The 509,441-nt window shown below is 35.9% G+C and overlaps 32 protein-coding genes across 48 annotated transcripts; 16 read left to right on the forward strand and 16 right to left on the reverse strand.

Annotated features, from left to right (window-relative positions):
- Positions 1-47,028: 47,028 nt before the first annotated feature.
- LOC128680415 (uncharacterized) lies at positions 47,029-50,145 on the reverse strand. Its single transcript, XM_053763597.1, has 5 exons — positions 50,127-50,145; positions 48,786-48,950; positions 48,228-48,357; positions 47,783-47,841; positions 47,029-47,432 (listed from the first exon to the last, which is right to left on the reverse strand). The coding sequence occupies exons 1-5, from the start codon at positions 50,127-50,129 to the stop codon at positions 47,337-47,339; spliced, it is 453 nt and encodes a 150-aa protein (XP_053619572.1). The 5' UTR covers positions 50,130-50,145; the 3' UTR covers positions 47,029-47,336.
- A 4,047-nt stretch (positions 50,146-54,192) lies between these two features.
- Positions 54,193-56,835, forward strand: Phb1 (Prohibitin 1). The gene is made up of 5 exons (XM_053747770.2): positions 54,193-54,343; positions 54,694-54,783; positions 55,249-55,410; positions 55,675-55,856; positions 56,239-56,835. Exons 2-5 carry the CDS (start codon positions 54,696-54,698, stop codon positions 56,629-56,631), a joined length of 825 nt encoding a protein of 274 aa, XP_053603745.1. The 5' UTR covers positions 54,193-54,343; positions 54,694-54,695; the 3' UTR covers positions 56,632-56,835.
- Positions 56,836-56,915: 80 nt separating this feature from the next.
- LOC128671347 (inactive peptidyl-prolyl cis-trans isomerase FKBP6-like) lies at positions 56,916-59,460 on the reverse strand. The gene is made up of 4 exons (XM_053747757.2): positions 59,252-59,460; positions 58,502-58,805; positions 58,180-58,379; positions 56,916-57,981 (listed from the first exon to the last, which is right to left on the reverse strand). The coding sequence occupies exons 1-4, from the start codon at positions 59,296-59,298 to the stop codon at positions 57,174-57,176; spliced, it is 1,359 nt and encodes a 452-aa protein (XP_053603732.1). The 5' UTR covers positions 59,299-59,460; the 3' UTR covers positions 56,916-57,173.
- Positions 59,461-60,340: 880 nt separating this feature from the next.
- On the reverse strand, positions 60,341-77,228 carry LOC128680484 (myosin-VIIa-like). 3 transcript variants are annotated; one of them, XM_053763718.2, is made up of 12 exons: positions 76,731-77,228; positions 75,529-75,639; positions 74,960-75,106; positions 68,729-68,913; positions 67,399-68,606; positions 66,879-67,123; positions 65,753-66,589; positions 64,975-65,313; positions 64,428-64,636; positions 61,727-64,053; positions 60,960-61,453; positions 60,341-60,659 (listed from the first exon to the last, which is right to left on the reverse strand). In XM_053763718.2, exons 1-12 carry the CDS (start codon positions 76,752-76,754, stop codon positions 60,462-60,464), a joined length of 6,324 nt encoding a protein of 2,107 aa, XP_053619693.1. In that variant the 5' UTR covers positions 76,755-77,228; the 3' UTR covers positions 60,341-60,461. The 3 variants fall into 3 exon arrangements, with proteins under 3 accessions (XP_053619693.1, XP_053619856.1, XP_053619775.1); XM_053763881.1 differs by lacking the exons at positions 74,960-75,106; positions 75,529-75,639; positions 76,731-77,228 and adding an exon at positions 69,367-69,697; XM_053763800.2 differs by lacking the exons at positions 74,960-75,106; positions 75,529-75,639; positions 76,731-77,228 and adding an exon at positions 69,363-69,697.
- LOC128680663 (serine-rich adhesin for platelets-like) lies at positions 69,742-74,831 on the forward strand. Its single transcript, XM_053763993.2, has 5 exons — positions 69,742-69,858; positions 70,176-70,733; positions 71,338-71,426; positions 72,452-73,406; positions 73,813-74,831. Exons 1-5 carry the CDS (start codon positions 69,806-69,808, stop codon positions 74,255-74,257), a joined length of 2,100 nt encoding a protein of 699 aa, XP_053619968.1. The 5' UTR covers positions 69,742-69,805; the 3' UTR covers positions 74,258-74,831.
- Positions 77,229-77,364: 136 nt separating the features above from the next.
- Positions 77,365-78,836, reverse strand: Rpn8 (Regulatory particle non-ATPase 8). The gene is made up of 2 exons (XM_053764123.1): positions 78,515-78,836; positions 77,365-78,251 (listed from the first exon to the last, which is right to left on the reverse strand). The coding sequence occupies exons 1-2, from the start codon at positions 78,687-78,689 to the stop codon at positions 77,443-77,445; spliced, it is 984 nt and encodes a 327-aa protein (XP_053620098.1). The 5' UTR covers positions 78,690-78,836; the 3' UTR covers positions 77,365-77,442.
- Positions 78,837-79,129: 293 nt separating this feature from the next.
- LOC128671541 (uncharacterized protein) lies at positions 79,130-79,902 on the forward strand. Its single transcript, XM_053748080.1, has one exon. The coding sequence runs from the start codon at positions 79,249-79,251 to the stop codon at positions 79,864-79,866; it is 618 nt and encodes a 205-aa protein (XP_053604055.1). The 5' UTR covers positions 79,130-79,248; the 3' UTR covers positions 79,867-79,902.
- A 341-nt stretch (positions 79,903-80,243) lies between these two features.
- On the reverse strand, positions 80,244-88,918 carry LOC128671530 (protein artichoke-like). 2 transcript variants are annotated; one of them, XM_053748060.2, is made up of 4 exons: positions 88,632-88,918; positions 85,151-85,362; positions 82,305-84,928; positions 80,244-81,861 (listed from the first exon to the last, which is right to left on the reverse strand). In XM_053748060.2, exons 2-4 carry the CDS (start codon positions 85,291-85,293, stop codon positions 80,348-80,350), a joined length of 4,281 nt encoding a protein of 1,426 aa, XP_053604035.1. In that variant the 5' UTR covers positions 85,294-85,362; positions 88,632-88,918; the 3' UTR covers positions 80,244-80,347. The 2 variants fall into 2 exon arrangements, with proteins under 2 accessions (XP_053604035.1, XP_053604043.1); XM_053748068.2 differs by lacking the exon at positions 88,632-88,918 and adding an exon at positions 88,287-88,564.
- A 1,361-nt stretch (positions 88,919-90,279) lies between these two features.
- Tdh (L-threonine dehydrogenase) lies at positions 90,280-94,427 on the forward strand. The gene is made up of 4 exons (XM_053752703.2): positions 90,280-90,495; positions 91,751-92,275; positions 93,426-93,692; positions 94,216-94,427. The coding sequence occupies exons 1-4, from the start codon at positions 90,393-90,395 to the stop codon at positions 94,350-94,352; spliced, it is 1,032 nt and encodes a 343-aa protein (XP_053608678.1). The 5' UTR covers positions 90,280-90,392; the 3' UTR covers positions 94,353-94,427.
- Tmem18 (Transmembrane protein 18) lies at positions 94,419-104,560 on the reverse strand. The gene is made up of 4 exons (XM_053752715.2): positions 104,354-104,560; positions 103,752-103,869; positions 100,239-100,387; positions 94,419-99,288 (listed from the first exon to the last, which is right to left on the reverse strand). Exons 1-4 carry the CDS (start codon positions 104,408-104,410, stop codon positions 99,169-99,171), a joined length of 444 nt encoding a protein of 147 aa, XP_053608690.1. The 5' UTR covers positions 104,411-104,560; the 3' UTR covers positions 94,419-99,168.
- A 102-nt stretch (positions 104,561-104,662) lies between these two features.
- Glg1 (Golgi complex-localized glycoprotein 1) lies at positions 104,663-110,587 on the forward strand. Its single transcript, XM_053752671.1, has 7 exons — positions 104,663-105,797; positions 106,030-107,732; positions 107,830-107,977; positions 108,090-108,313; positions 109,133-109,316; positions 109,775-109,881; positions 110,369-110,587. Exons 1-7 carry the CDS (start codon positions 105,038-105,040, stop codon positions 110,528-110,530), a joined length of 3,288 nt encoding a protein of 1,095 aa, XP_053608646.1. The 5' UTR covers positions 104,663-105,037; the 3' UTR covers positions 110,531-110,587.
- On the reverse strand, positions 110,575-112,732 carry LOC128674225 (DNA primase large subunit-like). 2 transcript variants are annotated; one of them, XM_053752692.1, is made up of 2 exons: positions 111,412-112,732; positions 110,575-110,997 (listed from the first exon to the last, which is right to left on the reverse strand). In XM_053752692.1, exons 1-2 carry the CDS (start codon positions 112,646-112,648, stop codon positions 110,756-110,758), a joined length of 1,479 nt encoding a protein of 492 aa, XP_053608667.1. In that variant the 5' UTR covers positions 112,649-112,732; the 3' UTR covers positions 110,575-110,755. The 2 variants fall into 2 exon arrangements, with proteins under 2 accessions (XP_053608667.1, XP_053608659.1); XM_053752684.1 differs by having other exon boundaries at positions 110,575-111,006.
- Positions 112,733-113,361: 629 nt separating this feature from the next.
- LOC128670217 (uncharacterized protein) lies at positions 113,362-120,958 on the forward strand. The gene is made up of 10 exons (XM_053745704.2): positions 113,362-113,802; positions 113,882-113,971; positions 114,370-114,576; positions 115,144-117,093; positions 117,468-117,714; positions 118,027-118,223; positions 118,466-118,608; positions 118,917-119,049; positions 119,459-119,602; positions 120,169-120,958. The coding sequence occupies exons 1-10, from the start codon at positions 113,533-113,535 to the stop codon at positions 120,271-120,273; spliced, it is 3,486 nt and encodes a 1,161-aa protein (XP_053601679.1). The 5' UTR covers positions 113,362-113,532; the 3' UTR covers positions 120,274-120,958.
- A 127-nt stretch (positions 120,959-121,085) lies between these two features.
- LOC128670225 (adult-specific cuticular protein ACP-20-like) lies at positions 121,086-122,258 on the reverse strand. Its single transcript, XM_053745715.2, has 3 exons — positions 122,125-122,258; positions 121,777-121,836; positions 121,086-121,606 (listed from the first exon to the last, which is right to left on the reverse strand). Exons 1-3 carry the CDS (start codon positions 122,140-122,142, stop codon positions 121,220-121,222), a joined length of 465 nt encoding a protein of 154 aa, XP_053601690.1. The 5' UTR covers positions 122,143-122,258; the 3' UTR covers positions 121,086-121,219.
- Positions 122,259-127,977: 5,719 nt separating this feature from the next.
- LOC128670431 (uncharacterized protein) lies at positions 127,978-271,046 on the reverse strand. 2 transcript variants are annotated; one of them, XM_053746095.2, is made up of 5 exons: positions 270,923-271,046; positions 185,274-185,638; positions 162,560-162,718; positions 160,957-161,143; positions 127,978-130,568 (listed from the first exon to the last, which is right to left on the reverse strand). In XM_053746095.2, exons 2-4 carry the CDS (start codon positions 185,564-185,566, stop codon positions 161,011-161,013), a joined length of 585 nt encoding a protein of 194 aa, XP_053602070.1. In that variant the 5' UTR covers positions 185,567-185,638; positions 270,923-271,046; the 3' UTR covers positions 127,978-130,568; positions 160,957-161,010. The 2 variants fall into 2 exon arrangements, with proteins under 2 accessions (XP_053602070.1, XP_053602061.1); XM_053746086.1 differs by lacking the exon at positions 270,923-271,046 and adding an exon at positions 217,000-217,306.
- A 16,612-nt stretch (positions 271,047-287,658) lies between these two features.
- On the reverse strand, positions 287,659-306,312 carry LOC128683841 (sodium-coupled monocarboxylate transporter 1-like). The gene is made up of 13 exons (XM_053769839.1): positions 305,829-306,312; positions 302,168-302,383; positions 300,087-300,246; positions 298,733-298,798; positions 295,714-295,765; positions 295,151-295,218; positions 294,900-295,054; positions 294,123-294,263; positions 293,475-293,699; positions 292,853-293,034; positions 291,339-291,568; positions 290,468-290,752; positions 287,659-289,830 (listed from the first exon to the last, which is right to left on the reverse strand). The coding sequence occupies exons 2-13, from the start codon at positions 302,365-302,367 to the stop codon at positions 289,813-289,815; spliced, it is 1,782 nt and encodes a 593-aa protein (XP_053625814.1). The 5' UTR covers positions 302,368-302,383; positions 305,829-306,312; the 3' UTR covers positions 287,659-289,812.
- A 14-nt stretch (positions 306,313-306,326) lies between these two features.
- LOC128683833 (uncharacterized) lies at positions 306,327-310,945 on the forward strand. Of its 2 annotated transcripts, XM_053769826.1 has the most exons (10): positions 306,327-306,627; positions 306,769-306,855; positions 307,429-307,817; positions 307,974-308,190; positions 308,297-308,445; positions 308,760-308,951; positions 309,217-309,397; positions 309,741-309,976; positions 310,057-310,254; positions 310,398-310,945. In XM_053769826.1, the coding sequence occupies exons 1-10, from the start codon at positions 306,621-306,623 to the stop codon at positions 310,530-310,532; spliced, it is 1,791 nt and encodes a 596-aa protein (XP_053625801.1). In that variant the 5' UTR covers positions 306,327-306,620; the 3' UTR covers positions 310,533-310,945. The 2 variants fall into 2 exon arrangements, with proteins under 2 accessions (XP_053625801.1, XP_053625791.1); XM_053769816.1 differs by lacking the exon at positions 306,327-306,627 and having other exon boundaries at positions 306,636-306,855.
- Positions 310,946-311,150: 205 nt separating this feature from the next.
- LOC128683846 (sodium-dependent proline transporter-like) lies at positions 311,151-322,094 on the forward strand. Its single transcript, XM_053769854.2, has 12 exons — positions 311,151-311,370; positions 311,666-311,797; positions 312,925-313,079; positions 313,270-313,340; positions 313,500-313,632; positions 318,390-318,524; positions 318,692-318,795; positions 319,048-319,285; positions 319,782-319,910; positions 320,742-320,942; positions 321,389-321,517; positions 321,914-322,094. Exons 1-12 carry the CDS (start codon positions 311,247-311,249, stop codon positions 322,040-322,042), a joined length of 1,680 nt encoding a protein of 559 aa, XP_053625829.1. The 5' UTR covers positions 311,151-311,246; the 3' UTR covers positions 322,043-322,094.
- An 829-nt stretch (positions 322,095-322,923) lies between these two features.
- On the forward strand, positions 322,924-336,666 carry LOC128671122 (uncharacterized protein). Its single transcript, XM_053747364.1, has 6 exons — positions 322,924-323,205; positions 323,823-323,932; positions 331,694-331,844; positions 333,157-333,348; positions 333,594-333,794; positions 335,923-336,666. Exons 1-6 carry the CDS (start codon positions 323,143-323,145, stop codon positions 335,977-335,979), a joined length of 774 nt encoding a protein of 257 aa, XP_053603339.1. The 5' UTR covers positions 322,924-323,142; the 3' UTR covers positions 335,980-336,666.
- Positions 336,667-336,719: 53 nt separating this feature from the next.
- Positions 336,720-340,071, reverse strand: Uro (Urate oxidase). Its single transcript, XM_053747231.2, has 5 exons — positions 339,934-340,071; positions 338,816-339,318; positions 338,497-338,620; positions 338,195-338,381; positions 336,720-337,764 (listed from the first exon to the last, which is right to left on the reverse strand). Exons 1-5 carry the CDS (start codon positions 339,954-339,956, stop codon positions 337,591-337,593), a joined length of 1,011 nt encoding a protein of 336 aa, XP_053603206.1. The 5' UTR covers positions 339,957-340,071; the 3' UTR covers positions 336,720-337,590.
- A 2,496-nt stretch (positions 340,072-342,567) lies between these two features.
- Positions 342,568-354,603, forward strand: vari (varicose). 3 transcript variants are annotated; one of them, XM_053746945.1, is made up of 12 exons: positions 342,568-342,762; positions 345,075-345,172; positions 346,064-346,213; positions 346,489-346,689; positions 347,157-347,387; positions 347,671-347,769; positions 347,937-348,095; positions 349,067-349,277; positions 349,645-349,815; positions 350,178-350,323; positions 351,811-351,885; positions 352,773-354,603. In XM_053746945.1, the coding sequence occupies exons 1-12, from the start codon at positions 342,678-342,680 to the stop codon at positions 352,947-352,949; spliced, it is 1,803 nt and encodes a 600-aa protein (XP_053602920.1). In that variant the 5' UTR covers positions 342,568-342,677; the 3' UTR covers positions 352,950-354,603. The 3 variants fall into 3 exon arrangements, with proteins under 3 accessions (XP_053602920.1, XP_053603075.1, XP_053602995.1); XM_053747020.1 differs by lacking the exon at positions 342,568-342,762 and adding an exon at positions 342,907-342,924; XM_053747100.2 differs by lacking the exon at positions 351,811-351,885 and having other exon boundaries at positions 342,569-342,762.
- On the reverse strand, positions 354,390-359,790 carry LOC128671179 (uncharacterized protein). Its single transcript, XM_053747495.2, has 5 exons — positions 359,610-359,790; positions 356,975-357,142; positions 356,673-356,851; positions 355,439-355,612; positions 354,390-355,043 (listed from the first exon to the last, which is right to left on the reverse strand). The coding sequence occupies exons 1-5, from the start codon at positions 359,683-359,685 to the stop codon at positions 354,885-354,887; spliced, it is 756 nt and encodes a 251-aa protein (XP_053603470.1). The 5' UTR covers positions 359,686-359,790; the 3' UTR covers positions 354,390-354,884.
- Dus3 (Dihydrouridine synthase 3) lies at positions 357,466-359,498 on the forward strand. The gene has a single exon (XM_053746838.1). The coding sequence runs from the start codon at positions 357,623-357,625 to the stop codon at positions 359,426-359,428; it is 1,806 nt and encodes a 601-aa protein (XP_053602813.1). The 5' UTR covers positions 357,466-357,622; the 3' UTR covers positions 359,429-359,498.
- Positions 359,791-360,242: 452 nt separating the features above from the next.
- Positions 360,243-367,046, reverse strand: LOC128670079 (uncharacterized). The gene is made up of 7 exons (XM_053745455.2): positions 366,874-367,046; positions 365,380-366,495; positions 365,210-365,271; positions 363,077-363,136; positions 362,736-362,969; positions 361,252-362,578; positions 360,243-361,022 (listed from the first exon to the last, which is right to left on the reverse strand). The coding sequence occupies exons 1-6, from the start codon at positions 366,885-366,887 to the stop codon at positions 361,263-361,265; spliced, it is 2,802 nt and encodes a 933-aa protein (XP_053601430.1). The 5' UTR covers positions 366,888-367,046; the 3' UTR covers positions 360,243-361,022; positions 361,252-361,262.
- Positions 367,047-367,199: 153 nt separating this feature from the next.
- Asx (Additional sex combs) lies at positions 367,200-375,739 on the forward strand. Of its 2 annotated transcripts, none has more exons than XR_008404722.1 (7): positions 367,200-369,495; positions 369,570-369,638; positions 369,815-369,888; positions 369,960-370,109; positions 370,779-371,010; positions 371,382-371,492; positions 371,960-372,100. XR_008404722.1 is itself a non-coding variant. In XM_053745438.1 (7 exons), the coding sequence occupies exons 1-7, from the start codon at positions 367,482-367,484 to the stop codon at positions 372,104-372,106; spliced, it is 3,075 nt and encodes a 1,024-aa protein (XP_053601413.1). In that variant the 5' UTR covers positions 367,201-367,481; the 3' UTR covers positions 372,107-375,739. The 2 variants fall into 2 exon arrangements, 1 of the variants encoding a protein (XP_053601413.1); XM_053745438.1 differs by having other exon boundaries at positions 367,201-369,495; positions 369,960-370,387; positions 371,960-375,739.
- A 471-nt stretch (positions 375,740-376,210) lies between these two features.
- On the forward strand, positions 376,211-393,839 carry Hydr2 (alpha/beta hydrolase2). The gene is made up of 7 exons (XM_053745467.2): positions 376,211-376,505; positions 377,770-377,942; positions 381,517-381,684; positions 385,000-385,183; positions 387,070-387,264; positions 387,461-387,615; positions 389,973-393,839. The coding sequence occupies exons 1-7, from the start codon at positions 376,351-376,353 to the stop codon at positions 390,230-390,232; spliced, it is 1,290 nt and encodes a 429-aa protein (XP_053601442.1). The 5' UTR covers positions 376,211-376,350; the 3' UTR covers positions 390,233-393,839.
- Positions 392,996-401,493, reverse strand: PlexB (Plexin B). The gene has a single exon (XM_053745426.1). The coding sequence runs from the start codon at positions 401,335-401,337 to the stop codon at positions 395,650-395,652; it is 5,688 nt and encodes a 1,895-aa protein (XP_053601401.1). The 5' UTR covers positions 401,338-401,493; the 3' UTR covers positions 392,996-395,649.
- Positions 401,494-402,685: 1,192 nt separating this feature from the next.
- Nipped-A lies at positions 402,686-436,901 on the forward strand. 5 transcript variants are annotated; one of them, XM_053749495.2, is made up of 48 exons: positions 402,686-403,127; positions 403,725-404,030; positions 404,602-404,796; positions 405,391-405,557; positions 405,972-406,207; positions 406,287-406,491; positions 406,610-406,807; positions 406,898-407,177; positions 407,623-407,829; positions 408,131-409,942; positions 410,120-410,318; positions 410,598-410,833; positions 411,040-411,280; positions 411,582-411,783; positions 412,133-412,466; positions 412,832-412,993; positions 413,406-413,657; positions 413,794-413,993; positions 414,507-414,577; positions 415,174-415,379; positions 415,741-415,911; positions 416,047-416,131; positions 416,773-416,891; positions 417,382-417,546; positions 418,224-418,472; positions 418,738-418,989; positions 419,273-419,386; positions 419,939-420,123; positions 420,403-420,641; positions 420,923-421,154; positions 421,620-421,806; positions 422,024-422,154; positions 422,549-422,699; positions 422,997-423,140; positions 423,381-423,648; positions 423,965-424,176; positions 424,560-424,775; positions 425,080-425,568; positions 425,946-426,110; positions 429,442-429,576; positions 429,927-430,088; positions 430,598-430,778; positions 431,503-431,728; positions 432,170-432,610; positions 433,190-433,298; positions 433,545-433,779; positions 434,683-434,822; positions 435,508-436,901. In XM_053749495.2, exons 1-48 carry the CDS (start codon positions 402,981-402,983, stop codon positions 435,802-435,804), a joined length of 11,556 nt encoding a protein of 3,851 aa, XP_053605470.1. In that variant the 5' UTR covers positions 402,686-402,980; the 3' UTR covers positions 435,805-436,901. The 5 variants fall into 5 exon arrangements, with proteins under 5 accessions (XP_053605470.1, XP_053605796.1, XP_053605548.1 ...); XM_053749821.2 differs by having other exon boundaries at positions 431,542-431,728; XM_053749573.2 differs by having other exon boundaries at positions 416,773-416,885.
- A 986-nt stretch (positions 436,902-437,887) lies between these two features.
- Positions 437,888-484,297, forward strand: mtgo (miles to go). 3 transcript variants are annotated; one of them, XM_053750133.2, is made up of 14 exons: positions 437,888-438,246; positions 442,323-442,483; positions 469,890-470,127; positions 472,978-473,138; positions 475,562-475,760; positions 476,113-476,309; positions 476,773-476,933; positions 477,416-477,662; positions 477,905-478,276; positions 478,422-478,619; positions 478,946-479,210; positions 479,468-480,396; positions 480,918-481,163; positions 481,493-484,297. In XM_053750133.2, exons 3-14 carry the CDS (start codon positions 469,959-469,961, stop codon positions 481,772-481,774), a joined length of 3,426 nt encoding a protein of 1,141 aa, XP_053606108.1. In that variant the 5' UTR covers positions 437,888-438,246; positions 442,323-442,483; positions 469,890-469,958; the 3' UTR covers positions 481,775-484,297. The 3 variants fall into 3 exon arrangements, with proteins under 3 accessions (XP_053606108.1, XP_053606022.1, XP_053606193.1); XM_053750047.2 differs by lacking the exon at positions 442,323-442,483 and having other exon boundaries at positions 437,889-438,246; XM_053750218.2 differs by lacking the exons at positions 437,888-438,246; positions 442,323-442,483; positions 469,890-470,127; positions 472,978-473,138 and adding an exon at positions 474,146-474,768.
- On the reverse strand, positions 484,298-495,227 carry eys (eyes shut). Its single transcript, XM_053767543.2, has 22 exons — positions 494,972-495,227; positions 494,368-494,532; positions 493,555-493,703; positions 493,040-493,270; positions 492,758-492,871; positions 492,345-492,513; positions 491,151-492,135; positions 490,738-491,051; positions 490,409-490,598; positions 490,074-490,225; positions 489,809-489,945; positions 489,418-489,669; positions 489,079-489,252; positions 488,607-488,814; positions 488,126-488,280; positions 487,536-487,736; positions 486,713-486,898; positions 486,210-486,338; positions 485,766-486,056; positions 485,348-485,526; positions 484,926-485,193; positions 484,298-484,712 (listed from the first exon to the last, which is right to left on the reverse strand). Exons 2-22 carry the CDS (start codon positions 494,499-494,501, stop codon positions 484,543-484,545), a joined length of 4,788 nt encoding a protein of 1,595 aa, XP_053623518.1. The 5' UTR covers positions 494,502-494,532; positions 494,972-495,227; the 3' UTR covers positions 484,298-484,542.
- A 914-nt stretch (positions 495,228-496,141) lies between these two features.
- On the forward strand, positions 496,142-499,841 carry LOC128673171 (uncharacterized protein). Of its 2 annotated transcripts, XM_053750872.2 has the most exons (4): positions 496,144-496,491; positions 496,573-496,650; positions 496,834-497,041; positions 497,162-499,841. In XM_053750872.2, the coding sequence occupies exons 1-4, from the start codon at positions 496,367-496,369 to the stop codon at positions 497,393-497,395; spliced, it is 645 nt and encodes a 214-aa protein (XP_053606847.1). In that variant the 5' UTR covers positions 496,144-496,366; the 3' UTR covers positions 497,396-499,841. The 2 variants fall into 2 exon arrangements, with proteins under 2 accessions (XP_053606931.1, XP_053606847.1); XM_053750956.1 differs by lacking the exon at positions 496,573-496,650 and having other exon boundaries at positions 496,142-496,491.
- Positions 499,842-500,108: 267 nt separating this feature from the next.
- Positions 500,109-508,315, reverse strand: l(2)34Fc (lethal (2) 34Fc). The gene is made up of 6 exons (XM_053751077.1): positions 508,297-508,315; positions 507,452-507,525; positions 505,811-505,976; positions 504,994-505,161; positions 500,615-500,715; positions 500,109-500,263 (listed from the first exon to the last, which is right to left on the reverse strand). Exons 3-6 carry the CDS (start codon positions 505,967-505,969, stop codon positions 500,194-500,196), a joined length of 498 nt encoding a protein of 165 aa, XP_053607052.1. The 5' UTR covers positions 505,970-505,976; positions 507,452-507,525; positions 508,297-508,315; the 3' UTR covers positions 500,109-500,193.
- Positions 508,316-509,441: the final 1,126 nt, after the last annotated feature.

Genomic DNA, 509,441 nt, shown 5'->3' on the forward strand with positions numbered 1-509,441 from the left:
GCGCGTGAGTTACACTTTCTATCGCGACTTTTCTACCCGACTCTCCCCTGCTGGTAGAATTCTTCTGTAACGGTTAACGATATTTCAAATTAAGTATACCTAAATAAATTTAATTTAACATCGTGTAACGCCAACTAGACTCGTTTCTAAATTTAATTCGATTACTTATTCTATAAAATTACTAATACTTATGTGTAATAGATAATCAACCATAAATAAATACCATTTCAAATTCACGCGATTAATTCGCGTATTTTTTACAATATAGATGGATTAAATTTATTCGTCATATTATTTTGGTTTTTATAATTCTTATTTATTGTAAATTTCTGACAAATAAGAAGTATCTCACACTATTTGTCTTGACATTAATAATAATTTACAGGCGTACTATATGCAAGGAAAAATATATGAAATAGGAACATAAAATATATTTTTTCTAATTCTGTATAGTAATATATATAGCTTTCATACAGAGAAACCTAAATCTGAAAAAGTCATCTGTGTTTAATTTTAGTTTAGTTTGTAAAAATGCAAGTGATGTAAGACAATTAGGACCGTATTACTATTTTAATTTTAATTTCTTGATCAACCCACAACAAACCTCTTCAATGTGAAAGCCATCATATAAATAGAAAATTACATACAAATAAGTAATTACCTTCTTTGACATAATAAATCATTCAATTCGCGTAATCATCACCTAAGACGTTGAACAATTTCCGTGACGTATGGAAATGCCCACTTTCCAATTGATGCGCGAGCGCAACCATATTCCGTTCGACGCATTAGAGGGACATTATTTTTGTAATAATTGCAAAAGTGTGCCTCTAATTCCCTTGGCGATTAGGAGCGTGCGAGTGGACAGTGTGCGCGGTCACACATGCCTGTCACCGTCACCGCTAGATGCTGGCGTTCACACAGCACGATTACCTAATATAACATTATTGGGATAATATACATTATGACGGTAATTAACACGGGCTATTAAGCTACTAAATGTATTAAAATATGTAACATTGTAACATTATTATATGTGTCACATTATACATGACACATATCCTAGCAATACCCGTAGGATTAAAAATCTAACGCTGGAATTTGCAACTTACATATGTACTCAAAATTATATATTTTAATATCCATAAAGAATTTAATTTTGCAGATGATAGATAGATACTTCCATTTTTCATTTATTGAATCTGTAAAAAAATATATTTTTTCCATAAAATGTAGATATAGAAATACACATTATAGATAATTACTATATATTTAATCATACTATATATTTAAGTACTTCTTTTTTGACTCAGTGACGGTCACAACCATCCATAACAGCATCGGAAGTTACAGAGGAATAAACTTTATTCCTCTATTGTTTCCGATTCCTTCAATCACATCACATCTTAGCTGTCACAGAACTTTTGTATATAGAACACGTTATCTCTATTTGATCTAATGGGTACTGGTAGTGAAGACCATTTAGCGTTAAATTATTGTGACGTTACTTTTTGTAATTCTGGGCAATAAAGTTAAAAAAAAATTAAACAGAAAATTCCATAACGAGCACTCGTATGTTGTAAACGCCCCCGCGAGCATACCGCAGTCGCGAGCGCACGGCGATTTGTCGGATTTCACGGCGTTCGTGGGGTCACGCGGGTCATGCTGCGGGGTCACGCCCCGCCAACGTCACGTCCCCGCTTTCCATTACTCGCTTCATGGAACGAAAGTGTCCACGAAAGTTTTTTCTTTCATTTTCCTCTATTAATAAGCAAAGGAATTCGTATAGACTGAAGAAGACACGTTGTTAATAGAGTCTGATTCGTCTTCTAGGGAGGAATTCGAAACTCTTCGATATTAAAAGGTGTCAAAAAGTAATACATAGCTTTTCTGAGAAGAGAGAAATGAGTAGTTATGTATTGAAATTTATCAAATAAGACTGACCAAAATGCGTTATCTCGTAGGCTAAGAATCAAGCAGTGCATGGGAGCAGTGTGACCAACCTAGCAATTCTGACATTTGTCCACAGATGAGCGAGCGTACGCGCCCGTGACTTCCGCTTCCGGCGGCGCGCCTGCGCAGCATCCGCGCCCAGTAGACCGATGCACAGTAAGTATAACACAAAGCCATTTGCAGTAATTAGATTTGCTATTTATCTATTAATCTAGCGTAGATTAATAACCGGATCTATTACTTTTTTATGACCACGCAGAATAAAAGTGTAAATAAAAAAACTGAATCATCTGAGACAAATACTAGCCGCTCGCTTCGGCTTCGCTCGGGTAAAACCATAATAAAAAGTAACCTAATCACTCCTGAAGGTTTCGCCTATTTCTGTGCCAAATTTCATCAAAATAGGCCCAGTAGTTTTTGAGTTTATTCATTACAAACAAAAGTACAAATCTTATCTCTTAGTAATATTAGTACCTATGGAATATACAGTAAAATTAAGTTATACCCATTGTGTTAAGTATGTTTTTACTGAAATAAACTATATAATAATATATAAATATGTCAGTGTAGTTATAGGTATGCTAGTTACATACTAGCATACCTATAACTTGGCAATTAACTTCTACCCACGTCTAACTTACGAATCGGTGCGAATGCGCCGGTCAATCAAATTGTTCATCTATTTCGTTAATCATTCATTCATTACTTTTATTTTCTACGTTCGTTTACGTTACGTTTGTTCATACGATAGACAGGTTAAAATTTCTAGATGATTATAATATGTAGACCAAAATTTCCAGACAAAATAAATTTATTCAACATCGAAACGTATCAAATAGTAGTTATATAACGTCGGATTTCAGATCAACAAAAAATCATTACATAACAGGAATTATCCCTCATAGAGCCATCGTAACAGAAATAAACGTAACTTTTCTTTACCCAGGTTAACTGGAAAAATTCGCATTTGAAACTTATGTAATAATTCATCGATAACCAAAATATTTTGCCATTTCCTTTTATAGATTTTCTCTTTTGTCCTTTTTAGACGGGCTGTTTTCGACAAACCTTATGAAATCTAAATGACGTAATTGGCTATTGTTTTTATTCCTAAATACAGCAGCCCTTGAAATCTGTCTGAGTATTGTATTGTATTTATTTTTATATTCAGAAATTCGTACTGCGCATCAGTAGGAATTTCTGAATATAAAAATAAATACAATACAAAACTCTTTATTGCAACAAAACTGAAATGTCCTCTGCCGCGTCTGTCTGTCTGTTTGTTTGCGATAAACTCAAAAACTACAGCACGGATTTTCATACGATTTTCACCAATAGATAGTGTGGTTCCTGAGGAAGGTTAAGGTGTATAATTTGTTATATTTGTACCCGAGCGAAGCCCGGACGAGCCTGAAAAAAGGCATAAAGGCACGTAACAAACTTAAAATAATATTTATTTGCTAATAAAACGTATTTGCTTTCAACAGATAAATTTGCTTGTTAAAAAACTAAAAAGTGACTATATTATGACTATATTTTTGCATTTACATATATTATATATATTCACAAAAGTTATTCGGAAAACATTGTTTGCCCGTGTATTTTATTTTATCTATGTTGTTTGCTTTTTATGTTTGATTGTTTAGTCGTAATTGTGACGTTCCACGGGCAAAGGTACTATATGGTGGTAGTAGCTAATGACGACTTAACATATGAAGGCTTACTTAAAGCGCATATATACGAACACACAGGCAAAGCCGATGCGCGCGGCTAGTTCAATAACTGACACGTAATGAGGACACTTGAAGATGCAAGTTGCATTTGCGTCAGAGATGCGTCAACAGTGAGTGCAACCAGGGTTGTCAGGACAAATTTACTTTTAAATAATCTTCTCTCGGTATTTACATAACAGGCCTGCAATAAATACCAATTGCTGCTTTATAATTTCAAAATTAAAAGCGCATCTAAATACATAAATACAGCACTAAAAACTATACTACGTACTTAGAGATTTATTTGACTTTGTTTATTAATTTATAAGTTCTATATTGGCAAATGCTTGAATTTTTGGTTTGACCTTTATACATTAAAATAAACAAACTTTAATCTATTTTTTCACTCAGTGTTCTATCGTTATCAGTTTGCAATTTGTTTTAGATATTATTTTTTCCAACCCTAATTGACAGTGATCGCCACAGACGTCAACCTGACAGGAGCTCTCATTAGCCCGTCGAGAAACGCCGGCGCAAGCGCATCCGACGGGTAAAACAATGCTGTCCGCAATTAATGTTAAGTTATGATTCGTGCAATATTTCAGAGTTGTAGATTTTTTAGAATGTCAGATGTCATTTGTATAATAGACTTTGATCGTCCACAGCCAAATAAACTCTAATTGATATAGTCAGTTACAAATAATCGAGAAGAAAAACACATCATAAAATACATAATACAAGTAGATAAAGACATCAGGGAAATAATGTATTTATTATTTAAATGGATCTACTTGCCAGATACCTTATGATGCGTGGTAGACAAACAGAAAGACAAACTTTCGCATTTATAATATTAACATAGATATAGAAGTTTGGATAGTATTGGATATTATACCAGTACATAGTATAACATAAGTCGCCCACATTGTCTGTCTGTTACTAAGTATTAGTAACAGACAGTCGATTACTCCCTCCAAACTAGTGCCACCTCTCACGCTCACATAATCGGTTAAAATATTTTCATTTTTATTTTCGTAAAATAAAAGAATTTAATGCAGGGAGTAATCACCTCAATTTAAACCACGTAACGGATTTTGATGCAGTTTTCACTTTTATTAAGGCGATTTGTTCCCGAAGGTTTATAGACTTCGTGCAAAGGCCCCGGCCCGCCTTAGTGGATAATATATATATTGACTAGACTCCTACGGGTGCTGCCAGAGGGTCTGGTCATCTCGTTTCTCATATATTTTCATGTAAGTTAATTGTGTTTCACATCGATATATATATATATATATATATTATAATCAGCACTCGGATCACAATCATAACCTGTTTTGATATACCTTTTGACTATGTACTTTCATATATTATTAGAAAAAAAAACATTGTAAGAAACAATAATGATAAGCCGATCTGGCATGAAAGGGACCAACACTGTTCAAATGAGTTTCTTTCGGCATTTCTTCTCAGCAGTGGTCGTTCCGAAATGCCAGTAGTTTGTAGCTTTTGAGAAATAACTATAAATATAAAAATTGACGAGAAAAAGTGCCTGTGAAGGTCTAATTTCTGAATAAATGATTTGAATTTGAATTTAAAAAGTAGCCTATGTTACTCGTGAAACTTTCATTATCTCTATGTCTAATTTCATCAAAATCGGCCCAGAAGTTTTTGAGTTTATTCATTACAAACAAAAATACAAATCTCTTTATAATATTCGTATGGATATGGGTGGTGAGATAGGAGTGTAATGTCACATAGTAATGTATCTAGTGACCGCTGGCTCGCGCCGCATCCTGCGAGATGACACTTCCTGCGCCTGCGCGGTTGCACGCGCTGCTGAGCGCGACCGGGGACCATGGGGTACACGAGATATACCCGTTAGATTTTTTTTCTGAATTTGTAATACGTAACGCCGAACAAGATATGACATATCAAATATTAGTGTTGTTTTCATACATTTGTTTTTTGTATTAATCAATATGTTTCAATTCAATGTATTTGATAGCGGGCCGTCCCGTCTAGGTTCGGGTAAAATCATAACAAAAAGTACCCTATGTTACTCCTAAAGGTTTCGTCTGTCTCTGTGCCAAATTTTATTAAAATCGGTGCACCAGTTTTTTTTAGTTTATTTTTTACAAACCTAAAAACAAAAATACAAATCTTTTATCTTTAGAACATTAGTATGTAAATATGAATAATATGGATAAGCAACTTGTATATAGCCGTGTTTCTTGAATTATTGCCAAACCCGTAACATTTCTTCCAAATAAATGGATAAATTTAAATAAAAATAAAACAGGCAACATTATTAGAACACTGTTCCATTTGTGCCCAGCCTGCTGGCTGCGCGCGCGATATGATATTACCCCAGCACCGGACATTGCGCGTACACCGCGTAATCTCACTCACTGTATCGGCTCTATTAATTTTACTTCCATTACCAACCTTACAATGATTTTTCTCTTTATTTAATTGCACTGCCAACAAATTTGCTTAGTTATTAAATTCAGGAATAAGCATGTTAGACTGAATATCTCTATCTTAAGGCAAGAGTGTAACAATTTATTGAGCGTTACATTTTGACAATATATAATATCTGTTAAAAATTTTAAAGAAGGACCATTTTTAATAAAGTATTAAAATATTTATTTAACATTTAGTTTCTATACACAGATATACAAAAAAGAGATAATAAGTATATAGGAAAATAAGTACAAATGAACTGCTTATTTCAACGCAAATTAAATTTCTTCCAACAGACCCATTAATTTTTATTGAAAAATCACTTCAATTTATCAAAACAAAAAGAAAAAGACACAAATTATATGTAACGGTGCTTCGTGATTTGAGAATGTCTTCGATAGTACGAAACTGCACCAGTTTCCACGATCCCGTTGATGTCTTTTTCATGTCTTGATCAAGTGTGAAATTGAGAAGTCTTTTTTTAGAAATATAAAACTATGAAGAATTGATTTTTTTGACATAAACATAAATAAAAGGAAGAAGGCAGATACGCCAGGCAAATTAAAAAAAAGTGGGGGTCGTGTCATGTCAAGAAATGAAACAATTAGCTATGGAAGGAACTCCACCTACAAGAGCTTCGCTCTTAAATTGCGTGATGATAAGCATAAATACATATTTTTAAAATACCATGACAACAAAAGATAAACGCCAAAGTCGATTGGTATAGTTTTAAAAATTACAAGAATCGTATCAATAAAATTACAAAAATTGCCATTATTAGGGCATAATTATTATTATTATGCTAATAGAAATACCTATAGTTTGCTCATAATCAAAGCAAGCTGTAGTCATAATCTTTACTGTGTTTTAAATTCCACTTCAGACCAAATGTGTATATAAGATGACGCAGTGTGTATATAAGGTCATATCTAAATCAAATTACTGATAAAGCATTTGTTTTGTACCTAGATTATAATAAAAAGAAATTAAGTGCATTATACATATAAGTTTTATTAGTTACCGTCAACATCAACCACGGCTTTTAACAATTTATGCAAATATTCAACAAGTGAACTTAACACTGTTTAATATTATTCAAATTGTGTATTGATCACTATGACTAACACATGACCCTAGACGTATTAAAAGGCCAATAAAAACGATGGGCAAACATGTCAATACAATATCGAAGCGGCGCGTGTCAAGCTTATAGATGTTTCAGGTTTTTATGTAAATTTTTACGTCACGCGCCTTACGCCATCCCGGTCCCATCAATAGCTTCCTCAATTTACACTAGAATGCGACAAATCCAATAGATATGCAAAATTTTACTCACCTGATGATATTCAAATATATCATCGTTTTGTTATAGAGGTCGTCGAACTTCGTATTTTTGTACTGCCACGCACAATAGTGTTATGGCTTATTTATTTGGATTGGAATTGAATGAGCATTGATACCTGTGGAAAACTATTTAATTTGATGACAGTGTTGTTGTTGCCAAACAATTGTAAACTGTTTTGTTTTTTTCAGTTTAGGTTTTTCCACATAAAAAAAAATATTTTTTCTGCAGTACCCAAGTAGGTAGTAATTTGCTGTTTGTAAAATCTTAGTACTACTAAACTAAACTTAGTACATATTTTGTTATTCCTGGGTCATTGTAATAAACTAAAATGTAATAACATTTTATTTAACGAATATAAAAATTTACCAAGTATTTGATTAAATTTAATTTTATCTATCAATACAATTATTATTCCAAGTACTAATCCTAAAGTTCATTGACCTTATTAACTGAACACTAGTGTTCACAACTGTACAAAACAGTTCTTTTCAAACACCGCATTGTAAAAAGCTATAGTATTGTATTGTATCTATTAGTGTGAACTGTGTTTAGCTGTTTAGGCACAAAGTTATTGTGTCCCTCTATTATGATTGCTCGCAGATCATAAGATGCCTGAAAGGTTTATATTTAGTCATTGTTAGTTAATTAAGTTGTCGTTTGGATGTTTATTAGTTCTGTGGGTCACTGGGCGAGTGGGTGTGTCTATTTGCTATCCCTTTCATTCATTATAATATCTTTTGTGATGCGTTTTGTTGTCGATCATTCTTTGTAATTACGCGTTTTATATAACGGCTTTTGCGGTTTCGTACCAATTTTGTTTTTTATTGATTGCTATTTTTAGATATTGTGTTTTTGATATTCTTATACTATTCAATTTGATTGAGTTTTAATCATTAAACAGACGTTTAGGTGGCATTCTGAGTAACCAAAAATATAGAGCAGACAATTTTCTATAGAACATCTTTTTAAAGAAATAGTTTCAATTTTATTTCAATTTTTTTTATGGTTAACAATCACAAACGTAAAAAATTGAAATAAAATATTGTCAAGTCCATATTAAACAATTTTTACGATACATGAAAAGCTAAGTGAATGGCCTCGCACCCAAAAACACGTGCACACATTTCGCAACAGACAAATAATAAATTCCGACACCGAATTATTTCTGCCCTGAATAATTTTATACGCATTTTAAAATATCTTTTCACATGGAACGTGGGATTTATGATCGCGGAACCCGTTCGAGAAGGGTGGTCCGCCCTTTGGGACCGAGGGAGTTGGGACCCCTCGCTTCTATTTTCTTATATTTTTTTCTTGACAAACCCCAGCTGGTACACGACATATTATAAATAAAATCGCGATTTTGACCCGTCTTGCTATTAAGGGATGTTCAAGTGATCGACCTATCAGACTTCATGTAAGTCACGTATTATATTTTTTATTTTGTATGTTATAAAGGAGGGATTCGCTTAGCATGCAGACGTTAACGGTAAATTAAATATTGTTGGTACACTGGATTCGACACAGGACGTCCTGTCTGTTTTGCTGCAATTATTATTATACCAAACCGGAACCGTTTGAATACGTTATGAGATGAGTACGCGTATCATCGATAGTCATATCGATTTCAAAATATTCAATAATTGATAAAAATATTTTCATCATTATTTGGTACTTCTTTACTGAATGTTGCGTCAAGCTTTAAAAAAATAGGTATCCAATTTTCTTTGCTTACGGATCTTCATAACAATTTTTTTTTGTTATTTTATTAATTAAAATATTGGCCAAAAAGAAATCAATTCAATTTGATTAAGGAATCGCAAGAGTCATGATCTGAAATGGCATCCAGACAGAACCAAAAACACCGTGGGAACAATCCCGTCCCGCGCCCCCAACCCCTCCGAACACCCCTTGCGTGTTGTTAATGAGCGTTCTGCGATGGAATGTTGCTTTTTAATTTGCTTTCGATGAATAAATTAGTGTTTTTTTATTGAGTTTGATTTCGAAGGGTGCAGTGACAGTTTTAAAAATACAGCACATTGGTGTAGTTTGAATTGAGAATTGATTAAATGCCATATGATTGAAAGCAAACAGATTGGTGCAGCTATTAACAACCATAATATTAGTTGTCGGGTTATGAGGTGTGCCTTTCACAGTGGAGAAAACACGAAAAGCTGAAATCAATGATCTATCGATGATTTCTGCTTACTACGTAAATGTACAATAATAATATATTTATGTAGATTAGATACTAACTCAACGATAACATATTTTATAGCATATTTATTAGTGTCTTACATAATAAAAAATAACACTTTTATTCGCAAATTAAAACAACTGTCAATTGATAAAACAGGTTAAAAGCAGTTGTAATAAATAATTAAATCTGTCTATAACAAACGCATAGTTGCATCTAACATAATTTCGTAGTAATCAATGCGGCCATGAAGTGTGAAATCAAATAGATGGAATAAAAAACAAATAAAAGCGTGTTACATAAACCCACTCTGACTGCCGTCGCATATTACAAGTTACAAAATGGCGACGTAACGGACTAACGGAACGAGACTTCTAATTTTGAATTTTGTTTGGTTATATAAAATATCGAAGTAATGCGAACATAAAATGACCTAACTTTTTAATGAAATTGCATAAAATATAATTCCCAATCGCATACGAATTTCGAGAAATCCTCACTTAATATACAGCCTATTCTCATAGACCTACTTTTAACTTCCTTCGTCCAATAGTTTGCAATCGAGAACACGCAGGTGAAAGAAAGAAACTCTGTCTTCTTCTATCTGCCTTTGTCCTACTTCATGTGTGGTCGAACAACATGTTAGTTTTTTTTCTTCTTAGATCTGTTTAGGTTCAATGTTATCACCTGGTCTGTTACAACACACTTGATAAGAAGAAAAATGTTATCTGTAACTCTTTTTACGCCAGTTTATGAGTTCCATTTTGAAGTGATGACGTATTCCTAGGAATTCATTAAAAGCCCTTTCGTAACTTTAGCGTAAGTACTTAGGCCAAATATATTCACGAACATGAAAATGTGTTTTTTGAAGCGTTAGTCCTAAATGATTCAAATTTAGGATTCTTTACTAACGCTTCCATCAGATTATTTTTCAATTTTCAAACTTCTTATCATCGAGTTATTATATCTAGTAGTTGTTATTATATTAAGTATATATTTTTAGTAAAGTCATCTGAAATCACTTAACTATTTTGCTTTGTTTCTGAATTTCAAATTTGCATTTTGTGACCTTCACAGAACACTGAACTTGACTGTAGTATGAACATTATAACTAGACCTAGAAGACTTTTGAGAATATTTACTGATGAAACGATAACATATTCGTTTACCTAATCCATTTCTTATTGTAATACACGTATGACAAAGTTACACCATTTTAACTTGTCAAAATTATTATTATTCAAGCAGCAAATCACCCCTTCTTGAATCCAACGGTCACTACGTCCCTGTCTTGGCTAGAATTATTGTAATATAATAACCCAGTCCGGCTCTGTGTTACCAGTTATCATTAGCAAGCATTCACTTGCAAAAATAACAATTGATCACTTGTTTTGCGCCCTAGTATGCAAATGTCTCGAATGTTTTCGATCGTAAATTTGAAGAATAATCGCAGATTATATCTATATACACGTGGAAGTTTTTAATTTATTCGATGCAGTAGATAATATCGCGTTAACAGCGTGTAGCGGGCTGTTTAACTTGTTGATCGCTTGTAGATGTATCGATAACGGCCGGTGTCTTGTAAGGGTTTGCGATTATTTCAACAAATTTGAGGACATTGTTCGTATCAATGGTCAGATATTGAATTTAAAGTTGGTTGAACAGTTAGTGGTTATACTAATACGATATCGGGTTATAGATTTATGAAACTGTAAAATATATTTACTGACTATATTCGGTCTCAATTCCAGCTCTGAAAATGAAGTAGATATAGAATGTTAAAAAAGTATGAGCTCTCATTTATATGAGCTAGTCCTTTTATAACAGGCCTAATAGTAAAGAATTCAGAATCCAAAATCCACTGAATACTCTTAAACCAAAATGTGAGAATTTGCTAAGAAATTACTCATAATATAATAAAACGCCATTTTTGCATTTTTTTTCCATGGTCTTAGGTTTCTATGTAATGTAAATTTTTGTATATATATCAACTTTTATACAATAAAGGATATTATATTATAATAGCAAAGAAGATCCAAATATCACTAAAAAACTTTCCGATACATGTGATCTGTGATCAAACATTAGTTGTGTTGTACTTTCACAAGTTTTATTTTGTACAATAAAATACAAAGTTTCTAAAAAGGTTAGCAACAAAGAAGCTCAATTTGTCGTGTCGTCGCCACGCACGATGTTAGTAACACATACTACGTCACCACGAAATGTGCATCACTGACACAAAGGCGATCTGAACCCGCAAAAGAAAGGCCACCCAGGCCACACGATAGCACAAAACACGACCTTGACTCCATAATAGTGAAAAAGGTTCATTTACACTGTGTGCTGAGTGTTCTCAATGAATTGTGAGGACACCGCGCCCACACTAACAGGTGTTGCATTGTTATATGCAAATTACACTTTCGCTCTTCACTATACAATTTTTAGGGCTACTGTTACATTTCTAGTGGATTTGGGTGTTAAATTACTTAATATGTGCATATAGTTGCGCATCTAAGTTAGACCTTCGACGCTTTATTTCTGAAGAGTAAACCGGGAAATCGTTTAGATAAGAAAAGGTATTACATCTTTGGAGAAAATGCTGCAGTGTGTCCACCTGTTTTTCTCTCGTAAAAGTCGATGGTAAGCACTGAAACATTATTTGCATTTATTATAGCAACAGTATAATAACACTTTGTAAAATATAACTCAAGTCTTATGACAACAGTATGAACCGATACCTACATTCGAAATGAGAGCGACAGATTCAGACGTATTAATTTCAGTGAAAATTTGTAAAAATTATTCACATTTTCATACTATTTGATATCTGTCATAGGACTCGAGTTATATTTTACAAAGTATAGTGACAGTAACGTTACAATGCTATTCCAAAACAATAAATCTCGCAAAGTGTCCAGTCTTAACTGACTAACTGATATCAATAAAATAGTCAACAATACTGAAACAGTCTGGGAACACAAGCAAACTTGTTTATGAACACGACAACAAGTCGTTCTTCGTCAATCCCAGCTTGTTTGACGACCCAAATAGAAGAATCATGATAAACTGTTAGTTAATGCCTTGTCGCTAACTAATGTCTTGTATCGTATTAAAAGGATGGAATTGGCAACTTGTGTGAATTAAGGGTCAAATAGAATGGGTGTGTAGAAAGTGGTAGGTAAGTTTTGAGTGACTTCTTTGTCACATTACAATGACCAAGTCAGGTCAGAAATGTACAGCTGTATAACGTATCTATTGTTATTAGAAGAAACATGTGTGACTGAACCTTACTCATATTTTCATTTTCCATAACAGAACTAGATTGACATATTCATCTCCGTAGACAAGCTAAAATACTTTTTTACTTAATTTACCTTAATTTTAAAACGTGTAGCAAATAGCCTAATAGACATTATACAATGTTACATATAATTTGTTTGTAAAAATTAATTCGCCACCGTCAATTTGCGACTTATTTTAAAACTTCCATACATTGAAAGCGTTGTTGTTTACAGTTTGGTGCAATATGAACTCTGTCGGGTAATTACCCGAAAACTGTAAATAGTAAACTGTAAACAGTGTGTCTAGTGCTAAGATAACTGATGTATATGAATGTCAATAAACGTTTTGAATCTGAATTACACTTACACAACACATTTTTTTGGTGTCAAATTGACGGTAATAGCAAAAGAACTAACAAAAAGTAAAAGCCTTAGTAATAAGCAAAAACCGCCAAAGTAAAAGTATTTAATTAGAAATTCGTTAACAATAAAATTCAAATTCAAATTCGTTTGTTTAAAATGGCTTCCTTCACAATAAACTTTGGCATTGGACCCTATTGTTTTACTAGCACTTGGCCTGTTACATACTCGAACTTTAGAAGATAAATATCTTCATAGTCGTATTGCTCACGGCTGAGAGTCGTGGTAGTTACGTTTAATTAAACACACAAAACGACTTTCTTAGCATTATGAATGTAGTGATTTGCCATTGCCTTCTCCACTTCACACAAAAGTCGATAATATAATCAACCAAAGTGCAGGTTTCCTCACGATGTTCCCGGCACCGGAAGAAAGTGGTGGTCGATGAAAACAATGTATACATTTGTCAGTTTGAAATACTATATATCCTACCGTACAGTACGATTCGATTCGATTCGGGACTTTCCGTTTCACAGGCGGGCGTCTAAACCATTACACCACCAACGCTACGTGAAAAAATATTCACAGAATATTTCCCAACACAGTGCTCGTTACAAATCCATGGCAAGCAGCAGCGTCCTCCAAATGACGTGGGTTTGATCAGGTGCGCTCCATATCACTGTTTGTCTTCGTTGACGACAGTCCACAGCTGGAACTGGAAATAATACGCTTGCTAGATTTTATTTCGAAAGTAGTCTCGCATCAATATTTCTCTCGCTACTTATATTTATATTTAAAGTTTCTTAGAAAAACAAGTTTGCTCTATATGCTAATAATGCTGGCGAGTGTGTTTGAAACTATATATCTAGATTTGGAAAATATTTTCTGTTTACATAGAATACAAAATCATATTAAAATATTGATTAGTGATTTTTTCTGTACTCTGAGATTGGGAAGGGAAAATATAAGTTACTACTAATTAGCCGCGGCCCACATTGCCAATGTCACTCTCCAGTTCTCCTTTTCTATCTTCGATTCCGTTTTGACATAAAAAAGAGAGTTAATTTCCACAGACTTAGTAATGTGAAGCTCAGCTTGTTGTTTGTATAATACATACACAAATTACAATATTTCACAATTTAAACATTACCGTGGTGTCATTACTGCAAAGATTATTTCTTAGGCGGCTAAAGTCAGTGTCAGTCTCACGGAGACTGTTAAATGTATCTTAGCGAAAACTCGTCAATTAAATGTAATATTTAAAAATTTGGGAGAAAAAAGGTTTGTAAACTGAGAGAAATCTTCGGCGCGGGCGCAACATTGCAGCGTCATTTTTCTACGTATCAGAACGTAACAAATTTCACTAACGTCAATTAATATTAATAGACACTTTGGCCAAAATCCCGGCGAGTAAAAACCGCAGAGCGACGATACGCCGTCTGTTTTGTTTTTATTTTGTTTTAGGGGTCCCTTATAGCAGTAATACTAAACCTTTATATACAGCGGCACACATTTTACACTACTCTTGTGTATGTTTTTTACATATTAACTACGAAGAAACAGAATGTATCATAAATTGTATATCAAATAGGTTACTATTTGAAATAATATGTGAAACCTTATTTCAATAGTAAACTGGTCAAGTTTTGTCGAAAAGTCGATTATTCGATCAAATTCAAATTTACGAAATGAAATTTCAAAAATTCACGTAACCAGTTTCGTTTCGTAGTAGTTTAAATGTTTAAGTACAGAACCCTTACTAATCAACATTCATCGATATAAGTACCTATTATATAATATCGCTCGCTGCGACCTCGGCCGAGGCCCGGTCGAATCCTCGAAATAAATTAAAAAATGCTCACTCATCATCAATCAAACGGCTCGATTCCATCAATATAATTTACTTTTTGTAGTTTTTAACAGAAAGCGCCCTCCGTGACTCGCAAGTTGCGACGTACCAGGTACAAGTCCCTAGCCTACTTGTATTAACATAGGTAATTTTCTTTCATAAGTTAAAACGCGCAATTACATTTTTGGTGAATCATTTTAACTTATTTTCGATGAATATTTTGAATTTTTCTTTTTGCTTCTTTTGGAATCACTTTTCTATCTGGTTAGATAGAGCTTGAAATCACACAAATAATATGTAAATAAAAACAAGGTCGGTCAAGGTCTACATTTAATTTAGTTTCAAACCTATCGTACTTTACGCAATACCAGACATTTTTCAACTAATTTTACATAACATTTCGTACATAAATATTATATAAATATTCTATACATGCCTTTTTCCCATCATACTCGTAAACAAAAATCTTATCGATTCTACTCGAGTCCTAATGGTTGGTATCGAATTAATTAGTCTTAATTATTCGAATGCCTTGCACGTTTTGATGTTTTTCGTTGAACGTTCCAACAAGACGCATTTATTTTTTTGTCGTCGGCTCCATATCTGATTAATTGATAACATCTTAAATAAGTCCATATTGTTATAGTAATTCCAAACGTACTTGTTCTATACCAAAGTAATATGTCAATTGTGACAAGATTAGTAAATTTACGTTTTCAGTTTATGATCATTTCTCAAATTATAATAAGGAAGACTATTAAAACAAAACGTTCATCTCCAACGAAAAAAAATTAAAATTAAGTAATTTTTTTATAGTATATATCCATAAAATTACTTATTATTTATTATAATATGCAGTCTCTTTTATTTTTACCTAGTGTGTATGTACAACACTTGAAAAATTTTAGAAAAAGTATTTAAGAAATAAAGATTTTTTATACATATATTTGATCGCCATTGGCTGACTACTATATTTTTCATATTTGTCACATTGAAACCGGTTTCTCCTGATCCTAAAAGATTTTTTTGCCAATTGTTAGTCTTAATCACACAAACTGGCAAGAAGAGACTGTTGTCCTACAAACACAAGTACTGTTGGTGCTGACGAAGGCTCTCCAATGGTGACATGTCGAAACGGTTTCGGCCGTGGCTCACAAATCGGTTTTCTCCAATAAACGCCGATTAGACGCGCCGGCGTCAGCTCGCCACAACCACATACAGGCGAGCACGCAAATGCTACAACATTTTGCTTTAGAAAACGGTTTTACTGAATTGCAATCATTTTATTTTGGACAATATGGATTTCTTCAAAACGTGCGTGAAAAGATTTATTCGAGGCCGGCAAGTTTGCAGTCGTCAATAGAATCCGGTGACCAGACCACTTCCCGTCAGGTGAGCCGCATGCCTGTTTGCTTGCTCAGAAGCATAAAAAAGCAATAGAATGGACTTATCGTCTATATTTGAACATAGTAGACAGCAACAAGAAGACTAACCAAGCTAGACAATGGTGAACAAAGGGACACAAAAATACCAAACATTTGCGTTACTGCAACAGATGAAAACATAGATCGATGAATGCAGAACTCTGGTTGGATGCAATTTAATATCAATTATTTTCATCAGTTTATAGTTATTTTATGACTCCGAGAGACAGGATGGTCAAACAGATTGTTTATTTTAATATAAATGTTTATTCATACGCACACCTGAAACCGCTGCGTGCGACTGTACACGCCCGGTCGTGACCAGACGGCGATTTCAATTATTATCGAGAAGTTCTTGCACTGCACCATTTTTAATCATATCATAATTTAATGTTGTTTTTGCTATCCGTATATTATGTGTTGAGATTAAATTCTTGATCCAAAACTTAAGAAAATATTGATTTTTTTTAAAAAACGTGTACCAACCAATATGTTGTTTTCTATCAATATTAAATCAAGACAATAAATGGAATGTATAATATATGCAGGAAAACTTTTTTAAATGTTCCTAACATCCCAAGTATATATTCATAAAATTTAAGAGTATTTAAAACTACTCCAAAGCCCCGAGAGTCACAAAATAAAATTTATTTTTTCAAAACAAATAATTTCATATGAGTGTAACTATCGAATATTTGTATTGTTATGTGTATATCACAAAATTGGTCTTCAAAAATGTTGTTGTCATATGTAACCTAAAAAAAAGATTTCCACATTACTCATCTTAACACAACATTCCATCTGTCTTCGCTAAGCCTGCCCGAAACGATAAATAAACACTTGTCGATATCTCGTATGGAGAACGCTCGATAAAACTATTATGGAGTCAGTCGACTTACATATAGCCTATATACATTTTAAAATAAAATATAAATTTTATCGACAATTCTATTTTACTTATCTATATTATTATTATAAAGAGGTAAGCGTTTGTGAGTTTGTATGTTTGAGGCGGGTAATCTCCGAAACTACCAAACCGATTTCAAAAATTCTTTCACCAATAGAAAGGTACATTATACCTGATTACTACATGCTATATTTTATTTTAAAATTTCCACGGGAGCGAAGCCCCGAGCAACATCTAGTGTAACATAAAAGTGGAAAATTATTAATCTCAGAATATATGCATAGAAATGACGATCGAATCCATACTACAACATATATAACATTAACTCTAGCTGTAATAAAATATAATCAACCGCAGTTGAAGATAAGATTTTCGATCGATTGGAGAATACCGACCTTTCCTTTAGATGGTTGTGGCTAGTCGAGGCCCGAGGCGCGAGGCGAGGTGACGGCGCAGCTCAAAGCTTCGACATGCGTCCAGCACGGCTCATAATTAAGAACGGTGACTGTTGAAAAATGGCTGCCGCCCCTGGCCGCCCGTGAATAATCGGTGTAATTACGATTCGGAATAATTTCCAGTCATAGCGATGCTATCGGAGGTGTCGAGTGCTCGTTACCCGCACGCAGGGAAATGCTACAAATCGCAATTGCTTCATTATGTCCGCTTTGATTAGTTGCCGTTTTCCATGTTTATTTTCAGTTTCGGGAGGGAAATGTTTTGTTTCAAAAATTGTTAATTTTGAGGTTTTTATCATACATTATATTTTACTTAGCCCTATTTTGAAAAATAAAATACTGAGATGGGTTATAACTCTGAAAATGTGCTGTCTCTCTCCAAACCAGGGCTCACTTACTATCATTGCCCTGCGTGCCCTACCACCTGCACACTGAAGGACCTATATGACGCCACAGATAATGCCGTATTGGTCTATACAAATTTAGCCGAGGCGTCACGCTAAGAAGAAAAAGAAGACCTCCATTTTTACAAATAATGTATTATAAATTATACAATTAATATGTGTCATTACGATCACGCATCTTTATGATTACCATTACTATCATAACACTAACTAATATTTCAAAAGCAAAAACAAGCCTCTTTATATCAACTGTATGACTGTGTTACGTTTTTTACGGCCATATCATATTGCAAGCATTAATGAAATGAACAATTCAGTCACCATACACAATACATCTGGTTTGTATTCGATCAAGTAAACAAACCAATGAGGGTCACCTAGAAGTATACTATTTATCTTCTCAAATAGACACACAAGGTTAATTACGTCCATCCTACATCTATGCACTGTCAGCCTCAGGCGAAACGCCTAAATTTTAAAATTCAATCATGTTTGCAATCTTACTTACTATGTTATTCGTAAATGTTTTTGCATAACAAATTGTCATCGCATATTACTTTTAAACTATTTATTGTAATTTAACACAAACATAAAAAATGTCTTATTATTTTAAAAGCAGTGTATATTTTTACATTTGTGTACATTTTATTAGTAGCTAGCTACTTAACTACTAATACAATATACACGAAACATCCCTAGATTGGTAATATTTCTTTAACTGGATCCGACTTACTATTATATACTATTTATCAATTGTTTACCATAACATACCTAGGTAACCAAAATTAAAATATATATTTTTATTCTACATGATTTGTTTGTGGGATGATAGCATGCTCTCCGTTTATATTTGCATACCATAGCCGATAAATGTAGGATTGGGATTACATTGTAAACTCATATTTTTTGCTAATCAATTATTTTTGTTGTTGATAGTCACACAGTCATGTAGTGCCACATCTAGACAAATAAAGACACTACATGACTAAATGTGGACTCTCCAAAATTTCTTCTACGAAGCTAACAAACTTATTCTCGTAAACACACTAACCCGCCGCCGCGGAGGCGTGTCGGTTGCGCCACCAAACGTGGGTAGATTTAATTAGCTGTAAATACTTTTTTTGCGGTTGCATCACCGCACGACTAAGATCGTCATCTTTACACGACACGATTCTAGCAAGTGCACAAAATGTAAAGATACTATACTAATCTAATATTATAGATACACCATATTTTAGCAATTTTAGCAAATTAGTAAAAAAATATTATTTTCGCGATGACATCACCACTTATGACTTTACACGACACGACTATTCTACAAACTACAACGTTATATCTCTGAAGATTTTTATTGGACTAATAACCAATTTTTGCTACTTTGCACATAACAATAATGCAATAAGTTCTCGATTTTTGTAAACACTCAAAATTTAATTCATATGAAAAAAAATCTAATTCTCCTGCGTCCCATAGGGTTGAAGCTTTATACAAATCAATTTGCACAAGAAGTGGTGAAGTATTCATAAATAAATATCATACAACATTCCCACTTTCACTGTAGTTGTCATTAACGCAAGCAAAAAAAAATCTGTTTTAAAAAACTCCGTCACTGATCGTATCGACATTTTTTTAGTCGAATCGCACACTGTAAACTAATTTCCGAAATACATCGTATAGCTCGATATAATTACTTATTTTTATGTAGTAAGTAACACATTTGACCTTCGGCGAGCAAGTTAATGACCCTATCGAGTAAATGTTAACTCTAATAGACAGAGTTCAAGCACTTTGTACCTTACCATATGTACACAAATTATTATAAAGTACAGTATAAACTTTATATTGATATTGTACTGTTAATGAGCTAACATGAACGTGAGGCGTGACTGGACGTTTTATTAATATTAAATTTTATTTAGTCTTTGACTTAGATTTAGATGCAAATCAGGTACTTACCTATGTTACTGCATTCCCTGAGAAATTTCTGTCATCACCTAAAATCATTGACTTACATTTTAAATTTAATTGATTGGTTGCTTACGTTCCCTTTCTGGATAATAAATGTTATCCGATGACCATCCTGATAAACGTAAACATTTTCATGTAAACATGACAGAAAAAATTAAACAAATTGTATGAAATGTTGAAGGTTAACTTACGGTCCTTCCTCATAATCTAGTACAAAAAGCACTAAAGCATAGCACAAACTGACCATGATGGATAACCCAGCTGATTGCCGGAGTCGTCGACAACTCAACTGTATCATTATTTATTCTGGATAGTTACAGCTCTCCTAATCGGTGCTATTAGTTTTTTGTGTCGCAGATTTAATACAGCTGGAAGAAATCGCTTGGGTAGACTGAAGTTGGTATAGTAACCACATGAAATTGGATTTGAACTTGGAATAATTGTCAAAAAATTCTCGTGAACATCAACTTCAACTACTTATAGCATAGTATTAGACTAAACTTATGGCTGTCTATCTTCTATATCAGTATATTATCAAGCTAATATCGATCATTGACACACATATTTTTATTTACTTTAATGTTATTAAACTCTAATATACATTTGTGTCATGCATGGTGTAGATCTAAAATAAGTAATATTAGTTTTAACATATATTTAACGGGCTATTAAAACATAATTGCCACTTCCATAGTTTTTAGGTCGAGGTTTACGAAAATCAGGTAGCGCCGAAGCGTGCGTGTTATTAAGATGGTAATTTCAAATGGGCTCTTGTTTTAATTGAGTTATGGGTAATGTTACGGCTTTTAAAGTAGCCTATATTTTACGAGAACTACGCATATCATTTCTAGTTAAGAAGTGTTGATGCGTAGTTTTGTAGCAGTTGATGAGCCCTGTCTATAATAAGAATTAAAGGTTTAAATTAAAATTTTTCGTTATTATTTCATCAAATGTATGAAAATCAACCATCTATCAATGTCCGTAAATGTTTATGAAACAACTAGTCACAACTACATCTATCGTAGTTGGAAATCGGATAGATTTATCATCTATGATATAAAAAGACTACATATTAAAGTAATTGGAGTGGGATACCAAAAACCTTCTTTAAAGTAAGTAGGTATTCCCATTTGAAACAGCCACTATCAATAATTAACCGCAGTATTTCAAGAACCCAGCAATTTAGCAAAATGTGTAATTAAGGGGACGCTGCAACATTATCCCCAGACAATCACAACTAGTGCCGTCTCTGCTTATTAATATTTCAGATTACACGTCACGATAGACAATACGTTCTCACGAGTAATACACGTGAATTTTGGACGTATGTGTAATAATATAATGATATTCCGTCTCATTGTGTAGTTACGTGAAAGTCCTTCCCACAAACTCGGAATAATTTTGAGAAAATGGAACGCTGTGAAGTAACCTATCGTTATTTTTTAAATAACTATATTTGCTTTGCCTGTTTGTTTAGTTGCTTCATGAGTCATTTTAATATATATATAATAGACTAGCTGCGCTCCGGGGCTCCTCTAGTAATTTCGGGATAAAAAATACCCCATGTGTTATACCAGGTTATTATATCTACACTGTACAAAATTTCATATCAATCTGTCCAGTAGATTTTGTGTGAATGAGTAACAAATATATATACACACATACAACACAAACTATCGCACTTATGATATTAGTAGGATGTATTTATTCGTTGACAGAGAGACGCTTGTTTTTTGGTCCTCCTCTTTTCATGTCTTTTGATAATATTAGACTACCACGTGCTTGTCGAAAATTTATATTAACAAATGTTTGAAAATATACTTCTCTAATTTATCTAATACAATCCCCTATCTGCAACGGACCTAAGTAAACCCACGTTAGCTCAAAAACTGCAACAAAATTAATAAGCGCATAGCAAAAGGCGAACTAAAATAAGTAACGATCGAGCAATAAAATACGAATGCACTTCATTAATAAGTCAAAAATGAAATATTGGTCGATGGACACGACGAGTGGCGCGCGCCTGCACTTCCGAAAACCATCACAGACGAACCACGGCGCAAACAAAAAGGCTTTCGCCGCTGGGACACTTCCGATTGCATTGCCAACGCTGAAAAATTACCTGGCCACCCCGCCGCTGCAGTTAATACATTACAGACCCCTCTCTTTCTTTGTCGTGTACTATTTTCTTGTCCTTGTTTTGCTGAAATTGTTGTTGCATTGGTGGTACTTAAGTAAATTGATTTAAATATATGCTAATTAATATAATGACTCTAAAGACTATTTATACTTGTCTGTTCTCTTTGGAAATCTTCGATCCTATCTGAATATTTTTTATGTAAATGGATATAAGGAGATTCACATTCATAAGGAGAATTTCATTGAAACCTAAAGTAAATCTATTGAATAATAGGCATTTCAAGTGATTTCTAGGTTTTGATTGATATCAGTTGATACCATTGCAAATGTTATTTTTGTAGGTCATTCAAAATAGGGCCTGCTTTTGAATAAAGCAAGGCAAAATATTTTTTTACCAACATACATGCCTAAGATTACACTATTTTACAATAAACATTTACTTGTGTAGACAAGAGTTGAAGTATAATATAATTTTAGTCAAGTAAATAACTTAAAGTATTCATGTTGATCTGGAATACAATTAATTCTTTTTATCAGAGAGCAGATTATGAAAGATATAAAATTGACATCATTCATATAAATCAACAAAATTGCATTTACCATAACACAAAGTTATGACTCGCAAAGACATTAGATCATGACGCAGCACCGAATTTTATGAATTATGATAACCGCAGAGATGTGCAATTTTTCAATGTACACAGTAACAATCATAAAAACATCCTAATGACACTACCCACAACAAATCTTGTCCCTAAAATTAATGCACTGTTTTTACAAAATCACCGCATCACCTTCGGAACATTTTAAACCTTCTCAGAATTTATGATGCATATAAAAAAAAGTCAAAAATTACAACATTGTCGAAACGTCATTCGGGGAACGGCACCACTTTCTTTTGTTTTCTATGAACATCCTGGAGCGAGCCGAATTGCTTAGGCGACGCCATTTGTTCCAAAAGAGACACGTATTTTGACAATGTGAACGACGTAATTTCCAAACAGCAAAAAAATCTCAGTTACTTTGTACATCTTGCGAGGTTTTGCTAACGCAATAAATAAAGATTTAATTGAAGATCACGGAAAGGTAATAAGTAGGTTTATAATTGCGGGCCGCTAACGTGCAATATCGAGTAGGTACATTGTAGCAGATGAGTAAACACTGGGGACTAATGTCCACGTAAAACATTTAACAGTCTGCCATTACAACGGTTTTTAATGTCCTCCAATTACAGTCTTCACGTGGTTAACGATTTCGCTGAGCATTAACTATTTTGATTTTATGTTTGAGTCCGACGTGAAATTCTTGCCCGAGCTCGCTTTTTATTATTTTACGTTAATAAATGCTATTTATGGTACATATGTTTTGGAATATTGGAGTGGGTTATATTATAAGGTATGTAAACAATTCCGTCTGAATCACGCAGCAGTAAAGCAAAATTTTTGGTCAAATACTGTTTTCCAGGATTTGGTATATAAATTATGTGTACCTAAGTATGTTTAAAATTATAAATTTTCAAATTCCTATAAATTGTATAATATTTTACTAGATTTTTACTTTAATTTACTCTAAATTGTAATAAAAACTAAAATTGTTATTTCTTTGTGAGGAAATTATAATAGGTATTTGTACTTTATAAAATTTGTCCAGTTTTATATAAAAAATGTGATAAATAAATATAATAATTAAAAGATCCTTTAAAAATACCTACTTCGTTCCTACGATGCTTTTGTTTCGCGTTGGTGACTTACGATTTTTATTATCTATGGCTTAAAATGATATATGAGCACTCTTAACTGGAGAATCATAAAATATTTTCTGTTTGTGAAATATTTCTGAGGCAATAAAGCAATAATTCACTACGGGACTACGGGGAAGACGGCCAGCTTTATTTGCCGTCGTAAACGGTGCCGTCCTGTTTATGGTACTTTTTTGCGACTCGTGCGCATCGGTGCGAGCGCGCACATAAACCAGCCATTACTGAGATTGAGAAAAGCCTAGTCTTGGAACTCAAAAAACAAGATTTAGCTACGTGTCCTGGCATTTTGATATTTAATTATCTACAGTTTTGTCTAGAAATTAAATTTGAAATAAATCATTATGAGGTTAGATATCTACCAAAGAATGGTAATAATAGTAAAATACAGGTATTAATTGCAAGATAAAAATTTATTCCACGATTCCTTTAAGAAATTTATCAAGTTAGATTTAAAAAAAATACATCAGATACAACTTAGTCACGAACATTTGAAATATCAAACAATAAGATGTCAGATTAATCGCTAGATGAAAATGAGATGAGTAAGATCATTCGTCCTCGTCAATCGGTCGGCGTTTCACACTCGTCTCGTGTGAAACTCGGAGGTGCCGACGGGGGGCTCCATTAGTCAACGTGATTAGTTCGCCAAGCGCTAATGTTTCAATGAGATGAAAAATCGCCGAGAACAGTGACAAATGCGTGTTCATGGCTTGCGCGAGCGCACCTGACTCCCCCCTCAAACGCGCCGCCATCGCTCAGCTCGCGTTAGATTCTGTAGATGAAGAGATTTATATTTATTAATGTTGAGGAGACCATGGTTTTGTAGATATCAGGAAAGTATAAACTTTTATGCATTTTGGTATATCAGGAGATGCTATATTCTTTAACTTATTCATGCAACCAAGTTACGCTCACACAGTGCAAATGGTTAAAGCTAAATAAAAGTGTAAATGATGAAACATATGCACAAATCAGTAAGTTAATTTTTCTTAGTAAGCATCATAGGATAGAAACTCCACAATTTCTTTTGGAGTTTCTATCCATTGCTGAAAATGTTATTATAATGGTAATGGACAATAAGATTTTCAGCGACGATAGCACACTAACAAATAACAATGAATAAATCACAAGATTAAAAATAAAAAAATAAAAAATAGATTAAAAATATATTTTTTTCCATAGAATTGTCCACATCCCAACAGCTTCACAGTTACCCTGGTTATTGATAAATGACTCAGCTTACGTATTCAGAGTCAAGGGTTAAAACTCGGCTGCGATCTACGTCGAGATCTTTTTACCCAAACGTATTTTTAACCCATCGAGCAGTCTGCCACGTTCGACGATAATATGTATGTCACTACACTGATTTTGATTACCGAGCCTTTGACGAACACCGCCATAAGATTTACAACACCTGAGATATCCACCGTTAAAGTTATTGCTATCCCTCACTACCTTTCTAAGAAGCCAAGTAGTCTTTATGGTCGAATTACGGCAAGTGCAAGTAAGCTGGGATTAGATTTGTGGAAAACTTAACCTTGAATAGAACTAAGTTTAGTGCGTGTTATTGGTATCGACTAATAAACATGCCTTATTCGATTTATAGAGTTTCAACAACGATTATCGTGACTAAAATTAATGATGACTTCAAATACATCTTTAGTTTCTAGATATAAATATATGTATTTTATCGATACTAATGTAGCTATATATTAGAATGACAATGTATTTTAATCTAAAGAGAAAAATAAATAATATATTTTTTTAGATCTCAATGTTTTATGCCAGTATGAAAACATATGACAGCCATATAAACGACGAAATATGTACGTATCCAGAAATTTTCGGGCATACGCTGGATTTCAACATGTAGGACATCTTGTACATTTTAGCACTCTGCACATATTGAATTCTAAAGCAAATGAACTATCAAAACGAGAAGATCCTGGTAAATCTGCGAGATACCAAGTGGTACAGAATCATGTTAATAAAAAACAACAAGCGATGCTGCAAGTCACTCAGTCTGTTCAATACAGTCCAAGAACGAAATAAAGAGGACCAGAAGGGCGATTCGATTATAGTAGCGTAAGTAAGTACTTACGCTACTGTAATCGAATGCTACAGATATTTTCCATCAAAATATTATATATCTACTAGCTTTTGCCCGGTCATAATTTATTATTGTCAATATCTCGGGTTCTAAGCCGTGGCTTAGATCCAACTTAAAATCTGGTATAGGTTTCAGAGCGTTGTCGTTTGTTAATCATCATGTCTATTTGTGTCCTCTCTATATTCTGCACCAGGAGCAGGCTGCAGGTATGCCAATGAGCTGGCCGCGTCATAAATCAAAACATTCGTGTTTGTGATTAATCGAACCGACTTGCTCACTCCACTCGGAAATATCGTTTGAAGTCAGATTTGTGGTGTCTGTCAATACTGCTAGTGTTATGGTAGGACTAGGAAATTATAGTCATTGGTTGTTGCACATTTTTAATGGATAATTAGAGCGATATTGAGGAAATGGTGTTTGAAGAAAATTAATCGAACCAAGCGCAGTTGGGCTCACATTTTTGGTAAAAAAAAATTGAAGTTCAAAGTCAAAGTTAAAGCATTTGTATTTATGTAGAAATTAAGTTGACGTGCACTATCACGTCAAATTTTAAACTGAATAATATCTCAAAGCTCAGAACGACCACTGTTGATAATTACTACCTAAAGAAACTCATTTAAACAGTAATTGGTCCCTATCATGCCAGAGCAACTGTGAACCGGGCCACTGGCAAATACATACTTTTAGAATATATCTGACGTGATTAAGCGCACAAACATGAATCTTCACGATAAGCCTAGCCTTTGCTACAGTCCTAACCAAGTTTGAATTACATTAATAATCTTTGATACACGTGTGGCAGTTATGAAAAGCTCCTTCATACTTCGATAGTCACGTCACGATTGAGCTGTTGGCCTAAGTATTATCACTCAGACATTATGTGCACTTACTAAATGGGTTTATTTAATGTTACTTAAAAGTTAAAGACACTTTCGGTTTGTTTGCTTTACGAGGTACTTCCAGCTATTGAATCTGGATACTGTTATCTGAAGCGTTTTCACTGTTGCTTCTCAACCGTTGTGCCCAGGGTCCGCTTTCCTACTTTTTAGTCTCACTTTGGACGGTCGTCCAAAGACCAAAAAGTAAACCATTGATTCGCATCCTTGTCGACTTCATTATTGATAACAGATACATAGATATTATTAATTAGACAATCGGAATTCTATCATGATTCTAGAACAATATTACTGACATCTATTTCTGGTAACTTCAAAATGATTCTTCAAGCGAAACGTATATAGGAGGTAATAAATTGTAGATTAATTTTTGTACGTGTCAATTGCTCGCCTCTGCGATCAGTGTGACGAATGAGTTATTGCAGGTTTTATAATTCGAAGGCGTCTCTCACCAGTCTGGCTGGCCTAGGCTCTCCAGACAACTTGACGTCGATAGCATAGGATCACTGGACCTTGATTGCTGATAGTGTTTTTTTTTCACCCACGGAAAATTATTATATTTCCAATATTACCTGTGGTCCCAGCGTCATGCTGCCATGATCAAACGTGGAGAGATTTACTTTACTTATTTCACCTTTATCTATTACAAACAAACCGAAAATAGACGATAATACAGTTCTGTGTAACTTACCACTTTGTACGCAAATATAGCTTTTGTGCTTTAAAACCACACTTTTATTACGAATTAACATGTTTATATTGAGACTCATTTGGTCAGCCGTCTTGTCCGATAGATATGTTTTTTACTTCTTTTCATACATCTATCAGTTGAATTGTCGACTTATTCTGTTGTACATAAAGTTGATATTTTAAGTGATGTTCTGAAAATATTCAAGTTAGGTCCAAGCAGACTGGATGTCAAAGTTATGACGTGTTAGATTGATTATCGGATGGATGTTAAAATACGTTTTACGACTTTTTATGAGGATCTTTCGGCGTATAGCTCTCTTAACAGATTCGTTTGTGGTCATATTGGTTCGTCGGCTTCTCAGACATTTATTAAGTGAAAAATAACCAAGTCGAGTTTGGAATGTCTAGGCTTGGTCTGGGTGAAATATTATGTTGTAGAGCAAAAAATCCTACTAATAACTGTAATCAATACTGGTTGATTGGTTTTAATATTGCTAAAAATATATGACCAATATCTATGGTTGTAATAAATGAAATTCTTGTGTATTGACAATCAAAATCATATTGGGCAAAAATACTATAATTCACAACAATGCAATCGGCGACAATTTTTTTGACATGGAAAAATATTTGAAATTAGATCTACATTTCCAACATATTTGTCTGCTGTGTAATCTTGGTGGCCAGTGCAGTTGATTTAATACATTATAATTTCGTGGTTAATGTTGCTGGCACAGAACCATGTTTGACAATAGATCATTGATATAAATTGAAAAGCAAACTCAACATTAACATTATGCTAAAAGTCATAGGAACTAAGTTAAATAAACGTAACACTGACCTTTTCTAAAAAAAGAAAAACTCAGTTTCCTCACATGATTTTCTCCACATATTAAGAATTTCACACTATATGCATGACGCTCTATGGTATTTGGCGTCCCGTGGCCGATATGAGCCTGTCATATATACGGAACAATTACAGGGTCAATGACCCACCACAAAGCGTGACGCCAAAAGGTCGCCTCGGATATAATAAATCAGACCCTTGAATAGAATGTGTTAAACCACATTTTTTACCTAGAACTATATAACTATACCTCGAACCTAGGTACCATGGCGGATGGGTCCTTCTCTTGGCAAATATTTTTTCCTAATTTTTTTAGGATACTATGTATCTTATAGTACATACTGTCAGGAAAACAATCAATAGTCCAATATCCTACATTTTCTTCTCCACTTAATACTGTTTTCGGCATCCTGGATAACTGTCAAACTATTGGTCGTCTCGATACTATTTCACGATATTTGAAGCGAGCACCTTTTGAGTTTGCTCCGACTACCAGAATCAATATGCTCACTAATTACTTTAAATTAAAATCATTACGTTCCGGTATTGTAGCACGGAATAGCGGACAGGTTGACCAACAAGTGTGTCGGATCGGAAACGGAAGCTGCTCCCTGCGCGGGCGCAGCGGACGCGCCGACCAGAACCAATAACACCAACATGCCACGCCATTTCCGGTTGGTTTGACTGTGATAAATCAGCAAGATGCAAAGGTATTTTTTTCTGTTTTAACTAGATCTCGGAATAGATTTATCTAAGTACGCATATATTACTGTTCATTCTAAAAGGGTTTTCGAGTTCGGTTTACAAATTAATGGCATGGAAGGCATATAGTATTGTTGTGTCGTACATGGATATAAAATCAATGGCAGAAGACAGATGTCTTCTACCATGTACGACACTATTGATTGATTTTATATCCATGTCCATTTCCATCTGGAAATGTTGGAATCACCACCAACAAGAACGAAATGTAACTTTTAAATACTTGATAATGTTAATGAACTCAGCTTTACTTTAAAATAAATAAATATATTAGGACAAATCACACAGATTGAGCTAACCCCAAAGTAAGTTCGAGACTTGTGTTATAGGATACTAACTCAACGATACCATATTTTATAACAAATACATAAACATCCAAGACCCGGGTCAATCAGAAAAAGATCATTTTCCATCATGACCCGACCGGGGATCGAACCCGGGGCCTCTTGGTTCAGTGGCAAAAACTTTACCACTTGTAATAGTACATACGTAATCACTGGGCCCGGAAGAAAGGACTTCTCACCAATGCGGCTGCGTAGGTTAGGTACTACCTATTTCTAACTGTACTTAAATGTCATTTAGAAATTTAACATTCGGTGCGAAAAGTTATTCAACACAATGTAACGAATATAACTTTTAAATCGGACGGAATGTACCAATTAAAGATAAGCATTCACTTACACACGTCCAAATTTGGCAACATTATAAGTAAGTAAATAATTTTTCGTGTCGCTATCTTCAAAGTTACTTTATGCTTCTTAAGCGGCTCTCACGTAATAAGGAACACTTAAGGCCTTCTTATAGCCCTTGAATTATCATAATGAGCAATAGTCGATTGCACGAAGCTCACATCAAATCAGCCCAAAACATGTAAACGTATGGTTAACTTATATTTCGGTGTTCTTATTCGAGTTTTTAAATGGTCCGCCATTGTACAAGCCCGTATTATGGGCCAAATGGCGGTTTCCAAATGTGGAATGAAAGAGTACAAATATAAAGCGGCTTCCATGAAGAGGACCGCTACCGAAAATTCTGTTGGTAAATGTATGAGTAGTTGTAGAAGCACTTCATGAAGAGACCTGCAATGGTTCCTTACATATTATAAATAGAAGTCACTCTCTCGCGTTTGTCTGTATGAACGTAGGTAATAAACTAGAAAATTACTAGGCCTACTTTTGTATGGTTTTCACCAATAGATAGTGTGATTCCTGAGGGATGTTTAGGTGTATATTTTTTTTGTGGTTTTTTTCGAGTGAAGTCGGGTAGTATTAAGTATATAATATTCATGCTGATAAATGGAGATACATTTAACACTAAAGTTCTCTAGACAGTCTTTTTGTGATTAAATTCCACATAAATACCACGACTGACAACAACAGCGGAGCAAATTAAAAAGACGTTATTTCCATTCCATCTTTGTTTCGCCCTCCAAATTTGTGAAAGAAATCAAATTATTATATTATTAGGACGCACGCTAACCCGCTACCGAAGTCCAAAATAACGGGTTGTGTTGTATCTAATTTATAACAGGTAAATTGTAGGATGCTCGCGCGTGGTCAAATTAGAGATATATCATTACGGGTCCCTTAGACCCGATTGTGTTTGGTTAGGTCTGATCAACGCTGATTATATGAATTTACGAGCTGCCTCAATGAAACGGATGCGAGTTGTCAATTTCGCTTATTTGGTTACATTGTGGATGAATTTTCAGTTTGGTTCAAAGCAACAAAATATTTTTTTATTAGTATTGTTACGCAAAGTGCAACCGTGTGACAAAAGTTTCTTTTTTGCAAAGATTCACCTGATTATATAAGTAAATTTAATTTTATATTGCAATTGATGTATCATTATTAATATACTTACAATGAGTATTTATGATATTGCTAACAATGAATAGTCTCCTAATCATTATGAGGCTGAGGATTTCGTCGTCATCTAAAAATGCATAAAGAGCCTTAATGGTCTCCAGTTTTATACTAATACAAATTGAGAAATTATGCTGGTTGAAATTATGTTTGGAACCTGGACCCTGGACCGAGATTTCGGTCTAAAATAACATGGTTCCTTGTAAATCAACTTGAACATCATTGCTGAAAGTTGCCATCAAGGGTGATCTTACACAATACAGATGAATCCGCTAACTGGATGGTGTGCATTTTAAAGTTATTTGAAACAAAATCCGGAGCCAGGTCGTCTGTGGAAGTATCGGAGGCATGAATGGTTGGCGCCCCGCTGGTCGTGAGTTATACGCGGCCCCCGGGGCGCGCCGCTGCCTTCACACCTCCGCCCGCGTGTGGTCCGCGCTTTACGGCCGGCTGCTGCGCTCGCGCATAAGAGCTATGCAAGATGGCGGCAGCAGCTACGGTGGGCAGGATTTGGAAGGATCCTGTTGGTTGGAGTGGAAAAATATTTGAGTTCCCCTCAGCATAATTAAAATTTTCAGGATATGTCACTATAAATGTCAACAGGTATGGAAAAAAAAAGAGTTTAAGATTTAAGGCTTACAATAATCTTCTTAGTGCATCTTGGTCCGTCTCTATTTCAAGAATGGAACTTTAAATCTATACCTGGCTTCTTCAAGACAGAGACAGATTTGAATCCGCGTAATCACCCGGATAAAATTGTGATATGAAACTATTAATTGTTCTCGGCTATCTATAAAAAGGCAGCACCAACAACAAATATGTGAATAGTAGAAGAATAAGTGTTTGAGATGCTGGGGTATGTATAAGAAGGGAGTTATATGATTTCGTCCTTATCATTAATGGTAATTTCTCACAAACATCCAGATTTTTACAGGAAACGTACATCCATTAGGAAATGTTCCATAGTTCATGGCTTCATCCGAGATAACGCCATCCACCGCACCTAAATCTTCCGGCGTTACTAGTAGATATCCTGTCCCAAGATATTATAATATTAGTCACATTAGTGTGTATATTTTACTGGAGAATTATTTTATTTGTTAGACTTATTACGACCTGCCGGTTTCCTCCGAGATACGATATTGCCGCCGCCATTTTTATTGGACAGGAAGGAAATTCTAACATTTAATGCATTCAAAGTAAAATGTTCGATGTTTATTTATCATATTTCATGTTTCGAACGCCTTCGCATCAATGAATCAATACTAGAATGTTACGCGTATTACGAGATAATGTCGCATTTTGTAACAAAATGTGTTATAAGGCGAAGTAAAGTTTCTAATTCTAATAATAATATGTCTATTTAGTATTTTTTTCTAAGTCTAGATAGTAAATTTATTTTATAAGAGTATTTTTATACAGGGGCTTTAATTTATAGATAACGTTAACATCAGCCTCAGAAAATCTCCTACCTAATATAAGTTATTTGTCTATTTGGTTCAAAACTGAATTTTTTTATGTTCATCGAAGGCACCGCTTACTGTTAAAGTATCTGATAGACTATATGTAACATTGACATATACAAGTGTTGGGTTAACTGGGAAATAACTTCAGGGAGATTTATCTAGTTAGATTATCTGTCAAATTACAATATGACATTTTATCAGAAAGTTACCCTTAGACTGTTAATACTTTTGTTGTGAAAGGTTCTTCTACCAAAACATTAAGCTATCCAAAATTTCAAATTCACCGCAATGACCTCCGTATAGACATGGAGGGCAACATGATGCAGTTGACTGTACATAAAAGTTGTTATTTATCGCACGCTGCTGGTCGCAAGATTTATTTGGGACACACGATGACGTTTATGAACGCATCCTAACCGAATTTGGGTATTTTCCAACAGTTATTGTAAATGAGTGAGTTTGATTGCTCTGAAATATAAAAAAAACATTGGAAAGTCATCAACACGTTCAATACATTTTTTCATTTTATCTCGAGACTGAAATTCGAACAAAACATTTCAGATACATCTAAGAGACTTGAATAAAATATGTTACCAGTGTTAATAAAAACCATAAGTTTACAATATAACTATGCAAACACATATTCGATAGGAAAAATAATGAAATTCAAATATAGAAATAATCTAAGGATATTTTAAAATGTTCTTTATTGTACAAACAAAACTATTGAACACCTACTTAGATAAAATAGTAAATAAACTGAATAACAATTGTAAAAAACATCTTCATTTCGCGGTAGCCCGAGTAGTTTATTGTTGAAATAAAAGCCAATATAATTTTAACTGGCCAATGAACATAAGCCTCTTAGTGGCAAGAACGTGTATGGTGCTAATATAGTTTTTATAATTATATTTTTATGAGAAATCGTTTTCATAAAGAAACCAAAAATATATTAACAATATAACACAATTTTCATTGCTTGGGAATTCCCAATCACACTTCAAGTGGAGTACTTTTTATTTCCTTGTGTACTATGGATATCCAGTCTGTGCTATGGATGACAATGTCTATGAAAGATTACTAATATCTTTGGATTTGGTTAGTTAACCTTAACTTTTGTACCGTCCATGGGGTCCTTATTCCTAAAATTTGTTACCAAATTTTGTGTCAAAAATGCAAATACAATATCATACTCAATTTACATACACATTAGTAGTATATTTCTTCACAGCAATGGACATCACGAAAGCTATTTGTTTCTAGCTGAGGTATAAATTATTAGACTCTTCAAATTGTATGAAAATAAAACAAATATGACGCTGAAATTTGTTATTAATTTTTTTTTATTAACCGTAATGGCCTGGCAATGGTCTCCTCCATCGGCTGCCTATCATCAAGAGCAATCTTTAGCCAGTTCACCTCGAATAACCTCAGACCAGCACTCCTTCTGCTTCGTGTCTCTTCCTTAGCCACTTCGAGGACGCCACTTGGTGGCTACAAAAAATTTGATTTATGACATGTTAATTCTGTAACTTCCTTCTTTTGTGGGGATCTCTGGGTCCTAGCCGTCGCGGGGGCGTCGACGTCGACTATAAGAGATTTATGTACTGGCTCCCGCAGTTACTGCAGTGCCGTGCTACGTTTGTCTTGATTTTTGAAATAATTACATCCAGCTTATAACTAGGTGCGTGAGCTATATAAATTTTTAAATCAAACTCATTTGAAATTGTAAAAACCAAATAGTTATTTACCTGCCTAGGCATTTAGAAATTGATTCCCACCCGAATTAAATAAATTTTAACATTGGACTAGGTACTTGATTTATGTTGCGATAACAGTATATTAAAGGCAGTATTTATATGTAGAGAATCTCTCTAGAATAGTAATATAAACACAACAAGCAAGATTTAGTAATTACACAAATTTTAAAGCGAGCTAAAACCTGCATATTTTTGGACTACAACAGAAATAATTACAAGCAACAATAGCGATGATTCGTTCACTTGGTCCCTCAGCTCAATCCCGGAAAGATCGACGATAATGATAACTGATAGTTACATTAACAGACGTTTCAATAAAATAATTTGTACATTATTAACATTCAAGTTGAATTGCGGCCGAAAGCCAAAAGAAAGTGACCGCTAACGACTCTTAACTGGGGGTCAGGTGGCAATAAATTCTTTACAATAAGAAAATCCAACATCATGGAGGCTAATTTGCATCAGTGATGCTATCATAAGTACATATCCATCAAATTTGATTTATAATTTGCACTTGAATAATTTTGAGAGCTTAGAGCCTATAACTAAATTAAAAGACAACTATTTTAAAATACAATGACATTTAATGATTGGTTGCATTTTAGAGGATAGGAATTGACGACGCAATAACGTAAGAGCTGTACTGTTTCACAATATAAACGTTATAATAGTATTAATTTGTTTGCTGATATCGATACCATTGATCTCGGTTTAAAAATAAACCTGCTTAATGAGACGTAGGTACTTGCATAAGTTCCTCATTTCGATTAATTTATTTTCAATTTATGATGATCGTGTTGTGTATAATTGCATGTCTGATACTAAGATCAACGATAACAATAAGAATTACAGTTCGTTTTTATAAGTTGAAGAACTTTTTTTCTTCTATGTTTAGTTCTATGATTTTACTACAAAACAATAATTTTCACCATAAACAACAACTAGAATGAAGTTGCGATTTTGCAGAAACCGAACAAAGAGCTCAGAAAAACGCCACTAACTCACTGCTGGCGAGATTAAACCACCCGTTAGCAGATTTCATTTGCAGATTCATTCTCTTAGATTAAGTTACTGCGGCCGCATCATTGTTGCGTTTTCACGAGGACTTTATTAAACCTCCTTCCACACATACACACACAAAACTCATATTTCAAGCCCACGCACCTTCCCCGAGGTTGCGACACTCTACGCCTTCCTGCAAAACGAATAAACATAGCTTCTTATGGTTTTCGAAAACTTATATTTAACGTAAAATGCAGTTAGGCACTTGCATCTGAAATGCAGAACGTTTTGATAAATGTAACCGGGTAAGTATTATTTATTATCCGTAAAGCTGTAATGCGTCATACGATCAAGCAATTTTGTTATTTTTAAAGCAAATTAATTTGCAATATATACGAATCTCGTTATGCCAAAGCAGCAGAATATTTAGCTGCAGTAAGTACAAAATATCGAGAGTATTTATGACTGACTATTTACCATTGGGCTTTATCATATCACATCACTTCGCTGTGAAATAGTGCCGGGACTAGGTTCCACGTAACCGCTGTGGGGTGCGGATAACGTATCATGTTAAGACATTAAGCTACTGTAGGCGAAACTGGTGTTTACATTGAGCTTGTGCGCCCGCGCCGAGCTCAAAAAATATCCACTGCACGGAAGATTATTCTGATTTTGACCAGTGTATTCTGATTCGAAATATAGTAATTATAGATTAGAGAAATTTCTTAGCAATATTATTTTTGATCATATTTCCTAATGTATTCTTGTCCGATGGTTCTAATTTGGTGTGGAATGGAGCGCTCGCAATTTGCTTAGTATAAATGAATAATTTGTTATTGTATTTTTGAATATCTTATAAGGGCTTAGTCAAAATAATAACTAATATTATACATAGATACCACTGACTAGCTGATACTGTTTGGTGTATAAATAAAAAAGCCAAAACTAGTGCAAGCAGAAAGCTGAAACTCGATGGCAGATTATACATGGCTTTGATACTTTCATTTATACCTGTTAGTATTTATAATTTACACAAAGATGCAATCTAGACGGGTACAAATCGGAGCGGACAGTGCGGGCGCGATTGAGTTATTATATCTTCCTGTTAGGCTACTTGTTTTTGTAACTCCCGTGTGTTTTTATTAATTACACGCTATAAATAATAAATATTTTATGCTGTAACGCGATACTGCGCAGGTCGCCACGAGATGTCGCCGTCAGATATACGACTCGCCTCGCTACTGTTATTATTCAAACATCTTTTTATTGTTTCTCCTGTGTATTAATATTCTTTTGGCCTTATTGTTGTGTTGATCAGATGGTTGGTATGTAGCTTCTGTATTGGCATACTTAGTTAAAGAAAGAACCGGTTTACAAATATTTTGTGTCACTCCGTTATGTTTGTATATTGCATTGAACACTTGTTGTATAACCTAATACATTTTCGGACAAATATAATGTTTTCTTCAACATTAACTAATAGATGGTGGCGGAGTTAGATATATTACAAAGTTTAAAATTGAAACGCTTGAAAATTGACTGGGAGATTTTGGGAATAGTAAGAACTAAATATAATACATAATATGCTAGAACTTATCTTTGACAGAACGCTTAAAGTTAAACAGATACTTTAGAATTATTTTAAAACAACTGACTGACTACACTTGACTTGTCGGAAAATTATAGGCTCTTTTTTATATCCGAAGTTTGACCTATAAAATGAGATATAGATCAATATTATTAGGTACTACATTTCGTATGCAGTCATCACATGAGGAGCGGAGCGCGGGGCGGGGGGCGGGGCGTGACTTGACGGATTCTTCACATTCCCGCTTGGGCCGCACACAGCACGATTAGGTACGCTCGTATCATATAGTACTTAATTGTTATATTATTTAATTTATTTAGAGAAATAATTGAATTTGTCTGAGAAATTAAGCCTTCACGTGCATAGCTGCGATTAATAAAAGTATTGCGCTGCTTCCCTCCCCCTTCCCAAATTACTGCTGTTCGGCGGCAGAAATTGTATTTTGAAATCCCATGCACATAACCAACATCATACTAAAGTCTAATTCATGATGTGTTAAAACTTCGAACTAAAATTTATCATTACAGCATTTAACATAGATTCCTTGTATTGGCATCAGAGTAGAATGGAGAGATACTCCATCGACATGAACCTCGCTCTTAAATTTGAAGATGATGACCTCCATATCATGTATATTTGTTATTATCTTTCACGCTTTTCTTGTTTCTTCTATATAATTTCTTTGTGTGTCTATTTTCGTAGCATCAATAAATGCTTTTATCTATCTATCATTTGGATAGACAGTGGCGTCCTGGTATCGTTTGACCCCGCTGCTGTCGGAATTAACCTGTGTGCAGCAGACTTGCAGGCGCTTGTTACGCGCCATGACGGGGCACTGCCGCCCTCCCGGTACTCATTAGACCCTTTGAGGTCAAACCAATGATGGTATACCATCTTGGTTTACAAGGCAATGGGAGTAAGGTAATGCGAAGGATCTAATGAGTACCGGGTCATGGTCTTGTCCCGCGGTCATACTCTTTCTACTTATGTAAGTGGAAAAACCATACCTAGATTTTCCGCATGCATAGGTAATAATTTAAAGCATTGTAACTCATTTTTAAAACGAGAAACTCAATTGCAACTTACGTATATCGATGTGTTACGATAATGACTATTGTTAAAACATAGATTTTACTATTGTATTGGTTAGAAATGGATAAAGCGAGAGCAGACTACAAGATTTTGTCCAGAAGAACATTATTTTACCAAAATCTCCAAGCGTTCACTATACGAATATTTTTAAACTGCGTTTTTTTATGATAAACGTTTAAACAATGCCGAAACAGAACCATCTCCAATATTTGTCGTGTCTTGTCCCCCATTACAAGCGTTGCCTGAAGGGGTCATAAAATAAAGACCCGTCAATTTAAGTGACACAGCGGCATTTCTCGGACGATCACGATGTGCAACCACATTTTCCACTTAGGACACCTTAAGCATAACCTTAAGGCGTCCGTCTGCGAGTGATGACCTCACGCGACTCGCTGGCACTACCATTGTTTTTTGGACGAATTATATCATACTTTAACACGCCAATCCGACATACCGTAATGTAAGTTCCGTAGCAGCACAGATTATATAATACTTCCAGTAGTAATATGTATGGTTGGATGTCATATATAGTTCGGTATCGTCATGCCTGAGGCGTGACCACGAGTAGCTGTGGCTTTTTGAGTAGTCCTTCCAGGCAATAAGATCTTGTGCCTGCTTTAAGGCCTAATGGACATGTCTCCTTATCGTAACCTAGCCCAGCAGGATAAGCGTAGTTCGCTATGATTCTTATAACATTTCAGTACATAACTATACCTATACACACTACTAATAAATATACCTACATCCAAATTACAGAATTAGAACACTATCTACTCATTGCAAATTTAGCTCGTATTTATCCGAAAACCATAAAATATAATTTCATTTTCACTGTTTTTAAGAGATAACCACCAGTAGTAGAGGCTGGTGGCGTCAACCCGAGGCGTCGCGTTTCTTAACATATCGATTACGTATTGCCATTATCCGTCATTACGCTAATAGAGGCGGGGACACACGACCGAAATTATTTCGCGAAAAGAAAGATATTCGAGAAATGTGAAAGCCCCGCATTTTCGGACAGTGGTAATGGCGGCTCGTGCGAAATGCGATATTGCATGCTCCAATACTTATCTATACTTTGGACCCTCGTCCATTTATAATATCATATTAGTTGATTTAGGATTCCTCAATTCTAATGCAACTAATGTTATAAATGTGAAAGCATATACTTACAATGCCTGGTAAGTTATATAGCTTAATATATAACATAGTTATACATTACCTATTTATAGAAAATGTCAAAGAATACAAAAACCGTTTATGCAGATTTCAAAAGTTATATAGGTTGATATAGATTATTATCAGGATTAAATTCATATTCATTAATGCACTGAAATATCTTTTGTAATTCTAAGTATAAGCACATTTTTCACAATCATTCTCTACCTGCTATGTATTGGATATTGATATGTGGTTCTACTAAACAAAGACTCGTTCCAATTCCCTCAGAACCCAAATCCTAACTCCCTATGATTAATACTGATCAAATCTAAAAATAAAGCGACCGAAACCACATCCATCTCATTAGTTCCCGAAGGTTCTATTAGGCACGTCACATTAGCAGAGGCCGCGGGCGGAAATCACGCGTCATATCGACCACATGTCGTGTGGATTTGAGAATAGGGACCAGGATATCGAAGGAATAGGAATAAGTATTCGATGTTTAAAATAAATTGGTTTCGTATGGACTTCAAACCATTCGAAATTTGAATTCCTCTGTATATATCACTATTGAAGAAAAACAGCTTGACCAGACTAATTTGACCTTGACGACCTCGGTGGCGCAGTGGTAAGATTCTTACCACTGAACCGAGAGGTCCCGGGTTCGAACCCCGGTCGGGTCATGATGGAAAATGATCTTTTTCTGATTGGCCCGGGTCTTGGATGTTTATCTATATATGTATTTATTATAAAATATAGTATCGTTGAGTTAGTATCCCATAACACAAGTCTCGAACTTACTTTGGGGCTAACTCAATCTGTGTGATTTGTCCTAATATATTTATTTTATATTTATTTATTTTTTATTTATTTCCAAAAATCCCCGGCGCAAGTCCATTAATTAATAGGATAGAATTGGCTGTCCAATAATGTATGTCTGTTCGCAAATTAAATTTCATGATCAAATACTTAATAACATTCTACTAACAAAATATAAATTGTATGATCCGACAAATACATATTTATGCGTTGCGTTGTTGCCTGCGTTTTGAAAAATATCGAGCGTGAAGTTTGAACCCATATCTGCTTAGATAAAAAAATATCTTTTTCACTTTTTAAAATATGTTTGTCTTTCATTGTTTTATTTCGTGAATCCTGTTTAAAGCCTAGATAAACCACGAAACCATACATACATTGTTGAAATATTCAGCAATTAATTGATCCCACGATTAAAAATACGGCTCTTCTCTGATTTATGCTTCGGATCACGTTTATAATTCATATTGATATTAATCTAAAATGTTTTCAGTTATGCCACATTATCAACACCTCCCTACGCATATGTTATAGGCAATCAGTCAAAGATACCAAATTCGCTTTGCTCCGGGCCTTTTTGTCTCAGTCGTCGAAATAGCTCCGTCACCCTTTTTTGTGAGTCGCATCACGTCGAATAATGTAAAAACAAAATATAACGTTTAGACACGGTTGTCCGCACGTTCTCTATTTATTTTTGGCCGAAATAAATTAGTATCTTGAGGGTTTGTGGGAAATTATAATCAAATTTGAAGGAAAAGATTCCATGATATTTATTTCATTTACAGTGCGAGTGGTATTCGAGAAGAATTAAGCTAGACTTTTTTCGGCAATCCCTAGCTTACGAAAGTGATTCAGTTTGTTCGTTTTCCTCACAAATGTATTACCTATTTGTGACACTACGCAATTTTAATACAGACAGGTAAATTTAAACAAAGTAAAAAAAAATATGCGCTATTGCCAGAGAGTCATAAAGCCACAGTTCTTCATTTCGGAATCATATTTTGCTGAAAGTTCAGCAGCTAACATCTAAGCAGCACTTAACACCAAATCTTGATGATTTACTGACCTATTCCATATAAAAAACAGCTGACAAGCGTGCTTTATAAAATTATCTCCCTCTCTCTCGTTTGAGCACATTTCCAGTTTCTTCCCAACCATAAAGTATCGTAGCTCATGTTCTGCTTTTGTACTATTATTTTTACTTCTCCAATTCGCTCGGTCCTTGATATCATCATCATTTATGGCGACATAAAGCCAACACTTCTTTGGTTTGTCTTTTTGACAAAAAGCCAAAAATCCCTAGGCAATTGACCGGCTACCTATATTGTGTAGAAGAATAGTGGTTAAAATTTATTTAGGTTTTATTTTCACGAAGTTACACTAATAATATACTTTAGACTGACAGATATTGCGAACACATGTTGTTTAATTACTATCTTAATTAGCAGAAACGTCCTTGGCCACTAGAGTAACAACTTCTGTGCCACTTGGCACATGTCGCCCTCCAGTCCACACAAAGGGTGTAGCATTAAGGGGGCGGCGACAAACGCGTCTTTAATTGCACAGATAACAACCGTTTACTTATATAATTAATTTTTATTTTTTATGAGTTATTGATTGCTGAGGACGGAATTAAAAATAAATAACTTCTTTGTTGAGAAATATTCAATATAGTACTTTTTTGACGGCATGGCAGTTGTTAACTCGCGTAAGCACTATATTTCTAAAGGCCAGAGTCTTTCTCGCAGGTAAACACGGATATAAGGTAAACTTTTAGCATAACATATTCATATAATAAATTATTAATCAAAATAACCGACGAGTATGTTTATGCGAGTTTCAAGTCGAATCTAGGTGAGTCGTAGGTGTCTTGTATCATCAATATTAAATTTATTTAAGAAGCTTTTTTACGACTTTTGCCTTCAAAGAATAAAATGCGCTATGTACTGAATCTTGTAGGGCGCATCGCGTGCCAGCACGGGGTGGCCGACATATGGGCCTGACCGCTGTCAGGTGTTCCCGAGGCACCTGTCAGTATTGACTGCTGCTGCCACTGACGACCTGGGTGTCGATTCTGCTAACGTGAAGTTAAAAACGTATCTCAATAGTTTTTCAAAATAGTGCTTATTACAGATTTGTTACGGACTACAATTTGAAAACCATAGTGATGCGATTATTACTCATCCTTAGCAGAATTGCCGTCCTGTAGCCAGTCACGATACCACTGATGATTGAACTGCCGTACGCGTGCTTTACTTGGGGCTATTTTCAGGATGATTTTTGATGATTGTTTCTGCTTATCGACCTGTAATTGAATATTTTGATAAGGCTCAGTGACTGTATAAAAGTAACTTGCTAGTATCTCCTCGTATTACATTCAAATGTTGGTAAAATAATATTAATATCATTCCAATAATGGATAGTCTTTTTTGTAGTGTACGTGTGTTGAGGTGCAGTAAAAAGTCATGTAAGTACTATATCAGGACGATAAATATTCATATTCATCAAAAATTCATAAAATTCGTATATTTTATTAGAAGGAAATGTTTATCAAACCCGTCATGATTTTTTTTGTCAAAACAATAGACCTCACTCGTCTTTTATAATAAACTGTATTACTATTTCACACTTTGGCAGACTGTGTAATGTACCGGGACAAATATAGCATAGTATACGCAAATAAGAAGCTAATAGTGCATATTTAAACTAAATAAACATAAGTTTCATTATTTAAGTTTTACGAGAAAGTGTCTACGCCACGTTCTACAGCCGCCTCAAGATACCCAAGCGCGAGTGCGATTCAATTGTCGCTCGTACGAACGAATTCATTCCACAAAACTCATCATGTCGCGACGGGTGACGGCCACGGAGTCTCCGACTCTTATTAGAATGGAAGAGACATGGAAAGTTTGCAGAAAGCCCAACACTAGCACTGAAACTTGACTTGACTGTAATTTCTGTTTCGGAGTAATGGGCATCGACTTTGTTACGTTGTTGTTAGAGCTACTAGGTAGAGATTAGATCACTCATTTGTTTTAGGCTCTCGATAAATAATTAACTTTCCGAAACTCGATAAAAAAGCAGCAAAATTACAGATAAGGAAAATTAAATTCAATTATGTAATCATTAAAATAAATGTATTACTGCTAAAAAGCTATTTTATACGAACTTAGTGTATTCAAGTACCAACATTTAAAAAGACCCGTATGCCATATTTTTCACAGCTTTAAACTTTCTACGCGAGTAGGTACCATATTTTACCGTAAGCCCTTTGGAAACACTTTCGCAGTGCGTCCATGTAGAGCCCTTGAAAGGGTTTAAGGATCAGCAACACATCGACAAGTGTTGCATTAAATGACTACGGAAAATGAACACTTTGCCACTGGAATGTAAAGTTACCTACGTTACTTACTACTAACTACACTTACTCATACAACATAGGTAGCGAAGAAAATTTGAAAAATACGTAGAATATAAATAGGCCAGTTTACCGAAGAGAATGTGACGTACCACGGCTAAAGGTACCCTATGTCAAGGCCATAACGTATCTTTACAAATGTCATGGCATGCCCCCAGATTAGATCAGGAAATATCATAGAATCATAGAATCAGGAAACACAAGAGGACCGAATAGATAAGCGGATAATTGAGACAAGTACACTGATGAGGAAAGTAGACCGATCGTTAGAAGTGGACGGGTTGGAAAAAGTTTACAATTTGAGAAAACAGACCAAATATTCAAAATAGACCAAACGTGAAAGAATTCAGGACGGATATAATCTATGATGTCATCTAAGAAACAATACTCATGATAATAATATTTATATAAATTGGGATGAATAACGTCCCAACTTAAAATTAATTAATTACATTATGCCAAGAACATCTCAACAAAGTTTGAAAGTTTCTACAATCTGATGTTTCGTCTTACATTGATATATCAACCAATCAGTCAGCGTGCCATTGTATATAAAGAGATGTAAAGTATGTATAATCGCACTATGATTGTCTGAAGCCATCAAAATTAACAATTAACTGTAATTAACTAAGATAGTGTCGTCATATCTCATCCAGCACGTATGCATCATGATGGCTGGACCGTCGTCGACGCGTGCCCGGAAGCGTCACGGCCGCGTGAAGACCGGAAATGGACAGGATGACCGGATCCTATCTCCGCCGCCGCTACCTGCCGCCATGTTGTGACGTCACTCGCCTCGCGCATCGCAATCTGATTGTTCCCGAATTGTCGTTTGTTGTCGTTTTTAGGTTCACATATAGAACACAATATAGAATCAATAGGCACTTTAATCATGTTACATATTTAATCAACGCGTCTTTAGCTTGGTTTTTGAGATTCCATTGATTTGACTGTATTTTGTAACGCTGTAATTGAAAATAAGTTGTTTTTATAAAACAACTTATTTTCAATTACAGCGTTACAAATCGTGTCACGTGTTTATTGACCGGCGGATTACAATACCAATTGTTTTGTACACACTTACACAAAGTACCTTGCTATCGAAAACTTTATAAATAGAAATATTCATATTTCTATATGTAAAAAGTTTATATCTAGGTATTTTATTATTATATCTATAGTATAGTTTACTACCGTTTAAATACCAACAGTCGTAAATAGAAACTTACTTTATAACATATAAGTAATATTGTTTAAGAGATTTGTTGGCCACAAGCCGAAAAATTAGCATGTATACCCAAACTTGTATGTGTTAAGTAACTTGCACCGTAAGTGTCCCTTCCCCGCCCCTGTAGGAGACAGTGCGGTGATTTATGAAAACCTGAGTTTGCTGAAGCTAGAATATAGCCAGTTATCATTGCGAGCATATAATTGTTGGCAATTTTGCGTCTCCATTCAGGCATGAATGCCAACCATTAGGCACGCTCTCGGAGCGCCCTTCTCAGCTAATAAGTGCATTTCACTCTACAGGACTTCTTAGTACCGTTTTTAATGTTCACTATTTTTAGGGGCCCGTTTCAGAGTTGCCTAAACGCATCTTGTAAGTGTGTAAGAGCTCTCGAGGTGTACTAAAAATGGTTTTCTTCTATGAGCGGATGAAATCGTATACGAAAAAGTGTATATGTGTATTTGACATAAAACTTTTTAGTAAAGTATCCTTAGGATATAAGTATATAGGTGACTTCATTCTCTACAATCTAGATTAAATAAAAGTCCAATTTAAATTCTTCAAAAACTAATTAAATAAATATTTATTTTTTATTTTACCGTTATTATTTTCACAATCTAATGAGTTCGCAAAAAAAATAATATAATATTAACCTCTTCTATTTCATTGCTAATCATTCACAAATTTAAAGCCAAGTATGGAACCGTAATATTTACATTGTGGATAAATAGTAATAATAATATTAGACTATGAAACCCAATTTTAATAAAGATCGACTCGCACTTCGCCGTTTTTAAAATGGCTGCGGCGCCATTTTACTGTCAAGTGAACATTGTGATAGCAATGGCTTAATTTCTACTGTTAAGTCATTCACTTAATTTACAATTGCGGATTAATTAAGTCATCTGACGAAGTTTTATTGCAATACAGGTACTTATTTATATGACTTAATTTAAATATTACATCGCATTCAGAGCATGTATTTTCGTCCTATTTTTTCTTTAAAGATATGTTTAAACGGTCAATTCATTTACTTCATATTACATTCTAATTTTCTTCTAACCTTCTTTCAAAGCAAATTATTTAAAATGTCCATAGCGAAAGTAACGTATTATAATTTCGGTGAATATGGAATATTGTTGAATTTCAATTAAAATGTGATGTCTGTAAATGCTTACTTATCTTAAGTCGTAATTCCTGAGTATTTATTTATTAATTACTTATCTCTCTATATAACCGAAATTATTCGAATTAATTTCATTGTAAGTATATTCATCAAGTCATCAAATCAAGTTCACTTTTTTTTTAATCCGCCATTCAAAGTCACGGTAGCCTAAAAGAATGATTCTAGAATCTACACTTGATACGTGGACTATACTTCCATATATAGGTACCTAACACAGGAACGAACTGTTTTTTCGATTATTTATTTAAATTGAACGTTATTGGGTAAATACCTTTGGCCTTCGAGGCGGGCCGGCAGAACCTCCGCCCAACGGTTTGCGGTTTTCAGGCTTTTCTCATTCGAATGCCAACTGGCGTACAAGTCCCGGTTAATATTTACCGTAAATTACTGTAATAAACCTCCTTCATCTATATCACTAGGGCACATGTTACTTCGACTAATTATATAGTGCTTACTAAGTAAGTCTGGACATCGATAGACCTAAGGTACACACAACTGAATTGCTACCTGATTATTCTAATGTGCCTACTTAAAGTAAAAATGTGTAACATTTAGGTACCGTGTTTTTATTAGGTATACTAGCTACGCGGGGCTACGTTCCCATGGGAATTTCGGGATAAAAAGTACGCTATGTGTTATTCCAGGTTATATACCCGTGTACCAAATTTCATAACAACACGTCCAATAGATTTTGCATGAAAGAGTAACAAATATACACACATCCATCCTCACAAACTTTCGCACGTATGGTATTATTATGATAGGATTTTCTAATTTTGACATCTTTCTACAAAACTAAATTAACGTTTTTCTTTGTTTCAGATTATTTGAAGGCTGATTAAGAGATTATCTGAGCTGAGATTATCCCTCAGCTCAAAAAGTTATAAACTCATCATAAATGTATAATTTAATGAATTAAATAAAATAACAGTTCCCAGTATTTATTTTTGTTTTATTTCTTTTTTTTTCAGTGCCTTTATATAGGTACTAAAAGAAAAATCTACCTATTACGTGGAACTTAGTTGCAAGTTTTGAGTCGTGATTTTTATATAGTGGAATTATTTTTATAGTAGTTTTTAGTAGTAGAAGAAGTTTACAAACATCCGCTAATTCCCTGGTGATAAAACTCTTGGCCAAAATTACTTATTGTTTGGTTGCACACTTTGTAAGGAAATTTCAATTATTGCTAATATACCAATTACAAAAATCCCTCTTTTGCGGCGAACGCCTCCTTTATGTAGATATACCTACTCCAATTTTATGAATTCGAGTGTCTTCACAATGGCCCAGTCGGAGTAAGTCACGACTCGGAGTCCTGGGGGCATCCACCTGGGTGCCACACGTGAAAATATAAAATATTTCAATAATTTAGTGTCATTACAATACAAAGCCGTGGTTGTATATCAAAGAGCACCGCCATAATTAAAGTTTTTAATAAAATACAATTATTCCGGCGGCTATATATAAACGGCTATATATAAATATAAACGGCTTTATTTTTAGGCGACATCGAAAGAAAGGGCAACAGGAAAATATAAAAAACGTAAATAATAGTTAACTACATTAGTTCTTCTTAGCTCAATAACTATAGATAACTAAATCCTAAAAATTAAGTAATCAGTGTCAGGTATATCAATAATCTGGCTCTCGGTAGGTGGCGCCACTTCTTCAGTACGAACCTTCTTCTCCAGCTTCACCACTTCACTCCGGACGAGCACTATGACGTAACACTGCATCACTGAAAATAAGTATACATGGTATTATACTTAAATTTTAACTTTTTAAACTTAATTATTTAGCTGTGTTTCTTTCCAAAATTATCTAAACATATTATTAATTTATTTAATAAAAGTCATAATCATCAACCATTATAATGTACTCACTAGAGTACTGTCTTATAAGCCTAGAATCACCTCGCGGGCTCAATGCGAACAGACATTTATCGGCTGAAAATTAACTGATATTCTTCTAAAATACAGGGAGACACCATTTTAGTCACCCATCTCGTGCGTGTAAAAAAAATAGCTTAACTTAAATATTTTTTGTAACGATATTTTGTATGTACCTACCAGCTAAACTACATGGTTATTGCATTTTTTTGTAATTTGAGCCTTATAAACTTACAAATGACGGCGAACGCCCCACAAACTTCCATAGTTCTCATCCTGGACATCAAGACGAAGGCAGGTACCAAGGCAGCCAACGTGGTCCCCACCATATAACAGTTGTACAACCTTAACATGGCGACATCTTTCTGAAATCAAATCACTCAAGTCAACGAGAATTTGATTGAATTCTCCAAAACTGAAGTAGCTACATCTTCTTACATTCAATTTAGGTGATCAACGTTTAGGTGATCCATGTTTAGGTGATCAATAATAATAACAACCATACCGAATAGAATGGTTAAACGAAATTCGTAAACCTTTCTATTTGGTATTGCAACGTCAAAAAATGTAGACTTTATAGACCGACTACTTACACTAAGCTTTACTCGTGAGGATCTTTCGAAAGACTTTTAGCGAAAGCATTGGTTTCGGAGCGTTACAGCCGCGAATGAAACCGAGAACACACTCAAATGAGAGAGATAGTTTTGTAGTTCATACAACTGATTGTATGAACTACAAAAAGTATCTGAATACTTGCCAATCGCCTAACCAAAATATGAAAGTAGGTAGTTACCTGGCAACCAGCTACCAGCAGCAAGATACTGAGAATAATGCTCATCCCCAATATTCCGAACAAGATGGCGGATGTAATCTCTTCCAGGGAGGAGACGTGGATAGTCAGGTGCTTGTGCAACTGTGTGGTCACCACCATGCAGGCGGTTGCCATTATTGTCAGCAACTGAAAGATGTTAAATTATTACAAGATTACTTACTTTTTTTAATATATTTCTTTATTTATGTTACAATATTTTTATATGAAAAATATATTAAAATATTGGAATTATATTCATGCCACATAAGCTTGTATATCTACCATTTTAATAGATCAGCACACCACCAGCACTTGCTTTATTGACTTGATATTTTGGACGAAATCCCATGGGAATTGCGTACTTTCGCGATAAAAAGTGCACTTTGTGTTGATCCAAGGGGATCAGCTATACCAAATTTCATAAAAAATGGCCAAGCCGTTTGAGCAGGAATTACAAACAAACATATTCACAAACTTTCGCGCTTATAATATTAGTGGGATTAATGTCCCAGTAATGTATGGAGAAAAATTTTAAGTTTTCGAATAAAATCTACAAAGATACATACGAATAAAGTGCGGCAACCTCACAGCCACAAACAAGCACTTTTGTACTTGTTTGTGGCTGTGAGGTTGCCGCATTATTTGTATTAAAAAAACTTTACTTTTCACATCATTTTATGCGATCTATCCAGGGGAAAAGTCAGAGCAGTCTGCGTCATAGTTACCTACTCATACGCATCGTATATAGTGGTACACTTACATAGCAGATTTATGACTATTTTTACGATTGCATTCATAAGTGTTTTATGCATTCAGGCAAGATGCAATAATACTAACTTTTTAAAGAATTTAAGAAATAACTACTTTTGTAAATAATAGTCTCTGTTAGGCAGCGGCGTGGATTCGATTCCCGCTCGATTCCAGATTTTTCCATTTCATTATTACTTTCAGTATTAGATTAAAAGCTATATCATATGTGTCATATATAAAACAACCTACTTATTGTAGGTTGTTTGAATTATGTAGAAGGACATAGCGTAACTTGCATCCCAGAAAAATAAATGATCCCGTTGGAAATTCATACCACGGGTAAAAGCTAGTTTTAACTTAACTGAAAAGCATTATCTTACCGTATTAATTATTCCAAATATTATGATCCCGTGACGAAGAGGGAGACAAAAGCAACATTTATTCACGTGAGGCACTTTGACGTACATAATAATCAGTTTTGAAACAAAATATTATAATTATTAACACGTTCTAAGGTCTGTGCTGCTAGCTTTGTGTGCAACAAATAACCAGATATTAATAAAGTGCCCTTACCATTAATAAATATTGTGAAAAGATAACAACAACAATGTCATATCGAACTAAGTCGGTGAATGTGAAACTAGTTCATTGACTGGATGACTGGTTAGGTTACCTTCAGAATCTTTTAGTCATTTTATTTACTCTTAGAAAAGTCAGCAGGTCATTTGGATAAAATTATCTAACAAAATAATTAAATTACGTAATAGAGCATTGTACGTAAGTCTGTCATCTTTCTGTCTGTCTGATATGAACGTGTCATCATTCTCGACTGTGAGTTTTTGACAAAACTTTTTGAGAAACCTTTGAATTTTTAAGATTCGGCTGTGATTTTACGACCGGCCTCCTGGCTACCTTCAACTCTCTTGAGAATGCTGTTGTTTTTTGTTCTGTAGTGCCCCCGTAATGATGTCTACAGGGTATGGAGTGGATTATCGTGGAGTGGTACTTGCTAATATGAGAGTTTCGAATGCATTTGAAAAATCATATTCACCTCTTCAAATTGTTATCTATTTGCTGACAATCCTCTCTGTAGGGCTGGGGCATACCTATATGCAGAGGCAGAGAAATTTCACACATCATCCGAACTATGGAGAACAAAATACAGCTGATTGTGGGTGAGTTAAGGAATTGGGTCACCCCAAAAACCTATGAATTTACCTACCTCCCACAAGTCGGACGCCGCATGCGAAATGATAGGTAGACATAGGTACCTACTAGTCCTTACACAAATTTCATTAGAAATCCATTCAGCAGACATACTTAATGCATTCGTGTACTCGTTCATTTTCGACACATGAGACTTCTTTTTATAGGTTCTTACATATTACCTAGTTCGATAGTTATATACTAATAGGTATCTTCACTTTTACATATCGTTACCTAGTTTATCATCCAAACATCAGATTACATAGGTAATTAGTTTATGTTCCGCAAAACGACTTTGGTGATTATTCAATAAGCCATGAACAAGTTTATGTCTACTAATGAATTGCTTATTGCCAGTTATTGCATAATTGAGCCACCCATGCCACATGTGCAAAGTATGGAGTGTGCACATTCAAACAGGCAGTTTAAGTGTAAACTATAACCCTTAGGGTGGGTTGCACCGTCAACTTTGACGTTAACTTTAACACGCGCACAAAAATGCAAAGTACCTACCCCATTTTGTCTAAACGTCAGTTCGTGCCGGTTAAAATCAACGTCAAATTTAACGGTGCAACTCGCCCTTAGAATATGTGCAAACATGTTATTATTATCCCGACATGTAGGAATTTAACAATTCACAATCAACGAGTGTTTCGAGTCGATTAGATGTAAAAAATAGATAGATAGAAGTTCTAAAGGCTGAAACAGATTTATTTTTGAAAGGAGAAAGACAAAAGCGGATAGGTAGGTACGTTGTACTTAGATAAATAAAAATCAAATCTTTGTTTCATGCATAACATACGTTACTCTTCTGAACACGTTTTATTTTGCACATCGACCCTCCACAGACTCACCGCTATTACCCCCCTTTATTTGTTTATTTTTCATTCAATTACCATCCGTTTCCCGCCATCGTAACCCAGTTAGAAATGGTATGTTTGCTGATTTAACTTTTAGCATGATTAATAATAATATTATTGAGATTATGGTGCAGCAATTAGGTTACATATGAGACTTAAGGCCAACTTTATCTTGTTACCTACGTGATAAGTTAATTACCATTACCATCTTAAACAGCAAATTTTCTTTCAAGAAAAGAGTTTATACTCATCTTTTGGACTCCTTTTCCTCCTGATTTTCTCTTTTCTATTTAGCTTTTATCTGTATGTCTTGGACATAATTTTTATTATTTTGGTTTGTATGTATTCATATATTGATATATATGTATATATATTATGCTTTGCTATTTATATTTTATATATGTAGTTATTATTGTATTTTAGTATGTGGTAGCACTTATTTGTGTTTAAGATATTTTTGCGCCGCACCACTTTTCTCTGTTTCTCCTAATGGTTAGCTGGGAGAGAATGCTTATAGAATTACGCCATTTGTTTATAAGTTTGTTTTTACTTGGAACAATAAAGTTTTATAAATAAATAAATAATAAGTTAGCGTCAATCATAGTATTTCAGCATAGAAATAACTATGGTTGATAATAGAAACATAATTATTTTGCTTCAAAGTCCGAATCAAAAGGTATATTGCATGCGCCTGCTACTATACAATAGCAATATTATCACCATGGTTGGCACCACAGGAACTGTCTTCTTTTAATTAAATAGGCGCTAAAGATACAAATGATGCAAATAATTTTATTTGTAACAAGCTTTTGCCCGCGGCTTCGCCCGCGTGAATTTCATAGTAAAACCTCAGTATTTTTTTTATCGCGTACTCTGTAAGACTGGTAAACATATATGATTTAATTTCGCATTATTTCTCATCTTTAGTTCAATTTTCTGTTTCCCGCTGCGTGTCTCGTCCCGCAAACTTGTCCAATCCCGCTTCCTGCTATGTAATGTGGATATTCCGTGCCGTTTTCTACATATTGTGCCATTATGTTTTTTGCAACGTTTTACTTCCCGGTGTTTTATTAACCACAAACGTAAATTAATCATTTTTTGTATTTACTTACTGTTATTTACTACAAAAAGTAAGTGTAAATGTAATTGAAAAATGTATTAATTCCCATACAATCTTTCACCCCCCCCCCCCTCCTTTGAAGGTTGAGGGTTAATTATCAGAAAAATCTGAAACACGTATTCATTAATTTGTTGTAAACAACCAAAATCCAAATGTTCAAGTCACTAACTTCAACGGTGTAGAACTTTCATATTAACAGTTTTTTACCCCTTTTTCTTACTGCAAAATTTGAAAGTAAATCGCCTCCGTGGATTGTTATTTTAATTTTCCTACTGGACCCTCCTCATTTTCCGGGATGAAATGTCTATAAGATGTTAACCCGGGATTCCGAGGATTTTTTTGATTTATTATAAGTTTTTCAATTATCCTACGGGAACCTGACCATTTATCGGGATGAAATGTATCTAAGATGTTAGCTCGGTATATAAGGTACCTACATACCAAATTTCAAGCAAATCGGTCCAGTAGATTTCGAATGTTACGTTTACGTACTCGAAGATTTCGTATGTTCAGACAGACAGACAAAAATTTCCAAAACTATATTTTCGTCATCTATATCAGTAACTATATATTCCATGAAGAATATTAAGAAAAAATCCAATGTACAAATTTGACCTTTCTTCAATTTTATTATATGTATTGATGATGATGGAGTATTATTGCACATTTATCCCGCCAGAGTACAGCACTGTATGTTAGGTTCACTAAAGCTTTGCCGCCTTTTGCTATGTCGATTAAAACGTTTATTTTAGAGTACTTTATCAATCATTTCATTATGTAAGCATTCGTTTGTGAAAATATACAACAATGTAGCATATTCGGGTGCCGAAATATAAGGAATAATCGTTTTCCATAAGATAAAAAAACTTTGAAAACTTATGGGATACGCCTCACGCTGTAAAATTTTTGAGCCAGTAAACGATCGAAAAGAAGCTCGGAACACTTCACACGTGAAGACTTATTAAAATATGGACTTCATACAGGTAAGATCTTCAGTCAAAATCAAGTTTATATAAGTTTATGACCACAGTTGAACAAATAATGCAGAACATAACCAAAAATAGCATTATTATTTTCAGGATAATCCTTCCTTTTTCCTTTAAACTCGCACCACGATTGCGTAGAAGGTATTTTTGGTCGTAAATCTAAAACAATATTGAAATTTGGCGCATTTTGCCTCCATTGGCAATGTTTGTGTTGTACCAGTAGCGCCATCTGCGCTGAAGCTCAGCGCAGATGAGCTTTGCCTAATATATTGCATTAAATAAATAGAACACGACTAAATTTATTTTTAATAATCCTCCTCCGTGTAGTATGTACGTATATTTTTTTAATAAAAACTTGAAATACCTAAAAAAACTCTGTTCAACGTCGCACACAAAGAAAAAAAGAACGTAAAAATGTATTATAATCTGTGACATTGACAGCTGTCATTGACCTAATAGAGCGATCAAGTAAAGCCAATGAGTAAAGCAAGAGAAGGAAGAAGACATTTGATTTTCTGATTTCTTCTGATTTCGATTTTTTGATAAAAGTCTTGTTTTCTATCGACAAATTAAAACCAATACATTATACAGATAGAATCACATATTTAAAGTGCTAAGGTAATATTAAACACACTAGTTTTTAAATGTATTCCTTTTGTAATATTGTAAATTTGTCAACCTTTATTTTGAGGTTAGGTAACATATCGTGTGATTGCGGGTTATATTTTAGAACTTTTCTTACGAATATGATTCTATTGATGCATGTTATGGATCCCTAAATCAATTTTGAAGTTATTTAGTAGTAATAACACTAGTTAAATTTAAAGAAGTGTATTGCATCAAAATTCATCCGATTGCTACATTCGCCGACTGAGATAGTTTAGTTAGCCTTAGTTCTCTTACCTACTAAAAAAAAGTATTTCATTTCAGTTTCGTATTTCAAATAAAATTACTACCATTTTTTTCAGAAATGGCTGCACAACTCTTCAATCGTATTGGTCAGGTCGGCCTTGGCGTAGCTTTAGTTGGTGGTGTAGTCAACTCTGCTTTATACAATGGTATGTATGCACGAAAGACATTAACTGCTTAAACTTTTCTAAAGTTGGTACCTATACATATATGAAGCATCTATGGTACTGGAGTCTGCCTGCCATAATCATCCGCACCTTTAGGCTAATATGATGTGTTATCATAATCCTGTGTTCCCAGACAAAGTAATGGCAAATTATTTATTAGGTTTTTATTGACTACTAGCAGCCTGGCCTGCCTTCACTCTGGTAAAACCACAATCAATTATACACATAAACCTTCCTCAGGAATGAAATTATCTATTTAAAAAAACCCACATCAAAATCCGTTGCATAGTTTTAAAGATCTTAGCATACATTTAGACAGATGCGACATGACGGAAGCTGCTTTGTTTTATACCGATGGCATCTTAGCTAACCTATAATATTTAATCTCAATCATCCATACAACTCATTTGTGATTTGTATCTAAATCCATTGTTAACATCATTTCAGTTGACGGAGGCAACAGAGCTGTCATCTTTGACAGATTTGCTGGTGTGAAGAACTTAGTTGTTGGGGAAGGCACCCATTTTTTCATCCCTTGGGTGCAGAAACCAATCATCTTCGATATCAGATCTAGACCTAGAAATGTTCCAACAGTCACTGGCAGTAAAGGTATCTTAAGTCAAACATATTAATTATTCTGTGTAAAATATATTTAAATTTGTGAAATATAAAATGAGGAAAAAGTTTTTTTTATTGTAAATTTAACAAAGTGGTTAGAAATGCCATAAATTGGCTTGTAAAAGTTCATAAGACATGTCCTTTTATATCAAACCAATACATTGTCAAAATGAATACCACCACACATTGTGAAAAAAATATCCACTCACTACTAATAAATCAGGGAATATAATATTCTGTTTATGGCATTTTCAGATCTTCAAAATGTGAACATCACCCTCCGTATCCTGTTCAGACCCGTGCCAGACCAGTTGCCAAAAATATACACGATCCTCGGAATTGACTATGATGAAAGGGTGTTGCCATCTATCACATCAGAAGTCTTAAAAGCAGTTGTCGCACAATTTGATGCTGGAGAACTTATCACACAAAGAGAGGTAAGGATTTCATAAGTTTTACTAAACTTTGCCTTTAAAGATAGAAAAAGGTTGATTGATAGCAATTCACTGTAATGTTATCATTTTACTTTTTTCATTATTTCACTAAATTTAAAATTGCCAAGAAAGTTGGTGCATGTGTTCTATGTTATGTGGATGATGTTTATATAAATACAAAATACAGTTTTTTAATAAGATGAATCTTTCCATCCTTTTGTAAAAAAAATTTTTCAACTATGGTAGATAAATGTATACATTCAAATTGAATTTCCTACCTCTCATAATCACGTGCATTAAAATATGCCACTTAACATAACAAACACACCTATAAATTGACAATATAAAAGCAAAATATTTTAATATTCAAAATGATTTTTTACAGGTTGTATCACAAAAAGTCAATGAACTTTTAACTGAAAGAGCTGGTCAATTTGGTTTGATCCTCGACGACATTTCAATCACACACTTGACGTTCGGCAAGGAGTTCACGCAGGCCGTCGAGCTAAAGCAAGTGGCGCAGCAAGATGCGGAGAAGGCCAGGTTCCTCGTAGAGAAGGCTGAACAACAGAAGAAGGCGGCCGTCATCGCCGCCGAGGGAGACGCGCAGGCGGCAGTACTCCTCGCGAAGTCCTTCGGCAACGCTGGTGAAGGCCTCGTCGAACTCAGACGTATCGAAGCTGCAGAAGATATTGCATACCAACTATCCAAGTCCCGCAATGTCACATACTTACCGCAAGGACAGAATGTGCTCTTAAATCTCCCAACACAAAACTAAGTACTTCCTAGGTTGTAACATTTGAGACTTCATGTGGTGGGAGCTGGATATTAATTGCATTTGTATTTTATTTACACACATGCCTATTGCGTTTAATAAAGATAAAGTGTAGTGTTAATAAGTTTACGAGGACTCCACCAGAAAGCGTAGATTGTGATTAGTTATATGTTGAATGTGGTTCATTAAAATATACTTCATGTTGGACATGCTATTTTATTTTTTCTAAAACATAAATAGTATTTCCAAGGCTGATTTCTCAAAATTGAGCCTTAAATAAATACAACTTTTTTTTAACAAAAAATAAGAATTTATTGATTGCATTGAAAAGTACAAATAACGCCACATCTACATTGAGCACGATACATACCCTTCACCATTTGTCCATTATCCTTTCCAAGAGTCCGGTAGCGGTAGCATCGTGCCAACTTTTTGGAACCTTAAAAAATAAACTTACTTGGGTTGCATGATTTTACCAGGTGTTATCAAGATCCCCTTAATTCTGATTGTCCTTTTCTACAGACTGACAGCAGCAAAGTTCTTAATTATTCTTTGCAGTTGGAAAAGTCGTTATTTTCCGTAGAGTCGTCGTCTTTATTTTTATCTAATGCAAAATTCTCAACTTTACTATCAGCTAAAGTGGCAGCACCACATTCATCATCTTGATTCTTTATTTTCCTAAAGAACAAATTATTTTTTATGCAAGTATCTTTGACATATGCCATTTCTGTTGTATTTAGTCCTTCAGGTAATGTTAATTTACATATATTAACATTTTCTTTAAAGTTTTTTATTAATGAATCCACTTCTTTCTTGAACTCCTCACTTATTACTTCTAAATTAGAACCAACAATTTTTTTTCCAATAAGTTTGGTTTGATCACAAGATTTACGTGTTCTTTCTAGCAGGTCACACTCATTCTTCAAGTCTTTTAAAATTAAATCTTTAGAATTTTCACAAAGTTTGATAGCTCTTTTGAGCCTTTTCTCCGCAACATCAAATTGTCCAATCATTCTGAGAGCTTTACTATTAAGAAACAGGGCTTTGCCATTGTTCCAAAGACTATTTAGTCTGTTCAGTTCATTACAAGCAGTACATGCTTTAAGTGGTTGCTTGATTTTGATATAGCACACTGCTAAATTAAGATATAGCTTAATAAGCTCACATTCTTGAATTTTCTCTTCACTTTCATTAGCCAAACGGCACTTATGCAGCATATTTACAGCCTTTCTAAACAACTGTATAGCAGCACTTGTGTTATTACTTTTATGTAAAGTTACACCAGAAGTATATAGCATCATTACTTCCTTATGTATTTTGTTGAACATATTAGGTTCAGAAAAATCAATTTTACTGTAAAACAAAAAATTACATGTAGATTTTATACAAATTTATTTTATAAATTGCTACAATGGCTGAGAAAGTAAGTCAACAATAACAACAGTTCTCTTTCTCACTTGAGCAGGGGTGAACTACGTATAGATAAGTTGACTGTGCAATGGACAAAATAATCTTTAGCTTTACATTGCTTGAATATTTTAAATTACTTACCCTTCCTGTGGTGTGATAACACTCCTCACAAGCTTTATATAAAACACACATAGAGCTTTAGGCTTGATTCTAGGCGGTATCCCCATTTCCCCATACATTACCTGATATGATAGGAGAAAAACAGACATTTCTCCAACTAACATAGACATGATTGCTGTTTGGAGGCCTGGTAATAGCCCATTATCTTTTAGATCAACCACCTAAAAATAAAGTATTCCAGGATTATATAAATTTGTGGGTTATCAAGTGTGGATGTTTGTGGATTATCAAGTGTGGATGTGGCAAAGATTTTATTTTATTTTAAATGTAAAATAGCACAGACCAATGGTTTTCGGCAGCTTTTCATATCAAATGGCTCCAACTCATTTTCCCAGTACCCAGAGAATGCGATGGACACAGTGCAACCTTCATGCAACGGGAAACCTCCACCTTCTTCAATAATTTTCTTTTTGACAAACCCTTTTGGATCTACATGAACTAATGTTTTTTCAAATTCCTTAAAATTTTTTATAGGCTTGCCAATGATGTCCACAATTTTTGTCTCTGCGCGTTCAGCTTCAGCTACATATTCTGTGTCATCATAATCTAGATTTATCTGTAGGACTGAACCAGTAGTTACTAATGTCCTAAAAAAAAGGAGTTCCTTTTTTATATGTAACCTTGTATGACCATGTGCAAGAACAACCTGCATTTTACTAAATATTTTAAAAAAAGTTTAATGAGATGTCAGGCCATAGGCTTTTCTCATGTAAAATTTCATAAATATTAATGATTATGATATGATACTTAAAGATAGATAATATTAGCACAACCACTGCAAAGACACACTCAGCAGTCCAAACTCTGCCAAGAAACCTAACCATCAAATTTAAATTAATTCCATGCAATAAACCACTGCAGAGTTCCCTCGTTGAGAGCCAATCCTAGCTGTACAACACCAGTTGATTTAATTCAAGTTACTTCACATTGTTTTAATATAAGTTAAATCAATTTGAAGTACCTTATTATAGTAGGGATAGGTAAGAAGTTACAGTAGAAAATAGAGTATAAATAGTAATAATTAAATACAAACTTTAAATCCAGACCATCCTCAAGCGCTAAAGTAGACTTTGATTCCATTTGATTTACAATACTGTTACTACCTTTTCCTATGAGTTATATTATTCTTAGATATTGAAGCTTTAAATTACGTATTTTATAAAAGAAGAAAAACAAATTTCAATACAATTATAAATGGAATCTAAGCGACTCACTCAAATACCTACAACAATAGTAAAAAAACAAGGTATTATATTTGTTAGGTAGGTACTTAAACTTGACTGACATTGACAAGACAACTGGTTTTTTTTTTTCTAAAGACGTTAGATAAAGGTCCTCTTCAACTACGCTCGGTGCTGATGCGAAATCGTCCATACACAATGGATGATTTGGTCCAATGGTTTTCAACAGTTTTCAACCGACTTCTAAATATGGAGAACTCTATATGTTTCACTGTATAAGAGGAATGTCTATCGGCCACTCGGCCACTCGACATGTTTATACAAAAAGATAAAACATTTTTCTACCCCTAAATTAATAAAATTATACGATCTTGATGGTTTTTCTTGGTATTTTTGCCAATGTACAGCTTATCAGGAAAATTATGCATGTATGATTATAATAGATAGCATGTGCTATATACTTTTTTTTATGGGAGCGCTAGACTTTAGTCTTAAAATTCACACAGCGGAATTTCGACATTGTCAAGGGAGTACCACCTCGCCCCACAATCACTTGGCTAGCGCTAGTGTAGATCTTTCAAAAAACCCACATCGGATTTCGTGCGGATATTATATTGTCATATACATATTTGTCAAAATTCCGGAGTGAGTTTATTTCAACTTGCCAACACACCCGCAAGTGTAGCGCTAGTGTTCGAGTGAGTTTTACAGAATGCAAATTAGCCATATATATCCGCGCGGAATCCGACGAGTTTTTTTCTCTTACAGAATTGAAACACTGTGTAGGATACCTACCTACTTCAACATTTTGGAGATAATAAAACTTCTAAGATTTTATATCTACAATAAAACCTTGGAAGATATTATCTTCAATTTTAATCAATTATTAGTTTCCTCAATTATTCGCGCTAATCTCCGAATAATCCTCATAAAAGAAGAGGTCATATCTACATATTTTTTTATTATTAATGAAAGAATTATTAAGTAATACAGTAATATATTGACATCAATATAATTCGAAAATTACTACCTATTTACATTAGCTTTGTGATTACTGACTTTTTAGTTAGATTTCGACTTCTGCATTGTTTGCCGTAATACAGCTATGTATGACGAAATGAGGTCATCCATTTTATATCCCAGCGAAGTCTCGCATAATATTTTTCTTCCACGAATGAAGTTGCCCATTGTCATGTGGAAAAACGTGTTGCCAGACGACCAGTTGGATATTTGAGAGAATGGATGTGTTATAAGCACCTCCTGAAACACAATATTATAGTTATTGTATTACATTATGTATCATGCTTGAGGGATTGAGGGCGCACACAACACACTAGCGCCACTACCGTGGTGGTGTATTTACCAATAACAACTACGACGGATTTTGGTGGCCACCGTTTTCGGTTTAGTAAATTGTAGCAACTGTGTCCAATAGAAAACAGTAATTTCTATTAAAATTCCATCTAGGTAGCATTACTTTCATAGAAGAAATATTAGGAAACGTGGTTGTGGCGCTAGTGTGCAGATGGGCGCCGCCTTCACGGAACAGTGGATACTCACTCTACTTTGTGGATGTATGAGGCTAACACCATTTTTATTTATTCCAACAACAACCATTTCAGGGTAGGCCGGGTCAGAGGTCTGCTTCACTTCAAAGAATGCTGTACCAAACGTGGGCAGCTGGTAAATCTTTTTCAAAAACTTCTCTTTGGCTTCCTCTGGCGTCATTATCCCTAGTTGCACGTATGCCGCACCGATCGAAGATTTCCACGCAGAGTTCGATTGCAACCTGACCATATCGGGTGGTATAAACTCCTCTAACATTTCCGTGATTCGAGGCAACAAAGACTGGTCACTTCCAAATCTTGCTTTGTAAATAAGGGCAGCTAGTTCTATTAGATCTTGCTTAGAGGACTTGTGGTAGCCGCGCAAATATTTTGGCAACTCTTGTGGGTAGTAGAATATTTGGTCAGCGTTCTTGTCTCGTCCAGGGATAGTGTTTATCCATAATTTCTTCATGAAGAATATCTGGTAATTCATTTGCACTTGAGCCGCTGTAAAAGTAACGTATGGCGTAATTAGCTAAGGACTTTCATTATTTATTGACACACATGGATCAGAAATGTCAAAAAAACAAGTATTTTTATTCATTCTTTTATGTATTCAATGTTGATTACATTGAAAAATTGACTTGAATATTGAAAAACGCGCCTTCTTATTTGTTTTATAAAGTATAACGAAATAATTTTAGTAGCAGAAACTGTTTTTTTTAATATATATACTGATAACAGTATTAAATATAGATGCAGTATCAATCAAAATCTCACCTCCGCGAACGGGCCGCGTTTGCTTCATCCACTCAACGAGTTCGTGAACAAAATCGAAGAAATAATAGTTTTCAGGCACCGAGAACACCTTATCGGCGATTTTCACGAACAAGCTGAACCCGTCGCTGTTCTTCAAGCTGAGTCTGCCAGTGATCTGCTCGCACAGATCCTTTGCCTTCGTCGACGAATCCACCTCGAACGCCTCGTCCGTATCATCAGGGAAGTACACTTTATGGTATATCTGCAGACTCCTGTGCTGAATCGCTTCCACTTCCACCACATACGGAGCGTACAATCTCGAACCGCTCTTTTGTATCCTAAACACTCTCTTCAAACATTCCTTTGCTATCGGATGAGGCCGTGTCTTTAGAAATTCGACCAGCTCCTTCAGCAACACAGGCCCACATGCAAACACTCCAGTCGCGAGCCACATGATCTCCCATCCTCGCTCTTCGCTCAGCTGTATCCTGTTGTTCGTCAGCTGTTTCATAATTTGACAGTAAACTTCGTCTCTCAATAATGATTCGTTGATAGCAGCTCGGAATATTTCATCAGTGTACTCTGTTACGGCCCTCGCTTTTGGCGCAGGCATGTCTCCCATGTATTTCAATAGGCCCATGTAAGCCATGACTGCGTGTTTCGATAGGTTCTCGTTCTCTAACAGTTTCTTCAGTAAAGGCTTCCGAAGGGGATCGCGACTGTGGACCCACAAATCAGCGGTTACATTCTTCTTCGCAGTAGTCAACGTGGACGCACTCGATACGCTACTATTCGCTTCCGTGTTCTCCCTGAAGTACTCTTTAGCGAACTTTTCAAGTGTATACATTCGCTTACGCTGTATTGTGTTGTATTTAGATTTGATTTTCTTATCTTTAGTGAAATTGCCTTTTTTGAACACTTCTAATGTAGCACTGTTGGGCTCAGACATTGTCGGCAGAATGTAGACTTGTTCAGTGGGGAAGAGGCCTTCCTGGCCGTTACATAATCCGTGGCCCCACGTTGAGTTCATTAAAGTCTCTCCAGTACAGTCTTGTAAAAGAGTTATAAGGTCTCCCTTCTTGTATTGCAAAAAAGATGAAGCATCGCTGTAACCCTGAGAGTCCGTTTGAGCTATCACAAAGATGGACCGTCTCTTTAAGCCGTCTATCAAATAAATTATTAGAGAACTCATCTCGCCGGCATCAACGCTCTGGAATTCGAATTCCTCTTCTTGTACGGTTCTTATTGTTATCCTTCCAACATTATCCAAATCTTTATCTTCATTATAAGCCACATAAGTAACCTCGCAAAAAGAGATTTCAAGTAGTATGGTTTCTGTTTGATCAACAATATAAATTCCAGTCCAGTTGACAGCAATTATAACAAGTTCTTTGCTGATTGTATCTCCTTTCAATTTAAGTGCTTCAAAGAACCGGGAGAATAACATTGGCCATTTTAATTGGGAGAATATAACGATATCTTCTTTACATCTCAATGGGTCTACTTTGGACTGCACACTCTGTGATGACTCAAATGCTTTTGTTACTAAATGTTCCCATTTTGTCAAGGCAGCATCATTAGATTGTATAAACTGATTTGGTATATAATTTACAATGACTTTACGTAGAACATTTGGATCTATTCTTGGACCGTATTCGATATAGTGTTGTTGAGCAGCTAACATGGCCAAATCTTGTTCGTTATTACAGCGGTATTCACCAAATTTAACTCCTTTCGCAACTTGGCAATAAATAAGATTTGTAGCTACAGAATCCTCGGTGGGGTTGTGCCATGGTGTAAATACTTCTTTACGGAAGAATAACCTCCAAGGCGCATTTTTTTCTGGTGTCCCCTGTTCTCTAGCGAACTGCTCGCATTGAGAAATCGCGTCCATAATGTGTTCTCCCTCGCTTCCTAATGAAAGTACTTTATCATACAAAGTTATGTACAAAGAAAAACCGAAAGTGTCTTTCAGTCCGATGTTTTCGGCTATCTGTTGGCATATCTCTTCTGATGTGGTGGCTGAGTCCGATTGGATAGTTTTGACTTGTTCGTCCATTAAGGTTACGGATAGTAGGACAGGTTTTTTTGTTTTTGTGGCTTGGAGTTCTAGCCAGCTAGGGGGTTGTGTGCGAGACCCGTTTTTGAAGGTTCTAAGTAGTCTTCCTTCGCAGTAGGGGGCGTAGCCGGGGGGCCCACTGCGGATGAAGGAGCGGAGGTACTTGACGAAGCGCTCGGACGGCGGGAAGCAGCCGACGCACAGCGAGAGCAAGATCCAGCCGCGGGCGTGCGACGCTTTGGATGGATTGTTGGTGAGCTGCTTACAGAGCTGACAGAAGATTTCGTCTCTGAAAAACATTTGTATATACCGATTTTATAGTAACAGACATAATATGATCAGAGTTTTGTCACGTTATTGTATAGTGACTGCGCTTTATTCATCCATTCTTTTAATTTAAGTGCTAAAATGTATTTACTTGTCTTTCTTTCACGTCAAAATGAAGCAAAGCAATTAATTTTATTACTTGTGTGGAGAAATTAATAATTGGAAGGTTGGAGTGACATAGGTTATTATATTCGACTGAATCTAACTGGGTCATCGAGGACAGTTGCCCAACACCATGCTGTGAACCAAGGTACATACTAACTAGACATTAATATACATACACAAAACTATGACCTTTATGACCTTAAGATTTAATATGTCGTAACTTTTGCTTACCGCAGCTCTTTCCTGATGAGCCCATGGCCGATGATGAAGTGCAACTTCTCCAGGTTGGTGCTCCGACGCGAGTTCAGCCAACGGCTGTACATGTCTATAGTCACTTCGTCGTTGACCAAGCTTTTCATAAGATCCTCGTTCAACTTTGTCTGACGTTTCAATGTTTTGTGTATCATCTTTTTGTCATATTTATCCTGAGATAATAGTTCCTGTGAAATTATAATCGTCTATATATACAAAGGGCATTTAATAGTTAGTTGAAAGAAAAGGCATATAAAGAAAATATGTATAGTGAGGTAAAATCGAAGGCAGAGGATAGATGTAACTAGAGCTTCACCGACATGAACAAGTTCTTAAAAATTTGACGTTGTCTCAATCATAGCTGAATCTTCAAATTTTATGATTTATTTTTAACAAAAACTTCGAAGCGTCACTGCTAGAATGCGAAGCAGGGTAACACGCGGATAAGAGATTAATATGATACCTATTTGACGTCGATGTACTAGACCTAATAAAATGTTACCTTGAAAAACCATAACAAACTTACCTCGAATTCCTTACTCTTCGCGAAAGCGCGACCAACCGTATTAGACAACTTGGTCATTACTGGAACATTATCAATTTTATCGTCAACATATTTTGGTTCCGCTAGATCTCCCATGAACCTCAATATCGTAATCCACAGGGCTAAGGCCGCTTCCTTATCTATGGGTGAGGGTAATTCTAGCAGAGAATATTTCAGGTGCTTCCTTGAGTATTGGTGGGTGCTGTTGCCGACGAAGTAAGTGGCTGCGAATTTCCTAAAGTTGTACTCATCAATGGGTTCCTCATGTGGCTCTTGTGGTATAGGGATCACATCTGATACCACCGGTTTTGGTGTAGTTACCTGAAATACATTCATATCTGTTAAATGAAAAAATAATATGTGACGTTTCACGGATAAAGGTACCTTATGGTCGATTTTTAGTTACACTGTAAGTAATGTGCTATACTGAAAAAGTATTCAGATCACAAAAAACACATACAAAAAACGTCCATAAGGTAGGATAGGTGGTAGGTAGGTAGGACAGTCACTATTTACCTTTAACACAATGATACATCTACTGGTTGATATGCCTACTGTATCATGTTACAATGGTTATACCTAATAAAATAAAAAATATTTATTTATTATAAGAGATTTATAATCTGCTTCTGGTTGTGTGACTACAGATAAATAAAATCACCCGATTACATTGGCGTAACATTTTGATGTACCTACGGATCGATTGTGAAATAATAAGGGTTCATTTATGCTTGTAGAATAAAATGTTTTGTTCACTAACCACACCAAATCCAGTCCCCCGTACTGTACCACCCGGGGTGGAAGTGTCCTTCAAAAATCCAAACACATCATCCACATATCTATCGTCGATCATTGTGTTATTTTGCGTATGATCGTCTACTTGGATCTCCTTAATTATCCAAATAGACCTCATCAGCTCCGTAAAGTTCTTCTCAAACTCATCACCAGCCACTTTCTCTTTAGATCCAGATGTAATTGCCGTATTTTTCTCCTTTCTAAATTGAGCTAACTTCGCTTTAAGAATACCGCCCTTTTCTTTAATTAATTTTCTTATAATAAATCCTCGGCAGTGTGCTTGGAATTTGGCGAAGAATTTCCTTAAATTCACGAAAGTCCTTCTCAATTCTCTGGACTTGATGACAGCTTGTATTCGTAAGTATCCTCTGCGCATTACTAAGAACCTCTTTCTGTAACCTCGAGCACGGAAGTGTTTTTGAATCGTCAAAGCGGCGGCGCGTAGTTTTAAGAACTGCCTCCTAAGAACGAATCTTCGTGCATTTGCTTGTACTTTTACCACAGCTCTCAACAACACCTTATGTCTTAGTTCTTCTAATATGGCGTCATGTGTGTCTTTGAGGAACACTTTAGTATATCCGAGTCGGAATTCACCATCTTTCAACACTTCTGTGCATATTTTATGAGCGGCAACTTTGCAGTCAGTTTTATCAGCTGGAGGTATGTCGGAGACAATGAGTCGATAGCGGTACACGAATTCGTAGTATGAGTAGCGGATAGGGTAACCAGCTTGCCTTATTTTTGCTGTTTCCATCAAACCTGCATACCTCAATTGTCGCACGCACAATGCTTTATCGAAAATCTGTAAATAAAAATAATAAATTTTGTTGAGTGGGGAAAAGTAATATTTCACAGGGTGATTTTTTTAACAATTGGCATCCTTTTCTCTGCATGCTCAGTCCATGATACTGAACAATTTTTCGTATTAGAGTAACCACGAAATCGCGAATAAGGAAGAGAAATACATCTATTTAGATATAATACAACAGATTTGTGGATGAAAATAGACAGACCTTCGACCAGAGACAAAATTAACGGTTGTTATACTTTTACAAAAATGGAAGTGATATTTTTTAAATAGTACTACATACCCTAGGTTGTTTAACTTCATTAGGTTTGATGCAACGCACGAAGAACGGATGACAAGCATACAGCGTTTTCATCAGCGACTCCAGGGACGTCTTGAACTGGTGACTCAAAGACACCGTCTTCCTTCCACTCTGCGAACTGGGCTTTGACTCCAGAGCGAAAACGGTTTTCAAGAAAGAGTTGCTCGAATCAAGTATCATCTCTTTGATATCTGTCGTCAACATGTCTCTGTTTTTGTCCAAAAATCCTGTAACATTATTATGTTCATGAATTGATCCGTTTTTAACCCCCGACGACTGAAGCAGGAGTTATAAGTTTAACGTGTCTGTGTATTTGTATCTGTCCGTGGCATCGTAACAGCCAAACGGCTGAACCGATTTTGATCTAGTTTTTTTGTATTTGAAAGTAAATTTATTAAAAAGTGTTGTTAGCTTTGTACGTTTTATATTTGCATTAATTATGAGACTTCACATAAATCATCAATTAATAAACATTTTTATCAATTGATGATCCTTATCTTACCTTTTATTTTGTATTGTACATTTCCGGCGAAATGTTTCACTCCAAAAGAATGTTCGTGAGTTGATTTCGGAGCTAGGTAACATGATTTGGTGCTGTGATTGCTATTCAGTTTGGACAGGAGCGTGACATCAGTACCTTTGGGGAACCGCGACTCTTCGTCTATCAGGGATAAAAGGTTCATTGGCTTCAACCCTATCATATCCAGCATTTCCTGGTTGTCTACGTAATTTATATTCGACCAAACTATACCCTCCTTCTCATACTGTTCTTGCTCCAATTTAAATATGTGCTTGACAAAAAACTGTTGTAGATTCTCGTTTGCATAGTTGATGCAAAGTTGTTCAAAACTATTCGACTCGAAATTTTCAAAACCAAATATATCTAGTATACCTACAGAACCACTGGACAGCTGTTGGTCTTTATGTAAAGTTTTGTTTATCCCTTCGACTATGTACTCGAATATGTGTCCGTATATCGCTTTGACCAGCGCATCTCTGCCTTCCAAGGCCGCTGATACGGATATAGTGGACACAACCTTTTCCCCGTGCGCGACAAATGTCTTCCTTGTTAGGGCATCACACAGAACAGACTTGTTCACACCAATAAGAGACGCGATTCTGCTGGCATTTATCATATCAGCTACTTCGGACGATTCCATATTATTTACATTGAAACCTTTAAATTTCAAATTTCCTAAGTGCAAAATGGCTGCCAACATGCTGAATATAGACCACACCTCAGGGTCAGAGAAGTTTAGAACTTTGAATGCAGACCTTATATCAGCAAATTCTAGGCTGTCGTTACGACCTTCGCATGTGAGCATATTTCCAGAATTTAAATAATAGTAATCGGCCGTCCGACCGAGGTCTAGTTTCATTTTCTCATCAGGAGACAGACCTTCGACCAAGGAGTAAAAAATGTGATAATTTCTTTCTCCTTTATTTTGAAAAACAATACGCGATTTCTCAAGTAAATATTGGTCTATATTGCCACCTTCTATTACTCCTTTCCTGCTGAAATATATGTTGATGTATTTTCCGAATCTCGACGAATTATCGTTTTTTACCGTCTTTGCGTTTCCAAACGCTTCTAGTACTGGATTAGTTTCCTGTATCTGTTGCTCTATCCAGGAATGTTTACCGCTGGCTGCGGCTAAATATTGCAAAAGTAGTTTTGTGCTTTCTGTCTTTCCCGCACCACTCTCCCCGCTAGAAAAAAAAATAGAATAGTTGACATAGCTTCAGTTCAGAAAATAAATAGTTTATGTACTTCGAGAGAGAGTCCACCGATGCAGAGGCATATTACTAATAATTCATAGAGAAAAATATACCTGATGACAATGCACTGATTTGTCGTAGTTTGCTTCAGTTCCCTGAAGGAACTCTCCCCAATGGCGAAGATGTGCGGCGGCACGTCTCCTATGTTCGTTGCCTGGTAGAAGTGTATCTGATCCATAGTGTAGATTGGGAGGATCTCGTATGGATTGATCGCGATCAACATGGACCCCGTATAAGTCTGTAACAATTTAAATAAAAATATTTATTTTTTTATACAGATTACAATAGATCCACACATGTTAGTACTATGTCAGTAAATATTACTGCGAGTCAGTCACTTGCACAAGTTATTTGACAGCCCTTGAACCTACTGTGGCCACGATATTGTTGCTACTGTGTCGCCAATTGTTTAGCAAGTAGGCCTCTCTGGCATATAAGACATCAGTATGTGTCACAGCAAACATTGCAGACGCGCTATAGTACCAAGAAACGAAAACGAGAAGCTATTTATAAATAAGTCCTTCTTTCAGATCAAAACGGAGCAATAAAAGAATATGATTTTTCTTGTGGTGGTAGTCAGAAGAGTGCACTTTCTGAAGCTACCTTTTACTTGCGGAGCCGCAGGCATCAGCTAGTGTCAGAATAAAAAGTAAATATCATTTGTTATTTAGAAATAGTGTAGCTTACAAACAGGCAAAGATTTTTATCGGTTGTGTGGTTCCGAAGATTACGCCCTTCTGAGGATTTTCCCATGAGAACAGTTTGTTCCGGAATGAAGGTAAATATTTCTCGGTGGTGATAGGTACTCCTAAAATCATCTGAGTAGATATATCATGACGAGCTAACGAACAATCTCACTTCCATATTTAGGCATTTTTTGGAGTGGTGGACAGAGAGACATCACAAAATTAAAAATGCTCCTTTTTTACTTAGAAAGTTTACAAATATAAACACCAAATTTTGTTTTGTCAGCTATAATAATACAAAACGCTTCTTGTTCGAGATTCTGTTCAACAGTTTATATTGCGAAACGCGATAGGAAATAGGAAAATTGAAAATTTTATGTGGGTTTTGTAGATTTTGGTTAGTGCGTAAGTATACATTTCTATATTGAATATACCATTGGTTAAATGAACTTCCCCTATTTAAGCTTCGTGGTTTGTGTGTACCCGATTTTATCTTCGTAAGTATATGGTAATTATATTAAAAAAACTCCCGGATAGGTAGGCAGATTCACTTGAAAAATAGCGACTTCAGTATTTATATGATAAAGGGTCCGATTCTCACATATTCGAAACTGTTTAAATTTCTCTTAATTTCTTGAAGGTTTAGATGAAGTGAACTTCGATTGCATGAAAATCGGCCCCCAGATACCTATATATACTTGAAATGGCCAATTATTTTTGTGTCGTTGGAAAATTACGCAATCAATTTTTTTAAATATTGATATCAAGATTTGATACAATAATGTAGACAGATAAATGTTTTCTTTTATAACAGTTACAGTTTCACCAGGAATCATGATCACAAGTTGACTTCATTTAAAAGATATAGAAGTATTACAAACCAACCTAGTAGCAGTGTAGAATATTATTCCAGTGAAAGTGCAAAAATAATTATAGATTTCGTCAGGGCAGCTCAAGAACGTAAATCGGGATATAGGAATCATATAAAAGAATACGATGAGAAAAAAATAAAGAAAAAACTCAAAAGTAAAAAGGCTAAGAATAAACATTATTATGAAGAAGATGACTATGACATATTTAAGGTATATTATCCCAACAACGTATCTGTAAATGTAGATGCTCAGTACAATTTTGGTAGAAAGGAGACTACGCGTAGCAGAAATAAAAATGATAAAAATAATTATCCGATTCTACGGGACGATGTTAGTCCTCCTTCCGTCGTGACAACGACGACGGTTAGTGATCCTGTTGTGCAAACACGTCCTAGTGTAACCGTTACGCACAAGACCAAGACCGACCAGACTACAACTACGCCCATACATGTGTCTACAAATATGTCTTTACAATTCTTAAATGAAGACCAACGGCAGAGGTATGGTGTGACTGTAATTTTGTTTTTATCTATTGTATTTTATCGGTCCTATTAGAAAAGAGAAATCTTTGGATGCAAGTGAGTGAGGAAGTTTGTTACTCAGTCGCGCAAAATTTACTAGAGGGATTTCGATGTTTGATACTCCAGGAACCTGAATACAAAAAAATGGAATTCTCCAATGTGGGTACTGTTTATCCCGAATTCCCATGAGAGGCAAGGCCTGTGAACCCAACAGTCATGTAATAATGCAGAAAAGTCATATCGAGTATGTCATTGCTAATATTGGTGTCAATTGATTCAAGTCCTCTAAAGGCATCTGACATGATTTTTACGACTACCTACCGCCATCTAGTGGTAGGTACTCGCATACACGCTAGTGAACTAAACTGTGTATTCCTTCGCCGGAAGCAGGTGGTGGTCTATTAAAACTACTATAGTTGATGTGAAAATGGTATAGTGACTCATGTGGCACGAGTAAGATTCGAACCTGGAACCTTTCGATCTTAACCACTGAGCCAATACGGCAATAATTAGTCACAGTTTAATTGAATGTGCTTTAACAGTCTCTGGAACTTGATAAATACATATACCATATTATTTTCAGACCTATATTCGGTTCGAACTTATTTGACCCACTGAAAAATGGATTCAAACATACAAGCAAAAAAGAAATTTACACACAACCTACGGAAGGTGATGTGCATAATATCACAGGCGGCCCTAACATGAAGTGCTAGGTGCCGCGGTTGTCGGCGTCTTCTTGAATGATATTTATTTATATACGGGATGTGATGGTCCAATAAAATTGAGGCGCTAAGAATACCTCGCACCCGGCATCGAATAAGCTAGGGCCGCCCCTGTGTACTGTTCGATTCTCATGCAATCGAAGTTTATTTCATATTTTTTTTCCAATTGGTAAGACAGTGGTATTTTGGTCACAAAATAGGCATGATAAGTGTTTCTAGCCTAGGGCTTCTAGCCTGTTTGCTTGATTGGTAGTAGGTACATCCTAACTAATATTATAAATGCGAAAGTAAGTTTGTTTCTTTGTCACTTCTTCAAGCTCTATTTGCTCAACCAATCTTATTGAAATTCTGCATACATATAGTATGAAGTGTGGAGAAGGACATAGGGTCATATCCCGGAAAAATAACTGTTCCCGTGGGAAATTTACGCAGGCGAAGCCGCGGGCAAAAAGCTAGTATAAAATATATAAATAAAAACATTAAGCAAAAATAATAACGAGTAGATTCGAGCTTTACATATTGCCTCGACATTGTAAATTCGTCTCGAGCTAGCAGTGAAAAGGTAAAAAGCATTGTATCATAATAAGTACCGATCTATTAATACGGTAGAGCCTGTGTGTAACATAAGATGTATAAATGCATTCACATAATGAAACACGATAATCAAACGTCACTTTGATTGATCAATTTTATTGATACAGTAACATTTAATTAAGTCAGGTAACTTAGTTTTTTTCTGCTCTCATTAAAATATAATTAAAACGCTTTTTGACTTCAACAATTGTGACGTCACTTGTGCTCATACTAGCCCACATTTTTTTTTGTTTAGGCATGATATTATCAGCCGTCATGCCGAAAAACAAAAACAAAATGATGACGTCAGATTATAATGTTTAGCAAAGAAGTATATAGGACCTACACGTAGCTGTGCGTTTAATTGTTGTCAAACAATATTGCAATTTATTTTTAAAGCCGAAACCACGCATGGATACTTTACTACAGCCATGACTACGGTGAATACCAAGACCGCGGCCGCAACAGTGGATACCATGACCGAGGCGGAAGCCATGACCGCAGCGGATTCAATGGCCGCAGCGGATTCCATGACCGCAACGGATTCCATGACCGCAACGGATTCCATGACCGCAACGGATTACGTGACCGCAACGGATTACGTGACCGCAGCTGATTCTATGGCCGCAGCGGATTCCATGACCGCAACGGATTCCATGACCGCAGCGGATTCTATGGCCGCAGCAGATTCCATGCCCGCAACCGATTCCGTGAACGCAGCGGATTCAGTGACCGCAGCGGATTCCGTGATCGCAGCGGATTCCATAACCGCGGCAGACGCCATGACCACAACGGATTCCGTGACCGGAGTGGATTACATGACCATGGCGGAAACCATGATCGCAGGGGAAATCGCAGCCGAAACCACGACTACGGCCGAAATGTTGACCACGGTCGAAACTATAACTGCGGCTCAAACCATAACCGCGGCGGAATCCAATAGCGCGGCAGAAACTATGGCCGCGGCAGAAACCATAATAGCAGCTGAAACCATGACTGCGGTTAAAACCATGACTGCGGATAAAACCATGACTGCGGATAAAACCATGACTGCGGATAAAACCATGACTGCGGATAAAACCATGACTGCGGATAAAACCATGACTGCGGATAAAACCATGACTGCGGATAAAACCACGACTGCGGATAAAACCATGACTAATGCTAAAACCATGACTGCGGATAACACAAAGACCGTGACCGAAAACATTGCTTCGGCTGAATCCGTGATAGCGGGCGAGAGTGCGACTGTGACTAAACCCAAGAATACGGCCGCAACCAAGCCATCATTAGGAACCAAGAAGGGTGTGAGCAAAATGGTTACAGAAGAAAAGAGCAGTAAAATCCGTAAGAGGTATGTATAATAATGGCATTATTCTAATGATCACGAATGGGAGTACTGATAGAATAGTTTCTTTAGGTATTTTTCATAAAAAAATATAATAAATAGTATTTGTTAAAATATTTTGCGTGACGTTGTTTTTAACCGGTGCATTGCTAACGTTTAGACAAAATGCCGTACTTTGCATTTTTCTGCGCATGTTGACAGTGCAACCCACCCTAAGATAGTTTTAAATAGATACCAATACACTAAGTATATACTATATATAACTATGTGAGTAACACATAGTAGCATATAGTATATACTACTATGTGTTACTACGGCTCCCGAAATTCTCACGGGAAGTCACGGGGCAGTTAGTTTGTTGCAACAGATGTTAACCATTATACCTGCTCTATAATATTTATATCTATTTCAGTGCTATATTCGGATCGCATGCATTTAACGTGCTGAAGAAAACAATGGAACCCAAAGTAAAAGATAATCGATTAAGGAGTAAAAACATAAGATCTGTACTAACAAAAAAATCGGTTGCCAGACCTTCTACAGTCCGCAAGGAAAACCGACCACCACAGTTTAGGAGCAGAACAATAAAATCTCCCATCTTAAAAAGAAGATTTATGCAACGCAATGATACCACAATATCTCCACTCAAATACCATATTACTAATTTTGTGAACCGATATAGTAGAAAAAATATGCGTAGTCCTTACAGAACCACCCGCAAAGGTTCTTTTATAACCCCTAGATTACTAAAAGGAACCACCAATAAGAAAAATAAATGGAGTACCTCTGGACGCTTGTACAACAAAGACCAACGTCGCACAATGCGGAGCCTTTACCCTCCTAATTACCTTAAATAAGTTATGCACTCTCTTATTCGCCATAGTACTTCTATTCTGTATTTTCTGCTCTCTTAATCTTGGTAGTGTATAACGATACGATAAAACGCCTACTTTCTCCTTCAGTTGGCTCACATAATTCATTCTCGGTCCGGAATTTTTCTTCCCTTCACTTTTCCATCAAAAGTATTTTTAAATAAGATATCGAATCATTCTTCTCCTCTTACCGTATAACTAATTTATATTGTCCAACTTCAACTTCAATTAGCAGTATTTTTTTTCTCGCCTGCAATTTTATATACTCAATCTTCGATACGAACTTAAATGGCTGAAATATTGCATAGGGCTGCAATGCGAAGCTTTGATATACATGGTATTTTGTTGTATAAAACTATGGAATAATAGCTTAAGACAGGGCTCCACCAACGGCAAATCAGCGAGAAATGAACTCATGACCCGTCTTCCTGAAAATCAATGTCATAACGATACAAGCTAGATCTGTTAGACCGTTCGTTTTGCATACATAAAATATTGTTAAACTATTGTATTTTTTGTCTTGTAAAATTTTTCACAAATAAAATTCAATTTTCCCCGACTTTCGAGGTAGGCCTCGATATATTTGTAAATAGGTACCGAAATCCTCTGCTAGTGCAAACCGAAGTCTACGCATGCGTAGATCTGCACCGGCCTTAAGGCTCTCCAGCTATAAAGTAGAACACTTACATATATCAACTGCTGCTTGTATCTTATATGGAGGTTTCTAAGGATTGTGTATTCCTGGAGCTCCCCCAGAGTTATCATGTCTTCAACGCCGGCCACCGACGTCGCATGAAGTGGCTTTAATACATCGTTGATGGTTGCCGAGTACACCTAGAAATAAAATATGTATAGTACTTATTCTGTTAATTAAACGAGCAAATTAATTATGAAAAATTACTTTCTCGAGAAAGGTTGTACTGTTGTACTACTCAATTTCGATGATGTTTGCGGTGTGTGGTTCCCGCTCGAATTCCTATTCACCACTTAATGGGAGTTCCCATAGATGTCCTACACGACGACCAAGGGATAAAAAGCCTCGACAACAGCATTCCCGATTGACGACAAACAGGTAGCCGGTTATAAAATAGGAGCCCAATCTTTAAAAGTTAAAGTTATATTTTTTTATCGGAATCCGTGCTTCAGGGAGTCACGGCCCATAATAGAATGCATCCAGGAACGCGCTAGGACGAAAGAGATGGATTTTTGTGATAAGAAAGTTCGTCTATGTACAAAAAAAAAATAAATGTTGTTACCTTGCCATCATCATCTTGGACCTGAAGGCTGTTGCCGCTACTCTTCAGCACCTTAGCTGCAGTAGGGATGTCGAACTCCGAGTTGCCTTGTGGCTTCAGCCAAACCAGGTTCTGAAATTATACAATACTATAAAACCACTCTTACAGATCTATCTACTTTAAAATATGTATTTGGTATTGTATAAATATATATCAATCATATTCATTATCACGATGGTGATATTCATAAAATACTTCCGTAGCCAACAGACCACAGAGTACATTTTTATAAACAACAGACTGACAATCAAAGCAAAATTACTGAGCAATCAAGTTTAAATTTGGTATGTAGGCTTCATGGCAGTGTTGCCAGATAATAATTTATGAATTCTCCCCAGATCCTTCACGGAATCTCCCCAAAAAAAGCCCCACTGTATGAAAATTATATTATTTATTAGCGAAGTATGATTTAATTTATAATTTGGCACACGAAAAACTGTAATAGCGCACAGCAGTTGGTGGTAAAAACCTGTTTGTCTGGCTGATTGAAGGATTGGCTGACTATTCGACAACTTCGGCGCCACTCGGCTGACATCATACAGTGCACATCAAGCATGAAACTCTATAGCGTGGTAATAGCGACGAGTTTCCAATAAATTTTGATAGGTTGATGTGCTGGTGACTGTACTAGTATGTGTGAGTGTAATGCGTTCAGATTTCAGATCGTTAAGCAAATTGCGTTCAGTGATAATTTTCTTCTATATTAATATTTAAAAAAAAACGATTAATCCCCCATGCCCATTGTGTTCCCCCCGCATAACCCCTCACAATTGCCCCCGAGCTGAAATTACCTCCAAATTTGGGTGGAATCCCCCCATCGGGCATCACTGCTTCATGGCGTGTAAGGATGAATTGTCGAAATTCCAATGCGAACATGATTTATGCTCGCACACGAATTTATGTCTACTTCAACGGTTTTCCCTATTGAGTTTCAGCTTTATAATAACAGTTTATAAGAAACAGTGTTGTGTCAACTCAACAGCCAGCAGAACAACCAAAACAGATCACAAATATACATATTACATGTATTTATCTAACTCAAGGATGATAACTAATATAGTGATTGATAGATATAGAAAAATCTCACTATTGAACACAAAATTTAACTTTAATTATTTCTACAGTAGTATTAAACCTTTTATCCACAAAAAATATATACTTACTGCTAACTGTATTTGGCCTGCCATTTCAAACACTGAGATTCGCCTCACAACACATACATTACGCACTACATCCAAATAGGAGGCCTCTATGACGACTGTCGAATTATCAGATTATAATTCTTTATCACAATCTGGATGATAACCAAATGCCTTTATCAGATACCACATAGCACTTGTTGTCTGTACAGTAAAGTAGAAGATTGTTAACCACTCTAATTTGATTTCTAGTAATTGATAAAATTTCAATTATAATAGGCTAAATGGTCTGTGATTGTAATACATAAAGTGTAAAGTTAGGGATGTGAAAAATTAAGTTGTAACTTTCATAGGAAGTTTTTACATGTTTTATACTATGCCTTTTAAAATATATATTATTTTCACAAACATAAAGTTTACATTTTAGCAAAAATAAAAACAAGTTCCATCAACATACAAAATACAAAGCCATAAAATAAATATACACTCATAAATATAACCTCATTTTTATGGAAATATGTTAGAAATGGAAAAAAAAAGACTGAAATCTAATGACATTTCCTTCAGTCACTGAATTTACAGATATTATTTCGACCTATTTGGTTTTAGTAAGAGATAGTTTTAACCAAACTTTATCTAATTTTACAAATAAATAAACTTATTGGGAATTAGTAAATACAATTTATTTAAAAATAATTCAGCATTACAAACAACTTAATCTAATGATGATTTTCAATTATTTCTTCTTTTCCTCCTTCTCTTTCTTCTCTCCCTTCACTTTATCTTCGGTCTTCTTATCATCTTTCTCATCTTTTTTCTCTTTCTTATCTTTAGCATCTTCTTTCTTCCCTTCTTCAGCATCTCTATTTGTGATCTTGTTATTGATAAGATTATGGAGAGCTATAATAGATCTAACAAGAGCAGCGAGGTATACAACAAGTGACTGATCATTTGTCTTTATATAAAGGTTGTCAACAAAGTTGTCATTGGCAATGTCAGGCAAGAGGTTGAAGATGTCTTGCAGCTGATAAATGATCTGGTGATTCATAGGTAGGGATCCCTGGCCAACTTGTAACAAGTAGTCCCGAATTTCACTCAGTTGAGAATGCAGCCCACGAAGCCCAAGTAATTGGTTAGTGATTCTTTGAGAGAGACTCCCAACTGTAGTATCTTTAATGTCTCTCAGGAGATGTTCCACACCAACCTCTTCAGCTTCCTCTGCTCCAATTTCACTAGGTACATGCTCAAATGTCCTTGTTGTAGGGCTGCCATCATCATGGACTTCCTCTACAGCTTGGTAGGCTTCAGTTGGTAACCCAAGATCCTTGGGTTTAGCATCAATGATGACTAAGACTGAGTTAGGACAATACCGCCTGATCAATTCATTTATAGCGACATCATTCTGGTGGAGTTTCGGCCCAGTGTGGTACCAGCCCACAACCTTTTCTCGAGCATTCACCTTCTTAAACATACCATACATGTTTTCAAGGTAATCATGATCCAAAAACCATACAGATTTATCTTTATCGTCTTCATCAAATGGAACTGGAAATAGATAAAAAAATATGTAAAAAGTCTGCATAAACTGCTTAGGGCAAATATTATATCTGAAATGTTTGAATAATGTTCTAATACCTGACTAGAAGATTACAGCTATATTTTTGAACTTGGAAAATACAACAGGTCATGCACGGGATCAAGTGCCAACCAAGGGTTAAGTCAAAAGAGGGCTGAATTTGTTACAGTCAACATAACCAACAACCATTGTTATCAATATTACTGAATAATACTGAATAATATGTCCATACCTGCAAAACTGTTAGAGACATCAAGCACTCCTTTGGCTCTCCAACAACCCAAAAGTACGCCGACCACTCGTTTTTGGTTTCCAATCTTTCCCATTCGGTTAAAGTGATCCACAACACTTAGGAGTACCAAGGGGTGTACCACGACTTTTGTGGTGACAACTTCTTGACTAGGCATTATTGAAGTGTTTTATATATATATGTCGGTAATCTAATTTTCTTTTGGAGAAAATGAAAGAAAAGAATTATTTCGCTAAATCACCACAACAACGAAACCAAATTCGTCAATCAAAATCAAAACTAAAATTTGACAGTCATTGATTTGTCTATGATTCCTAAAAAACAAAACAAAAACTATCTATGATACATTGGTTTAAAAATCCGCAGATTTCGGTTCTTTTGATTTAGTTTATCCATATCATCCATATGGAAAGGCAAAGGGCAAGGCAGAGAGAGATCAATAAAAAGAAAAAATATCATAATCAATATCATGATTTATTCAGAAATGAAAACATCAAAGGCACTTTTTCACGTCAAATGTTTTAGGGTAATTTCTTATCTCTGGTTATATGGTTCCTAAACGTTATATGTATTCATCAATGTCAATGCCAAAGTAAGTGACCACCAAACCAAACCGCATTTTTAGGTTAGAATTGAATTGAAGTAGGTAGGTACATAGATCTTTAGAGTAGGATCTTTAAATTATAAAATTATAAAAAATAAACCGCATTATTTTTATGAGTAATATTTCGTCAATCTTCAGACAATCTGTCAAAATGTCGGCAAGAAAGCTTACCTTTGTTACTGGAAACTCTAAGAAATTAGAAGAGCTTAGGGCTATTTTAGGAACCAGTTTTCCCTTGGAGATTATCAGTCACAAACTTGATCTACCAGAGCTGCAAGGAGAAATTGAAGAAGTATCCATAAAGAAATGTGAAGAGGCTGCACGACGTCTAAAGGGGCCAGTATTAGTGGAAGATACATCTCTCTGTTTTAATGCTTTAAAGGGTCTCCCTGGACCGTACATAAAGTGGTTTTTGGAGAAACTTGAGCCTGAGGGGCTGACAAGGTTGTTAGCTGGATGGGAGGATAAATCTGCCGAGGCCGTATCTACCTTCGCTTATTGTGATGGAAGTAGTAATTGTGAAGATCTAGATGTTTTTATATTTCAAGGTAGAACTGTAGGAGAAATAGTTAAGCCTAGAGGCAGAAGGGACTTTGGCTGGGATTGTGTTTTCCAGCCACAGGGCTATGATAAAACTTATGGAGAGTTACCAAAAGAAGAAAAGAATAAAATATCTCATAGATATAAGGCTTTAGATAAAGTTAGAGCACATTTTATAGAAAAATCTTAATGTATTTTTAAATAATTAAATAAGTAGTTAACAGTATGTTATTATGTTTTTATAGTATAACAACATACCTAATTTGCCCATAAGTTGTCTGGGTAGGTAAGTTTACTTTAATATGTTAGGCATTCACTATTTTACTTCAATAGGGATTCAATTCAAAGGGAGAATAGCAAATAGATGTCCTATTTGCTATTCTCCCTTTGGATGATTTTTAAAAATATAAATTTCACAACCTGTTGTCAAAAATCTTGCTACAAATTCACTAAAAGTTAATAAATTGAAGGAAAAATGTTTACTATTTCTAGACTTACTCAAAAACCAATGTGATTTATAATATAGAGATATAGATAACATAATTCTGTGAGAATGAAACTAATAAAAAAATCTTTAATTATTTTTTAATGCTTATCTATAAACTAATGTTATTTTTTATTCAATAATAAACAAATGCATACAGAACAGTCAAAATTTTTATATTGTGCAATTAAATTATATTCAATATGCAACATACAATTACAAACAAAAATGGAACAATTTTCTGAGAAGTTCTATCACCCTTTGAACTATGTACACCAGGAGCTACATAGGGTTCTAAATTTGAATTGTTATAATTTTTATAATACCAGTCTTTATCATTAATTTGTCTAGGTTTGTTGCTGCCTGTGTTTGTACTCTCCGAAAATCTTGTCTTTCCTTCTCTATTTATGACAGGAGCATAATGATCATGCTCAAAAGGAGCTACATAAGGCATGTTTACTTTTGTTATTGTGCCAGCTCTTTTGTGATTTGTGTTTGTGGAATAATTTCTTTTTGCTATTTCTTCATTACTAGGAACAAGAATAGCAGATAATGCTGTGGGTTGATCATTTTCAATGTGCTTTTTTATTACTGGCTTAGATGTAACTGGTGTAGAAGAGTAAGATTGACTACTTGATTCCATCCATGCTTGAAGAGACATATCATTTGTTGTGTCTGTAGTAATTAATATACCCTCTTTTTCAGTAACTTGAGTTATAGTCAGGTTTGATTCCATTAAATTGTATTTGCTTAAATTAGTTGGATCTATTTTGTGTTCTTCAACATTTTTGGTTCTATTATAAGCTACATGAGTACTGTTGTCATCATCAAGATAAGCTTGTAGTTCATGAATCTCACTCTTGATTTTCTGATGTGTGGTGCTGTTATGAGATTTAGTAGTTGGCGGTTTTGATGACACTGCTGTGACTGTCTCCTCTATACTTCCTTTTTTATTATAATTAGGTCCAGTATGAGTGACGGTCGTTTGAGTAACATTAACAGCAGGATTCAGTATTGGCTTGAAACCTCCAGCTGTTGTAGGAAGTATTGGAGAGAATCCACCAGTTTCAAATTTCGGTGGTTCTTGATTTTGATATTTATTGCTATGTTGAGTAGCTTTATCTGACCAATCCACTTTGCGACCACTGTTCAACAATTTTCCCATATCTATTGCAGGAAGTGGCATCCCAAAGAAAGTAAATCCACTATTAGGTTTTGTGTTCGCTGTTTTTTGTTGGGTCGCGTTCTTCATACCTGCATAAAGTGTCGGCACGCCCTGACTCTCGTGGGATTTATTATTGCTATGCACAGCATTTATATCGTTGTTCAGACCATTAATCAAGGTCTCGTTGTAAGGATAATCAACATACTCGTCATAAAAATAGTCTGATTCTTCTGGTGAAGGTCTGTTGTTGATTTTGTTTATGTGATAATTATTTTTTATTTGTGTCGTATAGTCTTTTATTTTGTCTAATGATGAGAACACCTGAGATGTAGCTAAGTTTGGAAGTAGTGCTTCATTTTCATGAGTCATACATGATCGGAAGTCTTCTTCTTGCACTGCTATGTTCATGCAATCGTTTCGAGAAAATGGCATTGCCTTCACATAAGTTCCGTCTGCGCACTTTGGTCCAACTGTGGTCGACTCAGACAGCCATGCTTTTAACCAAATAATTACGCAGTTGCAGATAAGTGGATTACCTGAAAATAGAAGTAATTAAATGTAGATACTAATGATTCGGCAGGGTGGATGGTAAATAATTTGCCTGATAATATAAACAACCGACCAAGTGTAGAGCTCTGTAATGGATAATAAGTAGAAGGTCTAAATATATTCCATGGAATTGTTGGAAGTTTTATAGTAGAATACAGTTGGTCGTTTATTATTCGTAATGTGAATAAGAGTATACTATAATAGTTTAATTTCGTTATATATGAGTACCTACTAATGCCGTATGGTTCCTTGACTGTAGGACTACGGACCCTAAAATTGTGTTTCTTCAACATTTTAGGCTTAGTGGTTTATTACTGAGGCTGAAATTGACTGTGACAGACGGACGGACAGACAGACGTACGAAGCGTCCTGTTTTTTGATATTTTTTTGTACGGAACCCTAAAAAGTTTAAATATTGGTACTTTCTTACCATCTATATCCAAAATAGCAATATTGTTCCTTAATTTTGCAAAAGTAGGTTCTGTCACGGTACTCAGTTTATTCCGTCGAAGCGAGAGAACTTTGAGTCTCGGCATGAAATCAAATGGTTGACCACTGATGTAGCATATCTGATTGTTGTCAAGATTGAGCTCAACCAACCATTCCATATATTGAAACGAAGCTCTTGTTATTTTAGTTAGTTTATTGAAACTTAGATCTAAAACTTCTAGTGAAGTTAGTTGTCTCAAACCTGAATTATCAATGTTCGTCAATTGATTATTACTCATATTCAAATACTGGACCAACGGTATATTTTCAAATGCTCTGGGTGATATAAACTGCAGTCTGTTGCCTTGAAGTTCGATTATTCTCAACTTCGGTAAATTTGAAAATACATTATCAGGTAAATCTATGATATGATTCCTGCTCAAATACACAGAAACTAAACTTGGAAGATTTGCGATTGCTTTTGGATGAATTATCTCAATTTGGTTTCTATCCAAATCAATAGTTTGAAGATCTCGTAGATCTTGAAAACTTCCAGCGCGTAATTCCACAATTTTGTTATTTGGAAATTTTATCTCTGTCAGTGTATGAATATTATTTATCGTATTACCATCAAAATATTTTATGTGATTAAAACTTGCATCCAAAATTTTAAGTTTCGGTAACATATTCAATGTAAAAGGTAATTCATTCAAACTATTTGATGATATGTTTAAAACCTCCACTTCTAAAGCTCTATTGACCATGTTCGGACTTAAACTTTTTAATCTGTTTTTACTGAAATCTATAGCCGATAAGGCCGCATTTTCTTGTATAGCCATGAAATCAAAATTTTCAATAGTGTTCCCATGTAAGTTGACTTGCTTCAAATAAATCATTTTACTGAAACTTTTAGGATGTACTGATATAATTTGATTGTCGCTTACATCTAATATTTCTAATCTTTCCAAATCACTGAATGTTGAGATGTCGACTTGTCTCAAACCATTGCGTCTCATGTATAGCCTTCTCAAATGGTGTAGACTCTTCATACATCCATGTGGAATCTTTTGAATTCCGTTATTAGAAATATCTAAAGTTCTTAATGCTGGTAAATCTAAATCTGGCGACGGGGCAACAGGCAGACTCGTGATTTGGTTTTTCTGTAAATACAATTGCTCCAAGCCTCTCGGTAATCCAGGAACAAATTCTATTATTCTGTTGGAGCTGGCATCCATTTCATACAAATTTGGTAAATTTCTAAAAGTAGCTGGATGGATGGACACTAATGCATTCCCAGAAACATTCACGTACTCCAATAAAGGCGTCTCTATAAATGTTATAGGATCTATAATCGTCAGCTGATTATTGCTGAAGTTTATACGTCTTAACGCTGGTAGATTGTACAACATTTTCGGTTGTAGGCGTTGAAAGTAATTGTTAGAAAGATCCAAGCCCTTTAAAGCTGGCAAATTCCAAAAGGGTCCTTCATTCATATCGGTTAGCGAATTGTTGCTTAGATGTAATTCCCTGAGTGCTGGCATCGCTACAAACGCATCGGTTTGAATGTATTTAATACTGTTTTTGTTTAAATGCAATCTCTCTAAACTCGGATGACCTCTTAATGCACCTCGTGGTATTTTTTGGAGCAAGTTATCACTCATGTCCAAAAATTTCAGCCTAGGCAGCGCATCAAGCAAAGCACGGAACTCTGATATGTGCATTATTTGATTTCCAATTAGATTCAGTTCTTCTACTCCACTACCTGACTGTTGTAGAAATGATTCTGGATGTATCTGGCTTATCCTGTTATAATTTAAATCTACAACTCTCAGTTTAGGAACTCTATGAAATGCTCCATGATGAATAATATTTATATTGTTGTTTGATAATAAAAGAATTTCTAACATAGGCTGATCTACAAATGCGCCTTCGTTTAATTTGTCTATTGAATTAAAATTCAAATTTAGATTTGATAAAAGTGAGAGATCCCTTGTCGCTCTACCGACCATGGTTGCGTCAGAAATTTGATTATTACTTAGAGACAGTTCAGTAAGTACTGGCAGTAATGATAGGGCTCTCATATGTATTGCGTTGATGCCACAATGAGTTATCTCTAATTTTCTCAGTTTTGGTAAATTGTAAAATGCGTTTTCCATCAGAACACGGAGGTTTTTACTACCTCGTATGAAGAGCCTCTCTAAACTCGGTAGGTTGTCAAATGTATGTTCACCAACAATGGTTAAGCTTTCTGAGTATATATTGATATAGCGCAATTTCGGCATATTCACAAGGGCAGGTATTCTTTTTAAGTTTTGCGACTGAATTGTTATGGCTTGAACATTTTGTAATTTCATCAAGCTTTCTGCCGGGAGGTTCCTTAAGTCATTCTCTACAATAAATATCTCCACCAGATTCATTTCCTGTGTCTCCAACCACGCTGCGGATAATCTTTCTATGCCGTTATGCCTCAGCATAAGTCTAAGAATTTTTACATTTTGGAATATCTTCCCTGGTAGCGATGGGAGATAATTGTTTTCTATTATCAGTTCATCGATAGGTTTCCTGATAAAATCTCCTATCTTCTGAATGCCTTTTAATACTTGAGGCAAATCGCTGTGCGTGCACCTGAAACAGTAGGATTGAATGAGATTAGTTTTGGTTTAGCTTCGTGTTTCTAAACACTATGTAGATAATAAGTAACCAGTCACAATTTCATAAAATAATATTTTTTTACATTATTGCCATCAACGATGATGTGGAGTGTGTAAGTATATATTTCTGTTTTTGCAGCATAGCAACTAGGCACTTAGTTGACGGGCAAAGACTGAGATACATAAATATGCTCACCATATTTGAATATCTTCGTTGCGATTAGTACAAATACAAGGCAATATTAACTCAGGCGAAGGACAAAGAGAAGTTTGTCCGTATGCTCCAGCTAACGTCACGAGTAAGATCCATATGATTTTAGTTCCAACTTTGGAATCCATTCCTCTGTTTCTTCTGAGCTCATTGTAGCATGCTCAAGCAAGAGTAATTCTTTCTTACAATGGTTGCACCTGCGAATAGAGATAATATGTTATTCAAACTAAGTCAATTAATTTATTTTTATGAGACGCCTACGTAGAGTGTACGCCTAGGTATTGAATGCACACGGGCACTAGTGGCGCTACATGTTATAGAGCCGCCACTGTACGTACGTACATACCTATTAACTTAATGTTTACTTATTTAATTTTAAGTACCTGTTGCGGTGTCTTTATCATGAAATTCTTCTAAATTAATTATTAATTTAGTGGGATTGTTTTTGGATTACTTTTTGCCTGTATTTCGAAATGAACGTTGTTAAAGTGTAGAACAATACATTTCCGATTTAAATTTGTAAAGGTGGTTACGTGATTTAAAGCGTTTGGAGGAAACTGACGAAAAGATAATGGTCTAGGGGAAACAATATTGTCGACACTCGATTTTACCATAATCCGGCACCCAAGGACCTCTATTGAAAACAATGACTATGAAACAATGCTCTAGGCATGGTCCGGTGGTTAAGTTGCACTTTCACTTGCCATTGTTCTTATATTGGCGATCTATCTATTCCCCTTACAATATTCTACTTGCATCATTGTTAAAGTTGCGCAATTCTGCCTAATTTGAAGTTTTAGGGCGCGCGATTTGGGTCGTCATTTGACCTTCGAGCTTTGTGAAAAAAGAAAACACATACAGCAGATACCTGATATCTGTATGTTTTTTATAATTGTATCTTTTTGGGGATTAAGATGAACACATTTAAATGAAACAATTAACCATAGATTAGATGTAGAATGAATTTTGTGCCTTTCAGCATATTTGTGTTTGTCAGTTTAAAGCGCGAAAGCGTAACAACAAACTGCTTTCCTATGTTTATTATTAGTTATTTAAATGCTGTTATTAGTGGAGAAAAACTTCCCATTTATCTAAATTTTCATCTTAGTGAAACATATACGTACTTGGATAAACGCCGTTCAGTAAATTACAACAACGGGAACAACAATTGCGGTACAGTTATCACATTTATCTAACTGTCTCGGGTTGTCATCCCGTGACTACTTATATACTCTAATTGATTGTCTTACATGTGTACTATGCAATTCCGTAGTAAATTTCATGATTTCTTGCTGTACCTGCGTCTGTAACGGGTGGGCACATGCTATTACTTATATTGATACCTGAATTTTGGAATGGACTGCCTTACATTTCTGGGTTTTTTTACACTACCCGTGCCCGAAGTTTTGTCATAATTCGTCGTGTAGTTTTTGCATGATGCAAGCGTTTGTTTTCAGCAGTTCTTTTACAAGTTCCTTCGAAGGAACTAGGTTCTACTTTTTGTCATGGTTGTATCTTCAAATTCTCAGGACCTAATCACTGAGAACAAAGGGCAGCAAATATCGATCGTTATATTCCGCATAGGATTTATATACCTAGGTATATATCCAGTTAATGCATTGGTAAGCAATTAGGTAGGTACAAGCAGTGCTGGAACTCTATTGCATTAGATAATCGGATTTGAAGATTTTTGTCAGACATATTTAATGTGATTTATCTATTTGAGGTATTTTATCAGCAAAGCATGTTGGTCTATTTTTAAGGCCATTTCTAAGCACAATTTGATCACAATAAACACAACATCTTTTAACCTAGTGCCCTAAAATTATTCAGTGGTATCACAATTGCTGTTCATCCGAGTGTGGAGGAAAACTCGCTGGATGTCGTTGTGTCATGCTCATGCCATTTGAAAGCTAGAGCAATGCGCCCGCGCATACTTATCTTGTGCATATCGTTATTTACTTGCACGATCACATGTTGAATAGCGTTGCAAATTCCGAAAGAAACAAATTATTTTTTTCGCTGAAAGAAACGATATCTCATTTTTTATCGTTGCATTGAAATACTCAGGAAAAAAAACCTTTGAAATTTTTCGATAGATATCAGAAATTTTAAAAAGAAAACGATCGAAATAATCAAGACTTTAGTACTTTTATAGTTACCGGAGAGCGAAATGAGCGTATGACAACAAAAACATTCTATCCTCGAAAACATAACAAAAATATTATGTGAAAAAAAACAGTTCTTTTCGTTTTATTGATAAAAACATGAAAAATTCCATATAATATATTTTATTTAACTTTCTAATAAAATTTGGAAAAACCAAAGACTGAAAAAAACGGGGAAACCTCCTGTTTTTTTCTACGCAAATTTTGAAGTCGATATTTACTTTTTCAGGAAGTAGGTACCTATCGAGGCTTCTTCCTGGTCGTAGGTGTTAGTACACCTAATTGCTGAACGTGAATTATCGAGCCTGTTTCACCGCTTGCTGATAAAGTATCTGATATTCAAAGATATCGTTATTAATCTTTTTTCGCAAGTGTCGGATAGGGCTAACTGGCAAATACTTCAGGTAGATTTTGCAGAGAATTAGAAATCTGAGTCATAGTTTTTAATTTTAAAGTTTTACATTGACACTGTTATGTAGGCAGTTTTACATTGGACACTTTACATAAATTACTAAATACACTTACATAATGAACGATCTACGTAATAGCTAAAAATTTTGCGTGTATTTAGGTAAAATTATTAGGTAGGTACTACTAGAAGTACCTATACCAACCGAGGTATCAATAGTTCAATACTATTGTTATAAATATGAAAATGTGTTTGGTTGTTTGTCCTTCTATCACTTCAAAACATTGAATTAAGGTGGAACATTGGATTAAGGTGACTTTTGGCTGGAGCTTAGTTTAGAAAAAAAACTATTTGCTCATAGTACTTACTAGCTTATGCCTGCGGCCCCGCCTGCAATAATTTCCAACGGACTTCTTCCGACTTTTCGGGATCATATCTCCACCACCGTACTTACTCTTACTTAACTACTTACATCCATGCAAAATTTCAGGAAGATTGGTTGAGTAGATAGAGCGTGAAAGAGGTAACAAACAAATAATCTTACTTTCGCGTTTACACCTGTTGCAGTTAGGATCTAGTAAGGCTTTTTTTATTCTGAGTTGTGGAGATAGCTGGAGAGTGACGTAGGCTACTTTGTGTCGCGGGCAACAGCTAGTTTGAAGCGAAATATGAATATGTACTCATACAAGACACTTATCCACTTCTTATAAGACATTTTCCTAATAGCTATTGATAAGCACAGATAGTAGACACATTACCTAAATTATATTACTTAAGTACGTTGATTAATATGTGGATACGTAGGTTGATACGTTACATTTCACATTTCTACTTATGTAATTTACACTAAATAAACAATAATTAAGTAATAAAAGTCGGAACACCTAACCTTGCATATTCTTTTACCACTCGGTCCAAAGAGTTTCAAACAAGATAGAACTGCAACTGTTTTGAAGGGTAGTTTCAATGGTTATTTAAGAGAAAAAATTGTCACTGTGAATATCACGACAAGCGTGGCTTATGGCAGCCAAACACGGACTGGGATGCGAAGTCGATTTCGCATGTAAACACCAGACTTTCGGTTCACAGCTCGATGCGCACCAAGTAACATTATCTTTCACCATTGTGGCGCGTGCCGGCTAACGTAACCGCGCAGAAGTCCCTATAGGCATCGTCACCATCACACCAAAACATAAATTAAAATCATTAAGTAAAGAATCTGACAGACACAGGTCTGTCAGATTCTTTACTCCACCTAAACCGTTAGTCAGTAGGTACGTATTTTATGCCTTTTCACCGTTGGACAGGAAACGGTGAAAATGACCTAAATCATATTACTTAGTACGTAGATTAATACGTGGATACGTAGGTTGATGATATTACAATTACAAAGTTCTAATTATGATTATAGTTATATCTTATTATAATTTTGACAGGCCCTAAAACAGATCCCTTAGGTACACCATTTGTATAAAGCAGCCACATACGTAAGCATTTAGTTACCTTTTTTTAAAGAAAAAATGTAATTGGAACTAACCTGTAATACTAAGTCTTACTTATCACAATATCTTGTAAGATACAAATGACAAACTTAGTAGATATTAGATTAGACAGTATGTATTAGTTTAACTTCTGAAAAAAAAAACATATCTACTTATGGTGTATCTACATAAATTGATTATTCTTTGATACCTACATTACAAAATATAGAATGCCTAAGCACCTTATCGTGATTAATCTAGATGTAGTAACAAGGAAGGGTGCTTGGACAATACAATTGGCATGTGTCGCCGTCGACGTTTTAATTTTAATTGCTCAATTTTTCTGTAACATAAAAATTCTGCGTTCCACTCACTGGAGTATTTTTAATGACTTTTTTTAGTTATAATAATGGGATACTAAAATTTTCATGAGGTTGAATTCATTAGGTATAAATAATCAGCAAATTTTCCAGTTGGACAGGATAATTTTATGAAAGACGTAAAACACGGGCCAATTATATACTTAATGATTGCTTTGAATGTTCATGGTCAAACTAGTCTAGGATAATAATATAATTTACTTTGAAACAGGCATAATACCTACATAGTTAAGACATTGACCTAATGCGTTGTTATAGACAGTGGATTCGCATGATCTTGCAATATATAAGTTTTGTACACAATATGTAAATTATGAAGGTCCTAAAATAGAACCTTGCGAATGTCTTATTAAAATAGATCCTAATAAAACTACTTACCTATGTGTTACATGTACCTATGCTTGTATTTACTGACTCATTTGCGTTTTTATTTGTTTCATTCATTGAACATTCAATTTCAATAAGTGCATCAAACCTTCCTAATGGCCAGTGACACTTCTACAGGAGCATCTATGGCTTATATGTAAAGTAACAAATTTATAATCGAACAAATTTCAGCGCTTCTGCAAGTTCGCAATCGTTAAAACCGAACAGCCATGGAGCTTACACCTAAACAATCGTCTGAAGGCAGCACCTTGTTAACGTGGTTTGAGAGCCATTGAAGTGTGCCTTACGAGTTACGTGCGTTCGCACGATGTCTTGCTACATAACCAGTTTTGTAGTAAGTTTCCTTCCTAACATTCAGTCACAATCTAACGCACTTTCGGATTTATCGTGTTCACGTCAAATATGATGCTCGTTAGGAATTTGTTCAGAACTTCAGTGAAACTAAATGTGAAACGATATTCTGTAGATACCGTGAAACAGATACCTCCTAAAATTCTTATTACTGGTAAGTTAATTGATGAAATCAAAATTATTTGAAATTATTAAATAACATAGTAGATACCTTTGAAGTTAAAGTACATATTTAGCGCAGTTAACTACCTAAAAGTTTTTGCGAAAACCTGTCATATATATACATATATTATAATACCATACTGTGCAATAATACTTAAAGGAAAGTTTAAAAAAATATTTTATAAACAATTTGTAAAAAACGTACATTATGTTCTTGAGATATGGAAGAGCGGGGTCTACTGGCACAAGTATTTATATACTTCAAAATAGACTCCAACAACTAATTATATAAAAATGTGCCTACTTTGCGAATAAATATATTTTTTTAATTAATTACGTAAAACTGACTGATTTTCATTCCTTATCACTCAACAAATTATGTAGGCTTGTAACTGAAATAACAGGCAAAATGACGTACTGTTGCATGTAAAATAATGAACATGTGTGTATGTAAATCCTAGCTATAACGTATATTCGTAAAATAAATTTTCTTACGGAATCTACGTCTCCTCGAAGTTTGTAAAAGCCCACCAATTCCATATAAGTATAAACTGAATATTCTCATAGACGACCGGCTGGCAACCAATTTAGTTATATTATATTAATAACCACCACACAATAAGCTACGAGTTTCTCAACTTTTGACTTCTGATCTAACCCCTTAAGCTACACGTAAGCCATCCTTTATGGTGTAAGGAGGGATAAGTACAGAAGCGATACTGTGTCATTTATTACAGTTATTATTTTACAGATTTTTCCGGGCTAGTATATCAATTTCATTCAAAAGTTATTAGCCGCTTCAAAGCCGCTTTTTTATCTTCAGAATATCGTACGTGTCTTTATTTACCTAAGTACATGAAAAACATGTTTACTGTTACATTTCATTGCAACTACGCGCTCTTATCAGAGATCTTACTCATTCAGACAATTCTCCACGAGAAATTATTACGATAACAAGTAGGTAATATGCAAGCGCCAAGTAATTAGATCTTATGTTTCAAGTTCGTAGTTACGTAACTTAGGTTAGGTTACTGATTCGTAGTCTCAGTACCTATATAATATATGAATAAACTGTCTAATCTGACGTTGAGAATAATATAATTTGTAAAAAAGTGATTATTGATATCCTTCCAAAGAGAAAACAAAATCATTAGCAAAAAACAGACCCGAGTGCAGGGGGTCCCGCGTCCTTCTAAATCTATGGCTAAAAATATAAATGCTCTAAGTGAATATTTTTTTTATTACAGGTGGCCTAGGTCAACTAGGAGTTGAATGCGCCAAGTATCTCCGAAAGAAATACGGTAAAGAAAATGTTATCCTATCGGACATCATCAAACCAACGGAGGAAATCGTCAACGACGGACCTTATCTTTTCGTCGACATCTTAGATTTTAAGGGCTTACAGAAAATAGTAGTGAATCATAGGGTGGATTGGCTGATACATTTTTCGGCGCTCTTGAGCGCTATAGGAGAACAAAATGTTCCGTTAGCTGTAAGAGTAAATATAGAAGGGATGCACAACGTCATAGAACTTGCGAAACAGTATAAGCTTAGAGTATTTGTACCCAGCACTATTGGAGCCTTTGGACCTGATTCTCCAAGAAACCCTACTCCTAATATAACAGTGCAAAGACCTAGAACAATTTACGGCGTGTCTAAAGTACACGCAGAACTCTTAGGAGAGTATTATTATCATAGATTTGGATTGGATTTCCGTTGTCTGAGGTTCCCTGGGGTCATCTCCAGTGACCCACCAGGTGGTGGGACTACAGGTAAGAAAAGGTTTTACAAAAGCATTATGCAGAAACTCGTCACAAAAACAACGATCTGCCTTAATCAATTACGAATTCGTCACTGAGCACTTGATAGAAATAAATTCAATTTTGTGTCCTTCACACAGAAATCGGAATAATCATGTAATACCTAATGAATGTTTCTCTGACGCTTTTCGTTCAGTAATATTAGAAGTACCTAAAGTTTGGTACCTATTTTTACACATTTTTATCATCTTGTAATATCATGTTTTAGGCCAAATAAAGTTTATTATGATTAAGTAGGGAAGTGTATTTTATGATATAAATAAATATACTTATACTTATTTTTATTTCAATACAAAATAAGTACATTAAAATTCGATAAAACAAATTATGAGTTCTAGACTTTATCAGACGATGGTTAAAAATTGTATGTTCATACATATGACTTTATCTATAATGATTTAGTTTGGATATGATATGTTATTTCGATTTCAATGGAAAAGAAATGACTAGCTAGATACCAAGCGTACACATAAACTTTTTATTTGATATCAGTTACGTAAATTAAGTATTATATTATAAAAAATACCTACATTGAGGGTTATGCACAATATGGTGGTTTACACAAATGTAAACTACCTAGTCAACAGCTCATCAAACGAACCAAAACCATTGCAAACTCGCCCCTATTACTGCGTCATAAAGGTTCATGCACGGTAACTTGATGTGCTGTTGACTGTACCTAGTTACTAGCTGATTTCACATGCAATGATTGTGTATGTAGAACTATTGAATAGTAAAAATTACTAGGTACTTAAACGATCTTCTGGTAGCAAACTCGTACAATATTTGTTTCGTCAAGGCCATAGAGTCGAGCCTCCAAAAAAAACATCAATGTATATTTAATCACGTGTTGAAGTTGAGTTGGGACCGGTTTGTTGCTAACCTACAAATTTGCGACTAATGGCATCACAATCACGAAACCTTGAATTTATACTTCCCTAAATATAGTGGCTGATATTAGGAAATTTTTCGACGTGGTCGTAAATTACTATAAAATATATATATATATATTCGAATATTATAATATGTGTATCAAATAAAAGGGCTCAATGGGCAGACGGGTTTTTGTTTTTTAAAATCTTTGCTTATTTTATCATTTCAGACTACGCCATAGCGATCTTCCACGATATCCTTCGAAAAGGGCAGTACGAATGTTACTTAAAGCCGGACACTCGTCTCCCCATGATGCACATTAGAGACGCCCTGAGAGCCCTATCAGAGTACCTCGAGGTTCCTAATGAGCAGCTCAATAGAAGGGTATATAATGTCACCGCGATGGACTTTACCCCCGAAGAGCTCGTCGAAGCTATGTCTAAGTATCTGAAAGATCTAAAAATCACATACAAACCTGACTCCAGGCAAGATATAGGTAAATATTAAGCCTCAGTTGCACCAGTCTACAACCGCCGATTTATATAATACTAGATGTAGCCCGGGGCTTCGCTCCCGTGGTAATTTTGAGATAAAATATAGCCAATAGCGATCTTGGATAATGTTAAAGTTGACTGGTGTAATTGACCCTAAATAGGTAATGTTTCTCTATACATCTGTTCTGATAAAGTATATTATTTATTTCTCAGAACCAATGATTTGACAGATGCTTGCTTTTATGATCAAATTTACATAATTGTAGTAGCACTTCATTTTACAAACACGATAATTATATTTACACAGTAACAGTTGTTTTATCAACGATTAGCGGTCCGCTCCGGCTTCGTTCGGGTAAAACCATAATAATAAAAATATCATATGTTACTCCTGAAGGTTTCCAGTAGTTTTTGAGTTTATTCATTACAAAGAAACAAAAATACAAATATTTTCCCTTTACAATAAGTATGAAATTATGGATCTGTTATGTATAATGATGACACCTTATTTATTTTTAATTCCAGCGGATTCTTGGCCACAAGTATTCGATGACAGCGAAGCTCGTCGCGACTGGAAGTGGAAACCAGAAGTAGAAATGGACGATCTCGTTAGACTCATGATCAAAGAAGTCAGGGAAAGGATAGCTTTAAACGGATTCTAAAAAATCCAACTTACGACTACGGCCCCTTAAGTTAAATATTATTATGGTTGTGAATAAAACAGGTTATTCAATCAATTCCTTTATTTTTAAGCATCCGTAAACCAACATTAATTAAACTTATATCAATATTAGGCATAGGATTAGTAGGTAAATGGATAAAGCAATGAGTTTTGAACTTAAAATTGCTTCCACAGGTAGACAAAAATAAAAAAAAAACTTAAAACATAGTGATGATAAAACTAAATAAGTATCTATGCTTGTAATCTTATTCATAGTGACTCTATTTTTAATCACATTACACAACTCAGTCTTCCTTCTACTATTGAACGGCATGTACCTACACTCTCGCTGCGCTCATGTCAAAATATTAATTGGCAACAAATGGCGACTATACTTTATACATAACTTGAGTCATATGACAGCAGGATGGCCCTATACATTCGAAAAGAGAGTGACAAAGACGGATGTATTATTTTCATATTCTATGACATCTGTCACAGGACTCAAGTTATATTTTGCAAAGTTTAATCGCGAGTGAATTTGCCGCTAAATGTTAGCTTTTCAAAAAAGATTTTGTTTGTTTTTTTGATAAATTCACTGGTGCCAAAATTTCAACAAATTCTCAGTTCAACGATTTTACCATTTAACGTAGCACGTTTACCATATAAGAGATTAAATACTAGTCGACTATACGAAAGTCACGATATGAAGTTAAATATTATATTATTTCTTCCTGCTCGGCTCTCGCCGAAAGTGTACATATATGCGCCAATAGCAACACGTTCCCTTACAATATAACAACATTATGTCCAATCAAACATTTAACAAATTGTGGACGACGATTTAATTATATAATACCTACACTAATTACGCTCAGAGTGATTTATTTTGTATTGAAAATATAAATGATAACGTGTGGATAATCGATTTATTAATAAGTAGTTCCACATTCAAATTAAAGTCACATCTAAAATCATAACAATTAAATATTTAAAAAATATTAAAAGTTTTAATTTACTAACAAACAATGCATATGATCAACAATAATTAACGTAATTTTGCCGAAAGAACTAAGTATTATGCAGTAGATTTATCATATCATCGTTACACATAACTAAAAGTAAGGTTACTGGCATTATATAGGGCGACCGCTGCGTTACGTCGCATTCCCCGTCTCACTCACACATCTTGAGTGCGACAAAAATGGACAAAACCGTATCTTGCGTAAACACCTGTTTTATTGAATTTGCGGTCTAAATATATCGTTACGCTGCGGACGCTATTAACTTATATTATAAGATTTTTTTTCTAATAAGCCCACAACCGGCTGAACCTATTAAATGTCAAATATAAATGGTAATTTCAATAAAACCAAAAATTACACCAGCTGTCTTCGATCTGCAGACAATGTATCCCTTTTAAATACTATTTACATAAACAAGAAGTTTGCACATAGAAATTATATTGAATGATGATTTTAAAAAGTAGAATAGGATATACTTAGATTCAGAAAGTCTACAGGTGCATACATTTTGTGGGATTAAAGATTAGGTAAGTATTTGTATAATTGAAAATCAATGCCACTTTGGTGAATTTCTATTTATACACGTTTTAACAACATCTAATAGGCACATAATAACGTATTGATAAAAAAAAATAGGTACACAATTTTCACACAATATAAAATAAAATACTGGGAACTAAAATTTTTGTATGGTGAATAAAATTTCTAAACTAGGTTCTCTAAATCATGGTGACACTAGGCTAAGAAATATGACTAAATGGCTGTATTTTAAAGAGCTACAAAATATTACTTTTTATGTGTCTAGCGATCCTAGTAACAGAAAATGTAAGATCTAATTTAATTCAAATATTTTGTACAATACCATCGCGACTAAAAGTGGTATAGGTAGATAATTAGTACGATTTCACAATATCGATTTTATATGACCAATAAAAATAAATTCGAGTGGCCTTTTCGTTGCATGTTCGTGCAATGCTCGTACATAAATCATAACTCGTAAATCATAACTAGTCACAGACTTTATGTTTTTGAGAATTTAAATTGTTATTATTTTATTGAAAGCGCATAATTGAAAATGGAATGTTTCTCAGTGGAGCATGTTATCCAAAAACAATTTTACTAATACTGTCTATTATGTTGAACACTTGCGAGCTTTCATCTAAAAAAGTTAGGGCACAAATAGGTGACAAAACCTCTAAAACCTATTTGATATCATTTATAAAAATATAATCGATAATAGTATTCTATTATTTTAGCGATTGAAGTGAAAAATCAGGCACATATGATATTTTATTTACACCAGTGATAAATCTACAAATATATTTTTACAAAATTATAAACAGAAATATAATAAGTGTTATTGTCAATATTGAAGCAGAAAAAACTACATACAATTGATTGACTATTGTAATAATATTTATAACATCGGGGAACACCTTCCCATACACTTTTGAAAAAAGATCTAAAGAAATAGAGTGAGAAGAATTTAAAGAAAAAATATAGTGTTTCTCACCAGCAAGACAGGTTTCTCAAGGTAAACATACAAGGTACGAATAAGGGTAAATTGAGGAGGAAAGATGTATTTATCCAAGATAACAAACTAGCAACTTTAGCTTGACTGTTTAAGTAAGTCCTCAACCACGAAACACAGAGGCGCAGGGTCAGATAAAACTTAGTAGTTATGCAGTCTGGCTACAACTGGCCTCCCATACAATGGGTACAATACATTTGGTAATATAATAGTTAGAGACAAACAACACCTGTCTCTTTTTACAAGCTCGTACAAATACTATTATCCTAGCGAATTCTCAAAACAATAATACATTTCAATCGTTTCTTTCGCTCTGTACGCATTAATCCCTTTAGCCATACTTATATTTATATAGCAATGCCACAAAGTACAATGTCGCAAAATAAAAATGTACATTAACTATTTAAAATGGAACTTTGTATCCTAAATTCTGTAACATATACCGAAACCCCTAGCCAAAATAATTGCACCATGTATCACAAATACCCTAAAAGTATTAATCAAAGGACGTCAAAAATCGTATCACGAATGATTAACGTCGTATGCGATGCTTTGGACATATACATGCACGGTGTATTCTCGTACGTTATCGAAATGTCTGCGCTTATACGAGCCGTGTGCGAAGTCTTATACCAAACAACAAATTATGTTCATTTAAATGTGAGCTTTACCCGTTGAAGTCATCAAAACTCGCTGTAAGCTCTCTTACAACTAACTTGTTTGTATAGTATATTTTTTAATTAAATTTATTACTTGTGTTTTAGATGTAATTGTGACAAATATTTTAAACCATAACGTTGGACATTTTTCTATAGTTTATAAAAGGTTATAGGGTATTTCTATATGTTTAAGGATGGCTACCTAACTGGTGGTATTCCTTTAACTAACTACCCGCTTTTGACGTCCATTTGTACCAAATACATAATAATATACATGCTAAATGCATATAATTCTAACATAGTAAAAATAAAGGTTTAAAATTTACTTATACCAGTGATTATATCAGCTGACTTTGACATTACTAACAACACATGGCAACTTGCAATCCATTATAGAATTGTAATACAAAACATAAAATTTTAAATTAGTGTATTAATTGAGCCGCGCCATTTTTTATCAGCGATTGAAATAATGTTCACTAATGTAAATGTCAAACGTACATACTAATTTTGTTGAAAAACTTGGTCATGATAATCATGAAATAATAGTTACTTAAACTTTACAGGCGCACAAAGTAAGTACTTAAGTACTTCTAAGGTCATTAACTATTAACCATTCTGAAGCTGATAAAAATACACACGATAAACAAAGTGCAAAGTAGTGCTAATATAAGGCAGAATTATGTTTAAAACAAAAATATCAACAAGTGCCTAGCTCTGAAGATGAGAAATCTATTACAAAAAATAAAAAACAATATAATTTTACCCAACACTCTTTAGAGTTTGTCGAACAAGTTTTTGAAATTGACATTAGACGCTGTAATTAAAATTTGAAATCATGAATCTTACACTAAAAGTACGTTGGAATATAAAAATAATATCAGGCCTGCGGAAATAATAAGTATATGCAATAAAATGCACAGAAAATCTTCGTTGACATATTCGTTATGTTAAAGTAAAGTATAAATGCATTAATAATATCTTACAACGTTTAAAAATGATTAAGAAATAGAATTATGCATAAATTTATAGCATATATTTAAAGTTAAGCATCATATCATTAAGTTATATACAAGAAAACAAAACGTAAATTCGTGATGTTATGAAATAAAATTAAATTAGAACTAGAATTGATTTTTATAACATAAATATCTTATAAGACTCTCCATTGGTAAAATATTAAAGTCATAATCATGGACGTGTCATAATGTTAAAATATTTTGATAACATCTGACAATGAAACCTTTTTTGACAGGAGATTCATAAAAAGGCAAATATGGTTAGAGTGTATTGTTTTAAATTGATAAGAATAAAGATTGTATTAATAAAGGCAAGAGAGGCCCACAGACTTGTTTCTATTAACATTTCACTTTTTATTTTCAATCTAATAACCTCAAAGGCAATATGATTTCCAACACGCACAAAGATTTTTCTATAACCCGCGTTATTATTTTAAAAAATCACACAATGATAAGCAAAATCCTTGCAAAATCATACAAGGAAATGTCGTGCGAGTTACATAACACACACAACATCCAACCTATCATTCTCATGGCAATAGCAAAAATATAATTTACCTACAATATAATTGACTCGTCGTTCTTATTCAGACTTGAGATGGTTCAGCTGTTCTCGGTTCATGTTGATCTCTTTCAAACGCTGCCGGAGCTGTGCTTTCTTCAGATTTGTCATTATCTGCGTCGATTGGTAGAGCCACGAACCCTGGAAGTTATACAAAAATCAAACAATCAGTATATATAAAATTCTTCCGTAACTGACTGATACATAAAGCATTGCGATAAGATTTGTTCACTCCTTGAGGAATGAGCGGGTTTTACGAAAATCTCAAGGGAATAAAAAAAACTGCGTTTTTACGCGCGTACGAAAATTCGAGGGCACAAGCTGTTTAAACATAAAACAAGATGCTCGATGGCGCAACAATAAAGCTTAAAATAAGTACGGGCCGAGCTCTAATTTCAAGAAGTTTGTTTTAAATAATATCTGCAAGATGTTCTAAATTTAACTCCCATAATTTACTTTCACAACAAATAATTCAATGATGTCCTTTCGATTTTTTTTTGTATTTATTGAGTAATTTGATAGATCAAAATATATGTAATTAAAACTCTACAAAACAAATTCTGTACAGTATTAAAAATGTCTATATTAGCAACATATTATTTTATAAAAAATTAATGCACGACTCAAAGCTAGAATAGAATATACCACCTACCTAGACATATATGTCACCTACATTACACATACCTAGTTGATTTATTGTAATTGAATATCAGCGTTCAATCACACTACTATAATTAATTGATAAGATAAGACTGTTATTTTTAAGAATAACGAAAATTCTTGCAGACTAATTTGCAATCGGTATTATTATTATCAATGCTATCACGTTAATTAATGTAAATAAATCAAAGATATTTAAAACAAGGTTTGTTGAATCCAAAGGGTGTTTCTCAGAGCGTGTACCTTCAATTATCTTGAGTAAGGAATCATTTCATAAAAATGACACAGTAAAAATAATTATTTTAAAGTCAAATAGTAAAACTAATTCTTGACTTTGTTAAAATTTAAAAAATTGTAATGACAGCGCGGCCGCGACGACAAAATGCTCTGAGAACCACCCGAATAGGAAGTGAAAAGACAATCGGGCTTACCACCATTAACATGCAGTTCAGGAGTAAAGGAATGGAGAAAACGATTGATATGAACAGTCCTTTACTATCAAAGTATTGTTGTCTTGAAAACAACGCCCAGTTTCTGGCTGCAACCTCGTTTATACTCTCCGAGAAATATACCAGTAGTACTGAAACAGGCGAAAAGTATTATATTAAATCATCACACTATATCATAAGCTTTTGCCCGCGGCTTCGCCCGTCTGAATTTCTCAGCGGAACTGACATGATTTTCATAATTTTCACCACCCATAAAAGTCATTTGGAGTTTTTTTTAAAATTGTAACCTAAGCATCGGTGAAGAAATCCACATTATCTTATATGACTTATTCGATACTAGCGGCCGCCCGTCCGGCTTCGTTCGGGTACTGGGGTATTATTTAATCTGTGGTTCGGGTAAGAACATAAAAAATTATACACCTCGGACCTTCTTCGGGAATCCCAATGTCTATTGGTGAAGACCGCATGAAAATGTGTGCAGTAATTTTTGAGTTAATCACGAACAGACACAGACTTTTATTTCTTATTAATTTTAATGTGAAGAAAATTTATAATTTACGAAAATGATTTCATATTTTTTAATTTAGTGTGTTATGTTCAGTACAGTCAATCAAATGTCACGTTAGCCTGCAACTTTAAATGGCGGCAATAGAGACAAATAACAATTAATTTGGGTAGACTGGTGCAGTACCGTTGACTGTACATGACCTATGAAGTTCGTATTTTTATTTTAATTCATAATGAAATCGCGCAGTTCAGAAGGTTAATGAAGTGCGCGCATAACATACTGGCCGCGACCGTACAACGAACTGATTGGAGACTAGCGAGGTTAGCCACCTCCATGTGTGATAGACACTAGGTACCTATAAAACAAAATATAGTTATGTCGCAGCCAACTGGTTAAAATAGCCGTTCAATCAAACAACTAGCCCTTTGACTGAACAACGCCATTCAATCACACGGCTATACGTCGTTTAGTCGACTTGTTGACTGCAACGTTTAACACTACAGCTAGACAACGCTTAGCCAACTGGTTAAATGGTTGGTTAACCAACTGGTTAATGGGCAGTTACATCAGTAGTGGCGTGTGATTTCGCCTTAGATTAGGACCATTTCATATCCTCCTGTTGATATGTACGAAGAGACTAAGGCTAGACACATAGGCTAGACAGCTGTTAGGCAACAAAATCATTTTTAATGAGGGAGTTCTTTGCATAAAACTGGTTTTCCTGCCGCTTTGTGAAAAAGTCCTAAGGGCTAGTCGAAGAATATGTGCGTTCAAGTGTTAGGTACGTAACGCAATTTTTGAAGATATTTGACCCCCCCTCCTCCCCTTGTAACGATTTTCTGTACCCAACTCCCCATCTCTAAACGTTACGTAATACTCAAGTGACAATTTTCAGTCAGCATGAGAGCCTTTATAGGCCAAGAACAGCTGATGATACAAATCTCCCTCTTTTGAGGGAGGTTCTCTTTTTTCATTATGAACACTATGAGCTCACTTTAATAACAATAGCAATGTGCTTCTGCATAAACACTAACGAATACTGACAACGAAAACAATATTAAACGACGTACAATACAATAGCGATTCCCCGTGAAATATAAACGAAAAGGTTTGCCAACTTGCGAGATCAAATTAAAAATGACGACCAGACTATACAATCGCAGGATTCCCCGTAAAACGTAAAGGAAAAGGGTTGCCAATTTGGGAGTTTTAATTCCCTATTTTACGAGCCCCGCTCTCCCCAAATTGCGTTACGTACCTACGTAATATTTGAACGCGCCCTAAGAGCTACATTCAAGGTAAGGTTTCTTAAAAAGCATACCACACGCAACCTGCGTGCTTGGGTGAGACAGAAGACGAGTGTAAGTGACTCAGTAAAGTCATACGAACTGCACACCTTGATGTCATTTTCTAAACGACAAAAGACCACACGATCTGATTGGTGAAAAGCTGAAACTTCATATACAGTTATTATGTTAGTTATTAATGAAAACATTAAAATTTACTACAGCAAACAAATTGATAAACAATATTTGGAATGCATCGAAATACCTATAATCATCCATAATCAAAATTATAAATGCGAAAGTCTGTCTATCACACCGTTGGATTGATTTTGATGAAATTTGAAGGTATTTAGTACTGAGGTCAAACATAGCATAGGTAGGCTACATAGCGCGGGCAATATTATAACTCAATGTCTGAATGATATCTTGATCATTTAAAAAATAAATTCTGCAGGCATATAAAATAAACAAGCGTTGTTTGAAAGAATTTGGAATTATGCCCAATACAATTTCTTACGTTTTAATAATTATCTAGCATGCAAAAAACCAAGGACATTTGGGTTTTATCGTGCATTGAAATAATCGGCGATGTCGCTTGAAAACACGCCACAAGATAGGTAATCTTGTGGCGTGTGATTCCGCCCTAGAATAGGACCACTCCATATCCTGAAGTGGGTGTTGTCAGAGGCGACTAAAGGATACAAAACCTAGGCAGCTGATAGGGAACAATAGCATTTTCTAGGGGGGTTTACGGTACGGCAATGGTGGCCGTTTGTAAAATCCCAGTCGAATCTACAGAATTTTAAAGTTAAGTTAAAGAAGAAACTGGGAAAACACTCCGATGAGAGAGACAAACTGAAACTCAGTTATTTATCATCATAAATTAAATATTAAACTTAAGTATCAATGCTCTTGCATTACTTATTTATTAGTAAGCATATTCAAAGGCAACAGGCGGAACACATGCACATGTAAATTAATGTTAATATGAAATTTAAAGTAAGTTATAATTGTAACACAGAAATTAAATTCTGTAGATTATTTCAAACCATAATAATATTTCTGTACCAATAATTTAGAATTCTTATACAATAGAATACTTACCACTATCAAAACATGTTGTGGAATTAGAAAAAAATAAGAAAAAATATATGATTGACCTTCACTATTAAAATTGTTTTTATAAATCTTGTATTTAAAGTGACATTATGATCTCAAGGTTTTATCAGTCATATGTTAATGAAACACCTAATTTGCATAAAATGATGATTACTTATTTAAAAAAAATACTAGAACAGGTGTATAGGAATCAGGAAAATTCTGTCCTGGAAAAACACTCCAAGGAGATTCTGTCTTAATACTTGCCTACCTTTCCAGTTTCCATGTAAAAGCTAAGGGAATTGAGTTGCACTAACATATAGTTGTATAAAGGGTATGCTATATTTTATGGTAGAAAATTAAATATTATATAGTTTTTCACTTTAAAGGCTGCAGTAGTTTGATCCAATAGGAATTTAGGGACCTTAAAAAGTACTTAAGGGTCTATTCCAGTTGGTACCAAATGTTGTTTGTCAACAGATTTTGCATGATGGAATATCAAATAATATCCATTTGTTCTCACAAACTATTTTATTTATCCCTTAGTATTTCTATTACTTGATCTGTGTGTGTAAAAGATTAAATAAATATGATTGTACTTACAAAGTATTATGAAGAGCAATATTTGGAAATTCCCATAATTTCTAGTTGTGAAACATGTGAGTGTTACTAAGATGTGAAATGAAAGCAGTGCAATGAGCCACGGATCACGCCACTCAATCTGAAATAAAAAAAATATGTAAACATCAGATGTCAGAATAGGACCATTCCACATGCTTCTGTTGATGTCGTAAAAGGCAACTAAGGGATATAAAGCATACAATACTGTGTGCAACATCAGGGCTGACATCAAGCAAATTGACTGATAACAATTTGATAATCATATATTTTCACCATAACTAACAACCCCAAATAACAATCAGGGAATTAAAATACTTCTTCTTAGTATTATTATTACTAGACAGTTCAATACTTAATTTAATTTGATTATTAATTGGATTGGAGTGTCAGGGTCAACCATACGTTACTGCGGCAAGTAGTAACGCCCGCAACATTCAATTAAACATAATGCATATGTACGTAGGTACACCGTGAGAATCCGCCCACTTATATAGAACTAACTCTACAACAGAATAATCAAGTGTAATTAAAAATAGTAAATAGAAAAAATAAAATAAACAAGTAAACACTGAAGATTAACTTACACTGCGGATGTAAGAGATAAAATCAGATATCTCATTAACTTCGATAAATTCTTCCATAATCCGGTTTGTGTTTATTACTTGATATAACAGAGAAAATAAATACTAAGGGATAAAAAATAAAACCGACAATGAAATTGCTACAACTACAACAACAACTCTATAAAATTGGAATTTTATTTTATCTTCGACAAATTATTTTCCTCTGTGTTTCTTGTCATTGTTTTTGACGTTTGAATTTGACATTAGATTTTTTTTTCAACAAAGGGCGCTAGTAAATCCTCTACAAAATATAGTTGACTAGTCTGAGGTATTCTATTTTAAATCCCCGTTGATCTCGACTGGAACTATCCATCATAGGCAATGGCAAAATTTATGAGCTACAACGTCAGTAGTAGCAGCAAGTAGGTAATTAAGTTAAAAAAACTTTGAATTGTCATTTTTATTGTCACAAAAACAATGCAGGTTGGGTGTTGATTTTTATTTTTCAAATGAATTCTACGTAATACAATTTTTGATGAAACATTTATTTCTAAATTAATGTTGTTAGACATACCACAGAATTACTTCAAATTAAAACCAGTGATTACAACAATAATAAAAACAACATAGAGATAAACCGGTGAACTATGTACTACATAAATAGGGATCACAGTAAGTATTTATAATCAACGCACCGGCATCAACATGATAAAATCAACAATATTCTATTGTTTACTTGCTTGCACAGTGTACATTGTCCAAGGGGCGCAAGGTTTGCGCGAACAAATACAGTCGCGATATAGTAATGGCTTTGAAGCGGATTTTATAAGTGGATGTGTTTCATTAGAAAAGCAGTGCTCACAAACTGATGATCTCGCGTTACTTTCCTGTGCACTAAATACAACGCGTAGCAACAAAACCCAAGTTAGTTTTCAGTGTCAACATAAGGTATGGACACGTGAAGCTCAACTTCTTGATCTTGCTTTCCTGAACCTAAAATTGAGGGAACCATGCCATGATGAGCCGTTGATAGTTGACTGTCTAAGTCCCGTCGAATATGCAATAGATTGCGTATTGAAAAAAAAGTCTAGTGTCAGAGGTAAAGTCTGTTGGAGGATGATCAACAAGATTGAATCATTAATTTTTAATGATTGGCAAATCACTGTTAATTTTCTTAAGCATTGCGATGATGACATCCAAACACACTTATGTGGCAGAATCCCCCCAGATCCAAAGAGCTTATCACAAACACAGACTGTGAAATGTCTTCAGAACAAGGAACCATTACTTCAGCCAGAGTGTGCATCTGAAATTGCTGCACTGAATGAGATGATGTATAGTACTTTGCAGTTGGATAAACTAGTGTTTGCAGCCTGTAAAGCAGACCAGATTATGTTCTGTCCCGATGAATTACCACGATCATGGTCCATGTATAAATGTCTTATGAATAACAAAAATGATGATAGTAAGTATTTGCAAGTGAATTTCTATTAACAAATCCTTAACTATTAATTTGAGAAAAACTATGACTGTTTTGTTTAGTTTTTCTTCAGTGTGTTTTAAGAATAGCTCATGCAAATGTTTTATTTTAAACAATAAAATATGTATGTGAACAGACCTCAATTATTTTAGGATTGAAGAAGTAGTTATAATATTTGAGCTTTACTAATCATAGCTTATATTTATTATTTTTTCAGGGATGACTAAACGATGTCAAGATCAATTATTTTATGATCAAAGAAGTGTTGTCATGAATTACAGAATGAGTAGAGGTTTGGTGAAAGCTTGTAAAGATGACATAAAAAAATATCACTGCAGGAAAGGTGTAGTGGAAGATAAGGATGTCAGACTTGCACAAATTTTATTCTGTTTAGAAAATGAATCTAGAAACAATAGCACAATTTCACCTAACTGTTTGCGTGAAATGACTGATCATAGAAGAATGCTTATGAACGACTATAGGCTGTCACCAGAGCTCATGCAGAATTGTGCAAATGATATCACTACATTGTGCAAAGGTGTTGAAACTGGTGGAAGGACTATACATTGCTTGATGGATCATGCCAGACCTAGAAAGAAGAAAGATAAGAGAATAAGTCTGGCATGTCAGAAATCTTTGGAGGTTCTGGTTCAGGAAGTGAACCCAGGAGAAGACTGGAGAGTTGATCCAGTATTACGTAAAGCCTGCAAAGATACTGTAAATGATGCATGTCGAGAAGCTATGGAAAAAGGTGGAGGTAATGGAAAGGTGATGTCGTGTCTCATGGAGAGACTTGGAACAGAAGCAATGAGGCCAGCCTGTGAAACAGCATTAATGCAAATACAATACTTTATATCCAGAGACTTTAAACTGGATCCTCAGTTGTATTCAGCTTGTAAGTATGATGCTGTGACACAATGCAAAGCAAAGTTGCAATGGGCTGATGCTAGCGAGCATAGATCTGAAAAGGATCCATTAGTGTTTCCTTGTTTATATAACTTTGCATATAATTCTGAACTGAAGGGGCAGCTGAGACCAGCATGTGAACAACAAGTTAGGAGAGTTATGCGACAGAGAGCAGTAAGTGTTGATTTGTTACCTGAAATAGAAGATGCCTGTATGGATGATTTAGCAAATCTTTGCTTTGATCACACTGGCAAAGGTGAAGAAATACTTTGTTTGCAAAGCAAACTGAGGGACCTCTCCATAAAATGTAAAGAATTTGTAACAAATTTTACAGAAACTCAGAGTAGTCATATTGAATTGAATCCTGTGATAAATTTAAATTGTAGAGATGCAATTGAAAGGCTTTGCTCCTCAAAATTGAAAAGCAAGATAGAGGAAGATGATGTACTGGAATGTTTGATATCTCATAAAAATGATCCAGAAATTAAGGCTGATGCAAAGTGTAGGGCGGCTATAGAACATGAACAATTGATTTCATTGAAGAGTTACAGATTTACTAGGAAGTTTAAAAACGCATGCAAGTCATATGTTGTAAGATTTTGTCCGAAAGCACAAACAAAGAGTCAAGTGGTTGTATGTCTCAGTGAGATAGTACGAAATGACACTATAAACAGGAGAAAACCAACAATTCCAAAGGATTGCCGTCAGCAGTTGAGGAGTCAATTGTTCCAGCAAAAAGAGGATATTGATTTAGATCCTGAATTGAAAGAAGCTTGTAAACATGAATTGGCAGCATACTGTTCTAATGTGCCTGTGGGTGAATCAGCTGCACTGGAGTGTCTGCAAACATCAAAAAGACAAATGTCTTCAGCATGTCGAAAAGCTATATTTGTAGTCAGAAAGCAAGAATTTACTGACAATGCCATTGATTACCATCTGATGATGACTTGTAATGATATGATTGATATGTATTGTCGTAATACAAAACCAACAAAAATACTGGACTGTTTGAAGGTAATTTGAGTATTACACTAAATATACACTCAGTACACAGTGAGAGTTTAACATAATATTTTTGTGTCTACAAAATAATGTTGATTTACTTTTTTAGATGCATCAACAGGAACCGAATTTTGATGATAACTGTAAACTTGTTATTGTAAACAGACTAATAGAACAAAATATGGACTACAGACTCAATAACAATTTGCAAATTTCTTGTAATGAGGACATAAAAAAGTACTGTTCTGACATTATTGGTAAGTATAAATTAATTGCAAAATTTCATGAAGAACTTCATTTGACTACTCAAATTTTGCTAAATGGAAAAGCATGACTTCAATACAATATTTTTCTTATTTCTAATTACAGCCTCTCAACCAGACATGGAACTTGAAGGGAAAGTCTTAGTTTGCTTGAAAGACAAGTTTAGAGAATCAAAATTAACCTCAACCTGCGAAAACGAAGTCGCGAACGTATTGAAAGAGCAAGCATTAAATTACAGACTGAACCCTTTACTCGCGCGACTGTGTCAAGCGGAAATAAAGACTATTTGTGCTGTTCCAAATGATTCTATAACAAACTCAGATGGACGGGTAAGGAATATTTCATTGGAAGGAATTCAATTACTATTTATATCTCTAACTTATACGCGACCTGGGGAATAAATTGTCTTGTTGTTGCGTGGTTTAAAAGAAGTAAGCTTAGAAACAGACAGATGCGGAGGGCGACGTTGTTACTATGTAATGATATAATTAAACTGAAGAATCTTTATTAACGCCTTAACCTTCAACCGAAAGATTACTGGCCATTATTACGAAACAATAATTTTCAAATCCAATTGCGTTCATATAATACCTACCTACCTACTTCAAATAGGTATATTAGGTAATAGAGGTGTGTAATGATAAAAATGTGTCCTACATAACAACATTTGCTCCTATTTAAGTATCGGTTAATTGATAAGACCCAAATACAATTATTGTTATCATATCTTATAATAACATAACTTAGACAATTTTTACTGACTTCAAAAAACGGAATAGGTTCTATATTTATCACTAATTATATATTTATCCTTTTTGGATGTTCACTGATTCTACCGACTACTCACATGTACTACTTTGATAAGCTAGTCGTCCCACCCTAGAATAGGACCACTTCATATCCTCCCGTGGATGTCGTACGAGGCCTTAATAGCCAAAGGCAACAATAGCATTCCCAAAGTGAGTTGACCTCAGGCAGACAGCCGGTTGTAACATAATAGCCAAATCTTCAAAAGTAAATAGATCTTTTTACCCAAACCCTAGGCTTTGGCCCTGGGGCGTCGCAAACCGATCGTATAATGATCAGTTTGCACCATTTACCTATTTGTGAAACATTTTAGTGTAAATAGATATTTTTTTCTATTACAGGTGGAGGAATGTCTAAAAGAAGCACTTTTAAATCGTAAATTAGTGTCGCAGGAATGTGCAAGGGAAGTTGTCCAGATAATAGAAGGCACAGAAGTTGATATAGAGGCTGACCCGTTACTCGAGCGGGCATGCACCATGGATTTACTTAGATATTGCAAGGATCTGGAAAAAGGAGCTGGCAGAAGTAAGTAATTATTTTATGTAACTATTTGGTAAACATTTCCTACAAAACGCCTGTTTATTAGTGTGATAGTCTTCTATATCTTTGCATCTATAAACAAACAAAAGAAGTGGTGGAAGTAGTGGCTAAACAGTTTTATTTATAAAAAGTCAAATCATACTTTAACTTAGTCTCTTTGTAGAGTTTAGTGTATTTCTGTCAATTTGAAATATATCTAAAATGTGAAATTTTACCTTAAAGTATGCTTTAACTTTTTTATGAATAGCGGGGTTAATATTTAACAGTTTTAAAGCAACTGGACAGCGATGGTCGACGTTATGCTGGCAAACACTTGTAAAATCACAACCTTAATGCATCCGGGAGTAGTTAGAGAACACTAAGAATATATATTTTTAAATGGCTGAAATAGAAAAACTAGTAATTGTAGATAGTTGCTACATAAATGAATTTGTAAATTTCAGGATTGAAGTGTTTAAAAATAATCCTTCAAGATGGCAATAGACAACTTGAACCAGAGTGTAAAAAAGAACTCTCTAATAGATTAGAGATGTACAAATATGTTGCTTCGGTAAGTTATTAAATTATTTTTAAATTCTAAAATTAGGTACAAATTTATTTTGTGGCAAACATGGAAAATATGATACTTACCTATTCACATACATATCACACAAAACCTAATGGGATTTGAAGGAGAAAAGTGGATAGTAGTGTAACTCAGACATATCCTCCATATCCTCACTTATATGGATAAGGATGATGATGTTTATGTATACATACATATTATATAAAAAGAAGTCCCGCTGTCACATCTGTCTGTCTGTGTATTCATAAAACGCCATAAACTCATAGACACACAGTATAGTTTTCACTAATAAGTGATTCCTTTCCTAATGGTTTTACCCAAGTGAAGCCGGGGCAGACCACTAGTTAAATACAATTATACCACAGCTTATTACAATAAGCTGAATATTATATTGCTGTATTTTCTAATTAAATTAAGTTTGATTTAACAGAATTTGTTTTTCACTTATAAAATTGACTGTATTTTGTTTCAGGTGGTACACGATTTTGGCGATGTATATGACGAGATCGTGTCTTCACCTTTTAAGAAATATTTTCTAGTTGTATTCATTTCTATTGTAGGTTTAATTTTTATATTTGGTATATATTGCGGTCGCATAATTAGTCATAGAGCAATGTATGTTAAGAAGAAATAGGTAATCAATTCATTGATACTCATAAATCAATAAAAATATATATAGAATTTTTATAAATGCTGTTTTTATTGTCACAACTTGTGTTACATACTAACAATATTTAAGTAATTGATCAGATCAACTGATATTGGATAGGAGATTTTTGGAATAGTTGAGCTTAACCATATACATAATTTGCTAATGTGTAGCCTTAAATATTAATCATTATTTGTATATTATTAACACTTATGCTGTCATTATTTCATCAAAGTCCATGTTTTCAATATCATTATCAGGTTCTTTCTTTACATTTACTTTTGCTTCTTTGTTTACTTCTATTTTAACCGCACCAGAGATTATTTTCTGGCTCTCTTCAAAGAACTGGTTGGGATGATTTATTCCCAATCCACTATCAACATTGTGGATGGTATCAAAGTATTTACTGCATGCAACTTGGTAGTGCCCCTTTTTAACAATCTCCACTATATCTGAAACAGCTGTTAAGATGAAATCAATTAATGCATAAAATCTTAAATTATATCAGTAGTTCAGTCTGTGTGGGATTTCGCATTTGCTTTAGATAGTATTGAGATGAATTAATGTAATCAACTCTTCAAGATTTTACAGTAAACTTAAAGATTTTTTAACAGCAATTAAATCATTGTTTATAAATGATATTTGAGATTTTGTTAAGTCTTACTGTACTTAGATTCATCAGTTAATTCTAAACATAAGTTTTAATTATAGTAATTGATAAAATAAACATTATTTGGAGCATTAACATTGAAAATAAGGTCATACAAAATTGGTGAAACTTATTACCTTTACATAACTATGTAAAGTAAATTAATTTAGATACATAAATATGTATCTAAATTAATTTAATGTTTTAGTGGACTTACCTTGCGATGCCAGTCCGTAGCCTTGTAATTTATTCTTCAAATTACTAATATCACAATGTCTGTATGGACAGCCATGGCAGTCTCCAGGTCCAATTGTCTCATTGATAATCCTTAGACAACTGAATGGTGAATAGTTCTTTTTACTTCCTTCTTTACCATAATTGTATCTAACATTATATGCATATCCTTTCTCAAACTTATCCAACTCCATTATTTTAGTGAACTCCTCTCTCCAGAACCTCAAGGAATCTTCCAAAGTGACACCAATGCCTTTCAAGAACAATCCATACTGAAGCCTGCCTCCGTGTTTCAAGTGATGAGCTAATCTCAATTGCTCATGTAGCTGTCTCATACACATTGGGAAAGATTTCACAGATAATGAATCAAGGCTTTCTATAGGAATGGTAGATTTTGTATTACTGTAATCATTTCCTGTGTATGTCTGATGAAGACCCTTCAACAAACCAACAAGTCTCTCATCCTGCTCTATTTCACCAAGATGATGACAAGCAACTGCTAGACTTTGCCTCAACTGGGTCCGAAACTGTGCTGACAAGACTGACACAAAGTCTTTGTGTGGAATGTAAGCATACCCTCTTTGAAGATACACCCTCCTAAGCTTAACAAGATCAAGAACTTCATAAAATTTCACTTTGTAAAAATTTATATTATCTATATTCTGATGCACATAATGTGTTGATTCTCTTAGATACTGCAGCACCGCAGTTTTTTCTTCATCAGGTATACTTGTATAGCACAGGTTGTTTATTTTAAAGAAGGCATCAATGGCATCGCTACTCATTATTGTGAATCGCATTCTAAACAACTCTAGTTCACGAGCGATAAACCATCGGCGGAGTTCTTCAGTTCTACAATACGCTAATCTGAGTATGAAGTGTGCTATATGATCTTTGCGCCTTGATTGCAAATCATCTTCTGTGGTGCCACATGCTGATTTTTCACATAGTCTTGCATAGTATTTCAAGCCCTGCTTTTTCAAGTCAGCTATAACACACTCCGCCCATTCCCTGGAATTCGTACGCTTACCTTGAAGAGTTGTAGCCGAAGCTAGACTTCTTAGTAATGTAAGCCTTTCCAATGCTAGCGTTTCAAATTCTTGTAGCTTTATATCCTCAATTGGTGGAATCTTGTACATTTGAAGATCGTGGGGATACGTCTCTACCAAACTACCTGTCACAGGTGTTTTGGTTATTTTCCTTTTTATACTAAAATCCATGATTATAAAAATTATTGAAGTTGTAATTTACAAATTACCCAAAATCTGACTGGGAGACTGATTTGGCGCCGATTTTTGACATCTGACCGGTTGTAAATGTCTTTGTCAGTAAAGACATTTATTTAGAGTTGCCAGAATTAAAAACAATTTAGGGTGCAAAATTGCATCATCTAGGTATTTAAGGGACTTATGCTAACGTGTAGTAGGTATTATAAATTCTTTGAGGTATACATAGATGGACGGAGGTCAGTGAAACCTGTAATGTTTTGATATCTGTGAGTGAAACAGAAAGTGCCATTGCGCGATGTGACTGAGAAATACTGTTCTAAGAAATTTCGTTCCTTCAGAATTGTCAAAGATTTACAAGAAAAATTTTCGTCGAGGAATATTTCCGCATGGTTTCTGCGAAGTTTTGAAAATTTGGAGGACAGCACAGCGTCGACAACTTATTCACTTACGAGTTTTGAGTTGGTATATTTTAGCATTTCATACGTATATAAACATAATAATGTTCTTTCTTGCCCTTTCGTGCTTGCTTGCTAAGTTGCTTGCATGGATTTAGTACGTACTTCGGAGTACCTACTAATTCCATGGTTGCTTGCCCGCTGCTCCCCACCCACCAGTCTACCCATGAATGTCATTACTAATGTCAATGTCCGCAAAAATCATCCTGTCTGTCGCGTGCGTGTCAAATGTCAACTTTTTTCTTGTTCTTGTCTGTCTTGGTTGCTGCTTATGAAGTGGTCGGAGTTCAGTCAGTTAGGCAAGGCAGGCAACGTGAATATTTCTGTGAAAAATTAATTATTTCGTCGAAAATGTTATACATTTAATTTTATCTCAACACCAAAAACTACAAAAAAATTTAATACATACCAAAGAATATTATGGTATCAGACAAGATGCAGTCGTCACTAGACGATTTGGTGCAATACACACAATTGTTCAAGCCGGTGGCGTTTATTCTGCAAGGAACTATACTTCCTTTCGTAATAATTTACCCCGTGATATTTTATTCGTGGATAGTAGTGTACGGATTCGAAGAGTATGTTGAAGCGGGTTTCGTCACCGTTGTTGTAGTTGCTCTCATACAAATTCTCGTTTGCCTGTGCTGTTACTGGAGTGTTCACATTCAGTGTTTTCTGTGCTGTTCAGCAGTGAGTCTTGTGTCAATTATTTTACGTTTCCTCTAATCGATTATTTTCACTATGGACTCACAGATTTCATTAATTTTAGGTTAAAGATCCAATACAAGCTGAAGCTGTTAAAGTGGTTCCAACATCCAATAATGGGTTTTCTGAATTGGTCACGCTTCATCATACTAAGGTATTTACAATTTTGTATTTTTATTTCAATTATAGACTAGCTGGGGGGCCCTGCTCTGGTTGGTCCATGATAAATAAGTAAATACTTTAAAATCTACTGCATTCATTGGGGTAAATACCCCAATGAATGCAGTAGATTTTGTATAATAAACTAATATAGGTAGGTATTTGAACTTTTAAATTGGTTGCATTATCATCAAATCTGAGAAATATAATAGAGAAGGCCTTTTATTTCATGTTACCTGACATAAGCTGCATCAGCCTTTTGACATATCTTCACTGACACACACTCAATTCAATCTACTACTTGTAACACATAAAGTTTGTATTTCTTTAATAATAAAGTTTGTCTCAAACACTTCACAAACATATTATTGTAAAATTCATTTTTTGTTTCAGTCCACCAAGAAGGGTAATCTAAATCCAGATGTGTGGTTTATATTCCAAAAGAGTAAATATGTGTATGATTGGGATAAAAAAACCTTCCGTACAGTTGAGTTTCCTGTCAACAAAACATATGAAGAATACATGGAGTCTAAAGGTTATTCCGATGATGAAGCAATTGATGTGGCGGAGAAAGAGTTTGGAAAAAATGAGATGATTATGGTAATGGTTTATAGAGTAGAGATATACGTATTTGCATGCACAGTTTATCGGCATGCAAGAATTTTATACACGGGCGAGCTATATATTTTATGCCTTACTTTATTATTTCATGGATTTGAGTGTGACAGAAGATGGGTTAATTTTTTTGAAAAAAAAATTTTGTTAGCTTTTGTGTTAATAAAACTTTTCACTCTTTCGAAAATATTTTTTTCATAATAGAAAAATCCAGTAAAATTTGTGTCTTGGTAGCCATCTTCTATGGGAATTTTAGGATGGAGTATACTTTTCTCTAAAAACATATAAGTGTGTTTCTTAGAGTGTTTTGACTGCTGCAGCCGTACTGTTGAAATACTCTTAAAACCACCCATTAATACAACCATTCAGCATAAAAGTAATAAGCATTATAAATCTAGAGAAATCTTCATAAATACAACTATATACAGTTGGATTTATGAAGATTTCTCTAGCAAAAAAGCATATGAAACTGGTAGTTGTTTTAATAATCCTTATCTTTAAAGATAAGAAATTAATCAATGAGAGGCTTTCATAAATTTTAATTATTTTTAGGTTGTCCCTGAATTCATGGAGCTATTCAAAGAAAGGGCGACAGCACCATTCTTTGTGTTTCAAGTATTTTGTGTTGCTTTGTGGTGCCTTGACAAGTATTGGTATTACTCTATATTTACATTGGTCATGCTGGTCATGTTTGAATGCACACTGGTACAGCAGCAAATGAGAAACATGGCAGAAATTAGAAAAATGGGTAACAAGCCTTACAATATCAATGTTTACAGAAATAGGAGATGGCGTCAAATAATGAGCGATCAGCTTCTACCAGGTGATATTGTGTCTTTGACCCGCTCAGTCAATGAGAATTTAGTTCCATGTGATATTTTGCTTCTAAGAGGGTCCTGTATTGTTGATGAGTCCATGCTGACTGGCGAAAGTGTACCTCAGATGAAAGAATCCTTAGAAAATGAGAAAAATCTAACGCAGAACCTTTATCCTGAGGCTGACGGCAAGTTACACATGTTATTTGGTGGTACAAAAATTGTTCAACATACATCTCCAATTAAAGCCGCGTCGTCCGGCCTCAAGGCACCGGATAATGGTTGCATTGGTTATGTAATTCGCAATGGCTTCAATACGTCTCAAGGGAAATTATTGAGGACAATCCTATTTGGAGTCAAAAGGGTCACTGCCAACAATCTTGAGACATTTGGTTTTATTTTATTCTTGTTGATTTTCGCCATTGCTGCTGCCGCCTATGTTTGGATAAAAGGTTGCGAGGATCCCGAGAGGAATAGATATAAGCTATTTTTAGAATGCACTTTAATTCTGACATCAGTTGTGCCTCCAGAACTACCTATCGAATTGTCATTGGCTGTAAACACTTCCTTATTATCACTATCAAAATTGGCAGTGTTTTGTACTGAACCATTTAGAATACCATTTGCGGGGAAAGTGGAGATATGTTGCTTTGATAAGACTGGAACTCTCACAAGTGATAATTTAGTGGTGGAGGGTGTTGCTGGTATAGGAGATCACAAAGATGCTACTGTCATTCCACTGTCTGATGCTCCTATGGAGACTATTCAAGTATTAGCTTCATGTCATTCCTTAGTTCAACTAGATGATGGTGTGGTAGGCGACCCTTTAGAAAAGGCTACACTAAAGGCAGCTGAATGGAACCTAACTAAAGGAGATGCTGTGGTGCCGAAGAAGGGCAAGTCACCTGGTTTGAAAATTATACATAGGAACCATTTTTCAAGTGCGCTTAAAAGAATGTCTGTCATTGCGGGCTATCAGATCAATGAGCGAGGATTTATGGAAACACATTACATCAGTAGTGTTAAAGGTGCGCCAGAGACCATCAAAACAATGTTAAAAGAAGTTCCTAGTCACTACGACCACGTGTATTTAACTTTGTCTCGAAGGGGCGCGAGGGTGCTCGCCTTAGGATACAGGAATTTAGGTAAATTGAATTCTCAAGACATAAGAGATTTATCAAGAGAAGACGTAGAGTCAGACTTGACGTTTGTTGGGTTTGTGATTATATCTTGTCCATTAAAAAGTGATTCCAAGAAAGCTATTGCAGAAATAGTTAATGCATCACATTCCGTTGTAATGATAACTGGGGATAATCCTTTGACGGCTTGTCACGTGGCTAAAGAGTTGAAGTTTACTCAGAAAAGTGAATTACTTATATTAACATGTGATGAAGATAAATGGTGTTGGAAATCTATTGATGAGGAAATGAATCTACCTGTGCAGCCTTTCAAGACGTCAAAACAATTGACTTCCAAGTTTGATCTGTGTATAACGGGGGAAGGTTTGACATACCTGAATGAATGTCATCGTAAATTTTTAATAGAACTGATGCCTCATATCAAAGTTTTTGCAAGATTTGCACCAAAACAGAAAGAGTTTGTAATAGTTACTCTGAAGTCTCTCGGATACACCACTCTTATGTGCGGAGATGGTACAAATGATGTTGGCGCTTTGAAACACGCAGACGTAAGTCATGTTTATTATTTTATTAGTTTATGACAATGTGTTAGCCTACGTAAATTTACAATATTTATTTTATATAGTTCTATTCTATCCAAAAAATGCGAAAATTTGAAATATCATAAAACAATGTCACAGACGTAATGGTAATCAAAATAACATTAATTTGATCAGGTAAAGGTAAATGTAGGTATATAAAATAATTTTGTCTTTATTAGTATTATTGAAATATTCATATTTATTTTTGAATATATTTAGAATGATATTTTAGGTAAAAGAAAAACTAAATATAAGCGTTCTAGTTTTTAAAGTATTTCTTGCATAATAAAACATGACTTCAAAAATGAAATGTGTATTTAGTTGAACATTTTTTATCGAAGGTTGGTGTGGCGATTTTGGCGAACGCGCCGGAGCGTCCGAAAGAGAAGCCGCGGGACACGCCCGAGGTGGAACTCCCGCGGAGGCCGGGACCGCGGGACCCGCGCGCCGAGGCCCGCGCCGAGGCCGCCGCGAGGCTGAGGCGCGCTATGAAGAAACTGGAGGAGGAAGACCAGCAGCAAATCGTTAGGTTGGGCGACGCGAGCGTTGCTGCGCCATTCACTAGCCGTCTGTCCAGTATTCTTTGCAGTAAGTTTTAATTATAATCAGATATGGGTTTGGGCCGCGTAGTTTCACCCTAATACATATCCTTCCGACTAAGGGACAGAGTGAGTGTAGCTACACAGAGTCGCGCACTCCACTATAGGCTTATTTATTTCTGGTAACCCTTACATATTTTTTATTTTATTTATTCGGAAAAGTTTATTCTATTTATTTATTCAGATTTTACAAACAAACAAAACAAATAACACACACACACAATAAAATAAGGTTCTTTAACAAATATAAACAGATCATATTTATATTCAAGTGCATCAATTTGTATATTTACCATTCCAGTTTGCCACATAATCAAACAGGGCCGCTGTACACTGGTCACAACTCTCCAGATGTTCAAGATCTTGGCTCTGAACGCCCTGATCTTGGCGTACAGCCAGTCGGTGCTTTACCTCGACGGCATCAAGTTTAGTGATACGCAGGCTACGTTGCAGAGCTTACTCCTTGCGTCATGTTTCTTGTTCATATCGAGATCTAAGGTGAGAAATTTATGAATAGCTTATAGTCTTGCCTTCACAGCACAAGCTTGTGTACTTAGTTTGTATTTTTTTAAGGACTTTTTTATGTAAATAAATAAAGAATTTTAAATCGAATTCATGTACCAAGAAGCACTAACGAATAACTCTGCTTTTATTAGTTGTATATAATCTATCAAATGTCTTATTAACACAATTGATTACATAAATCATAGCAGTGTTTCATTTAGCATAATGTTTTACAGCCACTAAAACAACTGTCAAAACAGCGCCCTCTGCCGAACATCTTCAACGTATACACGATAATGACGGTGCTGACTCAGTTTGCTGTGCACTTTGTGTGCCTCATTTATCTGGTGCACGAAGCCACAGAGCGCTCTCCTGGCAGGTGAGATTTTTTTTATTTTTTAACAGCTTTTTGAGTCCCAAGTCACACGGCCGTCTCGTACTAGGCCTTCATCTCTTCATGTAACCTTTGTTTGGAATCCACGAGGAGATTTTTTTTAAATCATTCCATTTTCGAACACAAGCTTACAAATTGCATTTTGAATATAAATTAAAACAACGTTCTGCGGCATATGGCTCCCTAAAATGGGATCATTCCATATGCGTGCATTAATTAAACGAAGTTATGTCCTGTGGAGCAATGACCTGTAGAAGAAGATATTTTGAAGTCCCAATTATAATTCTTTTTAGAGACACGAAGCCGAAGCTAGACATGGACCTGGCGGAGGATGAGGAGCGTCAGTTCGCGCCCGACCTCCTCAACAGCACCGTGTACATCATCTCCATGGCGCTGCAGATTTCCACCTTCGCTATCAATTACAGGGTATGTTATGTTTATCGTTGACTTTGACTTCTGATTGTTATTTCTATCTATATTTTATTAATTATTGGATTTTGATGAAATTACTATTTGGCTAATGAAAGCGTGATCTACTATTATGGAAATGGAGTAAAATCCCATGACAGCATTAATTCAACACTCAACTGTGGAATTGAAGTAATATAGCCCTATTCTTGTTTGTTGAGTGTGTTATTGCTAATACTGGTATCAGATTTTACTCAAGTCGCCTAAAGACAACTGTGTCATTACAGAAATTCATCAGCAACACGCTTCGTCAGTTCATAAATTCATCAGCATCACGCTTCGTCAAATGTTCACAAATGTCGGCAACAAATCATCACAGAGGAAAAGCATTTTGTATAGTATCGTACACATTGTTTATCGTTTGCAGGGCCAGCCGTTCATGGAGGGCCTGCGCGCCAACAAGCCGCTGCTGTACAGCGTGGTGGTGTCGGGCGGCTGCGTGCTGGCGCTGGCGGCCGGCCTGCTGCCTGAACTCAACCACATGTTCGAAATCGTGCACTTCCCGCCCTCTGTGAGTCTCATATCAACTATATATTCCATAAATATGAAGAAATCCATATATAATGAAGCGTTTTGAACGAGACGTTTTTAAACCGTGGGTAAAATGTCAATTAACAATTTATATGATAATTACTCTAATTTTCACTTTGCTTGAGAGGAAATTAACATGTGTTGATGTGTCTACATCCACGTCTATTCTTTGTAATTGAAAAAGTTTTTACTCTTGCTTTAGAGTTTAAAATCTTAATCATGAGAAGGATACAGTCAGTATCATGATCCTACAAACTTTCGCATTATAAATGCGAAAGTTTGTGATGATGTATGTTTGTTACTCTTTCACGCAAAATCTACTGGACCGATTGTTATGAAATTTGGTACATGGGTATAATCAATAATATAATCTGGAATAACACATAGGGTAATTTTTATCCCGAAATTCCCACGGGAGCGAAGCCCCGCGGCGCAGCTAGTAGTTCTATATATTTGGTCAACCACTTCCACTGTCATGGTGGTCGATGCAGTTTCCCAACAATAACACCAACCAATTATAACTGATTATACATTGTTTTGTTTCAGTACCGTGTAATATTAGTGCAAGTGCTTATAGCAGATATGTTGTTTGCATACCTCATGGACAGACTCTGCCTGTGGCTGTTCGGTGAAGGCTCACTGCACACATAATGGACCAATTGACATCACGCGCGACTTGACTGCAGATCGAAATGTTAGATTTATTTATTACCCACTAATTTAATGTGGCCCAAAAAGCTGCGCGGCAATAGAATCTACTCATAAAAAAATAGGAAAAACTAAAAATAATCAGTAAATAATCAGCACCATTTAAAAAAATTGAATTTTCCGCGCGGCTTACTAAGATAAAAAATATAACATTTTTTTATGCGCAATGTTATGTGCAATAAGAAATCTAATATAATGAAAATTCATATGTGTTAACCCTACATTCCAAATATCAGTAATTCACAACGGCGGCATTGTATGAAGACTGCCAGTTCCAAAAACAGTAATATTTTTATAGCTATAAAACCGTGTCATGATCCATGCATAATCACAATCGTATGGAGTAGAAATACTTAAATTATAAAAACTATGTACAAGCAGTATTTACTTTAATTAATAAAAACTTAAAAGTAGATTGAGAGGGAAGAAATGATTTTTGTATCTTGGCTGCATTCAACTCGTGCGTGCAAATTTTCTCTGTTATAGAAAATATATTTTTATGTAAATATTGTAACGTTATCTTATTCCCGTGGGTTCGTGAAAGGGACATTTTGTAACTGCTCAAATACGTGCATTTAAGTATGGATGTGTTAATATTTATATGTATTAAATGTGTACTAATTTCAAAGATTTTTTTTCTTATAAAATCCTGTCGTGTTCCCATCAGTTTTTCTACATTTGTTATGGGATTTGGAAAATACTTAATTTGAGGTTCTGGTGTCTACCAGATCTCGTTACAATGAAGACATAAACAATATAACTCAATAACATTTTATTCAACACACATTTCAGTCATGAATTTTAGCGTTAAACTAATACCATTTTCACTCACGAACTTAGTAGCGAAAATCATATATCTAACGTCCAAGGGAATCGCAATCACCATATATTAATGTCCCAACGAGTCCTGTCCGTCAAGTTCCCAGCCTTTGCCCGCGAGGCCCCATCCTCCAAGGCCAAGGCCTAAATTACCGGCGCCGAGGCCCGCCAGTCCCCACGCGCTAGCAATCGGGGCGATTGGGGCAATAGGGGCAGCAAGTTTGGCTACAGGGAGTTGTATTTGTTGAGGGTGTACAGCGGGGCCGATTCGTTTGACGACGGCGTTGAACCCGGAGATGGGGTCGGCAGCGTAGTCCACTACGCGGATGGTGCCGTCGGGCTCGGCCAATGAGTAGGAGCCTTTGACGACGCCGCCGTCGCGGTGTTCCGTCTGCGCCTTGTTGTCGCCGGTCAGCGGGTCGTTGACGGCGTAGTTAAACCCGTAGCGAGGGATGGACTGAAATTATTTTCAATCAATCATTCGAATAATGTGATCTTATTTGATCCGTTGTTTTCTAAGAATAGACGAGCTAAATCATAATTTTCATTGTTGAATAGAACGATTTTAAAACGATTTTTTAACAAGATTATTGGGTGCATTGATGTTTTTTTTCGAAGTATACTTACAATGGAATCGACGAGAGGTAGGGATGGAGCAGCTGCAGCTACTCCTAAGAAGCAGGCGATCTGAAAAGGAAAGCAAAATGTATATATAAATATGGCGGGTGTCGCAGTAAATTAGAAAAATATTTATAATAATTGACTTTTACGATAAGGAAAGATTTTCGATTTTTTCCTTTAATCCCCATATATCTAACATACAAAAACCTCGGTCAAAAAATAGCTACTAGTGTTTTAAGTTAATTACATAAATATAATCTAAGAAAGAAAATATTTTTATTCGACAAAATATTATATAAACTTACAACTAACTATGCGACTAACCACATCTGGATTATAACAAAAAAAACTTACTGCGACGTATGTGAACATGATGACTGTTTGATGAAGCTTCACTTCTACTGCAACAATAAGCCCCGACCTGCTTATATACCTCGCTGAAGATGTTTATCAATCGCTGATATCCTTCCCTTCACGCTAATTGACTATTCGGTTAGTACATTTTCATACACTGAAATCAGAGACTTATTAGAATGCGTTCCAAGTTTCATCAGAATCCTGTTTAGCTGATGTTCATTAGTTTGGTAAGTACATTTATTAATTTTTAATAGACTGAAATTGATGAAACAATTTTTTTCATCGTGTCGACCTGTATCCTGTTTGCATTTTAGTACTTCCAATAGTTCAAAATGGAAACCTGCGAAAAAAAAAAGTACAAACTGCACCAAAGATTGCCTGCGATAACTATTAGACAGCATGTCCCGACAGACAAACTATCAGACAAGCATTGTAAAAATGTGATAGTTGCGCTAGTGTGTAGGGAGCGCCCTCTTGAATAATGGCTGCCCAATAGGTTCGTGTTAGTGCGGAACTCCTAGCAATACGACAGAGCCATGCCCCATTGCTCAGTCGGTCACGTAGTAGCTCCGTTGTTTTCTATAGATTTTGACACTGACGGCGGTGACGTATGTCGAAACTTCATACAACCGTCCGTCAACCTATATCAACGTGACGGAGCACGGCTGAGCAATGGGGCATGGCTCTTATGATCCACGCCACATTCCACACGATCAAAACTACACTCTAACCGGCTAATCTCCGCAATCAACTCCGTAATAAATTAACGTCATTACTAAATTATTCCTGTTCTAGATTAATGTAGAAGTCGGGCCGCGGTCCGCCGGCCGCTCTTACATTATTACGGCATTCATTAGAGTTCGCTAATTACTCCTTGCTTTAATGAATAAGCTCTAATGAACCACTTTCTGTTAATTAAAGGCGGCACGGCGCGGGGGCGAAGGGGGTAAGGGAGGAACTTTTCTCCGGGCTCTGATTGCAAATGTGAATTTGTGTAAGTCTGAGTGGAAAGAGTGTTTCAGTGAAAAGGGGTAATGAGTCGGTCGAATTAGTTGCAACTACCGTACGTATTTTCGACGTAGTTGCAAGCGTACCTGGTTGCATAATCCCTAATTAGGTATTATCATGGTACAATTTAATTGTTTGTGTTAATTGTTACTGTAATGCATATGGCCCTTAGCTTACCTAATTAGGTAACAATGATTTTGTTTACTTATAATCATTGTTTCTATTGCAGCTCTATACGTTCTACTTGCTGTGCCCCGTGACTTCGCTGCGGCAAGAATTTCGCCAAATATGTCGTAATAGTACTACAATTAGCCATAATTTTTGACGGATTATCTGTAGACCTTTTGTAAATGTTCATTGATGATCCCAGGAGATGGTTTAGGTTCAATCTGGCGTGTGGTTCCCGCCCTAGAATAGGACCACTCCGTATCCTGCCGTGGATGTGGTACCAGGGGACTAAAGGATATGAAGCCTTGACAGCTAAGAGGCAACAATAGCATCCCCAAAGAAGATTGACGTTAGGCAGAAGGCTCGTCCTAAAACCATGGCGGACCCCGGGCTTCGAGGCGTTACAGCCGAAAATGTCTTATGGTCGATGGTTAAAGTTATGCTCTGGACTTGTGTGATGTTCGAGGTTAGAGTTGCTCGATTTCTAGATTTTTTTTCAATTGATATTATTTTAAGGGTGCATTAACAACTTTGCCGTTGCAACTTTGACGTTGACTTTAACTTGCGCACCGCCGCTGACGTTTACACAAAATGGCATTGCGTTTGTCTGCGCAGGTTAAAGTTAAAGTCAAAGTTGACGGTGCAAGCTACTCTTACAATGTAGTGAGGCGATAACTCTTCCAGATGATTTGAATACCACATAGAATCTGTTTAGGTAAGTATCTATCGTACGACTGTGTGGATATGATTTCCATAATGAAAACATTCGTCTTCTACATTTCGCCCAAATTATGCTGTCTGGTATCTACATACCTTTTAACTTGGTCCAGAGATAATAAATATTTGTATAATGTATGAATAACAAGTATAAAAATTGTACCTATAAAACGACTTCATCTGGAAAACATGACCTAATATATAGGTAGGGAATATTTAAGAGCCATGCCCTATTGCATGCAGTACGTTGTAGCTCAGCTTTATCTATGGTTTAGAGTATGGAAATGGTACTCCTAACGTGACAGATAATTAAAATTAAAATACAGATTATTGTATTAGTTTTTCTTTTCAAATTATTTTCTTTATTCATATCAATAGTCATCGAAACTAAAATAAATGTAAACTACATTATTGCGAAGTTGTAGAGAATTTTCATGTAAGTGCTACCGTTAGTATGCCGACGGGCTTTGAATATGGTTGGGTGGACAGCGAATACGCATAATATAATATATGCTGCCCTATGCTGACATACAACATTATAGAGTGTATCGTAATAAGCCATGGAAGAAAACAGCGTACGGAGACACAATAAGGTTTCGCTATGATACGAATTATTTTGTTGAAATGTTTACAATATTGATGAAAGAAAATTGGCATAATGTACTTACATAGGTTTTTCTGATTTATGGAGCTTTTTCCCGATTTTTTTCACGGTCGTTAAGCGTTGAAGCCAAGGGTCCATTTTGCTACTTTTTCTTCTCCATTTCGCACAGTTTCGAGTGTATTGTCAGAGGGCGAAGTGCGAGTTTGAATTTTCACTTCTCACCATAGAATCGATTCGTGTGTCGCAGCGAACCAATGACATTGCAGTGTGGTTGTCGTTGCATCACAATGCGCAATGTGATTGGTTCGCAGTGTCTCATTTCGAATCGATTCGATGGTGAGAAATGAAATGCAAACCCGCACTTCGCCCACCACGTCTGTGAATGCCACGCATATGCCTTAGACTTTGTTATTGTCTACTTAACTATTATATCAAAAATAAATAATTTCAATAAAACTTACTATTTGGGTAAGAAATAAAAAAAGATAAGCACTTTGTGAAAGCTAAGTCTTCAATTATAAATATTACCTAAACGTTTAATTACAACACAAACACAATAGATAAATATATAATACGAAACTTATCTGTAATGTACGTTCATCTTACTGGATAAATGTGCGATTATGAAATGCGCGGGAAATATGCGGAACTTATTATACTGGTTGTAAACTGGACACGCCGTGGAATGACCCTCAGCGTTTACTCGCTGCGGGCTTGAACAAGTCTGATAGCGATGTAATGAGGGTTTTGTTACATGTTCATATCATTATAATAAGTAGGTCAGTTTAGAAATTGAGACACATTTTCTTGGAATATGTTAGAATTTTATTGGACACTACAAAGGCTCTGGAACAATGTCTTATTTATATAACGCCCACGGTTGAGACGAAACATTTGACATCATTATAATGGTTGAAAACACGCCACGGTTTAAGATTTGTGTGTCTAAATTTATTTTATTTATATTGGTCACAAAAAACTCATTAAAGGGCGGCCAACGTCTGCATTGACCGACTGCCTACAAGTAAATTAGTGAGTAGCGAAAACAAATATCTATTTAGCAAATAGGAATACTTAGCCGCTGCCTACCTTTCAGGGAAACAATGCGTCAGTAGTCAATAATAAGTGAAAGATATTACAGTTAATGCCAATATATAGTTAATGAGATCGTTCACTAACGGTACTTAAACTACTTACTACGTATCTAATTTGTGCGAACAGAACACCTGAATATTAGACTACGGAAAAACTGCACCTTCTGGTATACATAGCATTGGGCACGTATCCCCAACGTCGGGTAACTGGTTTCGGCCATTACCAGCGTGAATATTGCAAGGCTGCAGGCGGCTCTATTGATTAGTCACCAACGACTGGACATCATTCATTCATCGTCGTGTCCACGCGTCCGTCACGGCCTCCGCAATTTTTCGACGGCTCTCGCCATTTTGCGACGGTTTTTGCAATTTTTTCGCCAGTTTTTCGCTAAAGGCCCGCTACATATTTGATGGTACGTCTGTCAGGAAGGAAGAACGACTGCGTAATTGGTCCAGCCGCCGGATAAATTCTAACAAAAACCGTTTGCATTCGTAACCGGACGCGCGTTAATGAGCGGTATTGAAAATCTTACAAAAATTCTGATGAGGCGACGCGTTTTTTAATATTATCGACAATTTTCTACTTTCGTTTCGTGGAAGCATATATCATTTAAGTTTAGGTTACTTTTTCTTAGCTAATAAATTGACCAAACTTGAACATAATCATAATTTATCGACATTATACAGTCTAATTAATTAAAATTGATTTTTTAAATGATAATTAGTTATCGTGTCCGCTCGGTTGTCTCGTGATGCTCAAAAAAAGGCTTCGTAAAGGCTTGTTTACATAATCGTTCAATTTGCAATGTTAAGCAGGCCCGACCAGATGTTTTCTTGCTTTTTAATCCAACAGAATGTATTTTTGTGGAAAACAATGGTACACTCGTGCCGCAGAGTCAGACTTCATCATAAATTATAATAAAATTAATATTTCCTTGTTTTAAGATATTTATAATGGATGTTGTTTCTTTGAAATTAATTAGCTTTTTTATTGTATAGACGAAGAAACTTCTAGATGACGATTCATATACCTTAGAGATTGAAGTCAACCATATTTATACATGCATATACTGCACGTGTATCTTAAAGACTTGTAGCTTGTAGGTATACTCATTATAATGAGTACTTTAGATTACTTGAGTTTCTTTTGATGACTTGGTATTATGTAAAAAATATAATCTTCTATTATAAAGGCTCACAATTACGTTTTAGGCTAATTCTAGTTTTTGTGTGCAAAATTAATCGCCATTTTTTTGGTGGTTAGCTAATGTCGGTATCCTTTTTTCAGATGTTACGGACAGGGTTGTGCTTATTAATAACTTGCCTACAAATCGATCCAATTGTCATCTTTGTGTTCATAATTACTCGTTTATGCTGGCAACCTTCTTGCTTGTGTATTAGCACTATTATACGGGATATGTTTTTAAATTATTATTTATTTTACGAAATTTATTGCATGATGATATGCATGGAATAGATAGGTACAAAAAATCCGAAAGAATTTTACAATGAAAGAAGAACATGAAATTTAGATTTTTCATACAAAATGACCATATGGGGGAACCATACAATCCCTTACAGAGGTTCTTGGAGGGAATAAATATAATTACATTTTATGATATCGATTTATGTGGCAAACAATTCAGTTTTATCATCCTTTGCTCGTATGTGAACTTAGTGTAAAATTCACGTTCAATTACGCAGAATTATGAATTATGGAAAATCAATGTAAAAGTGATGTGAATTGTATCGAGTTTTCCGCGAATAGATTTGCGATTGTTTAGTCTGAGCATTTATTATATGATGACTGTGCTCTATGTGTACCTATTCATAAATCGATGTTGCTTACATGTGGAATTTTAAATCTATTGAACATAGAACTGACTGTTATATTTACTATTATTTATTCTTTTGTGAAAGTCTATGGATAGCTTCTCTATAGACTTCCACAAAAGAAAAAATAATAGTCATACTAAGTTAAATATCTAAACTTCCTTAGAAATCACTCTATGTATTGGAGAAAATCGCATGAAAATCCCTGCAGTAGTTTTTGAGTATACGCGAACAGACAGACAGACGCGGCAAAGGACTTTATAAATAAGGAACGGTGTACAGATGTGTGTAGGATTATTTCTAATTAGGTATTTTTAGATAAATACATTGCAAAGATGAACAATTATGACGCACGTAACATTATAATTGATCATCTTCGCAATACATAGATAAGATAAAGGGGATAATTTTAATGATACGATATCATAATTTACAAAATTTTTATTTTCTCCCTTCTTCGACTCTCTTATACTAGAATGTATGTTCTTTCTTTGTTGACTGGTAACACCACAACTGTCATCCCTTAACAAACTGCCCCAAACTTTGTCCCATCTCGAATTTACGACATTATAAGTGGGGGCAGTTTCATAAATTAAACAATGGTTTGATGGCAAGATTCACTAAACGCTAACATTAATACTGCCGTCATACGGGAAAAAGACGTAGCTGGCATTTTCTTTCGAAATTGAGTAAAATTCTGTGTACCACCCCAAATCCCAACTAACCATTTGTAAAACTGGTTTTAATTATCCTGCAACGTAGGTTTTGGTAGGTAGGTAGGTGATGAGCCCGCCTCATCAGGTGGTTTTAAGTAAGTATATTTATAATTCTTATAACATTGCCTATTGGATCTCCTAATATTAGAGTTAATTCAAACTGCGTGGGCGTTTTTATATCTCCTGATTCATGACATACCTACTTATAAGTACAACTCATTTTGAAAAAAATCTCAGATGCGTGTTTTTTCATTATGACGGCAGAATATGTATGTCGATGTGACTATTAAATTCAAATAGCCTTAATTATGGTTCAAAAGCTCTTGGTTAAAACTATTTTGTATCTAACAAATATTCGGTAAGATTCCTACTGTTCATAAAATATAAAATTTACATTGGGCTTATCATAACCCATACGAAATAAAACTTATCATATTTTTGCCATGTGTGATATAACTACAATAGGTATTAGTTACAATTGACAGCATGTCAAGTTACCCAGAGTGGACCCCTATGTGACGGTAATAGTGGCGAATTTGCATTGACCCTACCCTAGATTGATGTGCTGTTCACTGTAAATTGGATTAGAGATGTGTTTATATAAGCCAGGTTAAAGTCCGGCCTTTAGCATACATCTTTGCTGGGTAAAAATCATCTCATCATCAGAATAATCTTACATCTATTTAAGTTTTAGTGTCATTTAGATTTTGCTTTTCGATGATTGAAAATTAACTTAGTGCACTGTATGATCCAGAGAACACTAAATTACCTTTAATAGAAACAATATTCAACTAATGACAGAGATCTTTTAGATAATACCAGTATTTATTAATTTACTAATATTATATAATTATACACACATATGAGACAGATAATTCTATAATACTTTTGAATATTCGACGTTGTATCAACTGTTACTTAGTAGGTACTTTAAATAGGTAGTTGAAAAACTGGTAATAGTTCAAGACACATCGATCATACTCTAGGTAAAATAATTTTACGGCTTATGGCAAGATGGAGTAATTATTATGCCGGCTACACCCTATCGCCGAACTCGGACAGATGCCCACGCACGTGCGAACTTTGCGTAGTTTATTTGAGAGGATTTATTTACCGCAATGAATAACCAGCAATGTATGCCGAATCCGCCAAAGCTTGGGGAAGTGCTTGTTGTGTGCAACCGGCTTTAAGTAAATATACATGACGATTGACACGTGTAAGTACATTTGCACTTAAAAGCAATGTTAGCGTTTAAGATAACTTACTGTATACATTTTAAATCGATATGAATAATAAATTGATGGTAAAACAGATCAATATATACAAAGAACGCTATAATGATTTTTAAACTTCATAGTTGGCATCGATTTATTGCTAGTAATTTTTTATCGATTTAGGTACAAGATGTGTCTACTTACAACTATCTATGCTAGTATTTACAGTTAAACGAATAATATAACGAGCTAACTATTGCTCGTCGTTTATATACGAAATAACAAATTTTATTCGAGAAATTTATTTACACAGCAAGATTGTAAATCACAGAGATGAGTGCAAGAACACGGCTGATGTCACAAACGAAGAATTTATCAAATGGTACTCTCATTGGCAAGACTCGATACGCGACAATGTTTTCAAGTTTGATAAAACACCAAAAGAAATTAATATAAATTCAACTAGAAAAGCAACTTTCTAACAATCGTAAACATTTTCGTTGATCTAACAGTTGTTCGATGAATTTTCAACATGAAAACTTTTTTAACGAATGATTATTTCACTTAGATTTAAAAATTTGTCTACTTTTCCTCATGCCCTTATTATCACGATAAATAAGAAACAACATCTTTGTGTTAGACACGCCTCATTCTGCAATTCGAAATTTACACATAGCGAGTAAAATTTTACATAATTTTTCACAACCGAAATTAAATATGTATGTTCTATTCTAAGTTATAATTTAACAGTTCAGTGACATAAATATTACTGACCACTGGTAGTAATCGTTAAAAGTTTTTGTTTAAAAGTCTGTGACACAACACTTCACTCTGCCTCGTCACTGGGCGAAGACGGGAATTGGGGTTTGAGAGCCGTGGTGAGGTCGAGGGCTGGTTCCTGCGGGAGGACCGGGAGCGCCGGGGGCAGGAGGCCGAGGGCGCCCACAGGGGCCCTCAGGTACGGCGGAGCCATCGGGATGGACTCAAGCTCCGAGGAGGAACCGGGTATCATCGGCGGCGTCCAACAGGCAGCACCCGAGTGCTCGGGCTTCATAGCCGCCGCGCTTAGGTAAGAACAGGCCATCATCTGTCAACAAGAAGATTATTAATTAGCTAAGAATTTTATAGTTACAGTTGGGAAGCAGCCTCAATAATAATGTTGATTACAATCGCGTCGTAACTAATGCAACGCATTAAATTCCTTGTACAGTTCTGCTGAGAAATGCTGCAAGTCTTTGCATTAGTTACGACTCGAGTCGCACTTTTTAGTATTTATCAGCCATAATGACATTTATGTTTATTGATGTTATCTTTGTGTATGGAATAGTATAATTAGCTAAGAACATTTCCGAATACTCGGTTTATTTCCTGAGAGCATATTGTAGTAAAATATAGCTTACATAAATAATGAAATATGTAGTGAGTATTATGAGATGAGAGGCCTAAAGAATTCGAGGGAGGCAGCTTCTCTAATCACGCTAATGGCCAATGCGCAGCCCTCCCTGGAAGGAGGCTTTCAGGCTAATATAAGTGGGCGCAGGAGCACAGCAGCTTAGTGCTAAATCGTATCACATGTCCGCCACGACTCCGCTTGTGTTTTCATTTCATTCGTACTCGTAACTTTTCTTGGTAACCAATAGATTACACCCTTCTAACTTTAAATTATTCCCCTAGAAACGTATCAATGCGTATGATTAATTTAAATTTTAAATAAATACATTATTATTCCAATACTATATGGCCAATTAATAACCTTTTACGGTGTATTTAATGAACCCAGAGGTGTTTACAACTACATACGAGTATGGCATTATGTTGTAGGGTAGAATCATAGCAACTTGCTCATGACCTTAAAAAGACAAAGTAATAAATATCTTTGAGCATTAACAATAAAGTATCAGAAGATTCATGTTATTCGCCAAATTAGTTCTGTCAGTCAGTGGGTCCGTGGCAAATTACTAGTGTTTAGATAAATCTCACGTTCTCCAATAAATCTTGAAGGAATTGCAGCCAAAGCGTTTAGCCGTTATATATCATGGCGTCGGTGCAGGGCGCGGGTAGCGTCCATTTTTCACACATCGCCTTTTAAATTGATTGTATAGCAGTTCCGAAATGGGTTATTACTTGGGTTATTTCGCTATAATTGAATTTAGAACTAATCACGATGATATGTGTTATTAATAAATATAATAGAACATTCATGTCTTCAATACCGTAACGTACTCTTAGACTATGAATTCACATTGAATCTGGAATTGATTTGCCTTTGGTACTTGTTATATTGCAGAATAGTTACATAGTTAATGCGGCGAACAAAAGCCTCTACACAATTGGCATAGTTCACGTAACAGCTGCTCGGTACACTCGCTCGGTGTTCTAACAATGATATTGTAACTTTAATATTTATTGCACTTTATCAACTCGAGCCCTGCGTCGACGACGTTTGCTCTACGAGCATTTGTATATTTAACTTAAATTAAAAACACGACATTTCATGCATAAATTGAGTTGTACCATTTACGTCTGGGCCCCAACAAGCGGAACTTAATTAACCGACGCCGTTGTGCGCCAGTAAACCCTTATAAACGCTTTGGTTAATATGTTTAAGCTTCGGCATTGCTTTAGGAGACCTAAACGCTCCTATGAGAATAAACGTGGCTCGAGGCGGCCGCGCGGGCTAGTCTCGGCGCTCAAATGAATTAGTGGTGTGCAGACGCGGATCCAACGATGCCGGTACAATGGGCATATTGGGCATTAAACCGTACAATTTGTACAATAAACCGCATTTCAAGTTACTCTGCATGAAACTCTATGCGACGGTCATAGCGGCGAATTTGTGTAAGTCGATGTGCGGTCTGAACAAAACCACATTTTTTTGTCACTTTTATGACCTTCAAAAGAATCTATAACAATAATAATCTAGGAAAAAGTTTGTTACGTTTCCGAGCCGGGAGAATAATGGCTATACAACATTGACGATTTCAACAGTTTTGCCCTAACTTTTCAACTAAATAAGGGTGGCTGTCATCACAACCTTTTTTGATGTTTGGATCCGCGCTTGGTGCGCTGTGTCCACGATGTGACCACCTCGTGCGGGAGAGGGGCATGTTGCTATTAAAATATAATTAGGAGCCGGGCAATTGTTTCGCCATCGAGCCAGGTGGCTCGGCTCAGGCTAGGTAGATTAAATAGCCGTATAGGGTTTCCAATTACGCGCGCTCGGTCGCGGAAAATACGCTTATTGCCTAATAACAGAACGGGGGAACAATATCAGGATCTTGTATAGATGATTAATTTGCCGCCGCTTGGTTAAAAATTGCACCGGAAGCGCCGGCGCTGTGGGGTAGTTGTGCAGGTGTAGTGTAGCGTATTAATTAGTATCGGGGAGACAGTGCGCGATAAATCACGCGCACCTAGCGCATACTTTAATGAATTCAAACGTGCCGCGATAATTGCGTACCTAATTACGGCGGCCGGAGTCGGCTAATTTATCACTGTCGGATTATGAATTAGGAATATCGTTAATTAAACATGCATAATGTTTGCGCGCTATTGTCGCCGTGGCTCGCGGATGAAACAATTGGATTCGGAACTATTATCCCAAGAATATATGACGATACAGTCGCGACTGTAATGGTAATTTAGGCCAGCGTTGTAGTGCTTCCGTTGTTGGGGTGAAGTTAGGCTGGGAGCTGGGACCTATTCTATTTTGTGTCGTTTTGTAGGTACAATAGCAATAAATTAAATATTTCCATAAACATTATCTGCCTATGTAATCTTTATCTTCCTCACTAGCTTTTTTCACGAGAGGTCCCGGGCCCGGTCGGGTCATGACGGAAAATGATCTTTTTTTGAATCCTGGATGTTTATCTATATATGTATATGTTATAAAATATAGTATCGTTGAGTTACTATCCCATAACATAAGTCTAGAACTTACTTTGGGGCTAGCTCAATCTATGTAATTTGTCCTTATATATTTATATTTATTTGTCCGTAGCTACGCCCACATAAATTTTCACGTGAATGTGCAGTTCTTTTTTCCGACATGAATTTTCTCTATGGCCCTATGTCTTTTTAGTACATTTAACTAGTACATGAATACAAAATTTCAATGTTAGGAGAGCAGATAAAGCGTGAAGAGGTAACAAACAAACAAGTTTGAAAGTTGGGATGGGATTGTCTTCATAATCTATTGAAAATGCAAAATGTATATTGATAAGAACATCCTACCATCAACTATTACAAAACGATTCAATTGTAGGGCAGTTCAGTTTAGGAACCTAAAATTAATCGCGTTATTTGGTACCACCAACTAATCTTAACAAAGTCGCATTTGAATCGTAAGGAGTGAATGAAATCAATTAAAAAAATAAAAATTCTCTGATCGACTCTGAATCGTAAATCCCAGTAATAGTAGCCAAATGTAAGAAAGAGATAAGGCTATACGATGTCGATATATTTTATCTCGTTTCAAGAGTTGCGTTCCGATATCAAATTCTTACCATTTTGGGCAAACAATACGCACTTTTTTGTTACTTAAAATTATCTTTCTGTTACATGACTATAGTAAATACAAAACACAATAAAATAAAATATTTAAATGAAAACAAATGCAATATTATGCAGACTAAAAACTTGTCGGTCATAACATCCAAACACAAAGTTCGGAACATAAAAAACGTACCACGAAAGAGTTTCCGTGGCAAAATTAGGAACTATCAATAACAGATAGACCACATCGTTGATTTCAGCGACAGTAGCGCCACGTCTGTGGGACTTCTTTCGTAGAAACCTATATGAAATAGTAACTTTTTTTGAATCGCCAATTTTGATAGCTAAGCGATCCAGTTTACGTTCTCAATGTACATCATGGTACGGAATTGTATGGATCGCGTTATTATCGATCGATCGGATATTGTAGTGGATCGCGTTAAGAGATGATGGTAAGCCCCCAGGTATATGAATTAGTTATGTATATTATGGTTAATAAGCTTTCCTTTTTTAGACGAATTTAACATTTCAGTAAAATACTTGTATAACTTTATTGGAGTTTCCCGACAGTTTTGTAGCAGTTGCACACGCAAGGTCCCGTACGAAGTCGGTTACTGCAAGTGTCAATCAAATCAAATTTGTGAGGATGTCTTTTTGTCTCATTTCGATCTAATCGAGTCGATGTCAAGAAAACTTACGTCTCCCACCAGATCTGCAGTACCGTAACAGTACCAAAGATGCAATTTGCGGAGGTCAGATTATGCAGCAGAGGTTACCTCGCTGACCCTACGTGTAATGACCGACACATAATATTCAGGCAAAGTTACTGGCCAAAATGGACTGGAAATCTTCCAAATCTATTAAGAGTAACTTTTGGAAAAATATTGCTTTGTATTTATAAAAGGGTGGAGTTCATGCTAAAGCATTATCAAACAGTCAAACATTAGGTCATGCATATAATGCTATGTGATATATTTTTATTACGTATAATTGCTTAAAAATTTCAAGGAATAGGCGCGTGTAATATTTCGATTATGTAATTAAAACTTAAGAACTTTAGTTAACAAGACAATAGAATCTCTTGCGTTACAAATTTGATTATTAAACCCGAAGCCAAGAAAGGGTTGTATACACACGTCCAATATAATATCGGAGTTGAATGGAAAGCGGCTTCGGTCGCACAATGGACATTCCATTAACTAGTAGAGCAAACACGCCGCGTCCGGACTAACTCAATACAGAACGATTTCTGGCGAGCGATACTCGCACATACGATAGTCCGATGTCGTGTCGAGAGTACAGAAAGATCTAGTGAGTTGAAAAGACACAATGGACATCCCAATTGTAAATAGAGCAAACACTGAATTCGGATCAATAGATAATGATACACGCACTCGCACATTAAATATGCATACTATATGCAGATATAAAAGTCTTATATCTGATACTGATTCCCTTTAGCGATAAATCTCATAATTTGTTATTATCAATAATATTATTTGTCAGAATTAAAATGGCGATTAACATTACATATTGTAGGATTAACCACGAGAGCTAGGACAAAGAAATAGGATGTTTATTTACTAGTAGGTCCTATTATCGGTTCCCCGGGGCGATGCGCATTTCCCGTACCAATAGTAATTATCTGCACATAACATATTTTTTTAGTTATCATCTGGAAATATTAATTAAGACAAAGCTTATAAGTATTATCTAGATAGATATCAAATACATATTGTAGGACAATTTAAAGCTAGTACAGGATTTCACAAGTATTTGTAATTAAAATTAACGGTGAGTGAAAGTAACTTTGCTATTTAATTGCTTATTCTTAATTTACTTTTAGTTACCTAAGTAATTGGTATTTCGGGGTATTGTTTCATTCGGATCTGCTACTATATTCTTTAGGAATCTTAATTAAATTATTAAGGAACCTTCTGGGCGTTTAGGACCTTTCTAATAAAATAATTGTTGTCTAATTTTTTTTTTCAAATTGTTATTTAAAGAGCACCATATGACAAATGTACGAATGCATGAGCTCCACCTCTATAGGAAATATTTCTGTAGTCTCAATATTTTATGGTCGGTCGATTGGGACATTCCCATTGGGTTGTAACAACACTAGCTGTTTATATTGGGCCGACGATCGGATAGACTTTCGCGAGACAATGCTCGGCCCTAAATAATTTAATAGTTGTAGACGGGGCGTCGAGACGAGGGCAAATAGTCTCAACATTTGGGAGTATTGCGCCGGTCTCGTCTCGACTCGACTCGTATGATGGGTTTGGGTCTCCTAACGTGCAATTCTATTGTTTGTGAGTCGTGTGATGGCTTGTAGTAGAAATTTTGTTTAACATGTGTGTTTTATTTATAGTGCTAAATTTGTTACAAAAGGTCGTTATAGCACCCGATGTCTGTGTATTGATTTTCTCATAGTGAGAGTGATATAATTAATAAAAATGAACAAAATTGACACTTTAAAAGATAACAATACGTATTTCTAAAGCTACAGCATAATTATTTATTTATTTATTTTTTAATGCGAGAAATCAAATAAATATCCCAAGTAAATTATAATTTATTACAAAAAAATGCAGAACAAGTTTTTAAGTTATTTGTTCCCATTCGAACAGTAGATTTGTTTTTTTTTATTGCGAGAAATCAAATAAATATCCCAAGTAAATTATAATTTATTACAAAAAAATGCAGAACAAGTTTTTAAGTTATTTGTTCCCATTCGAAACAGTAGAGTAACCACCCTTTAATCTCACGACTTGACCTAATTCTATTACCTCCAAAAGCTAATTCACGTAATACGTGATCGCTGTAAAAGCAGACGAGTAAAGATATGGCATGGCAAGATATAAGAGTGATAGTGAGCGTTTGGCTTGGGCGGGCGGCCATAAATTAGGGCGGGCGAGGGCAGCGAGGGCGGGCGGCTGTCGCGTGCGCCGCGGCCGTTTGTCGCGTCGCGTGCGCGCGCGCTCATTGCTTATTCATGTAGGCGCGGCACGCACGCCGCGTACCGCCACAACTTGAAGAGGCTAACAGATGAGGTACTTCATGTAAGATTCTACATAAGAAGAACCAGTGTATTACATTTGAAAATAGCTCTTTTACGTTGAATTTGGGTTTTCTCTCGGTAGAATAAAACACAGCGCGCTAGTACGCGATGCGCACGAATGCTGAATTACATCAGGAGGTAACTTTCTGTGCGTTGGGTGTTTTGTGTAACACGATGGCCCGCTCTCGGTCCTGCCTGTCAACTCTGCTCTCGATGACCGCACATTAATCATCGTTACGTCTTCACCGATAAATGTTTATCTCCCCGTCACCACTCGTCTTTATTGCCCCCCGACTCATGACTCGTCGTCTACCTACAACCTTATGTTTACTCGTGCAAGCCAATTTCTGCCTAATTCAGGTTGATTCGTTATCGAAAAGAAAACTATTTCGAGTGCCATGTTATGATACTTAAAGACGTAATTGTGCGTCAAAGGATTTTACATAATTCTCGATAACGAGCGTTCGAGTCGGTCTTACTTCAAAGCCGTTTCAGTTACAGTTTATTATTAATAAAATTTGGTCGGGTAGTCGGTGCGGAGCGGCGGGGCTGTAACGAGCCGGGCCGGCTCGTTATCGGCCGGCCGGCCAGCGCCGCGGAAAATTCGCCCGAAACTGACGCGCGTGAAAATTTAATGAACGGCCGGACGCTAGTTAACTAAAAGGTAAAGTGCACCCTCTTGACGTGTTCGGTAAATATTAATAGTGAGTATGCTAGCGTGCGCCATTAAAAATGCACGAGTCCGCGGACACGGTCCCGGCGCCGGCTCTCGTTCATTAGCCACTTTACATACGATCCCTTCTCTAAATTAACTAAGTTTTCCTTGAGTTGTTTTTCACTAACGACCGTATGGAAAAACGATATCTCAATTAAAGTAGTAAGAGCAGTTAGCATTCGCGGGTAGAATCCTACGATCGTTTTCTTTCTACGCCAGCGCGCTTCGCATTCGAATTGGCCCGATACAATGCGACATTCAATATCGAACTTCCACCAGTTCCGCTCTATGCATGACCTGCGAACACTTCCCGGAACAAGTTTTACTATCCGAGCCATTTTAAAACTCTTACGGCCGCTATTAGGGATAATAGAAACTGTCTAGCTGGAACGATGAGTCAAGGAATTATATCGAAGCCTGGAATGATCCAAGTTTGACTTTTATGTGGATTTCGTTTGCGAGAACGACAGTCGTTTGTAGTCCGAGGAAAGTGTTCAAGTTTGTGAGTTGCTGGGTGGTTGGGGGGTTGGGGTGGGCGATATTTGTTACGCAGTAATGAGGATCGTTAATTATGTATAGCAAGGTGCGTTGCTTCATTTCAGAGCGGTTCAGTGTCGCGGCTCTAGCGAACGAGGTCAAGGGTTCGCGACTCAACCCTGAGGGGTTGCCAAATTAATGAGGCACTCCTTTGTAATAAAGAAATAACAAGAATTGCGCACGCGGACTCGATGTTGGTGTCATTAGAGGCAGAGGCGTCGCCAAGACTCGTGCACGCCTAAGCAACTCGGATGTCTTCAAAATTTACAAGCGGCTCTGTCTGAAAACTTTCACGTTGATGTTCATCGAATATTATTGAGATAAAAATGAAGGCTCATTATTATCCTTTCGCACGTAATTGTATTATATTATTCTAAATTTATGTCAATTAAGGAAAAACCGGAAAATTGCTCAGATGTAATATAAATATATTTCTTTCTTCAGATTTTGAATTCACTGGCTTAAAAATACAAGCTAATTAGGTATACAACAATGTCTAAGATCTCAATACCTACATAGATACACAAGCAAATACAAAATTTTGTTAAACTTCTTGAAATTAAAAAAAAAAAATCTAACAACTTTAATGAATGAAATTTAGCCAACTTCGTCCAAGACATACGACGCGGTTCATATTGGCGGAGAGGGTAGATTAGGGCTGCGAGCCGCGGGGCCCCGAAGGCCTGCCCGGGTTTCTAAGCCCGGCTAATTGGATGAACCGCCAGGCTCCAATTAGCGTTGTGATTCATTTTAATCGAGCACCCCTATCACTGCAACTCGACGGCGAATTTCAGTCGGATCGTGTTACAAAATCGGAATTTCTAGGTAAGAAATAAATTTTTCGTTCGTATTAGCATTTTCTTGATTTCTTCCGCCACCAATGAGTGTCTGGGCTCAGGGTCCGCTTATCTACTTTTTCTAATCTTTTTTCTTCTGCACTTCGCATAGTCTTAGGCATCCTTTGTTGTCAGACTGATATTGGATATATTTGATACATAACTTACTATAAAACAATTCATAGGACCTTAGTTAATTTTTTTTTCAGTTTTTTTAATTTTGTAAGGATATAAATACAAATAATATTTTATGGCACCGAGAAAAGAAAGTACGATAAACAGAAATAAATAATAGATACAAAGGCGCAAAGTATTACTAAAGCATATAATAATTCTATGGGGGTTTCAAACTTGAATACATCGCAAGTGATAACAAATTTAATTAATAAATAAATTTATTATTTTCCTAAGGAGTAAGAGGAGAGAAGTGTTTTTTAATCACTCGTTTCCGAAAAAAATTAAGAATAGCACAGAAATAAACTGAAAATATTATCGAATGCAATCTTTAAAAGGTAAACCTACGTAATATGTAGTAAAAAACGGCCAAAATCGTGAGACGGAGAAAATCATCATTTAAAATAACGTATAATTCGGAGAAGATCAGGTTTACATGCACGACCCGCCTACTCATTTTAGATTAATTTCGTTAACCATTCTCGTTTTTTATATCGTTAAATTGATTATTGATTATATTATGTCTCCTTTTTAATTAATGGCTATTTCAAAACTAATGGCAAAACTCCGACAATCTTGAGAAATTAAAAAAATAAAAATAAAGAAAAAACAAACAACAAGGAAAATTTACGGTTGAGAGTTTTAGGAAAGCGCAAGCTGATTCAAGTAAAAAATACAAATATATCGAAGGAAAATAATATATATATATATCATGTGTGTGATAACATTTTTTATCACACACATGATGTATTTTCTTCATCAGCCGATATGCATTCGATCGGGGCATATCAAGCAGTGAAACGTGTCCATTAACGGCAAGTTTACAAAACACAAGCGAGGCACGGTGCGAGAGGGACGACATGAGAAACCACTTCCGCGATGAGATGGCGCACTTCCTGTGATTGAGCATCCCCCCACCCGACAATCGCCCGCGATCCTTGCATTCAAACTTTTACATACAACTTTTTTAATAGTCGAAGGAAATTAGCTATCGGCAAATAGATTGCGTAATGTAAAATGTGATAAAAACTTCATTTTGCATTCTCGATGATATATTCTTGTTAGAAGAATTTTATTTTCCTGTGAAGGAAAACATCGCGAAGAGACATGCACACGATGTTTAGATATTAGGTTAAAGTCCTAAAAGTCATGTCCTTTAGGCGACTTGAATAAAATGTAATACTAGTAACAAGTAACTATATAAAGGACTAGCTGCGTCTCGGGGCTTCGCTCCCATGGGAATTTCTGTATAAAAAATACCCTGTGTTATTCCAGGTTATAAATTCATAACCAAATTTCATAACAATCCGTCCAGTAGATTTTGATCCTTACAAATCTTCGCATTTATAATATTAGTAGGGCAATTGTAGTATCAAACATCAAACTTGTAAAATTTGTATGTTTATTGGAACACCTATTTGTCTGATTAACATCAGCGGCGGTGAAAGCGAGAATAGCACAGTGTAATTTCCAGTGCATCCCGGACCCATCTCTCTCGCTCAGCTAAGTAATGACTTAGATCCATTCCGGGGTAAATAGCAAATTGAATGTGTGCCCCTGCATACGTCCACCCCGTTTGTAGGGAGTTTATACGATGATACAATTGTCCGTATCGACGATCTTCAAGAGATGTCTTTGTGGACGGTTTTTGCTGATTCTGGTTGGCTTTTGCTTGGTTAGAGGTTGAAAATTGATGTACAAAAAAGTAGTGCAAATATGGGACGCCTTATGGCCTATATTTCTTGACAATTTGTTTATTTGACAATTTGTAAGTACATAAGTATATAACTATTTGGAAATAAGCATTCAAATAAAACTTTGAACTACCAAATTTTTTGAAAGCTTGTGTGCAAGTTATAATTTGAAACTAATTTCCGTACGGGCAGAGAGACGGGTAGCCGCGTCGATAACCAGCTAGTACCTATTTACAATGTTTTTCGCCGGTCGTATTTTTTGGCTTGTTTTACGGTCCGGGAATATGAAAAGTTTTGAGAGGCTCTCGCGGCGAGGCGTAAAGGCGGTTTACGATGCGTCTTCAACTTGAATGCGCCACATGTTCTACTGAATTTCACCGCGGTATACCCGCATTACACGTGCTATGAAAATTTTAAACGTCTCGCCTTCAACTAAAGCTGCACCGACCAACGCTATCCACCGAGAAACGGGTGCATAATGTGAACCCCACCTTTAGGTGAAATACTTGAGGGTTTCGTTAAAACCGAGATCTTTTTAACACTGCACAATGCAATTCGGCCGGGGCCAGCTGCAAAAACTTTCCCGTTCTCGGGACAACAAAGAGACGTTCTTATAAATTCCCGATTAAATTTTGGATACGAGCGCCAATGAACACAAATTCGTAGAATCGGTCCAATAAAGGACGCCATGCAACCGCGTTAGGAGGCCATAAACGAACGTATTATCCATGTAAGGCGGAATAGCCGTTGCACAATTAATTGTTTCATTTTGGGAAACAATTCCCGCTCCTCATTCAATTAAGAGCGGCGACTGCGGGGTGTGAGGCGGGGTGCAGGTTGGGTTGGGGAACCCGCCCGCTCATGAGACGGACGTATTAATAGCGCCTGCAATATTGATATACTCGTATCGTATCCTACGTACCGTTTCGAATACGATATTGTTTGTTAGCAAATTCGATTTGTGTCGATCATAAATCTTGCGCCTTATGTTGAGTTTGGAGTTGATTGAATTCACACAGCGTAACGTAAGAAACGTGTCATATGGGATCCGAATAATTTTGGAGAGCTCAGCTGCTCGCGTTTCCATTAGGATTGTCCTAAATGAATAATAGATAAATAAAGCGAACTGACGGGAGGCAGGAATGCTCAGGTGATGCTGAAACGGGACTCAATTAGCAAAAACACACAGAATTAAGAGAGACAAACATGTCGGGCGGGACACATGGCGAGGCGTCCTCCTCAATCCGAATTTTATATTACGCCATTCATTATTCATTGTGTTTGTCAAGAAAATTACTGTGGACCTTTTAATATAACTTCTCGAGTCACACAAACGGAGCTACAAATTGGAGTTGCGAACAAGTTGTGGAAGTCGCGCCTCAACCTTGCGATTAGTAGCCGCGTGTCGACGACTCGGCCGTCAAACAAATTTAATTTGGTGCTAAATTAATGCGGATCATTGAACGTGCTAAAGGGTGATTTCATTTCAATCATGGCAGCTCAAAAGAAAAATAAAACGATCTTTCTATTCTAACAATGTAAATGGAAAATTCAAATATGATGATAAATTAATTATTACAACTAATTATATATGGAGCTAATTGGCCATTTTAAAATGAGTTTCCGGTTTCCGATAATTATCAAATGAGCTATATTTTTAATGATTTTCATGATAATTGGAGCAATGATATGTGCCAAAGAGAAAAGATGCCAAGTATATCGCTCCCTAATAAAGTTTTCATAAAACGATAACTTGGACGTTTAAGATGGAACTTGTCCCACTATCTCATTGAGTTGAGTATTTAATTTAAAAGACAGTCGTCGCAAGGCTTTCAAATCAGTGGTGTTGGCTGAAGATTCGAGAGCAATCTGTTAGATTGGTTCATTACGGCATCCATTAGTGAAGTAATGAGTCGCGATGCATACCACGACGAGTCCTGTGCAGACGGGCTGTTTTCTAGCTGCTAGTGGCGCCGTATAGCGTCGAGGCGATCGCAGACGAGCGGTTTTAGTGAAGACGGTAAAATTTCTATCAAAGTTAGTTATGCTATCCTATATGTCTAGAAGTATCGTACATAATAAAGCTTTAAATATAGCATGTGATAATAAATGAAAAAAAGCTAAATCGGGTATCTCTAATTCTAATGTCATAACATAAATTCCAAAACGTGTGCGTATTGTGTATTCGTAAATATTAATTTATTATAAGAAAGCTTATTAATTGTCAAAACGTTATTGTAATTAATTAATATCAAATAAAAATTTTGGTGTAACGAAAAAAAAGCTAGAGTTCCATTCGAAAAGCTAAGAGATATTCTACAGGATCCACCAACGATTTATAATCTGAATGAAATCAGAAGATGTCATTGCAAATGGCTGTAATTGTAAAACTACCCCAACTGTGTCAGCGTGGCCGCTCGTCTGCCTCCGCCGTAGCATTTAAGGCGAAAATTAGCTGCAGCTTGGTATGGTGGATTTCGAGTATGAATGCAGGTCGGATGCTGTCCATTAGCCTAATTGGCGGGGTTGCACCTCCAGCCCTTTGTTCCTGATCACAGCTTCGCCTACAGCCAGGTTTGGCTTATGAATACACTCGCGTTTTTGTCCCGAGTAATTGGCGTATTTGGTTACCCTAGTGAACTTATTGTCCGCAAGGTTATGCAAAGTGCATGCATATATTTGAAATTATGAAATTTATATTAATTATGTTTTCAACAATGATTTGTATGTTAGACCTGGGATCATTTAATATATCTATTCCACATTTCATCAAAATCTTAAAGTTAACGTCAAAATTGACTGGCGCAACCCATCCTAAGTAAGATGTAAAAAGTTAAAAATCGTATTTAATTGAAGTTAGACGAATTAGTTATGTTGTAACAATACCATTGATTTGTTAGCGACATCGTAGGAGTATTTTGTTGTCAGAAACTTGAGAGAGGCTAATGAGAACCCTTAACTTGCGCTTATTCTCGCGCGTTACAAAGGTGAGGGTGGTTCTAATTAAATGGTAAACTTTGATGACTACCCCCACCCCCGCACACATCGCTAATTAATGTGCCCGTGCCGGACTCGCCCTACGATTTGGTACAACCGTTTATTCCCTCTGTACTTAAGGCTTTGTTCCCACTGCGGGATATGAGAGAAAATTTTTACAATTTCCCATTCTTTTGTCGATGTCAATGCTACTATATTTTTCGTTGTCCACCCATAACTGCTGAACATATGGGTTCCGTTCGATCACATCGTGGATGTTATTACTATCTCTTTCATAATATATTAACGATCTAATATCCGTAATAGTATTCATAAAAATTTGGTTAATAGTTATTTTTTCTGGTTTCGATGGTGGATCATTTATTGCTTTTACCCAATATTTTCCAGAAGGGACAATACTTGAGGAGCAATAGGAACAAACAGGTAGGTACTACACTCGTGGATGGCAACCATACAAAACATCCAATTAATTATTACACCGAGAATTGCCGCGGTCCCGACGATTCAATTCCGTCTTAATAAATTAAATAATTGTTTAAATTTGTACATTACTGTTCAATTTTTTAAAAAATGTGTAGAAAGCAAAAACTATTTGAAGATAAGTACCTACCTTGCCAACTTTATTTTTATTTGTAACTTTGATAAGGGTCCTTATCATAAATATAACATATATGCAACGTAACAATTTTAGAATATCCTTAAGAAACGAATGTTACATCTGATCGAAAAGAATGCAATTATTTGAAAACTTTCACCAAGATTTATTGAAGGGAAACCAAAGGTCGCTGGTATTCCAAACTCTTGAATCAAAATGAAGACAGGAACACATTTCATGAATAAAAAACTATAAAATGTTAAAGAAGTTTCATACTTCCGAAGTATCGATACGAACACGGCAACCCTTTTAGTAAGTGTTAAAAACTACGGCATGCAGGGGAAGTCAATCCGCGGCCCGCTGGCACCTGGCCCGCGGCCGCGGCCCGCTAAACGTATTGTCGTGTACCGCTCCTAATGTGGTCGAACTATATCCCAACTACTTAATTGAAAACCGTAATAGTGATTCCGAATACATGGTAACCCTTTTGATCGGGATATTGGAGGTGTGCTTCCAAATTAATTTGCATCCAACAATACAATTTAGAATTAACAATGACTACGATCGCGCACGTGTATATGGTTTGCGCATACTAAAGTACCCAAATATCACAGAACACTGTACATTTCTCCCTGAAAATTATTCTAAATTAATTCAAATCACAGTTAGTAATAAACGTCTGCGCTAGCGCCGCAGCATCTTCAGGGAACGAAGAATACAGTAAAATGTTCCAAGTTTCTTCAAGCAATCAAGGCTTAATACCGTAGTGAAGTTTCGAGTTGGGAAATTATAGGGCGCGGGGTGAGGGGCGCGCACGTCCGCTGCGTGTCATCTCGTAACATCAAAAATGCATTTAAATTCTGCGCAATAAAAAACAGCGGCGGGAAGTTTCCAACGATTTTAGCGAGCCCGCGTTGAATACGGTTTCTGGGACGCTGTATGGCACTAGTGCTGTCCGGTGCTTTATAATGTGGCTTATTATGGAAATAAGTAAAAAACTTCAAAACAGGAAAAATAATAGAGAGTGGGTTTGGTGTTGGGGTGGGTTGTTAGTGAGAGCAATTGTGTCTCGAGCTGTGAGCCTCGATTGAAGTCTATTTTCAGTTTAACTTTACAGTTTGTCTACGTTAACTTGCGGCTCTCCGTGGAGATAGTGAAATTATTGTCAATTGTTTTGCTGTCAGTCGTGGCTATATTAATGTTGTTTCGCGGTGTAATCTCCCCCAGTTCACAGGATAACGCGAACTTGATGTGATAATTAGCGCCCGCCCCGACGAGTAATTGCGGGATCTGATAATATTGTCCGAGTCGCTCATTCATCTTTTAGTCATTTAGGAGGGATGTTCTTCCCAATATCGATATTATTTATTTGAGATGTAATCTCATGTATTATTCAATAAGATTTTTCTATTTCCATTATCATACTTAGTAACTAGTAAATAATTCTCAATAAAGTTCACTTTCACATTATTATGTAGGTACTATAAGTTTAAATTATCTCCAGAGGGTAATTAGTGTAAAACTATTTTTCACCTTTATTGCATATTTCCAACTGTACCAATAAAACAAAACAGGAGAATACTCCAGAATAACAGGTGAAATAAATTAATTTTTGTTTAAATATATGTGACGAAGCAATTAAATTCGCACCTAATAACCCGTCACTGGAACACGTGAAATGCGACAATTTATCCGGAAATTAAAGTCGGTGCGGCAAACCGCGGATGTCATTTTGCAATAGTTTGTCCAATTTATCAGCACCGAGAGTCGTTCGGAAATAATCGTAATCGAAGCGAGCACTGCCGAACAATATGGACCGATGGCGGGCTCTCTAATTGGCCCTTACCTGGAGCGCACTCGAGAATGATAAAGCCCCCATTAGCCGCCCTATTATTTACTTACTCGTCATTAGCGTAGACTTCATTAGGATAACGAGATAACGGAGCCGGCTCGAGTGGGGAGAACCTGCATTTTGGTGTTTTCCAAAGAAATTCATGGAATTTCGACAAGACTTCGTTATCGAGCGCGCGGCGAGAAAGAAAGAGCTAATTATTTTCAAGGATTCTATTTTCGACGCGGAGTGCTCACGGGCGAGTAGAGGAATAGGAAATATATAGTTAAATTTATTGAGATCATATCGACGCGTAGGAAAATGTTGCAAATGCCGCGCTGTGCTGCCCAACAAAAAACATACCGAATTTATTGTTAATTATAAAACTCGCGCGCGAACATTACCGGCAGATGCGGCGCCGCGATAGCCGCTCGCCTATTTATTTATTATTTAGATATCGGCCGGTGCGGTCACGACTCCATATTGTTTCGCTGTAATGCCATTAATGACCTCGGTTTAAAGTTGAAGTGTTAATTTGATTTAAAATTATGCCCGAGATTACGATCTTCACGTTCAACTTTTGCCCTAAAGCTTTAATTACAGAGGCGATCCCGATGGGGCGCGTGATATGCTGGCTCGCTCATAATACTTATTATGCGCGGTTCATAAAGGATGGACGTAAAACGCAAAAACACCATCGGTTAGTAAACTTTGCTGCAATGCAGTTAATGCACACGCTGGCATTATAAAAGTTGAATACTTTTAAATTAACCATTTTAATTTCATTTATTTTATTGCAGTCACTGTTTTACGACGACGCGTTTAGATAAGTGACAAATTATGCAAACGGTAAACGATAATAATGCAAATTGGGCTTGGAAGCGATACTTGTTGACAGGAAATTATGTTTTTATTTGTATTTGCTATACGCATTAAACTGAGTATTTATACATTCACATTGCATTAACAAAATAATCATAATAATTTAATTATAAAAAATATTTGGGTTTAGTAAACATAAGACAACGACATCTGTAGTGTAAAAAAATTATGAAAACAATGCAAATAAAACGCTCAAAGAACTTGTAACTCAATACAATACAATCCCGAGCCAAATGAGGACTAAAACAGGAAAGAGGAAAGCGTTCGAATCAGCTTGAGCTACGGCGGCGTCGCTCGTAAACGTCACTTTAATTAGCATGGCCACTAATGAGGAGTTATGGCGCTCTAATGAGACGACGGAGACGTATTTATTAAACGCGATTACATCGGCGTTTGCACGAAACGCGCCAGACTCGAGCTAGGAAGTGATCGGAGGTTTATTGCGACTGTGTGTGCTCAATATGCGAAGGATTATTATTTTAATTACATTCATTGTTTAATGAGAATTTCGCATAAGTTTTTCAATGGAAAACTGTTCACTTTATTGTCATATCCTATAAATACTATTTATAGATAATAAAAAAAAAAACGAACCACACTCGTAATTGAGATTGACACGCATTACATTAAAAAAAATGGATAATAAAGAGGAATGTCACACCATTACACAACCCGTTCTTAGGTTTTTAGGTAAGTGTGATTCGATGTAACAAAACCACGCGAAAGAACAAAACGGGGTGCGAATGGGGGTGCAAAAAGACGTTAATAATATTCGTCAAAGCACTCTGGTTACATTAAATCAATTTGCTCTTTCCGCGCGGTAAGTAGCGAACGTTGTAATTGATAAGTTCAAACCCTTGTAGCGACCTAGAGTTTGGCACCGCTGCCGTGCAAATATCGAGCGCACAGATAACGCCAATTGTGCATTGCGCAAAATGTGCAATTGGCAGAATGTGCACTATGCAAAATGTACACTTAAATTGTCAAAACGTGAACTGAATACAAACAGAAGAAGTGCGCATTTTATAAAGTGCATGTTATTCGCCAAACCACAAAGACAGGGTCTGGTAGCTTTCATTCTTAGGGTACTAACAAAAAAATAAATAAACAGATGATGGACAGGCTTTTACTGCATAATTTTCGATATATAAATACAACCCAGCAATGGAATGGAATTACTACATGTCCTGTGTGTCCTAACAAATGCACGCAGGAGGACCTAATGGCTGCCACCGGCAACGGGATTAGGGTGGCTAATTTCTGGGCCACAACAATTTAGTGTTTACCATCGAAACGCTAAGACGAAGAAGCAATGTAACGATAACGATGATTTAACCAAGGAAATGTTTCCTGCTATGAACGCTAAAATAGTGTACTACAAGAGAATCTAACAGAGCAAATGATACATCATTTAAATACCTATGTAATGGCTGGAGAAGTAATACGCGTAGGTTTTTCTGCACTCTGTTTATTTTATACAATTGCGTTCCCAAGCTCGCACCCTCTTAGACCAAATTTATCTTTTCTCTTTTTTTGTCAATCTGTTATTTGGTTAATGTACTGATATGGATATTGTCGCATTATATCAGAATCAGAATAATGTAAGTCAGAATGTGATCAGAATATGTCAGTCCAAAATTACTAAAAGTTAAAGTTTTGCAAAGGCAAATGATTTTTGTTTAATGTACGTACATGTTTATATTGTTGATGTGCCTAATAAATTAATAAATAAATGTATTATATGAACTACAGTTGTTTTATTATATTAAATTTCCTATTTCCATTATTATCGCTAACACTTTCCACATTTAAAGTGCTCATACGTGAAAATAATATTTAGCTATTACTTTTTTTACGCACACGCTTTTTATAAACACGTAATAAAGAAAGCCAATTTTATGTTTGATATAACAATTTCGCTAAATTACTTCACTGGTTCTCTCTACTCGTAGCTGTTCGTAGAGCAATTCGTAGATCACGTGCTACGATTAGTTCAAAGGTTAATAGATTTATCGATAAATTCAATTATCGGTTCAACTTTTAAAACTTTAATTAAAAATTAAAACTTGTATTAATCTTTATTAGCTAACTCGCGACTCGGCCTGTGGTATGAAGTATTAGTAAACATCAATATGGTATAATGTCAAGATCGGAAAATGTTAAAGTTATTGTTATTCATAAATTAGATGCTCGTTCCGGTTTCGCTCGGACATGATTATACACTTAAACCTTACTCGGGAATCACACTATTAAAAAAAACCATACGAATATCCGTTGCGTAGTTTAAAAGATCTCAACATACATAGGGACAGACAGCTTTTTTATACTAAGTAATAATTGTACTGATTTTTGAATAACGCATTTATTGATTTAGCTGAAAAAATTAGCCTGCTTACTATAAAATTATAATCTGTGTGGTCAATTATTGAATAGCTAACTTCCCGTTATCATCGTCTTTGTATCTCGCATTTGCATCTAGGTAGGTACTAGGTAGGTAGGGGCAATACACTGATTTTCAGTTGTGACCTTAAGGTTAAGGTATGAAAATCAGTGTATTGCCCCTCCGGGTAATAGTACCGCTGAGTTGTGTCCTTTTTGTATTGCTGCAATACACTATTATTTGTATTGTGTGTGTTATTACTATGAAGAACCTGTATGTGTTGTGTATTGTGTGTTGTGGCTACAAATAAAGATTTTATCTATCTATAAAAAAAAAGTTTGTATAGCGACATTCAGGCAGAGATATATGATATTTTAGATATAATTTATGAATACAAAATATTATTTCAAGACGTATTGTCGTTACATGTGACATTCTGACGTAAAACATTGTACTCATTGTATAATTATTATGCTAAGGCACGACAACACCTTGTGATTCGCAACTGTGGAAAAATATTAACCATCAAAAATAATGTTTTATTATTATTTGTTGTGCCGCTTCCTCTTCACCTGCGTTTTGGAAATCGACAATAGATTTAGAAGTCATTTTTTGACGTCAATAAGTATATCATCCTAATTTTGAATTTGAATTTGATGGTATTTCTACAAATTTTAATTATGTTAAACTAAAAACTAAACATAAATTTAAGAAATACTAAATCGAACTCTTAAAAAACTAAACCGAACTCATAAAAGAAATTTTAATTGTATCAGTGTATGATCAAATTTGGTTCCAATCCACGTCTAACAATTGATTGAAGGTAAGCTATGAAACACGACACTAATGGTCAGGTAGGTATCGCTCCGTTGATTTAGTGCTAGGAGTGCGGGGAGCCGCCATTAAAAGTGAAAGCGGTTGAAACTGGATTGCAACTGCACCACTACTACACTACACGTAGGTATCAATTAGACAGGTTTACACGGAACCTATGAATAAACACGGAATTGAGAAACTGGAATCATTTGTTTGAATTGGAAATAAATAAAAAGAATTTTGACATAGAACCGATAGAGTCTATTCATTCAGTCTACGTTTATTTATAAGTTGTGTAAAGTTTATATATAAACTGACCGAATCTTTCCAATTATGTCGGTTTATATAGCATACCTATGAAAAAACAAAAAAGTATAATGAAAATAATTATCTAGTTAAATAAGTTTAAAAAACACGATGCCATGCTGTAATAAAGTCAAACAAGTTATAGCAGTTAAAAATTATTGTATCCTTATCCTTACCAAATCACAGAACACAGTTTTCTGCCGCATCTGTCTGTCTGTTCACGATAAACTCAAAAGATTTTCATGGGGTTTTCACCAATGGATAATATAATTCGTATTAATTCCGGAATTAGTTTTAATTCCGGATTTTATTGTCAACTTAATTTTAATTATCATTATGTACCGAATAAACTATTTTTCTTTCTTTCAATTCCTGAGAAAGGTTTAGGTGTACGTAACGTTTTTACCCGAGAGAATCCCGGACGGCCCACTAGTTTGAAGTAAGTATTATTATTGTATTGTATTTTATTTGAGGTATTTGTCTATATGCATAAACGTATATCCTTTTAATTTATAAAAATATTTAGAAACTTTCCCTAACAAAAGAAATAAATTACTACACAAACTATTATGTATCCAACATAAATTTAAACTCCTAATAACTAAACACGTTATCAAAGCACGCTTTGTCCTGAACAATGGAACCTTTCAGATTTGGTACCACGAACTAATTAATTGAATCTGAGAGGCTTTGCAATATTGGGAACTTACAAACAAACGCTAATTGCATTTCCACTAACTATATTATTTATTAATCACATAAACTTAGTGGAATTATTAAATATGCTATATTCGATTTATTCGTAAGATTATAATCTAAAATCGTATTTAAAGAATTAGCATATTTACCAACAGATTTTGCTATGGATATCTTATCAATAATGAAAAACTTGACAAGTTTGACGTACGAAATAATCTTTGATACTAACAAGGTCTCATATTAAAAAGTATAATTCTGAAACGATTAGACCTTTTCTTAGACATATTCACTCAATCAAAAGATAAAAAAAAGACAAGGTCTTAAATTCAAGGCTACTTTCAACATAAAATATATATTTTGACTTCAATTTGTAGAATTTTAACAGCAGAAAGAAAACAGAAATCTCTTATATATTTCAGATAATGATAACATTGTAAATTTAATTAAATATTAATTCAATTCAATGTATAAAGATGCATCACAAATGACAATATCCTAATTCACTCGGTCGAATGTAATCCATTAGTGTTTCCTCCCTCGGAGTCGGGGCACCCTTCTACTCCTCTCCCACCGCCGTCTGCCTGTCATTCATTCATAGACCTCCATATCATTTGTATTGGCACATGTTTCATATGACTAATGGAAGAGGGCATATTAAATATAAAGTGACATCCTGTATTTTATAAGGTATATCACCGGCACGTAATACAGTGAACGGGACGCCTCATTTGGAAACATTTTTCCTGAAATTCTCTTGATAGAGGATGATACTTAGACAAAAGTTTGAAGTCCGAAATAAAATCGCCTACACCGGATCAGGGTTGTATTAATAGCATAATAGGCAAACTACTATACGAAATAGCTGATGCTGATGGTAAGCAAACATCGCAATAAACAGCAACAGACTCACTAATGTGTTGGCTACTTTTTAATTAGAAAGAGATGTACTGTGAAATATATTTTTAAGAACAACGCGACTAACAATGTAATAAATATGAGTGATATCATCTCCACACTGGTAATGAAGTGTAATTAAATTAATATAAAATGAGAAGCCGCACTGAAAAATAAGGATTGTACAGGGAAATATATCGACAAAATACAGATTTTCTTGATTTTGCAAATTTGATTGAGCTACACTCGGATGATGTTTATGATTTTTTTATTTGAGTAGCAATTATGTACACAGCATGAAAATGAAAATTACTAAAGAACAATCGTATTAGTAAACGGCGGCGATTTATTTTTATAAAATACAAAAAATGCGGAAAAAATCGGAGATCGAAAAAAAATTATAAAATCTTGGGCAATTTTGTAGATATTATTCTTATACGGAGCTATATTTTTCAAATATCTATCTATTAAACCTCAATCATATTAAATATATCAAATTTATATTGGACTTCAAGTGTTCATATACATGTCATTAAGATACAACGAAAAAAGAGTAGATACGTATGTAAGTAGGTAAATATCTATCTGTGCTCACAATATTTTGCGTCGGCCGTGGGGGTACGAATGAAGAACGGTTATCTACCTGTAGAGTTAATTAATCACAATTATGTTTAATTAAAAGGGATCATTGTTCATCATCATCATGTGGTTCCACAATTAAAGGAAATGATTTTTGTTTTTCATGGATTTTTGTTATAAGTATAGTTATAAAATATCAGATTAACTGTTTTTTTTTTACATTTTCGATTATTTCGATTAAGCGAAGAAATTCGATTAATACACTAGATCTACTACCTAAGATATGTAAATTACTCTGGAAAATTTTAATTTAAAATTTTACTGCAGGAATTTTTTAAATTATTATAGAAAAAAAATTAAATATATGTTTGTAAAATGGATTTTTTTTGTCAAGCTTTGTCCATTAACTAATTATTAGAGAATTTGCAAGACACACTAAACAAGCTAATAAGTATATGAAAGTCGTTTCAAAACAAAGCCTGCCTAGCCATTACATATTCAAAGCTGTTGAATTAATAAAAAATCTCATTTATTTAAATGTTTGCTCTTCCCGAAGCGTAATACACTTATCTACATAGGTTGCATAGCGTTTTCACAAAAATTAAAGAAAAGTAATCAGTGGGATTACTGAGCTACTAAAATATGTATCGTCATAAAAGTATGGGGCTTTCTGTCGAGGATAAATATTCATTATGACGGATCGGCTAACGTTTTAGCAAGATTAAATGCCATTAACCTACGCATCCCTATGCTCCCAACTAAATCAATCAAGTAAGTACTACGTGTTTTTGGGTTTGTCGCTCGCTATTTAGATTATTGGTATAAATGTCTTGGGTTAAAAATATATAAAAATGTTTTTTTTTTTAAATAATGCTACCAACTAAAGGGTTCGTTTTAGGTAAAGTAGGATCATTGAGATTAATACATATAAGGAGTAAACTATGATCAATGACATTTTAAGTCGAGTCTTTTCAACAAGCAAAACACTGAATCCTCCAAGTTTGTTTATGATTACATATTGTATAATTAGCAGCAACTAAATAAACTACTAATTACGTCCCGTTTGGAAAACTATACTGTCTGCGTCTTGCCGTTTGTTTGTCGCATCGGCCCGTCGCATCGTCGCGTTTCGTTCCTCAATATGTAGAGGGTTGTAAACAGCGGTAGTGGGGGTACCTCATCCGGCTGAGAGCTCTCATTCCCCACTAATTAATTACTCAACTCGGTCTCAATTAAATTAACTCGAGATCGGGCATCGACACGCATTCAATCGATGCCAGCGATTCTATTAAGATCGTTAATACCGATCAATTTTACTCGTTAGCTGGCTATAAAGTTATTAATAAATAGCGGCGGAATCTTTGCGAACATGGAACGTTAATCAAGATAACTACATTACTTCGATTCTGACGAGAATAATTCAATAAATGACACAAATATTGACAATGTTTGTTTAGTAAGAAGACTTAAAAATTCGCATCTCAAACACGGAGTAACACTAAAACTAAATTGGCCACTCGAAACTAGTTGGGGCGAGTTTAAAACTGCGCCCTTAGCGGAGCGGGTGCGTTTTAATTACGGCGTTTAAGTAAAAGCGCCACTGCGTCTGCTGCATTACACAGATTCACCCGCCAAAAGCCTCCACTTAGCTAATGAAACATGTTCGCGTGTAGTGTTTTAACCGTCGTCAGCCAGCCTTCCAGCATTGTGAGTTCGGAGAGCCGGATTCGGACTCGTCTCCGCAAATCCTCATTTACTTGCATTATTTTAATGGAGCTATTGTGGACGGATGTCCTTTGTCGTATGCGGATGCGGACCCAGTGCACTCGACTGTGGGAAATGTGCCGGTGCATAAGTGCATCACCGCTGCCCTAAATTGCGATACTGCATTCCCTTTCAATGTTACTGAATTGTCTCTGAAAATAGACGACAAGGCAAGGAATGTATCCATTAAACTAATTAACTGGGTCGAAGTCGTTGGGCGTCCACAGAGAAATCCCACGGCCCTGTTATAACTGGCTTCCCTAATAAGCTAAGAGGTTGTCTTTCTCGTATAAAAATGCAATCGGCGGGGCAGAGCCGGCCCGGCGACGTCGTTCAAACTTTTCAAATTTTCCACCAGCCCCGAGTATTAATTTTAAATTAGAGGCGGACACGTAAATTGTCCCCACATGTGGACTAGCGTTAATTAAAGTTTTCTCTCTCCGTTGTCACATTTTTCACGAAATTATTTTCGAAAAGTTTTCCTTGGGATATTTTAAGGGCATGCGCAGATATTTCACGGCTGTTGTCTTACAATATTTGAATTTTAACATTATACCATTTCACATTTGTGATAGGTAATTTCATGGAGATTTAAGTTTTTTATTGTAATCGTTATGTATTAAGCACGACATATTTTTTTTATTTTCATATAATTTGCTTTGTTTTTCTCATTTAATTTTACTTTATCGTTACTTGCAAATCTTACTTCATAAGTGGCGATTTATGAAAACCATTAATATTTATGAACAAAACATCGCAATAGGGATGACAAAGGTCAGAAAATTGTAAAAAATATGTGTATAAGATAACCAAAATATATTTAAGACCATTGTGATAATTCATAGACTGTAAAAATGCTGCTGGATCAATTCAAACATTTAAGTTGGTTGGAAAGTACATTAAAAAATATATAAATAAACTGGTCGACTATTATGTTTATAATTTTTTTAAACTAAAATTTTGATACATATTTTATTCAGAATTCGTCAGCATAAACGCAATATTTAAGGTAGCTGTCGAACAAACATAGATTTTTCGCTATCATGTTACTCAATCGTGACGTCACGTTAGAGTATCATTTAGAAGGAGCGTTAGGACGAGTCCAAAAATATGTGATTTTATTTTTGTCATATCTTTGAATTTATTGTCATTATGACAGTTGTTTATTCACTGGTGTTTCTAATAATATAAGAACCTTCGAATAGTCATCAAAAATAAAAAAAATGACATCTATTAAATTTTGAAGGATCTTCCAGTGCTATTATTAATTTGTGCCCCGTGTGCGGCCGGCCTTATTGTCACGGGCGTGATTAATTTCTAAGGTTCCCGACGCCTTAACTATCAACTACCGTAATAACTAAACGAGACACGAACCCAGCCCAATGAATAAATTAAACACTAATTTCTTGACACACTTTGTGGACCGGATAGCCTTGCCGGTAATTGCTGCAATATTATTTTTAAACGTCCACAATATTTACTTATGTAGTCATTTAGTGTTGTGTTCTTTACAATTTAAATTTAAATGGAGTCTTACATTGAAACTGTTCTTTCGGAAAACATATTTCTGTAATTTCCATTTTTTTAATCATAAAATTATTCTTCTAGTAAAAACTATAAACTAAAATTATTCTTCTAGTAAAAACTACACAAGAAACTTGGGAAAAACAGATGAAACTTTTCACAACTTACTTTTAGTTTTTGTTTGATAAGACATTTGTTATTATAAAATATGATTGATATAGATTGGTTGATATAGAAAGTTTATGTTCATTTTATCGGCGGCGAAACCATTTCGTTCTAGCAAAACTCATCTTAGCAGGTATAAAATTATTTTGTTACAGTGAGTCAAGAAAATTTCACAATGTCCAAAACAATTGTTCCCTATGAAGACCCGCCTAAACGTCTGTTTCAAATTAGTGGGATGTTCTCATTTAAAATATACACTACACAGCTTCTGTTATTTGAAGTGCTTCTAATTGGCATTCGTTAATGTACCAATTAGAGCTCGGAACGAATGTGTATCAAGAAAATAATTAGGACTATAGATTTAATTACGCTATACTCGTCGGAAAATATAATTGGCGTTACTAAATAAAAGACATGTTTGTTATTAGTCTATGGCCAATTATAAAATACGGTTTTGAAAAAATAAACGGATTGCGAGTAATCAAGGAATTCTGACATCCTTTTATGGTTCACGGCATTTAAAACTCAAATTAAAAGTTAAATATAGAATAGTGTCTGAATCATACTATATTAACAAACCGACCAGATTATTTTTAACCGGATACCTATATATAGTTTTGGGGCCTTGGGCTCTGATGTTTTATGGCTGAGGAAGTAACCTAATGCGCTCAGACTAGAGTGTTTTCATGTATCATGAAACATGTGCATTACATAAAAAACTTATTCACCATTAGCATATGTCAAGAAAAGTACAATTACTTAGCGAAATACGTTTCTTCGTTAAATAATAACAACATCTCGTAGAGTGAACTTTTTGTGGCGTCAGCTGAACCGGTAATTAGAGTGGAGTGATTAGAGAGCGGGTGATTGGTTGGAACACGCAACGGGACTGGGTTCGATGCCCAGGTTGCTCTCATGAAGGGCAAATTATAAAGTCGACATATAATTTACGTGTAAATAACTTTGCTTTTAATTGCTACATGTCTTTGACATCAATACATAGGTAGGTAGTTCAGATCAACTGTAAATTATCACTATTTTGTCAACAAAAAAATAAACTATAAAATCCTTTGTTTCAAAATTATTGGAGTAATAATACAAATACTGTTTTCAAAGCTGGTAGACACATCGCGTGTCAAACGAAACCACCCCAAGGTCGATGTAACAGATAACGGTTTGACAACCATCGATCATGTCGAACACTCGACACCGATAAATCCAGCAACCGGACTAGAAATCACCGAGTGTAAGTGAGCTAACGAAGCTTCGGCTAGAGCTACAAAGAGTGATCTCACCTGTCCGGCACACTACATCGGGGGATCGAGATCACAGGCCGCGGCCCTCGCCCGCAGCGATGCCCTTTGTGGAAAGATTCCCAAAGCCACGGCCAGCGCACTTTGAAGTCGACCCCGGCAGGTAATTCGGAAAAACGTTATTTAATTAACTTTTGACAAGTCGGCGTAATCGTGTTACAAAGCCACCTCGCCAAACGGTCAAGTCTTTGAGCATCGAGGCTCGCGCTCGAACTTGATTTTTACGCCACACTCCCCATAAAGCGCTGTCATTCCCAGGTGCTTTCCAATTAACATTGCGCCTTTGACCACCGCTCCATCCACACAAACAACTACCGCCTTTGCTATTATATTCAACTATGTAGTTTTATTAAAGGGTTGCCTGTAATAGAGTCGCCTTTGTGAGTGCCTGACGTATGCGTAATTTTGTGCATTTGTGTGTCAACACTGTAATTGAGTGCAACAAACGCTTGTTGATGTTTACGGTGGCTGAATTGTTCTTCCGTTAGGGCTGGACAATAGTTTTATGAGTTGCCGAAATAAGTTTGGGCTGTTTAAACTTTGGGATTGGTTAGCAGTGCATTTTGTGAAAGCGCCGTAAGCAAGTCCGCGGCGGACGGGAAGCGAGTCGCCCGGGGCTGGGCGATGGTCGCTCTACGAGATAATTAACTCTATGAACTATCGTCCAACAAGACGAAAACTGCAATTAGAAAGCTTAGCGTTAATGAATATCGTCAGGGTGGTTTTGTTTGTGAGCGTTCAGCACTCTAGTTCGCAATCAATTGCTGTTTTTCAGTATATCAAATGAGTAAGTATTTGTTTTTAAGGTAAATTATGATACGTAGTCTGAAGTGGCGTGTTCCGGACGAGCGGCCCGTGGTCCGCAAACAAAGCAGTCTTTGTACCGTGTTCATTGAACAGCTTAATTGTGTTTCTTCTCCACTTCTCTTTGCGCCGTTCACACGTCTCATAATCGGTTTAATTTTTTAAGCCCCCACTTTAGCGGAATGCTCTTAGTTATGTGCTTTTTATTTTTGAGAAATAATTATGATATTTTTTAAAATGAAAAATTTCCGCGCTAACACCACTTGACTGCAATTTTTATAACCCAGATGTAATTTGATAAAATTTTTGCATTATTTTTCAAACAATTTATCACATTTATACATAAAAGTAGAAAGAGACCTGAGCCATTAGAACAAGCTTTTACTAATAGTAATCCGGGCGAATGGGCGCAAATTGACTACGGCACGGTTTCCCGTCATCCCTCTATTTCACATGTGATTGTTGAATTTTTAAACTCCTTAAAACGACGGGCTTTCATTGTTCGAATAGCGAATAATAAATAAATATTGGTAGGTAATAAAATATCTTTAGTTTATTTTTTTGTTTAAGGTTCACTGAACTGTCATGCCTAAATGAGCTTAAAATAAATAGTAAAACTGACAAGTCTTTTAATATTTAATTGAATTGTGGATAGAGAAATACGACAAAAAAAGACATCACGGCTTCATAAAGCTTTATTTTCGCGCGATGAAATAAATCCAATTTTATTTTGTTTTCATGAGAAAATAGTCTTGTGGTCTTGTGTAACATTTCTTTCTCCAATGAGTCCGCAATAAAGGTAAATACTCATAAGTCTGGGACTGCGTGTCAGTCGTTTTACGATGCGTGTTACAATTTTATCGCCGTGTCGTCGGCTACAACAGCAAATTAGATACGCACCTTTACAGGGCAACTTGTACACTTAATTAGCCGTATCCGGCTGAAAATTGCCTTTTTAGCCGAGTTCATATTGGTGGTGACGAGCACAACGCATTGCCTAGCTTCATAGCTAGTAAGTAAAATCTTTCTTGCTTTCCTACAATCTGTGGCAGTGATTATCTTGAAAATGGACTGATATTTTAATAATGACTTTGTAAAGCAATGTTGGTTTAGTAAACTATGTCAGTCCTATCCGTCTAATAAAAATAAAGTTTTTAGAGATTTTATTTAAGAAATAACTGGTTATTTAAAACCAATTAAGTACTTTTTTTTTTATAAATTTATCAATCCAATTCAATGGGAGTAGGAAACAATTATAAAGACTTTAGAATAAGGAAAATAAGGTTTGTTGGCTAACAATTAAAACTGTAATTAACTTGTCAAGTTATAATTAAGAGATATTCATGGAATTATATATCATAAAATAACTGACAATAGACGAATATAATTTCGATTTAAAAAGTAATTTTAGACTTTTAAATTAAGTATTAACGGAGATGGTTACCACCGTTATAATTATAATATGAAATAATAGATTGCACCTCATCATGTAAGCGAATTAGAAAATTAATTGCATTATTAATCTTTCGGCCATATTGTTACGAGTGCGAGCACGTCTGACGTGGTAGGCTGTAATTACCGTAATTAATTAAAGTTTAAACTAATCAAGAGTTAGTCACAACATGTCAGTTACCACAGGTCACCCGCCTCCGCAGTCTTCATTGAAAAAACCCAATGAATCGAATAAATCGATTAGACAATCGATGGAGTATCGATTAAGTCGATTAAGATCGGCAATTGTGTTAAGCGTGGGCTGTTTAGAATATAATGCCTGCCTGTTTTGAATCCGGTCTGAATCGGTTTATGGCGAATGTTCACATTACTTACACAAATAGAATTAATTATGGATCGTGGTAATGTTCTGAATATTAGAATTGTAGATGTTCTGAAAACGTGGTTCTTTTAGGATTTATTATTAGAAGAGCTTGCCTTATATGCCAGTCTATATTCTGACTTTTTATGGTCAATCAGGTCATAATAATTATATTAAAACACTGACAGAGACAGCATTAAATGTTGCTCAATACAGCTATAGTAATATCAATAAGGCTGTATTATTTATTGTTGCATTTTCCACAATAGCTACAATTAACAATTTCTCAAGACGCTGGTGTTTGCGCCGTGGTGCAATAATGATGATATTATATTTATGCCACAATTAAGTATAAATAGAAGAATAAAAGATAGGTAAATATTGGTATATTAACATTAAAAAATTATATATATTATTCCAATCTATATAAAACTGACATATGATAATAATAAACATAAACTTCTCATCTGAGCGGGTTGATATTTTTATTGTGTATTCGCGGCTTCCATTTCGTTCTGCCTGTCATTTGCAATTTTACCCACACCACACACGAAAATGATGGAATGAGAGCACAGAATTATAAACAGTATAGAACATACCTCCTCATAGTCCCTGTGTGAGTGGGGCTGCGCTATCGGCGCGGGCGCCGGGGCTCATTCTCTCGAGCGACGCGGGCGCCCCACCTTGCCCTTGCGCACGGGCGCGACAGGGCCGGACGCATTCGCACTCTTCATTAGTTTCTGCCAGTCCTGTTCGCAGACTAGTGACCCCGCGAGCATATAGTACCTGGAACGAAATGAATGGTCATAGATTAAAAAGATTTTCGCGATCCTGAAAGAAGACAAATGTAAAGCCGAGAATAGATAGTAGTTAGGTGTGATCAATCGTCTTTTAAATAAGAAGAAGAAGGTTAAACGGTTCAAAATTTAGTAAAGCTTCTTTGCTTATTTGAAAAAAATCATGTTGTATCTTACTATAACAATCAGACGTAAAACGGTGTGTGTTTGAATGCACTAATTCAAGTTCAAGTAATTGTTCCAAGTCCAATAAATAAATTAAATATTATAAATTATTACTAATAAAACAATTTTATCTTCGAGTATTACCACTATAATTGAAATGCATAAAAAGTTGTATAACAAAAAGATTGAGTTAAACATGACGTACGCTTTTAATTCATTCTATAGAGCCTTGAAGAAATAAAAGTAATAAATTAGAACTGTCATCCATAACGCTTGATATAACTGATGAGAAAGAGCTATGGTACATCATTTCTTGATATCAATTAACATCTTGTTGCGATCGAGATGGGCTCACTCATTTGTTGCATAAATCCGCTCTCGTTGCGCGACGATGCGCAGGCGTTGAATAATGTTTCAATGTAAATAATACAGAATCAACTAATTTTTAGTCTCAAAATAATAAAATACGCTAACTTAATTATGATTTGGCCTAATAGTAGGCGAGTGATTAATTTTAAATTTGACTTAGATAAAGAATCAACACATACATGAAAAAATATTAATATTTTAATAAAAAATATTGAACAAGCATAACATCTAAATTTCTACATTTATTTACTAATCTTTATCAAATAGATATTTAAATAAAATGTAAGTATTCGTTAAAATTTAATTTTCAATGCCTTCAAACTTCTTATACAAAAACTATGATAGACGTTACGTATAAATAAAATAGTAGTTATGTAAAATGAAAAATGATTATTAGGTATTCTTCTACGATTTTATTATTTTATTGCAGGTTACTGGTACAATTAATTTTATAAGCAGGAATGATATCATCAAATCCATCGCACCACGAGCTATGGGTAACTTTTTGTAAACTAAACATAAAAGAATCAGATATATTAAGTACCTATTTGAAGTTGTGTAATATTTAGTAGATCCAGATGTGAAAGATAAGTGACGATATTTTTACTCTTTCCTCTCTCATACTTTTCTATTAGGTAATTGGAGAATGTACTAAAGAATTGTTTTGTTTTCTTCACTTCGAAAATGAATATTGAAGATCTTTCATATATATAACGTTTAATAATTTTTTACCCAAAGCCCTGTTTTACGTGTTGTTGATGATTCACTCAGGGTTGGCAACGCGCGTGTTGCAGACTTCTGCGGTGAACATTTCCGATCAGTTGGGCGGGATGTCTATTTGCCTGCTTATATTATAGTATAAAAATGTTACCTATCGCCCTGCATAAGGTGTGAGCCACACTTTGAGCACGCGAAGCATTTTATGTGGAAGACGTGTAGGGGCTGTTGAGGCGCGTTCGTTCTCATGACGAATTCGCTCGCCGGAATCGCCTGCCCGCACGCTGCGCACGCGCCTCCCGTGCCGAACATTCTGTAACAAGAAAAATTTATTTTTAAATTTGACTATTTAAAATCCATTACAATTCATTTGTTTCACTAATTGTAGAGTTTTTGAGATTATGTTATATGCAATGTTTCAATGTGACACGAATGACAGTTATAAATCGTAAGCTTATATTCCTTATATTAGTCAAATAATTTACTCATATTTCTCATCAGTACAGATTTCTACCTGCCCGTCATAAGTTTTTGTATTGTAAGAAAGGTTTTCCCGTGTAGTTTTCTTTCATCAAAAGCAGGTGTTGATCGATAAAAATAATCATATCTACGTTTGTTTGATCCATAAACTCAAAGATCGATTTGAAGCTGCGCCTTTATGGCGTAAGTCGATCGCACCTAGCCCACTGAACCACCAACCACTCCAAATGACTAATGTATATGAGTTCATATCAATTTATAAGCTCAGCCTAAGTCGCTTGACCTCTGATACCCAGTAAGTGGCCGTGTAAAGACACGGCAACCTGCAATCCATTAAATACCGCGATAATGCTCGTTAAACATTGATGAATGGATGATAAAGGCAAGCTCAGACGTCTATAATAAATCAACTCACACTTAAGTGCTTATATAGCTTACTATGTAAACAACTTACACGAAAATCAGACATAGTTTTCGATAATTTAAGGTGAAGCTCCTGGACAATCTAACCATATGATTTTATGCAGCCTCTGTTGCAGCATTTGTTGTACCTGCCCAAATTGTATTGAGGCTTATTTAAGGAGGCTTACAACAAATAGACAAACACTATTCTTAAAAACAGACTGTATTATGTAACATTTAAAATTAAAACCTTCCCATTTTGTCCCGCGACTAGGCATCCATTTAATGGCGACAATATTGCGATTACAATTAGATTATAATACCAATTTTCCAATCTATTTCGTTCCTTCATAAATATAAATACTAAATAGAAAACAATGAATAACGGTATCATACAGAAATATAACTTACGTTATTACCTCGTAACAATGAGAATTTTAAATTTCAAATATTAAAGAGAAAAATACAATTGGTATTTCCTACATACTAAGCACATTCATTCCATTCATTTAAAAAATTGTAACAAGTGAATCTTAATTACAATTAATCATGGCTGCTCGTATTTGGCTAAAAATGTTCATTTCGCTGCGACTCTGTTTATTTAATAACCAAATTCTGTCGCTTCACTATTTTGTGCAAATATGTTGGTACAAATAAATTTATTACGAACGAGTTGAAGATAAATTCTAAAGTCTTAAAAGATAAATTCACTTCAATCAGCGGTAGCAAATAGGATTTGATTTCATTTACCCGGTAAGAGGGTTTTCAATTAAGGAGCGAGGCAAACAGTATCGGCGTATGAAGGTAAAATTAATTAAACCAGACAAGACAAACATGTAGGTATGTATCAATCTGTGTTGGCCGAGCTTGCGCGAGGTGTACGTAAACATGAGAGAAAAATGTTTATACCGCAAAATATAGACAGATAGATAAATGAAGAAGTTTAACATTATTACCTTACATAAAAAAAAATACATATATCACGTGTTGTAAGTACATTACAAGTTTTCAAATAAAACACATCGCATTTAATTCTTGCAGACATCTGTAGCCAACCAAATATTACAGACTGACGTATTCATATAGAAAATTTTGACCAAGCACAAGACCAGGCGCCTCGATCACTCCTATTATAACGCGGTAATATCTGATTGCCGGTCCGATTTAGGTGTTATAGCCAATTTTATGAGGACATTTGGGCTAAAATCCAGAAATTCCCATGAGAGTGAATTGATTAGTATACGCTTGATTCGAATTATAAACTAAACGTCAATGTTTCTACATTCAGACTTGGTAATTAGAGTTTGTATTCAAAAACATACGATATAATATAAAATAACAACTTCATTAATTAACATTATGGACATCCAAAGTTTCAAAACGGGTTTCCAAATCATGTTAAGATACTTGGCCACATTAAGGCACTAAATGGACTATTAATTAGGATGTAAAACATTAACGTGTCTCATTATTCGACCGTAAATTTTGAGTCAACTTTCGAGGGGTTACCTTTCTAAGAAGTTTGAGGATTCCTCGAGTGTTATCTTGAAGTATTCTAATCGAAGTTCTTTAGGTATCCTTTCATATCGATATTAATTAAGGAATGTGTGTTTTAACACGAGTTTAATAAGAAGTTCGCTTGAAGCGTCGAAGTTTATTTGCATTCGTTACTTGTAAAATTGAATACTCCAGAATCCTCGCTCATTAATTTGAGATGGAGTCTGTATGTTGACATGTTATTTTATTCATTAAGGGTATGTCTTGTCGTCGCGTGTGTATGTTTTGAAATTGAATTGTAACGAAAATAATTTAAAACCACTTGAGAATGTCGTTAAAATGCAAAAGGCAGGTAATGAAACGGAGATTCTCGCTGTGACAATATTTTCGTACTTTATGTTCAAAAATATTTTTTGTATATTTATTAAATGAAACCCAAAATAATAAAAAAAAACAGTGTAATTGATAACATTAATAAATTATGAGGCTTGCTAACTTATTAATAATTTGCATACGATTTTTGAAGTTCGTTTTCAGATTGTAAGCTTGTAGATAGGTTATATGCACTTGACCAAATGTAATGAGTAGTTAAGAGGGATGTGAGGGGGTAGGAGGTGGGTTATTGGGTCTCGGAGACGAATGGCTCTCAATAAAGTGGAGCGGAGGAAGGGAGCGTCCGGGGCGAGCTGTTACTTGTTGCTTCTCAATCGGCTTTCGACAAAATGAAAATATTACAGAACTAGCGCCCCGTCCCGGCTTCGCTGGGCTGCTTCGCGACCATAAAAAAGGTACTCCTTACTTTTTACTCTTGAACGTTTCGTCCATGCCAAATTTCATCAAAATTAGCCCAGTAGTTTTCGAGTTTATTCATTACAAACAAAAAATACAAATATTTTCCTTCTCTAGATTAGGGCGGAATCACACGCCACAACTAATTGATTAATCTGTGCTCTCCTTACTTTGTGTCCGGTAAGGCGATGGAATAAGGAAATTCATGACCATTGCATATTGTTTAACTTATTCCGTCTTCCTTTATCTTTTAGACTTTTCAGTTTAGAATCTGTTATGGCTGTAAATGTAGAAATCATTTATTTTGTCAATAAAATTTATGTCAGAATTAAACATAAAATGATAAAAAAGCGATCTAAAATGAGAACTGAACTATACATGTACATTATTATCATTAAATGTATTTATTTAAACGAAGTAGACACTACATTTTCGCTTCCTAAATTTATTATTATTATTATTACTTAATTTCTACAATGTAGCGCAAACTTTGACTCGGAAAATTAACACACATACCCATCACCTATCAACGTACATGTTACGAATGAAATATTCCAAACAAGGGTTACCAGTCAATAAATGTCATATTGAATAATGATATTCGATAATAATGCATCTCCCAACTTAACTACAGGCAACGTAGGGTCGTCACTTCTCGTAGCTTCATCTGAGTGACGTGGTATCAGAACTCTCTCTCTCTTTCATCTCATTCAAGGTTTCGCGTAAAAAATCAACTATAAAATTCAGAAGATTTGACTATACTTTTACAACCGGTAGCCTGGCTGACGTCACCCCTCTTTGGGGATGCTATTGTTGGCATGTGTCCCATGTGTCCCTTAGTAGCCTCGTACGTCATCCAGGGAAAAGATAGGCAAATATGTGTTTATAAAAAAAGTGTTGGCTCTGAATAAAATATTGAATTTCCTTAGATTTTGACACAAAATAATACGAAACACCCACAATATTTATCATCAATATGAACATTATCATGATTTCTATCGAATATTATCTTTAAAAATTGACGTAAATATTGGAAAATAATGCTTTGTGCTCATTAAAAACGAACACAAAATATACGAACTATTTTGTCAGTACAAAATAGAGTAAAAGTTCATTTGTAATTGTTACCGATACTAACACGTCTCAACCAAGAATCTTATTATCAAGCGCGCGCATTATGCATCTCGGCACATTTCCCGAGCTCTGTTAGACGCGGGCTAACAAGCGACGTAACCGATCTTGCGGGGAAGAAGGCTTAATTTGCCAACCCTATAGCGGCGTATCAAGTTAGCACGTCGTTAGTAAGAAACTCGTTAGAGGCGCGTGCCGGCGACAACCCAAGAATTCGCTAATGACATACGCCGGCTAGGCTTGTATGTGAATCAAGCTGTTTGACAAATCAGAAATGTTTGTTGTTAGCCAAGGGTTGCAGCGTCACCGTATCAATTATGGAAATTCATTTACTAAGTGATTGTTTTTAAATTGCTAGTTCGTATGTGCTCTGATGATCGATTGACTTAAATTCCATGGATCGAAATTCGAACCGACCTTAGCTTGAACTCAATAAAAATCTTTCGGACGGGGACAATTTAGGAACGAAAATCTGTTTGGTGCAGGTATAGTGGAAAAAAATCTTTTTTACTGAAAATTTTCTCTAGATCTATTTTGTGGCAAAAGTAAATTATTTGTTCTAATCACCAACGGTCTACCCGTTAACGCGCATCCGAAGCAATTCCGTATTCAAATTGACATACCTAGTAAAACAACAGCGACCCGACTAAGTTCCATAAACTCGTTCCAACTCCCCTCCACACACTCTATCGGCGATTTTTAATTAAGTCCCTAGCGAGAGCGGCAAGCGAGCGAAGTAACACCATCAATTCATTATCCTAAACTCTGCTCGATTGTTCCTCGCTCGCTACTTACGCAAACTTTCATTTTAATCAAGCGTTTAATTAAAAATTACCCGAGAAAAACAAAATAAGCCTGTTAGGGTCTGGAGTAATTAAGGCGCATGCGATGAGTCCGACAACGGCGAGGTGAGCGTACTTTAATTAAACCGTGTTCTACTCCAGTCGCCGCTTACCGAAACTATTAGTTGTGGGGAAAAATAGTGGGATGTATTTGATAGACATGTCTGAAGTGTACACTATTCCCGTTGCGCTTCTCGCTTCGCTGTGGGACGATATAGGTTCATAAAAACTTTATAATTAAAATTCAATGGAAATAAACGGTAATAACAACTACAAATGTTATTTAATTTAATAATATCAGTGTTGCATATAGTTTAAGTGTTAGATAAACAGTACAATTATTTGATCTTCATCGGCAAACATTGCTTTGTTATCGACATCCCTAAACGTAAAAGACACAGGACACAGGGCTTAGAGGACAACGGGAATAAACCTTCGGAAAGAATGCGACGGCCTGTGGGACATACAGGACACGTTTCTCCCGAGACCTGCCTGACGCCCAACGCGTTATCAACTCGTGAACGCCTATTAACCGAGCGGGTAACGACTCAATTTACTCAATTAATTACACCACTACCGTGTGCCTACTTCCAGAAATGATGTATTACTCCGTGTAATTTAATTATCGCGTCTAAAGTTTTGAGGTCGGCGAGGTGAGCGTCCTTTAATTAAATGTCTTGCTCTACGGACACCGGTAGCTAAACTACTGTTAGAGCGGAAAAACTTAACAATAGATAGCCTTCTAGGTTTTAACATTAAACGCTTTATAAACTAGCAAAAAAATCTATGGCTCATTTTAGTTATTCATTTGTTTTGGAATATTACTTATCATGTTGATTTCTTCAAGGAATTACGTAAACTAGAATATTAAAAATAATGTGATTGATATAAAAACAATTCCTTCAGGTCTAAATGATCTAATGCGGAAATCTTGGAAAACTTTACAAAAGCTGAAATTTTCCACATCGCTTCAGTTTCTATAACAATGTATTATTATGATAAGCATGACTTGATGTTGCACTCAGGATTGGCTCCCGTCGAGGATTTACAGCAGAGACATAACTTTTTTAGTATGTGGAATCATTAACATTCTGACGATAATAAAAGGTTGCAGCAAAAATAACATTTTTGAAAAAAAAAAATATTCAAATTCTCTTAAAACCGGAGCTGCGCCATTTGTATTATGATTTAATAAAGCGTTTTGTTCGGCTTTTTTTTTTTGTTCGGCGTTTTGTTTTGTTGTTTTAATAAAGTTGTCTAATTAGTAGTACCGATATCAATTAATTTGGTCTAAGAATTAATTATCTCCGCATTAAGCCTCCAATTTATTGCTAAACTTTAACTTATCAATCTTTCGGGGCTGATCTTGTACGACATTTTTAATTAATAAAAAGGTGCTTTGTGATTAAATTGTGTAATTTATTTAAGATTTATTAAATAAATTCTAGTCTATTTTTGCAAAGTATCATTCCAATTGATCAAATAAATAGAAAATTAACTCAACTACTACTAATATCGATATTAAAACGTCATATTTTTATCTTTTCATCAGATTTTATCTCAGTCATATCGTTTTTTATTTATAGTTTGTAGTATACGTACACTAAAGTTTATTAAAATCCGTCCACAAAATTTTGCGCGGAAGAGGTAGAAATACCTTCATCCATTGTATTAGGTAGTAGAAGCGGTGGTGGTGTAATGGTTAAGACGCTGGCCTGTGAATCGAAAGGTCCCTGGTTCGAATCCTACTCGTGCCACATAAGTGTGTATACCAATCTGGCTCATGTATAGTAGTTTTCATCGACCACAACCTGCTTCCGGTGAAGGAAAACATCGTGAGGAAACCTGCACACTGGTTGATTATTATTAACTTGTGTGTGAAAAGGATAAGGCAATGACAAACCACTCCATTAATAATGCCAAGAAAGTTGTTGTGTGTGTTTCATTCCACGTAATGACCAGGACCCTCGGCCATGAGGAATACGGCTATGAAGAGATTGTATTAGGAATGTTCACATACTCTGATTTTGTACAATACAATTAAGTGATAAATAAATTAATTAATAGCATCAAGGTGTATATCTGGAATGTTTACGCTCAATTTATACGCGGGCGTCAACCCATCTTTAAGACGGGTTTTGCCAAGAAACGTAAATAAGAAATTAATATAAATAAAATTATTAAATAGACCCATCTATGGTGTACACACACACTAAATACCTTATTTAGATGTTTGTCTGTTTTTAAGTGCAAGTAGAGTTAGGATCAATAAAATTCACACCTGACCCCAGTGAACCGTGCCGGTGCAATCTACTTGCACGATCACTGGCTAATTAGCTGTATAGGCGAGTGGAATGTTAGAGAAATGCGCACTGCCATTGTTGATCTGACTAACAACTGTCATCTATGTAAGTTCTAATTATTACATACATGCAACTGAAACTTTGTAGGTACCTACCTACTCAATTTCATTACTCATTTCCATTTAGGAAATATTTTTCGTTAATAATTTTTTTTTGACATAAAAAAAAATAATTTAATAAAATATCCGCAACACGCTTCGGCAATATTAAAATATCAGCAACAAGCTTGGTTAAATTTGTAATTTTTTTTTTTTTTATTGGCGTCTCATACATTGAATTATATAGCTAGCGTATGTATATACATCATAAATCATTCATTATAGCACATTATAATCATAGTATGGAAGGATTGTGATCCTTCGATACTATGATTATAATGTGATGAAAGCAGAAATAAAGAAACAATCAATATAAGGAAACAATTTTTATTTAATATTCATTAACTTGTTTACTTCTCCATTGATTGCAATGCTACAAGTTTCCTCACATTCCACACTATTAATTACTTCATCTGTGCAGTGCCATTGTTATTCACTATTTATAACTGTATGTTACAACGCCATGTTAAATGAGACGGATCGCAAAAGATGGGTGCTAATTACGCGTAACGTCATAAATTAAACAGAAAATTGATTAGTAGAAACTACATGCAAATCATCTTTGCGCACGTGTGCGTGCCTTTGTCAGTGTGCGTGCGTTTGTCAGTACGCTGACATTGTGTACGAGTGACAGTGACGTGGACCAATCACATTAAAGAAATAAGAAAATTAGATTTTAAACAGATTTAAAAAAATATAACCAATACAGAGCGTCGCTAAATAAAATAATAATATATTAAATTGATTAGTAGAAACATTTGTCAAAAGCCGCGTTCGCACGATGAGCTAATCGACTATCACCGCTAATTGCCCCGTCTGCCCCCTGCGCCCCGCAAACCCAACCCACAGCACCCTTGGGTAGGGCTGCATCAATCGAGAAATTCTTTATGGCCCCTTTTCACACTTGTTAAGATTTCTATGGTGAAGAGTTCATTCAGAATTAGAAATAATGATTATATAGTCTTGTAAATCTTGTAATATACTTATTGTAATTAATCTAAAAATGCTTATTTTAGTAAAAAATTAAGATACCGCCAAAACCACGGCATAATTTGAAAGCTTTAAACATTTTACTATTTATAAAATAACAATTGGAATATTTACGAATTTACTTCCAGTTATATCTACGCATATTTTCGAATTACGGTTCTACAAGAGACAATTATATTAAGTATAATTAATTGATGTACAAAAATGTATGTAAAACGTACTATAATATTTCTCGCGTATTTTATGGGTCTATGATACGGGAAATTAATTAATTTTATTTCTATTTCCATAGAAAAAAAAATATTTTTGTTTTTAGCTTTTTGTTTGTAATGAATAAACTCAAAAATCGCTAGACCGATTTTGATTTAATTTGGCATAAAAACAGGCGAACCTTCAGGAGTAACATAGGTTACTTTTTCATTATAGTTTTACAAGAGCGAAGCCAGGACGGACCTCTAGTTTTATATATTTTTCCACAAATATCTTTAGGTATAATAAAATGCAAAGTTTACAAATTAAAAGAAATTAAATTAAAAGTTTTATGGTGACAACCCTAAGCGAGTCTCTCTCGCCGCTAATTAGATAAGTTTGCGACTCGACTGTACTCTGCGCTCGCCGGTAAGCATCAATCTTTTTAATTAAACATTTTTGACACCGCACCGATTAGCGATCGCCAGGCTCCATGCTAATGTGTTTTAATAGTTTTAAATGAGAAACGAAAGTTAATTCATATTGTTTATTAGACTAGTGTCCTGCCCCGAATTTGGTCATGAGCCAAATGGGCCGCAAGGTGTAAACGTTACGTATTTTTAATGTAAATAATACCTAACCTACCTGCGAATAATTGAGATAAAATTATTTTCGAAGTTTATCGATCACCGAGTGTTTAATATGAAAATTAGATATTTTTACTTTTTCGAGTTAAAGACAGCGTACAAATAGACTTGTTTACTTATCTAATAAAAAATATATACAGTATAATGGATTTTTAACAATTAATTAATCCACATAAATTAATAAAGTGTATATAAATTAACAAACACTCACTTGACTATTAAAATGCCAATCCTAGGCCGCTAGTGTTATTTTATTAACAATTCATTGGCTATAACGAATCATTAACTTTGATTCGGAAATTAAATATTTATTAACACATTAACTATCGACCAACTAATAAAGTTATAATAATTACAGTGGGAAGTGAGCATATCACTTCTTACGATTAGAAATTCTATCATTTAATTTTAATAAAATCATTAATAAACGTCTAGAGCTTTAAATCTATATGCGGAATAAATTAATATAAAGACAAATCAGTAAATATTACATATTCGATATATGATTGGAAAGAATTAAAAATCAAACTAACTAATTAAACAAACTAACGAAAAACCGTTATATGATTTTTGTAATATCCTACAGTGTCAGCATATTAACAGACACCATTGTGAAACTTGTTCTCTCTATTTATGGACATTTCCTCATGAACTAGTCACTCTAAATAAGCAATTAAAGAACGTTATGCTTATCTCCTTATAAAACACGGATCGCGGTCCATTATAGATGAGCGTTGGACAATAAATCAGGTCGTCCAGCCCAGTACAATGGGGCATTGTCCATCGCTCAAGCTGATTAAATAAATAGGTGCCGATCTCGCCCGCCGATCTTATCACGATTGACATTAAAACGAGCAAAATTCAGTCCATCCTTTTATGTATGACGAGGCGCTGGACCACGGTTTAGATCTGATTTCAAGTATTCCTGAGATTGAACGTGAGAAGGTGTGTTAACCCGACATGTCTATTTTCAAATAATAAAAAAAAGGTTATTATTGATTATTTGTATGTGTATTTATTTTCAAAATGATTTTATTTATGCAATTATAACACTTATGAAAAAATAAAGATTACTAATGCCCAGATCTCCATCACAACCGGTCACAAGTACGAGTGATAATCCGCTTGTCATACTCTCGTCTATACGAGTTGAATGCTTACCAATACTTTATCCGGTACTCAAAAATGGAAAAAAAAATATATTTTTGTTAAAAACCTACAGCAACTGCCCCACTTGGCATATAAAGTTTGTTCCTCGACACCTCGGAACCTTCAAATTCGTCATAAAATGTCACTGCCAGTAAATAGACACATAATTTACATATTTAGGTCATTGCTACTTCACATGTAATTTATGATCATTATCCAAGTCAAATAACGAACAAATAATTTAAAATATTTACGACTGATTTTTTTTTATGTTAATGAAGGTTCAGATTGTAATATGCAATTCAAAATGATTAATGTATGCAGCCATTTAATAGAAAATATTTGTTTGCACTTTACAGACATTCCCATGCTAATGATTTCCATTTATTTTATTTTAATTGGCGTCAGTTGCATTGGATTTGTTTTGACAAATGTTTGTTATCAAGGTGTATTGATACGATGTTATTATGACTGAAGGACTACTCAATATTTTAAATGTCAAAGCTCTACCAATAAATTAACTACTGTCAATTAAGGTTGCGATTGTGGTTTTGTTAAGTAATTAATTAAACATTAGTGCAATATAGATAATATGTACTTAATGAAATTTATTATTGGTCCCGGCCGTTTGCAGTCAATACCCGCCCATTTACATTGGTCCCGTGTGGTAGGTCATGGCCCATACTCCTTATTCACTTATGGCCAGTGCCCCACCAGGAACATTAAAATGGCTGAAAATTATGAAGTAATATTACGATTTTCAATTACAATCAAATTACAAGTCTAGTAACCTCAATTTACTGACTGCAACATGTGCAACTGTAACGTAGTTTCGCACGGCATGACATATGACGTCACAAATGAACCGTCGCTTTGAGCGAGGGCCGGAGCAGGGCTTTATTTAGGGTAAAAGCACTAATTGCCGGCCGACACAGGTGCCCGCGCCCGTGGCGCCCTCTCGCAGGAAATGAGAGCCAATTTGAATTTCTTCCGTGGCCAATCGATTAATTGGAAAGCTATTATAACCATGCACTTTTTAATAGTCTCTTCATTTTTACCGGACTTAATAAATTGTTCCAAAATTAAAAATGAAATATGTAACGGTTCAATCATTTATCATTGAAATGTTTTTAGTTTAATGACTTAGTTAACAAAAAAACAACAATTATTTTAGTGAACTCAGCAGATATCAGTTCAATGTAGGTTGTAGCAAGATCTCTATCGCTAATACATAATTAAATATGCATGCGGTAACGCTACGCTAGCATAACTAATTACGAGGTACATACAAAACTACTTCACACGGCCTCTTTTAATCACTACAAACGATTTGTAACATACAAGGGCAATTACAAGTTTAACCTGCACGGAAATAAAGGAATTATTAGAAAACAATCTGGAGGACGAGGGGACGAGGTGCAACGGGGGAAGGAGGGGCAGGGCGCGGAAGGAAGGGTGTCTAATTAGGGAGGGGGCGAAGGTAATGAGCCGCGATCGCCGCACCGATATAACGAAGGCTATTTACGCGGTGGTCGCTCTGAAAATTGCGAGGTTTTGTTTTAAAAGCGGTTACCGTTTGAGTTTTGCGATTAAGGAGTTTAATTAGACAATGTTGTTTACAACCTCATTACGGCACGAAAGAAAATAGCCTCGGATATCGGCAGATAATTTACGATGTTGAAAAATGAGTTTCTGGCCGGTAAGTAGATTTTGCTGTAGATTACAACCAAACAATCCGGGCCTATGAATAAATATGGTCTCTATTTTCTTACCCGGTCGGGCGGTACAATTTTGTAAGTCTTTATTGCTTTGGACTTGTGGACTATAAAAACAAAGCTGACCTTCAATTGTTTTAGAATATTACAACCGTCATTATCTGCCAATAATGTCGGCGTTGTTGTCTACATAACTGCTGATAAGTTTCCACGGCCGACAATATTTTTAACGAGCACGAGAATATTAAATATAATAATTATACATAATGTTTGAAATTTATCTTGCATTTTCACTATCGATTTACTGAAGTTAGCTTAATTGCTCCAATAGGGTAGAGTTAACAAGGTCAGAAAAAAAATTGTCATTATGAAATCATTATGATAATGGAACATTATACAAAGATTTCAAGCTTGTTGGAAAGTCCATTCTTGCAAATATTTTACCAAGTTGTGACATCACTTTTTTATACTTGTCATTTAATATTCAGCGTTCGGACGAGTTCAAAAATGTGTGATTTAGTTTTTGTCATATCTTTGAAAGCGCTGTCATTATCACAGTTATTTTTTCACAAGTGTTTCTATTAATATAAGGGCCTTCGAATAGTCATAAAAATACAAATTTGTCAACTAGCCTACTAGCAGTCTATTTCTGGTAAAACAGCACAAGCCGAATCGTGGCATCACGCGGTATGCGTATTCAATGAGGTTGAAGGGCCCGCTCCGAATGCAAGACAAAGAGTTTTTTCTCCGTAATAGACGGGGAGCCGACATCATTAACGTATCGACAAAGTTAGCCGCGCAGTTATTCGCTAATGTGACAACAACACAGAGAAAGCCCGCCACAAATGAGGCACCATCTTTTCGGGTTAGGAGTTAGGGCCCGTACACACGTGGTTCACATTTGAATCGCCATTTCCTTTTTTTTTTGTGTAAATTTTTTTGACGACCTCTCCTATGTCTCGGGGTTGTTATTCATCCGAAGATGACTCATTGATTAAATTGAGTATTGTCCACTTTATAAAGAAGAAGAATTCGTAATGAGTTCAGTTATATTAATTTTTTTTTCTATTATATAATTAAAAACACGTTCTACGTGTCTAATGTAAATAAATTGTCTGCCGTCATTTATTGTCGCTTTTATACAGTGGTTCGAGTGGCTCTTAATATTTTTATTTCCTCAGAGTAGATACCTACATGATTTTAACGAGATGGAAGTTTGCCAAGATGTAATCATAATCAATATCAGCTGCCTGACCCTGAGCCACTGTATATCCGGAATTTAGATAAATAATAATTACCATGCTGTATCTATTTAAGTTTGATTCTGATATATTTTTTATAGGAAAATCTGGGAATATATAGCGCGTAACGCGCGATGTTGGAATTTAGGAAAAGGGTTTTATTTTGTAGTAGGTTTATACTTTTAATCGTAAAAGTAACCTTGTATGTTATCTGGCACTAGTTTTAATTGTAGTGTGACACACACGACAATTAAGCAAGTACTCAGTGTGCCCCAGCCTGGGGGTGTATTCTAATCGCGTGTGAGCGTGTCCCGTTTTTACTAACGAACAGGTTGCGTTAAGGCGACGTTGCGCCGGAATTTCGCATCATTAAAAGTTGCGACCCGCGAAGGCAATTTTGAGACCCCGACTTCATTGGCTTGGCTCTTATTATGGACTTGACTTTACACTGTCACATGTATGTTTTATTTGCGCTTGTTATACTTTTTTTTTACTTGAAATTTGATAACATTGAATTTAGTGACCGACAGTATTTTGATACAGTTTTAGTAAATATAAGTTCTTTATAGATAAATAAATTTAAATAATGTAATGAAAATTATTGTAATTATACGTGGCAATGTTAGGTTATATTTCCAAATCTAGTGAGAGTCTCGTTTCTTTTCAATAATGATTGTTTATCACATCTCAACCACACGTAATTTACAACTGTGTACAAACATATACTTACTATTACCATATAGGTTGCAAAATAGAATATAGTTGTCAAAACTATTATAATCGTTATCAGCATCCCTCACACTCCCCACCTGCCTCACTCGAATTAGTAAACAAACGTTTTTACGATCGAGTTTACGACTCCGGCGATATTTCGGTCTCGCGCACGTCTTTTACGACATAATGAATTTGTTGATGAACTAGGTATTAGAAAGTTTCAAAATAGACGCGTCTGGTGGTGACCGCGTCGTCACTGTGTCGGGTTGGTGATTAGGAAGTGCAGTTTGTTAGTCTTTTGAATAAATACGGAATCGGATAAATCAGTTTTAACAGCTGTGCATAGAATAAAACAGAATATAATTTTCAAGAAAACTTCATCTATTTTGTAGAATGAAATATATAGTCAAAATTGGTATCAGATACTTTAAATTAAAATAGACAATCACATGACAAAAATACTTCAATATATAGATAAAATTGTTTTTCAATTCATGCCAAATACAAAATATAAAATTGTACTTGACTGATCATTAATATTGTTTTATTATAAATCATAATTATATTTGCTTAATAAAAAGTATAAATTTACGAATATAAATGATACGCCCCTTAAGTAGAATTACCTCAAAGTAGCAGGCAAACATTAATTATATTTATCACAGATTAGTTACACACATAACTAAACGGTTAATTTTGCGTGTAATTATGCCATCTTCAATAAGTTAAGCAGTAATTTGCATATCGGCACAGACGCTCCATTTATTAATATACATATACTGGTGCCTGACACTGAACTGAATAGGGATGTACCTATTTGAGAACTTGGTCGCAAAACCCGTACAGTTTAAAAAATATAATTCACTCGAGCATAACGTTAGATATATTTAAAGAGGTTTTGCTTTTCTCTTTCCATGTTTTATTACAAACTAGCAACTTGGCTCAGCTTCGCACGGGGTCATTTATGTAAATATAATCCTTCATGAAAAAAATGCCTAAATGACAGTGAAAACTACTTCAAAATCTGTTCCGTGGTTTAAAAAGCACAAGGTGACTTTGTTCATATGCTATGTCTTAATCAAGAATGCACTAACATCTTCAACTTGTAACCGAATGAAAATTTGATCTGATTATTTATTAGAGTATTTATGTTTAAAATTGATAAAAGAATATAATTTATAAGAATGTTATTTTTAAGTAGGAAATAAAAAAAATTAACGTTATTAACTTTAGTTACCTACTATTTATTTAAAGTTATTTATTACCTGTAACAATTACCTAGTTATTAACTAAAATTTCGGGCAAAATGTTCCTCATCCCAGCACTAGAACGCAGAGCATCTCATAGTTACGGAGAGGTTAACACATAAGGTTAATTAAGATCAGACGGGACCTATAACTAGCTAACGCTCCGAGTTTGCTGAGTGCTTCCCCTTAATTGATACGATTTGATCGTCATCGCACAGAGCCGCACTCGCAGCTTAATTAAAATTTACGTTTCGTTATTGCTAATTGGTTAAAATTAGACGTTGGCTTGGAAAATTTATAATTTCAATACGCGACTGCAAATTAGTTTGTTAGAGTACTAATAAATATTACTATTACGAGCTAATTGTTGTTTTACTATTATTTTTCTTTTAGGGAAAATGCCGTGATGATGACCGGTACACTGAAAATTGAAAGCGACAGGTGACGAAAGTACATACAGAATACAAAATAAATAGCTGAAACAATTGAATAACCCGACTAAGCGCTACAAAATATTCGTGCATTTCCCGCCAGAACAATCTGTCATGCCCGCTGTAAGTGGATGTCACTGCCACTAACCAAATCTCGGGAAGTAAACATTATTAAAAATTCCTTTGACAGTAGTGTATATCGAATAATGATTTGTGTTCGTCATGCCAGCTTCCTCTGTCATACTTGCGCCACATTTTCGCTCGGCACACATTTTTTTCCTATTTTCCAACAGCCGGACGCCGCCGGGCACTGCGTTTATTTATTAACGAAATTCGTCCGTCTATGTAACAGTCACGTGGAAATATGTTGTTAGATTGATGTGTACCTAAATAATGGTTGAAAAAGTCGAAAATACTACGGCCGGGACGTGGTCGTTTTGGTCATTGTGAAGCGCACATGCACCGTTTACGAGGCAGCATAGGCGCGACGCGACATTGCGCTCCACCCATATCAATTTCGAATAGGTTTCCTATTCGGCACCGGGAGATTGCGTTTTGATCGTTTTTTATGTAAAACTGTTGCCCTAAATTAAACGTTTTAATAATAGAATAGAAATAAAACTGTTGGTTGTCAAAGCATTTAAATATTTTAGTGGCCAGCAATAAATTCAAATGTTATGACAGTTGGCAAACATGGGAGAACTACTGATGCGATGCGTCTGAACGTTGGGTAAATAAGTTAATGACTTGCAATAGTGAAGTGCAAGCATAGATCAACACGGACGGCTCCGTGCAAGCGATGGTGTATGAATTTAGCTACTATTCTGAGGCAATATTACTGGAAGATAAGAAATGCAAATACCTGTTCTAATTCAGGGGATTATTGAAATAATCGAAGGTAAATATCAAGTTGAAGACAATGTTTATCTCAGTGACTATGTAAGAAATAATAAAACAAAAATATGTGCCTGAACCTCTACTATAAAATGCAACCTACACACAACTTTCGTAACTTCTGATGGTCAGCCATAAATCTGATATCACATTAAACATGAATCAAGTAAAAGCCAATAAAAAGATTATCTTATCATATACTTAAGAATGACAAGATGCACTTCTTGTATAAATCGTTAACAGAATCGAGAGATAACCGTAGTCAAAGAGAGAGTCAAAAGACAATGTTCTCGATGAAATATATCAAGGATTGGAAGTTGGACGTTTCATTGATGACGTACCTCTATATTATTTATATTAATTGATCTACTGTACATTAAACTAAACTTAAAAAAAGTTTTAAAAAATAACATAAGAAGGAAGATTTTACGGATACAATAAAAGCCAGTCCCTGCTAGAGGTAACGTGCCGTAACGAGCCTATATTATATAAAAAAATATATAATCCCATGATAAATGCTTTTAGACCATTAGCTTAGTCCATATAATATTATACGTCATTTAATATAATACTGGAATATAATATAATTATATAATACTGGAAATACAATTATGAATTTATAGAAGTTGGTGTTATTTTCTGAAGCTGTACTTAAAAAAAAACGTTCAAATTCTACTTAAAAAAAACTGTTTATTTACCAATATACCTAATGTAATCAGATTTCTTATAGCTAAGTCTACTGTAGATGATTTATGATGTGAAGTCCATAACATCGGAGCACACTAAGTTATCCACATAGGCCTAGCAGAGCTGCAGCGTCAATCTCGAGCCAACGAAGACCGTCCAATTAAGAACCCAAACACAGTATCAATTTAACTTGACAAAGACTTGGTCAACGTAGTACAAGATTGGTGGCTCGTGAATTCCTCCAGGGTTTGTAGTCTTGTCCACGACACAAGCATACGGTTCTACAACATAGTTGGTATCACTACATAGTGTAAAAGAAAGTAGCTTCCCGCTGTCTATCTATGTGTATTCTTAGATCTTTAAAACTACGCAACGGATTTGGATGTGGCATTTTTTAATAGATAGAGTGATTCAAAAGGAATGTTTTATATGTATATAACACGCATATAGCACCCATGCGACCCCGGAGTGGGCCGCTAGTAGATGATATGGTATAATGTGGTAATTTCACTGAATGTTATTTAATGATTATTTAACATTTCAAGCACTACAAGCGTTTTCATCAATAGATGGTATGTTTCCTGTGGAAATTAAGTGTTAAGTGTATAATTTATTATTGTTTTACTTGAGCATGGCTGGGACGGACCGCCAGTAATTAATAATATTAGGAACAGAATATGAAATAAACATACAAATGACAAGTTGCTTGTGCATATAAGTTGCTAAATTATGTTTATGTAAATGATTCATTAACCGATACGTAATTATTTACTGTGGTTGCAGAATTAGCTGGCCCCGGATATTACAAAACCAATTGCGTATTGTAAAGTTACAAAATAATCATATATCACTCAAACGAGCTATGCATGATGCACTTACTGGAATAAATAAATTGATCATACCGTGTTTATATCATAACTATGTACACGTACCAACAAAACGAGTCGTTATTTCAACAAAACTGGCGATATGAGTCGTTATTGCTAGTTCTTATTGCGCATTAACAAGAGCTGCTATTGAAGAGCAGTTTTGAATTAAAGTTAACCGAATAGAAGCCCTGGCTATGACCAGTTTGAATAACAAAGCCATAGCAACTCCGCTTGATTTGTTAATGTATCCGAATTCAAAGTTCTTTTAATACTTTAAATTCGTAAAAAAGGAACACTTTATTATTTCTCAAAAGTGGATACATTTTTAGATCCTGGCGATTGGTTCATGGGGTTAGACTAAAGCAAATTGAGCGATCAGGCATAGGCACAAATTCAATACACATTGATTTAGTTATCCGATACGGCTATATGTTAGCCGGCATATGACGTAGCCAGCAGGGCTCGAGTGGCGCTGACAAATGCTGTGTACATCGAGCCTTTATACGCATATGCTGTCCCACAGCTGGTAATGGATGTTGATCAGTTTAATATGGGCTGAAAGAAATTGCTACACTTGATTTTGAAATAACGAAATTTGAATATCGGTGATAATATTTTAACTGGTTAGATGATAATGGACCTTGTTGAAGTATGGGACATGACGTAATGTGAGGATAAATACGAAGCATGTAGGGATAGGCATGTAGGGGGACATATCAAATACGGAACATATCGTAAAACGGAATACGTCGTAATATTTAATAATTAGGGGATGAGATGGTTTCAAATACAATGTCAGTCTCGTATATAAAGGCCGTATGGCAACTATCGACCCATGACGACATATAGATAAATATGTGTATATCGTTTAGCCATATGCTTCCATACATTGTCTATAACATTCCGAAATTGGCAATCCAATTAGCCGTAAGTTTGCACGAAGTACATTAATTAATAAAGAGATAAAGTTAATTTATAGACAGAAGGATAGGGACATAAATTAAACGTCTCAATGTTAGGCACATTAATCTCCCTCGATTTCACGGCGATCATTAATGTTTTCCAATTACAGTCACTTTAGATACTCGTTTCACACATATTAGCTGGTATTTATTGGCGTTCACACGTGTATTTATTAAGCCACGTCCAGGACGTCCAATTTGATAGGTCGTTACAGCGCGAAAGACGCACTTTAATTGCAACCGCCCCTAATGAGGCCCTGTGTTTCGGGTTAAATAAGGGGAATACAGAGCGAATTTACTAACTTTTGGCTGTAGCTTTGCTTGCTTATACTTCTTATTCTGTCGAAACAACCTTATAGTTGTAGCAAATCAGTGAACTGTTTGACTAGCATTATTAAATAAATAGTATTGAATTAAAACTAATAGTATCATGAGTGCCGAAGACTAAAATGTATTTCAAAGATGGATCCAGTCCAATGCAACCAAATCTTCCTAACTCGATATAAATCCAGTTTCCTTATAACAAGTCCACTGAAAGGCTTCGCCTGGTCTGCTAGCTATTGAATTACGACGGCGTATGACCCCAATTAATTTCGTTTGTGTCTTTGGTTGTCCATCGCCTGAACTCCTAAACTAAAAGGCCATGCGACGACAATCTTCGTTTATTTCATTATAATGTCTAAGACGTGGCTTGAGCCAGTTTTGGGGTTATGGGTTGTGGGATACGAGCTGGGAAATTGAAATTCATGGTATAAAACTTTGGTTACTTAAAGTGTAGAAAGACAAATGGTGAGTTTTTTTAATTACATAAAGATTTATTTACGTTGCATGTAATGAGAAGAATTGCAACAGCGTCACAGCCGTAAGCGCCTGGGAACTGGAAACACGCAAGGATAAACAAGAGACAATCGAAATACTGGAAATCTATCAAATCATGTAAAAATCTCTCCACATAATCATTTAAAAAATTAAATACACTACAGCGTGCAAATGTCTAACTGAAAAATACTGAACGCGGGAAAACTGTCACTAAAAGTGGGACGGAACTAGCATCGGAACGGAATGTTACCGTAAAAGTGTTAGCAGAAGTGGGTAAGAAGTTGTGTTCGCTCGTTAGCGGCGCTGATTGCCGATTGAGCAGCAATTGCTGGATTGCTGATTGACGGAGCCCGCACGCGCTTAACGAACCCGCTTCAGACGGGACGTGTCCGACCTACATGACGATTTTTGAACACCCTATTTCTAGAAGGTTCTAATTTTTATTTGAAACTTTATTCTGATTTTGAGTTCTATGTGCAATCTGTGAGAGAGACTTGGATTGGTTTACACTTGGACCATATTTCCACCCAATCAATTATCGATATTTTGAAAGTGGTCGTTGCGTTGGTTTTGGACTGTTTGATTTGCTTGTTCGACTAAAGGTCAGTGCGTGTAAGTTGGTCAGTCATGGTACTTTGGTATCAATGTCAGACATTACTGGAACACAGAAATAAAAGATCGCACATCGTTGTTAATCTGCAATGCAGGGGTATACAGCGATAGCTTAATAAATAATAAATTGCTCTCGCTAAGCGAGTATTAATGTCTTCATCCAGACAATAGAGACGTTATAAATCATTATAAAACTCGAATTAAGCTGGTATTAATGTTTGTATAACACTTCCGCCTCCGTACTCGCGTACGCACAACACCTCAGCTAATTTCGTGCGTACACAGTAATCAGCAGCACGAACATCATCAGCGTCTTTGTGGAGCGCGACCGCAATCCATCATATCGGGACAAAAGGCGGGGGATAAACACGGCATTTGTTTGCGTGAGAGAGCGTTAATTTCGTTAAGGAGTCTCAATCAGAAGACGTGTAAAGTCGGCGGGCAGCCACGGAAGCGATTCGAGTGAATTACCCTACCTGAGGCTGTGGAAGGCGCGGGGCCGACTCGTTAGTTGTTGTTTGCCGAGTGACGCGGGTCAATCAGCAGAGACATGCACGGAACCGCACTTCTTCAGCCCCCGCTCCCCCGCTCGTTAGGCCGCGCCGTCTCTGTCAACTGTGAGACGAGCTTTATCGAATCTACGACGCACGACCCGCGCGGTCGGCCCACTCTTCGCTCTAGCTTGGCTCACAACCACCGGTAAACAAGGGAAATCAGTGTAAAACGAATTTATATGAACGTCAAATAGAGGGATCGGATGTCGTGATTTGTTAGAGAATGTTAATGTTTGTGGAATTATAAAATGTGACGGGGCCGGTGCTTGGGTAATTGGGTTGAATTCCACGCGTTTAGCTAATTAACGTGAGGGCGCCCGAGGCAGCTGCGGTCCATGTGGGTCGCTAGCCTTCATATTCCAAAATAATAATATGTACATTCAAATCTCAACTTGTATGTGTACTTAAGCACCTAAAATATTTATTTCAATAAGTAAGTAGTTTAATAGTGTATAATGCGCTTGCATCCATGGTAATAATTAAGAAATATATTTGTATAACGTTTATCGCTATAAAATATATAACACAACTTTTTTAATTATCTTCACATAAAACTTGAATTACTTCTACAACAATGACCCAAAGCGGTTGCGGCTTTTCATTAAATAAATTAAAGATCACAAGATCTATTTGTAGCATTTTAAACTTCAGTTTTGTTGTTGCTAAAATATGTAATTAAAATATTTTTTATGAACGGAATAGTCGTTAAAGTTAACAGTAACTATATAGCAGCTATTGTACGCTATTTCACATTAATTAAGTTTATGATGATCATCACAATAAGCTGCATACTTCAAGAGTATAGAGCGGGAAATTGTGTGCCAAAACGCTAATTTTATTTATTGTCATGGCTTATATGCTTTAATCTATTAATCAGAATAAAACGTTTGTATTTATAAAGTGATTCTTGTTATAATTGTTTTTTTTTTTTGCAACTGTTCATCCATCAATCACCCCTTCTCTCAGGTGCTATAGATTAAATCAAGACATCGTTTGTAGTTTTGGTTGATTGTTGATATATGAGGTGCACATAAGCATGTAGTTGACCACATACATTCAAAAGATTAATTTAATGAAGTAGTTGTATAAAAACTTTGTTAATCTCTGGCCACAGAGCGTTCTAACGAGGCCAATTTGGTGGCTGCGAGACGCGTCGAGCGCTTGTGTGCAAAACTGTGTGTTTTTGCCCACTGCCAGGTAGAAAATGCAACGGCTCACAGCATTTTAATAACAATGCGCTTGTGGCTTTCTCGGTATCGTTTTTTGGGTTTCCGATGCGTTTGACAGACAAGCCATTGTCATCAGAAGATGACGGAACAAAAACTGATCAGTGGAATACATCGATAGGATACCAAATGTCGGCCCATAATAGGAGTTAATTATCTGCGTCGCCGGCTAAACAGTTAGCTTAAAAGGAATTCGGAGTTAATTAAATAAATTAAGGAGGGATTCGAGTTAGACCCAAATTCAAATGCCTAAGCAGTAAAAATAACAATGGCATTGTCTACACTCAAGCTTAGTTCGTAATGAAGATAAATGAGCTCACCTCGTGTAGTCGTTTTTGCATAATATCATTCCACTTTTGAAATAGAAAGAGCGACCCATATCCGCAAGAGCTTGGTTACAACACGTGCACTTGAGGCAGCCGTGGTGCCAGTATCTGTCGAGGGCGTGGAGGAGGAACCGCTCGACGATTTTGCCGCCGCAGCCCGCGCATTCCTTCAGCGCCGGGTTGTTGTTGTTGTGGGGGTAGTCGTGGCCGTTGGCGGCGAAGGCGGCCTCCGGCGACGGCGGGTGCGGCGAGCTGAGCTCCGTGTACCCGTGGTAGTGCGGGTTCATGCTCAACGCGCTCGCTGCCAGCTTGACGGTTGGAGCGGCGAGCGCTCGCACTTAGCACCACAACTACACGCCCTGAAAAAAGAAAACAATCAGCATTTTCAAGTGTTACGATTACGACACATTAAACGTTTGAAAGGCGATAATTAAATTTTCGCGCCGTAAACAATATTGGTTAATTGCGACTCGTTAAGAATGCTTCGAAGAGGTTTGACCCTTCAAATTAATTTTTCTTCCCGGCCCTTGGTCAGAGCTCGGGACCCGCCGAATTCGGGCATAGGCCTGCGGGCGGCCGCGTTTATAAAATTTTCCAATTAGCAATTTCATACAATTAGGAGAGGACTCGGGTGAGGGGCGGGGGCGGCTAGCGAGGGGTACGCGGGGCGAGGCGTGCGTCAACCCGATCCAATTAGCCCGCGGCCGGCGGAGCGGCGGGACGCCGTCTGAGCGGTCCTGTCGCCATAAAACTTAATTAAACGTTTTAAAACAAGTATTCATTAAAGAATAATCAAGCTTATGTAGTCATAAATAACCGGATTGTCCCGCGCGGAACGGGTGCCGTAATTAAGACTGCAGAGTTGATCAAACGCACTGATTTGAAACTACCCTTCATTAAGAGCGGGCTGGAGCTTCCGCTGCGGTGCAGAAACTAATTAAGAATAACGGACGCTTTAAAAGCGTAATTAATTTAGATTGTAATTCTATTTCTCCGAGAGTAAAGTAGACAATTATTTCAGTAGCCCTTTCTTTTGGAACGATTTGCTTTGCTGAATGTAATTTGCTTAATTTCTGTGTCTGACATAATAAAAGGGTTGTACCTCCGTCTAGATTAATTTATTGCAGGATTTGATGAAAATATGAAAGAGAAGAGCATGTCACGTTCAGTGCAAACAAATATTGCTTTGAACACGACAATGTGTCGTGACGATTATGCATGTCGTCTCTAGAATGTAAGGGCAATCCGTTTACATTTTGTAGTACACTCATAACAGGTTAGACAACAACAATTCTCGATGTTAACATCAAAGACGCAATTGACGCATTCGAACATGTGTAGTAAATAGCATAACCCAAACCCAACATGACATCACACAACATGGAATTTTTCTAAATCACTTTTAGGTTGCTTACTTAATTACGAACAGCAACAGCAGAATCTATAAATATGATTCTGCGGTTGCTGTTCGTAATAAGTAAGTTCACTGGCCCCACATTTTTTTTGCCTTCACCTTGGTCCCATAATTAACATTTTGTAGCCACAGTGTTCACCAGGTTTTTAATGGGATATCGAATAAGCAAAAAATTAAATGAAATCAAATTTTTGAAATCTTGAACCAGCTTAGTTACTAAGCCCATTTAAACTAGGCAAAACCTAACAAGTAGTATTGCGTGCCGGTTAATGAGCGCCGCCGTCGCGTGCGCAACTTGGCCCTTCGTTAGTCTCCTAATGTCTTTTTTGCCGCGAACCAACTTGGGGTTGAAGGAATACTGCAATTTGTATGCGATAGTGATCTTGTACAAGTGTCAATTTAAAACACAAACTTTGTACAAGTGTATTACGAGCCCGATTCTGGGGAGAGATAATAGACAAAAATAATATTTTTACAAATAGGTAGAATTATTTAGTTGCACCTGTCCTGCCAGTAATCATAACTTTTAAATTTGAAAAACATAACGAAAACAAATAGTTTATTTGGTCACATTATTTACCTGATTATATTAAGTTAATTTCACACCCGAACTTTCCCATTCCAATACATTATTATGATAAGTTTGACCTGATCGTACTACCAGGTGGGCTTCTAAAGAGAGAAAACCAAACCTCTTCAACGATAAGCTATGGTAATTATTTTATCGTCACCCATTAAATCAACTTTTGGTAGAAAACGTTAACTAATGAAAATAATCATCCTGGGTGGTTGAAAATATACAAAATAAGGATGAATGGCTCCAGTCAATTTTGACATTAACTTTAACCTTTAAAAAAGTTGTTATCCCGTTTTATCTAAACGACGACGGCGGCGGCGGACCGCAGGTTAAAGTCAACGTCAAAGTTGACTGGTAAGTACATTTTACCCTAAGTGACAACTGAGACAAGTTTGTAAATCAGTAATAGAAGTTTTTAATCTAAGATAAGTGACTATCATTAGCTAATTTAGTGCAAGAAAGCGTCTTTTTATCTTTGACCTAGAGTTTTATGACATTATAAAACTGAAAGCATAGCTTGGTGAAGTTCGTTCATTGTTCCATTTGCTTCATGGTCAGAACCTTGAACCTCGCCAAGTGATTATAATTCTAATTAAACAATGGCTAGCGCTAGCATTAATGTAAAATATTCAAAACTTTGCAAACGATTCGAAAGAAAGTTTTAATTGAAAGATTGTAAACAAATGAATATAGTGCAATTATTAAGTTAAACAGTGCCATAAACCTATCATCCTGAGCCATCATAGAACTTATCCAGAAATCATCATTATCATCAGCCATTTTAATGCCGGCTCACTGCCAGGGTACTGTCCTGACTGTATATGATATAGGCCTGACACACCGAGCGCTCTCGAGCCGGACCTTTTTTCTATATTTGCACCTTTTTCCGCGATATTTCTCACCTTTTTCGGTCAGCCGTGTAATAAGTAGGGCAGTAGCCCTACAGTTTAAAATAAATGTTCTTCAAATGTTCATTCTTTATAAATATGAAATAATAGCATCGGCTTTAGACACGAACCAAAATTGTATATAATTACTCAAGCTTGTCTGTCGCTGTTGAAAAGGGTGATTTAAATTCTAACATCTGTGGCATAGAGTTGTTTATCGGTTTGAATTGAGACGGTCGCGTAACACGGTGCGTGTTTAGGTCCGTGGGGAGGCCTGGGAACTAGCAGGTGGCATTTTCATTATTCAAGCTCCATTGATTGGATACTTTGCCGTTTAAAAATCTTATTAGCCACCAACCGTCGACAAAGCGCTTCCCTCCTCTGTTACCTGTTAAGTGTTTTTTTTTTTCAATTTCAACGATGAACTGCACATTCAAATGTAGGAAAGTTGTAAGTCATCTTGTTAGCAATGTTTTATTTCCTCTTTACGTTTGAGTATTTGTCAGCAGCAATAAGGACGATGAGTGTACGAATTTTGGACAAAATGCGCCGTTAAATTAACGCCGAGCATGAACGTTGACATTATTTTGAATATTGTCGTTACAAAAAATAGAAAATATAACTTTCTTTTTGTCTTGAAAAAACTATCTTGTAAATAAAATAAAATAAAAAATAAAGTACAATTAACACTATGTTTAATTAAACAAAACGCGAGCCTCGTTAAAGGACTGAAACAATATCAACAATATTACAATATCGGTCACTTGTTTTAAGTTCTAAAGTACAACATCGTGGCGAAATAACGTAATTAAGGCGAAACCGCCGGCGAAATTAAACGCGAAAACGGAATGAGAATGTGAGCCTAATTAGAGCCGAGGCGGGGGCGGAAGACGTTGCACCGACACGGCACTAGAACAGTACAGAAGGATAACTTACGAGTAGTAATGGATATCGCATTTATAAGCTTATTGATGCGTACGTCAATTTCTGCACGTGCAATGTTTATTTATACTGTTAACAGAACAAACAAATAAATGAAATGTGGAATAGATCGTGTCGGATAAAATTATTTTTTTTGTGTATATAACTCAATAACACACAAAACGATGGGCCTTCCAAGTTTCTTTACTCTGTATCTATTTATTCATATTGTTAATTATTTTAATAAATTAATGTCATATAGATAGAACACGCTTGAATGATGAATGTTCTATTTTTCTATTGTTATGTTAGACATCTCAATTGCACATGAAATAATTATGTACTCTCGCTATTCCCTAGGCACCCTTGGAGCAATCTTCACCCCGCCAAAGCCCAAACTCCTGCATAGGGGACGGGACGCAACTTGTAACAGACAGCGCCTAGTCACGTCACTCGATAACGAGCGTGGAACTTGCGACGTCCTTTGTTAATACTTAATTTAATTAGGTACTAGATATACTTATGTTATAGTTAGATGCGTTTTGAAGTGTCTACTTGGTGAGATACAGATTTTTTGTAATTGTTGTAGTACGAGTCAAGCAATAGAAGGAATGGCCTAAGCCTAAAGGAAGAAATGCCTGATCTGACAATCAGGGATGCCGTGCAAAGTGGAGAAGAAAAAGTAATAAAGCAGCCCAGTGAACTATGAGGCTCTATGAAGAAACCGGAAAATGGCTAATATGAAAATCACATTATAGACAGACACATTTTGAAATTGATTGTTTTCAAGATCATCTCAAACGTACTTAAGTGGTTTTAAAACTTATTTTTGTGTATGTTCCAAAAAGAATCTATAACTATCTGGTATGGTAATTTCACTCAACGGTAACATAAAGTTTTCAAATTTACATAGTGATTCCACGACGAATTCACTCACGTAATTTTAATTGATTCCTATCAAATATATAGTCGAACTAAATCAGAGCGCGTGTCGATTTGTATAAACCTAACAAACTTTTCATTTGCCGGGACGGGTGCGTTCAATTCGTTTCTCTCGCATCCATACTAATTAAAAAACTGCGGACAAATTGGAGCCCACTCGTCGCCCACGGGAACATAAAATATCCATTCGACTGATGGCACAAAATATGGAAAGTGCAGAATTTAATTAACAGGTGCCCTTGATAGAACTTCTGCAAGAAATTCACGATCCTATCCTATTAATCCTACTAATAATATAAATGCGAAAATTTGTGAAGATGTTGTGTGTATGATTGTTATGAAATTTGGTACACGGGTAGAATATAACCTGGTACAACACATAGGGTGGTCCCGAAATTCTCACGGGACCGAAGTCCCGAATATAAACACGACCAGGGGATTGCTCTCCAAAACCTGTTTCATTTTTAGTCAATTATTTTATGTTTTTTACTAAAACATGCTGTACATAATACATGGATGGAATTCTGTAGTCTCAATATTGTATGTTGTCCGGACTCCAGTGATTAATTTTATTCAATCATTTGCGATTTAAAACTTTTTCATCGGTTAATTGTCATACTACATTAAAGTAATTTGATCCGATGTAATCTGATGAGCTTTGCATTATTTTACAAGAACTCATTGATAAGAAAATAGACGTAGACATCATTTGCATAACTGAACATTTCATGGAGACTGGATACGAGACCTTCCTAAACTTACATAATTATAATTTAGCTGCTTGTTACAGTAGAAATAATTCCAAACGAGGAGGAGCGTGTATTGTAGTGAAGAAAGAGCATAAGTGGAGAGAAATAAATGTTAAAAAATATTGTGTTCCTAGTACATTCGAGTGCTGTGCGGTTGAGTTAATTGATTATAAACTTAATATTCTTTGTGTATATAGGGTGCCAGATTATAAAAATATATATGATTTTTTCCAAAAGTTGGAACAAGTCTTAAACGGTATATCGAAATGTAGTCAAAAACAATTAATAATTGCTGGTGACTTTAATATTGATAATCTGAAAAATACTAAGGAAAAAAATGAATTTGAATGTATATTAAATAGTTATGATTTAAAATTAGCATTGAAACAAGTCACTAGACCAGTAAGCCAGACATGTATTGATAATTTTGCTCATAATTTCAAAAAGCATTGTATAACGGAAGTGTTAGATTTCGGTCTGTCAGATCACACAGCTCAGCTTATTAAATTGCCTATTATAAAAACTGTAAGATTTAAGTTTTGGCGTAGAACAGTGCGAGATTACAGTGTCGAAAATATTAATAAATTTATAGACTGCATAAAACGCTTAAGTTTTTCGGAAATATATAATACGGTGGACCCCAATATTGCGTATCACAGTTTTGCAGAAGTTTTTATATTATTTTATGATTTATGTTTTCCTAAAAAACGGATTATAGTCAATGTCTATAGAAAACAATCTTGGATTTCCAAAGGATTAAGAAATTGTAGTAAAAAGAAAAGAAGTCTTTTGTGGAAGTTTAGAACAAAGCCTACTCTTAATAATAAAATAAATTACAAAAGATACACGAAACAGTTTAAAAAAATTATTAAATTGACAAAATTAAGTCAAAATAATTATAAGATAATGACGTCCGAGAACAAATCAAAAACCACATGGCAAATTATAAATCAAGCTAGACTAAACATACCAAAAGAAACAATAAGTCGAATTAAAGTTGATAATCACTATATAACAAATCCAGAGGAAATAGCTAATTCATTTAATAATTATTTCATTGACAAAATCAAACCAGAAAAAAGAAGTCGAGCCAATACCATATCTGCTATTACCCATAGACAACATTCAATGTTTATGGCACCATGCTCACCAGAGGAAGTTTATAAAATTATAAAAGAACTTAAAAATACGGATAGTGTTGGGTATGATGGTGTTTCAACCAAAATACTCAAAGCTGTAAATGAACATATATGTCATCATGTTAGTCACTTAATAAACCTTAGTATAGAAGCTGGTGTTTTCCCTCAAGACTTAAAAACTACCATAATTAAACCTTTATTAAAAAAAAATAACAAAGAACTAATGCAATATTATCGACCTATAGCTTTAAATTCTATATTTTCAAAGGTTTATGAAAAACATTTTTCCAACCAATTAAACGTCTATTTTGAAGATAAAAAAATTTTGTGTAATGAACAAAAGGGGTTTCGTCGTAATAAAAATATAAATATGGCCATCTATGATTTTTTGAAAATTGTATTAACTGAAGTTAACATCAGAAAACCCATATGCTCTATATATTGTGATATGACACAAGCTTTTGACTATGTTCAACATGACATACTATTACACAAGTTAGAAGCGTACGGAATTAGGGGTAATGTGTTAAATTTAATAAAATCATATTTATCTAATCGTAAACAGTTAACAGAAATTTCAAAATTCAATCCTAAAACACAATCGGAACAACATTACTTATCAACTGAACGTTCTGTATTATATGGTGTTCCACAAGGTAGTGTGCTTGGGCCCCTTCTTTTCATAATATATATTAACGATCTTCCAAACACTACCAAACATAATATGACTTTATTTGCGGACGATAGCACGGTAACAATAAAATGTAATGATGTAAATATTTATCAATTAGATATTAATGCAACTTTAACATGCATAATTGAATGGCTTGATAATAATAATTTAAAGATAAATCTTGACAAAACCAATATAATGCATTTTAGTCAAAGACCGCTTGATACGGAAAATTATAAAATAGAATATCAAGGCCATGTGTTGAAAGAAGTTGATTCAACAAAATTTCTAGGGCTAACTATAGATTCTAAATTAAACTGGAAACCCCATATAGATGGTCTTAGTAAAAGACTTAGTAGTTCGGCGTTTGTACTATTTAAACTCTCAAATGAATTAAACATAAAAGCGCTTCTTACAGCTTATCATGGTTTAGTGGAATCAATACTTAGATATGGAATAATTTTTTGGGGCAATTCGACGGATAAGGATATAGCTTTTAAAATGCAAAAACGCTGTATTCGCGCAATGTTTAGACTCCAAAGCACTGATAGTTGTCAGCCGTTTTTTAAAGAACACAAAATTCTTACACTTCCGTCACTTTACATACTTGAGGTAGCAACATTTGTGAAAACCAATGCTCATTTATTCCCTCGTCTAGCTGATGTTGTATTGAGGAATCATCGAGATATCTATCGATTATGCATGCACCCATCAAAAACTGCTTTACTCGGTAATAGCATAGTATGTATGGCACCGAAAATTTACAACAAAATTCCAAATCAATATAAAAGCTTAAATTTAAATCTATTTAAAAAGCACCTCAAGTCTTTATTAACTGATAAATGTTATTATACTTTAAATGATTTCTTTAATGATAGACTCGGATAGAATTTAGGGCTAGTATAGTACATTATAGTTCATTATAGTTTGTTTTGGATTTGTAGTGGATAGCATGCTCCTTTTTATTTAATTATATTTGCATACCTATATTCGGTAAAACGTGTAGGTCTAATTCATTTTGACTATTTGTACTCATGTTTTTGGCAAATAAATGTTTTCTTTCTTTCTTTCTTTCTTTCCGATCCAATACATAAACCAAATCTGCTAATAATTTCAAACTTTGAATCTGAGGTTCTAAATCCGTGAAATTTGCAATAATGAAGACTTAATTTTCTATGTTCTCTATTTCGATAAATTCAATGCATATATCTTAATAAAAAATCTAAGATCAAAATGGACGAGTATAACGCTAGCCACAGAACTCAAATCTAGTTGACTTCTGTGACACTAGCTGACTCAAACAACAATGTGTCGTAATATGGACATTCTTTCTTCTGAGCTGCCTTTTCCTAACTTCTAGTTCCAGTTATTGTTATTAGCATATAATGAGCAGTAAAGGGCTGACCTGAAAGCATATTATGTTCCGGTTTGTGTTTGACCTCAAAGCAGTAGGCGCAAGTCCCATTTGATTAATGGACGTATAGCTTGCATGTTGTTATGCCACCACACATTACACTTTTAGAGTTTGGGATAAGTCATTATGAAACTTATTAACTAATATTTAATATGGAAAAAACGATTCAATTTATCAAAACGATAAGCGCCTGCACGAGTCTTGCGTGCGATATATTATGTATTACGGAATTCAGCCACTAAGAAAGTATCATTAATATTACTATACTATAATGAGGACAACAGGAGTATTTTTTTTACAAGTATTTATTTAACTTGCAATGTACAACAGAACGAAGAACTGTTTCATCCTGACATTCGTATTTCGTATCTTCAAAAATAGCTAGTCAATGGCTGGAATAAAATTGATAGCACGCTAACAATCATCACTTGTACTTGCGAACATTAACAATTCGGAATGGCGGAGGGGCACGTGCCAAGAACGTAAAGTGGCCGTTTTGTCGGACACTACTTTAATGGCGAAGGATTTGTCATTGTGTCAAACAGGTGTGTCGTGACGAAAAACATGTAATAATGACCATACGAACAGACATTGTCTCGGTCAGATCGTCCGCTCTCACCCGTAATTAGAGACGAGAGAACCAGGAGCTAAGAATAATATCAAATTTTAATTTTTATTATAAACTGTGCTTCAGTGCCTTAAAAATTAAATATAATGTGATATTTTTATTTATGATGTTCACTGATTTGACTTAAGTGACGGAAAAAAATGATGATAATTAATCACATCACAATTTATTTTCGTTATATATTCACTCATATTATAAGGCAGTAAAAGTGATTACTTACCAGACAAATTATATGTAGAAGCAGACTATTAAGAATATAAGATTAAATTAATACGAGTCATAAATTGCCGAACAATTAAATCTAAAAACGAAGTAATAAGGAAAGCTGTAATGTTTACGGCCTCCTGAATATAACGTGTCACTGCGATATGTTTATATTCTATAACTAATAGCGTAAACTGATAAATTGATGGTTAAACTGTTATGTTGCTTGACAAATACTAGCATCTATTTTAACACTTACATGGTTTTACGTAAGGAACTTTCTTTCCCCGAAAACATCAAATAAAGCTTCAGAAATGACCTATGTATTTTTTTTAACTTATATTAACTACTACCTTTTAAAGCCAGAAAGGCTTTATAATTTGGCTATAATAATATTCTTGTACTTACAATTTAACCTATTCAATTTTAAGCAATGGTTTCCGTTGAATGGGTTGCCAGCAGAACTAAACGTCATTTCCACTCGAAATTGAGTGATTGTAAGCAGGCCAGGCCTGCTACAACAAGCGTTACTTTGTCACTTATTCAACCTCACATTATATGCGCTAAAACGCTATATCAATCCGATAATTTCAGAAAGTTTATCAGCAGCTAGTCCATTTTTTCACAAATAGTGTTACCATATCCGAGGTTCGTTGATCCGGGACCACGCGTCCAGCGGAGCGGTCCGTCACGGCGACTGCCCATAATTGTGCCTCGTCCGACAAATATATTAAGTATTCTTGATAGAGGCACATACTGTGTAATTTTCGAACGTTTCGCCACAAATACCCGCTGGGATAGTACGTTTTCGTTAGGAATGTAAGGCGCAGGGCACAACAACATAGAATTTAAGATTAACTCTGGTTTAGACGATTGCCTAGTAGCAGCAACGTTTTAAAATTCAATGTGACACTGCCTTTTTAGTGTAATACATAGTAAATAAAAAGTGCAAAATGGCATTAGTTAGAATCAAAATAATCGTCAGTGATTTTATATTTCCGCTGGGTGCATAGATGTATAGTATGGATATGGGTGAGGTTGAAATTGGGTTGGACAGTATCAAGAAATAAATTGTAATATTTCGAAAAAATAACTTTCATAATAAGTACCATTATTTTCAGTTGAATACCCTAACCTAATTAGATAATTTTATTTCACGTAGTAAATCCACCATAAAATATCGAAAACAATCCGATAATAAAAACAGTTTGAAAATACTTGAATTTTCAACATCAAATTTCAAAATGTACGTCATTTTGAACTAACATTGAAAAAATAATGAAAGATGTAAATATTTACACGTAATAAAAATGGTTTTCCATAGTTATAAAATCGAATATTGTATGGTAAATAACATAAACATTTACTAAAAAGAAAAATGTCAACATATGCAAATGCAAAAGTAAGTTTGTATAGTTTCCTAACCGATTGTATTATAAAACGATGTGTTTCATTTTAGTTGACGATATAAATATTGTTTAATTTTTTTTATACACATTTTCTTGTACCTAACTTGATATTTAAGTAGTGGAGTATTCAAAATACTACTATGTGAAATAATATATAATTACTGCCTTCAGTTTTTCTTCAAAATTTTTGCGCTATTTTATTTGGATTTCAATATGTGTATGTGTATTTACACTCCCCAATGTACCTACCTACACTGCATGCATGCTAAGGCTTTATAAAGAAAAAGAAGCACTTGTATTGTCTAACCTCAAAAAGGTTACTAAGAATCACTGGCAGGTGTTCCATTCAATCATAATTTCAGATTAAAATTATCTCAACAAAGGCTCGTCCAATCTATTAGCAATCAAGTATATCGAGATTACAGCACTTAAACTATACGGCCAGATAATAAATTAGATTCAGTTTATTATCCAATTATCGATACGATATCGGTAATGAATAGTACTTGTTTGTTCCCATCTCTAAATGAGAAAACGGTCAAAAAGTGCAGGGATATTAATATTGGGCGATTAATAAAACCTTTGATCAACGATCGAAATGGCTGAAGGCGTTGTTGAGATTATGAAAGGTTCAATTATAACAAATGTGGTTAATTTCAATCAAAATAATACTTGTAATTAGCTGACATCGTGTTTCTTTGTGCGGCCGCCTAAACAAATGACTCAATTGATGTTGTTAATAGTCTAGCTTTGCCCTATTATTATAACGGAGTTGGCTGCGTGAACAGTCACGATGGTATTCTCAGGTTAATACAGTTTAAGAAACTATGAATCATATTTAACATTCAAACAGTTACAGAGATGAGAACTTATCTCTCTAATCTTATTCGTCAGTGAGCTCGATTGGAAGAACTTGACTAATATGCAACTTAGAGAGAATGTGGAAATGAAAGTATGTGACAATATTACAAAATATAGTTGACACACCTACACTACATTATCAGACAGACTTGAAAATATAAGGGATTAGAGGGAGCTTCAACAAAGTCCCGCAGCTGATAGACGACAAGATGGATGAAATGTAATGCGGACGGATGAAATATTAACTTTAATTCAGGATAAATTAACTATATCTGGATATTATAATTCATATCTAGGTCGTTAAAATGAATTTTAAAAAATATTTACGTGAAACATAGCAGAACAGATGGTAAACGATACAAAAATGTTTTAAAATTATACAATTTTTTTATTAATATCAACAGCCTTTTGACACAAAATAATAAGGGCTATGGGTTTTATCTCTCAGATAACAAATGATCCAATCGAGATGTTAATCGGGAGGTCCTCATTACAGGCTCATTAGCGGGGATGCCCCGCGGCTTGATGTCATTCTGCCTCAGATGCTTTGTTTTCCAACTAATTAAAGTACGCTAATGTTTCGTTCAATCTTCTCCTGTTCTTTGATATAATTGCTACACGTGTTGACCTTATTTTCTTTACACACGATTACTGGTTACACCAGCAACCTCGCAAGACAAGATCGTCATAGAATAAAAGTTGTTAATTAGTCTATAATTAACAATGTTTATTCTATGACGATTCATATTTTGATCATAAGATTATCTCACATTTTCCATTTCTTTTATAAATCAGTAGACTAGGCTTTTTAAAATAGGCACGATTATGAATGAATTCCGAGATAAATTACTACATTTCTTTTCGGTGATACACGTATCAATTTTGAGATTCGTAGTTGAGTGTTGTAAGTTGACGGGTGTTATTTAGCCATAAATGAGTAACAGTGACAGTGATGGACACGGGCCCAGATCGCGACCACCGAAACAGTGGACCAGTTCTAAAATTTTTAAGTTCCACGCCGAACAAGATTGCTGTAATTTAATATTTTATGTGTAATATATGTAGTGTTACCACCAGAAAAAACGAACAATACATACGAAAAATATGTTTGTATGTTCGAAGACGAATACAAGCATACGAAATAAAGCGCACCTAACTAAAACATAAATCCATTTATAACATTACGTAATACTTAAATGAAATCTAAATTCATATTTTGAGGTTATGTATTGTTTCCAAAAGAAAGGACAATGATTTAACAAACAATACATAGGTAGGTAGGTACCGAACTGTTGCATTAACAGAACCAATACAAATACATTGCATGTTGAAATTCAAGGTTTTAGAAAAATTACTGGAAATCGTGCCAGAAGAATTCGTGAAAAACATTTATCTTGTTAAGTAACTTTCTATTACGCTCTGATGGCGTTTTGACGAGCACATTAATATGTTTTATTATATATATAGCAGACGGGATAATAATGTCGGTTTGATGGACATTTGATTCGGTGACAGACAGTTGCCAGGTGGTCCAATTCTCCCCAGCTTTTTAACATTTGGGTGCACATGAAACAACAAAAATGTTACCTTAAAGTCTACCTACAATAAGGTCTATAATCGCAAATCCTGCTGTGATTTAAGGTTAAAATTTAAATTATTATTTTCTTAATCATAGTCGTTGCAATCACTAACTTTAGAAGTCCATCTTCCTATATCAGAAGTGAGGTAAAATAAACGCGAGGCGTTCGTAAAAACCTGCTAGGCAAACTTCCAAACCATTAACCGATACAGAGTCACAAAACGGTTGAGAGCAAAGCAAATAACACTAATATAAATCTAGGAGTCGTAATGAAGCGTTATTGGTACGATAATAAAGCTAAATTGATTAGCGTGGTCCCGTGCAGGTAGACCGCATTCCGAGGACCCCCTGCGCCCTGCCGTCTCGCCGCACCCCCCTCTCGTCTCGCGAGACGGGACGCCACGCGGGAATGTGTCATAATGTTAAACTCAGAAATAATAAAAAGTTTGATATAGGTACCGTGCAGGACCGATGGTGTTTGTTAAAGATGTATTTCAAATGTCCACAAAAGTAGGCTTTTTGTACTAGTACTTGCCTAATGTTTTCAAGGTAATTTGGGTTATCAAAATCATATTTTCAATAACAAAAGAGATAGGTACTTATATTCATAGGTACTGATACAAGCGCGTTATAAGTTTATTACAAGCGCGTATATCATTTCCTAAGCATACCAAGCATTTTATTAACTAGGTACTTAAGAATTTAAGCCTTAGATCAATTAGTCGTAATGAAAACAAAACAAAATATTGAGATTAAAATAAGGAAACGGTGATAAGTACATTTCCTTTAAGATCTTTATCTTCCTTAAATGGTACCTAGGAGCTTGGTCGTTTTACTTTTTCATAATTCAACATCTGAATTTTATTGTATGTTCCTATGCACATATACGTTTATGTATCATATTTATTCATATTAATATTTATTTCGTTTATTTTTGGTTACTTAATTATTATAATATTTATGTTTAAGTAAGTTTATTATACCTATTGTGTTACCTTTTTGCGCCGCACAATATTTTTTCTGTTTGTCCTAATGGTTAGCTGGGAGAGAATGCTTTTAGCATTAAGTTCGCCATTTGTTTATAAGTATGTTTTTACTTGGAACAATTAAATTTAATAAATAAATAGGTACTTGCACAAGGACAGAGATGCGGAAAAATGGTAACAGTTCTCATCATATTATGTATGAGCTATAAGTTACCGATTTAGCTATAAGTATTTTATCATTTTCTAGGTGTCAAAATTTACTGAACTTAATGGTCCGGAAGGTAAAACACAAGAAGCTGAAAAAAAATTAAAGGGGTTCTTGATGTTATTGGAAAAGTAATTCGTAAAATACACTAGATCACTAGATCGCTAAAGCATCAGGCGTCACTCATCCACAATCTGACAATACATTACATTAACACGCAATTTCTAACGTGAGTGCAATCTTGTCTTGCATATTTGAAATAACTTTACACGCAGTAGTCAGCTGATTGAATTTCATCATAATAATACACCAAATAAGTGCCATGCATCGCTTATGGAATTCAATGTCTGGAATTCGATGACGTTAATCAACTTTTTCTTCTAACAAATTATGAATAACTAGCTTTTCACGGTTTCGATCGCGTGAATTTCCCACGAGATCATTTATTTTTCCGGAATAAAAGAAATAGGGTTATTTCCTTCTCCGTATTTCAAACTATACGTGTGCAACATTTCAAGGAGATTGGTTAAGCACAAAGTGTAATGAAAAAATTTACTTTCCGATTTATAATATTAGTTAGGATAAAATTTTGTATGAATAATGGTTTGGTCTTTGTGGTTGTGTGGAAAGTAAAAATGCAATAGTTTGGAGTCATTTGAAATACTGTAAAAATAAGAGTGGTATTACCAGATCAAGGATGGCATCAAAGTATCGTTTGGCCCAGTCCACAGTTTATTTTTATTTCGTACACTAAACACAAACGTTACGCAGATGACCATGGCTAATATTATGTTCGTAAGTACTCTGTAAACATGAAACCGGCACACTTCACTTCTGTGTTCCAATTTTTTATTGATCTTCTGTTTTATAGTTTTGGCACCTCTGCCTTCAATGATCGTCTAGCAATTTAGAAAATTTACACTCAAGACATACAGAAACTTACTTAGTTACAGATTTCTAATATATGGACCAATATGTCACAATATAAAGGATCTCCTTTTTTGTTCTGTTATAATATTGAATGCGACATATAATAAAATGAATTTAGTGGATTCGGCTCAACTATCGACCATTTTACTGGAGGTCTGCGTGGGCGCATAAATCTACAACCTATAAATTTAAGGCCGGCAATAAAAATACAGAACTAACACACGTTTCCTACACTTTGATTCGGCCAGTTTACACAGATCAAAGCTGTAGGAAATTTATCTAATCTCCATCATAACTGGGAATTCTGAGAATTAATGACCTACATTTGATTCCGTGTTTGTTAATGTGTACAAGAGACGGGGAAGTATGGTAACATAACCAAAGATAAAAGTGAAAAATTACCCTGAGATTGTACAATATTAAAAAAGTAATTGAAAACTTGTACAGATATAAATTGCAATATCAGAAGCAGATAACAAGATACACTACATAGTGCAAATTTCTAGATAATGAGCAGTGTGTAGCGTATGATCACAGTAGTAGTGCGTGGAACGCAACTGGATCCTTGGAAGTGTTGTCCGTCACATAGCAGGACGCCGCGGAGGCTAGTTCCGCGTGATGGCATCCCATCTCATGAATGAAACGATCGGCTCCATTCAACCAGTTTGGTCGCGCACTGATTACCGCCTGCCCACTTTTAATCTTATCTACTACACGACTCTCAACCACGTGAAGACAACCCAACGGACTCCATAGGCCGATCGCGACACAAAAACTGACCGGTGTCTACCTCTTTCCATTCACACCTTTTTGTTATGTTTTTTCGTGAATGAAGTCGTGTTCAGGATAATTATTGAATTTCGACGATTCGTTACGAATATCGATGAGCCGGAAGCCCATCGGCGCGGGTGATTGCATCGGGTGATCAAATTCCGACGATCAGAAAGTAATTTTATGCTTTTTAAACGGAATTTTGTTTGTAACCAAAAATTTTTGTCAGCTAGCCGTAATTATGTTTATTAACAGCCAGGCTAAATAAAAATGGTCCTGTTTTGATGTAATTTACCGGATTTCCTGGACTTATTGCCATTATTCTAAGAATTTACTCTTTTTCTCTAGGCCTAATCTTTTCAGAGTTAATAGCATTATATTTAATTGATTTTACGTGAGAAGATTATACTACCTATTCCCTACATTATTCAAGTATGCGATTACTTGCCACGCGATGGTATTGTTGTCGTAAGATAGGCTGGAATAAAATCTGAAACCAGTGCTTGATCTAGTGTTAATTAAGAAGATCTCATGAAAACTCGGTCACCATTTGGGACGTGTAACGGAGTAAAAAACATTGAAACTATCGCATCATTAAATCACCAAGATTCTTTGAGTTAAATTATAGAATGAAGACTAACAAGACCGAACAAAAAAAATATTTGCGTACATTTTTCCCACAGTTATTGTTGGCAACAGCAATCGTAAATATAAAAACAAATAACCTCAATAATTATTACAATCATCACATAGCATTACCGATATAAACTGTAATTTCCATAGCAAATTACAGTGCACACACGATGGTAATTCGATCTCAATAACTGTAATTTTGAATCTAAGTTTAAATCTACCAACGGGGTGTATTAAAACGGCATTATGGGGAATCAGGGCTAATAATGGGGAGATCTAATTAAATTGCCGCCATTATAATGGCAGTCGGTCTGTCTGTCCCCTACCCCTCGACATTTATTATTCTAACTTATATCCTATACCTGAGATCCACAATAAGCGAACGATCCTTTGTACAATATTAAAAATTGGATTAGGGTCGTTGTGTCGCGCTCGTAGTCTCAATTTCTCATAATTTCTTGGCCATAAAACATTGATCAATTAAATCATACAACAACATTACTTCAAAAACACTGGCCGGTTTTAATTATTTCAAAATTAATTTAGAATGTTATGGATGTTTTGAAGATTTTTTCTTAAGATATTGGATTATACGTGCCGACGTAGGTACCTACTTGATGTTGACATTTACTTTATTGTATTTTACATATAATTTGTCTGTATCTCGTGCCTAACCTGATTGCTATTCAAGGCAATTGGGGCACCTTCATATTGCTATATCACATTCTCTATTTTCATTGCTCGCAGGGGACTACGCCCCCCGCTTCCCCGCAGCCCCCGCGCCCTTACCCCACGTCCATTAGTGTTTTGTGAATGATTTAAAAGCTCTTTCGGATAACTACTCGGTAAGTGAGTAATTTAAGACTTACTTCCTATTTTATCAGTGCTCCCTAAATTGGAGTGCGCATTAAAATATTACAGCGTATTTGCTGCGGGTTTTTGCAAATGTATATTTAGCTTAATATGAATGTTATTTTAAATCGAGTGAGCTTATTGCATTTAGAAGAGAGGCCTATGCTCAGCAGTGAGTAGAAAAAGGCCGAGATTAAGATGATTGTATTTATACGAGTGTTACTAATAGAAGGGTGCGTATATTCAGACTAATATAACTACAATACTTACTGATAAACCAGACTAAAGTAAAAACTTAAACAACGTTTATCATTGTTCATTTAAAGCAACATTTGCAAGTGAATTCACGGCATAAAACGCATAAATTCAGAGGAAACCGGAAGAAAATTCGTCATTTCCCTGGTCATAAACCACGCAGAGCCATGTAGGTGTGTGTAAAATGAGATGCGGTACTTGCTGGCTTTGTGTTGTTGACATTGAGATGCTTGACATCTTAACATTACATATTTGGAATCCTCATGGATGATAACATGCAAAAAATCGCCACCCGTGGTTACTTAACTTCTAAAAGACAAATGTCTTTGTAAAGAAGTAAGTAGCTACAAAATATATGTATTCTTTTCATCTGCTTAATTTTGGATGCCATTTTATATTTGTTATGGTTTCTTGAAAACAAAAGCAGTTATAGATCCACATAATATATTGCCATAATGAACGATGGCTCAAAGTTCAAAAGTAAAAAATGTGTTTTTCTCTTATTGACCGTAAGAGAATTAAAAAAAACAAAGTAGATGTCTTAATTCAAACGCATTAATTCAATGTAACAATAAGTGTGACGACGTACGACGTACCGTCCTTCATTCATATAGTTTTAAAAGACAGTCACTGATGTATATTGAAAAAATATATTTGGCATTAATCTTACGCAGCTCAGGCAAATCACACCAATATTACCCCCAGTTTTTTCTCAATTCACGAGACATTTCGTTTTCTTTTCGTATTTTAGTTTATTTTGATTGTTTTTGCTGTCCCACTAGTCCAACAAATCCCATTATCTAACTAATATTATAAATGCGAAATTTTTGAGGTGAATGTGTGAGGATGTTTATTCCTCAATCATGCAAAATCTACTGAACGGATTTCGGTGAAATTTTGTACATGGTTAGAATATATCTTAGATTAGTACATGGGTACACTTTATCCCGAATTTCCCACGGAAACGAAGCCCCGGGGCACAAAAAGTAGCTATTTAAAAATGCCCTAAATGAACTGTGACCTACAATTCGGACCACACGAAGAAACAAAAGTTGCAATAAGAGAACAGAAAACTTTCTGACAAATTTACGAAATAAGAAACAAGATTTTACACTCAATACTTTCATGTTTATTGGAGGTGAACGCACCGTTATGGCTTTTTAGATTAGGTCAATTTATACTGTTGTCACGTGACAAGGAAAGCTGTTAGCTTATCGAATATTATCGAGTTTAAAAATGAATGGACAGTGGTTCAATGAGACGCCACATGATCAACCATTTATATTGTGTGAAGTTTCACCAAGTAGTGCTTATTTACCCTATTGTAAACTAGGTAAAATATTGTTATATGTAAAAATATATGACGAGATTATTTGAAGTGGTAGTGGTTAAAGCCTGTGTATCGATAGGTCCCAGATTCGTATCCTACTCATGCCACATGAGTTTGTATACCAATCTGACTCGCGTATAGTAGTTTTCATCGACCACCACCTTCCTGAAAAAAGGAAAGGTGAAGGAAAACATCGTGAGGAAATCTGCACACTGTTAATTATTCACTTGTGTGTGAAATGGAGAAGGCCATTGCCTTCTTTAAACCACTCAATCAATAGTGCCAAGTTATTGTGGGTGTTTCATTCCACGTAATGATTACGACCCTTAGCCATGATTATGAAGTAGAGAAGGTAAGTACTACATTTGCGATTTACCGTAAATATATAAAAATTGTGCGAACTTTTGAAGGTGACTTTGTCAAATGGTACAGAGACAGAGTTGTAATAATTTTTACTATGTGTGATCAAATAACATTATTTCATTATAATCTTATTTTTCATTTGTATAATTTGTTATTAAATGTGTCTATATTTTATAAAATATTAAACAAAAACTAGTAACATCGTTTACATAATAATTGCTAATCGGAATCGTATAGAAATCTGTGAAGTTGTCATCGTACCTCCACAATGGAGTAAATTGGGGTAAATTGACAGATAAAAATAATTTATTTTATGTGTGAAGGTAGTTAGCGAAAGCAGTGGGGTTCCAACTTGCATCTGTAACCCTCCCCATGGTGCATTATTATTACTGCAATACATTTTACGATACACGCGTTTATTTTAAAAGATTTGATGTTATTTATTTAATAATTACAATTAAATTGCACTTGGTCATACAAACAAGATTACCAACCACCGTGCGAAGTGGAGTCGAATAAGTAGGAAATCGAACCTCGGGCTCTACTGCTAAAGAAAATGCGGATAACGCTCAGATGAGAGAGAGAGAAAAAGAGAGAGAGATAAAGAATTTTATATTTTTTAATTATTAAGTATTTACTCTGAACGTAGAGTAAATAATAATTAAAAATATTTTTTTTTACTAAATATGCATGTATTCGTAAATTAGAAGTACCAACGACCTATTTGACTTCGACTATACTACACACAGTCTAATTCTACAAACATCATAGTTTAATAAATTTATGTCGACCGACTCATTGCTCACACATTTTACGCAACACTTGGCAAACGGTAAACTATTTTACCTACGTTTACCGAACAATAGGGAAAATTCATGGACAGCCGAGACCGTCGCAGGCGCAGGTCGTTCATTGTTCGCTGACGAGCGCAGGAAAAACAAAATGTTGACTCATATAAAAATTAAATGCTAGTTTTAGGTTCCGTAGTAAAAAGAGAAAAGTGACGTGTGTAAGTTATTAATGAAACAAATGAAAACAAATCGTATCTAGGTGGTTCTCAAAGCGTTTTGACCGCTGCGGCCGCGCTGTCATTACGATCCGTCAATTTTCTTGAGGAAGGAATCACTTCCAAAATCAATCATTTACATTACCACAAATTCATATAATTTACATTACCACAATACAGATAAATTATTTTAAAGTCAAAGAGTAAAACTCGTTCTTATCTTAGTTAAAATATTAAAAATATCCGTCGAAACGCTCTGAGCAACACCCACCTACAACTTCAACTTCCTAGCAAGTACGGTAACTTAAATAAAAAAATAATTGCATTTTTTTAGAACACGTTTTACGTTGGTACTTTTTTTTAATTAATAAATATTACTGTTTCATCATATCTATGTATGTACCTATGTAATTGTTAATGTAAGCAATTATACATTATTCTGTTGTAGAACCCTAAAAAATATTCAACTGTCTTTAAACTACTGGTTTCGGGTCAAGTCCATGTAAAACTGTGATTCTGAATGACAACCTGCTATAGTGTGTGACCTTTGAACACTTTGTTCCTTCGTCTCTGAAAGCAGTTTTGAGAGATTTGGAATTTAAATGAGTGAGCAGGTAAGCATTAGGTATGTTTGATTGTTTGTAGAGGGCGTTTACTAACAGACAAACATGGAGTTCGTTTACCTAGAATGTCAGTTAGTTTTTAATGTATCTCTCTCTTTCATCTGAGCGTAGTCTCGCATTCTTCCTTCGCCATATTGCTTTGGAGCTCTGGATCACTTTTCTACTTTTTCTTCTACATTTTGCACGGTTTTTGGCATCCTCAGTTGCATGCATATCATCCTTGACTACATGAAGCCAGCTCTTCTTGGGTTTGCTCCATCTGCCTTGATCAGATGGGAGCAGCATTTCAAATTTGTCTTCTACTTAATTTTGTGGTTATAAAACATGGCCATCTATAACAACATTAATGAAGCGCAGCAATGCACAATGTGTAAAGATTTAAAACCTTCCAACACAAGGTTTGGAATTTCCAGATTGGTTTTCTCTCTAGGGTTAGCTGCTTCGTTGTTTTGTTACACATGCAATGAAAATTAAGATGAATTAAATAACAGAGTATGAGCCCTCATAGTAATGAGGGCTCATTCTCTGTTATTAAGAGTAAGTAAGAAATATATATAACCAGTAGGTTATATATTTCTTATTAACCTAATTAACCTAAAAGATTTTCTTTTTCTTTTAAATGCATTTGACATTTAAAAGAAAAAAAATCTTTGTAAGAGTTGATAAATCAAAGGATCCTTATTTGAACTTACTTTATAATGAGCATCGCCAAATAGTTTTAAAATAAATTCCGATTATATTGCAGGAAACAGTCTCGTTAAAACTTCATACAGTTGGAAATTCTTTAACAAGTTCATGCTTCTTACGATCTAGGGGCCACGCCAATTTGCACGTGTTAAAGACAAAATTGGACAAAATTATGCCAACTTTGTAGGTAGGTGCATTATCACTGTAGCAGGTGTGCCTACTCTAGGGTGTAGCCTGTTGCGATTTACACAACACAATCTATATTGATTAAATTGCAATTAAAAATCAGTCGGATTTCTAAAAAAAATATTATTCTTGATATTAATCAGATAAATTTTTAATCTGAGTACATCGATATCATCAAAAAAATAAAAAACTCCTCAAATATACGTAGTATACTTAATCTTAATCAAGTCTTTTCAGTTTCGTTTTTAGTCAATAAAGCATAGTTTTGAATCTTATTCGAAATTCTTTTACCATTTATTTTCTCAGTGACCTAGTGAACCCCAATATCGAATAGACGGTAAAAAGATGCGTAATTGATTGCATCGACTCGTACTGACTCATTTGGTTGATTGTATGGAGCTCTAAATTGCGTATTTAACGTATGGGAAGAGCCGAGCACCCTCGTGAACCGGTGCCAATTTGGCGCCCCCTAGCGCCTGCTCGAGGGTCCCGAATGTTTTTATTACAATTCTATTATTTTGACTATTCCCAGTTTCAATATGTTTCATTGGTGGCCAGAGTTTTCCATCAAAATTGCCGAGACTGTACCTTTGAATAGATTATTCAAATTCCCGTGTGGATTGTTGTATAATCTGTATGTCATACAATATGTACATAATGGTCATAGTATAGAGTATAAGGTATATTGACTGAACTATCAATGATAAGGCAGATTGATAAATTAAAATGTGTTCCAAAGTTGTCTTTTCCATTTATAATTGTATCCGTTAAAATACTGTTAAAATCTTGCTACAAACTGTAAGTTAGGTGTATTGCAAAATGCGTTACAGAAAGGGCCATTTACCGCATTATCACCGTGCAAATATCCCGTCCTGCTAGATTAGATAAGGCAAGGAAGAGACGTCGTGGGAACAACTAAGAAATATGAGGCGTTGCCGCAAATTGTTGTGTTAATTGATCTAGTAGGTATATCATAGTATGGTAAGTAATATTCTATTGGATAAGTTCGTTAACACCCCTTTAAAATTACAATACAACTTAATGAAACCTCATTAAATTATTTCAATTTCTGATTTCAGTTATTCTTTTCTTGAGGGAGTAAATTAAAACAATTGTATTTTGTGTATATTAAAGCGAACATGATCGACTCAATTAGTGATCATATCCAAACCAGTATTGAAGTTCCCGTGCGAATGTTTATCAATGACAATATTTGAATTTACTAATATATAGGAGTCGATAAATCGAATATAGTGTTTGCAGTGTTAAACGCATCAATTATAGTCTAAACGAATGCGCATAATTCGATTAAAACTGTCGAATTTGCCAGAGAGGACTCCGAAATTTCCCGAGTTTGCAGTAGGATTTCCACCTTTTCACTGTCTAAACCCAGGAGAAAAATTGATGGCTTTTTTGACGAAACTAGGCATACCCGCATGTGCCTTTATTAATAGGCTTAAGATATTCGTTGGTTTTAGCTATTTCCACTAGTTAATCAACTTTTGTTGATTTTGGATTTCTTTATGTATTCCTTTTTTTAATCAGGACATTTTGGTATTTTAAAATGTTTTTTTTTTGTTACGTATTCGTTCGATTTTGTCTCTTATAATTGGATTTATTTTCACTTTTCATCTTGTGTACCAATAATATTATTTTAAATTCATATCATCGGATGATTTACGACATAACCCATTTTTAGATTTAGGAAATTCCCATTAATTCCGTGACAGATGGGATCCCCATTCGGAACCGTATCTATGCGGATCTAAATTTAGGGGTAATCGCTTGTTTAATAATATATGAGTGCGCGGATATTTACATACACGACGAGTGCGATTTACTCGATTGTCTCATTTGAATTTTCATGCAAGTGCGTTTACATGCGATTTTTTTTTACCAAGAACTAGATGTTGCCCGGGGTTTTGCTCCCGTGAGAATTTTGAGATAAAATATAGCCTATAGCAATCTTGGATAATGTACCTTTCTAATGGTGAAATAATTTTTGAAATCGGTTCGGTAGTTTCGGATATTACCCGCCTCAAACATACAAAGTCACAAACGCTTACCTGTATAGTATATGTACCTATATAGTATAATAGTATAGAATTGTGATGAATGCTTGTAAGTACGATCCACTATTAATTCTTTTCTTAATTATAAAAATTTCATGTCATTATGAGCTTCAAAAATTACAATTTTGTATAAATTTGCTACTTTGTAGCAATGTTAAAACCTGTTGTCAATAAGTCGCGGTTATCGTCAATTGTCGCGTTGTTTCTCCGGAACACATGGCTCAATGTTTACTTAGACAGAGATAAGCCATGACTGTTACCAGCCGTAACTAAAAACGAATATATACAAAACGAGTGAAACAAAGTAGTCTAACTAGATATTATCGAATTTACGTATTTAACGAAACACTTGAATAAACACTTTCGATTAACATTGACGAAATATTCAAGCAAGCAAGCAGTTTTTCTCGAACCGTAATGTTTATACCACATCGGTCTTATTCGCAGGAACAAGAAATCAGCCAATCATTGACATTACAGACAAATGCCGCAAGTCACTTGGCCGCTCGTATCAAATATATCTCAAGGGGCGAGGAAATTTAAATTCCCATTGCATTCAGATATTCGAATCCCAAGCGTCCTCGTTAAACTGAAACGACCGTTATATTTCCAAGTGACGTAACAATGCTAATTTAACACGCATTCTTTATTATAACTCGTAACATTAAAACACCAAAGGAATTTGGCCAATTAGGAGCGTTGCGTCGACTACACGCACGTCAAATACTGGGATAATTATATCCGGCGATGATTCAGCTCAACTGCAAAATCAAAATAGCAAAGACTAAGACATTATAAAATTAATAACAACAATGACTCAGTTTGCGAAATAAATCAAATTTCATCGCCCACTATGTGGGGAACAATGAGACAAAATATAACGTTTAACATCACAATTAGTATAAGACAATACCGCAGCAGTGGAGGCGAGAAACGGAGAAGTTGCGCTCGTCATCAATCAGCTATCGCAGCCTTCCCCGTCTTTACTCGTTACACATAATTAATCACGGAATATAATTAAAATTCCCGATGACAAGGCGCGATCACCGCAGTATTCATAGGCCTTAAAAAGAATATTGAACAGCCTAAAACCCTTGAGATGACACTTTTTCTTAATCCTTTGAGATGTCAAGCGATGTTACTGAAAATTGGATCTAATCATGGTCAGAAAGAAATATTACGAGTTATTAGAAAGTGATGATTGATATGAGATGACACTTTCCAACGCTGTCCTCTTCAATGTCCGGAGCTTACTTTAATGAAGCATAGATTTGAGGCGCCCCGTCGGCGTCTGTAGTGTAATTACCTAGTGACTCAGCACGGCTTTGTCCGCCCTGCATAGGATCCGCGAACAAACTTGTTTTAATTAATTTCGTGTCTCGCACAAGCCTTCAGCTGATTGTTATCTACTTAGTTGCTGTTAGCGCTCCGGACGCCCCGATAATGAAGCAACAAATTGTTCTAAAGTCAACCTATGATTTTGATATCCTCCTCAGGTTCGTGCATTATATACTAGCTAGAGTTTGAGTCATGAAATTTAATTAGTTTCTGCGGTTATATGAATTGAATGGAGCGTTGTTATTACATGAAAAACATTATCAGTTATTGTATCCATGCTAAGTATTACTATTTATATTAGTGTTCATTATTTTGTTAGTGTTCGCGTTTTTCATTATTATTCATCATTCTGTTTTTATAAAGTTGAGTGCGGATTTTTACCGAAATCTCACAGATGACTCAAGAGTATAAAATATGATATTCGAAGGCAGCCTGCGAATTTTAATAAAGGTGATAAAAGCCACTAATAGGTTTAAAATGTTCAGTTTAAAAAAATCTTTAGTTCTTGTTATACATAATTTATATTGATATATTAGTAGTTGAATATTTAACATCGTGATGCCTTCCAAGTCAGAGATTTTAGATTTTTTTAGAATTTCCGATTGACAAATCAAAAATTATACTCATCCAAGCTCCAATAATTCAGGTGAATCGTATATCTGTCGTAAATCATGGATTTATTATTTACAATCAGTTTATCTCTAATCTGCGTCGTTTGAGTTATTGCTGAGTATTTTATAAGTGTCTGTTGTTGTTTGGCGTTGGTTGCCATGGCGACGGGTGAAATATGGGCCCGTCTTTACGGGGTTATAGCCGGCATTAGCTAAGGATAGCTATTAATTTCAAGCTGTATTACAATACAACGTGTGCAATCGCACTATTTTATCGCCAAGTGCTCCTATTCTTAAAATCGATCCAGTGTAAGGCTTAATTTTATGCATTATGCATATATTATGCATTCACATGCAAAATGTCATAAAATGCGACCTTATCAGGATTTATTTGTATAATTTTTATGTATAATTGACCAAAAAAACAATGAAAAAAGTTAACGGGTAATTTGATAATATTAACTATCATCACAATCGACTTTCAAAACAATAAATTAGTACCAATTACAGCACAAAATTCCCTGTATAATCAAATAGGATGACTTGGTACATATAGAGTGGCCGCACGCGGTGAAAGAATGGAAAAAATCTCCTCTCATCGTGACAAGATAAATACTACTATCCTTGTCTTTCATTGGAGTAGTGCACAAATTAAAGAGAATTGTGATTCTTTGATCAGTGTCATCAAATCTAAATAAATTGTATATAAGATGTTATTAGAAATTGGAATGTTATTAGTTCTACTAGCAATTTCTATATCACGTGCTCATAAATCGTGTCTTTCTTTGATTGTTACTTAATATTTTTCGTGGATCTTGATCTACGTCGTTACCGACATTATTTCTGAAAAATAACGTCACAGTTTAACCCAAAGTATCCAAAGACGTATGCGTTCCAATGGTCATATAAATTCTTTAAACGATCGTTAGTTTCGGAACTGGGGACCACCTCCCCACAAGACAAATAAACCGCGGTGACTTTGTTTATTTTTGTATAGCAGTTGAATTGCTTCTTCCAGGAATAGTGGCAACGTTGGTAATCGTTCTGTAAATAGTGCTAGAAAAATGTATTAAGTCGAATTATTGAGGCCAATCGCAGCTGCTTTTAGTATTTGTTACATCATGTTTCAGAAATAATTTAGTGGACTTATTTCACTTTTAGCGTAATTAAAATAAAAATTGTGACAATCTAAAAATACCAAAATTCAAAATCGCCGTGTAATGATGGTACAAGTGATTGTGACAATGGTTCACACTCTTTTTTCTTTTTTATTGAATTAGTAAGATTTAGTTGCATCTAATCTAGTATTTACTCGTATACTGCACCGCGTTTATGATGAAAAAGTAAAAATTATTGATTTTAATACAGTTTTCGGTCGTGCAGAATAAGACAAAGAAATTATACATTGTAGAGAATATGCAGAACAAGCCACGTGAGAGGTTCGTTTCCGCCAAACGGATAAGTAGGCAGCTATAACCTGTAATCGAAACCGGTTTAGTCAATGTGGACTTACGGACTGGGGAGAGGGCATGCGATATCAAAGCAGGTGTTCCACTATGGGCCCGTTGCCTCAATGAGAATTCCATTGCAAGCCTTAAATAGTCCGACAGAGATTTAGAGTCTACCCATAAGTTTGGATCTGAATATTTAAGGGTAAAAAGGAGACGCAAAGTTTGTTCTTTGCGAAAGTTTGATAATGATTTTTATATCAGCGTCGTCCACATCTGAAGATGAGCTTGGGGTGGCATGTTTATAACGTGTGTTTAATATTTTAGCAGCGGCGGCGATCCCTTGCCAGCCAGGGTGCTGAATAATGGAAGCAACAACAATATGCGGGGCATTGAGGTGATACTGTCTCGGTTTATCTTATCGGGAAAAGTTTGTAAAACACTGAATTTAATATTAAGCTCAATGGAAACAAAAACAATAATGAGAAATGAAATTAAATAAACCTAGAACCACTATTTAGTAGCATGAGAAAAATAAATATTGATGTCAGTGATACTATGGTAATCCTCTTAACTCGACAATCAATTCTCATTTGTGGTGTTTGAATATCCTCCTCCGAAAAAGGCTTTTATAAGAGGAACATGGGAACGTACACCTGTCTGCATTTTAGAATAGCGTCTGGCTTGCGTTTCACAATGTGTTCATTCTATTAAGTATAACAGAAAATAGACACATGATTTTGAATAATTTCGGGAATTATTTATTACTTTCAAACCACCCTCTGCCGTTTTGCATGAGTACTTGGTATTACCGTTTACAAGAATTCATTAAATTTTCAAATTTCGAAGAAATCAATTCAAATTCATTATTTTGCTATAAATGCGTTGTAATTTGCATGCATTGATTTCAACGTTTTAATATAAATTATCATTAATGTTTTGTACTATTGATGATATCAAGACGAATAGCTGAAGAACCTTCTCCCGTAAGTCTAATATTAAATATAATAAAAGACATGGGTTGCTGATGTATAAAGATTTTTCTTTCAGTTATTTGCTTTATATAAAAATATTCTGCTCATGAGAATGAAAATAAAAAAAATCAAAACCAAGCCAGAACTTTCATTTCTGTAGTAATAACGACTCGTTATGTCTTTTCAAGCTTTATTTGCATAGTAAGCGAGTTGTTTAGTTTCTGTTTAAATATAAGGAACTAATGTGTAGGTAGAGAGTCAGCCTTGTGGAACAGGTTATCTTGCTCGACAGTGTTACTGTCTAGTAATAGGTCAAATGGCATTATGGCTACCAAATGAATTCAATAAAAATTAATTCACTATTAAGTACATTATACATTTCACCGATTTCACGGCACTTTCTTAAGGTATAGAATATCATTGTACTTATGTCTCATCATGTGGAGTTAAGAGAGCGTGTCAACTATAATAGTTTTGTGTAGTATATTTTATTTCAAGTATTAGAGGTAAATAATAGAATGTTTGGATTATGCGATGAGGTTTTACTTCTTTTTCTTTTACTTCTGTACAGTCAACTACGTAGCAACCCTACATGTCAGTTTATGAGGCGGTAGTACGGGGGAATTTGCAATGACTTTGGGCAAATTGATGTGTTTCTGACTGTACACTGAACTGCACTTTGGGTGCGGTGACAACACAAAAATATTTATAACACCAGTACGTGAAATTTCAATTTATGTGTTAATCAGATATATTTGATGTGAAACTCCAAACATTCCTAATTTAGGAGAATCTTTAGAAGTTTTCAATTAGAAGGCTCATTTCTGATGCTGCTTTAAATAATTTACAAACTGTATATCGTATTTGCATAGGGGTGCAGCAGAATGCGTTTAATTCGTTAATAAATCAGGCTGTGGGGAGGTACGGGTTCATTAGACAGATCGCCCGGGGCCTTCCGGGGTGTCCTGCCCACTCCATCCACCAGCCTTCTGTTACTTGATACATTTAATTTGACAGCAGCAATAACACATACATCGTTTTCTTTATCCTAAGCCTTTTTCATTTTAGTCTGTTGTTTATATTTTGTTACTATAGTACTTCTTTTAGGCCATGAATATAAAAACCTTATAACCATATTAATCATTCAAACACATCATATCCATGATTGCTAATTTAATCAATCAAACGTTCAAATCTCAGGTGTAATTGAGTCTTTCCACGCCCAATATTCATTAAATCTCAACTGGCACAAATTCGTAAATGTTGTTATCTATTATTAAAATTTGGCCATATCTAAATGGGAATCTTACCTGAAATAAGTAATTAATTGGTTCTCATAACTTGAGCTTATCGCTGGCATAAATTAAGGTAGATTCGCGGGCGGCGGTCCACGCACGCAGTGAAACTTTTAATTGCATTCAACTCTATCACTCCCGACAACAGAGTTATGAACACCCACAGATATCGCACCTTTATCACCCTATCGGATATTAATCCGTTCACATTCAAAAGGATTTAAACTGTTTTGTCTTCTTTTATTGTTGTAATTTATTAAATTCGTTCACTTTTTAAAATCATTGTAGCTACAAAATTAATTTCATTGCATTGTCTTTTTCGAGCGGAAGGAACATCTACCCGAGAAAAACATTTGGCATCCGAAAACGGGGGTCGGATAGAATTAATTAGAATTTTTAAATTAAAATTGTCACCGTGTATCCGTTGCCTGGCCAGCATAAACACAATACAATGGAGGCCAGTACCGGACGAGAGCTCTCATTAATTTAGATGATTGTACAATTATCTAAATATAAGCAGAGACGCCCACGAGGGGGTACGCCCGGAGGGGGAGGGGCACTCGTTTTAATTAAACCAGCGATGAAATGAAGTAGTCTGTATAATAAATATTGCTTAAATATATTTTTAATTAATTTTAACCCGTCTTATTACGCATCCAAGCAAATTAACGAATTGTTGTACTTTTGTATCCTTGTTCTACGATAAAAATATATGTTAGACTTTGATGAAAATCATGAAAATCACGATGTGACGGGTTCTAGGCTAAAAGTTAACTTATTTTTTTGGACATTTCTCGAAGAAAGCGACAAATTATCAAGTTCAATGACATTGATGTGATTATTTCCACCCATCATAATGAATTCAAATTAAATGTCATTGAAATAAACAAATTGGCCTACAACGTTATTACCAACCCCAGCATGACGGACGGCCCTGCCTTCGCAAGGGTTGTGCGCCGCTTCTCATCTCTATTTGTTTTTCGTTAAAGCTTTAATTAAAAGTAGGTTTATTTTAAAGAAAATTGATATTCAATGTAAATAAATCTCTGATGGGTTAATTATTCTCGTGAATAATTGAATTCCACCTCATGAAAATGGACTAGTAAGTAGCTATTTATGAGAATCAGTCAATATATATCTATTATTAGATTTTTGAATTGATCAAGTTTAATAGGTATTATTGTTGCAACTCACATTATTTTACAATGCACATTACTGCCAGGTTTCATACCTATCGAATCGAAACTCGCGTTATTTAATTTCATTGTTACCTAGGGAGGTATCTTCTTATGTTCTTAATTTCTCAATCAACTAATTTCTCAATCTACTTCTTATTTTCAAAAATTTTCATAAATGCCCACGTGCTATTATTCTATTCCAGATTCTAGGTACTACCAGATACAACTAGTACCTATTGTAAACTTACAAAAATATTGTGACCTCAAAGAAAGCCGGCAGTTCTTTCAAATTTCCAAATTTATTGCCTTGTTTATAATAGGTCTAACAACAAAAAGGACCTTAACTGTCATAAAAACACGAGCATTTCTAGACAACACAAAATTGCCATAAACATTATTGTCTGTTAGTTCTTCCACATCTGTGTGTTTTCTGTCAGATGAAGAGTTGATAATATCACATCACTGTTTATGATACATATGCCAGACTGTTTACAAACATTCTGCATTGCAGATCGGTGCCAGTCGGCTTTGCCGCGTTCTTGTCAGTTTCATACATCAAACGCGTCTTCCAAATAATTACCTAAAGGCTCTTCTCTGGGGTCTGTTCGTGGCGCGTCCAAGCTGGTGCGGGACCGGGCGGTCTCCGGACCGACACGATTCACCAAACAAAAAAAAACTCAACAATAACAAAAAACACAACCAACGTAAAACTCAATAAACTACGCGGCCGAATACAGTCTCTTAACCTTTATGTTCAACAGGATAAAAGACTGGACACATAAAACTTCTTTGCAAAACTTTAAAACAAAACCAGTAGAGAGAACTTCGAAAAAAGTAGGAACGTTTTGCGGGGAGCGGCGACACTTCCCCTTCGGCGTTTCGATCGCGACTGAGCCACGCGGTCGCTCGCGGGGCGCGGGGGGTGGGGCTCGTAGGGGGCGCTGGCCCCGCGCCTCAGCCGTATTATTTGATTAATTCGCCTCCCCTTGTATACTCGGCGAGTCGTTACGGCGACGACGTTAAGTTTTTAAATTTCAAGACGGCCGCAACCTTCACCTACTCCTTAATACTTTAATTTAATTAATTAGACCAATGGACGCCAATAAAGATTGAACGTTAATAAGCACAAGCTGAAGGATCCGTTCCGTTCTCTGTTCTTGTTTAATTAGGTACGTAGCTTAGGGAAAAAATCCCGACTTGAAATAATGAATATTACCAAGAAACGTTAGTGCCGCTAATTGGAGTGCATTTGCATACAGAAATAAAATAAGTTGGAGTGAGTTATTTTGACGAAGTCAGATGTCTGAATGTCAGGATAAAAACGTGTATAGGGGGTCTGACGGGGCCACTTGCTAATTGGTTGCTGTTCCGTGATACGAAATTTACGGCTCCCGTGGCTTATTTACGATAGGACTTTAGCAAAATGTCCTGTTCCATATTAAACACACGTTTAATTTATAAGTACGTCTCCCACTGGAAGTTTATATCCGTGCGTGACAATGTAATTAAGATGATGTACCTAATAAATATAGGTCGTTAATATCCGCTTGCCAATTAAAGTCATAAGAAACTGATAAGTAATAAGAACTTGGGTATTAAACCTAATCCTTAGTTTATTCTTCACGAGGTCGGTACGACATTGCAAATAATTGTATTTACAATTCGATCTGTCTGATCGGTCTGTCTGATGTCTGTCTGACAGACCGATCGAATAAACAGGTTGTATTCATCCCTATGTCGTCTCATCTCACACTCAGCTTAAACTAATAGGTATCCTAATTCAATCTAGGTACCTATTTTCACTCTACCATTTTTCACAGATAATTCTGGAATTAAATTCACCTAGTAATTACCATGATATCCTAGTAAATACACCTAGTAAATATAATGAATAGGTTTTAAAGTGGTGCCATAAAGTTTAAATAAATAATGTTACATTTAATATTTTTTATAATTTAATCATTAATGAACGTTCCGAAGAAAATACTACTGAATAAAAGGTAGGTATGCATATAGATGAATGAGGAATTTTAAAAGAAATTAGTTGTTTGTTTTTGCTAAATGGTTGAGGAAGGTAAAAATCTGTGCCAAATTTCATCAAAATCGCGGCCCCGCAGTTTTTGACTTTATTATTAAATTACAAACAAAAATCTTTTCTCTTTATAATATAATAATATTATAAAGAGAAAAAATTTTTGTTTATTTTTTTTTTGAATTTTTGTTGATTTTTTTTTACTAATTATTAATAGTATAATAGTATAGTACGGATAATTTTCTTAAGCAACTTTAATTTACGTAATCCCATTATGGTTTTCATAGTACAGTCACCATAATGCACAGCATAATCACCTCTATTACAACTACATCGGTCCATATGGTGTTTCAAATAGACTGCACAGGGCTGATCGAATCGAGGGCCGGTTGATCTTCGCTCCGAAATTAATCTTTGTTTAAAGTTAATGGGCTATATTAATCATGAGCATTATGTCTATAATAATGGTGTAATCAGTGACTCATATCTACTAGGGATCTTAGGAAGTCTTGTGTCTTATGATGGGAATGTTTTAATATTTATATTTTGATTATAGTTATATACTTACCTAATGGTTATTATTGTAATGTATATTATATAAAAAAGAAAATATTATTAAGGTGAAAGTAATATTATGTACTTATCCGAATATTAAATAAGTTTATTAAATAAGTAAGTAATTTAAATAGCACTCAAAATGAAAAGAAAAACTAAACTTAAATACGTATATATATATTTCTTATAGGTGGCAAATATTTTTTAAATTCTACTTATGACTATTAATTAAGCTTTACTTACAATAAATGATGAACAAATATAGGTATAGGTTGTTTATTTTTTGCGATATTTAGAAAAACTTTGGAGAAGGACAGGGATGTATAAGCTAATTTACATATTTTTGAATAACTTATGTCCAACATACGTAACTATAGCCACTATAATGTCTTGTAATTTGTAGAAAGTCAAAAGAAAACAAATGCACCGTTATACACAACCTGTTCTGTACAATTTCATTAGATCGATATTCGTATCTTGTGTTTTAGACTCTATTCCTTTGTAATAAAGGTGGTATAGGAAACACATTTAGAAGGATAAGATTAAAGGCAGGTGAACGCTTATTTTATTAGAGAGGCATGTGATGCGTTAAGTAATTTAGTAATTACTAATTAGAATCTTTTTCTATGTATCCAATCGATTAATTATTTATAATATTCGATTTCAATGTCAATTCTAAATTTAAGTACCAATATAAATTTATTGAAATTCATTAATGTTAATTTAAAGTCTAATTAATCGAGTTATTTTTTATGGATTTTAAATGAAAACTAATCGAGTTATTTTTTATGGTTTTGAAATGAAAACGCTTAAGTTTTTTAATGAGCAGTAGAATACACATTAATTAATTTGATTTAAGTAATTATTTGTTGATTATAAAGTTTTTTTTTTCATTTGTTTCACTCAATTGTTTTTTACGAGTAATAAACATTTTTTCCATATAATTACTCCCATGGAAAACAATAACTGTCAAAAAATTGCGAAAAAGAATAAAAACTTCCATTTTCCATCTAAATCCGATTTGGCAAATTTTATGGGACGGAAAAAAAATGTCATTTTTTGACATCGATTTCTTAGCGTACCGAATTTCGCAGTTATCATTCCTATACTACTCGTACTTTACAAACACTAAGAAAAACAGCTGTTATTTCAATAATAAGCAACCCAGATGCAGTGCAAACAGCTTATGTATGGAAACTGAAAACAAGGGTACAATTAAGGCCCCGTCACACTGCACTGCTGCAGTTAAGGGCGAGCGATACAATGCGCCAAATGACGGCCGCCCGGTACGCAAATGAAGAATATTGTCGGATGTGAATGCTCCTTAATGACTTGCTAGAGACGCCTCCCACACGGCCACGGCACGATTGTCAAATGTATAATCTGTATCATTGTGGGTTTAACGAATACTTGAATAAGTATGGAAATATTGTAATATTCAATTCTACAAAAATAAAAATATGACGATGCCGACATTAATTTTCATTGATCACGGACCCTAATGACCCACATGACCAAATCCCAGACCAAGTTTGACCCAGTCTTGTAACTTAGTTCCCGTTTCACTCGTTTTTTCCATGTCCCGTTTGATTACTATAATCATAATTGTGACGAATTTCCATACAAATATAACAGTTATACAAGTTGTGTATATTTTTAATTATATGGGCCCAAACTTTATTTTTAATCTTAGAGTTTATGCAATATAATCTGCAATAATATTAAAAACAGAATGTGTAATAAAAAACACATGATGTACTCAGAAGAAATATGCACAACGACTTGTTTATCATATGAAGAGATCTATTCAAGGCAATTGAATACCTGAAAGGATTAATAAAGAATTAAGGGGACGCGTATATAACACTATACCTCAAAAATTAATATGCAACCTCCTCCTCTCGGATAATTGTGACCGGAACTAATATCCTCATTTCGGATTTTGTAAGACAAATTAAAAAATATGATGTAATTCATCATTAGGTTCTAATTAATTTTTGACATTTTTAACTCGTTAATAAGTCATTTTGACAATTGTATATGAATCTATATTTTCTAAAATCACTCCAAATAGTTGAATATGAACATTTATGTTTAAAGTAAATAATATTATTACTCCGACCACAAATATATAATACTTGAATGATTGTGGATGGAAGGAGAGAAAATGAAAGACTGAAGAACAGATGGAAGGAGAGTATTATTAATGATAACAGTAAACAGACAGTAGCGCTGACCCCAATTAAAATAGGATTTGGTGAGGAGCAAGAAGAAGACGGACTTGAAAAAGTCTATGACATCGCGAGCAAGGTTATAAATTTATCATCCATCATGGATGACTGCCAAATATTTGTCCTCTACGACATTTTTCATAACCTAATTGACGTTAGTTACTCATAAACCCAATATATTATCTTATTATGTCAGCATCGAGGTTTGTGTTTAAATCAAATATGTTATCCGCTAATTGCCATGGATTTAAATTGAAACAAGAAACTGCAAACGCTAATTAGATTAATTAGGCTATAATTATGCAACTAAATTCGAAAAACAAAACCAATTAAGAAGTGAAACTGATTTATTAGCTGCATTAATGTATGTTATGTTATACCTTTAACATGAAAGGCATAGTACAGAGAGAACTCAAAAAACGGTTATAAGTAAACTCATAGATTTCTAATGCCGGCTCCACACTATCCGCGAACAGTTCAAACTTTGTCGGTTTCGGTATTTATTGTTGATTTTTCAATGCGGTAGGTAAATAAAGCATTTATACAAAACTATGCTATATTTATTTATTTTCATTGCATTACATGTGACATTACATTGACAAGATACTTAATCGTATTCATCATGTCAGGCGTTCCAATGCATGCTTTAATCTGCGCAGAAAAATACCAAGTCATTCATCCATTTACTATGGATTCTGTCCGAAATCATGAGTAATTATTTTTTTAACAATATAGTTATTTCGATTTCAGTGATCCTATGCAGAAAGGCGTTAGTACGAATTTGTTTTATCGTGTAATTATATAACAACCGTGTGTGTATCAAATCAAGTGGCAGGTGGACCTACAATGGCGTTTGACCCAGACCTCGACGATTGGTGACGACGGAGTCTGGCTCCGACCCCGTCTGGCTGGATCCCAGTTGGACTTCTTTTCGAACATTCCACTATACAACTACTTTTTCCATATTTATTTCTTAGCGATTATTACGCTAAAGCCGATTGATGAATTTGCATGTGCAACATAATATGTTCTCCATGAGAATAAATTAAACTGTACAATTAAAAATTATATTAAAGGTAATATTAAACCAATGTAACCATGCATATTATACCCCCAATGAATTGAGAAATTAAGAACGTTTTATTTAGTTTTTTAAACAAATATTTATAATCATAATTATTAATAAAAATCACTTTTTGTAAGTACGCAACCCGCGTGAAATTACCTGAAACGAAACACAAAGCAGCAATCTACTGCACAAAGAGAACCGAACGTTGGTACATTGAACCTAACCAACCGCGAGGAACCATTCAATCGGCAATCTCAGGTAAGCAAGTCAGCAACACAATTTAAAATCGCACTAATCCGTATTCGATGCATCATGTTTAAGATACTTGAAGTAATATTGAGAGTACAGAAATAACGCTTGCATTATATCTGAGATAGGTTCTTTAGAATCCACGTAATTAGTTATTTACAAATGTTCACTTGTTCTTATTTTCTTCATTTTTAGTTAATCATCAGCCATTTGTGACGACGTGGATGGAACTGGAACATATCGCACGATACGATTGGCGCACAATCGCTTCAGCTTAAAACAAATTTCGTTCGATCTGCTCTGCCGCGTAGCCTGTCCTTTTCTATGTTATTTTTAACTGTTAAATAACCAATTATCCTTGTCTTGTAAACAGAGAAAATTCCTCATTCTCATTACTTTGTAGGTAGTTGCAAGGCGCAAGGTGGCGTGGCATCGAACGAGCGCATTACCTTCGATTGTAGGAGCGAGCGCGGCCTAATTGCCAGCATTGTGGTGGCATGCAGATGTGAATGGGCTTTGATTTGGACCGAGCGGGGCAGGGACCAGGGGACAAATCGCTCGTTACGCTTGCAGGTAAACTTTCATTGAGCGTCGGAAGGCGACGGACGTGAGAGGCCCCGACAAAATGCCCTCGTTATTCGCCGCCGAATCACCCGCTCATTGTGCTTCGGGAAACGGTAGACGCGGTCGCCGAATCACGAAAAAGACTTTAATGAGCCGTGAGAACTCTAAATGAACGATTGTAATGTTTAATGAACGATTGATATTGAAGTAGCTCTGATTAATGCGAATTATGAGCCATTGTTTACTGAGTAAACGACTAAATGGCCGAAGAAAGTGCTGTGCGGGCTGATAGCCTGGACTAAGTAATAATGATTTATGCCAGTAAGCCGGGATGTAAATCATAATTTATGAATCGGCTATAATCGTGTCATCGGGAAAGCGATGAAATCAGTGGCATATACATGATGTTTCCAAAGAACTGTTTAGAAATAAAAGATGATTTGTTAAATTTTGGCTCATCTAACCACCTGTTGCGAAGGAGGGTGAGAGAAAAACTGAGTGGTTGGTTAGTGCCCCCCGTGCCCCCCTCACCCCCGTGGTCGGTACTCGACACCATGCCAATTAAAACCTGACTCCTGGCGTTTTGTCATGTACTGTCTATGCGCTTAATGGATACCTGTTATTATATTTGAAAAATAGAACGTTGTCTCTGAAAATCATTTGTTTATTCAGGTTATATTTTACAGTAAAGTATGTAGATTTTTTTAAGAGACTAAGGAGTACACCCTACTAGGAAAATATATATAGGGAAAACAAATGCTAATTAGCTACTTTGTATGGGTATGAACTGGTTGACAGACGTAAAAGTTTTTCCCACGCCAGAAGGAATCCTGAATGGAAAATAAATGTTCGATTAATATTGCAATTACTATGTTTCTACTATGAAACGTGTATTTTTTATAATTAATTTAAGTAAGCATGAGCATAATTTATTCTGCCCATTAGGAAGTGCAACAGGTCAGGCAGGAGTCGACTCGTACTTCGAACTCGTTCGAGCTTTTATAGGTCTCATGCGGCTCGCGGCCTTGAATGACTGCATTGCTTTGCTGCAAGCTTTCAAGCTTCGGGCTTAAATTTGCAAAAGCTTTCTTCGGACAATCAGGTTTTTTCGCGGATAATTTTTGACGTCTTCAAAATAAGTTTAAATGTTTTATATATTCTCGATGGATAGTAGACTATTTTAAAGATATAAGATCCTGGTTCTAGTTACACTGAGGCTTGTAAATTAATTGAGCTTGTGGGTATACAATGAATAAAATGTACTCTATGTCACTCGGGAATAATGTAGATCCTTACTGGTGAAAGAATTTTGGAAAATGCTAAATAGTTCCGAATATAACCCCAAAACCGACAAAAAATGTCATTTTGATTTATAGGTAGTGCAGATTGCTATTACGAGAAACTGTTATTCAGTTACTTCACCACCATTCCACCGCCAGTTGTTGCTCTTGTTTCAATATTCACTAAGGACTTTTATTTAGCTTTTTAATAATTTCATCAACGGAAAGTAAACTTAAATGTGTCAATTAATACAATTTCGTAAAAAACATGGATGAAAGTAGAACATTTGTGAAACAGGTGGCGGTAAACTCGACCGCCGCAGGCGCAACGTCGGCAGAGCCTGGTGCCAACACCATGTGTCTATTTGTATGTAAATTTATTTAATTAACAGCTAAAATATAAACACTCACATCATTGCTTGAGTGGCCATAAAAATAATAGGTGCTATTAACAGTCTCGCTTGGACAATTAACATTACATTTGAAAATTTTAATGTTTTTCTACTTATTTAAGAAGTTTTCGAATTTGAAGAGCGGACGGGTTTTACTATCAATTTGCTTGCAAATTAATATTTACTTAATAATTAAAATAGCTAAGTATAAAGGTCGATGGGAATATACGAGTACATAACTAAAATTAGCACAATGTTGACAATTTTCTTAATGAGCATGATATTGTGAAATGGTTTATCGTAAAGGACAAAATATATTTATTGTGTAAGAGTTTAATATTCTACCTTTTAAAAAAAGCTTCTGTGTGTTCTCTTCATAACACTATTTTAATTGTAGGTACCTGTATCTAAATCAACTCGTAGTGACAATCTAACACTAAATTAAGGTGACAATATTACATTTATATGTAGTTATAACGTAGGCTCTTTATAATGAGAACTGTATTTTAATTACAGTCATACTTCATCGTAAGACAATCTGGTTTTTCACACTTTAACAGAACAATGAATCACAAAAAGCATAGAAAACTGGACAGGTGAACTTGCCAGGGTCAGAACGATAAAATTTGACACCAGTTGTGATGGCTGTTAACTAAAATAAAGGATAATATAGAGGTGACTCTATGTGTATAATATATACATCGGTATATTATACACATATAGTCACCTCTCTTTAGTCTTATCAAAATACTCCACAATAGAGAAATATAAATAATACTTATAACATAAAGGCATCCCATCGTGCTTTATTGCTCTCTGCTTCTCCACCAGTGCAGGTTACAAAAGTCAATCAAGCGAATATATACTGGAGATTGGGCTAGTATACTGATGCTACTGTTTAAAATACAATAACTGTTTTAAGTTCTTAATTATACCTTTACCAATAAGCCGTTAAAAGTAATCTGCGAGTGATTCTTCGACTTTCGATGATACGAGATGTATGTTCTATTCGCCACAGAAATCTGGCGCTGAATTTCCGGAGGCTAACTTAGATAAAAAGCGCTTGAATACGAGGAGCAAAATTGACTAAGAAATAAAAATTTGCGATATAGACACATCAAATAAACAAGCCTGAAAAATGTGTTGCTATGATAATTCTTCTATGAAATCCAAATCAAATTATTTATTCAGAAATTAGACCTTCACAGACACTTTTTTACGTCATATTACATAAATCTAAATTAAATTAAATAATATTTACTAAAGCCACAAACTAATAGCTATGTGATTCTTGTGTTCAAGAAATATTGGGACAACCTGGAGAACTTCTGTTAACTAAGAAAATAAATGGAAGGAAACAGGACGTTTTCCATGCGTTGCGACCAAAATCGCTCAATGCTGATGGTGCTGCATGCATAGGCTGCAGTGACCACTTAACGTCAGGGTGGGCCGCATGCTTGTTTGCCTGCTTGGTAGCAAAAAAAATACTCGATAAGTAAACTAAGAATAAGGATATCGAGCGTCTGCATAGAGAATTACGGGATAAGGAGGAAGATATCAATTTTGTGACATGTTAAAATTATAAATGGCTATGTTTATTTTAATGTTTACCATATTTTGATCCCCGCCATTACCGAGCGTGGCTAAAATGGTTGAGACAATTGTTTTCCATGTAACGTTAACATATGTCTGGCTACGTTACATTCATTTGACCTCCGAACTTATGAGAGAAGTTTTTTTTATGAATTCATTACTCAGTGTTTTTTAACTACAATGGAAACTTTTAGACGAATATAATAGTACACTGCCATTTGCATTATGAAAATACCTCCCATGAAGCAAAAAACTTAGTAAAAATATCTTGAAACAGACAGTAGTTAAACAAGAAAAGCCTGTAGAATAAATATTTAAGGCAATCCAATCACTCGCGCTCGAAACATTTATTAATAATATGAATTTGTGTGCTTTCTTCTGTGTACGAAACGGGTTCTGTAATTCATAATTAAAGAAAGACGGTAGCCGAGCGATATATGAAGATACATGTGCACGTGATTTCAATATTTCATCTCAAAGGCTGCATTCACACTGCGGTCCCAGTCGCGGGCCTCACGCGTTCCACTCCTACAATTACGCGCTTGTGTCATATTTACAGCCCAGGTAATTGCCATTCAATTACGAGGCCAGCCTGCTGTGAGCGCGAGCGAGAGGTCCGATGGCCGACGATATCGCTTTCTCTTCCCCACGCGGCGTGCAGCCGGCCAGCCATCAATCATCGAACACCCCCCGCCGGGCGCCCGTAGGGATGGGAATCGTCACAAAGCAAGCATCTCGGTTCAACAATAGTCGATAAGTGGGCTAAACACCACGCTAAATTGATTTCAAGTTCCGAATCTGAATGATGTTAAGTTGTATGATACATTTTATTGAGCTGATCTAATTTTTATCTAAATTAAAATAACCAGTGCATAAAATAACTACATACATAAAATATGTTTGTTAGATGATAATTGATGAATGTGTAAAATTATATAGATGTAAAGCATTGTTGTCTGAAACATTGGGTAAATTATAACATATTTTTTTGCCGAAGTGGTAATAAATTTATTCAATGTCATTAGTATACACACGCACTTGTAATCAAAATAAATTGCGAAATTTGGATATTGCGTTATTAATTAACAATACAGTAATTACCTTTTGAATATACTTAACTGACTGGTTATTATTAATCTTTATTGATATCATAATATTCATAAGTTTAAATCACTTTAATCAATTCAATGGATAAAACTCATATTTCAAGGAATCCGGTAGAGCTAAGGTGTTTTGAATTTTGCTATCAGATTAACTGGGTATTTGTCATCATTGTTATTATATCCCGCTTTATAGTTTTGGTTTGAAGTATATGTATTATTTTCATGACGATTATCGGTAATTGAGCACAATTTGGCAAATTATCGATATTCGCACGTGTCGCATCACCAACCCCTGGCGCGGAACCCTCTGCAGGTATGCAGTCTCACCTTTATTCACCCAATGCACTTTGATTGCCGGTCAAACTTAATATCCCAGGCTTAATAGTCAAAGTACACTCTCAATTAGAGGGACTGCATTGATTTCTCTCTCATCTTCTCATTCGATGTTGCATTCGAGGCTGTGACACTACGAAGCCTGGGTTCAGTGCATAAAACAAACCTGATTTTTTTAATGACTCGGCAGTGATTTTCTACAAATCGCCTGCCTGACGTAAACTTTCCTTAGGCATCGCATAAATATATTGTGGGATGATAGATGTGCTCAACCAAGTTATAATCCCAAAACTCGCATGTCAGAAAAAATCGCAGTGCGCAGCACTTAATTATAACTAATTATTTAGCATATGACCTCCTATTTCAGTCGTCTATTGAAATTATTTTCACTTAAAACCTGTAAGGCACGCTTAATTGGCTGAACCATACAAGTTAGTTAATTCAACGCAGCATAGGCGCTGAAGATAATTTAAGCAAAGATTTTTCTCGGAAGCGTCCAGCTTGCTTATTTCAATTACGCTTACTAATGAGTTGACTTCTACTTGTTAATTAGTTACTTGCTAATTAGTCGCAACGGGTGAATGTTTGTAAAAAGGTTCTTGTTTGTTGTTGAGTTTCTTATAGATTAGTAACTATACTCGTTGGAAATAATGACAGCGAAGCGTGTGTTTCCCGCCCTGGCGTAAGGTAGATGACATGGTTAGAAAAATGTAAAAAATAGGTATGCTCTAGATAAATTAGATGTCAAAGATCATTGTCATAATGACTGTAACATTGCTGCTGAATATTATACAAACATTCAAACTGAGTTGGAAAGTCCATTTAGAAAAAAAAACATAAAAATGAACAAGTCATCAGCATAAATGCAATAATTATGGTAGCTGTCGAACAAACATAGTTTTTTTCGCTAAGATGTTACTCAATCGTGACGTCATGTTAAAGTATCATTTAGTATGGAGCGTCAGGATGAGTCCAAATATGTATGATTTTATTTCTGACATATACTTATTTGAAAGTATTATACAGCTAATTTTAAACCACCAAAAATACCGGACTAATATAACTGTTGAACTGGTTTGTTTATTTATATTAAACAAATTAAGTAGTTTAGGAAAATTAAACAAATTATGCACAAGTAGGTCAAGGGAATAAATTCAAATATGAACGTTCACTTTAATTGGCTAATTAAAACGGTTTAGCCCTTTAATAGTAATTGCAAAGATTTTAATGACAAGGGCTTCAAGGTATACAAGAGAAGATTGTCAAAATCATCTTGGCGTATAGATATACATTCCCCGCACACCACTACTTCTCGGCTATAGACCGTCGGGGCCCTGGTTTCATACCATTACCAAGCGAGATGAATGGTAGAACTACCACTATTAGCTCTCTCACATCTAAGCGTGTTCATGTAAGTTCATGTAAGTTATGACACCGCAAAGAGCGGGGTCAGCGTAAAAAAAATATGTTAAAGTTTAGAGGATTCGGTTTTGATGTTACAACCGGTCGCCTGTCTCACATCCACCTCCTTGGGCATGCTGTTGTTGCCTAACAGATATCTTGGCTATGTGTGTCGTAGTCGCCTCGTAAAATGTTCAAGGGTGATCCTGTTCTAAGGCGGATCCACACGCCGCAAATTAGAACAAAGTAGAACTACCACCAAACTTGCATCAAATTAAGGCTTCATAGCCGCTCCCAATAAGGGCCCATCTGCTGGAATCAATCGGCTCCATTACACTTTTTTGGGTAATCGTGTTTCCATTGGAAGCTGATATACATAATTGGATTCCAATTAAGTGCATTACTGCTATCTAACATATCTAAACCTCAATTGGGAATGCGCCGTCCTCCGAGTGGTAGAGAGTGGCTTCATTATTTACTGTCAATGATTGGAGTCGCGCTCACCCATCACAACATGACGTCACTTTGAATAATTCACTGATGGATTTAGATGATTGAGCCTATGGTGGCAGATTTTACGGCTTTTTGGGGTAGTTTTTATTGTTGTATTAAAAATATATTTCTCTATCACCATCCGACTATTAGTTTAATACGAATCCATTTTCGTCCAATGTTTTAAGTCGGCATGATTTTTTTATATTTGAACATTCTTATTCGACTTCGGAAGTGTCTCTGTTGGAAACGATTGAGTTAAAAAAATGGTTTTAGAAACCTCAATAACATTTCAAAGATCTATATATATAAGCCTTACCAAACAAATCAGTGTCAACATTTTTAAAACGGTCGGACAGACAGACATGACGAAACGGGTGCCGTTTTTCTCCGTTCAGCCAAGGAACCCTAAAAAAACAGCCGATTGCATGCAAGATCGTTTCGCAGTTGTGAGGTCGTTATTTCAAAACGTTTAAAATTGATTTAAAAGATTCCCGCCGCTCTAGTGAGGCTAATATGCCGCTGCGGCGAGCGCTAAGCGGTACAGTCGGTGCGGTGAAAAAAATAAAAAAGTAAAAAATAAAGCTAACAAATAAAAGAGGGCGGACAACGCATGATCAAGTGAACCGCGCGATGTAACCTGATACTAGGTGCTTTATTCCAGCCGATTCAAACTGGTCAATGGCTATAATTAGACATGGTGATGGTGTATCGCTGGTTGGTATCTTTATTTTTTAAGATTGCATAATTTAATGTTCTAATTATTTGAGCCCAACCCTGCCCTACTTTGAACTAAATCGTGAAACGTTTAACAAGAAGTAGAAGTTTACTAGCTGCTCTATAATTCTGAAAGAAATTATCATCCGGGCATTAAAAATAATAGCTAAATATCAAAGTTTCTTTCTCTATGGTTCAATATTATTGGAAAAGGCAGATATAAAATCTTGGTAAAATAATATCAAAAAGAACATGCCAATAGTCTGTTAATTAAGGATGGATGGATCAATATGTGAAGTGGATAAGTAAATCCGACCCTGAGCTCCGATAGTTTATAGTCGAAAAAAGTGACAGAAAAGAGAGAGTGATAGGCATTGAAATAAAGAAGATATAGTAGAGAGATAGAGATATTATCAAAGTTCCGAAATTCGCATTTCAATATATTAATAAAGCAAACAAATATGACTTGTTAGCACGAAGCACGTCAAAATATGTTAGTGCGTGAGTGCGGGGCGCTGCCGACCAATTTATTCGGGACGTCAGATTTCGAGGGCTCGTTACGACTAAGCCTCCAATTAGACTTATCCCTAATTAAGAGATGCCAATAAATTACCCTCCATCATGGGCTAACGAAGACGCCGCACTAATAACGTTAATTGATTTTGAGTAATGAGCTCGAGTTTGATGGAGCCGATTCGGGCCCGATCGCGATATTGCTGCCAATATGCGGTGAGCTTGTTAATTTTCAACTAGTTGTTGAATGTGCTGATTCGTTAGACGATGGTTAATTGGCAAATAGAAAATTGAATTATGATTATTTTATTTTCCATTGATAGCTTGGGTGTTTCTGACTTTTATATATTCCGAATTGATTCCTCTCTAAATATTTGTCACCTTTATGATATTGAATGAATACCATGAAAACAAAATTTTACAAAAATAATATTATGCGCTGATCTTAAATTTTCATTGTAATTAATGAAAATGTTTGCTGCGTGTAAATTGTAATTGATTGAAATATTCGTTCGTAATCGGAAATATAACACTACTTATATGTGCAACAATATAGGCTTCGCTTAAATTTAAATATTTTCTTTTATGATGAGACCACATATTTTATTTAACTTGGAAGAAGAGGGGGCAAGAGATGCAGCCCAGACGGATAAGACATGCAGCGCAGAGAGAAGCGGATTAATAATAAAAATTCACAATTCCCACTACTGTATTATTTTCAAGTTATCACAAGATGCGTAGATATTCAAATGTGTTACAACGGAAGAAACCAATCGCAACTTAGTATCGTGTAACTTAATACAATTTCCTTTTAATTAAATCGAATTACCATAGTAAAAGCTCGCACTTAATTGCCCGATCCAAACATCGGACGCGCTTGAAATATTTCCTGATAAATTGCTTTTAATATGCAAATACATAATTAACGATACATCTAATTTTGCATACGAATTCTGAGAGATCTTCTGTGTGCTTATTGGATTCAAAGTTTTTTTGAAAAAAATATTTAAAGTGTAATAAAAAATTTCGCATAATGTTTTATTCAGTTAATGTATAAATTAAAATCCACGCCACGAAAAAGTAAAGTTTTGTCGATGCATTCGCTGACAACAACAACGTAGCCGATCTATTATTTATAGTACTATACTCTATGATACGATATATTTTATACATGTTAAATAAAGAAATTTTGGGAAAGTTAATCTGATGTCGAATGTACATATAGCAAAGCAGTAAGTTTAGGTTTTTATATAATAGACATAATCCGAACATTAATGGACGATCACTTAATGAAATAGGCAATGATTATCATATTAATGTACAATTTATTATTCGTCAATATTAATTTGAATACGACTCTCCTTTGTATTGTGCACTTTATGATTTACATAATAAAGTTGTTATTTATATAAACAAGATACGAGATGATGTAGTGAGGCATTGCAGCATCCTACGAACAATGGCAGAAAGATAGGAAGTTGTAATTAGTGCTAAGTTTTACGAGGGCATAACTTTGTATCTAAGTGAAACCCAGTTGTTAGGTAACTAACTAACCGCTAACTATAGGTAATTGCAATAAGTACTGGTTAGGTCTTTAAAATAATCACGTTGAACTACTATTTCTAACTAGAATAGGTTTTCTATACTAGCTGGTAAACAATGCGGAAGTGCTGGCTTGATGTCCTGTCAGGTAAAATCAAAAGTAAAGCAAAGTCATCATCATATCGTGTGTGTTATTAACACTAATGTCAGATTTTATTTCAGTCGCCTAAAGGCATCTGATATGACTTGTACGACTACTTACCTCCATCTAGTGGCAGGTAGTCGCATACACACTAGGGAACTGAACCGTCAACCAGTGTGCAGGTTATCTCACGATGTTTTCCTTCTCCGGAAGCAAGTGGTGGTCTATGAAAACTACTATCTATATATGAGTCAGATTGGTATACAAACTCATATGGCACGAGTAGGATAAGAACCTGAGACCTTTCGATCCACAGGCGGGCGTCTTAACCATTACACCACCACCACTTCAAGCAAAGGATAATCTGCGTGCCATAGATCTGATAACTAAGAATACCGAAGACAGTAATCTTCGACAGTACATGAGCTTTGAATTTCGAAGAAAAAACATATTCCTGTAATCGCAAACTTTCAGTTATTTCGTGTAGGTATTCTTTGAATTAAGGGTCTCAATCAGGATATCAATCAAAGCAGGTGTTTGTTATAAGGTGATTTGTGTGGTTGCTTGTCTGTCCATGCATCGGTCGGAGTGTCAAAGGATCACCGCTATATCTTGGAAGGGTAAATGAATACGTATTTATATAGAAACAAAAAGCTACTTATTTTATCGGAACTGATTGGTTGTTGATCGACCATTTTATTGCTAGTCGGGAGAATGATAAACCCATGGTGAACCTGAAAAATATTTTACAGTAATGTGCAAATATACAAGTGACGCGTGTTCCACAGTGTCAAGAGATGGAATCGCGTTTTTCAGCTTTTATTCGCTCTTTCTCACGATAAATATGTAGATAATTTGGTTATAGGTTCTCCCCATGCGCATGCACATTTCACCTATCCCAAACAAGGAGAATTGCATATTTAACTTAAATTATACCTAATTCAACAACTAATAACAACCTTTCACTCACTTGTTAAATATTATGTAAAATAAAGTAATTAAAATTAAAAATTCTAGTATTAAAGATACCTACACGATGGTTCCGGTGTTTCCTGACTATATAAGACAACAATTGAATTGAAATTGCATTAAATACAATTCGCTATTTAAAGCGTCCATAAAGTTCCCGACTAATCCCTTGGAACCCAACAAAAGCAAGACCATATATCCTTTGGCCGTCGTGGCCGACTAATGCCCACAATGTGTATTATAGCATTTAATATAATAATAACGTAATGAAACGTCTCTTGAGAGCGGGGTGAGGATTGTGGTGGAGGGGAGGGGGCAGAGGAACCGGTCGCCAGAGGTCATCGGCTGCGAGCCTTCCGCTGATGGAGTTGCCAGCTCCAGTGGTAATTATCCCCAGAGAAAGGAGATTCAGTAAAAAACCTAAATAAAATTATATTTTAACAATGGAAACTATTGGGATTATCGTGGGACATCTTTCTTCTCATTTTTGTCAACTTTTCGAATAATGAGTCATTCTTGTTATCATAACTAAGTGCTGGCTACATGATTATAAACAAATTGTCTTAATGTTCTCTTATAGAATACCTATATTATTTTGACAAATTGTTTTTTGGTGTTCTATGTCGATGCAAAATGTTACCTATTATTGACGAAGTGCTAGAACTTAATAGCAATCACTACTATGTTATTATGCCAGAGAACAACATTAGAGTAAAGTATAAACCGCGCATTTTGACATCAATAAGAACCCAAGCGTGGCAACAAGTACTTTGCATTTATCCCCTTAACTTTATGGTTGAAATTATTATGAATAAAGGTAGTTTTCGTGATATACAAATTGAGGAAATACTCAAGGGAAATCTTGGGTGTCTTAGGGGCAAGTAATATACATATCAAATATAAATATAGTATTTAGAAATTGACCACAACGACAGTTATGACATTTGGACGATATTTGAATTTCGAAGTGTTTAGAATTAATTGTCTAACTATCATTTGAGAGTTTTAGTTTTAGGTAAAAGTTTCTGAGTCATTGGAAATCTTAATGAGTTAAAAAAATACACAAAGCTAAAAACTACAATAACTTGGGAAAACATGCTGTAATGGCAACACATTAACGGCTATGGTAATGCTATGACACCGCCCGCGCATATGTTAATGCTCCATTAAGATTATACTAATTGAAAGCCAATAAATACAACGGCTATGAATATTAATTTTTTTATTTGGTTTCGCCAACCGGCCCGTTCGCGTGCGGCCAATTGCAGGGCTAAATCTTTCATTAATATATTGTTGACAGGTGTTCTAGCGGAAACAGTCGTTACAGACAGACTAATAAGGCAACGACTCATGTAATTCATTGTAATGTCTCTCTTTCTATTAAATATTGTTGTCTGTACGCTATGCTGATTGAAATGTAGTTACGCGCCGAATGCCGTCTCCCGTGACGTCTCGATACTCCCGTCAATCCCGTCGGCCCGTCGATTACGCAGGACAAATCAATTACTGCTCGCATTCCATCGACGGCAGACCGACGAATTCTCTGTCACGATCCTATCGCCAATGACGAGACCTCTCATCTAATATGCCACGGGATCAAGCAGCGGAATGCAGAGCATTGCGGCGCGGGCTTCGGCCGAAACCCCAGATTAGCACACCGTGCGCAATGGATGACGCGCTTCAATCAATCGTCCGTGAATTCCTCGCATTGGAACACATGTCTAGATCGAATCGTGCCTCAAGTATGGCTCAGCATTGACCACGCCAAGAATTTCGTGTTCGATACCTGAACCGGAATGTTATCTGTGCGTACCATCGGCACTCGCCATCCGACATGTCAGCTCATATTGTGGTACATTTGTAAACCACTATTTAAATTAAATAAATTAATTGAACCGATGTTCTATGAAATATAAATGGGACATTACTACATCCTGTGGTAATCAGCTAATTGGACATGAATTATTGATTCTGCAACTGGTAGCTAACAATAATAATGTGTTCGCCGACGATGTCCAGCGGATGGAAAACGCAGGTTTCTGCTTTATTTTAGTTTACGCACACTAATTAACTGGAACTAAAATATATAAAAAAATATTAAATTCTATATAAACTGGCGTAGGCAGAGTGGGGTCAATGTCGGGCCTCGTGCGGTTTTCCTTCGAAGCTGCGAGGTCGACTAACTGCTAATTATTTTTCGACCGATGTTGAAATATCAGCTTGTTTAAGGATGACTAAATGCGGTTTAGTGGTCACGAGCCTCCCTGATTATCTAGCTGGCTTGGTACTTACCTCCTTTAGTAAGTATGCAGCAGTATCATTATTATTTTCCTTATTTAATGCTTTATTTTAAAGAAAAGTAAGCATTTTCCTTTTTTTTTGCTTCACATTCATAGGTGGCCATCTCTCTGTCATGGTAACATTAAACATATAGTGAAACATAAAGCTTAGTTAAATTGCAATTACTTAATCTGACTCAAAAGTATGATTATAATTATCAATTATATATCTAAATCAGATATCAATGAATTTGTTATATTAAGTCCTTTAAAATATTTTTGTAGTACCTTGTTGAAACTGTAGCTGTGCTATAGGTTCTAGGAAAAATAATAAAAGTAGGAATTGGAGAGAGACATCGTCCGGCGAAGCGGAGGGCATGCGCCCACGCAGCTCGCCCCGATTTTATGTTAATCGAAGATTCGTGTCCTGCGACATATAGGAGCTCGTGATATAGAACTGTAACTGCGAAGAAAGCATTTTTGCCTTTAAATTTAATTCAGTCAAATGTAGTTAAATGCATAAAACAAGGTCATAACTATTCAATACCGAAGCATCTATATTTCAATTTTTTTTCAATGCATGCTCGTTTGCTTATAGCATTAATAGGCAAACGAGCATGCTTGCCTGATGCTTGCCTGATGGCAAGCAAAAATACCGCAGTCCATAAACTCCAGCAATTCAAAGAGTAAATAATGCATTGCTCTTTTCCTTCCTTATATAAATAAATATTTAAATATATATAAGGACAAATCACACAGATAGAGCTAGCCCCAAAGTTCGACACTTGTGTTATGGGATACTAACTCAACGATACTATATTTTATAACAAATACATATATAGATAAACATCCAAGACCCGGGCCAATCAAAAAAAGATCATTTTCCATCATGACCCGACCGGGGATCGAACCCGGGACCTCTCGGTTCAGAGGCAAGCACTTCACCACTGAGCCACCGAGATCCTTCCTTCATTCAAAATATCTAATATGTAGTGATCCTGTACTAAGACGCGAACTACTTTATTAACTAAAAATTACTTAAATCGGAAAAAATATAAATTATCCCCATTTAAGAATATTGATACAAATATAAATTGTAATATGCATCGAGTCCGTTGTTAACGTCCACATGCTGTCTCTTTTTCCCATATCGTGTACGCATCGTGTAAAAAAATAGAAGAGAATGTGTGGACGCAATGACGTGCCACGTGTTTTATATTTCATGGTATCCGCCCTGAATCTGACTCAAAACGGCGCTCGAGCGTTTTGAGGAGACTCACATTGACACACGAGTGTTCTCTGCCTGACTCGAGTCAGCGCTCTGTATTGTATGTATACATACTGCTCAAGCGTCGACTGGAAGTTCACAACACTACTTGCAGATCACTTCGCAAGTAACTGACAGAATGTCAAATAAAGATAAAGGTCAAGGCCAGGAGAAGTGAAAAATATTTGACAAGTATGAGTGATGTGATGTGATGTGACTTTCGTGTTTTACGGAATCGCAAAGCTGAAGAAACCTTTTAAATATTATTTCACCATCTAGGTATAACATTCCCATGGTGTACAATATTCGTTGCTACGGAGTCAGAAAATGCATTAAATAAACCATTATTCGCGGTACACCGGCAATTTCTCCTTTACGACTTGACACTGACACATCGTAAATAGCGTTTATATAGTTCCTATCGCATCCTTATTTGCACATAAGGTAATCGTGGCGACTAAAGAGGCCTATAATACTGCACGCGAAATGTTAAAAGTCGGTCATTTGAGACTTGATAGACACAGTGATTTATGTTTATGTTTGATCCGCGACACCTCTCAGGATTAATCGTGTCGTGTATGCAGTTTTTCATTTTTTGTATCATTTAACTGTACCTACATAATGAATATTTATGTTCAAAAATATTTATGTACGTGTGGCTTAGTCTATCAAGTTATACTATAAGTTAAAGAAATTTTAGTACCAATGTCCCACAATTAGTATTAGATTGATTGTAATCATTACATCTTTACATATAGCTTGTTTGAGTTTTGTTATAAAAATTACTGTGAATGTAAATGTACTGGATTTCTTTTCTCTACAGGATTTTCAATATATATAACATTTATATTTAAGTAGTCGTTATTAGAACATTAGTAACTTAGCCTTGGACGTAGGTATAAAAACGGATGAAAAACAACAGAGCTGTTAAGTTTTAAATATCTAAGTACTTTGTTAAACTAACTCGACGCTCACTGATTATATCTTGAATAATGTATGATGCATTAACCATTCAAACAAAACACTCGTCGTAAGCATAAGGGCCTTATAAATACAAAGTATTAATTAAGAGGGTTGAACCACTCTGTCTCTAATTAACCGAAGACCCTGGCCGCATTCTGTAATTAGTTCCCTACAACCTACGATGGCCCTTCTCACGCTCGGACTAAACATACGAAATTATATAAATTTCGCCTATCCAAATTATGCAAAACAAAAAACAAGCGCCTAATTAGAGTGTCCTATATAAAGAGTTAGGTACTTGTAAAGCAGTTGCGTAAACCAGTAAATTAAGCGTAATTTTAGCTTGGGAACAAATGTCTGCAGACTGTTCCCTGCGTAATTTACCATAAATATAAAGAGAATAATATAAAACACCAGCCACGGAACTAACATCATAAACTACAATATGTGTTCTACGAGTAGCTTTCTAGTCTTACGAGGTTCCTGGATTATCCTGTATATATTACTTGGGAATGGATATAAGTGTCGCTAAGAGAGACGTCTACCATATCCCCGCGGCCGATGCAATTTGTCGCTCGCTACGTGTATCGGTTATTAATCCAAAAGCCACAATTACACGCCATTCATTGAATTAATTGAACCCCTTATCTGGCGAATTCACTTGCCAACATCACCTTATCGCAATGTCGATTCTTTGCGGCACTGTCCACGACATTTTTATTGTGACAAAAACTGACGAATGCGAACCCGCCATATTTTTGAACAGCTGTTACGTCGCAAAAAAACTGTAACGTATTTATTTATTCGATTGCTCGTTTTAATAAACGAATTAATTTAGCGAACGATCGAGGAGCGGTTGACAATGAAATAAACGATCACTTTCAACGGTGCGGTAATATAAATAACTTAATAAGATTTCTTTAAAACAATACCCCGTCGAGGGTGGTCGGGAATCTTTATTAAATCTCGAGGGAGTAATAAAAGCACAGTTAAATGCGGAGAACTCTGATGAAAATATTAATTAATGTTTCGGAATGGGAAACATGTTGCTAATTAAATGGCGATATCGCATAAAACGTAATTAGAGGCCGGGAACATTCGTTTCTCACGGACGTGAGGGCCGGGCCGGGCCGGCCCGTCGTCGGCTCTGCGCCGTGCTGTATTGTGCTGGCCAGGCCCGCTACTTGCGTATATACCTACCCCAATGGAATGCAGTGTATGTATGTACAACCTACAAAAACAGGTTGCATACACGGCGAAGTCATGCCGTATAAAATATTTATTTGATCATCACAATACGCGTTTACGAGTTGTTAACGTTTTTGTCGTCATCTCTTATTGTAGACGTCTCAAACTCGACAACGAATTTTTAAGTCTATAAAATAATTTTATGCGAAGCCTGACTTCATAATAGAAATTCCGCAAGGCAACTATGGAGAGCGGCTTTATTAAATGCACTGACTGGCAACTATTAGCGGGCTTGATGGACGCGTCAATGGGCGGCGTAATTAAATCGTAATTAAAAAAGCAATGATCACTTATTGTAATTAGTGGTATCGCTCATCGACAAAAAGGTAATTGTTTTCGAACGCCCATCAATCGATGGACACGTGCGCCGCGGTGCCGATATAAAATCGTGATAGATGATTTATTACTATACTTGTTTAGAATTATCATCGTTTTAAAATTATTACCGAGGAATGTCGCAAGGAAAAGTAGGAAAACTTGTAGTGATCCTAACTAATAGGTATTAAAAATGTGAAAATTACCTAGTTTGTTTGTTAACTCTTCACGCTTCTTTCTTCTTAAAATTCGGAGAAGTTTACTTTTGATTTTGAAGGACCTACCCATCCATCCCAGAAAAACCTACAGTTTTGTGAGAAATTCACGCGAACGAAGCCGTAGCCAAAAGCTATTAGTTATAAATTATAATTTTAAATTGTAACGAATTAGCTTTTTTGCCCACGACTTAATAAATAATAATATATATATAATATAAGAATTTGTATATAAAAAATAATAATTCAAATATTGAATAAGTAATTAATAGTATTTTGTATTCGCATCCCATACGAGTATACATGTTAGTTACCAACAGGTAACTTTTATAGTATAGTATACTCGTAAGGTAGGTAACTGAATTTCTGAATCGATTTATCAGCTAGTATGTGAAAAAAAAGCTGGCATAATAACTTTACTAACATTGCTGAGACTAATGTTGCCTATAGGTATACATCCACCTAATAACCAATAAGAACTCTCTTTTACTCTGTTACATTCTCGGCTATGAAGCCTAGACCTTATTATAAATCTTAAAACTTTAATAAGTTCAAAAAGGTATTAAGGTCGAACTATTAGATTCGAAATTGGTTTTACGACATCAATCCTTTTCGGAAAATTTATAATGACCAACAAAAAATGAAAAACGTCCCCCCCTCTTATAAACTCCATATACTAAATGATAGAAAGTTATATCCAGACGGCGAAAGATTATCTCGCTTATTTACAACAATTCCCGATAAGGTGATAATGGAGCCCGGAGCTTTTACAACAAAAGCTCGATGAGCATTAGTATTATCTGCAATTGCTATTGTTCTGGCTATGTGAAGCTGATGCTTGTTAGGCTTTGCTTTTTTATTTTAATTTAATTTGCCACTAATTGATTTTAAATGTTTTCTTTTTTTTAAATGGCATGGAAGAGAGCTGTCCTCCATCAACTTAGGTATACGAAATTCATTCACATGCAGCGTTTCAACTTCAGTTTAGGAACACGACATGCGAATCGTATTTATTAAATACTAACTTACCTAATGGTACGAATTTTCATTTTGTGCTTCACTCTGCCACGTGATTTCCTTATTGCCAGGATTCTTCCCGGCCCTAAACAACACATCCATTAGAAACTGTTCAAGTAAATAATTAGATCTTCGTGTAATCAATTCATTGCTTAAGCAACAATTAAAATTGTAACACAATTTCTAGTAACGTAACGGAATGGTAAACCTGGTAATTGTAAATTACCAATAGGTACTTAAATCACAATTTAATTATAATCCAGTAGCAAATACACGTTGTGTTGCGGCATTATTTCCTAGTATTTACACAAATAGCAACTATCGAACCGAAGGTAACGTTGTTCATAATGAGGTTATTACGAGCCAGCTCTTCTTATCTTAGGGCTCCGAGCTACGAAGGACTATTCCTTAGACTGACCCCGCTAAATTGGATGGCCATATGTTTTAAACTTTCCCTATACACTGATCCCACTGGAAGAAAAAACATTTTCTATCAATTTTAAAGCTTTTCATCTAGGAAAGCCAATAATGGCATTCCTAGATGAAATAAAAGAGAAGGCAGAGGTCGTGTCGTATAGGGAGGTGAAATCAATGGCCGAGGACAGAATTAGATGGAATCCACTGACAAGAACAATGTTCTTAAATTAATTGATGATGATGATGATGATCAATTTGAACCAATAGGATAGATGATAAGGTCAGAAAATTGTATAAAATATGTATCCTCTAAATAAAATAGATTTATTTAAGATTATTGTGATAATAAATTCATAGACTGCAACAATTCAGCTGGATTATTATACGAAGATTTAAAATTGGAAAGTCCATTCGAAAAAATAATAAAATTATAAAAATATCTCAAACAGCATAAAAAACAAAAATATTGAAACAACTTTTATTAAAATGTCAGCACCATAAATAAGGTAGCTGTCAAGCAAACCAGTCGTGTTGATATATATTAAGGAAGGCTTTTGCCAGCAGTGGGAGTTAAATAGTTTCAAAAAATCTTCAAAGTATTGCAATTTGTTAACTGGTCCGGATCAGAATTGCCAGGACCAGTCGACGGAATACTGCTACGAAGCGCCAAATTGGCGTGGCAGTGTGCGCAGCCGCACGATCGGCCAGCAAGATATACTTAATTAAGGACCACTAGAGCCGATCTATTTGGCGAGATCTACTCGCTGACGTGTGAAAATATCCAATTAATTAACGCGAAAAGTCCCCCGATACGGCCATCGCCCTCGCGTGCTCAAAGACATGGTCTAACTTTAAATTATGGAGATCACAGATTTATACAATTAGCGACACGCATTAGCGGTATTTGGTCTTAAATAATGCAATTTGATAACTACAAGATTTAAAAAAAAAAATAATTGTAGATACATTTAGAAATGCCACATAATACTTGAGTTTCTAAAACTAAGGGTTGCACTCTCAACTTTGACAGTGAGCGAAAAACAGAAAAACGAAAAGTACGTCATTTTATCTAAGCGTCAGCGGCGGCGCGCCGATTCGAATCAACGTTAAATTAGACTGTGCAACTAACAGTAATACTATTTAATTACAATAAAATGTATAAGTGAATCATGTGACGCTGAGTGCTGTCATTATAGACGATCCAATTTAATGATGGGTGTTGGATTAGGCAGATTCAGAGTCCCTTAACGTAGGTTTATATGAAAATGCTGCTGATTCGATGACATTGGGGAAAGTAAAGATTAGAGCGTGACGAAAATAATTGATCAACGAAATCTTATTCCATATTGATGTAACTATAATGTCTCCTAATAACGAAAAGGAAGGCTACTGTCGTTTTTCGAGCACGGGTGAAGAAGGAGCGCGACGCAAATACCTTTTTATTATCGTAGGCAGATTTGAAAAATGAAAATCATTATCTTTTGTACTCTCTTTAATGTTTTCCACTGGGTCTCATTTATCTAGCGTTTCCTAGTATTAGATGGCTACCTGGTTGGACAGCATTACGAGCTGGCTTATATATCCTGCTGTTCAATTAAGCTCGTTTATGGATTACGTAAATTGAGCCGACTTCAGTAATTGTGGTGTGTCGTATTAATGAACTGTAATACCAGACATAATGTCCTCCTGTTAGTATTGTAGCCATTTATTCGAGCAATATAATAGTGCTTAGATCGTATTTAAGACTTTAGAAGTTTTATGTACAGATATAAACAGACAATAAAAACTTATATCCTACTTAATCTTATGTAAGTATAGAAGTGATTGGTATAAAGTTTTTGAAATATTCTTTTATTTGCATGGTATTTATTGATAAATCGTTAGTAATGAGTGAACTTAGGAATAATGTCACAAATATCTAAAATATTATTTTTTTCGTAATATTTACAAAGGAATTAAATTAGAATAACGTCCGTAAAGTTATGCAATATCCTATAAATTAGTTAATGTCAATGGCCACTTTTCAGTTCCATTCAAACGACATTTATTTTTAAAAAATGTACAGATAACAATCATTACTACAATACTTTAAATGGACGATAGAAATGCCCTCAAGTGTGCCAGAACAAATAAACCGCCATTTTGCACATGTGTACAGCGAAATAGGTGTAAACTGGGATAGATGGAAATAAGCGATGGCCGAGTGTAAAGCTAGTGTTAATGGGCCATTAGCAGCTGGGCACGGCGTTTAATTGGCACGAGCACCGACTTGCACGCCAGCACGCTCGCACGCCGAGCTCGCGCGCCGATTGCAGGATACCACGCACGCTACACTATTTTTGGCACGTTGGATCGGCTAGGTGAAGTTTTTCTAACTATACCTTATTATAGTTTCAAATAGATTTTTTTGTTTGTAAATAAACACCAAACTTAACAAAGGCTCAAAATATAAGGAAATAAAAAAAATGTTTTGGCTTCTATTAGTCCAATAAATACTCCCATATTTTTTCTTTATATATCTCATATATACAGACATAGCTCACTTACAGTTTTATTATAAGTATATATAGAATATGTATAGAATAAAAATATTATCATCAAAACTGGCCTCAATTTCTTCCGCAAAAAAACATGACCTTATGAATTGACTAATTGCAAATTCAGTGTGTTCCGTCCAATTTTAACAGTAATTGCTAAGTAGTAAAGACTGTTACTGCAGTTTCTTGTTTTCTATCTTCGAGGTTTAATTAGCTTTCCGCTTTTAAAGGGTTATTATGTCTCCTGCTTTGTGTAGTCATATTCGAATGTTGTTTTCAACCTATGTTGAAACGTAGAATCACATCTACTTTCTCTTTTATTTAGTTTATTGAAAGTTATTGTTTTAAGGAAGTATTTAAGTTTTAAGTCAAATCTTTCAGAGACACTAATAACTAGTAACTGTTATGACGTCTGTAATCGTTGTGTCGCAAAGTATTAAAAAGCTTTTTTCCAACTTGTGTACTTCTATGTTAATTCAGCTTATTAAAATTATCCCATGAGTTCAGTTAAATTAAATATAAGTATATTTTAGTGAGGTCGAATGGATACTGAAAATTAAGTCCGGATTAGTTTTGGGTTCAGTTCAGGCTCAGTGAATATAAGTTGAGTTATGTACCTGAAAAACATGTGCATATGTGAAACTTGTGCAATGAAATATCAAATAGTTTTTATATAAAATTCTAAGAAGCCACTAAATAAACAACTGATAAGAAGTTGATTTATTCCAGTCACACAAAGATTAAGTAACCTTATTGAAGTAACTCTAAATTGCCATCCCTATGATTAAAAAGCCCTGAATACTGTCACATTAAAACGCTAACACAAAGATGCTCTGATCCAGAGAATGGAGAACATTCAATTGAGTTGTGGCACTTGTAGCGTGCGGAAAAAGTGGAGCGAGGACGGCTCGGCAATCGTTTATAATACCTGTAAGTGCCAGCAATACCGCGCCTATAAGGGGATTGATGAATTATTTATGTGCTCGGAACTACATTTTAGTGTCAGGATACTTGAAAGTTTTAAAAATGTAAAGTGTAAAGTATTCTGTACAATAACTTCGTCATTTTAGTTGAGTGTCATTACTGCTGGGGCACTGGTGTTCTTGAATGGGTAAGAAAGATGATCTTAACCCTCTACTCGGTTCTACTCAATGCGTTACGGCGAATTTTAACGACTGCAAATCCATCCAACTGGGACCGAAGTTTAACTAGCTTTATGAAACACAGAGGAGTTCGTATGGTAATCCATATATTGGTAACCCATCCCGTGATCGCCCATTGAGAAAGTTGAGGCTATTATGAAAGGTCGAAGATCGTATAAAAACTGAAAAATCAAATCACACAAAAAATATGAAATTCGTCAACGTTTCGCATTTCGAAAACAACCTGTGATTGAAATATAAATATGAAAAAGAATTGACGAGCGATGAAGTTTGCGCTTTCACACAAATTATTTTATTGTAATCAATCAGTCGATTGCGATGTTCGGCGCACAAGTGCGGTACGGTGCGGGCGGCGCCAGGCGCGACAATAATGGCACAAACCGTCCAAATTGCGACGTACGCGAATGCATCGTGTTTTTATTCCAGATTCAAAAAAGGAATATTGTAAAACGTGCAATTTATTTCATTCACTCGCTAGTGATTGCTTATGATGTGATTGTGAACGTTTCGCGTCCGAATTCCAGAAATCAATGCTGTGTCTATGCATCAACATTTATTTATGACGATGTTATTACCGGTGGTAATGCTCAGTCTATTATAGAGCTATAATTAATTTCTGAAGCGAATAAAATTAATAATGTCGTGTGGTTTGCAGTGGTTTGCACCACGAAAGAGCATAATATTTTTTTATCAAGCTGTAATTTGTAATAGCTCTAACATTTTATACATTAAATACATTTTATTGGACTTTGTACATAATGAACAAACATGATAAGTTGAAGTGAATTCATAAGTTAAGGCACTTATTTGTTATTATTTAGAACAACACAAAGGCCAATACACAGACGGCCTGAAAAAGTCAATCAGAATACAGAATTTAGCTCACGCAATAGAACATCCGAAACTGATGTGTGCCAAATGAAAATCAATGAAACAGGAGTGCTAACTTTTTCCAATCGGAGTTGGACCGCCTGGAGCCAGGTTCAATTACTGCTCGGCGCAGTCGCAGCCAATAATTGGCGTCAGGGCCGCGACAAAGCGCCCACAATGGGCCCTGATTAATTTTCGAACTACACCCGAATTCTAACTAGCAAACGCGCGACGAGCGCTGAAATACAAAACGTTGGGAGTGCGGAAACATTTCGTCTGTTGGTGGTAGAATTTAAAAATTTTATAACCTTCCGGTACCTATACGAGTAGTTCCATTTGCAAGGAAATAAATGCTTGATGGTACTGATAAGATAGCACCCCGATAAATTACTCAAAGAAGGAGAAATTGTCTTCTTCTTCTATACTGTTGAAGTAAATTTCAATAAGTGTCAATAAGTGATGTATATCATTGTAAGTGAAATAAAGTATTATGAATTTGAATTTGAAAACCTTGACCATATTCCCACATAAGTGTATGGAGTCAACATCAACACTTAACCTCTTATATTTTGTTCTGTCATCTTGCCATTTCAACTAACTCGTATCGTTCTCTAACGCAATCCATCAACTTCTTTGGTCATCCCTCCATTCATAATTCTTTTGAGTTCCACTGAATTGAATACACTAATTAATATCCCACTCATTTTTGCACTAACCACTGTGAAATTTTTTAGGTATATGCAGCGGTCGTATATCTGTTAATTACGATATTTTGTGTCCGAAACGAGCCGGCGAAATTACTCGGGGTCTGTTTTCCTCTATGAACCAGTGCCTCGCATTGTTTCGGGATGCATCCTCGGATTTGTGCCGGATTCAATAGCCCGATCTGTGGACCTCGGTAATGAGAACACTAATCAAACCTTTGGAATATTCATCCTGTATACTTTGCACTTTCAACGGGACCTATACTATACAATCTCTATTCAATCAATTTTGGCCGCTATGTTTGAGAATAATTCTATTGAGAAACTCTGGAAATAGCATGCGCAGATTTGCTGATTTGCTGTATATTAGGTACATACTTGAATTTTGGTTAGAAAAAATCAAATAATAATTTAGTTTTGTAATAATAATTGCAGCAATATATTTGTATGGAGGCAAATAGTAGCTTACAATTTCTGTCAAATGATTATAGCTTTACACTGTGCATTTTATTAATCGCTATACTTTTTTTTATATATTCCATAAGATTCTATAGAAATAAGTCAATGTTCTTATATCTGTGTAAAATTCATTTTAGACTGCTGCTAAATAATCCAGTTAATCAAACAACAAGCACAGAGGAACCAACTCTTGCATTTGTGCAAACCGTTCCGCTATGCTTCATTAGATCACGTTAATTGAATCCGCGCTATCAGATTATGAGAACTCAGCTCAGATTCAGATCGGAAATTAAACGTCATTCGGTCACTTTCTTTAACAATGATATTGACTAGTGGCCCCTATGGAACAATGATGGATTTAACACTATCAGTATGCTGGGCGAATCTTCTATAACGCGCTCATTTGCTTGAGAAATTAATGTCTTTTCTATTTAGGCCCTCAATCACGCTAATTTTTGCTGATTGAAACTTGATCTTCTATATTTATTGTACCGTTTTGGTAAGCTCTAGTAGTAGCAAGTGTAGTAACTGGCAACTTCCAAATTCTATATAGGCAACTAACAAGACTGAAAATTTATATTGATCGGCAAATAACTACGAATTGAGAACTGTATCAGTTATATACAAATGTTTTATGTCAACCTACTGGTACTTAGCCACACATGCTTTGAATCAGGGCCCTGGCTGGGTGTGCCAGGAAATTAAACGGCGACGGAGCTAGCTTCTCTATGCTCTATAACCACTCAATTAACTATGAACTAACTATAAAATATAATTTGTCTATGGACGATTCATTCTTATTTATGATAATTTATCGTAATTAGACAAGATTTTGTTTCTTTACATTGCACAAAATGTGACCTGCAAAATTTGATACAATATCTTTTAATGTAGACTCCTTTCGTTTTATGACAAAATCGAAGGTAGAAGACTTTTTTAAAAGCAAGGTAAATTATCAACAGATAAACTATAATCACGCAAATATTCGTAAATATCCTCTGATTAAATAGAAACTAAGAAGTAAACAATCATAGTCAAGGTATAGAAATCAAAATACCTATAAACCAGCTCAACACGTAAATATGTAAAATTGCAAACGGCAGATAAAATAATGCCATTATCCTGCTACAGCTAAATGAAATAGGATTACTAAATACTATTGCATATATAATGTGTAACATTGCGTAAGTCCATCCCAAGACTAAATGAGGGAGTATTGTATTAGAAAATAGTGCACACTCAAAATCCAGTAGCGAGCAGAATGCTCTAGTTTGAATGACACGAGGACAGGCGCTGCATACACAAATTAACAATTACACGGACACATATACCCAGGGATTAGCAAAATTCGAATAATGCCCATCTCTGAATAGAAGGAATACCTATATTATATTGTAGTGATCGGATGTAGTATTTATTTTTTAGTTGAAGATGAAGAAATACTTTTGTTGAGGGCCTCCCCGAACACTTAAGTATTACATTTGCGACATTTGGCTAACTAAAAAAAACAGAAATTATATCATAAAGAAGGCAGAGGTCGTGTCGTATAGGGAGGTGAAATCGATGGCTGAGGACAGAATAAGATGGAAAATGCTCCACCGACAAAAACAAAGTTCTTAAATTAATTGATGATGAAGCGTTTAATACAAGACCGTTGTCTATCATAGTTAATGTAACATTATCTGTTAGTCTCGTTAGTTTGGGAGACAGGGCCGCGTCCACCCGTTTAATTTCCTGCGCCGCCGGCCGATTGTAAGGACGAGAACAGAACTAGCCACATGTTTTTGTGGCGTTGTTGAGTTGTTGTCTTGCGACTAACTTGACACTAATGTTGTAGTTTTTCCTGCTTTGTTGCTCAGAATGATGTAGTAATTGATCATGAATGTCACGTGACTTTTTGAGAGATAAAAAGGTTGAAATTACGTCTATTAAACTTATCATTACACTATATCGGTATTTTATATGTTAATTGTAAACTGAATATAATTTGAAAGGCTGATAGCGTAGCGCACGGAAGAAAGTTATAAACATATTAAAATACAAAAAATACTAGTATTAATCAATTCAAAACATGCCAAATTCCGCCCAAACTTTTACTGAAAATAAATTACCTTTTAATTTTAATCGTGTTCGAAACAAAAGACTCCTGTAGAATACAAACAAACAAAGACTAAGTCCTAAAGTCCGTTATTCAGCCGGGGTTAATGTATTTAGAGGTATAAAAGTAGGAGGTAAAAGCGACGCTATTAAAACAATGGCGAGTAACGCGTTGGTAACCGCCGAATTTGCATTCCTCATTGCTAGAGCACATAAAAATTCTCTCATTAACCTGGGGTGGTCAAAAACAAACGCGCAATGTTTCTGAGCTCTCCGACTATACAGTACGCGCGCTCGCATAGGGTGCACTGTTTCGTTTTTACCGGAAAATTTAAATAGACAGAAAGAAAATTTAGGTATTACATATGTTCTTACCGTTAAACTTATGACTACGAATATAGGTAGAATATAAATAAGTTGCCCGTTGAAACTGGGACCAACTTAACCAGGTATTACGGCATTGAGCCAAAAGGTATTTTAGCTATTTAATGATTTATGAATGGTTAATAAATGAGATTTGTAATTGATTAAGTAATTATTGAAATCTAACATTAATTTGTATACAAATAAGTGAAAGAAATTATTTAAAAAGTATCTTTGTATTTGGTTATCGATTAGCATTATATTTCCACATCTACATTTTCCTATCTCCAGGTCTATCAAGATTTGTAAAAACTTATACAGTCCTGTTCTAGTTTTTTGAAGAAATAAAAAAAATATAAAAATAAATATAAAAAATCATATCAAATCATCACAACACCATAAAAAATGCACAGTAATATATAAATATATAAGCTGTTGCTTTAACATAATCTAATCTAAACATTGTAACAAAAGCGTGCAGTTTAATTTAGTGCACGTACAGTAACATACACTGAAACCTATTGTGCTGAAAATGGCTGAAACTAACCTGCCCAAAGATCTGCCATTCTAGTAATCGGTGTTTCATTCCATTACGCCTGCTTAACATACCTACCCGGGCGCATACCTCGCCGAAGTGGTGCCGAAATGCCAAGTTCTTTTATTGCGTATGCGCCTAATGTTTATTACTGCGCCAGTAATTTTATCACCGGCTTTCATTACTATTTACGTACTTTTAGTTGTATTTTTCACTGGACATACTTGAAATTGCTGGTGCAACATTGCGGACTTTACTTTGTATATTCTGTGTTTTTTTTATATAAAAAGAAAGAGAATTATTGTAGATATTTTTACTTCTTGTCCTTTCTACGATTTTCCCACTTTTTATTTGATCAGCACAAACAATGTCCGTGTTGTTTTCAGTGTAGTTGTTTTATTAGATTAAAATTGTGGGATTTGAAGCACTGGGACAATGCTAAAATAAGAAACTTGTAAATATCCTCAGAACTGAAGACCCTAGCTTCAATGTTTGCAAACCGTGGATGCTCATAATCCCAACGTCTCCAGGACTAAGCCCAGGCCGTGCCAGCATTGTTCCATTAACACAATTTTATACCCGACATATTAAAATAATAAAAACTTATGCCTCTCTCTTAATTAAATAATTTAGCGGCGGGCTGGGCGGGGATATGTAAATTGTTTTAGGGGATAGATCAAACAACCCTTTTTTACGACTTTAATATGCGGTCGCCAAGGCGCGAGGGGGGCTATGAGACACAGGGAGACGGGGGGGCGAGGTAAGTTATGAAATATTTAATAACGGCGCACACGATTCCATTTGAATTACTTTCGAGGAAATGACGACGTGCAAAGCAGGAGGCGCGCAGTAGAGCTACGTGCGCTCGCCGCCGCCCGAAATGAATGCCTAAACAAATATCAAACAAACTTTATGCTTTATTAAAACTGACAGTACCGGAATATTTTCATAGAATACATTGCTTGCAGATTCTGGACATATTTAAAAACACACAATGTCAACTATTTTGCCCTACATCTGTAGTACCTACCGTTTACCACAGAGTTAATAATCCGTAGATGTTATCAAATTATTGAAATTATACTCTAACAAGGATAAGCATTTATTTCTATGAATGTTCTTCAAAAAAGTGCAATATAAAGTCTACAATGGTGCTACATATGAATGTAATAAAGTATAATATAATTACGTGCTTATCTTACTAATGTGTGAATTTGTAAAACCTTACAAATAAATTATCGTGCAGAAGGGTAACGCTTGATTATTATAAGGGAATAAGTTCGATACGGGATAGATTTTAATCGCGATTTTAGTTCCATATTGTACTTATCTCAATTCCAACATGAGATCAAAATATGGGTTTAGGCAATGAATAAGGGCAAATATTATTTATATAATTATGTACTTGACACCTTCGCAAAAGCAATAACCTTAGTTATAATGATAAAAGTGACTTAACTTAAAAGTGTACTTAATTACTTATCCCAAGTACTTTTGAAAATACACTGCCTACTTTGCCTTTTTTACTGGATTCATATAAATGCAAGTTACGTACTTTTCATTACTTAACTGTTTATTTTCTGATATTCAGATTCAGATATTACAAATCTACATACGTAAACATGATGTTAATCAACATTAAATTCTTTTATTTTTCATAGGCGATTCTCATGTATGGCAAATAATAACTATAAATAGAAGTAACTATAACTTGACTCAATCAAGTTATAGTTACACAAGTCAAGTTGTAGTTACATTAGAGAAAGCATAAAATATATTAGTCTTGTCAAATTAAACTAGAAAAAGTGCCACTTCTGTATTCTCTATATTTTCTTTTGATGTCTCGTCAAGTAATCAAGCTTATTACATCGTCATTAAGTCCTGTGTTTAGGCAATGACTGCCGGAGTACAAATGCTTGTCACGGTGAAAGGGTTACCTTTGCCAAATAGAGCAGTTTGCGGGACAGCGGGACTTGCTTGATGCGTGATTATGTTGTACCCTCGGAAGTGGCACGTGTATTAAAATTAATTTATTAATTAGGAGACATGAAAATAACCTCAAATGGGATGTTAAAAATTTAAATACATACTTCAATTCAATATTATGGCAATTGTTTTGTATTAAATCCACCTGCTTTCTTTCTTTCTTTCTACGACATGATGTACAGGGTAACGCAAATAAATGTATGTTGAAAATGACAGATTATTTTGTTTCAAACAGAAAAGTTTGTTAAAAATTGCCAATTGCAACAGACCATAGAAATTATAATATTTCGAACGGACAGACTTAAGCAGATTTAAGAAGTAATTTTGTAGTAGTAATAGTGATTTCCATCATCAAAACTACAGAATAGGTTAGGTATTATAACTAATATATCTAAACAACTTATTTGTTGTAGGTTTTAGTATACTATTTAGGTTTTTTAAAAAAATATTTGTTTATGTATATAAGCTTCAAAACCTCATTTTTCATTATATAATAAAGGATACAAACAAAGCTAAGGTAACACACTTGTTCATGATGAGAAATGCAAACCGATCAATTCTCACGCTCGGGCTATCATCAGCGGCTATCAGCGGTTATGGGGAGATCATGAATGCAATGCAAAATGTATTGACTCGATAATAGTGGATAATACAATTCATTTAATTTACGAAATGATAATCGTTCCGAAATAATTGGTTAATCACAAGATAACGACATCTTAAAAGTAAATTTAAACGTCTTCGCGATCGTAAAAATTTAAAAAAAAAATATTTTCTTTTCCTTTCGTGATACTCGTGTACGGGGCGTGCGAAACTTAAATAAATCGATGATGGTTAATTCGAAATGGCTTATTGTTGTCTGCACCAATACAAAGGCTCGCAACTTTCACAGATGTTGGCTTGCACAATACGACTTCGCAAATGGCAAGGGTTGCCGTAACCACTCGCGAGCCTGTGCCATGCCATGTCGATTGTCTTTACTTTCAATGGACAATAGAAATGTTCTAAGTGTTTACTGACAACGATAAAGCTAACAATTTTCTTCTGTGTGATTTGCTTTTACCTGTTACATACATGTTCAGAGAAATTAGTATGAGATACAATATTATTCATAGAAAAATCTGAAAAGTTACTTAAATACCGACCAGAGAGGTGAGATTTCTAGAGTCTTTTGCTAAAAACATTATCATAATTTGCGCATTATACTTATCCACGCGGAGCTAAAGACTTTTATGGGATATATATATATACTAGGATACAAGTTAATGTGTTGCACAAACATAAGGGCGTGGACACATTGCGGACGAGTGGTGTTCTGGCGCACGCGTGGGCAACAAACATGGCGGCCCAAACAACTTAATAAGCGGTTGTGCGTGATTTACGCTGGCCCGCGGCGCCGGCGCACTCGCCCGGCCCGACTTATTTAAACTAATTTATGACAGATAACCATCGATTTTACTTAGCAATATCGCTGCGAGAATTAAAATGACACTGTAAAGTTATACCGCAGCTAAATCAAACGCTGCAATAAATATGATGCGGCCAATATAAGCGAAGTTCAAATGGTTCATTAGTGCGGTTAAAAAGGCTGCATCTGCTCGAATGGGCCCTACTCGCGAATCGTATATATAAATCTCAACGCGTGCTAATTACGCCGCACTCAATAAATCTTTCGTATTATATAGGTCGTAAATATACCACAAATATACCATAAATAGCATTCTGCAGCGTTGTAGGCCATAGACCCCACTCGACGTGGCTCTCAAGTGGAGTTATGGCCCTTCGGCCGCTGGCGCGCCGTAACAATCGGTGTGAATCGAAAATAACCGGAAAATTTCCTCGGGTTGTCTAATGGCTTATTGTTGTACAATTGTCGTATTATTTTTGTTTCGGGAAACAAACTATATACATCTTTCAATACGTTTAGTGAAATAGTATACAGTGCTGGGAAATGTGGTGGCATGTGAAGTGTTTAGTACTGTGGTTTAGTGCCCAATAGAATTGATTTGTGATGATGGCATGACTTTTTGTCGTCTGGTTTTATTGTTTTTCATCATAACTCCTAGGTATATATTCTGTATGTGAGATAAATTTGCATACATCCAGAGAATGTCTATCTATGGATAGTTAGATAATTGTATTGTCTAACACAGCGGTTCTCAAAGTGTACTCCACGGTGTACTTCACACCTTGCAAAGTATCTTGTTTAAGTCAAACAAGTACATAATAATTATAATATGATTTAAATAATTTTACAAAATTAAGAAAACCTGCAAAGTACGAACTTTATTGAATTCTATACTATGTCAATTCTTACTATACATATCAAACTCCTTTTGCTTAGCTTTCTACAAAAATGTTTAAGAACTGTTCTAAGTTATTGGAAATAGAAAATCTATAAATTGGTTACTGGAATTATTTTTAAATTGGCAGCTAAAAAACCAGCCAGGATATTAAATTGGTAAATTTAATTTCTGTTCTTTTTAGCTATCACATTACACACACAGCTAAATCTCTCTCTTTCATCTGAGCTTTTTCCGGTCCCTTCTTCAGCCGTTGAACGACGGAGACCAGGTTCCGCTTTCTTGTATTTTATTTTCTTCTTCACTTCACACGATCAATTTGTTCAACAGGCCAAATTGTTACATAGTAATAATGTAATGTCCATGACTAAGCGTTTGTACATTTCCTCGTATAATAAGCTAGCAGCAAATAAATCTTGTCCTGTTATCATGAAGCCACAATTTTCTCAGGGCAAGAGTTGAAGTAAATTTATCATATTGCCCGCGAGCTGTGAAAGTGACTGTGCTTATGAGTTCTACGCAATGCAGCGCGTGCAGGCTGAATGAGTCACAGTTATAGTGCACTAAACTTTTGTCGCAACTTCGCCCGCGTGTATTTTCACCCCGCATTAGTCATTTTGGTAGTTGATTTCCGAAAAAAAATTATTGGTGGAATTTTTGATTATGAAATGAGCACCTTCTCGCTTATTAACATTTGTAATTTGCAAGGGTCTGATTTTGTTTCGCTCCCAGAGCACCATGGAGTGAATTTTCTTCTTCACTATTTTTATTTTATTTTCTAGTTTTATTAAACTTTGAGTTTTTGTTACTCGCGCTTCAAAAGTGAAGTAAATTTTCCATGAAGTCATTTTATAAAAATAATATACTATAAACATGCTGCAACACGTCATACACGATAACATTATGACGTAATTGTTGTTATATTCCCATTTTTTGTAACAATTAAAATACAAAGAGTTAATAAAACGCTATCACTAATCCTATAAACGTAGTTACGTAATATTAATTAAACACTAATAAAGAACTCAGTAAATTTAATAAAACTTTGATCGACGCCTTTGATTTATTAACAACAGAAGCGCAGCAACTAATATACTAAACTTAACTAGTTTGCAAGAAAAACAATGAGTCCGTATCTCTGGTGCATAAATTAGCGTGAGCGAGGGACTGATGGGGGGAGGGGGAGGGGGTAATAACTGCAGTATGGTAATAACCTAATTATTCTACCGCGCTGAGGTTCGATGATGTTTTGAAACTTTTGAATTCATGGATGGAATTTTATTAAATGGCGTTTCTTGTCCTGAATGCTTGTAGCTTGTAGCTAGAAGATGAAGAATGGTAAGTTTATTATTTGACTGCAATAAATGTGGATTGATTTGGTTATTTTCAAATTTAGGAGGAAAATGTAAGGAAACATTAACTCGTTGTAAATATTTAAAAAATCACTCGGACTGAGTACCTATTACATATATTTTCCTACTAGTTTTGCCCGCGACTTCGCCCGCGTTTAATTCGTGCGTCCACTCATAACTTATTACTTGCCATACAACCGTATAACATTAGTTAGAAAACCGTATCTATACATTAGTTAGGAACCGTATCTATACATTATTAGATATCGAATTCCATCTTGTAGTTTTTTTGTTTTGCGCGAACAAACACAGCCCACTTACAGTTTTATGATATGTATAGGTACTAGATAGAATAGAATATACATATAAAGATATGGCTGCACTACAATAGTATACAATACCATACTATATAACTATAGTTATTACGATAGTAACTATAGTTCGTCAATCCCTATGTCAGTATTGCGTCTTTTAAATGTATTAACGGTTGCAATTTGTTAAAGCGATTTCATTCGCACCTTGAAAAAAAAATTCAAATCTTTCTTTTAATTCTTTCTTTAAATTAAATTCCAACCTGGCAAAACTCAGACGATATTCTTCATACCTCTACAATTAAACAAATTGATACCGACAAACAAGAAAAAGGTTATCTTGGTAGGAATCGAGAACACTTCGTTCTGTTCAACAATGGGTACTCGTCTTAACGAAGTGAATCTGCAACTAGCTGAAGACGGGCACGGGCAAACTCCTGGACCAAAATTACTGGACTATTTGTAAGACGTCCAGCCAATTCTTTACATTTTAATTTAAGGAATATGAATGAAACAGTAAGCAGTGTTATGGTTTATGTTAAATGAAGGCTGAAGGAAACTGTGCATTGATATGCAAATGAAAAAAATATATTTTTACAAAAACAAATAAATATCTGAAAGAGGATTCATGAATATACCACCCTGAACATATTAGTATGTCATCGACATATCTGAAGGTAAGAAAATTACGTTGCAAATAAACTGAAAGTATAACGCTGTCTGTCTGTCACCCCTATGTATGCTTAGATGTTTAAAACTACGCAACGGATTTTGATGTGTTTTTTTTAATAGATAGTGTGAAGCCGGGACATAAAAGTTAATATAATTATGGAGATATAGTTGTATATATAAAATAGGATATATATATATATATATATATATATAAAAATTATATATAATTTTTATATATATATATATATATCCTATTTTATATATACAACTATATCTCCATAATTATATTAACTTTTATGTCAGTTAATATAATTATGGAGATATAGTTGTATATATAAAATAGGATATATATATATATATATATATATATATATATATATATATATATATATATATATATATATATATATATATATATATATATATATATATATATATCCTATTTTATATATACAACTATATCTCCATAATTATATTAACTTTTATGTCCCGGCTTTATATATATATATATATATATATATATATATATATATATATATATATGTATATATATATATATGTATATATATATATATATATATATATATATATATATATATATATATATATATATATATATATATATATGTATATATAAATAGACGAGCAATAAGACGACATGGCCAGAACTAACATACGGCACCCGATATAAAAAATTAAAGGAAGAAGTTTCAAATAAATTTAATTATTTGGGGCTGAAACTGGTCACTTTGAAAAAGGTCAGTTTACGCTGGTCCTACCTGGCTGAAGGTCATTAGCGGTCACTTGAGTCTTAAAGTGTTGGCACGTGGACAGCCTTATCAGCGGAGGAGGTCGTCGACGTCTCTATCGGCGTATAATCGCAATTTCTTCCTCTTGTCCCTACTATTGCTATATCTTTCTAATAAACCCTATCCTAATATTATAAATGCGAAATTAAGTTTGTTTATTTGTTTGTTTGTTTTCTCTTCACGCTCAACCAACCCTCTTAAAATTTTGCAAACATGTAGTTTGAAATGTGAAGAAGGACATAGGGTACATTTCATCCCGGAAAAATAATTGTTCCCGTGGAAAATTTATGCGGGCGAAGCCGCGGTTAACATATAGCTATTTATAAAAAACTTCATCAAGCATACTTTAAGTTAAAGTAGGGTTTGTCTCGCTCTGTCAATGACAAAATATAATTTAGCTTTAAATATGCTTTATATTTTTTATGAATAAGTACCAATAATAGAACACACAAACGTTTATTTGCATTGCCATAGATATTAATATCATCAATTCATCTGAGCGTTTGCCTGGTTTCATTTTTAGACACTGAAGCCCAGGGTTCAGATAGTTCTATGGGTGAAACCATAGAACTAACTAATATCGAAACGAACGCAAGCGAAGACACAAGTGGAATACACCAAAGCTTTATCTTGCAATGTAGATTGAGTCGGTTTCTATAAAGTTGTCTCGGTGCATATCTAACACTCTTTAAACATTTATTTTATATGTTTTACTTTGTTGTTATTTGTTACTAATATGGGATCGCATGGCAGTATAGAATCGAGTAAATTAACGCCTTGATAGGAAAGTAGTTATTCTGTTTAAATTAGGATGTTAAAATTGAAAATTATAGCGAATTATGTATCTGTTTTACGACATTGTAAAATTCCTATGATATTAACCACATATCACGTCTTTATTTATTACGGTACTTACAGATGAAGCCATTCAGAACATACGTGTTGCCTATAAATATTTTTATTAAAATCCTGTAACCATTATTTTTGTGATATGAAAATCAGTATTTAACATGAATTTAATTACAATACCAATAACCCCATTATTCTTAAAATTCTTACAGCAATTCTTATATTAATTCTTAAAGCATACTTTATGCTAACTATCGCACTTTATAATATTTGCCATTGACAGAAAGAGACAATAAATAGGTAGTTTAGCTATAAAGTACTTATGTTTTAACTTTTATATGAATACCAGGGTAATACTTTATTGTACAAATTAGAAATTCAAGGAGAAGTAGGTAAACACGTTGATTTATTGAATAATAACATGTCGGTGATGTTGATTGTCACTGAAAAGATTATAGACGCCATACAATATGAGCTTGTGAACGCTTGAATTAACATTTATTGGATGTAAGGCGTAGTGCACACAAACGATTATACTGACTACATTAAGTAAATACATTTATTTTGCAGCTAGCTGTGTCTTCGTTAGAGTGCGCGGTGCGAAATAAGTGAAATTATCTTTAATATGAAATAGGTAACCTAAACAATCTATTCAATAAACTAAAGCAGAAGAGTTTGTTTCCTCTGGAAGACGAAGTCTGAAATACTTTTATGTACTAATAGGAAATGAATGTGACTTTTACGAAATATTAAAATTTGCCAATATTTTCTTTTCATAATATATGTGTCCTAGAGCAGTCAATGTGAGTGTGTTATAATCATTATTTCTGTCCTCTTAAATGTCTTTTATCTCAATTTCATCCCAATATAGGTAAGTATTTCATAATTGGGCAACTCCGAAGAAAATACAGCTTAGGGTGACCGAATAGTCGCTCCAAACTGTATATCTTCGGAGCTTTGTATTTTAAGAAAAAAAAAATAGTTTTCTTTAATCCAGAACATCGAATGCCTGTGAACTAAGCCTAAGAACAAACAGCGTAGTCCGCGTCCCGCCATTCAGTGTGTGCGGCGAGCTAGAATCGGCCCGCGCGGGCTTATTCCACGAGAATTCCAACCACACGCTGCAGAATAAATACCTTGGAATGTGCCCGCTGGGTCTCCTGTATTAGTTCCTAGGCTCACAATTACGTGGGCTATAAGTACGCGTTGAAAGTGCAAGGTGATGGAAGAAAATTTTGAGCAGTTAACAAACATTGCGTTTAGCATTGACACATTTCGATTCCCTAAATAGGTATGTAGTTACATTAGCTTAGGGTGAGTTGCAACAGTCACTTTTTTCAGTTTTGACGGCAAACTTGACGGGTGCAACTCATTCTTAGAAAACTAAATAACTTCAGACTTGGGGTAGACGGACTGTAATGTTACAAAAAACTGCAACATTGTGATGTTTTTAAGTTATAAAATACAAACAGACTTTTGCAATTACATTTTAGTATGGAAGTACCCTGGTCTAGCGGACCCTGGGTTCCGACGTTCAACGGCTGAGATAGAAATCGGGAAACTCAACAGATGAGGGAATGAATGTTCTTCAACCGATGTTGTCTATAAGTAATTTTATTTAGCTACTCGTCCGTAGTCACAAAAAAAATCAAAAATCAAATCATTTATTCAGAAATTAGGCCTCACAGGAACTTTTTAAATTTTTTTAAATGATGTTTACCAAAGCTACAAACTACTAGCATTACGGAACGACCACTGCTGAGAAGAAATACCGAAAGAAACTCATTCAAACTGTGTTGGTCCCTATTATGCCAGAAGGGCTTACCATTTTTTAAATATAAATTTATGTATATTTTTTTTATCAGTAATATAACAATGTAAGTACACAATAAAAGTACATGGTCAAAAGGTAAACTGAAACATATTATGTTTGTGATCAAGTGCTGATGAAAGGAAATAAATATATATAATATGTATAATTAACCAAACAAACAAAAACTTTTAATAAAAGATCGAGCTGACCAGTTCCCCCCGGCAGCACCCGTTCACGAGTTGACGCGTCACAGAAATCACACTGGTGTGACTTTAACCATCTGTGAATAATAGTGGAAACAAATTAAACGGAGAAAGCAGGAACAAACCGCACGAAATCGACGGGTGGAACTTCCAACAGATAAATTCATATCGATACACAATTTTACGACATAAGTCCCTATGCGTTTATTCATTTCATTTTTATCCTGTTAGTTACACAAATATGAATTTCAAAACAACTATACACGACCACATTTTTTACAGCATATAAGGCAAACAAGCATGCGGGATGCCTGATGGTAAGCAATGACCGCGGTTCTTGTTCATGTACACCAACAACAAAACAGGAGTCGACGACCATTGCTGACATTTTAAGAAAGCGTTAGCATGTCTTCGAAATATCGTAAGTACAATAACTAATCTACTAATCAGCAAAACAGCACAACAAATCTACATTACAACTACAACCTACCCAAACCTATTGCAAATTTGTCGTGTTGGTCATAGATCCATCAAAGGTCCGTTAACGTCCAGTTGGACGTATTGTACTTTTTCGGTACGTTTCTATGGAAATTATCCATAAATATGTTAGCATCGGATCAAAAAATAAGCAAGCTAACAAATATATGGGAATAAATCCGATTTCTGTGATTAATCTCAACAAACATATCTTCCGATACACATAAAAGTGCGTGGCTATTCATTACAGGTGAGGTTGCCATAGCAACGTGCAATTAGGCGGATCGCAGTCGGTCATTTTGTGTAATTCATAATGCATGATAATTACGGAGCCGCCTCGCCCGAGGACAGGTCGCGGCCGCGATGCCGGCCGATAGGACGAAACTTTGGAAATAAATAAAAATTGAATGCTATTCGGATGTTTTGTTATTATTAGCTCACATTAAATTAAGCCTATAATTTAACAACATATATAGCCTGATCAAAGTTCTCTTTCTGTAAAGTTTATTGGCAAAATTTAGTCAATAGATTTATCATTACAGAATTTCTAGTTTAAACAGAGTTTTTTTGTGACATCAATCTTAAAACCCTTTTGTTAGCGTACTTAATTTTCAGAATCAAAGAGAGAAAAACTAAATTGGCGCAACAAAACATTTCCATTGCATTTTTAAATCACTCAAAGCTGGAAAGTACTCTGAACGTCCCTGAATGGAAATGATAGGAAAAGCGTATCCTAACCGAGTAATTGGTGCATTGTATATGCCGTGGGCGAGCATCGTTAGCCTTTCTTTGCCGTGGTTTTGTCCGCGAAACCGTCTAATTAACTATGAAATTAATTGACGCAGCAAAGTTTCAGAGAGAAACTTGATTTAATTGGCAAGTCCGACTTCAGCCTAATTAGGGGCCCGGGGCTTTAAGTATCGCTCGTTGAAGCCGTGAAAAACACACAAAAGTGAGCGAATTTTCATTGCAAGCAGAACATGGCCGCGGGTAATTGCATGCTCGTCTGTATGTTTTGTACTCACGATTTTAAGATTTACGAAATAATATAAGAATCAAACGATGGTACCTTTTTTCCATTTTCACGGTACTCGCATAAGGAGTGCCATTTTACTGTACCTTTACATAGACGTGAATGGCTTCATATTTCTCTCGTGGACTCGTGGGAATTTCGGAAATCTAAATAAGTAGCTTGTAATAGCCTCCGTCAGTCATTCTATGTGCAATTTTTTTTTCTCATCAAACAACCATTACTTTCAAATGTTTGCTGGATGGTAAACAAACTCTTCGCCTATATTATATTAAGTAGTAGGTACTTAAATATATTACTATGTAATATTTAATAACATATAGTTGATCAGGGTAATATTTATAACATGAAGATCTCACAAACATTTTTTTATCTTTATGAAAGTAGTATACAGCGTGACTAAATAATTCAGCATTAAGTAGCAAACCTCGCGCGTCATAAATGATTACGAAATCGATATAATGATAATCCGATAGTACATACTGATTTACCTACTTCGTGTCAATTTCTAGGTTCGCAGCAAGCTTCTGCCGCCGGCGCCCCATTAAAAATAATCGATGCTCGCGAAAATATCGAGGGCTTTCCACTAATGACATGGCGGGAATTGTGGGAAAACAAGGTCGAGGCGACCAAGGCGGTCTAACGCTCCGGTGCAGGGCTCACTCGGCCCTAAATAAGTTGGACCCTTAGCACCCGTTGAGATGTCGGCCTGAATTATTTTCGTAATGAGGATAATGAGTTTTGGACATATGTTTTCATTTTGTTTTAATGACAAAGATAAAAATAAAACCAACAAACCATATCATCTAATGATAGCTGCAAGGGATAAATAGTCCGTTTTATTCATGTGAAATAAATAATGGTTCTGCAGAAAGAATTGCTAATGGAGCAAGAACTACGTACAAAATTTTTCAATAAAAAAAATACCAACACAAGATAAACTACATAAACTATACACAAGTAGAATGGTATCTACTCCAGAAACCCAACATTTTATGGTTTCAAAATTACGTTATGATTTTACGACTGCGTCGGTAAAATTCTCAAATTCGGTGTTTAATAGGTTAATTCACGTGAAAGATGTTTGCGGAGCGGGAGGCGCGCGCCGGCCCGCGACGACCCACGTCTTGTTTTTCTTACAAATGAAATTATTTCACGAATAAAACGTATAAAATATTTTACCGTCTGTCAATTTGCTTGGTTGAATTGTTCCGCGAGATATTAAGCAGAGGTTAAAATTTTATTTGGTTTTGTTATTGCCCAAAGACGTGGAGCGAAGCGTTGTTAAATTCTGCTCGGCACAATGCTCGTTCGTGGCCATTATGGCTTGATGTAAGACAATGCCTACAAATAAAGTAAAATACAATTATTTATGGCATCGCGGAATTTTCTCCGTGTGTTAATAGAAAGATCTTTCATTTATGTAATAAAATAGTGATACTCGTACTCGTATGATTTGAAAATATACTTATTTATTATGAACACAAAAAAAGTTCTTAAAAGTATAATAGTAATGCTTTTCACTTTAATAAAGGATTTAGGTGTATTGATGTGATCAAATAAAAGTGTTAAAATAGGCAATTTCACTTAGGTGCTTTGATACTCTTCAAGATAATTTCCTATCTTCTCTAGTTTTGGAACTTATAGCTTAGTAATTTTTCATATTTCTAGTTTCTTGATTTGGAAAAGTCCAACATTGGACATTTAAGAAGGCTTCTTTGTATCTCATAGTTCGTAAAAAAATCGAACATCAATTTCCGGAGAAAGTATTAAAAAAATATATTACATAAAACTGTCTTGAATCAACAAAACCATTGAAAGTTCAAATAAAATTATTATACGAGTGTTTGTTATTACAAGTTAAACACAACAGTAGTTTAGGCACCGATTTAAATATTCACCCCAACTTACAAACTTCGTTTAAGTTAATTAAGGTTTCCTTAAAATAGGCGTGTTTCCTACACGTTATCTGTGGATCGTTTATATTTAGATACGTGATACGTGTTGTTAAACCGCGTGTTCCATAAAAACATTATTTTCTTAATTGGCGTCGTTATACGCTCCGAATATTTTTGACTTCCAAATTATTATCAGTTTTTTTTATATTTATTCAATTTTGCCTAGGAATCCCGATGATATATAATAAAAAATTTTGCTAAAAATTTTTAATTCTTGAAAGTTATTAAAAGTGACTTGTCACCAAGCTATAAGATAAAGAAAAAATATTTTTTATTTTTCATTTGGAATCGATTTCGTTAAACACAATTTAATTTGAAGCTTTAGCTCTATAGCTTGTGTCCACGACTTCGCCCGCGTGAATTTCCCGCGGGAACATTTATTTTTCCGTGATGGATCGTATTTCAAACCACATGTATGCAAAATCTCAAGAAGATTGGTTTAAGATTTATCTGAAAACTAGCGGCCCGTCCCGACTTCGCTCGGGTAAAAACACAATAAATTATACACCTAAACCTTTCTCAGGAATAATACTATCTATTGGTGAAAACCGCATGAAAATCCGTGCAGTAGTTTTTGTGTTTATCGCGGACAGACAGAGGCGGCAGATGACTTTGTTTTATAATATGTAAGGATTTACACCCAAAAATTTTAAACAAGTTAGGATTAAGATAAAACTCAGCGATATTGACATATTTTTTCATTTGAACACAAAGTTTTTACAGTGTGGCGAGGCCTATAGACTCGTGCATAAAGGGACACGTTTAATGGGAACGCATCGCGCCCCCGGCTCAATCATTAAGGGATCATTAAAAGTCGTCCTGGGCGGCGATGGGCGGCTTTGCAGCTACGCCGATGTGACGTCATTTGATTTTAGATGAAAAAAAATAGACTTATTTATAACCGAGTTCGTTCAGTACATTTTTTCTTTTTGCCCAAGCCCCAAAGCCCACATTTATTTGTTAAAAAAATACCATTAAATTTTGAAGATTTGGCCATGATGACTGTTATGTGCCAAAATAAATGAAAAAAAAATTATTTCATAACCGGCTTTTTATAATTTTATTTAAAAACATAATCTATATCCATGTATATTTTTTTATAAATTTTTTAAATAAAATACAATCAATTAAAATGAAAAATAAAACATATTCGCAACATGCTTCGTCGCTTTTTGTTGTACATACAATGTATACTCACAAACAGAACCGTATTTTTAAATTAATATACAAAAATAAAGTTGTATATTGTTGGCACAGGACAGCGGTGATAAAATTAGTAAAGTTTATGAAGTACTATTGAAAATCGAACGATAAAAATATTAGTATTTATAAAATAATTTTTACTTTGTATGTGCTGAGCCCCTGGGCTTCGCTTCGCTGTTTTATTCCAGATTATATTCTACTCTTGTACCAAATTTCATAACAATCCGTAAAGTAGATTTTGCGTAATAAACATACATTACACACACATCCTCACTAACTTTCGCATTAACAATATTAGTAGGATACAGAAGCCTCATGTTTTTTGATCTGGAAGGAGATGGGTGTGCCATTGAAGCTTACGACTATGAGAACGTGTATTGTCAAAAAAAGATAAACAACTGTGAAACAACTAGTTTAAAACTTGCTTACAAAGACTTATATAGAAAGTGACGCTTGCTGCTAAAGTTAAGTTTCAGACAGGTATTTTTTCTTCCAGCTTATCAAACAGATAGAAAATCAGAGAATAAAAGTAAAATCACTCCTATAACAGCGATTTATCACTTTAAAACGATAGTTAGAGCTGCTGGAATGAAAAGAGTGGTAACAAAGTCGCGACGGGCGCCAAGCAAATGAGGCGCGACGCTCCCTGCTAACTAAACCAATCGGCCGTGCGGCTGGTGCAGACGGGCGGCTCAAACGCTGTATATAACGTTTATGGCGTTTTCGAATATGTGCTTCAAAGGTAGAGACGTGTTATTCAAATTAAGCTTTCCCGATCGATTTAAAACAACCAGTCTAGCCCGTAACTGTAATCGTCTCAATTTAGGTATATAATTTTTTTTTTATTAAAAATCAGCTCACGCTTACGCCGTCGACTTGAAATTTTGAGATAATCACTTCAAATAATTATAATTTCGATAAAGTTATTGTATTGTAATTTCATGTGATTAGTAGTTGTACATCATCCATTTCCACAAGGAAACAGACTGTGTAAGTATAATAATTAATTTTTAAGCTCACTAATACCATTTAATTTAACATGACGTAACATTTATTAAAATAAAATTAATAATTTCAAGTTCATCTATAAATTGAATACCACCTAAAGAGGCTCACTTATTGAACGGATCAAAATTTCAGTACAAAACATCCAACAGTTGTGAAGAATGAAAACACTGGGCGTGCGCACAGCCCGTCTGCTACCATCATTTAGCATCATTTGCGGGACTTTTTATCATCTGTTTTAACCAGGCCGCTGAATCCTTTCGCCCCTTGTTACTCGGAAACAATACTCCGAGGTTTCAGGTATGAAATGAGATCGTCCATGGTTTCGTTAACGAGGGAAGTTTTCTACTATTTGAAGTGTGATCTTGGTGTAGCAGTTTAATATTTATTTGACTCGCAGACATAATTTTGAGCTTTGAAAGTGAGAGGAAAAAGTTTTTGTTATTTAAGTACCTACAGAAATGTTTATTTCTACAAGAATTTTTCTTAAAAAATTCGTTTCATTAAGAATGAAATTTACTAGTTGCTATATTCTTAGTGCAATAATTAATTATAATTAAATATATATTGCAGACAAAGTGGAATATCATAATAAAATCTAGGGGGTACTTCCCGTTGACCAAGAATCGGGAAATTTGGCGACTAATAAGAACTTACAATACAGTTAATGAAAAAAAATTATTAAATACATACCGTCATTATGTAAGAACAAAACAAAAAAAGGAAATTTAACGGGACCCTTGCTCCGCGAGTTCGAGTAACCAATTTAATTATTTACACGATTACTAAAACCTTGTGAGCATCTCTGTCACTCATTTAAAACATGAAGTTACAAACAGTTTTTCACTTTTGAATCACAAGTTAATATTTTTATTCCCTTGACATTTCAAAAGTATTACATAGTACAAAATACACACATACATTGAAATAATGATTTAAAGGCCGATGACAATAAATTGATTAATTCTACGAACTCCAATCCACAATTGCCGATAGATGTCTTTGGAGAAAAGGCTGTGATGAAGTTTGTTGCGCTTTTTCACCTGCGCTTTGGAAGTCGGCAGTATACTTAGTTATAAGTAAATTTTTGCCGTCAATAAGTGATGTACATACATTATCCTAACTTGAACTTAATAGGTGACATTGCAAGTTCAAATGGAAATAAAGCAAGTCGACATTGTCGTCGATACCGCTTAATGAGGATGTTAACGAGCCGCCGCCGCCGCGTGCTCAAATTCAAATTCAAATCATTTATTCAGAAATTAGATCTTCAGAGGCATTTATTCAGAAATTAGATCTTTTTCACATCAAATATTATAATAAGTATATAGGTATAATTTCTCAAAAATCGACGAACTATACTGGAATTTCGTAACGACCACAGCTGAGAAGAAATGCCGAAGCAAGTGCTCTATCCACAAGGTCACCATTATTATTTCATTTTTTTTTAAGTACATAAAGTACATGTTATAATGGATTAGCGGAGAACTGATGTTGCCCTATTGGTTCTCAATTATAATGTATGGTGATTGGTGATACACAGCTCAGTGTCAGCGCATGGATTTTCTAAGTATAGACATAATTTTATGTTACGTGGATGATATTTTTTAAATATTTTTGTAAATAACGAAGGTAAATTTTATTCGGTCTTCATTATGGGTCAATTTCACACAAAAGGCCTACAATGCTCTGCGTATTCTTTACAATAATATTTTCAGGGCTATGTTCGGACTCCCATGCTATTGCAGTGCATCTGGCATGTTTGCTGATGCTAGCGTGGACGATTTTTACGCAGTCATCCGCAAAAAGATTGCTTCACTAGTGAAACGGGTGCGGGGGAGCTCGAACATGGTTGTGAAGATGGTGGGAGATCGGGTGGACTCGAATCTGCTCAGCAGGTTCAACGAGCTTCACGTATTGAGGACACGTTGAGCCTGGGAGTGGATTTCCGGTTGAATATAATGAATTTTCATTACTATTATAATATGTATTATTTTATCAAATTTAATTTAATTCAATTTGTAATTTATAATTTGTAATCAATCTATCTATGGACAAACGTCTGAAAATAAATAATTTTTATTATTATTATTTTTTTATTTTTTATTTTTTTTTTATTTATTATTTTATTCATTGCAAATTAATACGGCAGACATCTTCTCATAAAAGCGTACATCATCATGTGTTTTATTCCCCCAACGAAATTTTTTATTTAATATTCACATCGTCTGATTGAGCTGAATCTGAAATGCCAGATACGACAGAAGATTTAATCCAGTAAACAAATACGTTTTCCACTCTCCACCTCGCACTTATCGGGGCAATTGAATCAAAATTCAGTTGGAAAGCTAACGCGACAAAAACCGCGACGGATAGCAATAGGGCCGCACGACAAAGCACCCCAATCGGAATGGGAAAACGATCCGGCAATTGCCATAAAAAGATCGCGGGCAAATAAAACTGGATCGACATTGTCAGCGATGGTTCGAGTCGGCGGCGGGACAGCCGGGGCCGGCCTGAGCACTAAAGTAGCACCAAGTGCTGAGACTCAATTGGCGCCCTCTGGGGCGTCAAAAGTTAAGGTGAGTTTTTGGTTCGTTCATTCAATTTACTCATTAAAATAATTTTAGATTATGTGTAATTTGGAAATAAAATGGAAATGGACCACAAAACGTATTTAAAAAATTCATACTGCCATTGCCATGAATTGATTGCCAAAAATTCATACTGATTGACAAAATTATAAACATCTTATTAATTAGCTATTACCCCTTATGCTTACGCTTGCGTTCTATTTCCATTTGAGATTGTATTCAACTGTTATATTTTTGTCTATTAAAAGCTTTTCACACAATGAAAGAAATGGGGCGATATTTTTGATTGACGCCCTATCCTAAGACTTTCCTAGGGCCGGCGCCGGCGGCGGGCGGATGCGAAAGCTCTCCCGCTCGGAAACATGGTTTGGGCGGACATTTTTATTCGAAAGGAAAAACGCAATTCGATATCATTGATACGAGTGATACCCGATTGGTACCATAATGTGTGGTGGCTTTTTATCTGAAACTAATGCAATCTTTTCGAAAAGAATAGATTTCTTCCTCTGAAAATTCGAAATCAAAAAGTTCCTGAAAATTGCTTGAATACACAAAAGAAAAAGATAAAAAATTTCATTGTTTCTTTTCTTACAAACTTTGAATTTAATATTTCTTTTTAACGTTTTATGCAGTCAGTACATGTATACTAGTAGGTACTCATACTGTATATATATTTCTTATACTTGTTCTTTTTCTTACTATTTAGCGAAAGCCATTATGTCTTTTAGTAGTATTATATTTATGGAATTTTGATCATCATATTTTAATAACACATTGTTTGAAATTTTTGTGTCACTTTTCGTTGAGATCATGAATTTAGTAAGTACTTCGTACCGGAGTACCTACTAATTCCATGGTTCAGATATCTTGCTTCTGAAATAAAAAGTAATCTGGTGATTCACTCACTCTCACTCAAAAAGTATCTATTGTGGAAAAAGGTATTTTAATTAATATATTTTATTTGTAAGCTTTATGAATGTACGATTGGCCAGTTACAATATATTGTTTAACCCTTCGACCCTGGAGATAATAAAAACAATTGAACAACAATAGGATCCAGTCAGCGCGAGAATTGATATGATTACGATTACTCAGATGAGTTTCCTACGTATGCGACCACATAATGATATTTACACGTTTCTGGTCTATATAACTTGCACTTGCTTGCATTTTTATGATACTCACTTGTAACTTTATAAATACAGTGCTATAATTAGTATACGCCAAAAGTTAGAGATAATGTTGTGTTGTCATATGGTTTCTGAGTAAGTATTTCTTAGCTTGTTTCCTGATTTTCTATAACAGGAAAATGTATTACTTCCATATTTTCTACTATTCAGTCATAATAACTGCTAACATAAAAACTTAAAATAAATATAAAAACTTTTATGTAATATCTAAACATATAATAAAACTGTAAGATATTACATAAGAGCCAAAACATTTTTTTTTAATTTTCGTATCAGTCTTTCTGTCTGCTTGTATGTTTGTTCGCGCATCACGCAAAAACTACTACATAGAATGTGATGCTGTTTCAGCGGACGCACGTGATAAATGAAATTTAGTTATTCACCTTAATATTTTATTACAAACCTGTAAATTTTAACTAACAAATTTCTAATATTGTTTTATTTATATTAACATTATTAGAAAATTTATAATACAATCCGTATAATATTATTATCTTACGTAAAACTCTCGTCAATTATTTGTCAAACATATGTAAAATGCCTTTGGAAGGTAAAGGGCGCCATCTGGCGTTCATCTGATAAACTTTGGAAATAAATTGTGTGTAAATAACTTAGATAGAACAAATTAATCAAATATCTAGTCACAAAAATAATAGCGATATTTTATAATTACAATAATCATGAAACAATGTCATGTTCCTGAAAAATGTACGTGCTAATATAATTTTGAAAAAAAAGTTTTGTTAAATTTCTTTTATCTATGGTTCAATGTATTTAGATAAGTATTGTGTTTTTACTAAGGCATTTATGCTGTATTTTTTGTCGTGAAAATTAATTTGAACATTTTCAATTAAAATCAATCTACGTCATGCTAAGACGTCATGTCATTTTTAATTGCATTTCATGTCATTTTTAGTTGCATGTGTGCAACGTCTGTTCATTTTTCTCATTTGTATACGTTTACTCAAAAACTATTGGGCTGATTTTGATTAAATTTGGCACAGAGGTAGACAAAATCATCAGGAGTTACATAGGCTATCAGGCGTTACATATTTTTTATTATGGCGAGCGAAGCTGGGGCAGGTTGCTGTACTAAAATGTAAAGTAATAAATTAGACTTACTTAGCGTGTATGTGTGGTGTAGTGCGGGGAGAGCCTGGATCTCGCCTCCGAGCCTTGCACACCCGACCAACACAACAGCACACCGCAAGTCTCACAACTAATCTTTAATTACTGTCTCAAAAAGTTTCCAAACTTATTGGTCTATCGTAAGACGCGACAAAGTTGGCTTAGCGTCCGCGTGAAGTTGAGCGGCGAAGATCGCGTCGTGAGGCCGACTGAGCTGAGAGCCAAGTCAAGTCAGTGCGCCGCGCCGCTGGGCGGGGCGACCTCCCACGCCCCGCCTCGCCCCGCCCACACCCCGCCACGCCCACCTGAATTAATAAAGGCGGCAAACACCACCGGACACGCGGACAATGCCGCATTGTCCTGTACCCAAAATAGTTTCAATTAGAAACGCACAAAAGCCTCGCGAGCTGATCATTCATACCGAAATTGGCGGCTGCATGGACGATTAGCGGACGCTGGTGACGCTCGAGGCAACAATGCGGCCACAACAAGTGTTTTGGCAATAAGCCAGTCGGCAGCCCCAAGCTATTGATACCAAAATTTTGTTCATGTTGATCCACCAACTTACTGAATCCAAAATGATGTAGGGCTGGGGCTGCTAATCCTAACAAACACACTGAAATAAATTTATTATAGGTTCGTTCAGTTTTTTTTTATGTTAGTAATTAAGAACAAATTTTCGTTATACTGTCCAAAAATGTCCATTTTCTATGATCAAATAAAAAATATCTAACACAGCTTTTTACATGAAAAGTACTCGTAGTTACAGGGTTTAGGCATTCTGGACCATGTTAAGTTGGGACTGTGAATGTAGAGTGGTAGTCAGTTTTGGCAGAATTTAAAAATTGACTTTCTTTATAAAAATAGCCAGACTTCAGCACACTTACAACCTCAAATCAAAATTTCCAGAGCTAAAAAAAAACATATTATCGCAGATACAGACATCGACTAGAATCTTAGGTTACATTAATGATATGGATTCACAACATACTATTCTGATTAGGTAATTTTATTGGATCATTTTAATCAAATTCATGTTTGAAAAATGACTGAATAGAATTATATTAGTATAATAGTATTCTATGTTTTGGAAAATCACAGAGAGAGGACCACACATATTCCTTCAAAGTAAGGTACCTTGAAGGAATTGTGTGTGGTCCCTTATAGGAAGTAATAATTATCCTTCCTCATCAAGCGACCTAAAGAGCAACAATAACAGATAAATTGCGGCGAAATTGTAATGTTCATACATGAATTGAAAACGCCAGCTATTATCAAACTAAAAGTTATGATACGTAAAAGACCTATGCATAAAAATGCTTAAGGATAATTTAATTAAAGTGACGTATGATTCCAAGTTAGGATTACTTCATATCCTCCCGTGCACGTCGTCCAAAGCGGGAACACATGGTACTTAGTCTTTTTTCGATTACTTTTCGCACTCCTCGCAATGTACGATCACACTAAACAGTATCACACTAAACAGCCAATCACACTAAACACAAGAACATAGAAACAGAAAAATAGAAATGACTTCTACGATGGAACGGATCAGAATCGGCATGAAATGCATTGCGATCATATTGTGAACTTAGATTGTAAACCAGGAATATCAAATTCCTGGGGTCAGAAATGGAATAGGTATCTCAATGGATGCCATCTTTCAGATTTCCGTGATGCCGTATTTACGCAAGTCAGTTTAGTACATAGCAAATTTTAAATACTTGTAAAAATATAACTTGATTGACATGAAGACAGCGCTTGAAATATATCTTTATCTGTATATTTCATATCGTTCTGAAACATTTCTAATTCCTAACTATTATAAAGATATAGCCTGAAATAGACATCAGCTGGAAAATCAGCTTTCCTCCACTTCTTGTGGGTTTGGTACATGATTTAATTTCCACATTCCTCGGTCTTTTGTTAGTTCTATTTTCGTCTTTCGAAATATTCAATTCTTCTTTGCGTATAACTGAACATATAAAATGTATTTCAGAATTTTCTCACAAAGATCCAAAAATCACTCCGAGCTTGCGATTCATTTTTTAGTTATTGGCGTTAATGTCAAACTAATACTAATTTCGACATATTTTTATTAACAAAATCCGAGTTCAAATATGAAATTCTAAGAAAACTAAACAACGAATAACGAGCTAATGCAATAGAATTGAGTAAAATAGAATACAGTGCGCGTGTGGGGCTTGCGTGTCTGTTATAGTTCTTGTTAGCATTTACTATGCATAGATAAAATGCTACATGAATATTATGTCATGTCTTCTTCATTTACTTTGTCTTGATAAGCCTTGGAGCTTACTCTTAGAAAATTGGACATTTTGACTTTGATACGGAAAACATGTAATAGTCACTATTGAAATATTTAAGTACATAATTTCAAAATCTCCGTTTGCTTTGCTTTGTATAATTTTTGTATACATGTTTCTTTCTCTCACTTCACTTTAATACTGTAAATATAATACTAGTATACCATATACCAAGCATTATACTATTTTTCTATTGTTTCTTTCTTGTAAGTTCTTAATAAGTTTCTTATTATAATTACCCATTGTAACGTTGTTGAATTCGTGAAATAAAATAAAAATTAAATAAATAAAATAAATAAGCTTACTTCGCTATTTTATGTCAATGTACTGTTACTTAAGTAAACAGCACATATATATATATATATATACACACTATTATTTTAACTTTCAGCGACAATTCCTGAAATTCTTCCGGATCACTAAATCTCCATTTTGTATGGATTATCGAATTTATTTTTAGTTGACGGCTTGTGCTGGCTATCTGAGAGTTTAAATGGTATGTTCTCACTTTATCCACAACGTTTGCTCTAAACAAGTACGAATTCATGAAATATAAAAGACGCATGCAGATAATTAATTCTGTATCAATATTGTTATAAATTAAACTTTTAAACATTTTCATTAAATAAAAGAGTGGCAAATATTTTTTCTATAAAAAGGTCTCAAAGTCTCTAAAACTGACGTGTTGAGCCGCACAATAACCACAACATATAATTTGTATGGCTTTATAAACCACTATTATCTTTTTTGTCCACCAAAAACAGATTATTTGAATGAACCCTGATTTTTCGAGGTGAAAATACCTTCACATACCGTAAAACCCTTACATTTATATACATCTGAAAACTATTAATTCCTATATATTATAAAGTAGATCCCTTGCCGCGCCTAAATGTCTGTCTGTGGGCACGCGATAAACTAAAAAACAGACGGATTTTTGAACAGTTTTCACCAATACTTGTGGTTCCTGAGGAAGGTTTATGTTTGGTATTACCGTATGGTTTTACCGGAGCTTATGGACCGTAGTAAATTATAAATTAAAATCTAATGTTAATACAATCTATTATGAACAATTGCATTTCTACAAATACTAAGTCGATATATATTCGTAGAATTATTAGGTAGTTTACTTATTTCTTTGGGCAGCTAGATTTGCATTCCCCTATATTATTATAGAGTGTTATCGAGAACCCACCATCTCCACACGCCGTGCCAAGATAACCATTCACGGATGACAGACCGAGTTCCGTCGCCAATAAGTGTTCAAACTACGAATATCCGTTTGCTTAACCGGACACAGAATTCTCGGCTCAATAAACACGGTTATCCGATTTGAGAATAACCGTGTTTACCGTCGGAAAGTATACGGGCCGAGGATGTTTCAATGTTGTTAGGGGATGGTCTTGTTCGCTGGGGAAGAGTGTTCAGTTAGGGTTGAAAAATGTCTTAAAAGTAGTGTAGTAGTAGTAAAATAATAAATTTATCCTATCCTAATCTTAACTAATATTATAAATGCGAAAGTAAGCTTGTTTGTTTGTACCTCTTCACGATTTATCTGCATGCATAGGTACAGAAAAGGCCATAAGGTAAGAAGGTACTTTCATGCCGAAAAAATATATGTTCCCGTGGGAAATACTCGCGGGCGGTGCCACGGGTGCCAATTGTTCATAATAATCATAATATGTTATAGCATAGGTATTTCTTTTTCATTTCGCGTTGTCTATCGACAGTTTAACTTCATATATCTAATATGTATACAGCATTTTGAACAATTGAATACATATAAAGCATATCATCTTTATAAATTATATAAATCAAGGAATTATTTTGATGTCTAATAATACAAAAACTCAGATAGCAAACTCAGTCTTTAAAATAAATACTAAGTTTTGACTTTGGCCGCTTTTGTGATCTTCTACTTCTACATACTTAATATGTACTTTAATCACACACTTAAATGCTATTAAAATAGAGTAAACCTCCTACAATATTAAAAAAAAAAATAAGTTGAATACAAAACGTCATATTATATTCAGTGACAAAACATTCTGCTCTTGTACCTAGTCAGTTAATAAAACAAATTCAATTTTCATCGCTCTATTCCACCGAATTCGAAATTCGAATGACTTGTGCGCAAACACTGGCTGACAATCGAGGCGCTCGGTCACGCGCTCTAATATTTATTTTATCAATATTCCACCGCTCTAAACGGCGACATTTTGACTCGTTTAAACATGGAATTGTCTTGGCATTCAAATGTTTTTTGAAAACTACATTCTTATTTAGTTAATTATCAATCTTTTTCATTTGTTGAGAACATAGGTTATGTAATAAAATTTTACTTAAATATTTGTTTTTTGAAGAGAAAACACAGAAAACATGCTAGGCATGGTCAAATTTAATTATTTATTTTACCCAGGCACTAGTAGCACTTAATAAATAAAACAATCGACTGGGCAGCCACTAGACAGACCGGTGGAGCATTGTGAAGTGCAACAGAATATTCAGTCAAATATTGCGATGCGCTTTCATATTTATTATTCTGTTTGGAAAACAATAACGCAACCTACAATTTTTTTTTTTTGCTTTATTCTTTGGAGCTAAATGGCGGTTTTACACAAATTCGTTTAAGATTTTCTATTCAGGTGCGTTTTGACTGGAGCACTTCTAATTCCACACGTTTCCCGGAGGGATTACGTCACGTTACCTGAGGTGTCACGTCTGACGTGTCCGACACCCATCATTGCGTAGTAACTTCGCAAAAATACGGGAATATATTCATCTCCTAATTCCTGCCTCCTGTCGCACGTCGCTCTTCGCAAGTCAAATTTGCGATAAGGGCTGCCACAAAAAGCGAGTGCATTGGATTTGCTTTTGGATATTGGATTGATTTTTTGCTTTATCTTCTTATCACTGATTTAAAAAAAAAACAAATTTTGAAATTCGAACCATAGCAGCAAAACATATATAAACAAAGCATAGAAATTATTTTTTATAAAAAATATAATTCTGTGATAAGTATTACAATTGTAAAAACACTGTACTGTATGTACTTTACAATTTTTTTACAATTGCAAACGGCATTGGATGGTAATGAATAAATTATCCTAATTTTTGGGAGAAAAATATTCCATAGTAACTTTTTAAAGACAAAACCAAAATATTTCTTGCGCTCTCTTAGTAATTCTGATGCAAGCAGCCGCAGCCCTGGCGTGCAGTCTTGGAGTGACAGCCGACGACATATTTTATTCAGAGCGCGCGGCCGTAATACCGTCGAAGCAGATAAATTGTTTTACCGCGAACACCACGTCCTCTTCGGCGTTTGCATGATGAGCTCATTTTTTATGCTCGAATAAAATTGTGTTAGCCACCACTGTTGAGATAGTATGGCTGCTTTGTGTGGAGTGGAGCGCGCGTTGTTGTAATCAATATAACTTTTTTGGTTACCTACTTCTTATTTCGAAATTGATGATCACATCAATTTCAAATTAAGAAGTAAGCTTGGTGAAACGCCATATCTCGCCATATATTAGCATATATCGCCTCGCAATAAAAAAGGATTTAAAATATCTCAGACAGATGATTCCACTGTTCAAGTAAAACTTCTTGTACGTAAGGAGAAAATTGTCCTGCCTCCATGGACGGAAGTTTTAAATACAGTTTATCTACTGGCTTGTACCTGCCCACAAGAAATTGTAATGCATACCTACTCAGTTTATACGATAATATGTATGTAATAAGAAATAATACATATCCTTATCAGTCTGACAAAAAAGGATAAAAGGAAATAATAGGAAAGCAACCGGAAAAAAGAAACAACGACAACTTAGATGAGAGAGAGAGAGGGGGGGGGGGCAACAAGCTCGCGTTCTAAGCTGATACTCTAACCTCCTCATCTAACCTCATGCGCCAGCCACCCGCCGCCGTAAGAAAGTATTCAGGAAGGCTGTTCGGATATTTATGAATGGTGGCGCGCTTGAGTGAAGGGCACGAGTGGATTTAGATATCCCTGGACGATGTGACTTGTGACTGATGTTCTCTTTCATGTTTCCTGTAATACTGACAAACTTGGGAAAATTCTTTATTTAAGTACTTTATTTTATTTTTTCATTGTTCAATAGTTTTTATTGGCGTATATTAATATTCATATGCTTACATTCAGTGTGAAAACGCAAATTAAGGTTTCGGTTCTTAGTATTTTACTGGAATATTTTTTTGTAAATAAACCTAATGCTTATTTCGATAGCAAAAGGAATCATAAAAATATATTACTTAAGATGCCATTTGCACTTGAAAAATAGTCCCAGAAAAATACTTAATGTGTTTTGATAATTTCTTACTTATTCATGGCGTTGTATATAAGTATGCGCTGTAAATAACACTAAATCGAATTTTGAACCGTTGTATGCTAGCAATAGTCTAATCTGAAACAACAGTCTGCAGGCCTTTCGTAGTTCTGTATTCACTACAACCTTTAAACTAATCTCAAATAACCTATACGCGTTCACATTCATAATTAATTAGTTTGAGACGGTATCCTGTATCAGTACGTGGGAGCTGCAACCGTCAATATTAAATGTCGACTGCAAATATCTGCACGCGAGTTAACGGGATCCGCATTAGGGATTCGATATAATCAAAGTAGACAAATTAGTTGTTAATTAGCTGAGTATGCAGACGTGATTATTAGAGGATGAAGACATGTACTTTTCTAAGAATAGGTAAAATAAAAATAAGTAGTGCACCAAGGAAACAAAATGCCTACCTTGATTTATTCCAAGCAATATTTAAGGTTAATGTGTGGATAGGTTAGGGTCGTTTAGTTAAAGATTAGGTGATAATTGAACGATGAAATAAATCATTGAAAAATTACCACATAAAGATCTCTCTCACACTCATCAGAGCGATTTCCTTGTTCCTTGCTCAACCTTAAAACATTGTCAACGTCTGTTTTCTTTTGAAAAAGTGGAGAAGAATTATTTTTTGGTTTTCTTCATCCATACATGATGAAAACTCATTACACTTTGACTCAAACGATGCATTGTAAGAATTTTCCTAAATCTTAAGTAAAGTATATCTCAAAAGAAAGCCTCTCCGAATTATAACTGTTTATATTTAAAATAATGCGAGATTGTGGTATTTGGGCAAATATTTAAAGGTGCCGCTCAAAGGGTGGTTTTTGCGACTCCTTTGACCGGCTTTGACGCGGCATGCGGTCCGGTAAACCGATTAGCTGAAACCTCAGCCCCGAGGAGAATTCTAACCAAATTTCCCGACTTTGATGGATATTTGCTATTTTTGTTGACCAAACTCATGTTCGGACTTTCGGTCTTTACCTTTCTGGACGTTATTCAGATGGGTAAATACAAAAATAAAAAATGTAGAAACAAAATAAGTTTAATGTGAATCAAATGTGTTATTAGATTATTGTCAATCAAACTCTTACCTAAAACCAACTTGCAGTTTTTCAGGTAATAAATGACGCGTTACGTTTGCTTCTCGCCAATCACAAGTCAATTTAAAAAAGTAAAATAGCCAAAAACCAAGCAAAATAACCATAAACAACCAATAAAAAAAGGTAGGTAACCGGATAGTTTAATCATATGCCGCTCATAATCACGCAAAATTATTGATAATAATGACCTGAAATCCGGGAATTTCAAATTCAATTCTAACTAGTTCGGCCTATTTATAATAATGTCGTAAACCAAATATATCCAGGAGAAAGTCCCCAGATAACTATAATATTATTGTGAGTATCGCACTCGTACACCTCTTGTATGATGTAAATATCTACGCTTTACGACTGACTGACACTAAAATGTACTCAAATAAAATTGTTGCCCATCAAAATATCTTACTTCTCAACGCGCTGAATTCAGGTCCTAACCATAGATAGGTAATTGGTTGTTTACTGGAAGGAAAGTGCCAAAAAATATATTTTTTGTATAATGGATTTATAGTTAGTTTCATTCATTGATAAATGATATTTATATAATAACTAGCTGCTCGTCCAAGCTTCGGTCGGTAAAACCATAATAAATTATACATCTAAACTTTCCTCAAGAATCCGTTTTGTAATTTTAAATACCGAAGCATACATAGGGACTGGTAGACAGCGGGATACGTTTTTTTTTGTAATATTGTATTGATGTCATTAATCAGAAAAACAAAACTTGGAAACTCATCATTATTTTAGTCCCAAATCCAATTTTAAATGGAATCAGGGCAATGGCGCATGAGATGAGAACAAAGATGAATAAGATTCATCTTTAAGACTTTCATATCACATTCCTAAAGCATTACTTCGAACATTTTTCGCTTTCATCTTAAATCATAATTGTTTAAAAATATATTTCCAGAATAATCAGTACGTACTTCCCTCTCTCTCAGTGCAGTTCCCTGCTTTATCTTCTCCACTTCACAGTTCACATGGCCTTTCCCATGCCACATCTAGTGCTGTGTGGTCGTGGTTAGTGACTTATTCATCAGTCGGCAAGGCTTCGCGGCTCCACCTGTGGTTACACGGAACTTAACGAACCCCTGAATCTTTAATACAGTTTCATTTAATGTACGCTAGTTCCTCAAGTTTGTTTGAAATGCTCAAACAACCCTAACTAAAATATAATATGAAGGGTCATATGGAAAGTAGGGGTGGCGAACAGAGGAGCAAATTGGCCGGCTTGAGTTTAATTATTTTCTTCTACAGGATCGTATTTGATGTTTTAAATATTTATGCGTTCTTATAATTAGAAACTAAAAATTACCATCGTCGTTAGATAGAGTAACGAAAAAAAATATTTTATTGAGATAGTTCGGTATCTATGTACTCAAATATTGATTCTCAAATCAAATCCCTCCAATGCATACGCAACTAAACGTAATACAATTACATGAAATCAAAAGCAGAATTAATTCCATTTGGAATACAAACGTCGACCTGCTCGGGTGACTCGTCAAACGGTCCTACTTCGCAAATTAGATTTGCCATAAAGCCTGTTTTAATTTGCGCCGTCACTAAACACTGGAAGCTGTTTAATGTTTAAGCAGGCAGTATTGACTCTCTCGGGCGGTTACAATCCGTTGACATTCAAACAAAGCAAATATGTTCTCGACGCGAGCCGCGGTCGCTGGTAATAAGCTTAGCGTTCTGGGCGGCGACCGCCCAGGCCTGCCGCCGGACCGCCCAAACCCGTATTATTAAATTCTTTTGTTGGTCTGCGTCCAGTCATCCAGGTATTCAGCGGCCGCTCCTCGGGATCAACGTAAATATCTCTGTATCTCTTTTGAACTCGCACATGATTCAAATCGTTGTTTTGGAACGCGGGGAGCCACGTATATTACACACGCAACTAAAGTTATTTTAACAATTTAATATGAAAAGTTGCAAAGGAACAGGTGCCCGGAATCTCATCCGTTCCGAAATGAAATAAGCTGTATAAATTAAAATGCGAAAATCCGCCCTCGTAGCTGCGGCTTTCTAAGCGCTCCCTCCGCTTCATTTGGAGAGCATTACTCTTCAACAATAAAACTCATTAATTCGCCCGTGCGGTCGCGTTTTATAAATGTTTCACGTATTAATAAAATTAACAAAGCGTTTCTGGCGCGGGTGGTGTAGGCGAAAGGCTATTTCTCGACAAAGCGTCGGAGCGCGATACAAAGGAATCTAAAATAAATACGAGGACTTTAGCAAACAGAAGGCACAAAGCGTCCACCTGACGGAGCGGAGGCAGCGCCTGGGTAGGTCGCTACAACCTACTTTTACAAATGAAGTGGCTGCGACCGACGGATCTGCAGATCAGCCTTGAGGCCCCACCCGCCCAACGGCGAGCCCGATTCTCACGCATGGTTCATTTTATCAGTTTTTTTTCCGATGGTCTCAAGTAAATTTACAATCGAAAAAGTCCGATCATCGATTTGACTTTTTCATTTTGAATATTCTGTAAATGCTGAAAATAACCATTTAAATAAGGAGATAATTGGTGAAATTAACGATTCCGTGAAAATCAGGCCCTGGCATCTCCTTTTCCTACACACGTGACCAAAAATCGTGTTTCTCCTTATCATCTAGACTATAAGTGAAGCGGTGGTGGTGTAATGGTTGATTATTAACTTATGTGTAAAATGAGGAAGGCAAACCACTCCATTAATAGAGGCAAAAAAGTTGTGTGTGTGTTTCACTACACGTAATGACCACGACCCTCAGCCATGAGGAATATGACTATGAAGAAGAAGAAGTAAGTGAAACTCATCGAAAATAAATATAGATATTTCAACAGGTATCTCTATAAAAATTACTGTGAAACAAACAACTTTTATACGTAACGTACGTATTCCTATACAACAACTCTCCGGTAGAATGAAGGAGTATTCCTTCATTCAACGATCCAGTTATTCTCGTAAATTCGAATGACAACAAAACACAATCAAATTGATCAAGACTCAAAATGTTTACCCAGTCAATTCTGGTCAATAACCGTCAGTAAAGGCAAATCTCCACGCTATCAAATAAAGCCGGCTCCACGCGCCAGCAGATCTTATCTGGAGTCCTGCGGGCCGGCGGCGCTAAATCCCCTTATCTCACTCAAATTACATCGCTTTACAGCTCCTCTCAAAAACTGCCAAAGGTACGGCTTTTTTATTTGCTTTAGTTTAGACCCCTACCATTGGTTTGGTGTATTGATGAATAGAAACTTATGGGGCTACAAGACTAAACAATTTTAATAATAACATCTAATAAATAAATCATGAATGTCAACAGAAATTATTTATATTTCTAATAACGGGCCAAATAACAATAACGGGCCAAATAATAGTATAGTAAAAATCAAACCCTATTGTTTGATTATTGAAAACAATTAGCCTATGTTTGAACTTTCATACTAAAATTCATCAAAATCGATCTAGCGGTTCAGCCGTGAAAACGAAACAGATAGACAGACAAACTTTCGCAAAAGACAAAGTCGCATATTTAATATAAAATTTGGATTTTTAGAGACTCTGTAAATCTAAAACTTGGATCAATTTTCCCGTAACTTAAAAAAAGAACTGTACTTCATCTAGTACCTCGTGGTAACAGCGATGGCTTACCAATCGCAATAGCCCCGGCCCAGAGGATTTTACTGCCATTTGCCATCGCAGTGTCGGGAGCTTTACTCTGACATGTCGGAAATTCGCTGTTGACTCCTCGCGTTTATTTCCCGGCTTTCCACGTTTTTCTTCTTCCTAACTGGCTTAAATAGCTTAATCGAATGATTGGAATACCAAATGCAGTTTCATTAAATTTGTTGTAGGCTTCGTATTCATCCTGTATTGCCAAATATTTACTGTTAGCTACCACACCCGGCTTCTCCCTCTTCACTCGAATTACACCCATTAAAAAATTTTTTGGTACACATCAAAAATGATTTTCTTAGTACTCACTTTTATTTTGAAATGACTTAAGCGGCCTCTGCATTATTTTGATGAACATAACAATTACTAACAAATCAAAGTTTTGAAAAGCTAACGGCGAAGACCAAGGCCTTTACTTCGCCATCCATCCCTGTCTGTTTCTAAACTGCTCCAGTTCTTATTCTTCACATTAAAATCGTCAAAACATATACTATAAAAAGAAAACTATATAAAAAAAGGAAAATGTTAATCACTGCGAGCGAAAACTAAGTGGATTACACGTTTCACAATTCACAAAGAAAAACGCGTCAGCGCGACATTCATAAAATATTAGTGGCATAATTTCCAATTTCCCATACAAGCACAGGTAAGATATGCACACTTTAACAATGTTTCCTGCGGGCTTTGTGTCCACGAATTACGGGAAAAGCGAACATTTAAATACCGCCGACACTGTTTTACATGTAAGAGATGCACTTTGCATGTACCTCGCTATAAATGAGGTGACGTGCTTCGAGCAAAAGAATTTTGTTGAAATTTACTCGCTGTAATTTTGTTGTAATATGTAATGCGCTATACTTACTGGTGTTGCGGTTTAAGAAAATAACTATTTGACTCATAAAGCCAGTGTTCAAAAACTTTTGTATTCGCAAATTCAGACAGAGAAAGTCTCTATAGTACATTTACTATAGAAACTTTCTCTGTCTGAATTTGCCATGATGAAAATACCAGATTATCTTACGATAATTTTTAGTTTCAAATTAAATAACAAAGTGGGATATAAAATCACAAAGTTAGATATTGAATTTTGTCTACAAAAACATTGGTATTTTTTATAACTTTGAAAATAAGTACATAAATTGAAATTAATTACTTTTGTGTACTTGACAATATATATATATGTCGTGTCTGTCTGTCGTATCTGCTAACATCGAGGACTTAATAACCCTGCGAATAAAACACATCAAAGCTTTGATACGAAAAAGATACGAAAAAAATAATACCAAAAAGCACTCCAAGTCCACCCCTGTCTCCGTAGCTGCAGGCTCTCGACACAAAGGTGAGGTGATAAGTGCAAACTCAATTAAAACACGAGACACTAGACCGACTCACATTACCGGACTATTAAGCTGGGACGAGCATACTATTTGCATAACATGAAGAGACTGCAGAAAGCATACCTTTATGTTAGATCTCGTAGAAAGATCACATTTGGGTTCTTTCGTATCAGCCCTGTGCCCATATCTAATTCTACGCATTACTTGATCCATATTAACTTCATTTATGGTCCTTAGTCAACCTTCAATAATTATCTTCATTTAAAATTATTGAAGCAATCTCACGACAAAACGTTCCTTATCCATATTTTTTACTCAGTAATATTTGCTTCAGGAGAGTAAGAAATAAATTTGGTTTCGATCAAGAATATATATAAAAATAGGTAATGTTTTAGGTTGAAGAATATTAGCTTGAGATGATAAGGAAATAGAATATAAGAGGTTATATGATGAATTCGAAACAGCCCTAAAGTTTGTTTTTATTTCTTTGTTTCAGTCGATTTTGAGATCATAATTGTCTCACAAATATTACATGGGAAAATTCAAGTGACAACGACTTGTTGATTTTATTTGTTTATCCCTGACTAGCGACCTGGCCCGGTTTCGCACGAGGTCTACAAACCTTCAGGAATAAATTGTCTAACTAATATTTAAATCCGTTGCCTAGTTTAAAAGACGGAAGCTTAGAAACAGACACGCGTGGGGTGTTTTTGTTTTATGTAGTGAAGTAGTAATAGTGAAATACTAAAGACATCACATGACACCAGACACTGTAGATAATATAAAATCTTGGGAACACCCTAACAACTGAACAGCTATAACTCTTCAGTCATTGAGACAATATAAAGACGGGGATTACCCTCTAATCTTAAAGCAGTCTTGGACAAATCCTCATTTACACGTATTACCATCACCTCGTACGGGGGCGTAATGGTCGACTGACCAATGGCCGCGGCCGGGGGCGGGCCGTGATAAATGGGCCCTGATAAGACCCCACTCGCTTTGCGGATCAATCTCGGAAACACCCAAGAATGTTTTTTTTGCTCTCTTGAACTGATAAAGGAACATGGGGTGTAAGTCGGCGAAATAATATTTCATCAAGGTAATCTAATATTATCACAGTTTTATTTTGAATTGTAGAAAGGCACTGAAATATAATGTCGTCAATTTAAATCACGTAGCCGTTATGGCTGAAGGTGGTTGTGGTGGTTGTGTGAATTAAAACACACATTTACTTTCTTGGCAATATAAATGGAATTGTTTGCCAGCTTCAAGAACTTAAAGTTATTCCTACAAACAAAAACTACAAAAGATTTTCGCATATTGCGGGCAGGAGAGCTTAAATAAATCAGTCCAAGTAAATATTCATAATATACTTACATATCATTAGGATTGTTATCAGTGGGGTAGTTCAAGATCAGGATTTCCAGTCTCAGCTATACAAATCTTTTTCGCTATCTTTACAATATACAAATAGTTGTATCTATACAGAAATTATGTCTCAAAAATTCTGATTAACTGCACCTTGACTCGTTCTATGTGCTCTAACGAGTGTCAAAACAAGTGAAAGATCTTACTACAAGAACTGTGCTCAGAGAAAATTAATTACTTCTCTTGCACAATTGGAATTAACAATATATGGCCGATCTAGCCTATCCCTAATACTGCTAAAATTAAAACGTAGCACGCAAAACTGTAAAATTTTACGCAGAATTCCCGAGAAAGATCGTTATTCAAACTACCTCGTGTCCCAATGGAGTAATTTATTTTCGAGTCTGCTCATTAATTAATTGGGCGTCTAGGAGGATGGCTGCTTTTTACGACGACTATAAAGTTATCTTGTGCACTGGCGTGGCGTCATTATCTAAAACAGCCTAAAGGCCGATGCAGACCTGATGCGTATAAAGCAGGCGTTTGCATATGGATTGAATGATAATATACGCATACTACTTTTGCAATAACTTTATAGGGCTTGATGTGCTGTTTTTGGCTTAATATACAGCCTACATTTATCATTATACTTATGACGATGGCATTTATAAATATTATTAAACGTTCAAATTAAAAAATCACGACAATTCTTAAAGTGTGATCTATATAATTGCATCACTAAAGTAATGTGTGTGAATTTTGCGATCGCAAGCATTAATGTGAATGTACCCCGTTTGTGCTCACCCTAAGTCTTCGAATGGGTGGCGGTTAATTTAGTGGAACACTTATTAAAACGACAATAAGTGTTATTTTCATGTCACTAATTTGCGCCACTTTGAGACGAATAACTGACTAAAATTAAATATGGTGCATTTAGTAGATATTTATTATTAACAATTTAAGCCTACGAGATCCTTTTTTACAACGATTCACCTTTCTCCATCTGGGTTTCATACCTTAGTGCTAGGTGAACTAGGCCACAGGCAACAAATGTTTCATTGAGATGTGTTTTATTTTAATAACATTGTTCTCGAACTCTTACTCCGACGAATTTTTATTATGTAAGTATAAGTTTATATTTTGTACTCGGCAACCTAAACTCATAAAATTTGGCTGTAACTCAAAAATGGCTCTGTTTTACGTCTATTTAATATCCAGTAATTTGTTACAATTAAACAGTTCCTATGCCAATTCGGTTTACGATCGAGCCTTCATTTTGGGTGCTTTTCCACGCCGCAGACCTTTCAATGGTTTTATTTTATGGGTTCATTGTAAAACATGGAATTGTGAACGACCTTACATTATTTTCTTATCAATAGAAATACGAATTTTTACAACACAATACAATACTTCTATTGTTTTGTTGTTGTAATATTTTTTTTGACAGATTTAGGAAACTTATTGTAAAGTTAAAACATTTTAAATAACACGACCACAGCACGATATCAACTAAAAACAGCTGATAAGAGATAAGTTGTTAAGAGTACAAGTCTTCAAACGACTAAATAAATTTTCATCACCATACTATATAAATCAGTAATCATTTTAAGGGCTCCAATGCCACAGATAAACACAGCAGATGCACATGCCCGCGAGAAAAAAGACATTGAAAGAATTTGGTCTTCTTTATCGAGTCCTCCCACAGAATTAACAATCATAGACGATTTACAAATCAGGAAACTTTCACATGTACGTTATATGAATTATGCAAATATCAAAACGAGTAGGTACAGTCAACCACAAGTCAAAATGTACCCATCGACCTCTATGTCTTAGGAATACGACCTCGGTGGCGCAGTGGTAAAGTTCTTGCCACTGAACCGAGAGGTCCCGGGTTCGATCCCCGGTCGGGTCATGATGGAAAATGATCTTTTTCTGATTGGCCCGGGTCTTGGATGTCTATTTATAAAATATAGTATCGTTGAGTTAGTATCCCATAACACAAGTCTCGAACTTACTTTGGGGCTAGCTCAATCTGTGTGATTTGTCCTAATATATTTATATTTATTTAATAGTGGTGAAATTCATGGAGTTCGAGTAAGTCGTGATGCTGACTGTACCAGAGAATTTTCCGCGCTCCTCCGCATCCCCAAAGACAACTTGCCACGATTCGCGGCACTTTTAATGGCGGTTGGCGCGCGCGGAATGTAAATCACGCGCCGCCGGTTGGCAACACCTATTTGCTTTATTTCAGACGCGTTCTGCAATTTTATACACCCCTAATAACTCACGGAGTTGGAAGACGCGGTTTTGGTACGCTGTAAAATATTTCAAGCTTTATGGTATCATTAATGCCTCTGTTCTAATTTCACCAATCGTAGGTGTAGGTAGGACCATACACGGTTTACCCACCGATTTTTTTTCTTTTCGTAGATCTATATATAGAGAGCCAGAGTTAAGGTACTGTGCCTAAACATACTTACCTGTGCTGTACTGAACAGTGGGCAAAAACAATAATTATACGATATACGACCATGTGGCACCAGGTGGCGCTATGTCCACTAAATTTAAAAAAAAAACATAATGTTGTGTAAATACATTTATTAATAATCTGTATCAACATTGTATAAATTAAGTAGGTAAATGGTAAATATTACATTAATCTTTATTCTGCAAGATAATGTGATCATAATTTATGCTTGTAACGTGAGATATGAATAATAAAATACTGTTCAAAAATTTATCACGAATTAGATATTAATTAAATCATAATTTTGCTAATATATTGTGTATGTACATATACACAATTTACCAGTAGTAAGTACCTAGTATTACCACAGTGAAAAATAGATCAACTTTTGCTAGACTCTTCACGAAATCAGGTACAGATTCTCATTGTAAGTCGTAACATTATTAGGTAAATAGTAAACTATATTTTTTATAAAAAATACATCGTTATAAGTACAACGTTACATTACAAAATAGTGTACAAATGCTGTATACTTGATATTTGTAAAGTATATAATCACTTACCAAATTTTCACCACAGCGATTTCCAAAAATACAATTCTAGACATTAATTATTTTATCTAATATCTACATTGTACGTTCTTATCAGTTTAAGTCACGATTGATTTTGTTTTACTGATTTATATTTTTTATTAACTACCTAAACAAAACCTATTGATTTAATTTTGGAAAAAATCAAAGCAGAAACAAGTTATCTTTGATTTGCCCAGCGCACATTTTTAGTCGGCGAGTATATTTATGAAGAGTTTTAAATAATTGAGGACGCTGTGTCCACTTGGCTGGTAACACTGAATGTGTATGAACCAATCACGACAATTCGATGATAAAAACACATAGTTTCTCTCAAATCCGTTTTTACTCTTTATGGGCAGACTGTATGTTCTTATATGACAATTTTAATATTAAAACAAATTTTGTGTTGACAAACTATCTCCTTTTGTTTAACGACTTTATCAAATAAATTTGACAAAAATAAGCTATAAATTTAAATAAGTAACAATACTGTTCTGTCAATACGCGAACTAAATAAGTAGACATTTTAAAAATAATATTCCTAAAATTATATTAGAATATATTTACTAATGAAATTAACAACGCTAAACTTTTTGACCTGTATTCATATTTTCTGGCCAATGGTCAGGTTCAAACGGAATTAATTATGTCCAACAATAATAACAATGTATAAACTAAAAATATTTAAGCATTTAGCTTCAGTATTTTTAGAATACTGAGTAGATACCTACGGTTAAATAAAATAGATTGGCGACAAGTCGCGATTCTCTCAATAATGTTTACGCTTTATCGTGGGTTTATCACATAATACTATAGGCTAGTATTTTCATTTCGAAGCAAAGTTTTTAGACGTTATTTCGTTCAAAATTTCAATCATTTTCATGCCACTGGTATCGTAATGATAGTTAGGCTTTTGTATCTTCGAATTTTATTATCGATTTCTAAGGCGATAATAGACGCCTATTCTTTTCCTTAATTTTCCTTAATTTATATTCGATAGCTTCCAAAGTAATTGACTAATATATTATTCCTAAATTATTTCACAATATTCCAGCACCTCTTGATTTTTTGCATTGATAAAATGAGTTACTCGAGAATTTTTTTTCTTAATATATCTATATATATATATCATGGTGATGTTTTACATTAAATTTAACAATATTATTAATATAACTACAGCGAGAGACCATAACATCTAAAAATAGGCATAATGCACATTTAGGACCGATGATTTAGACACGACTCGATCAGGGCTGGTATAGATCGAATGTGTATCAATACGCGTTTATTTAATGGCAGGTCTCGAAGACGACAAAAAATCCCGAATACACGTTGCGCAGTAGGTGTGTACCTACCTTGACTGTCCATTAATACCGTGGTCCCATTATTTCTCGTTCTCCGTATTTAAGATACATAAACTTTTTAAAATTATTCAAACATACATTCTTAGCAAAACTCGTTAGAGATTATGACATAAATAAAAATGTATAGGTAATATTTTGGTCCCACCACTCATTTACATTCTTCATAACAATAATAATAATATACCTACTAACCTAAAAATGCCTAGTCTACCACATACAATTTTGCACACCACAATTTATAATCGTGACATTGGTACTTAATTTTGACACTATCAATGTACAGTTTTAACAATTATATATATAAAAAGATTCTCATCCTCTCATTAGCTCTTTTACCCGTTCAATTCAATCTGAAAACAAGTAAAAAAATTTTAAAACACAAAAAACCCGCCTACTTAGTAATCCTTACGTTGAGCTCTTTCCTCATTTGATACCCATATTGTAAGTATTCGAAATGAAAAAAATGTTTTTCACCAAGTTTTTTTCAATGGCGTTGTACAAAGGCTATGTTTATTTTTTTAACGTCAGCTATTTATGAACACTCGGGCAGCTAAGACGAATGTGACGATACCTCAATTATGTAAATCCGTGCAGTTTTGGAGATACGAGGTAAGAAATAATATTACTTCATTATTATATACTTGCTTGCAGTTGGGGGAAGGTGGTAAACTTAGTTTTAAGTAAATTCGTTACGACAAGTTTATAAACTTATGACGATTTAAAAGACGATTATGATTAACGAGAAATTTAAGACACTTTTAAAGAGCTATGATTATATTTCCATTGCCGTTTCGGTATAGCGAAAATAAAAAGGTTGACAGATTCTTGGATCAAACCCATGGATCTAAACCAATGTTATCGTTGTCAATAAGTTTAGGAGAGAAACTTGCAGCTGAAAATGTACATAATACCGGAACAATTGCGGTTCAACCGAAATCGAACTAATGTTATAAATACGATTAGGGGGTAGATGCCAAAACGACCTACCTTGTCGGTCTTGTTACTTGTCTTTGGTACCAGAAGCGGCGACGACGTCACGCGTCTATTTGACATCTCGGACACGGCGCGCCTCACCATCCCCGCATTCTCATGGGCCTTCTCCGGCAGCCACCGCCATATGATCGGCGTGAATAGTTCGGCGTCCAGCTTCGACGGGTCTCTTATGTCGAATAAATAGCCGACGATCGCGCCAACGATCAACGTCGACGCTAAGCCGAGCGGCGCGATCCAGTGGTACGACACCCGGAACAGAGGGAATACTGAAGTAGGGTCCTGAAAGTATATTTTACATTGATAAAAAAAAAGTATTGTATTGGAATAGAAATTATGTACTTATAACATAACACTTATAACGAAAACATCTAGTTTAGATATGATGTAATGAAGCGGTGGTGTGGTATGGAGGTGATAGAAAATGGTCACCGCAGCCTATGGACGCCCGTAACACTAGGGTTTCACGTGCGAGTTGCCAACTTTGTGTCTTAGTGTCTTTTGCCCCAATTACTTTCCTCTCTCACCCTTCAAACCAGAACATAAAAATGCAAGCACTTCTGTTTGCGGTAAATAAATACTATTTGCGCCCCGGGGCTTCGCTCCCCTGAGAATTTAGGGATAAAAATATCCTGCAACCGGGTAGAATATAACCTGGAAATACCTATGTGTAATTCCAGGCTATATTCTACCCATGTACCTTTCATTACAATCGGTCCAGTAGATTTCACATGAAAGAGTAACAAACATACATACATCCTCACAAACATTCACATTTTCAATATTAGTAGGATTTATTTATTTACCGATTGTATTGTCAAATGTATTTTTGAGTGCCATAAACTTTAAATAAACAAAATGAACTTACGAATGAAGAAACACTAATAGGCACGTTACAGGACGAGACAGGCCTTGGGGGGTGGACGAGGCCCGCGGCGGCCGCGGCCTGCGAGCCCAGCGACGTGGTGCCCGCGACCAGGGCCCCGGCGATGCCGCCCGCGATCGCCCCGCGCGGGCCCACCCACCAGCACATCATGCCCAGCGTGAAGATGCCACAGGTGGCGCTAGCGGCAATCGCTGATAACGCTGTAGCTACACCTGATGGAAATTGGATTAAAATATATTTATTAGCTTTATATCTCCAGTTTCGACTGCATAATATTATTCCGGGAGGGTCCGGGGTACCTAGATCATTTTCGACCAAACATCACTCTGGAATATTTTTTGGATGTAAATTTGATTTAGAAGGCCATACGTGGATTACCTAAAGGAACAGTACTTTTTTTTTAAATTTCACATATCGTTCGGAGTACAGAAAAGGACATAGACTACTCAATATCCCGGAAAAAAGAACTATACCCTAAAGCTAGTTTATAAAATAATGAAAATATGCAATACATATAAATTATCTTCTTCTTAAGTTGATATTTTTATAGTTTGGATTCTTATAGTTTGTTTTTGTTTGGATGTTTATAGTTTGGAAACGAAACGAAGCGAAACGAAAACTTGCGAAACGCAAAGTTGTTATTCCGATTTTCTCATTCCTAAAATGATCTTAAGTAAAAAGTTTAAATACGCAAATCTTTTAAACGAACTATCAAGATAACAAGCACATGTGTTTACTTTTGCATAACTCAGCCCAATGATCAAGGAAGGACATTTTTATCATAACGCATATTTTTAAGGACAAAACGCGCGTCATTTTGTTGGTTTAATGTTTCTAAATTTACCAAATAAACAACGCTCAAAGACAAGGTGAATGTCAGGAAGCCATTTTTAGGAGAGTTTCGGATGGATCGCTTAGCTAATATTTTTGATGCTAAATTTGTACCTAACGACCTACAGATATGATATAACATGTATTAAAAACGACATCGATAATTGATTACCATATTGGCCCATATAAATGAAATTAATTTTTGGATATTTAAGTTGATAACAGAAATTCACTCAAATCACAAATGGATACTAACGGTACAGCTAATAGGTAGGTAACAATTGGTATTCCCAAGGAGGACTGACGTTAGGCAGGTTTTTTTGCTTACGCTCACACTGGGCTTCACGGCGTTACAGCTTCGAAAGCGACAGTGAAAAGTTGAGAAAGAGAGTTCTCTCTCATCTCTCCCATAGTGTTGTTTGTATCCATACTAATATTATAAATTCAAAAGTTTGTCTGCCTATCTGTCTGTTCGCTTTCATGGCTAAACCTCTGGACCGATTTTGATGAAATTTGGTATGCTTGTAGTTAAAGAACCGAGTTCAAAAATAGACTTCTTATTTTTTGAAAACCATCTCCTAAATAACTATAATGGATGGCGAAGATTGACGCGAGGGAAGCCGCGGGAATAAGCTCTTTATAAATATTCCCAATAAAAAACTTACCAAGAACCCCGCCAAGCTGAGCTATGACGATGAGCATGAGAACGGACACTATCGCCAGCATGGCAGTGATGACCCGCGCCAGGATACCCTCGATCAACGGCTTCATGTGCACGCGCAGCCAGCCGTGCATGATGTCTTCCACCACCACCAGCGCGCATGCGTTCAGGACTGCTGACAACGAACTGCAATAAAAACGAGGAACATTTTACTTTTGATAATAGTATTTAAATCAAGATCGTAAATCGGATCGAAACCTTAGACGATTCAAAAACAAGAAAAGTCAACGGTTTCAAAATTTTCACATTAATTAGTGGATTTCATGATCTGGTAAAAAGAACTAAGCATAACGACTGATTTTACGATAAAGAATGTCAATCATATGAGTTATTTTATCAGCTATAGGGATCCGTCATAAAATTATCTATAATATCCGGGAGTTATACATGAGATGATAATGATAAAATTTATGTACCTACATCCGCGAATACGAGAATTACAGATACTTCTATCGTAATCTCATTCGATCTGTAAAGGTAGAATTTTTGTGTTGTGTGTATCGATTTTAAATTAAAAAAATATTAAAATTATATTAATTAATAAAGTTTTAAAGATTTTAGTTTACCTCAACCCAGCTCCGAAAACTCCAGCCAGGAAGACTCCGGGTAACCCTGGGAGATGCTTGACCTCCGAGACATAGGTGACAAAAGCCGGCAGCAAGCGGTCGTCAACCAGGGGCGTCCCGGTCTCGTTGCAGCCCCCTTGCACCCAGGTGGCGAACGCTGCCAACCCACTCCAGGAACATAGGGAAATGGCCAAAATCGCCCCGCCAGAGAAGATAGCTAGAGCACTAGAATAAATTAATCTGTTATGAAGGATCCTGACTTAAATCTAATTTGCTTGGTCCATACTTATATTATAAATGTGAAAGTGTGTCTGTTTATTTGTTCGTCTTTCCCGTCAATGCGGAAATTGTGTTGGGAAATTTTTAGTTGTGAAAGTAACTGGAAAGTGACACAGGCTAGTTTTGCTTACAGGCTTCGAATGCGGACAGCAGCTACTTAATCGCAATTTTTCTATATACGAATAAAAAAAGCGAATAGCCAATCAGGTCTACTTTTACCAAAGAGTGACCACTTTTTCATAATGACTTATCGATTTTCAAGAACTTTTGCAAAAAATTTACTTTATATTCATATAATGGAATTAATTTTCAATGCTATTGGCAAACTTTGTACCCTCGGCCTAATTTGTGAAAGCGTTCGTTACTTACCATATGGCCATCCGCTTGGTAGGCAGGGCAATGTACCGCTGCACCATGGTCTGGTTGACAGAGTTGAAACAAGTCCAGTACAGGAAGCCTCCGAACACCGCACCCCAGCCCGTCTGCCGCTCGTATGGAGACAAGTTCCAACTGCCGGACACAAACACACACACATTCAAATTTGCTATCGGCAGGCAAAAAAGAATATTTTACTTTTGAAAAGCGTGAAAATAATTTCACCCATTTTTCCTTATCGTGCGTGATTACCTCGACAAGTCTCTATTTGGATAAGTCTCTACCTGGATAAGTCTCTACCTAGATAAGTTTCTACCTGGACAAGTCTCTACCTGGATAAGTATCTACTTTGACAAGTCTTTATCTGGACAAGTCTCTACCTGGACAAGTCTCTACCTGGACAAGTCTCTACCTGGACAAGTCTCTACCTGGACAAGTCTCTACCTGGACAAGTCTCTACCTGGATAAGTCTCTACTTGGACAAGTCTCTATCTGGACAAGTCTCTATCTGGACAAGTCTCTATCTGGACAAGTCTCTACCAGGACAAGTCTCTACCTGGACAAGTCTATACCTGGACAAGTCTCTAGCTGGACAAGTCTATACCTGGACAAGTCTCTACCTGGACAAGTCTCTACCTGGACAAGTCCCTACCTGGACAAGTCTCTACCTGGACAAATTTCTACTTGGGTAAGTCTCTACCTGGACAAGTTTTAACTTGAACAAGTCAACCTAATCGAAAAAAAAGATCTACTTGGACAAGTGAAACCTACTTGGACAAGTCAAAGCGGTCGTTGTCGCGGACGATTTCAATGACGGTGCTCACCCCACCCACCGCGAGGGTGCCGGCCACAGCCACCAGCACCACACCAAGGAACATGATGCCGGTCTGCACAGAGTCTGTCCACACTACTGCGCGGAGACCACCCTGTTGACAAAAGAAAGAAGTTGGGGCACAATTCCACATAATGACTACTATCCTCAGCCGATGAAGAATACGATTTTGAAGAAGAAGTCTACTCACCAAGGCAGTGTAAAGACCGCATATTATAACCATAATGCATCCAATGAAGTAGACATTGTAACCAGTCACTGAAACGAAATGTCAGACAAATAATTAAAATAAAACTCAAGGTTCAACACGGAAACAAGAAATACTTAAATAGAATTATAATATACAGTAAATGCAAAAATTCTACTGAGGTATTTCAAATTGAATTTCTTCTTTGAAAGATAGTTGACAAGAAAACGGCAGCAAAGATTATATGTTCTTACCTCTTAGGATATCGATATATAGGAACCTAGTTCAGGTAGTTAGTACATTGAGAAGAGAGAGAACTTGCATTGTTATGTGACGTATAATTTTCATGTAATAATATTTTACGTCTTCCAAAAACAACACCTAATACGCAACTTATACCTAATCAATAAAGGGTTATTTCTATTGCAATAAATAAAACGAAAAAATGTTTTACGTACGAAAATAAAGCTAATCTAAACGTGGCCTTCGAGCTTGTCTCTGTCTACCCCGTAAGGGGCAAAGACGTGTTACTGTATACATATAAACATTTTAATGTGCACACTTACATTGATTGAATGCCAAAGCGGGGACATAAATCACCATCGGCAAGAATAAAACCTGAAACACAATTGGCAATTTAGAATCAGGAATTAAAATTTTCGCATGCTTGTACTTCAAATAAAAATGTATGTGCAAATATCTATCCAGTATTAAGGGACCGGACGTAGTTCGATAATTGTTAAAAATATGCAATATTATGCATATAAATTAACTCATATTTCTTAAAATTTAGTTTTCAGCCTATACACCTGGGTTGATTTATTAGAGCTTAACCGTTATGGGAGAGAAGATTTTCTTGCGGATGTCGTCATAAGGTTTTGGTAAGTCCAAAATCGCCCAAACATAAATTGTCTTTTGGTATATCTTGAGATTATTAAAGTAATTTTTCAACGAATGATTCTATATTTGCGAGGTGCAAAAAAATGTAGTCTGGTTGCTTATTGAAACATTTTCAAAATGGTCACTCAAAGTATATTGTCTATGGCAGATTTTTTACGCGCATTTAAACTCGTGTTCAAATGCTAGTAAATAATAAAATTGTAAGGTTACTTCAATCATCAACAATAGAGTGTAACTAATGTAATAAAGTTACAGACACTTGCACGTGCTAAGGGGGGCTGCACACCAATAAATATTCATTAAGAATAGTCAAATCGATATTCCGATATTTCATACAAAAAAGCACCCCCTTACGGATGAAATTTTCAAGAAATATTTTTATGACCAACTTGAAATTTAGAGAGGTTCTATATTGTAACTAACGTAACGTTAAAGAGTAAAGTTATGGAAAGACTACATTTCAAGTCTCATCGTTCAGCGCTATCGTCAATTATTTTAAAAATATCCTTTTTAAATCTCTTACATCTGGCCAAAGGCCTACCGTTTTTCATTGAGTGGTCCAATTTAAATATGGCGTGTGTACCCATTACAATTCGCCAAGATGCGATCAACCTAAAGATTCAATTGACGATTAACATTATACAAAGACGTCGCGGAGCGGTCAGAGTCCGCTGCTATCATTGCTCGACCTTGGCCACTAATCAAAATTAAACGATGTTTTTTTTTCATTAATAATATCTTTACACAATGCCAATTCTTTTATAAGAAACGTCTGTATTTTATTCATATTCCAATTTTTTATTTAAAATTATATAAAAAAATAAACCTAACGCCGGTTATATACAATCGGCAAACAGTTCGGCAAAATTTGGCGATGGACTTACATGGCTGGTTTTTTCTTACGGTAAATAAATGATCTCATACAAACTACGCAATGTTCGTATATTCGCTTGGCAACAGTCTGAGTTCGGCAATAGTGTGTAGCAGTCATAATGATTATTTGATATTACACAAGAACAAAGTTCACGAGTTAAGACTAAACAAAATAAAACTTCGATAAAAATCTGCGACCTAATCGCGATACGTTACCTTGACAACAAATTTCATCAGAGTTAATATTACTTAGTGACATGTTTGTTTATAATTTTCTGAGATCAGATAATTAAGCGAACATATTATTTTTACACACAGGTTATAAAGGAAGAGTCCTTTCAGATCAAATAGCTAGTTATTATACTTATGTATAAGTCGTTTCATAATATAACTATAGCTTACTAAGTGTTACGTGCGTAAGTCACAATTATTTACATTTCATGAATTAAATGATTAACATTAAGAACGTGTTTTAAAATAAAAGTAGTATTATTATAATTAGATTATACTAATTAGCCATAGACAATGGATCGACGTTGCAGTGTTACAAAATAAAGTAAGGTAAAAAATGAGTTACGTAAAGTACTACATAGTAATATATTATAGTGGACTCTTCGAAATTTACCTTTCGCTGATTTCGCGGATGTTTTTTAAAATAAATCGACCTATTCGCGGCGTCTATGAACGATTTCGTCGTCATTTCTCGTCATTATTTTAATAATAGATGCATAGTAAATAAGTATTTAATTTTCTAAATATAATTACAATAATGTATGTAACAAAATCGCCCTCCACGTAACTGATTTTGATGCAGTTTTCACTATTATTTAGACAGTTTTTTCCTGAAGGTTTATAGACACATACGAGTATACCTATGACCGCGTGCGAAGCCAGTCCAGGTCGCTAGCATTTGTATAATACGTGCCAGGTGCCTACACCCCGTTTTTAGGTACTAATATGGTAAACAATCGTGACAATGGCGCTATTTACCAACGCGGTTAAAAAATCTTAATATTAATCGCAGCATCAAAGGTATGTCGTTTTCCGTTTATATATTTAATCAAAGACGCGATACACACCATATACATGTACAAGAATGACTATTGTAGATGCAGACAATTGATGTTGTTGACGGTTTCGCTGACCAAAGTCCAGCGACCTCCTAATATGAATTGCTGATTTCAATAAAATATCTAAGTACTGATGCATGATGTTTGTTGTTTGACGTAATTGACAAACCTTGCCCTAAAACCTGCGCTACATTTGCATGTTTAACCCTTTAACCTATACCGGAAAAATATTGTATATATATATACATTAGGACCATGTTAGGACTAATACAGTTATTCCCAAAAAGATGTCATAAATGTATATAGGTGGAATCGATTTGAATACAGTTTTTTGTTCAGCCCACGACCGGCGGCGACGATTTCTTCGTCTTTCTTGCTATTCCAAGTTTTACTTTGTTGTAAAGATTACAGTTATCATTATTAAATTTATTTAACAACCGCAAATGTCGTTTGAGCGTAGACAAATATCACATCGTGCGTAAAACAAATAACGCTTTTTTATTAAGATAATTATATAAAACTTTTTACTATTATAGTATGTGTATTAATGATCGAAATCATTACGTTTTCCTTGTGATTTAGAATATATTTATTTATATACTTACCTATCGGTATAGTTACTTCGCGATACGTTGCTAAGAACCCGAGATATTGACAAAAATAATTTACGAGCGGACACATGTAATAAACGCGGGCGAAGCCGCGGCCAAAAGCTAGTAGTTAATAAACAAAAAATTCTTACCTCGTCTAATAAGAAGAGAATTGAAGCAACGGCTCGCACATGCCGATTGAATCGTAATTCTAGATACTGTAAAAAAAAAAAACAAAAAAAAGACATTTATTATATTTGTTTCATTGTTCATTGTATTTATTTTATATAGGTACTTCCCCTCTCATTTCATATTATGTTAGGTACTCAGATGAGTACCTATAGTACCCATAGTACCCATTCAGTTTGTACTGATTGTGTTGTGTTTAAAACACATACTAAAGATTTAGTATGTGTTTTAAACACCAGATAATTATACCAGATATAAACTGAATTATAAGTAATGTGCTTTCCTGTGTCAAGCTGAATTTGAATGAACACGATAAATCAACGTTTATAACATATATCTTCGAACCTTCGAACTCTTTATTTAAAGAAATACAAATGAAGTCCATCTCAAGCTCAGGACGTCATTATTTTCCGCAATCTTACTCCATCCAACGACCTTCATGTCACTTTATATATTACAGCGATAAAAAATTAATGCAAATATTTGAAACCCGTCGTGATTAATTTCAGATGTTTTATTGTGTTATTATTATCCTAACAACAAATAAGCAAAAGGTTTGTCACTTGCATTGAGTCAGACAAAGAGTTTAAATATTTATTTATTATATTTGACATACAGGTAAATCAGTTTTTCGTAAATTATTATCAAAATAAGGCAAAAACAAATCGCAATATGATTTGATAAACATAATATTTATCTTTTCGATGTCAAATCAATCTCGCAAGGACTTTGGACTCACGCAGACAACATTTCAGCCTCTTCACTCAATGATCATTTTATCTAAATACGCAGACTGTATTGCCAGCCCATACGTGTCGAAAATCATTGGAAATTCGGATCTATTACCGTCGCATACAGGTGAATGCAGGGTAACTAGTACAGTAGTTGACTAGCTGACCATGAGTCGATGAAATTTATATGGTAGAGAGAACAAGTTTGTTATTTGTTCAGTTAATTATTGCTTTATTGGAAGCTCATAATAAAATCGTAGTATACAATTGCAAAGGTTGATAAAAATGCCCGTTTACTGTTAAAATTTTGCGAATAATATAAAACCTGCCTGCAGTGAAATTGTAATTTCACTGTGAATTTGCACTGCGAATTTATGAAGATTTTGAGTTGAGTTTCAATTTAAAAAAGCACAATATACATAAAATATATCAGAAAATAAGAGTCGTTGTGTGGTTAATTTTCCGACAAGGAAGTCAAAAATATGTCTGAGAATGGAATCACAACCTGACATTAATAATGTTGTTTTTGTTTTTTTTTTTCAATTAAAATTAAATTGAAAGAAATTATGGTTATACTTATCCTTACCTCGTACGATGACGACAGCTTGAGCAGACAGAAGACTGGTAGATAGACTATAGCAACTACCATGCAACTAGAAGCCACTCCGACTACCACCAACCAGTACTGGGTTCCGTAGTTGTAGATCTCGGCTGGGGTGCCCAGAATCGTCACTCCAGACACGTAACTGTTCATAAATTTTGAGGTTAGAAGCTTTACGACTACATCTCATTAAGCAGACTAGAATACTATTGGACTAGATGTCAGTTGAACTATAATCGCAAATTGGCTTAATCGAAATTGGACGCGGTCTCAGTTGGTCTACTTATCGTTATATTATGCAGTCAGGTAGATATTTCTCCGACATATAAATGCCAATGTGGCATGTGTTTCCGCCCCAGAATTGGACCACTCCCGTGGATGTCGTACGAGGGATTAACATTTTTGCAGACGGAATTCACTCAATCCTGTATACGAAATAGACCGCTCGTGGTGTGTCTACGCATTACCATATTAGTCTTGCATTACTAAATCCTTAAAACCCTGACATTAATAAAGGCACTTCTCATTAAATCTCATTTCAAAGGAAAAACAAGTAAGTAGATCAAAATGCGTTCTTCCATTTGGGAATCGTGATGCCACAGACATACAGTCAATCTTAGAACACGTCTTGTATCGGAGATTCAAAAATGGTTGTTGACTAGAATTGTAGAGAGCATTACTTACGCAATTAAACATTAATAAAGTTATCCGGAAAGCAATTATAAATGTGCCAGCTGGGCTTTTTCCGCATACCTAGGTCATGAAAATATTGAAGCAAATTGCTGAATTTATATAATACTAGCGGCAAACGGCAATAAAATATTTATTAATTTTTAAGGTAGTATACAAACCTAATCACTATCTGTTTGGTGAAAATAGCATGAAAATCCGTGCAGTTTTTGAGTTTATCGCGTACAGACAGACAGACGCGGCAGAGGACTTTGATTTATAAGATATTAACAATTTATAAGCTTTAATCCTGAATGTCATAATAAATAATGGGCAAAATTAGCCACTTTTTAGGTACCTGAAGGCCGGAGAGGTGGAGGCATACCAAGGAGTAGAAGGCGGGATGACCTCAACAATTTTTGGAAAGAATGGCCATACTTAGTTTTGGACCCAGGAACGGGTGGAAGATTAAGGGGGAGACCTTTGCCCAGGAGTGGGACATGTCATCAGAAGATTTAAAACATCCTGAATATCAACATAATCACGTTTTATGCTAATCTATGAGTAAATACTTCTATGAATTGACATTTGAATAGGCATTTTAAAAATTGTATCTAAATCCCAACACGCTAAAAATTAAAACGTTACACTTAGTGTTTTGTTTTATTTAAACGTCATTAAGCCATAAAGCAGATTAAATTAGTTTACGAGATATGGTTACAATAATACAATAAACTACGTTACACTTACAATATTTACAAACGGTCTACATAAGATAATAAGATACCTATTTGTTAAGGTAGGATATGGGAAAGTTCACAATATTCTTCTTATTATGAGTCGTATTTAAATAATGATATAACGTCCATGAGAATGAAAAGCCGATAAAACTTTTACCTCAATTTGCACTTTCTTTACCTTATAGTTATAGGTAAAATTTTGATTCTAAAGAGCAGACTGGTCAGAATTAGTACTGCATAGAAAAAAGTAAAAAATTCTAGTAACAGAGACCAAGATCCTCTTTGAAGCTGAGCCAGCGAAGTAAGTAAAAATTTAATTTGTAAATATTGTAGATAAGGAATATAATTTAATAATCACACGAGAAGATGTCATAGTGTAAGAAATTTTCCCCATAGATTTAGAAAGGACCCTGCGCATTTTCCCCTATTTTTGTTTCGACAGCACTGATATGTGTATGTCGTAATAAGTTTTATAAATTTAAAAAAATCTCTTTTTGTTATTGCTAGCAGGCCCGATACTTTAACATTCGATCCAGATTACTAAGATAATTTTGAGAATTATTTTACTAACATTTAATTGATTATGTCCGAAATAAATAAATATTTATTTTTTATTGTACAATTCCCACGTGGACTAAATTAAAAATCATGACTCACCTAGCGATCAGGGAGAGAGCGACTGGAAAGGTAGACATGGACTTGCCGCCGAGAAGGTAGTCCCTGATGTCCACCACTCTCTTCTTGGTGGAGCTAGTGTAGCTGTACCAGAGGCCGCCAGCGCACGACGCTATGCACATGGTCAAGAAGACCACGTAATCGGCCAACCCGAAGCCACCCTCCGTCATAGTAAACCCCATCTTGCTGTTAGAAAAGCTGAAAAAAAAAACAAACGTAAAAACTTCGTCAAGGTTATCAATTATTCAGAGTTTGTTCAGGTCAAATTGCAATTCAAAATTGTTTATTCGACTTATGATGATATACATCACATCTAGGCGTCAAAAAAGTACTTCATTCTAAGTCTACTGCTGTCTTCCAAAGCGCAGGTGAATAAGAATAAGATATTTAAAAATATATATATGAAAAATATTTATATAAATCATAATCTCACAATTTAATCACTAGGTGATTAATAATTTTGAATGACGAAAAAAATGTTAATTCACAAGGAGCAACATTGATAAAAGAACAAAAATCATGCATATAGCCACCGTTAAGTATTTAGGTACCTAAATACATAAGGTGGTCGACTCATTGCAAGCTTAGGGTATGTTGCACCGTTAACATAACGATGTATAAACGTCGTCGTAAAAATCAACGTCGAATTTGACAGTGCAACACACCCTTAATCTTTATGTATGATTTCAACAGAAGAAGGAAGGGCAATTTTCACAAAAATGTTTTGCTAGAAGTGGTCACACGTTGCATAACTAACAATCTACTAACATATTTTTTTAAAACCTGTTTTATCTAACATAATATGCAATAAAAAAGAAATTAATAAAAGTCGCTGATAAACTATGAACACATCTAACAGTAACCTTCTCAAGGTTAAAGTTGTAGGGAAACCTGAATATGTACCTATATACCTATGTATGGTCGCAGGTGATATTTAGAAGTCAAATTCATATATAGCTAAATTCATATATAGTCAAATTCACATATAGGATTAGAAGCGGTGGTGGTGTAATTGTTAAGACGCCCGCCTGTGGATCGAAAGGTCCCAGGTTCGAATCCTACTCGTGCCACATGAGTTTGTATACCAATCTTACTGATGTATAGTAGTTTTCATCGACCACCACTTGCTTCCGGTGAAGGAAAACATCGTGAGGAAACCTGCACACTGGTTGATTCTTATTAACTTGTGTGTGAAATGGAGAAGGCACTGGCATACCACTCCATTAATAATGCCAAGAAAGTTGTTGTGTGTGTTTCATTCCACGTAATAACCACGACCCTCAGCCATGAGGAATACGACTATGAAGAAGAACAAGATAGACTCACGTCCTCGTCGCGAAAACCGCGAGATCCTAGTGTTGATGTTTTCACAAGTATGCAATTGCGCGAGTCTACCTTTATCTGGTGCTCAAATGTTTAGCCTTATTATTGACGTGGTTATAGACGCAAAAAAGTCTGGCTTAACCACATTATCCTTACATATTATAAAACAAATTCCTCTGGCGCATCTGTCTGTCTGTTCTACAAAAACTACTGCACGGATTTTCATGCGGTTTTCACCAATAGATAGTGTGATTCCTGAAGAAGGTTTAGATGTATGATTTATTACGTTGTTACTCGAGGGAACCGGGACGGGCGCTAATAATAATTTGGATAGGTATAATTGAACTTTCGACCAATCACTTGCAGTACAAAAAAGTGTGACGTCATATCCACTCAAAATAAATCTGATGGAATATTTTCGTTGACCCCGATAATTCCGACGCTCATTAGAAAAACATCTCAATTTTAGACCAGTCTCTCATACTCCATTTATTATGCATAATATGCATATAAAGTGGATCGTGTTTTATTTATTTCGTATCACAAAATCGCCACTAGAGTAACTAAATAGTCAGCAGTGCTGTTTTATCTTCCATTTGTTATAACTTCGTTATAACTGTTACACTCTTACTACACTCTTACTACACTCATTCTACACTCATACTACACTCTTACTACACTCTTACTACACTCTTACTATACTCTTACTACACTCTTACTACACTATTACTACACTCTTATTGTTACACTGTTAGCTTTGCATGGAAATAATTGTTTTAAAGAAATGGCAACTCTTACGCAAAAATTGTCCTCTAACGGTAATTGAGTTGTTCTTCAAAAGCCTTTTATTTCCGAGATAGTTCATAAATAAGTGGCATGTGGTTCTGCCCTAAAATAGGACCACTCTACAAGCTCACGTCATCATCATTTAAATTTAAAGTCATACAAATGATTTAAATACAGAAATATATAAATAAATACTATACTGCTGCAATATATATAGGCAAAGGCATTTAGACGCAGCTATTGTACATTTTAGTACAACATTTTATATAATCTCTGCCTATACAATATCCATAAAGCCCAACGAACATAAGTAGAAGCACAAAGTAGGTTTGCATTTTTTGGTCAGCTTCCAACAATGTTTGCGCCATATATTTGTTATGTCAATTTAAATTACTTTGTAAGCTATCCTATATACTAGTCATGTCATGCCCTATAACTTCACCCCCGTCGTTATTAAGAGAAAGTTTATTATTATTATTATATTAAAACGTAATAATAATAAAAGTAGATCCCAAGTATAACGCGATTCAATATAAAAATGTACTGAAATGTAATATACCTATCTAAAGTAGTATTTTAATAATGAAACTAGTATTAAGTAGCCAATAATGCAATCAATTTTGAAAGCCTTACAGTAATGGGATTTGTAATCGCGTTCTTAACGTTTAGACCACTATTAATTTTCAATTACTGACTGCTATAAAGTCAATGTTTTATAGCTCTATTATAAGTAATTTAATTGCTTAGGTATCTAAGAGAAATATAGTTCGATAAATCATTGTAAATACGAACAATATTTTAGTTTCAATTTTTGAACCAAAATAGTTAGATGTTGTTGCTCTGGGAGGACCTCTATGTCGTTTTTGACGGGAAAGTTTGCACACACACACATATAAATGACGAAGGTACCTACTCTACAAAGGTATGATGCCCTGCTTAAGAACATATTTGACAAAATATGTCTTCTTAAAAATGTTCAATTTGTAGTCGACACAGCGCCGCATCCATTCCTTTTGCACATTCTTTATATTATTTTACTTTTTTATTTCGTCAGTGAGTTTATAGAGTCAATTAAATATATGGTCATATAATGAGGAATTTATAGTGAGGTATTTTGCTGTGCCTAAATTTTATTCGTCTAACGTATCGAAATATTTTATCAGCGCACACGGTGAAATCGAAGTTTATAGTGTAGCGATTTTGTAATGTTGATACAAATTCTACTATTTAACTCCGGTCACAAATTCATAATTTGTACTAAGTAAGTGTTTAAACTATGTTCTCATATGCTATCACTATGCTATTAAAATGATTAAGCAAAATGATCTAAGTAAAGCGAACTTCGTGTTTTAGTACAAACACTATTGGGCTAACAAATGTTTGTACGGCGGAGCCAAAATTGACAACGTATGCAATGAAAATTAATGTTATAAACTAATAAAACAAACATGTTTAGCAGCAATGAGTTAAAAAAAAAGAAGCTCCAAGCGCAGGTAACAAAGAAGGTAAACAAAACAAAGTTGTTATTATTTACCTTTTTCACGATTATATCTGCCAATTAACTTAGCGGAAGGTGTCGTCGAATTGCAAACATACTATGGTGAGTTGCCAATCATACAAGGGCACATACAGGTGTCCGTAAGAGCAGCGTCATCGGCTCGTCACTCCTCGTACACATACTACTTAAGTACTTTCACCGCAAAAACTGAGGTGCTCGCTCTAGCAAAACATACACGAACGTTTTTTTAAATTATCTAAAAAGTTCACAAACAACTTAAAACTCCCGCGGAAACACACATGTCAATGTCATAACACTGGAATAGTCCTCCAAATACTCAGAAACAGTTTTTATATTTCTCTGGAAATAACACCCGCGATTTTATATCGACCATATAATATTTTATAAAAATCACACGACGATCAGCGTCGGCATTAACCTACTTAAACAAGGCAGAATTCTGAATGAAATTATGCCACAAAAAATTTATTCACACAATCAAAGTGACGTGCACTTTGGCAGCTATCAGTCGCGAATAAACTTCAGTTATAGTCACAGAAAGCCACAAAGCAAAAGCACATGGCATGAAACCTCACACGTGAATTTTTGCATCTAGCGACATCTGGCGTCCATACTCTGAATGAAATATAAGACTGTTTTATCGACACACGATTTGCCTACTAAAGAAAATATGAGAACTGAAAGATTTCAGGAGAAATAAGATAAATATATTTCGAACTCGTTATATCTTAAGTATATTTTCATATAAGTAATCCAATTTACTATTAAACTTCCAATTAAGAATTTATATATTTTGAAGATAAAATAATGACAGGTAAACAATGTCTTTCAAACATCATATACGCCAGACCATAATTTTTGATTATATTTTAATTTTTTACTAACCGTTCTATACTACCATTTCACATTTATTTCATTAATATACTTACTGTTGTTCTCGCTATGCCGCCTAAAGAAGCAGCTAAAAAGCCTGCGACTGCAATAGCCAGGCCCCCTATAAGTGACTCAAGTCTTATGTACATTCCGGAGGATGCTGTAGAAGGTACTTTTTTAACGTTTCCTGAATACGTTTTATCATGCGCAGTATAGACAGTGAGAGGGTACTTATAAATAAGATTAATCTTATAAACTTGTAGAAAAAATAATTATTAATAGAAGCTTCAATAATATACACTATATATTAATATATCAGTTTATAAATTACCTTCACGAAAATCAAGTCTATTATTTTGTTATTATTATTATGGGGTATATTCTTCTAAAACCATTCATTGATGTCGAGTTTTTTCAGCTCCTCTACCTCTGTTTCCTTTTATAACACGTATACTTTATTACACGATCGATACAGTTCATCAAACTTTGGCGCGCTTGCCGGTTTTTAAAGTGAATATATAAAACCTCTCATACAAACTACGCAATGTTCATTCATTCGCGCCGCTATCTGAGTTCGCAAAACTAATGGAAAAAAAAAGCGATATGATTTAATAATTCGAAGAGAATTTCGGAAATCGGAAACCGCAGGCCATAGATAAATAATTATTTATCTATACCCTGCCCTATATATATTTAATTAAATATGTACAACAAATGCTTACCCCTTCTTTTTTCTGTAAAGGTTTCCAAGAGCGTATAGAAACAGGAATTGAATGGACGCTGATTGAGAAAGGGGCACTTTATCATAGAACAAACTGCTTTAAAGATGACATCCCGAGCTGTACTTTCACCGAAAGTCTCAATACTAAACTTGAAAATAGCATTTATCAGACCTTTTTAGATAATGAGTCAAATATAAAACTAGAAGACAAATGGGAGCTTCTCCTACCAATTGCATTATGGGATAATGAAAAGTTTTCCAATGAAGAAGGAAAGATATGTTTCCGTAGTGCAAATAATTTAACTGAGGACATGGATAAAATAATAAAGAACGCTGTGAAAGCAGGAGATCAAGACGGAATCATGAAAGATTTTTATTTAGTTGACGTGTTAAGAGTGAATGACGCAAAGGTTAGCTATATATAATTTTCATTCTCAGAACTGTATTGTCTTTTTAGGAAATGTACATTATGGGTACAATAAGACCCTAACAGTATTACAAATTAAGAAAATAGAGTATTACTTCTGACTTATTTACTCACGAATTACGTATCATTTAATTTTCAGATGACGGAGTTAGACAACGGTTTAAAAAAATTCAAGAACTTGATTACCCTCACTTTATGTGGAAATTATATCAGTGACATTGATGCGACATGCCTTCCTTCTTCATTGAGAACTCTGGAGCTACAGGCGAACAGAATCAAATCAGTGCACTCGTTTGCTGAACACTTGCCTAACGACTTGTTGTATCTGGGTTTATCTAGGAATTTGCTCAATGATGGTAGCTTTCTCTTAATTATTTATATTATTTTAAAAATTTTAACTCCAAAACTAAAACATTAAATAATTTTTACGTGCATCATGATTTATTAAAATTCTATTTTCAGATAGTGTTGAGGGATTCTCGCATATACCGTATAATATCACGGTTTTAGATTTGTCAGACAACGACATCTACCAACTGGAGCCGTTATTAGAAATATTGGCGCGACTTCCGAACCTCTCGGCGCTTCATCTAGCTGGGAACCCTTGCGCGGTATGCTTGCACCACTATACTCTGAGATATTTGTAATAACCACCAGAGGGAGCTACCGGTTGTTGTATGATTTAGATGGTGCTGCCCATTGCTCAGACACGCTCCGTTGTTTTCTATAGGTATACACTGATGTGCATTGACGTACATAAAAATACAATATCTGAGTTGTTAATCAAGGGACGTCAAAACTACGGAACGCGACCGAGCAATGGGGCATGGCTCTTACTTGCTGCGTTCCCGCGGGAATTTTGGGATAATAGTACATATTCGATCTTCTAATATGATTGCTAGGGTTTATCTTTCACATCTTTCAGGTATGTGCAGGATATGCTCGTGTGACATTACTGAAATTGCCACGTTTGAGGTGGTTGGACTCCAGAGAAATCCTAATTACAGACAGACCGCCTGATACCTTTGAACCACATCCAGATGACCTGCGAGCTGCTTATTTCAATTTTACAATATTCAGGATAATGTCAGCACCGCAGCCGCCAAAACCTGAAAAGGTACACAAATGGACATGATATCAATTATAACTTTAACTGTGCCTAGGGGCTCTTAAGAGAATTTCGAGCTATCGATTTTAAGTTATGTACCGTTGTATATACCAATTCTTAACTTCGTTGAAATTTAATATAAATCCGTCCAGTAGATTCTCGTAAATGAATAACAAAAATCCTAAATTTCTCACACACAACCAAACTTTCGCATTTATGTTCTTAATGGGACTTATTTGACACTCGTACAAATTAAATGAAAACTACATTTTAGGGAGCTGTGACAACGTTCCACATAGAATTAGAATTGCCTTTATTAGATCCAATAAGGAGGGCTTTTCTTATGTTCCGAAGAAATGACTCTCTGACAGAAATGCTGCCTCCTCCCGAAGACGAAGAATGGATGACACCTGCAGTGCATCCTTCGTCAGTTGCTAGAAGCAAATCAATCGTGGGTAAGTATAGCCTGCTAATTGTGCTGCTAATAATAGCCTGACATTCGGAGATTACACTTACCTTAATACATGGCGTATGGTTCATCCCATGGATGTCTTACGATGGAATAAAAAAAAACATTGAAAGTAGAGAGACTACAATAGCATTTACTTACTAAAAGTCGGATGTTAGATGCCAATCATAAAACCTCAGCCGAATCTTAAGATTTTTAAGGTAATTTTTTAATCGTGTCAGATGTCACATCATCCTTGATCCCAGGCATCACAGCTGAGAATGTAACCGGGAACACATTTAGTCTGATGATGATGACTACGAGATATTACTGTAATTTTGATGTCACAGGAAACACCACCACCACGGACTTAGAATTAGAATCGTTGGAGTCTGACATCTACAATCACTTAGTGCCGGTGAATTCACGTGAAATTCGTCACTACACAATCTTTGAGAGCAACAAAATTGTATGGAATAAAGTAATGAATTTCCAAGAGCCAGCAATTAAAATTTTTTGCCCTGATCTCGTCGCCCTGAGGAATACCTTTCGGAGTACCATCACTGTGAGATTAATTTATTCTGTGGTAAGTGAAAATAGTCTTCAAACTTAGAAAAGCAAAGATAATCAAAAATAGTCTAGAACTACAATTCCATTTTTTTACAGTCCATAACCGTAAAACCAGGAAAAGCCGAAAAGAAAAGTCAAACGGTATTTAAGCAACCTGCAGAGCAACGAGTGACGTTGATGACTGCTAAATGTGCGTTGAGACGCCTCGACTGGAGCCAGCCTTCTCAACACTTCCACTGGGATGACAGCCTGGAGTCCGACGAAGCTATCCATTGGGGCGATGGAGATCTTTCTGTGAGAAAATTATTTGAAAAATAGTTAAACTTTGATTATTAAACAATTAGAACTTAGATTCGTCCAAAGGTTTCATGTAAATTTACACACACTGTATAATTTTAATCTCCATTAGCTACTGAGACTGTTTTTATTTTCGACAGATTATACAGTACAGCCAAGCTCCGGTTAAAGTCACCAAAGGAAAACAGGAAAGCGAAGTAGGTTCCTCAAGGCAGCTGCCGCCCGAAAACTTAACATGCCACTTTGGCTTTGGCATTGACACATTACGTGCTTAGTTTTTATGATATTTGGGGTAACTCTAATAACGATAGTTCTAGATTATTTCGAGAGAGAATTCATAAAAAGAAATTAAAACAACGCATTGATGGAAATATTACAATTTGAAAGCTTCAAATTGGAATAATAGATGAGCGACCGAAGACATAAATGTAAATTAGAAAAATTAAACACAGGATTAACTCACCTAAGACGCGCTGATAATATACGTTCTGAAATCTTCAGTGGGATTCAAGAAAAGACATTATTTACTACAACAACTATTAATTTCTAAAATATTAATTTTATTTTCGTGATCGGAATACCTTCTTACTGTATTTTATTTCTTTATTGATTTAAGCCTCTACTGTAGCTCCCTATGAGACCGAACTGTTTGTATAATGTATTTGGTAACATAAACTTTATGCTTAATTGTTATTATTTTTTTATTTTAGCGATTAGAACCCTTTGCATGACATGTATCCAATTATCAATCTAGTTTAAAATTTTCCTTCAATAAAAATACCCAATCGGGCAAACAGAAAATCTCGATCCTCAAAAGATAGACTCGTATTCCAGGACCCTATTATCCTATTAAGCGGAGCGTACTTGAGCAATCCCTAGGACCAAAGCGTTGGTCCAGAGTCCATATTTATAGTCCCCTGTTTTATATATCCTTTATCCTTAATTGGAGTATTGGCTAGTATCTCGGAATCATTCATGTTTGGAGCTGAATGGCGGGAGGACCTCACGAAAAGTGGAGTAACCAGAGGGAGTATCTCCTCTCATGTCTCGGATATGCGGTCGGCATCGGGAACTTGTGGAGGTTCCCGTACTTGTGCTATAGGAATGGTGGAGGTACGTGTCCTATAATATAACCTTGTATTCCAAAATCACTTCAAAAGTACTTATCCCTACAACTACCGATCAGAGTTAAGACTCATGGTACAGCTAATAATCAAAATCATTTATTTCTTGAACTAAGATTTATAATAAATGTGACCTTCCAATGTATAGATTTTTTATGATCTGAAAAATTTTTAAGTAGCAGATTACAGAAATATGCCTAAAAACCTGTACCAGATACTTTTACCCAAGTGGAACATCACAAATTAATAAATACATGTGTGTAACCCAAACGTTATGGTTTTAGGTGCATTTCTCATTCCATATTTCCTGACGCTGGTAATATGTGGGATTCCTTTGGTGTATCTGGAGACTACACTCGGACAGTTTGCCAGTTCGGGATGCATCTCCGTCTTCAATATAAATCCCCTATTCAAAGGCAAGTATTTTTCTTCTTTGTTTCTTCTTATACTTGGCTTTCTTTTTATTTAATGTTCTCAATCAATATATAACATAAAACAAAGTTGCCCGTCGCGTATGTCTGTTTCTAAACTATCTTCTTTTACACCACGCTAGGCGAGGTCGCTAGTTATGTAAAATATTTATAAGACCATTCTTACACACCGTGACAGCACCGGTAGTTACATGGCTTTTGTCAATGCTTATATAGGCAAGTAAAATTTTACTTTTATTTATTTACTTATTGATGCATAAATAAATCATTAAAAGTACCTATATAAATCAACTACAAAATGCCCATGTGATACAATTACCTACAATGTGCCAACAGATGGTCTCCAATCACGCCAGTTGCAAATAGTCTTAATATCATTGGTGTTGGTGTATTAACTAAATCAAGTGTTTGGTGTCGATGTATAGAAATATAAGTACAAAGTAGACGTGTTTACCCAGATGTATATGAAAATTAATCCTAACTAATATTATAAATGCGAAAGTAAGTTTGTTTGTTACCTCTACAAGAAGGTTGGTACATATATAAAATAAATATAATATGTTGATTAGAGTACCCTGAATATTGCTTCAAACTACATGTATGAAATGTTGCATACATTAAGATTGAACTAAACGCGGACGAAGCCGCGGGCTTAAGCTAGTATACAATATCTCTTCTCCTACTAATAACCTCTTTTCCTACTGATGATGCATGTACATCTAAACCTGCCTTGCAGCAGAGCGTATTATAGTTTGTTATGGTTTTAATTGGGCCTCTAAGTTTATGACTACCATAATCATTAAAACCTGAATCGCATAAGTATTAATATCAAAAAGAATCAAAAAGAAGAATGAAAACTTTTTGCGGAGGTTATCAAGATATATTTTTAATACAGTACTTTTGCTCGTAAACTCGAAAATACAAAAATATATGTTCATAAAGAAAACAATAACATTGTTGTATATACATACTTATCGTCTCTGAAGGAAACCTTTCTTTGTCTGCTCTTTAGAAGTGGCTGCAGTAAGCTTAGCTATAAAAAAATAGTTAATTATTGATGTCGTTACATCCCATGATGAGAATTAAAAATATCCATTTCATTATTTCATCAGGAGCTGGATATACGGGAGTGATGGTGAACATAATTGCAGTGGTATACTTCGCCTCCATAATGTCATACCCGGTGCTGTACATATACCACTCGTTCAGCTCCCCCCTCCCCTGGCAGAGCTGCGGCAACTATTGGAATACCGACAGATGCACTGAGGTAACTCGTCTGATCCGATCTGAGTCCTGGCATGAGTGGCCAAAAATAAATTATCATTCTTCTACGTGTTTTAGAAGGCACGATCTACGTCCAACATCTCAGTTTCCACAATAATACTTCGCTATACAGCTAAATATTAAGCATGGTACGCTCGAATCAACTTGAATCAAGCCATTCTTACATGTTACAGCTCACAGGAAATTCGAGCTATATTATTGGATCTAACAGTACTATAACAACTCCTGAAGATGAATTTTTTCAGTAAGTATTGAAGTTTCTCAAATTCTGAATAGTAACCTTTTTTTCAGGCAGAGATATTATTATTAGGTATTACTAGATAAATCTGCCCGATGTCATTAAATATTTGTCATTTGTCAACTGACCCTTCGTCTTCTCTGATATTTCGTCTCTCGTCGCCAGCATCCGGCTACTTCAGCAGTCCCCCAGTATCAGCCAGATTGGAGGCCTCGTCTGGCCCGTGTTCTGGTGCAATGTCATCTGCTGGGTCATCGTCTACCTTTGCATTTGCAATGGCGTCAAGAGCGTTGGAAAGGTAATCAGATTTATTACAAGCATTTCATATTTAACTTGTAAGTGTGTGTGTCAGTGTGGGTCAATTGTCGCGGGTTGAAGTACAGATACAGACGCTCTTCGGGTTAAAGAACTTTATTCTCATTAAGACACAAAGCCACTTACATGAGAATTAATTTTAGGGTAACAATAATGTTCGAAACACTTAATAAAGAACAGATCACTAAACAATTAATAAAAACAAAAAATAAATGAATATTTTGTAACTTTAAATTTAAGTAACTACTTATACATTTAAAACAATTATTTTGTTACAATTATAGATTTAAAATATGCTGGGCTAATTTACTTTTAAAAGCACCAAGAGATTTGACACTTTTTATATCCGATGGTAGTTTGTTAAAAATCTGTGCTCCCTCAAACGTAAACATTCGCTTGCCGTACTTTGTGCGAACTTTGGGTAGAACAAGGTAACTAGCCCGTCGTGTGAGTCGCTTAGTCACGTGTTTTGTTTGTGTGAGTGTGATCGAGGTGTGGATGGTCTTGTTTAATACTTTACGTACGAGTATGCATGTGTGGTATTTATACAATTGTTGGAGAGTCATAAGTTTGGTTTCTTTATAGACTTTAGTACAAGAGCTAAGGTATGGATAATGAAATAACAATTTTATAATTTTATTTTGTGCAATTTGTAATTTAGCAAGTCTAGTCTTTGAAGCGGAACCCCATATCTCAATCTGATAAATAAGATGTGATTTTACCATAGCATTATAGATAGATAATCGTAATTTTCGAGGGAAACAACGAACAACTCCGCGTAATGAAGCCATTAATGCTGATAGCTTTTTTTTTAAATAATCTATTTGAAATTGCCATTTCAGTTGGTTATCTATCCTCAATCCCAGGTATTTTTCATTAGATTTTTCATTTAAGGGGATATTATTAATAGTTAATTTATTGTATAGTGGGATTTGTTTATTTTTAGCTTTGAAAATAATATATGAGGTTTTGGATATATTTATCGTGAGAAGATTTGTCTGAAGCCAGCTAAAAAGAACGTCAAGATCTTGTTGAACACGTGGAATTATTTCAGTTATCTTAGGGCCGAAGTAAAATAAGCATGTATCATCTGCGTATAGAGTAAGATGACCTTGTAGCCCTAAATCTTGTACATCATTGATATAAACGAGAAAGAGTAATGGACCCAAGATCGATCCCTGAGGGATTCCGTATGTAACCGGAAGTGGTGTACTTTCGTATTCATTAATTTTGACGATTTGACTGCGATCCCTAAGGTAAGACTCGAACATTTTGAGGGCAATGCCTGTTATACCGATTCGTTGAAGTTTTTTTAGTAAAATTTCATGACTAACTGTGTCAAAAGCCTTCTTAAAATCAATGAAAACACCAAGTACTATATTTTTTCCATCTATATTGCTTTTGATTTTTGTGACTAAGTCTACTGTAGCTGCTAATGTATTACTTTTGGGTCTAAAGCCAAATTGACGGTCCGAAATTATTTCATGTGAATCTAAATGTTCTATTAGGCGTTTGTAAAGAACCTTTTCTAATATTTTTGACAATACTGGCAGGACAGAGATCGGTCTATAGTTACCGGGATCGGCTTTGGAGCCTGATTTGTGTATTGGAGTAACTTTGGCTGTTTTCATTGATTCGGGAAAGTATCCTATGATTAGCAGATCGTTAAGGCAGGCGGTCAGTTTATCGACTATTAGAGGTTTTAGGCATTTTAGTGCTTTGGTACTAATTCCATCGATACCAGTGCTAGTGTTAGAATCCAAACTGTCGATGATTTCAGATATTTCTTCAACAGTACAAGGTGTTAAAGTTGTGAGCCCATTGATGTTTGTTGTTGATTGTGTGTGTATATTTGTTTGATTTTGGTGTAAGTTTTTTGAGATAATTTCATTTGTCAGTAGTGAACCAATTGTGGAGAAGTATTCATTAAATGTATTACAAATTTCTAATGGCTCGACAATAGTTTTATTTTTGATTGAAAGTTTTGGGGGAGCACAGTTCTGTTTAATTTCATTTTTAGCAAGATGATTTATAAGTTTCCACGTCTTCTTCGGCTTTCCATCACATTTTCTAAATTCGTTGTAGTAATATTCTGCCTTTTTGTTTTTAATCTCAGCAGCCACAGAGTCGTTTTTTGTATTATAAGCTTCTTGCAGAATTTTGTTCTTTGGATCTTTTTTTAAGTTCGCCCAAAGCACATTTCTCGCGTTAATTTCTTGTAAAATACTACTTTGTATCCAGTCATCTTGGGGTAGGTTTAGTGTTTTGATTTTTGTATCTTTGCTTTGGTTGATGCTTTCTTTAATCTTTGTTTCAAGTTGAGCAAAACTTATCTTATCTCTATCAATAATAGTATTTTCCATAAATTTGTATAGTTTATCATAGTTTAGCCCTTTATAAACAACACGTTGCTTTGGAAGAGGTTTATACCTTTTGAGTTCAAAATGTATCTGTTTATGGTCGGTCAGTGGTGATTCTATGATAGTAAAATTGTAAGTATTATTTTTAAGATTAGAACTGATATGATCAATGATAGATTGTTTTGTTGTTGTTTCTCTTGTACAGTACTGAGTTTTTATTTTATTTAGAATTTTGTAGCCTGATTCTTTTAGTGTATCTAGATATGGCTTTCGTTTCTTTTTTGTCCTATTTTCTTTTTCAACTGTCTTCTCTTTCAATAAGTTGATGTTAAAGTCTCCAAAGAGTAGACCTCTTTTTCGTGATTGTAACTGTATATCGAGTGCATCCAGAAAATCGTTTATATTAGTATCACCAGGATAATACACCAAACCAATCTCCAGCGCCAGTTTCTCTAACTTAATCCATAAATAGTTATTACCGCCAGAGTACAGCGATTCAATTACGCAATGCTTCAAATCATTGTGAATAAAAGCAGAAACTCCACCTCCAGTTTTGTCTGTTCTAATATTGTAATGATGAGTATAACTAGGAATTTGGTATTTAAGGGCATGCTCTTCATTTTTAAACCATGTTTCAGTGAGCAAGACTACATGTACTGTATGAGTCATTATCCGTAGTATGCATTGTAATTCATCGAATCTTCCTTTAGCACTTATACTCCGGGCATTCATGTAGAAGAAATTTATACCAGACTTAGAGGTAAGGATATCAGTGTACTTGTTAACAATGGAAAAGTTGTTACTAGGTGTGTTCGTAGTGATTGTTGATTTTGATTGAGATGATTTTAGTTTTTTGACTCGGGTTTAGTTATTTGAGGAATTCCTTTTACATATTTTATTATCAGATCTTTCTCACCATCTTCATGACGCTTAGTTAGTTCGTCCTTTAGATTGCGCATTAGTTTTTGTTGCGCGGGCGTTTGGTCAGAATATATTCTGATGCCATCAGGCAGATTGAGTTTAGTTCGCAAGAGTCTAAGCGGAATGTCATTGTTTTCGAAGCAAATTTTCATTCGGCGATTTTTGGTCGGAGTATATTTTCCTAAACGAAAAATATTAGTGGGTTGAGGTATAGAGTATTCAGTAGTTGCATTTGTAAGAATACGCATGACTTCAGCTTCGTCTCTCGTTAAACGTTCTTTGTTGTCTTTAGTTTTCTGTTCCGGAACTCCCACAACTATAATATTTCTCTGTCTGTTATTACGCTCTTGGATTTCTCGGAGTATTTCTTCATTAGAAATCATTCTTGACATATTCGTTGGAGAGGATGTAGATGGTAAGGTTGATTTAATTTTATCTAGCTCGGCTTTAATTGCGAATACTTCTCCTTCACCTAAGACGAGTTTCTTATCCAACTCAGTAATTTGGGACTCAAGATGCCCTTGCTTCGATGCTAAGTTTGATATAGTCGATTTGACATCATTAATACGAACTTTTAAATCTTGAATTGAAGCTACGGTTTTCTCATGTGTTGAGTTTATTTCTTTGATTTCATTTTTTATATCAGTGAAACCTTCACGTAGTGTATCGGTATTTTGTTCGTGACAGCTTATAAAGTTCTGCAGAAGAGAAGATATATTTGATATTTCAGTTCGAAGATTTGATATTTCTTTTTTGCAATCGCAGTGATCATCGGGTTGCTTTCTTTTACGAAATGTAATTTGTTGGTCCATCTGATCAGGATTCATTTTAGACAAATCGGGTTGTGATCCTCCACCAGTAGTTGTTCTAGTCGGTGAACTCAGTAGGCTCATGGTCTATAATTTTTTAATGCAAAACTATGCGTGTGATCTTCGACTATCCTAGTAGCGATTTATTTTTTTCCTACCTCACAATGGATTGTCAGCGTGTGCATCGATTGAGACAAAAAATGTCACCTTCTTTTTCTTGCGTGGAGATGTGCGCCCCTCTCTCACAGTTAGCGGTAATCACTTCACGGCAAAGAAATAGCGTAAGTCTCTTGACACACTTCCGCGAGAATAACTATAATTGTAACTGTGTTAAGAATTGAAATTAAGGAGCAAAGAAAATATATTTTTAAGTTTAACAAAATACACGTCTGCTCTGAACTAAGTGCGAACGGCGAACTTACATTTGGCAATAGGCAATTTGCATTTAAAAATCTAAAATTTACCAAATCCTTATTCAAAATGTATTCAATAAAAGAGATAATGATTTACAATTTTATTATTTCCAACATAATTTCTCATCTCTTCGCTATTGGCATATCTTAGCACATTACTGTGCTGTCAGTCATGATTTAAACATTGTCTTTTTCTCGAATTCAGTTGTCAGAATTACCTTTTGTATTTATTTTCAGATCGTGTATTTCACCGTGTTGTTCCCATATGTCGTTCTGCTTGTGTTATTCATCAGAGGTGTCACTCTTCCTGGCGCTTGGAAGGGCATTTCTTTCTACATACTGCCTGATTGGAGCCAACTAGCTAAACCCAAAGTAAATACTTTTAATTTTAAATCTTAAAAGTTTTATTATTATTTATTTAATTGATAATTTTAATAAGTTGTATATAATAATAATATAAGCGTTATCCCGATTATTTATCCTTACAAACTTTTAATAATGTGATTTTCACATTGATTCACGCATTATTTTATTGCAAGGTATGGGCGGATGCGGCCACACAGCTGTTTTATTCTCTTGGCCCCGGCTGGGGCGGCCTCGTCAGCATGGCAAGCTTCAATAGATTCAATTACAATAATTTCAGGTAAGTTAAAATCTTAGTTAATTCATCAAAATCGAATGATCATCAAGATGTTTAGTTAAATTACTTTATTATATATATTATTATATATTATACAACAAAATTTTTTATTTGTTGTGTATTTGAATAAGTAGGTAGTAGTTTTAAATAAATGCCCTTCATGATTTAAAATGCAGCGTGTGTCTGGCTCACTGAAACTGTGCCTATTGAAATATGGAATAATTGCAAGAAGGAACATGAATTAATGTGCCGCAGATCTTCAGTGATAATTCCGCTAGTAAACAGCGGCACCAGCATTTGGGCGGGTTTTGTGGTGTTCTCCGTGCTGGGTTTCGCCGCAGAGAAGGCTTCAGTGCCAGTGGGCCAGGTGGCCAATGCTGGGCCTGGGTTGGCCTTCGTCACCTACCCCGCTGCCGTCAGCATGATGCCCGCTCCTAACTTCTGGGCTATCACCTTCTTTGTCATGCTGTTCTTTCTCGGTATCGATTCTATGGTAAGATATTTGTTTGATTGTGCAAATATGTATCACGTACATACAGCATCTGTTACGGGTAAGAGGGAAGCAATTCGGAAAGATAGAGATTCAGATTCTAGATCAAAATGAGATCAAATCGTAAGATCTGATTGTCACTCGACATCTTGTATTTACTATCTTCTTTATTAGTCCTGGCTGAAAGTTTCACTTCAAATAAATCTAAAAAAATTTGCAAGTTTCACCTGTGTTATAAAAAAAGTGATGAATCTTATCATTAAAGTTTAGGATTACTTATATAATACAACTCCTGTACAAAAACTTTTTGCACGTTTTACCTATGTTATAAAAGGTGACGAATCTTGTAATCAAAGTTTAGAATTACTTATATAACTCCTGTACGACTTTGCTCATAACAAATGTTCGAGAAAATGTTCCTAAACCATAGCTAAAACTGGTTTTAGCTATCGTTTGGCGAAAAGTTATATATGTTTGTTCCTTTATAATTATATTTCAGTTCGTCACAATCGAAGCAGTTATAGCAGGTTTAATAGATGAGTTCCCCATGCTGCGCCCGCGCAAACGGTTAACCACCTTTCTAACTTGTTTAGCGCTCTTTGGTCTGTCAATCATATGTAATACTGAGGTAATTTATTTTACGTTATTTTATCCACATACATGACTATGACTATTAAATCTTTTTTAATATTTATTTTATTAACTGTGTGGTCTTTTAATGAATCGATGTAATTTTTTTCACTTTGGTTGTAGTATTTCAGCTTTAATCGATATATAAGTCTCAAATCATTAACTCTAGCTAGATACGATACTAAAATATTCATTCAAAACATAACAAATAAACGGTGATTCTTTAAATGTTTATATCGTTTCATCAAACCTATCACACTATGTAATAAAAGAAAACAATGTTCATTATCGACACCGACATTCCCATAAAGTTGCATCAAATATTCGCTATCGTGACTGAAGGCATTCAAGTTGGTTGCAACTTGCTCGCTGCACTGTAAAAGTCAACGATAACTGGACTGCTCTTTCGTGAACATATCTACTTAGGGCACATTGAAAACGTAATCTTTACCATCATAGAGAATTGTTTTGGATAACTTTACTGCTGATAACGTATACCTACGCTATCAGCAGTAAAGTTTTCAGGTATGTAGCATTTGAGACAGTTTTTAGGTAACAAAGATTTTTTTTCCAGTTTTCAAAAATGTGACGCCACAACAAATTTTAGCCAAATACACTCCACTACTTCGTTTCATTAACACGCTCTGCATTACCGTGTTAAAATCCCACCTCGTATGTAATCAAACAATATTTTCACATCATTTTCAAGAACATTATGAAAAAATGTTCTTCTCGGACGTCCGCAATAGGTGTTACGCAGCGGACGTTAAAGAACAAAATTCCACATCCCGTTACAGAATATGTCATGATTTGCTGTTCCTATTTACAGGGCGGTTTACACGTGGTAGGACTTTTAGACAACCACGTGGCCATAGCCAGCATCCCGATCGTGTGCCTGATGGAACTAATAGCCGCCATGTACACTTACGGCCCCGCTCGGATGTCCCGTGACGTCATGTTCATGGTGGGGAAGCCTCTGCACCACTTCTGGGTGGTTATGTGGAGTTACATGATACCGCCGATACTTGTGGTAACAATTAAAATTTAAACTTTTACTTATATTGAACAAGTGGCAGGAGATTCGTTTTAACTTTCGTGGAAGTTCGACGAGACACAAATTCTTTGTGTTAATTGTTAATAAATTTTATTTAATTGTTATATCAAAAGATATTTTAAACTTACACTTTTAAGACTCCTGAAACCAGCAGGCAGTTGGTAATCAGAGAGACCCTGGCTTCCGACGCTTGAAACGGGATGACACCGGGACATCACACTTAGACAATAGAGAAAGAGGAATCCTAAAACCATTGGAAGGCTCCAAACTAGTCAAAGTTGACCTGCTCAATATATTGTAAATATTTTTAACAAAAAGTAGATCAGAAGTTTTATTTTAATTTCATTAAAATAATAAAATCCGCCCATAACTTTATGAAAGGTTTAATTTTTCAAATATTAGCTACAATGTGTATTTTCCAGATAATATTAGTTTACTCGATGCGAGAAGTGACAGGATTAGCGGGGTGGACAGTCGCGATGGCGTCAGTTGTCTTCATCCCCTTGCATATGATCAAGGTTATTTACAGGGCTGATGGAACTTTATTGCAGGTAACTACGTTTACAATTATAAAATAAAACGAAAAGGAGTGGATATCTGTGCAAGACTTTTTTTATAGTTATGTTAATAAAAGGTCTCACATGAGGCGGAACCAAGTCGCTCGAGTCTTGTTGTCTTGTAATTGTTTTATTATTACTCCCTTTTGTTTAAAAACATACTTACACATTTTGAAGATTTCGCTGTACTTATACGACCTGTCTGACATCAATTCTATTTGGGAATTCTGTTTGCTATAAGCTGTCCAGGGGTTTTTTTCTCATTAGCCGCTTCGTCTAACGATTCGTACAGTTAATTTTATTAAGAAATCCTCAAAAAGTGTTGAAAATGATAATTTAAATGCTATTAATGCAAATATTATTTACAAATATGTATTTGTTTTATTTCAGCGTATCCGCAAGAGCTGCCAACCTTCCAGCGAGTGGGGTCCAGTCGACGAGGAGATCCGACGGCGGTGGGAAGGGCTCGGACCAGATCGGACGCACGAGCTGAATAATCTATGCGATGTTAAACCTTGAACTTTACAATAAATTTATCGAAACTATAATAAAGACCTATCATGTTATCATTTCTCTCTCGCTCTCTCTCTCTTCCTTTAATATGAATGTGCTCCCAGTTTTATTCAGGGCTGTGATTTTATAACCACCCACCTGCCTGACGTAGCCCCCTTTGAGAATACCTTTGTTGCCTCCTAGGGAGGAAGTGAGTGACCATATTCTACAGTGTACGCACGCCGGTGTAGTCGATTAGAATCTAGGTGCAAATTCACTCATGAACCGATTTCATACATGTCCGTTAATGCTCTTAAACCTTAAACATTACAATAAATTTTCAAAACTAAAATACTATCATATCATATCATTGTTATATCAATACGCTGGAAGGTATTGTTGTTAAAGAATTATATACATACAAAAAATATAAGATTGACTTTGCTATGTAACTACGTAATTAACTACCCATTTATTTGTAGAATGGGATATGACGTGCACACCGTTCATTCTTCACGAGAAGAAAGTTCTCGAGAAAATGGTTGTTGAATCCCATTACTATGTCAGGACAGTCCCATTACCATCACGAAAGATTTTACCAGATATCGAGGACGTTACACTATTTTGATGCCAGACTACACCACAGACATATAAAATGCTTATACTTCACACAGATATAAGAATATTACATTGATGTTCTTATAACTATTTCTTCAGGTAGCTCTTCTTAATCTCATTCTTAATCTATACTGTGTACTACCCCGATATTTTTTTAGTTTTGTACAATTCATGACCGCTACCCATGGAATTAGTACTACATACAACAAGTACTTATTAAATCCATACCGCTACCATCCACCGCAGAGGTTCCTGATTCTTTTTAAACTTTTATAAAACAAATGAAATAAAATGTCATCAAAATTCACTTTATTGACAACTTTCATGGCTTCCAATTAATTGTGAAATTAAATTTAAAATTTCAAACATTTTAGGTATGTTTTGAGCCATCACAATCAAAATTAATTCTAAATTCTTAATGTGAATTAACAAATTCAAAATTAAACATACATTTACATCAAAATTCTTCGTGAAAATACAATTCGAAATTGTTAAGTCAAGTGATCAGGATGGCTGATAAAAAGAAAGAAGATGGTCCAAGTGACGACAAGGATAAGAGAGTGAAAATCAATGTAAGCACACATATCTTGTGTATATTTATAAACGTAAAAACGCCGTCGTCTAGTGGATGCCTTAAGCTCTATGCTTAAGGCATCCACTAGCGGCGTTTTTCCTAGCTGTGGTGATGGCTAATGATACAAGTTCTGTGGTTTTGATCTGAACTGGCTTCCAAATTTAATCTAAAATACTGAACAAGCAAACAGGCATGCGTCCTACCAGATGGATGGGAAGTGCTCATCGCCTATGGACGCCTGCAACAGCAATTAGGCGCTAATTCTTATGCATTACTGTGGACGTTAAGCTAATGGGACTGTAAACTCATTAAAAAAATGTTCGACAGCATTTGCATTGAGATTGATCAGACAGTGTATGAACATAGAAATCCTGTGATGTTACAAATACAGTAGTTTCTAGCTTGTGAGAAATAACTATAAATTTAAAGATTGACGAGAAAAAGTGCCTGTGAAGGTCTAATTTCTGAATAAATGATTTGAATTTGAATTTGAATTTTAAATCCTTCCGGATCAAACACAGTCCGGAAGGCAGATAGGTACTCCACTTGACTACCGCCATACAACTTTATTATACTAGCAATAATTACCATCATTTTACCTGGTGTTATATATAGGTCGAAAATGAAGATGAGGCGGTGGAAGGAGAGGCGGGGAGGAGGAAGATGAAACGGTTTCAGATGCCAAATGTGCCTCGTTGGTGGCAGGCGAAGATTATCCAATATGCGTTAGTATCTAAGATGCATATCTTAAGAGCACATTATGGAACATCTGGACAATCCAAACAATAACAGCAACATATGGAAGAAAAAAATAAAATTTTATGTTATCCATCGCGCTACACATTACAGAACCATGACCAGGCAGGGCTGTGTTCTTTGTTGTGGTCGCGTCAGAACTGTTGGACCGTACCTATATAGTTCCTAAGGTTTTATAATTGACAATTTTTTATTCATCTTTGGGAGTTCAGTGCCCCAGCAGTGGGATATTAAAATAGCTGATAATGATGAAGACCATTTTATTAATAAGTAACAGGCAATTACAGCTACGCCCGCGGTATGTTATGTTTATCCTCGGGTCATCGTCTATATCTACTCCAAATTTTAAGCCAGGGTTATCTATAGCCTGACAGACTTTCGCATTTTTATAATCTTCTTCATAGTCGTATTCCTCATAGCTGAGGGTCGTGGTCATTAATTGGAATGAAACACACACAACAACTTTCTTGGCATTATTAATGGAGTGGTTTGCCATTGCCTTCTCCATTTCACACACAAGTTAATAAGAATCAACCAGTGTACACGTTTCCTCAGGATGTTTTCCTTCACCGGAAGTAAGTGGTGGTCGATGAAAATTACTATATATGAGTCAGATTTGTATGGGCACAAACACATGTAGCACGAGTAGGATTCGAACCTGGGACCTTTCGATCCCCAGGCGTCTTAACCATTACACCACCGCCGCTTCAATATTTATAATAGTATGAAAGTATAGTTACTTATTTGACAGCTACATGCATAGTGCACAGCAGACTATGAATTGATATGTCAGGATTTCTTCCACATTTTATAGAACATTTAATAAAATAAGAAATATTTTTAAGGTTATTCTTTATCTTTTGCGCACCTCACAACTAAGTTCAGTAGGAAATTGAAACACAAATCTAGCCCCAATTAAATAAATACAGTTTATCAGTAATTTTATTTATAGTGACATTCGACATAACATCTATCTCAATGACGTCCTATCGTTCAAATCAACATGTTTTGTCCCCGATTTCGAGAATGACACGTGCTTGACCTATTCTAGCTTTATCAAAAATATATACCTACATTCCTAGTTACATTTGAGATTTGATAAATCTGTAGGTCATAATCATACGATAAGTTTCTAATAGTTTAATACAATATCTTTAGCGATAGACAGAACCACATATTCATATTGTTATTTTATTATTTTTACTAAAGACTCGCCCCAGCTCCGCGCGGGTGCAATATTATATTAAGTGACTTTTAAGTAAAAAACATAATAATCATTATTCGATAACAAACAGTAATAATGTCATATAATGCCGGGCATACTTAGACTAAAATGTTTTAAACTAATCCCTTGACCCAAATTCCATTGACTATGAAGGCCTAGTTAAGAATGGCACCTGCCGAATAGAAATTTCATACCTATATAATTATATTTGCGGGTCTGAAGGCCGCCCGAAAGCTGACTCGGTCGCGGAGACATTCGCGCCATCCGGGTCACCACCCGGCCTAGACGAGCCTGGTGGCCAGAGCAAACAGGTCAGGTACACAACCCACGCCCCACATCGTTCCAGTGACATTTTACAGTCACCCATCGCAAACAACCGCACGTCGATACCCTGCAATTAAAAATAGCATTAATCACACGAGGCCGAACGTATTGACAGCATAATAGAGCTGAAAATGAACGTGCCAGGCAATTAACTTCAATTAAGCTATGAAAGCAATCTGAGTGCCTCATCATTCTTTGAATGCTCGGGGAAACATCCATGAAAGGTGTCAGCGCGAATTAATGTTCGCGTGTGAGCACGCGGGGCGTTGTATGGGGTGGCTTCGACGGCGACGGCAATGGCGACGGCAGTCATTGCACCTTCGACCACCGCTGGGGCAGCATGCACTGAGAAGGTTACCATGTTACGAACCCCGTCTACTTCTTCCGATGGCTCCTTCTGGACCACAATAGAGCTGCTTGCGGACCGTGGGCGTCGAAGATCAGCCGGAGATGCAGACGAATATGCAGCCACCATTAATGTACCCAAGAGGAGGGTATCTGCTCTCAGGTGCCAATAATTTTATTACAATTTTATCAGGCAAATTTACCCTTAAATTGCAAAAAGAAACCTGAAACACTAAGAAAGTTTTAAGATACTAGATGAAATAAATCATTCCCAACATGACAAGAAAAGTGATTGTACAAAACTTTACTTTGTTTATTGTATTATCAAAAGCAACATAAAACCTCTCAGAGTTGCGTGACTAAACGCGCTTGAAAATGTTTTCATTGGGTTCTATAAATATTTACTTTTTCAGTTTAACGTAAGTGCGTCGCGATTTCAGCGTTCGTGTACCTATCGCTGAATCAGTGATGAAATTCCGCCCAAACACGCACAAATTTACTCAAACAATACCAGCTTTTGTTCTAGCTCAAAGTGGCCGATGATAAAATGATACTATCCGCGCGTCTGGACCATTTTGCGTCATACTTGCTTGGGTATGAAGTTTATAGGATAACTGGATACGTTATCAGATTTTCTGAAAATTGCGCGATTTATCACTTTAGACGCGATAAAGTGACTTTATGTGAAAGTATTTTATACTAAAAGCAAAATTCAAATTTGAAAAGAAATATTGATTTAGAAACACAAATTCAATTATTTAATATTCTTTTCAAACTTATTTTACACAATGGCCCAATTTTTCGTCGAACATTCGATCGTTGTTGAATGAGTGTCGCACGAATTTACTAAAATTATCCTTCAAGCGCTCTTAAAGGATAGTGTAGTTAAGGTTGCTCCTTGTGTAGCGTTAACAAAATGATTGGGTGGTGTGAATAAGTTTCGCCAAAGGTCTGTGCTACTGATTCCTCGAATCAGATAATGGCCGGCGTTATTATTGGTAACTCGCAGAAACAATTGTTTATCTGAACTGCAATATCAAAGTAAAGTCTAAAACATTACAGACTCATTAGATCAATAATATGTATTTGTTTATTTTTCAAGTTTATTTTTACGCGTTTCCCGAGATGCTCTTCAAGGACGTGGATGCAACCGATAACACGCGAGCATGCTGAGAGAGCTAGCTAGCATTTGAACTAGATTTATTTTTATCATGCTTTAGAAGGTCATCCATTTTTATTGGCCGTCAATATGATCTCATAACAGAGTTTAAACCAATATCGAACAGATGATGGTGGCGCCTACGGATGTCGAAAGAGTTTCTCAAAATCATTTGGTTTATATATAAGCTACGCAACATTTTCTGTGTAATAAAAACCTAAACTAGTTCTAATCATTGACACTAAAGTGAACTTAATCTCACTGGATTACTTTCACTAATTTATTATAATTGAGCAAATTTCTTCAGTCAGAGGAACCAGGCAAACTTTAATTTATAATTTTACTACACTTTTCACTACTTTCACTTTAGTATAAACTGATTGTAAATAAAAATGACTAACGCATTGACCCAAAGCGGGTCTTGGCCTAACAGCAAAAGAAGCCATTATGTGCGGTCTTGAATAGCTGCATGCTCGCTTCACCATCACATCTTTTCAATTTTTTTTTTATTTCTTAGCGAAAAATATAAAAATGATCTTGGAAAATTATGTGACGTTGTTTATTTTTTACTAAGAAATAAAAGAAATTGATGAATATGCTATATACTATATGCGGCTTTAGTTGGTTTGGCATGATATTTCCCCCTAAGCATTCAGCGTAAATGTCCCAAATAACACCCTCTTCCGATCGCGGGGGCATTACTCCGAAACTTCGCAGCCGATGACGTGGCGGTTGCGAGTAAAGTTGTCGTCACGTGTAATTCCAGAGTTGAGTAAACAAAGTCTACGTGAATTGTTTACGCGCGCACGCGCATGGCCTGTCGGGGTATCGGCTGGCTTATGTTAATGGTACTAATTCCGTGATACTAATCGTAATTATGTTACGCAAATTCTTAATAGAAGATTATACATACTTAATAAAAATAATACTTTTGTATACAAACAAAGAAAGAGAGCTATTTTTTCACTTTTTTGATATATATATATAAGTAGATAAATATATGCAAAACAGTAGAATTTTTAATGATGCAATAATTAAAATAATTTCTTTTTGTAAATTGTACTCTTTATGTTTTTCACGAGGGTTCATATTGAACCCTCTACGACTTACTAAATTCTGCTCGCAGCTTAGCCCGCGTAAATTTCCCACGGGAACAGTATTTTTTCCTGGATGAAAGGTGAACTATGTGACCCTATGTCCTTCTCCCTACGTCAAACTATTAGTTTTAGTTTTAGTTTTATTGCGCATAAATATTATTATTTTTAATTTTTACCTGAACTTCATTCCATTAAATAAGTTATAACTGCTAAAGACCTATTTTATACTACCTTCTAGACTCCTAGGCTAAAGTATGTTTTGTCTCGTTATGTCAATTTTAAATATTGTAAAGCGTAATATGACAAAACATTTTTTAGCTTAAAGTATACTTTATCTTTTTTATGGATAAAAGCGTGATCTATATACAATAACGCTGATAACTTGCATGTCAAGTAATGTCAAAAATTTTCAATGCTACCTATATCAAAACAGGACAGAGAAGTCGTTAAGAAACTGGTCAATTCTGTGTACATAAATAACAAAATTAAGTGCAAGTTGATAAATATTGTCAGTATGTAAACAAATTTTGACCGTCGCATCATGTGAGTCCATATCGTTGTTGATAAAGTCAATTAAGTAGTATATCATTCAAAGTCCAATTCAAATACAAAGTATGTTTATCTAACTTGGATTTAGGTCCAAAAAGCAATTCTATTCTCTTGGGTCAGTATATCCCGGCTAAATCTAAAAACTTTCAGCTTATTTCCTTTAATATAGAAACGTGATTGAATAACATCATTTAACTGAGAATAGGGTACCTGTTGCCTTCAAGGGCTTCAAGTCAAATCAGATACATTTTTCCATGTGTCAAAAACAAAATCATATATGGGGCTTGTATGGCAGTGGGAACCAGTGACGTCACAAAACTTGTTTTAATTGTACTTTAATGAAAACAAACTATTCTTAATGTTACTATTAATAAAATTGATCAATTAAAGTGACCTTTGATTATTATATTCATTATGTGAATGCATATAGACATTTTATTTTATACACAGCAACTTATATCGAGACTTGGTTATAAAGAATATATTATGTAAAAATTGTTACATTTAATAGTTAATTTATATTATTATGAATTAAATCGTACATAAAATGCCGTAAAATATTTTTTTCAATATTTTCGTTTCGTAGCAGTGCTACGCCAGTTGCTACGTACGCGCTACTATCCGTTATGTCATTACGTCCAAAATGAACCTGTCACTATGGCGACCTCGGCGCCCTAATGGTCATCATGCCTACCATCATGACTGCTACATAGGAGGTCCCGAGTTCCATCCCCCCCCCCCCCCCCCCCGGTCAGGTCAAGATGGAAAACGATATTTTTCATATTGACCTGGGTCATCGATGTTCATCTTTATATGTATACGTTTTAAAATATGGTGTCGTTGAGTTAGTATTCCATAACACAAGTCTCGACTTACTTTGGGACTAACTCTATCTGTATGATTTATCCCTATATATTTATTTATTAACTATTAAAGAAATATGATTGATTTTGTATAAATTTTCACTATACGTTAACTACGTATAGTGAAAATTTAGAACAAAAAATCTAGACGTAGTATTTTCTATTTTCTCAATAAACATTTTCCGCTCGAGTTACATAGAATTTTTTTCATGTAATGTTGTATTGTTGTGTACATGTAAATTTCACACTTGTATTGTTAAAGACATTTTAGTCATATTTTAAGTCGAAGGCAGAGTTAATTCACATTTCAACTAACATTTCCTAAATGATCGTTCACTATCGCCCCGCTTCGCGTGATTCTATTCAACCCGCGTAATTAAAAGCGGATCAATAATAAACAAGTAGGCTGCAAAACTTGCGATTCATCAAAAATTATAGAAATCTGTAGGTACGGGCACCAACGTGAGTAATCGAATTCACATACTGTGTATGTGATATATGCACATTTTTTGTAGTCTCTTAAGGAAACTCTATGATACTCTGATACGACCTTAATACGTACAAGCTTTAACTTCGTACATACAGACCTTCGCATTTGTAAATATAAATAAATATTTAATATACGGATACAAAAAATCGGCCTTAGGTTTTTTAACAAATAACCAAACTATTCGTTTCACAATATGAAATGTGTTTTCATTTATATTCTGCAGATGGGTAGGTATACATACACTGTACAATTTCAGCTTTTGTTAGCCATTCCCGAGTCTTGTCGTATACATATGGGCCGTGGAAAATAATCTTCTATCACGCTATTTAAAGGCGTGTACACATTGACACTGATTGTGCTTATTAACTTGGTCTTAAGTATAACTTTTGATAGTTTACCTGCCGAACTCGATGACCTCTAAATAGTAGATAATTCATGGATTCCAAGAATCAGCCTGATGTTGTAAAACAATACTCGTTTTACAAGAATTATTATGCTGATTTAATATTCGAAGTTAAGTGTACTTTCATTTTAAATTAATATAACTCATTATCATTATTTACTATAGTAAGTACATAATACATGCTCATTATAAACTCCTAACCTGAATCAATTGATACCACACACTTTTTGCAATAACTATGTAGATGTGTGTCCCTATGCCCCTATGACTATCCGAGTGGAATCTTGCTACTCAATTTTGAAGCAGATATCGCTCCCTCAACCGATTTAGCTGAAATTTTGTACATACCTTTAGTTTGGAATATAATGCATTATTATGATAAGCATGACATGATTGTGGAACGACTCCAGACGTGGGAACTGCCCGGAACGGTTTACTGACATTTTTATGTATTCATGATATATTGTTGAATGCAATAAGATCTCCCTGACAAAAATAAAAGCTTGTGTCAAAAATGTAATTTTTGTTTAACATTGTTTTCGTTTCACATGAGGATGCAACTTTATAATAAAACCGTACATGTAGTTAGGGCGGGGGCCGTGTCAAACGGTACCAGGCCCTTCGTAGGCCGCGATATAAAGGCTTCACTATGACACGGGGTCTGGCGCCAAAACTACTAAAACTTGACGGGAACTCGACGGCTTTCGAACTTAACAAGTGACTCAAAACGAACAAAAGTAGCAAAGATACCAAACAAGGGAGGGGGTAAGTACGTAGTTATAATAACAAAAAAATTATGTTAACGTCATTCACAAATTCATGATAAATATTACCTATAAGCTTATTTTTAATCGAACTTATCTATTCCGCAAACCAACGCATGCACTAAAGATATTCATATTTGGTAACGCCTTCAACAATTTTCCCTGACGTTTTCTTACTCCTTTCTGGAAAATTATTGGCAATGATAGACATGACGAAGAACGAGCAACACATAACATATACTAGCTGTGACAAGGACTCTCGTGACAAGATAAACGAACGAATTCATCATCTTTAGTGTAGCATGTAATTTTCCTCCATTTGCCCCACTCACATATTCCGTTCTTCCTGACCATATCCGAATGTATCTTTATTTCTCTTTTCCTGTAATAAACCGTCTACGTTTTCTCCTTTTCACTAAAAAAATATTTATCACATACGAAAACATACTTTCACAGGACTGTTCCACTTATTTTATGTAAATAGTTAGATGGAATATTTGTTTGCCCCCAGCTTCGCCCACCCACATGTCCGGGCCCGCCTTGAGAAGCACATGGGTTCCAACCTGGTCAGCCTCACGGACAAGATGTACATGATGGACCTGGAGGAAAGGATCCGGGAGGTCAACGAGGAAAACCTCAACAAGAGGATTACCGCCCGGGTGGTGAGTATTTTTATGGCATGGTAAGCCAACACAACAGTCAATACAAGTCTAAATAATACCTATCAAAAACATAAAAATTTGGGTGAAAGTTTGTTTTGTTACTCTAAAAAACTAAATGGATGAAATTTGGTACATACGTGTAGAAATCGTTCTTAAATTTCTACAGAAGCTTAATTTATGATGCTGTCGCTTATAACAAAACTGCATCGATAGTTTTTTTTGACAATTAAGAGAGTTCACTCATGAGAGAAATGCATAGTTTCTCTGCACCACACCGCGGTGTAGCTGCCAACTTTTTGGCTATGGGCGAATATTTGTTTTCATGAAACATAATTCTAGATGTTATTAACAGTAATGCAGTCAAAACATGATATTTGTCATTACACGTCAAAACACGATATTGTACATAATACTCACACTATCTTCCTTATTTATAATTATTAGTCATAATTATTTCTGATTTCTGTGAATGGACTCGGATCTGTCTATATTATAAATCAACTAAGTATAGACTATTTGTCGAGTAGCCTTGAAGCAAGCCAGACTTCAAGCACAATAATTAATATCACATGATAACCGACACATATGCCGCGCATCTTAGATCGATGGATCCCACATTTTGTTTACAGTCGTCAGTTCCGTTTATGTTCTTTGAATATGCTCCGCGACAATGACTATGTAAAACTAGATGCCGCTATGACAAACATATCGTTGGTCGAATTTATCCTCATTATTTTGTGAGAACTTTAATGACAATAACAGTACGTTTCATCACTAAAATACGTTTCAACTTCAACAAAACCATCTTCAAAATATATAAAGTAATAAGTGACGCGGAAAGCTAATCATACTTATTTAAAGTATAATTTCATCAGTTAATCCTTCACATTTTGTAGTTAGTTGACAGCAATCAAACGGAACTACTTTTTTTTTTTTTTTTTTCAAAATGAGCAGTCAAACAAAAATCCTTAAATGCCATAATCGAAAACCTGTAATGATCAACGCTCTCTATTTAGATTGTTGGTCCACGCTATAAAACATTTTATTGGCATCCTAAAATCGGAACACACTTTATTACAAATATAGCATAAACACTTAATTCTTACATCCTCGAAACTATAATGGAGACAAAATCTAAAAAGAATTTTAATATAATACGGATTACTTTAGAAACATTTTAAAGCTTATCAAATATGTTTCGTTAGGTCAACCGGTGTCAGATATTTTTAAATCGTCTAAAGGCAAATATTACACTGACTATATATTCTTTAACTGAAATGTAATAAATTCCATGAGCCTTTTCTGTCTATAGATGGACGAGATGGAAAGGTTAAAACGCCTAATCCTAGTCGGCAAGACCCCGCTGAAGGAATGTCCACCCGAGCTGTTCCACCACCCAGTGTTCGTGTTCTGGAGGATGGTGAACCGGGAAGTCGCCAGGGCGTCAAAGAAACGAGCTGATGCGTACTACAGAAAGTTGAAGGCGTCGCAGAAAGTTGATCAGGTACATAAGAATGATGCTATATTTTGTCTATTATTGTATCAAGAACACTTTTGCCACTGATCCACAAGATAGCCAATGCGACCCCCGCCGGATCTCCTTGAAAACCTTACTCTTAAATATTTAGCTTATCATTTTGTTTATAAAACCTGGCTCCATTGTATACGTCCAAATCCACTAATTCAATTATTAAACGTTCTAAGTAAACTTTTATAAATACAATTTTTATTGATCAATGTGTTTTTCAGTCATTTGAGGAAGAGGCTGAAAACGAAGCGGTTGAAGAGGAAGGAGAACAGTTGTCTCCTGAAGAGTTATTGAAGAAATGTCAGGAAGAGCTGGACGAGCAGAAGCAGATTGATGTGGAAAAGGGGGTTCGGTTTACCGACGAACAGTTTGCTGTTCTCAAATATGAAACTAACGACATAAAAACTCTAAAAAGCCTAACTGTAAGTATCTATCACTTTTAAGCTCAGTCTTAGTACAGTTTAAAAAGACATACAGGAATTTAACGGATTTTATATTGACAGGATAGTAGTGTATACTATACTGACGCTGTAATCGCAGTACCAGAGGAGTTATGGATGTGGATAGGATAAGATAGATTTTACGGGCAATTGGCCATGTTTATTGCCCCGACATAGCTGACCAAGTTTAGATAAACGACCAGGGTAAAGGAATATATAGGTGTGTTATCTGTGAATTTATTCCATCTTTCCCGGCAGACCTGTAAATCAGCTAGTCATTTTTATATTCTACTAGCCAAAAGTTTATCCGGAAATAACAAGACTTATAAATCATATATGACTGATTGAAGTATAAACACGTTTCTAATATCATGTTAACAGTCCCAAGTCCGCAGTCAATACTAGCTTGATCTAGCTCCAATTGAACATTATCTATTAAGTTACTCGACGCTTTAGCAATTACTTGGGATATATCACTTAATATAATGGCAATTAAGACGGATTTAGTTTGAACAAAGTTTATCTTCTTTAAAGGAGATCTGGCTCGTGGTAAACTGGTTTATTTGGGGTTATTTCTAGTTGTGTATGACCTTTATACGGTTGCACCGGCGACGTGTTATCATTTCTTACCAATGAACCTGGTCACTTCGGGGCTCGTGTATCGGATTCATTAAATTATTAATACTACTAACCTAACTCTTTTCTAAAGCTTAATTCCTAAAGAAAATCCAGAAATTGTTTCATAATCATTTCAATCCAAATTAACGGAACAATATTAAAGCCATGAAATCTAGGTATGCATCTGAACCCCATTTTTGTAATAGTAGTAGTAAACTGATGAAAGTCTCATATGTGATCGGTATTATCGAAAACGAAGTGATTATATTAAGTTACGTGACACTAAATTAAAATGTCACTGCATTCCGTAATTTCAAATTGTGTACTTGATTAATAGAAAATAGTATTTGAGAGTGAACGATAGATGCGTGACAACCAAATGGTCTTGTGCGACTAATAACGTGACAAATAAACAAACTCCAGTTATCTCGAAGGAAAACCGGTTTTGTATGGCTCATTACCGTATGATAAATACATACCAATTAAAACTCAACTCAAGCTTGCACTTTAGTATCACTGTTATCAACCAACTGTGACCTAAACAAAACTATAGGTACATATAGTTACTGTTGTGTATAAGACAGCTATTAAGTATATCGATTCACCAATAAATATAAAAAATAACTACTTTGAAAGTGCTAAAGATAGATCTTTAAAAAGACTATTAACATCAGACAGGGAGAAGTGGCGTGCTGTACCGACCGCACATAAAGTGGGATAAGGGTAGATAAATGGCGATGATGACTTCGGAAAATGCTAAAGAACTAAAACGAGCGCAAATTGAAAAAGTAAATAATTGACCAGATGAATAGTAGTACTATACTATTAATATCAAAACGACCTACACATTGTCGACCAAACTAATCCCTTTATTACGAGCTATTATATAACTTGCAATGTATGTAAATATGTTCAGGTGAAATCTAGTCACTCAATTTTGAAGCACGTATGTTCTACTGATTAAGCTGAAATTTTGTACACTCGTTTAATGACAATGCATTATTATGATATGACCTAATGGTGCGAGGAACGGCTCTAGACGTGGGAACTTCTGAATGGTTTGCTGCACGGACATGTTCTTTTTTGTCACGCATTGAATGCTTTAAGATCTCTCTGACACGTACTCTACGACACGTTGTAAGTTATTGTCAATATTGTCAAATTTTTAATTTCACTCACATTGGAACAATTTTATATATATTGCCAATCGAAATACATTGCCTACTTATATAAAAAAAAAACTGTTATGATCAAAATTCCACCACCGAACGTGTTAATTTGAGCGATTAGGAATAAACATTTAACTATTTGTTATCTATATCAGTAGATACGTGCAAGGTTCACGTTTATTGTATCTGTCTACACAGTCGATTACATGGTCCAATAAACTGATGTCCACTTTTATCCTGAAATTCTTACCGGGTCATAACCTCAAACTTCAAACTTTTTATATATCACATGAGGACCTAACCAACCCTTTATTTTTTTTCAGACGGTCGAAGAATTATACGCGCTGGCAGACAAGATCATTGGCACGAAACGATTATAAAATATAGATTTTTTTTAAGCGTAAATGTTAAACTGATATCGTCTCTTTGGTTATCTTTTTTGTATGAAGGGGTATTATTTATTGAAGTCGATGGCACTTCTATACTACTATTGTATGCCAATTCTGCGTCGCGGTCCACACTAGTAGCAAGGGGTCAATCTCCAAAATTAGAAACGCAATATGCCAAGCCATATTGAAAGTTCACAATGCGAAAATTCTTTCAAAGATTTATTTGACACCATAAGCTGGCATGCACTTCGAAACAAACTTATTTAATTGCAACTTTATTTCTGATAGTAATGTCCCGGATAATCAGTTATGTAACTATTAAATAGTATCAATAATTATTTTTTCTGAATTTTAAGAAAAAGTAATTATTGATACTAATTGAATTTAAAGAAAACTTTATTGCTTCATTTCTAATTTAAAGAAAACTTTATTACTTCAGTTGCTAGAGTTTGATTTCTTTTGGCAAGTATAGAAGGGCCATATTACGTACAGAAGTAACATGTACTTGTATCATATAAATTTACGTTTGGTACAGTATAAATGTTCGGGTTATTATGTCGGCAGGTAGCACCTACCTACTTGATAAATGAAACAAAAACATTGTAAAGTTGGTTAAAACTAGTGAAAGTAAGCGAGATAATAATTTTGTATCTATTTAATGTATGTTTACCGTATAAATGTGTTTTACTCAATATTTTCCAGTGATTAGTAATTATAGTTGTAATAAAAATCGTAAGTTATGTATTAGGTATATTATACTTTGATTTATAACAAAATACTCTTAAATGTTATTAAAGCTAACAAGAGAAATACAAATTACGTATGAGCTATAAAGGCTTACGCGAAATGGTGGCCGACCAGATGAGATCGATATTAGGTACTCGACTTTGCTGACCAAAATTGCACGTAACTTGTATTCGAGCCGCGACCCGTCCCCCCTCCAGTTTCGCCCACCAGTGGGTCCACTTCATACAATAAAATACTCTCATTTCAAATAATTTGAAAAACGCTAACATGTATGAGACAACTTCTATTAGTGTTGATTTATTTAAAAGCAGCTACTTATAGTGTAATGAATATAATGTATCATATTAGGTAATATATGGTAATGTGTGCGGTTTTGTAGTGTACACAACAAATCATTTTTATATGCCACATGTACGGCGCTCAGATTTGTTTCAACGCCTTTATCAAAGCATCAAGACATTGCAGTTACTGTGCAATGTTAATGAAAATAAAACTAATATAACAAAAATTACAATACCAAATTAATTTAACATTGAAAACCAATTTCTTATGTTATAATTTGAGCAAGATTTTACTTGAACCCCAAATGGACTCGGGCCGCAATCCCCGCCGTCAATTACTATGATAATATTCGCATATGTTTGAGACGCGAGTCTACCTGCGGTCTAACAACAAGGTAAAATTGAGACCAATTATTATTCTAACATTCACATCACGAGTTACATCAGAAACTCGTATTTTTTCTCTAGATTCATAAAATTCAACATTTTATTTATTTAAGCCGTTTTGAATGTGTTCCAAAACATAATTTCCAATAAGCTACGTCGTAGCTGCTACGATTGCTACGAGCTACTGTCACAAATGGCTCTTGGGCCTACGCCGTAGCTGCGCGTAGATGAGTCCCGCTGGTTTGTCTATGGGCTGGTAGATGTGATGCCGGGGATCTCCCTTCGTCACATTAGCGGGGAACTTCGATACGTCGATGTTGAGGTAATGCTTGTTCGGCATCGTCATCTTGATCCACGTAATCTGAAGACAAAAGTAAAATCCGTTCAAATACAAAAACAAAAAAAAATCGAATGATATTATTTTCAAAATATTTTATTATCAATACTAACATATATTTGTTTATCCGACACCAATTTATTAATTAGGAACGACAGATTGATAAGCTTTGGCCCGCGTCAACATGGAGCCGACGACATCATGATATGTGACGTTCACGTGACGCTAGATAAATGACCGGCGAAAGGTCCGGCTATCTCTTTGTTTATAAATATTGATACCGAGAAAGCATAAATTACAAGAAGGGCTATTCGGCTCATAGCAGATTTCGTACAATATGCAAGTACGACTTCAATATGCAGTTACATACGAGATAGAAACAAAATATCATAATAATCTTCTTCAGACGGCTCGAATTCAAAAGAACTTCTTTTTTTAAGTCTTCCATCCTTACCTCAGCAACTTTCTCCAATACAGTCTTTTCGGCCAGGTACAGGGTGTGTTGGACGGAAGGCGAATAAATGCCTGTGTCTGGTGGTCCGGCGAATTTGTCCAAAATGGCGTCCTTGACTGTAAGCCACGCGTTATCGAAGTCTGCCTCTCTCATGCTGTCGTACGTCCATTCTGCTTCTACCACCGTACTGTGGGAGAAAATAAATAATTAGACCTTATTAATCATATACTCAGGTTGTTGAATAATCCACCTTTTATTCCCAGTTTAGGCCTAAAATATAATTAGTTTAATTAGGTAACTACCTGAATATTCTTTCAGCTGCATCTGCAAGTGTTGTGTACTCGTCCTGCACGAAGTCAACAAAGGCGGATTGTGTTGTTTTCAGGACTCTGAGACCACTTAAACCTGACTTCACTTTGACTGCCTCTGTAGACAATAGAAAAGTTTTTGAAAAATCTAGAAAAACAGGTTAGTATTTATTAATTGTGTTAACGAAATGCCCGGTAAATACTGGCTAAAATTCCGAAATAAGTACCTATGAAAAACTGAAAATCTCACTCCTAAAATTATACTTTATTTATAAAACTGTAATGATGTATGTATATAATTTAATTCACTCACCATGTCTCTTTTGTGAAACTTCAGACCATCGTGTTGCTGAAGGTGAGAACACGAAGGCGTGATTATGAGGCGTCCCGGCCTGCAGCCTCTCCCACGGGTACTCCAGCACACGACACTTCGCTTCCACTATCTGCTTATACATGTACAAGAAGTGGTTCACAACAACTGCACCGAACTCTTCAGGAGTCTTGACTCCATGTTTCTTCGCGAGAAGATACACTGTATTCTTCTGGGAATCTGTTGCTACTACTTCTTTGTTGTCTCCTACAACGTAAGCTGATTCAGAGGTCAGTTTAAGCTCGGTGGAGACTTCGAACTCGCGGATGGTGTGGTAGTCGCCATCGCGGTGGACGTGGAGGAGCTTGACGGAGCTCTTGCCGTACCCGTGGTCGCAGAGCTCGAACCGGCCACCGGAGTCGGCGGCAGCGGTGGGCGCCGGCCGCGCTTTGGCCGGACCCACCACAGCCTCACCTGCACTCGAATTCGAGGGTTTCGCATAAATTCTGTAAAAAATATGAAATACTTAGAATTTTGAAAGAGAATTCATATTTTAAGAGAATTCATATTTTAAGAGAATTCATATTTTAAGAGAATTCGTATTTTAAGAGAATTCATATTTTAAGAGAATTCATATTTTAAGAGAATTCATATTTTAAGAGAATTCATATTTTATGAGAATTCATATTTTATGAGAATTCATATTTTAAGAGAATTCATATTTTAAGAGAATTCATATTTTAACAGAATTCATATTTTAAAAGAATTCATATTTTAAGAGAATTCATATTTAAAGAGAATTCATATTTAAAGAGAATTCATATTTTAAGAGAATTTATATTTTAAGAGAATTCATATTTTAAGAGAATTCATATTTTAAGAGAATTCATATTTTAAGAGAATTCATATTTTAAGACAATTCCTATTGTGACAAAAATAAATCGATATTGGTGTCACAAAAATATTATTTCAATGTGAAATTAATGAGCCAAACTTGAGATATTAGTATACTACACCACGATCTTCCCTTTAACCAAAAAAATACAAAGTCACACAACACACAAGCTCTAGTATCATCTATGGGGCAAATTTTCGTATGATATTAAAATCACAATTGCTACCTGTTGGCACTTGTCCACGGCATTTTCAAATACGAAATTCACTTTATTTTGAGAGTGTGTAAAAAACTGCGTCGTCGCATCAAGCCCAGCTAAGCGGAACTGTGATTGACACTAGCCGAAGTCCACACTTTATACGAATACCCTCTGACCTCCCTTATCATCCCTCGCACGCGCCAGTGGGAACGAAATAAGGATATTTGTCTTTATCAAAATATCAACAATATTCTTATCAGCTGATTCGTTTGTGTGTTATTTACATCTCCTTTGTTTGCCTGACAAATATAAAAAATATATTTGTACACGTGTTTTATCCGATTGAAAGATAAATGCAATTTTTCTTCCTTTTTGTATGTGTATTTTTTTTTCATGAAGCATGCATGTTGTGTCCCAAAGTTGTCGAGAACGAGTGAAAAAAACGGCACCCCTTTGTGGGCAAAGGGGTCCGTATTTTTCACTCGTCTCGATAAAAAAAAAATTAAGTCACTCTCCACCTCTCCACCTATCTCCACACCAAAAATCATTTAAATCTAATACTCCGATGTGACGCGTAAGAAGGGCGACGAACACTTTCACGTTTATAATATTATTATGGATTTGGAAGCCTGAATATCATAATGCTGATAAGAAAACCCCTGGATGTTTAATGTCATCATACTAACATACTAACTACTGATAAATTACATGTTTTTGAGTGCTACCTATAGACATATACTGCTTCCACGTTCATCCACAAATAAGTAACAATTACACAACAAAATATTCATTAAAAAAACTGTCGAAATAGAACAAAGAAAATCGATCAAGTCAAGAAGAATCGATAAACTTACGAGTATCTTGCTTGAAATAATATTATACTCTATAATATTATAAACCAGTTTTTCACCCCACTTATTTAACTAAGTACGTACATACTTCGTGTACATAGTAATCACGAGACTTAAATACACAATCATGTTTATAAATGTTAAAAATACTGGCCCCTTATCTCTCGTACAACTCGTCTTATTTAGGTACGTTACTATGTGAACTAATTTAAATCAATAGGTATAGTTAGCAGTTACCGTTATTCCCCCGACAAAAAAGGGGTTTATATAAGTTTGACGTAAGTCTGTAACATAGGAGTAAGAATCTTGTAAACTTTAATTTTAAGCTTGTAAACGTATAACCACACTCTTTTTCTTTGAATCGAAAGTCAATCGAAATAACTGACATTGGTTTTTGTACGATTTGCAGGATAAACTAATCACATCCCTAATCCTAGAGATTTACTCTGTTAGGTATTTTAAAAAGTTAAAAAATACTTTAAGCTAATGAATATCTTTCTGCCAATGGCAAATATTATAAAGTGCGACAGTGACAAAACATATTTTAAATTAACGTATGCTTTAAGTTTTATGAATTACAGTCCCGGAATTTCCACGGGAAAAACACGGAATTTTTACGTGGGTCCAAAGCGTAAGCAAACGTTAATTTTCTATAAATCGACAACGCATAGGTTTCCCTTCACAATATTCGCTCGGCGTATCTTTATTTTTCATCTTAAACTAAAGATCGTATGTCTTCAGAACATAACATTCTAAAAATATAAGTGTGTAATATCGACATATTGAAGAGTGAGTACCATGTTTTTATAGTCGGCTCATAAATACCGTTATATTTTTATGGACGTTACATTTCATTATACCAACATCTCGTGTTTAATAAAACGCGATGTTTAAGACGGAAGAAACGTCCATTTTGTATCCAAGTTTAAAGAAGAATCAATTGGGTACACTCGTTTATCGTAGAATGAAAAGATATGAATATCTTTTTTACTTTATTAATGTATGAATACATACAAATAAATTAAAATATGTATTTAGCAAACCAGTTATCCAAAATCCTTATCATTCAGGTATGTACGAGTATACCTGATATGTATTTATAGAAACCATCATTTTCAAAACAAACTCTGCAATAGTAGTAGGTAAATCAATACCTATTTATTGTTACTCAGTTATCATCCTTTATTAGATTTTTCTAGTCAGTAAGAAAATCAATAATATATTTCGGACCGGAAATAAGAAAGTATAGTAACTCTCATGCAAATGTAAACATATTTCGCATCGAATCAACTTCCCGTAAGCAATTCAGAGAAAATGAGTTTGCTGCAAGCTCGGCACATTCCTTCGTTTCATTATGGACCGACAATGAGAAGACGCCAAATGTTTCTGAAACAGTTCATTTAACTCTGTACAGTAAAAGCAGAAAATAATTTCTTTTTTAAAATAACTTCTGGTTTCGTTTTACAAAATTTGTCATAGGTTGAAAGTCAGTGCTTTGGACCAAATTTAAATACATTTTTTCGTAATATTAATACCTTACAATACTGGACACTCAAAACAATAATTTAATTAGAAAAAATCCCGATTTGATTTCAAAATTATATCGAAATACCCGAAATGCCCAATGTAAGTTCCAAGATAAATCTGAATACAGATAGGTAGGTATTGATGTAACCGACCCAGTCTAGAGAGGGGAGCATTACGTCTTATTTAACACGTAAGAGATCTGAAAAGCATATTGTTGAGCTATTATACAGTCGTAAATGTGGGGCGGGCGGCACAGCGCGTGCGCAGGGCGGGCGGCGTGACGTGCCGCTCAGCTGACGCCGGGGCGTCCGCGAGGCGACGCGTCGATACCGCGCCACACCGCCTCAGCCGCGATCTCCAACGTGTCGACTCCACATCACTCCAACCAACCAGATGATGGTGCGACGGAGCGGACGCTACACCGTCAACTGGACGGGCTTCAAAGAATTCACATTCGGAAATAAACCGCCTGATGAAGGTGAGTTTTATAAATAATACCCGCTGACATAACCTCTACGATACTACAGAAACTAGGACAGACGATGTTTTCGCGTATCTGTGCATCCTGGCACGAAATTTTGTGATTGATCAAATATGATTGAGCTTAGGAATACGAGCGATTCCACTTCTCTTTTAGACGGTGAGTGTTAAAATATTATAAACTGTGTAAAAATTGAATTGTTTGTACAGAAATGTTAGAATATATATAGCAGCAAGTAAAATCATATGCAACTCGTGCATCAATAATACAATTATGCTGTTTAGTTACCTAATAAACTTGAGTTGAATGATGGTTCGGATTCAGTATTAGCTTAGGAGCTTATTATTTTTTCTGACATTTACCTTTTTTATAAGCTTTGCTTTTTTTTTTATAAAATATTATTTTACAAAATCTTTTTTATTGGATTATGAATGCAATATCCTAACTTTAGTGTGTATTTAAAGTTATTCGATTTTGTGTCGTTTACTATGTCGAACTCGATATTTTTTTCGTACAATTAGGGATTCATTGGCGCAATCGTTAGTGCATATACAATTACAAAATTTATACAATATGCAAATCAGATACTACATACCTACTTCAGCAAATTGCTGCATTGTTTCTCTTAAAGAACCTACATTTAGTACTTGCGACACGCGAACATGTTTTTCATGTTTATTTTTTGATAAACCGTGTATATCAACTAGCTCAATGAATTACTCGGGGAACAACATATTTCTTTAAGATTAATATAAGTTTACGTACTACATACTTAAATAAAATGTGATTATGGCACTAGTGCGGGAACCCATGTATCGGTTTAGGTAAATGTTGTAAAAAATAAATACAATGCTTGTAAAAATAACACCACAATATAGAAGTTTAATAGTTAAACAAATTAAAAAAAAAGTTGAAAAAGTTTTTGTTGAAAGTTGAAGTTTAAAAGTCGGGGACTTTCTATTAACATTTCGCTACAACTTTTGAACGGTTCAACAGATTTTGATCAAACATATCTAAGAACTACCGCATAAAAATAGCTATCAAATAAAAAAAACCGCATCCAAATCAGTTCACCCTTTTATGAGCTATGGTGCCACGTACTCAGACAGACTCACTTAGCGTTCAAACTTATAACCCCTCTTTTCGAGTCGGGGGTTAAAACTGTGGACGCGTGTGAAGTTACGAAAATGTCACGATCATTATCATTGCTTTTCCTGAGTTGACAGAACTAATGATATATGATTAACGTTTACGGTTCATTTCACGTTGACGTACTCGGGGGATGTGGGTTGTGCCGTGATATAGCCCACCACTAGTGACTGTCATATATAGATGACTATTGTTTACACGAACATTGCGTCACGCACGATGTCGTCGCTACCCCCATCACATTTCAGTAAAACAGTTACTAATATACTAACATTTTTAAATAAGTATTTACTTATATTTTTTTATTATATTATTCAATCTTGCATTGTACTTATAGCGTCTAGGATCAAATTATTTAACTACATGTAGTACATACGTACATACATACTTACATCATAGGCATTTTTACTTACATTTCAAAAATCGACGCGGGAATAGGTAAAAGTTTGCAATTTGGCGGCTATTGTTGTATAAACTTTATAATAAGACTAAGGAGATGTTGCCCGGGGCTTCGCTCCCATGGGAATTTTGAGATGAAATAAAGCCTATAGCAATCTTGGCGAATATACCTTTCAAATGGTGAATAAATTTTTGAAATCGATTCAGCATATTCGGAGTTTCCTCATACATACAAACTCACACACGCTTACCTCTTTATAATAATACTATAGATGAATCTCGATCTAGACATTTACTTGAATAAATACATAGGTTTATTTTTTTTAAACAATCATATTATTTTATTATGTTACGGCTAATCATATTATTGCCTATATCAATGTTACGGCTAAACCCCGAAGTGCGGCTAGAGCTAGGTACAGCTGGTCTCGGTTTGTTACATTACGCCTGGGTGTAGCCTACTTATATCTAGTTAGACCTAGGTTTAGTCTTTATAATTTCGGCTAGACCTAAGTGCAAGTGTTGACTAATAGAAAGGATGAAAATTCGTTTTTAAGACCTAATTGAATTCGACTTAATTGTCTTCATCAACTAACTCATATTTATGGTCTCTACTAATACCACTTCATCTAAAAGAACATACCTAAATATCAACTAAAACATATTAAGTAAATAAACAACTAGATTTAGGCCGGTTTAGCCGTAACATGTTACAACTTACCTGCTTTCTTGTCCGTACTAAATAAAGATTTGTTTTACAGAAAAAAATGAAAAGAAACCCGAAGAAGATTTATCTAACCATGAAGTTATTTTTCTAAAAAGTATAGTGGAAAGTCCTGACTTCAGTAGGAAATACGAGGTGGGTAATATAAAACGTTTCGATTCTGTATACGAAGTAAATACCTACCACATATAGGTATAAGAACATTATATTAAAGGTAAATAGATAATTTTGTTCGTAAGTGAGCGTGAAATAAAAAGTCGAAAATAGAATAGAATTCTTCGTCTTTCTTCGCTTAAAATTATTTATTTTTCTCTCTTATGTTGGTATCTATGCAAAGAAAACCATAGGCCATAGAGTTAACTCTTTCCGCAAACTCCGCAAAGCCCGAGCGCAAAGCAGTAGGTAACTACCTACCTCTAGTTAGCAGTACAGCTCACAACAGATATAAAAACATTAAATTTTAAAATCTGTGCGGATCACACAAAAAGTTGTGTTTGTAAAATTGAAGCTGGTTGATTGAAACTAAAGACCTGTTATGAAACTATAAGCTATGACCTCTAAATAGATATAAATACCTAATATATTTCCACAAATATAATAACATTACATTATTCTTATATCTGTGTGTATTTCATTATTTAAACGTTTGTTTGTTTATGTAAATGTCATGGAATTAGTAGGTACGCTACTAATATATAATAAAAACATCAACAAAGGAAAGCTTGGCGGTCTGTCAATGTCATGTCAAATTAAATGTCCAGGAAACAACGAATGTGAAATTAATCGAGCTTGAGGCTTGGGGTGTGTTATTTTTTGTATAAACAAAATCTCATTGAAAATATCTGACTTAGGTGTTTTGTGTGAAAAATAAATTATATATATTTGAAGCGATTTGATTAATGTATAACGATTTTTCGATTTTCATTCAAGAAATCAAAACAACAAGTGCCACGCCTTTAATGCCTTGTATTTCAGAATGTTGTCAGTTATTAGGTGATCTTATTAAATTCGTGTTTACTGTTCCAGTCCACAGACTTCGAGGAAGATTTGGTAGTTAAACCTGTCTCCCTTGGCAACGTTAGCATAGTAAAATCTCTGAGCGAGTATCGGGGTAACAATATTAGGACTATCGAGCAAGCGGAACTCGCTATATTGTTATCAAGAGTACATTTTAGGGTAAGTTGGTTTTGGCTGAAGCATTTATATAATCCAACAATCTGCATCATTTTAATAATCTTGTACTTTTAAAATATCAAATTGTATAATTTTGTTTAGGTAGTGTTTATATGTGATTAAAAGTTGTTTTTTTAATAACCATATGTTTAAAATGAGTTGTGATAAATATATAAAACTTAAAACACAAAAAAATTGTAAATGAAGTAGAAAATATGAACCTACAAAAGAAAATTTCATTTATATAGTACAGTTCATAAGTGAGTATTCAATTTCAGGCTCTAATAGATGCACATGATAAAATTGGTGCCATTTGGCTAGAGCGAGGGTCGGGCACTGACGAAAAGGCGGTAGTTAAAGAGAGTAAAGACACAGCTGAAGGTGGTGAAAAGACACCAGAGGAGAACGGAGACATGCCTGTGGAGACTGTGAAAGTTGTCGGCCTTCGCAAGGTGCCTGGACAGCCTTTGGGCTTGACAGTGAGTAATTCTGTCGATGTATAGTGATATGTCAAATTACTTGAATAAAGTCTTCCTGATCTGCAGTTTTTAGTCAGAATTAGCGTAATTAGAATTGCAAAAGAATCCCCTTTGTATTTTTGCCTCTTGTGTGTATTTTTAGAACACTTTGTGCTACCACTGTGTCAGAAACACATTAAAAATATTTTTCAAAACAAATTTATTTACTCATACTTTATCAGTACATAAGGGCAAATTCACAAGTACATTTTTATATTTTGAAAAGAAATGTGGATTAATACATCTTGCTGTCAGCAATTACCACTACTTGATAATTAATTCGAATCAATGTTATTGTGTGTGAAACTAAATTGTTTATACCATACATTATGTATTCTAGCTGAATCCACATGGTGTTCAATCAGATACAATATAAAGAAATTTATATTTCCTGTTTTAGAGACATGTTTTAATTTATTTTCCACTAGGTGACAACAGATGAGCATGGGCAGCTGATAGTAGCAAGAATATTAGCGGGCAGTGCGGCTGCAAAGCAGGCATTGGTGTCTGTGGGAGATGTTTTGTTGGAAGTGGATGGAGTTCAGATAGACACGGAGGAGCAGCTCAAGGAAGCTGTAGCTAAGCCTAGCGAAAGGCTAACGCTTAAAGTCGGACCTAACCTTAAGGAGAAGAGCTCACAGCTCACCAACAAACTTAGTGTATGATTTTTTTAATGTTTTTGTTTTTAAAATGAATCTAATGCAAAATATTTCTTTCTGACAGAGATATCAAGTTTATTCCACAAATTATATTCTTGGATTATAGTTAATTAATAACAGAAATATATATATATATTCATAATATAAATTTTTACACTGACTCTTTCTTCTAATAGTTGTTGTGGCCACTTATTCATCAAACCTAAATAGTTTGACAGCCATGTAAACTCAAAAACAAGATGAAATCTCTGCAAAGTGTTAAATAGGATATTATGCTTTCTAGTGTTACATGAGGGCACTATTTGATTACGATCCAAAAGAAGATACATTACTGCCCTGCAAAGAAATTGGACTGGAATTCAAAAGAGGTGACATTTTACAGGTAAATTGAACATTCTTAACTACTATTCAAAAGTTTAGACTCAAAATGTTAGGTATCCTGATTCTTGGGGGAATCTAAAATAGTTTGAAAATTACCCATTTTACGACTATTAATGCTTGTAAATTGAATGACGATTATATTGACACCAGCCTATTTTTGTATTTTAGGTCTCAGATCGTAAGGACCCCAACTGGTGGCAGGCTAGTCATGTGAAGAACCCTGATGTGGTAGGACTTATACCCTCACCTGAGCTAGAAGAGAGACGCAAAGCTTATGTGCCGCCTGAAGCTGATTTCGTGCACAAAATTAGCATATGCGGTGCGAGGGTAAGTAACAACATATTTTTGTTCTTTTATATATCAAACTAGCGGTGTCCCGGGTTGACAACCCTGTCAAAATGTCGAAATAAATAATAGCTTACTATTGTTACAAGAAATCCATTGAGTAAATCCAAGGATTACCCCCTACGGAAAAACTTATTCTCTTTATAATTATTAATAGGGGACAGACATTGATTAATCATAGGTCTCTGGGACATCAAAATTTTGCAGGAAATGGAATTTGTTAAAAGTTCACTAACAATAATTGACTCTTCGATTTGAACAGAATCACATCAAATACAATTATATACAAAAAACTACCATATAATACTGGACATATTTTTGCAATATGATCATAGAAACCGCTCAACTGCATTCCACGTTATAATTGTTTGGAAGTGGTGAGTCACATGTTCTAATGAATAACAAAACAATAGCATGTCCTGCAATGACTCATACAATTAGTTTGATAATTGTCACGATCTCCATGCGATATTACGACATATCCATTCAAGTTAATTATGATTTAAACATTTGCATGTCACTAATTTGGTAATCAGCAAATTATTGTAAATTATACTCGTGTGAATTCTCTGTAGGGATACCAAAAATGTGGCTATTTAATCTGCTACATATGTACTTTCCACGATATGTCGGCACGAAATTTGTGGGTTTTATTTATATAGCCTTTTATAAATACAATTATTATAAGATGCCAATTTAGAATAGGATGGGCCGCGTGGGCTGTATCAAGTTAGGCTTGTGTCCCTTCACAAAATAAAATATAGCCTGTGTAAATGTGCGGGGAAAGAATTACGAGCAACATTAATTTATTCTCTTTTTGTAAAACTTCAGCTAAAAACTACACTAATACTTAGAAAAAAATAACAAAAAGAGATATGGCCAAATAAAAGTTTTCATCTGCATAGATGAAAACTACACTTTAACGCCCCACACACTACACTAACGCCTCACAGATATCGAAGAAGAAGAAGAAGTTCGTATACGAGTCGCGGTCTAGCGTGCAGCTGGAGGGCGCGGAGCTGGCGCTGTACGAGGAGGTGGCGCGCACGCCGCCCTTCCTGCGGCGCGTGCTGGCGCTCGTGGGCACGCGCGGCGTCGGCCGCCGCACGCTCAAGAACCGTATGATTCAGGACCATCCTGATAGGTTCGGCGCTGTTGTCCCACGTGAGTTTTCTTGACACGATTTATCGTGTGTATTGCTAATATTGCTGTGAGAACCAGATATCGTAGACATGCGTCTACGATACCCTCGACCACCCTGATAGATCCGGCGCTGTTGTGCCACGTGAGCCTTATTGACACTACTCTCTGTGGTTAGTTAGCATGTCACCCACCTGTCACGTCTACTAACCGAGGTCCCACGGTTAGTAGACGTGACAGGTGGGGGCACGAAATCTTGTCGTAAGGTAGAATTGAATTCCTTTGGCATGAGGTACGGGAATAAGACCTGATTTCCTAACCGTGTCTGCCATGTTTTGGCCATTCCTATCTGTCTCATTCTGACATACATATTTTATGTTCTGCATCACAGACACATCCCGCCCTCCGCGGCCGATGGAAGAGAACGGGCAATCTTACTGGTTCGTGTCTCGCGAGGAGATGGAGCGTGACGCCCACGCCGGCCGCTTCCTGGAGTACGGGGAACATAACGGTCATCTCTACGGGACACACCTCGATTCCATTCGGGCTATCATCAAGGAAGGTGAGTGTTACACACGATCGTACTTGTTCGTGTTTAAAAATGTCAAATTTCACCTACTCCTCTTACCTAAACAATTTAAATTTTCCACATCGCTTTTGTATCCACGACAATGCATTATTATGATAAGCACGATCTGATAGTGCACCCATGATCGGTTTCCGATAAAATATATTCTCAGCTGTTTAATGCACGGATATTATATTTTTGCCACATGTTAAATGAAAGAAGATCTCTATGTAGCGATAAAAGCTTGTGCAAAAATGTCAGTTTAGTAAAAAAGAAACATTTTACATTTCAGACTTATAATGTAATCTATCAGAAACATGTGAAACAGGCTAATCATTGTATAAACTTGTTCGCAGGAAAAATGTGTATCCTGGACTGTGCGCCGCAGTCGCTGAAGCTGCTGCACACCAGCAGTGAGTTCCTGCCGTTCGCGGTGATGCTGGCCGCGCCCGGCATCGAGCAGCTGCGCAACCTCACGCACGCCTCCAACAGGAACCTCGAGGTCAGTGCTGCACTACACTCAGTTGGCGGGCTGGATGTCATCCTGCACCGAAGCTGCTGGACATCAGCAGTAGTGCCTGCCGTTCGCGGTGATGCTGGCCGCGCCCGGATTGAGTAAAAAAACATCAAAACTTTCGCAATTGGGTCTCTATCTATAAGCATTTAAGCATTAATGTGAATAGCATACTGTATTGTCGCATAGAAGCGGTAGTGGTGTTAAGACGCCCGCCTGTGGATCGAAAGGTCCTAGGTTCGAATCCTACTCGTGCCACATGAGTTTACCAGTACACCAATCTGACTCATGTATAGTAGTTTTCATCGACCACCACTTGCTTCCGGTGAAGGAAAACATCGTGAGGAAACCTGCATACTGGTTGATTATTAATTGTGTGTTATATTACTTGTGTGTGAAATGGAGAAGGCAATGGCAAACCACTTCATTTTAATGCCACGAAAGTTGTGTGTGTTTCACAATAACCACGTAAGACGCCTTTGTCCGCTACCTAAGACCCTCAGACATGAGGAATACGACTATGAAAAGATTGTGGCATAATGTGTTTTTTTACCATAACGGTTTACGCATGAGTATTTAAAGAATAAGTAATAACTATGCTAAAAGTTAATTATGCCACATTTACAAAAATCTAAATGCAATATCAAAAATTAATTATGTCTTAGACCTATTATGCCAAAACCGATATGCCAAAGAACAATAGGACAAAAAAAAAAAACGAAAATAAGGGACCCCTTTGCATGTATTATATTAGTTGCATAGTTAGATATTACTTAGCTTGTTAGCTTGACGTGAGATAATGTTTCATAAACTCGTGTTGAGGTCAGTCGTCGGAGAGAAGTTATAGAGGTCAACAAACTTAAATCTAACGACCTAATGGATTAGCGTTATCACGCGGGACTGAAGCCAATGACCCCTAACTTGCGATAGCTTGTGTGACTAGCATTGACTATGGACCCGTTAAGTATTACATAACGCAATTTTTGTAAATTATTGATTAAAAAAAATTGAGCTACGTTGAACGTAACGCATTTTTGGAAGATTTTTGATCTCAACTCGTCTTATTGTCGCGCCTAATTTAATTATAATGAGCCGGTAATGTGTAGCATTAGCCATTAGATTTTCGAAGTAAGGCCTTTTTCACCGCTTTCTGATAAAATATCTGATAGGTAGCCTATATTTAACATATCGGACAGATAGTGCTAAAACTTGTGTTTCACAAGAGTTGGATATGGCTAAGTGGACACCACATCAGGTAGATTCATCTAGCTGTTAGTTTATCTGTCAGATTACAATATAAATTTTATCTGAAAGTGATAGCACAGGCCATTTTTTTCTTATCAGTAGTTCAATTTTTTCTTAATGCTCAAGTTTAATTTCGGCGAGCATGAATAATTTTATCATTGTTTTATTTATTATAAATTGCATGTTGTGTATTGTATTTTTAATGATATTGTCGTGTCGTGGCATGTTAGTTCGACCGGCAGAGCTCCATACGCTACAGCTCGCGGCGCGCGCGCACCTTGGAGTCCCTCGCGTCGTTGTACGAGGTAAATTATTATAGCATGTCTTGCCTATGCATGAATAATAGTGGTAGCAAGTAAATTTCAGTATATTGACGAAAAATGAAATTCCCTCGCCAATAACTGTACAACACTTTTTGTATCTTTAGATGTTATAAACATTACACGCACTTGGTTTTTATAATTTATTCATTAAGTAACCTTTTCATTTAATTAATCATTTTTATGTTCTCACTGCTAGGGTACTTACGGTACCTACCGTTTTCCTTATGAATGGACAAAGATTGGTGGGTTTTGACAACTGCAAATACTGTCTGGATCAACGACTTTGCATGCCTTTCGAAGCACGGAGGAGTTCGAAATAATTCGTTTTATGTCACCCATCTAATGACCGACCATTACGAAAGTTGCTAAACTATTACTAATTTCTGCGCCACCGAGCTCCTCATTTATTAACTAAATTCAAATACTTTCTAAGACAATGCAAACTATGAGTATGGTAAACCAAATTCTCAATTTTTCATGCACTAATTTATTATAATAATTATTTATATTGTGACATTAGTTAGACATTAATTATATTGTGTACTAACGTAGTTTATATGCACTGCTAACAAAATTATAATTATCCTTGTTACTTATAAATAAATAAAAATACATTATTTCTTTGATTTTTCTATCACTTCTGATTCGTCATCATAAACACCTCGGATATATAATCTTAACTAATATTATGAATTTGAAGTTACATTTTCATATAAATTTGCTTTGGAACAATTTTTCACTATGCAAGTTACAAATTCAGTATGAAGGTGCAAAAACACATTGATAATATTTGTTAAGATAAACACCAACACTACTAAAATAAAACATTTCAATGACATAAAACTAAATTCGTTGTTTCCACCAATCAGGAAGAGGATATGAAGCAGACTCTAGAAGAAAGCGCGCGCATCCAGCGCCAGTACGAGAAGTACATTGACCTGGTCATCACTAACAACAACATGGACACTACGTACTCGAAAATAATGGACGCACTACACTCTCTTTCCACCGACCACCAGTGGGTCCCAGTCAGCTGGATTTATTAACATTCGGAAGTGTATAAGGTTTAGAAATATTCGTAGGGTTGCCAATTGTCACTTCTAAAAGTTAGTTCCTAAATTCAAGCAGATTAGGAAAATCCAAAAGACAGAGAGAGTATTTATGATCAAATAATCAGTTCGAAACATATATCACTAAATCTTTGATTATTCATGAACAAAATAAAAACTGCCTTCATATTCGCCAACATCACAACGTTGCGTGCGTTGATATCATAAAGGTGGCAGCCCTATAATGTACTAGATAAGTTGAGACGCAAGTGGTTAGCTCAAAAATAAACTAATAAAATTCATTTTATGTTAAAAGTAACTCAATTAATATTAATGAGTGCCTAAAATTATAATGTGATTTACATCACAAAGCCTATTAATTCCGAATTGCCTAATAATAAATAGATTTAAAAAATATTTAGAACCACAAGCGTCTGATAAAAACGAGTAGCTACATAGAAATTAAGGATTGTCAGTCTTCCCGCACTGAGCAAGCAAGATTGGTTGTTTAATAATGCATTTTTATAGACTTCAATTCACAAATATGTGAATAAAAATTATTTTCAAACATTTAATCATTTACAGAACAAATAAAAAATATTTATTTTCAGAATACTTCTATAATAATAGTTTAAATTGTTTTTGTTGTTGATGTAGATGGAAGAATAATAATGAAAAATGACGTCTCTTCAATCTTTGTGTAAACTTATAAATTATAGCATCCATCAGAGACAAACGTGCAAAAAAGGAAAAGTATTTTTTATTATTTACTTTTGACTAGCACAAAATCTTTTAAGTTAAATCGAATCTTGCTCCTAATAGATTTCTTTTAGATTCTTACGAATATTTTTAGATACGATTGTATGAGACTAAATTTAATGACAATGCACAGTGCGGGTTCAGAACTTTAGTGTATTGAATATTGTGCCACGCCTGCCATTCCAGGATAATGCTTGTATTATATCACTTAATAATAAAGTAGCAAACAATATATTGCGGCACTTAAAAGAGAGACAATGACAAGATGTGGCTTGTAATCAAATTGTACTAGCCTAAAATTACTAAGTGAAAGATGTTCTAAAAATGTAGTATTCTATGCTTGAACCTACCGAAATTATTAAAATAAGATATTAAGTATAAGCATCATACATTTTTATTGAGCATTTAATTTTATATTATTAGTATCACATTATTTCTTAGGCAGAGAAAGTCTTCGTAGTATGTAAACGAATGATATTATAAATCACAACAATAAATATTAAGATCTCAAAATTTTGTATTCATTGAAGTTTTGTGCTAAGATAGGTTATAGTTACCTATATTATGTAATCTCTCTATTGTTTGTAAGTTTTACTTCAATTTTTTCTTAGCATTTATCTTATTTTTCAATAATATTCATCACAAAATCAATCACATTTTACGATTATATTTTTATTATATATATTATAAGATATGCATATTTTGCATTTGTATTATTTTGAGCAATAGGTATCATCGTAATCTCAAGGATTCTTACTTGTACCTAATGTTATATAAAATATAAAATTAGCTTGTACTTAATTGAGAATCTCACATTCCGTCCATTTTATTTTGTTATTTAGCTGTAAATTTTATTGTCAAGATTTATTCAATATACATGATGTAACATCGATTCCTTATTTTATTTTCGCTTTATTATTTTATTCTTAACATTGCACTTTTAAACAAATAAAATGTTACTCACTGCCAGTTGTCATTTAAATATATTAACCAAAATGCAAAAGTGAACAGGTATAAATACGAAACCAAAAACATCAAAGATGCTATAATACAATATTTTATTCAATAACAGTAAAATAACAATAATCATCTGATCTAGACCACACTTTCATAAAAAATGACACGAATAAATAGACAGTAGTATTATTATTATTTGGATGCAGACAGACCTATTTATTGATTAGTTTGTCGTGAACTCTTGTGATGGCGCGCCGAATTCTTGAATATATTAGGGTCGATGTGATTCAAACCCGGCTCGTTGGCTACCACCACAGATGTTGTCTCAGTGTCGACTTTCTCCAGTAGATGGGGCGCCAGTAGTAAGAACAATTGCTAAAAAATAAGAAAAAGAAAAAGTTGAAGATATAACCTAGTATAATGGTATTATTTCATCTTATGTCCTCCTGTCGCCGAACTCCGACACATGCCGACGCGCATGCGTTAACATTGCGCCATTTGTACGAGAGCTTTTATTTACCACACTGAAAAACCGGCAATATATACCGAATCCATCAAAGTTAGACAAACTGCTGGACGACAGTGTGGAGCCAGCATTAGATCATATTATAAAGCCAACATTTCTTACCTAATTACAAGAATCATAGGCTGGTTGGCCTGAAATAAATAGTTGAACTATTTTGTACATTAGTTGTTGGCTCAATAAAGCTAATAAATTAATAAACTTTTATGGGAGAAATTCTAAGATTCCGTTAATTCAGTAAAGTCACCTCGGCCCAGGGTATCAGCGGTAGATTGGCGAATGCCGCTTGCCAGCCAGGCAAGCCGAGGTGGACCAGCGCCATTCTGAAGTACATGGTGAAGGAATCCGACAGCCAGCCCCACGTGCCCTCGCGAGTTATCAGCCATACGGACCACGAGCCGCCAGTGTAGATCAGGCAGACCTGTGATCAGACGAATGAATAGGGTCACAGCATATCCCAAGACCAAGACAATTGAATGGGACGCCGGTTCACGAAAAAAGAGATCAGGACTAAGTACTATATATATATAGTACTTAGTCCTGATTTTGCCCATGGCTTCGCATGCGTTAATTTCAGTTCTTAAAAGGAATCGAAGTAAAATTTCAGTTATTCTTTTATCGTGTATTCCTTAGAATACGAATTTGAATCAATACAAGTCTTAACTGGTATTGATTCAAATTCGTATTTTTTGTCATCTTTACTTCAATTCCCCGTTTCCCACTACGATTTCCGCTACGTGTCATGTCTCCCATGTCGTTTCTCGTAAATATGTACCCCATCCCATTACCCGCTACGTGTCCCATTCCCGCTTCTCTTCAAAAATAACAAAATTTCGCATAAATTTCCACCCCTACATCATTCCCCTAGAGATCAAATTTTCAAAATCTAGCTAATATTTTACTAAGTATATATAGATTAATAACTACAAAATAATTTCAATCAAAAATTTCATGTGACTCACTTCAAAAATGACGACTTTTCATACAAACTTGCAACCCCAATTTCACCCCTACAGGGATGTAATTTTCAAAAATAGAATTAATTATTATTTTTTACCAACTACAAATTTAAATCAAAAATATCATGTGTCTCACTTGAAAAATGACGAAGTTTCATACAACCTGGCAACCCCTATTTGACCCCCTTAGGGATGGCATTTCAAAATATCCTTTCTTAGCGGACGTCTCCTATTCACAATCTACCTTCCTGCCAAATTTCATCTTCATGGGCTCAGTAGTTTTCGTGATACGTGAGTGAGTGAATGTTTTTTTGTGAGGTGCAGGCCCAAACGGGCGAGTCGCCCTCTATCACATACCCATAGACTAGACTAAATAAAAAAGTATAAGTTTGTGGCGAATGTTTATTACTGTAATGTTATACATATAAATGATTAGCAGTAGTAAATCTGTGATTGTTCGGATAAACTAGGTACTACAACTTCTACCTAACTTTTTCGTTATTAATAATTTGATGAACTTACCTTCCCAATAGTCCTGCAGCTGTCCAATTCGAACACCTTACTTTTAGTGTTCAGCACCGGTCGAGGGCCGTTACCCTGTCTACTGACAGAAAAGTCCAGAAGATCCTTCAAGGCTGGTGTGAGATATAGTTCGCTCAGTGGATTTACATGGATGGACCCCACAGGTAAGATGTCATCAGCTGTAATTAAAAGGAGTTTTCAGTACCGATTATGCTACGGTCTGGTCATGCTACAACCATAGGCATTGGTGTTTTAAGAATCTTTATGGTAGGTATCTTATTTATATACGAAACTATACTTTCCTGAATATTTGTAATGCCAAGTCAACTGGAAGCCGTCACTTGAAGCATAAAAATTGCGTAAATCATCTGGTAACACTGCAGAATGTCGTTGTTCCCAAGAAGATATGGCCACACGATCACACGGTGTTCTACGCTCTACGTTGACATTGCATATTCGAGGATCACCTTCTATAATTTAAAGTAAACAGTTTACAAAACCCAATATTGTTGTGTCATGTCGTTATTCAAATGAATAACGACATAAAAACGTATTGGGTTTACTGGGTTTACTATAATTTTATAAATATTATGTTCGCACTTTGTAGGTCGTACAACCCGTACGAAATAACTGCTTATGTATAACCATTACCTAATTATATCTTTTTCGTGGGTGGTTAAATAAACGACGGCGGCATAGAGGTTTTCAAAAAATATTTACACAATCAAATTCTATTATTCAGTTGGCCCTACTGTAAAACTGTCACCAGTTAAGACATTAGCTGACATTGACAGGTCGCCCTTGCTTGGATTGGATTGAATAAAAATAACCTCAATTGTTACCGGAGACCGGAGTGCGGTAACGATAATTACGTTTTTATACTTAAGTAGTAATAGATATAATATTAGTGATACATTTAATGTTTTAATCGTAAATAAACCACGATAATTATGACAAATCCAAATGCCGGAGTTTGCGCTATTAAAAAGGAATTTATTGTTGAAAAATCTGACAGAATTGGGAATACTGAAGAAGGTTCAACTGTTTCAAAACGAAAACTAAATAAGGATGATGAAATTGACCTAGAAAATAATGAAGATGCTAATAAGAAAACAAAGTCTGATCATAGCGAGGAACCTCGAACAAAGAACAAAAAGAGAGGGCAAAACAAAGCCAGACCAAAAACATTTCAAGATAGCAAAGAAAATAAACCCTGTCCCAGCATTGTGGACATCGCATCTAGTGAAGAGTCGAAACTCTGCCACTATAATAACTGCAAGTTCATACACAATCCCATTGAATATTTAAAGAATAAACCCAAAGACATTGGAGAACTATGTCATGTATACAACAAGAGAGGCAGATGCCCTAGAGGGATCGCTTGTAGATTCGGATCAAAGCATATCACACCAGAAGGATACAACAAAATTAATGAAGAAAAATTCAAGGAATGGAGAGATGATGTTCGAAATTCCATTCAACCTTCACTTCAAACTTCATTACAAAAGAGAAAATATGATCTTAGTTTTGCAGAGAAACTAGTAAAACTAATGGATATGAGAAATAAACCTACAACTCAAGAATCAGACCACGCAACAGAACCTTTTAAAGCATATGACAAGTTGGAAGAAAATGTTGGGAATTCTGGAACTATTACTGATGAAGATATAATAAAACTACTGCCTAGAGAGAAAAAAACTATTGATTGGAAAGACAAGTTATATCTCAGCCCACTTACCACTGTAGGAAATCTTCCATTCAGAAGAATATGTAAACAATATGGTGCTGACATTACTTGTGGGGAAATGTCCCTGTGCGAGTCACTGCTTAAAGGAACAAAGCAAGAATGGGCTCTAGTCAAAAGGCATGAATCAGAGGATTTATTTGGAGCACAAATATGTGGAAACAATGTTTACATGATCACAAAGGTGGCCCAGCTGTTGCAAGAAAATACAGAACTTGACTTCATAGATTTAAACCTTGGGTGTCCCATTGACTTAATTTACAAAAAAGGTGGAGGTAGTGGCATGATGCATCGGACATCTTCATTACAAGCTTCTGTATTATGTGCTTCAAAACTGCTAAGCATACCATTTACTGTCAAAATGAGGACTGGTGTATACCAAGATAAGAAAATTGCCCATACTGTAATACCAAAAGTAGTTGAAGCAGGAGCATCACTAATTACATTGCATGGCAGATCCAGAGAAGCCAGGTATACTCGGTCCGCAGACTGGGAGTATATTGAAACTTGTGCAAAAACTGCAGCTCCTTGTCCAGTCTATGGAAATGGTGACATTTTGTGTTATGATGATTATGTAAAAAAAAGAGAAATAGCACCAACTATTCAAGGAGTAATGATTGGTCGTGGGGCTCTTATCAAGCCCTGGATATTTACTGAGATAAAAGAACAAAAGTTATGGGATATCAGTAGTTCAGAAAGGTTTGATATCCTCAGAAAGTATACTAACTATGGTTTGGAGCACTGGGGTTCTGATATGCAAGGTGTTGAAAATACACGCAGATTTTTACTAGAGTGGTTATCATTTCTTTACCGCTATGTCCCAGTGGGTTTGCTGGAAAGACCCCCACAGAAGATTAATGAGAGACCACCAACTTACTTTGGTAGAAATGATTTGGAAACACTCATGGCTTCAGGCAACTGTACAGATTGGATAAAAATTAGTGAAATGTTGTTAGGACCTGTACCTGATGGATTTGTTTTTCTACCAAAGCATAAGGCAAATTCTTACTAAGATGACTTTTATTTATACATATGTAGATTTATGTACATAATGTTAATCTGTTAATAAAATTTGAAGCCCATTGCTAATTGTTTTCAAATTTTCTTCTTCAGCATTTAGGTATTCACTGCATGAATTCATTTTATATTCCCTTGCTATACATATTTAATTTTCTAAAAAGGAACATACTCACCCAATATTTTAGTAACTCCCAGAGTTATATTCTCGTAAAAAGAATCTTCAGATACCAGATCTACACAGAAACTCATCTTTTGATTTAGAAATCTGGGATTTTTTCCAAATAGATAGCTATTACAATATCATGTTTACTATATTATATATACTACATTATGTTGGAAAACGCAATATTGTCGCTATAGCAACATGGCCATGGAATTAGTAGGTACTATAGATAGTCATGGATTTAGTAAGTACTTCATACTACTTATTCCATGACTATACTACCAAGACCATTGGCGAGCAGAGATTGAACCCGCGCGCAATTTTAATTCGGCGCCAGGAGCGCTAGTTTAGTGTGAGATATGCTAGAAGAGAATATTACTATTAACTGATAAGAAACCTACCATGAAGCTATATAAGACTAGAGCCAGTACTCCCAAGAACTTTTTGATGAAAGGTATTTTAGTATATCGGTACCTTTCTCGTTCATCGATAGACTGAACTCTTGGTGGTTGCCTCACTTCGCATTGCGAGATGGGGTGGTGACAAGGTACAATGCGCGTCACGGCGGATGAGACTATGTAGCTATGGTTGGCGTCTTCCTATTTAAAAAGTGGAGAGGTTTTGGAAGATGAAATAAAAACAATTTGAATTTATACAAAATTTTAATACCTTCTGCATACATAGTGAATAAATGGCTAGGAAGATTCATAACATCCTCAGCTCAGAGATGTATGTACTAATACATGTTTGCATTTCATGACACAATTAATTTATAACGTTTTTGAGACAAGTATTATATAACCTCAATCAGAAATGGGAATTATTAAAATGATCGTTATGCAAATTATCATTCAAATATCTATTCATGGAATTATTCCCTTCTTTGTCTGCGTTAAATTACACCATTGTATATTAAGTTTTATAAATTTAGTTTTTATGAACAGGCCTTTTCATACTTTACACATAAACATTAGTGGTATTACATATAATGTATTTTTATTCAGTATACATAATATTTAAACAGAATTATGTATGGAGCTAAAATGATTACATGTTGTCTTTCTTAATCCTATTATGTAATATACAATGAATGTATGTACTAAAAATAATGGAAATATCCATTGCAAAATTAGTTCTTGTACTATTAAAAGTACTTAGCAAAATTTAAAGAGGTAAAGAACGTAATAATGATATAATAAAATGGACTTGGGAGATGGAAGGAGTAACACGAAAACTCCAGTTTAGGCGTAGCTATGAGGCGTTAATAATAATGAATCAAAGCTAGTAAATACATGTATGGAATGAATTTTCATTATTTTGAATTTCCGTTTGTATTTTTAAAATGTTGTTCTTAATTGAACCTCACATTTCATCGATGTTTAACGCCTTCGTCGACGGCGGGAATCTCCATTGTATCCGTTTTCTGTAAAAAGAAAAAACGCATAATTTTAATTAACATTCGTTTAACTTTATGGAACGAAATTGAGTAAAATAGTAACGTAATGATATGCCAAACATTGTGACGCGAGCGCTACTACAAATATTGATTTCTATATTTACAATACATTTTTACAAGTTATGGATGGCATATCAATAAAAAAAGATAACGAGTGTTAAGGAGGTGAGTTAGCATTGGTTTTTATGTAACAAACCTCTGTGCTATTCACCGCTGACGATTCCTCTGGCGGTCATTATTGTACCCCACGGAGCCAGCAGCCTGCGCACCGTTCATTCCGCCCATGTCGACACCGAAAGGTCGGCCGGGTCCCATGTTCGGAGGACCATAATAGTTCATCATATTGCTAAATCCACCATCTTCATAATTTCCATTAGTTAATTGGCCACGATCATTATTTCTCTGATTAGTTCTGGGACCGTACGAGCCGAAAGCGGTGAAGTTAGCGCCCTGCGGGCCGATGTGGTCACCGCCTGCGAGCGGCAGATTGCGCGGCGCTTGGCTCCCGTGGGGCACACCGGGACCGCCAGAAGCGAAGCACGCCGGCGAGCCCAGCCCGCCGTCGCCAGAGCCTTGCGAGTCAAACTCGTCGTGCTCGCGTCCTCTTCCTCGGCGCCGGCGATCGCGGCCGCGCGGCCGGTCATCGGCCGCGGCGTCGCGGCCCAGCCCGCCGCCGGAGCCCAATCCGGGCCCCGAGCCCAGGCCCGGGCCGCAGCTGTCCCCGCCGAGACCTCCGTGACGAGGACCTCGTCTCCTGGAATCTGACTCGAGACCGTTCCCGCCCGAGCCCTGGTGCCCATGAGTCGCGCTACCGTCCGAAGGAGGAGGGGGCGGGGGAGGAGGAGGGGGCGCCGACCACCCGCCTGCTGACATCATGGCCGCAGGATTGAAAGGAGGCATCATCATTCCGTATTGTTCCGCGCCGGGATAATATGTAGGCATCATATTAAACCCGCCCGGCCCGTTCATCGGTGGGGGAACACACATATTCATCTGTGGATTGATAGCCATAAGAGGAGGAATTTGATTTGGGGGAGGAGGTGGTGGTGGTTGTTGTTGTTGTTGTTGTTGTTGCATATATTCCCCTTGACCGTTTTCAGTATTATTGGAAACCTTATTGTTGGGAACTCGATTGTTAAGAGGTTCATTGGTAGGTGGAGTGGTCGGGCCTTTGGCGTTGTCGAGAGGAGGAAGTTGGGGACCGACGGGCGTAGGTAGCAGCGGCTTCGGGGTGGGCAGTAAGGCTTGATTGGCGGACGTGGTATCCTTAGTTTCCTTTTGAGGGCTGCACTTGCCTGAACGAGATCGGCTACGCGTGCGGGATCTGGATCGCGAATGGCTTCTGGAAGATCTCGAGGATTTGCTGCGTGACGATCGTGAGGAGCTATGTCTGCGACGGCGGCGGTCTCGTGAGCGGGAGCGGGAGCGGCGGCGGCGGTCGCGGTCACGGTCCCGCGAGCGCGAGCGGGAGCGCGAGCGGCCGCGGCCCCCACGCCGGTACCGACCACCGCGACCACGGTGGCCTGGAAATAAACAAAAATCACATAAGTATACACTTCGCAACGCGGAACTGGATGAAATGTGAAACATGTCGGCAAAAAATATTTAACTCAACTGGATTAAACATGTATGCCAATTCCATTTGTTGATTTGATATATAAATTTGGAAGAGAGACTTACGTCTACCACCGCCTCCCCCACGTTCGGCCAGCTCTTGTAATTTAGGATTGACGACTTGTTTAGCTTCCTTTAAAACTGATACAAGATCGGCAGCTTTAGCTGCATTGGACGGTGTAAAGAATGTGTAGGCGGTTCCAGTTTTATTTGTACGGCCAGTTCTTCCTATGCGATGTACATAGTCCTCCGAATTGCTGGGATAGTCAAAATTTATGACAAACTTCACATCGTCAACATCTGGAAAGATATATAGAATTAATAAAAGTTCAAGAATTAAACATTATATGCTTAATGTATACTTTGTATTTATTTACATTATTTCTATATTTAAATGTTTCTCATACCTAATCCTCTAGCAGCAACATCAGTAGCTACAAGAATTGGAGCTTTGCCACTTCGGAAATCTGCAAGAAAAGTAAGAACTTACAAATATATTATTTCACCGATAAGGGCAGGGGAGATACAAAAGACGATACTGCAGCAACCTAAAGAAAAGTCGTCTTTATCTATCTCCCGCTGCTCAATAACCACCCAACCGATATAAAAATTTTGAAAACATAATTAGTAAGTAATGATACGTAACATAATGTCCCCAGTTGGAAAACTGTCCCTTTTGCAAAATGTTTTCCTGAATAAGTTTTAAAATGAAATAGGATATTGATCCCATTTCATGTTATTTTTTATGAAAACATAAAATTTGAAGTTGCCTTTAAAATGCCCCCTGGTAGCAAATTCTTTTTACACAATTTCCAGTATATATGGCAATTTTCTATACAAGTAAGAAAAATAAACCCTAATGACCAACGCTAAAACGCTCGCGCGTGTGCACGGGACATGGGTCCGCTCCGGACGTTCGCCGCGGCCCTGCGGCACCTTGCGATGTCCCGCCGCGTGCATCCTCCTCATGCCGTCCAGTTAGCACAATTTTGGCCTCAATCGTGTACAGTTGTTCCGACCCGAATTGGATTATTTGCTAATTTAATATTTTTTGACAAGAACAATAAATTAGTAATGCGTCTGCCCACTGCCACGCGTGCCAACCCGCCGCAGGCGCCTGCCCTAAATAACGCTCATACATTTTTACGAAACAAACACGCTGACGTGCTTCCACGTGTAGTTTAGCGTTGGCCTTAAAGCGGTGGTCTGCAACAATGCTGCAGGCCGCGTCCGCGCGTGATGCTGTACGCGACGTATGAATGCTTACGATTTCGAGAATATTTCGATTTTCCGTTGCTAAAGCGACATACTTTATTAAGATAGTTTTCGAACAGGGGACGACATTCGTGGCTGTTAAGTAGACAGGAAACAAATTGCTCATAAAGCTTATAATTTGATGTAGTTATATGTTTGCAAAAATTTCTAGACATCAAGAATATTTACCTGGATTATTTATTACCATATCGCTCCAACATTAGAATTAAATGATCACTATAGATACAGCTACAATCCCTATTTTGTGACATTCTAGATACAAGTAATGATTTTAGGAACTAACAAATTTTTTGTAAAACAATATTTTCATACACATTAAAAAAAACGGATTTAGGTAACTTTAATTCAAGATACGGATTAGGTTTCTGGCTTGTTTGTCTATTAATTATTATTATTATTATATTAGAAACTTTCAAACTCAATACTAACATGTCCATCGTAATCATTGTTATATTTTGTTTTGAAATAATGAATGTCTGCTTGATTTTGCAATGAATAGCAAATCATTCACAATTTATAGTGTATTCTCGTTCATCTAATCATTTTTATTATTATAATGTTAGACTAAATGCCATACTAACATTAGTCCATCTTAATCATATTTAGTTTCAAATAAAATATGTCTGCTTGATTTTGCAATTTTTAATGTATTCTTGGTTATCAATGAGAGGGGTTGAATGCAAAATTTGCTGTAATTTTAAACCTATACTAATTTACTTTTCAACACAACTTACTAATAACGATGCCATCAGAAGAATTGTCTGGACAAGGCACATAAAACAATAATCGAGAGCAAGACGACTGCTCATCGGCGCGAGAGGCAAGCAAGAACCACTGGCCTCGCGTCGACCCCGCGGGCCCGGGCGACTGCGCGGGCGCGCGGGCGCAGCATCCGTCGCTGCAGCGAGGGGGCCAGCCTCGCCGCGGTCGGATAGAGAAGCGGCTCAGACTGGCCGCTGCGGGGCGGCCAGCTTAGGGCTGGGGGCGGCGCCGGCCGCCCGCCGCCCGGCCGCTGCGCGCTGAGGCCTGCACATGCAGACATCATCTCATTACCAAGAACACTACTGGCTGACGGCACACCCACGAGCGTCATTCAGTCCGAAACCGCTTCTCATCAGTATACCCGACTCGATCGGCCAAAGCTTACATTTGTCTTGCAAAATTTTAAATAAAAAGGTCTTTCAATGTTGAGTATATAAATATATAAAAACTAATACTTCCAAATTTAAAATTGAATTACTGAAATACTTAATTGAATAACCTACCTTGCAACACCCAGTCTCGTTCATTTTGAGATTTATCACCATGTATACACACAGCTGGCCACCTAGACAATTACAAAATAACATTGTAATACCAATAATAATAAAGTATTTTTTTTTACTTTTGGATTAAATAAAATTATATCAGAATTTAAATTTGATTCATATCTTACCCATCTCGTTTCATTTTTCTTGTAATATCATCAACACGCCTCTTGGTCTCAATAAAAATTATTGTTTTATTTTCTTTTTCTGCCATTATTTCTTTCAGGAGTGTGCTTAATTTAGTTTCTTTCTCATACTCCATACAAACATCAATAATTTGCAAAATATTATGATTAGCTGCCAGTGACAAGGATCCAACATTGATCTGTAAATAATCCTTTAAAAATTCAGATGCAAGACTTTGGACCTCCCTGGGCCATGTTGCAGACCACATTAGAGTTTGGCGGTCTGGCCTGATTTGTTCAATTATTTTCCTGATTTGAGGTTCAAAACCCATATCCAACATTCTGTCTGCCTCATCAAGTACTAGATATGTGGTCCTCTTTAGATTTGTCCTTTCACTTTCCAGAAAATCCAACAGTCTTCCAGGCGTAGCAATCACAATCTCAACTCCAGCATCCAAGTCTCTTGCTTGAGGTCCTTTTGGAGCCCCACCAAACAAACAGGTGTTGTGAATTTTTGAAGTGTTAGCAAATTTATCACAAACTTCTTGTATTTGTTGGGCCAATTCCCTAGTAGGGGCTAAGACTAAGGCTATGGGACCATCTCCTCTGCTAGACTTAGGTTGATGATTAATGTGTACAATAGCAGGTAAGATATATGATAAAGTTTTACCAGATCCTGTTGATGCTATTCCTACCATGTCATGACCACTTAGAGCTATAGGCCAACCTTGTGCCTGAATAGGTGTAGGCTTAGAAAATCCCATTTTGTCAATTTCATCCATAACATAATCTGGGAACCCAGCTTCATCAAATGTCAATGTAGGTTTTGGTATGCCTCGACCTTTCAGTGTTATTTCATTTTCACTTCGCCATGCTTCTACATCTGAATCAGATCTATTTTCAACATCAGGGTGAGGCACATAAAATTCTTTTTTGAAAGGTTTCAGTCTGTTTAGATCCCATTTTGGTTTGCGTAAACTTGCCCCCGGATTGCTTCGCCGACCGCCGCCATAGCCGCCGCCGCCGCCGCCACCACCCCCCAATCCATAGCGTGGGCTGCGACTACGGCTTCTACTTCTGCTTCTACTGCGACTACGACGCCGGTCGCGACTACGATCCCTAAAATCAATTCAATGTTACAATATTTACTCGTATATTCCACACTTTAAAATATTCAAAATGATTGAATATTTTAAAGTAAGTACTCTTGAAGTAGAGACAAATGAGACAGTAGGTACCTAGGTAGGTACCTATATTGATTTTCGTTACAAAACTACCACGTAACCATGGGCGCTACAGGATTGCCATCCAACATGCCAAAATGTCAGTGGTAAAAGATATCTCAAATTTAGATGCCAATATAAAAGAAAGATCAAAGCATCATAATTTATACAGTTCTTTTCAAAGTAAATTAGGTATCATGCCCACGCCAAGCTTTCAAATAGTTTTCAATCCATTGTAGACAAGATATACAAAGAATAAATTTGTTATACATACCTTCCACGACCCATAATATAGTAACTTTCGAAATTAGTCACAAAAAACTAATATTTCAACTGATAGAACTCTGGATCGATCAATGAACACGCATCAAGCATCAAAATGGCGTCGTCTTCTACGACGATTACGGAACGGACGACGAACGAAGCAAAGGCAACGGCAGAATTATATGCATAGACAAAGGCCGCACGCGGGGCCCTTTTAAAAATATATGAGCGAAGCGAAGGAAGAAGCAGAACAGGGCATAATGTTGTTTCGCATTATTGTCATCCGGTTTTTGTCTATGATACGCAATGGAAGTAAAAAAACGGGTGTTTTTTTCTTTTAGTTTTAATAGATGACAACACTAGTGGAATCCATTTTCTGCGTTGTTGTGACATTTTTGTTTTACTGTGAAGAAAATTTTGTGAATAATTATTTAGCTATTCCTTCGGCCTTGAAATTATAGGATTTTGTGATGAATGTTTTTATAAACATTGGGTATTGAAAACTTATTTTATATTCCATCTGTGAAGAAATCAACAATGGGTTGAATAAGTGATCGCTATCGGCATACATTCATCATTTTAGTTTCATGGTTTTCTGTTTTCACATTACGCCTAACAATGGAACTGGATGTATCGCCAGCCGCTGAAATGGATAATAACATTGATTACTCGGATAATTCTTCTGATAGTAAATACGCAACTTGTAATAATAACGAACAATCTTACTCTGTCATACGAATTCCTGAAGATGAAGGAAAGTCCACCAAACACTCGAGGAAACAATCGAAGAGGCGAAAAAAGAGTTCGAACCATTCCAGACCCCTTCCCAGGATAATTGTAAAGCCGCTACCTCCACCGCCACCTCCTGAAAATCGGGAGTGGACAGCGGCGACATCGTGCTCAGAGTCAAGTAGTAAACCGTCAACCATGCGAGAAGTGCTAGCCAGTATACCAGGGTTTTGCATAAAACCAAGGAAAAGAAGTGGGAAAAAGCTATCTACTGCAGCTCAGCTACAACAAACTAGAGAAGGGTGTATTGATTTAGAGACACCAGATTCAATTTTAGTTAATACAAATATAAGAGCTTTATTAAATAAACACACATTTTCACTCCTGCCACCTCTGTATCAATACAAACTTGGTCAATTACTACCAAATGTGGATAGATTGAGTCCATCCGGACGACTAAATTCTTCTAGTCTTAATAATGAATTTTTTGCCAGAGCTTGCTTAGAATGGCAAGACTGCCTCTCAGGTGGTGAATTCACCCCTGAAAATCAACAAAAAATGAAGACTGAAGCAGAAAAAGAGAAAAGCAAGATTGATCCTTGGAAGTTGAAACACTTTGAACCAATTTGGGGAGAAAAATCACGTAGAGAGAAATCTTCAATAAACCTGAACTCCGAAAGACCATCTTTGAAAACGACTATAAAGTTAAGACCAACAGCATCCATCACAAGTAGTAGTACAGTTCCAAAAATTAAGAAAAGTAAGTCATCCAGCAATAGCAAACGAATGCGGTCTGTTGGTGCTGTTACAAGATCTTCTGCTAAAGCTGATGAGGTCCTGGATGAATCAGGTGTGGTCAATAACAAGTCATCAGCTCCTCTGCCAGACTTATTGCCCATTAAACATGTCAAAAATCAAGGCTATGTGGATTGCCAAGCTGAATTTAGTTTCTCAGACTCATCATCAGTTCAGAGAATGGATGATTCAGTTTCAACAACCCCAGTTGACCCTCTATTGCTACCTGATGGAGAAGCAGACCGCAATGAGGTAAAACAAGAACTGGATTTAACTGTAGTAACAATAGAAGAATCTAATATATCTAAAGACTGTGAAGAAGATAAAACAACAGATTCAGAGAGCAATTTCCCAGAAAGCTCTAAAAGGTTGAGTGATGATAATGATGATTATATTGGTTGTGCAAAGAGAATTAGATATGAGGATGATTTTGAATTAGACAATGCAAGATTTGTGCCTCATCCTGACATTACTGACAACATGGGCGGTCCTGACAGCAATTGCTCTGATGCTGACATAAATTATGCAAATGATCATCTCCAAACAAAAGATGAACTTCAATTATATCCCAGCCAAGACGCTGGTGACACCAACAGTGAAGACAGCAAAGCTACTGCATCTGTCTATGATTATGATGAGCAGAGTGTATCATCTATGTCAAGTTTAAAGATTGAGGTCAATATGAACATTGGTGTTAATGAAACAACATCAAATACAGAGTCATTAGCCATTAAAGATACTATAAAAATAGAAGAAAATACTGATAAAAATGACATTAAAAGTTCTCCTACTCATGAATTGCCAGAAGAGCTTGCACCAGACAAAGTTGCGGATGCTAAGTCAATATCAAAAGAACCTGATGTATCAAATCAGTACAAAAAACCTGTTGACAAAAGCTTTTCCTGTGAGATAATTGAAATAATCCAAGAAGGTCCTCAGACCTCACAAAGTACATGCCAAGTAGATGACAAAAATGAGGTTTTAAATTCAGAGAAATCAGAAGAGAATAGACCAAGTGAAAATATAATACAAAGTTACTATGATGAGCATTTTAAGGATGCAGAGTCCTTTATTTTAGAGACTGGAGGGATGTCGATAATGCCTACTCGTAAGTATTGACTCACAAACTATTGCTATATTACTAATGAGATTATTGTGTACTAATTTTATTCTCCATTACAGAAGGGGAAGACATTAAGTATACTCCACACCCAAATCTAATGGAATTATCATCATATATGAGTGAAACTAGTGAGTATGCATGATACAAAATTAAAAAAATATATTATATTTTATAAACAGTGTTATGTAGGGTACATATACATTTTTTAGAATTACAATGAGAGCTGTCATTTATAATTTGCCAATCAGAATAATGTTGAAGGCATGGGTTTTTGGTATTCAAGATGATTAATTTTTTATTCCAGATGTGACTGCTGTAGTGACAATGCCTATGACTCAAAACAGCTCAATACCTATGATGGAAGTTACTAACACATCTGTAAGTGTAATGTTGTTTTTTATTTGCAAATTATTTGAATGTCTTAGATATTTAATCTTTATAAATTACAGATTGTCTCATACCCTGATGACCACATGCAGGACCCAGCAAAACCAAAAAACTCTTCAGTGCCATGGAAAAATGAAAATGATTGGTCAAACAATGAAAATGTGATGTCGATCCATACATTTTCTAATGTGAACTCTGACAATAGTAAATATGTGAGTGAAGACTCCAAAACTAGTATGGATGATGTAAATATGAATGATGAAAATTGTATGTACAAGGATGACAGGGATGCAAACTTTAACATGGAGTCATCAAACTCATCAGAAAGTTGTCAGTCCATGAAAGATGCTTCTATAAAATTAGAAATAGATCCAGCCCCCAGTTTGGTGTCTAGTTCCTCTGTCACGAATACTTCTGTCAACTCGTCTACCATGACTTTGAGTTCGAGACAGTCAGGAAAGAAATCTAAGTCAGGAAAAGAGTCTACAAGGTATGAATTTAAGCCTATCACTTAGTAGATCAATCTTCATTTATTTTCTTATCTTTGATCAGTTTCAAGATTTTATGTGCAGTACATAAGCTGCAATCTTTTTTTAGCATGATATTCTATATCTTTTGCTGTATTACGAACTACATGTATGAGAAATTTCAAATAATTGGTTGAGTAGTGTAAATTCGTAACAAACAACCATTTAAAATACAAGCTGGATTATCTTGTTGGTCTGATAGAATAAACAATAAGAAATTGTATATATAAATAAGTAGGCACTTAGATTAGGACTCCGCACATGCAAATAATTTACTATCACCATCTTTTATCAATAAATGCATTTTCATCAAGGAGATGAAATATTGTAATAACATTTAAAATCCAATTCCAGAAGCCGCAGCTCAAACAAAGTGCCTCCCGGGGCAGTGAACTTAGAACGCAGCTATCAAATCTGCCAGGCTGTGATCCAGAACAGCCCCAACAGGGACGCGCTGCGGGGCCAGCTGCGACCCCCGCCCGCTTTGCTCACCCGCGCCCCGCGCCCCACCCGTCCGCCACCGCCCCCGCCTCCGCCGCCCGTGCTACTGCGGCAGCTGCCGGTCTCTGTCATGCCACACAACGAGGTAACGGTCTAAAATACTAATTGTTAATAACAGTGGTCTTGCCTTAATATTGACGAGACAGCCGCCAAATTACGACCCCAGTGGCGCAGTGATAAAAGCGCTTGCCTCTGAACCGAGAGGTCCCGGGTTTGATCCCCGGTCGGGTCATGATGGAAAATCATATTTTTCTGATTCACCTGGGTCTTAGATGTTTATCTATATATGTTTTTGTTATAAAATTTAGTATTGTTGAGTTACTATCCCATAACACAAGTCTCGAACTTACTTTGGGGCTAGCTCAATCTGTGTGATTTGTCCTAATATATGTATTTTTAAAAAAATGTGATTTGTCCATTACGTATATTTATTTGTTTGATACAAATAAATTTCAGATGAACGAAAATAGGCCGAACAATGTAGGCCAGTACATCTTAGTGCAAAGAACACCCAATGTGGCGCCGAGAGCTTCGAGCGCTCCTCCTTCAAACCAGAATTCCAATGTTGTAAGTAGTATTTGTTTCAGAATAGAATAGAAATAAGTTTATTAAAAAAACTACAGAAGTGCACTTTTTCTATAATACATAACATCTATGAGTAACTTACGTATAAAATATATTTTTTATATATTTACAAGCAGAGCGTCATTAGGACACTTCCAAAATTTCGCATTTATTGTATAACCGGGCCGTCCCGGTTTCGTTTGGATGTAATAAAATATGCATCTAAACTTTCTTCAGGTCACACTATCTATTAAAAAAACACCATCAATATGCATTGCTTAATTTTAAAGATCCGCCTGCTTGAAGTCGATCCTGGGTATGCTATGGTTCTGCCGTAAAGTGAACAAGCCTTGCCTACCAGTACTATTCCTTAGTCGTTTCATAAGACATTGTTGTGGTAAGGTTGTGGAATGGTCCCATTCTAGGGCGGAACCTCACACAACGTTTCTCACAAGACAAATATATTTCAGAGCGTGGCGCGTTGCCGTAGCGTGGGCGCAGACGAGGCTTGTGTCTGCAACCTCCGCGCCATGATCCTCTGCAAGAAGTGCGGCGCCTTCTGCCACGACGACTGCATCGGCTCCGCGGAGCTCTGCCTCACCTGCCTCATACGCTGACACCAGAGGCAGCTGATTGCCACGCCCCTGCTGCCTGCCGCCTTCGACCAACGCCTCACTAGCGGAAAATAAGCCTATGAAGCTTCGAATACATAATGCTGCTTTTACCAATAGAGCTACGAAGAAAAAAGGCCTTTAAAAGTAACCTTGTTAGCGGAAAATGAGGCGTAAGGACATGGAGAAAATAGTCTCTTGGAATAAAAATCTCTAACAAGTTACATCAATGTAACTAAATGAAACAGACGCATTTAGGCGCAGTTAAATTGATAACTTCCTCATGCAATACCACAATTTATTGTGAGCAAATAACTTAAATGTAATAAAATGTATACAAGTTTGATTACTGACCTGCTTAGTTTCTTTGGGCGTGTGATCGCATACAATCCCAAGTGAATGTATTCTCGTCGGTTTTTCGCAGTGGCAATACAGTGCGTGCATATTTGGATTGGATATAGACTGGGACAATGATAATGGGTTGTAAGGAATGGTGGTGCTATCTGTATGAATAACTCGAGAAAAATACGCGTATTTCTTTCGTTATCGTCGATATAAGAACTATAGTTCGCTTTACATTGCTGTAATAACTTTTAAGGAGTATTTATAATGGTAACATTTAAGTATAATGCTGTATATATAAGTTATTGTCGAGATGTGATTTAACATTTGTTTTGATTGAATTTATTGTGTTGAAGAGAGAGTTAAAGTATAAAATATAGCTTTGCAACAATATGAATGAGATTTAGTAACAAGTCCCAATAGGATAACTTATTTTGTAATAGATTAGATATTTGATAATTGTCACTTTTGAAAACACAATCTATAAGCTTTTATGTCAAGTAACAAATTGATGGCAATTATCAAAATGGTAGTGTTGAGACTGACCATCATTAATTTTATATAGATTTGTTACCCATTTTCCAATGTACCTCAAAAACGGAAAATGCAATGTGACCGCACTGCACAGACTAATTTATAATAAAGCCAATATGTCAGTTTGCAAAACTTGAATGAGTTTCTTTGAAAATGTATCTATTTGATACGAAAAATTAACTATAGAATAACTTTGTTTAGTGTTGGGTCCATTTGTGTTCTTTTTTTTAAGTCTTAATGATAGTTAGCACACTGAGATTTGTTCTTGATTTGATTTTCTTGTGGCTACTTTAACTTTGAGTCGGAATATTTGTTCTATTTATTATTTCAAATGGCAAATAGTTTTTTATAGTTTTGTTAAGTACACGCGTGTAGTTTTAAGTGATAAATCAAAATTGCCATCATATTTTCATCACATTACTTTTAAGGTTATTGTTATTTTTATAAGTATTTTTATGCACTTAATAAGCTAGGTATCCTAGTTTAGTTAACATTTTTACTTTAATGGGCAAACTCTAGTGGAATATAAGGCATCTCGTCATAAAAAATATTTATGGCTGTTAGTATATATAAACAGTTCTAAACTCACTAAATATTGAAAGGTAAATTGAGAACTAATGATGTTGTAAGAATACTTGGTTTGCTTCACAATTAAGTTATATTTTCATAAGTGTTACTTAACCTGCAATATAAAATGTATATTGTTTCGCCAAGTATTTGATGATTCATGTTATTTGAATCTGTTATAATTACACAAATATTAGGATAATAAATAAAACTTTTTCTTCTATTTTGACACAGTTTTGATACATTTATATATAAACTTTGATATTTTATGAAATATTCAACAATCCAAAACAAATTAACACCTATTGTGCAGCAAATCTATGCTTTCAATTAATTAAGTATAAAGAAACCAATAAATGACCGATTGAGAATCTATCAAGAAAATTGTGTTTGATGTTGATTAATTTGAGTAATATTATTCACTTGAGTGCTCATGCAGTGTATTTTCCCATCTATTTATGTTTAAGAGTAGGGTATGTACAGATATTTATGGACACGAGAAGGCTGAAGAATGTAACATCGGGTTTGAAAGTAAATTAATGGTGATCAAGACACTTAATAGTATCTAGAATAGGTAAACACTTGTTATGACTAAGTTTTCATTGTGGCGTGTGCACACATGCGACACAAGTTATGCAATATACATATTTATAGTTGTCTATGATATTTTTGTAAGAACCTTTTACAAAATGAGAAATAGCTTTTGCTAATATAAGACGCCATTGTAATATTGGATATAATCTCCTTCTGATCTCTCATTTTACGTAAATCTGTATCGCATAAGGTCCTCCTAGCTCATATTGTATGTAGTGTATGTATATTACAATAAATTATAATGAAGATAACTGATTATCAAAAAATAACTGATTAATTTCATAGTTAGGTAGTTGTAATAATACACAGTAAAATCTGTTTCTAAGTGTGGCGAATGAATTTTAACTATGTATTGTGAATAAAAGACGTATGAGATAAGAACTTTATCAGAATGTAATGAAATAGAAAATATTTCTCGTTATGATAATAGTAATTATTTCAATTTTCTTTATTTCGAAAAGTCCATCTTTGTACAGTGTGGGCTCCACACTGTCGCCGAACTCAGACAGATGACGACGCGAATACGCGAACAATTCATAGTTTGTATGAATGCTTTTATTTACCACAATGAAAAACCAGCAATGTATGACGAATCCGCCAAAGTTTAGCGAAGTGGTACGCGATGTGTGGAGCCGGCAGAACACTAATCGCGACACTGGGTTGCACTGTCGCCTAGTTTACATAGCAATGCCTTACACGATTGTTTACAGAAGCTATAATTACACATAGAATTAGGGTAATAAAATGAATAACACAAATTGCTCACTCGGTTTGAATGACAAATATACATCTAGATCTATGTAATTATAATATCACAACAAATATAAATACTTGTTATAGAGTATTCTCATGGCTGAAATACTAGTTTATTTACATAGTTTCAAATGGTTATCCGATGTAAGCTATAGCTAAATGTAAGGGTATGTTTGAATGGCCTATAGGGCCATGAAATGTATATTTTCCTATTCCTTAATTTTCTAAAGAAAAACTATATGTTAACCATCGGCCATTGAAATATATCTGCGCTTTATGGATATTTATTTAAATATCGGTGATGTTCCCGCGCCACGATTTGATGCAGTTGCGGCGCTACAGTCGCTGGCAACAACAATGTAACGGATTATTGATAATTCCACATATTACTGAGGGACTTCTTTGGTCGCGCGAACTCTTCTTAACTTATAATTTTCCTGTCAGTTTCTTTTTACTGAATGTATAACTTTTAGAAGAAAATTAATTATTCAGTATTGCAGCAGCTAGATATGTTCTGTGTTAGTAATAAGGGAGCCGTGGCGCGCAGCATATCATGCTACCATTCTTCCTTGATTGATACTGAGTAGGAAGGCATAAATACCGACAACACCGACATTTAAAGTAAATAAGTTAAATGTTACAGTGTATCATGGAATCTATATTGGTATATATGTAATTACCAACGACTTCATAGACTGCTCTTTTTGTGTTAAATTTATAAACGACGTTATTGCGAAATGTTGTGACCACCTAAACACATAGAAGTTTTCGCGTAATTGTTATTTATTGGTAATTAGTTATTTTAGGCACGTGAACATTTTTCTCTAATAAAATTATGTTCTAATTGCATTTCACATTTAATTAGAAACTCCTGTCTGTGCCCATCTTGTAGAGCATGTTATATTTCTTGGGCGTAAATTATGTTTCGGCTACAAACTACTAGCATTTCGGAACTACTACCGCTGGCTGAGAAGAAATGCCGAAAGTTCACTTTATGGTCATTATTATAGGGATGGCAGGACCTCTAGTTGATATCCATAAAGGATAAAGCATACCCTTCGAGCTGACGCAACGCATAGCATTAGCTCAAACATTATTAGGAACTTTGCGATTAAAATGTTTAGCCCCACGAGTTGGGGCTGGGACGATCGCTATCGCTCAATATTAATACAAACTACCGTTGGCTAGTGTAAAATAAAAAAATATTTTTACAACTTTTGCTCTAAAAAATCAATTTACCAATGTCAAACATCTGTCAATGTCATCTGTCAAATCATAAAACCAAACCGTATACAAACCAATTTATCAAAATCAGTTTCTCTTGTATTCTTTGGGAGGTGGTTGTTTTTGTCACTCTAATATTATTGCTTCCTCTCAATTCAGGGAGTAATATTTTGTGGCGATTATGTAGATATTTCTTTTCGTACTTAAAGGATTTGCTATTATCAGAGTGCTTAACAATGTCGACAGTTCTTTTAGCTGTTGTCGCAGTTATACTGTGTATACTCTTCCGAATATTGAATGTTAACAGCCAGGCACAAAAACCCATAATTTTTGGAAAGGATAGAAGTTTTATTGAGAACATACTATTTATATCACCATTTCTCAATGAACCGTAAGTACTATTTATTTACTTTCTATTATTATGTCTACTAAGATTACAGTTGTTGATGATGTCATGCGAGGTACACCTACAAACCTACAACTTAGGTAGTTTCAATTGATGCATCAATCTAAACCAAAATATCCTATTTAGAAAATGGCTCGCTTCAAAATATAATATAAATACACGTAGGTACTAAAAAACTGTATTTTACTTGACAAAAATTTCGATGTATACTGCCTAACCAACCTATGAACCCAAACGAAAACGTTTATATGGGCAGTTGTTTTGTGAGATCATCAATTCACCTGCAAAAATATACTATGTAGTAATGATACTAAAAACTAATATACAAATTTTTGGATACATGTGATACTTCAAAATTACATTTCTTTGCAAGCAACTTTGCAATCATAGCCTTTTTTAAACATCCATCATTATTGTAAAAAACTAAACTAGCAAGAAAATTAACTGTAACAAAAGTGTCTACTAGTACACACTTACAACTATTTATTACTTCCAGTCAATCACATATTACTTAAATATGTTGTTGATTTTTTTGTAAGAAAATTATATTGTATATGCAATAAAATAATAAAAATAAAATGCTAAATCTTTTTCAGTTACTTGTGTCTTTGTATTTTATAATACAATAAAGTTATTACAAACAAAGCAAACATTTCAATATTAATTTAAAGTATTTGTTTATTAAAATACATTTACAATTTAAAATGTTAATTTATGAGTTAAACATAATAATTTATAATAATAAAACATAATAGTTAAATTGGTTGCAACTTTTTATTTAAATAATATTGATCCAAAAATCATTTCTAAATTACATTTAAGATGATGTAAGTTTGTGGGTTATTTATGGTCTCATATGTTAACTATTTAATTAATCCCGACTTTAGCCAAACTTGTTATTGAGTCATGCATGTTAATTCAACCTTGAAAAAGTCACAAACATACCTGCTCAATCCTAAAATCCATAGTTTGATACCTAAATTATTTATGATATGATGGTTGGGTGAGATGGTGCTTATTATAACCATATGTTCTAATAAATAGACTTTTTTATGAGCTTATATTTTTATCACATACAATCAATTCATCTGAAAGATCTTTATGTTGTTTCGTAAAGACATAGCTACTTGTGTAGTATTTTCTATATGGGAAAATGTGATGCATAGCTTCATATAGTATAAGTATTCCTTGAAAGTTTAACTTGAAATTCCCCCCAGGATGTTTAGTAAATAAAGCACTTTTTCCATAGATATGTACCAACTCGTTTGTGGGGCTTCAGTGGACACGTCCAGACCATTCTTCACAGTTTGATTGGACGTGTGCGATGCCCTTGGCCCATAGGTGGTCGAATCTCATTGGTGCTGCCTGATCGGTCTACCCTCACATATGATCTGTACGAACCTGTTGGATCTGAACATGAAGGTAAGAATTTTTCACTTTGAGGGCAGATGATAACCCCTCTGTGTAAGTTACTTAGGTGGGGGTCAGGTTTATCTGCCCCCAAGTGTACTGTACATATACAACTGCATTCAATTTTCGACTTTCTTATAATGGAATAATAACCTATGTGTATACATCTTTATGCACGTGACCGTACAAAAGTAGATCCTCGACACGCAAGGCGCAGATTAGAATCGCATTCGACTGAATCATGTACGGTCATTTACAGAGTAATAAATGATAATAAATAATACTTATAGGCATGATCTAAGCGCGCTAGCTGCTTTTTAATTCGTAAGACCGAACATAATATAAGTAAATATTTAGTAGATAGGTATACCTATGTCAGTGGACGTTGGAAGAAACCGTTGCGTCAAAAACCTAACATTTAGGTTATTTTGCTGAAATACGCAATAGACTTTAACTAAAGGTTTGCTTTTGTTTCCAATTTGTTCACGGGAAGACGTGTAGATTGTTAATATTCTACAGATTTTAAATCTTTTCATTCCGATAATATGATGTAAAATTTCCAATTCGCGCTTATTCTGTTTCACACTATTGGCGAACTCGGCAGCGAATCGTCGTACATTACTTGGCTTGTATGCGAGAATGTATCAATGCAAGGAAAATCCCGAGAATGTATCAATGTTCGTCAAATTCGCCACGATCGTCGAATTCTTCCGATAGTCTGTGGGATTGGTCTCCCAGGCTGGGTGGGACTTTCATTAATTGACTAGAAATATGTTTCGGGGAATCACCGATATGCGCCCGCCTCGTGTGACTGTTACTGCCACTATTGAATTTGAACTATACCATTTAAAAAGATACGTCATTGTCTTTATGCGACTTAAAAAATCTTACCTACAAAATCTTCCGAAGATTTAGCAATAAATAACACATAGGTAATAAAAGGAAGCGAGTCACAACGATTTGAGAGCTCAGTCACTTCCTGGCAAAGGTCCTGTTTTGTTGTGGTGATGGCAAATGTCACAATATTGAGGTGTCCACAATATTGAAATTAGATATAAAATGTAATTTTTCGTAATTATTTCATTTTTCGTAATTATAAAATTTTTCGTAGAGATCTTGAACCCACGGCTCATTAGGAGTGAGGTTTATTATTTTACACGTGTCTTACGAAGAAATATCGAATTTTACATAACAGGGCTCATTATATTTTGAGAGTGAGAGAACACAGTAATAATTCAACGAGCGACTGATTTATCTTTTGAGTACGCAATAAACTATGAACGTGGTATAGCTATGACTAATAGGATAATGTGAGACAATGCCTTTAAATTACTCTTTTCCAAGGAACTATTAACATGAAAATGAATGTTTTGTCATTCGTAATTAACGCTCCGCAAAATAAAGATATTTCGTTTTCTTTAGAGGTTTCAGTCAGAGTCTAGCAATCCGAATTTTGCGCAATAGGTAGGTATTTTAAAAAACACATGCCATCACCACTTCGGTAGGTACTTACCTAGTGCCTAAAGTAAAGCCGATAGTGGGCGTGAGAGTTGGAGCTTGATTGAAGTACCTACCTACCTATTTATTAGAAACGCAAATTTTATCAAATGAAGTACGAAACGGGACGTTTTTCACTAATTAGGTATATTCATGACAAATCTTTGATTTTGTAGGTTGAGGTTTTGCTTTTTTTATTATTTGACGTTATCAGGAGGGATGCTGGTAAAACAAGTTACAATAACTGTTTTCGGGTAACAATAAATTTGAATATGTTGTTACCTAACCTAATTTTCTAAATATTAAATCATTAAGATCGAATTATATTTCGAAGTAAAATCGGTTCCTCTTTTTGTATTGGCGATAGATGTTCCGTAACTTTAACTTTCCACCTAAATAAATGAATCTATAACCGTCAATCGGTAGGTGTGACGTAAAACCATTGCCTCAGTACTAATACCTACCTATAGAAGTCTGTGCCTGAGAGAATATCTCAGTTCAGCTTTTCCCTTAATGCTGTAATAAGCTTTCTAGTTCGCTTAGCAGTAGCATAGCACACGTGACTGAAATGCATCCGTTCACTAGTTGTCACTAGACATACTTACAATACTAATTATGTTATGACAATATCAACCACGGCGCGAGTAGTTGTTTCCACAGTGTAAATTGCACGTTAACATGATCCAAAGGTATAATAGAATTTTATATCGCGGGATCTCATATTATTTGATGACATTTTTATAATTATTAGCGTTCCGTACCTCAAAAGGTAAAAACGGAACCCTTTTAGGTCACTTCGTTGTCTGTCTGTCCGTCAAGACCCTTTTTCTCATGAACGCGTAAAGGTATCAAGTTGAAATTTATACCAAATACCCAGGTCTACGGTCTCTTTCAGCTGGGAATCAATCAAAGTTAGACGCGCGAGTCTTGCTTAACCGTTTTTCTTGCTGTTTTTACTCTTTTTTGAGGATTTGTTGGCTTGTTCGATTTGTTGTTGTTATTCGTTGACTCTATATTTCCTGAAGTTATTTTATAAGAAAATGCTTACTTTTAGAGCGGAGTTAAAAAATATACAGCATCGTTTCAAGTTATGAAGTGTATGCCTATGGAAGTTGAGATCCCACGTGTTATCAATATACGAGATTGTATACAAGGTCAAACTGATCGCGCTTCGATAGTTCAGAGTGAATGACTGTTACAAAACTTATTCTTGCAAAATTTAGTTTCTGTAATAACAAGTTTTATTTACCACCTTTAGCAATACGTAATTTTGGTTGGGTTAAATATTGAGCTCGCGTTTGTAACTAACTGGTGAGAGTAATTTCCTTCTATGCCAGGTACGTGCATAGGTACCTACATAACATAATTCCAGTTGACTAAACGTTAAGAACCCACTTATTCATAAAATAATCATCCTGCCGATATTGCCGCTTATAAATCTGAATCATTTTGAATAGAGGCGGTTCTGAACGCTCTCCCTACTTGATTCGGGTTATACTATAGGGTTGTATTATCCCATGCTGTTTTCACCCCCTATTATAGTCATTTGGGGGTTGATTTTTGATATATAAATATTTGAACGAACTACATGCATTTTTCATCAAAATCGGTTCAGCGGTATAGCCATGAAAGCGAAACAGACAGACTTTCGCATTTATAATATTATTATGGATATATATGTATATATATGTATATATATTATACTTAGCGAAAGTTGTCGTATCATGGACAGAACTTTCTCTTCAAATATATCATGCGAATTACCATACTAGACATCCTCTATGTACCTATTCTGTTGTTACACAACTTCTAAGCATGCAACTATAGACGGGAGTTTGTAGCTAGATATTTTTCTAATATTTTCCTTTCGAATTCCGTTGAATCCTCATGGCTTGCAGTTTGCATTTCACTAAGTCTTCTCAGTTGACTCGCTCGTGCTGGCAGACTGGCCGTCTCAAAAGCGAAATATAAACCACGCTAAGCCCTATGTATGTAATATGACATCGATGACATATATATGTATATATACACACACACATATATATATATATATATATATATATATATATACGTATAACGTGATACACAGATGACGTGACGGTCGCCATCTGCCCCGGCATCGGCAACACGTCAGAGAGCGTGTACATCCGCACCTACGTGCACTACTCCCAGTGTCACGGGTACCGCTGCGCCGTGCTCAATCACATCGGCGCCCTAAACAGCGTGCCCGTCACCGGTTTCAGAATATTCTCCTATGGTGAGTTTATTGTTTCATTCTACTTAATAACCTGACCACGATCTTTAGTCAGGAGGAGGCTGTAAGGAATTTAGTTAAGATTTTATTTATTTTCCTTTCTCGTCTGTAATCAAATCATTCAAGTTAAATTTCACCTACTTCCGCGTATCCCACAGAGTTGAAATTATACACGTCGCTTCAGTTTCCATGACTGACAATGCATTATTATGATAAACATGACTTGATGTTGCACCCAGTTCCCTGCAAGGGAACTCCACAACAAGATCTTTATTATGACAATAACCGCAGGCTTAGAAAACGTTTTTTTAGTATATTTCCATTTTAATAAAGTGCCCGCCGCCGCCAACGACCATTTGACTTTCATCAAGGCTCTAGAGAAGAGAATCTATTCATAATTCGGATTGCTAGCCCAGCAGAGAGTCTCCCTTAAGTAACAGCGCCAACAGCCCTACTTTTTATTTTGCAATCGGCACATAATATTTTTCTTCCTGTTTTGTCACAGTATAATTTAGGGTACCTATCCTATAGTTTTGTCTGTCCCATGCCATGACATACGAGTATTTCGTATTTGTAATGTCAATGTGACTTGCTAGTTGATACAGGACATCTAGTATATGACGACACAGGTTTTGAACTATAGTTAGATTTATATTTACGATTAGAACTCTTGACGATAACGAACGGAAACTTTAGCATAATTTGGTAAAATATAATTATCTAATCATTTATTTGTTCATATCAGAATTTGCACACGCGCTGATATTATTGTTTATAAGCGGTCCGTCCCAGCTTCGCTCGGGTAAAAACTTTATTATGTTAAGCTGGGATTACACACCTAAACCTTGCTCAGGAACTACACTATCTATTGGTGAAATCCACATGAAAATCAGTAGTTTTTGAATTTATCACGAACAACAGACAGACGCGACAGAGGCCTTTGTTTTATATAATATGTAAGGATAAGAGTATTAAGTTTCAAGTTACAACTAAAATAATTAAAGAAAGTGCTCGTATCACTTTCTTTCATTCAATTTGCTTTTAAAAATATCCGAAATGTAATGTTTTATAATATTCTCGTCACATTACCATATTACCGCATCGCAGTTATATAATTTTTTTATTTATTTTGGTAAACACATAAGGAGTCATTTGAGACGCTATACTGATACTTTGGTGACTAAGTGTTAGGTGTTAGCTCATTCTCATGAATCACAATTATTATTTGGTTTAGTTATCGATTTTAAATACCACCTTATGCTTTATTGGATTCTGCTCGATAAAAATTTAAAAGTCTCATGAAAGCGCATCACGCAAACAGCTTTCAATAGGTCTATGTTGTCTTTGGGAGAGGCACACTACCATACAGAATATATAATCGTAACACACAGCCATGTGTGTGTTGATGATTGTATTTAACTAGTTGATTTTTTAAAATAAAGCAAAATACGGCATTCAGCTGTAAGATTTTAATTTTAACAAAACCTTACCAATTTGTAAATAATTTCCATGCTTCTGGTTCAAAAATACCATAAAGGAAGGTATGTTTACAACAAGAATATTTCTTCATATTTAAATTACAATGAGATTGGATCAAGGTAGAATAAGTTTAATTCTAGCTACCTATTGTCTTAGTTCTTATGTGACGCGACATATGTTGATTTGTCCTTCTATTCATCGACTTTTGTAATTAGTGTACAATCGATAATAATCGATATTACCCCATGCATTCGAACCGCAATGGAATTCCCGATTGCTTTCTGCAATGTAACGAATGTAACTGTACACGAAATGCTCAGTGTATCAGTTTGCGATGTTTCACCTATGCTCAAGCGGAAAATATAGTTCGTTACGCAAATGTTTATTTGGCATTCAAATGGGTAAACCTCGTGTGTGTTATTTAATTAGTTGATCTATACTAATACTAGCGGCCCGTCCCGTCTTCGCTCGGGTAAATACATAATATATGCCCGTTAACCTTCCACAGGGATCACTCTTATCTGTTGGTGAAAACCGCATGAAAATCCGTGCAGTAGTTTGTGAGTTTATAGCGAACAGATAGACAGACGCGGTAGAGGACTTTGTTTTATAATATGTAAGGATCATAAATTTGACTTTTACATAATCGATTTAAGTCGATTAAAATAATTACTTTCGATTTCATTAACCTAATGTTTCTTGACAAATAAATATAAATAATTAATACAAACGAATGTCATTTTAATAATCCCAACTAATATTATTATAAATGCGAAAGTAACTTTGTTTGTTACCTCTTCGCGCATTATCTACTGGACCGATTGAGACAATTGATACACGGGTAGAAAATAACTTGAAATAACACACAGGGTATTTTTTATCCCGAAATTCCCACGGGAGCGAACGCCCGGGGCGCAACTAGTAATTTAATAAGTTATCAATAAAGTAAAACTTTGTAAGTATAATTAAATTGTATATTTTGTGTCTTGTGAATTTAATAAATTATTATTTAATTCTCGCTAGATTACCCGGACGGAATCACTAAGCTTACTGGTTTAAATTTCTTTCACGGTTATTATGCACTTTAGTTAACTCGCTTATACCACCGCCAGCGGTTATCATAACTGTCCGTTCTGGCCGGTAACTTCCAAGTAAATGTAAATATTATATGACTAATAATATATCCTTATCCTTAGATACGAGCATTATAAAACAAAACCCTCTGCCGCCTTCTCACCGATAGATAGTGTGTATTTCCTGAGGAAGTTTTAGGTATATAAAGTAGTCAGTAGTACCTACCACTTACTTAAAATTAATCGGACTAGGGTACTTGGTAGGGCTTGGTATTTTTATGGGATGTAAATCTCTTCTCGAGTTTTATCCCACTTGTGCGAGTCTGAAAAAGTTTTCCGACGAAACGTTCGTAGACGAAGCAATTGTCGGAGAACCATTTCAGACTCCACTCGTGTAGGCCAAGTATGTTAACTACTTAATCACATACTATAATAAGGCTTCAATTTTACTTCAATAATGCTATTGTATGTACAGCCGACAGCATATCAAATTATCCTGCATGGACCTTTGTTCCTCATTAGTAGGGACGAGTTTGCAATGAGTTGGGGTACGCGTTGATTTGCTGTTGACTGCGATTTTATGACCAGCAGTTTTCCCAGCAGTTGTACTTAAACAGCTAGAAAAAGAAGACCAGCACCTGCCAGACATCGACCCTCCTTAGGAATGCTGTTGTTACATTGCATGGTAGTGCTTTTGTTCATTAGTCGCTCGTACGACATCCATACATATAAAGAGCAAATATAATGAAAAATACAATTTTTGCAGGTCACACAGACGACTATGGCTACATGATCGAAAATTTAGTGGAGCGGTATCCTAACACGAAGATAATTCTTGTCGGGTTCAGTCTGGGCGGCAACCTGGTCACAAAGTACCTTGGCGAAGATCGCAAGAGGCCTTCTAACATAATCGGCGGCATTTCCATATGCCAGGGATACAATGCGATTGAGTAAGTACATGATTCCCTCTTTCTCTCGTCCGGATTCACGCCTGTGACTACGCCCTATAGGGCCTGATTAAAATGATTGGATGAGGCAATTCTAATTTTCAATGAATCATTTTAATCACGCGACTTGTGTTAAAATCATTGGATTTTAACACAAACCGCGTCATGACGTTCAACTCTATTGCTGTTGCTGTCTAACGGCTGTCATGGTTTTTATTCCTTATTCGCCTTGTACGACTTCCACAAGATAAATTTCAGTGGTCCTAATCGAGAACTGCAATCTGACTAATTATCTCCACAACAAAAACCGCTTCACGGACGGACGGAAAGGAGCATTGGATGCTCTGTTTTATACTCGTAACATGTAAGAAGGATAAACCCAGACTAACATTTAAGATATTAAAACTATATTTACATCTATTTCTTAGCATTAAATATATCGTCTAGAGCAGTTATCAACTTACCGATAGCGAGGCGCACTGTGGGTGAGGCAGCGACTGCCTTGAGGCACATCCTAAGAGGCTATTGTCTCGACTGCCTCGAGAGGTTGCTTGAGATAATAATCGAGCAATCGGTTTTCGAATAACTCGAGGAACAATACCTGCCCTACCTACTTCGTCATCCTTCCACCCTTATTCAACTTTATGTGCCCATAACAACGATGTACAATATACTTCTTGTACATGTAGAGCGATGGCCCCTACCTACAGTTTTTTTTTGTGCTGCAATTGTATTACAGTTACTGCTTATTTCATGAGTCGAAATTTGCATGAACGTTATTTGTCGTTTTAGCGTATTTTTTAGGGTTATGAGGCCATTGCTGATCTTTAAAAAATTACACACACCTAATAGGTTTTATTATTTATAATTTCAAATTAATACACGTTTCGAATGTTATTTTTTGTTCCCGATAGTGTTTAATTATTTAAAAACTTTCTGCCATTTATTAATTTTAACAAGGCACCTAATTATGGTTGTAACAAAAAAATTAAGAGTAAGTCTTTTTTGCAAGCTGTGAATTAGGTAATAAAGTGCAATACTTATGTAGTTATTACTACCAGTCAACCGACTGTAAAGTTACCTGGAATTCTATGCAACGGTAATAGGTGTGGATTTGCAATGATTTTCAGCGTTGATGTGAATTTGCAATGATTTTGTCTGTACTATTACGGATGGGCCATAAAAAGATTCTTAATGATATGTTCTTATCTATTTTATATTCGTATTTTATGTTTTGTTTTCTGGAATGTTTTATTCGTGGTCGTAAATACTTAATGATTATGATAAAAACAAATAGTAACAAGATAAGGATCGCTTGTTCTTTTTATACGATTTCGTGGGTCAGTTCTTCCTATAGAAATTGCCCAATCATTTATTATTAATGATTTAATTTTTTGTCATGCCAGTCTAGCTAGGACACGATAGAAAATATAACGGAGTAAACTGTCAATGAATTTAACTCTGAATAAATGTCAAAGTTTTTGATAGATTACGAAATATTGCTAATCGATACAACTTAGTATCACACTTTATAATTTCCTTCATTGCTAATTATACTGAACAAAGGTTAGGTAGTCGTGCCGTTTTAAGGTCAACCGCTACTGATGTCGTGTATGACACCGGTTTGGATAAAGCAAAAAATGACATAAATTTCTTATCATTTGAGCGTTTTCACCGATACTTCTTCAGCCCCAGAGCCAAAGTGCAGAGTTCGTTAAATGTATTTATTGATTTTTATGACCGGTTGTCTGGCTGACGTCAACCTTCAATCTATTTAGGCAATTTATTCCTCATACGACATCCACGGAAGGATATAGAGTCCTAATCTAGGGCGGAGCCATACGCCACAAAAACTACATAAATAATAAGGCAAATGCGTGGTTTTTCAGCACTATGGTGTACCTTCTGCAGTGGCAGAATTTCCGCCGCGTGTACCTGTACGTCATGACAGACAACTACCGTAACATCATCACGCGACACAAGAGAACTCTTCTCAGCCAGGAGATGAAGAGCCGGTACTCTCTCGACGAGAAGGCGATCGTCTCTGCTGGCACTCTGCCGGATTTGGACGAGGCGTACTCCAGGTTTGTGTATTTTCTTTGTTATCCGCTATTTATTGGTTGCAAAATATTCTAGAGAGAAAAAGTTATCCAGCGACAGTATCCTTTATTTTCGAGTTTTATATGTGAAAGGATAAGGGATTGAGGGAGGGTTATGTAATGATGAAACTAAGACTAAAAGGTTATGTAATATGTTAATATGAATAATTGACATCTCCAGGAGAGTGCACGGTTTTGAGTCTGTCGGCGACCTATACAAATGGAGTTCCTCATACTTCTACCTGGAGAATGTGAAGACTCCGATGATCTTCATCAACGCGCGCGACGATCCCATAGTTCCTGAACCGCTGCTGCATGTCATTAGGGAGTTTGTCAGTAAGTAGATTTTTTGCTTTGTCTTACCTGGAATGAAATTTTGTTATTAGGATTACATAAAGGATGCCTTTTTTTCATGTTCATTTTGTCATAGAATATTACCACGAAAATCATCCTCATTATAATGATGCTATCCGTTGTGCTTTGAATCTCAAATCATATCTATTTGATAAAAAGATGAAGATGAAAAATATACATGTTTCATTCAAGAATTCATTTCAAAAATACTTTTAAAATGAAGTCTTCGTAACATCTTTATATGAATATGTTTGGGATCCTTCGATGTGAGTAATAAAATATTGGGACTGTATAAAAATAGATATAATAAAATAATGGATACTAGCAATAGGATACACAAATGTGGCGTCGTTGTCGGTATCCAAAGAAGAAGTGGCTCCGCCACGCCACGGCGACCCTGCCGACGTCGTCGCAGCGCCGTTCTACGACATCGCCGCAGATATGTCGTGATGCCTGGCTAATCAGCATTCAATTGACTCCCGTCCGTCTCGCCCCCCAAACCCCCCCCCCCCCCTCCCCGTCACCCGGATGCGCGGGGCGTCCTAACCGGGGTTCAAACACTATACTTTTTAATTAAAACGCAATTAGTTTGATATAACAGTATCTACCAAGCTTTTATCGCCAATTATTCATTGACCTCTCTCTATCTTCATCAAACTCAAATGTAAACAAAATAATAACAGCTCAGAATGAGACATTTAATAACTAATTTACAAACATTACCATAATTCTTAAGCTGTCTGTACCTACCTCTATCTTATAATGTATATAGAATAGGGAAACGTCTAATATGTTACCTTTATATTTCTGTCATGTTACATTTAAAATGATAAAGAGCTACGAACCAAATATAGAGAAGGACCCGATGTATCGATTTGTGCACCCTTACAATGATGACAATGACACACGATTTTCCTTCGGAAAGGGGTGGAGCCATGGCGAATCCGCTTACCTCACTCACCCCACTCGTCTGCTTTAGCCCCGCATATCATTGCACCATTTTTGTTAAGAAAAATGGGATAAAGCGCGTCTCTTTGTTTTTGCTTCGTGGTTATAACCAATCTTATTTTATACACAACACGACAATAGGGGGTTCGCTGGGTATCAAATAAAATGTATAAATGCATTCAGACAATTCATTCATTCATATAGAGTGTGTTATTGCTAACACCTGGTGTCAGATTTTATTCAAGTCGCCTAAAGGCATCTGACAGACTTATACCCACTTAGTGAATTAAACTATCCACCAATATGCAGGTTTCCTCACGATGTTTTCCTTCAACCGCTAAAATTAAAACGCTTTTTTACTTCAACATTTGTGACGTCACTTGTACCCACTGTCACACAAGACCAATATATTTTTTGTTTTTAACATCTAGAAGAAGTATCTGATTTGACTTTATGGAAATTACCATAGAAAAGTAAATTCATTGTACACTGAGACTGATAGTTATATAATCAGTCCAACAATGTCTTGTCTGTTGTCTTGTTAAATCTTATCTCTGTGTCGGCATGTTACAATGATTCAGAGGATTAAGTACATGAATTAGACGCGATAACTATTTGTCACGACATTTCGATGAAATGACGATATATGTGCTATCGTTAGATTTATCAATACGACATATTATATGTTATACATAAATGTATAACACATAATACGCATATGTATCACAAACCAGTCTCGTTCGCGTTAGTCAATATTACGTCTAAATATTACGGCATTTTATGTAGTAAATAAAGACTACTGTTGAGATGCAATATTGACAGAATCCACACTAGACATCAGGCGCTACTATATATCGCGTTATACTTACACATTTATTAACGAGTGAGTGCAATGTGCTAAATTTGTTGTTTGCAATAAATTTACATTATTAAGCTGAATCTCATTATTGCAGCTATAATCACCGACATTGAGGATGCGAAACTGTGATGTAAAAGTTTTTTTTAATAATTAATTATGATGCTACAAAGCATAGGATTAAACTGTACATTGAATATATATATTTAGGCCCTGTTTCACTACTTGCTGATTATCTGATAGTCTATATAGTACATATCCAATCGATAGCGCTATAAGTTGTGTTTCACAAGTGTTGGACACGGCTAACTGGCCAATCATAGTATGAAGATAATAGGTATGCAGATTTATCTTACTGGTTAGTCTATCCATCAGATTACAATATGATATCTTATCAGAAAGTTTTGATACAGGCCCTCAGTGTATTATTTTAAAAATCTTTGGTTTAATTTCATTTTAATTTAGCTTAGAAACCAGACCTTCACAGGCACTAGTCACATACCAACTAGCAATATTAAAAAAAAAAAACTTACAGGTTCACACGAAAAGGCGATGTACCTGGAGCTGGCACACGGAGGTCACTTGGGTTTCTACGAAGGGGGCCTGATATACGCTAACCCGGTGACGTGGCTGGACCGCGCGCTGGTGGGCCTGGCCGGGGGCCTACTGATGGCCCACAACAAGTGCCCCAAGAGCCCCGAAAGCGAAGGCGACGTGCTCGACGACGAACCGGACCTCATCAAATCCTCCACTATCGTCTACAGGGACCCCTTGGAGAAAGCTAAGATGCAGTGAACATTATTTATAAAATTGTCGATGTTAAGCCGGCGCGTGCGCTGCGCTATTTTCGCTCTGGCCACGTGGGCCGACTTCTTTTGCTGTTGACGATCTTTTGATTGGCTCTTGGAATCACGTCAATCAAAAAAACGTCTCGTCGAAAAATTTTCCACACTTGAATATTTGATTTAGAAGCACTCTTTTCAACGTTTGTCTAAAGCTCAATAGATATTAAACCATAAACTATTATAGAATATTCGGAGATCAGTTTGTGAAATTTATTTTCAATGAAATGTTTAAAAACTAGGGAGTCATTTCAAAAATTTTAAACAAGATAAAAATCGTGCGACAATTTAATCGTAGCGCGCGCCAGGCTCTTTGTACGTTACGCTTTTTAAAGCGAGCGATGAAGTTTCTGTTCTAGGTAACAATAATGATGCCTATCTACCAAAGCCTAAATCGAATTTTGTATAATATGTATTTTCAGTTCTATGTATTGTCTTAAAATTGTACAGGTACATATTTTTACACTATTACATATTACTCAAATGAGAGTTGAACCACCTCGCTAAGGTTTTTGTTATGTTTACAATAAGAAAGTTTAGTGTAGAAAAATTATAAAAGTGATAGTGAACTTATTTTATTATCAACATTGGACAGACACGTTTAAATTATAATAAATAATGTGATATTAATTGAAATATGTACTTATTATATGAATTTTATTTGTTGACATAATTTATATTCAATTGTTTTTCACGATTACAAAATTTCGTTTGAAAGTTTTAAAATGTGATGTACTCATAGATTTTTAGTCTATGGATTTAATATAGAAATTAACATTGTCGTGGACGCACGACTGCTAATAGCAGTTATAACATAAAACTTTTGTGTCTCGTGGAGCGTCCGCGAAGGTGTTAAAGTGCGATGAAATTGTACACGTTTAGAAGCATTGATGTGCTTATACGTAGTATATGTTTATTATTGATATTAAATAACTTTAGTGTTTGTAAATTTGTAGATTTTTTATAACATTTAACATCAGGTCGGGGAAAAGATTCTTCGTACTTCAATGCACAAATGTATTACTCTGCGAGCACTGGAACACAAGCAAAAAAGCAGTGTATTATTATATATATTTGCTACGTTTACGACTGGTCGTCTGCCTGAAGTAAACTCCCTATGCGGATATATATTATTAAACAACTCTGTGAATAGGAAACGCTTGACATTTCTGTTTGATACATCTCCCAAATTTATATATGTAAATGTTTTTGTATTTTTATACTACGGGAATTTCTTCCCTGACCTAAAAATATTACGTAATATTAAAACGCATAAAAACTGTATTCTGTGTACTATTAACATCGCGTACTGCGCCAAGAATGTTTGCAGCTTGCAGCCACCAACTATCCACTCCCTCTCCCACTCGCTCAAAAGTTATGGGTGACGACTTCTGTGGCCTAATGGTCATCATGCAATGCTACACTGGAGGTCCCGGGTTCGATCGCCTGTCAGGTCGAGAGGGAAAATTATGTCTCGAATTTACTTTGGGCTAATTCATTCTGTGTGAATTGTCCATATATCACATTTATTTAGTTATGCTTACTACTAACATAAATATAAATAAATTACTGCCGACTACAGAACGACTTTACCAAGATTTACCTCGAACGAAACTATTATATAAATAAAATAAATACATTTATTTATACATATTTAGATAGTCAAGTGTCCCGCTTTTACGGCCGTAACTTTTGTGTTGAGCTGGGAGTGCTTATAGTGCGCAACGGGCTTTGAACGCACATAATGCAAAAAACTCTAATAAACAATATGTGCATAATATATTTTCTCAATAAAATATTGCAATGGCCTTAATAGAGTTTATATATTTTTGCAGTTAGTGTTTTATAGATGTTTATCTGTGGGTCATCGACCTACGAATGTTAGCTAATATTCCAGTGCATTTAATCCACGTGTATTTTGGTGTTTCATAGTGATTTGTAGTGAGCATGCATGTGCAGTTATCTGACATAAATGGTATATGTGATGTTGTTAAAGACTGGTTTCAATACATTGTTGATGTGTTATGTAATAAGCGCAAGAGCGCCAGTATAGATCTCTGAAGCGGCTATAAAACAGACTAATTGATGCACATTGCCTTATTATACAAAACTCAGTGGAAAGGTTTTTTAAATACTAAAACGGTAAAGTTTTAGACTTTGCTATTTACATCTCACTATAGAGTCGATTCGCAATGAGACGCAACTAACCAATCACAGTACGACATTGTGACGCAACGACAACCACACCGCTGTGATTGGTTTGCTGCGTCTCACCTAGACGACTGAAGTTTTTACAGAGAAAGATTTGGATACGCCATAATTTTGTGGACACTTTCGTTTTTCAGAAATAGTAGATATTCTGGTCTATTTGTGCACAAGTTTTAGAATTTTTTCATTCGTGTATGCTACGATAGTCTTCTACACATTATTCATACGATAACGAACACTTTTGATTACTTTTATTTGTACTTATATAATTGTCCCTTTTTTGCAAGATAATATTGGAAACAGAAATGGATAAACAACTGGAATAGTGGTTCAATGAGTTCGTTATTTATGAAAAAGTTGGTTTCTTTGTAGTCGAAAAAAAAATATGCATCGGTAACCTTTATTATTTTTAATATTTATAAAATAAATTCGTTATTTGTATGTGGAATAATATGGTGATTTATTTTTGTCTCTCAAATGGCTATGATGTTATTATTTCATAGCAGAATATATACCATAAGCTTTGTAATTAGGTCACTGATTATTATTTATAAATTTAGCAATGACAGGCTGGGCTAAGTTATTAATTTATTTTACAAACACATGCACAAAATAACACCTATGAAGTTACTAGATGATCCTATTATAACGTGCTGCACATCTTATATTTATAAATAACGTAATTTATTACTATGGATCCGAACATTTAAAATGAAATATTCTGTATTTTGTTAAAAAACAATGCTCCTGCGCAGAAGGGATTTCTAAAATACGATAAAACGATTCAAGAGATTTTTGTTAAATTATATTACAATGTATTATATTAATTTTCAATATTTTTTTTTCTGGAATAGTTAATGTTGTCTCTTTTTCATTCAAAGAACAAGACAAATATATTCCAGGCTTAATCATATATTTTTCAAGACTAAATGTCTTTTTTTATCTTATAATATGAATAATTTTCCAGATTTGGTAAAAGTCACAAGTTCACAACGATTTTTTCCAGTTTTATAATGTGTTAAAAAAAACGAGGACAAGGTGTCATTAAAACGAAATACTTTATAGCCGTAATAACGATATAATATAACTTGATATTAAAAATTGGTCATTTTGTTCGTTAACAACGATGTGGTTGGTGTGCACTTTCCGTTAGTTTTTATGTATGAAGTACAATGAAATGGGGGCACGAAAATACTGTTTACTATAAAAATATGCATTTTTCCAGAGGCTTCTTGGAATTTTGTTCTGTGTTGTGTGCAATTGTCCTGCCATTTTGAGACAAGTTATAGCTTGTGATGATTATATGTTAGAAAAGTATGTTTATATGTAATAAATCATAACGTAAAATGAAACAGTTTTTTTTTCAATTATTCCATTCATGTTCAAATTATTCATTACAAAAAGATCGATAAATAAGTATAATCTAAGTCAATAATATAAAATTTTAAGAGACGGGTGAATTTACGCTGCTTAATATCTAACGAGTTACATCTAAGCTACCTTAAAATATTTTGTAAATGGAATATTAAAATTGTTTCAAGGGGACATTACAAAAGAAATAAGCAGTAAAATCCCCCTATTCTCCACTGTATACCTGATAGAGATACAAATAAGCAATATCATATCAACTGAGGTCTAACATGAGATGCAGCCAAAGTATATAAACACATTAAAATCTATACATAAAATTGACAACTTTTAGATTTAAAAATATTGAGCAATTAATAAAACGAGATCATATCCAGAATAGTTACAGAAGGTGATACCACTAGTGTCCGACCGAAGGTAGATTTCTGGCGAAAGCAGATATAATCTATTAATAGCAGTATTCTGCTGTTGCCAAAACCTCAGCCGTAAGCAGATTATATCTGCTTTCGCCAGAAATCGAATTCACTTTTGATTATGTGAAATGCGAAGTATGCGAAATATACTATTGACTAGTTGAATAAACTAAAGATAAATAATATAGAAATATACTCCTATCTTATTTATTAATCTCATTTTAGGTTATTTTTAAATAAATTTTGTTCGATATAAGTTTGCTGCCACGATTGATTATTACCAGCCAAAGACTGAAAGGTTGTTTAAAACCAAATTTCGGTCGCACACTAGAAATAAAAAAAATATATATATTTGCGAATACAAAGCTCAATCAGAATCAAAGTTGATGAAAAATTACTAATAAATAATACCCACTTCCAAATAAATTCATATCAAAACAGTTAATTAATGCTAATTTGTTAAATCAATCCAAGTGGAGTGGTTGGTAATAATAAGACTATTGTTTATCAATATTCCAAATGCAAATATATCACATTTCTTACTTAAGACTTACATATCTTTACATAATATATTAGAATTCCTTGCCACTAACGTTTTGTCTACTGTAGGTAGGGTAGGGCTACATTGTGAGTCAGCACACTAAGCTACATACAATACATTGTGTACAAGAAAGTGAAGAAAATGGATTTTTGACAAACATTGCAATATAATATATTATATCCAAATATAATAGTAAAGATTGGTTGATAAACACTCATGTTGCCAGCCGACAGCGCCCTCATTTAATTTCTACACTTTCTTGAAAGATGTTTGCATTGTGTAAACGTTAGTAGAAAGGCCTTCTTAGCTTAAGCTAGCTAACATTAGCTTAAGCTAACATCAATCGTTACATATAGTTTTTAGATACATACAATAAAAATTTACAAATATGCATTGAATTAAATAAAAATCAGATCTATAATTTCCATAAATAAAAAGAGAGACCGCAAATTATGATATTAAAACTTAAGAATATTGAATGGACACTAAAATATGGCCACTGGAAGAGTAAATTCATTACGGAAACTGGTAGGACTTATTATTTTTATAAAAAGTCAATAAATCTGAGTAGACTTATTAAATTATTGAGTATTAAAAATCAGTAGGTATTTATCTTATTCATTACATAAGAAGAAAGGAAGTATTTTATATTTATTGGAAAAAAAAACCTTTAAACTTCCTAACTATATTTATGGAAATGATATTTTACAGTCTTTATAATATACATCGGTTTTAAATCTGAGTATTTCAGAATAAATTAAAGCTTTTTTTTTACAAAATAGGTATTGTATAAATAAATTACGTAAATGCAATTAAATCGTAACTTGCAGTATCATATAGTCAGCATATAGATGTAGGATCGCCTTCCATAGTGCACGCTATATTATCTAATTTATGAGCTAAGTGCATTTTGTTCTCTAGTCCTAATATAATTTGTTCTCTATATTTACTGACATAGATGTACAACTCTTTTAAGGCAGACAGAGTATCAAACTCATTTAATTGTTCCACCGAGAGTTGCTGCATTGATGTACTTAGCTCTTGGTCGGTAACTTGAGGCAACTGAGATACTGATTGATAAAACTGTATCACCATATCTCTGTATGTAGGTAGATCTTTAGCAAAAAGTAATTTGTTGGATGGAGAATCTTTACATAGCCGGTGTTCTGTTAGTGAACACGCATCCATGAAGGTTTGGGCGATGACTGATAATGAAGAATCGACTGTAGCAGTTTTGTTAATATCAAATATAAAATCTGGATTTTTTATTAAATTCACCCAAAACCTTAACGGCAAACTGTTCGATTTCCAAGCATGTACCACTTCTGGGTTCATTATACCATGTGCTCTTGCAGCATCATCAAATAAATCAAAAAGCCATTTAACGGCCGGAGGTAATACCTCATTTACAGTTAGTATCGTGCTAAAAAAGTCGTCGACAAATTTGTGTACTGTACCTTTTGTCGACAATAATCTCGTGAGGAATATTTCAGGTATAGCTTTGTGGCTATGTTCTGATGATTTATTGACAATATGTTGATATTCGATAGGTTTAACCAAATGATAATAATGGACATTCTGATCAGTTATATCACTGTTGTATACACGTATGTGAGAATTAGTGCAATATATCCCTGTGCAATTTTTACAAGGTATTTTATATGGCGTGTTGAAACTATCATTCTGGCGAGAAATGAGGGACATAACCGCTGATTCTTTGACCCCATAATGAGCTAACGTATTTAATTTTCGCCAACCATTAACAGTTTTGGTTGTAAGATCTTCGTCTTGAAGAGTAACGTGGCCACCTCTGCCATGTCGCCATTCTAAATCGACTTCGTGGACGGATGGTCTCAAGGAAAATGGAGTATTTTTAAACAAGGCATCTAATATTTTTGACTTTACTTGTGATATGCTATCACAGTCTAAAACTTTGCACTGAACTTTATCATCAAAATCATCTTGTATAATATGTAAAGTAATAGTTTGATGATCTATTTGTTCTTTCAACAATTTTTCTTCTGATAAAGAATAACGTGCTTCATGTGTAATTGCATCAACAACCCCTTTCTCAATCTGATGCTTGATGGCTTTGAAAAGTAGGAACAATGAAGAACCTGCATAATCTTTAAGATAATAGTACATACACAGTGCCATCCAGTTGGTCAACATTTTTTCCACAACACTCTCAGTTCTCCTTAACATCAGTTGGGGGTGTTTGTTACATACAGACTTCTCAATTAGGCGCAAAAGCAAAGACTTCAATATGTCCGTTGCATATTCCATTTTGCCCATTAGTATTACCATTAACAGAGAAGCTACATTTACTTTGTCTCTTATGTTGAATGACTTTTGCGACTCTAATGTGTCTATAAATGACAGAAGGAAACATTTATTAATAAGCAGTTGTTCAAATTGAATCATAGCTGCATCATAATTGGTTCTTGGTGTGTTGATAAACTGTCGCTGAACATTCAATATTGGATGATCTGAGACACCTGGGAAGAATACTTTCATAACATAATTTACATGATCTAAAGTGGGAATACCAGAATGTTCCAAATCTGCTGCCAAATCAGACATATCAGTTTGAAGCTCTGCAAACGCGAGCTTGCACTCAAGTCGTACATTACTTTCTAGAGTGTCCATTTGTATTTGGATCCTTTTATATTCCCTCTCAGCTTTTGTACTTCTGCGACGGTACATAACCAAAACTATCATAAATATGAGAACTAAAAAGAATGTACCAGCAGCAATACCTGCAATCGCTTCTGGTGGAAAATTATAATTCCTCAACAGTTCGTAATGTAGATATCCGATCGGGAATCGTAAGTTTTTTCCAATTTTTACTACAACTAATGGAAGGTTTATGTCCGAAATTTGCACGCCATTTTCATCTGTATTAGCAGGTTGGATTTCAGGTGGTGTACAAAGAAGTTGTTGCATTGTGAGACTAGTGACATTGCATGGTTGAACTCCAATGTTTACAATAACATCAGATTCATCACTAGCTCTTATTAAGTTTTCACCTTCTATTACCAATGGATCACCTTTATACAATTTAATTCTATTTGGAAATTGATAGACATGAGGATCTTCAACAAATACCATGTGAGTTCGAGGTGGGTTAAAGTATTTTTCCAAATCATGCATGGTCTCAACATTATCCATGACAAAACCAACTTTCATAGCTATTTGTGGAGTACTTGTTTGCGATTTTGTAGCTTGAATAATCTCATCATATTTGTCATTTATAGCTGGGCTTGGACATTCCATCTGATTCACATTGAGCACAGTACATTCTGTATAATTGACAGGTAGCAATTCATTATTGTAATACAATTTCATTAATGGTTTTTGTATAGTATGTAGATTAGTGCCATGTACTGTTATCATCCTTCCACCAGATACAAAGCTTTTAAGTGGTTTTATTTCCATTATAGTTGGATCTGCTGTGTAGTTGAACAAATCTCCAAACAAAGTTCTATTTGCATTATCGATTGCTACTGTCAGTGTGTGGATTACTCGCGGAGTGTTTGCTTTGGGAGTAATACAAATTAATCTATTATTAGATGTTTGAGTCTTATTTACAGCACAAGGCAGCTCATCTAAATAGGCTGACACAGATGAACCAATGTTTAGGTGTTGCCCTCCGATTCCCAATTGAGTTCCACCTGACATAGGGCCCAGTGCAGGATAAATACCTTGTAGCTTTACATCTTTGTAGCTGAATAACACAGAAGATTCTGTATATCCAGCATCATTCTGCACTATAACTGGAGCAACAGTTGATCCATTTGAAGGCCCTGTACGACATGTTATACTCACAGAAACTTCAAAATCTACAATCTTACATAAAACCTCACCAATGCGTACTTTTCCTGTTACTTCCTCTACACGCAAACCAAGATTACTGCCCTCAATAGTCACTATTGTCCCACCTTCTATTGGACCACTTAAAGGTTTTATCATATCTATCCTGGGCTTGGGACATTCAGTCACTGGGTTCTCCAGGCAAGATTCGCTGTAGGAGCAAGAGTTACCACACCAAGTACACTGGTAGATGGAGTTCCGGGTGATGCAAAGAGAACAGTCAGCATGCTCCCTGTGAGATCCAAGAATTTCACATTTATATAATGTTATTGTGATGGTGTCTATATAGTGCTTGTGATTCCAAACAACTTTAACACTGACATTATATTCCCCCACATCTTCTTCATATGAATATGTTGTTTTATCACAAACAATATAATGATTAGATTCAACTCTGGCAGGTAAAATCATATTGGCAAGTTCAATACTCACAATACATTGAAATCCAGTATGTCCAGGCTGCAAATGGGGAAGATTCTCCACTTCTAATTCCAATTCCTTGGGGACATTATTTGGCAGCAATATTGGTTTCTTGTACTGTCTTATTCTAGGACAATGCCCAACGCCATGATTGAGTAACTTGGATGGGTTGTTTTCTCCACTTATAATAGTCCTCTGACAAGCTGAGGTTTCATGTGTACACTTATTATCATAAATACACCAATTGCATGCCCACTCACTCATTATGCAGGAATGGCAAGTTGTGTGCTTAGAACAGTCATAGAAAGCAAAGTTTCGCGACACAAAATCTTTATTAGTTTCTGATGAGTGAACTGAAAGTGGTACATAAACATGATCCTGGTTTTGAGGGATCTTAGGCCTATGTTTTACATCAGGAGTAGGACAGGCTAGACCATTAGATGTAACCGCTGCATCTATAGGTGGGGTATTTCCAAAAACACATTTGTACTTTGCACCAAATGGTAATTCTGGAAGTGTTCTAATAATAAGCTGCACAGTTGTGAATTCATTCATAGATATTCTATCTGGTAATATTTGTTCAAAGTCAATGCATTGTTGTCCTGTATATTGGGAGAGCCATCTGGGGGCACTTTGTGTTCCTTTTTGGCACATACTCTGGACAGTGCAACGTTTTTCAAGAGAGCACCAGCCACAATGTGGATCATTGAATTCTAGACAGGATGAACAGTTGCCATGTTCGGCACATCTCTCAGTTGGTATTTGAACAATGGAATTTCTAGCTAATACGTACAAGGTTTTACGATATGGTGATAGAGTAGTATCTGGCAGTATCCTTTGACCAGGCAACAGTTCCTCACTAGAGTACTCCAATGCTTCCTCAGCATCAATCAATACCTTTTTCAATGTACCATCATTTGTACCTAAGAAAGCAACAGTATGCAGGCCAGTGACAGACATGGTTACAGATGTGACATGTGTATCATTCCAATGAATAACTGACATAGTTTTAATTGGATACAAACCGCTTATTTTAAGACCTACCTCACAAAAATTAAGTATATTGCCTGTAGAACCCACACTGGGACATTTACCATCAGATATCATTCCTGATATGTAACCCATATTACGGGCTTTGGTGCTACCATTAAAACACATGTGGACATTTTCATTAAACTTAATTTCTATCTCCTGTAAAGAAAATACACATATAGCAGATTTTGTCATAGGTTCATTAGTGATACCCTTAGAAGGACTGAAAGCTGCTACCAGTATGGAGTCTCCTGTCTTGATACCGAGCTGCGAGGCCAAGCTAGCACCAGCTTTGGCTATCTTAGCATCTTGAACTAGGTTGTAATTGACAAGTTCACTCTTACCATTCATTGTCTCTTCACGAACATGACACTCTAGGGTAACTTCTGTATAGCTGTTATAGTTATCATCATTCACACAGGTTCGGGCCAAACGAGACACATATCCTAGCTCTTCATTGCCAGCCAAATGGGAATGTTTCTGGATGATTAAAAAATATGCATAATCACTAGCATTGAATCCATACACATATTGCACTAAGAAGTTATCTCTGTATTTGACATCTATTTGAATCAAACTTTGCTTGGAGAATGTGAACTGAGCTAATTCTAGTGTCATAAGATCCCGACTAGATATGGCAGGAACGTCATGCCTATATTCTCCAATATTTGTAAATGTTGTACCAACATACAGCACATTGGAACGGTCCCAGGAATTGTATCTTTCAGGACCAATGAAGGCGTATGTGGAGGCTTCAGCATCATTTGCAGCAACACTGACCGCGACGAATTCGGGCTCATTAGATAGATCGCCAAGCTTGTATTTGGAACAAGAACCCTGAGCAATTGAACCACAAGCTATCACTATCCTGGATTCTTGATCTATAACTAATATCTTATTCACGTTGTCTATCGGTGTCCTCGTTATATCTGGAGATGTGCATCCGCTGGCATGACACATAGGATTATCGAGCTTAGGTCCCGTACGTATAACATGAATGGGTTTCAAGTCGGGACTCAATTGATGGAGCCAATTTAGGGAACCAGCATAAACTTGCCCGCTAGCTCGATCGACCGCCAGGTGATAGAAATAGTATGACCCATTCTGTTGATTACTGGGATATTGTGATATAAACTCAAATCCGTATACTATTGTACATCGAAGCCACAATGTTATGACTAACAAAGTCGTAAATCCAGCCATGATCACATTTTAAGCAGTCTGTAAATAAATATTTTCACTTTCTCACAACCACTGGAATGTTTTTAATTCATTTTCAACCCATTTTTGGCTTACAAAAATAAATGTAAATTGTAAACGAATCCATCGATGCCGACGAACGAACGACCACAAGTTAGATAGAAGATGTAGTACTTTGTCGGCCGAATGACATGAAAAGCATAGACAAGAATGTTGCTATTATGTAATTATTCGAATTATGTTCTTCATCTTCTTCATCACTGACTGTTTTTAAAACTTTGATCTTTGTTCGTTAGTGGCCATTCCGGGAGTACCTACCCACCTACCATGTAAGTGGCTTTGAAATAAGTTGCAGCGAGATATTTTATTTTTAATGCAAGCAAAGTAAAAGTTCAATTTCTCCATTGATTTTATTATTGAAGTTCGAAGTTTAATAAGTACTTCGTACAACTGGATAGATTAATACGAAATGTAACGCGATAACTTTCGAACCGTTGATATGTTGATCATATTTAAAAGGTATGGTATGATATGAGGTGTGTAGGTTTCGTCAATAATTTAAGTTCGTAGGGAAACAAAATCGGTTAAGTCGTTTCTGAAATATTCACAAATTTTTGCGAGGTCAAATTCATGACAAACAACTAGTATTTTTAGTAGTAACTTTGAGCCCATCATCTTTAAATCATGACAATAGGTGATGCGATTACCCGTCACGATTTTCATTCCTGTTTCAACCAACCTCTGTGCCCACCTACATGGCCTTTGGGTATTTTGACCCGAGGTCTCTGTTTATCCCAAAAGGGATGAATACATGATTCTGTATGTGATGATACTTCATGATGTGAAACTTTAGTTAGTTTTAAAAAGTACCTTTTTCTATAAGTACGAGAGTTGCTATTCTTTCACTTGCGAGTTGTGGCGAGTGTGTTTAATGAAATTTGATACCTACAACAGAACCAAATATAACAGAAATTACACGACTATATTGCAAGACTAAAACACCAACTCACAAAAGTACACTTGATTGCCTTTGTACTTAGAGCGATAGTTATGAAATTTGGTACACGGATAGAATATAACCTGGAATAGCTTATAGGTACTTTTATCCCAAAATTCTCACGGGAACCAAGGCCCCGGTGCGCATCTAGTTTGTTAAAAAGCATGACGTACGCAAAATGTTCATTGGTTGATTAGTCTCTTGAAATTAGTAAGTATTCCGTACGAAGTACTTACTAATTCATGTTTAGTCTAGTCTGAAGTTAGTTACGCGTCAGTTTTTTTTATTTCCGTTTTGGATTGTTTGTTCATTTCATTCATTATTGTGGTTGTTTAGTTCATTCACGACGTCATTCGTTCGTTGCCATTGCCAAAGAGGCTATTGCTATGTTGATTCTCAACTCAACTTTTCGTTTTCGGTTTTATCTGCGATTTCTATTTAATTAGTATTGTTTGGAACTCTAATTTTAAGGAAAACTTTATTGTTTAAGATAAATTAGTTTATATTTTACGAACAATGTCAAAAAAATCTTGTAATTTGTGAAAATAAACAATAGTGCGGCGGTCTCCAGAAGATAAAATACCATGCCGATGGAACTTTTTCAATAAAAAAACCACGGTAACAAGCCTTATTCTTCAGCTTTCTTGATATGATGGCTTCTATGTCAACCGGCGGTCCCGGGGACCCTCACACCCAGATGAATACATATCGCAGCTATGTCACCATGCTTGCGGACCCTGGGGCTAAGGACGAGATCAAGTTGAAAGCGGCACAGGAACTAAGTGAAAATTTCGAAGTAAGTAATTCTTTAATAGATTTTGATACAATACAATTAGTAAAAGCTATATTAGTTATTATTAGGTTTATTCAATTTCTACCAGAAACTAGCAATATATAACTACCCTCAGAATACACATGCTCTTCCAAAGTTATAAAATAATCACTTTCGTCGACACCACACGTTGGAATTTTGATATACCTAGTTATGTTGTATGTTGTAACAAACATCTTTATAACAAGTCAACATTTTCCTTCACCAAAATGTTGAAATTTATCAGCAGGGCTAGACTAGACTGACATGGACTCCAGACAAAAATTTTAGAAACAATGCAGACATATATGTGAACTTGTGTTTTGTTTGATTTAACATCCTTCTTTTGGTTATTAAAACCACTTCCAGAATGAATGTGGAATTAGAACAAATACAGAGTACTCACATCCAACTTTGTCCCAGCCTGTATCATGCATAATGTATTCAACATGGTATTTATTCATAGAAATTTAATTCTCTGTTATTGTAATATTTTCAAATCCAAAGAGATGTCATAGATATACTTTAAAATGTCCCTAAGTGGTAAATGGTATACATATATTTTTAATGTTTATATTTCAGGTTATATTAAGTTCACCACAATACCCTCAATTCCTTGACCATTCCTTGAAAATATTCCTCAAAATATTGCAAGATGGTGAACCTCATTTCATAGCAGAGTACAATATACAGCAAGTGAGGAAATTGATTCTTGAAATGATTCACCGTCTGCCTATTAATGACTCCTTAAAGAAATATATCAAGGATATATTGATTCTGATGCTCAAGTTGATGGAAATAGAGAATGAGGAGAATGTGCTGGTGTGCTTGAAGATATTTATGGAAATCCATAAACAGAATAGACCGGCTTATAACACAGAAGTTGATGTAAGAAATATATTTTTTTATTCATGTACCTATACATATCCATTACATTACACATTTTTTGGTTAAAGCCATGGACTATATAGAATGAATATATGGATGGAAATACCAGGTCCTTGGTGTATTAAATTTTGCTTAGTGACAATCACTATTGCACAAACATCAGGGAAAGATTAGTCTTCGTGGGGCATATTTAATTTTCCATTGATCTTGGTGGACTTGTTGTAAGGTGTAGGGCCACATTAAAGTCCTAGTTGACATATAACGGCTGTGTTTTTCATGCATCTGCCCTGTGTATCAACACTACTTTTGATACAGAAATGGAAATAGGATTCTCTGTGCTCCTCTGTTTTTGCTTCATGAATTTAGCAAAATTAAAAATTTGGTTAAATATACCCAATAAAAATTTTCTGTCATTCCTAATGTTTGTCAACACTGGGCCAGTGAATGCATGCAAATGTTTTAATCTTTATAGCCCTAAAAAGAAATACTTTTTGGTTTTTATTTCCTCAATGTGAATGTGATGTGAATATAGTGTGGCAATATTACATAACTATTAAATTATGTTTTCTAGATTCATAAGTTTCTGCATTGGGTCAAAGGCATTTACTCAGATTTGCCAAATCATCTGCCAAAAATATTTGAACCTAAACCTACAATTAGGGTTAAAGATCTATCTGAGGTGAACATAGAACAACTTCTCCAGGAAACATATACTACCACTCCTATTCATACTGAAAAGAAGCTTCTAGACGGTAGTGTGGTGACAGTAAGTATATTTTCTAAGGTTTTTTGAAGTAATCAAAAGTTTATGTATCATTCTATCATTAAATAATACAAGCTACATATGGGACTCATTTCAGTGGGTATTTTTGTATAAAAAGTATGTGTTTGTTATTGTATTGTTTTCATATACCTACAAAGTTTAATCAAAATCTAACTAAGAGATATGTGTATTAGTACCATTCTTTACTTTTGTGCATCTACTACAAGTGTAGTCTGTGATTTTCAATTTATATAAAGTCTCTATACAACCTTATATATAAACTGTTATGTTTAGTACCTTATATATAACTGTTAGTTTTATATTTAAACTGTTATGTTGTATACATAAAAAGCTTGATATTTTGAAATATATCTTACATCTTTCTTCCCTCGAGGTCTATTTTTCGAAAGTAGGCCATTTGTCTGAGTTCTTTCTGCATGCATAGTCTGAGCCGCTGCTTATTCGAACAAACCCAGCTCCTTCAAATAACATGTCATTCACAATTATCAAATCATGAATGGACATACAAAATTTTATTTATGCACATATTTTTATGTTTTAGGTAGCATGTCATCTTAATTTTGTCTTTATTTTCAGTACAATCTGATACCTAGATCTGTGCTATCATTGAAAGTGATACAGGAGCTACCAATCATTGTGGTATTCATGTATCAACTGTACAAACAAAACGTACACCAGGAGGTCAGCAATTTCATACCACTCATTATGGAGACCATCACATTGCAGCCAGCAGCAACACACAGGTATAAATTATAGAAAAATGATGTATAAATTATTTTGCTATCTAGTGGCCTACTAGTACTATTAATGTTATATTAGTACCTGATGAGATTTTTCTTTTCTTCCTTTTATAAATACTGTAATAGGATACACATGTACCATTCATTGTATTTAAAAAGTAATAAAATAAATAAAATGTCAATAATACTAGTGAACTTAACAGTCTACCAATGTGCAGGTTTCCTCACGACGTTTACTTTCACGTCTTTAAGTAAAATGCTGGGAAGTCAACTGTAGATTTTAACTATTATTACTGTTGACTCCAAAGTTGAATTAAAGAACTTAATTTCACTGAAGGTAGTGGTTTTTTCTGGTTATTTAATTATTGGTCATGCTGGATATTTATAAATGTATTATCATGTATCATTCATTTTCAGGCAATCTGCATCTTTCAATAAAGAAGTATTTGTGGACTTCATGGGTGCACAAATAAAAACGTTAGCGTTCTTGGCATACATCATAAGGATATACCAAGAGACAATTGCCAATCACGCCAATCTGATGGTCAAAGGCATAATCGGGTTATTGACTTTATGCCCTCCTGAGGTGGCGCATTTAAGAAAAGAGCTGATAATTGCTACTAGACACATCTTAGCTACTGATTTACGAATAAGTAAGTTTTTACAATATGTTTTATCGTTTATAATGTACGCATAATATTTTATCTTTTATAATATAATCACATTTTTCAGAATTCGTTCCCTACATGGAGCGATTGTTCGACGAAGACGTTCTCCTCGGCGGCGGGTGGACAGTCCACGAAAACTTTCGTCCCCTCGCATACTCCACGTTGGCGGACTTGGTTCATCATGTTAGACAACATCTGCCCCTCACAGACCTCGCTATAGCCGCGCATTTGTTCTCTAAGAATGTGCATGATGAATCACTGCCAACGAGGTAACATTCATTTTATTATCTATTTTTTTGGTGTTCCTATTTTTTATTTTGTTTGATAGGACTTTACAATCAAAATTAGGTTATGTGCTAAATATTACAAATAATAAAAATTTTGCAGCATCCAAACAATGTCCTGCAAGCTGTTGCTTAACCTCGTGGACTGCATCCGCCAACGTTCAGAAATCGAAGGAGCGGCGAGCACATCTGCGGGTGCGCAGCCACAGGGCCGTCAACTACTAATGAGGATATTAGAAGTCTTCGTTCTCAAATTCAAGACCATATCAAAACTGCAACTACCAGCGCTTATGGCGAAATGGTAAGATTCCCGACGGAATGTTCTAGGTTTTCTTGGTCATCTTTGTGGAAATCATATGTATTTCAATTGCAATATTCATATATATTTCAGTAAACAAACAACTCCACCCACGAATGGCACAAATGGGACAGCTCCGGGTACCCCCACAACCCCTGTTCCTCAACCGAGCACATCAACTGCTGAAGTCAAAGTGGAAGAAGAGAAGTTCCAGCCAGATTTCCTGGACAGCACAAGCAAAGCCGAGGAGAAGTCCAAGATAGGCTTCCCAGCGTCACAGATGAGCAACCTCAATGTGGGAGACTATAGGACACTGGTCAAAACGCTGGTGTGCGGCGTGAAGACGATCACGTGGGGCTGCGCTCATTGTAAAGTACGTATAATACTCATCATCATTCTACATGTGCGCTTTATAAAGTTCAGTACGTTACTCGTGCGCCTGTTTGTCTATGCGATCTTCGTATCTAGTTTTGCCATTACTTAGGAATACAAAGAACATCTAACACAGGCCTTATTAGTACCACCCTTAACGTTTGTGCATCGACTACAAGTGTAGTCTGTGGCTTTCAATTTATATAAAGTCTATAAACCACCTTATATATTTATGCTCAGTTTTATATTTAAACTGTAATGTTGTGTAAATATAAAGTAAACAAACCTTTGATATTTTTAATATGTCTTACTTCTTTCTTCCCTCGAGGTCTATTTTTCGCAGGCAGGCCACTTGTCTAGAGTCCTTTCTGCGTGCGTAGTCTGAACCGCTGTTTATTCGAGCCAACCCAGCTCCAAATATGTCATATTCCTTAAATGTGTCATAGACAACAAACGCGGAAGGCGCGACAACAACGACCCAGAAACAGTTCAGTGCCCGAGAGACCCTGGTGTTCATCAGACTCGTCCGCTGGGGGCTGCAGTCGCTGGACATCTACACGCTGGCCGCGCCCCGCGCGCCCGCCATGCCCCCCGCCATGCCCCATGTGCGCTCCAAGGAGGAGAAAGAGGTGCTTGAACACTTCAGCGGAGTGGTGAGTACCATTTTTTAAATCTTTTATTACCTTTGGAGACTTTTATTACTCGAATGACTTTATATTATACTGGAGAAGGCATGATATGTTATCGTTCGTCGGACACATTGAATGCGAATAGATCACGATTCAACAAAACCGCACCACCGCATTCAAAAAAAGTACAAAAATGTCATTTTTGCAAAAAACTTATTGATAAATAAAAATTGAGATCTGACAGAGAGATCTTGCTTAAGTTATAAATAAAATAAAATAAAAAGCTTATTTGAAAAAACAAATTGTATGTATGTTTTGTTCACAGTTTTCCATGATGAACTCTCAAACTTTCCAAGAGATTTTCACGGCGACGATTTCCCACATGGTGGAAAGAATCAACAAAAATATGACATTACAAATAATTGCCAACACATTTTTATCGAACCCAGCAACATCCCCAATATTCGCCACAGTTCTTGTTGAATACCTCCTGAAGAGAATGGAGGAAATGGGAACTAACGTAGAGCGGTCTAATTTGTACTTGAGATTATTTAAATTAGTATTCGGCTCAGTCAGTCTGTTCCCGACTGAGAATGAACAAATGCTGCGGCCGCATTTACACAGCATCGTTAACAAAGCCATGGACTACGCCATGACGGCTAAAGAACCGTACAACTATTTCCTTTTACTGCGTGCCTTATTCCGGTCTATAGGCGGTGGCAGCCACGATTTACTTTACCAGGAATTCTTACCGCTACTACCCAACCTTTTAGAAGGATTGAACAGACTTCAGAGCGGCCTTCACAAACAACATATGAAAGATTTGTTCGTCGAGTTGTGTTTGACTGTACCCGTAAGGCTGAGCAGTTTATTACCTTATTTACCTATGTTGATGGACCCTCTAGTCTCCGCTTTGAATGGGTCCCACACGTTGATTTCTCAAGGTTTGCGCACACTGGAGCTTTGCGTTGACAACTTGCAGCCTGATTTTCTTTATGAACACATTCAGCCTGTTCGCGCGGACCTTATGCAAGCGCTGTGGAGGACTTTACATAATAATGAGGTTGCAAGGATCGCGTTTAGAGTTTTGGGCAAGTTCGGCGGTGGCAATCGCAAGATGATGATAGAGCCGCAGCGCCTTGATTATCGCGAAACTGACGCGCCTCCGCCAGCTGTGCAGGCCTATTTCCAAGATCAACCAAAACCGATTGACTTCGAAGTAGATAAAGTAATAGATACCGCTTTCGCTGCGCTAAAGTCGAGCACCACTGACCCATTCTACCGTCGCCAGTGCTGGGAAGTATTACGGTGCTATTTATCAGCGTCTCTTAACCTGGATGATGACAAACAAACGCTTCAAAAACTCTTTAATCACCCGAGTTTTCTAGAAGGCAAGATACAAACACAGAACGGACCTTACTATAAATGTTCCAATACCATCGTGAGAAACACTCAACGAACAGCTTTGACAGGCATGTTTGTCGCCGCCGCCATCAAGGATTTGCGTAATGACGTTCTGCATACAATGGTTACCCTCGTGCGACATTACACTATGGTGGCTATAGCTCAAGAAGCAGGACCGTTTGCAGGCACAGGTGGTCCTAAAGAAGGTTTAGATGCTTTAGTCCTCGTCGATGCCATAGCAGTTGTGATGGGACACGAAGAGAAAGAACTGTCCAAGCCTGGTCATTTGGCTTTAGTTTTGATGATTGAGACTGCGACGACTGTCCTAGGGAGCAAAGAGCGAGCGTGTCGTCTGCCGCTAATGGAATACTTGGCTGAGCGTATGTCTGCGTTGTGTTACGAGCGAGCGTGGTACGCGAAACTCGGCGGTTGTATGAGCGTCAAGTTTATGTTCGAGAAAATGACGCCAGAATGGGTGTACAAGCACGTGTTTACGTTTTTGAAAGCTTTGCTGTTTGTAATGATGGATTTGACTGGGGAAGTGTCTTCGGGGGCTATAGATATGGCTATAATAAACTTGGAGAGGCTCGTGCGAGTGTGTGTGTCGGGTCCTGGAGGAGTGGCGGTGGAAGTTGAGGGCGAGGTAGCGGCCGCCAAGGCGAGAGCGCTTCACGATGTGCTTCAAGAACTTGTGTTGCAAGTCACTAGTCCACATCTGCTTGTAAGACAACAGGTATGGATTTTATTCACTTTCAATTTTTTAAATGTATGTTTGTTCTCTATGCAAGTGAATTTTGTAGATATTTTTATAAGAGTAATTTTCTTTTAACCATATATTAATGGGTATGCTGATCACCTATACATTTTAAAGTGAGGTTCTTGCAATGTATTAATAAAAATTTATTTTCAGGCCATGAAATCATTAGAACTGATAGCAGAGTTGCAGGGCAAGACAGTGACAGATGTAATGGATCCACACAGGGAAGTCCTAGCAGACATCATACCTCCGAAGAAACATTTGTTACGTCACCAACCCGCCAACGCACAAATGGGACTCATGGACGGGACTACCTTCTGTACTACTTTGAAACCAAGGCTATTTACCATAGGTAAATATAATTATTTTTAGAGTAGTAGAAGAAATACACAAGTTATGTGTGCAAATGGCAATATTTTTTTAGCTTTACACAATGCGAGCTAATGAAACAGCAGATGTGAAAATAGACCATATGATTACTAATATTATAAATGTGAAAGTTTTATTTATTGTATGATGATGTTTTTTACATTGTTACAATAGCTGACGGATTTCTACTTTAGTACTTAGGTTTCGCCTTGGGGCGCAGTTTAAAGTTGTAAAATTCTATTTTATTTTATTATTCTTTCAGATCTGAGTATAACGGAGCATAAAATATTTTTCCGCGAGTTGCTATCACTGTGCGAAGCTGAAGACGCCATGCTAGGGAAGTTCCCCTGCTATAAAGGTGTCAACTTAGTTCCGCTTCGCGCATCTGCCTTGAAAGCCCTCGCCGCCTGCCATTATATACAGGATAAACACTGCCGAGAGAAGATATTCCAAGTTTTATATAAATCCCTTGAGAAAAATGACCAGGAGTTGCAACAGGTACGTTTTTGCCTTGAATTTGGTAAAATATCTGATTGAAAATCATGTAAACAATGATACCGACACACATGACAAATATTACGATGACTGCAGTCGATGAAGCGTTTGCTGTCGCATGTTTTAGTTTGGAGTTATTGCAAAATATTTATTTGAAACTTATTTTCAACTTGGTTTTTTAATACGTTCTAATTGTCTTTTCATTTCAGGCTGGTTTCGAATGCATGCAAAAATTCCTGTCTGGTTTCCAAATCGACATGGAGATGGTGCACCCTGTGATGAGACCGTTGCTTCTAACTCTCGGCGATCATCGCAATCTCAGCGTGAACGGCGCCAAGCGACTCTCGTACTTAACGCAGCTGTTCCCGTCCACGTTCAGCGAAAAGTTGTGTGAACAGTTGCTGCAGCTGTTGAAGAAACTGTTGGACTATTCGATTCAAACTGATAGAGGTATGTTTAATAGGAAACGACTAAATTGCGACGGAGTGGCAATATTCTTAAATTATGTTTTTAATAAGGTAGTTCCCATTGAGCCAAACAGATATTTTTTCAATTGTCAAAAACAAAAAAACCATTGACGTAACATTTCTTAAGAGTCAAAAAGTGTTTCAATTATATTTTAGATAATGAGAATGCATTTATACATTTTAATATCATCTATTGCAGTCATATTATGAACATGTCGAATTAATTCATTCCTTTTTTTGCATCCATTTACCAGGTATCATTTACATTTGCATTCATGTTTCAGGTGGTAATTTCCTCCAAAGCGTGTCAAAGAACATGGAGAACGAGCAGAAGATCATAATCCTCATCGGCATCTTCCACCAGATCCCGGCCGCGTCTCCCCGCTTCATCGATGTGCTGTGCCGGCTGATATTCCACACGGAGAAGTCGCTCATGATCGAAGCCGGATCGCCGTTTAGAGAACCCCTCGTCAAGTTCTTATTGAGGTATTTTATTTTACTTAAAACTTTTTTGGACTGTCATCATTTTCAGTTTATATCAACCCACTGCTGAGTTTAGGCCTCCCGTTGTTCTCGCTACTTTCCCGTGGCAGTCTCATCCATCGCCTATCCTTGGCTGGACGTTTTCCATGACATCATATACATATATTACATTTTTCTGGAAATTAGATATTGCCTGGAACTCCATTTATATGTTCTTCCATATAAGTGGATTTCCAAGATAAAAAGTGTCTTGTGTGGAAAAACAAAATTACTAAAGTAGTGAATTGTAACGGTATCTGTGTTGTAATTCTAAATAAGTAGCGTAGTCTAAAACGATACCTTCTCCTGACAGGTATCCAAAAGAAACCCTAGACTTGGTGCTAAGCGACAACAACATCAAAGACCAGCAATGGAGTCGATTCCTCGTGTTCCTAATTAAGCACGCAGACGCTGGCGCCGCCTACCGTGAGGCATTGCAGACTTCTAAGAAACCTCGTCTGATGCAGCTTTTAGCAGCTAATTCTAACACTGCTGTAGCCGCTTTACCTGCTGCAGATAAAGCGGAGATGCAATTCCAGGCAATAAGAGTCATATCGCTGCTGATAAAATTCGATGACCAGTGGCTGTCGACGCAACACGACTTGATTGAACTGCTCAAGCGGATTTGGTGCAGTGATCAATATCATGTATGTTTCTTGCTTCTCTTATATTTTGGATACTATTAATGGATGCGCAGAGAATGTGGACATGACACAGGTTTAATGTAGTGTCAAACATTTTTTATATCATAGTAATACTATTCTATTGATATAAAAATGCTTAAAAGCTAATTTTTAGAAGAGAAAGTTAATATATTTTCTAACTCTAACACATCAAATAAATAACGTAATTTTGAGATAGCGTATAAAGTTATGTCATTCATTAGATCTCGATCTTTCCCAACAAAAAAATTATACATGTTGTTACTATAAACCTGTGTGTAGAATTAAAGAATTAGAATCCTATTGAGTTTTCTAATGATAAGCTAAAACAAACAAGTTATTATTTTCAGGAAGTACATAAGAAAGTAGAGAATGTGGACTGCACCCACTGGAAAGAACCTAAACTGATTGTGAAGATTCTGTTGCATTATTTCTGTCACCACCCGACCAACATAGATTTATTGTTTCAATTGCTGCGAGCATTGTGTGACCGGTTCATACCGGACTTCCAGGTAAGAAAAATACAATCACAAAATGTAATGGTATGTTAGTTCCAGAGATTATAGCGTGTACTCTTTATATTTATTACATTACTTGATATGGAATATATTTTATTTAAAAATGGAATTAGGTCGTCGTGTCGACGCCAAGGTGAGTAAAAGTCAGGCACACTTCTACCACACTGATCCCTGTATGATGTTCATTTAATTGAGAGCCTTCGTGTGTTCTCTGTAGACATACTTCACATTTACAACACGAGACCTGTCAGCAAGCTTTCCACTAATTTGTTGCCAATTTAAAGTATGCGTACCGAGGACGTTTTAAAGCTCACTTTTCAACGGCCATCTAGCAGAGTAGAAGTGATCTAATACCCTAGTATTTCACGGCACTGGGACAAGTCTCGATTCTAAATATTAATTTCAGTTTCTCCGCGACTTCCTCGAGCACACCGTGGCACAGAACTACACAGTGGAATGGAAACGCTCGGCGTTCTTCCGCTTCGTGGAGCACTTCGCAAGCGACGCCATGTCACAGGAGCTCAAAGCCAAAGTGCTCCAAATGATTCTCATCCCATGCTTCGCGGCCAGCTTCGAGAAGGGCCAGAAGATTGTGGGCGGCCCTCCGGCGCCCTATCAGGACAACCCGGAGAATGTCGTCTCTGTGTTCATCAATAATGTAAGGCATCAATCAATAGGTACAATAATACAGTTAAGCGATAAAATCAACTTACTCTATACAATCAATCTATATGAAATATTCATGTATGCTGTTAGGTGGTTATTTTTTAAATTTCTGTTATCAACTTGAACAGGTGATTGACCCTGAGAATCCGTTCGCGTGTTCGGATGCAGTGCGCATATCACTGCTGCAGTTCGCGTGCTTACTGCTGGAACAGGCGTCCGCGCATATCCACGATGCGAACAACAAGAAGCAGGGCAACAAACTCCGCAGGTTGATGACCTTCGCCTGGCCTTGTCTGCTTGGGAAGAACTATGTTGATCCTGCGACCAGGTTGGTTTTTTTTATTGAGTGAGTTGTTGCTAACACTGATGTCAAATTTTACCCAAAGTCGACTTTGTCATCTTGGCATGCAAAGAGTACTACATCATCCCCCACCACTGCAATCTTATAAATATGGCCGCAGTGTTACGCTGGTTCTCAGTGTGTTGTTGTGTGCCTCAGTGAGCGGTACTCTGTGGGGGCGTAGTGATTGTTGGTTAATTAGCATGGTGGGGCATCGGTCAGTACAGGTAACTGGTTAAGACATACAGTTTCTTGTGCGGCGGGGCATTGGATCTTGTCATTTGTAGGCAGGGCTGAGACCTTCCTGTAACTTCATACGACTACCAACCACACACATAAGCTAGCATAAGTCGCAAACTAAACCCTTAAGTCGCACAAAAATATTAGGGAACTAAAGAAACTACCAAGGAAAAATTTTGTCTACATATCATTTTAGGCACAAAAAAATGTTGTCTGACCAAAGTAATTATTATGAAAATTTTACAATGGCAATTTTTCCAGGTATCACGGCCACCTACTTCTAAGTCACATCATAGCTAAGTTCGCTATCCACAAGAGGATTGTGCTCCAAGGTAAGCACATGCTTTTTAATCGAAATCGAATTTTAATTACACTTGGCACTTGTATAATAAATTATACACATAAACCTTCCTTAGAAATCACACTATCTATGCACCTTGCGTCATGAAACTCCGTACAGTTTTTGTGTTTATCGCACAGAGACACTGACTTTATTTTATAATACTACTAATATTATAAATGCGAAAGTTTGTGAGGATGTCTGTCTGTATGTATGTTTGTTACTCTTTCACGCAAAATCTACAGGACCGATTGTTATGAAATTTACACGGGTATCATATAACCTGGAATAACATATAGGCTATGAGAAATTCCGAAGAATAACTAAATTCCCACGGGAGCGAAGCCTTGAGGCGCAGCTAGTATGTATATAAGGATAAGGAGGGACTACATAATAACAATAATAATAAATCCTTAATTCAGACCATGTCCATATAGTAATCATAAATTAAATCAAGTTAAATTATAATTTTATATAATTTAATTTATAATTTAACTTGATTTAATACATTAAATTAGATTCAAATTAAATTGAAACAAATTAACTTATCTAGTCTCACATGCAATAAATAAACATGTTATTGAACAGTGTTCCATAGCCTACTAAAGGCCCACGCGGTAGAAGCCCGGCAAGTGGTGCGGCAAGCGCTGGAGATCCTCACCCCGGCGATGCCGCAGCGGATGGAGGACGGGAACACGATGCTCACGCACTGGACCAAGAAAATCATAGTGGAGGACGGACACTCGGTGCAGCAGCTCTTCCATATACTGCAGCTCGTCGTTAGACATTACAAGGTCTGTATACATAGGGACTGACAGACATCGGCCGAGTTCGTTTTATAATATGTAGTGATGTGTAAGAAAATGCTCGTTACGCTCACTCTGTCGTTGCTTCCCTCACAGAATCCAACTTATTTTCTCCCTTCCTTCAATTTGCCGGCACTCTTGTGAACAAACAATATGGCCGGCCGTCACTTTCTTTTGACGCGCCCGCCTCTTCCTTGCCAGTATATAAAAAGTGTTGCCAGTATCACATGTCATGTATGATGATGATAAATCAATAGATAAATAAACTAATTGGCATGTCACGTTTCCGTGTAGTGATTTCTCAATTTAAAAGTCAGTGAAATCTTATTATTAATGTCGAAAATTCCAGGTTTATTATCCAGTGCGACACGCCCTCGTGGGCCACATGGTAGCCGCCATGCATCGGCTCGGGTTCTCTGTGACGGCGTCGCTGGAGCACCGCCGGCTGGCTGTGGACCTCGCGGAGGTGGCTCTCAAGTGGGAGCTGCAGAGGATCCGCGACCACTGTCCTGATATGGCGGTGAGTACTGTCGCTGTTACTGGCGTGACAGGCATTGCTGTCCATATTATCTATTATTTTTATTATTATTGTTATTTTATTTTCATATTAAAGTGAGATGGAGGTATATTATTTTCATTGTAATATTGTCATCAGGTGGCTACGTCGCCAAGCGGCTCCACCAAGCGGATATCCGAGGACAGCGGGAGCAGCAGCGGGGAGCGTAAGGCGCTTAATACAGGCATGCTATACATTTGTCAAATGTATATTATAAATTGCGACAGTTGTCTGTTTGTCACGCTTTTAGCCAATATCGCGGTGCCGGTTTGGATAAAATTTGGAATAAATATAGTTAATATCTGTTATTCATAAAAATATATTTTTTTGTCACTATCGCACTTTACAAAATTTGTCATTGACAGAACGAGGCTTTGTAATAAATAGCAGGAGAAAACTCGAAGCTAACAAGGGCGAAGTTGCTTTCAACAGCTAGTTTTAATATAATTTGCACTTGTCACAATAAATAAAAAGTACGGCAGAGAGTCTTGATACGTTTGCACGTTTGTCAACTTTGAGCATGTGGCTAAGAATGAAAATGCTGGTATCTTGGTAGAATTAACGATATATACCATATCTCTTGGTGTTTCGCCATTCAAAAAATGGAGCGGTGCTTTAGAAGTGTTTACATTGAAGTTCTTAGCGTGTAGACTGCTAAATTCGTGAGAACGAATACGAAGCCATTGATACCGCATCATCTATGGCGTCATGTAGGTCTTTTCAGGGTCTAGGTGGTGGGGCATGTAGGGCATGAAAGTAATAATTGAATTTGATCTTATAAATATCTATTTGATCTATAAATGAATTTGTTTAATATTTGTATAGGCTGGGCCAGTCCCCAGGCGTCCAGTTCTCGCCTGGAGCCAGACGCGGCCAAGCCGTTGGACAGACAGCACGTGGACGTGGTGGTCAACCTGCTGCTGCGCCTCGCCTGCCAGGTACAGGTACTCTTTCAGATGTTTTGTTTTTTTTTTGTCCTTTTTTTTTCGAATTTAACCCAATGTTGTGGTTAAGCTGCCAGTTACTCTTTTAATTTTTCTTAACTTTTTTTCAATTTACTGTATTGCTTTTTTTAATCCAATTTGATTTTGAAGGAACGTGTTTTTTTATCGTTCTTGTCAGTGTTAGTCTAGTACTACAATTAATGGTTTTGTTATATTTGAAGAAAAGTTTTGGCTATAGAATTAAATCCCAACTTTAAAAAAAGTATACAAAATTTATTTATGCAGCCATTGACTTTTACTAAGCGTGTCATAAATGCCGGCTGTTACTAAACGCCGAATCGATTAACTTATTGTTGCACCGTTTATAAATGTAACTAAAGTTAATCATTTTTTATTTTTTACGCTTCAAGGGTTCGTAAACACGCAAAAACGATACAGGTATAGTCCATAATATAATGAAAGGTAAGTTATAACCTGTGGCGTGTGTCAGGTGAACGAGGGCGGCGTGGGCGGCGGCGGCGGCGGCGGCGGCGGAGGCGGCGGCGGGTCGCCGGGCGAGCTGCTGTCCAAGCGCTGCGTGCTGCTGCTGCGCGCCGCGCTCAAGCCCGACGTGTGGCCGCAGCACTGCGAGCCCAAGCTGGCGTGGCTGGACAAGGTGGCTACACACACTCTACGCTTCATAGGATACGCGATTCGATTGGCCACTAAAGGCGCTCGTGTAGAGTGAAATTCGTTTCCAAAGAAAATTTAAACGTATGCGTCATGCTGCTGCTGCGTGCACCGCGAGCTAACTATGTGAAGTGGCAATGGATTGGTTCGCTTCGACTATATGAGGGCTAACGGGTTTCAATTGGCCGATAGAGGTCGCTGGTGTAGAGATATGTTCACTTCAAAAGAAAAATTAAACATATACATATGTTTAATCAAAACTTCTAATTTTATAAATACAAAAGTTTGTGAGGATGTATGTGTGTCTGTGTAAGGTTATCAAAACTGGCTTTGTCATTTTAATTAAATGTTTACACATTGACTAATCTGTTTTAAAACCATTACAATTACTTGTCGGAGTATAAAATAAAATGCATATAGGTATTTAAATAACCGAATGCGTTAAATATCACTTTAATTGATCAGTTTTATCAGTTACAAAATGTACTATATTTTCGGTCTCATTAAAGTACTTTAGAAATGCTTTTTGACTCCAAAATCCGTGACGTCACAACACAGTAATGTCATACAAGCTCCATATAACATTTTGATTCTAATAAAGTATGTGATTTGACTAGTTGAGAGTAACCAATCATCGCAAATTGACTAACTCTTTCACAACAGGTGTTTTCGTCAGCGGATTCGAACGCGGCGGCGTGCGCGAACGCCTGCACTGCGCTGGAGTTATTATTCTTCTTACTCGGAGTGTTGAGGAGGGAACAGATACTTGCGGCGTTGAAACCTCTGCAAAGAGGGCTGGCCGCATGTGTATCGTCGACCAATCCGAAGATCGTGCGTCTCACGCATAATCTATTGGCGAAGTTGACAGCCCTATTCCCTACGGAACCTTCGGGCGCAGCGCAGAGTTCGAAAGTGAGTTAAAACAATAATCTGCATTATTTATTGGTTATATTTAGGTTTAATATTATATTTCATTCATACGAAGTGTGTCCATTTACTGTAAACAAATTAGTTAAATACACATATAACTTAAAAGCCATTATTTAAAACTGAAAAATCGTTTTGGCACCTATATGAAAAATAATTATTAAAAACTGATTAGTTTGGATTACTGAACTTAAAAAAACTTGAAATCGCTATCTCAAAAAATATAATTTTTATGTGATACTATTTGCAGTTTGAAGAACTAGAGACCCTGTATGCTTGCGTCAGCAAATACGCGTTCGAAGGCCTCGCTACATACGAGAAGTCGGCCGCGGGCGGGGGCGGGGCATCGGCCTTATTAGGGCCCCTTATGATGCTCAAGGCCTGCTGCTCTTCCAATCCTGCTTATATTGACAGACTACTGCAACCACTCATGAGAGTTCTACAAAGAATGGCAAGAGACCATATCGCGCCGAACCCTGAAGCGGCGCTTTCTGAACTATTGGTAAGTTTAAATGAAAGTTAGGTCTCGTTAAACCCCTTATGATTCTTGTTCCGATTGATGAATAATGAACATTTCTTAGTCTTTCAATCTGGCATATATTGACCGTCTCAACTTTTAATGAGAGTTCTGAAGAGAATGGCGCGAGACTATACCGCGCTGAATCTTAACCTGATATTTTCTGAGCTACTTTAAAGATAATACAACTTTAATATAATTAATTTAAGATAATTAAGACCTGCGGCTCTTCCAATCCTGCGTGTATTAAGAGATTACTTTGTTTTAGATATTAGCACTGGACTTGTTGAAAGCGCGTGTTTCGGTAATGCCAGTTGAAACACGCAAAGTCTTCATTGGAAATGTTTTGGTTGGACTCATCGAGAAGACGAACGATGCCAAGGTATTTTTACTTTAATAGTGTTACTGTGTGTTATACTACTATATTTTAAGAAATGGTATTGAAAGCCAAGAAGGGATTACACATATCAAGTTAAGCAGAAGAGTTAAGGCAAGAGTGATGTTCTACGATGACTAAAGAATGGGGGACATGGAGAATACTCCATTCAAATCATTCGTCATTATTAATTATTTATAACAGCTATTAAACGCGCACTTTGCTTTTATAGCTTTTATAGCTATATCTTGTACGTTTAATCATTCTATTTATCCATCTCTTACTAATATTATCAAAATAGATTAAGTACCTCTTTGTAGATTTTCGCTAATTCATACCTTCATTTGGCCAAACTTGAAAACAAACCTGAAAACATATTCTAATACGACAAGTTAGCCTTTTACATTACTTTTGTATAACATCTCACAACAGTGAATACACATATAACAGTGAATTCAAAATATCGTCTTTGTATATCTCACAAAGACGTTATAGACTCAGAGAACAGGAGAGTATATGAAATAAAATATACAATTTATATGTGGTGTTGTATCATAGGTGTTGAAAGAAATCATCCGCATGATAGAAGGCTGGGTGAAGGCGCGTGGGGCGGCCGCCGCGGCGCCGTCGCTGCGGGAGAAATCCATACTACTGGCCAAGTTGATGCAGTACGTCGAGAAACGGTTCCCGGACGACTTGGAACTCAACGCGCAGTTCCTTGACATCATCAACTATGTCTACAGGTAACTTACAGTTATTTTTATTTTCAAAGTTTGTTAAATGTAGTTTCGACGAAAAAGAAGACGTGTGACCAATGTTACTTCAATTTTATTGCAACAATTTCTGAGGGTCTTCATAAAAAGATAAATTTTTTCTTCTTTGCACGAATGGTTAAGAAAGTTTTATTATCCAAGTAAATTGTAAACCATCCACGACCGATAAAAATTGGCTCTTATATTTATCGAAGATCTATAAAAATGATATTTGACTAGGAATTATATGTCTAAATTTTTCTATCTCAGGGACGACCAGCTAAAAATGACAGAGCTATCAATGAAACTGGAGCCGGCATTCCTGGCGGGTCTGCGTTGTCAACAGCCGCACATTCGCGCCAAATTCTTCGAGGTGTACGACCAAAGCGTGCGCCGGCGGATATTCGATCGATTGCTTTATATCATCTGCTCACAGAACTGGGATCATATCGGACAACATTTCTGGATCAAACAGTGCTTGGAGTTATTGCTTGTTACATGCGTGTCGAGTGAGTTCTAATTATACTTTCATACTTTTAATTACGACATCCGTGATCATAGGATAATAAATTGTTTGATTGATAAATTGTTTGATTGAATATATATATTCTCCGTACTTCAAACTATACATATGCAAAATTTGAAGAAGATTAGTTGAATAGATATATAAATACAATCTATAAATTTTTCATACTTTTTTCTTTTGAAATATGTAAATAGGTACATAAACTTTAGCTATATTTATTGTATTTATTTATTTTTCTATAGTTTTGCATTATTTTTGTTCCAGGTACCCAAATCAGACTATCAAATTCCAAATACCTACTTCCAAACATAGGAGCGGTGATCAACTGGGCGGACAGCGAAGAGCGCAAATCTTTCGCCATTTACAGCTCCGTGAAGGAAGAGTCGTCTGATGGGTTTAATATCTCAATCGACTCTGAGAAGGAAGACGTACTCGATATGGACCTCGATTCTAGCTCCAATCAGAAGGAGGATCTTACTAAGACCGTGAAAAATAGGTGAGTGTTATTTACGTACATAACTTCAAATCTTTTGCGTTCCTATTATATTCCTTGTTGTATTTTCATAACCATATCCAATTTATTTTGATAAAGATGGTCTTGGAAATAAAGGAAAATATTGAAGCAAGTTATTTAAAAAAAAATTGCAGTGATTGCACACTTGCTAAGGTGGGCCTTATCCATTTACATGTATGCGTGCCTTTTCAGTAACATCAATATGTATTTGTTTGTCAGTCTACTTAATTAGCTCGCCCAATTAGGGTTAACAAGGGCGGAGCCTTGTGCCCATCTCCCTGCGACTATTGTATTTATTGTCAGAGCTTGTAAGTATTCCGGCATTCCTATTTGTTGGCCCTTATGCTCCGTACAATTTAATAAAATATCACAAATCGAACGCTGCGATTTATTTCACGCCTTATAAAATTTTAACGTTATAAAATCTCTGGTTGTATTGTTCTATAGACAAGGTCTGCTGAACCAAATGGTGCTGAAGCAATGGGAGTTCCTGGAGCAGGCGCGACGGACGAGGACGGAGCAGCTGGTGACGGCGGCCGCCCAGCTCTGCCACATGGACGACAGCCTCGCGCACCACTCCTGGCTGAGGCTCTTCCCCAAGCTGTGGGCCGCGCTCGACGACCGCCAGCTGGGGGTAGCCCGGATTGTTAACTATATCTATCCAGTAGTTGATTAAAATTTGACGTCGGGTCTTTAGTTATATTTATACCGAATTGCAAAACAACATTACACTATTGAGTTAATGAATATACCTACATAATTCATTATTTTCTCTCCAGTTAGGATTTCAACAGTAAAAGTATTGTCAATACTATTCCGAATTCTTGTAAATTGATGTGTATATTTCTCAGACGGTGATGAACGAGATGGTGCCGTTCATAATCTCGGGCGTGCACGTGAACCAGCGCGACCAGCCGCTGAGCGCGCTTCACACTTTCATTGAAGCGCTTGCGAGGTGCAACCCGCCCATTAGCATCAAACCGTGAGTTTAACTTTGTGATACTGGTGTTTATATGTTTGTTTGAAACTGCTTTATGGCACATAATAAAATTTAAATAAAAAAAGTACAGCAATTAAAGAAAGAACTTATTATCAGTTTCACATACGCAATTCTGTATGTATAACAATGACGTGAAATAAAAACTTTTCCAGAATGTTTTACTACATAGTATAAAACAAAGAAGCTTCCCTCTTTCTTTCCCTATGTATACTTAGTTATTCATAAATGTTCATAAATAAAAAACTAATTTTAATGCGACATTTGTAATTAATTGTGTGATTCCTAAGGAAGGTTTCGGTGTATAATTTCTTACGGTTTTACCCGAGCGAGGCCGGGACGGGTCGCTAGTAATCGATAAATGTTCTTTATTATCCAGGCCTATGATGAAATACCTGGGCAAAACCCACAACTTATGGCACCGGATGACGCTCAACCTGGAGCAAATGGCCATCGATCAAGCGAGTGGCCGCGCTCTCAGGGAAGCCCCGGAGATATACGATTACGATGTCGAGAGTACCACACCAACGGTGAACTTTTATTATTATTATTGACCTCCATTCCTAATCTAATGCCTATTTATGCTCCAATGCTTATAATTAACTAAGCTGTTTTATTCCCATAGCTGGGCAAAGGTCACCCTCATTTTTTTTCAAGCTGTTTTCTTTTTCTCTCATCTGAGCGTATTCCCGTTCCTTCCGCAAACGAGGGTTTCCAGGCTGTTCTATCTAACGCATAATCCAACAATTTCTTTACAAAACTTTGTAGATTCAATTATCTATTTTGCCGTTACAGCTATTTAATATTTTCAATTTTATTTTGGACAGGAAATACTAGACTCGCTTAGTGATATGTATGAGCTGCTACAAGAAGAGGATATGTGGTCCGGACTGTGGCAGAAACACGCCCGCTACCGCGAGACCAACGTCGCAATCGCCTACGAACAGCAAGGTTTCTTCGAGCAGGCGCAGGTAATACGCCACCCTAACCATTATCTCTTACATATACACATTTTTATCCCGATATTCCCTCTGAAAGTCTCGGGATGCGACTTTATTACATTTTTGTTCTATGTAAAAATGCAAGAAGTAAAAATTTATACATTTGAAAAGTTGTATCTTGAGGTTTGGGTTTTAGAAGTGGTTTTAATGAAAGATTTATCGTTAGACAATCTTAATAAATTGAAAAATCGTTCGTCTTTTTCACACCAGGCTGCCTACGACGTCGCTATGGCTAAACTAAAGCAGGACTACGCGGCGAATCCCACTTACAACATGCACAAAGAATGCACACTGTGGTCTCAACACTGGCTCAAGTGTGCCAAGGAGTTGAACCAGTGGGATTCCCTTCTCGAGCTAGGGCTGAACAGGAGTGCTCGGGACCCGTTCCTGATTCTGGAGAGCTCGTGGCGCAACCCTAACTGGCCGACCATGAAGGAGGCGCTGGCCGAAGTGGAGTACAACTCTCCTAAGGAGCTAGGTAAGTCTTAGTTTTAATGTATAAATGTATGAAGAAAGAAAGAAAAATGTTTTATTTGGTATAAAAGAACATTACAAAAACAGAAAAATTAAATCTTATAACAATTTTGTGTATCAAAATAGTCCCCCCTCAGCATTTGTCGTTGACATTAACTTACTATGCCACCATCTTTTTATCCTATCTACTGGCATTATATATTTAAAATTACAGGAACCGTTTGGATAATGTCTACGGCACATTATCCAAACTTATTGTAGATATCTAGATAAATGAAATGTTTTTTTTTTAAGTTTATAATTTAAGACTTGTTCCTCAGCATGGCTGGTGAATCTATACCGCGGCTATCTCTGCATCTGCGCGGGCGGCGAACAACAGATCAACGGCGTGGAGCGTCACGCAGAAGCCGCCGCGGCGCAGTGTCTGCGAGAGTGGCGGCGCTTGCCGAGACTAGTGTCGCACGCGCATCTGCCGCTGCTGAGAGCCGCGCAACAACTCATGGAGCTGAGTGAAGCTGCACAGATACACACTGTTAGTGTTTATTCAACGTTTTTTTACATAAACTTTCATATAAAGTATAAATAAAGTCTTAATATTTGTACTATTAAGGCTCGTAAGAAAATATAAGTGTTTGAAGATGGAATTCACAATACGGAACGGATTAATCATAAATTAATGAGTACAGCCAAACCTGAAATTTTAAATGTATCACCACTAAAAGGCATAAGGCTGATTGATATTAGTATCATTTATTGACATAACGAAATGTAAAGCATAGGTTGATGACGACGTAGTTTTTACGAAAAAATCATATTGTAAAATCTAAGTTAATAAAATATAAAAAAGTCAATAAAATAAGATTTTCTAAAACATATCTACGATGCTAAATTAAATTAACGCTATCTCCTTCTCAGGGCCTCCTCCACAGTCGGCCGACGTCGCTCCACGACATGAAGGCGATAGTGAAGACGTGGCGCAACCGACTGCCCGTGGTCTGCGACCCGCTGTCGCACTGGGGCGCCATCTTCACGTGGCGCCAGCACCACTACCAGTTCATCGCCTCGCACTACGACAACCAGACTGAACACGCCTCGCACCCCAGCATGCTCGGCGTGCACGCTAGTGCGCAGGTAACTCTAGCCTCACGCTATGGACAGGCTCGCTCGTATAACACCAACTCCTTGGTTTAAAATTGCAGCTAGAATCATGCTAGGAGATAAAATTAACTGCATTGTGAAAACGTGCAAGAAATACCCTTGCAAAGTACAGCATTCTGTATATCACGCATATGTAGTTGTTTTCATTGAAGTATATAAATTATTAAAGTAGAATCGGCTTCGTAAAATGGACCGTTCAAAACAATAAACTGATTACTTTTTATAGGAAACTACAATTAAATCCAAAAACTATTTAAATAAAATTACCTCTTTTCAGGCGATTATACACTTTGCGAAAATCGCACGAAAACACAACTTATCAGGCGTGTGCCTTGACTCCCTTCACCGAATCTACACTATACCGAGCGTTCCCATCGTGGACTGCTTCCAAAAGATCAGACAGCAGGTCAAATGCCATATCCAAATGTCCTGGACCGAGGGGAAGGATGAGTTACAAGAGGGCTTAGACATGATAGAATCAACAAACTTCAAGTATTTCACAAAGGAGATGACTGCAGAATTCTACGCGTTCAAAGGGCTTTTGTTAGCCCAATTAGGACGTTCAGAAGATGCAAATAAGGCGTTCGCTGCGGCTGTTCAGTTGCACGACACACTGGTGAAGGCCTGGGCCCTTTGGGGAGACTACTTGGAGCAGATTTTCATAAGAGACCCTAGGCAGATAAATGTGGGAGTGTCGGCTATGACGTGCTTCCTGCACGCGTGCCGCCATCAGAATGAGTCCAAGTCGAGGAAGTATTGCGCTAAGGTAATAGTTAAAAAAGTATAACTAACAATCAATAAAAGTAAATCTTCTTTAACTATTTATATACTCATGACTAAATTTTGCCCGTCAGCTCCTTAAATCTTATCCAGTGCTTGTCTGAACTTATTATTTCACTGTTTGACGTCCACTCTGTAAATAAAACGGGTTAATAATAAATGTAAATTCATTTGTTTTTTAGCTTTTGCGTCATTTATTTAAATGAATGAGCACGCAAAGTGGGTTTGGCCCACTTGATGGGAAGCGATCACTAGTATATAGCAGCTGTTATTTGATCACAAAATAAAACTTATTAGTGTTGATTAAATTTTATATCGGATATTTTGGGTCCAGATATATTATATAATTTGTAAAATTTTCAGGTGCTATGGATGCTGAGTTTCGACGATGAAAAGAGCAGCCTAGCAGAATCGTTGGACAAGTATTCTGTAGGAGTACCACCAGTGCAATGGTTGCCCTGGATCCCGCAGCTGTTGGCTTGTCTGGTGCAGTACGACGGCAATGTCATACTCAATCTTTTGAGCCACGTGAGTGCTTTTCAGTTTTTTTAATACTTCATTTTTAGGAACTGTCTGTTCATGTCAATAATAGTCACAGATACCTGGATAGAATAAGAAATGTTTAAGTCAGAGAAATTAAAGGTAGCATCTGTAAATGAAAAAAAGTGAGGAGTAATGTATTGACTTGGTATGGACATTTAATGAACGAGAAAACGAATGTTTAACTAAAATAATGTTCAAATTCAAAATTCTTTATTAAATTTAGTATGATATACATCACTTATTGACGTCAAAAAAATTACTTAAACTAAGTCTTCCGAAGCGCCGGCTTCCAAAGCGCAGGTAAAGAAGAAGCGGCGCAACAAACTTCACCGCAGCCTTTTCTCCAAGGACGTCAATTAACAAATATAGGTCTTATACATATATTAAAAATTAGGAGGACGAATTTACATCATTATTAAAAATGTCAAAATTTGAATGAATTGAATTGAATTTGAATATATATATATATATTTATAACAGTTTGTAACCTATCTTTTAAGTAAGGAGGCAATTAGCTCAATTGATTTAGAATCAAAACCGTGCTGACTAAGCTTTTGCAAAAGTGTTTCATGACACAATGATCTTCAGAATTTTAGCTGTTTAAAAGTTTTAATGATGTCACTAGGTTCTATGTGTGAAAACTTAAAATTAGATATACAGCATTACTAGGACTTGAATTTATATGAGAACTGAGTTCTAGAGGTATGTTAGTAAAATAATTTTCAAATAAATCAGCTATATCTTTTTTCGAAGTCGTTTTTTTATTATTATAATTAATTTCTGGAATGCTTTCCTTGACTACTGTTTTACCAATTTCTTTATTAATAACATTCCAAGTCTCTTTCATTTTGTTAGAAGCCTTATTAATTTTATTTTTAATATAATTAGATTTGTCTTGCCCACATACGTTTTTGAAATTTTTTGAATAACTCCTAACATATTCTACGAAATTGGTATCGAACCTATATTGTTTTTGGGCATATAAATCAAAAATTTTTTGTCTGCTTTTATATATACCTAATGTAGCCCATTCATTAAACTTTAATTTGTTATGCCGCTTTTTTTTTTTGTTTAAAAGTATCAGTGAAGACTCCAGAAATAGTACTAAATAAAATATTATAGTGTTCATTAGGATTGGTGCCAGTATATGTGACTGAACACATTTTATTCTGTAATGAACTTTTAAATTTGCAAATATTATGGTTGGTGATTGGTCTGCATGTAATTATTTCCTCGCTAGGACGTTCTTTGGTAAAAGTTATAAATTGGCCGCAATGGTCAGATGGTAATTTAGAAAAAACTGATTTATTTAATAATATTTGATTGCTAAAAAGTTATCAATGCATTTGGCAGAAGTGGCGGTAATACGGATTAGTTCTGAAAAAGCATTTACTAAACCAAAACTTTTGAAAAGATTTTGAAATTGGATACTTTCTGTGGAGTCAATTAGAATGTCAATGTTTAAATCTCCGCAAACAATTAACTTTTTTTTACTTTGTGAAGCTAGTATGAGAACATCTTCCATTACTTTTAAAAAATCTTTAAGTTTACTAATGAGTGGGCTGTACACACAAATAATAATATGGTCCTCAAGCTCAGCACAGGATACCTCAGCACAGCGCTCAAGAAAAAGTTTCACTATATCTGTTTGCTCTTTACTGCGTAGACCATTTTTTACATGAATAACTGAACCGCCTCTAGTTTTAGACTTTCTCTTAAAGCAGCTTACAATATTATAGTTGTTTAAACTGATCATCATATCACTCTCTAAGATCCAATGCTCAGTTAAACATAAAATGTCAACATTAAGTTTTTCTAAAAACAATTCAACAATTAATTCCTTGCCGGCAAGGCCTTCTAGGTTTTGGTGTACTATTCTCAGTTCATATGACCTTCCTGTTGTCTGCTTATATAGTTTAAATCTAATTTATCTACAGAGTTACCATCACAAAATATTGGCAATTCTGTAGAAGTCTCCTTATAAATAGTTTTTTGTTTACAATGTAAACTCGTCCAAAAATTTATAGTATAAGCTACCAATGTAGCAAGTATCCGTCTATGAAACTTGGAGAGATAAATATTCTTATCTTTAATCATTAAACATTCACCAATAAAATTATTAGTGTCAAAGAAAACTAATTTACTATCATGACAACATGTCGCAATATGTATTAGATTATTAGAATAGTGAATGTTTTTATTCTTTGATGGAGGCTGGCAACTAAGATATGGAAAGGCGCAAATTATAACTTTATATACATTTAACGTATTCAAACTATGAAGACCACAAATTATATCTTTTTTACATAAATTATTACAGTTACCTATAAGGAGTACTATAGTTGAGTTTCTGTTAAAGGTAGTCGCTATGATACTCTCTATTATATGGGTGTAGGATGCATTAGGCAGACAATAGTTTGTAACATTCTCTAGGTGTTGGTTGAACAAGTAACCCATATTACGCCCTACACTATCAGAAAATATCAAAGTATTATGAGAGACATCCGCGTCAGCACAGCCAAGCCTAGTATATTTATGCAAATTACCTTCACATGGAGAGAGAGTTGGTAGGGAGTCACTGATTTCGGGCTGGTTAAACGTGCCACAGGTACATAAGTTACTTGCAGAGTGAAGTTTCTCTCCAATATACCTATTGTCTTCAATCAATGACTCCATATCAATCACATGTTCGGTGACTGCCTGCAATGATGAATCAATTGTCTTCATGAGATTGGAGCATCGCTCTTCAAGTTCTGTGATGTAAGATTTCAGTCTGGCTATGTCGGCACAGTACAACTCCTGACTATTACTTTCTGTTAGTGCTAATTTAGAGGAAACATCATTGAACATTTTGAAACCAGATTTCAACAAACGGGATTTATTAGTATTTATTCTTAACTGTAAGTTATTTTTCTTTATAATCTTGTTTAACTTTTTAACGTGAAAGTAACGTGTTGAACGTGAAGGTAAATGGTTACAGAACAAATTCTTTTCTTGGAGCCTCTTGGGTGATCAAGTAAGAGATGGAGAGACTGTGTATGACAGGCAATAGATACTTATAAAGAGAAAATACATATTGCGCTCATTAATTGACTCAAATAACGGGAAATGGTAAGAAAAATGATTGTCAAATTATAGTTACAAGTACGTCAAGGTCACTCCCGACATAATATATGTGGTGTGAGATATATTATGTCAGGAGATCATAACCGCTGTACATTCGAAAATGTAAATAAGGCGGCTTGCGTTATTGCGATTTATTTTCAATTAAATCTTCTTGGTTTATTTCCAACCTATGAATGTAATTCGGTTCCAGGTTGGCAGACTATTCCCACAAGCAGTATACTTCCCCATCAGGACGTTGTATTTGACGCTGAAGATCGAACAGCGCGAGAGACATAAGACCGCTGAGAACATCGCGGCGCACATACCACAGCCAACTACTTCCGCGGTCAGTTTATTATTTCTTTTTAACCCCCGACGACAGGAATTGAGGAGTTAAAAATTTATCGTGTTCGTGTATCTGTATGTCTGTCTGTGGCATCGTAGCAGCCAAACCGCTCTTTTTTAGAGGATGGCAAATCCAACTGGACCCATACCTACTTTTTTTTTACTTTTACGATCTGTTAATAATTATTATAGGTTGTTGTCAGATTTTTGTCCTTGGGACTGCTATTGTTGCTACATCTGATAAGGATATGTGACCCTTAGTCACTTTCTACGAAATCCACAGGAGAATATTCCAGGGCGGGGACTATACGCAACACCATCACATTAATTGAGAATTGATTTATTATCCAGACTGGCACAAAGTTGCCGGAGAGCACATCATCCAGCTCCTCGAGCGCAGAGACGGGGCCCATCAAGGCGACGCTGCCCATGTGTCGCTGCTCCAAGATCATGCAGCTGCAGCGGGAGATACACCCCACCGTCTTGTCCTCGCTCGAGGGCATCGTGGATCAGGTCAGTAGCTGGACCGGTTGTGATGCGGTTCATGATTTTACGTCGCTTCAATTTCTAGGACAATGCATTGTTATGATGATAGGCATGATCTGATGGTGGTGCATCCAAGATCGGTCCCAACAAGGCGACTTCTCAACAGTTTGCAGCACGGACATGTTCTTTTTGTTACGCGTTGAATGCAAAAAGTCTGACAATAAATTGTAATAAACTTAACAAACATACAGTCTGTTAAACCCTTTGAACGCCGTGGACACCTTTAGACGTCCAGCCGGAATCTTTCCTGAGACGCCAACGACTTCTTAAGAATGTGAAGAAAACGAACATGATTTTAGACGAACTACATATTTTTGCCATTGCAATAGCAAATAGTGTTTCCATCTAACAGGAGACAGCGCTCTCATTTGATTTCTTCACTTCACTTGTACATAAATACGCGCGAAACATACAATAAAGGGGACCGTGTGAAGATCGTCTGCAAATTGCATTACCAAATTGATATCGGTTGTCAGATGGTATGGTTCCGCGAGAACTGGTACGAGGAGGTGCTGCGCCAGCTGCGCGCGGGGCTGGCCAAGTGCCACGTGGTGGCCTTCCACCACCAGGCCGCCGTCGCCGACGCCACCGTCACGCCGCACACGCTCAACTTCATCAAGAAGGTCGTCTCCACGTTCGGCATCGGCATCGGGATCAGTGAGTTCACCGTTCTCTGTTTATTTTAATTTTAAACAACTTTGAAAAGGATGTGGAGAAATGTTTTTAATCCTCGACGACAGGAGGTGTAAATTTAAGGCTTTTATGTATTTTTGTATATCTGTATATCTGTCCGTAGCATCGTAGCAAACGGCTGGACCGTTTTCGATCTAGTTTTTTTATTTGAAAGATAATTCTTAGATATATTTGGAAAATGTACGTTCAGCGGTTTGGTAACCGTCAGCTCTTTTCTAGCAGATCAGATGAAGCTAAAATTTTCGGAGGTGTTTTCTTAAATTTTTATAGCACTGAGCAAGCAAACAGGCATGCAGCACTCATGATAGGAAGTGACCACCGCAGCCTATGGACCAGCCTGCAACACCAACGGTGTCACATGCGCGTTGTCGGCTGACATTCTAATAAGGGTCAAATCTATTCCTCGTAAGGCCGTTTATCTGGTTACCTCTGGGTTTCCGGTTTCGTCATCCTAGCTTTTACGGATTGTGTGGATAAAATAACAGTTAGTATACGCCCGCTTCCTATAAATTTTCTCAGATGATCTGATTGGACGAGCGTCGTGGACAAATTTCCTTACTTATATATGCTTGCTGTGCGCACTCACCCGCTTACTTCCAGGTCTACCGAACTTATGTATGTATATTGATTGTGACGTCTGCCTAGCGAAGGTCGCCTCTCAGGAGCACTCCATTTTGTATGTCTACAGAAAGTGTTTCAAGTAGTGTAAGTGGTGCCTTATCTTCAGCTGGATCGGAGAGCCTGGCGAGGCGCGCGCAGGCCACCGTGCAGGACCCCGTGTTCCAGAAGATGAAGACTCAGTTCATCGCAGACTTCGACTTCAAGCAACCCAACGCGATGAAACTGCAAAACCTTATTCAGAAACTACGGAAATGGGTCAAGATTTTGGAGGCCAAAACTAAGGTTCTGCCCAAGTAAGTGCATGGGTTGAGCGAGTTTTCAATTCGGCGAACGCCGTCGCGATTTCTTTTCGCAGTCTGAACGTTACAGCGTTTGTTACAATGAATGTTTGACTGCGTCCGGCTGCGAAAAGCAAACACGATCGAGTTCCTACTTGAAAATTCGGACAAAGCGTTATAACTTGAGTAAGGTAAATTGTATTTATTTCAACTATGATGTGAAATTCCATATATTCCTGTCATGTCATTTCATTATTCATTTTCGATCTTATTTCGTTTTATATTACAACTTATACTCACACTTCCCATTTATTATGCATTAACTTCATGACAACTTTTTTACTTTAAAAAAAAAATCTAAATTCATGTTTATTAATTTATATTCTATTCAATCATTTTTACAGCATTTTAAATAATTACAATTCAGGTGACCAATGCGTATTTTATCACTTCCAGATCATTCCTAATCGAGGAGAAATGCAGATTCCTATCCAACTTTAGCTTGAAAACGGCCGAAGTGGAGCTGCCCGGGGAGTTTCTCCTCCCGAAACACACGCACTACCACGTCCGTATCGCGCGCTTCATGCCGCGAGTTGAGATTGTCCAGAAACATAACACATCTGCGCGTAGGCTCTACATACGAGGACACAACGGGAAGATCTACCCGTATCTAGTGGTCAACGACTCGGGGCTCGGCGAGGCGAGGCGGGAGGAGCGCGTGTTGCAGCTGCTGAGGATGCTCAACCATTACTTGGGGAAGCAGAAGGAGACCTCACGCAGATTCCTGCACTTCACCGTACCTCGCGTCGTCTCCGTGTCCCCGCAGATGCGGCTTGTTGAAGACAATCCTAGTTCTATATCGCTTTTGGATATTTATCGGACTGAGTGCGCTAATCGGTGAGTTGTCGTCGATTGATTTGTTGTTATTTTATTAATTAATGCTCTTCGTCATTTTATTATTTATTAGTAATCAAATTCTTAAACAGGTTTTTCATTTTAGCCCTGATAAGAATATTTACGAAGAAAATGTTATAGCTATGTGAATATAAATGGTATCACTTAAACCTTCGGGAATATATTGTATAAATAACTTAACTACACAAAAATTAGTTGCGTGGTTTACAATAATTTCTTATTATGCAGATCAGAAATAAAGAACAGACAGCGGAGGCAACTTTGTTTTATACTATACAGTGTGGCCGTACTCACTCATCTCTGCATACCCAGTTGCTTTAGGGGTTGTGAAGCAGCGAAACCCAGGTGTCAGCGTAATGAAAATAACATTCAAATTTTGAAGATTAGGTTGTGACTTTACAACCGGCCTCCTGTCTGACGTCATCCCTCCTTGGGAATACTATTGTTGCCTATCAGCTGCCTAGGCTACATGCAGTGATTAGTCCGTATATATTTTTTATTTATTTAAAATGTTATCCTTTTTACTTTTTACGTTAAAACGTTGTTTTGTTATTGATATAGGGGTGTGGAGTACGACGCGCCCGTGGCGCGCTACTACGAGCGCCTGGCGGCCGTGCAGGCGCGCGGCACGCAGGCCTCGCATCAAGTGCTGCGCGACATCTTGAGAGAGGTCGATACTTTATTTTATTCGCTTTCATTCATATCAACTATATTATTTCCAACACTGGTGTCATATTTTATTCAAGTCGCCTAGAGGCATTGGAAATGACATAACCGACATCTAGTGGCAAGTAGTCGCATACACTAACGAATTAAATTGGCAAATCCAAACTTTACAAATAATATATAGGTATACTAGTATGCATGAGTATAATAGAAACTGTATAGTTGTTATTACTTGCCATATATCTTTCAGGTACAAGCGACAATGGTGCCGAAGGGCATGGTGCGCGAATGGGCTGCGGCCACCTTCGCGGCCCCCACCGACTACTGGACTTTCCGCAAGATGCTTACCCTACAACTATCTCTAGCAAGCTTCGCGGAATACGTCCTCCATCTCACCAGACTCAACCCAGATATGATGTACGTGCATCAAGACTCCGGCCTACTGAATGTCTCTTACTTCAAGTTCGATGTAGATGACACCACAGGTAAGGAATTAGTGTAGTTACAGCATCTTGCATTAACAGTTTCTGAATAACACGCTTGTAGCCCTTTCACGGACACGCAATGAAACACAAAAGCAGTTTATTTTTTATAACATTTGTAGACGTTAAGTGTCTTGCAATAGGTTAAAGATGGTGTATGACCGGGCTAAATGTATGCCCAGTTTATGGCCAGGTGTTAACGCTGCACGCTTCGCTTGCTTTAAATAATGGGTTGTGTTTTCAGCATGTTGACGTCGATATGAGTAATCGTTTTTTATTTTGTAGATATTTTTGCATGCGGAAAGATATTGTGGTTTTTATTTCTGGTACAGATAATACGGTCCTTTGGGAGTTGTGTTTGCGTTTTTATTTTTTTCTTATACTAACTTAAACTTTTCGGGAAACCGAAACTAACATGTCACCGGTTGCCGCTGATATTTGTAGAAGCTTGTTCGTATGTATGACTTATTGTTTTTAATACCGTAACATAATATAAATATTACAATAGACAAGCACGTGATAAATAAAATATTATTTAGCCAAAACAGTAATTACGTTTCGATAGATATAGTTATTGAGCTATTTCCGACATTGTTTACACTTGACTCGTTGAATGCGGCCAGTCTAAACAACGACGCAACGCTTGTGATGATTTGAATTTTGTTGGGGATTTTATTCACGGTCACCTGACTACTACCACTGTACTCGATTAGTAACGCATGTTTTGCCGCATTCAACGTGTCAAGTTCCTTCAGTCATCAAATTACTTAATATGTTTATTTAACATTAAAAACATTTATTTTTGTTCATAAGAAATCATGATGAAATTATCAATAAATACTATAAATCCCATTATTATCGTCTCTTTAAACGGAACACGATTTTGACAACATTTGTCCGGCCCAGGTGAGCTGGACGGCAACCGTCCGGTACCGTTCCGGCTGACGCCGAATATCTCGGAGCTGCTGACCACCATCGGTATCACCGGTCCGCTTACCGCATCCGCCATCGCGGTCGCCCGCTGTCTTGTTACACCCAACTTTAAGGTAAACATTTCAAAATACATTCGTTCAGAGATGATTTTGTCCAGGAGAAAACCCATATTTGCACGCTTATAATGCTTAGTAAAGAAATTATACAACGAATAGTTTCGCTTAGCTAAAAAAAATCTATTATAAACTAAAAGTGGTCGTTCAAACCAGTCTTACGTTTTCTTTCGTTTTTCGTCAGAAGTCTGCAGTGACATCGGCGAATTTGTAATGAGTTACTTTATAAAAATATATTCATTTTTGCGATGTTCATTGTATTACTTGAAATTTGAAATGGTAATTTTAAATTGAAAATATTTTATAAATAAAACGCATGCTATTCAAATGACTTAATTTGGATGATCACATTTCCGCTTCCTTATGAAAGAGAGTGACATATGCTTTTCCCTCGTTTATCGAGGATAGAATAAAAAAGATAATCAAATCATTAAAGATACGACATAGTAAAGTAGAATAGAAGCAGCTTCCCGGTTACTGCATAAGACGTTAATTTTTTAATTCATAATATCACTTTAACATCATAACAGCATTTTTGCTTAGTATTGCATGGAGACGCAATACTACTTAGTTATTAGTAGTTATTTTATGGTACGATGAAATATTAATAATTTTCAAAATTTCTGAAAATACACCCACTCGTACCATGTAGAACAATATTATCTCACTTTGAAACCACTTACAGATTCAATCAATACTCCGCACCATACTACGCGACGAAATGGTCACCGGTTACAGGAAGCGTTTGGAGGACAAATCGGGAATACCCACAGCAGGCACGTCTTCTGAATCCAAACCAATGGAAATTGACAACGAAACTGTAGTCAATATGGTCAACAAAGCTGTCACCGTGATTATGAATAGACTTAATTCCTTAGCTCTCTTTGACGGCCCTGACAGCAAAGTGGCAACCCTAGTTACGGCCGCCAATAACCACGACAACCTCTGTCGAATGGACCCTGCGTGGCACCCTTGGTTGTAAATAACTAAGTTTTTGACATTTCATCATAATATCTCTATATTATAACAACAAGAATAACAACTAAAATGTCTATCTAAACATTTTACTTGTTATATGCATGAGACATGACATGAGAATCTCCAAGACTCAATAAGTTACGTCATTTAAGACGATGAAGAAATAGATAACACATAGAGAAATTATTGAACCAGACGTTGATTTGCCTTATGTAGATTATTAAAATATCTAGTTATGGAATGCGGCTGATATGTAAAAAATTAAACGCAGACGCCAAGTTATGCAGCAAATTAGAATTGAATACTAAATTCAAGAGGATTGATAATATTGTCAACCAAAAGACCCAAGGTTAAGAGACCTAACCACAGGACCTAGCATTAAACTATTTTCAATGTATGATGCGTTATATGACACTAGCACGATATCCCCGTACCATTACGGGGAATAATACCATTATTATAAAAGAACGACATACGCACTTATGTATGTCTTGACGATTGTCACTCAACATAGCTTACATTGTTGATAGCATAGTGCCAATCAGTGACAGTTAAAATTGTAACAATCTTGTAGCAAATTGGCGAAATTTGTTACATTTCAGCCAATTGCAGAGCTCATGGGTATAAAGTTAATGCATATTTTATTACCCATACCCGTTATTAGTTCCAAGTCATAACAAGGAATTTCTATTTGCCATCCAATTATATTTACCAGAGTAGTCGTCCTGGAACATATTTATAGTCTGACAGTTTTTGTCTACATAATTACTTAATATAATTGACTTGAAGAGAAATATGGACAGCAGTACTTTACGCAGTACAAAGTACAGGTAATAGAAATGATTTATTCACCATTATACTATGAACGACGTAGTAATGCTATAACAGAAGAGAAAACTGGTGCATTTGTCAAAATGTCTATTTCAATTGCCAATTTAACTAACATTTGTTGAACTTTTTAATTTAGAACTATGTACCTTAGTGTATTAATTAGTTTAAGTAAAAATTTATAAACATGAACAGACTGAGTGAGCGATGTTAACAGATGCAGAATTCTGATCTCTCGAATAAGTTTTGAAATAATAAAGTTAGTACATATGAGCAAAATTGTTTCATTTAACTAGCGCATTAGCACATAATAGGATAACGTCGGTGCATTTGAAATGAATTGCCGATTGCATGTGCATGAGTGACAGCGGGTACCGGCACAGGTGAAAGTACCGGCATCAAGTGCGGCTAACAAGCGGCCCCCGCGCCCCCGCCGCCCGCGCGCCACCCCGTGCCCGCAATCTCACTCTATCGCTAGATAGTAAAACTGATTTCATCACGCTAACAATGGGAAAGAAAGTGCAATAATTGTAGGATAGTCAGGAACTGTTTGCGTATTCAACAGGCCACAATGCGGGATCAATGTGATAATGGTGGTTTCATTCGCCCTCACGACTATTGTATTATTTGTTGTTATTAATATATGGGTATGTAAATAGAAATGCATGTGTTTATTTCACTTGTTGTATGTGTAGTCATGCAAATATTGTCATCACGCTATACTATAGTTTGTACTAGGAGTACCTGCTCATTTTTAATATTTTGTCCTTTGGCAATATTTTCTTTTGGAATTTTACATACATTTCTCTTTTCTTTGGTAAGCTTATCTGATTTACCTGATTGCGATAGTGATTATAAGTTATGATAGAACAGCAAATTACAAAACGTAGGTAGCGATTGATTTTTATAGATTTCAGAATTCAGATACAACTGATTTTGATAACTCAAAAGTTTGATTTTATTGCACTTGATACATTGATTGCACTTGATTTTATTGACTTGAGTCCTTGTTTGGGAATTTGAAGAAAACAGCAGCGTTTCGTTATTGACAATTTGTAATTTAACAGACATTCGTTTATCTTAGCAACCTCGAAGGCTGCGAACTTCTCTATAAATAATATATTCCGGTCGATATGAGTCTGATGGAGGCAGACGTCTGTAAGACGGTGGTTGGGAGCCAGCTGTCTAGTTGTCACGTTGTAATTCGTGCGGCGGCGGGCGTCGCGTTGCTAGGCGGCGGTGCGACGGGCGGCCGCCGGAGCGGCGACGTGGCCGCGCGCCCGCGCCCCTCCGCCAGCGCCAGTCCGCCCCGCGGCGTCGAGTGATGCGCCGGTGTGTCGCGTGTCCCCTCACTTCACCGTTTAGTGTCCGACCTCTGTAACCGACCGTTTATGACTTTCGACAACCCCGCCCTGTGCATTTTTCCGAGTTGCATTTCGATCAGTGCGAAGAGTGCGTCGGCAACGGGCGATCTGCGGAGGTGTCGGTCGCTCCCCCCGCATTTATTTATGTTGTCGTTTTGGTGTAGTGAATATTTGTGTTGTACGGACTATTACCGTATTATCTGTGCGATCGAGTCAACTGGATATTTTTAAAGATCGACACTTTTATCGTGAAGGTGAGTGAAATTTCCTTTCCGGCGAATGCTACTCCTCCTTAAGAGATATTAGCCTCGCCTCTACGTGGCGGCAGTCTCGTCGATATGCTCGGAAATGTCGAGAGCTGAGTGCGTTGCGATCGCTCGCGAAATTGTTTGATTTGTAGATCTACTTGCTTTACTTCACCCACGTAAGCATTGTTGAGCTGCGAAATTCTGCGATATGTAAACTGTTACTTTCATAAACTGTTTTCATAATATGACGTCATCTCTATTATTGTTTCATAGTATTATGAATAACTATCTGTTCGATACGCAAGCGAATAGAAAGAGTTTGCATCACGGGACTGATGAGAATCTTATTAGATTTGGTCCTATCCCACTGTACCATATGGTGGACGGAAGCGAGTGGATAAGAAAACATAGAGGAGAGCGGGCGTCGGCGCGGGGTGGTGCGCGGCCGGTCGACCGACCGCATTCCATATGGAATGCCGGATTATACGCAATGTCAGTGTGACTGCGGGCTGAGTGCCCCTTTGCTGCACTCACCGATGCACATTTGCAATGCTACTTTATACGTGTGTCGTTACTTTCGAGATGTCTATTCATATTTGGTAATTATTATTGTTGCGTCAACGGACATGACGGCGCAAGTCTGGAGCCCTAACACCCACACTTTGGTATATTTAGCGATCATCAATTAGTCGATAAATGTTCTATTAAAACGTCTTGACTTCATTATGTAATAGTAACCTGTATGTAAACAAATTATCTAATATAGATATGATTTTTTATTACTAGGCGTTAGTGTAGCTTAGGATTTATATTTCAAAGTTTTCATTATTTTAAATCACAAATACACAAACACATTAAATTTACAAATTTTATTACTAACTTGTTAAGAACAAGTGCATTAGTAAAAAAAGATTTACTAATTCATTAAAAGTAAACGTAACATAACGTCTGGATACATCGTGTTTATCAATCGATCGATCATTCAACGCAGACTTATCTAGAAAAGCAGAATGTTTCTAGATGATTCATAAATGCAAATTTAGTTAACTATAATTTTAATAGAAAACATTAAAATTTGAATAGAGTGCATAATAGTGAAATCTTTGGATCTTCAATAATTATGTTTTTTTCAATTACTAGCTTTGTATCGCAAACATGCGACTTCGGTTACCTCTAATACGTTACCATACCAAATATCGCATAAAATTGTTATCACACTAAATACCTCGTTATGCGTGAATATTTTTATTTTTTAAACCAATACAAATATTGTTAGACCGAATTGGCTCGGCAGCGTGCGTTTGGCCAACGCGGTCAGAAAGCTGAACAAAGTGTCTGAATCATTTATTCCTTGAGCATGATTCTCTTGACTACCGCAAAAAGCCACAGAAGAAGGTTTTAAAGGAATCAATTTTTGAACGTGGTATGTAGACGAATGTAGTGAGGGTTTAATGATAGTAAAATACCTAGTAGCTATTCTTATCGAGATTTTAAAACTTATTATTTTGAGTCTGTTTGAGATTTTTCGAGATGTGACTCCGCGTCATCCACTTGCTATTTGGATCAAATATACACTACTTTCACAGTATGGAAAATGAAAATAATCCGTTTTCATTGATACCCATACAATAAATACACAAATGAATTCGGCGTTATACACAAGCCAGTAACTCGTACTTATCTTGTGACATTACGCATGATCTCGCCTATAATGAGCTCGATAGTGCGTGCCATATATTTCGAAACGCGTCCGCCGCCGCTTCCGCCGGGTGACCCACAATTTACAACAAACTTTAGGTGTATCACAAAGTAACCACGTTTATCTCATTAAGAAAATAAACAGACACTTTCTACACGGATTGCGATCTTTGGTACTGGAGTAACACGTTTTGGGCGCGTTTTATAGTTCTAAGATTACCGCCTTTTATCTAGTTTACAGGTTTCTGTGTTATTTTGTTTCATGTTCGAATAGCATGTGGAAAATATAAACGAATTATTATTACTTTAAACTTTCTTAAATTCATTCATCAGAAATTCATCAAGATTCTATTATCTCTCCATCACTTGAGGGTGTCCCCGGTCCTTTCCTCAGCTGTCAAGTGTCGATGACCGCTTTCTTATCTTCTCCACTTTACATGGTCTTTGCTATCCCTTTCCATCAGTTTTTATACCTCCTTGTTAAAAACAATTAATGGTTAAACTTTCTAACGTGGTAGTGACCACGCTCTGTTAAATCCCATAAAACAAAGTAAAAGGTTATTATTGTAATCTGTAAACTAAATAACTGAATTATCACACAATGTCCGGGTCTCGGGTCAAATTTACACAATCTTACCGACCTTTAATCTCGGTTATGATAGCTAAAACACGTTCGTGATAATTCTCAGAAAATAGATAATTATATCTCATTGTTTTGTTTACAAAATCATTAACACACGCTTCATTTTTATTACCTATCTGGTTTCTACATAAGGGAAAAAGTAGAAACAATTAATTTGATTAAACATTCGGAGAAACCAATACTTGAAATCAAGTATTGGTTTTAAATTGGGAAAATTCCCAAAAAGTCAGCATGATGCAAATAGGTAGTATTAAATTCTTACGAAGAGTACCTATATCTTGCTTATTCGTTATTATCTGAACTAAAGAAAAAAAATAAAATGTTGTGAATTTGCCATGTCCACATTACAACGATTTTTCGGATCACCATAACTAATTTAAATAAATATTTTCTAATTTAAATTTCTTTCTATAAAATAAGAATGTTTTTTGTGATATTAAATATTTTCATCAAAAGTAGTAAATATCGAAAAAAATTAAAAAAAGTAACGAATGGATCAAAAATTTCGACCTTAAATAAACGTATAGTCTAGGTATAATCTTGGCAAAACCTTAACACTCTTATATTTAAATCCAAATAGAATGGAATTAGACTAAATTTGATACCACCTTGTAACAGATTGAAACTTGTTAATTTGTCCCTAAAGCAGAATGTTAAGTACATTCTGCTTCGTCCTACTTCTATTAGAGCTAACTAGATTGTGGAAATTTATCTTTAGTGGCTTAGAACAATCACCATGTGAAAAACAGCCAATTTGATCATTGATGGCTTTGTAGTCAATCACCTTAGAAAAATCTTCTTTTTACCTATTTCGATGATGTTCTATCATGAAATCCGACAAAAATGAGTATATAATGTTGTTTGATATAATTTTTACAATGTTGATGCTTGCTCCATAAAATTTATAGCTAATTTTAATGAAGTTGTCTGCAGTGACTGGTTGTAACTGACGCCTTTCGATGAGTCTCCGAGCTTCATGAGGCACAATGAACACTCGCTTCAAATTGAATCACATTCAATTACTAAACAAATCGGTCACGATGTCAACTCCACATGCACGTTGCATGTAATTTGTCACATTGCGGCATCATCGGCTAAAATTCTAAGTTAGGAATATACCTACCCACATTTTAACTCCAATCCAATTCATAAAATTCCTTCAAAATGTAAAATAAGAGTACCTATAAGTTGGCCTCTATTTATTATTGTATTAAAACAAGTGCCTCTCTTAGCTTTGTATATTTAACAATCTTTTCGACTAAGTTTCTAATATTGTATTGTAAAGTGTGTTGTGAATGTAATAATTAATTTGATACACATTTTAACAATATATTCTTACCAATACTTATAAACATAATGAAGTGATGCTTAGCTGCTCAAGTGATGAAATCTCAAGAGATTTAATCGCATTCTGCGGTAGCTTCCCCTCTCTGTGCACTGTGTTGCGTGCCGCCGACGTCGTCGTGCACATAATCTCACAAGTGGGTTGCACTAACTATTGACGTTCCTTGCATCTCTATCGCACACACATTAATGTTTAAAAAAATAATTTTGTTTCAATTTCTTTACCTATATTAAGGGTGAAATTCCTACCTCGTTTCTCAGGAATAGATAATACCTATTATTTGTACGACGTGTACCTACGTGTGATTTAACGTAGTCGCAGTTCAGTGATGGCTGGCGAGGCCCTGATAGGTGATGTGTAGGAGCATAGCGGATAACGGTTCTGTCGTGTTTGCAGAGGCACGGGTGCGGGCCCGTGTGTGCGTTCGCGCCACTCACTCAAACACACAGACGCAAAGTGTTCACGCCATAGCGCGGCCGTTGAACCGAATACTCGAGGAATTTCTCCAACGCAGCCACTTCGCTTGCAGACGAAGAAGAAAATAACGACAGGTGGAGGTAGCGTGGTTTTGATGAATCAGAATTAACATTAAGCTGGTTTCTGCGTACAAAATAATAAAGCATTGTAAGTGAACGATTGAGGTGTCCGCGTGAGCGATTTGTCGCAGGCACGTGTGCGCTCGCGCAATCGCCGGCATACCGGGCCAGGGCGCGGTCTACCAATGGTTCTCAAATCACCAATAAATTTGAACTAACACAGTTATTTCATAGCTTAATTGGTTCAATTTTACAATGCGTGAAATTTTACCTAATATATTACTTGCCTATAACGCCATGGTCGGCTGTTCTTGGGTCAATCATTCCAGGATAACTACTGCTAGAATATCAAAGGACACAAGCGGAAACTAAATCGTCTGCGTTGTGTTGAGACAATACAGTGCCAATTAGTCAAGCACCAACCGACGTTTGAAGTATAATAGTATATATCGATTCGCATATACTTTTTACTCGCATTGTTTTTTTGCTCTTATGTTTCAATCCGCCGTTACAGTATAATTAATTTATAATAACCATATAATAACTTTAATGATGTTTGTATTAGCATAACATAAACCCGTTTTGTTTATGAATTGATTTAAATCAGTTATCCTCATCTGTTGATTCGATAACTTATGTTTATGCATTAGATAATGCATCTCCGCTCACGTAACAGAACTAGTGTGCATTTATATCTTTATGATGATTTATCAAGTAACATGTGTGAGAAATTAGCATTTAGTATAGATACTGAAATGTATGTGTAGTCATTCAATAAAGTAGGTATCAACTTTAATATAATACTATTAGGTATATACTGGGTTAATTTATCAAGTACTAACTGCGTTCTTTGTCTGTATGCGCAATAACTAGGCATTAAAGAATGTCGTTATGTGTGCATAAAAACAGATTTCTTATGTAAGTTTTGCATAATGCTGTCACAGCGAATTCTTAATTGCCACCCGAGAATCTAGTACTTTTGCATCATTGCTTCGTTGGTAACTTACTAATAAAAGATTGCATCACCTAGCGTTCACTTTTAGAGTTTCGACACTATGCATGAGTTGCACGTTGCACAAACATCCGGCTCGAAAGACTAGCCGAGCTGTTAGATGACAATCAATTTCGATAGTTGGCTAGAAATCGCTTCATTTTGCGTTACGTGCGCATGCGCGCACACGTGGGGCCTACATTTATCAGCCGCTCAGCGCATTTTCCAGTAAACACCATGATTGTTAAGAATTACTGTATCAATGTATTGGGAAAGAAGCAAAATTAATCATACATTCCACAAGCGGCTTGATGTGTGTAAATGGTTTATTTCACTCAGGATAAAGATCCTGAGTGAAATAAACCATTTAGACACCCATAAACCATTTACGAATTGCAATAAAAGTATTGCAATTCGCACTTCATAGTGTTACCTGGTGCAAGACACTCACGTATGCGTTTATGCTGTAGCCATATCAACAGATGAAGAACTCATAACTTTCATCTACGGATAATATATGCTGTCTTCAGGTAGTTTTTTAATGTAAAAGATAAAAATAATGCATAATTTGGACCCTGGGGTTAAACCCTTTGCAGCCGGTTGGTAGAAGTTATGGCGGTGGTGTGGTGCGGCGCGGGCGAGTGAACGCGGCGACCTTGGGCTCTGGCGGCCCGCGGACGTTCGTTGAACGTGCCCCTCCCCCGCACCTCATGCTGCCACGACGGTCCACGATACAACTCGTTTGCGACTCGATTATTTGAAAATTTAATTTAGAATTGATAAACTATGTTCAGAAAAGGGAATTTAATCTGGTCACAGGATAGCTAGATCTGGACAAAGTTTCCAATGAGATTAGTCAGAAACACAACACATTCCAAAAACATTTACTTTTAACGATATGCAAAATCAAAGATGAAACCGCGAAATCCCGACTCGAATCAATATTTTTGATTAGCAATTCCTTATTATGGAAGAGCAGGCATTCCGGATATTCTTTTACCTGCTGCAGTGATTCACATCGGTGACTGAAGTTTAGGCGTGGACCTTCCTTGTCTGACTAATCTATTCATTTATATACCTTTTAGAACATTTCACTCATTCATCTTTCAATGTACCTATTTGTATATAAAAACGTACGATTTAATGTAATCCATGAGGAAAAGAATGCCAACTAATAAGTATAGGTAACTTTGGAAACAAAACAATTTTGGATAGATCTACAATTTGTCGATAATTCTACTGTTTTCTCCATAAGTTTCTCATTGTTTATCATAATTGCTCATGGAGTATTTGTTGTAATTTTAGAAGTCTCCCTTCTGAAACTTACCATCAGCAGCGCCATGAATTTCAGTGAGGATTTATGCTTTTCACCATCGTGTCTAATCTATCGTATATTTGACAATGTTTTACAACTACTGGCCTTATTCTCTCACCTTAAAAAAATAATACCCATTATTTCCTCACAAAGCCGACCTTTTTGTCATTCTGTATTGCTCCCATGTTTCATGGCAGGTCATTAGCCATAGCAAATCAGATAGGTAGGCGCCGAGGCGGGCTCCACTAGCGACGGTATCTACTTGGCATAATGAAGTCGCTTTTAAAACAAAGGAAATCTCCGTTTTGGTATTATGGTATGGTAACACACGGCCGTGCGGACTATAAAAAAATGCCCGAAACAGTGACTTCTAATTTGGCTGCAGTATTTTCGCAACATTTAGAATGCTGGCGGCGTGTGGGGCCCCGCGGGCGGCGGCTGCGATCGTTGACCGCAGCCTCGCATTATCCCGAAGAGATGGTGCATACTGATACTAATATTGTTTAGGCGAGAGGCTTAGAAACCAGCATGAACCAAAAAATCCAGCAATAGCGACTTTAGCAACATTAAACTTAAGTTGGTTAAGAAATAAACACGATTTGCTTGGAATTCCACACAGGCAAAGTAACGCAGTGCGAGGCAGACGCATCGTGAACCAGTCTAACATACGACGTCTTCGTCAAGTAATTATTATCACTCCGTCTTATTTTAATCTCGAGGCTTCCTCTGCGTTGTGCAGGTAGGTATTTGAGCTTGCGAACAGGATGTGTGAGGATTTTCCTCGTGTGACGGCTTGGTTGGCGGCTCGAGATCACGTCTGTTTACGTTCACGGGTGCTCAACGGGAGACTCATCGAGATAACTCTTTATGCTTCTTACGACTTCATCACGGGACATAAACAACATTTTACGTAGGAGTATTCGGTTAATTGACGAGTACAATAAGGTTTTTGTAGTCTGGAAATCTTATCCTTAGGTACTTATATGCTGTGCTAAACCATTATATAATAATTAATAGCTTAGAGTTAGAAGTTACAAATTTTCCTTTTACTTCCACAGGTTTTTAGACAAATTCTTTTTTGTAGTCTGGGAAGGGTCCCTAGATATATTTTTCGCGTTGATAATAGCAGTGGACCTGACGACGATGTGATTGGCTTTCAAAATCAGACAAACTATTATCTTTTTCAAAATCGTCTTCATTTCTAAAAGAGTGATGCTCCATCGAATAGGTCAACGAGTACGCCTACTTATTACTGACGTATGTACAAACTTTGATATTTTTAATGGTTATTTAAGTGTTATGTACTTCCCTCGACCTTTATCATAATCAATGATTTTCGTGCTAATGGCCTCTTATCATTTTATTGACCCCGCCCTTGCAAAGATATACCTATTTCGGTAAACATGCACCGTAAGATATGTTTTCTATAGCAATCCCTTTGGCACACTAATCCTCCTTGACGACCTCAATCCATCAAATACTTTTAGATCATGCGTACAGTAATACGAAACATTAGATGATACCTAGTTGATTTTGTCTGAGTGCAAGACAACAGCGCCCGTAGATACTTCAACGAGTTTATCTGTTGGAAATCGCACACGATAAGCAACTTTACCCTGACAGCCTGCTTTTATATCGTAATCGAACGCGTAATTCAAGTGGGTCGCCACGCCATGGTAGCTAAGCCACGATATGGCAAGTAAAACTATTGGCTGTAAATGCTTTTCTTCAACACACATAGTCATGACATCATTTTTGTGGCACACTTCTGACAAGATCTTGATGTGTAAATGAAAATCCTTCTACATATTGACAGAACTAACTCGTAAAGTTGGATTTAATTAAAATCTGATGCATTAGTGCCTTTTAAGTTTGTAGCCGCTTTGACAAAGTTGTATTGGTCCTCACAAATTTAGCCGAGTCGACACACGATACACACACGAAAAGCAGGAGAATGCTTTTCTTGTTAATACTACTTTTACAGTTTGTTCGCCATGATTAGAGCTACGCTATAAGGGAGCTTCTACTTAGAATTTAGGTACGTCTCGTTAAAGATTTGAAATATTAGTTAGACCTTGTATTGTAACTGATGCTTTTTTAAGCCTTCCTTTAAAATAAATTGGTCAAAATGTACCTATTATATGTAGAACCTACACTTTTTCACGATATTTTTAAGTGTTTATTATTTAGTTTTAAAAATTACGCTAGATTGAGGCGTTCGGGCCTGAAAAGGTAAAGAAAGGTAGGAAAGGTAAATTAAACTACTCGCAAGTACGCGCAGTTACATCGTGTATCAGTTATGACGCAATTACAAATTGAGAGCTGCGTTCAACGCGAGATGTAACAAGTGGTGCATCGGGGATGCGGCGACGATCGATAGGGCTGCGGGGGCCGGGGGGCGGCACCCGGCGAGCGCCCACGTCAGCTGGGCCCGGACAGCGCCGATATCCGTAATTCCGTACCTAGGTCTTAGAAAACGGATATAAATAGACTCATAATGTACACTCGTACCGATATATATAGCACACCCCCTTTTGTTGCTATTACTACGGCATAAAGATTCATGCAGGGTAATTTGACGTGCTGTTGGTTGTACACCGATACAAGGCTCAATATGATTCTGCTGCACTAACTATTCATGTAATCAATCCCTTAACTTTGAAACTTGTTTTAGTAAACGAAAAACATGCGCAAGTTGTGTGCCTACCTCAATTTCGTTGGTTACTTTTTGCAATGCATTTTTTTAATTAAGCCAGATAGAACTTCTTGAGCTTTAAAATGAGTATTGTCTATTAATATTTTTTTTACTTAACGTTTTAAAGCGCACGTCTCGCATTTTCTATACAAGTATAGATAGGTAGGTGTAGGTAAATGCCTACCCTTATAATTTACCTCCTCCGTAAGGGATGAAGACTAGATGTATGCGCATGCGATAACACAAAGCGATCGAAACGGTTCGGTTCGGCCTGACAATGCGGAGAAAGTCGCATGATGAGACTTGATTTCTATTCGGCTTAATGACATAATTTGTGTGATTAACTGTGAATTCCATTTATCATTGTTTCAAATTGTGTCTTTTTCGCCTGTATGTTTATACAGTATTAGTAAATAAACGGTTTATCTATCTATAACACTCGGTATTAACTTGATATTTTGTTGCGCAAAAGTCTCTCTCTTCCTTCTCGTGATTCTCGGCTGTGATTTCCTAAAACTCCGGGTTCGAAATTCGGCCGTTATTTAAAAATGGCTGACTGCCTATCAGTTGTCAAAGCTTTTATCTCATACCTAATTACCTTTTGCAATATTTATGGCGGGTTTATCACATTAAAATTAATATTTGATAAAACAATCTGCGTCTTTATACTTCTTAGAATGTATTGTTTATAATACTTAAGATGATTAGTATTTTTGTTTATTTTAATCATTACAACGTTATCAATTAAGAAATATTAATTGACATTATTTTTTAGATATACGAAAATTGGCAGCGTCTCGCAATCGTTATCATTTGTTTTGTTTGATTGTGGTACTAGCTGATGCTCGCAACTTCATTCGCGGGGACTTGACTCCAGTGAATACGAAAGTGACCGGATGTTTGTTACTTAGTTGTGCCAAACCGTCATCGAAAATTAGGCCAAAGTACTCTCAGATTATGTTATATCTTATCCTTACATATTATAAAACAAAGTGCTAGGCCGCGTCTGTCTGCCTGTCTGTCTCTTCGCGGTAAACTCAAATCTACTGCACGGATTTTCATCTACTGATGGAGATAGTGTGATTCCTGAGGAAGGTTTAGATGTATAGTTAATTTATTATATTTTTACCCGAGCGAAGTCGGGACGGGACGCTAGCTAGCGTTATTATGCTAGGATTATGAATGATTATACATAGCTATGTATAATCATTCATAATCCTAAACTATGAAATGAGTAAAATTACTTAATACGCTAAATAACTTTTGAATTCCACATCAAATGATGAAAATACGAGTATCTTTGATTTTTATACCTCAACAACAGTAAATTTTCATCAGACTGAACAACTTTTGCTTAGATGTCATTTCTATGTATATGATTGTACAGTGTCTGTTTGTGTTGCACATCAGATATTCCAGATCTTCAATTTTTGTACCTCAATGAAAAATGCTTTTCAGTTTTGCTAAGCACCTTGTCAAAATGTTTATCAGTCTTGTCAAGCTAACCACTTTTGCTAAGTCCATTTCGATATTCATAGTGTTGTTCTATATGTTGCGCCGACTTCATAGCTATACAAAAACGTTTCAGTCGGTGATTCGCGTGTACAAACAGACAGACTTTTTTAATTCTTACTCTATAAACTGTATAACTGTTTCTTCATCGCTTTTAATTATTTTTTCGAATTATATTAACGAATTATATTAATGAATTATATTAATTTATTATTATATTTGACGACCTGAATATGACCTGAATGTCATAATATATTTATTTATATTAAATGTATAAACAAACTTTTTTTTACTGTTTTAGATATTATATGTATTGATATTGACGATGTATATGTTACACAAAATATCGATTTAAGTATTTCCACGATAAAACCAATAAGTTAGTCAAGTTAAAATATGACAAAGTATGATGATGCAACGATGATATAACGATGTCGCTACTGTTCCAATCTTTACCGAAGTTATCAGTGCAACGGTAGAGGACTTAAAGCTGTTGCGGTCCAGTGGTAAAGACCTCCGTCTGAGAATGAAATGGTTCGAAATCACAGAGTCGAATCGAGTTTGTATATTAATCTGACTTATGTAATTATGGTTGTTATAGAGCCATGTACCATTGCTCAATCGCACACACAACGGCAGAAATTATTTTTACTTTTTTTTATTAATAATCTGAGTGCATTTGAACTTGATCCAGCAAAGATTAGGACTAGCTGTTATATGCAACCTAAAAAAAGGCCTATTTACTCTTACCTTATTTATAAATTTAAAGGATTTGGAAAATTTCGATAACATGAAGCCCCTTTCTCAGATGACTAAAATATGAGCTGCTCTAACCTCTACGTTTGTGCGCCATAACATTGTGCGTCAGCCCATCGTCAAATTAAAAATACCGAAGTGACTCACATTTTGTTTTTAACTCGCAGGTACGTATGCAGATGGATCGGGCGCAGGGAGCCCGGTGCATGGTAATGTAGCCACGATTGAAATGTCTCGGCTGTTTTAAAAAACTTTGCATTGTTCGCGGCGGGCGCATCATGCTCGGCTCATGTTTTCCCCACAATGACACAAACAACGGACATCATGCCTGGTGCCTTTGCCTGTATGTGTGTACTCATATACGAGTAGTTCGTGTAGCGCCTGTCTCCTCGGGTTTTCTTTGTTGACTCGTATTATTTATGTTATCTGTAGTGCGACTTACTGCTATCACACTGACGTAACTGAGAAATTATGAAATTAACAAATATGTACCTAAACTAGTTAACTACTGGAAATAAGTTATCTCTCTCTCATCGGGGCGATTACTGAGTTTCTTCCTTAGCCCCATTATTCGCTTTCTTGCTTTTTCCTATCCAAGGATCAAGGATGATTCCCAAGTTGTCGGGACAACGTGAATAAACTAATAAATTATCTAAATTAAATATTTTAAAAAGTTAAGACATCTATGTCAGTTAACCACTGAACTCGAATACTATTTTGGTGAAATTTTTCAAAGACCTTTGAGAGTTATATTATATATTTTAATGTGAAATATCCACATTATAGTTGTAGTTTATACTATAATAAAATCGAAAAACTTTGAATATTTCGTAGCAAATGCTACGAAGTGTCTACGGCTACAGTCTTCTACGCCAAGATCTACGGATTCGTAGCATAAAAAGGTCCCTTTAGTTTTTAACCGACTTAATTTACCATAGAATTTGCAAACTTGACGATATGCTTCATTTTCAACAGTAGTTTGTCATAATTTTCTGCTGTTTGTATATATTTCCAGAAATGCTAGTTAGTGGACTTTATATAGAGAGGATTTAAAATATCCTTAGGTACATATTTTAATGTAATCGGTAGCTATCTCAATCGGCTAGGTTTCTAGGGGCCATCAAAATGATATTACAAGATCTCAAAGGTCACTGGAGACGCAAGTAATCTTTGCACGAAACCAGTTACACTTTTGCACTTGTTGCATATTTTTTTACTCGAGTAAGCTACTTTAATCTTGGCTTCAAGCGAGTTTTGAATTTGTCCTTTCTGAAATACATTTTGTGTTAATTGTGTATGTTCTTTTTTATGTGTTTGCTTAAGTGAAGCCAATTAAGACATTTTGCTTATATGTTTAAGTTATCTTCTATATAAAAATTGTTCTGCGATAGAAGTCGCGGGCATCAGCTATTCTTCTATATAGTGTCTAAAAGTGAAACCAGAGAGAAGTTAGACAGGCTATGTCTTACTCACATCACATATGATTTTAACGAGTCTTGGGCTCGAGAGGCGTAGGCGCACCCATCAGCTGATTGAAAGCTTCATTCCAATCCCCCTCTTAGCCGGTTCGTCGACTGAAATATCGATATTATTGTCTTCACAGCCTCGAGTCAATCCTTTTGTACGTATTTGTGAACATCTTACGTTTATTTTAGTTGAGAGTGGTAATAATTTTAGGCGCATATATTTGCAACGATATTTTCACGATTCAAAAACTTATTGAAAATTTGTTAGATACCATATTTCTTTTCCTTTCGTTCTTTGAAAGTGAATGTGCAAATTCTATATACATATGTATTTGAACTTTTTTTATTAAAGTTACGTTTATAAAGACGTTACGTCATATTGATGCGATGACCTATTTCCTTGAGCGTGGCAATGTAATCGTCATGGCAGCATGTAGCGGCCGTCTCGTGTGACTGTCAAAACAGGAGTTGTGCTGATGAGTGTAACAGCTGGGCTTCAGCTGCTGACCTCGGTCTGAGCGGCTGAGCTCATCGCCTAAACTATTCGCTCATAGTGCCCTATTCAAACTATGAGCGGTCCGCAGGTCTGTCGTGTTTGTGTCAATCAAGGGGCCACGACGATTGAGGAGACTGAATTTTGATTATGTTGTTTATTGTGAGACTATGAGTATTATTAATTTATAGAAATAATTTAAAATATATCAACTTTTTAAAAACTGCTTTATCATTCATAAGCCAACTATCAATCACCTCAAAAATGTTACGAGAAAATTACCATTCTTCTTATGTAGTTAGCTAACATCCAATCTGCGCAGTTAAACGTATGTTACAACACTCAACGTACACACGTTGTACTAAAATCAGCTGTATGTGGGTTTGTAAAAAGGCAACATGAGAGCGCAGTATGCGAAAAAGCGAGTAATTAAAAGGTTGAGAGCGAAGGCCGCAAGTTCCGCGTAGTGTTGCAACGCAACGCAACGCGGCGCGCCGGCGCAGCGGGCCGCTCACCTCGCCGTCTGCGGGTCACGCTCACGTTCGATTCCTTTCTAAAGTGCTTTCTATATCTTACACACTAGCATCTTTTGCTTTGCCTCAGGGCTCGTTTCACATTCACGCTTTTCTCCACTCTCAAGTGTCGCGTTAGAGCTTATCGAATTTCAAAGCGAAATTTTCTATTTATTAGGAATCCTATGCGGATGCATTCCCTTTCTCTAGTCGCCGCTCGGTCCAGTTATCTAGCGTTGTGTGTGCGCTGCGCATACATTCTACATCAGCATTCCGATAGGGGCGCGTCATCCTCGCTCGATTGTGCTTCGATTGGTTAGGTATTTAGGACTTGAGCATATGACTACAATTATTATGCCCAACCTTTGTTCTTTGCCATAGATTACAACAGTAGAGATCATAATCTCATTACTCTACAAATTAATTGTGTTCCCCCGGTACTAAATCATTAGAATGGTAGAATACCAACCGCTATTTAGAAGAAATTGAAAGCGACGGGCGTTGCACAATCCCATTGTCTTCCTACTATCAGAGAGAATAATGATTTTAGTACATGGTATCCAATTTGTTAGCCGCTCTCTACAGTTATCTACTCCCTTCGGACTTTTGAGTTGACCAGCTGGACAGTTTAATTGGAGTAGATAGCAATATAAATCGTATGGCAGTCGTCGGCAGTTAGAAAGTGTGCGTGATGTAACAATGCAGTCCTCCGGATCGTGACTGATCTGTCACTCCTACCACTCGCTACGCTCCATTCCAAAACGTCTCACTTTGTTCACCTCTAACATTTGTTTATCTCAAATCTATGTATTTCTGTTATTGACAAGATTAACTTGCAGTCATTTTGCAATTACTCGCCGTCTGGAGTAATCAGGATTTAGTAGTTTCCTCATTTCAAACCGCAAATAACAGACGTCCATGACTTTTAATGTTTTGTGCTGGCGGTGAGAAATTATGCGAAATATTGTAACTAATATAAACTACAAGGATATTGTGTCGTTGGTGGTCGAGTCGAGCTCTCGGGCTAGATCATCTTCATGCCTGCAATCTCGATTGACGCGCTCGGTTATTGTTTGATTTGCCTACAGCGTCGAGAGGAGCGAGCGATTGTTCAGAATGAAGGGCGGGTCATGCGAGTACAACAGGCGGCGTTGTCTCGATCCACTGATCCATGGGTAAGCGGTGTTTAGAGCTTCCGGGTTCAAGCCATAGCAATGACGGCACGCGAGCGGCGACAGGTGACACCCACTACACATGCCGCCGCGGCTCCTCATGCTAATAGCTCTCTTTCGAGTGATCGATTCATCGCAATGGAATGCTGTGACGAACTCGGAGATATCGCCATGTATAAGGTAGATATTTGCCATTAGTTAGGAATCTCGCTGGAGGTCTTAGAAAATAACACACATACAAACGTGTTTTAACGTTATTTTTTTAACTAGGTATGTATAATATGAAGCTTTTTGGTAAGGGTAAGTCGCATCAGATGTTAATTAAAATTATACTGAGATATAACTTGCAACTATTCCTTTTAAATAATATTGTTTTTATTTTTTTGATGGTCGCCTTTGCTGTAGATAAAACGGGTTATTTTGTAATGTTAAAAACAAACAAAAATTACAAGAGTTTATAGTACTAGACGTGCGCATTTTGATGCAAAAGTTTCAAAATTGCAGATCAACTCGTACCGTCTTATTACAAATTCGTTCGTTCGATTTAAACTGTTTGTACTTTAAACCAGGACCATAAGATCCAGGATTATGTGTTCTTATTACAAATCCAAGACCAATCGAAGACAAAATAAAACGGAGATCGTCTGAGGTTCAAATAGAAAATGACGATTGTCATTTTCTATTTGTTCATTTCATTCATTTCATTTCATTCACTTCATTCGTTCTTTTCGTACATACGACATATGTCAAAGACCCAAATAAATCTAGAGCAAAAAGCGGTGCTTCAGACGGTGCGTGACGCTCGAAATAGATAGAGACTAACGATAGCGCACTAAGCCGATCAATATTCGTTAAAATAAAGTTGAAATGTTAAAAACGAAACTATCGTCGAACAATCGATATACCTAGTATGTAATGCAACAGAACAATGAGGGAATTTCACACATTATGTCAGGCGAGCCAGCGATGGTTCGATCGCGCAATGTCGGCATCCACCAACTAACAACGTTGGCACTACACTGTAATAATGGTGGAACCATTCTTTGTACATATTGTATGTGTTTACAAAACTCTGCCCCCAAACGCGCTTCTAATTTCGGTTTTAAATTTTAAATAACCATGTCGCCAGACGACGTTTTTAGATTTGCCTAATTCTGTCCTTCCTAATACACAAATTCGTACATTTTAGGCCACGGTCGCAGTAATTATTTATTTTTATTTGGCTCCAAATCAAACTTGACAGAAGCGATCCTGCGAACCAACGGCAACTGGTTTATTGACATTCAGTCTGGCTGTATGCGAGCCCGAGTGAATCTTAATTCTTGTCGATTCGAACTAACCATCTCAATAAGTTTACGATTTATGTATATGTCGTTTATTGTCAAGTATTATTAATAGTTACGCAGATATTCCTCTACGCCTTTTCATCTTTTGTTTTGTCACTTTCCGTTCGCTGGTAGGTCGTGATGGCGACATGATGATCTTTAACCTAAAGAGTAAAACAAAAATATCTGCGTTGTTTGTGTGTAATTTGAATGAGTTTCGGGTACAGTTGTATACATTATCTGCGAAAGTCGTTAGATATCAGGAAAGTCGCTCAAAATCGCAAGAGATGTATCTGAGTTCGTTGATTGATGTAGGATGGCAATTATCGAGTGAGCAAGATAGGTTTGTTGACCTTGACAAGGACACATGGGGTGCATCGAGCACATCATCTCTATTACAGGAAAGCAGCGCTAGAGCGTGTCGAAGGTCATTGCCGTCGGACACGCTCCTCCTGCGTCTGCGGACAGTGCCCCATGCCCCATGGTTTTCCCGTAATTATCTCCCTGATTGCTACACTATTGCCCAGTGGAATGAGATAGGACTACAGCTGCCTCAGTTCCAAACACTAATCGTTCATGTACGTGGAAGTCTCAGTGACTATCGTACCATAAATATTCAATGGTGATGTCATCAACTAATAAAATACTAGTATAAGTTTACTTGTCGCATCATCCTTTCGGCAAAATATAATTCAAACACCTCTATATACTATCTTACCTTGAACAGACAAAACAAAGTATCGTATAGTCTGATAATAATGTTGTAAAAAGTAAAATGATAAACCGTCACAATGCAACCATACTGTACCTTCTTACAATACAATAGCAAAACAGCATAGAATTGTAACGACACGCTGCATTGTTTCTCTGGGATGTCTGAGAGTTGCGATTGCGAAGACTCCGGCGCAGTGGCAACACAAATTAACGTCAATAACAGATATATGTATTTAGGTTTAGACTTACCCCCTTCGCACACGGCGTCGTATCGTAAGCGTATCGTAGGACGCGCGTAGTACGAGAGCAATACGAGCAGGAACATGTTCAAACAAGTCCGCACACGATGCGGTGTTGCAGCGTATTGTATGAGGTATTCGTGTCATTACGATAGTCGTAGCGTACTGGCGTAACAAAAGGAAGCGTAGAAAAATTTTTCAAGATGAATACTGGCAAAATTATAGAATTTGTGGGCCTAGTGGAAAAATTTCCTTGCCTCTACAATCATTCCTTGAGTGATTACTCAAGGAAAGATGTAACAGAGAAAGCTTGGGCAGAAATATGCTCAAAAATGAACTGGACAGGTATGTAAACAAATTTTTTTATTCAATTCAAATTAATTATACACAATGCCGCCACTGCCATGGAAGAGAATTATTGGGTTTTAAAAAATAATTTGTTAAATAATCCCTCAGCTGGTTGGGTGATGAATTTCTGTCAACGTGAAGATGTTCATTATGTTCAGGAATATGTATTTGTATGTTATCATCAGCGTTATTACGATCTTCAGTTTGGTTGATTTCGTAATCACCTCCTTCACTTTTTCGTATAAAATTGTGAAGTACACAGACACATTTAATTATATTGTTTATTGTATCATAATTTTTGCATCTAATTGGCGTCATCAACACTTGAAATTTTTGGGTCATCATTTCAAAAGCACACTCGATGTTTTTCCGCCCACGACTTAGTCTGTAGTTAAATATTCTTTTTTTATTGCATATATTACGTAGTGGATATGGTCTTAATATATTTCTTTTCAACGGAAATGCATTATCGGCTACAAAATAATAAGGAAATGTAGAGCCACTATCATCGTGGGGTAAATAAAAGTCATCAGGAAGATTATTATTATTATTTTGTATCCACTGTCCAAGGCGTCCTGCCTGGAATATTCCACCATCGCTATTACGACCAGGGTATCCCGTTTCTATAAAAATATACGTCTACGCTACGATTCGTTTGCAGAACACTCCGCGTCTCGTACACGTAGCGTAATTACGATACGCGCACGAGACAACTACGCTTACGACCCGTGTGCGAAAAGCCTTACTTAACTACTACTAACGCAAACTTGCATCATTCCTTAATAAAATAGTATACGAATCACAACAATTGGATCCAGACTTTAAACACAAAGAAAAAGAAAAAAAGTATTTTTAAAGAAAAGTAGCCACATCGCTAAGAGTCACTTTGCAATGTTGTCATTTTGTGCACAGAGTGCGGCGCGCTGGGTGCAATCGCGGTTAACTTTCGCGTGGGAGCCGCACCTGCGCTTGCTTCGTCTTTATTTAGCCGGGGACGGCGCAACTGCAATTACAATAAATTAACATCTTCATGTGTTTTTGCTTGTTGCGTACTCTCTGCGCTATCGTAAAAGTTATGATATGGTCCAATCCTATCAACTTTGTATTGCCGTGCGTTCACTATACCACAAGTCAATGAAGCTGCAGGTAGGTATGCGGTTAGAAATTAAAAACTCGACAAGGTTTTCAATCCTACATTATGTGTTCTTTTAGAAACAGTTGATGATATTAAGTGTTTATCTAAATTCAAATTAAATTTGATCAAGTCTTCCCATCTCATATTGAAAACTTTATGAACTTTAATGATTTGATTTTGTTTTTAAACAAACCTGTTAAAAAATTTGTTTTTTTTCCATCGCAATGAATGTAACTTATTCCTCTACAGAGATTAGATAAAACAAATACCGTTAACAACTCTCTGGATCACCTTACATTCTGGAAATTTAAATTGTAATTGTATCATTGCCAGCATTGTTTAATCGAATTGAATAAACTAATGTCCAAAAGTAGATATTAGTAATTAGTATGCATAGCCTAACCGTGCAACTAATAAACTAGATTTAATCGGACACTAGTGTGTATGAACAATATGAGCATGTCAGATAGATATTTATCTGTATACATGACTACGGCTGGTTATCAACTCGCTCTCAGTTCTTGGAAAACAGACTCAGACGCACAAACAAAACTTAACAGGAAAATCTGCCACCTACTCTTACTTTTTTATTTCATGTAACTTTATGCAAATACAAAGTTATTATGTTTAATCACCATTTGTATTTTTCCATTCGGGAATTCTACAGCTGTGTACCTGCGTTCGACGCGATACATTAGTATATGTCCGCTTGAATCGTGATAGTTTTCCACCCACTATCCACGTTATCGCTTCAATGCACCACTTGCAGCTATGTTATTAATAATTTACGTGAAACTCGCCTTCATTCACTACAATCGCATGAATGGGCCTTGTTAAGGGATTCTAATTGACCGGCTGACACAATGAGTTGGACACGCGAACTTGTACCTACTATTGTAATTGTCAGATGTGGGTAGTGTGTCATACGATAACCTCACACCGCAAACAAGTTCACGCTGTTTTATGGCGTTTTGTGGAGAATTGTTTGTGTATGATGTGATGCTTTTGTTTCGTTTTGACAGAAATTAGATATTATTATACGTAACTGCCTATTTGATTTGTTTTACATTCGCTTACCTACATAATTATCGTGTTTGGTGCTAGGCATGGAATTAGTAGATACTCCATGTAATACTTACTAAATCCATGGTGTTAGGCAATTAGCATCTATCATTTATCTGTGATGTTTAAGTCTGGCTGTCAGACACTTCAAAATATTGTCTGCCAGTCCACAGTTTTATGCTGGTGACCTCTCATTATTTATTTAAGGACATTTTGACTAGATTTATTCAAAAACATTTTGACTACCGTCAATATTATTTGTTATGTAAAAATGAAAAAAAAAATCTGATTTAAAATTGACATTTATCTTTTCACGAAACTAATAAATAGCAGCCTTTGATGGAAACAATGAACAAGATGTCATCGAATAATGTTAGATAATAAAGAATCCAGTTGGATTGTGAGTAACAATAGGAGGGGCGAGGTGGGAGCTGGGAGGCGTAGGAGGCGCTATCGGGCTGCGGAAGAGCGGCGTATCCTGCGAGATAAGCACAGCCTCATCTGCGGCTCGATCATGTAGCGCGCCGCTGATTGTTTTTTGTGTGACGTTTGTAAAGCGGTGAACAGAGAAAATAACAAGACAATATAAAAATATGATTTTGCTAAAATCTTGACTGAATAAAACCTTTGATATTGTAACACTTTTATGTTTTAACGTTTTATTTTTTTATTTACATTTCGGAACTCTTTCATTCTGTTTGTCTATTATTTTGTTCTTTGATAATGTCTTGTCATGGTCTTGTATGTCAAACTGAAATATTGGTTGATTATATTCTAATGTCTAAAGATTAAAATAAATTTTAATCACCTATTTATCTATTAAGATAGATCTGTAATTATTTATAGGATCCCCAAATATTTTGGGTAAGAGCTACTTTTATTCTTTGTTATTAGAAGTTGTTATTTTGTTAAAATATAGTTCTATGTGAAAAACCTCATCATAGATAAATATTATATGTAAGTAAATCACCTATATTTATCTTATCTATTTACCATCCCTTTATTTTAAATAGCGTGTAGCTAATGAATAGCATGCAATTACTTTCTTTCCATAGGGATTTACGCTCCGATACCGGATTCCCCTTCACCCTACGGCCGCACTTTTCTTGATGTCTAGCTGATTTGGAGGATTAAAGGAAGTGGTGTTTTTGTTTAGAGACCTTTTTATCAATCGGGATGTGTTAATATTTTGTTACCCACCTATTTAATGGTATTCTTCTATTTCCTTTTTGTTATATTTTCTAAAATTAAAGTCTGTAATTTTTGTAACGAAGTCATTTTTGTTATCCTTTCCTTACTAGTTTAGAATAAATGTTATAATATTTTAGATTCGATGGCAACAATGATGAAACAATGAAAATAAATAATTGAATAAGAAGGAATAAAATACAATGAAAATAATGGTTGATATCTAGAAATAAGATAATTCTAACCGTTATGATATATTTTCTATGAAGTAAGCACACGTGCTAACCTTCTCTATCCTAATTATTTTTTGCTAAGCCGATGCTTGTCACTCGCGTCCGTGCCGCTTCAGTGCAGATGGCATTCTCCAGATTAATTAAATGTTTTCGCAGACGCAGATTATATTGTACGATGAATTTAAAAAATATCATAAAACAATATATAATACTCGTAGTTAATTATTCTAACAATGTGTCTAGGGTGGACTTCGCGGAAAATAGCAGTCCTATGATATAAGTACATAAGTACGTTATTTTCGTCATTTTCTCGTACGTACCTACGTTCGTACCTTCTCTAACAATGTCCCTGCTTCCTAGATTATACTTAATTCAGTTGCTTTTTAAAGTTTTCTCTATCATAGACACTATTTATTACAGGATACATGTTTTTACAGAAAGAAATTTGTGCTCAATGTATAAAATTTCGGTAGGTATAAGAATGCGCCATGGCAATGCTAATGACATTTTTTCAAAATGCCAGTTGTGATTGCGTGCGCGCATACCACGCGCAGTAAATAATGTATGCAGCATACATAGTTCGTGCTCCATTTACGTTATCATGCTGTTAACATGAAATTATTCTCGTTATTTACGGCTTTAGAGATTACCAATTGATACTAACGGTATGTAAGTACCAATATAAACGTTATAAACAGTAATTTAGCACATATTTCGCATTTCCTAAGTCTACAACTATTTTGAGTAGGTATTTATAAATACACCATTACTAGGTAATTTAAATTTTGCGATCTCGAAATATTGCACAAGTATGTTGAAAGCCGATAAGTATCATACGGGTTATTAAGTATCATAATATGTTATTTCATTTAAAATACTCTAAAATGGCGATTCGTTAGTCAGAAAGGAGCACCAGACGAATTTATTAGCGAGTTCCACATGGCTAGTTTTGTGCAGACATCATAGAATATTCATTACCTTTGTATCGGCAGATAATTATAGCATGATTTGCAAAGGACCGTTATGAGCGACAGTAATGTATGGCAACATGGGCTCCATTGATATGCTGCGTCGGTGCGGCCCCCGGGCAGTCGCCATGCGGTGAATATTCAATACAGGGTGCTTTTTCAAGTTAGGACCTATGGTTAGCACGATGAAATAGAGCATTCATATAAATCTGAAGCAAAATAACCTTTTCTTACTCTCCCGGCTCTCCCGACATCAAGTTCACCTATTGTTAACTTTATTAAAGTTGTGCAATACTTTTAATAGGTACGTGAATAAGTAAAAATTTTATGATTGTCAAAGTCAAAAAAATGTATTGCAAAATCTGTGTACATGTACGTGTACATAAATACAACAATGGTAAATATAAGTAAGAGTTTCAACAGATTGCCCTTTCAGGCATGCCATATTTTTCAATAACAAAGTTATCAATTTATTATATTATTATAGTATTATCTTAATTTTAATAAAATTACATTTACATATCACCATAGAAGTCTTAATTATTTATTTTTTTTTAGTATCATAATTAAAATACTCATTTATATCATACAATACTTGTTGTAAAAGCCATATTTTTAGTTTCTGTTTAAATTGTTGGCAATTAGAAATAGATTTTATATCTACTGGTAGATGGTTAAAAACTTTGATTCCATTAATAAATGCACATAAATCATATTTATAAAAATCCCTTTGATTACTTCTAAATTCTATTTTCTTCGTATATTATATCATATTGTTCTTTACAAATGAACACAATTCGAGGATATGATATTAGTTAAGGTAAGATATCCCTTCTCTTTAAATACATTTCTTAGTGATTCATCTGAATACATGTTGTAAATAATTTATACATCTTTTCTGAAGTATAAAAGTGGATTCACTATTTACCGAATTTCCCCAATACATAATCCCATAGGTCAAATAAGGGTAAACATTACCATAATAAGCAGCACGAGTAACTTCAGTTGATGAATTTTCTGAAAGCGTGGAGAGTGCATGGCAGTAGCTAGATATTTTTTTGTTTACCTTACCTATGAGTGCTTTCCAATTTAGATTACAGTCGATTGTGAGTCCTAAAAACTTATTCTCTTCTACTTGTTCTATTTTAGTATTTTTTTCCTGTACATCTAAAATGTAAGGCTGTTTATTATAGTTTCGGAACTGCACTATTGTATACTTAAATTTTATTGTGGCACCTACAGAGCATACTCATATTGTAATGAATTTGGCTAGTACCTAGTAAAGACGCCTTGTATACTTATGTATGTTTTCCGTGCTTCTTTCTTCCCCACGCACGAGGTCAACGTACGACCTCTACGATAGTTTATCCTAACAACTAAACAATGCTCGATAATGTATCACATCACCTAACCTCCCAAATTATTTTCAGTCACAGCGCCTATCACGCGTAGCGTAAGCAAACACCGGCCGAATGTGATTGACATTTTATTTTTATATAATGTTCTAAGGATCACAAAGGACAACATAATCTTTCGTCTTGTCAGTGAGTTTCTCTCTTACAATAAATACCCATCTACAAGATCTGCGCATCCGCACTCTCAAGTTAATTTGTCAAAATGTTACTGTTTCATACTAAAGCATAGAATGAAATATTTTTATTGTAGCTACAGAAGTAGAATTGTAATGAAATGTCGCGCGATAAATTTTTGTCGCCCGGCGAGGGTATTCACCCGAAGGAACAGATGAAACGTGCCCGATTACATTCTAGACTTCTAGACTCGACTTGTCTACAAAATGTAGTCAGTTTTACACTTTGATCTCAAAGAAACAATAGGTACCTATTTCCATAATCAAAAAATAGTTTAAAATTCGACAATGGTTGTACCTATTGTTTAGAACTACTACAAACTACGACTTTAAAAGAGATAAGTCTTTAAGTAGGCAAATGACACGATTAAGAATACTTAATTCTTTGTTAGATTGTGATGCGGGAAGGAAGTCACCTTTTACAACCTTTGATTAATTCATACTTACTCATAATGCTATTATAGGAGTGGCGAGAAGTTATAATTAAATTCCATTATGATGACAAAAACGTAATGTAGGTTTTAGCTAATCAAACATTAGAACATATCGAAATCTTGGCAAACATAAGTATAAGCCACTTGACACAGTGCAAACGGTTGGAAATAAACATTATTTGAAATATATATTTTGTGAGCACATCAAATTGCTAAAATAAAACCCGCGAAAAAATTATTATATGATGAAAAAATGTTTTTTCGTATATAATAGTTTTTTAAGAGTTTCAGATGAGTATGTTCAAAGAGCATCCCTAGTATTTGGCGGGCTTTCAAAAATCGATTCAAGTATACCTATTGTATAAACATCAATCAACCCATAACTCTTACGACGTTATAGCTAGCGCCGTCTTCTGCTATTTTTCTTCTAATTATGATGAGGTGGTAACGACATTATTTAAGTAAGAAATTTAAATAAAATCGCAAAAGCGGCACATTTTGTAGTTGCCAAGTAGGGCCCCGAGATGCTGGAATTTAGACGCCCATTGAAAACGTTATGATGACGCTATGATTTCTGCGTTTGAAGTTAATATTTTGTTACTCCCTAAGGTTATCCGGATATTTCGGGTCAATTTCATTTGTATAAACTTGTGAAGGGAATAGGTACCTACCTAATATATATATTATTGATCAAGATGGTAACAAATGAAGAGAACGTCAATCGTGTGGCTTGTGTGTGTGTTGGTGGCCTTAGAATAGGACCGCTCAATAGGCAGCTGATAGGCAACAATGGCATTCCCAAGGAACGTCTGGTTATAAAATCACAGCCTAATCTTCAAATTTTAAGGTATTTTTTTACGCTGACTCCAAGCTGCGCGGCTTAACAACCCCGAACGCAACCCGGAAACATGCAGAGATGAGAGATGAATTTATAAATTCTATTTCGTTTACTCTGTAGAAACTGAAACAAATCTATTTATATACAAAATTTCTTTGATCAGATTATCGTGATACACACAACAAATGTAATTTATTCTCATAAAGGATTGAAGCTCAAAATAAATGGATGGTTTTGCCGTATAATAGATAGTTATTTTATTTTCATAAATACAGGGTGAAATAAGTTGTAACGTGTCAAATTGTTGTAACGTGGGCGACGCCCCCGCGCCGTGGGCGGCCGCTGAGCTTCCGCGCCGCCCGCCCTAACTTCCACTGAACTGTAATTGGCAACCTTTAAATATTGCCGACACAAATCATTATGCTATTTAATTTTTTTTTTAATGTTCTTATAATAATACAAAACCAACGGACAAACATTTGTTAATAATTGTGAAGAATAAAAGGTTTTCAGTTCTAACCAAAAAAATAATGTTTCCTTTTAATGTTACTTTCTAATATTAAAGTTACCTTTGAAATGAAGTGTGGAAATAACTATAATTTACTTCTGTGGTTGCGATAGAGACGGCTTTCAAAAGTGTTTTGTGTAAAAAAATATTTTACTTGTCCACAATATAATTTAAACAAATGGTAATGCCTGTTCTGCCTATTATGTTGTCGTGTAAGTACAGTGCATTGTTAGATATCAATGATATCATGATTTAGTCGTTACTGTTGGATGCGCAAGCATGTACACTTCAAACCAGAAGGCGTATAAATTTGTCTTAGGTATATTGTCCATAACATAATTTCATAATATATAATAATAACAATCACATTTCTTTTTAAATTGACCTAAATATGTAAGTTTACAAAATACCAAGCGGTATACAGGAGATTTTCATAAGCTATACTCGTTTGTTTATTGTGATGTAATTTCAGTATTTCAGAATCAAAAAGCATATCTAATAACAAACTATTTAGAACAAAAACATATCTACTCGTATAACCTCCTTTTATTTGGAAAATAGTAAATATCTGATCAATTAAAGTTTGTTTTTAGTCATCGTGAAACGAAATTACTTGGCATTTATGTTCGAAATTATTAAATTACAACTTTACTTATCATCACTACATATTATAACGTCACCTCCGGTCTCTGTCCCTATGTATGCTTAGATTTTTAACACTACGCAATGGATGAATGGGTTTTTAAGGTTTTTATTGTAGTTTTGGTAATACCATATTTACAAGCTTTTTTCCTAGTTCGTGATCCACATCTTGAATACTTTAAATGTTAGTTGATACTTTAATTGTTAGTTGATACTCAACCCTTGAGATAGCATACCTATATAGGTGATATACCTACTAAATATTATCCTTTAGATTGGTGCTTGTTGACAATCAGTCTCAACAATCAATTCTTTAAAATCTGTCCACTGAATCGCGGTCAACGTCTTATAAATCAACACTTTGCAAACTTCTCTCTCTCCCTCATCTCTGCATGTTCCCGGTCGCGTTCGGGGTTGGGAAGCCGCGAAGCCCGGGGTCAGCGTGAAAAAAATTACCTTAAAATTTTGAAGATGCAACACTTTGCAAACTTATCTGTAGCATAACACTACTAGAGAACAGATATTTAATGAACTAATTTTCTTATAAGAATTATTAATATTATTATTTTTCTCTCTCCCTAAAGCTCACTACATAGGTACTAAAGAATTTGGGTGCATTGTAGTGGCCCCGCCAAATCGAGCGCGAACTTAACACTGCCGTATCATCCTTTTCTGGAAACATTTGATATTTTCGTGCCCCTATGAAGAACCTCTGGATAGATTTAGAACATTTAAATTATCGTCTTCGAGTAAGCCATAGGCATTAGAAAGAACCTCAAAATTCCAACTTTGGGATCTTGGAATGTGATATACCTACAAAAATTGAAGGTCGGATGAAGGTATCTAATGAAAAACCCTACTAAGAACTCGATTAAACTATGATAATGGAGATTATTGTATATTTTATGTAAATTGGCCGTTTAGGTCACATAAAATTTAGCTATTTTAATAAATTTATCGCATTAAGGAACCTTAGACTTGGCTTGGATTTACTTAGAGATTCAATTACTTTTTATATAGAAATAAACGGCTACATCGAGACTTGGCTACCTTTTTTCAGGATGTTTTTGTTGGAATTTTATTTTACACACATACTTCGTAAGAATCTTTTATGTACTTACATATCTGTAACTGTATAGAACACACTTCCGGTAACTTATAGTAGTCAGATAAGTAGTTAAAAGCATTTGACGTAGAACGCCCCTGTGCTTCTAAAAACACGTGTAGAGATTTAGTTTTAAATCATATCTCAAGAGGTTCGGCCGCGCTGCCATCGACAAGATGCGAGTTCCAGTTACCGACTCATTAGCTATGGTAATGGATTCTTGGAACACGGACGCGAGATCATTTCCTTTTGCACGTTCTGATCTGATACCTACTAGGGATCCCTGGTGGGCGGTATTAACTAAATAAATAACCACTGGGTCCGTTTGATTGTGACTTGATTGCCCCTGCTGACGTTAGCCGTGCGTGTTATATGTACAGTCGGCAGTAAATTTAAGATTACATTATTTTTTATAGATAACGACACTACATCAACGTCGCATTTAATTTACGACCCGAATAATTTAAATCCCATTAATTAATACGACAAAGTGTTTTTTTTTTCTAATTTGATTTGTTGCAAAATAAATGTTATGTTTGTTCAATGTAAGTAGGTATGTTTGGCAAAGCTGGTTTTTATCGCATAATTGTCGGATCGATGGCGGACGTGGGCACGTGCGTCAGTGGCAGATTATGGTTCGTTTCAATTGCCAATCGCCGATACGAAAATAATAAAAACGTAGGTATTCGTTAACTTCCACATGACCTAACGTGAAATCAATACAAGCGACCAAGAAATATATTTTCCTGACAAGTTTAGGCTGTGCGTGTAACTGACGTCAAAACATTCGTCATGGCATTGTGAAGACTTGTGTAACAATAGTCCTAAGGCTCCTAGGAGGTTTTATAAATAAGTACCTACTTACAATAAGGAAGAAGCTTTCCGCTCCCGCGGAGTCGCAATATTTCGACACCCACGCAAAACTGAAGCAACAAATGTGAATGAAACTTTTTGTCTCCACATGGTTTATTGATATTTTTGATTTGAAATTGCTTAAGTTATTCTAAAAGAAATGAATAAGCTCATTACGTACTATCTAGATATTGCGGTTTATTGTCATATACATCTTGGACTGTGTTCCTTCTACTTCTTGCCTATTTCAATAACTACTTAGTGGATTAAAAGCTAAAGTCTCACAGAGAATTGAAATCATTTGCACGGAATATTTTAATCAACGAAAATATAGACCAGCAGGAAGATATAATTAGTCATATAGTTAATTAATTCCAATAATTGAAAGAAGATCCTGGTGTCCATCCGCCGGCGGCCGTGACCCTGTCCATCTGCGGACCTTATTTACATAAGAACGCGAGGAGGATCCGGCGCAAGCGCAAGACGATCCGCGATTATCCAATTTAACTCGATCGAGAGCGATGAGTGATTGTCTTCATGTTGAGAACCTACGGCTACTAGCATACATGCGTCGAATGTTTTCAATCTGTGAAGCTAGGATGTTGTGGTACCCTAGAATGTTCTCGAATTTATTTATCTATCAGTCCTGTCTACACGTCAAAACTTTACCTACCTATCAGATATAATAAGAATCTTTTGAGACGAATTTTTAACATTGCATTTTAATCGTTACATAAACGACGTTTATACATTGTAATACTCCGTAAACTCATCCTCTCTCTACATGTCAAAAGTAAATTATGGATAATATAGATATATTTTGGATGACAATTGTATCAAATATCGAACCCATCTGTTGTAAATATTAATAATTAAATCATTTACGAATGAAAGAGGTTCGATTGTATACTTTTATTTGGTATGTACCAGAGTGTAGTTTGCCTGTCTAAAGAAGAGATATACCTTCCACAAGCTATGCCTGCCAAAACTCGTGAAAGGTCCGTCTTGTCATTGCCATTGTTGTTGAGTCACGATAACATACAATTACTCATATTCGTAACTTCAGAATTATTTTATTCATTATACTTACAGTTCAATGATCTAAATGTGAATGTTTACATTGCGTGACGACACATAGCATTGTTAACTATGAATTAATTAATTATGTAATATATTTATTGATACAAAATATGCAGTTACACTTATTTATCTGCGGAACACGTTTCTTTTGTATGAGGAGATGAAACTAAGTATTCATTTATAAAATCTGTTATTTGGTTAAACAGTTGAACCAAATAACACCACACAGTGCCACAGCTCGCGAGGACAGACTTTTGTGGACAGCCAGAGTGGGCAATGGAGTGAGCATTCGCTCGTGATGTAAATCAACCTATATACCTCGGTACTTTATTTAGACTCCGTAAAATGTTTTAAGTTTTCAATTGGTAGACTAAACACGTAATAAATTTCATAGCAGGTATATTCTCGTATATACACGTAAACAAAGACTTACTATGATGGCGGATATGGCCGATTTGTGCTCGATAACATGCATTTTGCTTATCATTTATTTAACAGCGATACGACAACAGCTGCTGGTCTTGGCCCGATATACACTATCAGCCATCTTTGCGTCTATCGACGCATTGCTTAGTTTTAATGTGAGCTTTGTATCGCAGCAAATGGAAAATAAGCAATGTATGTCGTAGATAGAGGGCTAGTTTTCCTTTATTGTGGTTGAACTTCGCGATGATAGCTGACCTTTACGTCAATTCGTGAACGGGTGCTGCCATGCCAGCTCGATTCTGACAAAAGTTCTTAAGTTTCTGATGTCCGGACTATATTTTCATCTCGGTGTATAAATAATTGTTTAGTAGCCAAGCCATTTACCTAATCACTCGCTCTACAAGCACAATGATCCTCAAAGTTACAAACTTTTGGCATTTCAGAACGACCATTACTCAGAAGAAATAAATCTTATTTGCCGCCGAAATAATCTCATTTGGATGTTAATAAATGCTTCCGTTCTGACTCATTGCGTAATATGATAAATCTAAGTTCAATCAAAAACAAAGTGTGAGGTTGTAAAGTGTTGTGTTGGTAAACATTGTATAATTTAACGGTTCTTATCTGCGTTTTTTATCAATTCATTTCATTCACGAAAACATGTAAAATACGTGGCGTCATAATGAAAACAACAGTGAACTTAGCTTGTGTAGTGTTATGGGTCTAATGGACTGGGCAATAATTAAAAATTAGCTCAAAGCTATTCTCAAAAGACGCCCTGGCTATCGAACTGAGGACCTCTAGACGACGGGCTCGATGACCGCTATATCACGGAGGTCGTCATATACAGTCCATTGTAATCGTAACATAATAAACACTGAACCGACACCTTTATATGCATTAAATAAGGCTATTCAATCGTTTAGCAACGCATATTCGGTTACATCTATTGCAGTTCGAATTCTTGGAAATTGTAGTCAATATTCTCTCTCTCTTTTCTAGAAATGCGTTACGGGATTTCCCCTTTAGAATAATTTGCATAGTGATGCAACGTATTTGTGCCGAGCCCGGCGGCGCCGGCGCTGATAAGCAACATGACACTCCCTCACTGTCTTGGAAAACCTGCGAGTACCTACCTACACGAGGACAATTTCGACAAAATATTTTTGCTTTATCGAAACCCCACATTTGTCACTACTTATTAATAACTGTCAGTTCATGATGACCATACGGATATACCTAAGTACTTCACTAAAGAACGATCATGTATTTTTCTTTAGTGACGTAAGATGATATAGGTCATTTCATAAACCGTTCAACATAAACTTTATACAGGTACCTACTAAGTACTTACTATTTGAACAATATAAGATCGTAAAATTTTGTGTAGCAAAAATAGACTTTTTGTCATTATCTCGAAAATACTTCAGACAACAAACTAGGTACTTAATAGTTAAACTAAACAGACGTTATGTAGGTGTAGGCAGTCAGATATGTTTACACAGCTTGATTTTTATATTCTGTTATGCACTGTGTTCTCAATTATGAATTAATTGGCATGCATTGACGTCATTGCTGATGTAAAGACGATGTCCGTATACAAATATTTATTTTTATCTACATTACAGCATTTTTTTTATATTGTCGTATTCATAGATAAAATAAAATAAATTATTATTTTATCTATTTATAATTCAGAATCTGTGCTAGCTTATCTAAGAGAAGAATGTAATGTGCTTTTGTTTGTTTGTAATCTCAGGTTATTTTACGAAAAATAAGTACATAAATTAAAGTTAATAAAATATTAATCTTTTGTTGTCTTTGTTACAGAGTTGTTTGGTGGCGTGTTAGCGCAGCGCATGCGGCGCGGCACGCGTGCCATGCGCTGTTAGAGGCGCGATGGTCGGCGTGGGCGTGGCGGAGGGCGGCGCGGGCAGCGGAGGCCCGGCTGACGGCTACTACGGCGAGTACTATCCGCCGGAGCCCTACTACGTGCCGCAGGAGATGTGCCCGCATCCCCAGCAGCACCCCCAACATCCGCACATGTGCACAGTGCACGCTGATTATGGTACGTCAGTGCCATACTTATTTGACTAATGCGTGCCAATCGTTCGAAGAAGAAGAAAAGACGAAAAAGTAGGCAGGCAGATCCTGGGCTCCGATTACGTTCAACCGTGTAAATCCATAGTTAAACCCTATCTCTTTCCTACTGCCTGAAATGTTGCATGAGGTCAGTAAAAATTCAAAATTGTTCTGCAGGATTATATTATTTCATAGGTTGTTTATGTTGCCGACGTCGTTAATGCATTTGTCAATTTAATTTCATCTATATTTTTATGTGTTCATTTAAAACAAATTTGATGGTCGATAACATAAAATTGCGTGAAATGAACACATTTAAAACAATTTTATGTTATCAATTGGTAAATATATTACTAACGTAATCTTACTTTCATGTTTTATGAGTTGTAAAATGATCGAATGACAGGCGTATCTTGCATTAATAAAATATTTATGACACATAACTAATAAATGTTAGGCAAATTATCATTAGGATGTTTTTATTTTACGATTTATATAATTATTATTTAGTTGGTTTTAACTGCTTGCATTAATTCTAATATGAGCGAGTTGAACAACGTTAATAGCTTTTTTAATTGGGTTCATTTCGCATTGATATACATTTATTATAATGATTCATCGATAGATTATTATTATCACTGCATAAAATGGGCATAAAAACACTTTTGTTTAGTACCTGCTTGAGAATATACTTATTTTCCGGTGTATATAGTCGATACATTTTTTACATTAATTTTAATTTTTCAATGTGTTTAAATCTCCGTTTAAAAACTAATTTCAAAAGAATTTTCTTATTGAAATAATAATCATAACAATTTTGTCTAAGACAAGAAACGCAGCAAAAAAGGAGATCAAGAAACCGCATTCATTAAATCGTGCCAGAGTAACGAAATGCGCTCGAGAAAATCCTTCTACTTACTACAGTGAAACAAAGAACCAAGGCTTCGTGGGATTCCGTGCGCTTGCGCAAGATTATGCGGTCGACGCAGCTCCTACCGAACCCTCGGCTAGGAGAAGACAAAGTTTAATAAAAATTGATTACTGAATCGGAAGAGGAACTCTACCGATTCCGCGGCCAGAACCGCAGAAACATATGTTTGCTTTAGTGCCTAATTACAGTTAATCTTATGAAATAGAAATATATTTATAGTCTTGATTGATTGTCACTTAAAATAAATGACAATATTAGTATGTTTGTCTTGATCTCAAATTTACTGAGACTTTTAAAATATGCGACATGTTTCCGCTGTCCAAGTATATTGGACGATCCACAAAAAGTGATTTCTACGAATGCACAAAACACGTTCATTCATAACCGCAGGTTTAGGGGCCGGAACGGAACGGATGTGAAACAAATCAAAACATAGAATAATGTCGGTGTAAATAAATGATAGATAAACAAACTCTTTTCCTATGGTGTTTTCAACATCGTTTGGACACTTAGTCACTCTAGTCAGTCTAGTGACCAATATACAGGAGCCGTAGTCTGATATTGTTTTACTTATAAAAATAAGTCTTTCGAATAGACTAATCGAAATATTTTTTAAAATAGAAAATTTAAAGTGTATGTTCTGGTCAACCAACTGAAGTAAAATTTGTTGTGTGGAAGTTTTGTTGTGCTCAAAATAAAGCAAATGTTATCCGGGCGTGACGCGCACGCCGCCGCCGCCGCCGGCCGACAAGGCCGCAATCATCTCCATAGAAAACCATGCATGCAGCTTTTTACGACCTTATTGAGTGTCTCCGGTCACTGACGTTTGAGGGAATTGAATTTCCAGAGCGGAGACAAATTGATACATGGAATGGGCCACGGGAACAAATAGGGAATATTATGCAGAGCTGATGGCAGCACCAACACCAAAATACGGACTACTACTACTACTAATTCCATGACCTTATATTTTTGTGCTGCACTCTGGCGTGATAACTCTGTAATATTCCCTATAATCACTTTTCGTCTTGCTTGTATTAGGTACAGTCGAGTGCATTATCCTGACCCACCTTTGTTTTAATCAGATGGTTTAGTTTAGTTTAATTTACTTTTGACTGTCAGTGCCTAGAGGGTGCAATGATCCAAATGGAACACAGATTATTTTTGTTCACATGTGGATTTATTCTGTAGAAAGTTTTCGCTACAGACATTATAATCTAAAAAGATTAGCCTTATGTATTTTAAGTAGGCTAGATTAACTTAAGCCGTATATCTATTACAGAACATAGCTGTAATCGTAACAACACAAACAAATATTATCTTACCGATAAGATAAAATAAGTAAACAATAATTGTTACGTAATTGGATCACTATCATACCTAACATCAACATAGTTAAGTGTAACTTCGTTTTTCACCAATACATAAATGCTTATTTTTTATATTTTTACTAGCTTCCGTGAGCGGTTTTGCTCACGTCTTTCATTTTTGCCTCAATACAGCCTGTCTAGAAAGAGCAGAAAAAGGATTTTTAACGAATTACAGTTGTTAGCAATTGCAATACACACTCAGTGTTGCCAGCCAACAGGAGACAGCGTCTTCTTCTTCACTTTCTTGATAGAATGTAAATAAATTCTCACTTCCTTTCCCATGTTCTATCACCCTGGTACCACTACCATATAAAGTTCTCCCATACGTAGCGTAGCTTACTTATTCTACAAATGTTATAAGTAAATGTTCAAATTTGGATATGAGTTGAACTCAATTACATAAAATTTCCTGGACGGATTTAAATTATATTTGGTACAGAGGTATAATTTAACCTGGACATAGCACCTAGGAATTTTTGGGAACGAAACCCTGATTGATAAATATACTGAAATAGGAAATAAAACCTGGTTTCAGGAGGCATGCCTGTGGTGACGATGCCGCAGCTGATGCCACAAGTGATGGACTACCTCGTGGCGCCGCACCCCCATCCCCACCACCCCCCGCACCACCAGCCGGGACACCACCAGCCGCCGCACCACCAACCACCCCCGCATCATCAGCCGCCTCACCCTTATGTAAGTTGTCTTAACCTTGCCCCGATGTATTATTTGGCAGTGAAGGAAGTAGGTACCAGACAACATTTTACACACCAATCTTTGACCGTTGAACAATATTTTATAAATTCCAGTACCTACATACATTTTCACGGATCCACTTCACTAGTTACTTATCCCAATACCTACATACTATCGTCGTGAAACCAGTTCGCAATACCTTCTCAGTTCACTGGCCTGCCAAGGTCGTGATGCGTAGATATAAATATCTTTTCAATCACTCTCTAATGAGATTCATGTTTTATGGCTATGGCTATTATGTTCATAGGCTAATTTCAATTCAAGGCCAGCGACCAAGCGGGGGTGCGCGGGTTTCGCGCGTTTTTTTATTTGCATTTAACGGTTTATTCTTACGTCTATTGTATCTATTTCACTTTGAACACAGTTATATTTCTATTAATAAAAAACTATAAATACACTGAAGTCTTTATTCGGAAATCCGTGCGTGCACGTTTGATTGACCATACAATAAAACAAAATGTAATCATAATCACTAAAAATAATAAGAACTTTTAATACCTATTTCTATTCTAGTTTAAAAAATGAAAACGCTCATAATCGTAATGTCCATAAATCTCGTAGCTATTTATAGAATTTCCGTCATTTTACAACATAGATTTAGAAGGGGTTCCGCGCGCGGGTCCCTTTTGTACTGAGTACCTAACCTACTAATTCCATGGGTCCAAGTATATTCTCATCTGTAAATTCTGTAACGAAACCAGTTATAAAAACATTATATACCTAGATAATGTTCTTTTATCGGTGAACGAAACGAACGATTCATTGTATGTTTGAGAAATGATTCCATTTGTCAGACTTTGACGTACGTATGAGACATTGACATATGTATTTTTGACATTGAATTAATAACCCCCCCCCCCCCCCCGTTGTTGGCTGTTTTGTTGTCGTTGTTGTTTATTTTGATTGATTCATTGTATATGTACGTCCTACTTATTTGAATTTATTGATTTGAAAAAATAATTATTAAAGTAATTATAATTTTATTTGTGGGCATGAATTCATAAACAATTGTTACATAAAAACCGAATCGCTTGAAATATAAACGGTGCACCAATGCAGAACAATAATCCGATTGATTTACTACTTCGCTTATCTTTACGACATTGAATTGAATATTGTTTTGCAAAAGTGAACTTACTGGAAGTATCGACAACTTATCAAACAGAACTGAAACCGTGATAATATTATTCGTATAAGTTATCTGTGGCCTGTCTCGAATTATTTACATTCATTTCTTCATACCAGTGATACAAACGCCTTCTGTCCAAACAAAATTCGCTGAAGTCGTTCCGCGTAAAATTTAATAAACTATTCGTACAAGCTGACGAATTAACCAGCTATTTTAAGTATACACTGAAGTAGAAACACTACTGTATTATTCAGTGTTAATCCGATCGCGGTGATGTTATAACGAGTGTGATTGTGGAGTGTTATCAACGCAGTGTTGGCGGTACGTGGCAGTGACGTCCACACTAAACAGATTGTAGTTTTAAAATAAATAACTATGGGGGACCCAAGTCCTTCAGGAACTAAAAACAATGGTGAAGATCCTAAAGTCAAACCAGTGAAGGTCAGTTACTCTTTATTGTTGTTTTGTTTTATTATTTACCTATCTTTCGGCAAAAATCATGATAACAACTTTGATAATCTCACATATGTGTAGTGTAAAACCTATGAAATATGTATACTTCGTCTTAAAATTGTCTTATATTACCCTTATTGTGGTTACTGCAATTATGCCGATTTTTTGTAAACATTTATCTACAATAAGACTATATTTACACTAATATTTGAGGAAGTATTTGTAAGGTTAATCTTCAGAAGTAGGTACTCAACTGATTCCCAAAAATCTTTGACCAGTGAAAAGCTACATGATTGACATAGTGTGTTTCTATTCTGTATTCCCATGCAAGGGACAAATCACACAGATTGAGCTAGCTCCAAAGTAAGTAATGTTTATAAGATTTTTCAATGTTTTTTAACTTTATGGACAATTAACAGCCCATCTCGGCTTTGCTCTGGTAAAAACATAACAATTATAAACTGAATCAGGAATCACAATATATATTGATGTAAACATGATGAAAATCTGTGCAGTAGTTTTTGAGCTTTTTGATCAGACAGACTTAGCAGAGAACTTTGTTTTATAAAAAGTACAAGTGCTAAGTATTCTAGAAATAGCAGCAGCTTTCTATGCATTTAATTTTATAATAAAATAATAATTTAATATTAATAATTAAAAATTAAAAAGTAGTAGTAAATAATTATATTTTTTTTACTTTCTCCGTTTCATGACCCTGAGCTTCACGGTTTCTCAATCTTTGTCACAACTTTAACTAACACTTGTTTAATTTTGCTTCCAGGGTCCAACCAATGGTGCAGGCGGGCCGCAGCACTTCTACAGTGCAGGCTACCCACCTCACTACCACCATGTTCCGCAGCACCATATGCAGCACTCCCCTCCACCGGCTGTGTATCAGAAAGATGAGCGAACACAGCAGAGATACACCAAGCTCAAACAGAAGTTAGATCGTAAACAAGCCAATAGGAATAATGGGATAGGTAAGATTGTGAACATATTTGTTAGCATGTGGTGTTCTGGTATTCATCAAAAGAAAAATTACAGACTGTTTTCAATAAATTACTACCATGAATGTGAAACCGATTTTTCACACTCTGACTCTTTCTAGTGTGTTATTGCTAACACTGGTGTCAGATTTTATTCAAGTCACCTAAAGGTCAAATCAAATGATGAAGCAGTAGTAGTCCTAAGGGCAAGATGCTCGCCTGGGAAGTTGTGTGTGTTTCATTATATTTAATGACCACAACCCTCACCCATGAGGAATAAGAAGTGGTGGAAGTAAGGAATTAAAAGAACGATAAAATGAAAGTTATGCCTTATCTCTGGGTGCAGAAGTGAACTCGGGCGCGAGTACTCCATCGCTGTCCCCGCGCAAGGAGATGAACGGTCGCGGCAGCGGCAGCGGCGGCGCGTCCTCGGGCGCCTGGTCCGAGGGCGAGGGCTCCTCGGCCGGCGCCTCCGTGCAGGGCGACGACGAGAACGACATGCAGGCCATACTCGATCTGCTCTCCGCCACCCGAACGCCGCAGGTAAATCCTCTTTCATCTCCGCGTGTCGAACCTTACAATAAAAAAAAATCTACTATGACATTCAAAGGGTCGTCTGCCTGACGTCAATCCTCTTTGGAAATGCTATTATATCCACGAGAGGACATGGACTTACCTAAATAAAAAATAAAAAACGCTGACGGTTTGAGGCGTGTGATGGCCACAGGGTGTACATAATGCTTCGCCATAATGACCTGTTTATGTGCTTCGCTTCAGATCAGGTCAGTCTGACTGCTTTCAGTTCTACTGCATTGGTCAAATAATCTCCATGCCTCTCAGTTCCCTATGTCTGTTACACAATGTGGAAAGTTTGTAGATCACATATATATACATAAGACAAAAGAACTAAATATGTTTCATAAGTATCAATTATCACCAACTAAACAAGATTCCATGTCATTCTCAGTGCCTTTTAGATATAACTTCATGGCAATGATATAAACAGGTGAGTGACATAACCCCAACGAGTGCGCTGGTGCAGTGGAACTCCCCGCACCCCGAGGGCGTGGCGCTGCCCAGCCTGGAGCTCACGTACGACCTGCTGCTGGGCGACCGCGACGTCAAGAGGTACAAGGCTATATACAGCGGGCCCTCGCTCTCGTGTCGGTGAGTTGTCTTTACATTCCGTGTTAAGTATGCTCCACACTGTCGCCCAACTCAAACAGACCAATTCGACTCAAAGTTTGGCGATCTGGTTCGCGATAGTGAAGCGGGCATTAAACATAGATTAACGATTTTACGACGTCCTTGAGTTATTGAATATTCTTACATTATTCCGTCATTTACTCTATCGGATTACATAGTTCATTCTTGAAATTATTCGTGGACTTGTCGGACAAGAAGATGTCTTCATTTAATCAATTTTTATTTATTGTTAACGCCCTAATTATGACTATATTTATGACTACCGGCCCATCGCGGCTTCGCTCGGTCAAAACCATAGTGCCTATGTTTTACTCCTGAACGTTTCGTCTGTCTCTGTGTCAAATTTCATCAAACTCGATCTAGTAGTTTTTGAGGTTATTGGCACATAAAATAAAAAATACAGATCTTATCTCTTTATAATGTTAATATGGATGATTGTACAGAGTTCGCGACCTCCGTCCGGGCTGCGAGTACTCGGTGTGCCTGCAGATCCGCGCGGGGTCGTTGACGGGCGCGGCCAGCGACGCGGCCACGTTCCGCGCGCCCCCCGCCCCGCCCGCCGCTGCCCCGCCTCCGCGCGTCACACAGCGCACGCGCTCCTCGCTGCAACTCCGCTGGAATGCCGCCACAGACAACGGCGCGCGCATACAGAACTATATCGTGGAAATGGACAGCGGAGATGGCTTTCAGGTTAATGTTCTCTTTGTAATCGTGATTCGACCGGTTTAGAGACATGCTCCATCGCTCAGTCGTTTTGAGGTCCGTTGACGGACAACGCAGAACAACGCAGTATTTGTATAAAGTTACACGACAAGTCAACGCACGTCAGTGTCAAAAACAACGGAGCATGACTATTCATAGACCTTTATTGCACCTGCAATGAGGTCAATAGTACAATCGATAGTAAACTAATTTTATTTTTGTTTCTCCAGGAACTATGCAAGCCGCGTACCAAACAGCACACCGCCAACAACTTGCGGCCGCAGACGAAGTACCGTTTCCGAATCGCGGCCGTGAACGAGTGCGGCCGCGGCGAGTGGAGCGACGAGGTGGTGGAGTGGACCGCTGGCTCCCCGCCCCCCGCGCCCGCCGCGCCCGCCCTCCGCACCGCCTCCGCCACCGCCCTGGCCCTCGCGTGGGAACGCAGAAACGACGAAGACTTTGTCTTACAAATGGATGACGTCACGCGGGGACATGGCTTCTTGCCGGTGTATTCTGGCCCAGAGAAGAGCTACGTGTGCGCCGGCTTGCGAAGAGCTACTGAGTATAAGTTCAGGCTTCGATGTGAGACGAGTGATGGCCAGGTAATATTATTTTCTTTGTCTTTTAAATAAATGCTTTGACTTTATTTATTGTCCGATATTTTATTAGCGAGTGGTGGAGTGGTGAAACCGCTCCTAAATGTATACAACATTTAGGACCGGTTTCACCACACTATATTTGATCCAGGGTCCGTGGTCCCCGGAAGTGGCGTACCGGACGTTGCCGGAGCGGCCGGGGGCGCCGGGAAGGCCGGTGCCCCGAGGCAAGGTGCACTCGCGCGCCTTCCGCCTGCGCTGGGACCCGCCGCCCGACGACGGCGGCGCCCCCGTCAGCAGCTACACGCTCGAGCTCGACGCCGGGGACGGATACCGGCCGGCTTATCAGGTAAGACCTAAGTATATCAACTTCCTATTTTTAGAACCGGTGATAGTGGCGCTTTTGTCGCTACCAATAATATCTGGCGACCCTTAATCAGCATTTTATTTTTTTTACCTAGGCCTGATTCTCACGCAATCGAAGTTTACTTTATCACTTTTAATTTTTTTTGAACTTGAGAAAAAAATCGGAGAAAAACTATACGAATGACGTAAATTTCGATTGCTCGAAAATCGGGCGCCCGAAAATACTTCAAAATTTCGATCTTGCCATATATACCTACTGGCCCGAAACGTTTTTCAAGCCATTAAAGTTTCCTTTGACACTTCCCTCAGGGTCCCGAGCGCGAGGCGCACTGCGAGCGACTGCAGCCGGGCACGGCGTACCGCGCGCGCGTGCGCTGCGAGAGCTCCGCCGGCGCCAGCGACTGGTCCGCCGCGGAGACTGTGCCCACCGAGCCCGCGCCGCCCGCCGTCTGCCCCGCCCCGCTCGCCTCTGCCCCGCCGCGTCCCACGCTGCTGGCGCTGCGGTGGACTCCGCCCGACTCCGACGGCGGGGAGCCGCTCACGGAGTACCGCGTCGAGTTGGCCGAAGCCGACGGTTGGTGTTCCATACGTGATTCTCTTTAGCGTAAATAGTAGCGTTAAATGTATATATTTTTAGCTTGCGCGTTCTTAAAGTTACTACTACTAAGAAATCGAAATTCGTGCAAAGTGAACTGTTGAAAATTGAAAACTTTTACTTTGCAGAGTAATCTTTCGATTCTACGTCAGTTCCTTTATTTTTTTTTCCACTTTATAGTGTCTAAAAGTTCTTACATGTGTCTACTTACTTATAAATATTGTTGTTATTTCAAGATGGCGCAACTCGCGTAGCTTACACCGGTATCGCTCCAGAGTGCGTGGTCCGGGAGCTGACTCCGGGCCGCAGATACCGCGTATGGGTCATCGCCTGCAATCGTGTGGGCCCCGGCCCCGCCTCCCCCCCGCTGGAGTTCTCCACCGCGCCCGCCCCGCCCGACGCCCCGCCCGCCCCCACCGCTACTATAGAAACACCGCGCTCCGCTCGCCTCGAGTGGACCTCTCCACCCGACAACGGCGCCCCCATAGTCGACTACCGCCTGGAGATGAGCGTCTCCAACGTCGACGACGCGTTCGCTGAAGTCTACCGCGGCGTCAGCACCGCGTGCGTCGTTAACAAACTGACTCCATTTTCGCCATATTTCTTCAGAGTGTGCGCTACCAACTCGGCGGGGAGGGGCGCGTGGTCCCTCGTGCGGGATCTGTTCACCCCCCGTGCGCCCCCCGCCGCCCCCTCGGGCCTCAAGCACGAAGCGACCGCCGACAGCTTGCGACTCTACTGGCGAACGCCCGCCGACCACGGCGCCGAGATCATCAAGTACAGAGTTGAGGTCGACAGCTCCTCTTTCGAGACGGAAGGGCCCACGCCCGAGCGGGTCGTGGAGGAGCTGACGCCGGACACGGTGTACCGGGTTCGTGTAGCTGCGCTGAACGAGCTGGGGCTGGGTGACTGGTCGGAGGAGGCGCGGGCGTGGACGCGGCCGACGCCCCCGCCGCCGCCGGAGCTGCGGCTGGCGGCTGCGGCGCACAACTACCTGAAGCTGGAGTGGGCCGGCGCGGCGGCCGGCGCCGGCGCCGGCACGCAGTACTGCGTGGAGATGCGCGGCCCGGACGGCCGAGAGTTCCGGCACGTGTACCGCGGCTCCGCCCGCTCCTGCAAAGTCAAGAAGTTGCGCGAAGCAACCACATACACCTTCCGGATACAGGTATGGTTTGTTTCTACGTTAATTCTCTCATCCCTTTCGATGTGTGTGAACAAGGGATTGTTTTTCCTTTTGAAAATGCATATTTCGTGAATATAAAGACAATAAAACAGTGAAATTATTTTATCTTAAAAATGTGATAGAAAAATGACATTGACGTACAATATTTGTGAATTGCACGATCTAATAGAGAGTAGGAGTCATCACATTACCCATCCTTTTGTTGCGACCTTAGACGTGATGTGTTAGCGGAAATAAAATAATCTATGTTAGTCCTATTTTCAAGTAACGTTGTGTCCAAAAGAAACATGTAACTACAGGGTCGATGCAACAACGTCATAATTATTAATAGTATATAAGCTAGTATTAAGTAAGATGTCATATATTCACCAGTCTCGCTGTCATCATTTACCACAAGAACATCTGATATTGTGGACCCAACAATTTTATCGCAACATTTAGCTTCCAAAACCGAATGGAAGGGGCATATGATCTCATGTAACAATTGTAACGTTCACGTGCAGGCGAGCGACGAACGCGGCGGTCGCGGCAGCTGGTCGGGCGGCGTGTGGTACAGCACGCCGCCCGCGCCGCCGCCCGCCCCGCGCCCGCCCGCCCTGCAGCCCAGCCCCGCCTCCGCCTCCGCGTCCGCCCACGCTTCGTCCGCGACCGCGCCGTCCGCACGCGCCGCACTCGTCGCCTGGGACGCCCTAGACCACGCGGAGTACGTGCTGCAGTGCGCACGCGCTAAGGATGCTGTCTTCAAACAGGTAACGGCGACTGATTTTGTTGTGGTATTCAGAATAGGAAAACTCCATATATAATAGGCTAGCATTCCCAAAAAGGCTTGGGCCGGTCGTAAAATTACAATCGAATCTTAAAGATTTAAATATTTGTTTTTTACACAGATTCCAGACTTCTGGCCATCACAGATTTTAATTAAATATCCTATTATATATTCCAATCGGTTATTAATTATTCTTTCACACTCAATATTTTGTTGCTTTTGTTATATTAGTTCATATAAGTTATAATAAAATGTTACTACCGTTTCGACTTAAAAATAAAAATAGTAATTATCGTCATTACGATATTGCAGGTATACGCGGGCAGCGAAAACCAATTCCAACTGGAAGATCTGGAGGCCGGCGCGGAGTACCTCCTCCGGGTGATGGCCGTGCGGGACGGACTGTCGAGCGCGTGGTCCGGGACCGCGCGGCTCGTGGTCCCGGCGGGCCCGGCCCCGCGGCCCCGCCGGCCCCGCGCCGCCGGCCGCGCGCTCACGCCGCGCCAGACGGCGCTGCTGATGGCGGCGGGCTTCCTGATGCTGGCGGTGGCGGTGGCCGTGCTGGTGCAGCGGCTGGTGGAGCCCCGCCCGTGACAGGCGCTCGTGGCGGCCCGCCCGCGCGCGCTGGCGCGGATCTAGCGCGCCGCCCCCCCTCACCACGAGATCACGCTCAATGATCAGTGCCCGCGAGTCCGGAGTGTCGCTATTGCTCGAAATTCGCTAGTGCCGAGTGTTAATTATTTATATGTACATATTATGTAGATATCATATCGACGATCGTGGAGTGCTCCCGTGATGCGAATTTGTGTATTTTCGATTGATTGACCGCCGCAATCGTTCATTTGCGATCAAGTCGCGGAGTTTATTTTTGTCATAGCTAGATTTCTGCCACGGGTGGTTTGCGCCGATCGGCCTAGCACACGTTTTATAATCAGTGTTGGTGTTTCAAATACTTCTGTGAATATTATAAGCCTTCATGCATGTGTGTGTGAAGTTGCTGAATTTTTAAATGTATGTTACGGTGGAAGCCTTTCCTTCTGTCTTGTATGTAACTATCTCGTAAACTTTCACAAATCTTCATTATCTAGTCTATCTGCAACTTGTTATTTCATTTGCTTTTCCCAAGCGACAAGAATAATTTTATTTATTATATATCTAATAATAATGTTTGTTTTAATAGTGATATAAAGTGTACTTCCAATATTTTACTATTATTAGTATACTTGACTCTTGTATGTTTTCCATACATTAGATATATTTTATAAAATCATTCAGTCTGTTGCATGTTTTTTATCAGGTTTAAGTATAAGAAATTAGTAAACAAGGTGCTCTATTATTAAAGTTCTGTTAAGTGGGACTTGGTCCCCGTCTGCAACGAGTTTCCAGTGTGTGTGCTGTGATCACTTCCTTATGCGAATGAGACTGATTTTACAAGTAACTGCTTTGTTTATAGAAATGTTTCAAACGCTTTCGTAACACTTTTGACATTAGCTGTATTTTGTGCTGTCCATGCCGACTCACCGGTTAGATGTAGACACGTGGCATTCTATGATTCAATGCTGGTATGAAAATGGGAAATTATGGATGTGTCGGTCCCTTTATTTTGGTATTTTTTACTCAAAGTATTAGCCCTATAATGGCACTTGACTAAGCGCGAATTCGTCGCGTGCGCAGCACAGACCGGACAGACATTACAATCCGACTTTATATACTCCAAATGCTTGAATAATATTGATGTAACTAATTATATCGTCGATTTGTTTTTATTCATAGAAAATGATCTTTTATGGATGACATAATATAATTAATAGATTAATTGTTTATGAATTGTAGAGATTACGAATTATTGAGATTGTTACCACCCGGTGTAAAACATGGAATTGTCAATCAAGTAAACTATAGAAGACTGTCCACATAGAGACACTTCGAAAAAAAAAATATAGCTATTAATCCCTTATTGGTGTTTGTTACTTTTAATAACATTATTAGAAAATTGTTAACTGATTTCATATTCATATAAATATTATTCTAAATGAATTTCGTTTTAGATAAGCAAAGTATCTTTATTAATTATATGTTTTATTGAAAGTTAGTAGTAATTGTCATGCCGATGTATGAGATTTCCATTTTAAACATTGATGTTATAGTATCATGGTATCTTATTACTCACTAGTTAATGTGGTCAGAGAAGTTTTGTGGAAATTATTATCAAGAATAACGTAATTACATTGAGTATTATCATTGTCGCGTAGGCCTCTGCATCCAATGATCATATTCGATCCGTTGTTAGGTAATAAACGTGTTGGTGTCTTATTTATATTATAGACGAGATTACCGCGACTCACCCCCATAGTTATATATCAAATATACTCGTAAATATTTAATATTTACTTCTGTGATCAGCTTATTCTTTTCTTTCTATATCTTTATTATTGTTATCGGAGACATTCCTAGAGTACGTGTTACTTTGGTATCAGAAACTCGTTTCGTGTTGTTGTATCGGCTACCTGCGTTAAACATTTCACTGCGGGCCTGATTCCGCAAGGCGAATTAGTAAGCACGGCTTACATACTGTGTTATTGTAAAGTAATATATTATTTTCAAAATTTCATAATAACTTTGTGCAATTAACAATTTATTTATTTTTATGGCTTAATATAATATTTATTTTAGAAGTGTAACGAATCTTCACGCAACAATGAAGGAATCCGATGTTCCTATGATTTACACGTTTACATCTATTGCTGCTAAATTGTGTACTACAGTCAAGCATTCCAACTATATTCCACTTGTAAATAGGCCTAACGAATTTTACGACTATTGAATGTACATCTTGCTTTAATATTGAAAATGTAAATAAATCTGATTTTAAAGAGCTTCGCAAGAGGCGTGTTTAGATACATATTGTACGACAATGGGAAATTATACTATACTGTGTTGAGACTAAACGTTTTAAATTAATGAGATATATGATTAACGGGGATAACATCTCATATTGTATTTGTGTTTGAATAAGTAACGTATAACGAAATGTATATGTTTATAATATAATATTTGATGATGTTATGTATACAATTTATTAAATATGAATATATCAATAAAACTATATTTTGTGTACGATGAATGTTTAATTTTCATTTTCAACCATAACGTAAGCACTGTTGTTTCTACGTTTCTTAAAATTACACTTAAATTAACATTTTTTAAATAAACATGTTATCAAAACTTTAAATAAGTAAATTGACTAAAATACATAAGCACACTTTGGTCATTAGAAGACTAGAAATGGTTTTTGTACTATGAGTATTTTATTATAACTAGGACAATCTAATCACAATCACTGGGTTGTACGAATAAAGTCGTTAAGTCAAAGGAAAGAAGAACAGTTGGCACGATTTGATATTTTCGCTATAAATTTCTGTGTAGTTGGTCAGGTACGAGTCTTCGGTTGTGGTTATCTGGTCGATGCAGCCCTTGAAATTATGTGGAAATATCGTCCTGGCTACTGCACTTTCATGTTCCGTTACACCCCCTGAATTAAGATATTGTTTAGTTATTATTTTATTAAAAGCTTTTTCAAAAGTGTCTATTGGGAAAGTCTCTGGGGAATAATTGTTAATAAGGATTATAATGAAAAGATTATATTTTTGGAATTTGATTTTTTTTTCTTTCTATTTATAATAAAAGATCTTTTAGACGAGAAATGAATGAAGACTGACCTATAGATATAATAATATTGACTCACCTATATACAAATCCACATCATCGTAATCCACATTACCGACGCCTGGCTCTTCAACATACACCACAACCTCATCCAACATGACAGTGATGTTAGCTTGAGTTATCTTGGCCACCACCGTATGCCATTCTCCATTTGATAGGAACCCAGAGTGGGGCAGCAGTCGAGAAGAGGAGTGATCGAGAAGGGGTTCCCGGGAAGAATTATGAGGGAAAGACCATGCCAGCTTCAGGTAGCCACCTTCAAGACCTATGCCAAAGTAATCCGTATCCTGAAAATTCAATAATGGCTTACGAAGTTTTTAAGATTAAATAGGTAGTAATTACTTCGATCTCTCATCCTGCCATGATATGTCAGAAAAAGTATGATCTGTCGTTAAAAGTGATACAGAGATAGAAGCAAATTTTTGTTGAATCAAAACTCACCATGATCCACCAGAACAACAGCGCATTAGGGTGTGCAGTGGTGAAGTTAAGAGCGACGTATCCCGCACGAGGCTGCATGGTAGACACCCTTTGTTCCGCGGCGTGCTGAAGCGTGGTCACCACACGGCTCGGAGATAGGAAGCTGTGGCCGTCAAATTGCGGGATTGTTATATTTATTCCTGGAAAATTACATGAAGAATAAAGATTTTGAAGTTTTAGTTAGCCTAAAGCAGCTGGCTACATATAGTATAGCGCGTTGCTTTATAGATTACTTCAAAATGGCTTTTGCTACTCGCGAATGCAGAAACATAGAGTAGATTTTTAAATATTCTTTGATACTTTCACATTAATAAAGACTGGATGGGATGTTTAATTTTTTGAATTCGCGAATCCTATCGACCACTATGAAAATACTCACTATTCTCACAGTATGGTCCATCATAACCCGTAGCGCAGACGCACTTTCCCTTCCTGCAGAATCCTCGTGGCAAGGCACACCTCCTGGACGGACAGGCGGTCTCCCTCCTGCAGCGCCCCCCTCCCCCTCCCCCAGTACCAGCGCCTCCCCCTCCGCCGCCCCCGCCCGCCGCACCTCCTCCCGGGCCCGCGCACGCGCACCGCGCGCGTCCCTCTTCAACAGAGCATGCGCTGCCGCCGCAAGTTTCTGAGCCGCAGGGAGTGCCGTCACAATCCTCCAAGTTTGCAGCTTCTAATAATACAAAAATGCGGATACAGCTTCAATAAAATTATATTATTTGTTTAAGCAAAGGAATTTTATGTAGAATTACTATCCTCACATCGAAGTGAACTTCCCGTAGAAGCCAAACAATTAGCCCAATAAGAATCTATAAGTTTTGTTTACCTTGTATATGTTGTGGCTCCAAAGTCACCAAGATGTTATTGATGTGGAAGTTTCTGATGCAGCCGGCGAACGACTCGGCCGCTCCAGACATCGCATCAAAAGGAATCACCGATAAATCTTTCGCTCCACCTGGATTACAAATGTGAATCTGATGTTATTTCTTACTTTGCTTGCTAATCCCTAAATATCGATGGGCGCATTATGGAATGTATTTTCCTTCCAAAACTATTTCCTGTCGTACCTTAATTGTTCTCCTTTAAGACATTAAGTATTTCTACATTAAACCACTGTCACGTCATTTCTCTTTCGATCTTCTTTCCTCGATTTATACAAGTGTTGAAGTTCGAGGTTCTGGTTTCATTCTAGTGGCCCTAAATAGAACTCAACCCAACCCGATACCTACTAGTACAAACTTGCGCTTGTACTGAATTAATCAATCCAGCTCTTTCGAATGAACAAGATGCGTTTGAACAGCTTACTCTGTCGAGTCTGGTGGTCTTTACCTATAAGAACTGAAGCGTTGCTGCTCGTATGAGGGTAGGCATGAGCCCTCATGCCTTCGGTGGAGATAGCCCCGTCCACCCACACGTACAGCCGGCTGCCATACCGGCCCGCCTTCACACTGTGCCAAGCTGACATTGATAATACTACCCCACTGCGGACCAGCGACGTCAGTCCTGAGAGACGATCTGTGACGAAATGATGAATGATGACGAAAGTTAAAGAAGTAAGTAAAAATATTTAAAACTTGTTTGAGTTTAGAAATACATATTAAAAGCAGTTATCAAATCAGCCAGTGGAATGATAAGCAAGAAAAGACCACAAGTGGTTGTTTTAATAGTTGGTCTATTTTTAAGGTCCTGAGTTCACTGCATGGGGTAGAATAGAGATGCAAGTTACATCTGAACAGACCAATTTAGAACGGATGGAAAACTCATTTCTGCATAATTATTAATTATAAATATATTGTAAAATATATTATAAATATATTAGGACAAATCACACAGATTGAGCTAGCCCCAAAGTAAGTTCGAGACTTGTGTTATGGGATACTATAACTCAACGATACTATATTTTATAACATATACATATATAGATAAACATCCAAGACCCGGGCCAATCAGAAAATTCCATCATGACCCGATCGGGGATTGAACCCGGGACCTCTCGGTTCAGTGGCAAGAACTTTAGCACTGCGCCACCAAGGTCGTCAAATTATTATGAATTACACAGGAATAATTAATTACTGTTAGTTTTCCTTTATATAAATAAGTAAGTAAACAAGCAAATAAGTAAATATTACTTATTTTTCACATTTTTTCACACCTGTCCACCTGTACTCCAGAAGTCCTCCTTGCAGCGACAGAGAGGCATAAAAATGCGGAGTTTGCACGAACGCTATCAGACCGCGCTCCTTCCTCGGTTTAACGTCAGCCTCAAACGCCAGGCTCACGCTGGAGATGGCTCGGGGATGCAGCTGGACGAAGGAGCGTGTGCCGGTGAAAAGAACATCCGTTGGGATAAGATCTGGAAAGTGGACTTGTTTATAATGCTACTTTTCTGAACAAAATCAATAAGATATAAGAATCTAATCTACCTTTACGATTTCTTCAGATTTATCACTTTCCGATCCTACTCAGTAGGTATCATATAAGTACATATGAGGATGTAGTCTTTTATATGAGTTTCAAATCAAAAAATTTAGAAATTCACAGACACTTTATAATATGTGTGTGATTTCTAAAAAAACGACAAACTATCGATACTTGCAATAAATTAGCCCAATGGCACACAATAAAGTTGAGAGTGAGCAATGGAAGGTAGTCCAGTAGGATTAATGCCTCGCTCTTAAATGACATTATAATGATGATGACAAACAACAATAATTGTAATTGGTCTACTTGTACGACACATACCTTGATCACAATATTTCCCGGTCTTCCCGTAGGGGCAGTCACAGTGTTCTCCGTCAGCAGTGAGCACGCAGCGACCGCGGCACGGAGACGAGCTACCGCAGACACTTTGTCGAGACGCGCACGTGGCTCCGAACCAGCCTTCATTGCAAATACAGCTGGAATGGAACATAAGTGAGTTTAATGAACAGTCTTGCAAGATCTTTGGTGTTTACATGTGGATTTGCTAGGATGCTGATGCTAAGATGAGATACCTAACTCAGAGAATTAATACAAACTCGTAGAGTGCATCGTGAGTGTTTCAGTGTACGTTAGGTATGCTGATTTAATATTTTCACCTAAGTTCGAATTCTTATATAGTTAATTGGCATTTACTTTACAATACCTATGTGTGTGCGACGGCTCATAAAAGATCCTCGCTATTTTCGTGTAGTGAACCCACAGGGCATGAAATCTAACTATACCCATAAATTTAACTCCCTACCCGTAGGTAGCAGGCGAGTGTATGCACACCCCTTGCGGCGCGTTACAAGATCTAGCAGTGCACTGCGCCACGCCACACTGACCGGCGCCGCGCGCCGCGGCGGGCCGGCCGGATACTGCGCCCGACACGTCCCACACGCAGCCTCGCCAGCCAGAGTGCAGCGGCAAGTCGTGTGGCAACTCAGAGAAACCGGGAGATGGGTGACCGCCTGGAAAGTTGATAGAAGTATAGGCGTAACAAATCATAAACCTGTAATGTACTTAACTTAATCATATCAATAAGGAACAATCAACCGATTGTTTATCTTTGTCATGGCATCTTTGTCATGCCATGTAAACTTCGCTGAGGAGCACATTTATCTCAATTAAGTATGTATGCAGTTGACAGACTAAGTTGCAAAGTTATAACAGCGATTAAGGAGACCAGAATTACAATAATATTAGTACAAAAAGTAACTATATTTTTTTCTCACCGACATACACATAAGGCAGCAGCGTCATGCGCGGCTGGACAGCGGGCGCGTTGCCAGAGGCGTTGTAACGGTTGTCCACACTGAATCCGGCACTACGACCTCTCCTCCACACTCTCACCGTGTGGCCACCTCGACGGGCACTCAGCGCTCGGGACGTGAACACGCGGCGAGGACCTGATAACCAAAATTACTCAACATATTCATCATCAGACCATCAGGTGGACCGTATGCCTGTTTGTTTGCTCAATTACCACCAACCCCCAGATATTTTCTGACGTGCCAGGTGGACAATGCCTCAGACATTTATATATAATATAATTTTAATGATAGCTTACTTACCACTGCCCATGTTCCATGTCAGCATAATGTAGCCCTTAACAAAAGTCAGTGCTAGATGCTGACTGCGCGAGTCATGTCGCCCCGCCTGGCCCACGAAGGCGAGCAAGGCTATCTGTTCCATATCCGCCGTCTGGAAGCGCAGACGCAGGTCTAGTCGGTCGGAGTTCAAGGCAGAAGGAGACAGCGGGTAGATCAGGTACGATGATATGCTTGTGCTGATTGGGGCCAGTGATGGACGCGTTATTTCCACATCTGTAATTCGAGTATTCATGAAACCCATCATCACATTTGACATTGAGATTGAAAATGGAAAAAAAAATAAGGCGGACTTGGACGCTTTACGTTGGCTATTGATCCTTCACATATAGACGAAAATTGCAAAGAAACTCACTGTACTCGCAGAAGATGCCGTGTTTTCCGTAGGGACAGAGACAAAGGAAACCGCTGCCTGGATGTGGCTCGCAACTGCCGCCGGATTGACAAGGATTGTTCTCACAAATTGAATTCGAGCAATGTCGTCCAGTCCAACTACAAAAAAAAAATTACAGAAAAAGGTGAATTGATTTTCTTCAGAAATAACTATTTCTGTGACAAAAGTCAGTTTATGATATTCAAAAAGAATTATAACAAGTAGGTCCAAGATTCGACTAACTTACCCATTGCTGCAAGAACATGTGTACCCATCGCCGCTGTCGTCACAAGAGCCGCCGTTTAGACATGGTGCTGACAAACACGCTAGAGATGAACACTCGCTTACTTCACCAGCTTCTACTGCATCACCGAATACTGAACGATTTTCTCCATTAACCTGTGTGGGTAAAGCACAATTTGATTCTGTAATAGTGTTTACAAAATATTTGAAATGAATTTGTTGTAGTTCTGCAAAATAGTATTTCATTCCACAAGCACTGATAGTAACATCACCGTTTTATAAACCTAATGCCAGATTGTATAGGTATACTACTTAAAACATCTTCGAACACACACTTACAATGAGGTCCTTGATACACCCAACGAAGGGTTTGTTGTCAGTATCTCGGACATCGGGTGAGTTGCCAAGATAAAGCGTGGTGTCGTGGTCTAGGACCGAGATGTTGGCCACTTGGCCCCCGCTCATAGCCACCGTGTCATTCAAGCGAAGAGTTGCGTTGCAGTGCTGCTCTTTCAGGTAGAGGTCTAATCTGAAAATATAATTTATTAGCTTTAATTTTATTGTTTTTTCTACAGTGTGAATATATAAGTAGGTAATAAATACATATTAGACATAACTATTATAATAATACTTGTTTTATCATAATTTTCTTCAAAAAGTGTGAATACCTGGTTTCTATCTTCATGGGATATCCTTTATTGACAAAAGTTTTCAGTTCACTCAAAAGCATTGTTTGATAGCCACAGGAAAATTTGAATTTCAGCAATCCAGACACCATACAAAGCTGCATATAAACTCCTTTTGCTAAGTCCACGTGCATTATTTGTCCATCAGTTATTAGGGTTTTAGCATTGAATTCGATGTTAATTGATGTGTTGTTGCGCAATTTGTGTGTTATGAAAGAATTTCCTCCAAAAGCAGCTGAGGTGATTGTAATTTTCTCATCACAAAATTTTCCCGCGTAGTTGAAGTGGCAGTGGCACTAAAGAAGAAAATAAATTTTAAAAAATGAGCTAAAAAAGTAAAGTTCAGTTAAAGTTTTTATCTTATGTCTCGTAGGTAGTTATGATAAAAAACTTACCCGAGTACCATGAGGGGTATTGACACAATTTCCGTGGTCATTGCATATTGAATCAGTACACTCATATTGCTGAGTGGTATACAATGTAGAAGTCTCAAAGCTTGTGGTCGGCTCTATAACCTCAGTAGTTGTATATTCTATGGAAGTTGTATGTTCTATCTCTGGATGTTCGGTCGGAGTGTCTGTGAACATCTTTTCTGTAGTAATATCTCCTTTAGGCGTTGAAGTAATTTCTGTTGCCATTTCTGATGATAAACTACTCGTTTCTGTTGTAACAACTACTTCAATTACAGACATTGTTGTGACTTCAGTTTTTTCTTTATCTGCTTTATCTGTTGTAATAACAATCGGAACTTCAGATGTTTCTTTAATAATTGCGGTTGTTATATCTACTACATTTGTTTCTGTTGATGTTGCAGTATCTACTGAAGGTAACAAAGTCGTTAAAATTGTGGTCTCACAGTTTTCTTCACACATTGTTGTTTCGTCAGTTCGAGAATTTTCTAAATCTATAGTTACAGCAGTCTGTATTTCAGGAGTTACTGTTACAGGAATCAATGTGGTATCAATAATGGTTACAGCAGTTGGTTCAGTTGTTTCTAAAAGTTCAGGTTTATTTGTAGACGTGCTTTGTAAAGAAACAAGTTCTGTTGGTAATTCAGAGGCAGTCACTTCTGATATCATAGCTGAGCTTATTGAAGTAGTAAATTCTGATTCTTCTGTAGTAGGTACAGACCTGGAACTAGTGTTATTGAACATTGGGGTATATGCAATATTTTTTTCAGTCGAACTAAGTTCTTCCTGGAATGATGATAATGAAAACGTTGGCTCAGTCGAACTGGTCAAAGGCGTGGGACTGATGTATTCACAGTCGTAGCTCCCATCTTCTAGAATCAAACATTCGCACAGGGCTCCGGTGAGCATTGGAGGACATGAGCACGTAAAGTTATCTACTCCATCTATGCACGTACCGCCGTTCTTGCATCTGAAATAATGGTTTATTGCAAGTAACTAACTAATTAGTTAAACGATTCTAGGGTTTCCTCTTTAAAAAAATTTAATTTGTTAGGTTTGTGAAGAGGATGAATTGATGAAAATAGTTCGTCAAGAGTCTGGATTGGAAGGTTAATGTGGATCAAATCTTATATCCTTCCAATCCAAACGGCAAATTAAATAGCAGCTTGTAAAATGTACCTAGGCCCCAGGAGACATTCATCATACTGTAGCTCGCAGCGCTCGCCGTGGTAGTCGGGCACGCAGTAGCACACTCTAGCGCCGTCTTCGACCACACATAAAGCATTATTACTACAAGAGTTATCATCGCAAAACTCTATTTGTACTTCGCAGCTCTTGCCGGTGAACCCTGAAATGAAATGCACCGATACTTTGAATGAAGATCATATTATAGGTAATACCATTTGATACAGACCTAAGTATATAAAGTTAGTTACCAAATGGGTTTGTAACTAATTTTATTTATTGCTGACAAAATTGAATTTATTAAGGACTGATGTTTGTTTCTACAGAAACTTACATAAAAAGTAAGGACATACATAAGTAGAACTATGTTTATTTTTCTGAAATTCCTGTACCTACTAGTTACTTACCAAAAGTACAAGCACACATGTAATCAGCATGAATGTCTATACAAATACCACCATTTTGACATGGGTTAGATTGGCACTCGTCTATTTGATCCTCGCAATTTCTTCCGGCCCATCCTGAAACATGATTTGGAAAAGTAATTTTTTTAAGTTTCATACTTCAACAGTAACAATACCTAATATGACTCAGTGATAGGTAATTTATCGTTGATGGTGGACACAAATACCCACCTAATCAAACATTTTAGTACTAGACTAGATAGTGAGCACTGAGATCCTACATACCGGGCAAACATTCACAATAAAACTTGAAGCCAGGCCCTTCGATGCACTTCCCACCGTTATAGCAGCGGACCTCTTCAGTAGTGTTGCAGACCGCGATGTCAACCTCGCAATGCTCCCCGGAGAAGCCAGGGACGCAAGAGCAGATGTACCCATTGGTCATGTCGATGCAAGTGCCGTTGTTGAGGCACGGGTTCGACTCGCATTCGTTGAAGTTCGTCTCGCAATTGTCACCTAAAATGTTTCAAAAGTTTTTAAGGAAATCGAGATGCCTTTAAGTAAAATTCTCTATTTCAATTCTGGTTGACGTCGACTACTGTTGTGAACTTTTCAAATCGTCAATAAAGAAACAAATACAATAACCATATATTTTTTTCATTTTACTTGCTTTTTTACTTGGATATAGATATTGCGTGTATCAACTTATCTTTGCTTTCTATCAGGCTAGATTAAGATCAATCTCTCAAACTATTATTACATTACGTCAGTATTCAATTGTAAAATGTAGTCATGCTTACCAATAAATCCATCAGGACACGTGCAGTTGTAGGAAGCTATGCCGTCAATACAGCTGCCCCCATTCAGGCAGGGGGAGGACCAGCACTCATCCCAGTTTGTCTGGCATTGCACCCCCGTGTATCCATCCACGCAATAACACGAATAGGTGCTACAATGAAGATTTATTTTTAACAAAATTAGGAATGGGACTTTTTAGTCGGATATCTCTATAAATAAATTTAGCAGTTTAGGTTACTTATTGTAATCTATAAAGAGTGCCTATTATTGTTCTATTCAATCAAATTAAAACAAACTAATTCTGTAGTTATGTATCTGCTACAGTAATGGGAAGTCGTAACTCAATTAGGTCAAATAATTATTGAGTTACTATTTCATTAAATGTATCTATGTATGTACTTATACTAATTTAAATTGATTAAATATTAAAATAGAAAATAATTTTATTTTATTTTCAAACTACCTGCTGACTTTCAAACTACTTTCAAACTATCATCGATCTTTATCTTCCTTTCAAGAAAATTAAGATAACGGAACCAAGATTTCAATTTTTGACAAGACGAAACTGCGAATAAATTAGATATAGAAATATATAATAAACTTTTTTAAATCCTAGACCAGAGAGGGGTTTTATAAATATTACATGTGTTATGTTTGTGGCATCATAAATCCTGCAGCTATAAAAAAGCATGCATATTTTTTGTTGGATTATTGGATTTTGTTCTTGACTAAATATAATAAACCTCTACTGTGAATCCACAGTAGAGGTTTTTTATTTTTATATATAATGTTTTTTTATTTTTATGTAACTAAACCTGTTAATATCATCAATGCATATGCCATGCATGCAAGGGTTGCTGAGGCAGGAGACGCCGCCGTAGACGACGCGGGCGGCCACCAGCACCCACCACGTGATCCGCAGCGCCGTTCCACTCTGCTCTAGCAGCATAATGTCTGCTTAGATTACGACATTATGTAGGCTGTGGTAGAAAAAAAAAAATAAAGTAAAGATTTATTTTATCAATAAAATAGCATCATATTGTATTGTAACCTTCTTAATTTTTTATGAATTTATAAATTAAATATATATATACATATATATAGGGATAACTCACACAGATTACGTAGCCTTAAAGGTATGGAATAGTAGCATGAAAAGATCCATTTGTATAAAATCTTAGCTTATCTAAAATTAGTATAATTATTAATTTAAAACTACTAGAATTCATGACAGGGAAATTGTCAATACGTATGTGTACCAGTACATGCCAATGTAGGTATGAGAAAAAATTATTACTAGGCGTATATAAAATACTTTCCTATATATAAAATTTTATTTTTTAAGGTAATAGGTATTCCCTTTGGAATATCTTATTTAGATTTATATATTTAAGAAAAATATGGTTTACTACTACTTACGTTAATAATGCCTATTTAATTTGCAATTCACAATTCTTATCTAGATACTATCTAAAGAAGTAAAGAAAATACAAATATCACAAAACAAATGAAAACTAGGTCTCGTGAGAGAGGTGTGGTTGTTGGCATCGTCGCCAAGCAACCAGTAAACACACACGTTAGCTTGGGGCTTGTCGACGTTAAATTATTGACAAAATTCCAACACTGGCTCAATAAAACCAACTGAGTGCCGGCACTAGGTCACGTCAACAATTAATTTAAAGAAAACGTTCACCTTTACGTTTACTAACTACTAACTAATCCATACTTCCATAATCTTTACTTACCCTACTAAAATATTATAAATGCGAAAGTTTGTGAGAATGTACGTATGTATGTTTGGTTGTTGAGTATGATTGTTGAGAATGTAACAGAAGGTAATAACCTTAGATCCCGGAAAAAATATTGTTCGCGTGGGAAATATACGCGGGCGAAGCCGTGGGCAAAAGCTAGTACTTATAAACGTACTTATATATATTATATTAGTACAGGCTTATAAGATGGCCTGCTGTGCCCCGAGGTTTCGCTACTGAAGAAATTTGGAGAAAACAGGACCCTATGTGTTATTCCAGATTATTCAACCCGTGTGCGTGTACCAAATTTCAAACCAATCCGTCCAATGGGTAACTAACTACATACCTACATAGATCCTCACAATGCGGTATGTAGTATAGTATTAGTAAGTAGGATGCTAAAAGTGTACATTCAACTTGTGTATTTAATAAGATATTTATACATTACACTTTTATGTTATTATTTTATTTACCTTACTTATCTTTCACTTACAATACTTAATTACATGACGTCATTATAAAAAGTGTAATTCAATACAAGTGATACTTTTAAATAAGCCGCCATAAACTAATACAAAGTTTGCACCAATGAGATCAAACCATGACCCATCATATGAAGTCTGTCAGGCACATTCAGAAGCTCTATATATTACGAATATTTACATTATGACTATTTGAGTTTATTTCTTATTTATATGATATTGATAGTCTTAATTAAACAAAAAAGTGTTAATAAATGAAACTCTTTTAAATATGTAATATGATGTATTATATTATATTTCATAAACACTGAGCTTTTTGTGTGGGTATGTAAAAAAAATACAAAGAGAAATGTCAAAAAAGTTTTCACGAGTCACAGTTCAGAGCGTCTCTTCAAAAATGAAAGGAAGGGAATTTTCACCTCCTATAAATCGTTGACTCAAGAGTTTCTAATTAGCTTTAGTTTCTTTTGTTAAATCATTAAAATAATCTCCTAAAAACGTTCTATTACAACTAGCAGAACTATCGAAATAGTTAACGTGGTAGTTTTCTCATAAATTTATTTAAAAACAAGTGTAAGAAAATGGATCCTGGTATCCTTTGTTTCCACCATTGCGAACACAAAGTATTTTGCACAATTATCCCAGAAGAATGTCCTGTGTGTCACCATAAATTAGATAGATACGACTACAATCTGTTGCCATTCAGGTAATTTGATATTTGAACTTTGTTATTGGAGTTAACAATATATTTCTGGGTTGTTGCTAAGAGCCCCTTTATTTGTTTCAGAGTGCCCTATCCTTTCGTAAAAGCTTCTCAACATCCACGAGCCATCGTTATGAAACCCACTCATGGAGATTTCCTCAAGTTAGTAGCTAAACAGAATTCCTATAAGGATCTTGTTAGTTATTTCTGGTTTCTAGATTTGAATTTTAGATTCTATGGAAATTTAAATGTGTGCTGTTTTTTGCTTATTGCACGATGTCTTTAAAAAAATTATCATTATTTGTATAAGAATACAATAAACATTGTTTGATCAAATATTTTCAGTGACTATTATAATTCCAAGGATTTACATATAGGAGTCACAAACTCCCTCGGCCGAGTTGTGGAGTTTTGTGAAGAAGGTATCAGAGGTGTGGATACAAATACAAAGAAGTGGAGCTCTCGTGATACCACTGCTGAATGGGACCAATGTCTGCTGCTTGAGCAGTTTGATGAACTCTGGAATGAAATTTGGGATAGTGTTCTACTGAAGGTGAGTGAATTATCTGTTGTTAAAAAATAATTAAATTCTGATATCATTGGCTAATGCCCTAATTATTATCTGAAGCAATTATGATAAATGAAACAATTTATACTAATTTTTCAATTTCAGGTGAGTCTTAGTCCTCTATGGGAAGCGGATAGATATAATGAAGACAGACATAACTGTTTCACATTTGTGCTTGCCTTCCTCCGAGCTCTTGACTGTGGTGAACTCTCAGAGAAGGCTCAGGATCCCAAGCTGTTTTGCAAGCAGTATGTTGTTCCTAGGACCTCTGCTGCAGGGAAGTATATTTCACTTTATCGACAGCTCAAAAGACAGAGCTACTTCATACAGAACCAATGATAGCCTATAGAATACTTTCATATGTATTTATTTATTACATATTCAGTATTAACTGTGATGTATTTTTAGACTTAAGACTTAAATTAAAGTGCATTTAATTAAGACCAATGATATTTGTTTTACAATAACTTATTAACAGTGAATTTGAACAATTTGTCTCAAAAAATGTTCTTACTGTATTAACTGAATCTACATCACCGGAAACCTATTACCAACCTTTGGTTATCCAGTTAAAAAAATAATGATATTAAAATGGTAGGTAACAGACAAATGCAATTTTTTATTTTAAAAATATATTTTTGCTATTATTGTTCAACTGTGCATTTGAATGTCGAATTATTTTGTTTCTTTTTTATAACATTAACATTTTGCACTTGGTTTAGTTAAACTATTTTAAACTCTCGTTTATAAGCCCTGATATGTCTTGAATAGGAAATATTTAATATTAAATTATAAAAATACAAGGAAAAATGCGAAAAATCTCTTTCCAACAAGTGAGCCTACTTAGTATTAAAATACTTGTAATGTAGGTAGATACAGGGATATTTAATTGGTCAAAGTCTATCGGCCAAAGATTGTGATAATTTCTCATGATTTATTTCATTTTCTTATATATTTAAATTGTTATAAAAATAGTTAAAGTATCTTGCCATTTCCGACATTGCATTTTTGTCAAGTCCAGGCCATTGAATAGTTGATAAGTAAAATAAATCATTTAAAAATCTAACTTACTGTTCACTGACCAAATATTTCACTTTAACTAGATTATGACGTATGTCTATTGGAGGAATTAACGAATAAGTCACTTCACCAACCATTTGGAATTTGAGGTAGGTAGCACTTAGTCTTCCGTACAGTGATCTAAATGTATCCCGGACTACTTCATACAACATATCTCGAAGGTGTAGTTATTTTATGAGATGTCTTGGATTGCAGTGTTGGTTGTCAATTAACTTTATACACATAGATTTATTTCAAGACGTCAAACTTTTTCCAGGAAATTTTAATTAATACCTATTACAACATGCTAACACCCTGTATAATAGGAGAATATATGCATATTTTAATATTATAATGTATAGGTTGTTACAAAATATCTATATAGGTACATACCACGTGGTAAGATATGGTATCTTGGCTAACACTTCCAAAAAAAGTTCCGTCTCGTCGCTGCCAGTTAGGTCCACTGTACAATACGAAAACCTCTTTTCCAATGTGTTTATTTCACATAAAGGATCTACCCATGGTGTCGATTCTATTACCACTTCATGTGTATATTTATAAGTAGATATTTTGTAATGCATACTTAAGTTGAATATCATTGTCCTACCATACATATTATATTATTGTAAAAATGAAAGTTTTTTAAGAACTGCTTTAGATTAGATGTTGTTTGGTTTACACAACATCTAATTACTACAAATTTTGATAAAAGACATTTCATTAGATTATTAAATTCCATCTCTACAGCTAGTAGTAAAATGGATCATCATGTATAGTGACAAAGAATAATTTTCCTTAGTACCATTGTTTTCAAAATTGAGTCATTTTTACTCATAATGCGTGTATTAACCTCAGCCGCCCGAACACTGATAAGTGGCTAATTTAACGGAAATGTGTCATGTTTGATTTAAGTCGACACATGCAATTTCTCTGAAGTGACAACGACAAGTCACCACGACAACGATATGGAATTAGAAAATTAAATTAAACTGCGTGAAAATTTTACTAATGTTAATTTTAGTAATGTTAATCGACATTGCATCTCAGTAGTTCTTATTTCCACTACTACTATTTAGATAGAATATTGACTTGGCGTTAGCAGAATCGACACCGCTATACTCAGTAGTGATAAAATAAACCCCAGTTTATATTCCTTATGCTCAAATATAATATTATTGCTTACCTTTAAACTTCACTTACATTTATAGTCATTGGTGTTGTGAATATCATTGCATATCTGAAAATCTCAGCTGCTTAGACATAGTGTAGATTTTCTAGATAATTACATGATTCTTTGTGTAAATGATACTAATGAGTAACGGCCTTGACTAACCAGATTGATATGAACTTTCAAAGTAAAGTATGACTCCACAATTTTACTCACGTTAGAGGAATGAGGTGTCAAATGTGGTTATACCAAGTTTATTTAAAACGAGGATATACAATATCCTCGATTATTGTAGATTACTTATTATAAATTTATTTCGTCTGTTTACCAAATGGATTTGAATGAAGCCTACATTTGATAAAATGCTTTGCTTTGATTTTCTATGTCAAGTGGTTCGGAAACGCCTTGATTTGAATTACTTTGTGTATCTTGCTAGGGAATACTCATAAGTACTCGTTCCTGTCATGTTTATGTAATAAGACTTGAAATTTTGTAAACGATTTGAAGACAAGTTTCTAGGTGCTATGTTTAAATAAAAAAAAATTGTTAAAATTATATAAACTTTTATTTAAAAAACCGTATCACATTTGCTTTATCATATTATATAAGATTTTTAAATGTACGTTCACTATTATGAAAATACTGATTCATTTATTTGCCATAAAAACCTGCAGAATTTATAATTTTAATCAAATAGTTGTTTGCATTGTTAAGGTGAATGTACAAAACTACAAACGAACTCTTTTACGTAATAAAAAAATATTTATCTTAACATTTACTTGCATCTCGCTTGTAAATGTTAAAGTTGTAAAAAGACACAAATTCAAAAGTAACATTGAATTTATATTAACTTATATAAGTGGGGAATTTGTATCATAATTTTAAACTAAGGTCTCTAATGAAGTGTTTAGACCACCTTGACCGGCGCGGACTCGACGCCAACCCAAAAGACGGCGCCATTCAGTGCGATGGTGGCTCTGAAATGCAAAACATACAAACATGTTAAAACGTTTTTTTAAGTAATAATATACTTAATACAATACAAATTATTTGATATGTTTTGAAACTGAGCCATAAAAAGTCAATAGATTAAAAGTCCTTGCTCCACAAATATCACTTTAAATTATACCTCTATACATAGTAATTACAATGCAAAACGAATAGCATTCTTTCATTTGAGTGACTTCCTGGTTTCTTCGACTGCCATAGAGCGTCCGAGCCCAGGCTCCGCTTAATAATCATTCTGGCTAAATGTTAATGTTTTTTGGATAACAATTATTTTTTGGTAGTAAGACAATAGGTGTGCGAAATTGTTGGCATTATAATACCTGAATTTGATTTCGCCCTTGAGATCTGAGGGGGGCGTCCATGTCAACTTAAGGTGCTGTTTGTCCTGGCTTTCGTCGTGCTTTTTGTGGGTCACTGCGTTCTGGAATTAACACAAAGTTATGTATTACTGTCTTTTTTCTTATAGAGTATTATGCATAGGGTGCGGGAACATCACGTGGGCGTACAACAGTATATAAAATCTTATTTTCGCATGCATTATTGATGTATGATCTACTATCATTGTATGCGGGTACCCTATGTAAATACATAGGGTAGAGGAAATCCTCTAAATGCGCTGGAAAATGAAAATTATCGGGAGCATCATAATGAGTACTACTTACTATATACATTTAAATGTAAGAACAAGGATTAGATAAATTAATTATATGTATTCAGTTCAGAACATTCCTTCGTAATAGGAATCTAAGTAACATGCTGAGCCTAAATATTTATTTCCTTTGCGAATACATGAATGGTCAGACTAATGGGCGTACCTAATCGGCTTATTATTTCGTATATGTACTTCCATCCATTTATTAAATTGAGTTGAAAATAACTTATGTTCACGCCTAAGCAGTAAGTCCATATAAAAAAGTTGTACAGTGTAAAGCATCATAATATTTAGTACAAATTGCATTCTACCTGAATCTGGGACAAAAATACTAGGTACCAAAACACACCCAACAACCTACACTAACCAGCATTAATTTGACCGCAGGCAGTAATTTATGGAAACCTCGCTGCATTGTAATTTCAAGACAGTTCAACAGCCTATCAGTACGGGTCAAGGCTTTGTTTGACTGTGACATAGTCCGCATCCAGTTATTACATGCATCTATGGAGAGGTTCTCAATATGGGCGCTACTGCCCCCTTGTGGTCGTTGGGACCTTGAAGGGGCAAGGGGTGAAGTGGTTTAGTGGGGCGATGATTTTCTATTTGATCGATAACTATCATCGCTTAAAGTATCTAACTCAACTATAAATATAGTTATGTTGAGTTAGATACTTTTAGCATGAAGTTCGCCATTTATTTATAAGTAAGTAGTTTCCTATGTTTTAACTTGGAAGCGGTGGTGTAACTAAGATTGCCCTACTGTGAACCGAAAGGTCCCATGAGGGTTCATGCAGGTTCGAATCCTACTCGTACCACATGAGTTTGTATACCAGTCTGACTAATATATAGTAGTTTTCATACACCATGTGAAGATGAACGAGAGAGTTGCAACAGTAGGAGGCGGTTAAAATTTATTTTTCGATATATCGAAACGCCGCGCATTTCGCATTTCATATATCGAAATGCGCGCCGTTTTCGAATCGAACCCAGTATAAAAATAAGTTTGGGAACCTCTGATCTAACGTGTACGATGCAACTCGGAGGTCAGAGTTGCCAATGGGCGGAATTTGATGGATACTTAACCTTCTATCAAAAATACAATGCTATTAGAAATACGTTTTGGGAAGTACCTAACTTTATTGTACTGTGCAGGTGAACGTTGACGAGTGAAGGGAGCAGTTATGTCCTCGGCTATAAACAGTCTATTTTGTACCTGCTTACTAGGAATTGCGCTTAGTTATCTGAGAAAAGTATTAATACATAATAACATTCGTATAAAGTTGCAAATAATTTTGTAATTAATCAGGATTTCCACCTTGACCACAACTAATACTTATAGTTAGAATTAAACTTGCAAATGCTACTTAGTAAAATATTTATTTTAAAACAATGGGACTAATAGAAGGCAGAACAATGTTTTTTGAATTTTTGTCTGTCTGTATGTTAGTTTGCACATCATGCTAAAACTGCTGGATGAAATTTGATGTGGTTTTCATAGTTGTATAGCATATGGTCTAACCAAGGTCTAACTTAAAATCTGGTCAGACTATAAATAATATATAAACGCGGGCGATGTCGCAGGTAAAAGCTGGTAATTAAAAATTAAAATATATTTATTGCTTCTTTATTTATGGCTATTTTATGCAAATTAAGATTTATTCGGCCATTACGCCATTATTTACGAAATTACAGCATTAAATATCCATACTTATTTATAATATATTAAATACAGATGCATAATTTATAGGTAATGCTCAATCAGAAAATTGTTACTGACAAGATTTTGCTGGAGTTATTAAGATCATTAATCATAGTACTTTTGGATGCGACCTTTAATACTAAATGACAGATGTAGCCTTGATGCCACAGCATACAGATTTATTTTATCACGAGCGGCCACCCGCGACTCCATCTGCGTTTTTATAAGTTACTATTTCCTATTCTATCTTTGTGCCAAATTTCACCAAAATCGATCCAGTAGTTATTGAGTTTATCAATTACAAAAATACACATATTTCCTCTATATAAGACTCACGACATGGTCATTTGTCACAAAATAAAGTGTTAGTACTTAGATGTTGTTCGCGGCTTCGCCCGAATGTATTTTCCACGGGAACAGTTATTTTCCGGGACGAAAGATGGATACCGTAGTTTGAAGTGTGGAAAAGGACATAGGGTACCTTTCAACCCGGAAAAATAACCCATGGGAAAATAACGCCGGCGAAGCCGCGCGCAACCGAAAGCTACTTTTTATATAAATTGTTTCATAGTTTGGATTTAGTTTTTAGTATTCCGTAGCACGAAAGGTAGAAGCCCAAATAGGATCGCTTCGTCGTCTGTCTGTCGATTTTTTATTTGAAGACGGATGTCACACAGACTGCATTATTTCTCTAAGTTGTTATTGATTTTCGTAACAGGTTTTTCAACTATTTGTAACTAATAACTAATCGGGGCACATCGGGCGGGAAAATGTGCAGCGGATCCAAGTAATTGATCCTAGCACTACTTAGTACATAGGTATTTTATTTTTGAGCATAAATGTGACTTAGGGTTGCACGGGTGGACTGGACCACGACCGATAAATGTATTTTAATATGATTTAAAATATTTTTTCCACGCTTGTTTCTGAACCGAACAAAAAATATAAACACAGTATTAAGGTACCTACTTAAATAGTCATATCCCCTTGTTAGTACCTATAAGCATCCGCAAAAAAGAAGTCATTATATTTACTGAAGGCTTTTGGCTAAACGTTAATTTTTCCCGTAACCTTGTTTAGAGTATGACAATAACAATTTTTTACCAGGAAGCTTTTTATAACTTTTGCAATTATGTAACATGCAATAATACTTAATATAGTTACAACAACAAATAAAATAATAAAACATAACATTAATTTACCACCAAGCGAGTTAAATGAACGTTTTATGATTATATCAAAAATATCAAAGGAAAAGTCACACTTACATAATCGTTACAGATTTAACACGATATAATCTTTAAATCACCTTTCACGATGCCCTTAAGTAAACATAAAAATAGTTTTTATTTGGTCGTAGGTATGGGGCAACGAAACGGGCTCGTTGAAGTCTTTTAGATTGAATCTATTTATTTTTATAAATACATAATTTTTTTAAACATTAATCTGTTGACGAAGCATGTTGTGGGTTATAGTATGATTTACTTTTAATTACAAATACTTGAACTAAATTTTTGTTATTAATATTTTTATTAAAATTTCTCATTTAATACATTATCTGTTGTTATTGTTTTATCTATGTCAATTTCCAACGAATTAAAAACTTGTACCTAAGGGTGGGTTGCACTGCACCGCCAACTTTGACATGCGCAGAAAAACGCAAAGTACGCCATTTTGTCTAAACGTCAGAGTCACCGGTTAAGATCATCGTCAAATTTGACGATTTTTTGGATGGGATATAAACTAAGGGTATAGGGATAGTTGCACACTATCCCTATACCCTTAGTTTATATCATAGCTTCGACTAACAAAACATGTTCTAAGATGTAATATAATAATCACGTATTACTAATTTGATAATAGGTACATGTTCGTGTGTTAAAGGAAATTAAACAACCATTTTTAATCGTTATGTGTAACCGTTGCGATTCATCAGTTTTTGTTCCATTGCGCCGTACCAAGCCGTGCCACTGGTCATGAACGACTATAATAACTTTATTGATAGGTATATTTTATTAGTTAAGATAATATGCATAGGTAAGAAAAAAATCATAATAACTCGACTGCACTGCATTTTCCTAAAATATTCATAAAACATCATTATTGTCTATCTATATGGTCAGTAAATACTGACCATGCAGATAGACAATAAATTGATTTCGATTGCGGAGTTCACTGTAGGTCTCATATAGGTACCTACCTATGGGTACCATGTCCTACATGACGGTAAGGACGTATTTTTTCCATGGTCCCTTAGACCGAAAGGCCTAACTGTACCACGTACAAAATTAGATAGTATTTTTAAAACAAAATGTATGATAACACTTCCAACTTCAATTACTTACATCGGGTTTTCCACAGTTGAGCAGCTGGACTACAGGGTCGTTGGGCTCCACCTTGAAGCTGCCGACGATGTCCTCCCCCGAGCGCGCCTGCAGCAGCAGGCCCCGGATCTTGTCTGAGGGGGACTTGCCCGAGATCGTTAGCTCCATGGGGCTTCCCGCTTTCACCGTCTGAAAACAAAAATATGTCAGAGAACTGACTCTTTGGTTTTTTTTTGTGCAGTTGCCTTTCACTCTCTTTCTCTCTCTCTCTCATCAGAGCGTTCCCGATTACTTGTGCAGCGTTGATTAAGCGTCGAAGCCTAGGGTCCGTTTTTCAGTCGGAGCGCGGGCTCCATCTTTCGATCTCATCAGAAGTTGGAAGAATTTGGAAGAACCCAATAAATTGGAATATCTTGCGACTGAGTCATCTACTCATTGTTGTAGAGTTAAGGCCGAAGCAGACCTAAGGCGAAATGCGTTTATTGTAGGAATTGTGGTGAAAAACTTCGTGAGGTAATCTGCACTCTAGATTTTTTATTTTATTTTAATTTATCGGCCACTGCGCTAGCATACTCACGTAGGTACGTATATAGGTCGTGGTCATAATGTGATAGCTAATTAGTATTTTTTCTCGGTTTCGGGGTTGTTCCCCAAGTAAAGTACTAGCCACTGGAAAAAATGTTTGTTTGTTAGTAACCAAATTTTGATTTACTAGTAAAGCCCCAATGGACTTGCGAACTCCTGGTTATCAGTAACAAAACCTATACCACAGATTACATAATACCCTAGTACCTATACTATATAGGTGTTTTGTAACACCCTGTACAAAGTTACCCACCGTAGTGCTAGGAGTGATGATGTAGGGCGCTGGCTTGGTCTGGGGCGAGAGAGGGTGCCTCGGGATCATGTCTTTGCAGGCGCCGGTGGGGGCCCCAGCGGAGTAGGCGTCGGCAACGGCGACCAACGCCGCGGTCGCTAACATGTATGTGCACCACATATTGAACCTGAGAAACAAATTTATATCCATCTACTTCGTACTAATGTTAAAAATTCCGTCTATATGTCTGTCACACTTTCATAGCTCAACCGCTGCTCAGGTCGATTTTGATTAAATTCGGTTTTTTGTTATCTAGCCTCTCTTCCATTTGAATTTTCTATTTGGAATTGAAATCAAAAGTTAGTGACCCAAGGTCAAACATTAGCTATTGCGGGCCGAACTACGGACGACAGACAAAAAATAGTACTTTTCGTTACAGAACATCATCAAGTTATTATTTAATATTTACTTAGACTGCGAAATCATTAATTTTGAACCATTTACCGCTTTCCGTTTACCGCTGTTATAAGGACATTTATTTCTACGTGGTCCATATCCCTAATGACTATAAATTTTATGTCATAAAGCATTAGGTTAAGGTTTAAATTTGGTTTAGATTATTGTGAAAGTACCCCAAGTTGTCTCAATCCCCAGACTTGAAATTAAAAGGGGGTCATGGTCTTTTGTTCTTCAGATCCCAAGTCCACTTCTTGCAAAGCTCGTCACGAAGACTGGTTTGGTGCATATGGCGCAACACACAGAACAACAAACACTCTCGTCTACTTATTGCATAAATATATGCTGATAATAATAAATTTTGTGACAAAAAGACAAAATCAAACGATTTTTTGTTGAAGTGAGACATCTTATTTCAAAAAGCCAATTTTATTTATTTAAAGGAAAATATTTTCACATTTTCGTTTTCACAATCTCCATTTTAATAGTGACTCAGTTTTATAATTAAAAGAAAAATAATTTACGTTAATCAAGTGAAACACACAAGTAAACATGATTAACTTCACCAGGTTTTTAGATAAAACCTGCGTTAATCGGCGTTATGCGGAAGGGATGATCAATGTAAGGAAAATGAGGAAGAAGATGAATGAGGAAACGGATCATGACGGCCAGGTGGCGAAATGTTAATTGCATTAGACATAATAAGGACTGCATTATAAACAAATTACTTTAATTAACTTTTATTTTAATTGTAATTCTGTTATTTGTATTTTATTTATTATATTTTTACTTATAAGTACCATAATCTAAATATACTTAATCTTAATCTAATTACAAACTTCAATTTATGTAAACACTAGCTGGGGTTTCTCTCCCTTGGGAATTTCGGGTACCCTAAAAATTGTTATTCCAGCTTATATTCTACTCGTGTAGGTACCAAATTTCATAACAAAACATCTAGTCGATTTTGCGTGAAAGAGTAACAAGCATACACACATACATCCTCATAGTTTGTGATGACCACAAACTTTCGCACTTAATAAAGGATTAAGATTAGTTTTTATAAATGGAAATACTAAAATGTGAAAAAAAATTGTTGCATTAAACATAAATTATTTTAATTATGTTTATCTCTATATAAGAAGTTTTTATTAGTTTAATAAAAAATATTTCTGTTATGATCACATAAGTAAATGCATTATTTACCTTGGATACTTCGTATGTACACGAGAGTGACAGACGTGGTCGACGCCGGTGGACTACTGCGTGAGTGTGTACGGCTGCAAGTTATATACAATACTAGTTAGCTTATACTATGACGTTTCTTAATCGGGGCGCTGCGAGGACGCGAGGGTTCCGTACATACACGAAAACTCCAAAATACAACAAGCTCAACGATTCTACAATAAATGAATTCATCTGTTGTATTCACATATTGTATGTGTTATATGAGTAAACTGCCTCGGTCCGCCTAAAATCAGCCGAAGAATAAAGATCAGCCTAAAATACCTAATAGGATGTTTAAAATAAAAATATTGATACGCTATCAAGTTATTCGAATGCAATTTTTTTAAAACTAACTAATAATATTATACTTGAAAATAAATGTCAAATAAGTAGCAGTTATTTTACCTTACTTATAGATAAGTCATATTATTATAACTTCAATGTAATAATAAGATGATCATTCTGCGTAAGATACAATAAGTACCTACATATTAAAACAATGGAAGATATAGATAATAATTTCTGTTAAATCATAATTTAAAACATTTTTATCGACATGTAAGGTGATCCGTGTAGACCTAGGTGTTTGGTGTCGACTGATTATGTGGGTGGTGGTCCTATACTAGGACCATCTAAGACGATGAAGGTAGGTACTCATGCATAACTTTATTTTATTTTTTTAATATGCTGGCTGACTAAACAGTTGAAATGAAACGCATATTGTCTGACGCATTTAGATACCGAGGTATAATTTAGGTAGTAGTAATGAACCGTCATGACGAGACTTCTTGGAGGACGGTTTACAAGACAAACTATCTACTTACCTACATTACATATTCCTTTGTGCTCTGCTGCACCTGCAAGTTACAAATAGTTCAGTGGTTTTCCCCTGCCCTGGAATTGTATTAAGGAAAATAAAAATCAATGAATGCACATTTCCATCTCGGTGCTATGTAGGTACCACGAAGTATAAAGTACCTACCTACTAATATGATGTGTGGATGACCACATATACATAATGCACAGTATTAAATGAACATTATGTAGGTACATTGCCAGAAGTTATTGAGGAGGAGTTGGGACAGACTGATATCCTCTCAATAATAACTAGAACCCTACGCGCGGAGCTGGAGACTTGAAATGATTTATTTATTTCGTTGATGTGCACGTATTTTACTCCTTGCGGTCAAGCCAGGTAAGTAAGTTTCTTTTTTTTATCTATATGGGTCAAGCACTACGGATTGGCCAATGTTGCGGCAATGGCTGACTGGTGTACACCTATGCACGTATGTCGGGCTTTGGTCATGGGGTACCGTAGCACCAGTGTAATAATAATCCTTATATCTTGTATATTAAACTATTCCTTAATACAAAATGCAGTCTCAAAGAGAATAAGTAGGCACACACGAAGTACTAATTGGGAGTATTACTGCAAATTTATCCCGCCAGAGTACAGCACTGTATGTTAGGTAGGTACACAAAAGCTTTGCTGCCTTTTGCTATGTCGATGAAAACGTTTATTTTAAAGTACTTTATTATTTGTTTCATTATGTAATAATTCCTTTGTGAAAATATACAACAATGTAGCATATTCGGGTGCCGAAATATTGGGAAAAATCGTTTCCATAAGATAAAAAAACTTCGAAAACTATGAAATACGCCTCACGCTGTAAAATTTTCGAGCCAGTAAACGGTCGAAAAGAGGCTCAGAACACTTCACGCGTGAAGACTTAATAAAATATGGACATTCATTATATAGGTAAGACCTTCAGTTAAAATCAAGTTTATATCAGTTTATGACCACAGTTGAGCAAATAATGCAGAACATAACCTATAATAGTGTTATTATTTTCAGAATAACTCATTAAATCCTTCCTTTATACTCGCACCACGTTTGCTTAGAAGGTTTCACGGAAGGTTCACACTTTTTGCCTCCATTGGCAATGTTTGTGTACATTAATTGTACCAG

Source organism: Plodia interpunctella, chromosome 1, assembly GCF_027563975.2.
Source record: "Plodia interpunctella isolate USDA-ARS_2022_Savannah chromosome 1, ilPloInte3.2, whole genome shotgun sequence".
Taxonomy (NCBI): Eukaryota; Metazoa; Arthropoda; class Insecta; order Lepidoptera; family Pyralidae; genus Plodia; species Plodia interpunctella.

Excerpts from the sequence above, each read along its gene's own strand:
- LOC128680415 (XM_053763597.1), bottom strand. Across the intron at positions 48,358-48,785 it reads TGCTGGTAGCTGGTTGCCAG|AAAGATGTCGCCATGTTAAG; the intron begins GTAACTACCTAC and ends ATTTGATTTCAG. Across the intron at positions 47,433-47,782 it reads TGGTGAAGCTGGAGAAGAAG|GTGGATGCCCCCAGGACTCC; the intron begins GTTCGTACTGAA and ends TGTGGCACCCAG.
- Phb1 (XM_053747770.2), top strand. The coding sequence starts at position 54,696 with ATGGCTGCACAACTCTTCAATCGTATTGGTCAGGTCGGCCTTGGCGTA. Across the intron at positions 55,411-55,674 it reads AACAGTCACTGGCAGTAAAG|ATCTTCAAAATGTGAACATC; the intron begins GTATCTTAAGTC and ends TGGCATTTTCAG. Across the intron at positions 55,857-56,238 it reads AACTTATCACACAAAGAGAG|GTTGTATCACAAAAAGTCAA; the intron begins GTAAGGATTTCA and ends GATTTTTTACAG.
- LOC128671347 (XM_053747757.2), bottom strand. The coding sequence starts at position 59,298 with ATGGAATCAAAGTCTACTTTAGCGCTTGAGGATGGTCTGGATTTAAA. Across the intron at positions 58,380-58,501 it reads AAAGCTGCCGAAAACCATTG|GTGGTTGATCTAAAAGATAA; the intron begins GTCTGTGCTATT and ends CTTTATTTTTAG. Across the intron at positions 57,982-58,179 it reads GTTATCACACCACAGGAAGG|TAAAATTGATTTTTCTGAAC; the intron begins GTAAGTAATTTA and ends TTTGTTTTACAG.
- LOC128680663 (XM_053763993.2), top strand. The coding sequence starts at position 69,806 with ATGAACTTCCCCTATTTAAGCTTCGTGGTTTGTGTGTACCCGATTTTA. Across the intron at positions 70,734-71,337 it reads AATGAAGACCAACGGCAGAG|ACCTATATTCGGTTCGAACT; the intron begins GTATGGTGTGAC and ends TATTATTTTCAG. Across the intron at positions 73,407-73,812 it reads AGCAGTAAAATCCGTAAGAG|TGCTATATTCGGATCGCATG; the intron begins GTATGTATAATA and ends TATCTATTTCAG.
- LOC128680484 (XM_053763718.2), bottom strand. The coding sequence starts at position 76,754 with ATGGCAGGCCAAATACAGTTAGCA. Across the intron at positions 66,590-66,878 it reads ATGAAGTTAAACAACCTAGG|ATTTTCGATAAAGCATTGTG; the intron begins GTATGTAGTACT and ends TTTTATTTACAG. Across the intron at positions 65,314-65,752 it reads GGGGGACTGGATTTGGTGTG|GTAACTACACCAAAACCGGT; the intron begins GTTAGTGAACAA and ends AATGTATTTCAG.
- Rpn8 (XM_053764123.1), bottom strand. The coding sequence starts at position 78,689 with ATGCCTAGTCAAGAAGTTGTCACCACAAAAGTCGTGGTACACCCCTTG. Across the intron at positions 78,252-78,514 it reads TGTCTCTAACAGTTTTGCAG|TTCCATTTGATGAAGACGAT; the intron begins GTATGGACATAT and ends ATCTATTTCCAG.
- LOC128671541 (XM_053748080.1), top strand. The coding sequence starts at position 79,249 with ATGAGTAATATTTCGTCAATCTTCAGACAATCTGTCAAAATGTCGGCA.
- LOC128671530 (XM_053748060.2), bottom strand. The coding sequence starts at position 85,293 with ATGGATTCCAAAGTTGGAACTAAAATCATATGGATCTTACTCGTGACG. Across the intron at positions 84,929-85,150 it reads AACGAAGATATTCAAATATG|GTGCACGCACAGCGATTTGC; the intron begins GTGAGCATATTT and ends CTACTGTTTCAG. Across the intron at positions 81,862-82,304 it reads TGCTATTTTGGATATAGATG|GTAATCCACTTATCTGCAAC; the intron begins GTAAGAAAGTAC and ends TTCTATTTTCAG.
- Tdh (XM_053752703.2), top strand. The coding sequence starts at position 90,393 with ATGATGCTCGTTAGGAATTTGTTCAGAACTTCAGTGAAACTAAATGTG. Across the intron at positions 90,496-91,750 it reads TCCTAAAATTCTTATTACTG|GTGGCCTAGGTCAACTAGGA; the intron begins GTAAGTTAATTG and ends TTTTTATTACAG. Across the intron at positions 92,276-93,425 it reads ACCAGGTGGTGGGACTACAG|ACTACGCCATAGCGATCTTC; the intron begins GTAAGAAAAGGT and ends TTATCATTTCAG.
- Tmem18 (XM_053752715.2), bottom strand. The coding sequence starts at position 104,410 with ATGGAAGAATTTATCGAAGTTAATGAGATATCTGATTTTATCTCTTAC. Across the intron at positions 103,870-104,353 it reads TTATCTCTTACATCCGCAGT|ATTGAGTGGCGTGATCCGTG; the intron begins GTAAGTTAATCT and ends TTTTTATTTCAG. Across the intron at positions 100,388-103,751 it reads ATTGCTCTTCATAATACTTT|TACTACTGGTATATTTCTCG; the intron begins GTAAGTACAATC and ends CGCCTGTTTCAG.
- Glg1 (XM_053752671.1), top strand. The coding sequence starts at position 105,038 with ATGATAAAATCAACAATATTCTATTGTTTACTTGCTTGCACAGTGTAC. Across the intron at positions 107,733-107,829 it reads AAATACTGGACTGTTTGAAG|ATGCATCAACAGGAACCGAA; the intron begins GTAATTTGAGTA and ends TTACTTTTTTAG. Across the intron at positions 109,317-109,774 it reads GGAAAAAGGAGCTGGCAGAA|GATTGAAGTGTTTAAAAATA; the intron begins GTAAGTAATTAT and ends TGTAAATTTCAG.
- LOC128674225 (XM_053752684.1), bottom strand. The coding sequence starts at position 112,648 with ATGGATTTTAGTATAAAAAGGAAAATAACCAAAACACCTGTGACAGGT. Across the intron at positions 111,007-111,411 it reads CTACGGACTGGCATCGCAAG|CTGTTTCAGATATAGTGGAG; the intron begins GTAAGTCCACTA and ends TCATCTTAACAG.
- LOC128670217 (XM_053745704.2), top strand. The coding sequence starts at position 113,533 with ATGGTATCAGACAAGATGCAGTCGTCACTAGACGATTTGGTGCAATAC. Across the intron at positions 117,715-118,026 it reads TCTGTCCAGTATTCTTTGCA|TTTGCCACATAATCAAACAG; the intron begins GTAAGTTTTAAT and ends TTACCATTCCAG. Across the intron at positions 118,609-118,916 it reads ACAGAGCGCTCTCCTGGCAG|AGACACGAAGCCGAAGCTAG; the intron begins GTGAGATTTTTT and ends AATTCTTTTTAG.
- LOC128670225 (XM_053745715.2), bottom strand. Across the intron at positions 121,607-121,776 it reads TACCTCTCGTCGATTCCATT|TCCATCCCTCGCTACGGGTT; the intron begins GTAAGTATACTT and ends AAATAATTTCAG.
- LOC128670431 (XM_053746095.2), bottom strand. The coding sequence starts at position 185,566 with ATGAACCCGCACTACCACGGGTACACGGAGCTCAGCTCGCCGCACCCG. Across the intron at positions 162,719-185,273 it reads TGCAAAAACGACTACACGAG|AATGTTCGGCACGGGAGGCG; the intron begins GTGAGCTCATTT and ends TTCTTGTTACAG. Across the intron at positions 161,144-162,559 it reads CACCTTATGCAGGGCGATAG|GTACTATATGCTCGCGGGGT; the intron begins GTAACATTTTTA and ends ATTTCGTTCCAG.
- LOC128683841 (XM_053769839.1), bottom strand. The coding sequence starts at position 302,367 with ATGGGGTTTACTATGACGGAGGGTGGCTTCGGGTTGGCCGATTACGTG. Across the intron at positions 293,700-294,122 it reads ACCAAGCGGATGGCCATATG|TGCTCTAGCTATCTTCTCTG; the intron begins GTAAGTAACGAA and ends AATTTATTCTAG. Across the intron at positions 291,569-292,852 it reads TCAGCTTGGCGGGGTTCTTG|GTGTAGCTACAGCGTTATCA; the intron begins GTAAGTTTTTTA and ends AATTTCCATCAG.
- LOC128683833 (XM_053769816.1), top strand. The coding sequence starts at position 306,756 with ATGCCGCCTAAAGAAGCAGCTAAAAAGCCTGCGACTGCAATAGCCAGG. Across the intron at positions 308,446-308,759 it reads TAGCTGGGAACCCTTGCGCG|GTATGTGCAGGATATGCTCG; the intron begins GTATGCTTGCAC and ends CACATCTTTCAG. Across the intron at positions 310,255-310,397 it reads GGGGCGATGGAGATCTTTCT|ATTATACAGTACAGCCAAGC; the intron begins GTGAGAAAATTA and ends TATTTTCGACAG.
- LOC128683846 (XM_053769854.2), top strand. The coding sequence starts at position 311,247 with ATGGCGGGAGGACCTCACGAAAAGTGGAGTAACCAGAGGGAGTATCTC. Across the intron at positions 311,798-312,924 it reads TATAAATCCCCTATTCAAAG|GAGCTGGATATACGGGAGTG; the intron begins GCAAGTATTTTT and ends TTATTTCATCAG. Across the intron at positions 321,518-321,913 it reads CTGATGGAACTTTATTGCAG|CGTATCCGCAAGAGCTGCCA; the intron begins GTAACTACGTTT and ends GTTTTATTTCAG.
- LOC128671122 (XM_053747364.1), top strand. The coding sequence starts at position 323,143 with ATGGCTGATAAAAAGAAAGAAGATGGTCCAAGTGACGACAAGGATAAG. Across the intron at positions 323,933-331,693 it reads GCGAAGATTATCCAATATGC|CTTCGCCCACCCACATGTCC; the intron begins GTTAGTATCTAA and ends GTTTGCCCCCAG. Across the intron at positions 331,845-333,156 it reads AGAGGATTACCGCCCGGGTG|ATGGACGAGATGGAAAGGTT; the intron begins GTGAGTATTTTT and ends TTCTGTCTATAG.
- Uro (XM_053747231.2), bottom strand. The coding sequence starts at position 339,956 with ATGCCGTGGACAAGTGCCAACAG. Across the intron at positions 338,382-338,496 it reads GCAGCTGAAAGAATATTCAG|TACGGTGGTAGAAGCAGAAT; the intron begins GTAGTTACCTAA and ends TTTCTCCCACAG. Across the intron at positions 337,765-338,194 it reads TATTGGAGAAAGTTGCTGAG|ATTACGTGGATCAAGATGAC; the intron begins GTAAGGATGGAA and ends TTTTGTCTTCAG.
- vari (XM_053746945.1), top strand. The coding sequence starts at position 342,678 with ATGATGGTGCGACGGAGCGGACGCTACACCGTCAACTGGACGGGCTTC. Across the intron at positions 342,763-345,074 it reads AAATAAACCGCCTGATGAAG|AAAAAAATGAAAAGAAACCC; the intron begins GTGAGTTTTATA and ends TTTGTTTTACAG. Across the intron at positions 349,278-349,644 it reads GTTCGGCGCTGTTGTCCCAC|ACACATCCCGCCCTCCGCGG; the intron begins GTGAGTTTTCTT and ends TCTGCATCACAG.
- Dus3 (XM_053746838.1), top strand. The coding sequence starts at position 357,623 with ATGACAAATCCAAATGCCGGAGTTTGCGCTATTAAAAAGGAATTTATT.
- LOC128671179 (XM_053747495.2), bottom strand. The coding sequence starts at position 359,685 with ATGAGTTTCTGTGTAGATCTGGTATCTGAAGATTCTTTTTACGAGAAT. Across the intron at positions 356,852-356,974 it reads TTGGCATTACAAATATTCAG|CTGATGACATCTTACCTGTG; the intron begins GAAAGTATAGTT and ends TTTTAATTACAG. Across the intron at positions 355,044-355,438 it reads CGCTGATACCCTGGGCCGAG|CAATTGTTCTTACTACTGGC; the intron begins GTGACTTTACTG and ends CTTATTTTTTAG.
- LOC128670079 (XM_053745455.2), bottom strand. Across the intron at positions 365,272-365,379 it reads AGAAAAATGAAACGAGATGG|GTGGCCAGCTGTGTGTATAC; the intron begins GTAAGATATGAA and ends GTAATTGTCTAG. Across the intron at positions 363,137-365,209 it reads ACGAGACTGGGTGTTGCAAG|ATTTCCGAAGTGGCAAAGCT; the intron begins GTAGGTTATTCA and ends CTTTTCTTGCAG.
- Asx (XM_053745438.1), top strand. The coding sequence starts at position 367,482 with ATGGAACTGGATGTATCGCCAGCCGCTGAAATGGATAATAACATTGAT. Across the intron at positions 371,011-371,381 it reads CTGTCATGCCACACAACGAG|ATGAACGAAAATAGGCCGAA; the intron begins GTAACGGTCTAA and ends AATAAATTTCAG. Across the intron at positions 371,493-371,959 it reads CAAACCAGAATTCCAATGTT|AGCGTGGCGCGTTGCCGTAG; the intron begins GTAAGTAGTATT and ends AATATATTTCAG.
- Hydr2 (XM_053745467.2), top strand. The coding sequence starts at position 376,351 with ATGTCGACAGTTCTTTTAGCTGTTGTCGCAGTTATACTGTGTATACTC. Across the intron at positions 377,943-381,516 it reads TGTTGGATCTGAACATGAAG|ATGACGTGACGGTCGCCATC; the intron begins GTAAGAATTTTT and ends CGTGATACACAG. Across the intron at positions 387,265-387,460 it reads TTGGACGAGGCGTACTCCAG|GAGAGTGCACGGTTTTGAGT; the intron begins GTTTGTGTATTT and ends TGACATCTCCAG.
- PlexB (XM_053745426.1), bottom strand. The coding sequence starts at position 401,337 with ATGGCTGGATTTACGACTTTGTTAGTCATAACATTGTGGCTTCGATGT.
- Nipped-A (XM_053749495.2), top strand. The coding sequence starts at position 402,981 with ATGATGGCTTCTATGTCAACCGGCGGTCCCGGGGACCCTCACACCCAG. Across the intron at positions 410,834-411,039 it reads ATGACCAGGAGTTGCAACAG|GCTGGTTTCGAATGCATGCA; the intron begins GTACGTTTTTGC and ends TTTTCATTTCAG. Across the intron at positions 413,994-414,506 it reads TATGTTGATCCTGCGACCAG|GTATCACGGCCACCTACTTC; the intron begins GTTGGTTTTTTT and ends CAATTTTTCCAG.
- mtgo (XM_053750133.2), top strand. The coding sequence starts at position 469,959 with ATGGTCGGCGTGGGCGTGGCGGAGGGCGGCGCGGGCAGCGGAGGCCCG. Across the intron at positions 475,761-476,112 it reads CAATAGGAATAATGGGATAG|AAGTGAACTCGGGCGCGAGT; the intron begins GTAAGATTGTGA and ends CTCTGGGTGCAG. Across the intron at positions 478,620-478,945 it reads GATACCGGCCGGCTTATCAG|GGTCCCGAGCGCGAGGCGCA; the intron begins GTAAGACCTAAG and ends CACTTCCCTCAG.
- eys (XM_053767543.2), bottom strand. The coding sequence starts at position 494,501 with ATGCTGCTAGAGCAGAGTGGAACGGCGCTGCGGATCACGTGGTGGGTG. Across the intron at positions 489,946-490,073 it reads ACATGTTCTTGCAGCAATGG|TTGGACTGGACGACATTGCT; the intron begins GTAAGTTAGTCG and ends TTTTTTTTGTAG. Across the intron at positions 487,737-488,125 it reads CGGGAAATATTGTGATCAAG|ATCTTATCCCAACGGATGTT; the intron begins GTATGTGTCGTA and ends TCCACTTTCCAG.
- LOC128673171 (XM_053750872.2), top strand. The coding sequence starts at position 496,367 with ATGGATCCTGGTATCCTTTGTTTCCACCATTGCGAACACAAAGTATTT. Across the intron at positions 496,492-496,572 it reads TACAATCTGTTGCCATTCAG|AGTGCCCTATCCTTTCGTAA; the intron begins GTAATTTGATAT and ends TATTTGTTTCAG. Across the intron at positions 497,042-497,161 it reads GGGATAGTGTTCTACTGAAG|GTGAGTCTTAGTCCTCTATG; the intron begins GTGAGTGAATTA and ends TTTCAATTTCAG.